Source organism: Tamandua tetradactyla, chromosome 2 (genome assembly GCF_023851605.1).
Source record: "Tamandua tetradactyla isolate mTamTet1 chromosome 2, mTamTet1.pri, whole genome shotgun sequence".
NCBI classification, from domain to species: Eukaryota; Metazoa; Chordata; class Mammalia; order Pilosa; family Myrmecophagidae; genus Tamandua; species Tamandua tetradactyla.
Genome location: NC_135328.1, coordinates 33,498,832 through 34,050,028, shown reverse-complemented (window position 1 = coordinate 34,050,028; position 551,197 = coordinate 33,498,832). Strand labels below are relative to the sequence as shown.

The window sequence follows — 551,197 nt, the reverse complement described above, 5'->3', positions numbered from 1 at the left end:
TGTAGCCACTCTAGAGATTATACAAATAGAATATATTTGACAAGATGATCCCCAAAGTCCTGTCAGGTCAAAACAGTTTCAGAGGGGCTCTATGACTCATCCAGAGTGAGGCTGGAGCTACAGAATGGGGACCACAGGCATGACTCAACTTATTCTCTGCCTCCATTGTCACATGGCCTTCTCTCCCATGTCTAACTGTCTTTCCCCTTCTTATAAGGACACTAGTCATATTAGATTAAGGGGTCCCTCTGCCCCAGAATGACCTCATCTTAATTTAACTAATTCTATCTGTAATGATCCTATTTCTAAATAAGGTCACATTCTGAGGTGTGTGGCTTAAGACTTTGACATATCTTTTTTGGGGAGGGGGCACAAGTCAAGCCATAGAACATTTTTACTTAGGGCTACCCGAAACCCATTTTTCATAAAATATTCACTCTTTTCTCAGTTGCAATGGCAGACTGAGAATGGGTTGAGTGATATATCAGTGAGTGTCGCAAAAGCTGAGAACATATTGTTTTGAGGGCGAGAAGATGGCTATGATTTTAGGGAGTCATATCCTGCAGATATAGGAGAACAAAGAGCCTGACAGTCTCCCATTACAGAGATGAGTGCAAGGGAGGGGGCCATCTGGGCTGTGCTGGAGGCTCACAAAAGGTCATTGTCATGTGTGTCTAAACTTGTCCCCCTGAAAGAAGGACATTTAAGACCATGCGGCAATAAGTGCCAGTCGTCAGTGCACAGGACGAGCTCTTGTGTGTTCCTACCTCCATGTGGCGCCACCTCGCATGGCCCAGCACTTTGCAGTTGACCAAGGGCAAAAACTACGCAGTCATTATCTTGACGCAGCCTCACCCCACCCCTGTGCAGGGGGCAGGGAATGTCGATTACCGTTTCCAAGAGTTAACGTCTCCATTTTCAAGCCAGAAAGTAAGAAAGAATGACTTCCACAAAGCAGCATAGAGGAATCTCAGAAACATTAGGTTTACTAAAGAGGTCAGACACAGAAGAGTACATGCTGTACGAGTCTGTTTATATCATGTTAAAGAATCGTGGTGATAAGAATCAAATGATAGTTGCTTGGAGGCAAGTTGGTTAGTGGGAAAGAGGCACAAGGTAACTTTCTGGTGTGATGGAAAAGCTCTACACCTCATTTGGGGTGATGGTTTTATCTGATATTAGTATAGCCATCCCAGTTGTCTTGTGTTTACTATTTGAATGAAATATCTTTTCCTATCCTTTCACTTTCAACCTACTTGTGTCTTTTGAATTTAATGTGAGTCTCTTGTAAACAGCATAAATTGGGTCATGCTTTTTTTGTGGACATTTGTATACAAATGACATGACATTTGTATACATGACATCTTATGAAATGAGTAAATGAATTATTATTCCTCATTAACTTATACTCCATTTTTAAAGTTTGAATTGTGGGGATGGGAAGCGTTCTTAAATTATATTCCATTTTTAAAATTTGAATTGGGCGAAGGAAAGAGCCCTTTTAGGAAAATGTGCTTTCCCGTAACCCAACGCTACTCTCCCACACATTTTGTTCTGCATCTGGCTCCCTAGACCTTTGGCTTTATATATGTCATGTAGTCACTTTGGGGATAATTTCCAGAAATGATCCTTGGCCTTCAGCTATTCAGTTAATCTGGATTAATATGGATTGAGCACCAAGCATATGCCTGGAAACACCTAGAGGTGGTGGATTGGGAATACGGAGTAAATAAGACACAGATCCACCCACGAGGAGCACACAAGGGCACAGAGGAAATAAGTCAAGGATCACTAAGATAAGAATGAGGAAAAGGCACCAAAAATCATTTAAAAAAATAGTACGATGCTGGCCACAAGACAGGGCAGTGTCCTTGCTGGGGGCCAGAAGAACTGAGCCATGAAATAGGATTTGACAGGCTGAGAAGGGGAGAAAAGGGCATTCAGCTTCAAGGAATAGCTTCTTAGACTCAACTGACATTTATTTTTCATTTAGTGAATACTTTTCTATGCCTCCTAAAGAAGGCAGTTTCTCTTAGCCCTAAGTGGAGCCTCTGGAATCAGGCTCATGAATTCTGGAGGAAGTTTCTTGACCTCTCAGGAACAATCATGGCACCCACTTCACAAGGTTGCTCTGATGATAAGAACAGGTGAAGAGGAGTGGTTAGCATAGAATCAGGTACAGAGTAAACACACAATAATTGTGAGACACCACTATTATTATTGTTGTCATTAATATATGTCAGAAACTTGGGAAGATCTTTGAAATTCAGAAGAAAACTCCACGGTTTGCTACAAAGGATCAAATAAATACAGAAGTAGGTGGTAATGGAAGAAATGAGGGACAAAAAACTTACAAACACCAGATAGTAAAATGGCAGAAGAAAGTCCTGAATTATCAGTTAACACTTTAAATGTAAGTGGATTAAACTCCCCAATCAAAAGGCATTGATTGGCATAATGCATTAAAAAAGCATGACACAATTTATGCTGTTTACAAGAGACTCACCTTAAATTCAAAGACACAAGTAGGTTGAAAGTGAAAGGATGGGAAAAAATATCCCATTCAAATAGTAAACACAAGACAGCTGGGGTGGCTATACTAACATCAGATAAAATAGACCTTAAATCACAAGAAGACTCCACATTCTACTGGGGGAGAGAGCAAGTTGAAAGATCATTATTTGGATGAAGAAGGAAATTTAGAGATTCTGTGCTGTAGATTATCTTTACCCTACAGAGGCCCTGAGCAGAAAATGAGTTTCCAGAGCAAAAGCAGCACAGTCGGGAGTCAGGAACCTGAGTTTCATTCTGGGGGGAGGTTCCCCACTATTTATCCCTCTAAAGGAAAGGCCCTTCAAGTCCTCTAGAGCTGATTATAGTTCTCTGGAGAGAGTTGTCTCGCAGTGATGGAAAGAAAAGCTAGATGACCTCTTTACCTATTCCTTATACTGGTGCATTTATACAGAAACAACTCTTGGAAGCTTTCTGGAAGCTGACAATTTCATCTCTTCCTAAGCAAACCAGGCAGGGACCTACAGATAGAAATGGTCAGTAGAGAGGGTGTCGTTGGACACAGAGATAGAGTAGCAGATTTTTCATGAGCTGATCTGTAAGTAGGAACCCAGACAGACCGGCCCTAGTTCTAAAAAGGCACACAGTAATCAACCCTGGCCCTGGCTGGAAGCAGGGCTGGTGTTGGCTGAGTAAGGAACTAGGAATGCAGGCTTGCCTGTCAACCCTGCAGCATTCTCTCCTCAAATTTGACTCCCCAGGACTTTCTTGTAACCAACAACAATATGTGCAATATCTTGGACCCACACAGCACAAGCTGCTTGTTGAGTGAACAAATAAAGCATCAGCTACTTATCATTTGATTCTTTAGATTTGCCTGTGAGTCACTGTTTCATTGTGACATACATGGCTAACTTCAACACCTTACTGCCAAATTCATACCCTTCAATTATTGGGCTAAGTTAAGTGTTCCTTTGGAGTAAGAAGAGCTTACAAAAAAAAAGAAGAAGAAGAAGAAGAAAGAATAGAAATAGCATTAATTGTCCAGCCCTGCAATCGGTAGCTGCAGAGTAGTTGTTAAGGTCTGGGTATGACTCCCCTTTAGAACGAAGAGAGCTCAAAACAGACATAACACAAATAATTAAGTTCCTCCTGGGCCATAGATGAGCTACCCATCTTCCCTATCCAGACAGAACTGCAGGGATAGGGCTGCATCTGAAAAGCATTACCCTGGTGAGGGGACAGAAGGCTAACTACTGCAGCCCCTGACTCTGGCCAGGGCTCAGGCTCTTGACAGTTCCTCCCCCCACCCCCCCAAAAACAATTTCTATCACAGGAGCAGAACCAGCTGCTCCCTAACTCACCCCCCCCCCCCCCAAGGTGCTAAGCTTGGGCAGGGCGGCTTGCCTCTCTTTGTCTTCTTCCGCAGGGCGGCTTGCCTCTCTTTGTCTTCTTCCCTCCTCAGACCCAGGCAGAGGGAAGGATCTACCTGCAACCGACTCAGCCGCTGCTTGAACTATGCGGAATCGCCATTTTCACTGGTTAAAAATCGTCAAAGAGGAGTCATTTCGTCCAGTGCAGACAAACGCTTAATCATCCTTTAAGAAACAAGTTGTCAGGGCATTTTTCTAGTTGGCTTACCTCCAGTCTCAAGTGCTCCTTTGATTTGTGAAATATTTGGGGCTAAAATATACACAGTAGATAAAGTAGAGGTTAACAAGATGTCCCTGTTTGGCCTATTATATAGGGTTACTAGGGGTGAAAATCAGTTTTCCTTTCTTACCCTGGGAAGAAAAACCAGCTGGACAGGAAAATCCCCAAACACAAGCTGAAACCTGCTTTTCCTTTTTGAATGCCACCTGTTGTAGGATTAGGGACTGACACATACACAGGAGCAGGTTTTCAGGGCATTTTCAGGACTCTGCACCACAGGGACAGAGAGAGAAGAATAATCTAGATTGTCTTTCCATAAGAACTAGAAGAATAAAGATTCTTGAAAAGCACTCACTTAAAAAAAAAAACTTCATAGCTTGTCTTACTTATTTAATAATTTTTAAACATTATGCGAGTAAGAAGGATACATTGGACAAAAGCTGACCAAAGATAACCACAGTTAACACTTCGATGTATGTTCTCACAGACTTTCGTCTATACATTAGCTATGTTTATACATATTTATAAACACAAAAATGTGATTGTTCCATTAACATTGTTATACTCTGCTTTTTTTTCACTCGATATTAGGCTACAAACCTATTTGTACATCAAAAAATCCTTCTATTAGATTTACTACGTAAAATTGCCAATATGCAAGTGGTATTGACCGATGAAAATAACAACTGATATACATCCACTGATAAAAAGCATTTGTGAAGCAACCCAAGTGTCCACCAACAGCTGAATCGGCACATACACACGATGGAATACTATTCAACCATAAAAAGAAATAAAATTCTGATACATATGACAACACGCATGAACCCTGAAGACATTATGCTGAATAAAATAAACCAGGCCCAAAGGACAAATAGTGTCTGAGCCTACTAATATGCCATACCTACAATAACAAATACATAGAGACAGAGAGTGGATTACAAGTTACCAGGGTCTGGGATTTGGGGTGGCGAATGGGGAGTTATTGCCGAATAGGTACAGAGTTTCTATTTTAGGCGATGAAAACACTGGCAATGGATGATGGTGTTGGTTTCACAATATTGTGAACGTAATTAATATCACTGAATTGCACTCATGATAGTGGTTAAAATGAGAAATTCTGAGTTGTCCATGAGTTACCATGGTCAAAAAAAATTTAAGGGAAAAAAAGAAGCATTTGTGAATCTGCGCTCATCAGCTGTGTGGTATATGGGCAATTCTGTTTTTCAAATCTTTTTATCCTGCAAATATGGAACAGTCTGAGGAGCTGGAGATGCAGCTTTAATGAGAGGCCCTTCAAGGCCCATCGGTCTTTCTATAGGGAGTTGGAGTGCAGGGCCTGGGAGTACTTAGAGATTGGAATGGACAACCTGACAGCAGATGCAGAAGGAACCAGAAGCCAGTCTCCGTGGAGTCAGGCAGCCGACCTGGGACTATGAATTCTTAGGGTGCTATCCCCTCAGGCCTGGTTTCAAAGGTGAACAGACTTACCCTTCTCAGTAAGGCCAAATCAAACCATAATTTTCTTTCTCAGCCATATCTGTAGTCTTGTTGTTTGCTCTGATTTGGCCAAAGGCCCTCTGGACAGGCAGGAAAGTTATACATGTAGATGTCTCCCAGGATAGGCTGAATAATGTCCCCAAACATATCACAGGTCCCAATCTCTGGACCCCATGAACTGACTCTTTGCAGATGAGATTTAGTTAAGGATCTTAGATGGGGAGATTGTCCTGGATGACCCAGGTGGGTCCTAAATATAAAATCACCAGTGTCCTTATGAGGAGAAAATGCAAGGAGATTTGACATGGAAGAGAGAAGGCGATGTGGCAATCTCAGTAGAAAAAGATTAATAGAAGCTACACTGCTAGTTTGAAGATGGAAGAAGGGGTGCAAGGCAAGGAATGCAGCTCTAGTAACTGGAAAAGGCAAGGAAATGGAGTGTTCCCTAGAGCCTGTAGAAGAAGTGCAGTTCTGCCTATACTTTGATTTCACCCCAGTGAAACTGATTTTAGACTTCTGACCTCCAGAGCCATAAGAGAATAGATGTTTGTTGTTTGAAGCCACCAAAATGGTGCTACTTTGTTACAGTGGCCAAAGGAGACTAATCCACTCACAAGTGAGGCTGGCCAGCCTGTGCCCTCCTTCATCCCAAAGAAGGATGGGTGGGGAGTCCTGACTCCCAGGAACAGAGGCCAGGAGGGGAGGCCTGGGGGTGCAACATGGGAAGCCCCCCAGCAGGGAGAGAGAGCACCAGCTTCGTCTGCAATCTCTGAGTACCAGGAGACACGCAGCAAGATCCCTGAGAAGCTCCCTCCGCGTGCTCAAGGACATAGCAGGAGTAGCGTCACGTTCTGGAAGGAAGAAAAACAGCCGGATCCCCTGCTGGTGGCCCAGCCAAGGCAGAGAGCCGTCTCTTACAGGGAGGAACTTGGGCTCTGGCCATCATTCTTAGGAAGAACGGGGTCCAGAACCAAAGCTCTGGCCCCTGAAAGTGGCAAAGCCCCACTTCCCCACCCACCTCTGCCCTAGATTAGAAGGCTATGAATGGTGGACCAGATGCATCTTCTCCAAGCACATTTCCTGATGCCACCCTGAGAACCCCAGCTGGACCGCAACCCATTACAGCTTCCAGATGACAAGCAACCACTGTGTGCCCAACGCTAAGGTCACTGTCCCCAGGGCCTCACTGTGTAACTGGGTTCCTTTTCTTCTAGGATCATTATGAATCTTTTCCTCACTTCTTTTTTCTTCTTGTTACACATTATTGACTATTTCTGTGAGTCGCCTCCAAGCTTTTGTATGGAGGCTGGATATATTAATAATTTTTAAAAATAGCCAATTAAAAAAAAAACTTCTAGCTTGACTTTACCTCTACTGAATGAACCCAAAGGATGAAGAAAAATTCAACTGAATTCTAAGTGTTTCAGTTCTCTATTAACTGCTTAACAAACTACTCCTCAAACTTAGTGGTTGAAAACAACCATTTTATTTTGCTACAGATATTGTGAGTCAACAGTTTGGGAAGGACATGGCTGGGCAGTTCTGGCTTAGTCTCTCACGTAGTTTCACCAAGAGGTCAGCAGAGGCTTCTGAGATGGCTTCATTCAAGTGGCTGGCAGCTGAAGCTGACTGGTGGCTTATGTGGCGGTCCCCTGCAGCTCTCACCCATAGCCTCTGCATGCGGCTTGGACTTCGGTTGGGGACTGAATCATGTTCCCCACGAAAGGCATGCTCAGGCCCCAACCCCTGGTCTTGTTGGTGTGGACCCATTGTCAATAGGATCTCTTCAAAACGTTACTTTAGTTAAGGTGTGGCCTAATTGAATCAGGTTGGGCTTTAATCTGGATAACTGGAAAATGAAACTTAGGCACAGAGAGAGGCCACAGAGAGCAGCCAAAAATCATCTGAGCCATAAGAGAAAGGAAAAGACATTGCCATGTGCATTGCCATCTGACAGAAAAGCCAGCGAACCCCAAGGGTTGCCAGACCACCAGAAGATACCAACCCTGGTGGGGGGTAGCCAGCTTCCAGCCTCTGAAGCAGCGAGTCAATTAATTCCCACTGTTAAGCCAACCCACTGTATGGCTTTTGTTTTAGCAGCAAACCCTTTAGGGGGAAGAAAGATAGGCAGCCCTGTTCTTCCTTCTGCTTCTCCATAAATTCTTTTCTCATTTCTCCTGCAAACCACCCCCGAATTGCCACAACTCATAGGAAGCAAAATCATCAGGCTTGGGGAGCTGCTTCTGTTTCTATCTGCTGCATCTCTCCTTTGAAGCAATGAAGCACACAGGGGCTGCCTGTTTGGATTTATTCATTTGTTCAACAAATATTTATTGACAGTCTATTAGGCGGCACCCACTGTCTTGGGGGCTGGGAAGCCTTCCTGAACAAAAGAGCAGAAGTCTTTGCTCTCCTTCAGCTTTCATTTGAGTGGAGACAAAGGAGCAATAAATAAGGCAGTCACATTGTAACATGTACTTCTAGGTACAGTACATGCTTAAATTCCTATGAAATATTTTGCTGCAAAAACTATGGAAAAAAATAAAGCAGAGTAAGAGGGATGAAGGGTGCCAGGAGGGTTGCAGTTTTAAATAGGGTGGTCGGGATAGGCCTCACCAAGAGGGGGACATTTGGGAAAGAAAGTGGGGGGAAAGGCATGGAGAAAAACATAAATTAAAAAGCCTTTGGTGGTTCTTTGTCCCAGAATCAAGTCTTGATTTTAACATGGCTTTCCAGTCATGTGTGGCCTGGCTCCTACTTTCTCTAGTTCCACCAGCACAAAGTGCACACCACACATACACACACACACTACACACACACATATGTGTGCCTGCACACCAATATTCTGCAGGAATAATGTCTGCACATGCGGTCTTTTTGTAAGTGCTCAAGTTCCTCTATCCAGCCTCAGAAGGAGAAATCACCAGTCGGATTTCCCCTCAAGCAACTGATCACAGGATAAGCTGGGCCTCTCGCTGATCTCTGCCATGAAGTCCATCTTTCCAGACTGGGGATTCTGTCCGGGAGACTCTCTGTGTGTGCTAGAATCTCCATAGGCTATGAAAATAGAGAATCTGGAAAGGGCACGGACCAAGCCCTGGCTGGGGTGTGGAGCCAGGATTCTATGGTCTGTGCCCAGTTCTCTGCTGGGGTTCTGTTGGCAGGGTGGAGTCTCTGGTGGCTCAGTAGAAAGGGGCACTTCAGAACTTTAGGGTCAAGTGTGGTAACAATAACACACAGGAGGAAGTTGGAAACTAGTATGAAGGTCATCAGATTGTGACAAAGCCAACAAAAGCAGCTAAAAGAATATGGCTGTGTTGCAGAGCCTTCCACTAAAGGGGGCACAGGAGCCAATTTGTGCCAAGGTCAAAATCATCTTACTCCTGCTTCCCAGGCAAGGCCCAAAGAAGGGAAAAGGGACTCCTAACTCCCCAAGCCCCTGGTCCAGCACCCTCGGCAACCCTCTCTCCCACCTCCTCCCATTGTTTCCTTCCAGCTTCCTTTCCCAGAGACTGCCCCAGTCCTGACTGCCCATCACCCATGCCCCACTAGCTTCCTGACTGAGGTTCTTAGAGGAAGCGTGACCTTGAGCAAGTTGCTTGACCTTTTGCAGTCTGCTTCCTCCCACAGGATAGAAACTGTTGACGCTAATGATAACTCTCCCATTCAGAGCAAGAACCCCACCGCAGGATCAATGCTAAGAATTTGACGGCGTTTTCTCATTTAAGCTTTCAGGTCCCCCATGCCAGAGATTCTATTAGTATTTCCATTCTGCTGACCAGGAAACTGAGGCTCAGAAAGGTGAGGTTCTTTGCGTAAAGTCACATGGTCAACACTTGATGGCTAGGAAGTCTCTTCCAGGCCCAGCATCCTCACTATTCCTGCTGCTGGTAAGATTTCTCCGAGGTGCCTCTTTCTTATAGGATGAAGGGCAAAAGAAGGGTGACTAAATATATTTAAAATATAAAGGGCTCTTAAAAGTCCTTCATCCCCCCAAAAACTCCCCAACAAAATCATGGATCAAGGAAATGGGCAGGCATCATACAAAGACAGAAATTTCAGTAAGACAAAAGGTTTATCACCCTAGTAATAAAAAAACTACAGATTAAAATTACAGCTACGTATTGCTTTTCGCTTATCCAAAAAAAAAATCAAATAAAAAGAATGCAATTATCTTTTAATGGCAACATTAAAAGTCTGGGATATAATTTATTTAATTTAATCCTCATTTGCTGTTATTATACCCACAGGATGGACTTTTCAATTTTCAACTCAATGTGTGTAAAGCTTCGCTTGATCTATCCTAATGAACACGTTTTACTGGGCCATAAACAGGTTTATAGTAATTTCAAAGACGAAGTCAAATGTAAAACAGTAAGAGACCAAACGGAACGACCCTGGACACGCGGCGCGCGCCCCCTCCCCGACGTGGGCTCCGCGCGTGGGTCGGGGCCCGGGGGCGCGCCGGGGGCCGCGGGGGTGGCGCACGGGAACCACAACTCCCAGGCGCCCGCGCGCCGCCTCGCTCCGATCACGTGGTCCCCGCGGCCCGGCTCGCTTTCGCAGCGGCTGCGACTGCGGGACCGACCGAGCCAGGAGACGCGAGCGAGCAGACGCGCGCCGCGGCCGCCCCGGGTGGTCACCATGGAGGTGAGTCCTGGGTGCGACCGAGACAGGCGGGCAGTGCGTGGATGGCCAGGGCGAGCCCCCCTGGAGCAGCCGCCCGGGGTAGCCAGGGAACCTCGCCGCCCCTTCGCCAGGCTGAGAAGGGAGTGGTTGGCACTTGTCAGCGGCGGGGGCAGCTTGGGGACGTGCAGAAGGTACTGGACTGTGGCTTTGGAGTTTCCTTTTTATTTTTTTCTCCTGCTTGGGAGACCAGTTTGACAAGCAGTTAGGGAGCACCTGCGGTGGCACGGCAGGAGGATCCTGACCCAGAGGGTGAAGACGACAAGTCAGGGGTCCCGTGCCTGGGGACTCTAGTCAGGGTCCGAGGAGCGGGACGGCAGTGGCCTGGGGAAGGGAGAGTTCGGAGAAGACCTCCTGCAGGAAGAAAGCCCCATGCCTTTCAGCCTGTGGTCCCTGCGCCCACGCACTGAGCACACCCCACTTACTGAGCACACCCCACCCTACCCCTGGCCCGATTCCATGCAAGCTGGCAAGTTGGTAGTCTCATTCTTTGGGGAAAAAACAGACCCAGCTGCTCTCCATCCTCTAGACCTAAATCAGATTTCTTATAAGCTTTTTCTTGGTAGGGTGGGAGATAATGACAGCTTGCAGGACTCTTTGGTCTTTGAAGAAATCATATTTTCTTCACCTTGTGAAGAATGTCACAGAATTTAAGAAACAGGAAGAGGATACTGGCCATTTAGTCAGATGCCTTGCCAGTCCAATAAAAGGGGAAATGGAAGAGCTCGTAAAAACAAAAATCCCCCAGTCAGTCGATGGAAAGACTGCAACCGTAAGACTCCCTCTAAACTCTTTACTTTATAGATGGTGAACTTCTCAAAGTTCAAGTAACCCCAAATGAGAAAATAAAGAAGAAAGTAAGTCCCAAGATTGGCCCTTCGAACACCACAGCCCCTGCTTGCCCAGAGTACAGCCCTAACTAAAGCACAGATGAATTAGGCTGTTAGAGGCTGAGATTCATCCTCCAAGATTAGGGCCCTGCCCCTTCCATATCTGACCACAAAGTCCCATAATTGAAAAACGCAGCCCTAAATCTCTTTCCTCAAAGCAAGGAATGCTTGTTTGATTTTTTTTTCCTCTAGAGGAGAGGCACCTAAGAGTAGGTTGAACCTTAGGTGAGTCTTTGTCCCTCCCTAAACTTTGGGCTCCACAGTGGGGTGATATCAGCCACTGCCTGCAGGCACACACGAACATATTGTATGGGCCTTCCTCTCCCTTGGTTGACTATCCTCCTGCCTGAAAAGCTGTCCTTGCCACCTGCCTTGTCCACAGGGTGAGGATTTCCCTAGTGGCTTCATCCCAAGTGCCTTCGTAGCTAGCACCCCCCAGCCTCCACTGTGCCTCCCCTTCTCTCACTCCAACGTGTTTTAATTGTCTGTGCACTTCTGTCTCTACTATTAGACTGTTAGCTCCACAAGGGCCAAGGACTTGTCTCATATCTCTGGGGTTTGCACATCCTGGCACCACAAAAGTAATTGTTGCTGAATTAACAGTACTGTTCTGTGAGTGTCCAGGTCTACAGCAAAGGATGTCTTGCTGATTTGGGCCCCTGACATAGCTGCCCAGGCCCAGGGTGGATAGGAGGAAAACAGTTATGGAACTGCCTTGTCTGAGCCACTGGGGCATTCCATTCATGCTAACTGCTTTAGTAAATAGACTTAGAGATGGGGTGAGGGACATCCCCCGTCCCCAGCAGCTGCATGTAAGAGATGCTACCCAAGACTTCTTCTGAAGTTGTGTGAGCCAAAATCCAGTGTAAGTGGCATTTCACAGAAGTATTTGAACCAGTTTGTTTTTGCATAGCAATCTTTTGTGGACACTTTGCCACATCATCAAATACTCTTTTTGAAATCTTAATGAGATATCTTTGGGTATTTCTGGGACTCAAAATGGTTTTTCCTTTGTTTTGGGTTCTGTTTCAGTTTGTTACAATGAGACGTACCACTTTCATATTAGAAAAAACTTTATTTTTATATTCCTCCACATGATTTTTTAATGACTGCATAGGTCTCCATTTTGAGGCTATAACTTAATTTTTTTGCTCAGTCTGTACTTGGAGGCAGGAAAACACGTTGGTTCAGATAATTTCTCAAACTGTGGCCCCACAGATATCTGCACCAGAAATACTCAGGGTGTTTGTTAGGCACACTGAGGTTCTAGAATAGGCTTTCCAGAAAGATCACTCACCCTGGGTACCTACTGCTGAGTAACCAGGGTGGTAAGTGGCTCTCTCTGTGTCTTCTTCATTTATTTAAAGTGGTTAGTAATAGTACCTACCTGGTAGAGGTGTCATGAGGAGTTAGTGAAGTGAAGGATGGAAGGTGAGCACAATGCAGGTACTTGCAGACCTTAAAAACACAGTTGCTGCATTGCTGCTCTATCAGTCTGATGCTTTTACATTTCCTCCTCTGTCCAGCAGAGTCAGAGTCTCCAGTGAGTTTAGTCCCCGTGTAGGGCCAGGCAGTGGTTGGTGACACGAGTCAGACCCCTTTCAGACACCAAAAGGCAAGACTGCGGAGTGCAGGGAACACAATAGGCAGGTCTCCACCAAGCCCAAAACTGCAGTGTCCAAGTCTGAACTCAGGGGTTGAGAGATGCATGGATGATGTCTCTCATCCCATACAGAAACACAGAGGCACGCTCACTTTTGACCAGAGCCTTTTTTTTTCTTTTTCTCTCTTTGGGGGTTTTAGGGTAAAAGTGTGGAGCTTACCCTGGGAACCTGTCTCTACCAAAGTCAGCAGAGGCCTGTGTGAATGAGGCCAAACCAAGGGAAAGAGTTCCTAGAGTCCTGCTCCCATTTTACAACTAAGGAGACAGAGTCAGAGGGGGCCTGCTGTGTGTCAGTAGCTCAGGACCACACAGCTGGTTCCTGGCAGAGCTGGGGGATTACTCAACCACCAGGCTTTGCTGTCTCTGAGAAAGCTATAACAAACAGTAGTGAATGTCACCAGAATGGCTTGAAGGGTGTTTGTTAAAGTGTCTGAAAACTAGATATCTATGTGCAAAGAATGAAGGTGGGCGCCTACCTTATACCATATACAAAAATTACCTTAGAATGGATCCCAAACTAAATATAAGAACCAACGCTGTAAAACCCCTAGAAGAAAACATAGGAGAGCATCTTCAGGACCTCAGTGTTCCCTGAGGTTGATTTGGAAAGAGGCGGGCCACTGCATAGGCCCTTGGAAAGGGTGGGGCTGCCACTTTCTAAAGCCAAAGGATAAATGACTTTCAGACTTTGAAATCCAGTGGTGTTTGCCCTACAGGTTTTCCTTACAGCTTCTACCTATGGATCTTGTGACTGTCCTTCTTTGCATACTGGCACCATATAACTTGTTTTGAAACTCATAGGTCCACAGCTAGAGGAGAATTTTTTGCACTTTAATATTGTTTAGGGTGATGCATATAGTTGCCAGGTTAACAGCAAGTGGACATGTGGGAGTTAGATTCAGGTGTCAACTTGGCCAGGTGAAGGTGCCTAGTTCTGTTGCTGTGGATATAAGCCAATGGCATGTGAACCTCATCTGTTGCTGATTACATCTGCAGTCGGCTAGGTGTGCATGCTGCAATGAATGATGTTTGATTTAATTGGCTGGTGCTTAAATGAGAGAGCTCAACATAGCACAGCCCAATCAGCTCAGCATACCTCATCTCAGCACTCGCAGCTCAGCCTAGACCTTTGGAGATGCAGAAAGTAATCACCCCAGGGAAAGTTGTTGGAACCCAGAGGCCTGGAGAGAAGGCCAGCAGAGATCGCCCTGTGCCTTCCCGTGTAAGAAAGAGCCTCAGTTGAAAGTTAGCTGCCTTTCCTCTGAAGAACTATGCATTAACTAAATAAACCCCCTTTTATTGAAAGCCAATCTGTCTGTGATGTGTTGCATTCCAGCAGCTAGCAAACTAGAACAGATTTGGTACCAGGAGTGGGGTATGTCAAGCTATCCCTTCTAAGGTGAAGGATAAGTTGCTGCATCCAGCCCCTCCTGCAATATAAAAAGAGGCACAATGCCTAGTTGGTCTCTTTGGATTTTGGTGACAACATATTCCTCATTTGGTTATGCTACTCCAACCCATTTATCGAGTGACCAGAAAAGCTGCTAATTTTGAGTGGGCACCTGAACAAGAGGAGGCTCTGCGACAGGTCCAGGCTGCTGTACAAGCTGCTCTGCCACTTGGACCATATGATTCAGGAGATCCAATGGTGCTGGAAGTGTCAGTGGCAAATAGAGATGCTCTTTGGAGCCTTTGGCAGGCTCCTATAGGAGAATCACAACTCAGACCTTTAGGATTTTAGAGCAAAGCCTTACCATCTCCTGCAGATAACTACTCTCCTTTGGAGAAACAGCTTTTGACCCGCTACTGGGCCTTAGTAGAGACCGAATGTTTAACCTTGGGCCACCAAGTTACCATGACACCTGAGTTGCCTATCATGAGCTGGGTGTTGTCTGACCCACCAAGCCATGAAGTTGGGCATGTGCAGCAACACTCCATCATAAAATGAAAATGGTATATATGAGATAGGGCCAGAGCAGGTCCTGAAGGCACAAGTAAGTTACATGAGGAAGTGGCCCAAATGCCCATGGTCTCCACTCCTGCCACATTACCTTCTCTTTCCCTGACCAGAGCTGTGGCCTCTTGGGGAGTTCCTTACAGTGAATTGACTGAGGAAGAGAAAACTCAGGCCTGGTTTTACAGATGGTTCAGCATGATATGCAGGTACCACCCGAAAGTGGACAGCTGCAGCACTACAACCCCTCTCTGGGGTGTCCTTGACAGACAATGGTGAGGGAAAATCCTCCCAGTGGGCAGAACTTCGAGCAGTGCACCTGGTTGTTCGTTTTGCTTGGAAGGAGAAATGGCCAGAGGTGTATTTATGTACTGACTCATGGGCTGTTGCTCATGGTTTGGCTGGATGGTCAGGGACTTGGAAAGACCATAATTGGAAAATTGATGACAAAGAGGTGTGGGGAAGAGATATGTGGATAGACATTTCTGAGTGGGCTAAAAACATGAAGATATTTGTGTCCCATGTGAATGAGCACCATAGGGTAACTTCAGCAGAGGAAGGTTTTAATAAGCAAGTCTATAAGATGGCCCATTCTGTGGATACCAGTAAGCCTCTTTCCCCAGCAACTCCTGTCATTGCTGAAACGGCTTATAAACAAAGTAGTCATCGTGGTAGGGATGGAGGTTATGCATGGGCTCAGCAACATGGATGTCTACTAACCAAGGCTGACCTGGCTACTGCCACTGCTGAGTGCCCAATCTGCCAGCAGCTAAGACCCACACTCAGCTCCCAATATGGCACCATCCCCTGAAGTGACCAGCTGGCTACATGGTGGCAGGTTGGTTACATTGGACCACTCCCTTCACGGAAGGGCAGCAGTTTGTTCTAACTGGAATAGACACATATTCTGGATATGGGTTTGATTTCCCTGCACACAATGTTTCTTCCAAAACTATCATCCATCTGTGTGCTTACAGAATGCCTTATGCATCATCATGGTATTCCACACAGCACTGCTTCTGATCAGGGAACATACTTCACAGCAAATGAAGTGCAGGAATGGGCACATGTTCATGGAATTCTCTGGTCTTACCATGTTTTCCATCATCCAGAAGCAGCTGGATTGATAGAATGGTGGAATAGCCTTTTGAAAACTCAATTACAGTGCCAACTAGGTGGCAGTACCTTGAGGGGCTGGGGTTATGTTCTCCAGAATCTACTGTGTGGTGCTCTTTCTCCCATAGCCAGGATCCATGGGGAACCAAGGGGTGGAAATGGGAGTGGCCCCACTCACTATTACCCCTAGTGATCCACTAGGAAAATTTTTGCTTCTTGTCCCTGCAACCCTGAGCTCTGCTGGTCTGCAGGCTTTAGTTCCAAAAGGGGGAGTGCTTCCACCAGGAGAAACAACAATGATTCCATTGACCTGGAATTAAGACTGCCACCTGGTCACTTTGGGCTACTCATGCCCTTGGGTCAACAAGGCAAGAAGGGGATTACATTACTAACTGGGGTGATTGACCCTATCAGGGGGTAATAGGGCTGCAACTACACAATGGAGGTAAAAAAGAGTTTTCCTGGAATATAGGAAATCCCCTAGGGCGTCTTTTAGTATTGCTATGCCTGTGATTAAAATCAATGGAAAACTAAAAACCCAATCCAGGCAGGGCTACCAATCGCTCTGAAATTCCAGGAATGAAGGTTTGGGTCACCCCACGAGGCAAAGAACCACGGCCAGCTGAAGTGCTTGCTGGGAACATGGAATGGGTAGTGGAAGAAGGTAGTGATAAATATGAACTATGGCCACATGATCAGTTACAGAAATGAGGACTGTAATGCTGTTTTGTTCATGTTATACTATTTAAGTTGTAAGATATCAAGTTTAAGAATGCATATTACTCAAGGACTTGCACCCTATTCTGGAGAGGTTTAATGTGTTTCCAGTTATGTGGAGGACAGTTGAGTATTGTTAGGTGAGAAAAAAATGTGTCTTTTATTGTTTCCTATTTAGAAATTAGGTATGGTTTAAGGTGATGAGTATAGCTGCCAAGTTGACAAGGGGTGGACTGTCATGGTCAGGTTCATGTGTCAACTTGGCCAGATGGCGGTACCTGTTTGTCTGGTTGGGCAACTGCTGGCCATCTTTTGCTATGAGGACATTTCATGGAGTTAAATCATGATCATGTCAGCTACATCAACAGCTGATTCCATTTGTAATCAGCCAAGGGGAGTATCTTCTTTAATAAGTGATGCTTAATCTAATCACGGGAAGCCTTTTGAAGAGGATTTAGAAGAGACAGGCTCTCATCTTGCTTCAGACGACAAGCCTCTCCTTGTGGAGTTTGTCCAAACCCTTCACTGGAGTCATCAGCTTCACAGCCTGCCCTGCAGATTTTGGAGTCTATGTTCCCACGGTTACGTGAGACAGTTTATAAATTTTATATTTATGAATATTTCCTGTTGATTCTGTTTCTCTAAAGAATCCTAACTAATACAGCTACTATCCAAAATCACAAAAAATAACTGTTGGAGAGGATGTAGAGTAATAGGAATCCTCATTCATTGTTCGTGGGAATGTAAAATGATGCAGCCACTGTGAAAACAGTTTGTTGTTTCCTCAGAAAGCTAAGTATAGAATTATCATGTGACCTGCAATCCCATTTCTAGTTGCATCCCATTTCAATTCCCTAAAGAATTGAAAGCAGGGACTCAAATAGATATTTGTACATTGATGTCTGTAGCCAGCATTGTTCACAATTGCCAAAAGATGAAAGCAAGCCAGGTGTCCATATACTGATGATTGGATAAGTAAAATGTGGTATATACATGCAATGAAATATTATTCAACCATAAAAAGGAATAAAGTCCTGGTATATGCATGGATGTATATTTGAGCATGGATGACTCTTGAAGACATCGTGCTCAGTGAAATAAGCCAGAAACAAAAGGACAAATATTGTCTGATCTTACTGATATGAAATAATTAGAATAAGCACATTCATAGCCAAAAACTAGAATGCAGGTTCCCAGGGGTTAGAGTGGGAGTAGGAAATGGGGAGTTAATGCTTAATTGGTACACACAAAAAAACAAAAATATGAAAAAAGTGCTTAATTGCTATAGTATTTCTGTTTGGGCTGATGGAAGAAGTTTGGGTAATGGAGGATGATGATGGTAGCACAACATTGTGAATGTAATCAACACCATTGAATTATATATTTGAATGTGGTTAAAAGGGGAAATTTTACTTTGTATATTTGTTAGTAGAATAAAACTTAAATGAAAATCTTGTATTTATCCTATCTCCTGTGGCTCCACCCCTGAATTCTGATTTAGTGGTCTGAAGAGGCCCAGGAATTTGTATTTTAATAAGGGCCTTGGAGATTCTAAGGAAATGCTGCTGTCCCCTTCACTGTGTCACTTGCCATGCCAATATGGGGCATGCCACTGGCCCATGGCAATGGGCAATACCCAGGATGAGGACCCAGATCTCTGGGGCCAGGGTACTGTCATTATATCCAGTTATTCACCTGGAAATTACTCTGCTTTTGGAGATCCAGGTATAACAGCAGCTGCTTAGCCACTCCTATGTTCCGTTCGGGTGTTCTTCCTTCCCACCCCCCTTTTCTTTTCAGTTTCCTAAATTTTATTCCTCATATTGATTTATACCTAATTGTGCATAATACAATTTGGACAGAAATTTTCCAATACAAATAGCCATCTTTAAACTTTATAAATATTCATTTTGAAATAGTCATTCAAATAAGATGCCATAGTGTTTTCATTGGTACAGTAATAATGAATCACAATATATAACGCAAAATTAAGAAAACTGAAAAAAATGGGAGAAAACTCTTAAAGAGTTTAGGATGTAACTCTTAAATTTAACTGGCAGAACAAATAGATAAAATAAGGATAAAAGAAATAAGCAAAACAATTTACCAAGCCTTATTGAGATTTATAGAACATGATACCCCAAAACTGCATATTATATCTTCTTTGAAAATACACATTAGACTATTACTATACAGACCATATACTGGGCCATAAGGAAAATATTTACAAAATTCAAAAAACTGAAACAATACAGACTATTACCTTTTATCTCGGGAATCAATAAAGAGAGGGTGGGGTGTCAATTTGTCCACCTAAATTGTTCATATGTGTATTTTTCCTGACAGTTTTTTATTGTGTATTCTGTAGCTCTTATTTCATGCATATAGTTTTGTGATTTTTTAAAAATGTCATCTTAATGAATTGACCCCCTATCACTCTAAAATGACCTTTAAGCTGTTAATATCTTGCTCTGGTCTATGTTATCCTGACACAAATTTAATAAATTAACCAGTTTTCTTTCAATTAATGTTAGTACTATATATATTTATATCTTTCTTTTAAAAATATATGTTTAAAATTAAAATGCAATTTTGAAGGCTGTGTAGAGTTGGCTCTTATTTTCAATTCTGTCAGAAAATCTCTTTCAAATGTGGTGTTTAGACTATTCACATTAATTATAATTATCCCTAGGTTTATGTTTAATATTATCATTGCTATTTTTTTGTCTGTTTAGACCAAACTGTGCTTTGTTCATTTTTGCTATTTTTTTAAACTTTTTTATTGCATAATATAACATATATACAAAGCAAAGAAAGAAAAAAGCAGTAATTTTCAAAGCACTCTTCAAGCAAGTAGTTAACAGAACAGATCTCAGAGTTTGTCATGGGCTACCATTCCATCATCTCAGATTTTTCCTTCTGGCTGCTCCAGAACACATGGTTTTTTTTTAAATAATTTTTTATTAATTAAAAAAAATTACAAGAAATGCAAACATCCTTAATATATGTTCATTCCGCTCTACATATATAATCAGTAATTCACAATATCATCACATAGTTGCATATTCATCATCATGATCATTTCTTAGAACATTTGCATCAATTCAGAAAAAGAAATAAAAAGACAACAGAAAAATAAAACAAAAACAGAAAAAGAAAAAAAGAATTTTACATACCATACCCTTTACCCCTCCCTTTCATTGATCTCTAGCATTTCAAAAAATTTATTTTAACATTTGTTCCCCCATTATTTATTTTTATTCTGTATGTTCTACTCGTCTGTTGACAAAATAGATAAAAAGAACATCAGACACAAGGTTTTCACAATCACAGTCACACTGTGAAAGCTATATCATTGTTCAATCATCATCAAGAAACATGGCTACTGGAACAGAGCTCTATATTTTCAGGCAGTTTCCTCCAGCCCCTTCATTACATCTTAGATAACAAGGTGATATCTACTTAATGCATAAGAATAACCTCCAGGATAACCTCTCGACTCTGTTTGGAATCTCACAGCCATTGACACTTTGTCTCATTTCACTCTTCCCCCTTTTGGTCGAGAAGGTTTTCTCAATCCCTAGATGCTGGGTCTCAGCTCCACATGATTTTTTTTGACTCATGACAATTGGCTTTTTTTTTTTTTTCATTTTTGTAAAAAATAACATTCATACAAAAAGCAATAAATTTCAAAGCACATCCCAACAAGTGGTTGTCGAGCAGATTTCAGAGTTTGGTATGGGTTACAATTCCACAATTTTAGGTTTTTACTTTAGCTTTTCTACGATACTGGAGACTGAAAGAAATATCAATATAATGATTCAGCAATCATACTCATTTGTTAAACCCTACCTTCTCTGTATAACTCCACCATCACTTTTGATCTTTTTCACACTCTTTAGGGGTATGTGCACTATGCCCATTCCACCCCTTCTTTTTTCCAGCTATAGTCCCCTGGGCTCTAGCCTTAACTTTCCAATCCCTATGTTGATCCTTAAGTTTATTTCTGTTATTTATTTAATGTTAGCTCTTTGCATTTCTCCAGCCAGTTACTGATTTAGGCTTGTGCTGCCCTGAGGCTGTGCAGTAGGCATGCAGTTAAAACTCAGAATCCTAGCCATGCAACCTAGCAAGTTGCTGAAACTCTTGTTTGTGTTCCTCCTCTATAAAACAGGGCTAAGCAGAGTAATTCCCTGTTATGGTAAAATGAGTTAAGACATGTAACATTGTTAGAATAGTGCCTGGCACAAAATGCTCAAGAAATGTTAGCTAGTATTACTTTCCTCCCAAGTATGAAAATAGGGGTTGCTTTAGATGAGCACTTCTCTAAATATGTTCTTCAATATACACTCCCACAGGATGTTCAGCAAGAAAAAAGGGTTTCTAGGTTCAGACATCTTTGAGAAGAAACAGTATTCACTACTTCAGACAGGTCTTGCGTGGTCTTTGCTCCTACCTTCAGTCCCTCCAGTAAGACTGCAAGCTCACCAGGGTGGGGAGCTCCTTTGACCATAATGCTGGATACAGAATTGGGGATCAGCAGATGTTTAGTGAACATGTGAATGTATGTTGGGTATAGAATGAATGCAGCTGCCCCTGGGCTTCCTCCATGATAAACAGGTGGAGCTGCCTGGATACCCCAAGACAAAGGAGACTCCATGACCCCATCTCATGGCCTCCCCATGGCCTTCACTTGGGGAAGCCTGCCCCAGAGCTAGAGTAAGAATGACTGCAGCCCCAGTGTAAGAAGAGGCAGTCATTCCTCAGTCTAGTGCTTCATCACTGGAAGACACTAAGGGGCATCCCTGCATGGACTGAGGTCACTGCGACATCCTGAGCCCAGATGGTCCAGTGAAGATGGGCACTCCCCTGGCTTCACTTCCACTTACAGCAGGACCAGCTCAGTTAGAGCTCTTCTGTGACCCACACTGGGATCTTGGACAAGTCTCTGCTTAGTCTGCCTTCAGTTGTCTGAAGATGTCTCTGACAGCATCTTATGGTCTTGCTAGGACTTAGATGAGACTGCTGGAGAGCATTAGGGACCACAACTTCCATTACCCTAGGCCCCCTATGATGCAGATTCCCTTCTCTTTCAGATGCATTTCATCTTCTCAGATGAGGTAGTGCTTCTGTTTGATTTCTGGAGTGTCCACAGTCCTGCAGGTAAGACTGGGAAGCCCACACCTGACCTTGTAGCTCCAGACGGTGAAGGTCCAGGGTTCTCTTTGTTGCTCTGTTCTGTGGGCTTTGAAGTGAGCCTGACTCCTCTTGCATAAACATTAAGCAGGAGCTTTATATTCATAATTCCATTTGCAACCATCACCCTTCAGACTGCAAAGGGCTCCATTATCTTAATGATCCTTACAAAGGCCCAGAAAGTAAGGCTAGGAAGGCAGCCTTTCCTTCAATTACAGGGGAAGGAACTGAAGCCCAGAGAAGGGAAGAGACTCATCCACCATCACCCATTAAGAATCAGAGCCAAAAGTAGATCAAGGCTTCCTGGCACCTCCTTTATCCAGGGTTTATTGCTCAGCTCCAGCACAGAAACCCAGAGGGAGGAATGACTTGAAAAGGTGGAATTGGGCACTAATTCACAATGGTGTTATTTTTCAACTAAAAATAGCTGCATCTCAAAATAGACTGGAAAGGGCTCAAATACATGTTATTGCAGGTAAAGAGCAAATAAATTATGGTCATCCCTACAATGGGATACCATTCCACCTGTCTATTAATAACTAACAAATAATCCAAACTAAGTGGTTAAAGCAACGACAGTCATTTTATTATTCTCTCTCAAGGTTTTGTGAGTTGACTGGGCTCAGCTAAGTGGCCCTCCCATGAAGTTTCTCATGCAGATGTAATTAGATAATGGCTGGAACTAGAGTTTTCTAGAAGGCTTCCTAACTCTGTCTGGTGGTTGATGTTGGTTGTTAGCTGGTGATTGATGCTGGGGAACTCTGCTAGAGGAATTGGCGAGGACACCTGTGGCCTCTCCTATAGCCTGAACTTCCTCACAACACAGCAGATGGGTTCTAAGAGAGAGTATCCCAAAAGAAAGAAGGAAGTACATGACATTTTTAAGATTTAGTTTTAGAAGTCGCATAGTATTACTTCCACCTTTGTTGGTTGACACAGTTACAAAGTTCTGCCCAGATTAAAGGAGAGGGACTGTAGACCCCACTACTTGATGGCAAGAGTGTTGCCATAACATTGTTAGAGTATGTGGGGTGGGATATTTTATGGTGGCCATCTTTGGAAAATATAATCTATCACAAATACTATGAAGTCACTGTAGAAAATAAGGTTGCTCCATGTGAACTAAGGGGAACCCATGTTCAAGGTACAAAGTTGGCTGATGAAGTCAGAGCAGGACAGTATGCATATGTAGGGTATTGTCAGTTAGATAATAAATGCTTATGTGTGCACCAAGAATCCTCAGAAGGCTACACAGGAAACTGCTAACACATTGCTCTGGGGAGGGGAAAAAGGGTTCTGGGAAACTGGAGTGGGAAGAAGACTTTTAACTGTATACCCTTTCGTACTACATGAATGTTTTACTATATGCATGCAATTACTCTAATTTTATATTTTAAAAACCTACAAATGATTTCTTTCTGGGATCCCATTAAAATACCATAGCTAGATCGTTTATTACTCCCTCCACTTGTAAAATAGAAGTAGCAATTTGCAGTTAAATTTTACATAGCAGCCCTAGTTAGCACCTAATTATGTCTGTAAAGTAACTTATTGGGTTTTTTTCCCCTATTATAAAAATAGAAAGTATTTGCTGTAGAAACTTTAGAAAATTAGATAAGCAAAAATAAAATAAAAACCCATCTTGCCAAAATAACTATTGGTCTTTTGCTATATATCCTTCTATATTAGTCAGGGTTCAGCTGAGAAACAGAATTGATAGGATAGATTTATATAAGTGGATATTAAGAAATTTATTATAGGAATTGGATCATGTGACCATGGGGACTGGCAAGTCCAAATTCTGTAGAGCAGGCTACAAGCTGGGAACTTCAGTGAAGGTTTAGATGAATTTAAGAGAAGTAGGCTGGCTGAAGTAGAGAGAGACATTCTTCTTTCTGATTGCTGAAATTATCAGTTCTCCCTTTAAGGCCTGCAACTGATTGGATGAGACTTCTCTCATTTCTGAAGGAAGTCTCCTTTGTTGATTGTAGATATAATCAGCCATAGATGAAATCAACTGACTACAGGCCAATGCTTGCTTGACCAAACAATTGGACAACATAACCTAGCCAAGTTGATATGTGAACTTAACCATCACACCTGCTTTCAAAATACTTTTCTTTATATGTATATATACATACATACATATAAACAGAACATCGCTATACCATGATTTGCCTGTTGGAGATGGGTGGGGTGGTGCAGATACGGTTTCTCTTTCATCCTTGGCCCCCTGGCTTTTCCGGGTGGCTTCTTTTCCTGATCTCAAAGCCACACTCCAGTAGCCCAATCTCACTAAGAAAGGTATGGAGGAGAAAGAGACAATGAAGTCTGGAGCTGAGTAAGGGTGGGGAAGAAGAAGCAAGAAAGGCAGATGGAGTGGATTCAGAGGGTGTGGGTGGAGGAGCCCTTCTGCCATGTGCACCAGTTCCCAGGGAGGCTGCTGCAAGGGAAGCAGCTCTTGCCCAGCCAGGCCTCTGCATCTCTGCCTCCTTTGGCAGGCATGGCACTCTCGGTGCTGGTGGTCCTTCTCTTGGCCGTGTTGTATGAAGGCATCAAGGTTGGCAAAGTCAAGTTGCTCCACCAGGCCCTGATGAACCTACCCAGCCACAACAACCAGCAGCTTGTCGAGGAGGCAGACCAGGCATCTGAAGGCTCAGATTCGCCCTTAGTCAGCAGAAACCGCCGCAGGTAACAAGCCCTGGGTGTGGGGACTGGTACTGGGTACTCACATTCACCCTGAGAGGGAAGCTGGGCCCAGAGAGCATTAGCCCCACCTCATAGGAAGAAAACAGAGGCTGACGGAAGGACCAGGACTTGCTAGAGCGTTTACAGTTAGGAATACGGTGAACTGGAACTCAGGGCTCTTGGTGCCCAGTCCAAAGCTCTGTCTTCTGTCTATAAACTCAGGATTGCATTAGGGAACTGTGGTCTTCAGAACTCTGTTGCAGACCTCTGTCTAGCAACAGGGGTGGCTACCCAACCTCCCCCAAATTGCATAGGACTTCCAAAGCCAGGATGGGATCTGAAGCTGTCCCTAAAAAAATGAGAATTGCTGCAGTAACATGTCCACCTTGGAATAGGGGATACCCTTTCCTCTCCTTTCGTCCCTTCCAACTCTGATAAGCCAACCATTTAGGGCCCCTATTCTGCTGTCTCTCCGCCTCACTTGTGCTGACTGCACCTGCCTGCTCCATTACCAGGCACCTTATGTGGTATAAGGATTCTTAAGGGAAACAATCAAGAGGAGATATCTGTAAATATTATGAAATTTTTGTAAGGATTGTCTCACATGGCTGTGGGCATGGGCAAGTCCAAATTCTGTAAGGCAAGCCACAAGCTGGGAACCACGATGAATGTGTTCAATGAATAGCCCAGGAGAATCTGGCTGGGTGCTGTAGAGATGGAAATTCTCTCTTCTGATTACTGAAATCATCTCTTCTTTTAAAGCCTTCAACTGATTGGACAAGACTTCTCTCACTGTTGAAATCCTAGTCTCCTCAGTTGATTGTAGGTGTAATCAGTCACAAATACAGTTAATTTACTGATGAGTTAAATCCATGAAATGTTCCCATAGTAACAGTCAGGCCAGTGCTTGCTTGACCAAACAACTGGACACCAGAGCCTGGCCAAGTTGACACATGAACTTAACCATCATACATGTGTTTCTGTTAACTATTCCATTTTCACACATGGGTAATCTTAAAACTTCACAGCCACCTTGCAAAAGAAGTTTTCTTATTCCTGTCTTTCTTACTGATAGGGGAACAAGGTCAGACAAGTTAAAACATTTATCTTATGCTACAGTTAGTAAGTGTCAGAGCCAGGAATTGTCTCTCTGTCACCAGCCCATGCTTTTTCCATTATGACATGCTGCCTCCCAGAATTTAGGAGACAAAAAAAAATCTGCCTTACTAATGACTTTATATTATCCCTTATGCATTACTTATCCCATCATTTTCCCTTTTTGCCTAGGATGCCAGGAAGCTCAGAGCTAAATTCAGTGCTGAACTGATTATCCTAGGTTACTCATGCAAGTCTCTCTTTGTCTCTGTCAGTGGTTGCTCATATGTCACTTTAAAAAGAAATCTATCCTGGATTAAACATACAAATTATAAATAAGCTGGCCTTGTAACTCAGCTGCTCTTTTCTACTTCCTGACATCAACACCTGCCTCCAGCTTGTCACCAACAGTATTAATTTGTTCTCCTGTACTTTCAGGTGGTTTTTGTGTCACTTTGGCCAGTCTCTAATCCACATCGCTCAGGTGGTCATCGGCTACTTCATGATGCTGGCTGTAATGTCCTACAACACCTGGATTTTCCTTGGCGTGGTCCTGGGCTCGGCTGTGGGCTACTACCTAGCCTACCCACTTCTCAGCATGGTTTAGCAGGTGGGGGTAGAGGCACTGAGGGCAGGAGGGAGCTGGGGCTCCATTTTTCCCAGATGTTATACTTCCAGCCCCATGTCTGCTGTTTCTTCTGATGGTTGTTCCTCACCTCATTCCCCAGCTCCTGGAAGCTTTCAGGCAAAGCCAGTTCTTGCTCCCTGGAGTTCAGTGGCCATTGCAGTTACCTCCTTCTTCAACCAGCCTGCAGAGAGCCCACTCTTAGTCTTCTTGCACCTTAAGAAGGCTTCTATGACCAAAGGAAGAAAGGAGAAAACAAGCTCGGGCAGGGCTGCTGAGCCCGTGACTGAACTGATGCAAAATACGAGAATTTCTAAAGATCTTCAAGATAAGGAGATGGGTCTGGGTAATGAATAGCAGGAAATCTGGATACCCTCTGCTCTCCTAATTTGTGCCTTATCTAAAGGAGCATCTTCCACAGGACTCTTGGCCTCTTCTGTCTGTGGGAGACAGAGACAAAGCTAGCTCCTTTCCCTCACTTGTCTGCCTTTGGAACACATGAAGATTGTCCCTTCTATGGATCATGTTGACAAACTAATATTTTTTGTTTTTCCCATTGAGCTCTTGGCCAGCAATACTGCACATTAATCTAAGAAATGTTTTAATGAAAGATTTCATTTTATCCATGATGGATGCAGCATCTGCTGTTTTTCTTTCTGGCAGGGAGGGTAAGTGATGGCAGATTAAAGGTAAACAAGTCAAGGCTTCTGATGTAGCCTCCGAATAGATTGAGTTCCTCCATCAAACTGTGCTGCCTGCAGAAGGAAAATAGTCTTATGGCCTTAGCTGTCCTGGAAGCTCTTTGTAGCCTTAAGGCCCCTCTTATCCTGATCCTTCTTTTATGCAGGACAACTTCATTTTTAATAATGTTCAATATTTAATAATGCTATTTATTACTTACTGCTCATCCATAATGATCTGGTGGGGAAACATGATTCATTCACTAAAATTCTGATTAAGCCATGGGTGTTAACTGAAAATGCAATAAACGGTCAAACCAAAGCTATTACCAATTTAGAGTTAGATGGACTTTCCTGGTATCTGCACTTCTTCTCTTTAGAGAGAAGGAAACAGAGACCCAGAGAGAGAAAACCACTTGTTTAGGGCTACACTGCTGTATACTGTAATATCTATGCTCAAGTACCTCATGGGCTAGATGAAAAGATGGTCTTAAGCTTTGTGAATTAAAAAAATACATTTCAATAAATATATATATATTTTTAAACATCTGTGACTTTTTCTTATTCTTCTCATTCCAATAGCAAGCACACATTACCCTTACAGCAACTGCAGCTGAATGGGGGACTGGAGCTGATAGTTGATTATTCTTAAAATGTCTTAGGACTGGGTCTGTCCATCTGCTATGAAAGCCAGAGACAGTGACTCTGCTCAAGGAAACCCAGCCCTGAAACACTGAACCCACAGGTAGACACCCCAAAATGCCAGCTAAGTCAACGTGCATTCCTTCATTCATGTAATAAATATTAACTGGGTGCCTATTGAAGGAAATACACACTTATGTTGGCATGACTGTAGGCACCTTCTCTCCCTGAGAGGTAGTGGCAAAAATATACTGAAAAGTGACTTTTTAATTTATGATAAGGTTTAACTGTCACAAGAAAGTGGGGTATATGATGGCTTCAGATCTGATCAGTACATTCTTCCCACGAATACATACTTACAAGAGAACTAGAAAGCTGCCCAGCATCCCAGCTCTAGATGTCAGATGTCCCATGTAGAGTTGCTGATGGAGCCTCAAGCATCCATCTAGAATCCTGAGTACTCTAAGGCTCCCTTCCTTAGTGCACCACTGAGGTGGCATCTCCATGGCTGATCAGCAACCTCTCCACCTCCATTCAATCTCTTTACATGTGATAACACATTTGAGGCTATTATATGAGGGCTTTTTTTTTTAATCTACACTCTAGAGTGATTACATGTTTAGACTCATTAAGCAATCCACTGCTCTCATTTCAACATTCTTCAGAGCTCTCCAAACCACCAAAGATGGCATTTTCTGTAAAATTTTATTTGTATGCTGTATGGTGGGGGTCACATTTCATTCTTTTCATGTGAGTATTCCCCCTATTGCAGCAACATTTGTTGAATTTTTGTTTGTTAGGATTTTTTTGTTTGTTTGCTTTTTTGTTTGGGAAGTGCATGGGCAGGGAATCAGGAATCTCACATGGCAGGTGAGAATTCTACCACTAAACTACCCTTATACCCTCTCCCTAATTTTTTTAAATTTAACAAGCACCTATACAGTGCTTATTGTGTTCCAGGCAGTGTTCTAAGCACTTTACAAATATTAACTATTTAATCTTCACAAAAGGGTAGAAACCATTTCTGTCCTCAGATGAGGAAACTGAGACACAGAGAAGTTAGTTACCCAGCTAATAAGTACAGAGCCAGGCATTCTGGTTCCAACATCAACTCAGATGAGGGGAGCTGAGGCAGAAAGGGTAAGTTACAGCCAAAGCCACACAGTACACAGTGGAGCAGGGATGTGGACACAATTGGTGGAGACTCAAAGGCCTGTGCTCTTTGCATATTACCATAACAAGATGCAAATTCTGTTTCAGGAGTTCCGGGGTGGGGCCCAGGAACCTCTATCGCTAATGAGCATCTTTCCCCCTGCCCCTGATCCAAGTGATTTTTAATACTTAAGCAAAGAAAACTGCTGTGGTGAAGAGCACAGGCTCGCAAAACCAATGTGTGGGTTGAAATTCTTGTTCTGCTGCTTATTAACTAACTTTGGGCAAGTTACTTTACCTCTCTTAAGCCTCAGTTTTCTTATTAAGTGGGGATAACAGTGTCTTCTGTAAGGGATGCTGGAAATAAAACAGTCAGTATGAAGTGCTAGGTAATGCTGCCTAAGAGACAAGTTTAACAAGTGGTGGTTCCTACTGCATCTCAGCCCCATACATGGGATATGACACAAGGCTGGCAGGTATAGTGTTAGGCCAGATGGCATGAAATTCAGGTTCCTCTTCTATAAACATTTTAAATAAATATTTTTATTAAAATTATTCTACTTTTTGGAGATTGGTTGCATAGTCTTTCAAAAGAACGTGGAATAAATAAAATGATCAGAAAGGGGCCTTTAGTCCTAGCCCCTTGAGTTGAAAGGGAATGGTAGCTGCTCTCAAAGTAGTGAAGAATCCTCTGGTGCCAGGATAGACAATGGATTGTAGGGATCCTCCCACCTGCTCTGATTTCCTAGGGTTTAGGACCAATCCTGCAGGAGCAAGGGAACTACAAGATTGGTCCTCAGATAACCATAATGCCTTGATTCTTATGTGGCTGGGATGAAATGGGACAGTAGAATAGTATCATTCTGGGAAAATCTGAGTTTGAGGGTTAGGCGCCAGAGGGAATATGTTGCAATGCTTCTGTACACTTTAATGGACCCAGATCTGTTACAAATTTTACCCATAGATTCGCAGAGTAACACAGACAGCTCTTAACAGCCAAATTTGATTTCTACTCAAGGGTTTGAGTCAGGTTCCACTGCAGACATTTATTTGAAAAGTTTTGTTAACTTCAAATATTTATTGACACATGTCATACTTAAGGCAGAGAAAAAGATACTGCAGGCAAGGCTTGTTAACTGAACCAGGATTCAGATGGTGCTATCTGCCCTTGGTTCTACCAGATAGGCCTCATCCTATATGACCAGTCTTGCTGCAGGGACAGTTGAGCTTTTGGAGTCAGATGGAGGAGGGCTCCCAGATCAGTCTGAGAATCAATAAAGAGAATAAAAAGCTTGGAAGAGGGTGAGATTCCTGTTGGAAACTGGCTGCTAGCAAACCCATCAGTCCTTCTCCAACTGGGACCCTGAGACAGGAACACAACTGACTGCTGAAAGTACCAGTATTCTGAAGACAGGGTCCCACTCCTCTTCACTTGATCAGGCAGAATGGGATTTAGGAGTTGGCTAACTCAGGTGTCTGAACCATTGCCTTCAGAATGCTCACCTTTACCTCACCCTGTGGCTCACCTAGACCCAGGGCTGACTGCAAAACCAAGTTTAGAGAAGGGACAGTAGAGAATCCTTTGCACCTTCATCCCAGCCAGTCAATGTCATCATCATCATCGTCATCTCCAAAAAGGGGTGTCGGAGGTGGGCGTCCCTTCATGCTCTGACAAAACAGGAAAGAGTAGTCAGTCCCCATTTGTCCCTGCACCAGCTGGACTTTCTGCCTCTGTAAGGGGAAGTCATCCAACGTCTGTTCCCAGAACCAGGTTGGAAAGAAGGTTATTAGGGTTTTAGTGAAAGGACTAACATTGAGGGCAGCAAACACAGGCTTCTGGATAAAGCTGAGAAACACTAGAGAAGACAATGTTTCAACATAGAGACAAAAGACCAATTTTGTTTGGCTAATTTTGTCATTTATTTGTGAAGCACATGAATTGATTTGATAGGTTTTCCTCTCATGCAGTAACTTATACATGGGAAAGAAGGATGGAAGAGAAGACATGGGAGTAGGAGAAAGAAATGGAAACAGAGCAGCCCTAAGGGAGGAGTGAAGATACAGGAAGGTAGAGGGAAGTTAAGGAGAATACAATCACATCTGAAAAAACACATTGCTGTGGCCTGAGGTGGTCTGTCTGGCCCCCATCATTTCAGAAAAAGGCAAATTTAGAGGCATGGTGACATTCTCAAGTGGAGAATCCCAAGAGACCAAGAAACTCTAGCCTCCCACACCCCTGGTCTCACAGGCTCTACCCTTGCACCTTCCAACCAGACAGGGGGATAGAGGGGACTAATGGGCCACCCTTTTCCTGAATTGAGTTCCTAGCCTCTTCTCCCTGGACTGTCAGGGAGCTGGGTCCAATGGGGGTAGCAGGGATTGACACTAGAGACAGGCACAAACTGAATATTCTCAACTGAGGTAATTTCCTGCTCTGATAAGCTGCTATGGCTGGCCTAGGATCAGTCTTCACAGGGCCTGGTCAGTGAGAAGGCAGCATATTGTGGTACAGAGGGCCCAGGGCTACCCAGCTCTGCCACCAACTAACTGACATCTTATACTCTCTCTGGGCATTAATTAAGTGATCTCTAAAGTCTGTCAGTATAGGCTTCTGTTCTGATCTGGCTAAAGTTCTGGCTCTGCACTTACTAGTTATGTAACTTTGGACACGTTATTTAATCTTTCTGAGCCTCAGTCCTCTTATCTATAAAAGGGGATAAAAGTATCTACTACATTGGATTATTTGAGGACTAAATGAGAATGTTTGTGAAGTAGTTTTCATAGTACCCAAGAAATGGGAGTTATTAACAACCTGATGTTATTTGTAGTAATAATATATTCCTGGTAAAAAAAAAAAAATTCTACTATATTTAAGGTAGTAACTTGGGATGCTTATTTGTTATTTTTTTTTTTTCGGTACAGAATTCATATCCAAGATTCCCAGATAAAATTTAATTCTTGGGGAAAAAAATCTTGGCAAAACCTATTCTGACTGATACATGAGGGAACAGAATTTGCCCCACTGAACCTAATATTTCTGTCTCTGGGATGGACTGAGATTGAAGCTCACCTGTGTTTTCCACACACATTTCATTTCAGTGAAATTCTTATCACAGCACTCAAAAACTTCTCCTGACAGCCAGAAAGGTTTAATGTAGCACCATGAGGAACAGCAGATGTAAGAATCTGGGTGCTAATCAAACTATCAGTAACTTACCTTCCTGGTCTTCGCTTTCATACTTTGCAGAGTGAGGCAAGACTATCAATACTTAACCTATTTTCTGCCCAGGTATGTGATGACAAAGAAAACCAGCAAGTTGGAAAGCAGGCTGAGTAAACTAAAAATGCTCAGAAATAGGTGGCCTTAGCAAGAACCCAGGGTGGTGGTCCTCGCTCTGCCATTAAGTCACTCTCTGGCTTTAAGTGCAACATCTTTTCAGACCTGTTTCCTTTTCAGGTAAAGATACCAGACAAGAAGATCTTCAAAGTCCTTTCCAGTTCTAAAATATAAATAATATCCTAGCAAATTTGAGGAAACTGAGGCTTTAGCATGCTGATGTAGGACTATGCAGCCCAATATTCCTCACTTAAAGTAGGAATAATTCCTGAGTGTGCAGAGACTGTGATCCCTTTTCAAGAATAAAGTGGTATCTGACCATCCCCACTGTGCTTATGGGGCTGCCCTCTCCCAGCCCCAAGCCTGCTCCCACAAGGCCCTGCACAGAGAGTCCAGGGACTGGGCCACCAGCAGGTTCCCTTTCTCTGCCACGAGAGGTTCTTCTCCAAGCCAGTGAGCAGGGGCCCCCAGGTTGTGGTGTAAGGGCTTGGCAGTGCCTGGGATTCCCTTACCACCTCATCTTCATCCTCCTCCTCAGGCTCTGCTTTGGGCCTCAGGACTTTCAAAGTTGCCCCTTTAAACAAGTCATCTTCTTCATCCCCAGAGAGACTGAAAGAAAATCAAATGATAGAAAACACCATTGTTCCTATCTCAGGGAACAGTGCCCATCAGCAACAAGGGTCACTGAACCCTGGGTGTGAAGCCAATAGCTATGCTAATCATCCAGAAATTCCTTCCACTTCCACTACCACTGTGTCCTCCCACTCTCTACACAGGCAACTTAGACTTCTTGATTCCCTCCATAACCTATAACCAGAAGGATCTTTTAAAAATAATAGGGTGGGCCACGGTGGCTCAGCAGGCAAGAACGCTTGCCTGCCATGCCAGAGGACCCGGGTTTGATTCCCGGTGCCTGCCCATGTAAAAAAAATAAAAAATAAAAATAAAAATAATAAATGGTATGTAAATATATCTCAATAAAATTGCATAAAAAATAATTTCTAAAAAAGTAATATCAGACCACATTATTCTTCTGCATAAATCCCTTTATTAGCTTCTCACTGTGCTTAAAGTCCCAACTTCTATGAGTGAGATTTTCTATAAAGTCTCACATGACCTGTCCTCTGCTCAGTTTTCCAACCTCAACTTAATACAACTCTCGTTTTAATTCCTTGATTATGTCATGTTCATTCTACCTCGGGGCCTTTGCATGTGCTGTTTTCTCCACCTCCAATCTCTCCCTCCCACTCTTGATACAGATAGCCTCTTTTTCATCCTTCAGGTCTCAGTTTACATGCTACCTTCACAGAATCATCGCAACCACCCTACCTAAAATAGAATAACTCCCTCTCTTATATTATGGCTTGTTTGCTTTTTAAGCACTTGTCATAATTTAATAAGATATAAGTATGTATTTGTTTGTGTTCCCTACTAGACTGGCAGCTCCTCAAAATTAAGAACTAAATCTGCCCTCCTTCTACTCTATCACATGCCTAACACAGAGCCCTCCAAGTATTTGTGAAGAGGTACATGAATGGGTAAGTGAATGAGTAAGTCTTTGAGGAATGAGCTGCCGTGCTGGAAAAAAACAGACACAATAACCTCCATGTGCAGCTTACCTGTCCCTGAAATTGCTCAGGTAACATACCTGGAAAGCTGAGGACAGTGGCTGGACGTAAGGGCGACTCCTGGCTCTGTAAAACCTGCTTCTGGGCTTGACAGCTCCTTGGAGGGATCAGTGGAGCTAGTGAGAACCTCTTCTTTATTAATGGGAGGCTGATGCTTTCCTCTTGGGCTTTCAGGTCCTAAGATCAGTGCATTCCCCTTGTTGGAGTCTGAAGTCAGGGATGGTCGTGTGGAGCTTTCTTGCAGTGAGCCATCTGGGGCCGCTTCCTCAACACAGAACTTTCCCAATGGGTTGTCTGACTTAGCTGCCATCAGGCTGACAGCAAGGGTCTCCTCACATTCAGGGTTCATGATTACAGCACCTGGAGGCTCTGGTGGAATTGAAGTAGGGGGCCCCAGTATGCTCTGGGATGGGCTGCAAGCTGGTTCAGATGGGAGAAAATCATCCTCTGTCTCTGGGAGTGCTTCTGCTTCTGAGCTCTCCCCTTTCCTCCTCTGTATATCATCCTGAGCCTGAGAAGGCAATGAGATAGCTTCCCTGACTACCTGTTCCAACAGCACAATGGGGGGCTCCTGCCTCTCTCTATTCAGGTGTTCTTGAGACAGCTCAGAATTGGCTGAGACTGACTGTTCCTGGGAAGGTCTCTGGGGTCTCTCTCCTGCTTTGCCTCCTCCTTCTTCTTCACTGCTGCTCTCTTCCTTATTTTGTTCCTGTTGGTTTAACAGCTGAAGAGTCACTATCTGTGGGAAGAGAAAAGCCAGGGAAGAGGATATGATCACTGAGAAGAAACCAGTAGGCACTCCTAATTCTTCAGTCCTTATTAGCACAACTGATTGTCTAGTTCAAATGACTTGTCTCTCCCTGTTATACGAGGCTGGTCATGTCTGTTCAGATAAATCATTCCAGGTATCATAGTTACTGATCAACAGTCTTGAATAATTTTTACTCAAGATCCCTTAGGAAATACTTAAGCAACAGGATACCCATTTCCATGAAATAATCAACAGATGGCTATACCTTTATGGTATTCATTATGGTCCCTAGAATAGTCATGCCATTGTAAGATTCCTCCAGCTCAAACTCTCCCCGCAAGGACTGGAACACCTGGTTCATTATCTTCTTGATCTGCGTGAAGAAGTGAGGGAAGAAAAACAAGATTGATATTTATGCTGCCAGGGACTCGAGCAGATATTTGCACACCAATGTGCACAGCAACATTATTCCAACTGCCAAAAGGTGGAAGCAGCCCAAGTGTCCATCAATAGAAGAATGGATAAGCAAAATGGGGGGTACACATATAATGGAATATTATTTGGCTGTAAAAAGGAATAATGTTCTAATACATGCAGAAACATGAATGAACTGTGAGGTCATCATATTTGAATGAAATGAGCCAGAAACAAAAGGGCAAGTATTGTATGATCTCATTGATATGAAATAATCAGAATAAGTAATTCATAGTGTCAGAAACTAGAATACAGGTTACCAGGGGCTGAGCCGGGAGTAGGGAATGGGGAGTTAATGCTTAATTAGTACAGAATTTCTGTTTGGAATCTTGGAAAAGTTTTGGTAATGGATGGTGATGATGGTAGCATAACATTGTGAATGTAATTAATACCACTGAATTGGATACTTGAAAGTGGTTAAAAGGGGAAATTTCAGGTTGTATATATGCCACCAGAATAAAAATTTTAAAAACCATAGAACTGTACAAAATAAACAGTAAGCCCTAATGTAAACTATGGGCTACAGGTAATAGTATAATTATAATATTGTTTCATCAACTGTAACAAAAGTACCACACAAATATGAAGGGTTAATAATAGGGAAAACTGTGTGCATGGTGGGAGGATACATGGGAACACTGTAATTTGTGCATGTTTTTTCTGTAAACCTACAACTGCTAAAATAATAATAATAAATGTATGCTACCAAATTAAGTGATTAAGCAATGCATTTAAATTCCAGAGGGGACTTTGGAAAGCTAAAATAAAGTCCTCTTAGAACTCTAAGTGGGACATAGCTGGTCATAAACTGAGGCACTGAGAACTGTGGCTGTGGAGAGGACAATGTTAAATAATGAGTAGTATTTGTGACAGAAAGGCTAACTGTGAGCGCTCCCTCTCAATGGCAGGCAAACTGGGGTGTGTATGCCCAAGACTTCTTCTAGACCATTTACTAATCCCTCTCCCTCCCTGTGACTACCAGAGAGAGCTGCCATGGGCTATGAGGATAATGGCTAGTGGAAGCTGGGCACACTTCCCACCCCCCATTTCCCTCCTATAACTCAGAGGCACATCCTTTATCTGTTGAAACGCCAGAAAAATAGGGCCCTTTTGGGTTTGCCACCAGGCTGGCTAGGTTCTGAGGATTAATTTTGACTTAAGTCAGACAAGTGGAACATCACTACAATTAGAAAAAAAAGCTACCAACACAACAACTTGTCCACATTCTTTTACTACATTGTACATTCAATCCCTTGATATGATACGGTTTGCCTGTTCCTTGTATACCAGCTCACCTTCTCTGAGGGGTCTGTAGCAGCAGCTTCAAACCCAGACTTGTCCTTCTCCAGTTCCTTGATGAGCTGTTCATTCTGTTCTGTTAGGGCTGAAACTTGGGCCTGGAGGGCTAAACACTGTAAAACAAAGACTGTGTTTGTAGCCCGGAACTTTACCTACCAAGTGAAAGCCAGCAAACACAAGGGGAGGAAAGCCGTCCTAAGCATCAAGTCTTACCTCCCCTAGGACTACTGATGACCACCCCCTTTTCTCCCTCTTTTGAGGCTGGCTGACTCACTCACAGCACTCTATTCCCTCTACACTCAATCTCAATTCACAGCTTCACTTCTTCTTTCCCAACAAGGGCACTTGCCTTGTTACTCATTCAGGTAAAAAATACAATGAAAAAAGGGGGGCTCTAGTCACATAGACAAATGAACACTGGGTATTAGCAGCGATCTGTTTATCTATAAGACTGCCTCTACCATCTCTGAGTCAAAGATTTTCAACTGGATACATTAAAGAAAGAAACTGACCTCCAGATCTGGAGGCTTACATACCATAACCCTGAAGTCAGCTCCTCCTTCTCTCTTTTATGTGCTAGATAATCCCCCCACTACACCAAGCTGTATCTCACCACAGTGCATTTGCCCACAATGCTCTGCTCCCTCCACCTTACCAAAGCTAGTTGTCTTTCATGGCTCTGCTCAAACATCAACTCCTTTGGGAAGCCTTCCCCAGCTCCCCAAGGCACTTCCTCTTCTGGTCCCTAGAGCATTTAATGCATATTTTTGATCCTCCCTTTGTCTTTTTTTCCTTGACTGTGAGATTCTTGAGGACGAAGTTCTTTGTATGCCTTTTGCCAAAAACAGTGTCTGGAGCACAACTGATACCCTAGAAATATTTGTTTAATAAATGGAGGATCAAACAATCATGGAAAACTGGTATTATCTTTTTCTTTCTCCAGGTCACTGACATGTTATCCCAAATCAGTATGTTAAAGATTACTGACAAACTGGAGAGTTAAATAAGTTTTTTAGCTTTTAACATCTTTTAGGTTCAAAAATATTAACACGGCTTAAACAACCTGCTGGCTTTAAATTAACTGGGCTGCCTAAATAGTATGGCTCGGAGAAAACCACATCTACCTTTTCCTGAAGTCGCTCTAGCTTTTGTTGGTTGTCGTCCCTCTGTGTGCACACCTCCTGGTATTGCTTCAGGTGTCCATCCTTGGCAGACGCCAGCAGACGTTCACATTTTGCTTCCCACTGAGTCTGGAGCTCAGCCTGCACTAGAGATAGCTGCCAAGAGAAAGTAATGACCATGTGCTCAGGGTTCTGTCACATCTAGACAGGCCCATCTTTCATAAGGCAAAAAGAATAAGCTAACAGACCAGACTTCATAGAGAAACAACTGTTTTAAATGTCTTAATTATTTGTAAATGTACTTTTTAAACGTAGGTAAGAAGATGTCATTCGTTGTCAGGGCTCTAAAAGGTGCTACCACCAGACAAAGATGTGACTGTCTAGACAGGTCCCTGAAGGCTAGGCCATAATATAATCATTACTTTCCAGACCCTGAACTTTACAGGTTCAGAAATGTATTTTGTCAAAATTCCCAAAGGTGATCAAACTGAGGGTACCTAATTCATGTTAATTAAATCCACAGAAACTGATGTGCAAATATGAACTTACAAACTTATAATGAGAGGTCACTTCGAACAGACTAGAGATAGAGCCTATTTTCCTTCTGATAACCTAAATAAATCCCTTCTTTTCAAGGACCGGCATATGCCTGAAGGATGGTATCTATCTGGTGGTTGAGAACTTTGGCCTTATCATGGTTAGAATTTTTTGTAGAGAGAATTTTCTTTATGTTTTACATTAACTAAACTTAAAAAAAGTAAATATTCTCCATTTGATTCCTGGCTCTTCTGTATATATTTGTATTGCCTTTTACTACCTTTCTCCACCTGAAAGCATCAATTATGAGAAATATCACCCTAAAGGATAAGGAAGAAACTGGAAACTTCTCTCTCTCCCTCTCCATCCCTCCTTCTCTCTCTCTTTCTTTGAGTCCTTCACATCTTTTTGTTTCCATACTTTCTCGGTTTCCCCTCACCTGTTCTGCAGCTGCTTGGTCTGTGGAGACCCGAGCCTTCTTCAAGAGCTGTCGAAGTTTGTCCAGTTCTTCTTGGTATGACTTGCGAATTTCATCCATCTCTTCCTCAGCCTGACAGCGCTCTTGTGCTGACTTCTTTTTCCTTTCTGAGAGGTTCTTAGAAACAAGAGAACCACCATGAGTTCCAACTGTTTTATCAGAGGATAAATGAAGTGGTGGGATGGCAGTGGTACTGACCTCACTGGATCCTTATTCAATTCTGGACACAATTTATTTCTTAGTTTCATTTTTTAAATATATTTAGTATTTTTTGCTACTGGATGAGAAAAATTGCGACAAGGAGAAGGAAAATAAGAGCTTTATCTGCCACTCTATTAAGAGATGGGGAACATCTTAACACTGATGAGAGTAGAGGGTAGAGGGGGGTAGACACTCTTATAAACTCTCTGTTTTTAAAGACCTGTGAAAGCCTTTAAAATGTACACACACCCATAAAGTCCACAAATGGAATATAAAGGAATCAATAAATGTATTCATAAAGCTAATGTTATAAGGATGTTTAATGTAATAGCGCCTACAATAATGAAAAACTGAAAACAGTCAAATTACCAATAAGAACTGGTTTTCAAAAAAAGTAATATTGTGGTAGAAACTGAAAATGAAGACCCAAATTTACCCCCTAAAGCGATACTAGGCTTAAATAACATAACTAGTGACATTTGCTGAAACCACAAGGATCAGCGAATTCTATTCATATTTAAACTATTATGGAACATAGAAAAAAATAGAAAGCTTTCCACTTTGTACCATGGGGCTAATATTACTCTGACATTAAAACTTTAATATAACAAGAGATAATATCAATTAAAGGACAGCACACTAGAAAAATTTTTGCAACATATATGACTGACAAAGGGTTGTTACCCTTAGTAAGGTTTACTAGATAAACTAGTATTATGATAGCAAAAGAGTAAAATATATTAAAAAAAAGAGTTCACAGAAGAAATAAAAATAGATATTAAATATCTGAAAGCTTTCTACGAATAAAAACGGTATATAAAAACATGATATATTTTACCTATCAGACTAATAAAGATTAGAAAAATTGATATTTGCAGAGTTGCAAAGGTATAAGAGAAATATGCATGCTCACATAGTGCTAAAAGTGTAAGTTAACATAGTCTTTTGGGGAGATAATTTGGTACCATTTGTAAAAAATTTAGATGTGTAGTATTTCCTCTGATCTGGCAACTGTACTTCAAGGTATTCATCCTATGGGAATATTCAAACAGATGTGCAAAAAATAATTATATTTTATAAGAATGTCCACTAAAATAATGAAAAAATGAAAACTTAACTATCCATCAATAGGTGAATAGTTAATTATGGTACAGCCTCACAGTAGACTACTCTGCAGTAGTTAAGAATAAGATCGATATGTATTTATGTAGTACAGTGTTCATTATATTTTTTTATTAAAAAGAGCATCGAACACAATTCATTATTATTAAAAAATGATATCTGTGTGTATAGATGTGTGTGTTTTATACATATACAATAATCTGGATGTATATATACATCACACCATTTAGTTACCTCTAATGCATGAGGTTAGAGAGGGGGAAAAGATAAACTTTGCTTTTAACTTTACGTATTTCTGTATTATTTATATTTGTTATGAGTATATGCTTTTGTAATTTTTAAAGGGGAAAAAAACTTATTAAACAGCTAATCCTGGCCACCTGAATCCAACAGAGACATATGGGTTGGAAAACTTACCTTTTCCAGAGACTCCTTCTCAGCTCGGAGGTCACTCAGCTCCTCCTCCAGGGATGATACTTTCAGTTCTAGTTGTCTACGGCTCTGCTTTTCATTTTTTAATTTGGACTGTGCTTGCTCAGAGGTTTCTTGGAGCTCTAGGATACAACAGCAGACAGCCTTAGCTGCAGAGCCAGAGCTGCGGTGGACTACATGGTGTTTCAACAGCTCTTTTAAAGCTGCAAACTGCGATTCCCCAATCCTACCACACAAGCATCCTCCACACACTTCTTTCAGCATCACCTCACTGACCAGCAGTAAGATTTATCAAACCATAAACTGACTCTCCCACCTATGCATATCTATCCTGTAGAAGCTCACATCGCTATACATGTGTTACTTTCTACACATTTAAATGGAAAAGAAGAGGTTCTGGGAAGATGGTGGAATAGGATAGGTTGAATTCACCCCTATTCCAAGGAACAGCTAGAGAACAGACAGGAAGGCAACTGAGACAGTGATTCCAGGGTCTAAGTGACCAGGGAGGGTCTTCTACACCACATAGGAAGGCCGTGGTTGCAAAAGCTAAAGAACTGAGATGCAGAGTACCAGAGACCATCCAGCTACTAGTGCAAACTGCCTAACACATCCCTTCCCAAATGGTAGCCCGGAGCCCTTAGGAATGCACAGATGGCGACTGGGGACTAGGAAATACAACAAACCACGTTCCTTGAACATATTACCCTCACGCACGCAGCCCCTGCCCTATGACCCATGACTCCCCCAACACCCCATGCACCTGAATCCTGTCACCAGCCCCCTCACCGTGCTACAACTGCCTGCCCCACATACCCACCGCAAGCACGGACACATCTCCAACAGCCCAACCCACCTTTCCCGTGCAAGCACAGTCTCACCCTGTCCTCCTGAGAGCCGCCGACCCCTATCCACCCCCACCCAGCTCCTAGACCATCACCTTCCCCACCCAGCCCCTGCAGGTGATCACCTGCGCATCAAGGCTGTAGGCACTTACCTTCATACCCAGGCTACACCAGCCCCCAGCCCATACAGTCACACAACCCTACCCCGTACCCACTGAGCTCCGTACATGTGTATATCAGTTTACCACTGTCCCAGGTCCATGCATGTGTGCACCACCATTAGGCCCTCCAGCTACAAGCAGGTGTTGACCTGCACATCTGGGCCACACCCACCCCCAGTCCATGCAGGCACAACTGTGGCCCGTTGGCCCGGAATTCTATGCATGTGCACACCAGGCCCCGCCCCCCAGACCCAGGCACCTGCACAGCCACATCTTCCCTGCTGCCAGATGCCCACACATTGGTGCACTGACTTTTTGACCCTTGAACCCCAATCCCCTGCCCGGCACAAGCACCCTGTTCCCACACCTGGCATAGCCCCTGTCCTGCACCCACATACACACCTGCTCCCACCCTCCCACCCCATCCCCCGCATCTGCACACCAGTGCCAGGGCCCCACCCACTGGACATCATCCACCCAACCCACGTCCCATAACCCCCGTAATCTGTGTCCCACCCCTACATACTCCCACATCCGCATCCCAGGCCCCATGGACCCCTTCCCCTGTGCAAGGACACACCAGCCTCCTGCCCACCCTGTGTCCTGACCTTTGTGCCACCTACTGTACACCCTGATACCCACGACCCACACTCCATATGCCCACCCACAATCTGCCTGCTCACCAGCCCCCTGCGCATCCATACAGCGCCCCCCATCCACCTCCCGCCGCACCCTCCTCTATGTCCCCCATGTCACATCCTGCTTCTGCTATCCAAGGCCTGCCTGAGCTGCACCATCCCAAGGCCCCCACACTGCACCTCCACAACCCTGTGCCCAGTCCCCATGCTTACAGGCACCAGTGCAGTGTCCCCCCGCCTATGCCTACACCTGCGCAGCTATAGCTCATCACTGCACTGTTGTGGCCCCACCCGTGCCCCGCATCCTACTCCACATCCATCCCACAAATACAAAGCTTTGGACTACTGAAGAAAATCAACTTCCAAAGTAACCTTATCAAGATATTTACATGCCTTGAAGACAACAGAAGATCATTAAGATATCAAGATGCAGACAGATAAAGCCCAGTCTAATGACCAAAGTAAAATACCAGAGGAGACATAGACTTTGGAACAACTAATCAAAGATGTTCACATAACTCTACTAAATAAAATCAGAGGGATGGCTAATGACATAAAGGAGATCAAAAAGACACTAGAACAGCTTAAGGAGGAATTTGAAAGAATAAATAGAAAAACAGCAGATATCACAGAGATTAAAGATGCTGTAGACCAAATAAAAAATATTCTGGGGACACATAACAACAGATTTGAAGAGGCAGAAGAAAGAATAAGTGAACTAGAGCACAGGGCAACTGATTTCGAACACTCAAAACAGAAAATGGCAAAAAAGATGGAAAAATTTGAATTGGATCTCAGGGAAATAATTGACAAAACAAAACACACAAATATAAGAATCACTGGTGTCCCAGAAAGAGAACAGAAGAGTTAAGGGTTAGGAAAATTTGTTAAGGATTTAACGGGGGAAAACTTCCCAATCCTTATAAATATGCAAATCAAAGAAGGCCAACAAACTCCAAATAGAATAAATCCAAATAGGACTTTCCCAAGACATGTACTAATCAGTCTGTCAAATTGTTAAAGAGAAGCTGAATATCCTGAAAGCAGCAAGAGAAAAATAATCTACTACTTACAAGGGAAACCATATAAGACTGAGTCCAGACTACTCAACTGGCACCATGGAGGCGAGAAGACAGTGGTATGATATATTTAAGATTCTGAAAGAGAATGACTTCCAGCCAAGAATTCTGTACCCAGCCAAACTGTCCTTCAAAACTGAGGGATAGATTAAAATTTTCACAAACAAATGCTGAAATAATTTACCAATAAAAGACCAACAATATATTGTGTTACCAACAATAGCACACTCTTAAACAACCAGTGGGTCAAAGAAATTGTTAGAGAAATCAGGAGCTAACTGGAGATTAATGAAAATGAGAATACAACATATCAGAACTTATGGGATGTGGCAAAGGCTGTGCTGAGAGGGAAATTTATTGCCCGAAATGCCTATATTAAAAAAGAAGAAAGCAAAAATCAAGATCTTTTTACTGCTCACATGGGGGAACTTGAGAAAGAACAGCAAACTAACCCCAAAGCAAACAGAAGGGAAATAACAAGGATTAAATCAGAGTTAAATGAATGGGAGAAAAAAAGAACAGAAAAAATCAATTAAAACCAAAAGATGGTTCTTTGAGAGAAATCAATAAAATTGATGGACCACAAGCAAGACTGACAAAGAAAAGAAGAGAGAGGATGCAAATAAACAAAATCAGAAAAAGAAGGGCGTCGTTACCACAGACCCTGAAGAAATAAAAGAAATCATAAGAGGATACTATGAACAACTATATGTCAACAAATTTAGATGAAATGGACAAATTTGTGGAAACCCACAAACAAGCTACACTGACTCAAGAAGAAATAGACAATCTCAATAAAACAATCACAAGTAGAGATTCAAACATTCATCAAAAATCTTTCTACAAAGAAAAGCCCAGGGCCAGATGGCTTCCCAGGGGAATTTTATCAAACATTCCAAAAAGAACTAACACCAATCTTGCTAAAACTTTCCCAAAAATTGAGGAAAAAGGAACACTACCTAACTCATTTTATGAAACTAACATCACTTTAATAACAAAACCAAGTAAAGATGCTATAAGAAAGGAAAACTGCAGGCCAATCTTCCTAATGAACATGGATGCAAAAATGCTCAACAAAATACTAGTAAATCGAATCCAATGACACATTAAAAGAATTATACACCATGCCCAAAGGGGTTTATACCAGGAATGCAAGGATGATTTAACTCAAGAAAATCAATTAATGTAATACAACAGATTAAAAAATTGAAAAGGAAAAAAATGATCATCTCGATTAATGCTGAAAAAGCATTCAACAAAATTCAATACCCTTTTTTGATAAAAGCACTTCAAAAGGTAGGAATCAAAGGTAACTTCCCCAATATAATCAAAGGCACATATGACAAACTGATAGCCAGCATCGTACTCAATGGAGAGAGACTGAAAGCTTTCCCCTTAAGATGGGGAATGAGACAAGGAAGGCTCCAGTCATCACTTTTATTCACCACTTTTACTCTAGCTAGAAGTTCTAGTTAGAGTAATCAGGCAGGAAAAAGAAATAAAAGGCATCCAAACTGGAAAGGAAGAAGTAAAACTTTCATTATTCGCAGATGACATGATACTACACTTGGAAAATCCTGAGAAATCTACAACAAGGTTACTTGAGCTAATAAATAATTCAGCAAGGTGGCAGGATATAAAATTAATGTGCAAAAATCAGTAATGTTTCTATACATAAGCAATGATCTAACTGAAGAATCAGTTAAGGAAAAAAATCCATTCAAAATAGCAACTAAAAAAATCAAGTACCTAGGAATGAACTTAACTAGGGACGTACATAAAAAACTACATAACATTGCTAAAACAAATCAAAGAAGATCTAAATAGGTAGAAAGACATACGCTGCTCATGGATAGAAAGGCTAAATATAGTTAAGATACAATTCTACCCAAATTGATCTACAGATTCAAAGTAGTAACAACAAAAATTCCAACAACCTATTTTGAAGACTTGGAAAAGCTAGTTACCAAACTCATCTGGCAGGAAAAGAGACCTCGAATTGATAAAAGCATACCAAAAAAGAAGAACGAAGTGGGAGGATTAACACTTCCTGACTTGAAAGCCTATTATAAAGCCACAGTGGTCAAAACAGCATGGTACTGGCACAAAGACAGAAGTATTGACGAATGGAATTGAATCGAGAGTGCAGAAATAGGCCACCAAATCTATGGTCAAATGATTTTTGACAAGGCCCCCAAATCCAAATCCAGACAAAACAGTCTTTTCAATAAATGGGCATGGGAGAACTGGATATCAACAGTCAAATAATAAAAGAGGACCCTTACCTTATACCCTATACAAAAATTAACTCAAAGTGAATCAAACACCTAAATATAAGAACTAGTACCATAAAGCTCCTAAAAGAAAATGTAGGGAAACATCTTTAAGACCCAGTAATAGGAGGTAGCTTCCTAAACTTTATAGCCGAAGCATAAGCAACAAAAGAAAAAATAGATAAATGAGAACTAATCAAAATCAAATGTGCCTCAAAAGACTTGATCAAAAAGGTGAAGAAGAAGCCAACTCAATGGGAGAAAATATTTGGAAATCGCACATCAGACAAAGGTTTGATATCTTGTAAACATACGTAAAGAAATCATACAACTCAACAGCAAAAGAACAAACAACCCAATTATAAAATGGGCTAAAGATATGGATAGGCATTTTTCTGAAGAGCAAATACAGATGGCTAAAAAGCACATGAAGAGATGCTCATTTTCATTAGCTATAAGGGAAATGCAGATCAAGACTACAAGGAGAAACCACTTCATACCTATAAAAATGGCTGCTATTAAACAAATAGGAAATTACAAATGTTGGAGAGTATGTAGAAAAATTGGGACACTTACGCACTGCTAGTGGGAATGTATAATGGTACAGCTGCAATGGAAGACAGTTTGGCAGTTCCTTAGGAAACTAAATATTGAGTTGCCTTATGACCTGGCAATACTACTACTTGGTATATACCCAGAAGAGTTGAAAGCAGTTACACAAACAGACCTTTGCACGCCGATATTCATAGCAGCATTATTCACAATTGCCAAAAGATGGAAACAATCCAAGTACCCATCAACAGACAAGTGGATAAACAAAACATGGCATATACATTTTGCATAAAATGGAATATTATGCAGCAGTAAGATAAAATGAGGTCCTGAAGCACATGACAAGATGGATGAGCTTTGAGGACATAATGTTGAGTGAAATAAGCCAGACACAAAAGGATAGATACTGTATGATTCCACTTGTATGACCATAGTAAAGTGAAATTATCAAAAAAATAAAAAAAAGGAAAAGAAATGTTTCAAACAGTCAGAGACTACCTTTGAAACAGATTCCACCACCCCCGCCTACCACCACCACCAAAATTCCATTCCAGTCACCACCTCAACACTCTGAATTAATCTTTGTTTGGTATTGGTCCTGGCCCTTGCTTGGTAGCTGGGACATTCTACCAAGAGTTTGTTTTCAAAACATCCCCTCTCAAAGAAAGTGATTGGAAATAGTCTTTAAATTTTTAATGCACCAAAATTTTTATTTTGTTTATCAAATTTTTGACACTCTAAAGCACACTCTTGAAGTAATGATCATAGAGCTTATAATATTTCCATTCAAATCTAAATTTGTCTAACACATTTGCCTCATATGGCCCCAGGTAGAGCTCTAAAAGGGAAGGGATTTATTTTCAAGATCCACATTACCAAATGACATGTGCTTTTTAGCTCTCTATTAAGAAGTGAACTTTGCTTCTTCCCAACTCTACAGTTATTCTAGCTTCACCCTGCCCATAGGACCCATCTTTGCCCTCCACATTGTTTCCATACACCAAGATGGATGAATCATCGTACTGGTCTTCCTAAGTCTTCTATTCAAGTCACCATGTCTTAGGCACTACCTTTGTGTGAGGCATGAGCTAACACTAATTTGGAGGAAAGAACTTTACAAAGATGAGCAAGACCACATGGCTGCCTTCCAGGAGCTTACATTCTAGAAGGGAAAACACAAACCTATAAATAGTGCTCATCAAAGGCTGCTTATGATAATGGTCATAATAATGTGTTAAGAGATAAAGGATTTTGAAGGAAAGATCAAATGTTACAGAAGCAACTTCTAAAAGATGCAGAATTTCAGAGACACCTGAAGGAAAATACTGGTGATGGTGGGCACACCAAGTCCAGAGAATACCATGAATAAAGTGCAAGACAAGAACTATAGAAGGTACTGAAGAACACCTAACAAGCTGGCTGGTACGCTCCAAGTCAGGATGACTGGGAAAAGATAATGGGAGATAAAGCAAGTAACATAGTAATAAATATAGAGATGCCAATCTGGAGGGGCCTTGAATGCCAGGCTGAGGAATTTTAATAATCCATCCTTTAGGAAAGAGGCAACTACTACAGGAAGCACCTCTTTTTAAAATTTCCATTGAGTTATAAGTTAGAGAAGCACATTATCTCTTTTAGACATATAACGCCAATCAAAGCACCAAAGATATTGAAAGTAGCATTCCCCAAACAAAAAAAAAAATTTGACAACTAATAAATTCTAAATGAATAGTCAGTTCTTTCATTGTCCTTTATACAAGGCAGTTATGTAGGTTTAGACTGGTCCATCATAATTTTTAGCTCAGTCCCTAACAAACCACATGAACATTATGCTAAATGGATTAAAAGGAACAAAACTGTAATTTCTTAAATTTAAATGACAAAATCCCAGCCCCCTCCACCAAGGGCATACCTGTGAACTTGGCCTGCAGTTTGTCAAGTTGACCCCTGAGGAGATCTGTCTCCTTCAGGTTTTCCGTGAGCTGCATCTGCAGCTCTGTTTCTTTTTTTGTGTGAACAGTCATTTTCAGCTGCAGATGAGAGACCTGTGCAGTGGCTGCTGCTAGCTCTTCTGTCACCTTGGCCTAAATCATAATAAAGTATGACAGTTTAAACATGGGTGTTACTTGTTTTCTAAATAATGACCCAACCTCACATAATTCTATGCTGACTGAACTGGCAGATCAACTTCTGAGTCTGCTACCTCTCCCTAATAGTACTGTCCTACTGTCTAGTACTATAATGTTGTACAGCTCAGTCACATGACAGTAACTGCTTTAGCAGCTCTCAGAAGAACAGAGCTGATAAAGGAAACATTTCAACTTCCTTGAGAGCTCTACATGTTTTAAATGGTGCTCCAGACTAGAAAAACAAGAACTTAACTTTACTCTAAAGGACTCAACTATTCTCAAGTTACATCTGATGAAACTAAAATGACTACTGTGGCAAACCCTCTAATGATTTTCTGTTTATTATATTAAGGCTGATGCTAATGAGGATGAAAAGGATGGTTGATAAAAGGGAATTATAAACAAATTTTCAATACCATATACATATCACCTGAACTGATATAAGAAAAATCAGATGACAGCAAAGGCAATGGTTGCTCTGCTGGTGACCTGTGTCTCCAACTCCAAACAGCCTATATAATTATACTCTACAAGCATTCTGACAGTTGCTACTTTCTTACTACCATTTGTCCCTTTTCATGGCTTCCATTATCTCCACATGGCTTTAAACCTATTTATTCCTTGCCTTATTCCAAAGCCTTTATCTGTTTTTTAGCTTCCATTAAAATCTGATATTTTGAATCTCCTAAAAGAGGAGAAATTAAACATGTTAAAATTGAATATAAAATAAAAATAAATAGGCTATGACTGAATGCTGAGAATGCATGCAATCTTTAGAGTGAGCTTGGAATACTGGTTTTTGCTGTTTAGCGGCCTTAGGGATTCACCTGTGTTATAGATATACAGAAGACAATGGCAACTAGAACTTCCAGACTTAAGAGGGATTTTCATCTGCCCCAAGTAGAATAAAAGTTTTACTCACTGCCCTGCCTCAAATAGCCTAATGAAAACTGAACACAGTTCCCAGAGAACTTTGCATCTATCCATGGCTCAGAGAATTCACTAGAATAAGAGTCCTACAAGGCCACAGCAGCAGCTAAGTGGAGGGTATGAACTCCAGAGGAGAGGCAAGGGGACAAGCAGAGTGGCAGTGGACAGAAGCTCAATGTACTCTGGAATCATACCACAGGACCGTCAATCACAAGTTCTTTTTACCTCATGTCCTTAGCTATAAAGGCCTATTAGAAGCATAAAAAAGTAATAGCAGGGGTGTGAAGGTAGTTCAGTGGTAGAATTCTCGCCTGCCATGTGGGAGACCTGGGTTCGATTCCTGGCCCATGCATTTCCCAAACAAAGAAACCAACAAAAAGAAATGAAAAACTTCAACAAATGGTGCTGCAATAATGGGATACTCACATAGAAAAAGAATGAATTGTGACCCCGCCATCCAGCATACAAAAAAAAAGTAATATCGTCACCCAAATACACACATGTACACAGAGAAAACACTGGACAGATGAATAATATATTAACAATGGTTATCTCTGAGTAGAAAGATTATTGGTGATTTCTCTTTTATTTTTGCTTATCTGTATTTTCTAAATTTTCTAGAATGAACAGATGCAACTTCTATAATTAGAAAAACTATGTATACATATGTGTGTAAATATATGTGTTTATATATACATATGTGTATTTATATATATATTAATGATTTTTTAAGATAAGGATCAACAATATCAAACAAGAATGGAAAACACCAATAATCTGTGCAGTAGAAGGAATGGCTCCCTGCCTCCCATACTAGATCAAATTCCACTCTTAACATGGAGAGCTGGGAAAAGTAAGCAGTGATAGGAAAAACCAAAAGTTAAAAAAAATGAGTGAAAAAGAATTCCAGTTAAAAGTAGGAAAATGGCATGAAAGAGACTGGACAAATTGACATAGGAAAAAAAGAATACAACTTGGCCATTTGGCTGGCAGTGAGATCTGCAGCAAGTCTTTTATTGTCTCTGGGCCTCAGTTTACCCTTCTGTAAAATAAGAAGGGTAAACTAGATAACATCTAATAGATCTTCTAGTCGTAACCATTGTTTCATGATTTTATATGGAACTAATCCTGTCACAGAGAAAAATAATTTCACTTACCAAATTTTCACTGAACACTTAACATAGAACTATAATCTTCTGAGCTGTGTCTGCAGACAGAGAACTACCTCCAGAGATTATCTCCCTTTAAGAGGAAAGAGCTTAGGGAAGAGACTGTTAAGTAAGTAGGAAGTAGACCAAAATAAAAATAAGAGAAAATCAGGCTGGAAAAGTTTCACTGGAATAACGGTAACCAAGTAAAGCATGTGGTGGTTGGTACCCTATTCATCAAGAATACTGATCCTCAGCTCAGGAGAGTCCCTCAAACAGATTCGTATGAAGTATGGTGCCTGGAAATTTATGGGTGTTTGACAAAGTTAGGTGTTATCATTGTTATTATTATCCCCACTGTTTTTGCTAGTATGGGCAGAGCATCTACTGAGCTCACTGCACTGTGTCAAACACCTTTGGAGCCTATCACTGTTTTGAAACATTTGGGTGGCTTAATGAGCTAACTCTGGGTTGGCAAAATATGACCTAAAGGCCAAATCTACTTGTAACCTGTTTTTCTAAATAGGTTTTATTGGAACATACACCAACAACACTGATATTCAATGTTAGAATCACGTAGCTAACTTATTAAAAACACAGGTGCTTTAACAGAAAAAAAACAAAACAAAACAGGTGTTCAGATGCCACCTCCAAAGGTTCTGACAAAAGAGTCACTGACAAGAGCAATGATTCTTATACTTGGCTATTTATCAGAATCAAGGGACGCTTTTAAAAAGTTCAGATTCAGACTTCAGCTAGATACCCTGAATTAGAATCTCTGGAGGTGGGTTTAAGAATATATATTTTTAATCAAGCTCCCCAAGTGGTTCTAAGGCAGCCAGACCAGTGTTTGGGAACCAATGATCTAAAGCAAATTATAGTAATCATTTTAGCCTCAAATAGTAACACTGGGTTACTATTTGGTAGGCCCTGTTAGGCTTAAGAAACAAGAGGAACAAGTAAAGGAAATAAAGAGAGACTAGCAGAGAAAGAAGAGTTAGTAAAAAGTACACTTAGGGGGAGTGGAGAAGTGACTCAGGTGCCACTTAATGGTAGCAGTATCACAGGCTGCTTCTCTCGATCCAAGCATTAGGAGTCTTTCACAGCAAGAGATGGAGTTAAGTAGCAATGGGAAAGAAACAGGGTCAGCACTGGACAGGGCTGCATAGGACAAGGCACTACTTATCTGAAGATAAGGAGTCAAAGATATGACTTGCCTAGATACTATAGCTAAGAGAACACAAAGAAGATCAGCAGAAGACATATGTAAGGAATCTTCATTGTCACTAGAATATGGGAAATGTGAGTAAAGCTCCACAAGATATAAAGTACATTGCATTCAACTTTTCACATTTCCAGGGAAAATTCAAATACAAAATATAAACTATTACTTCAACCTCTGAGAAGCTAGCAGATGAAAGGATCAAGATCTCCCACTGAGAAGTGGTAGCCCAAGCAAGAAGTAATCCATTCTGGATAAACAGTGCCACTGGAGTAAGAGAGTAGAGAGTGGGCTTCAGAGCAATCAGTACCAACTTGAGACCCATTAGAGTTTTATTTATAGTTACTGCAGTAACGGATCAAATTTCCTGAAATGACTGAAGTTGAACAGCAGTATTTTAAAATGTTCTGGCAGCCAGAGATGAAGGAGCAAAGTAAACAATTCTAAATTTTACTAAAAGCAACCTACACATCATTAAACTGGCACAAAAGATTTTGTCAACAGACTACATTTAGCTTCTAATAAACTGTGTAATGACTAAGATCAGGTATTTGCAAAGCATATCATAAAACAAAAACCTGGAGGATGGCTATAATAAAATCTGCTGGAAGATTTCTAACACTCTTCCCATTGACGGTACCAGTTCTGCTGAAAAACAGATGGCTGGGCAGCAATGGTGGCGCAGTGGCAGAGTTCTTGCCTGCCATGCCGGAGACCTGGGTTTGATTCCCAGTGCCTGCCCATGCGAAGAAGAAAAGCAGATGGCTAAGTACATACACAGGACCACTCCCTAGCTCTACACTTACTGGCCTGTGCTGGTCTCTCCCCAGTGACTTTACCTTCTCCTTCTCAGCATGCAATACTCTTGCCTGTGTGTTTTCTGTGGCTGTTTGAAGTGAGTTGTTTCTCTTCTCCATCATCAGGTTACTTTGTTCAACATACCTGTGAAACAAATAGGGGAAAAGCACCAAATAGGTGCCAGGCACGACCCAAGGCATTCAGTCCTCACGACATTCCCTGTACCATTATCAAAAACCATTTGAAAGCATTTTTTTCTCAGATTAGAAGTAATCATGTTTGCAGGTAAGAACTTGGGCCTAGGTGAACTGCTCTGCATAATAAAGATGAAAGTGGGTGTGTGGTGATGGGAATCAAGGAGGAAGGAGATGGGAGTGGGAAGTTGGCAAGAAGGAGTGGACAGGAAGAGAGAGCCATTCCTTCACCCTGGCCAGGTGGAGACAAGAGACACTGGAAAAGAGAAATAAGCGAGGATTTTAAAAGTGAAATGCTGTACGCTGTGACATCTCCCCATGACCCCCAAATATTAAGAAGGATACAAAAAAATTACAAAATGCATATGTTTTATATAGAAATCAGTGAAGTTCGGTTGAGATCTGGTTGATTAAAAAAACTCAGCCATACAGAAGAGAATAAGAGTTAACATTTGGGTTTTTAAAGCATTAACACCATTAACATAATGAGGAAATTAAGACCAGCAGGGAAAAACAAAATGCCAAAAGATTCACTGCAAATAAGGGGCAGAGCTAGGATTTAAGCACATATCTACTATATACCACAACCTAGTGGGCTATTTCTAAACAAAATGCCTCTCAGAAAACAGGCATTAATTCAATGACAGGAAGAAAACAGAAATAACAGAAATACACACATATAAACAAACATGTGTACTTAACTTGGGTGTTTACAAATTAAACCCTTTTGTCCATCCCAGCCAGTGCCCCGTACCTGTCATTACCTCTGATTTCGTTCAATTAGTTCACTAATCTTGTCATTCTGTTCTTCTATCCGACTGCTCTTTTCAAGGAGCTCTTGCTTCAATCTTTCGTTTTCCTAAATTCAAAGTATACGATGTATAATTTTTTTAAAATGTCAGATACAAGAAAATCAGTTTGAACTGACAATGTGACAATGTAACATTTATATTTTTTGTTACATTTTTTGAGACAAAAAACTAGAACTCATGTCCATACAGATCCAATTTTCAAAACAATACATCAAAGCTGTGTATACAAAGCACTTTGCCAAATGGATTATGTGTGTAAGTGGCTATAAAATAAAGTAAAATTCTGAAATATGGTCAGAAAGAAATGTTTCGTTTTGCCTCTATAGACAGTGATAAGTCATGTGAACCAAATTAAGCAATTTTGGATTTTCCAGAATTTTCTCAAACCAGTGTTGCATTTATCACATGTTCTCTAATTCTGGGGTGGATGTTTGAAAGGGAAGTGTCTCTAGAAAGAGAGGAGGGGCAGGGCATCCTGGATTAGTGCTCTGTCCTCAATCACTCTCACCTGAATAATTCGCTGAATGTTATTCATAATCATGCTTGTCTCCATTGTAACCGACATACTAGGAATGAGCAAGGAATTGCCAGCACTATGCCTCTGCAACTCTTCAACCTATAAAAGGAATGCCAGAAAGATCCTGAGGAATTTTAAAATGGAAAAAGAGAATTTACCCAAGACCTGCTTTTTTGAGGGAGCTAAGTTTCTGGGACAATCTCTAAATGTCAGCTAGAGTTTTCTTTTGCTAACTGGATCCCCAAATAATGATAATTAACCTTCTAGGGAAATAACTGCTCATTACTATGAATTCAGGAAACAAAGGAAGAGTTTACCTATGGCCCTGCTTTCCCTGTTTATTCCCCCTGTTTCTATCCCCACTTTCAACACAGCCCCAACCTTGACTCAGTCACCTTGGTCATGAGATGATCCATTTTATCAGCCACTTTGCTGACTGCCATTCGAATTTCAGTGTTATGTTGCCGGGCTTCAGTCATGAGAAATGAAGCCATGTCACCTGATCCTAAATAGACATAAGCCAAAGAGAAACTTATGAAACTGGAGCAGAGTATAACATGCAAGGAAAAGCCAACAGCTCTTTTGGCAAAGGAGAGAAAGAAATTAACACTTCTATATACTAGGAAATGCTGAAGGCGGTTTCACACTGTCAGAAGAAGATGAAGAGGAGATAGTAGAGGCAAAACGGCTCAGAAGCTAACAGCAACTAAGCTTTGCTCCTATGAAATGTATCAAGGGCTATAGTCTGGTCCAAAGACGTAAGTATGCTGTCTTTGGATTGCCATAGCACTGATGCTCAGGTTGCATCTCAATTCATCCAACTGCATGCTAGGCATTGTCCCAGGCACCAGGGATACAACAATGAATAAAATATGATTCCTGCCTTGGAGAGCTAGTGATCTGATGGGAATACTGACATGTAAACAGACAATTATAACAAAGTGTTTTAAGTGCAAAAAGGGACCTTGTATAAGGTACAAAAGTAGCATAAAGAAAAGCAAAATTAACTCTTTGGCAGTACACATACATGGTTATGTCTCTGGGAGGAGAGGAAAGAGGAATGAATAATAATCAGGGAAGACATCACAGAGGAAATGACAGTTTTGATGGATGAAAATGGGTTTTCCAGATGGAGAAGGGGGAGTGCTTCCACAGAAAAGCTGCATCTAAGAAACCCTGACCCACTCTAGAAACACAAATTATGTTGTAGGATATACTTACTTCTCCCTGCCACTGTCCTAATACTAAAAGCAATTACTCTGAAAAAGGCAAACTACGGAAGAAGAATTCCATCCCAATTGTTTCTATTTTACTTATTTATTTTATACAGACTTACCTATGCATAGAAAATATCTGAAAGTTACTCAAGAAACCATTAACAGTAGTTTCCTAGGGTCAAGGGGCTTTAATGATGGGAAAGGACAGTATACCCTTGTATATTGTTTTATTTTATGTGAGTATTATTATGAGTTATATTAACAATTTTAAAAATTTAACAAAGCAGATATCATCTGAGATATGGGACACCCAAACACAATTGCCAACCTTTCTCCCAATCTCCCCCAATGTTATTTTTTTTTTCTATAAACTCTAGCCACTCTGATAGGGCTGGCAGGAAATAATGCAAGAAACAAAGGGCAGAAAGTGGATGTAAGGGATCTTTTTGAGTTGATGGAAATGCTCTGAAATTGGATTGTGGTGCTGATTGTAGAACTATAAATTTACTTTTAAAAAGTCATTGAATTGCACACTTAAAATGAGTGTGCAATTTTATGAATAGTAAACCATACCTCAACAAGCTGTTAAAAAAAAAAAAGCAAAGAAACAAAGGGTAAAGAGCTACCAGAGTAAAAATGAAAAGAGATGGAAAGAAAAAGTGCTGAGCAAGAATGCAAAAAGAGAACTGAGGGTAATGCTCCCTACCTTGAAAATGTGGCGCTTGAGAGAGTGGTAGTGGGTACAAAGGCCGGACAGGCTGCAGCTGGGACGTGCCAGTGGATGCCGGGGTATAAGTGTAGGCCTGCATACCTGCATAAGGCTGAGAAAAGGCCAGGTTACAGCCGGTGTACAAAACATTCATGTCTCTTTCTTTTGCTTATATTCTTTTCCATGGAATAAGATGAATAAACAAGGAGGAGATTCAAACTTATAGCTGGAGCAGGAAGAAATCAGGATTTGGCACTAGATAAGAAAGACAATAGGAAGTTTATCTATGTACCCCAATGGTACCCAGCCACTGAAATGTTTACATGATTTATTTAAGTAAGAATTTCACTCTCCAATCATTGGGCCTTTTGATTTTCTGAAATATAGTAAAGCTAAGCAAACTATGCTTAGTTTCTATTGCTGTAAAAGCAGAGGTATTCACTGAGATTTCAAACTAAATCAGTAGTTTCCAAAGCTGCAACAGTGCCTCCCCTATTAGAGTCTGACACTTATCTGTGTGACAAGAGCTCTTGTTTTCTCTAAGCTTATTCTCCTCCATAAACTGAAGATAATAATACCCTAATAGGGTTGTTTTGTGGATGAAAGGAACTGATACAGGAAACTTTCTTAACAGCAGGTAAGTGAAATATCTGGCAGATAGTAAATACTCCATAAATAGCAGCTATCATTTTAATGATCCATGGCTATTTCCCTTTGAAATAAGGTAATCATGTTCATTTCCATGGACAAACAGAATTGTCCATCCATTATAAGAAAATCTTAGTTTAAAGGACAGTAATTCTTCACTGAGTGAGGAGAGAGCAAGGACAGGATTTCTTTTTTTTTTTCAATTTTGATACACCCTGCTCACTGCTGCCACCATCTGGCCCCCATTAAGAATCACCAAGGAAGTTTGCTACTGTTATTGTGGGAGAGTCTTATCCACCAAATGTGGTGGGGCAAAAGATTCTACCACCCTGGCAAAGAGTCAGCCAAGGAAAACTGACAAAAGCCCACTTTAAGAGATCACTTTTGAAGGACAACTAGACAACATAGTCCAGGTATAATTTCCAAACAGCCTCCACCCAACCCACACCCACTCTGCTGAGTACAATACTAAATCTTAGCCTATCAACTGTTTGATAGAGAGAAAGGGACACGGAAAGGGACAAAGAAAGGGACTTCAACACATATCCCTCAACTAGATATGTGGCAAGGAAAGGAAACAAACATTGATTGAGCTTTTACTATGTGCCAGGCCTTGTATTAGGTGCTTTGTTGGTTGTTGCATTTTATCTTTACAGCAACTTGTGAGGTAGAAAATCCTTTACCTGGTTTACAGATGAGAAAACAGTGGTTTGGGAAGGAAAAAAAAAAGAAACTATTGACTTTGGGGAAGCACAACAATTTGAATTGGGCAGACAGAAGAAAAAAGACTGATAGAACGATAATAAATTATAGCTTATAACTAACATGTTTTTAAAATACTGTTACCTGAAAGGACTGAGCATTTCCAGATACAGCTGAATGGGAATTGAGAGATGCAACTTGCATTAAGGCAGCAGAAGGTGCTTGGAGCCCAGAAACAGACGGCTGAGGCACTAAGATAAAGCAAGAAGTTTTTGCTGTTATCCACCCCTTGCTTCTTCTTTTTATAAGTCTCGACTAGCACCACACAGGCTGTCATGCTTCAGACTTGACTGCTTTTCTCACTTAGTCTCCCAAAGTCAACTCTGCAGTGGAAGGAAACTGGGTGTTCTCAAGTCCTCTGACTCAGACCTATGACCCCATCAGCTGTATGGCTGACAGGAAGGGCAGAATAACAACCACAGACAGAGACAGACGTCTCATTAGCTGAGTGCAGATTTTCAAAACTGACAATGTAACACAGCTGAAGACGACACAAGAAGAAGAACAAATGCATCTCTAGGCCTGAAAAATGCCCTGCCCAGGGACAAACTGACAAGTTTCACACTTTAGCCCAGTCCTCAGCAGTAATTCAAGAACAGTGATGATAATCTTGGCGCTGATCCAGTTCAAGGCCAAAGAGCCTCAGAGAGCTTCCTTACCTTGTGAGGTCATTTGTGGTAACACTGGATGGGCTGCCTGAAGAGAGGGCTGCATAGACGGTGTCACCATGGGCTGCCCAGTCCCTCGCAGAGCAGTCACATCCTAAAATAGGCACGGGTTTCATTTCTTAATTGAAGGCTGAGGTTTACTGTCCACCCTACACCTACTTATAACACAGGGTTATAAAAAAAAGAGAAGAAAGAAAGGCAAGCAGAAAGCCAGAAGTGTAGAGTATGGGTTAAGGGGAGAAAACACTTATTCTATTGCACTAGACTTAGATCCGTTCTCCTTATAAATCACATCAAATAATTAAATATAATTCATTTCTGCAAGATTTTAAGTTGTTGTTGTTTTACTGCCTGAAGTAGCTAAACTGACAGCTCTCCAGAATGTATTATTTTCTAAATACCAACTACCATAAAAACTGGCCATTCCCACAGAAAAGAGGTTTCTTGCAAGGAAACCCAGGGAATAATTCAACCTCTTCTCTTCTGCCAAATAATCTCCAGAGGTCTCAAAGTACTCAATGAAAATCAGATAAGGAATCGGATTTATTTCTTTTAGTCCCCAGTATCTCAGAGCAGCTAGAAGTAAAAACTTAAAATTGTGGCATTGTAACCCATACCAAACTCTGAAATCTATTCTACAACTAATTGTTGTACTGTGCTTTGAAACTTATCACTTTTTTTTTGTGTATACATTATTTTTCACAAGAAAGGAAAAAAAAGTCGATTGTGATGATAAAAAAAAATTATTCCTTTTTAGCCTCCTATATTCTGGAGCAGCTAGAAGGAAAAATCTGAGATGATGGTATGTTAGCCCATGATAAACTGTGGGATCCGTCCTGTAACTACTTATTGAAGAGTGCTTTGAAAGCTATTGCTTTTTTTTTTTTTTTCACATGGGCAGGCACCAGGAATTGAACCCGGGTCCTCGGGCATGGCAGGCAAGCATTCTTACCTGCTGAGCCACCGTGGCCCGCCTGAAAGCTATTGCTTTTTTATTTCTTCGCTTTGTATATATGTTATATTATAAAATAAAGAAGTTAAAATAAAAGAATAGGATTTAATGCACCTCATCAGTATGCTATTTTTAGATAATATAATTTTAGATGCTTCCCCCATTGTTTCTTTTTATAAAATCAAGGTTATATTGGTCCTTCCTCTAACTCTAACCAAAGTTATCCTACAAACATCTTCCTATTTCATAGACGGAACAGAAATACTTGAGACATAAAATGCAAGATTATGATCTCAAGGGCTCAAATCTTTGCAACATTCTTTTACTTTAGAACATACCCTTGGTCCCCCAATATTCTCTTTTAGAAGAACATTCCAGTTTAGATCAGTACAGGACTAAATTAACCTAAATGTCTAACAAGAGAGTAAAGAGGAATTATGATAAATCAATATGATAGAATATTGAGCTACCTTTAAAGGTAAGGCAGATGTGTTAATAGTATCAAAAATGTTCATGATATAACATTAAATTTTTTTAATTAAAAAAAAATTTTTTTTGCATGGGCAGGCACCAGGAATCGAACCTGGGTCTCTGGCATGGCAGCTGAGAACTCTGCCTATTGAGCCACCGTGGTCTGCCCCATGATATAACATTAAATTTAAAATGAGATTACAAACCAATACATAAAGAAAAATGCTCTTTTTAAAATATTTCTTCTTTCTTTAGCTATAGTTTAAATCATTCTACAATAAGTACCACTTAAAATTTTCAAAAGTTTTTTCTTATTTCTAAGAATACTGTTTTATCCAAATTTCATTTCCAGAGACCAGACAGAAATCAATTCTATAACAAGTTCCCTACTTTATATCATCTCAAATTCTAGACCGATTAAAATTTTAGATCTAAATATGAAATAATAGTAACAAATATTTTTAAACATATATGTAATGTTTACAATATCTTAAAGTGGGAAGGCTTCCTAGGCAAAACACCAAAGGCAAAAAGCAAGCAAAATAAATCGATAGATTTTATTTTAGTAAAGTTCTTGAACTTCTATATTTAAAAAAATAGACCACATATAAAGCCAAAAGACAAATCAATTTGGTCTTTAGTAATGGATGACATCAGTTGGAAGACCAACATTTTCTAAAAGGATCTAAACATTCAATCAACAAATGTGAACTATGTACCTGTTAGGGGTTGTATATTACGCTGTTCAAAGAGTGATCCTACTGCTGTTATAGTTTCCAGTAAATGAAGCCTAAATTAACTGCCCAGTTTTTCTGACAGATAAATAGAATTGCTTTCATTTCTCTGAAGTGCTAAACACAGTAGAAACACATGCACATTTTGCATGTATGTTATCTAAATAATGATTCTGGGTTAGAGGCAGAAAAAAAAATGTAATTATAACCAAAGGAACAGAAGATGGCAACATATGCCCTATTCATTCTAGCACAGCCAAGCGGACATACTTCAATTTCTGAATCATTGGAATCCAGCTGTGGTGGGAGGATGGGTAACATGGGCTGGCCCATTTTAGCCATCCGAGAGATCAACTTGGCCTTGACTGTATCAGGAGTCTAAAAAGAGAGCAAAGTCACAAAAATCACTGCAACTAAGGTCCATTACCTTCAAGCAGCTTTATGCTTTTGGCTCTTGTATCAAATCCTTCAACAAGTCCCCATGCTATATCTATTTGAAACCACTTCTTTTAGACAATGAGAATTAAAGATTTCTTGGCTATAAACATACCTGGATCACAATTAATAACAATATTAATTGTTATTAATTATAAAAATAATTCCTTATGTGTTTGGAATGCATAAGTGGTTTCATATCTGTTACGTCATGTCTCCACCAGGCATGATTATTCTCAATTTTATGGATAAAAAATTAAAATATAGATCTTTGAGATAACAGTACACTCTCAAAATCCTGGGAGCAATTTATATTGATAGAAATTCAGAAGAGACTGGGAAGAGAATAGACAAACTATCTAAAATTGTAGTACACTTTGACTGAAGGGCTTCACCCTCAACCTAAAACCATTCTCCATCTTGCCTAATAATAATCACATAATACAGGTTCCAAGCTAAGTGTTCTATAAACACACACCTCTGGTTCTCATAAGAACTCTATAAGAGATTAGCTACATTATTTGCTCAAGGTCATATAGCTTGTAAAAATAAATATTTGAACTCAGGTCTGTCTATATTGACAATTTAGTAATGTAACCATTAATTTTTAGACTAAATCAACAGTTCTCAACATTTTTTTCTCTAACTTGCCATAGCCTAGGCACACAAAACCTTCTCAGAATACTAGAGGTGAAAGAGACAGATTTATATACTTACTGTACTTGTTGTAAGCTGTTCACTGAGGGAGTTTGATTTGGTACGAAGAGTTGGCTCTCTAAAAGCAAATAAAACATATCCTGAGATAAAACCCATAATCACAAATCCAGATTATATTGTATATCCAAATTGCTTTTGAAAGTATAATCTTTCAATGCTAGTAAACATGAACAGTTTTCCACTCAAATGCTATTACTACATATTTTTTCTGGGAGATACTATATTTATACCCTTTGCATTTTTCTTCCAGAGTTCTGCAGATATTCTTATATATCTGAGTTAAGGCTTTTATAGACAATGAATATTAATCCCTTGTCAGGAAAATCTGATGCAAGTATTTTCCTCACTTCTCACACTCCATTTTTTTCTAGTTATTTACAATTATTTTAGTGTTCAATTATATTCCTATTTCTGAATTCCTCTAAGAACCATTTTTACATAAAGCAAAAAGTTTGGTAGAACCCCAGGATCTTACCCTAATTTGAAAGGCATTGATGTGGGTGATGACACAGCAGAATCAGCAGAAAGATTATCAGCACCAGGTATGGGAGAAGGCGCTGCAGAATCCTGGGAACTAACACTTTGTCCATCAGAGCCAGAATCTCTGGCAAACTTCACCTAGAACGAGATCCAGTACAGATGGATCTGGCTATGAAAAGGCACTTTTCCCATTCCATTTAATTTTGATTTATTGTACAAGTAATAAAGAATATCTGTTCATTGTAGGCAAATCATAATACATAAGAAGAAAGAAAAAAACATATTAATCACCTGCAATCCAACTACCAAACAATAACGCTGTTAGAATTTTGGATGTATTATCTCACATTTTTCTGATACATATAAATATATATTTTATATGTATATACAATAAATGTGTATATATACATATATGCGTGTATTTTTTAATAAAAATGGGACCATATTTGTAACTCCTTTTCTCACTTACTGATACATTAACATATATTGATGTCATGAAATATTAATCTACAACATTATTTTCTACTATTGAAGAAAATGTTTGGTTTTAAGAATCATGCCCTTAACTGCTATAATCTATAAGAAAAAGTCTTCAATGGATTCTAGGAGAAGAAGTGATAAATATTTCTGCTATTACAAAATATATTTGGCCAAACTCAGCTGTTGAACATTTGGTTTATTTCTAATTTTTCCTGACATAAACAATGCTTCTTTACACCTTTATCTTTGCATACAGCCTTATATATTTCTATACTATAAATCCCCAGAAGTTAAAATGCTAGGTGAAAGGTATGGTCATTTTCAAGACTTTTGATAAAGCATCAAATTTCCCACAAAAGATGGTGAACTCCACCAGTAATGTATAAACTTCCTTAACACTGAGTATTATCATTCTGTACCAGCCTTGTCAATTTAATATGCATACCAATCTCTATTTCTTTGTTGGTAATAGAACATTTTTCTTACTTTTAGAAAATGCCAGTCTTGATTAATTCAGATTGATTTTGTTATCTGTAATTAGCCATGATTTTTACTCAAACTCAAAGGAAAATAGAAAATAAAAATTGTGTAAATGACAACTGGGAGCATATGTCATTGAAAGAGGGCTGGAGTGGCCTAACAGAAAATGGATGTTCAGTTCAAAAAGTCACAGAGAAACAAAGTCCTATAGTAGGACTAATAGCCATAATGAAGATGACCACAGTATTTTCTATTTATTATATATTATAGTTCATAGTCACAAACACTATTATATTTGAACCTAACAATTACTGTATAAAGCAAAGAAGATCTTTTATTTGGCAGGAGTTGGGGGATGGGGCATAGTAATAATTTAAATCACAATTTTTTTTTACAAATTTTATAACAGAAATTATACCAATTCATGATAAAAAATTTTAAATGGTACAGAAGTGTGGAAAGCAAAAATGCAAAAGTTCCTGAATCCATTTCCATCCTCTAGAGAAAATCACTTTTAATAATTTATTTTAATGCTTCCAGGAATTTTTCTATGTATATACAGGTATATATATTTCTTTTATATATGTGTACATAAGCATGTAGAGAGACCACACTATCTATATTGTTCTGGAGCTTGCTTCTTTCACTTGACAACAACTGACTAGATGAAAAGACCACAATTTAACCAGTCTTTTAATGCACAACATTTAGTTTATTTCCAGTACCTTACTATTATAAACAACGTGGTAGAGAGGGGAGGGGGCAGAAAAAGACACACGTACACACATCTTTGCATACTTTTGCGAATATATTGATAGGCTAAAATTCTCACCATGGAAATACTAGGTCAAAAAGTATGTCCCTTGGGAAGGAATCACTATTTTAAAGACACAATAAAAATAAATTAGTGTGGATAAGTGATTCACTCAAAGTCACAACCTCTTCTAGACTTTACATAAAAAGCCAGGAAGGACACAAACTTGGTCTTTAGATTCCAAAACTGTTGCTCTTTCCACTATTACATGCCTACTTAAAAAAAAAAAAATCTATGCTTCAGAACATATTTATTTATTCATTTCACTTAACTAGCAAAAAGGTACTCAGAGAACTCATCAAACACAACACAAGACAGTTTTACTCACCCGCCTAATCTCCACCTCGAACACCAAGATGGAGTCCATTGATTGAATCCACCCAATTACCCCTTCTGAGCCAGCAGCACAGGCTGGCGGGATGATAAGCAATCGCTTCCCTCCTTTTTTCATACCTAGCATTCCATCTTCCCAGCCCTTTAGGAGTGAGACAAGAAGAGAAATTTATCAGACATAAACCTCCTCAGACAAAGTAGAAATACAGTCTCATCAGGTCTCACTCATCTACACTTTTAGGTTTAGACGGTACCTCCAGAGGTCAGGTTCAATTATCCCCCACATCAGTTGAAGAATATCTAGAATAACACTTTAAACCCATTTGTAAAACCTGGCATATCTGGGTTGGAAGAAATATACTTATCTGAGATGCTGAGAGAAAATGAGGGGGATAAATGAACAGTAATAAAAGAGAAATAAAAACTATCATTTATTAAGCACATTTTTCCAGGTACTGGGATAAGTGCTTTAAATACATTACCGTATTTAATGCCCCAAATTATCTCATACAGTTGGCAGCATTATCCCCATTTTATAGATGAGAAAAGTGATGTTTGGGGAGGTTAAGTAAATAGCCAAAGATCATATAATTAGTAAATTGCTAAGTCAAGAGTCAACACTAAACCTGTCTAATTTCATGGGTGATGCCCTTAACATCTCGAAGAAAAAGTCTCCAGCGGATTCTGGAGTGGGGGAAAGTCAGAAACAAAGCTATGGAGAAAAACATTTTGCCACACAGATGAATGAGTACTTCACAATGCATCAACATGTCCTGACATAATGATAATCCACATGTGTAAAATACTCTTTATTCTATAATACAGCTGTATAGTTGGTGAAGAACACATTTACAACCTGAGCCCAGGTTCTTGGACTCCAATCCCAGTGTTCCTCCTTCTAGGTCTTAGTTGCTCCCACAGTTTTGGGGCAGTGCCCACTCAAAGCATACCAAACAGATGACAATCAATCCACTATGACCCATTTTGATACTTCTAGAAGAAGCAGTTTTACCTCTTTGCTTATTAAGCTATAGGAAGGATTGAATAATTTCCTGAGAGTCAGAGAATGAAAGAAAAGGGCAGGGTGTAAAGAAAATAAATATATTCATCTTTAATATACTGTCTCATAGGTAAAAAATCTTCCAAATGCAGATAATATACATTTTTCCCTCCTACTTTTCAACCAAGCCTCTCCAGACTATCAGAAGATAAAACCAGATTAGGAATTTCATAAAATTTAACCTATATTAAGCCCACTACAATTGTTAAAACCATGTAAGAAAACAGTAAAGCCTTTACCTTGATGACTTTTCCTGATCCTAATTTCAGGCGAAGCAACTTGTCTTTGTTAGCATTAGAATCGAAAACCTGCAATTTGATCAAGGTAAATGAGATCAGCCAGTTTCAAAAACAGTAATAATCGTTATGATACTCAACTAACTACTTACCAGCACAGTACTTCTAAAATAGGGAATGCCAAATATCCTGGGAAAATAGATCTTAAAGGTCCTGAAAAGATGGGACCACATCATGGCCAAAGGGTGCTATTAACCAAAACAATGATTTTCCAGGTTTAGAAAAATAAATACAAACATTTGCAGTAACATGTCTTTAAAAGTATTTTTTGTCTATAAAGTATTTTCAAATAAATACTCATTTGATGCTGACAATCCTGTCAAGTAAGCAAGGTAAGGACCCAATAACCACCACTCACAGATGGAAAAAGAAAATTAAGACCATAAATGACTTGAGCAAGATCAAGTTTGAATAAAATTGGAACGTGAATTCTTATTTTACTGACTCATAGTGTAAAGTTCTCTCTGTTATACTGTACTGTTTTTGAGGGCTTAATTATATTAAAACAGAAAAGATTCAACATATTTACACCATCCACTGTAAGGCAAACATTAGAGAAATGACTAATGATAAGAGTCTAAAAAAGAAGTTTGAACACCTATTCCATAAGAAAATATTACTGCTTACCACTAGTATACGGAGACTAGACATACATATGAATAACTGATAAAAACAATACTTGAGAAATTGATTTCAACCTTCCATAAGTAGAAGAGACACAGCAGCACTGAACAATATCTAAGTTTTACACATTAGTATTTCATGAGTAGGCCCCAAAGCCAGTTATAGTGACTAAAGCAGTGCTCTAGAAAGATTTCTATTTGACAACAGCAGCAATTCATAGTGATAGTACCTTATGTTTGAACAGCCCTCATGTTACACAAATTACAAAAGAACTTGTGGGCTACATTTTCTTACCTGGCCCAACCCATGATTCTGGAAGAGCCAGCCAGTATACGCCACTTCCAAAGAATCTCCCATTTCTACAGCAGGGCCTTCTGCTGCAAGGAGGTCCTGTGAGAGCACCGTATCCAGTGAAGAGGTGCTGTTGCACTTGGCAATGCACACCTGAACGATGAAATCAAAGAATATTTTAATAAGCAGTCCTATTATTTCTCTTAAATACAATAGGTTCAAATGACAAATGTGGTGATATTTTTATGTTTGCTTCTAATAAAATACAGCAGGTAACAGGTTTTCCATATATTCTCCTAAAATTAAGAGAAATCCAGGAAAGTGTTCTGACTTTTCAAAGGAAAAGTAAGAGTATTACCTGTTTACTGAACTCCACAGCAACCTTTTCTGACTCAAACATGATGGACCAGTTTTGTCTCTGGTCATCATAAAAGGAACTATAGTTGTTAGGCCGAACCTGGGGAAAGGAGAAATGTTAGGATAACTGAATCAAGCAGTCAAGTGGATAAATCTGACTGCCTAACCTCATAGACAAGGGCCTTGAATGGGGTGGAGCCAAAGAGAGATATCAGGACACTCTATTTTTCCCCACTACCTGTCACCAACCACCTCTCAGTCCACAGTCCCAGAAGGCAGCCAGGAGACCTTTTTGAGAAGCTCTCTTAGATACGAACACTGATGCCCAAGGACTGAAGCAGTGGATCTAATTCCTGTCGGGTATGCTAAGTCTAATCTACCCTGCAAACCTATCCCAAAGAATCTGCTGATTCCAAAAGAGAGAATCCTTACCATTAGTTCAAAGTTCAGATGAATCCGGGCAACAGTAACTGGCTGTTGCTTACTGATATAAAGAAGAATCTTATACTGTATTCAAACAAAGATGAAGCAGGGAAACAAAAAAGAGGACAGAAGTTAAAAAGGTAATACAGAATCAGCACTAAGATGTCAGTGGATGTGCTTCATACAAGTACAAAACTCAAACCTCAGTTCATCCCTTAATGCCTAGGTTCTAAATTATATCTTCTCATTATCCATTTTAATATCTATTCTCATTTTGGCCTTACTCCTTAGCTATAAGTGGCAATGTCTACTTTGTTGGTATTTTCATTGATATAAAGGGTGACTAAAAGATAGTGACTAGTTGCTTAAAAGCAATACAAATGTTTTTAAATTGCAGAAAAACATATAAAGTGCACATATTTTAAATGCATAACTAGATGAATTTTTACACATATTTAGACCCACATGACCACCAACCAGGTTAAAAAAAACAGAATATTTCTAATGCCCCAGAAAGCTTCCTCATACCCCTTCTTATTCAAAGATTCCCAACATGAAGTAACCACTACTCTGACTTTTGACACCGATTAGTTTGTTGGGTTTTGTTTGTTTATTTGGATGGTGGGTGGGCAGGGATCAGCTCACATTAAGTATGGTATTTGTAAACTGTACAATTGTTTTGACACCCTATCCACCCTATCCTCCATGTTTAGTCTCTTAAAATGACAAGAAAAAGCCAAACAATCACAGGTTAAATGTGTTTAATAAGTTTATCCCTTCAGTTCCTATACACATCACCCAATATTCCTTTGAAATACCAGACAGCCACAGCAATAGCCAATAGTAAATTTCAGACCTCTCAGTATTTAAAAGTTTAATTTCTCTGACCATTCTGTTTTAATTACAGTGATATTTGTCCAGAACTGGTACCCCCCACACTTGGGGAACTTTAAGTATACTAGTTAAATACTCCTCAAAACCCAGCAGACCTACCTGGGAGGTCCTTCCTCCTGAACATTTCTTCAGGCCCTTTTTCACAGTGGAATAAGAGACCAAAACTTAACCTAATTTACAACAAACAAGCCAGTGATGGCTATAAAGGGAGTGACCAGGAATAACTCCATTACCCTCACATCTGATATATGTGCTTCACAAAAAATCATAAATCCACAAATCACAACAGCTAGATTTACAAGATCTATTCATCCAAGGGTGGTGGAAGGCAGAAAGGGGAGGTAGGAGGGTAAATGGCACACAGAAAACAAAGTATTCAAATTGGCCCAGGCACAGGGGCTGGCAAATGCTAGAAAATAGCTGCAGAAAAACCTGTTAAAAATCCACTTACAACCTCCCTGGCAACATGGGACAAAAATCCTAGAATGAGCTGGGATTGAGAAAACCTTCTTGACTGAAAGGGGGAAGAGAGAAATGAGACAAAATAAAGTATCAGTGGCTGAGAGATTTCAAACAGAGTTAAGAGGTTATCCTGGAGGTTATTCTTACGCATTATATAGATATCCCCTTTTTAGTTAAAGGTATATTAGAGAGGCTAGAGGGAAGTGCATGAAACTATAGAGCTGTGTTCCAGTAGCCATGTTTCTTGAAGATGATTGTATAATGATATAGCTTTCACAATGTGACTATGTGATTGTGAAAACCCTGTGTCTGATGCTCCTTTTATCTATGGTATGGACAGATGAGTAAAAAATATGGATTAAAAATCAATAAATAATAGGGAGAACAAATGTTAAACTGAGTAGATTGAAATACTAGTGATCAATGAAAGGGAGTGGTAAGGGGTATTTTTTTCTATAAAAATAGGGGGAAGAAAGGTTAAAATATATTGGGCCATGTTTCTGGATGATGATTGAACAATGATATAGCTTTCACAATGTGACTCTGTGATTGTGAAAACCTCGTGTCTGATGCTCCTTTTATCTACCATATCAACAGAAGAGTAGAACATATGGAATAAAAATAAATAACAGGGGGAACAAATGTTAAAATAAATTTGGTTTGAAATGTTAGTGATAAATGAAAGCGAGGGGTAAGGGGTACGGTATGTATAATCTTTTTTTTCTCTGTTATCATTTTATTTCTTTTTCTGTTGTCTTTTTATTTCTTTTTCTAAATTGATGCAAATGTTCTAAGAAATGATGAATATGCAACTATGTGATGATATTAAGAATTACTGATTATATATGTAGAATGAATGATATCTTAATGTTTTGTTTGTTGTTAATTTTTTTAATTAATAAAATATATATATATATATAGGGTAGATGGAAATACTAGTGGTCAATGAGAAGGAGAAGTAAGGGGCATGACATGTATGAGTCTTTTCTTTTTTCCTTTTATTTTTTTTCTGGAGTGATGTAAATGTCCTAAGCAATGATCACGGTGATGAATATACAACTATGTGATGATATTGTGAGCCACTGATTGTACACCAAATATGGAATATTCACATGTTAAGAATATTCATGTTCATATGTTATTTTGTCAATAAAAATATAAAATTAAAAAAAAATTCCACTTACTGGGGTGCAAGGGTAGTTCAGTGGTAGAATTCTCGCCTGCCATGCAAGAGACCTGGGTTCAATTTCCAGCCCATATACTTCCTCCCGCAAAAAAAAAAAAAAAAAAAAAAATCAACAAATAGTGCTGCAAAAATGGGAAAAGCACATGGAAAAAGAACGAAATGTGACTCCTACCATACAGCATACAAAAAAAAAAAATCCACTTACTGGTATCAGCAGGTTCTATCTTATGTGCACCAGAGAAAAATATTTCAGTTCCTCAAAAAGAAGGGAATATGCAGAAGGTGCTAGGCAGAGTAGGTCCTGCCTTCCCTGGGTAAGGGGAGGCAAACAGGGAAAAGATCTCCAATAGTCTCCTTCCAATTCCACCCACCCTCTTAAGATGGCAGACTACATGGCCTACAGGAGCCTTCAGCTTGGCAGTGATGGATGTGGTGAAGAGAACTCTGCAGAAAATGAGCCACTCAGGCCAAACTGCAGATAGACAATGTTGTGGAAGAGTGTGTTGCTTAAGAAGATGCCAAGGAAAAGGGGAGCAATTGGAAAAGGTATGCTTTGCCAGGGGTCTCTGCTTCCTTGGTGCTGATAATGAATAAAGGAAAGAAGACAGAGAAGGAGCAGCCACTGATATTGTATGAGGACTTCATCACTGTGAAAAAAGCCAATGGCAAACCAAATCCAAAGTAGTAAGGCCAATTCCTTTTTATATTTAACAACCACTGGTGCATTTCAATTTCTTTACTGAACCAGCTATATTTGAAGCAGTAAAGAGACTAGAGAAGGGATATATGTAAAAGACTAATCAGCTGCAACAATTATAAGAAAGCAGATAAATTTGCAAAAATTATATTTTAAAATTCATTGAAGAACTGTAGAAATGAAGAGGACTAGATGAACTAAATTTTCATCTAGGATGGGAAAGAAACTCACAAACAGTCCCTGGATGAGGAAAAGAGAATGCAGCAAAAAGCTGAATAGCATATCAGCAATTATTTTGTTGACACTAGGGAATGTGGGTTTCCTTCCTGATACCTCAAATGCCAGATCAACTATATCTTGAAACCAAATGGCACTGACAACTTTGCTAAGCACAAACAGGGGGAACACCAAAAGAGCACTGAAAATTGACATAAGTAAGAATTCCAGCCATAACCAAACATCTCCATGTAGCAATGGACGACCCATAATTTGTGCTGTTACTAACTGAAGCATGGGAATAAACACCCAATAAAACAAGAGGAGACTGAATGAGAATACTCCACCATTTCAAGTACAGCACTGAAAAATTCTAGTGGAGAAAGGTTTTGACACTGTCAGGCATCTCTTCACCACCCAAAGTATCAACTACACAGAGGAGAGAGAATCACCTCAAAATCTCTTATCGTGAAGGACATGGCAGCTCCATTACCAAGGCTCCAGCCCTGGCCCGGGTCCTCACCCACAGTGGACCTGCTCCACTGACTCCTGCTGGGGAGTCATACAGTATACATTATCATGCGTTGCTTCTTCCATGCAACATAACGATTGTTGAGATTCATCTATGTTGTTTCATGGACCAGTAGTTTGTTCTTTTTTATTGCTTTGTAGTATATTATAGTATGAATGAATATACCACAATCTATTAAGCCATTCTCCTGTTTATGGGCATTTTGAGTTGTTCCCATTAAAGGCTGACTGCACAGTGCTTCATTTCTTTCAATCTGAAGACCTTTCTTCAATGTTTCTTTAGTGTGGATCTGTTGGCGATAGATTCTTTCAGCTCTTTTTTGTCTAAAAGTTTGTTAGACTTAATTTGTGAAGGATATTTTTCTTGGATACAAACTTCTAGACTGGCAGTTTTTGTGTGTTTACCTTTCAGCACTTTAAAGATCTAATTCTACAGTCTTCAGATTTCTATTACATATATATTAGACTGTTCTTGTGTCCCACATGAAACCTATGCTTGTTCTCTTTGCATTCCTTCTTTTCTCTGTGCTTCAGTTTGGATATTTCCTATAAACTGTTTTCTAGGTCACTAATCCCATCTTCTGCTCTGTCCAGACTGCTGTTAAACCCATCCCATGAGTTCTTAATTTCAGATATTGTATTTTTCTAATCTAGAATGTCATTTGGTTATTTTTATGGATTCTCTGTCTTTTCATCCCTTTAGTTCTTGTCCTCTCTTTTTCTTCAGATAGTATTTTTAGTTATTTTAAATGCCTTATATGTTAATTTCAATATCTCAATTATTTGTGGGTCTGCTATTGTGTTTTTTTTCCTTTCATTATTGGTTACATTTTTCCACCTCTTTACATATGAAGTAATTTTCCATTGTAGGCCTAACATTGTATGAAAAAGAATTGTGGGGACTCACATGCAATCTTCCAACAGAAAGGGCTTCCCTTTTCCTACATTAGATAAATAGAGTGAGGGGCTGATGATCTCAATTCAATAACAGACTGAGCTGATCAATGAATGACTGCAGAATTATTAAGATAACCCATCACTGGGCTGTTCCATTCTCAGGCATGATTGACATATGGCTTTGTTTGAAAGCTTGAAAGGTCTTTGACTCCTTAGTCCTCAGGCTCTGCCCTTCAGAGATTTTGAGCTATGTTTATTAGTCTCCTCCCTATGAAGTTAAAAATCTAGCATACGTATTGAGAGGAAAACTAGTTGTGCGCTTGTGGCAGGGCCCTTTCCTATTGTAGGATGTTATCTCCTACGCACCACCAACCTGAAGAAATTTTCCTTTGCCTTTCAAGCCCACTCTCTAGACTTCAATATTATTCCAGAAAACAGCGAATGTCCCATGAGGTAAAAACCAATCTTGTGTTTGAAGTCCCTCGGTTTTGCTAATTTCTCTGCTCCCCAGTAGTGCTACCTGAACCATGCCTGATCCCTAGTCTATATCCCAAATTGACAAATGCCTCCAAAAGGAAACAGCACAGCTCACTGCTTTTCCCTACCTGAAAATTTAGTTCATCTAGTCCTCTTCATTTCTACAGTTTTTCAATGAATTTTAAAATATAACTTTTACAAATTTATCTGCTTTCTTAAAATTGTTGCAGTAGTAATGTTCCCTGCCACATCTACTACAAACTACCTGATGGTAAAGTCGCAATACAAGATATTTAAAATGCAACGGTGGCGATTAATTAATTAATGCATCTAGATAATAATCATCAATGGCTACTAACTAACAAAATGAGAGACAACCAGACATTATTTGCCTCCTAATAGGAGTAATAAAGAGACTTAAGAGACATGCAAACATTTGAAATGTATGGACTATGATCCTGATTCAAACAAGTTATAAGAAAAAAAAGTTATGGAGTTGATAGAGACTTCCGGAGAAGATGGCGGCTTAGTAAGACGCATGGGTCTTAGTTCCTCCTCCAGAACAGCTACTAGGGGAGTAGAAACGATACAGAACACCTCCCGGAGCCATGACAGAGATCAAGAAGACAGCGTACCCCATTCTGGAACGGCTGACTGGCTGGGAGAACCCGCTCCGGTGAGGTCGCCGAGGGGTGCGGGCTTCCCCAGGCCGGGGCGGCAGGCGGCCGGAGTCCCTCCCTCCATTTTTCCCAGGCCAGCTGGGAGAATTGGACAGGCGGTCCCCTCAAGCCGCAGCGGCTGGCATCCCCCCAAAGCGCGTCCCCCCGGACCAGCTGGGAGAATTGGATCAGAGATCCCCAGGCCGCGGAGAATGGTGACCAGGGTCCCTTCCAAACACGTGGCTTCCCGGTCCGGCTGGGAACGATGCACTACCCCGGGCCGCGGCGGCTGGCGCCCTCCCGCCACACTTGGCGCCCCAGGCCAGCTAGGAGATTCGGACGGGTGCTCTCCCGGGCTGCGGTGGCCGGCGACCCTCCCCGCGTTCGGATCCCCAGGCCGGCTGGGAGATTCGGATTGGCACTCTTCCAAGCCGCTTTGGCTGGCGAACCTCCCCCACAGAGAGAGTTTTCCAAAGTTAAAGGACCCACAGCACCGTTTACTGGTGGGACCCGCAGACAAACGAGTGCCACGAGCGCCACCTACTGGGCAGGATAAGAAAAACAGAACCCATAGATTTCACAGAAAAATCTTTCAACCTATTGGGTCCAACACCCAGGGAAATCTGACTAAATGCCCAGACGCCAGCAGAAGATAATGGATCACGCTCAGAAAATTGAAAATATGGCCCAGTCAAAGGAACAAACCAATAGTTCAAATGAGATACAGGAGCTGAGACAACTAATGCTGAATATACGAACAGAAATGGAAAAACTCTTCAAAAACAAAATTGATAAATTGAGGGAGGACATGAAGAAGACATGGGCTGAACAAAAAGAAGAAATAGAAAAACTGAAAAAACAAATCACAGAACTTGTGGAAGTGAAGGACAAAGTAGAAAAGATGGAAAAAACAATGGATACCTACAATGATAGATTTAAAGAGACAGAAGACAGAATTAGTGATTTGGAGGATGGAACATCTGAATTCCAAAAAGAAACAGAAACTATAGGGAAAAGAATGGAAAAATTTGAACAGGGGATCAGGGAATTGAAGGACAATATGAAGCGCACAATATACGTGTTGTGGGTGTCCCAGAAGGAGAAGAGAAGGGAAAAGGAGGAGAAAAACTAATGGAAGAAATTATCACTGAAAATTTCCCAACTCTTATGAAAGACCTAAAATTACAGATCCAAGAAGTGCACCGCACCCCAAAGAGCATAGACCCTAATAGGCGTTCTCCAAGACACTTACTAGTTAGAATGTCAGAGGTCAAAGAGAAAGAGAGGATCTTGAAAGCAGCAAGAGAAAAACAATCCATTACATGCAAGGGAAACCCAATAAGACTATGTGTAGATTTCTCAGCAGAAACCATGGAAGCTAGAAGACAGTGGGATGATATATTTAAATTACTAAAAGAGAAAAACTGCCAACCAAGACTTCTATATCCAGCAAAACTGTCCTTCAAAAATGAGGGAGAAATTAAAACATTCTCAGACAAAAGTCACTGAGTGAACTTGTGACCAAGACACCAGCTCTGCAAGAAATACTAAAGGGAGCACTAGAGTCAGATACGAAAAGACAGAAGAGAGAGGTATGGAGAAGAGTGTGGAAAGAAGGAAAATCAGATATGACTTACATAATACAAAAGGCAAAATGGTAGAGGAAAATATTATCCAAACAGTAATAGCACTAAATGTTAATGGACTGAATTCCCCAATCAAAAGACATACACTGGCAGAATGGATTAAAAAACAGGATCCTTCTATATGCTGTCTACAGGAAACACATCTTAGACCCAAAGATAAACATAGGGTGAAAGTGAAAGGTTGGGAAAAGATATTTCATGCAAATAACAACCAGAAAAGAGCAGGAGTAGCTATACTAATATCCAACAAATTAGACTTCAAATGTAAAACAGTTAAAAGAGACAAAGAAGGACACTATCCACTAATAAAAGGAACAATTAAACAAGAAGACATAACAATCATAAATATTTATGCACCGAACCGGAATGCCCCTAAATACGTGAGTAATACACTGCAAACACTGAAAAGGGAAATAGACACATATACCATAATAGTTGGAGACTTCAATTCACCACTCTCATCAATGAACAGAACATCTAGACAGAGGATCAATAAAGAAATAGAGAATCTGAATATTACTATTAATGAGCTAGACTTAACAGACATTTATAGGACATTACATCCCGCAACAGCAGGATACACCTTTTTTTCAAGTGCTCATGGATCATTCTCGAAGATAGACCATATGCTGGGTCACAAAGCAAGTCTTAACAAATTTAAAAAGATTGAAATCATACACAACACTTTCTCAGATCATAAAGGAATGAAGTCGGAAATCAATAATAGGCGGAGTGCCAGAAAATTCACAAATACATGGAGGCTCAACAACACTCTCTTAAACAACGAGTGGATCAAAGAAGAAATTGCAAGAGAAATTAGTAAATACCTCGAGGTAAATGAAAATGAAAACACAACATATCAAAACTTATGGGACGCAGCAAAGGCAGTGCTAAGAGGGAAATTTATTGCCCTAAATGCCTATATCAGAAAAGAAGAAAAGGCAAAAATGCAGGAATTAACTGTCCACTTGGAAGAACTGGAGAAAGAACAGCAAACGAATCCCAAAGCAAGCAAAAGGAAAGAAATAACAAAGATTAGAGCAGAAATAAATGAAATTGAAAACATGAAAACAATAGAGAAAATCAATAAGACCAGAAGTTGGTTCTATGAGAAAATCAATAAGATTGATGGGCCCTTAGCAAGATTGACAAAAAGAAGAAGAGAGAGGATGCAAATAAATAAGAACAGAAATGGAAGAGGAGACATAACTACTGACCTCACAGAAATAAAGGAGGTAATAACAGGATACTATGAACAACTTTACGCTAATAAATACAACAATTTAGATGAAATGGACGGGTTCCTGGAAAGACATGAACAACCAACTTTGACTCAAGAAGAAATAGATGACCTCAACAAACCAATCACAAGTAAAGAGATTGAATTAGTCATTCAAAAGCTTCCTAAAAAGAAAAGTCCAGGACCAGACGGCTTCACATGTGAATTCTATCAAACATTCCAGAAAGAATTAGTACCAACTCTCCTCAAACTCTTCAACATAATCGAAGTGGAGGGAAAACTACCTAATTCATTCTATGAAGCCAACATCACCCTCATACCAAAACCAGGCAAAGATATTACAAAAAAAGAAAACTACAGACCAATCTCTCTAATGAATATAATTAAGATGAATAAATATAATTAAGATGTCAATCCTACCTAAACTGATCTACAGATTCAATGCAATACCAATCAAAATCCCAACAACTTATTTTTCAGAATTAGAAAAACCAATAAGCAAATTTATCTGGAAGGACAGGTTGTCCCAAATTGCTAATGAATATAGATGCAAAAATCCTCAATAAAATTCTAGCAAATCGTATCCAACAACACATTAAAAGAATTATACATCATGACCAAGTAGGATTCATCCCAGGTATGCAAGGATGGTTCAACATAAGAAAATCAATTATATGTACTACACCACATCAACAAATCAAAGCAGAAAAATCACATGATCATCTCAATTGATGCAGAGAAGGCATCTGACAAGATTCAACATCCTTTCCTGCTGAAAACACTTCAAAAGATAGGAATACAAGGGAACTTCCTTAAAATGATAGAGGGAATATATGAAAAACCCACAGCTAATATCATCCTCAATGGGGAAAAATTGAAAACTTTCCCCCTAAGAACAGGAACAAGACACAGATGCCCACTATCACCACTATTATTCAACATTGTGTTGGAGGTTCTAGCCAGAGCAATTAGACAAGAAAAAGAAATACAAGGCATCAAAATTGGAAAGGAAGAAGTAAAACTATCACTGTTTGCAGACGATATGATACTATACATCGAAAACCCGGAAAAATCCACAACAAAACTACTAGAGCTAATAAATGAGTACAGCAAAGTAGCAGGCTACAAGATCAACATTCAAAAATCTGTAGCTTTTCTATACACTAGTAATGAACAAGCTGAGGGGGAAATCAAGAAACGAATCCCATTTACAATTGCAACTAAAAGAATAAAATACCTAGGAATAAATTTAACCGAAGAGACAAAAAACCTATATAAAGAAAACTACAAAAAAACTGCTAAAAGAAATCACAGAAGACCTAAATAGATGGAAGGGCATACCATGTTCATGGATTGGAAGACTAAATATAATTAAGATGTCAATCCTACCTAAACTGATCTACAGATTCAATGCAATACCAATCAAAATCCCAACAACTTATTTTTCAGAATTAGAAAAACCAATAAGCAAATTTATCTGGAAGGACAGGTTGTCCCGAATTGCTAAAAACATCTTGAGGGAAAAAAAACGAAGCTGGAGGTCTCGCGATGCCGGACTTTAAGGCATATTATGAAGCCACAGTGGTCAAAACAGCATGGTATTGGCATAAAGATAGATATATCGACCAATGGAATCGAATAGAGTGTTCAGATATAGACCCTCTCATCTATGGACATTTGATCTTTGATAAGGCAGTCAAGCCAATTCACCTGGGACAGAACAGTCTCTTCAATAAATGGTGCCTAGAGAACTGGAGATCCATATGCAAAAGAATGAAAGAAGACCCGTATCTCACACCCTATACAAAAGTTAACTCAAAATGGATCAAAGATCTAAACATTAGGTCTAAGACCATAAAACAGTTAGAGGAAAATGTAGGGAGATATCTTATGAAACTTACAATTGGAGGCGGTTTTATGGACCTTAAACCTAAAGCAAGAGCACTGAAGAAGGAAATAAATAAATGAGAACTCCGCAAAATTAAACACTTTTGTGCATCAAAGAACTTCATCAAGAAAGTAGAAAGACAGCCTACACAATGGGAGATAATATTTGGAAATGACATATCAGATAAAGGTCTAGTATCCAGAATTTATAAAGAGATTGTTCAGCTCAACAACAAAAAGACAGCCACCCCAATTACAAAATGGGAAAAAGACTTGAACAGACACCTCTCAGAAGAGGAAATACAAATGGTCAAAAGGCACATGAAGAGATGCTCAATGTCCCTGGCCATTAGAGAAATGCAAATCAAAACCACAATGAGATATCATCTCACACCCACCAGAATGGCCATTATCAACAAAACAGAAAATGACAAGTGCTGGAGAGGATGCGGAGAAAGAGGCACACTTATCCACTGTTGGTGGGAATGTCAAATGGTGCAACCACTGTGGAAGGCAGTTTGGCAGTTCCTCAAAAAGCTGAATATAGAATTGCCATACGACCCAGCAATACCATTGCTGGGAATCTACTCAAAGGACTTAAGGGCAAAGACACAAATGGACATTTGCACACCAATGTTTATAGCAGCATTATTTACAATTGCAAAGAGATGGAAACAGCCAAAATGTCCATCAACAGACGAGTGGCTAAACAAACTGTGGTATATACATACGATGAAATATTATGCAGCTTTAAGACAGAATAAACTTATGAAGCATGTAATAACATGGATGGACCTAGAAAACATTATGATGAGTGAGTCTAGCCAAAAACTAAAGGACAAATACTGTATGGTCCCACTGATGTGAACCGACATTCAAGAATAAACTTGGAATATGTCATTGGTGACAGAGTCCAGCAGGTGTTAGAGACAGGGTGAGATGGTGGGTAATTGGAGCTGAAGGGATACAGACTGTGCAACAGGACTAGATACAAAAACTCAAAAATGGACAGCACAATAATACCTCATTGTAAAGTAATCATGTTAAAACACTGAATGAAGCTGCATCTGAACTATAGGTTTGTTTTTGTTTTTTGTTTTTGTCTGTTTGTTTGTTTCTTTTTTTTTCCTTTTCTTTTTTTTTACTATTATTATTATTTTTATTTTTTTCTCTATATTAACATTCTATATCTTTTTCTGTTGTTTTGCTAGTTCTTTTCCTAAATCGATGCAAATGTACTAAGAAATGATGATCATGCATCTATGTGCTGATGTTAAGAATTACTGATTGCATATGTAGAATGGAATGATTTCTAAATGTGTTAATTTCTTTTTTCTTTAATTAATAAAAAAGAAGAGTTGATAGAAAAAAAAGAAAAAAGAAAAAAGTTATGAGACAATCAGAGAAATTTGAACACTAACTGAATACTGAATGAAATTAATAAATTACTGTTGTAAAGAAATTAGAACAAGAAAAGCAAACTAAACCCAACATTATACGAAGGGAGGAAACAGTAAAGATAACAGCAGAAATAAATGAAATAGAGAATAGAAAAACAATGGAAAGAATCAGAAAAACCAAAAGTTGTTTTTTCTAAAAGATTAACAAAATTGAAGAACCTTTAGCAAGACTGACAAAGAAAGAGAGAGATGACACAAATAACTAAAATCAGGAATGAAAGTGGGGCCATTACTACAAACCTTACAGAAATAAAAAATATTACAAGAGGGAACCATGAAGAATTATGTATCAACAAATTAGAAAATACAGACGAAATGGGTAAATCCCTAGAAATATACAAATTATCTAATCTAACAGAAGAAAAAGAAAATCTCAACAGACCTATAACCAGCAAAAAGATTGAATCAGTAATTAAACACCTCCCAACAAAGAAAAATCCAGGACCAGATGGTTTTAGTGTTGAATTAGACTAAACATTTAAAGAAGATTTAACATCAATCCTCAAACTCTTCCAAAAAAAACAGAAGAGGGAATATTTCCTAATTCATATTCTATGTGGCCAGCATTACTCTGATACCAAAGCCAGATAAAGACAGCACAAGAAAAGAAAATTACAAACCAATATCCCTTATGAGTACAGATGCAAAAATTCTCAACAAAATACTGGATGTGCTGGTTTGAAAGGATGCATGTCCCCTAAAAAAGCCATGTTTTAATCAAAATCCCATTTCATAAAGGTAGAATAATCCCTATTCAACACTGTTTGTTTGAAATTGTAATCAGATCATCTCCCTGGAGATGTGATTTAATCAAGAGTGGCTGTTACGCTGGATTAGGTGACGACATGTCTCCACCCATTTGGGTGGGTCTTGCTAACTTTCTGGAGTCCTACAAAAGAGGAGATTCAGACAGAGCAGAGAAGAATGACATAGCCATGAGGAGCAGAGAGCCCACAAGCCAGGGACCTTTGGAGATGAAGAAAGAAAGTGCCTCCTGGGGAGCTTCATGAAACAGGAAGCCAGGAGAGAAAGATAGCAGATGACACCATGTTCGCCATGTGCCCTTCCAGATGAGAGAGGAAACCTGACTGTGTTCACCATATGCCTTTCCAGATGAGAGAGAAACTCTGACTATGTTTGCCATGTGCCCTTCCACTTGAGAAAGAAACCGTGAACTTCACTGGCCTTCTTGAACCAAGGTATCTTTCCCTGAATGCCTTTGATTGGACATTTCTATAGAGTTGTTATAATTGGGACATTTTCTCAGCCTTAGAACTGTAAACTAGCAACTTATTAAATTCCCCTTTTTAAAAGCCATTTTGTTTCTGGTATATTGCATTTGGGCAGCTAGCAAACTAGAACACTGGCAAACTGAATCCAACAGTATAGTAAAAAAATTATACATCATAACCAAGTAGGAGTTGTTCCAGGATGCAAGGATGGGTCAACATTAGAAAATCAATCAATACAATACACTACAGTAATAGATTGAGGGGAAAAAACACAAATGATCATCTCAATTAATAAAGAAAAGGTATGTGACAAAATCCAGCATTCTTTCATGATAAAAACACTCAGTAAAATAGGGCTAGAAGAGAACTTTATCAATATGAAAAAATACTTCAAATCAGAGACCTAACTAGTTTTCTAGAAAACTAGAAGAACTAGAATAAAAAAAAAGTACAGCCTAACACCAAGTAAGGAAATAACAAAGATTAGCAGAGATAAATAAAATAAAAAATAAAAACAACAGAGAGAATAAACAAAACCAAAAGCTGGTTCTTTGAAAATATAAATAGAAAACAAACCTTTAGCTAAACTGACAAAGGAAAAAAAGGGAGAAGACACAAATAACAAAAATCAGAAATGAAAAGGACATTACTATCAACCCTGCTGAAATAAAAAGGACTATAAGAGGATACTATGCCAATAAATAAGATAACCTAGATGAAATGGACAAATTCTTAGAAACACACAAACCATCTACATAGATCTAGAAGAAACAGAAGTCTCAACAAATCAGTTACTAACAAAATGGTTAAATCACTAATCAAAAACCTTCCATCCAAGAAAAATCCAGGAGCAGATGGCTTCACAGGGGAATTCTACCAACATTCCAAGAAGACTTCACTACAATTCTGTTCAAACTCTTCAAAAAAAATTGAAAAGAGAATACTCCTTACTCTCTCTTAAGGAGACTCATACTATAAACCTAACATCACCCTCATACCAAAGCTAACACAAGAAAAAAAACCACAAAGATAACACAAGAAAAGAAAACTGCCAACCTATCTCTATGAATATAGATGCAAAAATCCTCAGTAAAATACTAGCAAACTGAATCCAACAGTATATTAAAAGAATTATATACCATGATCAAGTGGGACTTATCCCGGGTATGCATAGTTGGTTCAACATAAAAAAATCAATTAATGTATGCACAACATTAACAGAATGAAGGAAAAAAAAAACACATGATCGTCTCAATTGATGCAAAAAAGGCATTTGACAAAATACAGCACACTTTTTTTATAAAAAGACTTAGAGAAATAGGAACAGAAAGAAATTTCTTCATGTTGCTCAAGTTTTCATACATGACAAAGGGCATGTATAAAAAACCCACAGCTAACATCCTACTTAATGGTGAAAGTCTGAAAGCTTTCCAAGACCAAGAATAGGACAAGGATGCCCACTGTCACCACTGTTAATCAACATTGTACCAGAAGTTCATGCTAGAGCAATTAGGCAAAAGAAACAAACAAGAACAAATGAAAGACACGCAAATTGGAAAAGAAGTAAAACTTTCCTTATTTGCAGATGCTATACACAGAAAACCTGAAAAAATCCACAACAAAGTTCCTAGACCTAATAAATGAATTCAGCAATGTGACGGGGTACAAGATCAACACACAAAAATTCAGTAGTGTTTCTATGCACAAGCAATGAACAAGCAGAAGAAATCAAGAAAAGAATTCCACTCACAACAGGAACTAAAAGAATTAAGTATCTAGGAATAAAATCTAACCAAGAATATAAAGGACTATTACACAGGGTGGATGGCCAGACTGAGGTCCCCTTGAGTAGCTACCCCTGGCAACCAGGGAACCTGACTGTCCCTTGCCCAGAGCTGAGAAGGTGGCTGAGAAGGGACATCCCCTGTCCCCAGCAGCTACCTGGAAGAGATGGTACCTGAGACTTCTTCTGAAGCCATATGAGCCAAAATCCAGTGTAAGTGAAGCTTCACAGAACTATTTGTACCTGGTTTTTTTGGCATATTAATCTCTCGTGAAGAGAACATTCTGTGATGTCAACAAATACTCTTTTTGAAATCTTAATGAGATACCTTTGGAGAGGTATATCTGGGACTCAAAACAATTTTTACTTTCTTTTTGTTTCTGTTTCAATCTGTTAAAATGAGATATATCACTTTTATATTAGGAAATAAACTTTTCATTTTTATACTCTTTCAACATGATTTTTAAGTGATGCATAGGTCTTCATTTTGAGGCTACAATAATTTACTTGTTCAGTTTATACTGGGAGGCAGGAAAACACGTTGGTTCAGATAATTCCTCAAAGTGTGGCCCCACAGATATCTGTACCAGATATACGGTGTATACATACAATGGACTACTGAGAGGCTGCAAGAAGGAATGAAGTTGTGAGGCATGCAACTAGGTATATGAACCTTAAGTACTGTATATTGAAAGAAATATCAGGAACAAAAAGACAAATATTATCATGCCTCAATCATATGGACTAAATATAGTACAAAAACTTGGTGAACTCAAGTCAAGAACATGGTTTATCAGGTTGGGGCCTATTGTAAAGGATCCTAGACTGCAAGCTCTTATAGCAGTCACATATATTCAGGAGTTGTAACTGTTATTTCTAAATTCTGAGACATGGAGCTGTTTGTTTATAACCTGGTCATCAACAGAAACTTCTGGTATTTATGTGATACCTGAGACTCAGAGTTAGAGCTCTAAAGCCATGAAAGTCAGCAGTACCCCATACAAGAACTGTTTAAAAAGTTGAAAAAGGGGTGGGCCACAGTGGCTCAGCAGACAGAGTTCTTGCCTGCCATGCTGGAGACCTGGGTTTGATTTCCGGTGCCTGCCCATGTTAAAAAAGAAGTTGAAAAAGTGTTCAGACTTCAAGTAAAGATATGAATGAAGCTGATCTGGATACAACTAAGGTAAATCAGAATACAGGGTAAAGTATGATATTGTCCATATTTTAAAACTTCAACTTCTGTGTGAAACCAAAGGGAGAGATGTTTATTGGATGCAAAATTTATATTTTGGCTAGCGCATTTCCTAAATTAACTTGTATGGTCAGTTTACTTCAATACCATAAGTACACAGAATCTGGAATAGGGCAGGAGATTTTTGTTGGTTTGTCCAGGTTAATGTGATGCCCAGAATCCCAGAGTAATTTGGGCACTGAACAAAGAAGTATTTGCAAAGTCCCCTTAGGGAACTGGGGAGAAAGGAGGAAATATTCAACTTCCCCATTTGAAGATTTTCTGATAATCTCGCAAGCAGTGGGGACAACCAAATCAATAGGCCAAGCTGTCAATCTTTGGGGTTCACCCCTATGAAACTTATTCTTGCAAAGGATAAGCTACGCTTACTTAAAATTATACCTTAGAGGGTGGTGCAACAGTGGCTCAGTGGCAGAATTCTCTCTCACCTGCCATGCCAGATATCTGGGTTTGATTCCCAGCGTCTGCCCATACAAAAAAAAAAAATTTATGCCTTAGAGTTATTCCCAGAGAACCACTTTTGTTTCTTGGGTGTGGCCTCTTTCTCTAAACCAATTCAGCAGATGAACTCACTGCCCTCCCCACTACATGGGACATGACTCCCAGGGGTGTAAATCTCCTGGCAATGTGGGACAGAAATCCTGGGATGAGCCAGGGCCTAGCATCAAGGGATTGAGAAAGCCTTCCCGACCAAAACGGGGAAGAGAGAATGACACAAATTAAAGTGTCAGTGGCTGAGAGATTTCAGAGTCAAGAGATTATCCTGGAGGTTATTCTTATGCATTATATCGATATTCCTTTTTAGTTTATGGTATATTGGAGTGGCTAGAGGAGAGTACCTGAAACTGTAGTGCTGTGCTCCAGTAGCCTTGTTTCTTGAACATGATTGTATAATGATGTAGCTTTTACAATATGACTATATGATTGTGAAAACCTTGTGTCTGATGTTCCCTCTATCTAGGGTACGGACAGATGAGTAAAAAATATGAATAAAGATATAAATAATAGGGGGAATAAAGGATAAAATAACTTTTAGTTAAAATAACTACTAGTTAAAATAGTTAAATAACCCAGTTAAAATAACTGGGTAGAAAGAAATTGTTAAAAGAAATCACAGAAGACCTAAACAGATGGAAGGGCATACTGTGTTCACAGATTGGAAGACTAAATATAGTTAAGATGTCAATTCTACCTAAATTGATTTACAGAGTCAATGAAATACCAATTAAAATACCAAAAACTTACTTTTCAGAAATAGAAAAACCAATAACCAAATTTATCTGGAAGGGCAGGGTGCCCCAACTAGCTAAAAGTATCCTGAAAAAAAAAAAATGAAGTTGGAAGACTCACGTTACCTGACTTTAAGGCGTATTATGAAGCTATAGTGGTCAAAACAGCATGGTACTGGCATAAAGATGGATATACTGACCAATGGAATAGAATAGAGTATTCAGATATAGACCCTCTCATCTATGGACAATTGATCTTTGATAAGGCAGTCAAGCCAACTCACCTGGGACAGAACAGTGTCTTCAATAAATGGTGCCTACAGAACTGGATATCCATACGCAAAAGAAAGAAAGAGGGCCCATATCTCACACCCTATACAACAATTAACTCAAAGTGGATCAAAGACCTAAACATTAGATCTAAGACCATAAAATTGTTAGAAGAAAATGTAGGGAAATATCTTATAAATCTTATACTAGGAGGCAGTTTCCTAGACCTTACACCCAAAGTAAGAGCATTGAAGAAAGAAAGAAAGAAATGGGAACTCCTCAAAATTAAACACTTTTGCACATCAAAGAACTTCGTCAAGAAAGTAAAAACACAGCCTACACAATGGGAAATAATATTTGGAAATGATATATCAGACAAAGGTCTAATATCCAGAATTTATAAAGAGATTGTTCAACTCAACAACAGAAAGATAGCCAACCCAGTTACAAAATAGGCAAAAGACTTGAACAGACACTTCTCAGAAGAGGAAATACAAATGGCCAAAAGGCACGTGAAGAGATGGTCAACTTCTCTGGCTATTAGAGAAATGCAACTCAAAACCACAATGAGATATCATCTTATACCCACCGGAATGGCCATTATCAATAAAACAGAAAATGACAAGTGGTAGAGAGGATGTGGAGAAACAGCCACACTTATCCACTGTTGGTGGGAATGTCAAATGGTACAACTGCTGTGGAAGGCAGTTTGGCAGTTCCTCAAAAAGCTAAATATAGAATTGCCATATGACCCAGCAATACCATTGCTAGGTATCTACTCAGAAGACATGAGGGCAAGGACAAAAACAGACATTTGCACACCAATGTTTATAGCAGCATTATTTACAATCACGAAGAGATGGAAATAGCCCAAATGTCCATCAACAGACGAGTGGCTAAGCAAACTGTGGTATTTACATATGATGGAATATTACGCAGCTGTAAGACAATAAAGTTACGAAGTATGCAACAACATGGATGGACCTTGAGGACATTATGCTGAGTGAGATTAGCCAGAAACAAAAGGCCAAATACTATATGGTCTCACTGATACGAACTGACATTAGTGAATAAACTTGGAGAATACCATCAGGTTTCTATACCATCAGGAGATAGAAACAGGGTAAGATATTGGGTAATTGGAGCTGAAGGGATACAGATTGTGCAACAGGACTGAATGTAAAAACTCAGAAATGGACAGCACAATACTACCTAACTGTAATACAATTATGTTAAAACACTGAATGAAGCTGAATGTGAGAATGATAGAGGGAGGAGGGCTGGGGGCACAAATGAAATCAGAAAGAAAGATAGACGATAAAGACTGAGATGGTATAATCTAGGAATGCCTAGAGTGTATAATGATAGTGACTAAACGTACAAATTTTTAAAAAGTTTTACATGAGGAAGAACAAAGGAATGTCATTACTGCAGGGTGTTGAAAATAGACGGTAAGTAATATTTTAAAATATTAAAATATTATGGTATGGTATGGTATATATGAGTGTTTTCTTTTTTCTTTTTCTAGAGCGATGCAAATATTCTAAAAAATGATCATGGTGATGAATACACTACTATGTGATGATATTGTGAGCCACTGATTGTACACCATGTTTGAAATATTTGTATGTTAAGAATGTTCATGTTTGTAAGTTGTTTTGTCAATAAAAATATTTTAAAAATAAATAAAGATGAGGAAACCCATCTACTCATGAAAAAAGAAATCAGTTGTCCTGCCCTCCAGTTTGCTTATTCTTTCTTCTGCCTCTTCAAATTTGCTGTTGTGTTTCTCTAGTATATTTTTTATTTGGTCTACAGTATCTTTAATCTCCATGATATCTGCTATTTTTCTATTTATTCTCTCAAATTCCTCTTTATGCTAGTGTCTTCTTTATCTTCTTTATGTCATTAGCCATCCCTTTTGTATTATTTGAATACCTGGTGACTATAACCAGACAGATGTATTCCCTTACCCCCACAAGGAGATATTTGATATAAAGGAACAAGAAATATAGACATCTGTACATAGGTATTTTTGCATATATGCATAAAATTTATACTAATATCTGCATTTCTTTTTACACTTACATCTGGATTTGGTTATAGCATCAGCATTAAAAAGGTGACTTTCTTGTACTTTTATAATCCTGATAGGCTTTAAATACATTCCAAAATGACTTATTAAAACGAAAAAAAAAAGAATGTATGTTTGCATGTTAAGATTTATCAATAAAACATTAAAAAAAATACTTGAATAGACATTTCTCCAAAGAAGATACACAAACAGCCAAAAAGCCCATGAAAAGGTGCTCAAAATCACTTGCAATTAAGGAAATGAAAAATCAAAACCATAGTGAGATGCCATTTTATACCCACTAGAATGACTACTATTCAAAAAAATGGAAAACAAATGTTGGGAAGGGTGTAGAGAAATAGGAAACTTCGCTCACTGTTGATGGGAATGTAATATTCTTTCCTCAGAAAGCTTAGTGTAGAATTACCATATGGCCTGGCAATCCCATTTCTAGGTATATATCCAAAAGAACAGAAAGCAACGACATGAATAGATATTTTCACACTGATGTTCATAGCAGCATTATTCACAACTGGCAAAGATGGAAGCACCTGAAGTGTCCATTAATTACCGGATTTTTAAAATGTGGTATATACACACAATGGAATATTAATCATAAAAAGGAATGAAGTCATCAGGACTTCGTGTGACAACCCTGAAGACATCGTGCTGAGTGAAATAAGCCAGACACAAAAGGACAAATATGTATGATCTCACTGATTTAATTACTGTGATTGTTTCAAATTCTAGATATTGAGTTAGAATCTAGAGTATCTAGCATATAGGTTACCAAGGGACAGGGTGGAGATAGGAAATAGGGAGTTAAGGCTTAAAATACCATTTCTATTTGGGACAATGGAAAAGTTTTGCTAATTCCTGGTGGTGATGGTAGAACAACATTGCGAACATAATGAACACCAGAAATAAGAAGTCATCATCTTTTAAAAATATTTACAGCTTAAATAATCTGAGTAGGGAAAAAGGGAAGAGATAATAAGGTTATAGATCACATAAGATTAATGGTAAATGGGTAGTTGGGGGAATTCATTATTCTTTTTTGATATAAACCTTAATTATGGAAAACATTTTTTTTAAATGAGTCCCATTTAAAAAAAACATATCTTCCATAATTAAGGGGGTTTGTGTGTGTGTGTGTTTGCTTTTAAATCGAATGAATATTGTCCATTATATTAGTTACCCTAGACAGGTCATCTTATTTTTCTGTGACCCTGAGGAGCATGGGCATGATCTTTCTACCTTTTCAAGCTCTGAAATTCTTTATGCTTATTTCAACAATGCTAAACACTTTCTTAAAAAATATTTATAGCTAGACACAAGTCACACAAGGAAAACAGTTTCGAGACTTTTTGCCAAATCTTCCTTTTGACCCATACCAGTATGATGGTGTATGATTAACAGTCCATCTCATTATCAAACTTTCAAAGGGTAAACATTGGTCACTAAATGCAGGCATAAGATATAATGCTTTAAGTAGCACCATAAATATTGTTCTTTACCCAACAAAAGGATCTGCTTGGTAAATGATTCACTCCAAAACTCCCCAAATTCTTAAAACTAGATCCATATCATTAAGGTCAAATTGAAGGATTTTGAGTGGCTGAATATCTTTTAATGCACAAGTAAGCAAAAAAAGTGATCATTTATTATATAGCCTAATATTGCAAATTCACATTAAATACAAACAATCATTTTAATCCTTTAACACTCAAAAGACATTGGGCAAGCCCAGCTGCTAAGAGCCAGCTCATTTGGATAATTTGTGACACCAGATTTATACCTAAGACATGGGGCACTCTCACCTCCTTGGCTGTGTGGTTCCCCAGGACTGCAGCACCAAATTTGCCCTGCTTTACATATTGACCATTTATGCTGTAGAAGCAAAAAAACAACTGGTATTAATATGTCCTTAAACTGTGCAAAACCAGTTTTCTTTTCTGCCTTATAGAAGTGGAGAAACTAGTCATTCAACCTCTAGAAAGAGTAGAGGTGAGCAGTTTATAATACAAAGCTCTTACACAATTTCTTTATCTTTAAATATCTGCTATTCACAATATCTCAGTGGAGTGACTTTCTCTGAGCATTAGAAAAGGCAGCTGTTGAAGGTACAAGCAGTTCCTAAAGAAGCAATAAGATAATAGCTCTTCAAGTTGTAAGTGCAGAAATCTCCAACTGAAACATTAAAAAGCTTTACAGATATTTTGTCTATCCAGGCTGAGTAACCATTTTAAAACAAAAGTGTTCTTTTTTAGCTACTTACTATCGATATGCATGGACTGCTGTTGCAACCAGTACAGAGGAAGTACCTGCTGTGGTTGGTGCTGTTTTCAGTGTTGTCTGATTTCCTAAAGATGGGGAAGAAAAAAAGTTGTCATTCATCTCTTGCTGGAACTGATTTTCATCCATTAAACCAGCTTCAAAATTCTTTCTTTACCCCTTAAAGTTAGGGGTACAGTGCTTTCATCACCATTAACCTCATTTGATCCACAAAATACCCTTATAACCTAGTCTGGAGGTGAGGAAACTGAGGCTCGAGGCACCCTTAACACAACAATACTAGCATGCCCAGGAATAGAACTCATGGCTCTGACTCTAAACCATACACTCCAAACAAAGAATCTCTGGGCTAGACAGGAAGCATTGTCTAGAAAGTGAGGTTATAGTCCATCTACTTTTTTTTTCTCCGTCAATATTCTGACAGCTATAATATATCAAAGTTATTTCTCCTAGGGTTGTTTCCTAGGGTAGGAAATTTATGATCTGATATTCAAATCATACCTCTTGCTTATTTTCATAAAATGCTATAGAATAACATTAATGTTTTAAAATAGCAGAGTAAATTGCATATTTAATTCACTAGGCTAACTTGCTGATGAGAGGAACAGTGAGAACATTGGCATGGATGCGGCAACAAAGAACTTATTTTCAAAAGCCCTCTTGTTTGATTTATTTTTTTCTTGGTATGGACAGCATATCTCATGGTTATAAAGAATATGTACATTGTGGAAAAACTTAGAAAATAGAGAAAAGCATAAAGAAGGAAATAAAAATAACCCCACCACCCCAACATAAAATATATTAATAATTTGAGATATTTATTCCCAGTCCTTTTTTCTATACATGTCAACTCTGCAGTTTTTTTCTTACCTTTTTAAAAAACATGTAAATTCACTATCTATAAATCTAAATTAATATATTTGATATATGATATACATATTGTTTTTTTCACTTAAGACTATTATATGCATTTCCCTGTACACTTCAAAAGTCTCCAAAACAAAGACAAAATAGTCTTAAAATGCTTTTTAGTGGCTATATAAAATATTATCTTATGACTGTACAAGTAGTTATCCAATTTCCTATTGTTTGAGAGTGTTTGAGCTATTTCCCATTTTTCTCTACTACAAATAACAGTACAGTGAACATCCTTAAAATGCACATTTTTGTGGGTACCTCTGATTATTTTCTTAGAATAAATTCCTGAGAATACAATTACAGGGTGAAGGAGTAGAAAAAACTTTAAGGGTTTTGTAATATCCTGTCTAAATGCCCTTCAGAAATGCCATACTAGTCTACCTTCCCACCAGTAGACTGGAGTTTTGACTCTTTGTCGACAGTGGGAGTTCTCTTTTTAAACCTTTCCCAATGTAACAGGGAGGCAGTGGGAGAAGAGGAATGCCATCTCACTATTGTTTCATTTGCATTTATTTGATTAAAGGAAGGCAGAGATAAATTTGACATTCTTATAGGTTTATTGGTCATTCATATATTTTTTAATGTATTGCTTATTCATGCTATTTGCTCAATTTTCCTAGTGAGATGCCATGTTTTCCTTATTTTTTTGTAAAAACCTACAATGTAATTTTCAATCAGTCAGTATTTTTCAGTTGTATGTGATAATACAATAATCCTTTTCTCTGGATAAATAGTCTGAGGATAAGAGAAAAGAAAGGAACTAAGGCCAGGGTGAAATTATCAGGACACGGCTGAAAAACTGAAAACAAAGAAAAAAAGCCGTGGTCTCCACAAGGTCAGCCTAGCATCCTCCTTCAGATTAGTTTAACTACTCCCAATGTACTCAGCTCAATATCTCTATATCTAATCCTTGGAGATAGGAGGGTGATTATAGATTTGCCAGAGGAAAAAGTGGGTCAGTTGTCTATAATCAAGTGATCTTCTTATTGGCTTGGCATTCCTCCCTCTCTGAAATTAGTGTTATATAGATTCTTTTTTTTCTTTTTACATATTTTTATTGAAATGTCTTTACACACCATATAATCCATCCAAAGTATACAATCAATGGTTCACAATATCTTCACATGTTGTATATACATCATCATGATTGTTTTTAGAAGATTTGCATTACTCCAGAAAACAAAATTAAAAGAAAACTCCAAACATCCCATATCCCTTACCCCTCCCTTTTATCGACCACTAGTATTGCAATATATTTAAAAAATTTTAAGACTTACAAAAGAAGTAGATTAACTAAGATGGTGTAGTACTGACAGAGATATATAGCAGTGGAACAAAACAAAACATCCCAAAATAGATTCATACAAACAGAGGCAACTATTTTCATTCTTTTTTGCAATATAGTTATACAGTCATTATCAAAGATCAGGGTTACGTGATTACATTCTAACAACTTCAGGTATTTCCTTTTGGGTATTCTAAAACATTAGATTCTAAAAATAAATATCTATATAATGAATCAGTAGTCGCAGTAATTTATTAAATCCTAACTTATCAGTTATACCTCTTTCCTTTCATTTGGTCTTTCCTAAATCTTCAGGGCCATTTGGGCAAAGGGGTATTGACCTTCTAAGACAGAGGAATGAACCCGGTCAATGTTCTTAGAGAAACTGTTACCTCTGGGTTTCGAGACTATGATCATGGAGAGACTGTTACCTCTGAGTTTCAGGACTATAATCAACCTGGAGACCTTAAGTTCCTGAGAAAATAAACTTACTAAGAAAAAGCTTTACAGAGACTAAGAGCCCAGGGTACTCCCTAGGCTGTTCAGGAACACTGTTGGTTGGAGCATGGCATACTGTGATAATTTGAAATATCTAGCTAAAACTTGCATTAGAGTAACCTCCAGAATGACCTCTTGACTCTATTTGAAATCTCTTAGCCACTGAAACTTAATTTTATTCCATTTTGTTTCCCCCTTTTGGTCATTCTCAATCCCAAAATATCAGCGCCAGGCTCATTCCTGGGAGTCAAGTCCTATGTAGGGGGAAAGTACTGAATTTATGTGCAGACTTGGCTTAAAGAGAGAGGTCACGTGTGAGCAATGAGAGTCTCTTTGGGGGGTGACTCTTAGGCATAATTACATGCAGACCTAGCTTCGCCATTGCAGAAATAAATAAACTTCATAAGGGCAAGCTTCATGATTGAGGTTCTGACTTATGAAATTCTGAGTCCTTAACACCTAAGAGAATATCAGGATTTCCCCAAGTGGGAAAGTTTAATAGATCCACATTTCTCCCCAGTTCCTCAAGGGCATTTTGCAAATATTTTCTATTTTCTGCCAAAATACTCTGGACAGTATCTTATACAGAATAATAAGATCTCATTCCCTATTCTAGGTTTCAAGTATTTAGATTGTTTAAATAAATTTACCAGACAGGTTATATTAGATAGTGTGTTACAGAAAATTTGAATTTTGGACCAAATAAGTATTTCTTTCTTAGGTCTCCCACCACATAAGTTGAAATTCCAAAATACAGACAATATCATCCTTTACCCTTTACACAGATCCTTGAATTTCCCACTCACAAGGACTTCTTTCAATACCTAGCTTCAAGTACTTTCTTCTTTCTAATAAATGTTTTGTTTTAATTATAGTTTTTAGTATTTGGTTTTTTCCCCCTGCTTTGGTTCTCTTCTTAAGGGACTTCCCACATATTTGATCTTTGCATTCTTCAATATTTGTCACTTTCTCTTGAATCTTTATCTCAGGTTTTTGTTTTTTTTTTATCATTATTTAGAAAATTCCCTTCTTATAACTTCCTATTTCTTTTAAGGCATAATCTATTGTGTTTATTCACTCTAGTGTTCCTTCTAATTTAGTGTGCATGGTTCAAGGTAACATTTCTAACTTCACAGAGTTCCCCTTTTTGTTGCCTTTGTATAGTATTCAAAATCATGGTGTCTCCTTGAGATTTCCTGGCTCTGTTTCCATCCTCCACTTCAGCCTTCCTTTATCTTTGCCTCTAATTGTCCCTATACTCCTCAATTTTAATTCCACTTCCCATAGGTTCTTATTTGTTAACGGCTCTGACTAGGAAAGGAGCCCTACGAGTGAGTTTCAAAATTTCATCCATCATCACCCTCTGCTCCCAAATTGGACTGCTACCTTTTCCATGATATCTTTTTGGTTATTTTGGGTTTTTTCCATTTTCAAGTCTAGATACCCAATGCTTCCCTGTTTTTTCCCATATAAATGTTGATGTCATGCAAACCTGTAGCTTTTAGTAGTGGTATGTCCACGTAGACTTGTATTTTGGAGGTCCATGAGGATTTCTTTTCAGTTGGAGTATAGCCTCCTTATTTCTAATATCCTTGACAATGACAGGAACCTTTGATTTCACCAGATTCCAAAAGAGGATCCAAGTTGGTGTCTTGTAAGCCTCCCATACTCCTGGAGAACATCATGCAAACTTCTTCTTGGTGGCTATAAACCTCTCCATGTACTTATCATAGCCTTCCAGTTCTTGAAGATTCTTTATCTCAAAAAGATTGCCTTCTGCAGCAAGCAGGCAGATCTGGGAATCACTGCGGATACTCTGTGGAAGCAAAGCTCAAGACAGTTTTCTTCCAGGCGAAGAACTTTTAGGCGAGGACAGCAAGAAATCTTCACTGAGATCTGAGATACCTGGTTCTGACTGAGGTTGAGTTCAGTGACCTGCAGGTCTCCCACTATGTCAGGTATACTCCAAATCTGGTTCTTGGAGAGATCCACAACATCAAGATGCCGTAGAATACAAAGTTGGGATGGTAGTGCCCGGAGCTGGTTCCCAGAAAGGCTCAGGGTCTTGAGGACGGAGAGTTGCCCAAAGGTGGATGGCAGTTCAAGTAGGTAATTGTTGTTTAGGCTTAGCATCTTTAGTTTTTTCAGATTGCATAACTCATCAGGCAGAGCAGTCAGTTTGATGTTGTTCAGGGAGAGGCTCTTCAGCAGAGTAAACTTCCCTATCAGCATAGGCGGTAGGCTCTCGATTTTGTTGTTGGACAAGTTGATGGTCCTGAGATTGCTTGTCAGCTTCTGCAGCTCTGAAGGGAACTCGATCAGCCCATGGTCCTTGAGCTGAAAGACACCCGTTTTCTGTGCGGTTTCTACATGAGCGCAAAGGGCACTGTTTCCCATCCTAGCACCGTGGCTGCTCAGGTCCTTCCCTTCAGTTCACAGACAGCTCAGCAGAAGATGCACACCTGCGCTGGCCAGGGATGAGCTCCCCGACTCTCTTCCATTCTTTTGGTTCTTGGACAGGACTTGAGTAAGCAACCAGTGACCAAAGGATTCCATTATATTGACGACATCATCTTGGTAGACTAGAGTGAGTAACAAACTGCACAGGGAATGCACATATTGTTACTGGGCTTCAACACTCCAGCTGGGCCAAGACACAAAGCCCAGCCCAGCAGGTCTGACAAGACACAAAGCCCAGCCCAGCAGGTCACCTTCTTAGTTAGAAAATGGAGCCTATAGATGTGGCCTCACTCTATCTAAGCCCAACTTTGCAAGTAAAATCAATGCCCTCCCTCCTACATGGGGCAGGATATCCAGGGGGTGAAAGTCTCCCTGGCAACATGGAAGATGACTCCCAGGGATGAATCTGACCCTGGTACCATAAAAATTCCATCCTGACCAAAAGGGGGAAAAGAAGTGTAACTAATAAAGTATCAGTGGCACAAAGAGTTCATATAGAGTCAGGAGGCTACTCTGGAGGTTGCTCTTATGCAAGCTTTAGCTAGAACTTGCTACCTATCATAACCTGCCAAACCCCAACCAGGAACATTCCAGCCAATTTTAAAGAACATCTAGGGCAATATATGAGTCCACAAGGGTTCCATGCACTAGAGTAACTTTCTAGAAGTCTAAAACTTCCAGATGAGTCTCTGGTTCCAGATAAGTCCTGAAATCTAGAGGACCCAGCCTCTCCAGAACATCAGATAGTTCCATTTCCCTATCCCATATTAATATTGAAAGAGTCTGGGCTTTCAATATTAAAAAGTTAGAATGGCCATAGCCCAAACACTCCTAAAGAGCTGGATGGAAAGATCAACGGTGATGGTGGAGTTTACAGTGAAGACAGGATTTAACAAATGAATATGAATGCTGAATCACTAAACTGATACCTCTTTTAGGCTCCAGTATCGTAGAGCAGCTACAAGTAAAAACCTAAAATTTTGGAACTGTAACACATGTCAAGCTCTGAAATATGTTCTACAACTAATTGTGGTGCTGTGCTTTGAAATTTGCTTTTTGTATATATGCTATTTTTCTAATAAAGAAGGGAAAAAGTCGATTGTGATAATAAAAAAGTATTTAAGCCTTCTAGCCTCCTATATTTTGAAGCAGCTAGAAGGAAAAATCTGAGAGGATGGTATGGTAGTCCATGACAAACTCTGGGATCTGTCCTGTATCTACTTGTTGAAGAGTGCTTTGAAATCTACTGCTTTTTTATTTCTTTGCTTTGTATATATGTCATACTATACAATAAAAAAGTTGAAAAAAAAAAATGAGTTGGAGCCTAATACTGGATCCCTGTCCTAGATAGGGACAATTTATGGTCCCTAAGGTCACCTACCTACAAAAAGGAGGCCTGGCAATTGATTGGGCTACTTGCATATTGGTGCCAGCAAATTGTTCATTTCAGTATCCTCCTGATACCCCTATTATAGGTGACATGAAAAGCAGGTACTTTCTACTGGGTAACAGAGGAGGAGTAGGCTCTGTAAGAGGTCAAAGCAGTCATTTCAGCCTTACTGCTCTGGGACCTATGGTACCTGGATCTCCATTTGAGCTACAGGTTTCTGCCACCCATGCCATCTGATCCCTTTGGCAAAAGGAGAGAATAAGAGAAATTTTCAGACCCCTACATTTTTGGACCAAGAAGTTCACAGATGGAGCCTAGTACTATTTCCCCTTCAAGAAGCAACTTCTGGTGTCCTATTGGGCCTTGGTGGAAACAGAAAAGAAGACAAAGAAATCCCATCAAGTCCTTGGTCCTGGGTAATCAGAAGACTTACCTAGGCAGTGCCCAGCAACAAAGTATCACTAAACGGACAGTACATCCAGCACTGTGCTTACCTTGGCCACCACAGAGTGAAATACTTGCGTGAGCAGATGGTGGAGGCCCACTCAGCAAGGATCCTTTTGTAACACCAGATGAGGGCCCTTCCCTCCTTTCAGGCATCTTGGGGACCTGGACTCAAGGATTCCCCACCAGATGCTCAGCGCTGGTTCACTCATGGATTGGCAAATCTGAAGCCATCCAATATTCATTGAGTAGCAGCCGCTGTTTCTCTAGTCTCAGGCAGACTTATATACCATCTCTGGTACTAGAAAAATGTCCAATGGGCCAAACTATAAGCAGTCCTCTTAGCCCTGGAATACTTAGAACTGAGCACCCCTGTGGACCTGTTTACTGACTCAGGAGCCACTGCCAGTGGTTTAGCAGTTGGGTCAGATTCAGAGAGAACACAACTGGAGAATTAAAGGTTCCCCACTGCAGAGAACGATGGAAAACAATTGGTAGCATGGAAAAGCACTATCTATGTTACCCATGCTGATGTGCATGGCAAGGGCCCATATCATGATAAGCACCACTGAAATGACTTAGCCAATAAACGATGCACCAAACTGCTTTGCACCTCTGAGGTGCCAGAGTTCCTTCAGGAAGCGAGGCAGAGGATAAGACCTGCCCAGAGAATGAGGACAACAAACTTACTCTAAATGACATCCATGAACAGCTGAATTTCCCATAGCTGCTTCTGCTGCTGGGTGGAATCACAACCAAACTGGCTATGGAAGTTTTGACATCATGAAATTTGGGGCCCAGGAATACAGAGTATCTCTCTCATTAAAAGAGGTCCAACCTGCAATTCACCAATGTGAGAGATGTCAACTTCAAGCAAGAGCCCAAAAAGGACATTTAGGAGCCATTTCCCAAAGAAGTTGCATATGGCCACTCGTGGCAAGTAGACTACATTGGCCCTCTCCTGTCATCCTAAGGCATATGCTATACTTGGTCGCAGCAGACAGCAACTGAAGCTATGGCCTTGCCTTTCCAGATCATCATGCGGACATGGTACACACATGCGAAACCTTGAAAAGAGCAGCTCTGTCACCCCCTGGGGAACCCAGACGATATATCCTCTGACAAAGGATCCCATTTTACTGCACAATCCACTCAACATGGTCCCAGACTCATGGAATTAGATGGACCTTCCACATCCTCCACCATCCACAGGTGGCCAGCATTGTAGAGAACTTTAATGGCCACCTAAAAAATGAGCTTTGGTGTCTACACCCTGACAACTCTCTTATTGGAGGGGGTTGTCTACCTTACTTAGGCCCTCTGGAAGCTGAATTTAGCAGTACCCTGCAAGGGAAACAAAGCCTTGTCCCACTTCCTAGCACAGGGAGGGGATGAGGGTGAGAGAGTAACCCAGGTTTTGCTGCATGTCCATCCTTTCACCCATTAAGATAAGGATGGGCTCCAAAAGTTGGACCAAGAACACACCATTTGGGACTCTCCTTTTCAGTCACTGTCTGGGGATCATCCTGCTTTTTACCCCATTACACCCTCCACATGATTCCCAGGATGGTGGTAGATTAGGGGCAGGTGGGATGACAGAAGTTTGCCTAGAAGTGTTTAACACACATGGGGTGACAATCCAGTGGGCTGGATCCATGGGGCCTGACACATGCATACTAGAGATTAGAGAGTGGCACGTACCCAATTGGGCCACCAGTCCCCTTGGGAAAGGTCATGAATGTCGATTATTACTGATGACTCCCATTTGGAAGTGGGCCAGAAGATATGAGACATTCAGATCAATGAGAAAGAGGTGACATTATAGCTCAAGGCAAGGCTGGGTGACCTTAGAGGGAAAAGCTAAGTTATTGCAAATAGGCCAACAAAAGTGTCTCCCAAAGGAGGTAGTTGCACAACCAACCTGTCAGGACTAGTTAGTTTCCCACTTTTGTTTTCTACAGACTTGTCCCAGCTTCAACATGGAAAGAAAACACCTCTGCCCAACTAAACTCAGGCCACCACAGTGGCAGGGAACCTGACTGCTGGTCTGCCATCTGACCCTTCCCTCTCTCTCCCCTCTTTACCAGGTCTGGATTGCTACTCAAAGAGCTAATTTCCTCTGCTTCCCATCTGCACTAACATCAGGAAGTCCTTCATTTACACCCTGTGAAAAAGATAAAAGCACAGAAGCGAGCTGTGCACTCTTCTTTCCTACACTCTGGACAATGTACCAGGATGCAACATCTCCCAGTATTATAAAAGTGGCAAAAGGCTCAGTCATCTTTCTGTTACAACCCGGAAATAATCAGTTATTCTCTAGGGGTGGGCTGTGCCCCTCCATGGTTTATCTTCCTTTGCATAGGAAACAAAACCTTCCACTGGTTGAGTGACTCCCTGCATAGGGCATTGGAGAGTGACAGGACAATTCATCCTTGGATTTCTGACTGTCCCCTTGACTATAATCACATTGCCTTAGACTTCCTCCCAGAGAACAAGGCATATTGTTGTATTATTGCTAACATTTCCTGCTACACATGGGTTAATACTTCAGGGGAGGTGGAAAAGGAAGTGACTGAAATGCAATGGCAGGCTGTTCTAGTTTGCTAGTTGCCAGAATGCAATATACAAGAAACGGAATGGCTTTTAAAGAGGGGAATTTAATAAATTGCTAGTTTACAGTTCTAAGGCCAAGAAAATGTCCCAATTACAAGTCTATAGAAATGTCCAATCAAAGGTATCCAGGGAAAGACACCTTGGTTCAAGAAGGCCAATGAAGTTCAGGGTTTCTCTCTCAAGTAAGAAGGCACATGGCAAAAACAGTCAGAGTTTCTCTCTCATCTGGAAAGGCACATGGTAAACACAGTCAGGGTTCCTCTCTCATCTGGAAGGGCATATGGCAAACACAGCATCATCTGCTAGCTTCTTCTCCTGGCTTCCTGTTTCATGAAGCTCCCCAGGAGGCATTTTCCTTCTTCATGTCCAAAGGTCATTAGCTGGCGGACTCTGCTTCTCGTGGCTATGTGGTTATGCTCTGCTCTCTCTGAATCGCTCTCAATCTCCAAAATGTTTCATCTTTTATAGGACTTCAGAAACTAATCAAGACCTACGCAAATGGGTGGAGACATGCTGTCACCTAATCCAGCTTAACAACCATTCTTGATTAAATCACATCTCCAGGGAGATGATGTAATTACAGTTTCAAACAAACAATACTGAATAGGGATTAGAAGAAACGGCTGCCTTTACAAAATGGGATTAGGATTAAAACATGGCTTTTCTAGGGTATATACATCATTCAAACCAGCACACAGGCCCACTGGCTGCAAATTGTACAAACAGGTTCAATGTGGGACTTCATCTGGCTCCCGGCATGGGTTGGGGAAGCATGGATGCAATCATTTCTCAGGTCTGATCATCCTGCTTGGAGTAATGTATGTGTATGAATCATCAAAGCCCTCCTAATGTGCTCAGCCACTGGTATTCCCAAACTTTACTGTAAACATTAAGAACCATGAGTTGGCAGGCCCTATCTGCCCCCACACTCATGTCCGAGGAGGAAAATGAACTTATGATGTAGAAGCTAATGTGGAAGAAGAGGCTAGGCCTGGTCAAGAGGCCACATGGTAGACTGCTGGGGAAATCCCAGACAGGCTCAGCAGCCATCACCCAGACCTCATCTACTCCTCATACCTTCTTTCCCCTCTTGCTTATTTGCATCCAGGTGTCCAGCATGTTTCCATCTGAGACAAGCAGTCCCGATTGCTTTCAAGGGTGGAAACTCTGCACAAAGCTTCCTTAATGGTAGGGGTCCTCTCCTCCTGGGGTATATAGAAAACTTAACACTCGGGCTGCACAGGTGCCCTTCATTTCTGATATAAAGCAAGGCATGCAGATCCACCATACACCAACACTGACCTGGACAGTTGGCCTCCCCAGAGAATCAGCCACGTTAGGACCTCTTCCCCTATTCTTTTAGACCCTTTATGCTATGTAAGTAATAAAGTAGTCACTTGCGGAAAACCTCTCTTGTGCCTGAGCCTGTGTTCCCACAATGCACCACATAGCAAGTCACTCAATAAAACATTTCCAGAATTAGTCACAAGGAAAAGTGCTGGAAATACAGCGAGTGTCACTGACTAGTTGGGAACAATTCATTGTCAGGATACATTAATCCCATCCAAGAGAGGGAAGTGAAAAGCAGTTTTTCCCTCTCATCAAAACGTTGGACAATGTCTACTTAAGAATGCCTTGGGCAGGGATTTGGAGAGTAGTTTGTATGTAGGGCAAAAGAGTTTATCTACAACCTTCCTCCATCAGCTCCTAACAAAGGGCACACTATTTAGCTGTCAGACATTCAGGATCCCAGGAATTAGAGACACATCCACAACGGTCAAGGATGAACAACCTGGCATGCCAGTTTTGGATGGATTATTACCCTTTCAAATAACCTGTAAGAGGACAATCCTAATGCTTTTTAACTTACCTGTTGTTGCTGTTGCCTGACCTTTCCTAGGCTGCTTTGGGGCTGTATACTGGAAGAATTCATTTCCATGGCCAGCAGCTGCTTGATCCAGTCCAAAGAGAGAAGCCAATCTGGTACTATTAGTAGAAAAAAAGGAGAGTTTATGGAATTATTATAAAAGCTGTTCACCTCTAACCTTAAACAAATGCTTCCCTGACTATAAATCCACCATTCATTCATCACTGGAAGTAGGAGCCAAATGTTTTTGAAATCAAGATTGTATTTTTTATCTGAACATTAGCAGCTAACCCTGCCTATCTGCAGGACTTCAGTCAAGGCTTCTTTCTGAACGTCAGTTTCTCCACCTGTAAATTGAAATGATGGGTCCAGATGTTTTCTATGGTCTCTTCACCAAGTTCTTACCTTTAGCAAATCACAGTTCCCAGTTACCCCTAAGGATTATTTCTCTCCTGCAATTTATTGGTTGATTAAACTAAAATGAAACTGTACTACAAACTTTATTCCATCAAGCATGGTCCCTTCTATTATTTCATCTAACAGGCAGAACTATTCTTGAACATGCCTTGCAATGACTCTCATGTCCCTAATACTCCATTGAAACTGCCCTTGCTAAAGTCACCAACCTCTTCTAACTAAACTCAGTTTATCAGTCCGTATCTTGTTTGACCTCCATTACACTGTCAACTAATTTGCATTTCTTCAAAAACACTCTTCTCTTGGTTTCTTGGCCCATAAGATTGACAAATGCTAATGGAATTTAGACGAGATGAAGATTTCTCCTGTTAGGGCAATCTTGGCAGATTTCTTAAGGAATAAGATTCTGGAAGAGTTGGGCAATGCCTTTAACATGCCAGTGAAAAATTTATAAAACACAGAACGTCATTAAGATATAATAGCTTATGTACATTATAATTGACAAGAAAAGATTTCTTGCAAACTACAGTAAACTATGGGTTTTGAGTTTGTTGTTTTAACTTTGCAGGTATGTTCTTTGTCAAGGAAAAGACACAGAGCCATAGGAAAACCATGCTTCCATAAATGCCCTGAAGGCCAGCCAAATGATTGCAAAGCCAGATCAGTTCAATTACCTTTTAGATTAATTCCATTTTCTATTATTATTTCAAAATTGTCTCTACACAGAGCTTTGATCCTAAGTTTCTTATATATTATTACATCCTCTCGATTTCCAAGATGTTCTTAAATGTACCTGATCTCCCAAACTATGTAAGCAAGAATAGTCTCTAAGTTTATAATTCATGGGAAAAGTCATTGCAGCATTAGTTACATTTTAAAAATAAATGCTAACACATGAGATTTTGTTGGTTTGTCCAGAGTGATCCCCCGATGAATCCCAGAATGATTTGATCAGTGACTGGAAAAGTATTTGCAAGCCCCCTTCGGTGAACGGTGAGAGTGGGGAGAAATTCAACTTTCCCAAGTTGAATTCTTGATATTCTCACAGGCAGTGTGGACAACCAAAGCTATAGGCTGAGCCCCCAGTCTTGGGGTTTGTTCACATGAAACTTAACCCCACAAAAGATAGGTCAAGTCTACTTAAAATTTAGGCCTAAGAGTCACCCCCAAGAGAGCCTCTTTTGTTGCTCAGATGTGGCCTCTCTCTCCAGCCAATATGATGAGCAGTCTCACCACCCTCCCCCCCTCCCCCTCCCTGTGTGGGACATGACTCCCAGGGGTGTGGACCTTCCTGGCAATGTGGGACAAAGATCCTGGAATGAGCTGAGACTCAGCATCAAAGGACTGAGAAAAACCCTAGAATGAGCTGAGAATTAACATCAAGAGACTGAGAGAACCTTCTCGACCAAAAGGGGGAAGAGTAAAATGAGGCAAAGTGTCAATGGCTGAGAGATTCCAAACAGAGTCAAGAGGTTATACTGGAGGTTATTCTTACGCATTAAATAGATATCACCTTGTTGTTCAAGATGTAGTAGAGAGGCTGGAGGGAATTGCCTGAAAATGTAGTGCTGTGTTCCAGTAGCCATGCTTCTTGATGATGATTGAACAATGATATAGCTTTCACAATGAGACTCTCTGAATGTGAAAACCTTATGTCTGATGCTCCTTTTAGCTACTATATCAACAGAAGAGTACAACATATGGAATAAAAATAAATAATAGGGGGAACAAATGTTAAAATAAATTCAGTTTGAAATAGTGGTAAATGAAAGCGAGGGGTAAGGGGTATGGTACGTATAGTTTTTTTTTCTCTATTATTATTTTATTTCTCTTTCCATTGTCTTTTTATTTCTTTTTCTAAATCGATGCAAATGTACTAAGAATTGATGAATATGCAACTATGTGATGACATTAAGAATTACTGATTATATATTTAGAATGGAATGATTTCTAAATGTTTTGTTTGTTAATTTTTTTAATTAATAAAAAATAATAAATAAAAATAAATGCTAACAAAAAGACAGACAACCCAATTACAAAATGGGCAAAAGACTTGAACAGATACTTCTTGGAAGAGGAAATACAAATGGCCAAAAAGCACATGAAAAGATGCTCACTTCCCTGGCTATTAAAGAAATGTAAATCAAAACCACAATGAGAAATCATCTCACACCTACCAGAATGGTCATTATCAATAAAACAGAAAATGACAAGTGCTGGAGAGGATGTGGAGAAAGAGGCACACTTACCCACTGTTGGTAGGAATGTCAAATGGTACAACCACTGTGGAAGGCAGTTTGGCAGGTCCTCAGGAAGCTAAGTATAGAACTCCCACATGACCCGGCAATACCATTGCTAGGTATCTACTCAGAGGACATGAAGGCAAGGACACAAACAGACATTTGCACACCAATGTTTATAGCAGCATTATTTACAACTGCAAAGAGATGGAAACAGCCCAAATGTCCATCAACAGACGAGTGGCTAAACAAGCTGTGGCATATACATACAATGGAACATTATGCAGCTGTAAGACAGAATAAAGTTATGAAGTATGTAACAACATGGATGGACCTTAAGGACATTATGCTGAGTGAGATAAGCCAGAAACAAAAGGCCAAATACTGTATGGTCTCACTGATATGAACTGATATTAGTGAATAAACTTGGAGAATTTCACTGGTAACAGAGACCATCAGGAGATAGAAATAGGATAAGATATTGGGTAATTGGAGCTGAAGGGATACAGATTGCGCAACAGGACTAATTGTAAAAACTCAGAAATGGATAGCACAATACTACCTAACTGTAATACAATTATATTAGAACACTAAATGAAGCTGAATGTGAGAATGATAGAGGGAGGAGGGCTGGGGGCACAAATGAAATCAGAAAGAAAGATAGACGAGAAAGACTGAGATGGTATAATCTAGGAACGCCTAGAGTGTATAATGATAGTGACTAAATGTACAAATTTAAAAATGTTTTTGCATGAGGAAGAACAAAGGAATGTCATTACTGTAGGGTGCTGAAAATAGATGGCAATTAATATTTTAAATTTTTAACTTAAGTGTGAGATTAAAGCAAAAATGTTCATTTGGTACAAAATTTATATTTTGACTAGTGCAATTCTTAATCTAACTTATGTGGACAGCTTAACTGAACACCATAAGTACATGGAACTTTGAGTAGGGCATAAGATTTTGTACTGTTGTCCAGAGTGATGCCCCAATAAATCCCAGAAGGATTGAACAGTGAGTAAAAAAGTATTTGCAAAGTCCCCTTGGGGGAATGGTGAGAAAGGGGGAAAATTCATGAGAAAGGGGGAAAATTCATGATATTCTCACAAGCAGTTGGGGACAACCAAAGCAACGGGCTGAGTCCCCAATCTTGGGGCTTGTTCATATGAAACTTAACCACAAAGGATAGGTCAAGCCTACTTAACATTAGGCCTATGAATCACCCCCACGAGAACCTCTTATGTTGCTCAGATGTGGCCTCTCTCTCCAACCAACACAACAAGCAAACTTATCGCCCTCTCCCTATGTGGGACATGACTCCCAGAGATGTGGACCTTCCTGGCAAAGTGGGACAGAAATCCTAGAATGAGCTGGGATTCAGCATCGAGGGATTGAGAAAACCTTCTTGACCAAAAGGGGGAAGAGCGAAATGAGACAAAATAAAGTGTCAATGGCTAAGAGATTCCAAACAGAGTCTGAGAGGTTATCCTGGAGGTTATTCTTACGCATTAAGTAGATATCACCTTGTTAGTCAAGATGTAATGGACAGGCTGGAGGGAATTGCCTGAAAATGAAGAGCTGTCTTCCAATAGCCATGTTTCTTGAAATTGACTGTATAATGATACAGCTTTCACAATGTGACTGTGTGATTGTGAAAACCTTGTTCCTGATGCTCCTTTTATCTACTTTATCAACAGATGAGTAAAACATATGGAATAAAAATAAATAATAAGGGGGAACAAATACTAAAATAAATTTAGTAGATTGAAATGCTAGTAATCAATGAAAGGGAGGGGTAAGGGGTATGGTATGTATGAATCTTTTTCTGTTGTCTTTTTACTTCTTTTTCTGAATTGATACAAATGTTCTAAGAAATGATCATGATGATGAATATGCAACTATGTGATATATTGTGAATTACTGATTATATGTGTAGAATGGAATGATCAAATGTCAAGAATGTTTCTGTTTGTTTGTTGTTATTTTATTTAAAAATTAATAAAAATATATATAAACAAATAAATATTAACCAGTACATTTAGTTGCAAAGTTTCTTACCCAACCTGTTTTGTACTTTGCTTTTCTTATCAAAAATAAAAACACATGCATTTATGCTATATCAATATATTTTAATTAATTGGGATACATTTGTTATTAAAGTGCTTCTTTTATGAACTATGGCATCAAACACCTACTTCTATAATAATAATGACATATGGGTACGTCTGGTGGGATCAGACTGCCAGTTTCAAGCTCAGACTCTATTACGTCCTAACTGGGTAACCTTGGGCAATTTATTCATCCCTGTAGTAGGGAGGATTAAATATAATAATGCAGGTATAATGCTTAGTACAGTGCCTGGCGCCAAGTAAGCACACACACATAACTAGTCCTTTAAAAATGCTTTCTGATTACTATTTCTGAATCGATCTTTTTCTCCTGGATGTTTCTTGGGGGCAGAAACTGTACTCCTATCTGTATTAGCTGAAGCCTACTACTGTAAACCTACCAGGCATGCACACATTTCTTCAGTTCAAAGGCACATTGGTGGAGAAAGGGCCAAGAAAAAAGTAAGCCATCTTATTTCTACTTCTATGCTAACCAAGGACTTTAAGAGGAAGACAGATTATGAATCATCTAGACAGCCATCCTAGTGAAGCACTGAGATCTGTACTCTGCAGACCATGTGTGCAAAAGGAAAAAATGATCCTAAGCCTGTACTAGATGACCATGCAATTAGTAGTTTAATAACATCATTTAAAAATATAGAGAGTTTAACAAGTTCTGCTTTAGAATACCAAGTTGGCCTGGAAGTCAAGTACCCTAAGCTCCAATATGGGTGTGCTGGTTTGAAAGGATGTATGTGGCCTAGAAAAGCCATGTTTTAATCCTACTCCCACTTTGTAAAGGCAGCCATTTCTTCTAATCCCTATTCAGTAATATATGTTTGAAACTGTAATTAGATCATCTCCCTGGATATGTGATTTAGTCAAGAGTGGTTGTTAAACTGGATTAGCTGGAAGCATGTGTCCACCCATTTGGGTGGGTCTTGATTAGTTTCTGAAGTCTTATAAAAGAGGAAACATTTTGGAGAATGAGAGCGATTCAGAGAGAACAGAGCAGAACGACATAGCAATGAGAAGCAGAGTTCACCAGCCAGCAACCTTTGGAGATAAAGAAGGAAAATGCCTCCCGGGGAGCTTCCTGAAGCCGGAAGCCAGGAGAGGAAGCTAGCAGATGATGCTGTGTTCACGATGTGCCCTTCCAGCCGAGAGAGAAGCCCTGACCATGTTTGCCATGTGTCTCCTCTCTTGAGAGAGAAACCCTGAACTTCATCAGCCTTCTTGAACCAAAGTATCTTTCCCTGGATGCCTTAGATTGGACATTTCTATAGACTTGTTTTAATCGGGACATTATCTCAGGCTTAGAACTGTAAACTAGCAACTTACTAAATTCCCCTTTTTAAAAGCTGTTGTTTCTGGTATACTGCATTTTGGCAGCTAGCAAACTAGAATAATGGCATCTTGTGCACAGTGTCATTTCACAGTTTCAGAACTCAGGTCCTCCTCTGGGCTTCCTTAGACCCTGATGCAAAATTCAGAGTTAAGGATTTTTTAAATCCCTAGTCCTCGATGAGTCTGCCACATAATAGATGCTCAAAATGTGTTTTCTAAAAGATGAATGAATGGCGACAAGTTTTATGCTCAACTCTTTTCCAATTATATTATTCTATGTGTCAATAACCATTCATTAAAAATGTGACCTTAAAATTATGTTTCAAAACCCAAGATATAGATTACTTTTCTTTTTTGTAGGGGATGGTAGTATAATAAGCGTTTACTTAACTTGGGTAAGGGATACAATTCAGCTGGCCAAGCAGAAGCTGTTTCTGATGGTAAAGCAGACTTTGCATCAGTACTACCCCATATACGAACTGTTGAAAAAGTTATCAGACATCGAGTAGAGTTATGAATGAAGTTGATTGGATAGGAGTAAAGTATATCAGAAGACTGGGTAAAGGATGATACCATATATGTTTTAAAACTTCAACTTCCGTTGAAACTAAAAGGAGAGATGTTTATTTGTTGCAAAATTTATATTTTGGATAGTGTATTTCCTAATTTAACCTGTATGGTCAGTTTAGTTAATGCTGTAAGTGAATGGAATCTTGAACAGGACATGAGACTTTGTTGGTTTGTCCAGGTTAGTGTGATGCCCCTATAAATCCCAGAGAGATTCGGACAGTGAATAAAGAAGCATTTGCAAAATCCCCAAAGGGGAGAAAGGGGGCAGTATTCAACTTCCCCATTTGGAGAATTTCTGATATTCCAGCAAGTAGTGGGGACAATCAAATCAATAGGCCGAGCCCTCAATCTTATGGATCGCCCCTATGAAACTTATTCCTGCAAAAGACAGGCTAAGCCTACTTAAAATTAGGCCTAAGAGTCATCCCTAGAGAACCTCCTTTGTTGCTCAGATGTGGCCTCTCTTTCTAAGTCAAAACAGCAAGTGAACTCACTGCCCTACCCCCTAGTCGTGTACCCAAAGTACACGACTCCCAGGGGGTGGGAACCTCCCTGGCAATGTGGGACAGAAATCCCGGGATGAGACGGAACCCAGTATCAAGGGATTGAGAAAATCTTCTTGAGCAAAAGGGGGAAGAGAGAAATGAGACAAAACAGTGTCAGTGGCTGAGAGATTTCAAACAGAATCAAGAGGTTATCCTGGAGGTTATTCTTACACATTATATAGATATCCCCTTTTTATTTTATGGTGTATTGTAGTGGCTGGAGGGAAGAACCTGAACTGTAGAGCTGTGTTCCAATAGACACGTTTCTTGAAGACGATTGTATAATGATACAGCTTTTACAATGTGATTCTGTGATTGTGAAAACCTTGTGTCTGATGCTCCTTCTAACTAGCATATGGTCAGATGAGTAAAAAATATGGATAAAAAATAAACAAATAATAGGGGGAACAAAAGTTAAAATAAATTGGGTAGATGGAAATGCTACTGGTTAATGAGGGAGGGGTAAGGGATATGATATGTATGAGTTTTTTCTTTTTTCTTTTCTGCTTTTTCTGGAGTGATGCAAATATTCAAAAAAATGATCATGGTGATGAATACACTACTATGTGATGATATTGTGAGCCACTGATTGTATACCAGGTATGGAATGTTTGTATGTTAAGAATGTTTGTGTGCTTGTAACTTGTTACATTAATAAAAATATTAAAAAAAAAAAAAAAGTGGACTTTGCTCCTTAGTCCCATCCTTATCCCTGACAAAAGGAAGTCGTAGGTTAGTGGCCTATAAAATCAATGTAAGGTGAGAGTTGCCCCTTCCTCTATTTTTTTTTACTTTTTTTACATGGGCAGGCACCAGGAATCAAACCTGGGTCCTCTGGCATGGCAGGCAAGCATTCTTGCCTGCTGAGCCACCGTGGCTCATCTCCTTCCTCTATTTTTAATCCCTAACAACTGACAAAGCCATTTATTAATATATCCTCAATTGCCACCTTGCATCGCAACACAACCCATCATTTGGGTCTGTGGTACTGAATTTCTAGCTGTGCCACAGAGCCTGGAGCTATACATTTTAACACAGGGGCTTTTCCTCAAGCAGAGAGGCTTTCCAGACTAGGGTTTTTACAAAGACAGGCATAGATCTGGTTTAATTCACAATCAAAACCCAAGATATAGTGATTGAAGAAAAAGGCAAGTTACCCAAGAATATATAGAGAGCAAGGATTTTTTTTGCTTAAAACCAAATTTTGCAAATTTGTATTTAAGCAAACAGGAAAAAAAAAAACCACCTTGAAGAATACACACCAAACTGTTAACAATTGTTAATTCTAGGGGCAGACTGGTGGGGAAGGAGAAAAACTCCAGTTTCTACTAGTATACTGTTTCCATTTCACAAATATATTTGCTTTTAGTATAAAAAAGTTACACTGGATTTCCTAATCCACAAAAAGCCCTATATGTCATAAAGCCTACTTGTGGGTGGAAGGACTAGGCAGAGGAAAAGAAAAAGATAATATAAACCAACCATTTTGGTTGAGAAAATGATTCATTAGTAAAAGACCCTAAAAGTAATGAGAATGAACCATTGTCTGGGTGCTAAAAATACATGTTCTCACAACTTCAGCAGATAGCAGATAAAGGAAGGAACTGAGTACCTAGAGTCTAGCGTTGTAAACAAAGAGGACGAAGGAGCTAAGTGCAGTTTACCAAACACAGAACTAGCAAATCCTGAGAGTCTTTCCATAATATTATTCCTTGAAGGGAACTGGGTAATGAACCAAATTTTAGCCAGAACAGTTTATACAAACACATGTTCTAAATATTGCTACAAAACCATATCTAGGTTGGGTTAAGGATCCAATCAGCACAGGTTTAGAATGTAAAACCTTTTCAAAAGAAATTTTTTTTCCTATGGCATTTTTGCTATCAATAATTTTGGCATGAAAATTAAATTGAAAAGAAAAACTAATTTTCATATTCTGAAATACCATATCAATTCATCACAACAGATCTGAAGTTACAGGATAAAATCTAATTCATGAGTTAGGGTCGTTGAATGCAAAAATATATAAATAACTTGTGCACTTCTCTAATTCAGGAGTGATGGAAAAATCAGGGCAACCAAAGACTCATTTTACTCCCTTTTGGCTGATGTTTGCAGGACCACTCATATCCCAGTTCCTTTAGGAAATATTTCATGGTATTCAAAAAGTGCTAATATTACCACTTCTATTAGGTCAGATAATCCTAAATGGAGTCAATATATTTCATATATTTAAGTCAAAATACTTGAAAACTTAAAAAGTAAGTAAACTTAAAAGTACATTACAGTTATGTAATATACATGAATACATGTTGCATTGACTGATAAAAAGTATCACATTTAAAGGAAGGAAAAGAATTTCAACAATAAAACAGGAAGTGAAAAGCAGCTGTAGTGGTCACTGTCACATGTTCTACTTCCTTAGAGAAAGCCAAAGAAGGAATGGCTGAATCAGACAATGTTAGTGAAACTTTCTATATTTTCAATCTTAAAACTGATTTGGTTTTTCTAGTTACTGTTTGGAAACAAAATAATTTATATGTTTAACTTTCTCTGCTAAGACTTTTATCACCAAGCTAGTTATTGTCTATGTCTAAGAGGATGGTCACATGCACAGAACCAAAATGTTTCAGGTCCTTGATGAGCCTGCTCAGAAAAGCAGCACAGTTGAACCATCCAGAACATCTCAGGCCAGGAATCTGGAAGAGAGCACCTGACTGTCGTTTTCTACCCTGTGATCTTCAGTTAGCAGTGGCCAGCTAGTTTCTGAAAGTCGGGAGCCCTAACATTCCTTTCCAGTCTTCCCCAAATACTTTTATGTAGTGAAGAATGTGAATTTAAAGTATACCCTGCACACTTCCTATGGAACTTTTAGTGAATGCTATGGGTGGAATAGGAACAAAAGGAACCACAGCACAGTTTCACCTGAAATAAGTGTGCAACTAAAAGAACCCAACGTGAAACTAAATGGATATAAGCCATTTAAAGTGGGGGTAAGGATGAAGCAGGGTGGCAACAATGAAAAGAGGACTTAAGGATAGGTAATACAGATGATATAGAGCTAATCACATTGAGAGTCAAAAGATCCTATTTTTTAACTATTGGTTCTCAATAAATAGCCAATCTCTCTCAAAAGAGAGCCAATATCATTTTATGTGTCACTCATGCTTTGGAATCCCAACAGTGTTAGTAGAAACCTGAAGGCAGCCACAGCATCTTAGCCATCTTTGTAACCTTTTACGTTTAGAATGAGGGACAACATATAATGCAGATATCATATGTTGGTAGATTCATTCATTCTTTACTACATTCTTCAGATGTACAAAATTTGTTAAACAAATGTTCAAAAGGCTCTGCAAGGATCTGAGTTTGGCAGCTCACAAGTTGAGGGGAGTCGTGGTGTTCACAGACACAATGCAAGGGCGGAGGCTAAACTGATTACTGGAAGATACCTCACCTTGGAGCTCTTACCTCAGGCTGGTAGAATAAAGTCAAGGTTTTGGAGCAGGGTATAGCAACAGCAAAGGCTTACATTAGTTTGGAGCTCTAAAGTTTACAAAATGCAATTTCACAGCAATTCATTATTCATTCAACAGGCACTTCCTGAGCACACGCTATGTGTCAGGTATCGGACTAAGAATCTACACAGAGTTGAATAACACAAGCATTCCCTTTTCTGTCAGCTCATAATCTAGTGAGGGAGTCAGATAAGTAAAGAGTTGTAGTCCGGTGTGCATGGTGGGAATAAAGAAGAGAAAGCAATTTATTCTGTCTGGGGCTGTGAGAAAAGGGCAAGTATCAAAAAAAGATGACAACCAAGCTGGTCCTTGAAGGATGCTGGAACTAACCCACCAAGGCCTAGTTTTAAAGTGTCACCGCCTTGTCCACGGAGAAAAGAAAGTTTTATAGGAAGCTCAGCTGACTCCTATAAAAATCCAGAGGCAAACATTCTCATTTGCAACCACCCTATTTTACAGAAGGACAAACTGTGACTTAGCAAAAGCGCGAACCCCGGGGTACTACTGTGTGCCAGAGGAGATGCTGGGTCCAGACCGAGGTCGCCAGATTCAGCTCAGTTCCAAGCTCTGCCCCAGTTCTGAGGGGTGTAGAGCACTGGTCTGTGGCAAGGATCTAGAACCCGGAAGCTGGGATGAGGCCTGAGAAGAGAGAGACCCTTCCAACCATCCTCTGGCTCCCTCCGCCGAATTCTCTCGGCCATGTTTGGCAGTCACTCACCCGCCGCTGGGCGAGAGGAAGTCGGTGTCGTCCTCATCGCCGGCACCAAACATCGCGCTGGCTTTCGCCCAGCTTCGGCGAAGAACTCAAAAGTCTCTCCAGGGCCTGTCACCGCCGGCGTCGTAAAATGCCGCGGTGGCGTGCTCTTTTCCGGCAGGAGGAGCAGCCGCAGGGATGCTTTGTAGAGATCTGCCTAGGCTCAGAGAAGGTGGGGCAAAGGCAAATGGGAGGATCTCGCGGGCACACGCGTCGCGTGACGTAAGGTCTCTCCCATCCCGCAGAAGAGAAGGGACTCAGAACTCCGGCGCAGGATTGGTCAACGAGGCAGGGAGGCGGGGCCGGGGCGGGAATCGGCTGTCTCGGTGGCGGTGGTGGACACGTCGCGCCGGCCGGAGGTTGGAGGGGTCTTCTGAGGAGTCCTGAGGGGTTTGTGAGTTAAGGTTCTGTGTGGAGACGCTGGTGGTGGAATTCGACCTGGGAAGGTAAGGCCTCTCCCTTCCCTTCTCACAGCTCAGGCAACCCGTGCCTGAGTTGTCCCTCCGGGACTAGGACCCTCCTTGCCACTTCTCAGCACGGCGAGAAAGGAGCAAGGGCCCCGACTGGATCTCTGGACACCTGAACTTCCGGCCCGGCCTCTGCCGAGACGTGTAAAAGGAATGACCTTGGGGCAGAGTGCTCGGTCCCTCACTTTCCCCGACTATAAAATGGAATGATCCCTCTGCCTCAGTCCCCTGCTGCCGACCTCGCTATTTATTCATCGGGTCATTTGTCCAGTGCTTCCGTTTGCCGAGGGCTCAAGAAGCTTTTAGACCTCAAAGGACATAGAATGCATTCCCCCCTTCTTGTAATCTCAGAGTCTACCGATGGGGAAACGGAGGAGCTAAGCATTTGAGTGACTAGCCGAGGTCACACAGAAAGTAAAGGGCAAACGAGGGTTGGATCCCTGGTCTCTTGATTTAGGGCGTAGTGAACTGATGGATGAGTGAGAACTTGCCAGCCCATTAGCAGTGTGTGCCCCTATGGTGTGATATTACTAGACTGCAGCATACACCTTAAGAGAAGTTGGCCTTCCAGATTCCACCTATATTCCAGGTGAGGTGCAGGACAGCTGGGACATTCTGTCAGTGGGTGATGAAAAGGAGCAAAATTCAAAGGCGGAAAATCCCTAGTCCCAACTTTGACCTGGGTTTTGCTGAGTCTTCCTGCAGTGGTCCTAAGTCAACAGCAATTGTTTCTGTCTAATCTGCCTCCAGTTTCAACCTCCCTGTATTTTACATCAATATTTCTTTGGTTAACCTGATTTAATTCTTGAAACAATCTTGGAGTAGGTCTGGCTAACCCAGACCTACTCCAAGTGTGGATAAACAGGTAATGTCCCAGGGTAGTGTCCATTTCCACAAATCTTGCTGGAGTTCTTTCACTCAGGGCTTCCCCTCTCAATCAGGTTGAAATTACAGATGTCCCTTACCTGAATGTTTTAATCTTTTGGCATGAAATTGAAGCAGAGTGATTGGTACCTCCCTTCCAGAGAACTTTGTACATCTGACACTTCCCATGATCTGCTTTTTTATTGTAATTTGTGTATTTCTTCTAAGTTGTAAGCTTCTTGAGAACAGGAACAAACGTATTCATCTTGTTGTCTCCTGTGTCACAGAGCACATTTATGGCCTTCCTGCCCATAATGGGTTCTCATTAATTCTGTGTTAGATTGAATAATGAAATTCATCCTGGTTCCCTTATTCCTTAATTTATTCTTTTATGATTTTTTTACCCATGTGACCCAGAGAGCCCTGCAATGTCTTTTGCCTTTTATAGGTGGCTTCCAGAAAGATAAAAATGCTGTACTGGCTGTGAACTGCCTAGGTTGCTTGCTCTCTTTTGTAAATTGAAGGTGATTTTTACTCATGTCTAAAGCTCTCAGGGATGGAGAAGGAGGAATAGGATAGCTAGAAATATTCTGTCTCTATAATTTTTGTAAGTAAATTATTACTGTATTATACCGATGAATAGGGCTGTTGTTCTGCATCTTATGTTTATTTTACAAATTAAAATGATGAAAACGGTGAAAGCTGGCAGTGTTAAAACAGTAATGGAACTGGATCTGAGCATTAAAACTGGAACCTGTTGGGGTAGCTCTGTTTAGAATGTGAAGTTGGCTACCTCTCAGGGGGAAAAAAAAAACTGGATAAGTAACAGCCCTTTCTAACCCTTCTCCCCAACACTGCTGTCATTCCAGCACTGAACCATCTGAGTTGTGCCTTTAAAAAAATACCAAAGGAACATCTTTAGCAGGGATGTTTTTATCCAGGATGTTTTCTATAGAGTTTGAATTCAAGGCTCTGCTCTTTTTCTTCTGGCTTTGAAACTTTGTTTCAGTAGTTTTTTTAACTAGGCAGGAACTCTAAAATCTGAATCAACTTTTTTGGTGATTGAGATTCCCTTAACATGAGTACCTAGAACACCATTATGAGAGCACAGCTGCTGGCTCTGACCAGCAGCGTGAGGGGGATAAAGATGGTGGTGAGACTTCTGCCGTCTTTCCTTTCAGGCTTCTAACTGCAAGATTCAGTACACCAAAAAGCTGCTTGTCTTCCTGGATTAGGATTTTTTTTTAGCCTGCTGTAATATTGGACTAGGAATCAAGAGATCTAAATTCCCATCCCAGTTTGAGCCAGTCTTCCTGAGCACCTTGTAGATTCTAAGTACTGCTAGGGATTAAAAGCAAGACACAACACTGATCTCAAGTTTGAATTAAGCATATTTGTTTGTTTACTTAAGTGAACAGCTTTTATATTTATTCATGATATGTATTGACCCCTGAAGACTGCAAGGAACCAGCAAATTTAACAGTTCCTTTCACTATCTCGGACATTTTGCAGTAAAGATGACAGTGTAGGCTAGAATTTTTTTTTTCAATTTTTATATACATATATACCCAAACTAATATGTACTGGTGAATGAAATTTAAAATTAATTGTTTAAATCTATAACCAAATAGATCTCAGGTGTGCTGTTAGGGATATAAATTGGATATAGGTTTGGAGTGGGGGTGGAGGTATAGTATTTTGTTCACTCAGTCACTGAAGGCAAAAGAATGTCTGAAAACCTACACATATAAGAAACTGTGCCTGGTGTTGACTGGGACAGGAAAATGTGTAGGTTATTGTTCCTGTCCTCAAAGTGCCTGTAGTTGAATGTATGATAGAAGTACACAGATAACCGTAATAGTAGACATAGCAAAGTAAATGCCATAAGAAGTAGAAATTAATTATTGTAGGATTTCAAAGGCGGGAGAAATAATTGTATCTAGTTTGGAGGGAGTGTGGGGTTAAATAATAGGTTGTGAAGTTAAGTAGGGTTTCATCAAGTGGAAGTGAGAAATTAGAGGCTTTCCAGGTTGATGGAGCAGCTTTGGCAAAAGCACAAAGGCAGAAAAGATGCACAAATTTTCACAAGACAGGAGTTGCCCTCTTATCTGATATATTTAGGGCCAGTAGTTGGTTAACTGAAAAAGTGAGTTAAAGCAGAGAATCGGTTATTAGTTATACACATTCTTGAACATTTTATTTTAACTTAAAACATAAACATTCCTTTGCTGCTCTTTTAAGGCCTCAGCCTTTTCTAGGTCTCAGAGACCTGCAAACTATCCTTGTGTGCTAAATCTGGTCCCAGCTGGCTGCCTGTTTTTGTAAATGAAGTTTTGGGTTTCTTTTCCTTTTTTTTTAGCACAGTTGTAGGTTTACAGAAATGTAAATAAAGTTTTATTGCAATACACTGCACTCATTTGTTTACATTTTGTCTTTGTCTACCTTCACACTACTAGGCAGATATGAGTAATTGTGCAGACTGTATGGCCTACAGAGCCTAAAATGTGTACTATTTGGCCTTTTACAAAAAAAATTGCCAGCCTCTGGTCTACATAAACTGTGGTAGCTTTAAAAATACCTAATAGTTATTTCAAAGCAGCCTAAGTGTAGAATCTTCGTAGGTTCTTAAGAAGTCTACCCTCCCCACTGTCCAGCTTTTACAGTTGTCTCTCCCACAGCTAACAGAAGGTTTGTGTATATCTATCTGTGTGTCCCACCTTTATCTAGTCTTTCCAAAGCATTCAATTTGTTTTTCATAGAAACAACCACTAGAGAGGCTACATATTATAGTAATTAAATGTTTAAGCTCTGGAGCCAAACTGCTTTGCCAATTATTAGTTGTCTAAGCCTTGAGAAAGTTGCTTAATTTCCTTCCTTCGCAAAGTAGGGTTAATGAGAGAATCCACTTCTAGGATTCTTATGAAGATTATGTGAGTTGAATCATTGTGCCTGGCAAGTAATAAATATTCAATTGTTAGTTGCTATCATTTACCTTTTCTCACTTGTACTTCATTGCTTTACTTGATACTTATGAGATTACATATTTATAATAATAAGCACAACTGGTGTAAATGTGTTTGACTGGCGTAAATGTGTTTGTGAGCAAACACACCCAACACCTTTGACAATCATAATTTCTCAAGCATCCGCTGAAGAGGAGAGCAGAAGTGTTGCTCCCATCACACAGGTCTAGCAACGGTGTTGTCAGGTGTTGTCAGTTAAATCGGTTAAGAGAGTTCTGGTGAATTGTTTGCTAATAAGGCAAAAATATACATAGGGAAGTAGTGAATTAAAATAGAAAAGCAGTTCCGGGCTCTATTTATTGTCAAGTACCTTGAAGATCAAAGTTGAAAGTTTGCACTTAAACCCAGGAGGAAATGGAATATTTTATTTTAAAATAACGTGATTGATAAAAATTTTCAGATGTTTTAGAAATATTTGAAGTAAAAAACAAGGTTCCACTGGCTATACTGCACATGAATAGCCACTTTATTTTTTATAATAGCCTCTAGAATGTGGGGTTGTTGTGAGGATGGAATGAGCTAACGCAGAGTGAACATTGCTTGGGGCACTAGTATTAATCTGATAAAAACCTCAGTCCAGTTTTCCTGTAGATTATAAATTAAATCTTGAGTCAAAGAAAATAAAGCTTCCAGACTGAATGTGAATAAAAGTAAATGGCTGCTCTGAAGCTAATAATTAAACCATATTCCTAAGAGTCTCTGCTCCTTCAGTCTTGTTTCCATATGGCCTCTATTATTGATTACTCTTGGCACCTCCCCTACCAGAACAGAGAGAGTCATCACTGGATAAACAACGGTTTACAGTGACAAGATGACCTCAACCAGTGAAAGATTTCAAGTAAGTCAGTGACTAGACTTACCTCTGCCATCTAAATTTAACAAACCAGGCATGACTGGGGACATGGGGCATAACTGGTGTTGATTCCTGCATGCCCATATGCAGCTCCTAGCACACTGAGACCATTACAAATAAAAAATTCTCAGTAGTTTCTAAGTACACAAGTCATCAAAAGTCTGACACTTAATTAAGTTAAAATAAGAGCTGGTAGCCCTGCACTGTAATTAACACCACAAAAGTGTATGCTTGAAAGTGGCTTAAATGGGCAATGTTATTTTGTGTCTGTTACCACAATACAAAAAAAAAGTTAAAATGAGCAACTTATGCCAAAAGAAACCTTATAATAGGAACTGGGAAGGAAATACTTTTGAAGTTCTATTGCTTTGAATGATATCATTTCATGATTTAGGTAGAGTCCCCAAGCAGAGGAGTGGCCCATCCTTAGGAATGCAAAGCCCTGCGGAGAAGGAAAGGGTTGAGAAGGGCCCACCCGACCTCTTTTCCTTTACACAAAGGCCCTAGGCTTTTGTATACAACCTGCTTTCCTAGACTAAGGACATTAAGGAGATGGAAGCCTGAGAAATAATTTGGAAGGAACACATAAAGATAGCAAAACTAGCAAGGAGTGAAGTGTCAAAGTACTGTTTTTAGCCAGGTTGAGTGTTTCTCTAAGTAGATAGTAGAATTATTATAAAACTATCCTAAGTATTTATATAATTTTGAGGCAGTTGAAAGTGCCTAGAACATAATCATTGAATTTATGAAATGAAAGGCAGAGGAATGCTGCTGACCCTCCACTCATAGGCCCCCACTACCCCTCTCCTACCTCTCTTGGTGGGTTTTTATCAGCTCCTACACAACCCAATTTGTAATCTTAGTACCTTTCATACTGTATTTTGATTATTTGCTTGTTTCCCTCTTCCACTAGACTGGATTCTTGAGGATAAGGGTTCATTATAGTATCTTAACTCATAGGTACATAATAAATATCAAAGAATGAATGACAAGACTGAGTTCCTCATGGTCACACAGGCTTCTGACTACTAGCCCAGTATTTTTTCCATCATACCATCTCCATCTGAGACATTGAACAGCTTTTCTCATTTTTGTTTGCATTCCCTTTGTACATATTCATAAAATTATTCTTTATTAATTAATGTTTTGATGGGGCATAAGTTCCTGTTATCTTCCATAATATATTAAATTGCATTTTCCTAATGTTCCTAGTTCTGCTTCACACCATGTTAATTCCCAATATTATTCCCAGGCAACCCAACAACATTGTCTGCCTTTAATTGTAAGAAGGCAGTTAAAGCAGTACTTTGCCAATGGATATGTATCTGACTAGTTAGAGTTTTTAAATCAAACTGTAAGAGGCTGTGTACTTTAAGTGACATGAAAGTGAGCCCTCTTTTCAGAAATTAATTTTCTCTAAATGTCACATGGCTACTATGTGTGGCAAACTCAGGTCTAAAGCCAAGAGCCTTTGATGCCTAGTCCAGTGCCCTCTCTCAACTCTATCACATTGTCTCTAAAATACTCTAAAGTGTTTCCGTAAATCATGCTCAAGCACTCATGGTTAACAAATTGGCAAGATATAAAGAATCCTATAAGAGGAATGTAAAGGGTGCACCTCGTGATTGCTTTATTCCAGGATGTGGCTAAACCAACAACAAAAGCTGTTGGAGAAATGGAGTATATTAGCTGGGAGATCCACTCCCTGTGGACTTAGACCCTTCTATCATTGCATAACTAAAAGACCTTTTCAGTTTGTTTGTTTGACATATCAAATTTGAGTTGTCCTATTCCGACCAGGCAAATATAAGCTTTTCTAAAGGCTTTGTGAAGAATGAAGTTGTATACTTGATCTTCCTTGTACAGAAGGGTGAGAGTGGGCAAGAGAAATCAGAGCTTCTGTGTTATTTACCACCAAAACCGGATCTGTGAAACTCAAAAAACCGCCTTGCTTAGCTGCTTCCCAGCACACCATCTAGAGAAATGGGAGAGTTGAGGAAGCCTAGCATTATAGAAGCCTTCTATGAAAAGCAGATGTTGTGGGTTCAGTTGACTGAAGAAGTAAGTCAGCTGACATTACTCAATAAAGATGGCCTCAGTCTCCCCATCTGTAAGATGAAGGAGTTGGACTTGATCATAATTTAATTTTTTAAAGGAAATATATTTACCTGGTTCCCAAATCAAAAGGCACATCAAGGATTTTCAGTGAAAATATCTTCCTTCTGTTCCTGCCCACGTCTGACCAGTCCCCCTCCTAGTGGGCACGAATGTTATCACTGTCTGATGTGCCTGCCCTCTCACCACTACAGCCCGGAGGTGGTATAGGTGTTTGCAAGTAATATGTCTCAACTTTCCCATTCTCTACCTTTTGTAAACAAATTATAGCAACAGTGCATCTTGTTCTGCACCTTGCTTTATTTGTTTCAAAATATACCTTGGCAATCATTCTGTATCCATATATAAAGAGGGTCTTCATGCTTATCTATCGCTATAATATATTCATTTTATATGGAAATATGATTATTTATTTAATCAATGCCCTGCCAAAAAAAATTTAGGTTGTATTTTCAGTATTTGCCACTATATGCAATTCTGTGACAAATAACTGTATACATATAACATTTCCTAATGTGCCAGTATATCTGTAGGGATAAATATTTAGGGATGGAATTGTTGGGTCAAAGGGTATGTGCATCAGACTAATTACTAAAGACTCCTGTAGTCTGATATTCTGTGAGATTTTAAAAGAGATGAGAAGGTATCATTTTCATGAAGACATCTTATTTTTAATCTCATTTTTCAGAGACTAAGTCTTATGTAAGGACCAAGTATAGACAACCTTACCAAAATTATGTTAAATTACAGACTTGACAGAAGTCATCTGTAGCATCATTCTATACATTTTTCAAGTGCTTTTCAATATGAAATTATTCAAGAGCTAATTTGCAAGGTGAGTATTTTAAGCTGAGCAAACGGAGACTGTCTCTCAAGTACTTTTACCAATATTTACCTGGTAGAGGATTTGGAAGATTTGCTATCTATTTAGGGAATGAAAATGAAAAGATAAACAAAGAGCCTAACTAATAACTGTCTGCTTATGTGTGTTTTCCAGTGACGACCCAGGATTTTTTGGTGAGTAAAGTGTGTGATAGCTTTGTAAGGTATATATAATACCATAATAATCACTTATCTTTTTGAGGCGCTAAAGACCAACAGGCAGATCAGAATTGTTTCATCCTCTCGTATCTTCTTCACCATACCTACTAACCTTTCTCACCTCCCTCATCCTCTTCTACATACCTCAAACCATTTGTATATGTTGATCTCTGAGATAGCAGATTTAAGCCAGCACCTTCATCCTCTTTATCTCTGAATTCCCTGTAGCCCATGGGACAAAAGTACTTAATAAACATTTGTTGAATTGAGTTGGGGTAGATGTCAAAGTTATCTAGCCTCTACTGTGCTACCCTGTCCAAAACCATATCCTCTTTACCCTGCACAACAAAGGCATACCCTTTCAACCCATCTCTATGTACTTTTTTTTTCTCTTTTTTTTTTTTCTATGTACTTTTAATATGGCTCAGGAAGGGGCAAGGAGCCAAGTTAGTTATCTTAAAGAGGAGTGTGTGTCTGTGTATGTTTAAATAAATGTACACACATATGTATATCCTTCTGATTCCCACTGTCATTCTTTATGGTACAGTTAAACACTTGTAACCTTACTTATTTCACTACACACTAGTGGTGCTTAAGACTTAGACCTACTGAGTAGGAACAACGCAGGAATATGCAAATCAAAAATCAGCAAATGTCTTTTTATTCCCACAAATCTCCTTTTATGTCTGTGAAATCATAAAGACCAAAGTAAATGAATCAAAGTGATGAATATAAGTTCTGGCTTATAAGTGAAGTTGTGCATTTAGAAAAGACCATCTGATTAGTCTTCCTTTTTTCTGTGGGGTAGATTTAATAAACTGTGCTGAAAGATAACCAGGCCCACTGAGCTATAACTCCTTTAAGTTATAGTTGTAGGTAATAGGACTCTAGGCCTAACATGCAGTGCACCTAGGGAGACCTCACCTTTACAAATACAAGCTGTCTTTGATGCCAGATTCCCAGGGAAAATTACTGGTCAGTCATTCAAATTAGATGCCTCACTGGGATTCTTTCTGCCTGTTATTTGGACAAGCTTTCTAGGAACTAGCCATGAAAAGAGTTTCCTTGAGTATGGTTCAGAAATACCATAGGATGCATGGTACAATGTTATAGCTTAGATTAGTTAACTAACCCTTACCTACTCTTAAGAAATTAGACTATAGAAGATATGAAATGGACAAAAACATAATATAATGTATCATGTTTCCACTTCAAATGACATTTTGAGCATATCTCCTTTCCTTCCCAAAGTCCTAGTAAAAAATGACTATAGAATTATAAAGTAGGGGGGAAAAAAACTTATCCTTGGAAAACAGAGAGGAAGGAGCCAGAAACTTTGAGCATTTCAAAGAAAATATGATGCAAATAGGAATCAAATTGAAGAAAATTGCTAAACACCATCTTTCAACATAGGTGAAAGATGGCTCTGGCTATGAAGTCCAGTGGAATGGGCTCACTAGCACACCCCGGAAAACCCTGAGATTCAAAGCAGCGAAGGTTGGAAAGAAGAAGTAATCATGGGCTAATCGATGGAAGACAAATCAAAGGATTTGGGAAATTAGTCCTGTGCCATTTATGTAGTATACTGACTTTAGCATCCTTTCCAAGTGTAAAGAGAACAGTAGACTGGAATATAATAGTGATGAACATTTATCAAAGACTTCCTGTGTTTAAATATTGTGCTAAGTGCTTAAATGCACATTGCCATGAGGTAGGTGCTCTTGTCGCCCCTATTTTAGAGGAAATTAATCTCCTCTTAACTATTACAATATTATTTCAGTGAACTCCTAATAAATAATAACGCCTAAAATGATCCCATGGGGTAGATTACTTTTTTAAAAATTTTTTTTTATTGTCTAATGTAGCATATGCAAAGCAAAGGAAAAAAGCAATAGTTTTTTCAAAGCACTCTTCAACAAGTAGTTACAAGACATTGTAATTCTTAACAGGAAGTTACAGGACAGTCCCAGAGTTTGTCATGGACTACCATACCATCATCTCAGATTTTTCCTTCTGGTAGCTCCAGAACATTGGAGGCTAGAAGGAATAAATATTTTTTTTATCATCACAATTGACTTTTTATGAAAAATAACATATTTTTCTCAAATCACAGCACAGCAATTAGTTGTAGAACAGACCCCAGAGCTCGGCTCGGTCACAACTCCACAACTCCAGCCCTTTACCTCTAGCTGCTCTAAGTAAGATATTGGAGACTGAAAGAAACATCAGTATGATTCAGCAGACATACTTGCCTGTTAAAGCCTACCCTCTCTGCATAGCTCCTCCATCACCCCCTTCCTCCTCCCACTCCCTAGGGGCACTTGGGCTATTCCCATTCCAACCTAGTCACATTGGAAGGGGATGTCAGCAACATGGGTGAGGGGGGTGAAACCAGCCTATGCTCTGGACAGGCTGGCCCCTCTAGGTTTCAGGACTTATCTGGCCCAGTGACCCATCTGGAGGCCATAGGTCTCCAGAAGTTACCCCAGTACATAGTAGGTTACTTTTTTATCCCCATTTTACAGTTGGGGCACAGCAATATTAAGTAATTTGCCCAAGGGCCCACAACCAGTAAGTTCAGTTCTACCAGTTAGAGAATAGGCATAGATCCCCTGAGCACTTGGAGAGCTGCCATAACAAAGAAAGGCAAAATATCTTTTCTACCCACAGCTTCCGTCTACTGTTTTTTATTTTTTGTTTTTTGTTTTTTTGGTGGGCTATTCAGGATCTCATATTAAATTTCCAGTGTCAGAAAGTCAAGGGGTGATGGTTAGGGGCAGATCCTGGCATGGTCAACTGGGAGCAAATCTTAATTTCATGAATCGCACTATTTCTTCACATAGAAAGTCTCAGCAAAACAGTGCACTTCCTGTTTGGAGCTATCTTCCTGGTGGTTCAATCCCTGCATTTCACAACTATTCTAAAAAAATAAACTACAGAAAATACATCATTTCCTTTTCATCTAGGCCTCAGATTTTATTCATTCAGTAAGTAAAAAAAAACAACTTTTCTCAAATCCCAAAGATGAATAATTTGGTATTAAATTCAGTGAAAAACCCAAAAAGGTCTTTGATTATAAGGCAGTATGTGAAAATTTTAAGTGAGACTAAGCTAGGCCTGTACCGTTTTGGGAATTTCAAAATAAACAAATGCTTTATTATAGTTCCTGGTTGAATCTTGGCTTTTTCTTTTCCTTTTTTTTTTTTTCCCCTTTAAACTCTCATTTGTTAAACATCTAGTTCTTAGTTTCTGTGTACTACATATTTGTACTTCTCTGTAATTCATAATAGTGGTTCTCAAATTTTAAAATGCTTAAGAACTACCTGTATTTATGTAGCTTGATAAATATCTAGATTCCAGGGCCCATTCCCCTGAGAGATAATACAGGTGATATGAGTGGGGCTCCATAATCTTCATTTTCTAAACAAACATCTCAGATAATTCAGATTCAGGTAGTCCTTGAACTCTTTGAGAAACACTTGAGTTAGAAGGAAAGTAATTAACATTTATTCTTTACTATGTATGTTATTAATGTGACAGTCATCTTAATATATATTTTTATATTTGATATTCACAGTATTAATATTTTGTTATATCCCAGTTTTATGTGTGCGTATCATCCCCATAAAGTTTAAATAATTTGTTCAGAGCTCCAGAGGTGGCAGAGCTTTATGATAATTAGCAGTCTGACTCCAAGGTCCCTGAGGACTCTTGTCTGGCTGTTTCTGCTTCAGCACAGTACCTCTCAGACGAAATGACTGTTTCAGATGGTAAACTAGAAAGTGCTAAAAAGCAATATGAATAGTATATTCTAAAATGTGTTTCTATTCTAAAATGTGTTTCATAACTAGGGGTTAATGTCATTAAAATGTTGGAATATTTAAAGCATATCAGCTAATATAGAGTGTATTTAGAAAAGGCAAGTGTGCATTTGTTTCTCAATGAAGTGATATTATACACACCTAGACTTTTTTTTAACCGAAATAGGCCTTAAAGATAAGTTAGTCTAGCTCTCATCTAAAGAAATAACCAGAATGGTTAAATTGCCTAATGTAACAATAGAAAAACCAAGGCTAGAACCAAGATTTCCTAATTTTGTAGTCTTATGTTCTTTCAAATTATAATAACTGTAAAGGTTAAGATGGGTATTCACATAGAGTTCATACAAAGGTGCAATAACCCGAGGTGAACTGGCATTTTAAGAAGCAGAATAAGTGGTGACTTGTGTGTGTGTGTGTGTCTGTCTGTCTGTGTGTGTGTGTGTGTGTGTGTGTGTGTATGCTGTATGGCGGGGTCACATTTCATTATTTTTTTATGTGAGTATCCCATTATTGCCATACCATTTGTTGAATTTTTTTTTGTTTGCTTGTTTTTTGCTTGTTTATTTTGCTTGCTTGTTTGTTTTTTGGGAAGTGCATGGACCAGGAATCAAACCTGGGTCTCCCACATTGTAGGCAAAAATTCTACCACCGAACTACCCTTGCACCCCCTAAATAATGAGATTTTTATGAATTAGTCTCAAAAGTTCCACTTCTGAAACTGAAAATAGCCAAATGGCATTTGAAGTTTTTGTGAAATATTAACAGAATGCTAGAATGTGTCCTGGAGCTTGGGAGTGTGTGGAAATCCATTCTCACCTCACTTAGAGCTACATGGAAATAGAACAGCCAAGAGTACTGCTAGTAACAGTTTTAGCAAAAATTATATACCATAAGCATTGCATAAAGCATTGCAAGATAAAGCTACTTTGGAAGTAGGTAACAACTAGCTTTAGCTTCTCTTGAGCAACTTAAAGCTAACATGGGCAAGGATTTCATAGACTTGACAGGGCCCTTAGATAACTTAAAATGGGCTTACCCTGAATTAGGGAATATTCAGCTGTGCCTACTAATAGGAATATGTCTACATTTCTTTCTAGGCCTCTCTCAAAACTACAACCCTGTTCCTTATCTCAGTTTTTCTGGGTTGCCCTAGAAAGCAAAACAAACAAACAAACAAAAAAAACTAACTCTGTGTTAAGAGACTGGGACACAAGCTAGTTGTTTAGAAGTACTTTGATGGAGATAATAGAAAGAACACCTGATTTAGGGTCAGAATCTGGGTTTTAATGGCTGCCACTAGACTGACTGCTCTATTACCTTGGCTAGCCATTGTCCTTCTGTCCCTCTGACTTCTATCTGTAAAATAAGTAGTCATTTCCATTTTATCCAGGCCTGTCCTTCAATTGAACTTATGTTTGGAAACATACTATACTGTCATGGCTCAGCAGTTCTCAGAAAAATTATATCTGAGAACATGCCACAAAAGTAAGACAAATTACTACTGGGCCCAGACTTAGAATCAATCAACAAATATTTATTGAATACCCACCTAAAGGATCTATTAGACTGTACATATCCTTAACCTAAGCCCTACAATGCATTCTGTAAAAAAAAAAAAAATGAGTGTTTTTCTTCAACCACATTTTTGAACATTCACAAAACATCAACTCCTCACAGAGAAATAATAATTTGCATGTATAATATGATCTTTTTTTCTTCAATATATTTTCCCATTCGTTATCTTATTTGAATCATAACAATCCTGAAAGATAGCTATCTCCATGTTTCCAGGAGTTTTGTGTAAGACCCTGGTACTCAGAGAATCTAAGTGGTTCTCATGGGTGGGAGGATGATATTGCCCCCTAAGGGACATTTGGCAATGTCTAGAGACATTTTTGGTTGTCACAACTGGGAAGGAGGTGCTACTGGGAAATAGTGGGTAGAGGACAGGGATATTGCTAAGCATCCTACAACAGAGAGTTATCCAGCCTAAATGTCAGTAATGCCAAGCTTGAAAACCCTGACATAGATGTTTTACCAAAAGAACACAGAGTCGTGGAGTGGGGACCAGAATCCTGATCTTCAGTAGTATGTTTTCCACTGTCTCTAAAGCAGGGCGTTTAAAACTGGGGTCATGTGAATTCTTGATTTATTGTTGTTTTAGTTGGCTAGCTGCTGGAATGCAATATACCAGGAACAGCATGGTTTTTTAAAAGGGGAATTTAGTAAGTTGCTAGTTTACAGTTCTAAGGCTAAGAAAATGTCCCAATTAAAACAAGTCCATAGAAATGTCCAATAAAAGGAGTCCAGAGAAAGATACCTTGGTTCAAGAAGACTGATGACGTTCAGGGTTTCTCACTCAAGTGAGAAGGCACATGACGAACACAGTCAGAGCTTCTCTCTCAGCTGAAAGGGCACATGGCGAACATGGCATCATCTGCTAGCTTTGTCTCCTGGCTTCCTGTTTCATGAAGCTCCCCGGGAGGTGTATTCCTTCTTCATCTCCAAAGTCACTGGCTGGTGGACTCTCTGCTTTTTGGTGCTGCAGCATTCTCTGCTCTCTCTGAATCTCTCGCATTCTCCAAAATGTTTCTTCTTTTGTAGGATTCCAGTGAACTAATCAAGACCCGCCCAAATGGGTAGAGACATGTCTCCACCTAATCCAGCTTAAAAACCACTCTTTATTGAGTCACATCTCCAGGGAGATGATCTAATTACAGTTTCAAATATACAGTACTGAATAGGAATTAGAAGAAACGGCTGCCTTTACAAAATGGGATTAGGACTAAAACATGGCTTTTCCAGGATACATACAGGCTTTCAAACCAGCACAATTGTTAATGTTGTAAGGGGGTATGAGTGGAAAGTAGGGTTTGTTTATATCATTGTTGAAGGTTTTCATGTATAGTATAGATTGTACAGCCCAATAAGAATCTATTAAGCATTTGCCATATGCTTTACAGTCTGGGGCTTATACCCTTAGGGAGCTTAGTCTACCTTATTCACATAAATATTTATTAAGTATCTATAGAATTTAAGTATATTTACTCAAGTGTTATTGAAGTATGGACACAGTCCCTTTAGCGGTCTCTATCCATAGTACCCACTACCAATCTAAAGACCCATGGGTGTTGTATAGAAAATGTCACCAGGAGACTCAGCTAGAAGTTAGCAGAGCCAGGATTTGAATACCATCTAACTCCAAACTCATGCTTTTAACGATACTCTATGAGCTTAACACTCACCTACAAAGAGTGCCATGTGTCTTTGGAAGTTCTTACAATCCAAGAATAAATTTTTGTTACTAGTCCTTGTAGAATATTCTTTGATTTTGCACATTTTATAACCCAGAAATTAGAAGGTAATCCTTCTAAAGTTTTAACATGTCTTTCTGAATTCTGGCATATTAAAGAATTATACCTCATAGCTCTGCAAGGATTTTCTTTTCCTTCTACCTCACAGAACTTGAGCAGGAAATATTATTACGGAAAAATAATGAAGGCTAGTTAGTTATTCTACACAGCAGCCATGTAGTCTGTTAAAATATAAATCTGATCATATCGCTATCCTGCTTATTACCCTTAATTTCCCACTGTCCTTAGAATAACATTTAGATTCCTTAAAAAATGACCTATAAGGCCTTCTCAGCTGATACCCCCTCTGCCTCTCTCTTTAACTTCATCAACCTCTCTTCTGTGTTCCACTGTACTCCATTCATACCAACTTTCTAATGCCCTTGATTCTTTCTTGACTCAGGGAAGTTCTTCACCCTTCACCCCAACTCCAATAATTTTCACTTCCTGAAAGAGGGTTTCTCTCTTTCTTTCCCTACCTGAACCCTTCCATCTAAATTAGTTCTTTCACTGATGGTCTCTAAGACAGTACCATGTTTACTTCTTTCATGCTATTTATCACAATTTTTAATTATATACATACATATACACACAATTACATATATATAATTACAAATTACAATATATCTATAGATAGGTATATGCACATATTTATTTTTTACACGTTTACTTAGGGTTTTCTTCTCTTGACTAAGCTCCTTAAATGTAATACATTGTCATTTTACACCTGGCTCCTCACAGGTATATGTTAAAACCTACTTGGATTTTGTAAGAATTAATAAACTTTTTTTGAATGAATGAATGAATATTTGCTGACTGTTCCTCCCCAGATGCTGTGTGGAAATAGAAATAGCATTTCTTCTGTTCAAGGAACTTGCTGTGTATACAGCTTTGGCCATGTTTTGGCTTTATCCTTAATTCTGCACATTTTAAGTGCATGATAAATGTATGTTGAATAAACAATGGCAGGATTTGTACATATACAGAAAATAGAAATGGAGGAATTCTGGAAGTGACACAAGCCAAAAAAAAAGGCATACAAGTGCCAAAGTGCTATATTTATTCAGGAAAAATGAGTATATCAGCTTCATTAGAACATAAGAATGTGAAGAAGATTAGATGAGATAAAGTTGGAAAGAGAAGTCTGTGACAGATAAACTTAAAGGCCAGATATTGAGTATAAAAAATTACTGTAAAAGTATCACAATCTAGGATGAGGGTTTAGGTTTCTGTTTGCAGTCATAAATTAATTCCTGGGAGTACAGGCTAAACTGCCAATTACAGTTTGAAGGATACATGCAAATTCTAAGTACTGGCAGTACAAATACTAGTTTAGCTTGGAGTACTGGTTCCCTTATCTTCACCACCATCAAATTGCATCAAATTCAGATTCCAATGGTGCATCCTCTGTATTTGGCTTGGCTGGAAACAGAATGTTTGCTTCCTTATATTTCTGGAAGTAAACAGCACACTTGCCTAACAAGATCCTTAAAGTATTTGAACAGTTATTATAGAATGTATATATTACCTGGGCACATAAAAGGACAGTAAAGAAAATGTAACAAACTGCAAGATAAGATCAACTTAAAACTGTTTCTGTTCTGTACATCTCTACCAAACGAATTGCATGGAACATGAGCAAATGACAGTAAGAAACAATAGCATTTTCTTTCTATAAAGAAAATCTTTCTATTACTTCATGTTCTCACTTTTTAAATGTTTTTATTGTGAAATATGTACAAAAAAAGCGATAAATTTCAAAATGCATTTTAGCAAGAAGTTTTAAAACAAATTTTAAAGTATGGTATGGATTACACTTCTACTATTTCAAGTGTTTCCTTCTAGATGCTCTAAGACACTGGAGACTAAAAGAAATATTAATATAATGATTCAGCAGTCATACTCATTTGTTAAATCCTGTCTTCTCTGACACAAATCCTCCTTCCCCTTTGATCTTTCTCCCACTCTTTTGGGATATTTTTCTCCTCAGTTTTTAAGATGGCAGAACTGAGGCACAGAGCAGCTTAAGTAGACTGTTTCAGGTTACACAAGAACATAGGTATCTTTATTCCCAGCCCAGGGCTTATTCTCTATTAAACCTGCTTTACTATTTACCCAGTGTCACAATTTTGGTTATTTTTCCTAATCCCCATTAAAAAGAGTCACCTAGACTGCCTCCAGTTTTCACCATTAGCAGCTCATCAGCAGCTCTATTACAAACATGGTCTTTCTGGTTGGTATACCTGCCTTCCTTCTATCCTATGATACATCAATGAAAAATTAATCTACCTGAGGCATGGCTCCAGTTTGCCATTTGCCTGTTCAAAAAATTCCACTAACTGCTAACCTCTACTGCCTGTTAACCTTCTCACCCGAAATCAGTATCTCCAAAATGAAGACCCCAACTTACCTGTCTGCCTGAAGGTGATTTGTGTTCCAATCAAACAAGTCTAATAACCAGAATTTCAACTGCTCCAAGGACATACCTCATGCTTTTCTGTCTGGTATCTTTGTTCACTTTGTTTCCTCAGTCTGAAATGCCCATTCTTACAATTTCTACTGCAACAACCCCTCCCCATCTCCCAAGGTCCTGTTCTAAGTCTTTTAAATATTCATATTATATTGTGCCTTTCCTAATAACTAAATGGGGCTCAAATATTTTTCTGTTCTTTTCAATCTGGGCTGATTTCTGTTAGCATGCTGATAAAATGGTATTGAGAAAAGGTAAGAGAAACATTAAGTGGAGGTATTTAACTTTTCTCCAAAATTCTGTTTCATCTTCAGCAACTGTAGATATTAATGAGCCCCTCTTGGATGCTAACTCATTTCTTTCCCTTGTCTTTGTTCTTTATCTTTTGCTGAGAGTTCTCCCTGGACATTTTTTTTTTTTTATTAGAGCAATTGTAAGTTTATAGGAACATAATGCAGAAAATACAGAGTTCCTATATATCCCCCTCTCACATACACAGTTTTTCCTTTTTTTTTTTTTTTTACATAGGCAGACACCAGGAACCGAACCCGGGTCCTCTGGCATGGCAGGCAAGCATTCTTGCATTTCTTGCATTCTTGCCTGCTGAGCCACCGTGGCCCAGTTTTTCCTATTATTAACATTTTGTATTAGTGTGGTAACTTTGTTAAAATTCATGAAATAATAATTATAATTATGCTGTTAACTTTAGCCCGCTGTTTACATTAGGGTTTACTCATTGTGTAGTACAGTTCTTATGGGGGGAAGGTTGTGTGTGAGGTAACTTATATACATCCTAAAACTTTCTCTTTTTATTCCTTTTTGAATATACACTTGAATGGTGTTAAGTACATACACACAGTTGTGCCTCCATCCCGACCATGATGTTACTCCTTCTTGACCCAGATAAGGAATGATGTCTGGCTCTAACCTATTAGGCTTTTTGGATGATCCATTTCTTCATCTGTATGTGGACCACCTGAAATTGAAACCTTAGCACCCTGTCTCTCAATTTGTGGGTCACAGAATCTCACTCAGAGTTGGAAGGAACTTAACAGCCATTGCTTGGAGCTTCTAGGTAATAGGCGATTCTATATTAACTGCTCAAAGTTCAGTGCCCTAGAGACTGGATTCATGTAAGGATCTGGGTTTGGCATTTCAGGCTGCTTAAAGGTTGATAGCAGCTACTATGCTCTACAAATTTCTCCCTTATTCCACTTTCAGAAACAGGTGTGAGTTTTGCTTACAGTCTTTCTCCTCACATTTATCCCAGAAGGAATATTTTATTAATAGTATTTTATATTTTATAAAGATAGATTAGACTAGAAGATGTAAATGTTCAAATTCTCTCAAGATCTCTCTTGTTTCATGCTGTAGGTATCTATGAATGAATAAGTAGAACTATTGATAATGATGAATTTGTAATATCCTTTCAACTCTTAAAAAAAGTTCAACATCCTAGGTTACCTCTACGTAAATTGTTTTTAACTACTTCTTAATATAGAGCTATTGAATAATTCCTCAGCACATCTTTCAATTAATCAGATATTCTATAGCATTTCAGACTTATGAAGGTAGTGGAGAAGAAGTTGAACTTTGCCCAGTATGTCACTAACAGATTAGAGATTTACTTTGTCTGACTTTTGTCTAAACTGCCAGGGGAGAAATGCAGAGAAAATCCATCTATCTCAATAAATATCTATTGTAATCTACTACTATGTACAGGGTATTAGAAAATGCAGGAGATTTAAAGATGAATAAGATTGGATCCTCACGGAACATACAATCTAATAATGATGATAGGGATGGAGAAGTATTCAGTTCCATTTGAAACTGAACTGAAAAACTGTGGAATCAAAGCTTTAGCTCTGGGTACAGCTTTATTAATCATGTAATTTAGTGTTATTCTACAGTTAAGGAAAGTGAAGCTCTAAAATATAAAACTACTTGCCCAGTATAATATTTATCACTTATCTCTATGACGTTTAGTTCTTTTTCCATTATATTTTGTTGCTTATGTGGTACTTGTGTAGTCCCTTGATGTTTACCCAGAAGACATAGGTGATCTAGGCATTGGACAATAGGCCCTTAAAAAATTAAGCTTCCCTTTAGTATGCTTCCTCTTGAAAATGATAGCCCTCCATGTCTGTATATTTAATTGTATAATCGGTGCCTCCAGGATCTGTCTTGCCCCAACAGGTTTCATATTCTTTGCTTAACCTAAGCAGTTTAATAAGGTGGAGAGGAGATGTGGAAAGATGAAATTTATGATAGATGGAGGTGACCTTGAACTATGGTCTGGAAACAAGGTGTTTCTTGTTTTATGCTGATTAGAATCAAATCACAGATTTGTTTTCTGTCTTTTCCACTGATAACATTTAGAATAAGACTCTCAGAACTTCTCCTGAGTTATCATCCTTCATGCTAAAATAGATAGTCTTAGCCAAGAACATCTGAGTAAAAGAGCTACTCCCATTAATAGCTGCTGTTTTATTCTTCTAAAAACTTGTCAATCCATGTAGCATTTCTTGTTTGCCTAGATCGTTGGCCACTCATAAATGAAGGCTCTTTAATTTTAAGTGTAATTGTTTGAAGTACATTTGCCCTTTATGTCTTTCACAGTTAGTTACTTTGATGCAGCTCATTAGTCTGATCTATGAGTAACTCGGCCATAGAAACTCTGCTATTACTTGAGTCTACAGACTATGCTTAGTTTGGTTTCTTTTCATGATAAGTGTTTTCCTGGAATCCCGTGTAGGTTATCTGAAGGTGGCTTACTTTGGTATATGGTGAAGAAAGAGGAAAATTATGTAACAAATAATTATTGAAATCTGCACATAATCAACTAAATTGATTCTTGGCCAATTCTATCAACATATTTCTCAGCCCATCCATTGCTATGAGGAAAAACAAATGAATATTTGCTGTAGATGAGCCTTTGGACTTATTTTTACAGTCAGCAAAGGCAAAAAAAAAAAAAAACCAGAAGGAAAAACAGTAACCTTTTTTTTATTGAAGAATTTTTTAAAGGATAAAATCTAAGATTTGTTTGTGTGTGTGTGTGTGTGTGTGTGTTGGTAGTGGTGGTAGTGATATGGTAGGTTTTTGGCAATTTTTTTGAGCTCTGACACTTCTTATGATCACTGCACCTCAAGAAAGATACAGGCCAAGAGAAAGACCTCTACAATATCCAAAGAGTTGTGTGGTTATATGCATACAATTATGACCACATTTCTGCATGTCAGTTTGAAATAGGATTGTGAGGAATCAGTAGAATATAGCCTACTATAGGGAAGGAACTGACCCCTATGTATTCATCAGATTGGATTTACCCCCTCCCACTTGCTAGAGCTGCTTTTCAGGCTACTCCAATATTTTGACCTGTAGCATCAAGTTATAGGCAGACACGTAGGCCTTATTTATTGCTTTATATATCACAATTTCTCCTTTCCCCCCTTTCATCTCCTTCACACACACATATCCCAAAAATAGGGCAGCTTAAGTATGGAATTCATAAAGGCATCAAGAGTATAGTAAAGTTCACCTATGGCACTGAAACAATGCCAGAGTCATTTCTCTGCATATCTATTGATCCCATCCAGGTCATCACTAGCCCAGTTAAACTGGTTCCCTCCTTATGTGAACATAGTCCATAAGCTTGAATCCCTGTTTATGTTAGTGTACTATCTTTGACCTTGAATTTCCCATATCTGATCTTGCCAAAAGCTTATATCACCTGTACACTACCATACAAAAATGGTGTGGTAATGGCTGCAAAAAGCAGAAGAGCAACTAGGTAGATTTCTCTTTGTTTGATGCTTTTATAAATCTAAAAAGGAACATGACCCTAATCATTACAAAAAAAAAGAAACCTTCTTCCTTATCATGGAAGTCAGGAAAGACTAGGCAGTCTCCCAAAGAATTGTTCAAGGCTCCAGATTATATCTTTCTGTCTGATACAGAGTAAAGGGGCCATGTGGCAGGTATGTCACTAATTCTGTGGAGTCTTTCTGTGTAGTCTAATCTCCATAGTCTCTATGGAGTATTATTACTTATCCATCATTGTGCAATACCAGGAAAAATAAAAGAATTTAGAGTTTGGACTAACCCTGTCAGAAATAAGGTCAGTGATAAGACTCAGAATGTTCACTGGAAATTAGCCTTCTATTTAATTTCCGTTGTCTGTAAGTTCATTGCTCATGATACCAGATTTTGCAAAGAGCCTGGGCCTCTAATTAAATTTTATAGTGTGTCTGGGGGTGAGTGTCAGAAATAGGGGAAATTTCTTTTTTAATTCTCCTCAGAGGCAGGTTAAGAATAATTAGACCTTTGAATACAAGGAAGTTTTGAAATCTATTTGTATAATGCTATACTGTACCATGCTTATTAAATGGGGAAAAGGGAAAGCAAAAAGAAATATAAAACTCCCCTAAAGAGTGGGAAAAAGATCAAAGGTGATGGTGAAGTTATACAGAGAAGGTAGGGTTTAACAAATGAGTATGATTTCTGAATCATTATGTTGATACTTCTTTTAGTCTCTAGTATCTTAGAGCAACTAGAAGTGAAAACCTAAAATTGTGGGATTGTAACCCATGCCAAACTCTGAAATCTGTTCTACAACAAATTGTTGTGATGTGCTTTGAAATTTACTGCTTTTTGTATCTGTGTTATTTTTCACAAAAAAGGGAAAAAAGTCAGTTGTAATGATCTGCAAAGTTCACTCGTTTGATTTTCCTTATCCAAAATCTTTTATTCCCTAATATTCCACACAATGATTATAGCTACCATTTGTCAAGTACTTTGCTAGATGCTTTATGTATGTTATCTCATTTAATCCTCTCATCGACCCTCCAAGTTCCATAGGCTGGAAACCAACTCCAAAGAGATTAAATAACTTTCCCAAGTCATACAATTTAGTGAGTGAAAGAATCTGAGTTAGTACTCAGGTCTGATTCTAAAGCCCACATTACCTTCCCCAAATACTGCTTATAGCATGATGAGCAATTTTATTGAAACATAAAATGTAGTCAGAACACCTTCCAAGTTTTTTGGCAGGTATTTTCCAGATGAATTGTTGAGTTTCGAATGCAAAGTTATTTCTCCAATATGAGTCCACTTGAATCCTGATAAAGAAAACTAGTTAACCTGAATTAGCAAAAAAATAAATGAAAGTACAGTGTTTCTAATTTTTCCACCTAGTTGTAAATGCAACTTGGTAAATAGAATATTGTCAGTGGATCCTATCAGATTAAAAGTCAGGAATTCTAAGGTTTTAGGATGTTTGTTTCTCAGTTCTATTTCTGAGTTATACATTCAGATTTTTTCCCCAGTACTCTTCTTTATAAATAATTTGTAAATTTGATTAAATGGAAGGATAAGAGGAAAAATGAAAAGTGGAGGTTTAAAATAACAGGAATGTTAGTCTAAAATTAGCATATGTGGTAGTTAGCTTCAGTTGTCAGCTTGGCCAGGTGAAAGTACCTAGTTCTGTTGCTGTGGACATGAGCCAATGGTGAACCTCATCTGTTGCTGATTACATCTGAAGTGGGCTAGGAGGCATGCCTGCTGCAATGAATGATGTTTGATTTAATTGGCTGGTGCTTAAATGAAAGAGGTCAGCATAGCACAGCCCAAGCAGCTCAGCATACCTCATCTCAGCACTTGCAGCTCAGCCCAGGCCTTTGGAGATGAAGAAAGGAATCACCCCCAGGGAACGTTGTTGGAACCCAGAGGCCTGGAGAGAAGGCCAGCAGAGATCACCCTGTGCCTTTCCACGTAAGAAAGAACCTCAGTTGAAAGTTAGCTGCTTTTCCTCTGAAGAACTATACATTAACTAAATAAATCCCCTTTTATTGAAAGCCAATCCATCTCTGGTGTGGTAGTTAGATTCAGTTGTCAACTTGGCCAGGTGAAGGCACCTAGTTTTGTTGCTGTGGACATGAGCTAATGGTACGTGAACCTCATCTGTTGCTCATTACATCTGCAGTCGGCTAGGAGGCGTGCCTGCTGTAATGAATGATGTTTAATTTAATTGGCTGGTGCTTAATGAGAGAGTGCAACATAGCACAGCCCAAGCAGCTTGGCATACCTCATCTCAGCACTTGCAGCTCAGCCCAGGCCTTTGGAGGTGCAGAAAGAAATCACCCCGGGGAAAGTTGTTGGAACCCGGAGACCTGGAGAGAAGGCCAGCAGAGACCACCCTGTGCCTTCCCACGTAAGAAAGAACCTCAGTGGAAAGTTAGCTGCCTTTCCTCTGAAGAACTAACAAAATAAATCCCCTTTTATTAAAAGGCAATCCGTCTCTGGTGTATTCCGGCAGCTAGCAAACCAGAACAGCATATGTACTGAGATTGTCCTAAAACCAGAAATCCAGTGAATTGATAAATACGCAGATTTTATCAAGTTTTCACTATCACTCGTCATTACTCTTTTACAAAGTTCCATTTAATTCTAATTGCTTCATTAATTAAGAAACTTGATTCTTTCAAAGTAAAGTCCACAACTGCTTTGTGGACCTTGGACCCCAGTACTCAGGGACGGTGAAGGTGGAGCTAAATTAGAGTAAAACAGTTCTTGGAAAGAAAGTAGCAACAGGGTTTAGAGGAAATTGAATAAGTCAGAGACAGAACAACACAGATCCCTATTACCATGAGATTAAACTGTTCTCTTCAGACCTCACGTAGACAGCAAATAGTATTGTTTCCCTGGACTTTAACTTATTCTTACTTCAGTGTGCATTTTTATTTTTATTACAAATCTTAAAGCGTTTGTGGAGCTGTATTCTTGCTTTTTTTTTAGCAGTTCCTTATATGTCATCTTACACCCCAAAGTGAACATCATGATTGTACCCCATCTAGCTTCTAGCCTTGAGGCCCCTTGAGGGCAGACTCTGTGTCTGAACTATCTCTGTATCTCCCCCAGTATTTTGCATCAGAAAGCACTCAGCAAATACTCACTGACATGGTGGCCATGATTCATGATGATAATATTTAATGAAATTATCATTTATGGTTTTCTTATGCTGTAATCATTTTCCAAACTCTTATTGGAGGAGAATAAAATTTGTAACTTCTACTTTAGTCTTTTTATGAAGATATAGTAACCTCTCTTTTCTGATAGGTCTTCCTGACTGTAGACAACTTCATTTGCCTGGTTCAAAAATCATAATTTATTTAAAAATAATGATAATTTATGATCATTCAGATAATTTCTTCTTTATCTGAAAACTGCTGCCTGCTTATCATTTGTCCCATCATTGCTTACTGTGTGTACTCTAGTTAACTTTTTTTATTGAGCAGGAAGTTAGTTTTTATTATATTGTACTAGACAGAGGTTGGTAAAGGTAGGAAAAGTAAAAACAAGAAGGGGTGAAAAGACAAGTTCTGTATAGACATGCTCACAGGAAAATGGGAAGAAAGCTTTGGAAATTGGCACCAGCTGATAAGGCTCCAAGAGGACAGATAGCACCTATGATGAAATTACCTTATTTTCTGTATCCTTCTTGGCAAATGTAGCAGTTTCTTTATTGCCTTTGATACCTTGAAGACCAGGAACATACTTTCACTGAATATCCATTCCTTGGGAAGCTTGATCAACCTTTCAAAATCTTTTCTGTTGACAACATCACTTCTAGAGGTCATTTTTCCATTCGTTTTCTTTCCAGTTACCAATCCATTCTGTCATCCCTTTGATAATAAACTTGCTATCCCTTCCAAAGATGAGTTTATCTATGTTTTGGTTCTTTGCTTGTTCCATTGCTGTATGGACTGCCGTCAAGAAACCCTCTCACATTTAGAGGATTACTGGTCCCCAGTAAACTCCAAATCCTGCTTGTGTATCACCTCTCCCATTGTTTGCAGCTACCAACTACTGTAAACATTTGGAGTGTATTCTTGGCCTCCACCAGAACCCTGTCCATATCAGTGCAGAGAGTTCATGTCAGCCTTTTCCAGTCGGATCACTCAGCGTCATCCTGAGTGTCCAGTTGGGCAGGTGTCTGTGGTCTCTGTGTTGATTTTTTGTGTATTCTATTTTTTGGTGTTTACTATAAAAATTTTGTGGACAAAAATCCTGTCATATAGCCCTTTGTATTTCCAACCTAGTCCTTTTATAGCAATGATATTATTACTAATAACAGACATCAAGCTCATTACAAGGTAATGTAGTATCTGATATGAAAGTTATTTAAATTCAAAGAACTCTATCTCTGGCTGATGTTTTGCCTTGTCCTTAATGGGAACTAAACTTGTTTCTTAAGCCTGCTGCGTAGAATCACATGGTAGGGGTTGAAGAGGGAAGAATAGATGGCTATAATCTGAATATTTGTGCTTTTGAGTTATACCCACATGACTCCCTGGATCTATATAAATTTCCTATCTAAAGTATAACTCCGCTTTTCTGCCGCCATTTTAAATCCAGCTCCATACAAAACCTCCACTGCAGCTCCTGCCTGGACTCAGTCTGTGCACCAGTACCCCCTGCCAGCAATTCCACCGCCATGGAGCACATGAACAAGTACAGCAACACAGAGGAATTTGCAGAGAGATCCAAGATTAACGTGAGCAAGAATCAGCAAGATGATTGTAAAATGTTTATTGGAGGCTTGAGCAGAGATACAAGCTAGAAAAATCTGACTGTCTCAGTTTGGAGATGTTGTAGACTGCACAATTAAAATAAATCCAGTCACGGGAATATCAGGAGGATTTGGATATGTGCCTCTTAAAGATGCTGCTAGTTTGGAACAGAAAGAACACAAACTGGATGGCAAATTGGTAAGACCCCAAAGGGTGAAGGCTTTCAAAAGGAAAGAACCCCCCCAAAAAGTTTTTGTGGGTGGACTGAGCCCAGATAACTTCGAAGAGCTAATAAAATAATATTTTGGAGCATTTGAACTTCTCAGGGATGTAAAACAAATGAAAGAAGAGGATTTTGTTTTATCATATATACAGAAGAAGAGCCAGTAAAGAAATTATTAGAAAGCAGATCTCATCAAATTGGTGCTTGGAAATGTGAAATCAAAAGTTGCAAAACCTAAAGAGGTATATTGGCAGTAACAGCAACAACAGAAAAGAAGAGTAACTGCAGCTGCTAGATGAACTGGTACTAGAGGGGATGGAAAGGCCAGGCCCAAAACTGGAACCAAGGATTTAATAACCATTACGATCAAGAATATGGAAATTACAGTAGTTCCTATGGTGGTGATCAGAACTGTAGTGGCTATGGCGGTTATGATTATACTGGGCATAACTATGGGAACTATGGACAGGGATATGCAAACTACAGTGGCCAACAGAGCACATATGGGAAGGCATCTCCAGGGAGTAGCCATCACCAGAACAATTACCATCCATACTCAAAGAAGACCTTGGAGAAAAGAGGAAGAAATGCTACAGTTACACATCTTGCAGGATGATGTTAACAATTAGTCTTCTGTTGATCTAAGATGATTATTTTGTAAAAAACTTTCTACTATACTAGACAACTGCCCGGCTGAATATAATTGCCAACTCATTTTCTTTGTTTTTACTTTGTCCTTTGCTATCTGTTATACCTCAGTGTGTATTTGTGTTCATACAAATTTTATTCATTTGATTTCATGTTAAACCTCAAATAAATGCTTCCGTAAGTGAAAAAAGTAAAATATACCTTCTCTCCAACTCTTAGTAATGCTCATATTATCTTATTTCCCTCACAGCACTAATCCTATCATGAAATTGCTCTGTTTATTCATTTGTTATTTCTTTTCTCATCAGGAACCTTGGTTGTCGCATTCACTGTTGAGTTGCTAGCGCTTAGGTCAGAATTTGGCATAAAGTAGAAGTGTGATAAATATTTACTGATAGAATGAATAAATGAGGGGCACACTCAGGCTTATAAACATGAATATCCACTTCAGGTTTCTAAAGCTACTGTTTCCTCCACAAATTGGAGTTGAGGGACCCAGAAAGAGAATTCACCATTATCTACCCCTACCCCTCCCTAGAGCTACAGGAGTTCTTCTTCCCTGGTTTATGTCCCAGTTTGACTTTTGCCATAAGGCATTCAGGTTGCAGTTGTCTAGACTTAATTTAATATAGACTATCCAATTTATACTTTGTTTTCAATGTTTTTACCTCTCATGTCCTACTAAGATTGAAATTGAATCTAAAGTCTCAGCGCAGTTCTTGCCTAGGGCAGCAATGGCCCTTTCTTCAAATTCATATTAGCTGAAGCATGGTTATCCTATATGTGAAATTGTATTTTGAATATCCTGATTAAAAACAGGCCATCCAATTAGGTGAATTACCTGAAGTAGTTGCTTTTTTTATCTACTGGCATTTAGGATTAGGACAGCCTTAGAGCAGTTACATTAATGGCATCCATTTGTATATTATTATAAATTGTCTGCTTCCTCCAACCCAAAGTATCTACTTTTCTTCCCCTTATCTCATATTTAAACTTGAGCATATATTGACCATGTCTATAAAAGAAACAGTTCTGCAGAATGAGGAGCATTTAGGTGCAAATCCCTTCTGCTGCAGTCTCCAAAGGTGATCGTAATTGTACAGGCTACTTCTATCTCCATTAGATTATAAAATAATTCTAAGTAAAGACACTAGGAGAGCATTCATTGGATGAAATTCCACAGAGACACAAAGTGTAGTGTCGCAAAACAAGATTTTATATCTTTAAGGTATAAATATAATTCTTTTTCTTAAAAGAATCTTCTGCTGACTCTCAACTTTTCCTGGAAAAATGGATCATTCCCACCATACAGGGATGAGCTATAAGGACTACAACAGTACCACGTCACCCTCTCACCATCACCCATCCACTTCAGCTTCACACTCCCACGGTGGAGGAGATGACATGATGATGATGGTGAGTAGTGCTACAAGAGAGGCAGCTTGGGCCCCTTCCCACCCACTTGGGTAATAATAGAAATTATGGAATTTAGTACTGGAAAGTCTATGTGTAAAGACCAAGTTACTGATGAGGAAAAACTAAAGTAGACCCAGACAAGTTAAACAGTTTACTCAAGATCATGTGACAAGTTAGTTACAGAGTCAAACCAGAACCAAGATTTCTATACTTGTTTCTCTGTAGTTCCTTCTTTCAAATTGGCCCTTTTCTGAATTAAATTCTGGTCTAATGCTTTGTATGGAAAAGGGGGAAAGATAAAAGTTGATGTAGGCAAAGGAGAAAGTACTCTTGCTCATGCCTGTAGTAGTGATGGCAGAGTTAAGGAGAAATGCCTCCCCCTTCAGTGGGTGTCTCTTCTTACTTCATTATCCAGATCTGTTACTTTTGGACAAATTGAAATTCTCAATTATTATCTTCAGTCATCTCTAATTGGCTTGTTTTGGTTTTCTGGCAGCCTATGACCTTCTACTTTGGCATTAAGAATGTGAAACTTTTGTTTTCTGGTTTGGTGATCAATACGGCTGGAGGTGAGTAGCCATCAGGTGGTGTTTGACAGTGAAAGTCACTTGAGAGACAGTGAGCTTCTGAGAAAGCATCACTTCCTGGAAGTCCAGCTCCTCTTTCTGCCCTAACTACTGAATCAGTATGTAATCTGATACAGAACCATCTTGGTTCCTATTTCCTACCTGTAGAGTAAGAATACATAATACTTATTTTGATCCTCCTTTAAATAGCATCTATTTTGAGGCTTCTGAAAAATAATTTAGACCTCAGAAGTCTTTTCCAATCCATTTCCTTTCATCCTTTTTCAGAGTGTTTCTTTGTTTGATACATTATTTAAACATAAGACTACAGTCAAGTTCAAATGACACAGAAGCATGTGAATTTAACTGTAATCTAACACACTAACTGAACTAAATGTTTCCTTTCTTCCCAAACCAAAAGATACTTTATAGGTACTGCTTTATAGGTTCTTCTACACCACAAAACAACCTCAGGTTAAGTACTACTTCTCTACTATCTTCCTTAATCCTTTAATTTAACAGATAAGTTAAGACTGGAATAGTGAAATGACGTGCCCCAGATCACATGGAGTGAGTGTGTCAGAGCTAGGATAAGGACAAAGACCTTCTAGATCTGCCTAGTCCTCTTTCTGGTATGCTAAATTATGGTCCAGTATAATTCTTGACATGGTCCCTTAGGTTTTTCCTAGTTTTGTATAGCTCATCCCCCATCATTTTGTGTCTGTAATGTTGACTTGGTGTGCCTTAAATGCAAATTACACAAGTTTGGCAGTCAGTGGAACTGCTTTAGGTACTAAGAGTATCTTTGGATCCACAAAAAAAGTTTGTTTGGGGAAGAAGGGGAACATTTAGTTCAGTTAGTGTGTTAGATTACAGTTTAATTCATATCATTCATTACATCATTACCGACACTTACAGCATGAAAGATGTAAAATGAAATGCCTAATCAAAAAAATGTAGGCAGAACTTAAAAATAAGTTGTTCTAGTCCCCTTTTCCATATTCTAATTGTCTGTCTCATTGTAACAAGCTAAATTAAGTCAGAATTATGTTGTTCAGATGGTTTTTTTGTTTGTTTGGTTTTTGTTTTTGTTTGGGTTTTCGTTTCGGTTTCTTACCAAAAAGTGAATGTGTTCTTTACCAGAGGCAATGGTTTTCACTAACAACATCTTAGCTGTTCTCTTCCACCTAGGGCAAGTGAAGAGGTAAACAGTACTGTATTAAGAAACTGAGAATAGCTTTTTTTTTAATGTTATCTTTCTCGTTTGGACAGCACTCTGGCTAATGATTTTGCACTTGTCTTTTCCTTCTCTACTTAGAAATGGCTGGAGCTTTTGTGGCAGTGTTTTTACTAGCAATGTTCTATGAAGGACTCAAGATAGCCCGAGAGAGCTTGTTGCGCAAGTCACAAGTCAGCATCCGCTACAATTCCATGCCTGTCCCAGGACCAAATGGAACCATCCTTATGGAAACACACAAAACCGTTGGGTAAGAAGAGTGAACAAATCCAGATGGCAAGCAATTGTTTGATTGGCAGTGGCCTTCTTTTTGAGTTAGTGATTTTATATGACCTTAATTGAAACTGTCTTTGGGGGTTTGGGGCCATGGGTCGTGAATAGGCCAAAGGAGGAATGATAGGAATCCTCCTGCAAATATGAGTGTTTGTTCTGAATGGTAAGTGTTAGTCACTTTGGAAGAAGATGGGGGCCATGGGTCGTGAATAGGCCAAAGGAGGAATGATAGGAATCCTCCTGCAAATATGAGTGTTTGTTCTGAATGGTAAGTGTTAGTCACTTTGGAAGAAGATAAGCAAGGAATCTGTACCTAAGAATATTTGCCAAAATAATAATGAACAAGTTAAGAAAAGAAATTCAGGTCAGGGTATAGAAGAATGTCAGAGTCCAATAGATTCCTTTCTTTAAAATGCTATACCTACCCAGCTCTACCTCATTTTGTTTCCAGATAAGACTGTACTAACATCTCAGCTCTAGAAAACTGTTTGAATGACTACTGGTTTTTCCCACAGATTGGCAAATGTATTTTGAGATTCAGTTTTATTAGAAATGGATGTTTAAAACTAGATGGGGGTGGGCCATGGTGGCTCAGTGGCAGAGATCTCACCTGCCATGCCGGAGACCCAGGTTGGATTCCTGGTGCCTGCCCAAAAAAAAAAAAAAAGTAGATGGGACCTCAAGAAATCCTATGGACAAACATACCCTGCTTTCAGGAAAACACAATATAACTTATTTCCATTGTTCTGATGAGTATATTGAGGCCCTAATACAGAACTAGTAAGTAACAGAGGTGGTAAGAAGCCAAGTCTGCTGATCCCTAATGAAATACTTTCTACTATACCACCTATTCCTCAATTCTATTTACATTTTTGTAGGATATGAACTTGGCAAAGGTGGAAGGCCTGAAGATGTTCAGGCAAATCGTATGGGAGGGTATGGGGCTTGCCTTTCAGGATTCAAGGTAAAATAAGTTAGAGGATGACCCCTCTGCCTCTTCTTTCCATTCCTCAAAGGATTCCACCTGCTGGCATATAACCACATCTGACCAGTACTCACAAACCTGACAGCCCTATTGTGTTTCATTTCCAGGGACCAAGAAACAGTATGCATATATATAAGTTACCCATGAGTTACCAGAGTGGCTGGGAGGGAGTGCATTTCAGGCTGGGCTTGTGACTCTTCCCCCTTTCCCCTGATCTGCAGAGCTGCCTGGATGCTCCTGATAGTTGTCCCTGTTTACTCTCCAGGCAGCAGATGCTGAGCTTTCCTCACCTCCTGCAAACTGTGCTGCATATTATCCAGGTGGTTATCAGCTACTTTCTCATGCTCATCTTCATGACCTACAACGGGTACCTCTGCATTGCTGTGGCAGCAGGAGCTGGTACGGGATACTTTCTCTTCAGCTGGAAGAAGGCAGTGGTAGTGGACATCACTGAGCACTGCCATTAACAGCAGACTCCATGGTGTGTGGCCTTATCGATTGCAGTGGGAAGCAGATCAAGACTGGAAACATGATTCCTACTCCAATCATCCCTTTTTGCTCCTTGTCTCCTCTTACACACACACACACCTGCTCAGCTGAGGGTTAGCCTCTCCCAGGCTGTTTTCTGTTTGTTTTCAATTAGCTGAGATTGCCATTTCTCTTGAGGAGAAGCCACCCATGAGATATTCTGTCCTCCCCCATCATCTTAGAACCAATTTATATGTTCTTGTCTAATCCAGATAGCTTTATATTCAGTACCTTGATCCCTTGCTTCCTTTTTTAAGCTTTCATTTCTTTTGACAGTACATGAATTTGGAGAGTTTTTTCTGGGTCAGTGATGGAAAGGGCTTACTAACTTCATCCAAGATTGATGGTAGCTGAGGGAAATTCTTGCCCTACTATATCCAGAACCCAAATTTAACATTAGAAAATAAGTCCTAGTTTCTGGACTGAATGAGTGAGAAATATATGGTGCCTTTCCTTAGGTGTGACTGTTGCACAAAAATCTTTGGAGTGTGTAGAGGAGTGGTTTGAGACTGAATACAGGCCTGGGGCTTTCAGAAGTGTGCATCCTCAGGTGGCTGATTCATCACCTGGTGTTCCCACTTAATGTTTTGATTGAAGGAACTTGCCAGTAAAAAGGGAAAGAAAAAGACAATCAATTTGAGAAAATAGAAGTAGACATTTTAAAATAAAATCATTAGCATTTTACTTTGACTTGGTACCTTGGTTTGTCACAACTGAATGAAGCAAAAGAGTTTGAATCATTTCTTCCCACTGATTGTTTTCATGTCTGCCTCTAACCCAGCAGTTTTCAAACTGGCATCCATTAGAATCACATGGAGGGGTTGTTAGGCCACTGGTTCCTGGGCCTCAACTCCAGAGTCCAAAAATTTGCATTTCTGACAAGTTCCCAGATGATCTGCTGTGGTCAGGGGACCACACTTTGAGACTCTCTGCTTTAAACCAAGGGAGTATACCTGGTAGGGTGAACCGTCTGATATTAGGCTCAGAAGTTTGAATTTACTGATTGGTAGGTGGTATCTCTGGATTTAACTGAAGTACTATATCCTTCTGATCGATTAATTAATCATTCCACAGCATTTATTCAGTTCCAATTGTGTGTGTGGGTGCCTGAGAGCATGTGTGCTAAGGGCTGTATAGCTAAAGTAGCTTTTATCAGCATGCATGAAATCACTGGTCCTTCTTTTTTAAAGATCTGTGGTTTCTTGGAAGCAGAGAGAGACCTGTGACCTGTGATATAAATCAGCTGTTCATGGGCCAAAGGGCAAAAGCTCAGCCTTTTTCCGTGGAGACACTGACGGTGTGACCTGCTGACAACCAGACTTTCCTCAGCCCCCAACATCCATGCCCACACCAGGCAGATTCTCGTCCTCCACATGACCATCTTTATTACTCTTAGGGGCTTAATTAGATCACAAGTGGCTAAAACCTCTTTTCTCCTTAATAAAGAATTGCATTAGATTTTTATTCTGTTTGGCTGTAAGTGTACACTTCAGTCTTGTTCCCAGTCCAAACTACCTCTGTATAGACTCTTCCTGTGTTGATCTATTAAATCCTGCCCTTCTTGGTGCTAGACTCCAGTTGTGCCTCAGGGCAGAGTAGACAAAACACAGCAGTCCTTTTGGCTTCTGTAGTGGTTTTGAAGTTTGTGCTTTCTCTGTGGGTACCAGTTAAATATTGGAGAGTGATAAGTGTGCACTTCTATGCCTTTGAACCAAGAGAGAATTATAAGCCTACTGCATAGAGGTTCAAATCCAGAAACCAACATTTAGAGCTTTGGTTTTCTCTCATTCTACTCCCTTGCAGTGTTAATACTTAGCTAAGTGTGAGTAAAGTGAATGACAGGCACTGACAGTCCAACATGAAAGTGTAAAAATGGCTGTTACTGTCTGAGAAATCAAGGACTAATAAAATCATGGGGAACAAAATAAGAATCAATGTTTAATAATGACCTGGAGCTCCTAGAAAGCTTTGCCTGAACTGGTATAAAATACCCTTCCAGAAGCAGGACTTATTAGTAAGGTTAGAAAACTCATGACCAGTTAAGACAAAGTGCTATGAATTTGAAACTCACAGAGAAACACTGGTTTGGGATAGGTATTCAGGAAAAAGAAAATCATGAAAAACCTGAATTTCAAAGATTTTTTAAATGAGGTGACCAAAGAATCAAGCCAGTGAAGGAGAAAAATAAAGATTAAATTCCATTCTTCCTGAGCTCTTGGTTCTTTTCCTCTCTCCCTGTTCACATCCATAGGATACTCTGTCCCCATTTATTTGGCCTCTACTTTTGTTCTGCTTTTCCTTTCTGTCTTTCCATCATTTCCTTTCCTTATCTCATACATCTAGTTTATTATTAAATCTGCCTAGCCCTCCTGGTACAGTGGAGATGGCTATGCAGTGGATATAGATACCACCCCAAAAGTCCTAAAACCTGCTTAAGCATTCTTCAAGGAGCAAATGCCCCACTGGAGTTTCTATAAAACAGGGTAAAGGGCTTATTTGGTACCATCCCCAGGTAGAATCTTAGGTGCTGTCTGCAGTCAGTAATAGGGGAACATAGCCCACCCCACCCACCCTCAGTTACTCATAAACAGGGAATCCTTACTGGGTCCACCAGGGGATTCAAGATTAATGTTTCTTCATTACTTCTGTGGCAGGGTTGCCTAGAATTCCTTTTAGGCTGTGGGACACTGGTCTTGGATTCTAGCCACAAGGGGCTTCTTATAAGGAGCTGGGGGACAAGGGGGTACACTTTCATGTCATTTAATTTTGATCCTGCCCTCTCCAGCTACTGCTTTCAGAAGATAGATCTAAAAATACAAAGTTTGCATTTGATACAATGCCTTAATCACTGGGTCTACAATTAATGTTGACTGTTTTAGATTGTAAGCTCCTGGAGAGCAGTATTGCTGTAGTAGGAATATTTTACAGTGTCATGTGCAAAAGAACAAAATAAATATTTTGATTTTGTGATTCTATACATGTCTCTCTCCCAAAATAAGCTCTTCTCTTCATGGTCCACATACAGTCTGACCATGACCATCAGTTTTGTTTTTGTTTTTGTTTTTAACTTTTTTATTAATTAAAAAGAAATTAACAAACAAAACATTAAGAAAGATATCATTCCATTCTACATATACAATCAGTAATTCTTAATATCATCACATAGTTGCATATCATCATTTCTTAGAACATTTGCATCGATTCAGAAGAAGAAAAAAGACAACAGAAAAAGAAATAAAATGATAACAGAAAAAAAAAGATTATACATACCATACCCCTTACCCCTCGCTTTCATTTCCACTAGCATTTCAAACTAAATTTATTTTAACATTTGTTCCCCCATTATTTATTTTTATTCCATATGTTCTACTCTTCTGTTGATATAGTAGCTAAAAGGAGCATCAGACACAAGGTTTTCACATTCACAGAGTCTCATTGTGAAAGGTAATCATTGTTCAGTCATCATCAAAAAACATGGCTACTGGAACACAGCTCTACATTTTCAGGCAGTTCCCTCCAGCCTCTCCACTACATCTTGAAGAACAAGGTGATATCTACTTAACGCATAAGAATAACCCCCAGGACAACCTCTCAACTCTGTTTGGAATCTCTCAGCCATTGACACTTAGTCTCATTTCACTCTTCCCACCTTGGTTGAGAAGGTTCTCTCAATCCCTTGATGTTAATTCTCAGCTCATTCTAGGGTTTTTCTCAGTTCCTTGATGCTGAGTCTCAGCTCACTCCAGGATCTCTGCCCCACGTTGCCAGGAAGGTCCACACCCTTGGGAGTCATGTCCCACGCAGAGGGGGAGGGTGACCATCAGTTTTTAAGAGGTCAAGGTCTTCTCAGCATGGTCCCTTTGTGTTTTCATTTCACTCTCCTCCTGCTCTGCTTAAAATGACAGTCTAATGCATGCCAGAAGATCTATGTGAGCTTTGCACAGGAGATGGGGTCTTCATGAAGCTGCAGACATCTCTGTAAACCATGGATTCGTCACATCGCAATTCCTTCCCTGTGTTTATGCTGTCAGGCAAGAGGCCCTAAGCTGAGCCACTAGTTACTTCACTGCCAAGCCTTTAGATAAGCATTGGTCCTGCCTAGCTCCTCAATAATGCCAGGGTGCTGATTTGCCCTTCCAACTGGTACCCAGTTGGGCATCTTGCCATTCAGCACACTCCTAGTCTGTTCCACAGTATAGAAGGGTACTGGGTTTGGATCCTGACTCTTCCACTTATTAACAGTGTGACCTTAGGCAAGTTATTTTAATAATCATCGAGCCTTAGTTTCCTTTTACAAAGAGGCAATAATAGCACCCATTTGAATTAGGAGCAGTGTGTGTATAGCACCCAGCACGTAATAGGCATCCAAACCATAGTAAGTATATTTTAATTTCCTACTGATTACTATTACTTCAGTTTTCAGGAAAATGAAAAGTACAGTTTTCCGGATAAAGTTAATATCTCTTCACAAGTAACTATCTTCCTGAGTTTGGGTAAGCCAGAAATGAACAGTAGGAGTACAAGAATCAATGCATATGTGATTTCAGTTGTGTCAAAAAAGACACATTTTTTAAAAGCTGCGTTAAGTTGTGCTGAGCTAATAATTCTCAATATTTTTTTTATTAATAAAAAAAAAGAAATTAACACAACATTTAGAAATCATTCCATTCTACAAATGCACTCAGTAATTCTTAGTATCATCACATAGATGTATGATCATCATTTCTTAGTACATTTGCATCGATTTAGGAAAAGAACTAGCAAAACAGCAGAAAAAAATATAGAATGTTAATATAGAGAAGAGAATTAAAATAATAATACTAATATATATATATATATATATAAAAAGGAAAAAGAAAAAAAACAAAAACAAAAGATACAAACACACAAACAAACAGAAAACCATATTTCAGGTGCAGCTTCATTCAGTGTTCCAACATAGTTACATTACACTTAGGTATTATTATGCTGTCCATTTTTGAGTTTTTGTATCTAGTCCTGTTGCACAGTCTGTATCCCTTCAGCTCCAATTACCCATTATCTTACCCTGTTTCTAACTCCTGCTGGTCTCTGTTACCAATGATATATTCCAAGCTGATTCTCGAATGTCGGTTCACATCAGTGGGACCTTACAGTATTTGTCCTTTAGTTTTGGGCTAGACTCACTCAGCATAATGTTCTCTAGGTCCATCCATGTTATCACATGCTTCATAAGTTTAGTCTGTCTTAAAGCTGCATAATATTCCATCGTAGGTATATGCCACAGTTTGTTTAGCCACTCGTCTGTTGATGAACATTTTGGCTGTTTCCATCTCTTTGCAATTGTAGATAATGCTGCTATAAACACTGGTGTGCAAATGTCCGTCTGTGTCTTTGCCCTTAAGTCCCTTGAGTAGATACCTAGCAGTGGTATTGCTGGGTCATAATCCATTCTGCCATTCTATGTCTTTTGATTGGGAAATTCAGTCCATTAACTTTTAGTATTATTACTGTTTGGATAATATTTTCCTCTACCATTTTGGCTTTTGTATTATATATATCATATCTGATTTTCCTTCTTTCTACACTTTACTCCATACCTCTCTCTTCTGTTTTTTCGTATCTGACTCTAGTGTTCCCTTTAGTATTTCTTGCAGAGCTGGTCTCTTGGTCACAAATTCTCTCAGTGACTTTTTATCTATAAATGTTTTAATTTCTCCTTCATTTTTGAAGGACAATTTTGCTGGATATAGGAGTCTTGGTTGGCAGTTTTTCTCTTTTAGTAATTTAAATATATCATCCCACTGTCTTCTAGCTTCCATGGTTTCTGCTGAGAAATCTACACATAGTCTTATTGGGTTTCCCTTGTATGTGACAGATTGTTTTTCTCTTGCTGCTTTCAAGATCCTCTCTTTCTCTTTGACCTCTGACATTCTAACTAGTAAGTGTCTTGGAGAACGCCTATTTGGGTCTATTCTCTTTGGGGTGCGCTGCACTTCTTGGATCTGTAAATTTAGGTCTTTCATAAGAGTTGGGAAATTTTCAGTGATAATTTCTTCCATTAGTTTTTCTCCTCCTTTTCCCTTCTCTTCTCCTTCTGGGACACCCACCACACGTATATTTGTGCGCTTCATATTGTCATTCAGTTCCCTGATCCCCTGCTCAAGTTTTTCCATTCTTTTCCCTATAGTTTCTGTTTCTTTTTGGAATTCAGATGTTCCATCCTCCAGTTCACTAATTGTAGCTTCTGTCTCTTTAGATCTACCATTGTAGGTATCCATTGTTTTTTCCATTTTTTCTTCTTTGTCCTTCACTCCCATAAGTTCTGTGATTTGTTTTTTCAGATTTTCTATTTCTTCTTTTTGTTCAGCCCATGTCTTCTTCATGTCCTCCCTCAATTTATTGATTTGGTTTTTGAAGAATTTTTCCATTTCTGTTCGTATATTCAGCATTAGTTGTCTCAGCTCCTGTATCTCATTTGAACTATTGGTTTGTTCCTTTGACTGGGCCATATCTTCAATTTTCCAAGCGTCATCCATTATTTTCTGCTGGTGTCTGGGCATTTGATCAGATTTCCCTGGGTGTGGGACCCAGCTGGTTGAAAGCTTTTTCTGTGAAATCTCTGGGCTCTGTTTTTCTTTTCCTGCCCAGTAGGTGGCGCTCGTGGCGCTCGTCTGTCTGCACGGCAGTCGGCCCGGGAAACCGCGCGTGGAGGTGGGGGTCGCTGGCCGCCGCGGCTTGGGAGAGTGCCGGTCCTAATTGCCCAGCTGGCCCGAAACGCCAAGCGTGACGGGAGGGCCCCGCTATCCAACGTTCCCAGTCAGACCGGGGAGCCACGTGCGTGGAGGGGACCCCAGTCGCCAGCCGACCCGGCCGGGAAAACGCGCGCCCCTCGGGTAGCTCACCGCAGCAGATTCTCCCTGCCTGTTCAGCTGTTCCAGAATGGGGTACGCTGTCTTTTTGGTCTCTGTCGTGACTCTGGGAGCTGTTTCGTATTGTTTCTGTTTCTTTAGTTGCTTTTCTGGAGGAGGAACTAAGACCCGCGTGTCTTACTAAGCCGCCATCTTCTCCGGAAGTCAATTCTCAATATTTATAAACAGAATCACATGAGAATTTCCTGAGAGCTGAAAAAGCAACTCTATCCCTAATATCCCCACTTTCTTTATTACCAGCAATGGAAGCCTAGGGTAGCAAGGAAGTTTAGAAACATGGGTTCAGAAATCAAGACTGCCACAGTTCAGATCTCAGCTTTACCACTTAATAGCCAAAAATCATTTCTGCCTTTTGTAAAATTAGGGTAAAGTACCCTTCTTATAGTTAAGGATTAAATGAGATAATCTGCGTAAAGCACTCACTAATAAGTTCCTTATGCACTGAACATCTGCGTGTTGGCTACTAGTAGAGAAGGGGGAGAGATAGCAAACACACTGTTCTCATGCTTCTGTGCCTGTTCAACACCTCACCTTGCTGGGAAGTCAGCCACAAGGGCCGAGTCACAGTCATTCTTTGCTTGTTTTCCTGCCCTTCCGTATTGGCCTTTGCAGGCTTCAGGATAATAACTTGATTTCCCTTTTGGAGCCTAACTGTATATGTGTTTGTTAAACTGTAAGGTAACAAAATTGAAGGTCCTAGATAAAACAGGAAGAGTAAAGGTTTTATAATGGCTAGAACAAGAGGGGAAATTATGTATTCCATTCTACCCCTGTTCTCTCACATTCCCAGTTAGATTAAACTACCCCAGAAAGGCTGGATAAAATCATACTAAGGGCTCTCTAGAACCGAAACCTCATCCAGAGGTTCTTGCTACCACAGTCATGGTTTCCTGTAGTTGAATTGAACAGTGAAAATAGTAGGGCAAGGTTCAAAATTATCCCGAGCTGCCCCTCAGATTAGTTCCTGGTGGGAAAAATCCTTAGTCAAGTTAGGACAGAAAGGAAAATTGGAATGATGTCAATCTTGTTAAGAGAATGTCTATTATAGTTTCCCTCCACTGTCTATCCTCCCAAAATTATATACAAACTAGTTACAAAGTTTTTCTGTAAAGATCTGGAAATCCACAACTTGAGGGAGTTTACACAGTATCACTAGAATCTAATCTCTTCAAGGGCACAGATTTTTGTTGATTTTGTTGACTGATGTTTACTAAGTGTCTCAAACAGAGCCTGGCACATAGGCACTCAATAAATATTTAGTGAATAAGTTAAGTGGAATCAACAACAGGGATCATCTGGAAGTGTGCTTAGGTCTTATAGTAAAGACAGGAAGGAACAGCATTACTCCTGTAGCAATTACCGTTTAAAGTCTAGGAATTAACAGTGCTATTATACTTCATTAAGAATGCCTCACATTTTTCAAAAAATATATATTTATTTCAAAAAGCAAAAATCAGACAAGTTTTATAGAGTCAACGAAAATTTTCAGAAACAAACCAGAGCTTGGATTCCGGTTTTTAAAAGGTAAGCATCAGTAATCTGAGAGAAGTATATTTCTCTGCAGGAGGTAAACATTCTGCTTGGCTACGCTCAATTCTCCAAATCTTGCTTGTATATCTGCCATCATTTTACTCCATGCCAGAGCTCTGGTGTGCAAGATGATCCACCTCTAAAATTCAAAACTTCCAAATTGAGATGAACGATTATTGGGCTTGGGTTGGGGTTTATAACCAATTCGATCATTGATCATTTGTTCCCGACTCTTGGGGTCACTGCTGAGCCCAATGGCTCCTTCTACATCACTGCTTCCCACGACTTCCACGTCTTCTTTTTGTTTCTTACGGGTCTGAAAGTATAATAGTTTTAGGATTAAGGCAACATTCTTTCAATTAGCAAATATTTAGCAACTACCAGACACTAAGCATGGGGTAGGATCTGTAGAACAATAAACTGAGCTCCTTGGTTTAGGATAATTAGGGCTACAGCAGGGATACAGTTCGGGACACTGATAAATACCAGAATCCCTGCCCTTTAGGATGTCATAATCTATTCAGACATAATCTATTCTTTTGGGCACCAGAGTGCCCAAAAGACATAAGTAGGAGGTAAAGAGGTGAGGAGTTGGTTGGAGTGTGGTGGTGGAGGTTCAGAGCAAGAAGCTACAATTGGAAAGATAAGTAAGGAAAGGGGGGAGAGAAAGGTATTTCAGCAAATGTATTATTCAGAGACTAGATGGAAAAATGACTTGTAAAATAATAACCAACTGAAATTCATAGCCTGACTGATCCCATGAGATTCAAAGTAACACTGGAATATAAGATGTTGTGCTATCTTATCAAAAGGTCTCAGTTTTTTTTGTTTTAATTTGTTTTCAGTCACGGTGGCTGCAGAATTCACAGTCTATCATGTCTCAGATTGATCATTTTTAAAAAAGAGAGACTAGTTAACATTTATCTCATGCTGCCACTTGCCTGATAGTACAGATGATATTGGGTGATAATAGCTTTTTCTAAGAGAGTGAACTGATGTTTTTAACTGGACTTCCTTACTAGAGGAATGGCTCAACAATTCGTCTTTGGAATTGCAGCTATTCTTAAACATTTACTGTTGAACTGTGCACTTAAATGTCAATTTCAAAATACAGTGACTCACGATTGTGATGATAAATGCACAGTATAGGATGATATTGTGAACCACTGATTGTACACTCTGGATGATTACATGGTATGTATAATATATATCAATAAGAAATAAATTAATTTAAAAAAATACAGTAACTCAAACAAGGTATTACTTTTTATGTGACAAATATAATGACATGCCTGAATTACTCTCTAGTTAATCTATACTACCAGTAACTGAACTTGCAACCCATGTATGTTTGTAAAAACAATTCTAAAAGGTAAAAGGACTATCATTTTATAAGCCATGAGAAACTCTGAGAACATCCAAAAAGAATGAAATCACTTAAAAAGGTTCCCACTTTAAGCAACTGCTAGAGTCATGGTAGTGTATTCAATCTAATTTCAATAACAAACAAAATACCAGTTGTCTACTGGTTTCATTTTAATTCAGGAAAAACTTGTTTTTGTTCTCGAACAGGTCAAACCCACTGGATAATTGTCTTCAGCATAACTGTTGCAATAGTGAGCTAATTTGCAGGTCAAAGTTCAATATGCTAGCATTTTATAAGACTCTTTACAACTGAAGTTGAAACCATACTTAAAGCTTATCCCTAATAAGACACCATATATATGAGTTGGTAAAAAGCAAAAATTCATGATGCTTAAAGAACACTAAAGTCTCCTGGGAAAAAGAAGCTGAGTTATTAGTCTTAGTAAAAAGCATATTCAATACATAGTAAAGACATCACATTCATGGATGCAAACAACATGTAATGTCCTCTATTGCCTATATGAAATATCTACCAAGACAGCAAATGGAAATAGACTTGTGTTGAGCACAAGCCTATAGGCCTTGTATTGTGGGGAACATACTAATCCCTGCCTTAAAGGAGCTTTTGGTCTAATGGGAGAAAACAAGCAGACAGTTATAGAGAGTGATACTACCTACGACAGAGGCCAGCCAGCCACAGGCAAGTAGTCAAGGAAGCTTCTGAAAGGAGGTGAGTTTCAAAGCAAATAAGTAGGAGTTACCCTGGCAAAGAAAAGAAAGGGCAATTCAGGTAAAAAGAACGAAGTGTACATAGGTACTGAGATTAAAGTTAAAGGTACACTGGCAGTGGAAGATAAAAGGTGAGAGATGAGCAGGGCCCAGGTCACAAAGGGCCTCACACGCCATGCTCAATAAGGAGTGTGAACTTTATTCTGGAACCCACCTGAAGAATTTAAGCTTTAATAAAGGACACCTAGTGCTGTGAGACAAGGCCACACTTCAAAATGTATACTGATCAGAGTGTAAGATCAATACCCAAATATCAGGTGTGTCCATTCACCAGCAATAAAAAAATCCAAAAAGGAAATTAAGAATTTATAATTCCATTTATAGTAGCATCAGAAAGAATAAATTCCTTAGGAATAAATTTAACCAAGGAGGAGAAAGACATATACACTGAAAACTACAAAACATTACAGACAGGAATTAGAGAGGACCTAAATAAACAGAAGAGATTGCAGAGATAAACCCATATATGTACGGTCAACTAATTATCAACAAGGATGCTAAATACACTCAGTGGGGAAAGAGCAGTCTCTTCAAAGAATGGTGCTGGGAAAACTGATTTCTACATGCACAAGAATGCAGCTTGACCCCTTGTCACAGCATATACAAATAATTAACTCCAAATGGATCAATGCATCTAAGAACTAAAATACTAACTCTCTTAGAAAAATAAAGTGGTTAATCCTCATGATCTTGGGTTTGGCAACAGATTCTTGGATATGACATCAACAGCATGAGCAACAAAAAAAATTATAAATAAATTGGACCTCAACAAAAGTTTAAACTTTGGAGCATCAAAGGACATTATCAAAAAAGTGAAAAGACAACCCAAAAAAAAGGAAGAAGATACTTGCCTTCAATGGATTGAAGGGAGAAAAGTGAAGTAGGAAGACCATTTGGGAGGCTGCTGAAATTGTGCAGGCAGAGATGACAGTTACTTGGACTAGGGTTGTAACAGTGAGAATAAAAAGGTCTGAGTAGATTCTAAACATATTCCAGAGGTAGAACCAACCCCTGTATCTGATAAGGGTTTAAATCAAGACTATATAAAGAATGCCTACAACTCAAAAACAAAAAGACAACTCAGTTTAAACATGAGCCACATCTAACGGGTGAGCTAATTATTTATGTCTCAATAATATAGACACAATGAGGATTTCTTTTTCTTAATCTGAGATGCAGTCACTAACAAGCTTCAGCTGGTAAAACTTGGTGTAGAAAGAGTGTGAACTATTCCTGGGCTAGAAACTTTGTTCTTTCTGCTCATAAAAGGAAATTAATTTATATCTATAATTAACTTTTAACATGCTCATTATTTTTAAACCTTCATAGGTTGATATAAAAATCAGGAAAAAACACGGGCCAAGGACTTGAATTGACATTTTTCCAAAAAAGATACATAAACAGACAGACAATAAACACATGAAAAGGTGCTCAACATCATTAGTTATTAGGGAAATGCAAATCACAACCATGAGATACCACCTCACACCCACTAGGATGGTTGCTATTAAAAAAAAAGGAAAATAAGTGTTAGCAAGGACGTGGAGAAATAGGAGCCCATGTGGCAGTGTAAAATTGTACAGCTGCTGTGGAAAATAGTTTGGTGTTCCTCAAAAAGTTAAACATAGAATTACCATATGACCCAGCAATTCCATTACAATGTATATACCCAAAAGAACTGGAAACAGGGATTCAAACAGATACTTATATACCACTGTTCCTAGCAGCATTATTCACAATAGCCAAAAAGTGGAAACAACCCAGGTAATCATTACCAGACAAATGGATAAACAAAATGTGGTATACACATGCAATGAATTATTCAGCCATACAAAGGAATAAAGTTCTGATACATGCCACAACATAGATGAACTTTGAAAACATTATGCTAAGAAAAATAAACAGAAACAAAAGGAAAAATATTATATGAATCTATTTATAAGAAAAATCTAGAATAAGCAAATTCATAGAAATAGAAAGTAGATTAGCAGTTGCCCAGGCCTGGGGAAAGGGGGAATGGACAGTTATTGCTTAATGGGTACAGAGTTTCTGTTTGGGGTGATAAAAAGTTTTCGGAAACAGTAGTGATAGTTGCACAACATTGTGAATGCAATTAATGTCACTGAATTGTACACTTAAAAATGGATGAAATGAAAAAATTTTACCTTTTGTATATTTTACCACAATAAAATTTTTTAAAATCATAGTGAGTTCCTACTATGTGCTAGATGTTTGAAATTCAGTGATGGAAAAGACAGACATGAGTCCCACAGTCAAGAATCCTACTGTAAATGATTTTATAATGAACAAATAAATAATTGTAAATTGTAATAAATGCAACGAAACAAAAGAATATGGTACTTTAAGAGAACCTAATGGGATGGAGGTAGTATGGGTAGAAATGACACACACCCCTAACTAGGACAGGATCAAAAGAGGCCCCTCAGACTGAGGAGGGGACATTTAAAGTGAGACACAAAGAAAGGGAAAGCTCTCCAGGTAGAAGTAATAACATGTGCAATGGCCATGGAGTGACAAATAGCTTGGCATGTTCAAGGAGATTAAAGAAAACCCATGTTTCTGTGGTATAAAGGGCAAGGCAAAGAATTGCATGAGGTGAAACTGGAGAGAAGCTAATCTTATAGGACATTGTAAGGAATTCAGCATTTATTCCAAGTACAGGAAGCCATCAGTGAGTTTTGAACAGGAGAATGACAGGATCTGAAATAGTTTAAAGATCACTCTAGCTACCTAATGGAGAAAGGATTGAAGGGAAAGAAGTGGAAGTAGGAAGACCATTTGGGAGGCTGCTGAAAGTGGGAAGGCAGAGATGATGGTTACTTGGACTAGGATCTTTTAATAGTGTAAATGAAAAGGTCTGAGTAGATTCTAAATATATTCTGGAGGTAGAACCAAAGGATTTCTGGATGGACTGAATATAAGGAGTGAGGGAAAGAGGGGACTCAAGAATGCCTCCTAGAGAAATATTTAACTTCCCCATCTGGGAAATTCCTGATATTCTCACAAGAGTGGGGACAACCAATTCAAAAGGCTAAGCCCCCAATCTTGGGGCTTACCCCTATGAAGTTTATTCCTGCAAAAGAGAGGCTAAGCCTACTGATAATTATGCCTAAGAGTCACCCCTGGAGAAACTCTTTTGTTGCTCACATGTGGCCTCTCTCTCTAAGCCAATTTGGCAGGGGAAGTCGCTGCCCTCCCCACTACATGGGACATAATTCCCAGGCATGTAAGTCTCCCTGGCAATGTGGGACCATTTTGGAAAAAGTTTCTGAGCCCACACAGCCAGAGCTTTGGAGATGCAGAAAGAAACTCCCCTGCTCCAGGAAAGTCTTTTGCAATGAGAAGCTGGGAAAGAAAGCTAGCAGACATTGCCACACAGCTTCCCAGATGACAGAGGTATTCCAGACCCTTCGTCCTTTTTTGAGTCAAGGTATCTTTCTCTGGATGCCTTAGTTTGGACATTTTAATGGCCTTAGAACTGTATACTTGTAATTTAATAAATTCCCTTTTTAAAAGCCATTCCATTTCTGGTATATTACATTCTGGCAGCTTTAGCAAACCAAAACAGATTTGGTACCAGAGAAGTGGGGTGTTGCTGTGGTTTGCAAACACCAAACATGGTGGAATGGCTTTTTAAATGGATAAGTGGAAGATTCTGGAAGAGTTATGAGGAGCTTGATAGAGAAGGCCTAGAATGCTTTGAAGAGACTGTTGGTAGAAATGTGGACTCTAAAGATACTTCTGATAAGACCTTAGACAGAAATGATGCATGTGTTACTGCAAACTGGAAGGAAGGCAATCTTTGTTTTAAAGTGGCAAGGAATTTGCAAAATTAACTACTGGTTTTGGATGGAAGGAAGATTTTAAAAGCCACAAGCTAAGCTACTTAGCTGAAGAGATTTACAAATTAAATGTGGAAATGTAGCTTATAGTGAAATGTGACAGGAAAGAGATAATCTGAAAACTGAACTCCTGGGTACAAAGAAACCAGAAATTGGTAGTCTGGAAAATTCTGGGCTTCCAGAAAGGGAGAAACCGCAGAGAATAGTGCCCCATAGAACCAAATATGGAAGCAGTCAGTGATTACAAGACAAGTGAGAATTTGAGATGGAGTTATCCAGAAAGGATTTATGGAAAGTCCTATTGTCTGATGGTTATGATCCCTGCATACTACATAGAAAACCAACAAGAGTGTTGTGGGATCTATATAAAAGGAACCACTGCCAGTGTGGACTAAAAGGGACAAATTGAAGGAAAAATAACTTCAATGGCAGAATCATGGAAGCTAAGATCTGCAGCCAGGAAAGCAGACCCACTTGGAGAGTGTGAGTTTGCCCCAAAGGCAGAGGGTGAGTCTTCCTCAATGTTCAAGAAGAGTTTTGGTGCCTCAGGCCTCAGAAAGGGTGGAGCACATTCTTCGGGGATTAGGAAGAATTTTGCTGCCTCCCTATTGTTCTTAGGGGGTTGCACATGTGCCTTGGAGATGGCAAAGAGCCCAAGGTGCTGCCCCAATGTTTGGAGAGAGTGGAGCTGAGAAAATAGCAGGGCTGCTGTATAGCCCTTGGAAAGGGTGGGACTGCTACTTTCTAAAGCCCCAACAATAAATGATTCTTAGATTTTGAAATCTACTGGAGTTTGCCCTGCAGGTTTATAGAATTGTTTGGGTCCAGTGAGCCCAGTGTTCTTTTCAACTTTTTCCTATAGAAATGGCAATATTTATCCTACAACTGTCCTTCCTTTGTATACTGGCAGCAGATAACTTGTTCTGAGTTTTACAGGTCCAGAGCCAGAGGAGAAATTTGCCTTAGAATAGATCCTGCCTGTAACTGACTTTTATGAGATTTTGTACTACTTCTGACTTTGTATTATATTTGTCTTGTTTCTAAAATGGTTTAAGACTTTGTGATATTATAATTAATGAATGTATTTTGTACATGGAAAGATATGTGTTTTGGGGATCCAGAGAGTAGAATGTGCCAGTTTGAAACTGTGATTTACCCCAAAAAAGCCATGTTCTCTAATCCTGATTCAGCATTGTTTATGGTGGTACCTTTTGATTAGGTGGTTTCTATGGAGATGTGTCTCCACCAATTCAAGGTGGGGTTGTTTACTGGAGTCCTTTAATAGGGAACCATTTGGAAAAAGTATCAGAGCTGACACAGACAACAGACCTTTGGAGATGCAGAAAGAAAACACCCCCAGGGAAGCTGTTTAAGAGGAGAAGCAGGTAAAGAAAGATAGTAGACGTCACCATGTGCCTTCCCAGCTGACAGAAACACCGAATGTTTCGGCCCCTTCTGGAGTCATGTTATTTTTCTCAGGATGCCTTAGTTTGGACGCTGTTATGGCCATAGAACTGTAAACTTGCAACTTAATAAATTCCCTTTTTAAAAGCCATTTCATTCCTGATATATTGCACTCTGGCAGCTTTAGCAAACCAATAAAGGGAGGCGGGGGAGATTTCACACACAGAAGAGGAAGAGGAAATGTGACCATGGAAGCAGAGATTGAAGTGATGTAGCCACTAGTCAAGGAATGCCAGAGCAACAAAAGCTAGAATTAGAACGCAACAGCTTCTTCCCTATATCCTCTGAAGTATGGCCCTGCCAACAGTCTGTTTTTGGCCCAGTGATATTAATCTCAGATTTCTGGCCACCAAACTGTGAGAAAACAAATTTCTGTTGTTTAAACCACCAAGTTTGTGGTAATTGTTATGGCAGTCCTAGGGAACTAATATATCAAGTTTGAAATGCCTAGAAAGCATCCACAGAGAGATTTCAAATAAGCTACTGGTATTAAGTCTGAGGTTCTGAAGTTAGTTATCTTTTTAAATATTCCTAAGGAGTCGAAGGTTGTACTCTTACCTCTAAGTCCTTTCGAATGCTCTCAAATTCTTCAATGTCATCAAGTTTCAGCTCTAGGCGGGTTGGTTTTCGTCGCAGCATACTGAAATCAACACTAAGGGCCAAACCAGTGAATTATTAGCTGTTAAAAATAATAGACAAGAGGAAATCTGGAGAGGATAAGTCTCAGCCACACACATAGGTCAATTTGTAAGCACAAACCCTAAAGTGAATGTGGTGAAAAAGACTCATTTGGATTCACACAGACCTCTCAGTTTTTAAATGTATGGCTTACATTTTTATTACATGATGAAAACCACAACTCTGTAATTTCTAAAAACTCTTCAAGAACTTAAAATAGCAGGCCTATAAGAGAGAATTCTAGGCAATGATTACTTTAATCTCAGACTCCAATCACATTCAAAGAAATATACGAATGAAGTTGAAATGTCACATCTTAATTCAATATAGTTACAGGGAAAGTGGAACAGCCATTAAATTTAATCCACTCTACATGAGAATTATTGGGAGATTTGTGATCAGTCCTGAATGCTAAAATCAGTTTGCTAAATCTCATGAAAAGTTCCTCTAACTCACCAATTGACAGGGTTATCCTCAGGGTCTAAATGGGTAAGTCATTCATTCAGCAAACACATAGTTTGTGAGGAAAACCAATGAGAAATAATCATATCATAATGGGAATCATAATGGGAAATAATCATATCATAAAATAAGGACTCTGATGAGAGTAATGAAATGGCATCACAGAGGCAACTGATCCAGGCTGGGCTGAGCGTAGAGTAGACAGGGATGTTCGGGAAGGCTTACTGGAGGAGACAATGTCTTAACTGATTTCTAAAGTGCAGACAGAGAAAGGGGATTAAGGACAGTCCAGGCAGAGAGAACAAGTATGCAAAGAGTTTCAAGAGAGCATCTATAGTCTGAGAACCCAAGTAATGCTGTGTTAACAAAGTAACAAACATTTTTTGAGAAGGATACCAAACTTCCCCAACTGAGTTTAACTTCTGATGATCTTTCTACTATCCACAGTATCCAGCAGAGAGTATCTAATGGATGCACTCAATAACACAGTCAGTAAAAGTCTGTTGAATAAAATCAGAGATCCAAATAAAGAGAGAAAGGAAATGAACTTCTCTTACACACCATGCTAAGTTTTCCCACGATCATTCTTTACATTCTTATTTTAATCTCCACTGAAACTCCATGAAGCTGGAAAAATTATCCCTATTTTGAATATAAGAAGTCAAAGCAAGCTGTTCAACTTAGCTAACAACGTCAGCCTCCTATAATAACCATATGTACATCACAGCGTGAGGACTAAATGAGAATGATGTAAGCGAAAGGCATTTTAAAGTACAAATATAAATCATTATTACATGTATCTCGGATGTAACTAGGGACTTATGACATACACGAAGGATGAAATGTTCACTCCTCCCACCAAGAGTGGGGCAGATACAGGTAAAAGTTACGGTCAGTACAAAACGCTGGTTCATTACATTTCAAGTTTCTTTCTACTAAATAAGATACTATTTTCTACCAGATTCCAATGTAAGCAAGTGGCAGAAGAAGCCAAACTTCCAAAGACAACATAAAGGCGTGAATACTTAAAATAGAAAAAACTGCTATGTAGTTTGACTTTTCGCCAAACTGAAAAGATCGCCACTAGGGGGCAGTAGAGAGTAATATTGTACGTAGGTAAAAGCGCTGACTGGAGGCGAAAAAGACAGAGGTTCTAAATCCCACTGGTCTCTGCCTCATCTCCTACTAGGCTTTAGTTTCCTCATCTGTATCTGTACTCTGTTGTAAGAATTGAATGACTTAATGCAGATTAAGCTCCTGGCACATAATTTGGCATTTATTAAATGCTCAATAAATAAGCTGTTGTTATTATTGTAATATTTTTCTTAGTGGGGAGGCGAGCGCCTCAGTCCGACTCGAGCAACACCGATATTTTGAGAATGCTCGTCATACCCCAACTGGGAGCAAAAACTTTGTGTTATTCATCTCTGATACTCCAGCTGGGCACAGGGCCGTGCTTAGAGTTTCTTGTGTACAGATTACCTGACGCCTTCATAACCATCATCTCACTCTTAATCTGATACAAAGACCGTTTGAAAATCAACAATATCAGGCCGTGTTTCCACGGCCGGGTCCATATTTTATTGTGGGACTGGAGGGTTCCTCGAGCTCAATCTCCCGCTGCTGCCCAAATCCGCTACAAATTTACCCAGTCCGGAGGGAGCCCCTGAGAGAGCTTCTGGATCGACGAGAACAGCCCTCCTTCCCCAAAGCCAGGGGTCCGGAGCTAAGGTTTCCATGACAACGTGGTCCTCCCCTCCAGGACCAGTAAAGTCTCCCCTACGCCCGGGAGGCACTGCGGGCCCTGGAAGCCCTCGTTTCGCTCCAGAGTTCAGCCCGGAGCTGCGCCACTCGACGCACCTACCTCTTTGCAAGTTGGATCAGCTCGTGACAGTTCCGGGAACCTCTGCGCCCACCGGAATCGACCGCCAAGCCAAGAGGACTACACTTCCCAGAGTCCTCTGAGCCTCTCTCCCGCAGATCCTCGACTCCCGCGTTTTTTTCTCGGAGGTTCTACGGGTCACGCCCCTCAACGTGACCTGAATCTGTCCTACTACGACTCCCATCATGCCGCGCGCCGATCCGGGGCGCAGCGTCGGTCGTGCGCTCAGTTCCTGCCCGGGACGCAGTTCCGCTTTGCTATGCGCGCGGTGGACTGGCTGAAACGCCGATCTTGGTTTTCGCTGGAACTTCGCGGCTTCCGAATCCAGCATGGCTTCCTCTCGAGCCTCCTCCACGGTACAGAACTTGGGATCTCAGCTCCCCGGGAGGAAGCGTGAGAGGGGTGTGGTCTCTGCGGGATGGACCGTTAGGGAACGGGCCACGGTGGTAGAGGGTTGAGGAAGGCAGGCTGCGGGAGCATCGCAGAGTTTGACTGGTCCCTAAGCACGTACTCTTTATGCCTTAGCTCTTTTGCACCTCTCTCTGTACATCCCCGAACGGTAAACACTTCTTCCAACACTGGTCCAAAAACAGAGACCTGAAACAGGAAGATTTACGTCTGTGTAGACCTGTTACTTGAAATGAGGCTTTCTGACTCCAAATCTATTGCCTCATGTCCGAAAACGTTTGAGGTATAAACACCAGGAACATTGTAACTTTGTGTCCCTTATGCCATGGTTGGGATTTCAGTATTCTTGCCATTTCCCCGTGATGAGCAATAATCAAGGACGGATTCTAAAACCTAAGAAGAGATTGCACTTGCAGCCGAAAGAACAGGTTCCACTGCAAACTGCTAATAGAAAAATCTCCAAGAGGAATTCACTAACTTTATCCACCTCTTCCTGTCTGCAAAACTTCAGTGTTTGAGGGACCGAAATATGCCCCCAAATTGGGGAGGAATATCTTAATTGGTGTCCAACTTGTCCCTTTATTTGGAGAGGAAATAAGACTGACGTTCAGAATAAGATCCTGGGAATCCTAATAGGTTGCTAATATTAAGCCTTAAATTAATCCAGTTCTTTGATTTAGCAGGCAACCAAAACATCAAAGGCATCTGATGACTTAGTTGCCCCTGTTGTAAAGAAACCTCACATCTATTATGGAAGTTTGGAAGAGAAGGAGAGAGAGCGTCTGGCCAAAGGAGAGTCTGGAATTTTGGGAAAAGAAGGACTTAAAGCAGGAATAGAAGCAGGAAATATTAACATAACCTCTGGTAAGATGCAAACTGTGAGTTCATCTTTATCTTTGATGCTCACCTTTTCTGAAATAGCTTAGACCTACAAATTTTACCTTCTAGACCTAGATCACTAGTTTTACAGTATCAAAAAATTTCAGCTCTTAAACTTGCATGTCTAGGGCCATACTTTGCCTGCCCCTTTTACCATCATCCAGGGGGCATTTTTCTTACAGCCTTTCATGCCATTTTTCTTCCATGAATTATTAGTAGTTCTATCATGAATTTATTCATTGTGTATTTGGATTCAAATTGATTCCCTTTGCTTTCTGGAGATTTAGCATAGTTCAGGTATCAATTTAGAGCAACTGTGGCTCATATGTTCCCCCTTTTTAAATTTTCATCCAAAATGAAATATCTTCTTTTTTTTAAATATTTTTATTGAGAAATCTTCATACACATACAGTCCATACATGGTATACAATCTCAGTGGCTCGCAATATCATCACAGATTTGTGTATTCATGAAATATCTTAATTATAAAAGTTATTTTTTTCTTTTAAAAAAATTAGTATAGGGTGGGCCACGGTGGCCCAGCAGGCAAGAATGCTTGCCTGCCATGCCAGAGGACCCGGGTTCGATTCCCAGTGCCTGCCCATGTTAAAAAAAAAAAAATTAGTGTAGAAAATTTTATAATCTTTATTAATTGGTTTCTGAGAATTTTAGTAGTTATAAAAACATATTTATTTTTCATAATGAAACCATGATATGCAAAATGTTTTGTAACCTGTGCTTTTCAGTCTACATGTCTATCCATGTAGGTAAGTAGAAATCCACTATATTTTTAATATAAAACTATACATTAGTCATAAGAAATTCAAACAGTACAGAAGGTGTTCTAGTTTGCTAGCTGCGAGAATGCAGTATACCAGAAACAGTATGGCTTTTTAAAAGGAAAATTTAATAAGTTGCTAGTTTATAGTTCTAAGGTCGAGAAAATGTCCCAATTAAAGCAAGTCCCTAGAAATGTCCAGTCAAAGGCATCCAGGGAAAGATACCTTGATTCAAGAAGGCCGATGAAGTTCAGGGTTTCTCTCTCATGTGAAAAGGCGCATGGCGAACACGGTCAGGGTTCCTCTCTCAGCTGGGAGGGCACCTGGCAAACACGGCAGCATCTGCTAGTCGCCTCTCCAACTCCCCAGAGGTGTTTTCCTTCATCTCCAAAAGTCACTGGCTGGAGGGCTCTCTGCTTTGTGGTTCTGTGGCATTCTCTGTTGTGGCTTCCTCGTGACTCGGGCGTTGTTCTGTGCTCGCTCTGAATCTCCCCTTTTCTCCAAAATGTTTCCTCTTTTATAGGATTCTAATAAACTAATCAAGACCCACATGGAATGGTGGTGACACATCTCCACCTAATCTAGTTTAACAACCACTCTTGATCGAGTCACAACTCCATGGGAAAAATCTAATTTAAGTTTCAAACATACAGTACTGAATAGGGATTAGAAGAAACGACTGCCTTTACAGAATGGGATTAGGATTAAACATTGACTGTTCTAGGGTACATGTGAAAGAACTTCGTTGATCCTCCCAGACATGTTTTTTTACACACATGCCCTTTAGTGTAGCAACTTTAACCTTTACTACTGTTTTTAAACTTAACTGCCTCATCATTGTACCTCTCATTTTTGTATCCAAATGCTCATATTTGGTGTGGTTTTTAAAACTAGTTGCTCAGTTATCCAAAAAGCCTTAAAGTCACAAAAATATCGTTTTCACTTGACTAGTAACATTTGTAAGTGTGTTTATACTGGTGCTGTTTTAGATAATAGCTTTGGTGATTGTTAATAGCATTTCTATTTTTGTCTTCTGGATAGAAAGCCTAGTTAATTAACTCACTTGCTAGAAGTGTCTATACTCTCACTTTCTGATCTCATCCAAGGTAAGTGTTTATGTTAGGTATGAGATTGAGGTTGCCAGATGAAATAAGGGGTGGCTTGAACCATTTTCCTGCCTTTTAAAACCGTCTCATTATGTTTATGTGCTGGGCATAATTTAATAAATTGAAAAGGAATAAACTATGTCTATAAAGTACAAAATAGATTCGATTATTACCTTCCCCTAGGGGCATATAGGGACTCCAGTTATTAGAAATCATTTCTTTCCCTCTCTTTGAAAAAAGATCTGGCCATTATGCTGATGTTACGCGTTCTTTTTATAGGAGAAGTATTTGAAATTGAAGAGCACATCAGTGAGCGACAGGCAGAAGTACTGGCTGAGTTTGAGAGAAGGAAGCGAGCCCGGCAAATCAATGTTTCTACAGATGACTCAGAAGTCAAGGCTTGTCTTAGAGCCTTGGGGGAACCCATCACACTTTTTGGAGAAGGCCCTGCTGAAAGAAGAGAAAGGTGCCTTTCCTAAATACTTAATCAATTTTTTTTCTTTAATCACAGGGTTCTAGTTCCAAATTTTGGTTGGTCTTTGTAGCTAATTTTTAATAAAATGTCTCAGATAGCATTAACATCATATTTTATTAAGTTGTATTTATGTAGTTTAGCTGATAATCTGAGTTTTAGGTCAATTCTTACTCCACTACTGATTTTTCTTGATAAACTGTGAAGAGGGTGCTACTTGCTAACAACATAAAACATAATGATGAATGTTTTCCAGATATTATTGAAGAAGACACTCTCTTAAGGTGATGTTAAGGTTATGATGTCTCTTACTGTCAGGCTAGTCTTACACTGTTATGAGGATCCCCTATCTCCAAATCCTTCTCTTTCTACTGTGCCATCTCTCCTCTTCATCATCAAGTTCTTGGAAGAGTTATTTACATTTACTGTCTTTAGTTTCTTACCCCTCATTTACTCTGCAACCTGCTGCAAACTGACTGACCCCTATCTATCCTTGATAAAGAGCAGTCTAAATGTGATAGGGGTCAGTCAGTTTGCAGCAGGTTGCAGAGTAAATGAGGGGTAAGAAACTAAAGACAGTAAATGTAAATGACACGAGCCCACCTTTACTAAGTATAGCCCTAGTACACTGCCAGCCAGTCCTCGCTGAAATACTGTCTTTCTTTGGCTTTCATAAGGTTATATATTCCTGATTTTCCTCCTGTCTCCCTGGATATTTCTTCTCAGTTGCCTTCTAAGCCTGCTTCCCCTGCCTCACCTTTATGGAATGGAATCCTTTATCTTATTCTCACCCTGGATGATCAGCTCCACGCCCAAGACATCACTTACCATAGATATTCTGATGACTCCCAATCTCTATAACCTAGATATCCCACAGACACCTTGAACTCAGTGTGTCTAGATTGAATGTATCTATTCCCCCCTCTTCTCTTAAGTCCTCTAGGAAATGGCTCTGCCATTCACACAGTGCTCAGCTGAAATGCTTCTTCACTTCCTTTCTAATCCATCTAGCCTGCTTTCCTCTGACATACACCTCCAATGTGTCCTCTTCTCTTCACCTCATTGCTGTCACACCAGGACTGTTGTAATAGCCTCAAACTTGTCACGTTACTTGGTTAAAATCCCCCAGTGTTTTCTCATTGCACTTAGTATAGAAACTCCTACCATGGTCTGTGAGGCCTTTGACCTTCACCTTGTGTAACTCCTCCAGTTCAGTGAACTCCCACCCACAGTGGTCTTCCTGGAATACTAGACTTCTTTTCTGTCTTTTCTCTTAATTCTTCCCTTTTCATTTTTCTCTCTTGCCTTTTGGAGCCTCTTCATTCTTTTGTTTTCAGTACAAATGCCACTTCCTCAATGGAAACCTCTCCATTATTTCTGTAATAGCACATTCTGTTCTTGTCTCTTTTTTTTTTTTTTGAGTACATATTGAATATTTATTCATGATGAAGTACTAAATCATAATAAATTACAAATTTTCAAAAGCTGAAAAATACCACAAACAAAATCCTGGAGAAAAATGACAAAACAGTAATGAGTTGTGTAACATACCTTTATAATATTTTCCTAGAGTTTTAACTGCCTTTTTACTTAATTAAAATTTTGTAATCCTTCTATAGAGAGAAAAAATAAATATCATTATTTTTCTTAGCATGCATTCTAGAAAGTTGATTTTTATTGATAATTTAGAAGCTTTTTTTTTCAAATTTCAACTTGTAAAGTTCTAGAGCTTTTTCAAATTTGGAAATAGGTTTATCTATTTTCTTTCATCTGTGAGCTATAAGAATCATGGATTTCAGGAGTTTTGTGCAGTGGCTAATTTTTAATGCCCTCTGAATTGATGACTTTCATTAATTGTTCAACTGTCGATGTCCTGTACAGATTCTGTATTTCTTTGCCGTTACTCTTGTCTTCTTTCTGCTCTTTTTTGTTCTTTGTCTGGAATGTTCCATTTCACATAAACTTCTTTACCTTTTCTGTTGTTTTATCTGTATTTTCTTTGCTATCATGTTTCTTGTCTTTATGATTTTGACCATCATTCATTTCTGTGGAGCTCACTTCGGAGTGCCCTGGGTTCTTTCACTTTGGCCATTGATACATCCTGAGCATCTCTTCCAAATACAAGTCATTTAGCCAGCCAACAGGAGGAAGAAATTATTACTGTCTTAAAAGATTGGTTGATTACTCTGTCACCTTATGCCTGTAGTTCTGGCTCCCTGACAAATCAAATCAGATAAATTTGTACCCCCACAGATAATAACAGGGATTTGGGGGTTAAGCTGTTTAACTTCAGTTCTCAGCTCTGTGGTTTATTAGTTGTGAGACCTGGCAAACTACTGGGCTTCATTTTCCTCGTTATAGTTTTATTAGAGCAAAGGAACACAAATTCACCCTATCCAAAGGAAAAGATACCTAGGCTTGGGGAGAGTTCCAAATGTGAAGTTTCTGTAGTCCTCAAGGATAGGTTACCCTCCCTAAATAGATTTGTAGCAATATGTTTAGAGTATTGCCAACCCGGAAATCTCTCTTGTTTTCTTAATGGTATTTTAAAAGGCTGTGCTTTTTGTTTTTTGTTTGCCTTCTCTACCAGTACAGTCTGTCCTATTCATTGTTGTGTCCTTTGGATGAATTCCTTGATCCTCACCACCACTATCTTAATTAAGGTCCACCATTTTGGCTCAGAGAATTCCTACAGAGGTATTCTGTCTGATTTCCCTGCCTTCATTTTTCCTTCTTCGATCTATTCTCCATACTTCGGCCTTCCTTGAATGCTCCTTAGCATGGCGTAAAAGCCCTTTGTGACTTGGCCCCTAGTTACATTTTGAGCCTTATCCCACCCAGTCCTCTTCCTGAATTCCATGCTCCAGCCATACTAAACTATTTGTGATTCTAAGCTCAGCATGTTTTCTTATCTCCAGCCCTTCACATTTATTTAGTCCTCTGCCTAGACTGTCCTTTCCCATTTGTGAGCACTTGACTAATTAAGGACTCATTTAAATTAACACCTCCTCTATGAAGCCTTTCCTGATCTTCCCTCTCAGGCTAGGTCGGGTGCCCCTTCTGTATTCTCCCTTAACACTCTGCACTTATCACCATTATAGTATTACATACATTATCATGTATTACACCTCCCTGTTTACTTTCTCTCTTCCCCCACAGGACAGTGGGCTACCTGAAATTGAGGACTATTTTTTTACCCTTGTCGTTTACTTAGTACCTAAGTCAGTATCTAGCACATCATGGCATCAAGTGAAGGTTGGTTGTCTTCACGGACCAGGTGGTATTGGGGAAGGGCCTAGTTGACTCTAAATTGAAGAGAGTAATTGCTTATATTGAATTTAGGGAATATTCACCTATGAAGAACTGAGTGAAAGAAACCACACTAGATGTATAGGCATGACAACTTTACTCTTAATGAAGGTTGCTAGAAGATTGAATGGTGAGAGAATAGTAGTGTTTACTCTCTTGTCAAATGTACCTTTTCATAGTTTTATCCAACTTTAAATTCTGATCTTTTTTTTGTTACAGGTTAAGAAATATCCTCTCAGTGGTCGGTACTGATGCCTTAAAAAAGACCAAGAAAGATGATGAAAAATCTAAGAAGTCCAAAGAAGAGGTAAAATTTACCTGTGGCTTCACAGTGGAGACACGAAGGAAATGAGAGGATAATTTGCTCATTTTCTGTCTTCAGTAGTCTGTGTTGCTAGGTTGGAGGGAGTGGCGGGGGGCAGGGGGAATGTCTCCAAAAACTGCTGTTAATAGTTGCTGGCAATAGTTTACAGTTCCTCAATAGGGATGATTGGAGATAAGGGAGTTTTCCACTCAGGAGAGAACCATAACCTTCCTGATGTGACTTTTAACAAGGAACAGAAGCCATCCAGTAAGACTGTATAGAAAGAGATACAATAGAAAGCACAGCTGTCTGCATCACCTAATTCACCTTCTTTCTGTGTAGTTAAAATAGAGCGGTGACAGCTATGGGAGAAATAGGAATACTTCTGACTTATAATTTGTGTTCTTAATTTGCCTTCCAGTATCAGCAAACCTGGTACCATGAAGGACCAAATAGCCTGAAGGTTGCTAGATTATGGATTGCCAATTATTCACTGCCCAGGTAAGGAGAGCCTCTAGAAGAAGGAATGTAGTTTATTTTTCCTTGTTTCCTCTCAGGGACTAAGGATCTACTTCTAATGACTACAGTTGTTAAATGAAATCAAATGGTAGAGATGCGTGTGTGGTGTGTACAACCTGCTTGCTCATGGTCATGATGTTATTTCTGTGTCACAGGGCCATGAAACGTTTGGAGGAGGCTCGTCTTCATAAAGAAATTCCTGAGACAACTAGGACCTCACAGATGCAAGAGCTGCACAAATCTCTCCGAGTAAGATGCTGTCAGCAGTTGTCCAGTGTCATAAAGGTTTTAAAAAATTGTTAGATTTTTTATTTTGGCTCACCTGGAGGAAGATAAAGACAGCTATAATTATCCCCCCCCTCCTTGAGCTGTTGCTGCTTGGGGAAGCCATCAGTTACGGGACAAGACCCTACTACTGACTTTCTGCTCATCAGAGGCTTGTGGTTTTTAACTCGGTCCATCTTAATGTTAAAGTTGTGCTTCCTATCACTCCACAGTTTTAGCTAACACAGGTAGGAAACTAGGATATGAAGACTGAAAAACAGCATGATATAAAGTTCTAGAGGTGCCTTGATGCCATTCATTCATTCATCAGAGTATTAATATAATTGTTCCCTAAAAATATATTTTAAAAAGTGTAAAAGAATCTTGGAATGACTTAAAATCAAAGTGGTGGTTTTTTCAAGACTGAAAAAGCCAAGGAACTCTTACAATTAACCTATTAATGAACACACCATCTGTTGATTTATTTATTTATTTTTTTTTTAGTCTTTGAATAATTTCTGCAGTCAGATTGGGGATGACCGGCCTATCTCTTACTGTCACTTTAGTCCTGATTCCAAAATGCTGGCCACAGCTTGTTGGTAAGTTCCGTTTTACAGTGACATTTTTCCTTAGATCAGAGAAGATGCTGAAAAAAAATTAGCGTTGGTCTTAGATAGGTATTTCTGCTTCATGACATGTAGTGGTCTGTTGTGTTGTTGACACTGGCATTTTGAACAGGTTATTTAATGAGCTTATAGACCAACTACTGGTATCCATATGTTGTTTTTCCTTTTTTAGTTATGTTACTTAGACAAGATACTTAACTTCCCTAACCTTCAGTTTCCTCATCTGTAAAACAGAGTGCGATAATGTTGGTAAAGCCTGTTGCTTTATAGATCCTTATTTGTGGTAAGGACTCAGTAAACGTTAATTATTACTTTGATCTTTGTTTTGTTTTCTGCCACATAGGCAGAACACTCCTGGGTTGTAATTGCTTTGTTGATTTATTTTGTTTTGTTTTTGTGAGAAGTAGCCATCTAGTGAGCCAGGAAAGTTGCAGTTGTATGCGTAGGAACCACTTCAGTCGGCAGAAATTGGGACCGTGTTTCTAGAAAAAGTCAAGGAGCAATACACATCACTCCAGTTCTCCAAGCCTCAGCTACCTTACCCATAAAGTAGAAATTGAAATTCCTGCCTTATCTACCTCACAGGCCTATTATAAAGGTCATACGAGTTCATGGATATCAAAGTAATTTGTTGGAAAATTTCTAACGAAGTTACAAAAAAAAAACTTAGGCACTTTGTAACAACAATGCTTTTCATATTTCTAAGGTAGTGATGTCATTATTAGTACATTTGCTTAGTTTAATTTGGCCTACCTTCCTTTACAAATTGGTCCAAAATTTAAAGGGACTAGCAACGTATGCACTGTTAATTATAGTCTATTAGAGGCCTCTGGTTGCATGAAGCTTGGATATAGCTCTTTCTTTACAACTCTTCGAATCATAGATAGAACTTTTATTTTTATTTTTCTGTTTTCTACTGTGAAGTTTATTAGGAGTAAGAAGAGATTGTCCTTTGGTAATGTTACCAAGGTACCTTTTCCTTCCCAGACCAACCCTGGCTGAGATGCTTTCCTTTGTATTTGATAGGAGTGGGCTTTGCAAGCTCTGGTCTGTTCCTGACTGCAACCTCCTTCACACTCTACGTGGTAAGTTAGAATATTTTTTAAATCTCAATCTTTTTCCAAATGTGAACTCTGTTCACCAGTGAAACTCTGCCTGACACTGTACCCTCTACAGAGTTTTCCACATGCTCTTTCCCTTACACATTCAGACTTGGTATAAGATTAATTATTGATTTAATTTGAGTTGATTTGGTTTTGTCTGACCACAAGGCTGGGAGTTTATGATGTCATACCTATGCCACTTTTCTCCTGTGTCCAGCCAAAGTGTGGCATTTTACAGTCTCTAAACTAAAAACATACTTTTTTTTAAAAGTATAATATAATACTAGTTTACATTTAAACGTTTAGTGAAAAAAAAATTTAATAGTCATATAGTCACTTGATACTCTATGTCCACAGATCCCTACTTTATACTTCCTGATAGCATTCATCAGAGTCATCATGAGTTATAAAGGGGCAAGAACCCTTTAACTTTCATATCTTATACTCCTTTAGGCCATAATACAAATGTAGGAGCAATTGTATTCCATCCCAAATCCACTGTCTCCTTGGACCAAAAAGATGTCAACCTGGCCTCTTGTGCTGCTGATGGTTCTGTGAAACTTTGGAGCCTTGACAGGTAATGATTACTGTTCTGCTGTCCATGCTGCCATCACTAAAGTGCATTATTGCTAGGTTGGCTCCTGGAAACTGAAAATTTGGCATTTAAACTCAGAGATTCTCTAAAATTCCAGTTAACTGGGTGTGAAAGTAGTCTAGAGGATTTCTTTCTTAGCTCGTTTCTCACCAAAGGAGCTGTGCCTTAACTTTGGACCTTAATTTTTGCTTTCAGCACAGTGGTCACTGTGTTCTGACTCCACTTATTCTGGGAAGATGTAGCCTACCTCCTACGCAAGAGATTGACTTTGGAGAAATGCACTAACTGGTAGATTGGCTAAAGGTGATGTTCTTGGCAACATGTTGGTTCTTAGCAAACTGCCACAGGGGAGAGGTTCTGTCTGGCAGTATTGCCAAGGAAGAGATGTCTCCACCCAACAGTATTCTATCCTTCATCTAGAATACATTTTCCAACACAACCAGTAGATTTTTTATGACATTATGATTGATGTTTTCCAGAAAATTTTGGAAACACTTTGTTGGCTAAAAGACATCTGAATTCAGTTGCTTAGTTTTTTTTAACTTGGAACACATCTGAAGGCTTTTATTCTGGGATTCTTTTTTTTTTTTTTTTTTTTTAACATGGGCAGGCACCCGGAATCAAACCCGGGTCTCCAGCATTGCAGGCGAGAACTCTGCCATTGAGCCACTGTTGCCTACCCTCCAGGATTCTTTTAAGAGCTAATTAGTGTTTCTGCTCCTTGTCAGACAGGATTTTACCTATGAGCACAGCAAGTTTAATTGGCTTCGGTAATACTTAGCAATATTTATTCCCCACAGGCATTGATTAGTTCTATGTATACACATTGACAAAGTTCCCTTTTTAATTGCCCTCTTTAGGGTTTGTGTTTATTTCCTGTCATTGAAGCTTCAGATCTTTTTATGGTTGCTGGGAAACAAAATTTCATGGCCACCAAAAGGAAACTAATGCCTCTTTCTATTTAGGAGTTCATTTTTCCATTTGGACCTTTAACAGGCTGAAAGTTAGCAAAGACTTATCTAAATCCACTAATGCTCACACTGATTTCTCTATCCTCACATCTTTGCTAGAGTATGTTTTCTTTTTTGAATCCCAGCTCTGCTTTGCTGCCAAGTGACAGAATATTTCTCTCTCATCCTAAATGGCATGGCATTCAATTTATTAATACAGTGAATTGAAGGAAAAAGACAGTCTCAAATCTTTTAAAACCTTGGAAAGTGACTAAAGTTTTAAGAAATTACAGATTTAGGTATAAACTTAGCCTCTCAAACCATACACAAAGGTGTATCTGTGCTCGACAGCTAATAAACAAAATGAAAACCCATGTGACTTTACAATCATTTACTTACCTAAGTTTGGTTCCTTTTCAGTGATGAGCCAGTGGCAGATATTGAAGGCCATACGGTGCGTGTGGCCCGGGTAATGTGGCATCCATCGGGACGTTTCCTGGGCACCACCTGGTAAGCTATTTGGTATTGTTCTATCCAGCCAGGCCTGTGGTATCTGGTTAACCCTTTAGAGTTATCTGCCAGATACATTTTTAGAGCAGAAGTTTTCAAGTAGGATTTTCTTGGACTGTAGTGAATCAGAATCAGAAGAGGGTATATGACATAGTTAGAAATTGAATGTATTTGCTTTTAAATTGCACTTAATCTGGAATTTCAAAGTTCCTAGTTGTCAGAAAACTCTTATCTATCATTCTTGACAAATATTAGAGGTGTATTTTTTTACTATTATAATCTCTGCCTACAAATCTATCTCCCTTTCTGGTTCTGTAAGTTCAGTGAAGCCAGAATCTGTAAAGCATTTTTATTCAAGAATAACTTACCAGAAAAAGAGAGGGGATGCAAAGAAATAAAATCAGAAGTGGAAGAGGGACATAACCACTGACCCTGAAGAATAACTTAGAAACAGCAGAATGGATATATCTTAAGTATATAGTCTGGTCAGTTTTGACAAATGCATACACCTGTGTGATTTTGCCCCACACCCCTGCAATAGAGAACATTTCCAGAATGCCAGAAAGTTTCTTCATGCCCCTTCCCAGTCAGCTCCCCCTTCCAAAGCAATAATTGATCTGATTTCTGTATACCATAAATTCATTTTGTTTATTCTTACACTGTCAACTCATTAGTGTCTGGCTCCTTTCACTTGGTATAACATTTTTAAAAGTCATTCATGCTACATGTATCAGTAGTTCCTTTTTAATGCTGAGTTGTGTTTCATTGTATAACTGCATTACATTTTATTTATCCATTTTCCTATGATAGACATGTGGGCTGTTTCCAGTTCTAGGCCAGTGGAAACAAAGCTGTTATGAATATTCATGTACAAGGCCTTTTGGAGATGTTCATGTCTTTTTTCTTTTTCTTTTTTTTAATGTCTCCCTGTGTATATGTATTTCTATATCTGTACATACACACACACACACACAGAGGCAAATATATGATATGTATATCATAGGGTATTTTGTTCACAGTGGTTTTTTTTGGGGGGAAGTGCATGCATGGGCCATAGATGTACATCTCTTGAGTAAATACTAGGAGTGCAGTTACTAGGTCATAGGGTAGGTGTATATTTTAACTTTTCTAAAACTTACAAATGGTTTTCCAAGGTGGTTATACATTTTACATTCCAGAATTTTATTGCTGCATATCCTTGGCATCATTTGCACTTGCCAGTCTCCATCATTTTGGCCAGTCTAGTGAGTGTGTAGTTGTATCTCACAGGTTTACTTCTCATTACTCTGATGACTAATGATGTTGAGTGCGTTGTCATATGCCTGTTGGTCATTTGTGTATCTTCTTTTGTTTCAAGTCCAGGTGTTCTCCCTCCTGTTTATTATTTTGCTTTTTGGGGTCTTTTTTTTCCTGTATGGATAGCTAGTTTCACCACCATTTATTGAAGAGACTTTACTTTCTCCACTGAATTGCTTTTGTGCCCTTGCTGACCTTATATGTGTGTTTGTCTGTTTCTGTACTCTGTTCTGTTCCATTGACAGTTTTTCTGCATTTGATTTTTATATTCCCAACATCCAGCTTAGCACCTAATAAATGTGTAACTGCTTAATGAGTGGAGGAATATAATAGAGCAGGGGAAAAGGGAACAGAGTCTTTGCTGGGCCATTCTTGGCAAATTCTGTTCTTAAAACGGCCACTGCATTACGTTTATGGGAAGTCCGTGGTTTCTCAGTTCCAGCCTAAAATAGATGTGCTTAATTCTTGAGTCACTGTGTATGCCAGAAAGGAATTTCTTATTAATATGGTTACATGAATAGTCTCAGAAGCATAATGTTAGCTATAACTATGTCCCTTGTACTTTGTTGGAACTTAATAAATCTCTGCTGGTTCATTGTTTGTTTGTTGTTTAGCTATGACCGCTCATGGCGCTTGTGGGATTTGGAGGCTCAAGAGGAGATCCTGCATCAGGAGGGCCACAGCATGGGTGTGTATGACATTGCCTTCCATCAAGATGGCTCTTTGGCTGGCACTGGGTAAGGCCTCTTCCACACAGCCAGGGGGCAATGCAGTAGTCCCGTCTCTGAAGTACACCTGCTTCCATTGAGAACTGGATTCAAAGTGTTGATTTATAAATTGTCTTCTCAGGGGACTGGATGCATTTGGTCGCGTTTGGGACCTGCGCACAGGACGTTGTATCATGTTCCTAGAAGGCCACCTGAAGGAAATCTATGGAATAAATTTCTCCCCCAATGGGTAGAATATGCTCACAGAATGAGGGGTGGAGAAGGTTCTTGGTGAAAAATAGTCTGTTTCTAACTTGGATACAACATCTGATCCACAGCTACCATATTGCAACCGGCAGTGGTGACAACACATGCAAAGTGTGGGACCTTCGGCAGCGGCGTTGCGTCTATACCATCCCTGCCCATCAGAACTTAGTGACTGGTGTCAAGTTTGAGCGTAAGCGTTCCTCCTGCTTTAGGCCTAGTGACAAAACAGACAGAGATTGATTGCTTTTACATAACATGCAAGACAGGCTTTAGCTTAATTTGGAAGTTGTACAGGACAGACTTTGGAATTTGTTAAAGCAACAAATTATAATGTCCTTCCCTCTACTATGCATTTGGACATAGAAAAGAATGCTTCTTTTTGTTAGGAAGTAAAGAAGACTTCCTTGAATCCTTTGCTGCAGTTTTTTCCCCCCTGGAAGTTCCAAACACTTTCTGAACAGGTTGTCTCTTAAGGAGAGAGAGCCAAAAGACCTTAATGCTTGTTCCCCTGAGTCTGCCTTATGGCTCTCTCCTTTTCCTGGAGACCCAGTAGTGATACAGAATCTAAGTGCTGGGTTTTCCTAATGTGGAAATACCTCCAAATACTATGTTCTGGCAGATTTTTGTGCCTCTGTTATTTTTAAATATTTGACTCCCTCAAGCAACTCTCCCTCTCTTTTTCTCCTGTAGCTATCCATGGGAATTTCTTGCTCACTGGCGCCTATGATAATACAGCCAAGATCTGGACCCACCCAGGCTGGTCCCCACTGAAGACTCTGGCTGGCCACGAGGGCAAAGTGATGGGCCTAGACATTTCTTCTAATGGGCAGCTTATAGCCACTTGCTCATATGACAGGACCTTCAAGCTCTGGATGGCTGAATAGGCAGGACCATGGACAAAGACTGACATTAAGCTCTCCCTTAAGAGCCATTTTCCTCAAAAGAAAGGAATTGATGCATTCTGTTCTATCATGTGTTTTGCTGCTTACCATGTATAGACCCTCAGTAGAATTGAATTTCTCCAGGCAGGCAACCAGACCAGTTCCTGGGTGATGGTTAACCCCTTTCATGGTAGAAAATTTAATTTTCATCTTCAGGCCCTGCCATGAATGGTATAGACATTGTCTCTATTAATCTTTTGTTTGAATGACCTATTACCTCCCTCCCTCGCAGCACTCAGGATTTTGACTGACTCCGTCCATTTTTATTTCTTGAAACTTGGCTTTCAAATGACATGGTACCTGCTTCAGGACTGGATGTGACCCAGAGAGCAAGGTGGATGGACTACAGTCTGGAAGCCTCAAATTAAGAGGCACGTCTCCCCATGCCCTGGCTCCACAATGCCTGGACACAGCTGAGAACCTCTTTTCTATTTTTGGAGAATGGGAAATGAAGCAGTAGACCACAGTTGTGTTGATGGTTATATGGTCAAGAAGATGATTTCTCTTCCTGTTGAGTTCACTTGAAATGCTGTCTTCATCAGGAAGCTCAGAATGAACATTTGTTTTGTCAAAAAATGTCTTCCATTTTGCTTTGAAGTTTGATATCCCTCGTCTTACCCCAGCAAGGCCTTTGTGACAGGATTCAAAGAAATTTGTAGAAAATGAACATGTCACTCTATTGTGTAACCTCCTTCCCGTTAGCTATGAGAAGAATGTACCTGTCCAGTCATGTTTAGGTATCTGGAAAAAATCCCCAGTGGATATTCCTAAACATAATTTTTTTTTCTTTATTATACACTTGGCACAGAGGACAGTTATAAAAACTGTCCTTCAAAGAATCATTTTGTATAAGTAAGCATTTTCTGAATCCCAGCCATTGGTCCATAGAAGTCTTGTTTTTTTATTTGAGTTATAACAAATTATCTAAAAAATTGCTTACTGTAGGTTCTTCCTACTTAATAAGCATGCTTTGTTAATAATTTAAAATAAAATAGAGGGCTATTTGCTTTTTTTATAGGCCAGACTACAAGTGAGTTATATTCAGACCCTATAATTTCATAAGTAATATAGCAGTTATTTTCATCTTTTTTACTACAAATCTGCAACCACTGAACTCTAAAATTAAACAAGTAAATTCACTCCAAGATAACAGGAATTTGAAAGAGATAAGTGTATACAGAGGAGAATTCAAGAAGGGTGTATGCACATAATGGCTTCCCTGTGAGCATTTAAAACACTTGCTATTCCAGAGAGACTGAGAGTGTCTTTGTTCCAACTATGTTCTGCAAACTATGAATGTGATATGTAGCGATACATTGTTTTATATGATTTCAACAATAATCTAACACTTGCACATCTGCTGTAGTCCTTATGCTTTTGAATTCTCAGCTCTACCCTCTGTTGGACGCTTCATTATTGTTTAAGTATTAATGGGTTCTCTTTCTTCCAGAAATTGCCATGAAGAGAAATTATTTTTTCATTACTACCTGTGAAATATGTGTAAAATAATGAGCACTGGTATATTATCATGCAGTTTAGATATAGTGTGCCAGCAAAGGTTTTTAGTTTTTCAAGTATAGTTTTACTATTAGCGTCCTTAGGCTGGTCACTTTGTTAATTTTGCTGTTGTTGTCCCAAGATATTTAGAGGTAGCAATTGGGTGAAAACATTTTATCTAAGCTTTTGGCAGTATAATTGTCTTGTGGAATAATACGTTTCTTCACTGGAAATAAACATCTTTGTAAGAAAGTGGTTAGCTGAGAAGCACAAAGCCAGCTTTGGTGTTTCACAATAATGGTGAGATAAATAACATAGTTACCTCTTAACACTTAATTCTGCATAGACACTGTATCAGGTACACTCAGACATCTTGTTTAATTCTCAGTCTTTAAAGCCAAATGTTACTCTCTTTTTAGAGATAAAACTAAAGCTCAAAGAAGTAATTTGCTCAAGGCTACCCAGCTGCTAAGTGGTGGAGCCTGACCTTGACCCTAGTCTGACGGAGGTTTGCCCTATGAAGAGATTGTTCAGGGCATTACTGAGAACCTTGGCAATGCTGGCCCAAAGTAAGGCTGACCAGCATATCCTGTTTCTAATACAAAGCCTGAGCTTTTTCACCGCTCCATCTTATACTCCCTTTTGATGAGCCACTTCATCTCTAACTTCATGCCAAATGGGATTACAGTAGTTTTCCTGCTTCTACCTCATGAACTTATGAGGAGGACTTTGATGCTACTCAACAGGATAGCTGTTTGCATTTTGTAGATAGATGATACTTTGCTGAGTGGAACAGCCTTAAACATTGCAGCATGTCCTGGCATCCCTGACATTTGGGCATTAAATACCAGATACTTCATTGAAGTCCCAGTGAGCTCCCACATGTTTCCGGATGTCCATAGGAGGATGGAACTGCCCTAATAGAACTACTGAGTGTGAAAATAGATGACACTCTAATGTTAAATATACCCTTCCCTACCCCAAAAAAACTCAAACCTATGTCTTATCTTTTTGGAATGGTGTATCAGCCACTCCAGGAGTATAAGTTCTATTTTGATTGAAAGGACTCTACCATGTACTAGCTGGGTGATCCTTAACAAGGCAGCTAAATGGGCTGAGCCTCTGTTTCACCTACAAAAATAGAAATGAAACATAACAGTAGTTCCTAGTACAGGGTCAAGTGTTGCTTTCTGAGCTTCCTCCAGCTCTTGTGCCTGTCCCCTGCTCTGAGCTGCTCTAGTCTGTCCTTTTTAGCTCAGAGAACATGGTAAGGTCATTGCCTAACTTAACGGCGACAAGGTTAAGTATAAAGAAATGAAGCCAGTGGGGAGAAATTGAGTCCCAGCTTTAGTGCAGTTATTTTTAGTAGCACAAATAGTGAGGTAGGTTCTAGTCCCCTGGCAGGATATGTAGGTGGCTTCCCAGTTTTGTAATGGAGCACTTTTGTCTTCACATTGAGCTTAAACCATTTGGTTTTAGTAAACATGAGATATATGTCTTGGCTATTTCAGAATATCTTGTACATTAAGACCCGTAAGGGGTATTTATAGACATTTGTCCCATTAAGCTCACAAAATGCTATTTAGAGCAAGTAAAAACTGACTCAGTGTCTAGCCTCTGAAAGCTTATTCTGCAAAGCAAGAAGTCTTTTTATATTGTAAATGTTTTAACTACTTTGGGATTGTTTCAGGACCCTGAGCCATCAGACAAATTTAAAATGAGAAGCAGCAGTTCAGGGTTTTAGGCACTGCAGAGTTGGCAACTTGTAGTCCAGCAGCAGCTCTAGCATCCAAATTCTACCTAGTTTTCATCAGACTCCTAGAGTCTGATGAAAACTGAAAACCAGACTCCCCTCACCAGCCCTGGCGTGGGATGGGGCTAAGGTTCTGCCTCTATCCACGGGTTTCTGCTGCACCTCATGAGACTCGGGGAAGGGGAGACAACACTACCTACACCCATTTTTTTTATTAGGGTCTTTGCACTTACCAGCAAAAATAAAAGTTCCTATCCCTTCAATCCCAGATTTCTTTCACCTGTATGCATAGAAACTCCATGAATTACATGCTGGCAAGAGATTGTCTTGGACAATGGGCAGTTGACTGGGCATGTCCTCCCTACTGGTAAGGTCCGCCCACCACACCTACATAGTCCTTCACCCTTTCCTTCTCCTAATTCTGGTACCTAGAGCCAGTCCAATAAATGGTTATTGAATGAATAAGTGAATGATTTAATGAATTTGCAGACCATTTTTACTGGGGCTGGTGGCAAGACATCCAAAGAGAAAGCTGAAGAGGAAAAATACACCTTTGCCCACAGAATTGAAGCTTGCTTTCCAAATTTTTTAGCAACATATAATAAAGGAGAGCAACTCAAAATGTTATCTGAGTTCAAGGCAGCTCCAGTGAGAAATGCAATTGGCTATTTGGGCTGGTCGGGTTCCTAGATACCATTGTTTCCAGCCCTTTGGCACACTTGATGTGTAGCTCCGTAGTCATCGATGCTCTCGGCACTTCCACGACCCCATGGTTCACACCCAGAGGTCCCTCCACATCTTCTCCCAGCCCTTTCGCTTTCAGAAGCTCTCATAATAGGGCCCTCTCTGTCCCCAGAAGCAGACACACAGTTAAACTGATCCCTGGGTTTAAAATGAACGAAACAGGGAAGGCCACGGTGGCTCAGCAGGCAGAGGTCTCGCCTGCCGTGCCAGAGACCCGGCTTCGCTTCCCAGAGCCTGCCCACATTAAAAAAAAAAAAAAAAAAAAAAAAACCCACAAAAGAAGGCAATATCAAAGAGGCTCTGCAGTCCCCACACCAGCAGCAAACTGGAGCCTTCTGAGCAGCACCTGTGAAAGATTTGGTTCCTTGTCTGCAGAGTGCTCACCCCACGCCCCAGAGGAACTGCTTGGTCCAGAAGATGGAGAAGATGAGCAGCAGGGTGACACTGAGGATGACCGCCAGCAGGTAGGCAAAGATCCGGAACTGCGGGTTGCGGAAGCACTCCCTCGGAGAGTAGTGGCTGGGGATGGAGACAGGCACAGGTGCCGAGGCAGCGGCCGTGTCCGGCAAGGGGCCAGCTTGGTTCCCAGGCTCGGGGCCTAGGTCCAGTGTGTAGACCCTGGGCTGGCGCAGGAAGTAGCGGCTCTTGGGCTGGTCCTTGAGGCAGAGCTGACGGCCTTCCAGGATGACGTGGTGGGGCTCCAGGCGGAGCAAGGTTAGCATGGCCGTGTCCGTGGGCAGGTCGGTGACAGGCTGCCCCGAGGCCAGCACGGTGGGCTGCCGACAGAGCGGGCACAGCAGCCGGCGCCGGGCGGGGGCCACCAGGCTGAGGTGGGCCAGGCATTCCACGCAGAAGGAGTGGCAGCAGTCCAGCACTTTGGGGGTGTGGAATGTGTTATTGAAGGGGTTCCAGCAGACAGGGCACTCCGCCTCAGGCTCCCGGCCATGCTGTTCGGCCATCGTCAGACCCAACACCAAGGGACCTCGCTGGCACAAAGCGAAAAGGAGCAAAGAAACACCATTAAGCATTGTCCCATAGGCCAAGCATTCTGTGGGTATTAGAAGGTGTTATCGCCCACAATTTACAGACAAGAAAATTTCCGTTCAAAATTATGAAGTGCTTATTTTCCAGATCGCTCCATTCTTAAACCGCGGAGTTGTCTGGTGTTCCCTGCAGCCGCCTCCCCTTAAGAAGGCCTGCACACACACCCCCACCTAAATCACCTTCACTGGGGAAAATTGCACCCTAGGCTTTGAAGAAGCCCTGTGACCTTGGGCATGTTCTCTGCCCTCGGCTGCTCTGAATCCGCGGAGAGGGTGGGCAAGACACAGCCAGAGCCTTTGCTAAAGGCCATCCGTTTCCTTCCCTGCTATCTCAAGTCCCTGACTCGTGCAGAGGTGGACTTTGTGATTTCCCTGTCTGTCTCTCCTCTGGGAACATACGCCAGGCCCTCTTTCCCTTCTCCTCTTGGACTAGAGGGCCAACCCTGCAGAGCCGACTCTCCCAGTCCAGGTGTGGGGACATGGCCCTGGCCTGGCAAGGGGGCTGATGGTAACGATCTCCCCGTTGACCTGGAAGCCGTGGGGAGGGTGTCCTGCCCAGGTCTCCAGATCAGCCCCTCCACAGCCTCTTTGCAGTGCTCCGCCTCCCCTGCCGCCTCCCTCCCCTTGTCCTGGGAAATCCTCAGGGTACCCACCTGGGCACGAGAGCAAGCAGGCAGACTGCCCTGAAGGGCCAGGGGTTCCAGTTTCTCCCTCTCCAGGATCCGCAAAGCTTTGGGAGACTACCTTCTCGCCGCCAAGCCCCAGGGCCCGTCTCTATGGCAGCACACGCAGCACCTGGAGCTGCCTGCCAGGTGGCCCGGCCTCAGCCTCTTGAGTGCACCTAACTGGAGCAAAGGCCAGAGAGCTGCCTGGGTGGTGAGGTAGGGAGTTCCCCTGGGGGGTGGCAACCAATGAACCTGGAAGCCAAGGATCTACAAGATTGTGGGCGGCCCCTTCCAGACCTGGAATCCCCGGCAGGGAAGGTTAGGGGTAAGCTCCTTTTACTAAACCATAGAGAGGGTAAGTGAGCCTTCTGGACTTCCCCATTCCCCTGTGTCCTGGGTCCCTCATTTCTTTTCTAAAATAGCCGGACACTCCTCCTCCCTCTCCAACTCAAAGAGGCTGCCGGCCCTGCACTTTAATTGCTGTGAAATTCACCTACCTCACAGCCTGGAAGCTCTGAATACCAGATTCAGCCACAACCGGAATGGGCAAGCCTTACTGCCTTCTGTTTTCTTCTTAGGACACAGCCAGCCAGCCTGGCAGGTGCTGACACGCTGAGACCTGAGAGTTCCCATGTTGGCGGCCATCCCACCCAATCTTGAGGGGTGAAAGGGAGTAGTCAGGCAGGGGGAGCACCCCAGCCCAGCTCCCCCATATCAACCACAGACAACTGGCTTTTATCTGTTTCTGATATTGGACATCTGAATAATTTGAAATGTTAAGCTGCTGGGGGTAAAAAGAACAAAAGTTTAAAAACCACTTCTCCAGTACTCACCACTCACTTTGCAGATGGGAGACAAGAAGTGACTCACCCAAGGTCACCCAGCTAGTTAATGGTGACACTGGGACCAATGTCTTCAGAGCCCCAGTCCACCACCACTGGGCGGCTCTCATAAAGGCAGAACTCAGCAACATCCATTCAGTCCGCCTGCTGGACGTGTGTTGTTAGCAAGATAGTGTGCATTTGCTTTTATCTGGAGATTCCTCAGGGCATAAGTCCCTCGGGGTAGGAATCCAGGAGCTGTGCCAGGGAAGATTCTGCATCAGTGAATCTCCCTTGTGCCCCTGATGTGACATCATTGCCCTGCCCAAGTCAACACCTGAAGCAAAATCTGCTTATACTTCCTCATCCATTTCTTCTAGTTCTTTCCAACACCTCTGTCACTGCTCCATATAGGAGAGAAGGAGATGAAGATATTCAAGGGGATTGGAACAGCCCTGCCCACAGCTGTTTGCCAGGGTCCTTACAATGCCTGATCTGTGCACTGTTCACCCACTTGTGAGACAGTTATTGGAGGCTCACTACATCCCAAGCACTGTGCTAAGCTCTGGCCAGCTAAATAATGGAGGACACAAGGTTCATGGCCTTTGACTTCATGGCATTTTGTCTAGTGAGGGAAAGAGACATTCTTTCCTCTGAATGAACAGATAAATAATTGAGTAATTTTGATGAATACTATAAAGGGGAAGAAAAGAGGGCTTGGAAAGTGTCGGCTGCCTTCGATGAGACCACTGGAGAAAGTTTCTTCAAAGAAGTGATATGACGCAGAGACTAAAGGATGAGAGGAATCCAGCCAAGCAGAGTGGAGGGAAAAGCATTCCAGACCAAGGGAACAGCATGTGCCAGTGAATTAAGGTGAGAATGAACTCTGCTAATTTGAGGAAGTGAGAAACAGCCAGTGTAAGGGAGGTGGTACAGTGGGTGAAGATGGGGTGGGAGAGAGGCTCAAGAGTAGCCAAGAAGAACACAGGAACTGTAAGCTCTGAACACATTTGGGTGTGGAGAAAAACTTTTAAGTGGGGGGGGGGGGGGGCCTGATGCTGTTTGCATTTTTAAAACAGCATTCCAGTTGCAGAACAGAGGACAGACTGAAAGGGGCAAGAGTGGGAATGAAAGACCAGTTTGGGGCTTAGCAGTCACCCAGGCATGGGTTGGGGATGCTTGGCCCCGGTCAGGTGGCAGCAGAGAAGATAAAACAGGAGGGGGTAAGAGATATCTTTGGAGGTGAAGTCAAAAATACCTCCCAAGAGGCAGTGGGCAGTGTAGACTCTGGAACTAGACTGTCCAGGTTCATGGCAGCAGGTACACTGCCTATTAGGGCTCCATTTGAATCCTTAACCTCTCTGTGCCTCGATTTCCTCATCTGAAAAGGAAGCTAAATGTAGTGGGGTGGGGGATAAAGCTCTTAGAGCCTAGCACCTATAAAGACCATATATGAAAAAAATTGGTATTACTACTGCAAATGGATTTGAGGGAAAGGCCATGAAAAAGTTTTATGCATCAAGCTTTGAGGAGTCCTTGAATTCCAGAGTATGTCTGAAGCATACCTTCAATATTTAGCAAAATGTTTAACATGTCCATAACCTTTGACCCAGAAACTTCCGCACTGGAAACCTGTCCATCCCACGAAAATAATCAAAGACCCTTCAAAGATGTGGTTAAAGATATCCACTCAGCACTGTTCAAATGGTAAAGTATGGAGAAATACCTAATTATCCAGTGGTTTATTGATTAAGTTCTGTTCCATCCATACAAAGAGATACTCTGCAGCTTTTAAAGCGATGTGATAAAATATCTATCAATATGGAAATATGTTTATGATTTGTCTTTAAATGAAAAAAAGAATAGACAATAAAACCATATTACAGACAGTCGCTAAGAGATGAAATTAAGAGAAGCTGAAAGAGAGAAACACCCAGAGTAGTTTAGAGAAAAAGCTACAGACGGAGAAGCAGAAGCAATAAAATCTGGCAGAGAAGGACCAGCAGACATCACCCTGTGCCTTGTTATCTGACACAGAGCCCAGGCTCTCTGGTCACCAGTCTTCAGAGAAGCTCAGTGTATGCAGGGAGTTTTACAACTCAGAGTGGAGGAAAAAAATGAATTTTAGAAAATTCTTAGAATTTCAGGTTCTCAAATCATTGGATGTGAAAACCAAATTTTACACTGTAGAAATTGATGAAATATTTCTTGAAGCCCAGATTCAGAACATTACAACCTCACCCCTGTTTATGGAGAAGGTTTCATTGTTAATATACAATGAAATATACAAATTATTATTAATAATAATATAATGTACAGCATAGCAGAGCTAAATTCCGTCAACCAGACTGGAAAATGTGCATCTACGTTTGGGTCACAAACCCATTTGCAGCCAATGAATACGTACCAGTACTTGTACTGCCAGAAGGAGTTTGCAGAAAAGGCAAACATCCTTAAGAGAGCAACCGTAATTGGAAAATTGGATATAATGTGGAAAACAAATCTAGAGGAAAATGGAAGGTTATAGATCAGCCAACTTCAAAGAAGGCAGTGAAAGGACTATGGATTTTGTTCTGGAAATGTGCAATACAAATTCCATCCACTGGTGTGGCATTTCAGGAAGACAGCTTGGAAAGCTTCATCCAAGTTCCTCTCTCTGCCTTGCCTTTACTCTACTGTCTTCAATACAAGAATTGCGAAGTGTTTCCGGCCTATGACTGATAACACATTCTTAAAGAGAACAGATGGACTTGATGACATTTCACAAGTCTGTGTGGTATCTTCAGCCATTAAAGTGAAAAGCTGAAGAAAATTTCCAATGTTATGTCTTCCATTTAGTTTCTTCGAGCTGCTTTCTATATTTTTGTCAGCTTTGTAAAATGATCAGTTTAATGGCAAAGATAAGTATGTATTATTTAAATGTCTTTTCTCTAAAACTGACTTCTTTAAAATATTAAATATTTGTTTTACAGAGGATCCTCTGCTGATTTTATCTTATGAGTTATAGTCTAAATGACATTTGTGTATTTCCTGTACATATTTTCTCATTTCATTCCATTTTAGATGACCATTGAACTTTTTTTAATTTTTTAATTTTTTTTAAACATAGCAACATACAAACACGAACATTCTTACCATATGATCAATCCATTCTTGATAAATAATCAATAACTCACAATATCATCACATAGTTGTATATTCGTCACCATGATCATTTCTTAGAACATTCGCATCAATTCAGAAAAAGAAAAAAGAAAAAAACTCATACATACCATACTCCTTACCCCTCCCTCTCACTGACTGCTACTATTTCCATCTACCCAATATATTTTAGCCTTTGTTTACCCTATTTTTTAAATTCCCTTTATCACCGCCTTTCATTGATCACTAGCATTTCAATCTACTAAATTTATTTTAACATTTGCTCCCCCTATTATTTATTCAATTTTAATCCATATGTTTTACTTATCTGTCCATACTGTAGATAAAAGGAGCATCAGACACAAGGTTGATGACGATTGAACTTTGTTCTCCAAAAGCTCTGCACTTAAGGCCATTTTTATCTAGCAAGTGTCTAGAACAGAAGTCAGCAAACTTTTTCCATAAAAGCCTAGATAACAAATAATTTAGGCTTTGTGGCCCATAGCAAATGTCAAAACTATTCAACTCAGCCATTGTAGTATGAAAACAGGCATAGACAATTGTCAATAAAGAAACTGGCTGTGTTTAAAAAAACAGGCCAGCTGGTTTTTGGTTTGCTGAAATCAATCTAGAAGATAGTTGTTTCTTAGAAATTTAGAATTTTCATAATAATTTCACTTTATTTGGAAATATCTCAGTTGTTCCCAGGTTTTCCTTAGCTCCTCAGTCAACAGAAAAAAATTGAGATAGTACTCCTGTAAATTGATTTTTGCTAACACAGTGCCCGATGAGCTTTTCTAATCATTTTCAAAATGACTGTGAAAATCATTGTATTTTGACAGCCATGATATGTAAGTGTGCTTACATACATTAAAGTTAGAAACAAAGAAATGTCTAACTTTAAGTTTCAGAACTGGTTTTGTTTCTTAGGTTGTTTATTACTCAGTTAATTTTTAATTAAATAGACTAATAATTTTCTAATTCTAAGCCAAAAGGTCCTGTTGATTTTTTTTTTTTTTTGGTTTTTGGTTTGCTATTGAAAAATAAGCCACTCCTTTTCATAAGGCACATTTAAAGGATTCTCAGCTTCTGGTATTTGATCTTGAACTCTAAATCATATACTAACATTATAGTAAAACTATCTCTGTGTGTTATCAAATTTGTTTACTTACATCATGAACAAAACAGTGAGGAAGCTAAGGCTGTAAACAGCTTTGGAACATGAATATAATTAGATGTTTGAATATTTGTCAGGAAAATAAAAGCTTATGCTATCAAATAGAAGCTATCCTACTTTGGTAAGCTGAAATTCAAGAATGTATACATAGTTTCTTAAATAAAAAAGTACATTAAATCAAATACCAAACTGGCTTTACTTAAATGGCCAATTATTTATTGCCATGACAAACTGGTCTAAGATGAAAGTTCTGTCCAGAATTGGATTAATAACTAATGAAATGTCTGTGTAAATTGCTAATCGATAATAAATTGATAATAAATATTTTTAAAATAATATTACAATCCAATCTAATTTTCAAGAATATGTGTATAGTGGGAAAAATGCCAATAATGGTTATCTCTGGGGGGTACGACCACAAGATTAAAAAAAAAACTATCTTATCTGAAAATTCTCTTACTCCAGTGAGCTTGTATTACTTAAAGACCCTTCCAGCCTCTCAAAGCAGACATACTTTCTCTGTGCCTCCTGTTCTTCCAGCCCCAAGAGGAGCAAAGGGATGTGAGGAAACTGCAAGGAGTAGGGGGACTCCTGTCTAATTAGGGAGCTCTGGGGAAGTTACTTGGCCTCCCTGAAGCCCAAGTTTTCCTCTTTGCCAGGGATAAAGTGGCTGGTTCTGCCAATGCTTAGCACTGTGGTGAGATTCTGGAGGGGAGAGAAGCGGGTCATCCGCAAAGAGCCGTTCAAGAGAAGGGGTGATCCCAACCGCTCCAGCACCCGGGCCCTCCCGGCCGCGGTCCACTCCAGCACCCCCCGTTGTTTTCGGTTCAGGTGCCAGGCACAGTCCAGGCTCTCCAGGGGAGGCTCCTGACACAAATCTACCCGACCCCGACCCCAAGCCAGGACACCCTCAGCTACAGTAAATCCTGAACCCCACACCAAAGTCACTGCCTCAGTCTGTGGCCAAGTCAGTCAGCCAAGTATTAATTATCTAATTATCCATAGTGTCACCCCAGCATGTTCAACCTCAAGACAAAAGAAAATGAAGGATTTGCATTTATATAGCACTTCACAGTTTACAAAAGGGCCCCAGTGCTGGTTTAGGTTTAAGTAGAGATACACCTAGATAGTATAAGTGCCTTTTACAACTTTCTCCCCACTTGCGTAAGGCCATTTGATTCTTTAAAACCACCCTGTGAGGGCAGCAGGGTGGGAGTAGAAAGTGTGCAATCTTTGGAACCAGACTTAATTGCTGTGGGAGCTTGGACAAAGGGCTTAACCTCTGCGCTTTATTTTTATATATTTATTTATTTATTTATTTTTTATTAATTAAAGGAAAAAAGAAATTAACACAACATTTAGAAATCATTCCATTCTACATATGCAATCAGTAATTCTTAACATCATCACATAGATGCATGATCATCATTTCTTAGTACATTTGCATCGATTTAGGAAAAGAACTAGCAAAACAACAGAAAAAGATATAGAATGTTAATATAGAGAAAAAAATAAAAAAATAATAATAAAAAAAGAAAAGGAAAAAGAAAAAAACAAAAGACACAAACAAACAAACAAACAAACAAAAAAACTATAGCTCAGATGCAGCTTCATTCAGTGTTTTAACATAATTACATTACAATTAGGTATTATTGTGCTGTCCATTTTTGAGTTTTTGTATCTAGTCCTGTTGCGCTTTATATTTCTCAGTAAAATGGGTTAACATTCCCACCTTACAGGGTTCCTGTGAGGAAGGAATAAAGTGTGTTTTATACCCAGCAGAACACAGCAGGCATTCGATGTGTAGCATGATTATTTTTATACCCATTTTGTAGATGGGGAAACCAAGCCTCGGCACTGTGAAGTGACTTGCCCAAGGTTCCCCAGCTAAAGAGTGGCTGAGCTTGAAAGACAAACCCAGGAGCCCTGCCTCTCAGGCCAGGGTTCACCCGCTGGACCACAGCCCCTGCCAGGCCCTTCCCTCCGTGCACCCCCTCGGTCTCCTACCTGCCCCTTCAGAGCTTCCGCCTCCTCTCTTCCCAAGTGTGGCCTGGCAAGCAGGTGCTCTGTGCTTTGGTTTCCAGGCCTTCGTGGGCGGGTCTTATTTGCATAGGCCTCCAGGCAGCCCTTGGCCAGCTTTTGCTGTCTCTGGTCCTCTTCTCCCTTCGGTTGACTTTGCACTGTCTGCACTTCCAGAGGACACCCTGGAAGCTTTGGTCTCTTCGACTCCTTCCTGTGAGTCACTCTTGCTTTTTCTCCAGGGGCGGTGGAATCCACTCATCCTTGCAGGCCGTGGTTCTGGGCTCAGCTGTTCTGCCATCACTTATCTCGGCTTGTGCCCGCCCTCAACTTGCTAACCTGCCTCTCTCTAACCAGGCTCTCAGGGGAAGCCGGTATTTCTAGGGTCACTTTGCAACCAAGAAATTAGGATTTATTTAAATATATAGATATTCCTTTTTGCTTTCTGGTATATTAGAATAGACAGAGGGAAATACCTGAAATCTCTGAATTGTAATACAGCTGCCTTGATCTCTGATAATGATTGTATAGCCTTTACTTGTGCTCCTGTGATTGTAAATATGACTTACCTTCACTTATACCCATTTTATTCAGTTTTTCAACTTTAGAGTCTTGTAATCGCTAAAGACAGACCATAATGTTTATTAATGAAGGGTCTTGGGTCAGCTCAGAACTAACCCACCCCAAGTCTAAAGTTATCTTGATAACTGAAGCCAGATCTAACCAAAGTGGGCTCTCCTGACATGCACAGTACCTTAGACTTTAACCTACAAGTCACCTGTATCTCATTATAATACTAAAAATCACACCCATCATCATATTAAGGCTGCCATTTTCGTATATACATTCTGTGTAATCAATCTGCGCATGCTCAATAATTAGATTGACTCTAATTACATCATCTGGAGTCATTGTGCCCATTATCCTAAACCCTGCCCATCTTTTGATGCTACAAAACTACCAGAATTACTGGAGTTCAGGGAGACTGATTTTGGGTCAGTAGGCCATCTGCTCTCCTGCTACACACCTATTAGTAAACTTTTTCTCTCTTTGAAACCCTGGTGTCTCAGGAATTGGTCATTTGAGTGCATCAGGCAAAAGAATCCCCCTCCCCTCTCTGTGCCCCACCATCAAGACACAAAGAGCTCTTGCAAAATAGTAAGAAAAAGACAAATAGTCCAACAGTGCAACAGGAAGGGGAGAGGCAGTAGAGTTTAAGGATGAAAAGCCTGGGTTCTCAGCCAAGTCAGACTTCTGGGTCAGAGTCCAGACCTCACTGGTAACCCAGACTCTAGGTACTAGCAGTAGAGACTAGGACAAACTGATTAACTTCTCCAAGCCTCAGTTTTCTCATCTGAAAATGGGGAAATAATTTAGCTACAGAATCTGGAAATTAAATGCGATAATACATGTAGCAAGCTTAATACAGTGACCGGCGCACAGTAACATGCAGTAAATGTTGACTAGAACTATTATTATTACTATATGTCAGGCAAATGACAGAAAAAGAAATACGAGTGGACTGTACACATATGCATATCTACATAGTGATGTTCAACCTCATTTACAATCAGAGAAATTCAAATTAAATAAGATAATCAACAGACTGACATATCAAAAGCAATAGTAGCTGGGCGCGCGGGTGGCTCAGAGGTAGAATGCTTGCCTTTCATGCGGGAGACCTGGGCTCGCTTCCCAGACCATGCACCCCCCCAAAAAAGCAATAGTAGCTAAAAGCGGTTACTAGTCTTAAAAGTAATAATAGTAGTTTTCTATGTGCTGTACTAAATTCTTCTGCTAGGTGGCACTGAATCCCCTCAGCAACCCCAGGCAGTAGTGCCTAGGACAGGAGGGAACATATAAACAAATGACTTACTGCTACTGTTCCACAATGCGGAGTTGGGAGCGTGGAGAAAGTAAGGGATTTATTGTCCACGCACTCCTGAGAAGCAGTTAAGAGAATTGGGACTGGAAGTCTGGCTCTGAAATTGGTTCCGACACCTTACCACCCTCCAAATGTTTGTTGACATGGCTCATCTTTTGCTCCTTCTCACGTTTCCTTTGCACTAGGTTCCTCTCCTTTTATTTCTTTCCTGATTTACTTATTTTTTCATTTTTAAATAGTTTTATTCACACATTGTACAATCCAGCCTAAGTGTATAGACATGCCTTTGCCACCATACTCTATCTGAAGACATTTCTTTTTCTTCCAGAAAGAATCCAAATCCCTGTCCCAATACTCCGCCTGTTGACGTTTGGTTTGGGTATAATACCTCTGTTACATTTACTGGAAACATATCACAACGTTACTGTTGACTATAGACCTTAGCTTGCATTGATTGTACTTTTTCCATATACCATCCTGATTTATTTTTAATGGGTTTGGGGAATAAACAGAAATAAATGTATTTAATTGTTGATGTAACCAGATGCCCTGATTCCTTCAGTTTATATTTTTTGAAATTTAGTTTACAATTTCAACATGTGAAAGCTTTGATTTTGCAATGAAAATTTTCTCACCCAGCCACTGAGTTTCCTTCCTTAAAAACTAAAGGTATTACACTATCGGTTACTTATGTATCTTTCCAGAGATGACTTATACATACACAATATTTCTATGGCAGAATATTTCTGAATCCATTTTCCTCCTTTTTTTCACCAACATTTTGCATATACTGTTCTGCCTCTTGCTTTTTTCACTTAATGGATCTGAGATCTTATTCTGTATTAGTTCATAAAGAGCTTTTTCAGTTTGCTAATGGTTGTATCATATTTCATTGAAAGGATGTACCAGAAATCACTTAACCAATCCCCTAGTAATCTAATCACTTCATTTTAAATATTTAAATATTGGATGGAAGAATGCATGCAGAAATGATTACAGGATTTAGGTTAGCCTCAAATTGTGTGGAAGTAAAATTGTGGACCCTGGGGAGCATTAGATCTCTAAGGAAGATCTCTAAGCAACTAACTCTTCTCCTTCCATGCTGAAAACAGAGAGATGCAGTAGCCATCTCGCTGTCTCCCTCGGTTCTGGAATCCCCTGGTTTCCAGGGTCACTGCCGGTTAGGTTAGTGGAAGGTCAAGACACTGATTCGGCCCGAAGGATCTGGTTCATATTTGAGAATTTGAAAGCCACACTTTCCAGTTGGGTAACACTAGTGCAAGCCATGAAAAAGTTCAGAGACCTTGATCTAATGATTCCCTGGAAGCAGCCAAAGGATATGCCTGTATCTTTGGGTTGAGCAAGAATGTTCATCACAATTTTAGTTTGATCACAAATTGTTTTAAACAACCTAAATGCCCAACACACCAATCAAGTGGAAGAAGACATAATCATTTAAAATAATCTTGTGGAATTTTTACTGATCAATAAAACTGGTCTCGATGTATTGTTTAAGGAGAAGGAAAGCACTTTAGACGATATATATGGAGTGTAAGTCAGATTTTGTAAAACAGAATTCATGTAAAGACTGAAAAGCCTTGAGGCAAAATGTTACAACGGTTATATCTTGGTGATGGGCTTACCAGGTATTTTCATTTTCTTCTTACCTATGTGTTCTAAGCTTTTGATAATAAATATGTATTACTTTTATAATGGGAAAGTTCTTTGTGAACATAAGTCAGTCTGAGTTTTCTGAAACCAAGGAATCCAGAACTTAAGAAAAGCAGGTGACAGGAGATGGGGGTCATAGTTAAGAAATCAGTCCGGGCATTGCGAGAATTTAAATAAAAATATCCTGTCCTGGCCCTTTTCTGCTTCAGTGCTTGACTAATGAGCAAATGCATGATCCTGATGTCTGTGGGTGACCAGAGCCAGGGCAGGACTTTGCAAACAGTGGGAAGTTTACTGGGAAGATACCCAGGAGAGGTAATGAGGCATCTCAGGAATTTGAGAGTTAAAGTAATTTAGTTCCTGCTTGGGGAGGACGAGACCAGCCAGCTGGAAAAGCACCTTGCCTAAGCAGTAACTTGCAAGTGGTGAGGAAAGAGTCATGGGACTTGGTGGAGCCGGGCCAAGGTCGGAGGGTGGTATTAACCCCCCTGGGAAAGAAGCAGCAGCAGGGGGCAGGTGGATGGCGGTGGAGGATGGGGAAAAAGGCTGTGGCAAGGCAGGTTTTGATCAGGTGATGGTCAGTGTTAAGCAAGCCTGGCCAAGGCAGGGGGCAACTCTCCCCTATGGGAGACACCACAACCTCATTTCTCAGAACTGTGCAGAGTTCAAGACAGCCCCCAGGCACCTAGAAATCACCTGGAGGTTATTGGAAATGCAAAATCTCGGGCCCACTCCAGATCTACTGAATCAGAAGACCTCCAGGAGACCCAGGGGCTCGCTAAAGTGTGAGGAGTGTGGATGTAAGAAAAGCATCCCCCATAAGAGCTCATCCTGATTCTATTCATTTTCAGATTCATAAAGGCTTCCCAAGGACCTGGCACCAGGAAGAGGATGCCCTAGCCAGGGCTGAGTGCTGTAAGAGTAAGTATAAATTTAAAGAGAGAAAAAAATTGATTTTCCCTGGTGCAAAAAGGAAAAAAAGACACTTCCCATGTTTTTCTAATCCAATCTATCCAGTGTCTGGATATACAGTGCTCAGCCAGCAGCACTGCCAAAGGGACCTTCTCGCAGGGTTTTTATGTCTTCACAGTGTCTGAATCAGGAAACCAGAGGAGACTTTCCTTCTCTCTGGGTCTGGAGGATCTCTCACTTCTGCTCTTCCTCAGGTCTCAAGGCCTCTCAATTCTCTCCATGGCCATACTTTCTCATTCATCTGTGCTCCTCTCTTGGCAGAGAATGTGTAAGTTTTACTGTAATGCATTTTGAATATAGAAAAACTAGGTAAGTATGATAACTACTGTCATTTATAAACAATGCTAGGCACTATTATTATAGGAACTCTACCCGTTTATAATTTATCCTTGATGCCAACTCTGGGAAATGCTATCTTCATCATCATATCCATTTTACAGTTGAGGACACTAAAGCACAGAGCGGTTAAGTTACTTGCCCAAGGTCACAAGGGCTAGGAAATGGCAGACTGGGATTTGAAACAGGCAGCCTGGTGTCAGAGCCCCCACTCTCACCCACCAGGCCACACTACCAGCTATGGAAAAAATAAACTTACCCAAATTACTACAAGCAGAGATAACCACCAACACATTCAGTCTCTTTTCAGTACTTAGAAAAAATATACTGAAAAAAATGTATTTAAAAATATAAAATTCTTTATAAACTGTTATGAAATATGCCAGACTTTTGGTAGCATGCTTTTTTCACTTATTTTTCTGCATCATAAAATATCTACAACTTACAATAAGTAGCTGTATTTTGGGTTTTTTTTTTGTTGTTGTTCTTTTATATTACACGGGCAGGCACCAGGAATCGAACCCAGGTCTTCAGCACGGCAGGAGAGAACTCTGCCACTGAGCCGCCGTTGCCCGCCTTGTATTGTTTTTTTATTGTAAAAGTGATATGGGAACTCGGAGGGTGATGGATAAGTTTTAGAAATGGATGGTGTTGGTGGTAGCACAAGTTGTGAATGTAATTAACACAACTGAATTGTATACTTGAAGGTAGGGTTGAAATGGGAAATTTTATGTTGTATGTTACCAGAGTATAATTTTTTTTTGGCATGGGCCTGCTCTAGGAATCAAACCAGGGTCTCCGGCATGGCAGGTGAAAATTCTGCCACTAAGCCTCTGTTGTACCACTTTTTTTTTTTAGTACAATTTTTTTAAAAAACTATAGAACCATACAACACAAAGACTGAAACTTCATGGAAACCTTGGACTTCAGTTAATAATATAATACTATAGGTTCATCAATTGTAGCAAAGTTACCACACGAATATAAAATGTCAGTAACAGGGAAAACTGTGTGTGTGAATGGGGGTAGATGGAAACTCTGTACTCTGCATAATTTTTCTGCAAGCCTACAATTGCTCTAAAATATAAGCTTTAAAAGAGTGCTACAGGTACTTAACAAATGTATATGAATGCTGAATCATTAAATTGATATCTCTTTTAGTCTCCGGTATTTTAGAGCAGCTAGAAGTAAAAACCTAAAATTGTGGAATTGTAACCCATGTCAAAGTCTAAAATATATTCTATAATTATGGTGCTGTGCTTTGAAATTTATAGCTTTTTTGAATTTGTTATTTTTCACAAAAAAGAAGGAAAAAATTTGATTGTGATGATAAAAAAAATATTTAAACCGTCTAGCCTCCTATATTCTGGAGCAGCTAGAAGGAAAAGTCTGAGAGGATCGTATAGTAGCCCATGACAAACTCTGGGATGTGTCCTATAACCACTTGTTGAAGAGTACTTTGAAAACTATTGCTTTTTTATTTCTTTGCTTTGTATATATGTTATACTATACGATAAAAAAAGTAAAAAAAAAAAAAAAAAACATTATGTATCTTAACTACTGAGTGTTTTGGCAGCCTTTTAAATTTTGTGCCTGAGGCAAGGTCCTCATTTGCCTCACCCTAGTCCGACCCTAAAGATTCTGACGGAATTTTTAAAATTTCACTCCTGTATTGGTTTTTTGACTGTCTCCCCCTCCTAAAACATAAGCTACACAGAAGGCAGGAATTTTTGTTTTATTCACCGCAGTATTCCCAGTGTCTAGAACAGTGCCTGGAGCACGATAGCTACTCAATAATGTATGAATGATTGATTTCGTATCTTTAAGAACTGCCTTGTGCTTTGTAATATAGGAGACTTTTTAAAACTAAAAAAAAAAAAAGTGATACAGGAAAAAACAAATGTATCTATTTGCCTGCATATGCCTAAAATATCTCTGAAAGGCTACACTACATACTGGTGCCACTGGTTGCCTCTGGAGGGAGCCAGCTGGAAGGCAGACAGATGAGACTTTTTACTATATAACCGTTTGTACTCTTGAATTGTGACTATATCTATATATTCTCTGTTTCAAAAGTAATTTTAAAAATGAGACTAATACACCCTCATTGCAAAAAAACAAAAAAAAGCAAACCAAACAATACAGAAAAGCATAAATTAGAAAATGAAATCCATCTTGAACTCAATACCCAGAGATAATACTAGAATATTTTTGCTCTCTTTTTTCCAAACTTTTATTAATAAATAGATATATTGTGGAAGCATTTTTAAATGAGATGATGTCCTGTTGTTACCTGTATTTCACTTAGGGTAAATCAAGTACAATATTCCATGCAGCCTCATTTTTCTTTTTAATTTTTTTTTTTAACATAACATACAAACACGAACATTCTCACCATATAATCATTTCATTCTTGGTATATAATCAATAACTCACAATATCATCACATAATTGTATATTCTTCATCAAGATCACCTCTCAGAACATTTCCATTAATCCAAAAAAAGAAGTAAAAAGAGAAAAGAAAGATTCGTACATACCATACCCCCTACCCCTCCCTACCCCTCACCGATCACCAGCACTTCAATCTACTAGATTTATTTTAACATTTGTTCCCATTATTTATTTATTTTGAATCCATATGTTTTACTCATCTGTCAATAAGGCAGATAAAAGGAGCATCAGACACAAGGTTTTCACAATCACACAGTCATATTGTAAAAGCTCTATCATTATACAATCATCATCAAGAAACACGGCTACTGGAACACAGCTCTACATTTTCAGGCAGTTCCCTCCAGCCTCTCTAACACACCTTAACTAAAAAGGTGATATCTATATAATGCATAAGAATAACCTCCAGGATAACCTCTCGATTCTGTTTGGACTCTCTCAGCCATTGACACTTTATTTTGTCTCATTTCGCTCTTCCACCTTTTGGTTGAGACAGTTTTCTCAATCCCTTGATGCCGAGACCCAGCTTATTCCAGGATTTCTGTCCCATGTTACTAGGAAGGTCCACACCCCTGGAGTTATGTCCCACATAGAGAGGGGGAGGGCAGTGAGTTTGCTTGTCGTGTTGGCTGAGAGAGAGAAGCCACATCTGAGCAACAAAAAAGGTTCTCTGAGGGTGACTCTTAGGCCTAATTTTAAGTAGTGTTAGCCTATTCTTTGCAGGGTTAAGTTTCATATGAACAAATCCCAAGATTGAGGGCTTGGCCTATTGCTTTGGTTGAACCCACTGCTTGTGAGACTATCAGGAATTCTCCACTTGAGGAAGTTGAATTTTTCCCCTTTCTCGCCATTCCCCCTAGAGGACTTTCATGCAGTTTCATTTTAAACATCTGATGGTTATTAGTCATGTGAAGTCAGTTACAAAAGACTATTTCTGGATGAACTGACAGTCCAGTGTTTGGATATACAATGCTAGCTGACACCAACCCCCATGGCCCTGAAATCTGGGCTTTTCAATTTGCTGTGTGCAAGACTTTGAATAGGCAGGATGCTATGTTCCAGACCCTAGGAAGTTAACAGGCGGAACCAGATTGAATGTTTCTTCTGCCTGTGATGTTTAAACTTGTGTCACTTATTCCGTAAGAGCACCACCTCCTACTTGCCCCTACCCTCAGCTATCATGCCCACCACCAGGACAAGGTGACTGCAAGTAGACCACTGAAATGAGAAGAACCAGGCTGCATTGTCCAAAGACCTAGGTTCCTGTGCTAGTTTGAAACTATTATGTAGCCCAGAAAAGCCATGTTCTTTTAATCCAATCTTGTGGACCTATTGTTGGTGATTAGGTTGTTTCCATGGAGATATGACCCCGCCCATTCAAGGAGGTTCTTAATCCACGTACTATAGTCCTTTGAGAGAGAGACATTTTGGAGGAAAGCACAGACACTTGAAGAAAGAAAACACCCCGACAGAAATCAGAAAGACCTACAGGAGCTGAGAAACCCATTTTTGAAACCAACCAAAGAGAGAAGAGCCAGCAGATGATGCTGCCATGTGCCTTCCCATGTAACAGAGGAACTTGGATGCCATCAGTCTTTCTACAGTGAAGGTATCCTTATTAATGTCTTATTTTGGGCATTTTCATGGCCTTAGAACTGTACATTTGTAACCTAATAAATCCCCTTTGTAAAAGCCAATCCATTTCTGGAATATTGTATTGCAGTAGCTTTAGCAAACTGAAACAACTCCCATCTGGCCTGTGCCAGATCTTGGGCAAGTCACTTTCCTTTTCTGTAGATCCGAGGTAATAATCTCTACCCTGCCTATCTCACAGTCAGTTGATTGACATCTCAGATTGGATTATGATTGTGAAAGTAGCATGTAAAATATTGAGCACTATATACATATAAGGCTTTATTGTTAAATCCTGGCCTCTTAAGTGGAGGGAGAGGGGTGGACACCAAAACCAGCTGGTCCAGCTTCCCTTGAATGTTGGTGTATGGAGCTAACAATTCCTGATTCTAGATCATCTCCACACTCATCTTTAAAACTGAAGGTTTGTAAAGTTCAAGAGCACAGTGTTTAGGAGAGTGTGGAAAAATTCAAATTCAAGTAATTCTCAAAAAAGTGGATCACGTGAATACTGTGTGGCTCACCACATCCTCTGCTAAGTTATCCAACAAACCCAGATGCATGCACATGTTCACCAAATGACATATACCAGAATGTTCATAGCAGCACTATTTGTAATAGCCCAAATGCCCATCAGTAGTTAAATGCATAAATTAAAATATTTTCAAACAACTGTTTGAAAATATTCTGTATTCTGCAGAATACTCAGCAATGAGAATGACCTTCCACTACATGCATCAATATGGATCTCAGAAACATGTTGAAAAAAGAGTATATACTTATTTCACTTAAATCTATTGCCTTGTTACCATTCACTCCAAAACTTGCCTTAAAACAATGATTTATTATTTCTCATGATTGTATAGGATGCTGTTCTAGTTTGCTAGCTGCTGGAATGCAATATACCAGAAACGGAATGGCTTTTAAAAAGGGGAATTTAATAAGTTGCTAGTTTACAGTTCTAAGGCCGAGAAAATGTCCCAATTACAACAAGTCTATAGAAATGTCCAATCTAAGGCATCCAGGGAAAGTTACCTTGATTCAAGAAGGCCAAGGAAGTTCAGGGTTTCTCTCTCAAGACAGGAGACACATGGCAAACATGGTCAGGGCTTCTCTCTCAACTGGAAGGGCACATGGCGAACACAGCATCATCTGCTAGCTTTCTCTCCTGGCTTCTGGTTTCATGAAGCTCCCCGGGAGGCGTTTTCCTTCTTCAACTCCAAAGGTCACTGGCTGGTGGACTCTCTGCTTCGTGGTGCTGCAGCATTCGCTGCTCTCTCTGAATCTCCCATTCTGCAAAACGTTTCCTCTTTCATGGGACTCCAATAAACGAATCAAGACCCACCCAAATGGGTGGAGACATGTTGTCACCTAATCCAGTTTAACAACCACTCTTGACTAAATCACATCATCCAGAGAGATGATTTGATTAGTTTCAAACATGCAGTATTGAATAGGGATTATTCTACCTTTATGAAATGGGCTTTTGATTAAAACATGGCTTTTCTAGGAGGCATACATCCTTTTAAACCAGCACAGAGGCGGTACAGTTTCCCTTCTGATTTTACCTGGGCTTGCTGATGAGGCTGCATTCAGCTCCTGATTTGCTGGGTTGGAAGGTCCGAGCTGGTCTCATTCACTCAGCTGGTGCCAGCTGTCAACTGAGGCTCCTCGGTTCTTTTGTGCATGACCTGGGCTTCCTCCTTTACCTGACAGTTGCAGGGGAGTTCCAAGGGGTTGAAAGTGGAAATTGCAAGGCTCTTTAAGGCCTGGCCTCAGAAAGTGAATAATTTTCTGCCCTCTGCACTGTATTGGTCAAACCAAGTCACAAAACCAGGCCATATTCAAGGGACAGGGAAATAGACCCTACCTCTTGATGAGAAATCACATCACAAATAGGCACACATAAAGAAATGGGAGAAATTTGTGGTCATACTTTCCAATCTCCACCACACAGTATGATTCCATTGATTTAAAGCAGAAAAGCATGCTGTTAGAAGCATAACAGAAATGTATGCTGTTAGAAGTCCTGGAGGTTAGGAGCCCGGAGGAGTATGAGGCAGACCATTTGGGCTCCTGAATATATTACACTACTTTGTCTAGGAACTGGTTACAAGGTGTGGTCAGTTTATGAGAACTCAGTGAGCTAAAAAGTTAAGATGTCTGAAATTTTAAAAATATGATTTCCATATTTGAATTCAAGGTTTAAAACATAAAACAGCAGCTTAAAAACAGTGAAGTTCATTTCTCTTTCATGTAACAGTTCAACCAGTCAGGCTGGGGGTGTAGCTTGGCTCCTTGAGATTATCTGGAGCCCCAGGTTCCTTCTGTCTTGCTGTTCCATCATCTTGTCCTCATCTGCAGAGGAGGGGCTATGTTCCTGGCAGTCTTCAGTCCAGCTAGTGAGAAGGCACTCAGAGCAGGTCCTGGACAAGCTCGTTCCTTTCAAGCTAATAAGGTGCAGGTTAAATACCTCACTGCTGCTTAGAATCTGTGGGCAGGAACTTACTGCCTCACAGGGAATGTTATCTTAGCTGGATAGCTTTCGCCAAGGAGAAATATGAATTTCAAATAAATGATTAGCAGTTTGCAGCATCTTTAATGAGGAAGCTGCTCTCTTGAATTATTGTTTTCAAAAAGCTACTCGGAATAGCCAAGTTCTTTTTCAGTAGTGTCAAGATTCCAGGGGTACCCGAGTTTTATACTTTTCTAGTAATTCCTACTTCAAAATGAAGGCTGTTAATCACCATATTCCTTAAATACATAAATATATTTAAGTTATAAATATAGAAATATTAAAATTTATTTAAATTATAAATATATAATTAGCCAGATGCCAAGGGCTTGTATACTTCCCTAGGGAAAAGTCAACTGTCTTTGGAAAATTCTTTTATATGATTTTAGAGGGGACAGTCTCAAAAATAAAGTGTCAATGAATGAACGAATGAATTTTAACAGCCTGCATCTTAGGTGCTGAGAGTATCTGATTAGGGCATAGCAGACTAAAAAGTCCCATACAAACATTAAGGTTTATTAATCTATTTTCTACTTAAAATGCACAGTTAAGCAATTTTATAGCAAGCACATGAATAGAGTTTAGAGAAACAATTTTATTTGGGAAAAGAACCCTGCTAAATCATCAGAGACTTACTATTTTTTACTTATACTTTCCCTCTTTCATCAACATGTCCCTTTTTCCCCTTCCCTGAGACCCACGCCCTTGGATTTTTTGACTTGCTACCTAAAGGTTTAGGATATTCTTGGTCCTTCCCCGGGATACCTGTGTACTGACCTTGGGTACCTGGTCATGGGATTTCCATGTTGCCAAAAAGTTAATAACTGGTCCGGAAAACATACAAATAAGTGTCATGGTCTATGAATTTCTACAATGAATAGTGAAAGCTTTGGACTTCATGCAGAGGCAAAGGGGTGTGAAGGAGTATTCTGACCTGGAGACTGACAGACCCAGGTTGAAATCTCAGCTCTTTTTCTTCCTACCTACGTGTGTAACTTTGAACGAAGGACTGTGTATCCTGGAACTTCAGCTTCCTTAACTGGGAAACGGGAATAATGGTGGAAACTGTCATGAAAAGAAAAGTATTCAGTCCTCTGTAGGTGCTCAATTAAGTAGCATCCTCTCCTACTAGCGCTTTGTTCTTAAAGAGCGTAAAGGATTCATAATGTAAGGAATCAAAGAGAAGCCAAACTATAAGTAAAGGGTTAGAAAATAAGATCTAAGAAGAATGGCTAAAGGAATGGTTAACGTTTAGTCTGGACATAGAGGATAGTAAATAACTATGGATGCCCTTTTGAAGTACCTACTATTGCCAGACTTTGCTTTGCAAGTAATGTCCAATCCTCAGAACAACCCGATGAAGATGGTATGATTATGATACCCATCTTACAAGTAGGGAATCAGAGATTTTATTACATGCCCAATTATACAGCTAAATGGTGAAGCAGAGATTCAAACTCAAGTCTGATTCTTTGCAATAGCTCAACAACAACCTCCCCTTCCAGTTCCTGGTGGTGGAAAGGGGTGAGATGGACCTAAAGAGGAACAGGAGGGAGGTGAGAAGGTAGCTGTCAGCCACTGGCATCCAGGACAGGCAAGGCCAGAGAAGACAACTGTAGTACCTTTTTCCCTGACTGGGATTTGTGAGAAAGAGACACCCCAGGCCCCAGTTGCCTTATATGTGTGTGCTTGCCCAAAGGCAAAAAGGACTCTACTTTCCCTAGAGGAAAATGGGCCTGTGAGCACCAGCCTGGGGACTGAGCTCCTGGGGGCCATGGGGGCAGGGCTTGAGAGCACCCTGCCCCTCCTTTTTGAAGGGGGCTCAACGGATGGGGCATAGCGCAGTCTATCCCTCTATTTTTTCTATTATTTCAGAGACCCCTTTACCTCATTCTGACCATTTCCAAGAAATAATTCATATAAAAATATACAACTGAAATTTTTTTTTAGCCTTGATCTCTGAACCTGTTGGTTTTCCTACCCATAAAACAAGTTTTCTAACTCCTGTGATTCTTGGGACATGCCCTTTCAGCCTCTTCATGCCACCTCAGGTCTTGTTTTCATGTGACCTCAGCTCTGGTCTATGAAGGCATCAAAAGCAAGCAGAGATTAACTACCTCTCAGTCTGCTTCTATCTTGAGGAAACCCAAGGTTTTTGCTTTCTTGCCATAACTTTGATTATTCACATTGCTAGGAAGTAATGTGTGGCAGTTTGAAGCTGTATATACCCAAGAAAAAACATGTTCTTAAATCTAATCCATTCCTCTGGGTGTAAACCATCGTAAGTAGGACCTTTTGATGAGGTCACTTCAGTTAAGGTATGTCCCACCTCAATGAGGAGGGGTTTTAATCCTATCACTGGAGTGATTTATAAGAGAATAAAATTCAGACAGAGAGAAAAAGCCACAGGAAGCAAGAAGCTGAAATGGAACCCAGAAGAGAAGGAAGAGACCAGGAGATGCCACCATGTGCCTTGCCATGTGACAGAGGAACCAAGGATCACTGTCTGCCAGCCCTAGAACATCGCAGCCTTGGGGGAGAAAGCATTGCCTTCATGATGCCTTGATTTGGACATTTTCTTGGCCTCAAAACCATGAGCAAATAAATTCCTATTGTTTAACCCAACCCATTTCACTGTATTTGCTTGAGCAGCCTAGGAAACTAAAACATAGTGGAGCTTAATCTCATGTCATTCCTCTATGGAGCTGCAGTATTCTTCCCCATCTCATCAGTTTTAAGGCAACCAAATAGAGTTTTATCCCTTCCATATTTTTCTCTTATGGAAAGTCAGTTCAATAGAATTATTATTATCTATTACCTATTACCTATTATCTCATAGGCCACTTTTACAACCTAAAGGCCATAATTTTAAGCATTAAAATTTTTTTGAAGAGCTGTCCCAAAAGCTCACTGTAACATGGCGTCTGAATTTAACTCACATTGAGACCCTTATGTGTAGTCCCTATTTCTAAACTCTGCACCCAATTTTGAGGCAACGGACTTAAATTGACTTCTAACTCTGATATACCTTCTAAGTGAACATAAGCAGAAACTATCAGCCTCACATCTTTCTTCCCACAAGATAACATGGAAATCACAAAGCCACACTGAGAAAAGAGGGGCCACAGTTTGATATTGTCCAGAGAATGTCTCTCTGCATCAGAAGGCTGCCACTTCCTGCAGTTCCAGCCCTCGGCTGTGGTCCACTCTTAGTAAGTGAATTCCTTTGTTGAAACTTGCACACAGTAAAGAGATGGTGTCCCCAATAGCCAGGGAAGTCAGGGGCCCTGATCCATCCAGAGATAAGGTAAAAAGGCAGGCTGGGGGAGGAAAGAGGGACAAGCAGGTTAGGCCAAGAATGTAATATCATGAAACACAGTGCCTTGGTGAGAAAGTCAAGGAAATAAACCCTGGGCTATACACATTCAACTCATAAAAGAGAGGTACTGCAAGCTTCAGAGGAAAGCACACCTGTCAGATAGTCAGAACTTCAGCTAATCTATAGAGAATGGCACATGAACCAGACAGGAATTAGGCCAAATAGAAGTAGGTTTAGACAATTGGGATTGCACGTGCTAAAGGCCTGTTAAAAAGCTGCCGCAACAACTTGCCCAGAGAACAAAGCAGGGGCATGGGTCAGAGAAAAACACATACAGATACTGATTCTTCAGCTGTTGGCTTCCTGTCTTGCCTCCAATGGGGAAAATCTGGTGGGCAGTTTTAGGGGCTTCCAGCCAGTCCAGTCTCCCTGCATCTGCATCTCAGAGGCCACTTTTCTAAGAATTACAGGTGCACATCCAGGAGGGGCAGGGCATCTGTGCCACCAGGTTGGCTCAGTACTTTCAGACCATGTTCTTTTTGGCCTCAAGTGGTGATTATCAAATCCCAAACATCTGTTCCTCCCACCCCCATCCTCCATCTCTTACACTAGTTCTGTTCCCTCCTAGAGGCACACCCAGGTGGCTGGAGAAGGTAACTACAGGTGAGGGAAGCAGGACTGTTCTTCCAACAGAGCTCTGGCTTGTGCCAACAGCTGTGTGCAGAGTGCAAACAACTAGATGTGATCATGTCTTTTCTCTGAGGAGGCTACCCTCCCATTGCTAGGAGTAGAGTTTCTAGAGGATCAGTGTGGGAGGGACTCAGTTTGGAATTCTCTAGAACTCAGTATCCACAAGAAAGTGGCATGGGGCAGTGGGTCTGGTAAACCTGCTTTCTGGGGAAGGGGAAAGCCCCATTTCAAAGTATTTGTCAGATTTCCTTGTTGTGTAAATACTCCCACCATGGCCAGATTTCAAGCAACCAACTGTTTAATGAGCAGTTTGCCAAACTCCTGAATATTTCACAACTGGCAGTAGGAGAGGGATCAGTATACCACTGCATTAAGGGCTCAGAACTGTGTTCCACACAAGCTCTTCTTTTCTCCATCTTTTTAAAGTGGCTTGACCTTGTCATGATCTTAAACCTTAGCTGCTGAGTCCTTCTGTTGCCTATCCCTACTTCACCTTACCTCCACTAAGAGCCGAAGCTCTAATTTTAGTCCTTGAAAAATGAATTCAGAAGTGGCAATTTTTGCCCCCTTTCCCAGACATTTTGAGAATCACAAGTTAAAATCTGCTGAAAAACTTCAGATATAAAGAATAAGAGCCAAATATATTTGCGCTCTTAGAAATGAATACATATATCATGGTACCAGGAGGATAATAAGGGTGTTGGCTTCTAGCTAGGGAGTGAACAAAATTCTGGCATTTTGGTGCCATCACTTAACCACGAGAGGACTGGAGAGTGGCAGGACATGGGTGGCTTTGTATATACTAAACAACAGAAAGAACGATTTTTAGGGAAGCCTTTAGGCCTTCATGTATCTTCTGACACATGACAGCAGGCTCCTTACCTCCAGTATCTTGGTTCCAAATCTTCACCTTGCAGTCATGTGATGAGGTAGCAATTACAGGCATCAAAGCCCAGACTCTTGGTAGGAAGACACAGGATGCAACTGTCTGGAAATGCCCCTTATACTCACATATTCTGTTCTGTGTCTGCCTTAGGTCCCACAGCTGCAGAGTAATGACATGGGCCAGCTCATACATATATATCCTCTAGCTTCATACATTCTTCATTTTCATTAATATCCATCTCTCCACCCTCCCATGATCCACTCATTCCCTCCTCAAGTTACCTATTCATCTAGCCACCCCTTATCGTCAACCATCCCATCCATAAGCCCAACCAATCGGGTGATTATTTTAAGCATCAACTCTGTTTCCAACAACTCTGGCTAAGGATGTGCTACAGAGGTTACTGCCTCCCTTATGGTTAGGGAAGTGAAAGCTCCAAGTCCTACAGCATGATGGGATAGTATGGGGTTACCTGCTTTCCTTGACAGCTCAAGAGCTGCTTATACCAGTGTCTTGGTATCTGTGGAGTTCTATAGGAGACCTCATGGTTAGCTGTACCAACTCATATGTGCATACAGGTGCAGACATTCTTTAATGCCTAGATACTGAGGGGTTTTTTTTAATTCATTTTTTTATTGTGAAAAATGACATATATACAAAAAAGCAATAAATTTCAAAGCATACTGCAACAATTAGTTGTAGAACAGATTTCAGGATTTGGTATGGATACAATTCCACAATTTTAAGCTTTTACTTCTAGCTGCTCCAAGACACTGGAGACTATAAGAAATATTAATATGATGATTCAGCAATCGTACTTGCTTGTTAAATCCAATCTTTGTTATAACTCCACCTTCCCTTGATCTTTCTCCCATTCTTTAGGGTTTTTTTTTTTTTTTTTTGGCTATGCCAATTCTAAATTTTTCATATTGGAAAGTGCTGTCAGAAATATGGGATAGGGGGATGGAACTAATTGATGTTCTGGAAAGGCTGCCCCTCTGGGTTTCAGGACTTATCTGGCATAGGAGCCCTAGCTGCTGAGTTTTTATACATGAAGACTAATGTCTGCAACAAGGGAGGCCCTGCAAATCCCACAAGATAATCCTGCAAATCCCATTCTTGTAGATATGGATCAGACGGCACCTGGAAAATAATGTTCAAGGAGAAGAACAAATTGAATTGTGCCAAAAAAATAATGAAGTCACTGGAAACCATGTCATCTGTTGGAGATTGAATCATACCCCCAACAAAAGTCAAATTCAGGTCTTGATTCTTGGTCCTGTGTGTGCAAACCTATTCATAGACAGAAACTTTAAAGGTGTTATTACTTAAGACATGGCCCAACTGATTCAGGCTGAACTTTAATTCGGACTACTGGAGTCCTTTATAAGTAGTAGAAAAGTCAGACAGAAAGAGGTGTCATGTGGAGAAGCAAGAAACTATAAGTTAATGGAACCCAGAAGAGAAAGGAAAAGATGTCCCAGGTGCATTGCCCTGTGATGAAAAAGCAAAGAAACCCCAAAAATTGCTGGCCAGCCAAAAGATATCGATCCCAGGACGAAGTAAGCTTTCTAGCCCCTGAAATTGTGAGCCAATAAACTCCTGTGGTTTAGCCAATCCATTGTATGTATTTATTTTAACAGCTAGGAAATTAAAACCTCATCCATGAAATAGATATAGGAACTGGAAATGCTTAGCTTGGAGAATAGAAAAAATATCAACAGCCTGGGATTCAACTCCCCGATTTACCACTTAATATGGGTATAGTCTGAGGCAAGAAATTTGCCTCAGAACTTGCCATGCTTCTGTTTCCTCATCTGTAAAATGGGAATTATAGTACCAAAGTTGTAAAGTGGTTTTAAAATTTAAATGAGATAATACATGCAATGTGCTTAGCACAAAGTAAGGCACATATTAAATATTCAAAAAATGGGAGTTGTAATTATTCTATTTGGATACCAGATAACTTTTCTAACTGATATTCTACAGTTAGAAATCCAAGGTACTTTGGAGGAGCAAGACAATCTATTCCAAAATTAATTGCAAGGAAAGTATATGGGTAAGGGATGAAGTGGATCCTAGATCAGCGTTGGAACTCCAAACTTCCTAAAAGCCTGAACTTTCTCTACTGTGACCACCTGTATAACAGGAATATATTTGGCCCTTCAAATCACACACTCCACCTTTCCAAGCCTTTTGCTGGGAGTAGAAGTGGCAGCAGGTCAATTCTGTTTAGCTCCTTCCTATCTTGACTCTTATTCTATCCCTCTTTTCTATCACCATTTCAGAAAGGCCAAGGCTAATGAATGTCTGCCTAAAAGAAGCATCTCTTGAGTGCAAAGGATCATTCACAGTAAGTGCTTGGATTGGCCTGAGCCATTAGCAGAGCTTGCCTGTGTAACCAAGGTATGGGCACAGGGCCAGAGTAAGTAATCTTCTCAGAATAACCAGATAACTGACTGTACACGATCTCTTACCGTGGCTTCACAGCCTTCCCCTCCAAAGCCACTGCTGCAGGAGATAAACTTATGTCCATCCTCACTGACCGCACAGTAGGTCTGAATATGCTGCCTTGTGGGAAACATATGAGCTACCTGTAGGCCCCGACTGTCCCATAATCTGAAAGATATTACAGAAGGAAATGAGTTTGTAGTAAATGTGTTTGAAATCCCGTGCTTTCTATTTTGAGATCAGTTCATAGACATTTAGTCCAAGTATCTTAATTGTAAAAGTTGGTTTGTTAATTTGGTCCTTTGGAATGCTGATTTCAACAGACAAGAGGACATTTCTTTGCCTGTGATTTAGAAAGAAAAAAAAATACTTAAGATACAGAGGAACATTCACCATTCCAGAATGTGATACAAAAAATTATAGATCTTGGCCAACCTAGGCCATGGGGCCCACAGGAGAGCGTTTTGTTTTATCACTCAGTTTCAATTTTACCTTGTTGTCTCTTTCCTATCTCTCTCTAAGTAGAGTCTGTTTTAAGATCCAAAGTTCCTACTCATGCTCTTTAATATGAGGACTATTTACTTCATTTGAATGCTCTCCTGCTGATTTCTGACCCTGCTTCCCCAGGGAGGGCTTCAGCTAGGGGTTGGGTGATTGAAAGCATCAGGAGCCAAGCAGTGGTGGCAAGTAGTCATGGTGGGATGAGCAGGTGACTGATCCCGAGGTTAATTTCAACATGTTCACACAGTGGAGGCTGGCAGAATTGGGTGCTTCAGACTATCAAGAACACTGGCTTTTTTCTTGACCCAGACATCTATGAGGCCAGAGCAGAAAGGTCCCTGCACCAGAGAGGGGAGGGGGAAGAGGCACTGGGAAGGGCACTGCAATATGGAGAAGCAGAGTGAGAATGGAGGCAGATAAGCAGAAGAGCCACAAATCTCCACCAGAAACACTTTTCCTGCTGCTTGGTAAGCCCACCTGATGGTTTTATCTTCAGAGGTCTGTAGTACATATGGTTCGCTGGGGACCCAGCACATGTGAGTGACCTGGAAGAAACAAACTTTTCAAAATTTCTCCTTTCCAAGTCATTCCTCTGCTGTAATTCCTGTAAACAGTGCTGAATAGCAGGTCTACACCTCTTTTCAAGGATGCTGAACTAGTAAATTTGACTTAAAGAGATTTTATGCTCTGCAGATACCTAACAGTTAAGTTCTCCCTGTTATCTCTTAGGCTATCAGCAGCCATAGTAACAGCTGAGCCAGTTGTGAGTGCCCAAATGCAGGTAGACACCCTTAGAAGGTCTGAAGTCCAGCCATGTGGTAGAGAACTCATGACCCAGTGGAGCTCAGGAGAGAAGACCCTGCTCTAAGATGGGAACCACTGAAATTAGTCTAAGCCCCCAGGGTTCAGAAAGAGCTTTCTTGGTTCTCTTTATTCCTGCTGCCCCCTGCTGGGCAGGGCATAAAACCATTTTCAAAAACAATCCAAGATAAGGTATTCTCTTTCCTTTCCAGCAACATCATGAATATGGACGGTGTGAGGCAAGCACACCAGGCACTGACAGTTGTCTTCAAAATTAGAAAAGAATTTGACAGCCCTGAAAGGGACACCTACTGCGTGTCAGGCACTATGACAGGTGTTTCATATACATTATCTCACATCATCCACTCAGTACCTTTATCAGATAGACTTCTCCTCATTTTATAAGTGGAGATACTCACGCTGTAAGAGTTTAATGTAACTTTCTTGTGGTAAAGAGCTAATAAGTGATAACCCATAATTTGAACCCAGGTTTGACTGAACCCAAAGGTGGTACAGTTTATGTATCAGTCAGCTACCAAAAAAAACAGACTAAATATGTGTAAAAGCAAAAGGCAACTCTTATTTCTCTGTGTGATGTTACACAATCAGAACACACAATAAGCACAAGCTGTGAGCTCCTGAAGGCCAGAGACTGTGTCTTGGTCACTAACCCTGCTTCCTAACACAATGCCTAGCCCACAGAAGAAATGCAAAGACTATATTTTGAAGGAATATGAAAAGGCCCTTTTAAAATATAATATAAACTAATGGAATTGTTTTCTGGAGCAGAAGACCTTAAGAGATCATCTGATCCAATAACCCTGAAAGGTCAGGGCCCCACAGAGAGTTAAGAGTGAGTAGGAATTAGAACCCCAGCCTCAAATGACTAGCTGTCTCCTGATCTCTCTCCCAGGAACTTTCTCCCGACCCGACACTCCCTACTGCTGTTCTGCTCTGTATCAAGTTTGAGTTCATACCAGGTTCCTGGAGAGAGAAGCTCTCTCCACACACTGTCCGGTCCCCACATCCCACAGGAGCAGGCTGTTGTCCCGAGAGCCAGTGCACAGCTGTGATGAGTCTTTGGAAACAATGGCAAGATGACCCATGAGATGGGGCTGCAACAGGGCTTTTCAGAAAGTACAAAGGTTAGGTAAGAGATGGGCTCTTCTTTACCTGGGCTTACAGCCAAGCCAGTGACTACCATGGCATGGCCAGAGAACTGCTGCCGCGGCTGTGAGGAACCACACAAGTCCCACATCATGACCATCCTGTCACGAGAGGCGCTGAAGAACTGGTTCGATTTGTACATGCAGGCTACCTGCTCAGAGAAAAGCCCAAAATAAACCCTGGTGTGCTAGCTTAACTGCACTTTAAAACAGGAGAAAGATAGCTGCCAGACTCCCTCCCACACGTGCTTTTTCTTCTTTTTTTAATCCATGTTGATATATTTTTTTAGCATTTTTATTGTGAAACATCACATATATACTAAAAAAGCAATAATTTCAAAGTACATGGTAACAAGTAGTCATAGAACAGATTTCAGAGTCTGGTATAGGTTACAGTTTCACAATTTTAGGTTTTTCCTTCTAGCTGCTCCATGACACTGGAGAATGAAAGAAATATCAATATAATGAGTCAGCAGTCATACTCATTTTTTAAAGCCTATCTTTTCTGTTACAACTCCTCCTCTGTTCTTTCTCCCAATCTTTAGGGCTATTTGGGCTGTGCCCATTTCACTGTTTCATGTTGTAAAGGGCTATCAATAGTATGGGATAGGTATGGGATAGGGGGATAGAACTAGTTGGTGTTCTTGGAAAGGCTGGTCCTTCTGGATTTCAGGATTTATTTGGCTTAGGAATCCTATCTGGAGGTCGTATGTTTCTGGAAATTAATCTTAATGCATGAAACTTTTGTAGAATCTAAGATAGAGCCCTAGGTGTTCTTTAGGGTTGACAGGAATGGGTTGGTTTTTTTTTTTTCACTTCATACTTTTATTTTAACTTTATTTTTCCATTTTTATTGTTTTTGACAAATTCCACTTGACAAATGGAATGCTTTTATTCCTTCTTTTTTTTCATCACATAGTTGTGTATTTTTCATCATGATCATTTTAGAACATTTGCATCACTCCAGAAAAAGAAATAAAAAGAAAAGAACTCGTACATTCCATACCCCTGCCCCTTCTTCTCATTGACCCGCAGTATTTCAATCTACCCAATTTTTACTCCTTATCTCCCCCTATTACTAATTTATATTTTATCCTTTTTTCCCTCACCCTTCTGTCCACAGCCTGGATAAAAGAAGCATCACACACAAGGTTCTCACAACCACACAGTCATATGGTAAAAGCTATATAGTTATACAGTCTTCTTCACGAATCAAAGCCACTGGAACACAGCCCACAGTTTCAGGTATTTCCCCCTAGCCACTCCAATAACTAAAAGGGATATCTACATAATACATAAGAATAACCTTCAGGGTAACTCTTGACTGTTTTTCATTAGTATTTTTTAAAAGAGACCATAGCATATTTGTTCTTTTGCATCTGGCTTATTTTGCATTACGTAATGTCCCCTCAACACATGCTTTTTCAAAGAGTAATATCTAAGTTTGAAATCTGCGATTGGAAAGTACAAAAGCTAGCAGGCCAGTTTCAAATTCCCCCTCTCAACATTTTGCCATCCCTTCCTCTTTAAGGAGGAGAATCTCTCACTCTTCCAGGTGGGTTAAAATCTCACCTCTTCCTAAAAGCCTCTTTTAAATCACCCTACCTCCTTACAAATATCTCCCCTCTTTAGTCTCCTACAGAACTTTCTGTTTGTGTGACACCCCCATTTTGAACTTTATCATCACCACAACCAAAATCAGCACAGTGGAAAAAGCTTTCTCATGTACTTAATTAACACTCATTAATCATATAACCGTGTTATATCATCTCTTATGTTGAAGTGTTATTCATTTTATTTTGCTTTTAAAGAGATATTATTCCTTTTATTTTTAATCACAAAAAGATTTAATTATGTCTACTTTACCAAGGACTTCTAACAGGAATGAATGCCGGATCTTTTTTTTTTTTTTTTTTACAGCTCAAAAACTTTAATGCATAGAGAAAGTACACGCTCAAAGGATAATGAGTGTAGGCATTCTCCAAAGGAGGATGCTGGATCTTTTGCTCTACTAAGATGATCAGGTTTTTGTCCCTTTGACCAATTAATATGGAGAATAATGTCTACCAATTTCCTAATATTGAACCATTTCCTCATTCCTAGAATAAAGCTTAGTTAGTAATGCTATGCTATTCTTTTAGCAAAAAGTTAGATTCTATTTGCTAATACTTCATTTGGGACTTTTGTATCAATACTGTAGTAGACTGAAAATAGTGTGCCCTTTATGCATTTTCCCTTCTCAACTTAGTAACAAAATCTCTGTATGGTAATGTGCTCAGCTATAAAATTGGATTTTCTAGCCCGTTGAAGACAGAGGTGGCCAACAAGATAAAAGCAGAAGTGGGACTTCCAGGAAACTCTTTATGAGGAGCTGGTGGGCACAACCTTTTGCTGTTAAACCTTCTTTCTTCCTGCTGTCTTGATGACAAATACGATGACTGGAGCTATAGCAGCCACCTTTTCAAGGAGGTGAACTTGAAGAAGGAAACTGAACACTAATGATGGCAGACGAGAGACAGAAAGGGCTTGGCTCTCTAATGGCCATGAAGCCACCATACCAGCTTTCAACTAACTGTTCAAGCCCCTGTTATTTGGGCTTTCTATTACATGATTACATATCTAATTCCTAACACTTAATATAGGTAGTTTTCATTATATGTTCTGTCAAATTCTCCTAACAATGCTATAATGGTTTTCTAAAAAGAATTGAATTCTCTCCTTTCTCTAAATGCTGGTGCAGTTTAAATTGTATCAGAACTATCACTTTTTGTGAATCTGAAAGATTTTCTTTGAAACCACAGGGCTTAATTCTCATGTCAGGTGATTCTGTTATATTCCTGACCAACTTAAAGTGAATCTCTTTATTTCACTTAGTGCTTCTTGCCTTGAATATAACTTTGTTCCAAATTAATATCACAACTTCTGTTTTCTGTTTGCATTTGCCTGATATATCTTTGCTTGCCTTTTTACTTTCAATCTTTTGCTTTGCATTAGATATGCTTTTAAACAATGTTGAGTTGGATTTTGTTTTCTACCAAGACTAAAAGTACCTTTAATAAGGTAGTTTATACAACTTACATCTATTACTATTATAGATATGTGTGGTCTGGTTTCTTTCATCTTATTTTCCCTTTTTTAGTACTTTATGAAACATTTTGTCTTTTTTTATGTAAGATGTGTATATTAGTTTTTATGTACTTTTTAACTTTGAAAATTAGCCTTATCAGTTAAAAATAAGTTACATCTTGTGGCCTCACTCTCACTAAGCCAAACTCTACAAGTGAAATCACTGCCCTCCCCACTAGGTGGGACATGACATCCAAGGGCAAAAGTCTCCCTGGCAACGTGGGAGATGATTCCCAGGGATAAATCCAGCCCTGGCACCATGGGATCAACAATTCCATTCTGACCAAAAGGGGGGAAAGAAGTGTAACTAAGTGTATCAGTGGCAGAGAGAGTTCAAATAGAGTCGAGATGCTACTCTGGAGGTTGTTCCTATGCAAGCTTCATTGCTACCTACCATAACCTGCCAAACTCCAACCAGGACCGTTCAAGCCAATGGGCAAAATACAAGATTCCACAAGGGTTCCACGTACTATTGTAACTTTCCAGAAACCTACAACTTCGGGGATGAGTTTCTGGACCAGATATGTCCTTAAACCTAGAGGACCAGCCTCTCCAGAACATCAGCTAGTTCCATTTCCCTACCCCATATTAGTGACAGATGCTTCTAGCATGAAAAAATTAGAATGGTCATGGCCCAGACAGCCCTAAAGAGAGGGATAGAAAGATCAAAGGTGATGGTGGAGTTGTACAGAGAAGATAGGGCTTAACAAATGAATATGACTGCTGAATCATTAAATTGATATCTCTTTTGGTCTCCAGTATCTTAGAGCAGCTAGAAGTGAGAACCTCGAATTGTGGAACTGTAACCCATGTCAGACTCTGAAATATGTTCTACAACTAATTGTGGTGCTGTGTTTTGAAATTTGTTGCTTTTTTGTATATATGTTATTTTTCACAGAAAATAAAGAAAAAAAGTCGATTGTGATGATAAAAAAAAACTTAAGCCTTCTAGCCTCCTATATTCTGGAGCAGCTAGAAGGAAAAAATCTGAGAGGATGGTATGGTAGCCCATGACAAACTCTGGGATGTGTCCTGGAACTACTCATTGAAGAGAGCTTTGAAAATTTGCTTTTTTATTTCTTTGCTTTGTATATATGATATACTATACAATGAAAAAAAAGGTTTAAAAAAATGAGTTGCATCTTATTTTGGAACAGCTTTATAACTCTGACAAGAACAATTTGGCAAACTCCACCTAAATCGAAGTTGACATTTATATGGCTAACATTTAGTGAGCACTTAACTATAAGCAAGGCACTATGCTGAGTTTTTTACCACCAATCATTGATTTAATTCTCACAATAGAGTGAGACAGGAATTACACTCCCACTTCATAGATGAGAAACCAAGGCATAGAGAGGTCCATTGTGCTGGTTTAAAATGATGTATGTACCCTAGAAAAGCCATTTTTAATCGTAATCCCATTTTGTACAGGCAGCCATTTCTTCTAATCCCTATTCAGCATTGTATGTTTGTAACTGTAATTACATCATCTCCCTGGAGATGTGATTTAATCAAGAGTGGTTTTAAAGCTGGATTAGGTGGAGGCATGTCTCCACCCATTTGGGTGGGTCTTGATTAGTTTCTGGAGTCCTATAAAAGGGAACATTTTGGAGAATGAGAGAGATTCAGAGACAGCAAAGACTGTTGAGATGAAGAAGGAAAACGCCTCCCGGGGAGCTTCATGAAACAGGAAGCCAGGAGAGAAAGCTAGCAGATGACACCATGTTCACCATGTGCTTTCCAGCTGAGAGAGAAACCCTAACTATGTTCACCATGTGCCTTCTCACTTGAGAGGGACTGAACTTCATCAGCCTTCTTGAACCAAGGTATCTTTCTCTGGATGCCTTTGCCTGGACATTTCTATAGACTTGTTTTAATTGGGACATTTTCTTGGCCTTAGAACTGTAAACTAGCAACACATTAAATTCCCCTTTTTAAAAGCCATTCCATTTCTGGTATATTGCATTCCAGCAGCTAGCAAACTAGAATATCCAGGAACTTGCTAAGGACATACAGGTAGTCAAGTCAGTGCTAGGTCTATAGTTAGAACTTCAACCAGCGTTTTTTTCTCAAGCTGTATAAGCTGCTATGCCTACTTGCCTGCCTCCCTCCTTCTTTCATTCATTTAATAAATACTTCTTGTACACTTACTACCTGCTAAGCATAGGGGAAGTTGAAGACACTCAGTCCCTGTCTTTACGTGGCTTACAGTTCATTGGAATCCCTAAACCTTCTTTCCAGAGAACACCCATCCTCATCCACATTTCTGTAGACACTCGCACACACTCATTCCTTTGTCTCCAACAAAGTGGCTGGGACACTTGTTATGCTGTAGTGAAATGCTCTTCTCTCCTCTAAGCTCCATGAAAGACAGGGACCAGATTTGTAATTCCCAGTCCCCGGCGCAGTCTGCAATCTGGCAGATGCCCAGTAAATCTTTACTAAATGAATAAAAGCGTTTCTGCTCTTATTGTTTCAAGTCATTTCCAAATGATTCATTCAAGTGTTCCTTCCTGAATCCTTTTTCTTAACTGTACCCACCTTTCTTTTATCCCTTCCAGAGGAAAAGACACCTCATTTATAGGGGGAGGACTGGAGCTGCACTCCCTATTTTAGAACAGCCATTGTTTTCTGGATCATACCAGTTCTAGTCTCACTGGCTTTGTTAGCTTCAGAAGAGAGGGTATTTTGGAGAGCTCCTGGGGATCTGCTAGGGGCATGAAAGCAAGAGTCCCAAGGCACAGGACCTACACACCAGTAAGAGGTTCTCTTAGCCCTCCCCCTAAAGCTCCAGCCTCTGCTCCCCATCTTTAGTTCACCTGTCACCAAGGTCCCCATCTTTAATTCACCTGTCACCAGCAGCTTGAGACCCACTGTAAGGAGATAATCCCAGATTTCCTTGAGCTTCAGAAAGAATAATCACAAAAGGAAACAACATGGTCTGGAATCAGGAGACTCGGTTCAAAGACTGACCTTCCCATCATCTCACTGTGTCACCTGGGGAAGTGATTTAATCTTTCTGGGTCCAATTTCCTCATCTATGAAAATACGGTAGGTGGTCAGGAGCAAGGGAACCAGGGGATTTCTAAATCTCTTCCCGTTTTAAAGCACCTATGGGGGAAAAAACAATGAATGATACCTTCTCAATCTTTTTGTCATTCAACCCTTACAAGAATCCCAGGATTCATATGTCAAATGGCATACATTATAGGGAAGGAAATGTGAGCAGAGGCTGATGACTTTCCTGAGGTGACCCAAGCTTTTGGGTCTTTTTGACTGACTGAACGGCCTGGAGAGACCATAGCAGCCTTGTCCTACTACCCCTCAAGCACTGGCCTCCTTTCCCAGAGCCCCATCTTCTTACTCTCTAGCCCCTACCTCCATGTTGGGGCTCAGAGAGAAGAAAGAAGCCAGGACAAAGGGCCTAACTCAAAGGTCATATGCATGACCATTCCCGGGAGGGGCCCAGGCCTTTCCCAAATTCCAGATGATGGACATATCTCCTCCCAGCCATCCCCTCCCTGCCCTCCCCCGGAGCGAAGATTCCTGCCTCTCAATTCCCCATCAGGGCACCTGGGCAGTGTAAGGCCTTGCTAAAGGATCAGTTTTTATACTTTGTTCCCTTTCCTTACTTTAATATAGTTTTTACTTTAAAACATATAAACACTGTAACACACAATCTAAATCAACCTGTCTGGATAGCTCATTTAAAAAACCCAAACACATGAAGCCCAGAATAGGAACAAGCCCTTATAATTCTGTATAGCTTAATGTTATACCTGGATACATCCTAGACTATGGTGGGCTGATAATTAAAAGGCATTGGTAACCTACAAAGTCCAGATGGGTCCCTGGATCAGATAAGTCCTGAAATGCAGAGGGGCCAGTCTCTCCAGAACATCAACTAGTTCTACCCCCATCCCATATTATTGACAGGCCCTTCCAATATGAAAAAATTAGAATGGGCATGCCCCAATACCTCTAAAGAGTAGCAGAAAGATCAAAGGTGATGGTGGAGTTATACAGAGAAGGCAGAGTTTAACAAATGAGTATGATTGCTGAAACATTATATTGATATTTTGTTTAGTGTCCAATATCCTAGAGTCTTAGAGCTACTAAAAGTAAAAACCTAAAATTGTGGAATTGTAACCCATACCAAACTCTGAAATCTGTTCTACAACTAATTGTTACAATGTGCTTTGAAATTTGTTTTTTTGTATATATGTTATTTTTCAGAAAAAAGAAGTCAATTATGATGATAAATGCCCAGCTATATAATACTGTGGAAAATACATATTTAATTCCTTTTACTACGTTAAAAAAAAAAGCGCACAAAGGTTGTACAATGAAAGCCCCTATATCTTTCACCTAGATTCACCAATTGTTGTCATTTTGTCACCTTTGCTTTATCTCTTTCTATAAATACACATTCTAACCCACCAAAAAGAAAAAGAATATGAACATTAAAACATATCCAGGGCATTTACTTTCCAATAAAAGAAACCTTGAAATTAAAAAAAAAGTATTGGTAGACTTTCAATCATTGGGGACTCCCAAGAAAATAGGCCAAGTCCTGGATTTTGAGACTTATGAAACTTGTTTCTGTAGGGGAGAAGTTAAGACAAGTCAGAACAAGGCCTAAGAGTTGCTTTTGGGAAGCCTCTTTGTTGCTCAGATGTAGCCTCTCTCTTCCTAAGCCCAACTCTGCAAGAAAATCATTGCTTTCCCCGCTACATGGGACATGACATTCAGGGGTGGAGGTCTCCCTGACGGCATAGGGCATGGCTCCTGAGGATGGCTCTGGCCCTGGCACAGGAGAATCGATGGCGCCTTCCTGACCAAAAGGGGAAAAAGAAGTACGGTTGAAATGAGCCATCAGTGGCCAAAAGAGATCAAATTGAGTCAAGAAGCTATTCTGGAGGCTACTTTTATGCAAGCTTTGGTTAGATAGGGCTAGTTGCCATGGTTTGCTAAACCCCAATCAACATCATTCCTGTTGACTCTTAAGAATACCTAGTGCTCGAACTGAAACTCTATGAAGTTTCAGGCACTAGGTTTCCATTCCTGGAGGGTTCCTAGGTCAGATAAATTCTGAAACAGAGGAACCAACCTCTCCAAGATTATCAATGAATTTCATCCCCCTATCCTTTAGTGTAGACACCCCTTCTCAACATGATAAAGTCAGAATGGGCATTGCCCAAAGATCCCTATAGATTGGGAGAAGGATTAAAAGAGAAAGAGGAGGTGTAACAGAGAAATTGGGAGTTAACAAACGAGTATGGCTGCTGAATCACTATATTAATATTCCTTCTAGCCTCTAGTGTTTTGGAGCAGCTAGAAGGAAGTCTGAGATGGTGAAATGGTAACCCATGACAAACTCTGGGATCGGTTCTGTAACTATTAGTTGAACTGTGCTTTGAAAATGCTGGCTTTTTTCTTTCTTTGCTTCATATATATGTTATATTTTACAACCAAAAAAAGCATCTAAAATATTTTAAAGTATTGGTAGAGTCCCTTGAGGGGCTGGAGAGAAAGAAAACGGAACTACTAAACTTTCCCACCTGGGAAACCCTTGAGAGGCTGGAGAGAAAAAAAACGGAACTACTAAACTTTCCTACCTGAGAAAGTCCTGGTATTCTCTCAAACATTAGGGACTCCCAAGAAAATAGTTGCCTCTAGGAAATTCTTTCATTGCTGAAATGCAGCCTCTCTCCCTCTAAACTCAACTCAGCAAGGAAAATCATTATTCTCCCCACTACACGGAACATGACATTCAGAGGTGAAAGTCTCCCTGAGAATGTGGGACATGACTCCCAGGGATAAGGCTGGCCCTGGCACCATGGGATTGACTATGCCATCTTGACCAAAACAGGGAAAAGAAATGTAACAAAATGGTACATCAGTGGCTAAGAGAGTGCAAATAGAGTTGGAGAGGCTACTCTGGAGGTCACTCGTACACACAGTTAGACATTGCCTCCTACCATAACTTGCTTCAGTTAGACATTGCCTCCTACCATAACTTGCTAAACTCCAACCAAAACCATTCCAGCCAATCCTAAAGAATACCTAGGGCATTATATAAGATTCTATAAAGGTTCCGTGCACTAGGGTAACATTCCAGAAACCTACAATCTCCGATGGGTCCCTAGACCAGATAAGTCCTGAAATGCGGAGAGGCCAGCCTCTCCAGAACATCAACTAGTTTCATCCTCCTATCCCATATTATCAACAGCCTCTTCCAACATGAAAAAGTTAGAATGGGCATAGCCCAAATACCCCTAAAGAGAGGGAGAAAGATCAAAGGTGATGGTGGAGTTATACAGAAAAGGTGGGGTATAACAAACAAGTATGATTGCTGAGTCATTATATTGATACTTCTTTTAGTCTACAGTACCTTAGAGCAGCTAGAAGTAAAAACCTAAAATGGTAGAATTGTAACCGATACCAAACTCTGAAATTTATTCTCCAACTAATTATTGCAGTATGCTTTGAAATTTATTGCTTTTTAGCATATTTTATTTTCCACAAAAAAGAAAAAACACGTATTTCTTGTAGCCTCCAGTGTTTGGAGCAGCTAGAAGGAAAAATCCGAAATAATGGAATAGTAACCCATAACTCTGAAATCGATTCTGTATCTATTTAAGTGTACTTTGAAAATCATTGCTTTTTTTCCTTTTCTTTGTATATATGTTATATTTAACAATAAAAGACGCTTTTAAAAAAATTAACCCCAACTAGACTAGAAGGTACCTGAGTATAGGGATTTTGTCATTTTTCTAGCTATAGTAAAAACACAGTAACCCTTCAATACATGCTCTTGTGAAATCAGGATAGGTCAGTAAGAGTTGTTCCCAGCTGTTCTCCACTTACCACCTGAGCCATTATGAGCTTAATAATATAAAAGAAATTGGGTACCATATAGCTGTATAAACAGCTAAGTGAACAATTTGCTCTTCCCTTCCTGGAGGAGGGCTTCACAGAATCAAAGAAAGCCTTTGCATTTTTCCTTAAAACTTGCAATGACTCTTGATATGTAGAGCTATCAGATATTCCTTTATTTAGTTTCAAATTCCCTCCATAATAAAAAGTATTTCACAATTACCTTAGTGATTTCACGTTCATGTCCTTTGAATCTTTTCACCACATTCCCAGTTTTCCAATTATAGGCCACAACTGTCTGCAGAGAACCATTAGAACATTTTTTTTTAGTTAACCACTCAATTTTAGTTTAACTGAAACAAATCTTTACTTCACTCCCACCCACCCCTCCACCCCATTCTTAATTTCTCTCATGTAACTACCTCCCATTCTGTCAGGGGACTTGCATACATTAAAGTTCTATTGTCTGCCCCTCCTTACTTTCCTCTATTTTGAGTGTCTCTTCTTTGCTCTTAGTCATTCCTCTCTCCCCAGGATCCTGGGCCATACCTCTCACAAATACTAACTGATGGTCTTGGGAATGGAATTCCAAATGGAATTGATTCAGGTTCAGGTTAAGGAGAATTCCATGTAGAATTAGAAATACCAGCAAGTCCCAATTGCATTGCTTTCTTTTATATTAATATTAAATATTTTTTAATATTAAAAAAAAATCAGCCAAAATCCCATCAGCCAGAGACAATCACTGTTAACCTTTTCAATTTCTTTCCAGTCTTTCTCCAGGTATATACTCATTTTCTTATTTACTTTTTAAAATGTGGTAACATATATACAATATAAAAATATGCCATTTTAACCACTTTCAAGTTCATACTACAGTGGTTATTAATTATACTCACAAGGCTGTTACCATCACCAACATCTTTTACCAAAATCTTTTCATGATCCTAAACAGAGACTCTGTACCTATAAAGAAGAAATTCCCCATTCCTCATGTATCTGCCCTGGTAACCTGTACTTTATTTTCTGTCTCTATCACTTTGCAAATTTTAGTTGTTTCATATAAGTGGGATAATATAATTTCGGCCCTTTTTTGTATAGTTTATCTCACTTAACATATCTTCAAGTTTCATTCACATTGTTGCATATATCAGAACTGCATTTCTTTTTATGGCTGAATAATATTCAGTTGTATGTATATACCACATTTGGTTTATCCATTTATCCTTGGCACTTTGGTTGCTTTCACTTATTAACTATTATGAATAATGCTGCTGTGAACATTGCTGCATTGCTATACAGACATCCGTCCAAGTCCTTGCTTTCAATCCTTTTGGGTATATACCTACAAGTGGGCTTGCCAGGTCATATGGTAAGTCTCTACTTGACCTTCTGAGGAACGCCCAAACTGTCTTCCCCAGTGACTACACCATTTTACATTCCTACCAACAATGCATGAGGGTTCCTGGTTCTCTAGGTTGATTTGAATTTCCCTAATGACTAACAACGTTGAGCATCTCTTCATGTGCTTATTGATCATCTGTTTATCTTTTTTGGAGAAATGTCCGTTACTCATTTTTAAATTGAGTTGTCATTTTTTCTATTGAATTACAGTTCTCTGAATATTAAACACTTATCAGATTTTCAGGTTTTCAAATAATTTATACTATTCTTTAGGGTGTCTTTCAACTTTCTTGGTAATGTCCTTTAATGCGCAAAAATTTTGAATTTTGATGCAGTCCAATTTATTTGTTTTTTTTCTCTTGTTGCTCATGCTTTTGGGATAATCTAAGAATTCACTGCCTAATTCAAAATCCTGAAGATGCTACTTTATGTTTTCTTCTAGGAATTTTATGTTTTTAGTTCCTATATTTTAGGTACTTTATTTCAGTTAATTTTTACATATGGTGTGAAGTAAGGATTCACTTTCATTCTTTTACGTATGGATGTCCAATTTCCCACTACCATTTCTTAAGAGACTTTTTCTCCATTTGACATTCTTGGTGAAAATTAATTACCCATAGATATGTAGGTTAATTTATGAACTCCAATTTCATTCCATTGGTCTATATGTCTGTCCTTATGTCAATATCACATGTTTTGATTACTGTAGTTTTTTATAATAAGTTTTGAAATAAGGAAGTATGAGTCTTCCAAGTTTGTTCTTCCTTTTCAAAGAGATATTGGGTATTCAGGTCCACTTGCCCTTACTTATGAATTTGATGATTGGCTTTTCCATTTCTGTAAAGAAGGCTGTTGGAATTTGTAAATCACTTTGGGTAGTTATTGATATGTTAACGATATTAAGTCTTCCAATCCATCAACATGGGATGTCTTTCTATTTATAAGGCCTTCTTTAATTTCTTTGGCAATGTTGTATAATTTTCCATGTAAGTATTTTATATCCTTGATTAAATTCATTCCTAGAAACTTTTTTCTTTTACTTGCTTCAAGTAATATCTTTTTACTTAAAATTGAGATATCCATGTTCTTCACTTAATATTTAATTATAAGCATTTCTTTCCCCCTAAATGGGATTTTAAAAGCATCACTCTGGCCCATTCTCTGTGGTTCATTGCTAGAGAAAAAGGGACATGCATCATAGTGGAGTTGATCACTATTAGCATTTTACTTAGCTAAATCCCAGTTTCCTATTCTGTAAAGTGGAGAGGATAGTCCTTGTTCTATTTAATTCCCATAGGTGTGAATGGAGATCATATAAAAAATTTCATATTTCTAAGCTAATATAGATTTTAAAACAAAAGCACTGCCAATATGACACCATAGTTTAATACTGACTTTTAGATGGATCCTGATTTAAGAAGTGGTAAAATGTAAAAACATGTGCATATTAGAATCAATGAAATACATTATGCAAATGGATTTGAAGATTCTAAAAGGCTATTGAAAATGAAAGGCATTAGTATATTATCCACTGCAATAATAATCAGCAATTTTGCTACCAGTATCCTAGCTGTAAGTACCATGACAGATCCAAAATGAGAGAGAATAAGCAACCAGATTCAAACTGACAATGGGAGGAAGGACAAAAACATAGAAGGGAGGAGTCTTAGTTTGCCTGGCTGTCATGACAAATACCACATAATGAGTTGGCTTAAATAAGAATTTATTGGCTCACAGTTTTGAGGCTAAACTAAGGCCCAAGTCAAGATATTGGAAAGACTTGCTTTCTTTCCAAAGACTGTAGTGTTCTGGTGCTGGCTGCTGGCAATCCTTGGGGTTCCTTGGTTTCTGTCCCCTAGCATAGAGCAATGTCCTCTCCATTCTAGCTTCTGTAACTTCCAGGTTCTCTTTATAAAGCCTTTAGTAATCCAAATTAAGGCCCACCATGCTTTAATTGGCCACAACTTAACTAAAAATAAAATCTTCAAAAGGTCCTATTTACAATGGATTTATACCCACAAGGAGACAGATTAAGAACAAGTCTATGTTGGGGTACACGATTCAGTCCATCAGAGGAGTCCATGGGTACTACATCCATGTGAGTGTAGAGATTTTAGTAAAAGAGTACTATAAAACACCAGGAGGTTCCTTTAATTGACAAGGAGCTCCTGGGTTTGTATGTAGGTATAAAAATGGGTTGGCCAGAGGAGTAATACTTGCCATTTATAAAAAGCACATGGTGGTCTGTCATGGTGCTAAGGATCTTGCCTATGTTCTCACATTTAATCCTCACAACTTCCTTGTGGGTTGGGAATATCACCTTCAATTAACAGACAAAAATCCTGGAGTCCCCCGAAATCAAAAAACTTGCTCAAAGATATAGAAAGTGGTAGAGCAGGGATTTAAAAAATCTTTCCCCCTCTAAAGCCTATATTCTTCCACATTGTTTCCAGAAATGCAAAACCTGGACTTCTTCTCAAAATATTTTCCCTTCCCTATGATGTTGGTCCTCTGGGAAGCACTGCAAACCCCACCTTATCTTTTCCTCCAGAGACACAAAGGTCTGAGTTCAGAGCAGCAACAGCAGAGACGGTATCCATATGGGCTGGACTATACTCTTGAAAGGCTTTAGTTTGGATCTTCTCCTCTGTAACTCCATCAGGCCTGCTATAGAGAGAATGGAAAATGAGACCCAGTGGTATTACGAGGTCGAGAGGACAGCGGAGCAAGGGGAAGAAAAGTGCTAAGGCAGCAAATTTAGGCCAGGCTGAGGAGAGAGATGGAAAAGGAGACGAGAAAGGAGACCCACAGACATGCCAGGAATATTACCATCTCCTTTGAAAATGCTCAGAACGACTTAATGATTGGAATCTAATACAAGGGAATCCTGAAGCCAAGGAGGCAGCAGGCTTTGCTCATACTAGAGCTTATTGCCAAAGATGTAGGGCCTCTCCCGTGTGAGCTCAGACACTAGCTAATAAGCAGACTGTTTCTTATACAACAGAAAAGAGACAAAACTGACTCTTCAGGGAGGGCCATTAACATTAGTTCTGGGCCTTCCTTTTCTTTAATGGAGAGTTTTAGTGGCGCATGATAAGGCTCGAGATCCCAGGGTAGGATTGCTGTACTTGTATTTGTAAGTGCTGTGTTTGAGTTTGCTTTGCAGCTTTCCCATCACAGCACAGGATCCACAGGAGACCTTCTGAGGAGGAGCTCGTTTCAGTTGACACCTGAGTAGCAGCATCCCCTGTGGTTGCTAGAATTATGTTCCCTGATTGACAAAAAGGAGAAATGAAGAATGTTAATTTTCTTAGGCACATGATGGTACTATTGTTATGTTAAAAATAAATCCTTAAAAAATAGACAAATTAATTGTATATATTTGCTTTTCCTCACTCTTAGCCCTAGGATTGCATATCAATAAAGCATTAGTAGATAACCCAAAACCAGAACTAATTTTAAAATACTAAGAGCACATAATTAAAATAATAGATAATTTCTACTAGGAAAACTTCTTGAAAAAGAGTCTTAGTTATTTTAAAGTTATACTCTCCCTAGCTTGATGGTTGTTTTTAAATAATTTTATTTTGGCAGTTATCGAAATCAGTGTACCAGGATCACGAAGTTTTCTATAATAAGGAGATGCTAGAGATGATAACACTAATGAGACAATATAGGTAATGACCTAGACCAGTAGTTTTCAAGGTATCCTCTGAAGACTTCTGGGGTTTCCTGAGACCTCTTAGGGGTCGTTAAGTTCCTCCCTTTCCCAACTACATATCTAGGTGAAGCCAGCTTTCTTTCTTATACTTCAACCCAAACAACATATTGCCATATATTCAATGCAGAAGCAGATAGAAGAGTTCAACTGTCTTCTGTTTAAGTCAGACATTAATAATATTTAGAAAAATGTAAAACAACTCACTCTTTCCAATCACATTTTTTTTGTTTTCAAATATATAAATATTTTTCATAAAAATGTTATGTTGTCATGCAGTGGGTTTATTATTGATATTTTAAATTGAATCAAAAGCAAGTATTTTTAAAATTTCTCAGTTTTAATACCAGTATAAGTGAGAAAACAGTAATTTAAACCCAATTATAACCTATGTAAACAAACTTTTGGGGGTCCTCAATATTTTTTTTGTTTTGACTTTGAAATAATTTCAAACCTACAGGCAGATGCAAAAATAATTTAAAACTCACACAAAGAACCCCAATATACTTCCCACCCAGACAGCTAGATCCACTAACTTTTAAAATTTTGTCACATTTGCCATATCATTCTATCAATCTATCTACTTAGCTATTTATTTTCTAAACATTAGAGAGTAGATTGTACACATCATGTTCTTTGGTCACTTAATACTTCCATGTATATTTCCTAAGAACAAAGATAATTCACTTATATAACCACCACATGTACAGTTGTCAAGTTCAAGAAATTTAACGTTGATATAAAGTCTAGAGTCTATATTTAATTTTTTTCATATATCCCAAACCCAATAATATGTTTTTGGGACTTTTCTTTTCCATGACTTGATCCAGTCCAGGATCATGTATTGCATTTAATTGTCACTATACCTTTAGTTGCTCTTTTTTTAAACTGTGGAGACATATATACAACATAAGCTTTCCCATCTCAGCCACTCCCAAGCATACCATTCAGTGAGATTAATCACATTCACGATGTCGTGTTACCATCACCACCATCCATCACCGGGACTTTCCCATCACCTCAAACAACGGGTCTCTACAATTTCGGGGAGCGAAAAGGGTCCTGAGGCCAAAAAAAGTTTGGGAACCACTAACCTAGAGATTAAATGTTAATAATGTATGACAAAATATATTAGAACAAATAACATTATTGCATGTTGGGTGGGCCACTGTGGCTCAGTAGGCAGAGTTGTCGCCTGCCAAATCAGAGACCTGGGTTCAATTCCCAGTGCCTGCCCATGTTAAAAAAAAAACCCATCTTAGAAAAATTATTACATGTTTTCTGGGTTTATTTGAATCATTCCAACAACAAGGTTAGAAATTTTAAAAAGAGAGAATGAATGGATTATTCATTACTAGACGCTTATCCATTCACTTATTCAGGAAACACCTTCTAAGCACTAATTTGTGCAAGTCCTGTGCTGGTTGCTGATGACACAGAATGAAAAAGAGAGAAACCAGAAGAAATGGCCAGGGTGGACAAGTGCTGGGACTGAAGGTGTCTGGCGAAGCACTCATCTCAGTTACTCCAAGTCCTGTGTCCTCTGCAATTAGCTGTTCCCTGAGACACCATGGGGCTAAGAAAACCAAATGGAGAGAAGGAGGAGAACCAGTCCCCACTTCTTCTGGGGTTTTGCTTAGAAAAGTTCTAGGAGATGGGTTTCTTATGGGCATGGCCAGCCTAGCTCTAGGAAGAACTGTTTACAAGAACAACTGCAGATACGACTCACCAAATAAGTCATTCTCATTCACACCAAGATTAACACTTAGAGTTCTCCAGAAGAATTTCAGCCTAGATATTGAGAAGTTGCCAGAATTGAACTCCTGACAAGAACAGGTAACCAGTACAGAAGCACAATGCAGTAGAAACAACTCTGTGTGTGACATCAGGAGCCCAGTTCTAGCCCCAGCTCTCCCTCTTCTCACGATGTCCCTGACTGCCTGTTTCTTCAGTTTCCTACCTCTAAAAGTAGGATGTTAGACCAGATAATTTTTTTTTTGAGACCAGATTTTTTATCAGACTGAGTACTCCATAAGAAGGACTCCATCATATTCATACTTACACTTCACTAGCTTACACAGAGCACCAAAAATATTTGTTGTGAAGTAGTAAATTGAAAATCCCTTCCGGTTCAGTATTCTAGGATTCTCTGTAATAAGCCACAAGGGGTGCTAATGGGAAAAAATTCCAGGGTGGTTTCCAAAAAGCTTGGGAAATTGTGTTGTGCTGTTTGTGAACAGACAGAGGATGCAGCGTTTCCTCTTTGCCAAGCTAACCTATTTTCAACCAAGGACAGATGGAATCCATAGATCTAGGTCACTACAAACTGCAGATGCTATAAATGGATTGGCTCTATTTAAAACTGATTAGATTCTTAGCTAGTATCTTCAGGAAGCCACACTTCTCATTTGAAAAGTATTCATGGGACATTACAAGGAAAAGATAGCTCTTAGAATTACTTACCCCCAAACCGAAAGGAACTTAGTGGTGAGCTGCCATATTCAATTATTTGTAATGATTTATCCTCTGGAAAATAATTCAGGCAGCCACTTTCTAATCTCCGTAATTAGTGAAAGGACATTTAAGTTAATCGCTTCTGTCTAAGCATATATTTGCACTGAAAGGAGATTTGTAAGGTAAATAAGGAGCTTGTTCAATTAAAAAGGGTAAGTCCTCCCTTACAAAGAAAGAGGTATATCACAAAATTCCAAGATTATAAAACTCTCACATGTCCAACAATCAGGGAAAGTATACCATAGTGTTATTTATATGTGTACTTTTAAATTTGCAAAATAAACATATTTCATATATTCATAATATGGTATATCTGTTCATCAAATATCCTCTTCTTCAAAGCTGACTGCTCGCAGTTTTGTGAAAAAATTTCTCTTGTTGAAAATAATATTTTAAGAAATATGAATCATATTTTTGAGATAAAAGGCTTTTCAAAATCATCATACAGAAACTCTTTATTAAAAGATCTTGAGAATGGGGACAGAAACATTATTTGCTCAAAATCATAACTAGGTAAGTCTTTGAATTCTAATCTAGAATTTTCATTATGTACATCTACAAAGAAGAAATACATCTTTGTGCATTTTGACAACTCTATTTTAAGGATTCAAACAAATCAATTCTAAGTATTGATTGATAGTGTAGCTTTTTCTAAGAATTAAGAGCAGCAAAGAAGAGTCAGTACAACATTTGATCAAGTGTGTTAGTGTCAGAATTAAACAAAACTAGGTCTGAATTACTGTTCTACTTAGTAGCCACATGGTCTCAGGCACGTTGTTGTACCTCTTTAAGTTTCCTTTGTGTAAAATGGGATATTAACTATGTAACTGGGTTTCTGTGAGGACTAAGATAGCATTTAATACGTGCCAAGAACTGTTCTAAGTGTTTTATGTAAATGTTAACACATTTAATATACTCAACAACATTGGCAATAGTTACTATGCCCATTTTACAGATGAGAAAATTGAGACAGAGAGAGGTTACATAGCTTGCCCAAATTTACACTGCAAATAGGTGGCAGAAGTGAAACTTGAAAACAGGTAATCAAAGTCCAGAGATTCTACTCTTTACCAGCATACTATAGCACATCTCTACAAAAGCTGGTTCCTATAAAGCTCTTGGTTCAGCCTGGCAAACTACTAATAATAAATAATAGCTCCTAATATGATTGCTAGATTCATGGTAACAGCAATACTGCAAATAGCAATTTCACCCTTACTGCTACTACTCATAATACATCTCAAACATAATATTAAAAACACACAGAGAAAATAGATTATATATGAGTCTGAAGGATATTAAACCAAAGCCAATTACTTCCCCTGATCAGAGTGATTTGATCACACTGAGTAAGAATTAGTTACGTAATATAGCAAGGCAATTTTAAATTTCAGGAACGAAGTATATGTACTTGGATAATGTCTCCATTGCTATAACTTGTAAGTAGACTAATTCAATAAATGAAAATGCTAATCAGTTGTCTCCCATTGTATATATTCTTAACATCTAATATCCTTGAGAGGAGGGATAATATGTGGTTCATTTCTGTATCACTGCACTTTGAACACAGCCTGGGAAATTAAGTGTAAGGAAAATATCTGTTATATGAATGAATGAATGAACAGTTTGCTTGGCAGGAAGCTTTCTGAGTCCAACAACATAAGAGTCCTTTAAAAATGCTCAATAACAAATACTTCAGGGAGCAATCACCTTGCTTTGTCCCATATTTCAGGATTAAAAAGACTGGAAAGGTCTTGGGAAAGCTTGTCGACTCAGAGTTTTGGATGCCCCTGTTGGTCTTAACAGAGCTTAAACCTCCAGACCTAACTCCTGAATCCCTTATCTGTCCCAATCTGCTTTCCAAAGGCCTTCAGGTACTCAGGGGTCACTTTAAACATAATTTAAACATAACAGAGAATTCTCTTTTAACCCTCTCATTGCAACATTCCTTGAAATACACGAGCACACACCCAACGTTATCTTCCACGAAGAAACTGGGAACCAGACGGTTTGACTTGCTAAAGGCAATACGGGCAGAGCAGGGTGAATCAGACCTTAGTTCCCTGTACTCCCTGGTGCACTGTTCAAGAGAATGCTGATTCCTATCTCCCTCCCTTTTCCCAAAGTTCCCAGGACAAAAATGCGCACGTCTAACCCACACTCTGGGAGACCAAGCATCTAAACCAAAGCTCAAAGAGAAACAAAAAACCACACACAGCAGCACAGTCGGCCTGACCCATCTCCCGGGAGGATCTGCACCATCTGCAGCATCCTCTAATAGCACAGGGAAACGGATGGCCAGAAAATCAAGCCTTGTCTAGAGTCACACGTGGAGCCAGTATTAGGCCAGGACTCCCAATATTTTCCGAAGTTTGGGGGACAAACTATGTGCAGTTTTTCCTTTCTGGCTCATCTGATTACAAATACCCTCTACTCCGTCCGCCCACTGTGCCTAGTTTATTTTTGATGCGGGAAGAGCGGACGACTCGTTCTCCCAATATGGGAACCTAGAGCCAGCCCAAGGCCCGCCCTCAGAATCCCCTCCCCTGTCTGGACAGGTGGGCGGACTGCGACCGGGAGAGCACCAAGACATCCACCTCCCCGCCCGGCGCGCCCCTTTCTCCCGACTTGGGCTCCATACCCACCCTCGTAGGGCCGGGCCGGGAGCTGAGTCCGGCGGGGGCGGCTAGCTAGGGGCAGTCCGCAGCCACCTCGCTCCACCGCCGCCCGCGCCTTCGCCCCTAGCAACGAGGCGCGTGTTGCTAGGGCAGGAGTCCCCGCGAAAAGCCTCCGGACGCCGTCGCCGGCCCGGGAACCGCAGTTCCGCAATCCTGCCGGCTGCCGGGGTTGATCTCAGAGCGCCCTGCCCGGCTTTCTTGCTGTAATAATGCGGTGATGAGGTTCAGAGGAGAGCAGGGAGCTACGCTGCCAGGGAAGACAGAAAATCCAAGGAAAGCCGGTACCGCGGTGCCAGCCACGGAGGCAACACTTATTAATAAATGCCATGTTTAAATTAATATTCACCCAGAAAGGGGTGTTGCCTCATTTCTTTGGAGTTTACCTGATTTCACTAGGTAAAACTCTCTCCTTTGGCCACCTCCCCAGAACCCCCTCCTCCCCCATTCCTTTCATTTTTTTTACTTTATAGCTGAGCACCATAGCAAAGAGACCCCTTAACACTGTCTTGAGTCCCTGTAGGAAAGTTCCAGAAACTAAGGGTTACAAAATAAAGGAGTTTTTACAGCAGCAGCCCTATTGCTTCCACTCCAGAGACCATTCATCTCTATGATCCTGGGACACAGTACAGGGTTTGGTGCAAGGTCGGGTGATGTTAAATGAATAAATGAGTGAAGGAATGTCAGGGATCCGAACCAACGTTTCTTTGCTTCCTAGTAGCGGTGTCCTGCAGTGCTGCCCTTCCAGAAGAACAACCTTCCATGAAGACGTGGAGTTTCTCAAAGTTGGGCCCCCATGGCTGTGGTGGCTGTAGGGGAAGCAAGGGAGGTTTGCACTCACAGAATATCAGGACTGGCCACTGGGTCTTTCTTCTAACCCAGGATGGGAATCCCCAACAGACTCTCTGAGGGGACTGCTTCCAGTCCCTACTGACTCTCCCTTGGGAGGTTTCCTTCTGGTAGGAGCTGTGGTCTTCCCCAAGCCAATTACAGCTGGTCTTAGTTCAGAACTGAGGACTCTGCTGCAAATGTAACTGCTCTTTGGCATTGCTTTGCTTCAGGTAACGTGTGAACTTAGTGTAGCTATAGAGTTGAGTCACCAGAACCCTACCTTCAGGACGCTCCTGTTCTGGGGACACAGACTTCCTAGGAGATACCACCACACTTTAGGCTTAAGGCACTCTAGGACACCCAAACTGGTCTCTCTAGCCAGACCTTTTCCTGAGCCAGACCCATCTATCTACCCGCTTCCCACCCATCTCCACCTGACTGTCTAAAAGACACCTCATCCTTGACATGACTCACACTGGAAGCATCTTCCCCCAAATCTCCTCCTCCTCCTTTCTCTCTAAGTGCTGAGATCTATCGTTTAGATCTCCTTGAGTCAAGATATCCTTGACTCATGTCAAGGATATAGGAGTCATTTGAAACTTCTTTCTTTCTTCCTTGTTCAAAAACAATCCCCAAGACCTTCAATTCTGCCTCTCAAACACCCTAAAAATAAAAATCTGTCCTCTTCTTTCTACCCACCACCAGGGTTCGGGCCAAACGTCATCCTACGGCATGATAAATTAAAAATGGCCATAAATTATTTGCGGCAATTCCCATCAGGGCTGCCTTGTTAAATTTGTTTTGACAAGTAAAATGTGGTAAAAGTGACATTGTGTGACTTCTAAGTTTAGGCTTCAAAAATCCTTCCAGTTTCTGTGCCCATTCTGTTGGAACACTGCTGCCGTGGGAAGAAGCCCAGGCTAGCTGTTTGAGACACACGTCCATCTGCTAGCTAACACCAAGTGCCAGACACATGAATTTGGCTACATTTGAACATCCACCTCTAGTTGAGCCATCACATGACTGCAACTACATAAGTGACCATCAGAAGAATAGCCCCACTGAGATCACCCCAATTTACCAACCCACGGAATTGTGAGCAAATAAACAGTTGTCATTTTAAGCCACTATGTTTTGGGGTGGTTCGTTTTATGCCATAGATAATTGATATACAAGGTAAAGTCCAAATTCCTTCCTGAGGCCTGTAAGGCCTGGTATACCTCTTTAGCCTCATTTTTCACCTCTGCAACCCATGCCATGTGCTTCGATGGTCTAAAGTACCTCTAGCTTACTGGCTCATTGTGCTAGTTGTCACCTTTGGATTCTTGTACGTGGTGTTCCCTTTGCCCAAAGCATCGCCCCTATATCCCCTCACCCTTCTTTGTCCAGCCATTACCCTCAGCTTAGAGACAATTTCGCTCTCTCCCTCCAAGTCTTCCCCTTCTCTGGACTAGGTCAGGTCCCTTCCTCTGAGCTTCCAAAGTCCCTGTACTTTACCCAGCATAGCGTAATTTTCCTTTATTTGTCTGTCTCACTTGACTGTAAGCGCCATGATGGCAATATCTGAGTCTTATTTACACTGGTATTGCTGGTGTCTAACACAGCCACTGTGCAATAGAACTTCCTACTATGGTAGAATGTTCTACAGCTGCCCTGTCCAGTACTGTAGCTACCAGCCCCGTATAGCTATTGAGCACTTGAAATGTAGTTAGTGTATTTGAAGAAATAGCTTTTAAATTTCATTTAATTTTAATTATTTTAACTTCAAGTAGCCTCATGTTCAAGTGGCTACTGAATTGGACAGCACAGGTCTAGCACATAAGAAGTAGATATTCACTGAGTACGTTAAAGAAGGAAAGGAGAAGACAATCATGGGCAGAAACGAAGACAAACGATAGAAGGCTGTGTGCATAAGCAATGTAATTTCACATACACCCCTCCCTGCCCCTGCCCCCCACCACTATTCCTCCCCTCAGCCAAACACTACCACTGCTGCCAGCTCTTCCTTAGAGAAATACAATTCCACTTCTTGGCTTTTTACTGCCCGAGTTGGTTGTTCTCTCCTGGGCGTGCGCAGTTGTCTGCTGCCCCTGCTGTGCTGTGGGCTCTCCTAAGAGCTCTCTGCAGAGGAGATCTGGTCTCATCTGCTTTGGTCTGGCCTGAGCAGGGAGGGCTCGACCCTTGGGGCCTGACCTCAAGACCTGGGACCAAGTGGGCTGCAGTTCTCTGCATTGGCAGACTGCCAAGCCTCTGTCAAAGGTGACAGATGAAGTGGGCTGTGCTGTGAAAACAACATGGGAGGGAAAGAAGCCGCAGCACTGTCTTCCTGCTGCTCCTGGAAACTATGCACCCCCGGGTCAGATGACTTCCAGCTCTGACACCGAGACAAGCGTGGTCTGTGGAAGAGGGAGGATGGGGACAGTGCTGGCGCCAGGGCAGGGCTGCTGGGCAGGCAGGAAGGCCGGGTCTGCGGGTGAGAAGCAGGAGGGAGAGTAAAGTCCTAGGAGGGATGCTCCTCTAATCCCCCGAAACATTTTGTAAATGTTCATACTTCCCAAAGGGTTTTCTTAAAAATAGCCATTCAAATTTCAAAAACCAAATGCAAACAGGTAAGTGAAAAAGCCAATTATACCCATATTATCGACAGCCCCTTCCAACATGAAAAGGCTAGAATGGGCATAGCCCAAATACCCCTAAAGAGTGGGAGAAAGATCAGTGGTGATCGTGGAGTTAAACGAGAAGGTCGGGTTTAACAAATGAGTATGACTGCTGAATCATTATATTAATATTTCTTTTAATCTCCAGTGTCTTAGAGCAGCTAATAGTAAAAACCTAAAATTGTGGAATTGTAACCCATACCAAACTCTGAAATCTGTTTTACAACTAATCATTGTGATGTGCTTTGACATTTATTATTTTTTTGCATAGATGTTATTTTTCACAAGGAAAAAAAAAGAAGAAAAAGTCTATTGTGATGGTAAATGCATAGCTATATGATGATATTGTGAATCATTAGCTGTACATTTTGGATGATTACATGGTATGTGAATATATAATATATATCAATTTAAAAAAAGAAAATTACACAGCGGGATGTAGAGATAAATCCCAATTAAAAAAATACGGTCCCTCCTATGGCATGCAATAGGGGCTAATAAATGTTTTATTATATGCGTGAGGATTTGCAAATATACTTGTAGCAGGTTCTGAGAATGTGAATTATGTGAGGCTTTTTGGTGAGTGGAATGCATAGTTCAGTTTGTCATGAAAAGAAGCTTTGCACTTGGTAGTCCCTCTGCCTGGAAATCTCCTTCCCCAGATATTCTCCTGACTCCCATCTTGTCTTTATCTCCTTCCAGGGACCCCAGACCACCCTTTTTAGGTCCTAGACCAGAACCTCTTTCCCATAAAGCATGAGTCTTTGTCATAACTCTTATCACTGCTGACATTACATCACATTTCTCTTTGTTTCTTTGGTCCCTGAGAGCAGACTTTGTTCTTCTTGACAGTTGCATCCCCAGTGTCTTGAATGGGGTGTGGCACATAGCAGGTGGTCAATAAATTTGTTGAATGACTAAAATTAACAAAGGTGTCCATTGTCCATTCTTCTCTGTCCTAGTTCAAGGTGTGCTGCATACGCAAACCCTCAAGTTCAAGTATGACCACCACCATCCTCCAAGGGTCCAGAGGTCCCCTTAGAGCAATATCTTTCAAAGTTTTTTGACGATGATCCTCAGTACATTCAACTTCCAGTGCCCACGCATGTATATATATATATATATAGCCAAAACAACAGAAGCTCTTAATATGAGCAATACTTTATCTTCCTCCCTCCTTACTTTCCTTCCTTCCTTCCTTCCTTCCTTTTTTTTTCCTAGATGCTGGTCTTCACCCTTAGAATTGATTTCACCACCTGCTAATGGTGTGAAAACACTACCTCAGGACAGCATTTCTAGCAGCAGAGGGCTGGCTCATTTGCATCCTGTTTTCTAGGTGACTGTTACAAATCCAGATTTCTTGCTTCCCTCCAGGCTTAGTGAATGTTAATCTTATCTGAAAGTCTCTAACTTTACAAGCCCCCACCAGCCCTGGGTGATTCTCAGGCCCAATAAAGCTTGAGAGCCATAGTCTAGGCCTTTAAGTTTTATGCAGGGCCTCGGGCAAGGGCTGGTTCTCCAGTTTCAGGCCAACTCAGTCTCCAGGGAGAGGGACCAAGGATCCTAATATTATAAGAAGTAAGTCCACTCCTCTGCCTGGAAACACTTTTGGTGATTTTGCAGTTCTTTCCAGTCACCCTCCCTCCTTGGGCCCCTGACTGCTTCAAGGCCGTGCACAAGGAAGGAGCCCAGTCTACCTCTACGACCTTAATCCCTTCTCCTCCCTGCTCCCCACAGCCTCCTTTCCCTTGAGTCTTCAAGTTCCGCCTTGAGGTTTGAGTCCCCGACCCCTGGCCCTTGGAACACAAAACAATTTCAAACCAAAATGTGGTTTCTAGTTACGGAAGCTTGTTTCCACCCATCCCCTGGAAGAAGGTAAATGCAGGTAAGAGGTCACCACCCTCCCACTGAGATACACAGCAAGGCTTTTTAGGCCAAGAATGCTGCACACCTGCTTGCCAACAAAATTCCCATTCTCAAAATCTGTACATTTACAGGTCTTCACATATTTACCAAATACCCAAGGAAAGATCTTTAATTCTCATAGCAGACCTATAAAGGAGGTGCTTCTGTTGCCATCTCCATTTTATAGATGGGGAAACAAAGGCTCAGAGGGGCTTACTAGCCTGACAAAGGACACGCAGCTGTAACTGGTGCAACTGGGAATTGAACCAACCACCCTATATTCCACTCTGCCCTCTCTTGTCATAAAGGTAGTATTTGTCTATTAGGGTTGGGCATTAGATTGACATTGTGCCCATACTAGATGAAGACTGGAGCACTCCATAGCTGCCTTTACCCTTGAGAAAGAAACAGTTCTCTCCCCTTGTTCTAATTGTCTCTTATAGGAGCCTCAGAGCCACGTGCCTGGGCCCCAACATGCTGCAGGATGTCAGGATGTCTATCTTCTCACATGTCAATTCTGATTAACTCAAAATCCCCTTTGACAGTCTTTGACAAACCTAGACCCTTCTCCCTTAGGCTGGGTTTTCTCCTCAGATCTCTATCAAAACTTCCTAAAGAGGAGGTTGGGGGCACGGCTGGAATTGAGACTGTATAAAGGTTTCAAGCACTAGGTTTGCCTTCCTGGAACATAGAATTCCCAGAGGGTTCCTAGGTCAGATAAATTCTGAAACTCAGAGGGACCAGCCTCTCCAAGATTATCTACTAACTAAATACATACTTCTGTTCTTCAGTGTGACACCCCTACGCAACATGAAAAAGTCAGATCCCAATAGATTGGGAGAAGGCTCAAAGGAGAAGGAGGAGGTATAACAGAGAAAACAGGATTTAATAAATGAGTATACTGCTGAATCACTATAGTAATATTCCTTCTAGGTTCCAGTGTTTTGGAGAAGCTGAAAGGAAAAATCTGAGATGGTGGAATGATAGCCCATGACAAACTCTGGGATATGTTCTATAACTACTTGTTGAAGTGTGCTTTGAAAATTATTGCTTTATTTTTCTTTGATTTGTATACATGTTATGTTTTACAATAAAAAATAGTTTTATTTTGTTTCAATGTTTTTTTTTTATTGTGAGATATATTACATAAAAGTAATAAATTTCCAAGAGCATTTTAACAAGTAGTTAGAGAACAGATTTTAAAGTTTGGTATGGGTTACAGTTCCACAATTTCTCATTTTTTCTTCTAGTTACTCCAAGACACTGGAGACCAACAGAAATATCAATATAATGGGCGGGCCACGGTGGCTCAGCAGGTAAGAATGCTTGCCTGCCAAGCCTGAGGACCCGGGTTCTATTCCTGGTGCCTACCCATGTAAAAAAAAAAAAAGATCAATATAATGACTCAGCAGTCATACTCATTTGTTAAATCCTATCTTTTCTGTTATACTCCTCTCTGTTTTTTTTTCCTTTTTTGTGAAAAATAACATCTATACAAAAAAGCAATAAATTTCAAAGTGCTTCACAACAAATAGTTGTTAAACAGATTTCAGAATTTGTTTAATTCTATTCCACACCTCTAAGTTTTTATTTGTAGCTGCTGTAAGATACTGGAGGTTAAAAGAAATGTCAGTGTAATAATTCAGCACTCATACTCATTTGTTAAACCCAATCTTCTCTTTATAACTCCACTATCATCTTTGATCCTTCTCCCGCTCTTTATGGGTTTTTGTTCTATACCCATTCTAACATTTTCATGTTGGAATGGGCTGTAGATAATATGGGATGGGGGATGGAACTAGCTGATGTTCTGGAAGGGCTGGTGCCTCTGCATTTCAGGACTTATCTGGTCCAGGGACCCATCTGGAGGTTGTAGGTTTTGGAGAGTTACCCTAGCGCATGAAACCTTTGTAGAATCTTATATAATGCCCTAGGTATTCTTTAGGATTGGCAGGAATGGTCTGGGTTGGAATTTGGCAAGTTATGATAGGTAGCAATGTCTAACTGAAGCATGTATTAAAGAGTGACCTCCAGAGTAGCCTCTCGACTCTATTTGAACTCTCTCAGCCACTGATACCTTATTTGTAACACTTCTTTTCACCCTTTTTGGTCAGGATGGCATTGTTGTTCCCACGGTGCCAGGGCCAGGCTTATCCCTGGGGGTCTGTTTCTGTTTTGTTTTGTTTGAAGAGGAGGTTGGGGGCCAGCACTCTTCACGCATGTCCAGACCAACTGACTGTCTACTACAGTGGTCAATCTAGGCTCAGACTGATTTACTTCAGTATCAGATCCTGGGGTAAGTAGGGGCCACCGTAAGACAGCTCAGATACAAATTCAGAGTAGTTATTTCTAGAGGTGGGTTTTTCTTCCACGTGCTGATTTGCATGTTCTATATTCTTCCATAAACATGCATCACTTTCCTATGCTAGTTAAAAAACAAAATTGGAAATTCAAATAAGGAAAATTGGATGGAAATATTTTAGGAAGATCAGCCTTACACAGATGTTCTTCATTCGGTCTTAATGAACAATTTAAAAATTATTAATCATATTAACCTAGTGCAACTGTCTGAGTTCCAATCTCATTGTTAACCATTGGGCAAGTTGCTTAGCCACCATAAAAACAGGGATCATGATGGCACTTTCCTCAAAGTCTTAGCAGATGCTTAGCATTTGCTGCCGCTGTCCATATACTGGATACTGTTTTATGTCTTTTAAACCATTTAATCCTCAGCAGAAGTCTCTGAGGAAGGCGCTTTCATATCCTCATATTATAGGCGAGGTCCCCGAGGGTACTCAGTCAGTGAACAGCTAAGTGGGATTTGAGCTCAAACAGGCTAGGAACAAAGCCTGGCTTTAAGCTATACATCTACTGCTGCCTCTCGGAAGAGGCTGTTGTGAATCCTGTGCATTGTTGATGGAAATGTAAAATGGTACAGCTGCTGTGGAAACAGTTTCTCTGTTCCTCAAAAAATTAAACATAGAATTACCATACAACCTGGCAATCTCTTGTCTAGGTATATACCCCCAAAGAATTGAAATTAGGGACTCAAACAGTCATTTGCCCTCTGATGTCCACAGTGTCATATATACAATTACTAAAAGGTGGAAGTAACCCAAATGTCCATGAACAGAAGAATGGATAAACACAATGTGTATACATGCGATGGAATATTATTCAGCTGCAAAAAAGGAACATCGTTCTTTTGACACATTTTACAATGTGGATGAACCTTAAAATAAGCCAGACATAAGAGAATAAATATTGTAGATCTCACTTGTATTGTACATACAATTATAATATGCAAATTTATAGAATTAGAAATTAGAATACAGGTTTACAGACCCAGGGGCCCTGGTTGGGGGTATGGGAAGTTAATGCTCAGTTGGTGCAGAGTTTCTGTTCAGGGTGATAGAAAAGTTTTGGTAATGGAGGATGGTGATGGTAGCACAACATTGTGAGTGTGATTAACACCATTCAATTGTATACTTGAAAGTGGTTAAAATGATTAATTTTAGGTTATGTATGTATTACCAGAATAGATCATACAACACAGTGAACCCTAATGTAAACAATGAACTATAGTTAACAACAACGTAATAATATTTCATCAATCATAGCAAAAATAGCACACTAAAGCAAAAGGTTAATAATGGGGAAAATTCTTTGTTTCTAGGAAGTAATATGGGAGCTCTGTACTCTCTGCATGCTTTTTCTGTAAACCTACAACTACACCAATAAAAAAAGACTAATTAAAAAGATGTAATATTAGATCGCAGCAGAATATTATTCAGCCATAAAAAGGAATGAAGTCCTGGGTTCTGATACATGCTACAAGAGGGGCAAATCTTGAAAACATGCTTAATGAGATAAGCCAAACACAAATGGACAAATGCTATATGATTTCACTTAATATGAAATATCTACAATAAGCAAAATTCATAGAGACAAAGTAGCGGTTACCAAGGGTGAGGGAGGAGAGCAATAGGGAGTTACTGCTTAATGGGTACAGAGTTTCTCTGGCCTAGCGGAAAAGTTTTGGTAATGGATGATGGTAATGGTTTTGCAACATTGCAAAACGCAATCAGTGACACAAATTATACATTCAAAACTCGTCTAAAATGGCAATTTTTTTGTTACACTATATGTTACAATAATTTTTTTGTAGGGGTGTTGTGATGAATAAACGATGGACTGCTTGTAAAGAACTTAGCAAAAGCCTCACACTTAGTAAGCGCTCAATTCAGCTTTCTATGGTCATAGGAAGTTTGGTGTTTGGCATTTGTTAGAAAACACCGTACAAAGCGATTAAATTCAGCAAATAATTCAACAGGTCGCGCAGAATCGAAAGGCTGAAAGCGGGCAGGATCTGGGCGGGGGCCGGGTCGGGAATGCGGGGCCCGCGCCCACTGGGCGGAGGAGAGCCGGGCGGAAGCGAGACAGCGCCCCTGCGCGTGGGAGCGCCGGGCGGAGCGCCGGGCCGGTCAAGGAGGCCCCGCCCAGGAGCCACCTGCTACAGGTGGAGCGCGAGGCCGCGGGCGCTCGGCCATGGCCGCGGAGGGCGCCCGCCCGGGACCCGGGCCGGGATCCGGGCCGGGGCCGCTCTGCCCGGATCACGGCCAGGCTCTGCACTGGTTCTGCTGCTCCGAGCGGCGACTCGTGTGCGCCGCGTGCGCGGGGCTGGGCGGCCGCTGCCGGGGCCACCGCATCCGCCGGGCCGAGGAGCGCGCGGAGGAGCTGCGGGTGAGCAAGAGTGGGTGCCGGAAGCCCGGGGGCGGACACCGGGGGAGGGGGCGCGCCTCGCGGACCTGGCTGGGACCAGACGACAGGTCCAGAGGCCCGGGCACCTGCGCGATATTGACTGACAAACGAGACGGGTAAGGGTGTGCAAACCTGAGTTCGAATCCCACTCCCCCCCACCATCCTCCCTGTCACGTAAAACTCTCGACCTCAGTGTCTTCCTCAAGTTTGGGGGTAATAATAGCAATATGTATTAGAGTTGTTGTGAGGTGTAATTAAGATCATGGATAAATGCTGTTTGGCCATCGTGCCTGCCACATGAAAAACTCTTCCCTTGAGCTGCTAGGGGCTCTGGAAGCTGGGGCTGTCTTCCAGCCCAGAACCTCTTGGGGCCTTGGGCAATAGAGGGCTTCGCTGCTCTAGTTCTTCTGGGCAAGGTATGGCCCAGCTCCCGCCGCTGCGGAAGCTGACCTCTAAAACTGGGCCTCTGCACCCTTCGGCCCCTAGGCTCAAAGCCCCTCCTTCTCTTCCTCCTTCCTCCCTCCACCCTCCAGGCTTCCTGGTGAGGTGATTTCTTTTTCTTTTCAGAAGTACTTTCTCTGTACAACCTGGTTTCACCTGGATAAAAGGGGGTGGGGTAGGAGTGGGGGTTGGCAGAGGGGCGCTAGAGGTGATAGGAGGATATCGGGAGGTTTCTGCTGAAGCTGTTCACTTAGGGTTTCTCCCCACCTCTGCTTCCAGCTTGGTTCCAGGCTAGTGACCTTCGCATCATCGCCCCTCCCCTGGACTGCTGAGGATGGAGAGTTGCTCTGGAGAGCCCCTCCTTCTCTCCCTCCCTCCTTCCACCCTAGCCCTGGCCCCTAGGGATTTCCTTGAAATCTGATTAAACAGACTGATTCTCCCAATGCCTGTCTGGAGTTCATCTACCCAAAATGGATTGTAATAAACACATCTTACAAGTTGCCTGGGTGGGGCAGGGGTTCAGTCATTCAGGACACCCAGAAGCTCCTGGTTGGTCCTAGCTGTCACCGCCACTATCAGTAGTGATGATGATAAACTTGCATAATGGATAGACATTTTGTGAACTCCATAGCACTTAAATGCCATCTCATTCCATCCTAAAGTTTTACAGCTGAGGAAACTGAGGCCCAGGACAGAGCAGTGACTCACCAAGGTTCCTAATGTTTAGGGTTTGGATCTGGAGAGTCATTGATGAGGCAAGAGGAAGTGAAGTGGCCTCTTCAAGAACTGAAGGGAGGAAGTGATACTAATAGCAGTGAGAATTTCATGAAATCCTTATTAAAAAGTTGCCACCGGGGTTGGCTCTGAGCATCTGAAGGGGCAGGGAAGCAGACCCCAGTGTTTGTTTAGGAATGTACTCTGTCCCACCAAGTACCTTCCCCCAAACCTTCTGAGGTCCTAACCCTGCCTGGAAGGAAGTATGTCTTGTCCTCTCTCCCTCCATTTTTGGGTAGATATGTCTTATCCTTCCAGCCAACAAAGAAATTTCACCCTAAGGCAAAATTGTGACTGAACTGGGCAAAACAACACCAGTACAATTCCTTTCTAACCTTCTAGATTCCAGTGAATTAGTTTTTCAAAAACTATTCTTGTTCTCTCAGTCCCGTGGTGTGTGGTGATCACAGCTTCTTCCCAGTCAATTCAATTCTACAACTTTTTTTTGTTTGTTTTTGTCTGTATTGTGGCGACATAAATAACAAGAATATCCATTTTAACCATTTTAAGTGTACAATTTAGTAGCATTAGTTATATTCACAGTATTGCACCACCATCACCACTATTCATTACCAAAACTTTTCCACCACCCCGAACTCTATACCCATGAAGCAGTTCAATTCCATATTTTTTTATTTGGACCCATGAAGTGTAAGACCAATTCCTACTTGTGGAAGGAAAAATTTATGAGGGCTTCCTGGAAGAGTTGACTTTTGGCAGATGGAATTGGCTCAAAGGTCTTAGAGGAAATAGGGGAAGGGTTACTGTTTGGAAGGGCTCCAGCTCCTACCTGGAGAAAAGAGTGGAAAAGCAGGGTGTGGGGTAGAAAGAAAAAAATCATTGGAACAGAGTGCATGAAACATATGCATGGGGTCAACATTGGATCAGGACACTATGAATGTTGTTTGTGTTGCAGAACAAGATTGTGGACCAGTGTGAGAGGCTGCAGATACAGAGTACTGGCATCAGCAAGTACATGGCTGAGGTCCTGCCAGGGAAGAACCTGAGAGTGGTGGTAATTCATCCCTTTACCTCTCTACTTTGGGCTCCCCCCAGGAGAAGACCCCAGTCATAGGGGGTTGGACCAGTCTAGGATTGCTTCCCACCTATACAGACTCATTGTACTACTAAGGAAGCTAGATGCCTGGGAAGGATAATTTCCCTTCTCTCTGAGCCTGGGTTTTACCATCTGGGTAGAGTGGACTTGTCTCAGTTTCACATTGGGTGTGAAGACCTTGCTAGAAGATTGCTTTCTTGGGTATCTTGGGGGGAGGGGTCAGGAAGGGTAGCATTCCTCTATCACCCATTTATTTTGTGCTTGGCTCTGGGATTATAAATAACCTACATACTTTTACATTAAGTATTCCTGATGACGATCTTATGAAGTAGGTAGCAGTAATCTCCCTATTTTACTGATAGTGAAATGGGCCCCATAGAGGTTGATTGACTTGTCCAAGCTGACCACCTTTGGAGTTAGTTCTAGGACCTGGGACCTGGGTTTTCTAACTCCTAGGACGGTGCTCCGTTCACTGTTGGTCCTTTATTCAGTTGACTCATTGCCACTGGTATGTTTTTACTCCCAAATATACCTGGGGCAGTGTTCTTTGAAAATGCTGTTTTTCTCTAAAAGAAGTACATGTAAGTCAGTGGAGCCTGTATTATACTCAGTTGTCAAAATTGAGTTACATACCCTTTTTGCAGAGCACTAGGTGAGTGTTCTGTGAAGATGTGGTTTCTGCACATCTCTTTCCCAACTCCCATGGTCAGTGGAATATTCTTGGCACTGTCTTACGCAAGGTTCTTTTGACTGTGTGGAACAGAACCAAGTTGTACTAGCATAAACAAAATAAACCAGAGTACAATGTTGGATAGAAGCCAGTATAGCAGATCCTGGCTTTTCAGGTAATTCTTCCAACATTTCGCCATTCGTTTAATTCAGTAGATCCCTACTGAACACCTTACCATGTACCAGGCACTGTTCTATGTGCTAGGAATTCCGCAGTGAATGCAACATGAACGTTCCTGTACTTGTGAAGACTACGTTCTAGTTGAGGAAGAGGGACCCCAACAAAGAAAATACATACTCTTCCAGAAAGTAGTAAGTTCTATGGAGAAATAGGAAACAAGAAAGGAGATAGGACATGTTGAGGACAGGGGTTGTATTTATATATACTGGTGATCAAGAATGGCCTCATTAAGAAGGTCAGTACTTGCACAAATATCATGAAGAAGTGGCGCACATATATGAGGGAAGAGTGTTCCAGAAAGAGGGAACAGCAAGTGCAAAAGCCCTAAGATGAGAGGTGTTTTAGTTTCTTAAATGCTGCCAGAATGCGATATACCAGAACTGAAAAGGCTTTTAAAAAGGGAAATTTATTAAGTTAAAACTTCACGATTCTAAATGTTAAAATAAGTTTAGAAATGTTAAAATAAATTTAGTTTGAAATGCTAGTGATAAATGAAAGTGAGGGATAAGGGATATGGTATATATAATCTTTTTTTTCTGTTATTTTTTTATTTTTCTGCTGTCTTTTTATTTCTTTTTCTGAATTGATGCAAATGTTCTAAGAAATGATGAATATGCAACTATGTGATGATATTGAGAATTACTGAATATATATGTAGAACAGAATTATATGTTAATGTTTAATGTTTTTATTTGTTCTTAATTTTTTTAATTAATAAATAAATTTTTTAAAAAACTTCACGGTTCTAAGGAAGTGAAAGTGTCCAAATTAAGGTACCAACAAGAGGTTACTTTTACTTAAGAAAGGCCGATGGGTCAGGACCACCTCTGTCAGCTGGGTAGTCATGTGCTGACATCTGCTGGTCCCTTGCTCCTGGGCTCCATTACTTTCAGCCTCTGTTCCTGTGGGGATTCCTGACTTTACTTCTCCAGGGCTGGCTTTCATCCCTTGGCTTCCCTTGGTTCTGGCTTGCTTAACATCTCATGGCAACGTCTGCTGGGCTCCAAGCATCTCCAGACATTCATGTCTCTGTTCTCTACATGTCCACATCTGTGTCAGCTCAGCTGTGAAGTTTCTGTAGGCTCTGAGACTTGTGTTCTTTCTTGCACTTTCTAAAATGTTTTAAAGGATTACAGTAAAACTAATCAAGACCCACCTGGAATGGGTAGAATTACATCTCCCTCTAATCAAAGGTCATATCCACAACTGGGCATGCCACATCTCTGTGGAGATAATCTAACAAAATATTCCAACCTACAGTCTTGAATCACAATTAAAAGAGATGGTCGCTCCCACAAATGGGATTAGGATTAAAACATGGCTTTTCTAGGGTATGTAATACTTTTAAACCAGCACACGAGGGTACCTCGCATGTTTGAGGAACAGCAAGAAGGCCAGTGAGTTTGGAGCAGAGTAAACAGGTAAGGAGAGATTCAGCAGAGATAAGATCAGAGAAGAAAAGGATGGGCAGTTGGATAGTATCCTCTTAGGCCACATAGGGACTTTTTAAAAATATATTTTTTTATTGTAAACAACAAACATACAAACATTCTTGACATGGCTGCAATCAGTGGCTCATAATATCATCACATAGTTGTGTATTCATTACCATGATCATTTTTTGAACATTTGCATCTCTCTAGCAAATTAAATGAAAAAGAAAAGAGAAAAAACTCATACATGCCAAACCCCTTACCCCTCCCTCTCATTGACCACTAATATTTCAATCTACTCAATTTATTTTAACCTTTATTCCCCCTATTATTTGTTTATTTCTTATCCATATTCTTTCCTCATCTGTCCATTCCATAGATAAATGGAGCATCACACACAAGGTTTTCACAGTCACACAGTCATATTGCAAAAGCTATATCATTATATTATCATCTTCAAGAAACATGGCTACTGGAACACAGCTCTACAGTTTCAGGCACTTCCCTCTAGCCTCTCTAATACACCATAAACTAAAAAAGGGTGTAAGAATAAATTCCAGGATAACCTCTCGATTCAGTTTGAAATCTCTCAGCCTCTGACACTTTATTTTGTCTCATTTCTCTCTTCTCCCTTTTGACCAAGAAGGTTTTCTCAATCCTTTGATGCCAAGTCCCAGCAATTCCTAGGATTTCTGTCCCACGTTGCCAAGGAGGTTTACACTCTTGGGAGTCATGCCCCACGTAGCAGGGGTGGGGGGCAGGCAGTGAGTTTGCTTGCCGTGTTGGCTGAGAGAGTGAGAGGCCACATTTGAGCAACAAAAGAGATTCTCTGGGGGGTGACTCTTAAACCTAATTTTGTGTAGGCCTATCCTATCCTTTGCAGGGATAAGTTTCATAGGGGCAAACCCCAGGATCAAGGGCTTGGCCTATTGATTAGGTAGTCCCCACTGCTTGTGAGAATATCAGGAATTCTCCAAATGGGAAGTTGGACTTCTCCCCTTTCTCTCCATTGCCCTAAGGGGACTTTGCAAATACTTTTTATTCACTGTTCAGATCACTCTGGGATTTCACATAGGGACTTTGTCTTTTGTTTTGGGTGAGGTGGGAAGTCACTGGAGAATTTTGAGCAGTGGAGTAGGTGAAATGATGTAAGAGTAAAAAGGAGCATTCCGATTGCTCTGTTCTGAATGGACTATAGGTAGCAAAGGTAGTAACAGCAATTAGCAGTTGCTGCAATAATCTAGGTTGGAGACAAGAGTGGTTTGGACCAGAGTGATGGTGGTAGAAATGGTGAGAGGTGGTTGGATTGTGCATCTATTTTGAAAGAATAAACATAAGTGTACAATTCAGAGGCATTAATTACATTCATAATATTGTGTCGCCATCACCACTATCTATTTCTGAAACTTTATCATCACACCAAACTGAAACTCTGGACTCATTAAGCAAATAACTCCCTATTCCCCCACCTCCTGGCCCCTTGTAATTTCTAATTTACTTTCTGACTCTATGAATTTGCTTACTCTAGAGAGTTCATATAAGTGAAATCATACAATATTTGTCCTTTTATATCTGGCTTATTCCACTTAGCATAATGTTTTCAAGGTTTATCCATGTTGTAGCATGTATCAGAACCTCATTCCTTTGTATGGCCCAGAATGTTCCTTTGAATGTATACGCCATATTTTGTTTATCCATGCATCTGTTTATGGACATAATGGATTATTTCTACCTTTTGGCTAGTGTGAATAATTCTTCTAACTCTCAGATTTTTTATTTGAGCGACTGGAAGGATGGAACTGCCATTTAATGAAGCAGAATGATGGTTGGCTGGGTGGGGGATTAGGAGTTCAGTTGTGGGCTTACTAAGTTTGAGATGCCTATTAAATATCCAAGTAGAAAATGGGTAGCTGGATGTACAATGGGAGAAGGCTGGGATAGAGATATGAATTTGAAATTCACCAGTATATGAATAGTATTGAAAACCATAGGCAAGAGTGAGATTACTAAGTAAATGCTGATAGATAGGAAGGAGTAGGGGTCCAAGGACTGAGCCCTTGGATGCATGGGCACTTCACCGCAGAGCCACTAAGGAGATAGGAGGAACCAGAAAAGGAGACCAAGAAGGAGCAATCAGAAAATTAGGAGGATAACTAAGAGCATGTAGTCTCCTGGAAGCCAAAGGTAGAACAGATCAAAGTTGTGGGAGAGAGCAAGTAAGGTGAGGACAGGGGATGGATCATTGGATTTAGTAGCCTGAACATCACGGGAGATCCCAACAAGAGTTTTGTACGGTGGGAGGGGTGAAAGTCTGATTGGAGTAGGTTTCAGAGAGGATGGAAGGGCAATTGGACATAGTTGGCACAGGCAATGCTAGGGGAGTTTTGCTGTAATAAAGTAGAAAAATGGGATGAAAGCTAGACGTGACATGGGATCAAGAAGGTGGTGGTGGTTGTTGCTTTACTATTTTATTGAGATATCGTCACATACATACAGGCCCTCCAAAGTATATACTCAAAAGCCTACAATATCATCACATAGTTGTGTATTCCTCACCATGACCATTTTTAGAACATTTGCATCACTGCAGAAAAATAGATAAGAAAAAAACCCATACATCCCATACTCCTTACCCCTCCCTCTCATTGACCACCTAGTATTACAATCTACCCAATTATTTTTTTTACCCCTTATCCCCCCCCATTATTTATTTATTGTCCTTCCTTTTTTATTAAAAATTTTTTTTTACATGGTCAGGCACCGGGAGCCAAACCCTGGTCTCTAGTATGGCAGGCGAGAACTCTGCCACTGAGCTGCTGTTGCCCGCCCTGTCCTTATTTTTTGCTAATCTCTTCACACCCAGAATAAAGGGAGCACCAGCCACAAAAATTTCACAATCACATGTTCACATTGTGAAAGCTATATAGTTATACACTCATCTTCAAGAATCAAGGCTAAGCAATACAGTTCAGCAGTTTCAGGTACTTACCTCTAGCTGCTCCAATGCACTACAGACTAAAAAGAGATATCTATAGAAGGCATAAGAATAACTTCCAGGATAACCTCTTGACTCTGAAATCTCTCAGCCACTGAAACTTTATTTTTTCTCATTTCTTTCTTCTCCATTTTGGTCAAGAAGGCTTTCTCAATCCCATGATGCCAGGTCCCAGTTCATCCCAGGGAACCACATCCCACGTTTCCAGGGAGATTTACAGCCATGGTAGTCATGTCCCACTTTTGGGGTTGGGAGAGCAGTGAGTTCACCTGCTGAGTGATTACAGAGAGAGGCCACATCTGAGCAACAAAAGTGGTTCCCTGGGAGTGATGCTTAGGCATAATTATAAGTAGGCTTAATTTTTCCTTTGCAAGAATAGGTTTTATGGGGGTGAGCCCCAAGATTGAGGGCTCAGCCTTTTGAATTTGTTGTCCCTACTGCTTGCAAGAATATCAGGGATGGCCCAGATGGGGAAGTTTAATACTTCCTCTTTTCCCTCAGTCTCCCAAAGGGACGTTGCAAATACTTTTTTATTCTCTACCCAAATTACTCTGGAATATATTGGGATATCACACTAATCTATACAGAGCAACAAAATCTCACACCCTATTCAAGATTCTGTGTAATGATAGTGTTCAAATAAACTGATTATACAAGTTAAATTAGATCACGCACTGCCCATAATACACGTTTTGCATCAAACAAACATCTCTTCATTTGGTCTTGTACAGAAGTTTGAAGTTTTAAAATATAGACCATATCATCCTTTTCGCTGTATTCTGATTTACCTTAGTCCTATACAGAACAGCTTCGTTCATATCTGTAGTAGAAGTTTCACCACTTTTTCAACTTTTTAACAGTTGCTGTGTGGTGTAGTATTGACTTTCATAGTTTCAGAGCTCTACCTCAGAGTCAGAGGTGTCACATAAATACCCAAAGTTTCAAGGAAAAACTGCGTTATACACAAATGGCTCAGTATCTCAGAATTTAGAAATAACAGTTACAGCTCTGAAATAGATGTGAGTGCTGTGAGAGTTTATAATCTAGGAACCTTAACAGTAGGCCCCAACCTGATAACCCATGCTCTCAACTTCAGTCCTCCGAGTCTGTGCATTATAGTATTCCATATGAGTGAGGCATAGACAATAGTTTCCTTTTTGTTTCTGACATTTCATTCAACATATTGTCTTCAAGGTGCATTCACCTAATTGCATACCTTACTTCATTCCTTCTTGCATCCATTCAGTAGTCTGTTGTATCTCTACACCAGTTCCCCCTTCCATTCCTCAGTTGTTTTACCCTTAGGCCACCTCCATCCATTGTGAATCGTGAACACTGCCACTGTGAACACTAGTGTGCAAATGGCCATTCATGTCCCAACTCTCAGTTCCTCCAAGTATATATCTAGCAATGGGATTGCAATATCATATGGCAACTCCACCCCAGCCTCCTGTGGAATTAGCACACTGCCCTCCAGAGGGGCTGCACCTCTTAGCTTCTCTACCAACAGTGAATCGATATATTTCTCTTTCTCCACGTTTTTGGCAACTCTTGTATCTCTCTGTTCATTTTTAAACAGTTTTACTTGCACATCATATAGTCCAACCTAAGTAAGAAAACCCAGTGGTTCCTGGTATAATCACATAGCCATGCCTTCGCCACCACAATCTATATGAGGACATTTCCTTTTCTTCTGCAAAGAATCTCCCCCCTCCCCCACCTCTCACTTATTAACATTTAGTTTTGTCACATTGCCTTTGTTACATTCAGTGGAAGTATATTACAGTGTTATTGTTGACTATAGACCAGAGCTTGTATTGAATATATTTTTTCCTATGTGCCATCCCATTTTCAGTACCTTGCAATGTTGACATTCATTTGTTCTCCCTCATGCAAAAGCATTCTGTTTGTACATTTAATCACCATCATTGTCCACTCTAGGAATTCCTAAGTTATACCATCTCAGTCTTTATCCTCTATCTTTCCTTCTGGTGTCATATAGGCCTCCAGTCCTTCTCCCTCAACCATACTCACACTCAGCTGCATTCGGTGTGTTTGTATTATTGTGCTGTCATCACATAGTATTGTGCTGTTTCTGAATTTTTACAATCAGTCCTAATACACATTCTGTACTCCTTCAGCACCAAATGCCCAATCTCTACCCTCTTTCTATCTCCCGATAACCTGTGTTCTTAACTTTAACTCTGAAAGTTCACTCATTAATGTTAGTTATATTAGTGAAACCATACAGTATATGTCCTTTGGTTTCTGGCTAATTTCACTCAGCATAATGTCTTCAAGTTTCATTCACATAGTTACATGCTTCATGAGTTTATTCTGTTCTACAGCTGCATAATATTCCACCCTATGTGCACACCACAGCTTGTATATACCATCATTGTCTGTTGATGGACATTTGGACTGTTTCCGACTCTTGACGTTCATAAATAATGCCACTAAACATCGGTATGTAAATGTTTGTTTATGTCCTTGCCTTCAGTTCCTCTGAATGTATACGTAGTAATGGGATTGCTGGATCTTAAGCAATTCTATACTTAACTTCTTGAGGAACCACCAGACTGCCTTCCAGAGCTATTGCACCATTTTACATTCCCACCAGCAATAGATAAGTGTGCCTCTTTCTCCACATCTTCTCTAGCACTTGTTGTTTTCTGTTTTTTTTTTATAATGGCCATTCTAGTGTATGTAAGATGATATCTCATTGTGGTTTTGATTTGCATTTCCCTAATAACCAGTAAATTTGAGTATCTTTTCATATGCTTTTTAGTCGTTTGTGTTTCTTTTTCTGAAACATATCTGTTCATGTCTTTTGCCCATTTTTAAATTGGGTTGTTTTTCTTGTTGCGTTGTAGAGTTTCCTTATATAGCCTGGATATTAAATGCTTATCTGATATGTGGTTTCTTAATATTGCCTCCCATTGTGTAGGCTGCCTTTTTACTTTCCTGACAAAGTTCTTTGATGCATAAAAGTGTTCAATTTTGGGGAGATCCCATTTATCGATGTCTTTTTTCATTGCTTGTGCTTTGGGTGTAATTTCTAGGAAATCTCCTCCTTTCACAACATTTATAAGATATTTCCCTATATTTTCTTCTAAAAGTATATGTCTTAGCTCTAATGTTTAGGTCTTTGTTCCATTTTGAGTTAATTTTTATGTAGGGTGTGAGATATGAATCCTTTTTCATTCTTTTGCATATGATATCCAGTTCTCCAAGCACCATTTGTTGAAGAGGCTGCTCTGTCCCAGTTGGGTTGGCTTGACCACCTCATCAAAAGTCCATTGTCCATAGATGAGAAGGCCTATTTCTAACACTCAGTTCTATTCCATTGGTCAGTGTATATATCTTTATGCCGGTTCCATGCTGTTTTGACAACTGTGGCTTTGTAATATGTTTTAAAGTCAGGTAGTGTGAGACTACCCACTTCATTTTTCTTTCTCAAGATAATTTTATCTATTCGGAGTACCCTGCTCTTCCAAATAAATTTGATTATTGGCTTTTCTATTTCTGCAGAGTAAGTTGTTGGGATTTTAATTGGTATTGCATTGAATCTATTAATTAATTGGGGTAGAATTGACATCTTAACTATATTTAGTCTTCCAATCCATGAACAAAGTATGCCCTTCCAGTTATTTAGGTCTGCCATGACTTCTTTTAGCAGTTTCTTGTAGTTTTTTTGTGTATAGGTCTTTTGTGTCCTTAATTAAATTTATTCCTAAATATTTGATTCTTTAGTTGCTATTGTAAATGGAATTTTTTTCTTGATTTCCTCCACATATCACTCATTAATAGTATATAGAAACAGTACTGATTTTGGATATTGATCTTGTACCCTGCCAATTTGCTGTACTCATCTATTAGCTCTAGTAGCTTTGCTATAGATTTTTCAGGGTTTTTGACATATAGTATCCTATCATCTGCAAACAGTAAGAGTTTTACTTCTTCTTTTCCAATTTGGATGCCTTTTATTTCTTTTTCTTGTCTAACTGCTCTGGCTAGAACTTCCAGAACAATATTGAATAACAGTGGTGACAGTGGGCATCCTTGTCTTATTCCTGAGATCTTAAATGGAAGGTGGACAACTTCCTAGAAAAGAATGAAAACCAATATTGACTTGAGAAGAAACAGATGACCTCAACAAACCAATCACAAGTAAAGTGATTCAATCAGTCATTCCCATTGAGGGTGATATTAGCTATGAGTTTTTCATATATTCCCTTTATTATGTTGAAGAAGTTCCCTTCTATTTTGATCCTTTGAAGTATTTTCATCAAGAAAGGATGTTGAATTTTCTCAGATGCCTTTTCTGCATCAGTCGAGATGAGCATGTCAATTTTTTTTTGACTTATTGATATGGTGTATTACATTCTTGTGTTGAACCAGCCTTGCATACCTGGAATAAATTCCACTTGGTCATGGTGTATAATTCTTTTACTGTGCTGTTGTATTCAATTTGCAAGTATTTTTTTGAGGATTTTTGTATCTATATTCATTAAAGAGATTGGTGTGTAATTTTCTTTTCTTGTAATATCTTTGTCTGGCTTTGCTATTAGGGTGATATTGGCTTCATAGAATGAGTTAGGTAGCTTTCCCTCTTTCTCAATTTTTTTGAAATGTTTGAGCAGGATTGTTACTAATTCTTTCTTGAGTCCTTGGTAGAATTCACATGTGAAGCCAAGTGGTCCTGGACTTTTCTTTTTTTTTTTTTTTAGAGCTTCTAGATGACTGATTGAATCACTTTACTTGTGATTGGTTTGTTGAGGTCATCTGTTTCTTTTCAAGTCAATATTGATTTTCATTCTTTTCTAGGAAGTTGTCCATTTCATCTATGTTATCTAGTTTATTTGGATATAGTTGCTCATAGTATCCTCTCATTACCTCCTTTATTTCTGTTGGGTCAGTAGTAAAATCCGTTTCTGATTTTAGTTATTTGTGTCCTCTCTCTCTCTCTCTCTCTTTTTGTCAGCCTAGCTAAGGGTCCATCGATTTTATTGATTTTCTCAAAGATCCAACTTCTGGTTTTGTTGATGTTCTCTGTTGTGCTCGTAATTTCAATTTCATTTATTTCTGCTCTAATCTTCGTTATTTCTTTGAGGTTAGTTTGCTGTTTTTTCTCTAGTTCTTCCAGGGAACAGTTAATTCCTTAATTTTTTGCTCTTCCTTTTTAATATACGCATTTAGGGCAATGAATTTCCCTCTCAGCACCAACTTGGTTGCATCCCATAGGTTTTGATATACTGTGTTTTCATTTTCTTTTGCCTCGAGTTATTTACTGATTTCTCTTGTAATTTCTTCCTTGACTCACTGGTTGTTTAAGAGTGTGTTGTTTAGCTTCCATATATTTGTGAATTTTCCAGCCTCAAGAGGGTTCTTTGTTTTATTTTTAATATGGAAGAAATTGCTGTATGTTTATATGCTAATAGGAATGGTTCAGTAGAGCAGAGGAAATTAATGATGCTGGCTAGAATGGAGGATTGGGCACAGCAAAGGGGGATGGGCTCTAGTAGACAAATTGAAGTGTTGGCCTTAGGCAGGGACATGGATAATTCATGCATGGAAACAGGGCAAGCTGAGCATATGGGCTTAGGTGCAAGTAAGTGGGTAGATGATGGCCAGAGCTTCTGAAAATTCTTTTCTCATTGCTTCTATTTTCCATTTATTATCATCTTTGCTGTAGGTTCTTAATGATGCAATTTCCAGTTTCTAGATAAATTTTTTTCTCAATCAGTTAATGTGGCAATACATTAATAGATTTTCAAAGTAGAACCTTCCTTGAATTCCTGGGAAAAACAAACCCAACTCAATCATGTTTTATATATATAACTTTATATATATATATAATATATATAATATATATTTTATTATATCTATAGATAGATATTGTATATATATATAACTTTTTATTTTGAAATAATTGCAAATTCATGTGCAGTTGTAAGAAAAATAAAACAAGATCCCATGTATTTTTCACTCACTTTTCCCCAAAGGTGACAACTTGCATATCTATAGTGCCATACAGCCAGGGAATTGACATTATTACAATTTACCTCATTCAGATTTTACCTGTTTTATATGCAATCATTTGTGTATTTGTTTGCATCTTTAATTCTGTGCAATTTTATCATGTGTAAATTTGTGTGACTAACACCACAATCAAGATACAGAACATTTGCCTCACAGGAATCCTTGTGCTACCCTTTTCTAGCCACACCTACCTTCTCTTTCCCCTGGTATTACTGTAATAGAAACTTTCTGGATTTGGATTACTAATCTTAGTTGAGGGATTTTTCTTTGGTTGGTTGGTTTTAGCATTTTTAAATCTTTTCTTAGTAGTGAGATGAGCCTATGAATTTCATTTCTTGTAACAGTCCTTATCAGATTTATTAAATGAGTTGGAAAATAGGACTCTGTTTACACTGGAACTGACTGTATACATTTGGAATTTTCTGGCCTTGAGTGTTTGCTGACACTTCCCATAAAACTATCTGGGTGGTGTTTTTCTTAGTAGGTTTTTAATCACTGATTATTTTTTATCACCATGGTTATAAGATTATTCCTGTTTTTCCATTTCTCTTGAGTTGATTTCAGTAAGTTTTTCCAGGAAAATTACCTATTTCATCTGTTTTAAAACACAGTGACATAAAGTTGTTCTGTGTCTTATTTTAAAATCTTTGTTGCGTGTAGATGTTCCTCTTTCACTGCTAATATTGTCTATTTTGCCTTTTTTCTCTTTCCTTGATCAAAGTTGCCACAGGTTTGTCCATTATTATTTCCTTTAATGATTATCATTTTTTTTCCTGTTAATTTCTTGGTATATGTTGTTTACTAAACTCCTGAGTTGAACGTAACACATTAATTTATAGTCTTTCTTCTATTTCAAGGTAAACATTTAGAACTTTAAATTTTCTTCTAGATACTGATTGACCTACATCCCACAGATTTGATATGTAATATTTTTACTATTATTTCAGTTATAAGTTGTTATAGTTTGCTAGCTGCTGGAATGCAATATACCAGAAAAGGAATGGCTTTTACAAAGGGGAATTTAATAAATTGCTAGTTTACAGTTCTAAGGCCAAGAAAATGTCCCAGTTAAAACAAGTCTATAGAAATGTCCAATCAAAGGTATCCATCCAGGGAAAGATACCTTGGTTCAGGAAGACCAATAAAGTTTAGGGTTTCTCTCCTAAGTGAGAAGGCACTTGGCGAATACAGTCAGGGTTTCTCTCTCAGCTGGAAGGGCATATGGTGAACACGGCATCATCTGCTAACTTTCTGTCCTGGCTTCTGGTTTCATGAAGCTCCCCAGGAGGCATTTTCCTTCTTCATCTCCAAAGGTTGCTGGCTCATGGACTCTCTGCTTCGTGGTGCTGCAGCATTCTCTGCTCTCTCCGAATCTCCCATTCTCCAAAACGTTTCCTCTTTTATAGGACTCCAATAAACCAATCAAGACCCACCCAAATGGGTGGAGACATGTCATCACCTAATCCAGTTTAATAACCACTCTTGACTAAATCACATCATTCAGGGAGATGATCTGATTACAGTTTCAAACATACAGTATTGAATAGGGATTATTCTACCTTTATGAAATGGGATTTTGATTAAAACATGGCTTTTCTAGGGGGTATACATCCTTTTAAACCAGCACATAGGTATTTTTAAATTTTCTGTTATGATTTCTTCTTTAATTGAGTTATTAGATGTATGCTTTTAAATCTTCACATTTTTATTTTTTAAATATTGTTGTTTTGTGTTATTATTTTACTGATTTCTACCTTTGCATTTGTAGTCTGCATGATATCAATTGTACGAAATTTTATGAACTGGCCTCCCCTAAAATATGGTCAATTTAGGGGACTATTTCACATGTGCTTGAAAAAATGTGCCGGGTTCTATGTATGTCTATTAATTCCCTTCATAATTATGTCAATTATTGTTTCTAGATGTTGACACTGTTAAATGTATGTAACTTAGATTTGTTATAAATTATTGGTAAATCATTCCTTTCATCATTTTATAGTGACTCTTTATACCTTAGAATTCTTTTTGCCTTAAAATCTGTCTTGTCTTTTATTCATTAATATATTAGCAAATATTTTCCTGGTACATCCTTTTATTTTCAACGTCTATGTTTTGATGTTTTAGGTGTATCTTACAACTGGGTTTTGTTTTTTAAATTTCCTTTTTGTAATCCAATTTGGCAATCCTTTTTTTTTTTTTTTTTTTTTTTTTTATTTCATTTTTTTTTATTAATTAAAAAAAGAATTAACAAAACAATTAGAAATCATTCCAATCTACATGTACAATCAGTAATTCTTAATAACATCACATAGTTGCATATTCATCATTTCTTAGTACATTTGCATCGATTTAGAAAAAGAAATAAAAAGACAACAGAATAAGAATTAAAACAATAATAGAAAGAAAAAAAACAAAAAAAACAAAAACAAAAAACCTATACCTCACATGCAGCTTCATTCAGTGTTTTAACATAATTGCATTACAATTGGGTAGTATTGTGCTGTCCATTTCTGAGTTTTTATATCCAGTCCCGTTGTACAATCTGTATCCCTTCATCTCCAATTATCCCTTCTCTTTTTTTTTTTTTTTTTAATTAACGGAAAAAAAGAAATTAACCCAACATTTAGAGATCATACCATTCTACACATGCAATCATTAATTCTTAACATCATCACATAGATGCATGATCATCATTTCTTAGTACATTTGCATTGGTTTAGAAGAACTAGCAACATAACCGAAAAAGATATAGAATGTTAATATAGAGAAAAAAATAAAAGTAATAATAGTAAAATCAAAACAAAACAACACAAAACAAAACAAAAACCTATAGCTCAGATGCAGCTTCATTCAGTGTTTTAACATGATTACTTTACAATTAGGTATTATTGTGCTGTCCATTTTTTGAGTTTTTGTATCTAGTCCTGTTGCACAGTCTGTATCCCTTCAGCTTCAATTACCCATTGTCTTACCCTGTTTCTAACTCCTGCTGAACTCTGTTACCAATGACATATTTCAAGTTTATTCTCGAATGTCCGTTCACATCAGTGGGACCATACAGTATTTGTCCTTTAGTTTTTGGCTGGATTCACTCAGCATAATATTCTCTAGGTCCATCCATGTTATTACATGGTTCATAAGTTTATCTTGTCTTAAAGCTGCATAATATTCCATCGTATGTATATACCACAGTTTGTTTAGCCACTCTTCTGTTGATGGAGATTTTGGCTGTTTCCATCTCTTTGCAATTGTAAATAATGCTGCTATAAACATTGGTGTGCAAATGTTCGTTTGTGTCTTTGCCCTTAAGTCCTTTGAGTAGATACCTAGCAATGGTATTGCTGGGTCGTATGGCAGTTCTATATTCAGCTTTTTGAGGAACCGCCAAACTGCCTTCCACAGTGGTTGCACCCTTTGACATTCCCACCAACAGTGGATAAGTGTGCCTCTTTCTCCGCATCCTCTCCAGCACTTGTCATTTTCTGTTTTGTTGATAATGGCCATTCTGGTGGGTGTGAGATGATATCTCATTGTGGTTTTGATTTGCATTTCTCTAATGGCCAGGGACATTGAGCATCTCTTCATGTGCCTCTTGGCCATCCATATTTCCTCTTCTGAGAGGTGTCTGTTCAAGTCTTTTTCCCATTTTGTAATTGGGTTGGCTGTCTTTTTGTTGTTGAGATGAACAATCTCTTTATAAATTCTGGATACTAGACCTTTATCTGATATATCATTTCCAAATATTGTCTCCCATTGTGAAGGCTGTCTTTCTACTTTCTTGATGAAGTTCTTTGATGCACAAAAGTGTTTAATTTTGAGGAGCTCCCATTTATTTATTTCCTTCTTCAGTGCTCTTGCTTTAGGTTTAAGGTCCATAAAACCGCCTCCAGTTGTAAGATCCATAAGATATCTCCCAACATTTTCCTCTAACTGTTTTATGGTCTTAGACCTAATGTTTAGATCTTTGATCCATTTTGAGTTAACTTTTGTATAGGGTGTGAGAGATGGGTCTTCTTTCATTCTTTTGCATATGGATATCCAGTTCTCTAGGCACCATTTATTGAAGAGACTGCTCTGTCCCAGGTGAGTTGGCTTGACTGCCTTATCAAAGATCAAATGTCCATAGATGAGAGGGTCTATATCTGAGCACTCTATTCGATTCCATTGGTCGATATATCTATCTTTATGCCAATACCATGCTGTTTTGACCACTGTGGCTTCATAATATGCCTTAAAGTCAGGCAGCGCGAGACCTCCAGCTTCGTTTTTTTTCCTCAAGATGTTTTTAGCAATTCGGGGCACCCTGCCCTTCCAGATAAATTTGCTTATTGGTTTTTCTATTTCTGAAAAATAAGTTGTTGGGATTTTGATTGGTATTGCATTGAATCTGTAAATCAATTTAGGTAGGATTGACATCTTAACTATATTTAGTCTTCCAATCCATGAACACGGTATGCCCTTCCATCTATTTAGGTCTTCTGTGATTTCTTTTAGCAGTTTTTTGTAGTTTTCTTTATATAGGTTTTTTGTCTCTTTAGTTAAATTTATTCCTAGGTATTTTATTCTTTTAGTTGCAATTGTAAATGGGATTCGTTTCTTGATTTCCCCCTCAGCTTGTTCATTACTAGTGTATAGAAATGCTACAGATTTTTGAATGTTGATCTTGAAACCTGCTACTTTGCTGTACTCATTTATTAGCTCTAGTAGTTTTGTTGTGGATTTTTCCGGGTTTTCGACGTATAGTATCATATCGTCTGCAAACAGTGATAGTTTTACTTCTTCCTTTCCAATTTTGATGCCTTGTATTTCTTTTTCTTGTCTAATTGCTCTGGCTAGAACCTCCAACACAATGTTGAATAATAGTGGTGATAGTGGACATCCTTGTCTTGTTCCTGATCTTAGGGGGAAAGTTTTCAATTTTTCCCCATTGAGGATGATATTAGCTGTGGGTTTTTCATATATTCCCTCTATCATTTTAAGGAAGTTCCCTTGTATTCCTATCTTTTGAAGTGTTTTCAACAGGAAAGGATGTTGAATCTTGTCGAATGCCTTCTCTGCATCAATTGAGATGATCATGTGATTTTTCTGCTTTGATTTGTTGATATGGTGTATTACATTAATTGATTTTCTTATGTTGAACCATCCTTGCATACCTGGGATGAATCCTACTTGGTCATGATGTATAATTCTTTTAATGTGCTGTTGGATACGATTTGCTAGAATTTTATTGAGGATTTTTGCATCTGTATTCATTAGAGAGATTGGTCTGTAGTTTTCTTTTTTTGTAATATCTTTGCCTGGTTTTGGTATGAGGGTGATGTTGGCTTCATAGAATGAATTAGGTAGTTTTCCCTCCACTTCGATTTTTTTGAAGAGTTTGAAGAGAATTGGTACTAATTCTTTCTGGAACGTTTGGTAGAATTCACATGTGAAGCCATCTGGTCCTGGACTTTTCTTTTTAGGAAGCTTTTGAATGACTAATTCAATTTCTTTACTTGTGATTGGTTTGTTGAGGTCATCTATGTCTTCTTGAGTCAAAGTTGGTTGTTCATGTCTTTCCAGGAACCCGTCCATTTCCTCTAAATTGTTGTATTTATTAGCGTAAAGTTGTTCATAGTATCCTGTTATTACCTCCTTTATTTCTGTGAGGTCAGTAGTTATGTCTCCTCTTCCATTTCTGATCTTATTTATTTGCATCCTCTCTCTTCTTCTTTTTGTCAATCTTGCTAAGGGCCCATCAATCTTATTGATTTTCTCATAGAACCAACTTCTGGCCTTATTGATATTCTCTATTGTTTTCATGTTTTCAATTTCATTTATTTGTGCTCTAATCTTTGTTATTTCTTTCCTTTTGCTTGCTTTGGGGTTAGCTTGCTGTTCTTTCTCCAGTTCTTCCAAATGGATAGTTAATTCCTGAATTTTTGCCTTTTCTTCTTTTCTGATATAGGCATTTAGAGCAATAAATTTCCCTCTTAGCACTGCCTTTGCTGCGTCCCATAAGTTTTGATATGTTGTGTTTTCATTTTCATTCGCCTCGAGGTATTTGCTAATTTCCCTTGCAATTTCTTCTTTGACCCAGTCGTTGTTTAGGAGTGTGTTGTTGAGCCTCCACGTACTTGTGAATTTTCTGGCACTCTGCCTATTATTGATTTCCAACATCATTCCTTTATGGTCCGAGAAAGTGTTGTGTAAGATTTCAATCTTTTTAAATTTGTTAAGACTTGCTTTGTGACCCAGCATATGGTCTATCTTTGAGAATGATCCATGAGCACTTGAGAAAAAGGTGTATCCTGCTGTTGTGGGATGTAATGTCCTATAAATGTCTATTAAGTCTAGTTCATTTATAGTAATATTCAGATTCTCTATTTCTTTGTTGATCCTCTGTCTAGATGTTCTGTCCCTTGATGAGAGTGGTGAGTTGAAGTCTCCAACTATTATGGTATATGAGTCTATTTCCCTTTTCAATGTTTGCAGTATATTCCTCACGTATTTTGGGGCATTCTGATTCGGTGCGTAAATATTTATGATTGTTATGTCTTCTTGTTTAATTGTTCCTTTTATTAGTATATAGTGTCCTTCTTTGTCTCTTTTAACTGTTTTACATTTGAAGTCTAATTTGTTGGATATTAGTATAGCCACTCCTGCTCTTTTCTGGTTGTTATTTGCATGAAATATCTTTTCCCAACCTTTCACTTTCAACCTATGTTTATCTTTGGGTCTAAGATGTGTTTCCTGTAGACAGCATATAGAAGGATCCTGTTTTTTAATCCATTCTGCCAATCTATGTCTTTTGATTGGGGAATTCAGTCCATTGACATTTAGTGTTATTACTGTTTGGATAATATTTTCCTCTAACATTTTGCCCTTTGTATTATATATATCATATCTGATTTTCCTTCTTTCTACACTCTTTTCCATATCTCTCTCTTCTGTCTTTTTGTATCTGACTCTAGTGCTCCCTTTAGTATTTCTTGCAGAGCTGGTCTCTTGGTCACAAATTCTTTCAGTGACTTTTTGTCTGAGAATGTTTTAATTTCTCCCTCATTTTTGAAGGATAATTTTGCTGGATATAGGAGTCTTGGTTGGCAGTTTTTCTCTTTTAGTATTTTAAATATATCATCCCACTGTCTTCTAGCTTCCATGGTTTCTGCTGAGAAATCTACACAAAATCTTATTGGGTTTCCCTTGTATGTAATGGATTGTTTTTCTCTTGCTGCTTTCAAGATCTTCTCTTTCTCTTTGACCTCTGACATTCTAACTAGTAAGTGTCTTGGAGAACGCCTATTTGGGTCTAATCTCTTTGGGGTGCGCTGCACTTCTTGGATCTGTAATTTTAGGTCTTTCATAAGAGTTGGGAAATTTTCAGTGATAATTTCTTCCATTAGTTTTTCTCCTCCTTTTCCCTTCTCTTCTCCTTCTGGGACACCCACAACACGTATATTTGTGCGGTTCATATTGTCCTTGAGTTCCCTGATACCCTGTTCAAATTTTTCCATTCTTTTCCCTATAGTTTCTGTTTCTTTTTGGAATTCAGATGTTCCATCCTCCAAATCACTAATTCTATCTTCTGTCTCTTTAAATCTATCATTGTAGCTATCCATTATTTTTTCTATGTTTGCTACTTTATCCTTCACTTCCATAAGTTCTGCGATTTGTTTTTTCAGTTTTTCTATTTCTTCTTTATGTTCAGCCCATGTCCTCTTCATGTCCTCCCTCAATTTATCGATTTCATTTTTGAAGAGGTTTTCCATTTCTGTTCGTATATTCAGCATTAGTTGTCTCAGCTCTTGTGTCTCATTTGAGCTATTGGTTTGTTCCTTTGACTGAGCCATATTCTCAATCTTTTGAGCGTGGACAGTTATCTTCTGCTGCTGGCGTCTGGGCATTTATTCAGATTTCTCTTGGTGTTGGACCCAGCAAGGTTGTAATATTTTTCTGTGAAATCTCTGGGTTCTGTTTTTCTTATCCTGCCCAGTAGGTGGCGCTCGTGGCACCCGTTTGTCTGCGGGTCCCACCAGTAAAAGGTGCTGTGGGACCTTAAACTTTGGAAAACTCTCGCCGTCCTGGGGGTTCGCTAGCCGAAACGGCTTGAGCCGGCCCAGGGTCCGAACGCAGGGAGGGTTGCTGGTCGCCGCAGCCAGGGAAAGAGCCCGTCCGAATTTCCTAGTCGTCCCTGGGCAACACGCGTGGCGGGAGGGCGCCAGCGGCAGCAGCCCGCCCGAGAGAGTGCACGTTCCCCGGGAGTCACGGGTTTGGAAGGGGCCTCCCCACCCGTCACCGTTCTCCGCGGCCTGGGGGTTTCCGATCCAATTCTCTCAGTTGGTCCGGGGCTGCGCGTGGTGTGGGCGCCAGCCGTCTTTGTTTCAGGGGACCGCCTCTCCAATTCTCCCAGCCGGCCCGGGGTCCGAACGCAGGGAGGGTTGCTGGTCGCCGCAGCCAGGGAAAGAGCCCGTCCGAATTTCCTAGTCGGCCCTGGGCAACAGGCGTGGCGGGAGGGCGCCAGCGGCAGCGGCCCGCCCGAGAGAGTGCACGTTCCCTGGGAGTCACGGGGTCACCGTTCTCCGCGGCCTGGGGGTTTCCGATCCAATTCTCTCAGTTGGTCCGGGGGCTGCGCGTGGTGTGGGCGCCAGTCGCCTTGGTTTCAGGGGACCACCTCTCCAATTCTCCCAGCCGGCCCGGGAAGGGGGAAGGGAGTAACTCCGGCCGCTTGCCACCCCGCCCGGTAAGGCCCGCGCGCCTCGGCGATCTCACCCGAGCTGCTTCTCTCAGCCAGCCAGCCGTTCCAGGATGGGGTACGCTGTCTTTTTTATCTCTGTTGTGGCTTTGGGCGCTTTCTGTATCGTTTCTACTCCCCTAGTAGGTGTCCTGGAGAAGAAACTAAGATCCGCGCGTCTTACTAAGCCGCCATCTTCCAGGAAGTCTGCCTTTTTTTTTTTTTTTTTTAATCAATATGGTGCACAGGAGCACAATTTTATTTCCCTTCTGTATGATTTATCCCCCTGGAATGTCATATTTATGTGTCTCTCTACATACATGAGTTTCTATATCTATACACACACAAACACAGAGGCAGATATATGATATGCGTATCATAGGGAATTTTGTTCACAACTTTTTTTTTGGAGTGGGAGGTGTTGATGGGCCAGGAATTAAACCAAGATCTCCTGCATGACAGGTACAAGTCTTACCTTTTAACTTAAAGTTTAACTCATTTATTACTATTGGGATTGCTGCTATATTTGGATTTATAGCTGTCACTTAATTTTTATGTTGTATATTTAGTCCACTTTTTCTATACTTTTTTCCTTCCTTTCCTGCCTTCTTAATCCCTCCCTGATTAAGAAGGCTGATTAATCCTTCCCCCCTTTCTTTCCCTGTACTGGTTTGATAGTTATATATTCTACTTAAGGTCTATTGTTGGTTCACTTACATTTTTAACATGAATGCTTTATAATGTTTAAATGAATCAACATCTCTAGTATTTCTGAATAATGCAAGGACCATAGAATGCTTTACTTCTCTGGTCTTACATGTTAATTGTTCAGTATTTTAGTTAAACTAGGAAATCTTTTTCCCATTCATAGGAAATATTCCTTTTTTTGTTTTACTTGGGATGTCTTTATTGTGCTCTCCTTTCTTTTTTATGTGCTCTCATTTTTGTATAACAGTTTAGATGAGTATACAATTCTAAGGTAAACCACAGCCCTCAAAGGGTGGTTGAAACCTTAGCTTTTGCTTGAACTGGTGTTCAGTTTCTTTTCTATTTTCGGACCCCAGGGTTTTCCTCTACTTAGTTGCCAGGGCCATTACACTTTTGAAAGGATGCTTGAACTATTTTCCCAGCATCTCTGTGTTTTATTCTAGGTGTGTTTTTAATTCATCTGCTCGGTCATATCTGTGGAAAGGGAAGTTTTCTTCTTTTCTCTGCTGTCCTCTTCTGGGAATGGCCCAAGACACTTGTTGAAATTGATAGAGTATTCTAGGTAGGAGAGTCTGGTCTGTCTTGGGTGGCCCATCTTCCTGATTCAGGATCATGCAGTACAAACTTGGCTGCAGAGGCCCAGCCCTGTCAGTAAGGTATCGAGGTGAGATAGCAAGAAGAATGCTAGCTAATGTTGTCAAAACACTTCTCATGTGCCAAGCTTAGTTCTGTTTACTTTATATGTATTAAATCATTTGTCCTCACAATAGCTTATGATGTAGGCACTGTTATCATCTTCATTTGACAGATTAGGAAACTTAGGCATTGGGAAGATAGGTAACATGTTCAAAGTTCCACAGCTATTAAGTGGAATAGTTATGATTTAAACCTAGGAACACTGTTTTCAAAGCCTCATTCTTTTTTTGGGTGTTGGTGGTGGTGTGCACAGGCTGGGAATCGAACCCGGGTCTCTGGCATGGCAGGTGAGCATTCTACCACTGAACCGCCTGTGCACCCCAAAGCTTAATTTCTTAACCGCTCTGTTATGTTGCTTTGAGAATTTTGAGTCTAAACTCCTGGGTTTACTTGTCACTCACCTAGTCCCTCTCTCTTCCCCACTGGCCAAATTGTGGGGTCTCAGATTCTTCTTTAAAACAGGCATGATTGTCCTCTGCATGTACAGAGCAGGTTTTCAGTGGAGGGGACAGTTAAAGCGGCTGGCTGTCCCTGACTTTCTGGCAAGAAGGAGGCAGTTAGTAAAACTCATTTCTTTGGCAAAAGTGCAGATGCTTAAGGCACCAGCCATTTTGGAAAGGATTGGTTACCAGGTGGCACCTGGTGTAGAGGAAGAGTTCTGGACTGGAGTCAAGAGGACTAGGTTCTAATCCCATTTGTGCTGGCTGGCCATGTGAGTGCTACCAAGGGATTTTTTACTAGGTCAGGGAAAAATTTCCCATTCCATCATTCAGTGAATATTTCAGTACCTGCTATGTGCCAGGTAAGTAGTAGGGTCTAGAAGAAGGCATTTGTTAGCTTCCTTGGTTGAGAACTGACTTCAACATTCCTATGTGGCAGATAAGGAATTCTTCCATAGAACTTGTTGGAATGGACAGCTTTAGGGATTAATGAGCTTTCTGTTCTCAGACATGGTCCAAGTGTCAATTGGACCACCATGTGATACAGATACTTTTGACCTGGATGGTTTTTTAGGACCTTTGGCCCTGCAATTTTTATGATTCTGTGACCTTGCTGCTTTGGCCTTGGTATTCCCAACTGTGAAATAAACAGGTGATTCTCGTTGATCTCTAAACCTTGACAGGCTCTTCCATTCTGTGATTCTGGCTCCATGCAATATGGCCTGGGTGTCTGGATCTTAAATTTCCTTGCCTTCCATCATATTTGGAAAGTCTTAGGGCTGCAACAGCAAAGTAAATGGGCTATGCACTGTCAATCCCCACACTGTGACCATGGCAGACAGTCTTGATCAATCTCAGCACTCTGTAGCTGACCCCAAATCCTCTGCTTTGGTTTGCTAATGCTGCTGGAAATGCAATATACCAGAAATGGATTGGCTTTTTAATTTATTAAGTTAGAAGGTTATAGTTCTCAGGCCATAAAAATGTCCAACAAAGGTATCCTGAGAAAGATACCTTGACCTATGAAAGGGCCAGTGACGTTCAGGGTTTCTTTGTCAGCTGTGAATGCACATGGTGACGTCTGCTAGCTTTCTCTGCCAGTACTCCTTTCAAAAGTCTACCCCGGGGGTGTCTTCTTTCTTTATCTCCTAACGCCTCTGTAGTGTCAGCTCTGAAGCTTTTTCCAAAATGGTTCCCTCTTAAAGGACTCCAGTAAAGGATCCACCTTGAATGATTAGGAAACCACCTAATCAAAAAGATCCCAGCCATATTCTTATGTGTTTTATCGATATCGCTTTTTAGTTTATGGTGTATTGGAGTGGCTGGAGGGAAGTAACTGAAACTGTTGAGCTCTGTTCCAGTAGCCTTGATTCTTTTTTTTCTTCTTCTTATTTTAATATTTTTATTGTGAAAATTTAACATACAAACATTCTTGACATACAAGCATTCCATATATGGTATACAATCAGTGGCTCACAGTATCATCACATAGTTTTGTATTCATCACCATGATCTCTTCTTTGAACATCTGCATCACTACAGCAAAAGAAATAAAAAGAAAAAAGAAAAAACTTGTATATACCATACTCCTGACCCCTCCCTTTCATTGACCACAAGTATTTCAATCTACTCAATTTACTAGTAGCATTGATTCTTGAAGACGATTGTATAGCTTTTACAGTGCGACTGTGTGATTGTGAAAACCTTGTGTCTGATGCTTCTGTTATCCAGTGTATGGACAGATAAGTTAAAAAATCTGGATAAAAAATAAATAAATAATAAAGGGATAAGAGGTAAAATAAATTGGGTAGATTGAAATACTAGTGGTCAGTAAGAGGAAGGGGTAAGAGATATGGGATGAATGAGTTTTTTCTTTTTATTTTTTTTTGTGGAATGATGCAAATGTTCTAAAAATGATCATGGTGATGTATGCACAGCTATATGATGATATTGTGAGCCATTGATTGCACACCACGTATGGACTGTATGTGTGTGAAGACTTGTCAAAAAAAAAATATATATATATATAAAGAACCCACCCAACAATATTAAATGGGGATTAAAGAAAATGGCTTTTCTGGGGTACACAGCCCAGAAAAACTGGTACACCCTCCTAATCCAGATTGGAGCTTTGCCAGCCCCCGATTCCTCGTTCTGTGCCTTGGCAGAGCATGGCCAGCGCAGCCCGGGAGCTGGTCATTCAGCGGCTGGGTCTGGTGAGGAGTCTGTGTGAGAGCGAGGAGCAGCGGCTGCTGGAACAAGTGCACGGGGAAGAGGAGCGGGCCCACCAGAGCATCCTGACACAGCGGGTGCATTGGGCTGGGGCGCTGCAGAAGCTTGACAGCATCCGCACCAGCCTGGTGGACATGCTCACCCAGCTGGACGACCTCCAGCTCCTTGTAAGTCTGGCAGGATTGGGGACTCAACTAGTGGGCCAGACTCCCCAGAGTCTGAGAAAGAGGAGAACATTATCGGTAGGAGGTGGGTGGAGATGGGAATTTGGAACAGGGAAGAGGTAATGGAATGAAATTATATGGATCATATTTTTGTGCCTGATAATATTCTTCCAATAGCGAGTAAATACTTAGTGAGCACCTCCTGTTTGTTAGGCACCGTGCTATGGCGTGGAGTTATAGGATGCAGCTGTCAGCTGCTCACAGCCTTAGGGAGGAGATGGATACACAAATTCCAGGATATGGAGGGTATGGAGGGACATGTGCTATGCTAGAGGAAATCACTGGGAGCTAGGGGACCCCTCCAGCCAGGTGGGGTTGGGGGTCAGGGAAGGCTTCCTGGAGAAAGTGACTTAGAAGCTAATGCTTGAAAGACAAAAAAGAGTAAGTGTGCTAAAGGAGGTGAGGAGGTGGAGAGAGTTCAGAAGCCCACAAAGAGAACACTGCAGTTGGGGGTGCTGCAAGAGGTTGAATATGAGAATGAGCTCATCTTTCATCCTACGACCCAGAAATTACCATGATGAGCATATTGGTATATATTCTGATTATTCGATTTAAGTATTTAGATACCTGCAGTTTTGAGGTGACAGGGTAACAGCTGAATAAAAATGACAAGCCGAGGAATGAGAATGTGGAACAACTGAACTGCCCTACTGCAGTTTCAAGTAGGGCAGTTTCCATTACCCATCCTAGATTGTACCTTCATTTAGTCCCATGGCTTCCATGGACAGAGCACATTCCATCCAGAACACGGAGGCAGGCACCACCAAAGGTTCAGGAAGAGGCCCTGCCATCTCAGAGCTGATGCTGTTCTTGGGCGATGCTGTTGGGTTAAGAGGTGATTGTCCTGGGGTGTAGTTGAGGGGCAGCTAGTATGCCGTGGGACATGGGGGGCTCCTTCTGAGTGGGTTATAGAGGAGGAAGTGAGTGAAGAACAACCCATAAAGCTTTGCTCTGGGCCTTAAAGAAGGAGGATTGTTTTATTCTAGAGCCTGTGTCCACATGGGAGCCTTCCATGCTAATAATACAAGTGTTCGAGTCTTGACTCCCTGCTGGGTTTTTGGTGCCAAACCTAACTTTGTTTTCTTTTCTCACAGCAGAAGGAGCAAGAGATTTCTGAGAGGTGAGTATGGCCCCTGTGATTTGCTTGGGCAGTCATGGGGACCTGGGCCCTGATGCTTCTGCCCACACCATTGCATTGAGGCCCGCTGGTTCTTGGGAGGAGAGCACATGTGCGCACTTGGTGACTACGCTGGAGCCAGGCTTGATGGACAGGGCGGGGCCTGCTCCCAGATTGAGAACTGTTTTAGGCCCCCATGGCAGGGCAGCCAGATAATGCTTGGAGCCAGATGATAGTTGGAGGCTTGCCATGGGCTTTGTTAAGCATTATTCTATTTAAAATTTTACAGGAAGGCTTTATCGGAAGGCTTTATCACCCCTATTTACAGATGAGGATCCTGAGCTCAAAGAGGGGAAGGGATATGCTTAAGCATCAGAGACAGAACTTGGACTCAAATTCTCTGATGCTTGTCCCAGTACTGTATCCTCTACCTCACTGCCCCTTTCTCTGATGAATAAATCTTTGAAACTTAAATATGCATTACTACTCAAAATTTGCATTTTCAATTATGCAATAATAAAAGATTTTCACTAGGCCCTACCTGGGTCCTGAAAAGCTGAGACAAAGGATGGAAGTAGTGGTCAAGAGGATGCAATTTGCCAGGCAACATAGTTAAGCTTCTCGAGCCTACTATATGAGATTTCAGAGCTGTTCTTGGGGAGCACAGCCAATTCTTATTATTACTGTACTTTTTAAAAAAATTTATTATGGTAACATATACATAACATTTCCCATTTTGCCCACTTTCAAGTATACAATTTAATGAGCGTACTCATTTTCATAATTAAGTTGCAATAGCAATATATTTTTGTCTCTGCAAGAGAGAAAAAATTCTACCCGTACAAAATCATTTAAAATAAAAAGTGAGTCTGCAACACCCCTTCCCAATCCTGTTCCACAGAGGTGATCAGTTTAACAGATCACCAGCATGTTACATTTAATAGTACATGTATTTAGTGTGCATATATATGTAAAGCTTGTTTTTTTCTGAACTAGTGGGGATACGTTGCAGAAATCATGACCTTCTATCACTAAATATTTCTGCATGTATCTCCTGAGAACAAAAGATGTTCTCTTACATAACCACCGTAAAATTATTCAATTCGGTACATTTAACATTAATCTAATATACATTCCATATGTTACCAGTTGTGCCCAAAATGCTATGAACAGTATTTTGTTCCCCAATCCATCTTTTAATCTGGAATCGTTTAATCTGGAATTGTTTCTTGACCTTTCTTTTTAGAAGCTCAGCCAGCTATTTTATAGGATGTTCCTCAACTTGGGTTTATTTGCTATTACCTTGTGGATTGCATTCAGGTGGTACAGTTTGGGCAGAAATACCTCATAAGGCATATCCCATACCACTGCCAACCAACCCACTAGGTCAAGGTCAAGACTGTTTAGCAGTTTTTTGTGTTTCTAGACTGAAGGTATATAGTCTTAAAGTGGTCTGTCCAAAGAGCTCCTTCTTTCACCTTTTTTTTTAATAGCAGTTCCAGGTTTACAGAAAAATTTTATGCAGAAAATAGAGTTCCTATGTACACCCCCACTCCCACCAGTTTCCCCTATTATTAACATTTTGTATTAGTGTGTTACCTTTTTACAATCAGTGAACCAATGTTACTATAATTAGTCTGTAGTTTGCATTAGAGCTCACTCTTGTTGTTGTATTTTTCTAAGGATTTAAAAAAATTTTATTGTGGTAAAAATATTGTTTTATATATATACAACACAAAATCTCCCCTTTTTAACCACTTTCTTTACCAAGCTCCTTCTTGGGGACTTGCTCATCCAGCTGAGAAATGCCTTTATTGGCTCTGGTGGTATTTCCGCGCCCATGGCTGGCTCCGCTCTGGTCTGACAGGATGACAGGGCCTGATGCACAGATGGGGCATTCTGGTCCCAGCCAGGGCCCGGTGGTGTCCGAGTCCCATTTCACTCCCACCCCTTCGGGGCCGTGAGCTTTCTCCTCTGTACTATGGGGTGGCTGGACCAGCCAGTTCTCTGGAGACACTAGTGCCTGCGTTGCATCTCAGATTTACCCTGGGAGGATGGCCGAGCCCTGCTGACACTGGCTCCTCTTTCCTCCCCACCTGATAGGGCTCCTCTGGAGCCAAGCTTCAGTGCTTTGAGAAGGGTCAACAGACACTTTCTTGTCTCAACCACAAAGGGCCTTTGTTACCAGAGCCTGCTCTCAGCATTCCCAGAGCCCCATTCACCTTGTTCCTTGAGCCAGGATCATCGGTGTCAGTCTTACAAAGAGCTCCCCTCCAACAGAGAACGTGTCCCACCCTCTTAGCACCACCACCCCACCCCCATTTATGGGCAGAACCAGATTTGGGGAGAGAAGGTATGTGCTCTCAGTACTGCTGCCTCATCTCAAAGTCGTCCTTCTAGATCAGAGATGGTAGGAAAAGTCTTCCTCAGAACCCACTTTACAGGTCTCCAAAGCTCTGTGGCAGTTCCCCAATTTGCCTTACACCCCTTTGAGATTTCACTTTGGGTCAAGGTCAGAATTATGTGGAACAGTGCCTGGGCACCAGCCTGGATTTGTTCTCTTTTTTGCATGGAGACAGGACTTGAATCTCAGCTCCTCTTTCTAACTGAGTGTCTTCTCTAACTCTCTCTTTTCTCTCTTCGATCACATCTAGTAACAGCTATTTCCCAAGTTGTTGTAAAGATTAGGTGGGACTCTGAATGGCAAAACAGCAGGCCAAGAGCCTGGGTGCGTGGTAAATGGCATCGCTCTCCTCCCAGGCCCCTTGTTCCAGTTTGCTAGCTGCCAGAATGCAATATACCAGAAACGGAATGGCTTTTAAAAGGGGAATTTAATAAGTTGCTAGTTTATAGTTCTAAGGCCGAGAAAATGTCCCAATTAAAGCAAGTCTATAGAAATGTCCAATCTAAGGCATCCAGGAAAAGATACCTTGGTTCAAGAAGGCCAATGAAATTCAAGGTTTCTTTCTCAAGTGAGAAGGCACATGACAAACAGGGTCAGGGTTTCTCTCTCATCTGGAAAGACATGTGGCTAACAAGGCATCATCTGCTAGCTTTCTCTCCTGATTTCCTTCATGAAATTCCCTGGGAGGCGTTTTCTTTCTTCATCTCCAAAGGCTGCTGCCTGATGGACTCTGCTTCTCGTGGCTATGTCATTCTTCTCGCTCAGAATCTCCCTCATTCTCCAAAATGTTTCCTCTTTTATAGGATTCCAGAAACTAATCAAGACCCACCCGAATGGGTGGAGACACGCCTCCAGCTAACCCAGCTTAACTACCACTCTTGATTAAATCACATCTCCAGGGAGATGATCTAATTACAGTTTCAAACATGCAATGCTGAATAGGGATTAGAAGAAAGAGGCTGCCTTTACAAAATGCGATTAGGATTAACACATGGCTTTTTCTAGGGTACATACAGAATTTCAAACCAGCACACCCTCATGTTGCCAGATTACCTCCCCAACAATGCCCAGGGCCCACTGTGAATTGAGGAGAGGCCATTATGGGGAGCAAAGTGCTATGACTAATTTATAGTTGGGGTGGTGACTGGTTGTCCCCTGATATATGACCTCCCTCAAGAAGAGAAGAGGAGTGGCTGCACCTTCTGGCCAACCCAAGGGAACATTGCTGCAGTAGGTTTGGAAGGGAGGGGAAAGGTTTTCCAGGCAGGATGGTAGAATGGAAAGACTACCACATGGGGTTCAGGAGGCCTAGATTCGAACCCCAGCTCTGGAGCCAACTAAATGAGACACTGGCAAATTGCTTCTCCCACAGAACAGACTGATGCCAAGCTCTGATACCTGCTTCAAGTACTCCCTTCCCTCTAAATCGTTCTAGTCTGCCTTGCTGGAATGAAGGCTCCTGAGGGTGAGGAGCACAAGGGGAATGCTTGCTTCTCCTTTTTTGGCTCCAGCTTCTTTTAGGGGCCCCTGATGCGGGGCCTGGGTGCCAACTTTGGGGTCACCCTAGAGGGAGGAGGATTTTACTTCTGTCACCTTCCCCTCACCCTGTGTTGATCCAGGTACATTTCCAGAACCTTCCTCAATTGCCATCTCTGTTTTTCCCCTACGGAAGGACCGAGGAAGCAGAAGGCATTTTGGATCCCCAGGAGTCGGAGAAGTTAAACTTCAGTGAGAGGTGTACTTGGAGCCCGCTCCTGACCCAGCTCTGGGCGACGGCTGTTCTCGGCTCCCTCTCAGGTGAGGAGCCCAGCACCACCGGAGCCACTGGGCTTTTCTCTGTCTGTCTGGGCTTTGCTGCCAGGTCTCAGTGGGGGCCTGTGCTCGTGGCATGATAGTTTAAGCAACCAGTGATGCTGGACACTGGCTGGCTGGACACTGGCTCGCCCAGCGGCTGGGCGAGGTCTTTCCCATTCCCAGACCTGCCCGTTCTGTTGTTGGGTCTAGGAGAAATTTGATTCTTTCCTGCAAATCAGATCCTCCTTCTATGTGTGGGGCAGCTCTGAGAATGGGAATACTCCAATGGCTCTTCATGAAAATATAATTGACAGCCAACTGGAGAGCATCTGCACTGTGAATTAAGCTGCCTGGATTTGCCTTGCCTATTCACTTAACGCTGACTCAGGCCCATTGTGGCCATGTGCTGCATGCTAGGGCCACAGCAGTGAACATGACAATGTCTTCTGCCTGCAGAAATTCCTAGTCAGTGCAGGGGTTCTCAAAGCAGGCATCCCCCAAGCTAGATGGAAGCTTTCACGTTCCCAGTGGCTTTTGCTCAGTTCACAGAAAGGTTAAGTTAATGGATTGATTTTTTCTTATCCCCCTCCATATGATCCTTAAAAATTTGGTTTACCTGCTTACTCTAAAATTTGATATTAGACGGTGCCTGATTTACCAGCAGTCCATCTAGTTGTTCAAAATTGCATTATCAGTGCTACCCAGTCTGTCCCTAAGATAAGCCTGATCTATTCTGGGAGCCGCAGAGATGTTGGAACAAAATGCTGCATCTTCGCTTTGATCCTGCCACGAACTCGGTGTGTGATCTTGTTTCTTCTCTCTGGTTCTTCTTTCTAAAATAAGTCCAAACATCAATTTGATAGGAAGTCTGGAATTATAATAATGTTCCCAATCATTATCATCCTGAATATCATCCCCTCCTCCCCCTAAAAGAAAGGCAAATCATAACAAAATGGAAAAAAGTATTTAAGCTGTTAAAATACGGTAGCAACCTAAAAAAATTTTTCTCTCCACTATCTTTCTTACATGAGACAACCCTGGAGTGGAAATCAGAACTTTTTTGTACATATTTAACATTTGCCACTTATCTGTTTTTCTATTTATCCAAGTAGAAATGATCACTTTGTTTTGGGCATGATTTTTGAGTTTGCAGATGGGGACTTGGACTAATAATGACTACTGTATCAATGCCACACTTCACTGAGCACTTATTACATGCTAGGGCACTTTACATGCATCATCTCATTTAGCCTCACTGCAACCCTGCAGTAAGTCCTATTTGACCCCCATCTTGCAGATGAGGAAACTGAGGCTCAGAGAAAACAGATGGCTTGTCTGAGGTCACACAGCTAGTGAGTGGTGAGGGAGCCCATGCTACCTGGCAGGACCAGGTTAGGGCTGGAAGTAGGCCCTGAACAACTCAAATTCCCTCTGGCAGGCATGGAGGACGTGCACATCGACGAAAGGACTGTCAGCCCCTTCTTGCAAGTGTCAGATGATCGAAGGACCCTGACCTTCAGTGGCAAGAAGTCCAAGGCCTGTGCAGATGGCCCAGAGCGCTTTGACCATTGGCCTAATGCCCTGGCTACCACCTCCTTCCAAGCCGGGCTGCACGCCTGGATAGTGAACGTCCAGAACAGCTGTGCCTATAAGGTGGGCGTGGCTTCAAGCCAGCTGCCGCGCAAGGGCTCTGGCAGTGATTCCCGACTGGGCCATAACGCCTTCTCCTGGGTCTTCTCCCGCTACGACCAGGACTTCCGGTTCTCGCACGCTGGGCAGCACGAGCCCCTGGGGCTGCTGCGTTGCCCGGCGCGGCTGGGTGTGCTGCTGGACTTGCAGGCGCGAGAGCTGCTGTTCTATGACCCGGCCTTGGGCACGGTGCTCCACACCCACCGCGCCCCGTTCCGGGGGCCCCTCTTCCCAGTCTTTGCTGTGGCCGACCAGACTATTTCCATCATCCACTGACCCTCACGCACAAGGGAGCCTAGCCCACCTCCCCACCACCTTCTCAGATCCAGTTCTCCCAAATGTGTGCAATCATTTTTTTTAACATATAGTTTATTTTAATATTTAAACAATCTAATTTGAATCCCAAACGCTATTTCCAACCTTGTTTATTTCAGTCGTGGTAAGAGGAAGGGCTGAATTCAAGTTCAGATTAGAGCTCCGATTAATTTTTAATTCGGAACAATTTTTATTAAAAAGCAATTGTTTGTATTTTCCTTTTAAGGGAACAAAAGAGCCATAAACATTAGCAAAGAATTAATTAGCTTTGAAATTTCTTGTGTTTGAACCAGAATTTGGCTCATACTAATGATGGTCCTTTGTGATATATTTGTTCCTTCTGCCTAATCTTCAGTTCAATCTAAAATAATTACTGAAAAATCAGATTAATGTATTCAATTGTTTTCATAATAATACAACAAAGTGAGTATTCATGGACTATATAGAGTATCACTTGTACTCATGCATCATGTAAATGAACATTTAGAAATAGATTCAACACTGAAAGACAATAGATTTCAAAGGCTAGCTCCACATATTACATAAATGAGGAAGTGTATTAATTAATATTAATTTGACCAAATTTATTTTCATCATAAATAATTCCAAACATTTTAGTCATAAATAGGTCCAAACATCAATTTGATAGGAAGTCTGGAATTATAATAATGTTCCCAATTATTATCCTCCTGAATATCATCCCCTCCTCCCCTCAAAAGAAAGGCAAATCATAACAAAATGGGAAAAAGTATTTAAGCTGTTAAAATAAGGTAGCAGCCTAAAAAAGTTTTTCTCTCCACTATCTTTCTTATATAAGACAACCCTAGAGTGGAAATCAGAACTTCTTTGTACATATTTAACATTTGCCACTTATCTGTTTTTCTATTTATCGAAGTAGAAATGATTACTTTGTTTTGGGCATGATTTTTTAGTACTCCGTACTGTTCAACAATGCATCTCTCCCCCTGTTCTTTCAAATGAGAACTACTAATAAATGGACTTTAGCACATATCCAACTCTTAGTAACAATTGTATAAATATACACTCATTTCATAGTTTTCTGAGCAATAAATTCTGAGAGTTAAATTCATTTGGGAGTAACCACCAGAAGAAAGTAACCACACGAATTGGAATAAGGATTCTTTCACAATGCCTGTTAAATTCTACAAACATTTGATTTGGAGGTAAATGTAGAATTCTATTCTGAGTTATACATTTAAGCTGTTTAAATAATTACACAAACTCTCACTTATACCAAGTAACTGGTTTATATGTCATTATATCTTCATCTCAAGAAGAGATACAACATTTTAGGGATTCATAGAAAAATAAATAACATGGTTGAACAGATCTAAGAAAATGTTGAGTTTTGAAATTTCACTTATTTTTCTTGTTGCTATCTAGCCTCCCCATCTATGATAATTCATGTACAGAAAAATTTAAACTGGGGTTAAATTCCAAAATGTCTTCTATTCAAACCTTTTTTCTAAGAGAACTCATTTTCCCCACTTCTCTTTTTCTTAAATCCAGCAAAAACATTTTAGCAATTAAATTGCAGAGCTTCAAGTTTTCACCCAGGTTGCTTTTATATACCTGTTTCACAGAGAACCACAATTCTGTTTCTACTACATTTCCTAGTGAAAGTACTTATTACCAAAGGGCTAGGTCACGTGTCCTGTGATAAGGAACATAGAGCTTAAAATCTGGCATTTAATTAGTAAATAGGCACAATATTTGGGTATAATTGGTGTTAAAAAATTTTTTAAATGCCCATTACAAATAACTTATCTGGACAGGCTCAGTAATAAAAATAATTGGTTAACTTAAAATAAGAAGAACCACATGTTTAATAATATATAAATATCTTGATAACAATGAACTGAAGTGATCGAGGAGAGTCTAGAAATTCTTGGTTTAATTATAACGACATGGTGATAGGCTTTTCAAGGTACTTTCTAAACTCAGCAAGCCACTGTGCTCCGACTGCTCTATCCACAACCCTATGATCACAACTGAGCATACCAGGTATCATGGTAGCCACAGCAAATCTTTTTCATTACTGTCGGAACCAGTATATCCTCTGAAGCACCAATTGCCAAAATACCTGCTTGAGGTGGGTTAATAATAGCTGAGAAATTCTTAATTCCAAACATTCCTAAATTGGAGATTGTAAAAGTGCCACCCTGGAACTCACGTGGCTGTAGTTTGCCCTCTCAAGCTTCAGTTGCTAAAGAAACATCTTTTGCAGTGGTTTCCAGTCCTTTTATATGTACATTAAGTACAATAGGAGTGATAAGTCCTGCAGAAGTACTGATAGCAACACTGATATCAACAACATCATTCTGTCTCATAACTGTCCAGCCAAGAAGAACTTGCTTTGGGAACTCTGAAACAAGACAAAGCTGAAGGTTTTATGAAGTCATTGACAGAAATTTTGCTGCTCCCTTCTAACATCTTATTAAGTTCTTTCTGTACCAACAAAACTTCTGCCATATTTATATCAATCGAAAGGTAATGATGAGGTATGGTTTGCTTAGACTGCATTAACCACTGGGCAATACCTCAGTGAATGTCGCTGGTTGGGATATCTGTGAAGACACCTGTAGGAACTGGTGTCCTTCCTGGGCCTGAAGGAAGTGCAGCCGCTGCTGGGGCAGGAGCAGCTTTGGTAGGCACAAAAGAGTCAACATCCTTCTTGGTGATTCTGCTACCTGGTCCTGTCCCTTTCACTTGTGCAAGGTCAATCCCTTTCTCTGCTGCCAATTTCTTTGTAAGAAGGCTAATAAACACCTTGCCCTTTGGTCCACAGAAGCAGCTTGGCGGGTGGCTACAGGTATAGAAGTTATAGGTTAGGGAGCTGGAGGAACAGTGGCCATGGGGTTGGGAATAGGTGGTGGTACTTGGGGTTTTAAATCAGTTATTTCAGTAGTTGATTTGCTATAGTCAGCAAATGCTGGTATATCTGCCTCTTTTTCTATGAAAATATAGAGTGGGGCTCCTAGATGGGACATCTCTTGGGCCTTCAGGGACCAAGATTTTTGCCAGGTAACCTTCTTCCTGAACTTCAGAAACTATACTGGCCTTGTCAGTCTCTATCTCTGCCAGCAAGTTCCCTTCATTTAGCTTTTCACCCGCTTCCCCCCCACCCCCCCAGCCCCATCTCTGAACTGTGCCCATGGTCACGGTGGTAGAAAGGGCGGGAAGAAGCGCCTGCATGTGAGTGGGATATAAGCTACCAGGAGCCTGAGCAGAAGACGTAGGAGGCGAAGCAACAGGCAGCAGGGTTGATGCTGGGCCTGCTTGTCAGGGAGGTGCTGCAGACGAATCCAACATATCATTTCTTGAAAGGACTCAATATCCTCAGGCTTTTCAACTGTAATGCCGATAATTGCTCCAACTGGAACATCTCTGGCGCCCTCAGCAACGAGAATCTTTGCCAAGTAACATTCTTCCAGGCTCTCAGACCCAACAGAGGCTTTATCTGTTTCAACCTCTGCAGTTAGATCACCCTCACTGATTTTTTCCCCCTTTATCCCAACGGGCCCTGAAGCCTGTCTGCATTGTGGGGGGGAAGAGAAGGCAACACAACCTTCTGATGCAGAGCAAGACCCTAACAGCGGTGGCCGAACAATGCCAAACGTCGCATCAGGAAGCGGTTCCGGGGTGTGGCGGAAGAGCTGGGGCTCCAGCCACAAAGTGCCCAGACCCCGCCATGCCTTGTGAACCTAGTGTTGCAACCGGCCGGGGCCAGGTCAAACCGTGAGGTCATTGTGTGCAGCCTCTCTAAGGGAAATAGGTCCATTCCCAGTGAGCTGGTCTAGGGTTGGGGGGTGGAGGTGGGGGCTCCATCTCAGACCTGGCTGCAACCCTGAACGGCCAGATATCTGTGGGCACGCTGCTACTCGCTGGGCCTCATTCAAATCCACCCCGCATCTGCCTCTGTAAGGATGTCTTGTTCAACACTGATGTCTGGCACCCAGCTTGGTGCCTGGTACATAGTGAGTGTGCCATCGGTATTTAGTGACGGAGTAGATGGATATGTGGGTAGACAGTTGACTTCTGGAGAAGCACATAGAGGAAATACTTTTCCAGCATATAAAGACAAACTAGTAGGAATTTAAACCAGAGGACTCTGGCCTAGGGGCTGTGTGACCACCCACTCCCCAGCCCCAGGTCCTACCCAGCCCTTCCAAAGAGGGGGTTGGCAGGTTTAAAGAGATTATTTACCCCAGAAAAGCCATGTCCTTTAATTCTCATTCATTATTGCTGGGTGGGATCTTTCTGATTGTTTCCATGGAGATGTGACCCACCCAATTGTGGGTGGTAACTTTTGATTAGATGGTTTCAGTGGAGATGTGTCTTCATGCATTTGAAATGGGTTGCTTACTGGAGTCCTTTAAGAGGGAACCATTTTGGAAAAAGCTTTTAGAGCCACCAGGGCCAAAAGCGCACACACAGCCAGAGACCACTGGAGATGAAGAAAGAACATCCTTGGGGAAACCATTGAAGAAGCCTGGAGAGAAAACTGGCAGATGTTGCCTTTCCAGCTGAGAGAAACTCCAAATGTCATTAAACTTTCTGAGCCAAGGTATCTTTTCCTGGATGCCTTAGATTGGGCATTTTTATAGGCTTGCCTTAATTTGGACATTTCATGGCCTTAGAACTTGTAAACTTGCAACTTAATAAATTCCCCCTTTTAAAAGCCATTCTGTTTCAGGTATATTGCATTTTGATAGCTTACAAACTAAAACCGGAGTCATATCTCCAAGTAACACAACCATCTGCCACTTCTCCGACCTGGCACCTGAGCTCCAGATGGTAACAGGGCTGAACTTTTTCCCACACCTATTCCCACCTGATGGTCCCTTCTACCCTAAAGTGGACACCCGGGTAGCCAGAAAGAACTGAGGAAGGATGTGGTCCAGCCCTCAGGGACACGTGCATTATTAAAAGTTTTTAAGCCTTTAAAAATTTCTCCCATATTCTTTGTTAGTATTTGGACATAGAAAGTATGCTGGCTCCAGCCTTCACCCCCACGTCCCAGCTCAGAATGTGGAGGTGTGTTTGCTGGGAAAGGGAAATCCTCACCCTCATTCTCATTCACAGAAACAAGCAGGGCAGCTCAGGGGAGCAGAGAACCTGGATCAGTGTTCCATGGCCTTCATCGCTGAGAACAAGGGCAAGCCCCTCCCTCTTTCCCCACCCTATGAAGAGGTCACATTAGAACAGTGGTTTTCAAAACTTAGTTTTGTCTGGGAACAGTCTTCAAAGGTAATCTTATCTACCACTTCAGGCTGCAGGCCCAAAGGGAATGGGGCCAGAGCCCTCCGCACTAGCTTTGGGAGCCACAGAACAGTTTGAAAGCTATTGTTTACTTCAGGGTCACAAACTCTAAGGCCTGCTGGGACCAGTGGGCAATGAGTGCAGGTGTCTAAAATCTGGGAACAGCTACTTCTTGGCTTCAGTGATTTCTTCAGAGATTTTTCAGGAGAAGTTGGAAGATCCAGATTTTTACATGAAAGCTCTTGACTTTTAAAAGTTGGCTCAGTAATTCACCTGAAACATTTGGTGGGTCCAATGTGGCCCACAGACCTCCTTCGCGCCTTTTCTTGTTGAGGCCTCATAGCTCACAACCTGGGTACTCGTTGCCTTGTTCACATCAGCGGTGAGTCATCTGGACTGGATACCAGGCCCAAGGAAGGCAAATCCAGAGGCCAAGTTGTAAGACAGCTCACCTGCCTTTGCCTGGGCACACCCCTGATCAGGAAGCTGGGTCACCAGGAACCTAAAGACCCTAGGCCGTGTTCCTCCACACCCACTAACCTTATTCCCCACAGCAGCCTACACGCCAGTTATGTTCCTGTTGCCAGAATGCACATACCCCTTGCCCTCATCCCTCTGCCCATATAAACTCCATACCCACCCCCAAGTTTAGAGCACCATTCTAGCTGCTCTCAAGGCCCCTGAACATACCAGAGTATGTGCCGCTCTGATGGTGCTTTTATCCCCATTGCCTGACACCGGGCAAGGTACAAGGTGCCCAGTAAATACCAAGTAGAAAAGTGCATGAAGAGGGGAGAGGCAGGAAGAGAAATGGAGTTTGATAAACCTAACTGACTCTCCAGTCTCTCCAGTTACTCCCTCATATCCCTTACACTCCTGCCACCCTGTGCGCCAGTCCCTGCTCTCAGGCTCACCCACCCTGTGCCCCTGCTCACACTAGTCGCTGGGCTTGCTTCAAGATGCCTTCCCTACTCTCCCAGAACTGCCCCCATGCTGTCTCATGACTGGACACCTTGCTCCTTGGTGACTTAGGTCCAGGCAATGGGCTTTGGAGTTTGAGTCCTGGCTCCATCACCTACTAGCTGTGACCTCAGAGAGGTTACTTGACCTCTGAATCTCAGTGTTCTAGTTTGCTAGCAGCTGGAATGCAACACACCAGAGATGGACTGGCTTTTAATAAAAGGGGTTTTATTTTGTTAGTTCTTCAGAAGAAAGGCAGCTAACTTTCCACTGAGGTTCTTTCTTACGTGGAAGGCATAGGATGGTCTCTGCTGGTCTTCTCTCCAGGCCCCTGGGTTCCAACAATTTTCCCCGGGGTGACTTCTTTCTGCATCTCCAAAGGCCTGGGCTGAGCTGCAAGTGCTGAGATGAGGAATGCCGAGCTGCTTAGGCTGTGCTACATTGTGTTCTCTCATTTAAGCACCAGCCAATTAAGTGAAACGTCACTCATTGCAGCAGACACGCCTCCTAGCCAACTGCAGATGTAATTAGCAACAGATGAGGTTCAAGTACCATTGGCTTATGTCTGCAGCAACAAGACTAGGTATGCTCACCTGGCCAAGTTGACAACTGAATCTAACTAACACACTCAGTTTCCTCCTTGGTAAAATAGGACTTACAACATGTACGCCCACTAGGAAGCTTTGAGGGTTAAACAAAATAATGCACTTGTGGTGAATAAATCCTACACGGCCCCCCAACAAAGACAACATGTTCAGGTTCTAACCCCTGTCCTGTGGGCGTGTGGACAGAGACAACTGAGCAGGAGACAGAATGAGACAGGGTAGCCATGTGACAGAGATGGAGACTGGGCCACCACCAGTCTTCAGATGAAGCATGGCCTGCTGACACCTTGGTCTAGGGCTTCTTACCTCCAAAATGGTGAAGCAATAAATTCCAGGTTTTTAAGCCACCTGGTTAGTGGTATTTGTCATAACCAAATCAAACTAAGACAGGATATTACAAAGGACTTGGCAGTGTGTCTGACCAGGCACGTCAACAGTAGCCCTTAGCTCTGTAATTCAGTGTTCCTTGTCTAACCTCCCACTCACTCTGTGGTCCCAGTGGACAGCGGCCCTTAAGGCACAGCTTTAGCACTTCCATTTTCAAACTAAGCTCCTCTGTGCTGGTTTGAAAGGATGCATGGACCCTAGAAAAGCCATGTTTTAATCAAAATCCCAATTCGTAAAGGCAGAATAATCCCTATTCAATATTGTATGTTTGAAACTGTAATTAGATCATCTCCCTGGAAATGTGATTTAATCAAGAATCGTTGTTAAACTGGATTAGGTGACGACATGTCTCCACCCATTTGGGTGCGTCTTGATAAATCTCTAAAGTCCTATAAAAGTGGAAACATTTTGGAGAAGGAGGAGATTCAGAAAGAGCAGAGAATGCTGCAGCACCACAAAGCAGAATCCACAAGCCAGCCACCTTTGGAGATGAAGAAGGAAAATGCCTTCCGGGAAGCTTCATGAAACTGGAAGCCAGGAGAGAAAGCTAGCAGATGACACTGTGTTCGCCATGTGTCCTTCCAGCTGAGAGAGAAGCCCTGACTATGTTTGCCATGTGCCTTTTCACTTGAGAGAGAAACCTTGAACTTCATTGGCCTTCTTGAACCAAGGTATCTTTCCCTGGATGCCTTTCATTGGACATTTCTATAGACTTGTTTTCATTGGGACATTTTCTCGGCCTTAGAACTGTAAACTAGCGACTTATTAAAATCCCCTTTTTAAAAGCCATTCTGTTTCTGGTATATTGCATTCCAGTAGCTAGCACACTAGAACATCCTCTTATACCATGTTTCTCAGGAGGAAGTGCTGAAGGGTGTGGGGGCCTGAACCAGAGGTGTGGGACCTGTGCTTCAACTCTAGCAATGACTTTTTTTTTTTTTGCATATTGGGGTTCCATGTAAGATCTCTGTGAATGTTAAGTTATGGTGTCAACTTGGCCAGGTGATGGTGCCTAGTTGTCTGGTCAGGCAAGCTCTGGCATAACAGGTACTGCTGGGATATTTTATGACTAGTTGATAAACCAGAGGGTTGTTTTATTAAATCATCAGTCAGTCAATTGCAGCTGTGGCTGATTACATCTAAGATCAACTAAGGGCACATATCCTGCAAATGAGGTAATCCAATCAGTTGGATTTGGTACAGTCAGTTGAAGACTTTTAAGGGAAAAGAGAAAATTTTCACTGTTTTCTTCAGCCAGCCAGCCTCTCCCATGGAGTCTGTCAAAACCCTTCATAGGCATTGCCAACCTCACACCGCCCTGCAGATTTGGGACTCTTGCATTCCCATGGTTGCATGGGACACTTTTATAAACCTTGTAATTACAGATATCTCCTGTTGGTTCTGTTTCTTTAAAGAACCCTAATACAATCCATGACAAAGGACCTTGCTGCTAAAACAAAGAATGAAAGTGTCTGGTTTTAAAGCTCCTTGGGCCCTCAGTGAAAACTGCTGGAGGGGAGGGGTGGGGGGTGCTGATTTGAAAGCATTATTTACCCCAGAAAAGCCCTGTTTTACTCCTGATTCAATCTTGTAGAGGCAGCTGTTTCTTTGAATCCTAATTCAATACCGTAGGTTGGAATCTTTTGAGCAGCTTCTCTCCATGGAGATGTGACACACCCAGTTGTGGGTGTGATCTTTGATTAGATGGAGATCCCAGGTTTGTCCTGATTAGTTTACTGGAATCCTTTAAAAGAGGAAACATTTTGGAGAGTCAGAAACGACAGAAGCCTCAGTGCTGACAAATGACAGGACCGACAAACTCCAGAACAGACCTCACACAGATGCCGACACTTGGAGAACAGACATGGATGTCTGGAGATGCTTGGAGCTCAGCAGGGGTCGCCATGAGATGTTCAACAAGCCAGAACCTGGAGAGAACCTGGGGAAGCCAAGAGATGAAAACCAGCCCCAGAGAAGCAAGGTGAGGAACCCCCACAGGAACAGAGGCTGAAAGCAAGAGTCTAGGAGCAAGGGACCAGCAGATGCCAGCCACGTGACTACCCAGCTGACAGAGGTGTTCCTGACGCATTGGCCTTTCTTGAATTAAGGATTCTTTCCCCAGAGGCCTCAGTTTGGACATTTTCATAGGCTTAAAATTATAAACTTGTAACTTATTAAATTCCCCTTTTTAAAAGCCATTCTAGTACATCACATTCAGGCAGTTTGCAAACGACGGCAGGGGCACTCCTGGTGAAAAAGGGACACGGGTGGGAATGGGAAGGAATGATGCAGAGACCAGGAGCTGGTTAGGGGGGCTGGGCGGAAAGCCCAGCACTCACTGCTTTATAGTCAGAAGGGGTTGTGGAGGCTGCAGGGAGAGGGGCAAAGGCCAGATCTGTAGGGAAGGGAGAGACTCCCCATCTCCAATTTTGACTTGGAGTTTCTCCAGGGCCTCAGGGCCCAGCCACTTCCCACACCAGACTCAAAGCCCCAGGGATGAGCCCTCCAGGTGGTCAAGGGCCAGCAAGAGATGGGACAGTGAGGGAAGGATGTGGTCTTTGGGCACAAACTTCTTGACTTCAGGGTCCAGAGGCCCCAGGCCAGTCACCAGGAAGCCGTGCATGCCTACAGCCCGTGCCCCCTGGTAATCACAGCGGTAACTGTCTCCAATATGGGCCGCCACTGCAGGTTCCAGGTGCGCAAGCCGCAAGGCCTCAAGGAAAATGCGGGGGTCTGGCTTGGGCCAGCCAGCAGCCTCAGAAGTCAGCACAAAGTCAAAATGTTTCCGTAGACCAAGACCCACCAGGATGTCCTCTAGCCGCCTGTCAAAGTTAGAGACCACTGCCAGTTTCAGACCCCGTTTGCGGCATCCCCTTAGGGTGGCCTCAGCTCCCTCCAACACCTGCCAGGTACAGGGCCTGCTGAAGTCCTTGTATAACTGTTCAGCAATGGGTACTACTGCCTGGGCGTCCCGAACACCAGCCAGGCGGAAGGTCTGCAGAACTACATCCAGCCACCATTGGTGGGAGGTGAGGCCGTGGCTCAGGCCATAGTTGGGGAAGTTGTAGCTCTGGGTGCTGTAGGCCTGCCCAAAGGCTTGCCCCAGGGCTGCAGCCTCTACCTCCAGCCCATGGGCCCGGGCCTTGGTGGCATACTCCTCTCCAACAGGGCGGGAGAGCCTGAGCAGCGTGTCTTTCACGTCCCATGTCAGCAGTCTTATCTGCAGCCGGGAAGCCATGAGTATGCAGGAGGAAGCCGGGTCCACCCCAATTCCACCTCAGGATGCAGGAGCTAAGGAAAACCAAACTTGGCAGGACTACGCCTCTATGACTGAACAGATTTCTTCCCCACCTTGTGAGTCAGACTGTTGGCTGATGTGGAGGGCTTGGAGAATGTCTTCACAGCAAAGGATTCTGAAATGAGAGATGGCAAGTAAGGCAGAAGTGCTGGCCTTGGAGTCAGAAACACTGGGTTCAAATTCTGGCTCTGCCAACTCACTGTGTGATCCTAGACAAGTCACTACATCTCTCTGAATCCCTGTCTCCTTGTGTGTCAGATGAGCACAATAACAACACCTCACTAGATTCCTGAATTAAATTAGATCATTCCGCAAAAAATTTCTGAGCACCTATTATGTGCTAGATGCTCAGGGAACAGGACAGATTTCCAGCCCTTTTAGCATTTACAGGCAACAAAAAAAATAGGGGATAAAGATATTACAGTATAAAGTATAAATACTACAGCAACAATTACACGTAATGAAGGCAGCATATAAAATGAAATAAGAAGTCTGGGTGAGACCCAATCTGTTTTTGTCAGAGGTTTTCCTAAGCAAGTGACGTTTCAGTGGAGATCGGAAGAATGAATATGTGGGAAGGAGAGGTGGTTCATTGTTCCTGGCAGTAGAAACAGTAAGTGCAAAGGTCCTAAGGCAGGGCAAGGAGCCTTGATATTCTAGTATCTAGTAGATAGAGGACAGCTCAGGCAGGGCCTTGTAGATGAAGGTAAGAGAACACCTATCAGGAATGCTCTTCCTATTATTAGCAATGCCAAAGATAAAAAGGTGCTGCAGACCATCTGACCAGCAGGGAAGACTGAAACAGAGAGGCAAACCCTTGCCTAATGTCACACAGCAAGTAAGCAGCAGCCCAGGACTAAAATTCCAATGGTAGGGAGCCAGTGCTCCCTACCATTGACCATGCTTCGCCACCTTTGGATCTAATTAAAAAAAAAAAATTCAGCTTTTAGTGAACCTGTACAGCAAGGGACAAAAGGGAACCCAGAGTGGCCTGGTCCTACCTGCCTCGAAGCCCGTCTGGGCCCAGCATCTTCTTCAACTTTACTGGAGGTACTAACACCTGCCTGGGAGGAAAGCCAACGAAGGGATCTCACTGCACAGGAAACAAATTACTCTGCCAGAGGCTGGAAGATTTTTCCTCCAGACATAGCTGATTCCAAACAACCTGAGGACCAGAGTTCAGGGTCCTTTGGGGTTGCCAAGTTGCTGCTGTGGGAAGGACATGGCTGGTGGGTCTGGGAACGAGTGGTAGAAATCTGTCAAGGAAATCAACTGAAAAGTCCAGACCCTCTCTCTCACTATGCAGGTGGGTAGATGGAGGCCCAATGAGGGCAAGAACTTGCTCAAGTAGCGCAAGAGACTAGAACAAAAGGCTCTGACTACCCACCCACAGTTTTCTGTTTCTGGAAGCCAGGGCTGGAGTCTCTAAGCAGCAGCCCTGAAATGCTCCCCTAGTTCGTTCCGCCCCGAAGGGTTGGTGAGGACAATGAGCAGTTAGCCCGCGATTCACGCAAAACCCCCCTCATGCGCAGCATGACCAGGGCTGGGAGGGTCCTGACCTTGGCTGCGGCTGGGGCTGGACTTCTGGGTCCCCTTCACAACGCTAGCACGTTTCAAACGCTGGGAGCCGGTTCCGGGGCCAAGGACCCACCTGCCTGCGGGGAAGCGGGTGAAGAAGGAAGCCACACCCCTAAACCGGCCCGGGCAGATGTGCGCAGGCGCAGGGGCGCCGGGGCGGGACCGGTCCGCGGAGCCAAAGGGCCCGACCGGGGCTCGTCTGGGCCCTCCCACCGGGGCCAGCCTTTCCCGCCCCAAGACCCGGTTCCCCTCCCCCACCGCGCCGCTCCCTCACTTCCTTCACTCCAGTTACCGGTTCTCACGGCGCTCTTTCCTCACCCCACGCCCTCCCCAGCTCCTCGTTGTCTCTGTAAGATTTCGCTCCCGCTTGGTTTCCCAACTCGCGCTCTTCTATTCCCTCCCGTCTTTCCATCACCACCAATCCTTTTCCGCGCGCCCCTGCGCCCCTCTGCCTTCGGCTCACCCCAGCCCCCCTCCTTCCCCACCTCCCGCGCTCACTCCGCTCCCCACCCGCCCCTCCTCCCTGGGGTCAGGACGCTCCCTTGGAGGGGCCCAGGCTGACTTGGAAGGGGATTAAGGGGACTTGAATCCCAGTCTGGCTTGCTCAGTGCCGTGTGATCTTGGCACTCAGAGACTCTGGGCCTCAGAGACTCCAATCAATACTTTCAGTTGGAGTCTTTTCTGACTTCAGACACTTTGCTGAAGAAAGAGTCCTCTGCATTATACTAGTTAGCACGTTTTTAAAAAAATTCTTTTCCAGAGGAAAAAAGGCGTTTTTTAAAAAAGTAGTGCTTGCTCATCTCAAAACTTTAAAATAAAAGTGTGTGCAAAGTAAAAAGTGAAAGCCTTCCCCCACCCCCTTGGTTTGGCCCCAAATTGCCAGGCACGGAAACAGACACAGATTTATTGGATTTATGAACAGGAGCGTCTCTAGTGGCCGCAGTCAGAGGGTCCACACATGGCAGAGGGGCAGGAGTGCCAGGGCCAGTATGTATATGATCTTAGAACAAAGACATTCCATATGGTATGAGGACATCCAGTCTCTAGCATAATCATTAAGGGGTCTTAGGACCTGATGTTTTACTAAGATCACTGTTTAAGACTAAAATACACTCAGTGCTATCCCATTCCTGTCCCTTTACATCTGTGATTACATTCTTTTCCCTCCAGGGAGATTGTTTGTTTTCTTTCTTAATGTTTGTCCTGGTGAAAGAGGCTGTTACTTGCTTGGGGTTTCATTCCCGCTTAGGAGGGGCCCTGGAGGCCCAGGCCTTGGGCGGTCAAAGCCTCATTCATGTACTAAATACTTATGGAGCATCTTTCAGCTCTGTGCCTGGTCCTGTACAGAGTGTGCAGTGGGAAACAAGACAGCAGGGCTCCTGCCTTCATTGAATGTGGGACTGGCAACAAAAAGTAAGTAAATAAACAAGATGATTTCAGATAGTGATAAATGCTATGAAGGCAATAAAACAGAATGGTTTCAAAAACAGTGACAAGGGGCATCTGTGGAAAAGGGATTAGGGGAGGAGCAAAGATGTGAATGGTGAGAAGCTGGGTGAAGTTCAAGGGACAAGTACTCGAGGGTGCCTGAACAGGCAAGAGCAAAGGTGCAAGAGCTGGAACCTGTTTACTGAGAAAGTACGATGGGGGAGGAGAGAGCAAAGCAGGGCCTCCCTGCCCCCATCTCACTCCCCAGGAGTAGCTGCAGTGAGTTGTGATTACTGTCTTATCAGACGTTTTTTCTTGGAGCGCACAAGTATGTACATAATTTTCTTTCCTCCCATTCCCCTCTCCATGATACCTTTTTTTTTTTTTTTTTTTAAGAAAAAGGCTTTTTTCTTTTGCCTTCTGTGTTCCACAGCTGGTTTGATTGCTTCCTTCAGGACTCTGCCACCCTCATTGGGTTCAGGCCTGGGATGAAATACAAAGTGCAAAGTCACAGACCTTGGGCCTGCAAGGGGGAGTCCCTGAGTCCAGGGACTCAACCTGTCAAACTGGTTTTGTGTCACAATCATAATTCCCATACTGGAAGTGGAAAGGGTGATTTAGAAGCCCAGAGGTTCATCTGCATTTTTTTAAAGATCCAAGAAATGCCTGATGTCCACATTTCAGGGTCACCTAAACCCCAGCCCCATCAGAGGGTTTTGGTTCTGGTCTGAGCTCTGCCTCCTGGCCTTGTGTGAGCCCCCAGCCAAATCCTTCTCCTCTTTGGGCCTCAGTCTCCCAACATGCAAGATGGAAGGATTGGACAAAATAACTTCTAACTAAGGTCCAGGCCAGCTTTTAAGTTGATATTCATTGAACCTCAGCTACCCCATATGTAAATAGGGTATTACAATGGAAGGAAGTCACATGGAAAAGCTCTTTCAGAAATAAAAGATGATTCTTTTTAGATGAGAAGATGGAGAGGTTAAGCGTTTTGTTTGGACAAACTGTTTCAACCCACTGCATTGCACAACTCCTGGAGGGGGACAGTTACATAATAATCTATGTAAATGCACCCCCTACAGTTGTGGCCCTGATTTAACTCTAGATTTGTCTTCTAGGTTCTGCTTTTCACTTTCTCTGACTAACTTTTTTAGCAGTGAATAAGGAGAGCCTTGTATGTCACGGAAAGGTCAGTGACAGGTCCCTGCTACCCTGGAACAAGTTTTTGCCTGTTAAAAAATTGATACACTTATAAAGGATTTATTTTCCTCCCCAAGTCTGATGGCAGAAATCTCATAGTTTCATAGGTTGGGCTAACCTTGTGTGAGCTCTGGCCTGGTGATTCGTCCCGGAGAGAACTGCATGTTACTAGACTGGATGCTTCCTTAGTTATTTCTTTTGGAAAAACCAGGCTGCTTTCCTGAGGGTATTTTCCCTTGAGATACTCATGTTGAGAGCTAAGTAAACCCAGGTTGGGCCCACTTATCACACATATCTCTAAGTTTTCATTTACTCTTTTGTTTTTTGTTAAACTTTTTATTGAAATGTATCATATATGGAGAAAATGTACATAAGTACACGTCCTTGAATTATTATTATTAAGAAATATACCCATGCAATCAGCACCCAGACCAAGAAAAAGTACATTTCCAGAACCCTAAAAGGCTGGTCTCCTTCCAGTCGCTTACCCTACCCCCCAAGTGTAACCACTCTCCTGACTTAAATGCTTAATTTTATTCAGTTTTGAACCATATATAAAGGAAATAGTACAGCATGCACACTTTGTGTCTTGCTTCTTTTGCTCAAGATTTTGTTAGTAAGAATCATCTACGCTGTTCTGTGTAGTTGTAGTTCACTCATTTCTGTAGCCATATTATTACATTATATGAATGTACCTCATTTTACTGTTGGATATTTGGATTGCTTCTGGTTTGGGGCTATTACAAATTGTGTTGTTCTGAACATTCTTGAACATGTCTTTTGCTGGACATGTGTACACATTTCTGTTGGGTAAGTACCTAGGAGTGGAACCACTAGGTCAAAAGGTTTCCGTATGTTGAGCTTTAGGAGATAGGGCCAAACAGTTTTATGAAGTGGTTGGACTAATAATGTCTGAGAGTTCAGATGCTTTGCATTCTCACCACTCTTGGCATTGTTTGTATTTTTTTTTTTTTTTAATTTTAGGCATCCTGATAGGAATATGGTGGTATCTCATCATGGCTTTCATTTGCATTTCTGTTGACTAATAAAATTGAACACTTTTCATTAATGTATTGGTCAAGTTTTCATTTATTTTTATTTACACATAATCATGAGTATGTCCTTGTAAAAAAAAAATGCAGCTAAATTAATATAAAGCTAAAGTCCCTTGGAGGTCAGTCCCTCCCTCTTACTTACCCCTTCACAGGTTTACACTTTTGAGCACAGGAGTTAGGAGTTAGGAGACCCAAGTCCAGTTCTGCACTGGCTTGCTATGGGATTTTAGACAAATCCCCTTTCTGAGTTTCTCTCCCTATCTATAAAATGGGAGTGTTTAACTAGAAGGTCTCTAATGAACTCTTTGCTTTGATGTTCTGACCACTGTATCTGTGATTACAAGAAACTCCATGAGGTGGAGATGGCCATTTGCTCAATGTCCATTCCCTCCCACTTCCTTTGTAACAACCCCTCAGCTTTATCTCAGCACATGGCTTCCCCACTAGACTCTACTTTCCAAACTTCCTTAAACAACTTCATGAGGCCATGTGGGCTAAGTTCAGGGAAGGGCATATGAGCAGAAGTGAGATGTACAAGTTTTAGGCCATGCCTTTATAAGGAAGATTATGCTCTCCACTTACCCTTCTCCTCTTCTTGCTGGCTGAAAAAAGTACCTGGCGATGGGAACTGGACCATCCATCATTGAACAAATGATGGAAGTCGTGTGTTGAGGATGGCAGTATAAGGCAGAAGCCAAGACCCCCTACACCACATAGCCGTCATATCAGCCCTGGACTTCTTAAAGAGAAGCAAATTTCCATCTGAAGCTATTATTATTTTGGCTTTTGTTATCTCCACTGCATCTGAAACCTAACTAATACAGAATGACTAGGGAATGACTCTCAATTTGGTGTCAGGGCAGGTTTCTTTGAGGAAGTGACTCTTAAGCCAAGATCTTAACAAAAAGGAGACAGCCAGGTTTTGGGGAAAAACATTCCAGGCAAAGGGGAGCACTGGCACAAAAGCTCTGAGGCCTCCTTGGTCTTCTGGGGTAAACGAAGCAGACCCGGTCAATAAGTGCTCATCCCCATCCCAGTGTTTGCGGTGACTGGGCCAGGACGTGGGTCATGTGACTAGAGCAGGACCAATCAGAGCCCCCCAGAGATTTGCTGTGTGGATGGTGGGACAGAAAGGATCTCTCTCTTTCACTGGGATTGAGGCCTTCATGATCACCTAGGCCTGGAGTTACTGGAGACCGCAGTGTTGACAGTTAGCAAAAACCCGCCTGAAAATAAGAACAACCTGAAGCAAACATAGGTGAGCACTAGGAAGGAAAAGTCCTATATCAGAGCCTCTGAACCTTGTATCCAGCCACACCTGATGTTATCCCAGTCTAGTTAAGAAAACCAATTACTTCCTTTTTTTGCTGTTAAGCTGGGGTTCTGTCACTTGCAACCCCAAACACCCAGAACAATTCCGAGAAAGGGGTGCTGCAGGTCATAGGCTCTAATATGTGCAATGAGCAGAGGTTCTTGTGGGGCCTGGAGCAGGTCAGGTTGCTCCCTTCCTAGTTGGAAAAGTCATGATCCTTGCTTCTAGGTAGTAAAGTGGCTGGTTAAAATACCTGTTTTTTTTTGGTGGGGGCAGGGAGGGGGCCTTCAAGAGCACATGCCCTGAGGTTGAAGTTTTAGGGATCTTAGTAACAAAAAAATCAGGATGCTGGAATGTGTTAGCTACTTACTTTAGTAAGTCCCTGCAAGAAAGAGACAAGCTACAGTCTAGGCTGAAACATCTGAGAGCGAAACAAGGAAATCAAGTCTTACTGGAGCCCTTAATGCTCACAAAAAGCCATGCCTGAGAGTTGGATAATATACTTAGGAGGATAGAGAAAGCAGAGTTCTTTGCCCCAGAATCAAGTTACTACCACCAAGGTTGGAGCATGTAGCAGGTAACTGCTACATGCTCCCTCTGTGAGGGAGCCAAACCGTTGACCCAAAACCCTTCCAGCTGAGTCAGGCCTGTCTGGCACTTACTACCTTTGTAGACAGAACATGGAGGTTTGAAGAGGACACCAGACCCCCACCCCCAGTGAGGTAGCAGGTTCTGACTCCTGAGGGTGCTACTCATATAGCCCATTCTTTCCCTTGGCCTTCCCCATGAATGGAGCCAATTATAACATTGTGTTATGTTTATTGGGAGGTGGTATAGCCCAGAGGTCAAGGGCAGAGGTCATAGAGTTGGACTGTATGGATTTAAATCCTGGCTGTACTGTTTTTCTGTAACTGGGTGCACCAGGTTGAAACTGCCGTGTGCCCAAGAAAAGCCTTGTTCTTTAATCCTGATTCAGTATTGTTAGGTGGGATCTTTGTAAGTTATTTCCATAGAAATGTGACCCACCCAATTATGGGTGGGAACTTTTGATTAGGTGGTTTCCATGAAGATGTGTCTCCACCCATTTAAGGTGGGTCGCTTACTAGAATCCTTTAAGAGGTAACCATTTTGGAAGAAGTTTCAGAGCCAACAGAGACAGAGACCTTTGGAGATGCAGAAAGAAAATGCCCCTGGGGAAACTGAAACCAGAAGCCAAAGGATCAGAAGACGCCAGCCATGTGCCTTCCCAATGGGCAGAGGTGTTCCAGATCCATTGGCCTTTCTTGAGTCAAGGTGTCTTTACCTGGATGCCTTAGTTTGGACATTTTTATGGCCCTGGAACTGTAAACTTGTAATCTAATAAATTCCCTGTATAAATGCCAACCCATTTGTTTTTTCGGTATGTTGCATTTCCAGCAGCATTAACAAACCTAAACATTGGGGTTCTAGACTTGTTAGTTGCCTGGGTGGGTCACATAACTTCTTTTAGGTAGAGCTTCCTCATTGAGAATACTCCAAGCTAAACTTAACATGCCTCCTTTGCCCTGAGCCAGCTCCTGTTCCTCTTTAAGCCTTCTCCATTTCAGTAAATGGCTCATTAGTCACCCAGGAGCTTAAGCCAACTTCATCCCTCACATCTACTCTACCTCTGAAACACCTCCTAAATCCACTATCCCTTTTTCTACCCCCAACGTCGCTACTCCAGTCTAGGCCCCCAAATTAGCAATTTGCCACAGTGATATTAAATATCAAATTTAATAAATTTGATATTAAAATATCAAATATTTTAATAAAATGCAAGTCAGAGCGAGTCATTTCCCTGCTTGCAATCCTTCAAATGAATTCTTGCTTCTCTTGGAATAAATTCTGAAAGGCCACAGCATGGTTTGGTCCTAGTCTCTTTCTCCACTCAGCTCAGGTCACCTCTTTCTTTCCCATGCTCCAACCACTCCAGACTCTTCCTGGTCCCTCAAGCTCCTTGTAACCTCAGGGCCTTTGCACCACTGTTCCCTCTGCCTGGAACACTTTCCCCCATCCTGCTTTAGCTTGGTCACTTGTCCTTCAAGTCTTGGCTTAAGTGTGAGTCCCTCAATGCAGCATTTTCTGATCCTTTCAAACCAGGTCAGGCCCTCATTTCACCTCCTCTGACAGCTTGTATGTCTCCTTCATAGCACCTGTCATCACTGTTTTTGGTGCCCATCTCTGTCTTCCATTCTCAGGGAGATTCATCCGCATGCTGCTCAACTTTACCTGGGGATGTCTGCACAGAGTTCCTGAGACTGGGTTTAAAAGAACGGTGTCTGTCTTCAGGCTCTAGAACAGAAGCAGGCCCCCAGAGCTACTCAGTATTTGCTGGGTGAAGACAAACGTGGGATGGCCTTGAAGAACCTCCCTTCCACATTTGTCTTTTTTGTGTGTGTATGCCCTTCCTGAGGCACAAACTCACATTTGTCATTTTAACCAATAGCAGACTCAGGAGCTTGGAGACAGGAGGCCAAAAAGCTAAGATGGTCAAGGGTTCTGGTCTAAGCCCTGGGGCTCGTCCATGGGTCACATCTGATTAGGGCTTTGGGCCCCAAGGTGGTAGATCCAGGCTCAGGCTCCCTGGAAAATCTTGTGACTCTTCAAGCCCTGATTTTGACAGGCCACTACCCAAAGGCCAGAGGACAGGATGAGATCAGGGCTTGAGATGAGTTGGTCACAGCTCTGGGGAAGACTGCTCAGGGATAATCTGATTGCAGGAGCTGCCAGCGAATTAAAATTCACAATTCTAGATTTTAAAATGATTTGTATTGCCATAAGGTCTGAATTGAACTTGCTTTGGCCTTCGAGTTAGGGTTCCCTGTTACTTTGCAGATGGTCAGATGGGCTTGCAAACTGGTCCCCTCCTCAGCTGGGCCTACCTTTTGTTAAGGGGAAACATGTCATGCCAGTCTCAGAAGAGTGAATTAAAAAAACTTATTCAGTTGTTTGAGCCAGAAACCCTTGAAGGCACCCTTGCTTCCTCCTGTTCCCTCATTCCCTGGACTTAAAACATCAGCAACATCTGTCAGTTCTGTCTCACAAATGTATCCTGAATTTATTCTTGCCTTCATCATTGTTACCACCCTGGACCAGGCCACTGTCACTGCTCACCAGGGCCTATCTTAGCCTCTTAACCAGTCTCTCTGCCTCTCTATTTCCCCCAGAGAAGCCAAATGTAGGAAACTTGGACCACACATAAGTTTTGGTTAAAATATTTCCCGTCAGATGCAAAATTAATCCCAGGCTCTTTACCTGGCATGAGATCTGGCTTCAGCCTCTCTTTCCAACCTCTAGCTCTATCACACTCCCTCCTTCTCACCTTGCCCCTGACAGCTCTGCCAAGCTCCACTCACTGCAGGGCGTTTGCACACAGTGTGTGTTCTCATGGCCTCAGTGTGCCTCCCGCCACTCCTTGTTGCTCAGAGGTCTCAACCTCAGGGAGGCCCATCCCCTGTCCTTCTGTCTCAGACCCTTCTTTGTTTCCTTCAAAGCATTTATCACAATTTGTAAATGCTTTATTTGTGTTTTCTAGTTGTCTGTTTCCCTTATTCTCTGTATATAAATTCTATGAAGAGACAAACTGAAGTCTGTCCTGCTGCATCCTTAATACCCAGCACCGTACCTGGGCACTGAGCAGAAGTTCTCAAAACAGAGCTCGTGATAAAGAGCCTTTTTGGTGGTAGCGTCACCAAAAGTCAGGAAGTCTCTCTTTGCTCCTAAATTTTTATCAGCAGGCAATGTTTCTGTTCTGTTAATAAGTAATTCTCTGGGTTTATGGCTCAGAGTAGAACAGGAGAATTCAGGCAGACTGGGAACTACTGGTCTGTGTGGGAGACATGTTGCAGTGGAATTGTAGTTAAATCTCAACTCTCAACTTGGTTATCAATCCAGGTTTCAGTCCCAGTGCCCAGTACTGCTATCAGAGGCCTGGGCTTTGCAGGGCTTCTTAGGATCCAATTGTTTTTCTCTTCCCCCAAATGCTCCAAGCCCTTCTCCCAGACCCCACCAAGCCTGCACCCGTAACTCTTCGTTGTGTTCAGGATGAAGCCACACCAAAGGAAGGAGATGAGGGGCAGAGGTGAACCTCAGAACTGACCCAGAGAAGAGGTGGGAAAGCCTGCGGTGAAGATGTGGCTGCAAGGGGTAAGTGTTAGCATGCTGGCAAAAACCACCCAGGGTTATGGACACCTGCAAGCATGTAAGCAGGAAGAGGGCACAAGGGCACAGTGCTACAGGTTGCATTTACTTTGGTTTTCACTTTTCCAGGAATTTAAGTTCTAGTTCTTGGGTCTCGTACACTTTCTCCATCACTTCTCCTTTAGCCACTGCAATAGTTGAGGTGTATAGTAGGTGATGATGATGTCGGCACCTGTGATGGGAGAGAAACAGGAGAGAGAGGGAAGCAGGACATCAGTTCTGGGTGCACATTCTGGGAGATGATGCCCAGGCAGGGAGGAAGGGCCTCTGGCTCTCAAAAGGAGGCACAGCCCATGGGTGTGGCAGCTTAAGCTCGAGCCTAGTTCTGGGCAGTTCTGTGTAGCTTTGAACAAGTCATTTTCTCCTTCTGGTTCTCAGTTTTCCCATGTATAAAATGTAGGTAGAAGTGGTTAAAATGGCAAGTTTTATGTTGTATCTATATTACCACAATAAAAATGAAAGCAAAACAAAGTCCCCATAGAATCGTACAACACAGACTGAACCCTAATATAAACTTTGGACTTAATTAACGATATAATTCTAATAGTATTGATTCATCAATTACAACAAATGGACCACAGTAAGGCAAAATGTTAACAGTAGGGAAAACTGCGTGCGTGTTTGGGGTATATGGGAACTCTACACTTTTTACATAATTTTTCTGTAAACATACCATTGCTCTAAAACATAGTCTAAGAGAAAAAAAATACAGTGGAGAAAATAGATGTTATAAGTTTCCCACGCTTGTGTGCAATACTAACAAAACCAGCACCCATTCCAGGAGTGACAAGCACATGCCAATTATAGACACCATCTTATTTAATCCTCCTGAAAACCCTGCACCAGGAATATTTTCCCAAGTTTACAGATGAGGACACTGAGGTTAGGAGATGTGTGTGGCTTGCCCAAGTTCTCACAACCAAAAAGAGGTAGAGGGCTCTGCTTTCTTCACTGCTCCAGGTTCTGTTCTGCAGTTCCATGCCCCTTGCCCAATCAGTGTCTGTTCAGACCACTGGCGTTCTGGGCATAAGACTTCAGGCTGCCTCGTGACTTACCCGGGAAAAGTGCCTATCAGTCCCAGGGCACAGGTCAAAACCCACCCCGCCTGCCTACCTGCTCTGCGGAAGGCGGTCATGGCCTCCAGGACGGCAGCCTTGAGATCAAACGCCCCGGCCTGGGCTCCGTGCCACAGCATGGCAAACTCTCCAGACACGTGGTACACAGCGAGCGGGCGGTCAGGGTACTGCGGAGGGGCGGCGAAGGGCAGAAAGGGTTGGCGTGGGGGGCGGGTGAGCCTCTGGGAGGGTCCCTCCTCCCTGTCCAATCTGTGGCCACGTGAGCCCCATGCTTGAAGCCACTGCTTCTGGTAGCTTGGCCTTTTTGTGATTCAAAGTCCCCTGCGAGCCTTGGTGTCGGAGAAGCCCATGGTGGTTTAGGGACAGAGCCCTTCCAACTCTGAGGGCCCTACATCTAAGGCCCCTCTCTTCTCCCTGAGAACCCTCCTGCCCCAGCTCTCTGCTCACCTTGTCCTTCACCTCCCGCACAATGTCCAGGTAGGGCATCCCCGGCTTCACCATGAGCATGTCAGCTCCTTCTCGTACATCCCGGTCCTAAGGGATGGGGGTATAGTGTGGGCGGTATCAGGGAGGTGAAAGAGGGAGAGGGGAACAGGCTGGGGGAGGGCCTAAGCCCCGGCCACTCACTACTGCTCGGAGGGCCAGGCCTCGTGCTCCCGGGGGCAGCTGGTAGCAGCGGCGGTCTCCAAAAGCTGGGCTTGACTGAGCTGCATCCCTGGAAAGTGGAGTGATCAGGGTGGCTTCAGCTTTGGGCTAATACTCCAGGGATTTAACAGCAGATCCCTGCCTACCCCAACTCACCGGAAAGGACCATAGAAGCAGGAGGCAAACTTGGCACTATAGCTCATCACTGATACCTGGGGGAGACAATGGGGAGGGAATATGGTTCAGCTACCTCTTTCCAAAAGTCCAAAGGTGACGTGATGGGGACAGAAGGACTCAGGCTAGGCAGGAGGTTGAGAGGGATCCCAAAGGCCTCGACTAGTGCTGTCTTCGGTTCTGCGATTCTTGGCAGATATGGGGGCAGGGCTGGTCCAGGCTCTCTCCTCATTCCCCATGCCCTTCCCTTACACTCCCCGCCTGGTACCCTGTTGCCAAGTCCATGAGCCATCAGGGCCTCCTTGATGGCTTCCACGCGTCCATCCATCATGTCCGATGGGGCTACCACCTGACATCCTGAGGGGCAGAGGGTGGCCTTTAGAACTTTGGAACCCTTCAGACCACTCCACCATCTCCCTAATCAGAGCTATCCATCCCCGCTGGTGGCTCACTCACCTGCCTTAGCATAGGCCAGTGCCACCTCTGCCAGCCGCTGGCGGCTCTCCTCGGCCTGGAATGCCCCATTCTCGCTCAGGAGCCCTGCAGGACAGATATCTGAGTTTGGGAGACCCTTGGACCCTGACCTAGCCCCGTGCTGAGAAGTGGCCATGTGCCCTGTGGGGTGGCAGCAGGGCTGGAGGGAGGGGCTCACCACAGTGACCATGTGAGGTGTAGGGACACAGGCAAACGTCACAGGCCACCAGGAGGCTGGGAAAGGTCTTCCGTACCAGACGGATGGCCTCGATAGCTGGGGAGTCCTCAGAGTCGGCTGCAGAGCCCTGCTCATCCTAGGGGCAGGGGAGGACAGAGCGGTGGATCTCACAGGAAGCCTTCAGGAAGGCACGATGGGACAGGCAGGGTACAGTCCCACCCTCTCCTTCTATCACCATCACAGCCCCGGGGCAAGCAGGCACAGCAAGACTGGCCCGGTTTTGCAGAGGGAGCAACGGCGGCCCAGAGAGGGGCTTGACTTGTCCCCTTCTTAGCTTCCCAACCCTTCAGGGTGCTATCTGAAGGGCAGGGCACAGGGCCTTTCACCTGTGGTCCCAGAGCCTGCACTGGGCCTGAATGAGGATGTGGTCAGGAAAGAATCTCAGCCCACCCTCGCTCAACCTTTCCTCCTCCTCCCCTCAAGACCTTCCCTACAATGCTTCACCTTGGGAACTCTGCTGGGGACCCCAAAGATGAGGACGCAGCACAGGCCCTCTTCCACCAGAGGTCTCAGCATCTCTTCTAGCCGGTTCACACCATACCTAGATGGGGTGGTGTATGGGGGCTGAAGTGAGGCAAGTCCCAGGCTTGTTAAGAACCAATTTACACTTGACAGCTTGAAGGCTTAAGTCCCACAGTCCAGGGCAAGGAAGAACACCCACCAAACAGATGGGGAAACTGAGGCCCCTGGTAGCAGAGCTATGGTACTCAGCTGTGGCAGTTCCCTCTAAGATTCTTTTGTTCAACTCCCGTCTGAAGTTCAGATGCCCTCTGCAACAGGCCTATCCAGCAACTAGCCTCTGCTACAATGCTTCTGGTGACAGGGAGCTCATTACTTTAAAGGCTGCTTATTCTATTGTGGAACAGCTTTGACTTTGAGAAAACCCTTCTTTCCACTGAACTGAAGGCTGCCCCTCTGAATTTTCCACCTCCTGGCACCTCCACCTGTGAAATCTCTCCCTCTTCCCATCCCCTTGCCCTCCCCACCGTGTCTCCTACCTGGCCACTCCTGGGAGGCTGGCGATAGGCTGTATGTCATCAGGAACATCCCTGCAAGAGTGGGTGATGGGCTATAAATTGGTAGTTATGGGAAGGTAGTTATGGGAAGGTAAGGGGTGACCAGACTTGAGGTGAGGGAGGTGAGAAGGAATAGGGAAGTGGAGATGGTAAGAGGAAGGTGGGATCTAGAGTCTAGCTCTCCTGCCTGGCCAAGCCCAGTCTCTGAAATAATAATAGGGACACCAAGGAAAACAGTGACAACAAGAGCAGTTGTACTAGAACAGTAACCACAGCAGGGAATCAGGTGGCTGAGAACTTGGATTCTGCAGTCAGATGGCCCTTGTGTCCTAGCCCTTAACTGGGTGACCTTGGTTAAATGGTATCATCTCTCTGCTCAGTCCCTCATGTGTTTCTTGGGTGGTTCATTCATTCAACAAACATTAATTAGCACTTATCTGCCAAGCACTCTTCTAGGCTCTGTTGATGCAGCACTAAATGAAGCAGGCAAAAATTCCTGCCCTTGCAGAGCCGTTATTCTAGGAGATAATACTTGTGCCTTCTTGACATAAATGCTGTCAGGATGGAATGAGATAATGCATGTAGGTGCTTGGCGTAGTACTTGGTACACGGTGAATATGCAATAAATGTCAGCCCTGGCTATTATTATAATCACGATCACACCTTCTTACATGTGCATGGCACTTTACAGCCAACAAGAACCTTCTCAGCTTCTGTCTTATTGTAAAAGCTCGGGATGGCTAATTGTAATAATTGCTGTTCCCATTTTCCAGATGGGAAGAATGAGCTCTTCTCCAGGTTTGTGTTGTTCCTAAGGCTGCTGACACCAGAGGTCCAAACTGACAGCCCCCTGCAACACTGACAGACCCAAGGCAGACCCAAGGCCTGGCCCATTCTTGGGGACTCACGTGACAAAGATGGGGTAGATGAGGTTGGAGGCCCGGAGGGTGGTGGTGGCTGCCTGCCAGTTCCGGAGCAGCGGGTGGAAGTAGCCACTGTGCAGGACAGACTGCGGCTTCATGGTGTGGGCCTGGGGGGAGAACCAGGCGGTCAGCCAGGAGAGATCGAGAACTCCTGGGGTGTCTGCTGCGTGCTCAGCCCTGTGCTGACCATGGGAGGCATGTGGGACATGATTCCTGTCCCCAGAAGATGACTCCACCCAGTGTGGTGCACCAACCCCTGAGGTCTACCATGAGATGAGCAGAGAAATGAGCATAAGTCTTTAGAAGCTTCTGTAGTCACTTGACAAAGTAATTTTGACTCTAATCATATAAAAAGCTATTTTGTATGACTGCTTTTGTTTGTTTGTTTGCTGTACGGCAGTGTCACATTTCATTTTTTTTCCATGTGAGCATCTTGTTATTGCAGCACCATTTCTGAATTGTTTGTTTTTGTTTTGCTTGCTTTTCTTCCTTGGGGGGTGGGGGTGGGGGGTGCATGGACCAGGAATTGAATCTGGGTCTCCTGCATGGCAGGCAAGAATTCTACCACTGAACTACACTTGTATCGCCTACTTTTTTTTTAATAAAATTTTCTTAGTAATTATTTATTTTATTTTTATCAAAGTTTCAATCTGTGGTGAGTAGGAAGTTAAAAAAAAAAAAAAAACCTGGTCCTTCCCCACACATAGTTTAAGTAGCATTGACCAAGTCAAAATTTAAATATTGTTGAATCCATCAAAAATGTCCATATTATGGCAGAAATTTTAGAGAATTACAGGTAAGCAAAGAGAGTGAAATTGTTCTTGCTTAATGGGTACAGAGTTTCTGTTTGGGGTTATGAAATGTGTTGGATCATAAATAAAGGTGGTGGCGATACAATATAATCAATGCCACCAAACCGTACACTTTAAAATGGTTAGGACAAATTTTATGTTATATATATTTTACCATGATAAAAAATAAAGAGAAAGAGAAAATCCCCTGTAATTCTACTTCTAGAGAGGAACACCTTGGTACCTGGATTTCTTTTTAGATGTGACACACACTAAGGATCAAACAGTGTCATGCATGAGAGACAGAAAGACACCTCGCCCCCATACCCCCAGCAGAGTGGCCACCATTGCCTTCATCACTGTTACCAACCTGGAGGCCACTGTCACTGCTCACCAGGGCCTATCATAAATAGCCTTTTAGCCAGTCTCTCTGCCTCTCTATTTCCCCCAGAGAAGCCAAATGTAGGAAACTTAGACCACACATAAGTCTTGGTTAAAATATTTCCCATCAGATGCAAAATTAAACCCAGGCTCTTTACCTGGCATGGGATCTGGCTTCTGGCCAATCCACAAACTCAAGCAACATTGGCCACCTGCTGGCTTTGCCCACCCAGTCTCTCTTTACCCAGAAGGCCTGTGCTTCCCCCACAACCTCCTCACGTCAAACCCCACCAGCTTCTCCCTCCCTGACTGAAGTTTTCTGCAGCCTGGATCACAGCCTTGCTTACATAACACATCGGGGTTGACCTCTCTAATTTCAGGAGGCTGAGCTTCTACAGGCAGAGTCTGGGGCTATTCGTTTTTGCATCCCCAGTACCACTCTGCTCTGGTTCTGGCAAATGGTAAATGTTTAATGACATGAAGTACAAGACAACAGTGCCCTGAAGGCCGAATAAGCCATTTATGACAAAGGAAGCAGAGATACTGACGTCTGTTCGAGCGTCTACTATGAGTTGATCCCTCCGGGCACTTTCCCGCTTGATTTCCCATTGGGTTCACACAGACAGTCCTGGGAGGGGCTGTGCACACATCAGGCAGGAGGACCCTGATTATAAAGGAAATCTGAGTTCCCTGGGAGCTAGGCAGTCCGAAGAGGGCTGTGGGAGAAGACAGGGGCCGGATTTGGCAGGATGAGCAGATTCAGTGTGGCAGAGGGAATGGGGAGAACATTACTTCAGGAAGGGAAGAAAGCAGCCAAGGCAGGAGGGAGGAAAGGCTATGGCTATGGACTGTTCTGAGGACATGAACAGGCAACTGAGGCATGGGGGCGGGGGTCGCGTAAAGGAGGAAGGAGGGAGAAGGCCAGGGCTGGTGAGGACGGCGGACTTCAGAGGCCTGAATGCCACTCAAGATCATGAAAGATCTCCTGAGCAGGGGATGGGGAGTGGCCTGATGAAAGTCTGGCTTTAAGATGATATACTTAAACAGACCGGAGGCTTGAGCAGAACAGACCCAAAGCAGAGGAGCATGGAAGCTGTGGGGGTCAGAGGGGCGGAGAAGGAAAGGCCAGGAAAAGTGGCCAAAGAGCAGCTATAGGGCGGATGCTCTGAGCTTGCCTGACCCAGTGGGCAGCGGAGACAGGGACAGGACAGGAAGAGGATGGTGGGGACCTAGGCTTAGAGAGGAGGTGGAGAACTCCATTTTAGACACTTCCTTTCGGAGATGACTAGGGGAAAACCCAGTAGCCAAGTAGGGAAAAAGAGAGCTACTGAATGTGGGAGCAGGCAGGCCTAAGTCTAATCTCTCCTTCTGCAAATGGGGACCCTGAGGCCCAGAGAGGGGCAGGGACTTACCCAAAATCACACAGCAAATTCAAGACTAAAATGGCAAGACTAAAACCTGGTGTGTCAACTCTCAGATGGGAAAGGGGCTCTTTGGTACACTGATGGCTGTCTCCCCCTCTTCTCCCAGGCCCCTTTTGTTCCCTTCTAACCAGTTTGGGGACCCATTTTATCAGGTCCTCCTCCTTGGCCGGGTTGGGGTTATCAAGAGCCACACGGGGACCCACCCTGCCACCACACCCCTGGGCCAGCCTCACCACCTGACACAGGGCAGGCCAGTCTTCCCAAGGATGTAGTCACTTTTAGAGCCATCATTCAGCAGAGTCGAGGGGCTGAGTGCCCACTTTGTGAAGAATCTCCTCTCAGGCCTGTCAGAGGTTAGCCCAGCTCTGGAGTTAAGCCACTGGCCCAAAGCCACACAGCTAGTTAGTAACTGAGCCAGAACTTCAACTGGCTCTAGACTTCAAGTGCATGCTTTTACCTACTCTCCCTTTCTCTCCTTATACTGTCCGCCTTGGCAGCTGGAGAGATGGAGGGAACAACTGAGAAATATATTGAGTGCGTATTACATTATGTCCTGGGCACTGGACTAGGTACTTTGTATACATTACCCTTAAAAGTTGCAGAGAATTGTCCTGACTTTTAACGATGAAGAAACTGAAATTCAAAGAGGTTAAATGACTAGTTCCGTGTCACTGGACAATCAAGTCAGATTTTGGTCTGTGTGTCCCCAGTTCACTTCCGGGCCCCTGGCTTCCAGAATCCAAAACTGCATTCCACTGGCTTTGACTTTCTACCTGCATTAAGAGGCTGAGGGGGCAACAGCTTTTGGCTTATTAGAAGCAGCAAGGCAGGCTGCCTAGGAGCAGGGTAGCCCAAACTATACTCTAATGAGACAAGGAGGGGGGGGGGGAGGGAGTGAAGGGGACACAGGAGGAAGGTACGAGTGGTAACAGGGAGACCTGATTATGGCAGTTCCACTTTTATTTGTTTGTTTGTTTGTTTGTTTTTTTAATTTTAGAGTTCAGAGGGAGACAGGCGTTGGTATTGAAAAAGTAAAAAGTTGAAAATCACCAACCCTGCTTACTTTTTTAATATGGGAAATGGGGTGTAGAGAAGGGCGGGACTTATTCAAGATCATAAAGCAAGTAAGGTGCAGAGCTAGGACTTGGCCGCGGGTCTCTTGGCCCCGTCCCTACACTACACACAGTTATAGCAAGTGCTTCATAATCTGTGGAATAGAAAAATGCCCCCTGAACCACAGTTGATATCTATCTGGAAAGCCAAATCCAGGCTGGTGTTTTGCTTTGTAAAAATTCCCTCCAAGTTTGGGAGAATTTCACACACTGGGAGGGCACGTCTCCCAAATCACAGGAGCTTGCAAACTTCAGGTTAAATCCTGTGACACCACACTGCAGACAGGAGCAAGCCACCCTGGTATCCAGCACCAATCCTCATGCAACCACAGTAGAACAGCTTAGCTCAGGTGGAAAGCAGTGCGGGGCAGTACAGAAAGAACCCAAGTTTCAGAGGCATATAGACCCTGATCCTGTCTGTGCTCTGCTGTGTGACTTTGGGCAAGGTCATTGACCTTTCAGAGCCTTCATTTCATGTCCTTATAAAATAGGCATGATACTATGAAACTTGCAAATTTGCAGAGAAGATTAGAGGTAACGATGAGATACGTGCCTGGCACAGAGCAGGCACACAGTAGACTGTAGCTATTTTTACTATTTTTAGGAGTGGCTATGGACTGCAATGTGCTACACACCTCTGTACCACACCCAGAAGGGAATCCATTTACTCAAACCCGTGCAAGCTGCAGGGTCTTCCGAGATCTCTGAGGTGGGGCTTGGCCTCTAGCAGCTTTGTGGTTGTACTGATGCTTTCCAGGGGCTGTGGGGGCCAGCGGCTGTGGGTATTAGAGACAGCTTCATGGAAAAATGGCTTCATGGAAGGGCAGACACTGAGACTAGGCAGTTTTTCAGATTGATTGTGAAGGTTATCTCCTTCCTTAGAAGGCAGTACTGCCAATCTGGGTAAACTAAGTAGCTCCTTGTGAACTACTGTCAGGGCTGGGAAAGAGCTGCAGGGCCTGAATGTCCCCTGCCCCCTCTCCCCTCCTTGTTATCTGGAATCAGCAGAGGATTCCAGAGGCTGTGGTCTTGGCACCGCGAGTTGGGAGCTGCTACCAGCTCTGGCAAGCTTGCCACTGGCAGAGAGAAGGCAGTCAGGAGGGCTAGGTAGGTAGAGGGAGGCCAGGGCTGAGAAATCCAAAGTCCCCAAAGGGCCCAGGGCAGCAGCTGCCAGGCAGTTCTGAAAAGGAACCAAATAGTTGCCTGTTCGTTGGACCTGCATTTCCTAAATACCTACTATGGGCCTGTCCCAGTCCGAGATATGGGGATTAAAGAGAAAAATGAGATTCAAGCCTTGTCCAGGGCTTTGAAGAACCCAACCCCTCTGAGTTTAGCCATTTGGAGTCACAAAACTCCTAGAGTTGACTGTGGTTCTACAGACTCCTAGAACATCTTTGCTCTGAGGCCCATTATAAGTCTGTCATTGAAATGACGGTGTAATTGGGATCAGAGAAGGGCAGACACTGGCCCAAGATCACAAAGTCAGTCAGTGGCAGATCTGGGGCTAGAATCCAGGTCTCTAGCCACCAAAATGTCTGGCACCATTCCCTTGATGTTTTAAGGACATCCTAAAGCTGCATACCGACATAGCTTTGGCCTTGTGGAAACTCTAGGCAAATGGGAGCAGAGGGGGAAGATGAACTGTGACTCCAAACCTGGCTGCAGCAGGCAGCTTAATGGCTACATGTGCTGGGCTTTGGAGTCTGATGACATGGGCTCTGTCACTTTTCAGCTGTGACCTTAGTTTCTTCATCTGGCAAATGGAGACTTGAACCGACCTCAATGGGCTGTTGTAAGGAGTGAATAGACCAATACATGAAGCACACTCTTATGCCTAGCACAAAAAGGTTGTTTATATTTCCACGTTCCTCCCCCATCTTTGGAGGTTGGCACTGGTGGAGACTGAACCCGCGGTCTCCGAGGGGGTGGATCCCAGAGAGTAGATGCGGGGCCCGGATACCCTGCTTCCGGCTGGAGCACAACCACCTGAGAGTTCAAACTGGGGTCCCTCCTGGACTCCGATTCCGGCTTCAGGCGCACAGCACAATCCGGGGGCACCGGACTCTTGATGCCGCTGCCCCCGTATCACTTTACAGCCGTCCTCCAAGCCCACCATCTGCCTGAGTCGGTTCCCCGCTTACCTGCCTCTCTCAAGAGTGCGAGCTGCTACTCCCGCCGCCACCGGTATCCGATCTAGGTTCCCGGGGCCCACGTCGGGGCGGCGCTCACCCGGAAGCAGCTCCCCCTCCCACTGCCTGCCCCTCCCGCGTGCAAGCCCCATCCCGGAGGGCACCTTCCTGGCCCGGTTAGGTCCGACCGCGGCCCCGCCCATATACGTCGGTCTCAAGCCTGGCCAATCGAATGTGCCCAGGGATGCAGGGCCAGCCCCTCCCCATGCTTTGCCCTGCGCGTGGGCCGCCGACAAGCGTGAGGGAGGGCGCGTGGGCGGTGCAGGAGCAGCACCGAAGGGGTCCCGAGTGTGAGCCAGCCTCCGAGATTATTACAGCCCGGAAGCTTCAGTCCTCTTCTTCCCCGCCTAGTGCATTCCTCGTGCTTGTTGTTTGTTGAAAGAATAATTGGATGTCAAGGACATTAAAACAACACCATAATACCTAACACAATAGCTAAGTCCGTTTTTGCGGACTGAGCATTTTGAAGTTGTTTAGTTCAGCACCAGGCTGCCTTCTAAATTGTCATGGGAAATATATTCCAGAGTAATTACTCGGGGGCTTACTCTGCGTCTCGGGTTAGGAGATGTAATGTGAAAGACACTTTAGACACTAGGCACTCTAGAAAAGCTCCAAGTCTGAAACGGGCATCCAGAGTGCTGTGGGGAGTTAGGGAGAGTGTGTGCAGGGACTGAAGGATCCGGTGGGGTTTATGGGGCCTGGGGGTTCTGTAGGATTGGATGGGTCGAGTAGGTGTCAAGGATCATCACCCCAGCAAAGGAATGCCTTCACATCAGGGATTATCAAAAAGTTGACTGAATTGGAGAGGATGCCAGCAGTTTGCATTACACTTCTCCGATTTTATTTCTCAAAATTTGTACCCCAATTCTGTTTTATGCTTCTCTATACATTTTAAATTAAAGGAGCACAGGGTTGTTTCTCAGCTACTGGAGTTCTGATCAGTGTCCAACAAGGGGTGGAAAGGAAATAATATATATTATGCATTAGAGTCACGGACATTACCACACATTTTACATTAATTCATTTAATTTTGGCAATGATTAAATTACCATCCTCACTGTACAGATTTGGAAACAAACTCCAGGGAGATTGAGTAATTTGTCAATTATCACAGTAGGCTCTCTGCAGTATCTGCCAATAGCTGTACTTTCTTCACCTCATAGGGGTAATTCTTGTTCCCCCACCACTCCCATCCCATCTAGATCCTCTGCTCAATTAGTTTTCTAGCGTCAAAACAAAACAAAACATGCAACCAGTTGGCTTAAACAATGGAAATTTATTGTCTCAGGGTTTTGAGGCTACGAGAAATCCAGAATCAAGGTGTCATCAAGTTGATGCTTTCTCCCAAGCTGGCTGCTGCTGATCCTTTGGTCCTTGGGTTTTCTATCACATGGCAGTACATGGAGGCCTTTTCTGGCCTCTCCTTTCTCTTTCCAGTTCCGTTGACTTTCACCTTCTGGCTGCTCCCTCTGACTTTCTCTGACCTATGAGGTGACCTATGAGGTCTTCAACAATAGGATTAAGACCCATCCTGATATAGTTTGGCCACACCTTAATTGAAGTAATCTCATCAAATGGTCCTCCTTTTCAATGGGTTCACACCATTGGATTAAGTTTAAAAACATGTTTTTCTGGGGTACACAGCTCCAAACCACCACACCACCCAACAATTCCTTTCATGCCTGTTCCATTTTTTAGTTTACTGATAAATAAAAATAATTAAGACAGAAGAGTGGAAAACTTTAAAATCTTGTCTGGTATAATCTATTATTCCCATGTCTTTTTCTTGTTCTTGACTGAAAGACCAATTTTTTTTTCTTTTATGATTTTACTTTAACCTTTCATTCTTGTTCATAAAAAAATATTGTGAATGTAACAATATGGATAAATCATTTTTTTTTTGGTAAACAGAATTTTTATTTTTCTATCTTATCTCTGACAAAAGCATCACATCTTGAAAATAGTACCTACAGTGCGTAAGGAAAGGCCAAATTGTGCGTTTCTCCGACAGAATATTAGATGCAAAATATGGGCTGTTTCTACATCCTCTTGTTTTGCATTAGTTTTGAGAAAATACCATGTACAGCTCATGAATATTTGATTTCTGGAACATACCAGTATATGACTTTTGTAAATGGTCACAGGTGGAGATTTTTGCATGAGCAATCACATTGCTGTGATTGGAATCAGTATTGCACATAATAGAGGAAAAGAGGTGATCTAGTTTGGTGAATGTGGAGAGAATTAATCTTATTCACAATTTACCTGTAAACTGTATTAACACTGTGGACATGGTGTATAAAATAAAATAAAGAAAAACAATGAAATGCCACAAACTTGTATACAAATTTTGGAAGAATGCTCACATGCAGACAATATATATATTCCAATAGTTGCATTTGGCAAATGATAGATTTATTGCAAGCAAGGAATTTGCTATCTTGAATATTAGATTTTTTGCTGTAACTTGCATCTGTCAGTATTCTGGCTGAGACTTTTGAAGAAAAGGCAATGAGAAACATATGGCAGCATTTGTTTGTGGTTGGAGACCCCATCAAGAATGTGCTTAGCAGGTAGGAGATGCTTAGCAATTGAACAAGGATTCCAATAATTTGATGGATAAATCTTAAGCATAACGTTGGGCAAAGGGAGTCAAATCCAAGCGTATTTATCATACAATTTCCTTTAGATGAAGTACAAAAACGGGCTAAATTAAAGTGTGCTGTTAGTCAGGAGAGACACAACTGTTAGGGAGGTTGAAGGGACCACAAAGGAGCTTCTGAGAATAGTGGTGATGTTTATCAACCTGGGTATGGGAGGTGTTTAGTTTGTGAATACCATCAAGCTCTACGTTTTGCACCTTTTAGTATATATATTATTCCAGTAAAAGTAGTAATAAAAAAGTATTGTGACTCCTAGGTCCATGCTATCGTGATAAATGCTGTATAAAAAGTGGGGAGACCTTGAGCAAGTCACTTCTCTCTGATGAGCCTCAACTTTCCCATAGGTAATAATAAGGGATTGGGTTGCAAAAGTAATTCTCCATGGGGAAGGGGGATAAACCCCTCAATCCTCGAAGCCAGATTAGAATTTCTGGGCATAAAGGGCTGTGGTTAAATATGAAACATTGCCTTAGCCCACTAAGAAATCTTCAAAATCCAGAACCACTACAGGAATGATAGAGGTGTGGTTGGGAAAAACTGGCATATGATCTCAAAGATTCTCCCCAGATCTTAAATTCTGTAGTTGTAATTCAGAGTCTTACTCTCAGGAAACATGGGTTTTCTTAGGTAAAGTTTAAACACATGAAACAATGGATGAACAACATAGTGTCAAACTGCAATTGTCCAAGAAGGCAAAGATTAGCATGGATGAAGGGTCATTAAGATTGCGCAAAGAAAAATAAAACAGGACTTAAAATGGGACTAAAAAAGGGAAAGACTTGAGAGTGAGACGAGGTGGAGGAGGTTGGAAAGGGAATTGGAAAGCTTGCTGAAGAATGCAGGAGAATGCACTAAAGCCATAAGGAAGGAGAGTTCTTTTAGGGATTTGTTGTTGACCAGAACACACAACCTTATGTTGGGGAGAAGCAGATTAGAATAGATGGTAAAGTGAGCTCTTCTTATGCAGGCTTTCAATAACAGATTTAAGTATGGGTTTGATTCAACAGGAAGCAAGGAGGGACTATAACAGCAATGTTTCAGGAAGATACTTGGCAAGTAGCACTCATGGGCTAGATTAAGCCAAAGAGACAGAAAATTGAGCTCCAGAGAAGCTGTGGGAGTCCAGATGGGACTTGAGGGCTTAGCCCAGAGTGGAGCTCATGTAAATTAGGAAAGGATATTTCTGCTATGAGGGGAAACAAACTACTGCCCTAAAAACTGTTGGGGTTGTATCCCTGTGAAATGTTATCTATAAATTTGTTTTAGGATTTGAAAAATAGATGTACATGTGCTGGTTTGAAAGAATTATGTACAATAGAAAAGCCATGTTTTAATCCTGATCCATTTGGATTCTTTCTATAAAAAGAAAGCCAGCCCTTTCTTTTAATTCCTATTCAGCACTGTAGGTTGGAAATTTGATTAAATTATCTCCATGAAATGTGACACACCCAATTGTGGGTATCAACTTTTAATTAGAGGGAGATGTTGACTCCACCCATTCCAGGTGAGTCTTGATTAGTTTACTGGAATCCTTTCACAGAGAAACCTTTGGAAAAAGCTTCAGAGCCACAGATCCATGAGAGTTCACGCAGTCAGAGACCTTTGGAGATGAAGAAGGAAAATGCCCCTGGAGGAGCTTCATGAAACAAGAAGCCTGGAGAGAAAGCTAGCAGACATCACCATGTTTGCCATGTGCCTTTCCAGTTGAGAGAGAAACCCTGAACATCACTGGCCTTCTTGAACCAGGGTATCTTTTGGTGGATGCCTTACATTGGACATTTCTATAGCCTTGCTTTATTTGGACATTTTCACAGTCTTAGAACTACAAATTAGTAACTTAATAAATTCCCCCTTTTAAAAGCCATTCTATTTCTGGTATATTGCATCGCAGCAGCTTGCAAAATAGAACAGTACATTAGAGAGCACTGTGGTTAAGAGCAAAGACTCTGGAGTCACGCTGAGGGTTTAATCCTGGCTTTGCCTTTCATATCATGTAACTTTGGGCGAGTTCCTTTATTTCTCTAAGCATATCCATAATCGGTAAAATGGAGATGACAGCAGTGCAACCTCCTAGAGTTTAAGGGTTAATACCTGAAAGCACTTATAACAATCCCAGGCACACAGTAGGAGCTCAATAAATGTCTGGAGTTGTTCACAATCTAGTATGGTATAGGGTGTCCAGCAGAGGAGCCAGTGAAAGCTCTTGCCTTGACTAAAGAGCAGCTCCCTTGCCTACGAAAGAGCAGCATCTGCTGGTCATTGAAGGTGATGCAGGATCCCATGTTTACAAAGGTCTGACCCAGCCCACATGCCAGAACTGTATGTGGCATGTTCAGTGGGTTGCCAAAAGCACACTTTGAAAAACAAGCAGGATGAAACAGAAGTCATTACTTTTAATAAGAACCTTATTTTATTTATACAATGCATTATAATTTTTTCAAGACTCTTCACTCATTTATCAAGAAACCTTTTACTATATTCATTTAACAATGCCAACCTACACTTCACTACCCATCAAACTCTAAGCATTCAAGTCAGAGACAAACAAAAAAGTGCTTGGGGCACTGAAGGGAAAGAGAAAAAAGCTAAGAAAGACCAACAGAGATACTTTAAAAGTAGTTAAAAGGAAAAAAAAAGTAGTTAAAAGGAGACGCTTTGAGGGGGGGGAATTAGATTCCTGAGCACCATCAGATTTTCTTTAAGGTTCAGAGAGGTTTTACAAAATCATTTTTAAAAGACATGAAATTAGAACTAAGGAATCAGAGGAACCTGCACTTCTGGATATTAAGCAGGTTATCAAAGTTCCAAAATTGGAGAAAATGCGAGAAAAGGAGGGAGAGAGAACATGGAAATGGTAAATGGAGGAGAGATAGAGAAAGAGAGACAGAGAAAGAAAAAAGAAACAGAGGAAGAAAGTTGTACCTAGAGGAGATGAAGTTTGGAACTTGTCATGAATTAAAGAATGAAAGGCATAGTCACAAGTCTGGGAATAGACTGTAAGAGAAAGGCTGGAATTTTACACCTTCCAGGTGGTGAAGAGAAATCCTCAAGTTGTATAGTGGCAGGCAGTGAGGTGTAACCTAAACTAAGCCATCTATTGTGCTAAGAATAAGACACTGGCACCCTAGCTTGGTTAATTATCCTCTATACTGCTAATTTGAAAGCATATATGTCCAGAGTACAGCCAACCCAGTAAGTCGAATGCCTATAGGCAATGCAAAAAGGCTCCAAGCCAAGTGAGTCTGTAGAAACTAAGAATCAACTAATGCTACTGTCAAATGAAGAAACAACAGAACCAGTTTCATTTTTCTCCCATTTTTTTTAGTCTCCTAAAGTCACACCATTCTGATCCCTCTTAATAAGTTGGTATTGCCAAATACTGTATCTCAAACATAGGCTTATCATACTCAAAGCCCAAAGATTTCCTGAGCTTCAACTACCTCTGTGATTTGGAACACAGCAAGCAGCAAGGAAGTTATCATTACTTTGTTTCTGGAGGAGGAAATGAGGATCAAAAATGGCCTAACCATGTATATAACTAAACATGAGAGATCAAATTGGCTAATTCAATTAGCTGGTCAGAATTCCCCTTGTCAAAAAAGTCATAACCTTCAGACTGATTAAACAAAACAGGATTCTGATACTAAGATGCTCTGAGTCTAGGAAGCCCTGGTTTTAATGATAATTCTAGTCAGTTTTATTTCAATTTTCTTAGGCACTTCAGCCTAAGAGTACTCTGCCCAGCAGGGAGAAGCTTCACATAAACATGTACCACAGTTTCAGCATGGTACCTTCCAAGGTGCCTCCATCTCCCCACCCCTTTCAGTTGTCCACCTCCTCCTCTTCATTCTGCTCTTCTTCTTCCAGTCTTTCCTCATCTTCATCGTTGTCCTCATCCCTGCTCTTGTCTTGCTCTTCTGAATCTGTCTTTTTGTCTCTGTCCTTCTTCTTTTGCTCTGAAGCTTCCTTCTTGCCTTTCTGTTCCCGCCTATAGGCTGCAAGGAGGAAGGAGGCGGTTAAGAGGTAGGTTTGGAAGAGTAAACCAGACTTCGGCTGCTAACTCCATTCCACAGCTGGAAAAGCTGAGGCACTGAAGGAAAAATAACCCGCCCAACATCACAAAACAGATCTGAGATGGTGCCAACTGAACTGGTTCCAAGTCACATCCAGTATTCCCTTGCTGGACTTAAAAGGTACCCTTGCTGAGAAAGCCTCAGGGCCATGGATGATCATCTTCTAAGAGGCTGAAAAAAGGAAGGGTCATTACCTTCCAGAGCTTCTTTTAGGGGAGTAATGAACCGCTGGAACTCCATCTCTTCCATGGCCGAGAGCACGTCACTGGCGTTCAGTGTCTTGCGCTTCCCTTTCATAGCAAAATTGTTTGCACTAACGGAGGACAGGAAGAAAATGAGCTGTCAGACCCCCTCTTGCCACGCATGAAGTGGGTGGAAAACGAGCACCCTGAAGTGAGTGAGGAAACCTACGTTAAAGATGCATGACTTTTTGTTTCTCCCTTCCCTGTACCAAACGGCTAATGCGAAGTTATTTAAGAGATTGTGAGAACTGGGTAAGGGTCGTGAACCTCTGTCCAGGTTCACAGGTAGCACCCAAGCATTGGGGTTTATGGGCGCCGGGACGCTAAATCTGAGCCAGGGGGGTCTCTCTGCATCTCCCTAAATGCCTCAGCACTAGCTGTACTCTGGCTAGCTCTTTCTGCTCACCACGACGTGGCGTATAGTACGAAGACGCTGGCAGCGCGGGAGATGGCGCTCCGGGCCTCCTTGGAGATGTTGACACCTTCCGGGAGCTGTGAGAAGGGAGAAGTGAGCAAAGATGCTAGCCCAGACCTGTTTCCCTCCTTCCCGCTCGTCCGCCCCGGCCCGCCCGCTCACCGCCTCCTTGATGATTCTGGTGATGACAGCGTTGGGCAGGTTTAGGTCCTCAGGCCTCTCCGCCATGGCCGCCGCAGGGGCCCGCGCCTCCACCTCAGTTTTCCTCAGGGTGCTACTGCGTCCAGGCTTCCCGCGTCCCTGCTGTCTGACCCACCCAGGCTTCCGTTCCGCCCCACACGGTCCACATTGTATCCCATAGTGCTCTGCGCGTCATACCCACCCACTTACCCCAGCCACGCCTCCATGTCAGGTCGCCGTAGCTTCCGAAAGTTTCTCTCTGCAGTCATTTGGGCTCGCCGGACCTACCGGCAGGCCCCATAGTGCCCTGCGCCCTCCTCCCCTGTTCTGTTTCTCTGTTTCACACCATCACCGAGTCTGGAGGTTTCACACCAAATTGAGGATGGGTCATTGAGGCTTCCGTCCGTTCCCCATAGTTCTCCGCGCCGCTGCCTGGCGACGGCCCGACCGGGGGGCTGGCGCGGGAGGAAAAGTTGTGAACCCAGCCTCCTGGGCGGGGCCTACCCACGCCCGGCGCCGTACTGCGTTATTCCACCGAGTTTCGGGCTCTTAGCGGCTAGGCATCGGCTTTGGGCCAGCGGAGCCAGGCCTCCGAAGGCCGCTTCCTTTTCCCGAAACGAAGCGGAGGGTATTTTCCCAACTTTACCGTAGCTGACGTTTATCTTTAATTTTTTCACTTCGCGCAATTTTGTAATAATCATATTAATGATCATTGTTATCTAGGCTTTCCTGAGCGCCAACCACTTTGTCGGCACAGCGCTAGTGTTGATGGCAGAGAGATGGGTATGGTTAGACCTCGGGGGCTCAGTTCAGGGTGGGCAGGTAACCAAAGGGTGTGAAGCAACTGGGTGTGATGAAGATGCAACATGGCATTTAGCATTCGAAAATAAAACCTGTTAAAATTGTATTGGTTCTTTAGTACATTAAATTGTTCATCGTACATTTTCCCAGTCAAGAACATTACCATGGTTTTATAGTGGCGGTTTAAATTTTATCTTTAATTTTCTTAAACATGAAATTTAAGGTTTCCTGTTAAAAAACGTAGAAATAGATCTCACTCTCAGTGAGAACTAATGCTTGCTTATTATTATTTGGTGAAGCATGCTATCCTCTCAAGTCGGGTTTTTTGTTATTATGCTTTTGACAGAGACGAGGGTACAGAGGAGAGTTTTCCTATTATGAGAAAACCGGCAGAGCAAACACAATGATAAATGACAACTGAAATTGCTTCAGTTAGAGACTATAGGACCTGGCGAGGAACTGTCCACATGGTTATAGCACTCCTGGCTTAAAGAGGTTGGACTAATTAGCCCTAGCTAATTACCGTGGTATTGGAATTGGGCTTAGTGTGGTCAAATATTTTGATTTAATTTTAAGAGGAGCCAGAAATCTGTATATTATGGACTACTTCAGTATTTAAATATTGTCTCATTTAAAGAGCAAGCCAAACAAAACAACTCAGGCGAAATTACAGGCTAAGAGTTTGCTATCACTGGCCTAAATTATAAACTCTTTAAAACAGGGACTTTATCTTCTTCATTATTTTTCTCCCTGTCCAGAACAGGTCCCTCAAATATTCAATAGTCAAATGTGTTGAATAAAAGAAAGAAAAAATGAGCACTGCCCTTATAGTTGTTGGGGTTTTAAAGTGGTAGTGATTGTGTAGAATTTCTCTAGAGAGAGAAGATGATATTTGTTGAACTGTTATATGTCATACATAAAGGTACATGATCTCATTTAAAGCTTCTACTATCCTACTCAGGGATTATTTCCCTCTATTTTATATGAGGAAACAGACTTAAAGAACTGGAATCACTTGCCTAATACCATAAAGCCATTATAAAATACATGGCCTCTGATGCAGTTGCATCAAATCCACTAATTTGCTGTTTGAGCAGATCCATCCGTTGATGGTTGGTATTTGGGCTACCTGCATGGGAACTGGAGCATATTGAAGAATAAAGCATGTCACCCAAAGGAAATGTTGTTGTTCTTTGTGTTTTTGAGCCACCGAGGGCATTTCTATGACTATATTAGTTGTAAATTGAAAAGCCTTTTTTGTAGATGGTTGCGTCTTCTTCCTAATGACTAATGAAGGGAAAAAAGAATGGATGTTACTATTTATTTTGAGTCATATGCCAGACCTTTTAACATCTGCTAGCTAATTTTTATAATAACCCTATGAAATAGGCTTATTCTCATTTTACAGATGAGGAAACTGAAAGCTCAGATTTTTAAAGTCCCAAGTCACTCAACTGTTAAATGGGCAATGGGGAGATTTTCTGAAGTCAATCTGCTTCCAATTTCTTCAACTCTAATTCATACCAAGATGTTTTTATACTTGCTTTTTTCTCAATTCTTAATTATCCTCTGACCACCATTTACCTTTATAGGTTGACTAGAAATACTTTATTCTTTGAGTTCAAATTAAGGTGAAAACTGTCTGGTTAATGTATAATGCTCCCTAATTATGTGGTTGTTGTTTTCTCCAGAGAGTTAGAAAGCTGCAATGTTGCCTTTTATTCCATACCATTCATAGCTATGAATTTGCCAGATGAGAGCCAATGGGATGAAACCACCTGTAACGTGCCTGTTTGTCAGCATCCACAATGCTGGGAAGCTATCCGCAGGATCGAGAGGGGTCATCCTCGAATCCTGGGTTCCTGCAAACCTCTCCTGAACACTGAAGGTGAATCAGTCAGCCTGTCTCTTTCCTCACAAGGTCCTTCACCTGTTCCTGTTTGGCCTCTTTTATCCAGGTGACATATCATTTGTTTTCTTCTGGTCTGCTTTCTCAGAAAAACTCCCAGTTCTCACCATTGTAAATGTCTCAAATTCCTGCTTGCGGGCTAAGAAACGTGCTCACCGTCATCTGTCAGGACTTACCTTCGTTAAGACTCACACTTTATTGTCTCGGTGTTTGAAGTTTGACTACAAATTTCAAGGCAGGTGGATTTTCATGGAATCTTCCTTTAGAAACCTACTATGTCAAAATTCTAGTTTGTGACTTCCGTTACTGATACAGAAGAATTTGAGAAAACTAGATTAAAAAGAAAACCCTAGTTCAGTCACAGAAGTGGTGAATAGGGAGTTAGAAATAAAAATAAAGCATTTCTACTTGTGTTCTAGGAGTTGGTTAATTTGTAGCTATCCCATCAACTGCTATAGGTCACCAGAATACTGTGTCCGTACATACTCTCTTTTGTATCTTTTTTTTTAAGCATAAAACTTTTTGTAAGCTCCTCAAAGCAGAAGGAATGGCTTTTCTTGGAACCTCCTACCAAGTCTAGGTACCCAGTTAGTGCTTATTGAGTTGGGTGCTTCATATAGGCACACGATTGGAGCTTATTTGAAGCTAAGGGACAGGTGTCTATGGAAACTTTAGACTTTAAAAATCTGAAGACCCTGTTGCCAGCCAGGAATCACCAGTGGTGACTCTCATAGTGGTTTCTTTTATCCTGTTCTGTGTATTTTATTTTTATTTTTATTTTCTCTCCTGTTCTGTTTAAACAGCCCGAGATTTCTCTCTGGCTAGAGAAATAGGAAAGGGTAGGGCTACTTTCAGGTTCTCTAGGATTCAAGTCCCGGGAAAATAGCTGCATCTCCCAGCCAGAACCTGTAATGTGCTTTACATCCATACACAGGTACATACTTCCACCCGACTCCATGCTAATGGTGTGTAGAATAAAGCTGTGTCAGAGTTGCCTCATCCAGTCAGCTCCTAGATTATGTGCATTCTTCTTTTAGTATCTCTCACTTGCTAGTCTTATTCCTTCTATCCTAAACCAGGTCCTTGTAACCTCACGTGTGGGTTTTTATAGTCACTTCTGAACTGGCCGCCCTGGTTCTTCCCCTCGAAACCACCTTACATACTTCCAACAGATTAATCTTACCAAAATATTGCTGTCCTCATATCATCTTGTTGCTCAAAAACCCTGTTCATCAGCATTTCATTTATTATAGAAGAGATCCAAACCTTCCTATTCTGAAGTTGAAGACTCTTTACCATCTGACTCTCCTCTAATCACAGAGTCTGTCTTCTTTGGCACCTCAGAGCAAAACTGATATTCTGATTCTGCTTTTCTCACTCTGATGCTGTTTATGCCGTTCCTGGAAATTTAAAGACTCTTGCCCCTTTCTGCTTCACTAACACCCTGCTATGACCTATAAGACCCTATAAGGTCCTGTCTTTCTTGTGGCCCTCAGCTTGTATTCTTCTTCTACTTATTCATTAGACTCCAGTCACAGTGTTGTTTCTAGTCCTCAGACATTGCACACTTCCTACCCCAGGGCTTTTGTACACTCCACACTTCCCACCCCAGGGCTTGTGTACCTGCAGTTTCTTCTGAGAGGAACACTTTTTCCCTAGATTAGCATTTCTCAATGACTCACTATTGACATTTTGGGCTGAGTAATTCTTTGTTGTGTGGTGGTGTGCTGTACATTACAGGATGTTAGCAGCTTCCCTGCCCTCTACCCACTGGCTGCTTATAGTACTCCACCCCTGTTTGTGATAACCAGCAATATCCCCAGACATTGTCCTCTGGGGACAAAATTGCCCCTGGTTGAGAAACACTGCCCTAGATCCTTGCTTGGCTAACTCCTTCCTGTCATTCAGGCTTAAGCTTAAAAGTTGCTTTCTTACAGAGGCCTTCCTTGATCACCTATTTAAAGTTTCCCTTATCCTCACTATCATTAAACCTTGTTTTTTTTTTCTTTTTTAACTCTTCAGTTCTTATGAATTGAAATTTTTTTGTTGATTTGTTTGCATGTTCATTGTTTGTCTCCCCTCATTGGAATGAAAGGTCCGCAAGAGGAAAGACCATGTTCTACTTCTGTGTCTTTAATAGCACATAACATATAGTGGGAGCTCAATAAGTGTTTGCTGAATAAATGGATAAGTCCTCTGTCAAGACTGAATTTCATCATTTGCCATTAGTCCTGGGTATTCTCTCTTCCAAACTACTCCAGCATTTGTCCCTTGACATGCTTCGTTATGCTTTTATGCCTATGCCCTATTTGTCCAGCTGGATTTTAAGCCCTTTGAAGTCAGAAGCCATGACTTCATTCTTTAGTCACTCATTCAATTAATAAATGGGTCTTAGTTGAGGTCTCTGTGCTGGGCACTGGGGATACTGCATTAAACAATTTACAGTCTTTACCATGCAGGGACTTTCAGCCTGGTTAGGGATGCAGACAAGTAAATAGGCAAGGACCATTTTACATGATGAGTGTGCCCTGGTTGGGTGAAAGCACACAGGTAGGATTCCTAACTCAGGGTACTCTCCTGAAGAAGTAACATCTGTGCCTAGACCTAACATTTGAGCAGCCTAGTGGGTTGTAGGTGGGAGGTAGGGCAGGAAGAGAATTCCAAACTATAGGATTAGTATGTGCAAAGGCCTGGAGGCAGGAGGGAGCACTTCAGGTATGGCACGTAGTTCAGTATAGAACATAGAATAGGAATGGTAGAGTGGTTAGATGAGGCTGGGGAGCTGGAGTAGAAAGTATCTACATCATGAATGGTGTTATAAACCAGGCTAAGGAGTCAGGTCTTTATTTTATACCTCTTTGTTATCTACTCTTTCATTCATCCATTTAACATATTTTTTGAACATCTACATCAAAGGTACTTAATAACTTTTATTGGTGGTAATGCAACAACCTTTAGCTAAAGAGAGACGTAGGCTATGAATTCAATTTGATGCTACAAATAGTTGGATATCTGTCTAGGAAAAACAAAATGTAAAGGGGTGGTGAGACCTTACACTCATTTAGTAAGCATCAAGCCCAAGGCCTTCTGTAGACAAGTAGAAGGGTTTTTTTCATAACATTTACCTTATGCTCTCAAGAAGTCTTTTGTGTCTTTTTCATTTTGGGAAACTCTCATTTTTTTAGGACTCAGGTGTATGAAGGATTTACCTGACAAAAGTTTGATTGACAGTACTGATGGACCTCCAAAAGTAAGTCATAGAATTGAAAAAGCATTTCCTCAACATTTTCTTACTAATGGAAATAAAATATTTTCCCTTTATTTAACATTTTCCTCTGGATGACCATAATCTGAATAATGATGCTGATCTGATGCTGAGAAAAGTAACCTTTTATTGGACCCTTATGATATGCAAGAAATCCCAGCCACAAATGGGATTGATTTGTGGAGGTTTGGCAAGGGTGAGAATTCCTCGCTTCTTTCCTGCAAAGTAAACAGTGTCATCTGATAATAGTTAGAAAGTGGGAATATCAGACCTAAAATGGGCCTTAAGAAAGCCATCATGGCTTTCAAAGTTTTTTAGCTGTGACCCACATTTTACGATAAGAATATCATGAAACAATCCTTACCCTTACTCAGATAATTTCTGTCCTACTTTATCTTATTTCACTTTTAAACAGTTGGGCTGTGATTCACCAAATTTGATTTTATGACTCGTGTATAAGTAGCAGTTGCAGTTTGAAGCACAATGGTATGGTATGGTCCACCTCATGAGGAAGCTGAGGCCCATATGGGAGGTGCTTTACCAAAGCGCACAGCCTGTTAGGGGGTGGAGCTGAATTAGGGTTTTAGGAAGAACAACCCTCCCACTTATCTACAGTAAAGAGATTTTCAGTCTTACTGGAGTCCTTTTTTTCTTTTCCTGAGATGCTTCACTTTTAAGTATCATTTGATACAAAGCGTAAGGAACTAAAAGATAGTAGGTAGGTTAAATGGTTGAATGAAAAAGTTTCTTTACTTCTTTGGTCTCTTTCAAATAAGAGGGTTGGATAAAATTATTTTAAATTAAATTATTCTGAATAAATAATGCTTGCATGTGATTCTAACTCCAGAAGGCCAGAAAGGATATATAATGAAAAGTCTCTCCAGTGTCCCTGTACCCCCCAAGCCAATCAGTTCCTTTTCTCAGGGACAACCTTATTTTTATTCTTAATTTTTTTGGGTGTGCTATAAGCCCGGGGTCACATTTCATTCTTTTTCCGATGTGAGTATCCCATTATTACAGCACCATTTGTTGAATTTTTGTTTGTTTTTGCTATCTTTGTTTTGCTTGTGTGTTTTTGGAAAGCACATGGACTGGGAATCGAACCTCAGTCTCCCTCATGCAGGTGAGAATTCTACCACTGAAACCCTTGCACTCCCGCAAACTTATTTTTTTATTATTATGATTTTTTGTATGGGCAGACATTGGGAATCAAACCCAGGTCTCTGGCATGGCAGGCAAGAACTCTGCCTGCTGAGCCACCATGGCCCACCCTTGCAAACTTATTTTTAACAGTGTTTTTATGCATATACCCACTGAAGATACGGAATAGAAGATACACAAGGTCTCTCTGAGTACCTATGTTTTGGATTGTAAATAGCTAAATGTGAGGGGAGTTAATATCTGAACTTTTAAATAGATGCTTTTATTTGTAGAAAGGCTGCACACATGGAAAACATGCTTCTATCTCTACCAATTCTCTCCCTGCTCCCCAACTGCCAATTGTATTATCTGCAGGGGATATAAGTCTTCAGAATGGACTGGGCAGAATGGATAGCATCTTCATAGTGAGCCCTGAGGCTCCCTCATATGGGATGGAGTTGGGGTTGCTAAATGTCATCCTAATGTCACAGAGATGTTGGGGAGATTATTCACTGATCAGTGCTAGCTTTTGCGAAGATCATTTTCTTTGCAAAAAGTAGTCTTACTGTCAAAGTAGTTCTTGGTCTGGTACTGAATCAGGAGCTGGAATCTTTAGGACATCCCCATGCTTTATATCTTTCTCTTAGCTTTCAGTGCTGAATTTGAATGAGACACAACTCCCCTGCTCGCAGGATATTAGAAATATGGTTGTAATGTGGATCCCAGAAAAACCAGAGGAGCGTTTGAGAAGGTGAGTATCATGTCTAGAACTCAGGAACCTTCAACTCTTATATTCTACAAATCCCTAAGCGTTTCCTCTACAGACCTTTCTTGTGATCTCTCTTTAGCCACCTCATTGCAGTTAACAAGCAGAGATAACTGTCATGGTCTCTTGCAATCTGTCTCTGGCAACACTGGATTCTATTTTCATGCACATATACATCTCTGCTGTGGGACTTCTCTATATCCGATTTTATATGGCAGTAAATAGCACACAAGTTAGGGTCCTATGTATTCATGAGATTTGGTTAAGAAACAAAAACTATTAGTTTTTCTTATTAGCCACCAGCAACACGAGAAAAGGTTCTCAATGAAGCACAAGAATCTTGGCTCTCAACCCCAAGGCCTGGTAGAGTGGAACAAAATGACTAACATATAGAACTTGGGTACAAAACAGAACATGTTGGCAGAGATTATTTAGTGAAGACCCAAAGACTTGCTAATATTCACAGCCTTGGAAAAACATGGTAATTCTTTTGTGACTACTGAGGTTTTCAGATACTTGTTCAATGTCTGTTTAGAGATGCTGAGACTAAGGAATTCTTTTCATTTTATTTTATTCTATTTTTTTTATGATCCTATGAATACTTCTTTATATGCACATTTCTTTGTATGTGTGTGGTATATAAACAAAAGACAAACAAGCAAACAAAACCTCCCCAAAAAACAACCCTAAACAACCATAAGGGTTTATATCCTTTCATATAAAAGAAGTCCAGAGGTAGACGGCCAGGGCTGATATGTTAGTTCCCTGAGATAATCAGAGACCTGAGCTCCTTCTAGAATTTTTGGGCCATCATCCTTAGCCCATGGCTTCCATCTTTAAGGCGCTTCATGGGTGTTTTTAAAGTCAGAGTTGGCTATTAAAACTCCAGTCATCATATCCATGTTCCAGGCAGGAAGGAAGAGTTAGAAGAGAGAGCAGAAATTACTTCTTGAGTACCTCCTCTGTGCTAAGCAATGTGGATTCAGTAGAGAACAAAACAGTATTGGATCTGCCCTCCTGGAGTTTATAGTCATATAGGGGAGTTGGATATGTTAAAAACAAACAAAGAAACAGCTTTTCATTACAATTTAGGAGCTCACAGCTTTATTGTGTGATTCAATAATCAGGCAGCATCCCATTCAGAAAGTTGAAGGGAGCTCTGACAAAGGGACAAAAAGGGGGAGCTGATGTGGGCAAATGTGGAAGCAAGCAAGGAAATGTTCTGATTGGCTGATGTTGTTTCCATAGTTTCCATTTTACATAGGGTGATCTTATAAGTGGGAAACAGATTTATATTGGTCAGTATGGTATCGTATCCATTCTGATAAGCTATCTTTCCTGGACTTTAACTGGTTTATCATCAGGTGGTTTATCTGCAACCCTGTAGGGTGCATGCCATTTTCTCAGAAAGCCCCTGAACATCAATTGTTTTTTTCTTCTCAGAAAAAGGGTCCCTCCAGGCAATGCCCAATGCACGTGGACGTTTTATTTTTTTAAAACTTTTAAAATTGTATAATATAATATAATATATGTTGTACAATTATATATATACACACACACACAAGGCAAAACAAGAAGAAAGCAATAGTTTTCAAAGCTCTCTTTAACAAGTAGATACAGGACAGATCCCAGAGTTTGTTATGGGCTACCATTCCATCATCTCAGATTTTTCCTGCTAGCTGCTATAGAACATTGGAGACTAGAAGGAATATTTTTCTTTTATCATCACAATAAACTTTTTTTTCTTTTGTGAAAAATGATACATATACATATATAAGCAATAAATTTCACAGCACAGCACACCAATTAGTTGTAGAATAGAGTGGGCATGGGGCAGGAGGTGGCACAGGGGTGGGGTACAGAGTGGGGTGTGGGGGTGACAGGTGGTGCGACGTGCGTGGCACTGGGGTGTAGGGTGCAGCGTGGCTTGCTTCCTCTTCCCTGCTTCCCTGTGCATGCACCTCTAGGGTTCCAAGCCTCAATGTGGGAAGGGGAGTGGTAAGCTCTGCACTAACTGGGTGGTCTCTGTGACTAGGGAAGGCAAGTTTATTGGCTTCTGGTTCTGTGGAGCTGAGGGGGTTGATATCCCAAGCTGGCTGTGGGGGCAGGCACTTTCCTGTGTGTGGCCTCTTGTCCCTGGTTGAGTCCCAATGGAGCCCACTCACCCTGTTTTCTACATTCCAATTCCTTAGTTTTTTCATCCAAGACTTCTCTGTATAGTGTGGAAAACTTTCTCAGGTCATCTGTAGTCTAGAACTGTTGCCCCAGTCATTTTTCTGTCATTTTTCTAGTTCCTTGAAGCAGGGGTGAACTCAGCCTATCCTATTCTGCCATCTTTCTGGAAGTCCATTTTATTTTATATAACTGTTACTACAAACATAACCCACTTAAGTGTAGAGTTACTAATTTGGATTAATGGTATGAAGGTAAATAACTGGATTTTGTAAACAAATAGGAGTAACCTAATTTGGATGTAGGGGTTAGGAGTCTTATTTTTAGCAGCCTTTGGGCAACAAGTACTTCTGGATTCCCATTCAGCCATGTTTGAGTTCTGACTAGAGAAATCTTCATGATAATCATTCACAAATCTCCTTGGTGCTTCTCTTCAAAATGTTTGGAAATAAGTTGTGGTTATTCCTATTTCAAGTCCAGCTGAGATGACACCTATTGTCACCAGCCAAGATGGGGAGGAGAAAAGAAAGAAATCTGCCATGGTGAGTTCTGTTTTGGTCAAACCTTTGTGATACTATCTTCTAGTATTTGTTTTGTTTTTCCTTTTAGGACTTCCCCATTCCCCCTACCTCTGCTCCATCCTTTCTCTAATAAGCAAAATTTGCAAAAGAAAACTGCTCTTTAGGAATGAGTACCAAACCATTTTCTATTCAGAGACTCTTTTTTTCCCTGTTAGGAGGTGAAGAATGCCTTTGAAGAGACAGCTGGTCTTGAAGAGATTATGGGCATTTAGGGGAATTCTTCGACAGTTAAAAATTAATCCCCATGTGCATAATTTGGGTTTTGGGTTTTCAGGTTCTTGGCCATGCTGTGAGAAAGAATTCAAGGGCACAGCACAGCATAAAGTATGCAGATAGAAAGTTTATGAATATACATGTGAGAGAACACATGGTGAAAGGCGAGAGGCAAGAGGCAATATGGGGCCATTTGCTTTTCTAGATTAGCTTTACTGACTCCCGCATCCCCTTTCTTGTTTGGGGCTTTCTCTTTCCCTTCTTTCTCTCCAGCGCTGTGCCTGGTGGTAGATAGTGCATTTGGGTGGGTTTTTTGACTCCACTTTCCCTGTACATAACTCACCTAGGAGGGGGTCACTTGACTCCAGATGGATCAGCTGCTGCCAGTTGTTTCCCGTAAGTGGGTAGAGGCCAGACAGGTTGTCCAGGACAGGGGCCCTCCTAACCTTGATTAACTGTCCTTGCCCAAGGGTTCCTCATTATCTCTCCTCACTCTCTCTCTGCCTCATTACCACACACATAAAACCCATAGAACTATATAACACAATGTAGATAGTATGCTAAAGTTAATAGCGTAATTATAATAATATTGTTTCATGAATTGTAACAAAGGTACCACACTAATGTAAAATGTTAATAACGAAAACTGCCATGTGAGAGTGAGTTGTATGGGAATGATACATTTCCTGCATGATGTTTCTGTAAACCTACAATTGCTCTAATAAAAAAACGTAACAGTAAAAAAAAAGAACCTAGGGTGGGCCACAGTGGTTCAGCAGGCAAGAATGCTTGCCTGCCATGCCAGAGGACCCGGGTTCGATTCCCAGTGCCTGCCCATGTTAAAAAAAAAAAAAAAAGGGAGAACCTAATCCCTAGTGATGCGAATAAAATTTCAATGGACCTGGAGTTATCAGACCTAGGACTCTAATTCTAATCCTACTATTTATTGGGTATGTGTAACCTTGAATAAGTCACAGAACTCTAACATTGCTAAGTCCATGAGAATAGCATTTTTGTCCATTTCATTGATTGCTGAATCTACAGCCCTAACCTGTGCGTGGCACATAGTTGGCACAATAAAGATTTGTTTAATTTGTTGAGTGAAAAAATGAATGAACTTTCTGCAAAAAAGGCAAAACATCTAGTTGCCATATGACCCAAACACAACAGTAGGGTTGGAGAACCTGAGAGGGGAAACTGTGGTGGTCCTCATAGTGTAGAGGGTGCAGAGACTGCTGGAGTGGGCCTGGAAACAAGGAGATTAACATGGCAGGGTGGTGTTGGGAGGCTGGAATATCGATGGGAAGAAATGGGCTAGGAGAGCTTTGTTTCCATTATTTCTTTTCCAGAAAAACAAGTCAACTTTGGATCCCTCTGGAAAGCAGCACACAGGAAGACATTTGAAAACTCAAGAGGTGGCTGTACCTCCCCCCTCCCCCGTGTACTTGTTTGAGCAGTTAAATTCAGAAAACGTACCTTCCTTGGCCCAATTTGAGATGTTGCCTCCGGATCTACTGAAAGAGTAAGTATCATGTAGGTGCTCTAGGAGAGCCAGAGCACCTGCTATTTTTTGAAGCTGAGAAGGGTCTGAATAGGGAAGGGAAGAAACCATAACTTACTTACAGGCAGTGAAAATGATTATAACCACCAACATTTATAAAGCACCCACTGTCCCCCAGTCCCCCTCCTAAGCACATTCCATGCACTCTCTCATGTAAACCTCCACAATTACTCTCTTCTTTAATAGTTGAAGTATGGGGTGGGATGGGGTAGACAGCGTAGTATAGATTGGAATAAAATGATTTTTGCACTTTATATTGAAATTTACTGGCTTTGTGAATTTTGGTATATTCATTTAGCCTCTTTAAGCCTAGTTTTCCTTCTTTGCAAAAGAGGAGGAATAATACCTGTTCCTCAGGGAATTGTAAAGATGCCATGATATAAAGGACCTTGAACCTGACATAAAGTAAGCAGTCAGTAAATGTAGTTGTGATTCTTAGAGGTGCTTCTGAAAGATGTTACTGCATGAGCACCTGTTGGTATAGGCCTTTCCATGCCCTAATTTATTTCTTCAGGTTTGGAGCCCTTTTCATGTCTTTCTCTTCAGCCACACTCTCCTACAGGAGCTATTGCTGACTGACTGGCTGTGTCTGCCCCCTTTAGCCTTTTGCCAGATGGACAGAAAACCATGTGTTGTCCAGAGATGAAGACACAATTGCCCATGATGAAAAAGTATCTTCCCCTGGAAAAGAGCCAACCTGGCAGTGTCATTTCTACTAAGACATTTCTTTCCATACACCGCCTCACCCTGCAGGTATGTGCTGCGGAGCCTCAGAAGAAGATGCCTCTGTGATAATCCAAGCTCATCTCTCCTCAAGGCTGGCAGAGTTGACTTTCCATTCCTTCTTTCTCTTCTATCCTTCCACTCTGGACCCAAGCCCTACAAAAGGGCTGGGCTCTATATAGGTGAAAGCAAATCTATGGGAAAGGATTCGAGGTGAGCAGGTTTTCTATTTCTTCTATTTCTTTCCCCACACCTTTTCCTTCTCTCCATAGCTCCTGGTAGAACGCTACACTAGGTTCTCAAAATATGTAGGTTGAATAGATGAATACATGTATTGGGGGAGGGTACGTTTGGGAAAAAGACACTAGAGCGTTTCTTCTTTTTTCCTTTTTCTTTCTCTAGAGACCAGGACTGAGATATCCTGAGCATCTGAGGAAATTACATTATAATCTGAAGACAAAAGGTAGATTTCCTGCTGCTGCCAGATCTCTAGGCACCAGCCTCCCTTAAACTGCATTTCCCTCACTTTTTTTGGCCCCAGTTCAGTTATGTTTGTAGTCACAGCCATGCAGGATCTCAGGAAGCAGCTCTCCTGGCTGGGTCCTGACTAGAGGGAAGGAGTCTGTGTTATGGAGCAGGGCACAGCAAGCAGCCCTGGGGGAGGGTGGGAGCAGTCCCTGAGAAGAGGACTGAGCTGGTTCTCTGGTTGGCAGGACTCAGGAAGCAGCAGCAGCAGCAAAAGAGGGTGAAAACACCCATCAAGAAACAGGTAAAGTGGCAGCAAGGGGAGCCCTGGGACTTGCTGGGACTGGGTGAAGTGGGTGCAGCCTGGAACAGGAGGGGTGTACGAGAGATGGGATTCTCCCTTTTTTCTGGAGGGGTCTCCGTTGTCCAGTTGTATATGTTAAGCTCCTTCTCTGAGACTGTTTTTGAAAAGTCATGTTTAATTTCCAAACTCGTAATTCAGTTCCTTCCTATGTGGGTTTCAGGAGGTTAAAAAGAAAGCCAAGAGTGATCTGGGAGGTCAGAATCCTGTGCATAAAAGTTCAGTTGCCGTCATCTGTGACACTCTTTCTGGTAAGGAGAATATGTGTTTGGGAGTGACAGATCCCACGATGGGGAAGGAAGGGAAATTTGAACACGTTTTTGCCATTTTGGGCCCTACTTTTGTTAGGCCCTCAGAATTCTCCTTGGAATGCTTCGGCTTGGCCAATCTGCCATGCATTGTTCTTCCATAAAATATTTACCAAATAATGAGCAGTGCCAGATGTCTGCTTTGCATGGGGATTTGAGAGATGACCAGGAACATGAGTCATACTTATTTTTTCACAGGTCCTACGTTAGAAAAGGCAGAGTGGTTTTAGGATCAGAAGGAGGGGCAAGCCCAGTGTTCTAGTTTGCTAGCTGCTGGAATGCAACATACCAGAGATGGATTGGCTTTCAATAAAAGGGGATTTTTTTAGTTAACATATAGTTCTTCAGAGCAAAGGCAGCTAACTTTTGACTGAGGTTCTTTCTTACATGGGAAGGCACAGGGCAATCTCTGCTGGCCTTCTCATCAGACCTCTGGGCTCCAACAGCTTTCCCCGGGGCGAGTCCTTTCTGCATCTCCAAAGGCCTGGGCTGAGCTGCAAGTGCTGAGATGAGGTATGCTGAGCTGCTTGGGCTGTGCTATGTTGAACTCTCTCATTTAAGCACCAGCCAATTAAATCAAACATCATTCATTACAGCAGGCATGCCTCTTAGCCGACTGCAGATATAATGAGCAACAGATGAGGTTCACGTACCATTGGCTCATGTCCACAGCAACATAATTAGGCACCTTCACCTGGCCATTTGACAACTGAATCTAAGTACCACACCCAGGTTACTAAAGAGAAGATTCCTAAGGGCCCATTGGCAGGGAAGAGGTGGGATCCATCACCAGGGTCTCAAAAGAGTTCTGAGAAAGCAGAGCTTTAGGGCTTTCCACTTTCCCAGCCACGAATTAGAGGGTTCCTGGAGCTTCAATTGAAATCAGCATACCATCCAGCCCCATTCAGGGGGCAGGTTGCCACTTTTTCACATGCAGTCTTCCTTCTCTGGTGTTCATACTGGAGATGATAATGGATCTCTCCTTTCTGGAGTTCTTACTTGCTTTTGAGCTTAGGGATAGGACTTACCCTGGTCCCTCTGATCAGTTACTCATCTTAGGTGGGGAATGTGAGGGAGGAGAAAGAGTGACCATAACTCTGAAAGATTATTCTGCCCTACTTAGTCTGGATATGCTGACTTCAATGTGAAAATAATTGTTTACTCTTCAGAAGTCACTCTGCGGTCCTGGGGTACTAGGAGGGCTCAGGTAAGATGTTTCCTGAGAAGGATGCTGCCCTCTTGGTTTACCTCCCAGCTCAGTTGAGCCCTGTGATACCAGCGATGCCCTTTAACTTGATAATCAAAGAAGGTTCCTGACCTTCACATGGGAGGTAGACAGAACCAGAACTGTGGTCTAGTGTGGGAAGAGACTTACCCAAGGTTAGCACCCCATCTGGGGTGAGCACTTCCATGCTTTTCAGTTCCACTGCAGGACCTTTTGAACCTTTTCACGATGCCTCCAGTAGGAGCAGTTTTGCTTGGGTGACATGGTGCCCCTTTGAGTCATGTGCTTAGAACAGTGGCCTCTTCTCATTAAGTTGAAAAGATCTTATGGAAGAGATGATTTTTGCACTGGATCTTTTTTTTAAATTTAAATTTAATTTTTTAATTGGCAAACCAAAGCAACATACAAACATGAACATTCTTAACATACAAACATTCCATGCATGGTGTACAATCAATGGCTCACAAAATCGCATAGTAGTGTATGCATCACCATGATCACTTTTTTAGAACATTTGCATCACTCCTGAAAAAGAAAGAAAAAGAAAAAAGAAAAAACTCATACATACCATACCTCATACCCCTCTCTCTCATTGACCACTAATATTTCCATCTACCCATTTATTTTAACCTTTGTTCCCCCTATTTTTTTCAATACCCTTTACTGCCCCCTTTCGTTGGTCACTAGTATTTTAATCTACTCAATTTGTTTTAACATTTGTTCCCCCTATTATTTGTTTATTTTTATCCATATTTTTTTACTTATCTGTCCATACTGTAGATAAAAGGAGCATCAGGCACAAGGTTTTCACAAGTACAGAGTCACATTGCAAAAGCTATATCATTATGCATTTATCTTCAAGAAACATGGCTACTGGAACACAGCTCTACAGTTTCAGGCACTTCCCTCTAGCTTCTCCAATACACCTTAAACAAAAAAGGGGATATCTATATAATTCATAAGAATAACTACCAGGATACCTCTCGACTCTGTTTGAAATCTCTCAGCCACTGACACTTTATTTTGTCTCATTTCTCTCTTCCCCCATTTGGTTGAGAAGGTTTTCTCAATCCTTTGATGCTGAGTCCCAGCTCATTCTAGGATTTCTGTCCCACATTACACCCCTGCAAGTCATGTCCCACGTAGAAAAGGGGAAGGCAGTGAGTTTGCTTGCCATGTTGACTGAGAGAGATAGTTCATATCTGAGCAACAAAAAAGGTTCTCTCGGGGTGACTGTTAGTCCTGATTTTAAGTAGGCTTACCCTATCCTTTGCTGGGATAGGTTTCATATGAACAAACCCCAAGATTGAGGGCTCAACCTATTGATCTGGTTGTCCCCATTGCTTGCAAGAATATCAGGAATTCTCCAAATAGGGAAGTTGAATTTTCCCCCTTTCTTACCATTCCCCCAACGGAACTTTGCAAATACTTTTTTATTCACTGCCCAAATCGCTGTTATTTATTGGGGCATCACACTGGACAAACTTACAAAATCTCATGCTCTATTCAAGGTTCCATGTACTTATGGTGTTCAATTAACCTGTTCATATAAGTTATATTAGGAAATGTACTAGTCAAAATATAAATTTCATACCAAATAAACATTTTTTACTTTAGTCTCACACAGAAGTCGAAGTTTTGAAATATGAACGACCATCTGTTTTCAACACCCTACAATGTTGACATTCCTTAGTTCTTCCTCATTTGCACAGGACCTTGAATATATGTGGGAGTTTGCCAGATATGGAATAGACTTCCTGGAAATAGGAACAGCCTATGCAAAGGCATAGCATCTTCTCAGGGCATGGCCTTTTCAGAGTATAAGAGCAGTTCAGTGTGGCTGTGGTTTTGGGTATTTAAGGAAAAGTGGTAGATCAGGCCAAAGAGGTTGATTAGCGGCTTGTATAGAATGCTAAAACATTTGACGTTTATCCTCCAGGTCAGTGGCTCTCCAATTAGACTGTAATCGAAATCAACTGGGGAGCTTTTAAAACACTAATCCCCAGGCTGTACCCTAGACTAACTAAGTCATAATTTCTGGTGTTGGGAATAAGGCACTAGTGTGTTTTCAAAAGTTCCCCAGTGATTCCAATGTGCAGCTAAGGTGAGAACCACTGTTCAGTAGAGATGTTGGATAAGGGTGTTCCTTGATTGGCTTTGTCTTTTAGCACAATATTTCTGGTGCCAACTTGGAAGAAGTTTGCTTAGAGAAAGGGAGACTAAGAAGGGAAAGAAGGAAAGCATTTAAAGAGTCCTGTATTTTGCACAGGATTTTTCTGTAAATCTTCAATGTCTCTGATTGAAAAAAAAAAAGCATCTATGATTAGTTGGGGGAACAGTTGATGCAAAAGAAACAAAAATAAAACTTTTTTTGCTTTATTTTTCAAAAAGAAGACAATGTGGATTCATTAGAGGTGGCACAAGAAGGTGAATCACATTCTGGTAAGAGAAATATTCCTAAACAAAAAAGGTAGAATTAGAGTTTGTTTTATTGCCGCAATGTACAGGTATATACCCTTAGGTTAGTTAGAGGAATACTGTGTCTTTTAAAAATTTTTTTAATTTAATTTAATTTTATGTTTTGCATGGGCAGGCACCAGGAATTGAACCCGGGGCTCTGGCATGGCAGACAAGAAATCTGCCACTTCTGCCACACTTTTCAGTGTGACAAGAAATCACACTGCCCAATTCTGTGTCTTTTAACACTACATTATTTTCATCTTAATTCTGAAATAGATGTGGTCCAGTCTCAGGTGGACAGAATCACAAATGGAATTCCAAGACCTAACTCCCTTTTACCTGCTGCCAAGGTCCTCTCTTGTCTTGAATGGGGACAAAGGGTCAGCTACTAGATTAGGGGTCAACTAGAAGTCCAACAATGGTATATGAAATGACAGTAAGATGAAGACTGAATTGACCTTGCAATCACTAGGTAACAGAACTCTACCAAATCAGGAAAATGATGCAAAGCAGAAGCAGCAGATGGAGATGAAAGGACCCACCCCAAAACAGGTGAGAGTATATCAGGGCCATACTGTTAGGATCCTGTTCGAGTTCTCTATTACAGGATAACAAACCACTCCAAGGCTTAAGCCTCAGCGATTTATTATTTCTCATAATTCTATAGGTTGACTGGACAGCTCTTCTGGTCTTGCTTGAGATCACTCATGTAGCTGCATTCAGTTGGAAGCTGGACTGGGCCTTTGGCCATAATGCCTTCTTTTTCTGTCACATGATCTCTCCATGTAGCTCGCTTGGGCTTCTTGACAGCATAGTGGTCTCAGAGTTCCAGAAAATGAAAGCAGCTTCTTAGGGGATAGGCATGGAATTGGCATAGTATGTTTCTGCCATGTTTTATTGTTCTAAGAAGACAAAGTTCAAGAGCAAGGGAAATAGACTGTTGATGAGAGGAATAGCATGTTTGTACAGGAAGGGAAGGAATTGTTGGCATCCATCTTTGGAGGGAACCTGCCACAATCTTTAGTTGACTGTTGGGAATGGGAAGAAGTGAGTATTGTCTTCATCTGAACAGCATGGAAGGGAAAGAAGATGTGACGCAAGCTTGTTTTCAGTCACAGGAGCTAGCTCTTGGTCCTGTCTTAGATGTTAATTTCTCCAAGAAAAGCATCTTTTAGAAAAATCCTTTGTTTCCTAAAGTCTTGATTCAAGTTTCTTTACCCCAATGAATTTCAGAATGCTGTGGAGGGGCCAAAGATGGACTACCCTGAAAACTACCTGGACTCCTCTGGTAAGGAGAGTAGTTTATTATGGTGGAGGAGCCTTAGTGAGTGACCAAGGACAGGGAGGGCTGAACCTGGATTGACCAGGATGGTCAATGGAGGCACAGTCCTCATCCTTCACAAGGGTCCTAGAGACATTCTAGCCCTTGTTTTTTTATCCCCCATTTATTGCAGTTATATTGGAGAAGACTAGAGGTGTAATTAATGGTGAAGTCTTCTTTTAGGTTCTGAATTAGCCAGAACAGAGCCCACAAAGGAGGACATCAGTGCTCAGGTGGAGGATGTGCTGGCTGCGAGCCAAGAGAAGACCACGAAGGACCTTCCAGCCAGTAAAGCTAGAACACACCAGAACCTTGAGCTCAAGCTTCTAAGTGTTCTTCAGGCCACTGAGGATGAGGTCATGGAGAAACAACTCTTCTTGGTCCAGGGCGAGAACTTTTAAAAAGCACAGGCCAAACGCATCACCTGGGGCAGCCTCAATCCAAAGGAGGACATTTAATCCTGAGGACAGCAACTTTTGACATAAAGGACAGGAAGGAGAGGGGACTTCTGCTCTCTGGAGGCTCTACCATAGCCTGAGCTTAGGAATTCTGTTTGGTTTTGTTGTTTTTTTTCCCTTATTCACTTCTGTTTGCCTCTGAAATAAATGAGAGAGAAAAAAGTCTGGCCCTTTGAATTTAGATTATTTCTTTTCCATGAGGTCCAGAATATTCCAGTGATTAAACACAGCTGCTTCTCAGTCAAAAGACTCATTCTCTGTATCTGGGAGGAAGGAAGAGATATTTCTTGGTATCTGTTTCTGGGTCACTTTTATTGCCTTGTGTCTGAAAGGTTTCCAGTTGTAAGAAGCTGAATTTGGCCTCTGGGAACACCTACTATATTTCTAGCTTTTTCTCTCATTCCCTGGAAATGGTTTCCTCTAAGGTTAGGATCCACATCATTAATAAAATAATATTTGTTGTTTCCCTGTGTATGTGGTACTGGACTCATATTAACCTGAAATTGTCTAAAGTTTCTAAGGAATTGAATCTACAGGAAAATTTTAATGATGCTCATAAATACTTAGCACTTTAGAATCTCAGGGGACTTTGAACTCAGTTTTTGGAAGGTTTTTTTTTCTTTTGTGCTTTAGTACTTAAAATAACTTCTTTCCTATAGAAAATTTAAAAATTACAAAAAAGTAGAATAATATGTTGAAACGCTGATGTACCCAATACCACTCTTTGATTTGGGCAAGAAAGGCACTTTCCCTGGACCCCAAGCTTTAGAAGGTCCTACTCTGGCCCTCTTAAGCCTGCAGGGCTAAGGGGAGGTGTACTTACTTAGACCCTGTGTCTCCTCTTCTAGACCTTGCTCCTGGAAACTGGAACCCTAGAATTCCCTGTCCTTATAGCCTCAAGCCTGCTTCCAAGACCTGTTCAGGCCTCTTCCTCGGGTCTACACTTTCAAGGCTGAACTGTGTCCACAGTGTGTTTCATTGGTACCGAGATGGCCTTTTAGAAGGTGTGGTAGTTAGATTCAGTTGTCAACTTGGCCAGGTGAAGGCACCTAGTTCTGTTGCTGTGGACATGAGCCAATGGTAGGTGAATCTCATCTGTTGCTAATTACATCTACAGTCGGCTAGGAGGCGTGTCTGCTGCAATGAGTGACGTTTGACTTAATTGGCTTGTGCTTAAATGAGAGAATGCAATGTAGCACAGTTTAAGCAGCTCGTCATTCCTCATCTCAGCACTTGCAGCTCAGCCCAGGCCTTTGGAGATGCAGAAAGAAGTCACCCCGGGGAAAGTTGTCGGAACCCAGGGGCCTGGAGAGAAGACCAGCAGAGACCATCCTGTGCCTTCCACGTAAGAAAGAACCTCAGTGGAAAGTTAGCTGCCTTTCCTCTGAAGAACCAACAAAATAAATCCCCTTTTTTTAAAAGCCAGTCCATCTCTGGTGTGTTGCATTCCGGCAGCTAGCAAACTAGAACAGAAGGGGATGTACTAAGACATGTGAATTGGAGCATCTGTATGTGTGGTTTTTCCCAGTGAAGATTGAAACTGTGGGTAAGGAGAGAATGGTGGTCCGTAGGTTGGGGCTAGTTCTTCCCATCTGTATGTCAGGTGTGGACCTACAAGGAATCTGTGAATGCTAAATTTGAACTTGGCCTTCTGGGTCCTTTTGAATGTATATTTGTCAAGGTAGGAGGTTAGGATATGTTCTATTAAATAATCTGTTAACTTGATTTATAATTTTTGAGTATTTAGACCTATGGTTAATGGACCTGATTTTATACTCTTGTTCTGGGTCCTGAAAAAGTTAGAGTTGGGTCTGCACATACCCATCATTTGGGAGGAAGTTGAAGGAGAAAGAATTTAACCTCACAGCTTAGAGATCATCTAGTTTGGACCTGTTTTGAAGATGAGGCTAGTGAGGCTCAGAGAGGGATGTATCTTACCTCAGGTCATTAATTGGGGGCAATTAATGGTGAAATTGAGTGGGAAGATGGGTCTCCAGGCTTCAGGTCAGAGCTTTTTTTTTTAATCATGCCACTTTGCTCCTCTCTTACTTCATTCTACAGAAACCATGTTAGTTTATTCATAATAATATTTAACTTCAGACTGAATTTGTTTCTTTCCTGGGGTGCTGCCATCTTCTTCTATAACTGATTAGTATATGTATTAGAGTTTTCCAGAGAAACAATCAACACACACACACACACATATAAATATTTGTTATAAGAATTGGCTCACATGACCATGGGGATGGACAAGTCCAAATTCCATATGACAGGTCATAAGTTAGAAGCTCTGATGAAGGTTTATATTAATTCTCCAGGTGTTTTAGTTTCTTGGGTTGCTCATGCAAATACCATACAATTGGTTGGGTTAAACAATGGGAATTTATTCACAGTTTTGAGGTTAGGAAAAAAGTCCAAATCAAGGCATCATCAGGATGATGCTTTCACCCCAAAGACTGTAGTGTTCTGGGACTGGCTGCTGGCAATTCTTGTCACATAGCAAGGCATATGGCAGCATCTCCTAGTCTTTCCCTTCTGAATTCCTTCTGGCTGCTCCCTATAGCTTTCTCTCTCTGTCTGAATTTCATTCTACTTATAAAGGACTCCAGTTATAGGATAAAGACACATACTGATTAAGGTGGGCCACACCTTAACTGAAGTAACCTCATCAAAATGTTCTACTTGGAATGGGTTCATACCCACATGAATGGATTAGGTTTAAGAACATGTTTTTCTGGGGTGCTTATAGCTACAAACCATCATACCAGGAGAAGTTGGCTGGCTGAAGTAGAGGTAGAAATATTTCTTTCTGACTGCTGAAATCATCATTTTACCCTTTAAGTTCTTCAACTGATTGAATATGACTTTTCTCACTTCTAGAGGCAATCTCCTTTGCTGATTGTTGATATAGTCAGCCATAGATGAAATCAACTGATTAATGATTAAATCCATGAACCATCTTCAAAGTAATAATCAGGCTGGTGCTTGCTTGACCAAACAGCTGGATACCATAACCTAGACAAGTTGACACAGGAAGTTAACCATCAGTGTCTGGGTCCCAGGGATGCCAGCTTCCCCTTTTGTAAACTAGGAAAATGTTAAACATGTACAAAAGTTAATGAACTCCTATGTATCCATTACCTAATGTTAGCAATAATCAATTTATGGCCAATTTTGTTTTATTTGTACCCCCAACTGCTTTTCCCTATTTCCAACTAGATTATTTTGAAGTAAAGGTCATCTCATTTACAATATTTCATTATGTCTGAATTTAAAGAAACAATCACAAAATCATTTAATGTCAAAAATTAATATATAAATATAAATTTATATAATTTATAAAATATATAAAATCATCATATTTTATATAATGATATAAAAATAACATTATGTCCACATAATGTTCAGATTTCCTTAATTGTCTTATTAATTTTTAAAAAACTTTTTATTTTTGAAATACTTTAAAACATACAGGAAAGTTACAAAAATAATACAAATTCCATTTAGAGAACTCCAACATGCCCCTGTCCCCCTAGATACCCAGATCCAACAATTTCCACATTTACCATGTCATTCTAGCTAACTTTCCATCATTCTTTTTTTTTATTATTATTATTTTTTATTAATTAAAAAAAGAATTAACAAAACAATTAGAAATCATTCCAATCTACATGTACAATCAGTAATTCTTAATAACATCACATAGTTGCATATTCATCATTTCTTAGTACATTTGCATCGATTTAGAAAAAGAAATAAAAAGACAACAGAATAAGAATTAAAACAATGATAGAAAGAGAAAAAAAAAAAAAAACCTATACCTCACATGCAGCTTCATTCAGTGTTTTAACATAATTGCATTACAATTGGGTAGTATTGCGCTGTCCATTTCTGAGTTTTTATATCCAGTCCCGTTGTACAGTCTGTATCCCTTCAGCTCCAATTATCCCTTCTCTCTCTTTTTTTTTTTTTTAATTAACGGAAAAAAAGAAATTAACCCAAATTTAGAGATCATACCATTCTACATATGCAATCATTAATTCTTAACATCATCACATAGATGCATGATCATCATTTCTTAGTACATATGCATTGGTTTAGAAGAACTAGCAACATAACCGAAAAAGATATAGAATGTTAATATAGAGAAGAAAATAAAAGTAATAATAGTAAAATCAAAACAAAACAAAACAAAAACCTATAGCTCAGATGCAGCTTCATTCAGTGTTTTAACATGATTACTTTACATTTAGGTATTATTGTGCTGTCCATTTTTGAGTTTTTGTATCTAATACTGTTACACCGTCTGTATACCTTCAACTCCAATTGGCCATTATCTTACCCTGTTTCTACCTCCTGCTGGACTCTGTTATCAAGGACATATTCCAAATTTATTCTAGAATGTCTGTTCACATCAGTGGGACCATACAGTATTTGTCCTTTAGTTTTTGGCTAGACTCACTCAGCATAATGTTCTCTAGGTCCATCCATGTTATTACATGCTTCATAAGTTTATCCTGTCTTAAAGCTGCATAGTATTCCATCGTATGTATATACCACAGTTTGTTTAGCCACTCTTCTGTTGATGGAGATTTCAGCTGTTTCCATCTCTTTGCAATTGTAAATAACGCTGCTATAAACATTGGTGTGCAAATGTCCATTTGTGTCTTTGCCCTTAAGTCCTTTGAGTATATTCCCAGCAATGGTATTGCTGGGTCATATGGCAATTCTATATTCAGCTTTTTGAGGAACCGCCAAACTGCCTTCCACAGTGGTTGCACCATTTGACATTCCCACCAACAGTGGATAAGTGTGCCTCTTTCTCCGCATCCTCTCCAGCACTTGTCATTTTCTGTTTTGTTGATAATGGCCATTCTGGTGGGTGTGAGATGATATCTCATTGTGGTTTTGATTTGCATTTCTCTAATGGCCAGGGACATTGAGCATCTCTTCATGTGCCTTTTGGCCATTTGTATTTCCTCTTCTGATAGGTGTCTGTTCAAGTCTTTTTCCCATTTTGTAATTGGGTTGGCTGTCTTTTTGTTGTTGAGTTGAACAATCTCTTTATAAATTCTGGATACTAGACCTTTATCTGATATGTCATTTCCAAATATTGTCTCCCATTGTGTAGGCTTTCTACTTTCTTGATGAAGTTCTTTGATGCACAAAAGTGTTTAATTTTGAGGAGTTCCCATTTATTTATTTCCTTCTTCAGTGCTCTTGCTTTAGGTTTAAGGTCCATAAAACTGCCTCCAGTTGTAAGATCCATAAGATATCTCCCAACATTTTCCTCTAACTGTTTTATGGTCTTAGACCTAATGTTTAGATCTTTGATCCATTTTGAGTTAACTTTTGTATAGGGTGTGAGAGATGGGTCTTCTTTCATTCTTTTGCATATGGATATCCAGTTCTCTAGGCACCATTTATTGAAGAGACTGCTCTGTCCCAGGTGAGTTGGCTTGACTGCCTTATCAAAGATCAAATGTCCATAGATGAGAGGGTCTATATCTGAGCACTCTATTCGATTCCATTGGTCGATATATCTATCTTTATGCCAATACCATGCTGTTTTGACCACTGTGGCTTCATAATATGCCTTAAAGTCAGGCAGCGCGAGACCTCCAGCTTCGTTTTTTTTCCTCAAGATGCTTTTAGCAATTCGGGGCACCCTGCCCTTCCAGATAAATTTGCTTATTGGTTTTTCTATTTCTGAAAAATAAGTTGTTGGGATTTTGATTGGTATTGCATTGAATCTGTAAATCAATTTAGGTAGGATTGACATCTTAACTATATTTAGTCTTCCAATCCATGAACACGGTATGCCCTTCCATCTATTTAGGTCTTCTGTGGTTTATTTTAGCAGTTTTTTGTAGTTTTCTTTATATAGGTTTTTTGTCTCTTTAGTTAAATTTATTCCTAGGTTTTTATTCTTTTAGTTGCAATTGTAAATGGGATTCGTTTCTTGATTTCCCCCTCAGCTTGTTCATTACTAGTGTATAGAAATGCTACAGATTTTTGAATGTTGATCTTGTAACCTGCTACTTTGCTGTACTCATTTATTAGATCTAGTAGTTTTGTTGTGGATTTTTCCGGGTTTTCGACGTATAGTATCATATCGTCTGCAAACAGTGATAGTTTTACTTCTTCCTTTCCAATTTTGATGCCTTGTATTTCTTTTTCTTGTCTAATTGCTCTGGCTAGAACCTCCAACACAATGTTGAATAATAGTGGTGATAGTGGACATCCTTGTCTTGTTCCTGATCTTAGGGGGAAAGTTTTCAATTTTTCCCCATTGAGGATGATATTAGCTGTGGGTTTTTCATATATTCCCTCTATCATTTTAAGGAAGTTCCCTTGTATTACTATCTTTTGAAGTGTTTTCAACAGGAAAGGATGTTGAATCTTGTCGAATGCCTTCTCTGCATCAATTGAGATGATCATGTGATTTTTCTGCTTTGATTTGTTGATATGGTGTATTACATTAATTGATTTTCTATGTTGAACCATCCTTGCATACCTGGGATGAATCCTACTTGGTCATGATGTATAATTCTTTTAATGTGTTGTTGGATACGATTTGCTAGAATTTTATTGAGGATTTTTGCATCTGTATTCATTAGAGAGATTGGTCTGTAGTTTTCTTTTTTTGTAATATCTTTGCCTGGTTTTGGTATGAGGGTGATGTTGGCTTCATAGAATGAATTAGGCCGTTTTCCCTCCGCTTCAATTTTTTTGAAGAGTTTGAGGAGAGTTGGTACTAATTCTTTCTGGAACGTTTGGTAGAATTCACATGTGAAGCCATCTGGTCCTGGACTTTTCTTTTTAGGAAGCTTCTGAATGACTAATTCAATTTCTTTACTTGTGATTGGTTTGTTGAGGTCATCTATGTCTTCTTGAGTCAAAGTTGGTTGTTCATGTCTTTCCAGGAACCCGTCCATTTCATCTAAATTGTTGTATTTATTAGCGTAAAGTTGTTCATAGTATCCTGTTATTACCTCCTTTATTTCTGTGAGGTCAGTAGTTATGTCTCCTCTTCCATTTCTGATCTTATTTATTTGCATCCTCTCTCTTCTTCTTTTTGTCAATCTTGATAGGGGCCCATCAATCTTATTGATTTTCTCATAGAACCAACTTCTGGTCTTATTGATTTTCTCTACTGTTTTCATATTTTCAATTTCATTTATTTCTGCTCTGATCTTTGTTATTTCTTTCCTTTTGCTTGCTTTGGGATTCGTTTGCTGTTCTTTCTCCAGTTCTTCCAATTGAACAGTTAATTCCTGCATTTTTGCCTTTTCTTCTTTTCTGATATAGGCATTTAGGGCAATAAATTTCCCTCTTAGCACTGCCTTTGCTGCATCCCATAAGTTTTGATATGTTGTGTTTTCATTTTCATTTGCCTCGAGGTATTTACTAATTTCTCTTGCAATTTCTTCTTTGACCCACTCGTTGTTTAAGAGTGTGTTGTTGAGCCTCCAGGTATTTGTGAATTTTCTGGCATTCCGCCTATTATTGATTTCCAACTTCATTCCTTTATGGTCCGAGAAAGTGTTGTGTATGATTTCAATCTTTTTAAATTTGTTAAGACTTGCTTTGTGACCCAGCATATGGTCTATCTTTGAGAATGATCCATGAGCACTTGAGAAAAAGGTGTATCCTGCTGTTGTGGGATGTAATGTCCTATAAATGTCTGTTAAGTCTAGCTCCTTTATAGTAATATTCAGATTCGCTATTTCTTTATTGATCCTCTGTCTAGATGTTCTGTCCATTGATGAGAGTGGGGAATTGAAGTCTCCAACTATTATGGTATGTGTGTCTATTTCCCTTTTCAGTGTTTGCAGTGTATTCCTCACGTATTTTGGGGCATTCTGGTTCGGTGCATAAATATTTATGATTGTTATGTCTTCTTGTTTAATTGTTCCTTTTATTAGTATATAGTGTCCTTCTTTGTCTCTTTTAACTGTTTTACATTTGAAGTCTAACTTGTTGGATATTAGTATAGCCACTCCTGCTCTTTTCTGGTTGTTATTTGCATGAAATATCTTTTCCCAACCTTTCACTTTCAACCTATGTTTATCTTTGGGTCTAAGATGTGTTTCCTGTAGACAGCATATAGAAGGATCCTGTTTTTTAATCCATTCTGCCATTCTATGTGTTTTGATTGGGGAATTCAGTCCATTAACATTTAGTGTTATTACTATTTGGATAATATTTTCCTCTGCCATTTTGCCTTTTGTATTATATATATCGTATCCGACTTTCCTTCTTTCTACACTCTTCTCCATACCTCTCTCTTCTGTCTTTTCAGTTCTGACTCTAGTGCTCCCTTTAGTATTTCTTGCAGAGCTGGTCTCTTGGTCACAAATTCTCTCAGTGACTTTTTGTCTGAGAATGCTTTAATTTCTCCCTCATTTTTGAAGGACAATTTTGCTGGATATAGGAGTCTTGGTCGGCAGTTTTTCTCTTTTAGTAATTTAAATATATCATCCCACTGTCTTCTAGCCTCCATGGTTTCTGCTGAGAAATCTACACATAGTCTTATTGGGTTTCCCTTGTATGTGATGGATTGTTTTTCTCTTGCTGCTTTCAAGATCCTCTCTTTCTCATTGACCTCTGACATTCTAACTAGTAAGTGTCTTGGAGAACGCCTATTTGGGTCTAATCTCTTTGGGGTACGCTGCACTTCTTGGATCTGTAAATTTAGGTCTTTCATAAGAGTTGGGAAATTTTCAGTGAAAATTTCTTCCATTAGTTTTTCTCCTCCTTTTCCCTTCTCTTCTCCTTCTGGGACACCCACAACATGTATATTTGTGCGGTTCATATTGTCCTTGAGTTCCCTGATACCCTGTTCAAATTTTTCCATTCTTTTCCCGATAGTTTCTGTTTGTTTTTAGAATTCAGATGTTCCATCCTCCAAATCACTAATTCTATCTTCTGTCTCTTTGAATCTATCATTGTAGGTATCCATTGTTTTTTCTATCTTTTCTACTTTGTCCTTCACATAAGTTCTGTGATTTGTTTTTTCAGTTTTTCTATTTCTTCTTTATGTTCAGCCCAGGTCTTCTTCATGTCCTCCCTCAATTTATCGATTTCGTTTTTGAAGAGGTTTTCCATTTCTGTTCGTATATTTAGCATTAGTTGTCTCAGCTCCTGTATCTCATTTGAACTATTGGTTTGTTCCTTTGACTGGGCCATATTTTCAATTATTTGAGCGTGATCCGTTATCTTCTGTTGGCGTCTGCGCATTTAGACAGATTTCCCTGGGTATTGGATCCAAAAGTTTGGAAGATTTTTCTGTGAAATCTCTGGGTTCTGTTTTTCTTATCCTGCCCAGTAGGTGGCGCTCGTGGCACACGTTTGTCTGCGGGTCCCACCAGTAAAAGGTGCTGTGGGACCTTAAACTTTGGAAAACTCTCGCCGTCCAGGGGGTTCGCTAGCCGAAGCGGCTTGAGCCGGCCCGGGGTCCGAACGCAGGGAGGGTTGCTGGTTGCCGCAGCCCGGGAAAGAGCCCGTCCGAATTTCCTAGTCGGCCCTGGGCGACAAGCGTGGCGGGAGGGCGCCAGCGGCAGCAGCCCGCCCGAGAGAGTGCACGTTCCCCGGGAGTCACGGGTTTGGAAGCGGCCTCCCCCACCCGTCACCGTTCTCCGTGGCCTGGGGATTTCCGATCCAATTCTCTCAGTTGGTCCGGGGGGTTGCGCGTGGTGTGGGCGCCAGCCGCCTTGGTTTCAGGGGACCGCCTCTCCAATTCTCCCAGCCGGCCCGGGAAGGGGGAAGGGAGTAACTCCGGCCGCTTGCCACCCCGCCCGGTGAGGCCCGCGCGCCTCGGCGATCTCACCCGAGCTGCTTCTCTCAGCCAGCCAGCCGTTCCAGGATGGGGTACGCTGTCTTTTTTATCTCTGTTGTGGCTTTGGGCGCTTTCTGTATCATTTCTACTCCCCTAGTAGCTGTCCTGGAGAAGAAACTAAGATCCGCGCATCTTACTAAGCCGCCATCTTCCAGGAAGTCTCTCTGGGTCTCCATCATTCTTTTGATCCATTTATCCACATGGCTGTGTATCTATCTGTATTTCTGTTTGTCAATCCATTTTCTGAATACTTATAATATGGGTAGTATACATCATGCTCCTTGAGTGCTTAGTGTTCTCACGTACATTTCCTAAGAACAAGGGTATCCACTTAAGTAACCACCTTTCTGCTCATAGTCTTGTCTTAGGCAGGTGTGTGTGGCCCCAGGAATTCCTCCATTTACACAGTTCTTATTGTCCTGTCCTCCCTAGGAATGTTTCCTCACAGTCCCAGGCACCACGTTGTATGTTCTACAGCTAGCAATCCCTGGCCCGAGGCAGTGTGACTGGACTGCTCTCCCACAGCTTCTGTAGGAGAGTTCCATGGACCCCTTCAACAGGCAGGGCAAGTTTGGGACAGTGAGTCCCTCAGGCCACCACCAGACAGATTAGGCCAGACATACATGCTCCTAGTATGTATACAAGGATAACTTGGGTCTCTCCAGAACTGAGACCAGGGATGCACACTGGGAGCCTGAGGTGGCCAGACCAAGTCAGTGAGAGGTGGGGGAGGGGTCAGCCAGGGCACCAGGAGATCCTACTGCTTTTTAGTAGCCTTTTTCTTGATTCAGCACTTGACCTGTCACTGCATCTTTTCTAGAGCATTGATAAATATGTTTTACCAGTTTTTGCTGGTTGTTCACAGCTTCTATGGGGAGACAGAGCCTTGAAGTGTCTTACCATCTTTATTGGGGAGGGCTTATTAAATTTTTTTTAACATTTGGTACATTTTAATTGAGATACAAACAAGGTCCATAAATTGCACTTGGTGATATGCTCTAAAATCTCTCTTAATGTATAGCTCCCCCTTCCTCTTTTTTCCTTTTTCTTTTCTTACAATTTATTTGTTGAAGAAATGATTTGTTTGGCCTTAGTTTCCCACATTCTAGATTTTGCTGATTGCACCCCCATGGTGGTGTTCTCTATTTCCTGGAAACTGTTAGTTAAATCTGGAGGCTTGAGATGATTCAGGTTTGTTTTGGCAAGAAGACCTCATAGATGACACTATGTACTTCCCTCAGGAGGCCCATAATGTCTGAGCATCTCTTTGATTTTGATGGCCACTGATGATCAGGTCTGCATCCAATATTTCATTAGGGGGTGGCAAAAATGATAATATTTTGTCATTCTTTCATCATTTATTAGCTGGGATCCTTTTTAAAACAAAAAACACTATAGCGTTTTCGAGATATAAGTCACACACCACACAATTCACCCACTTAAAATGTACAATCTTGGTTTTTAATATATTCATAGAGTTGTGTGATGACTTCTACAGTCAATTTGAGAATATTTCCATCACCTAAAGTAGAAAGCCTATATCCTTTATCTGTCACTCCCCATCATTTCATCTGCCCTAACCCTAAGAAATCAATAATCCTTTTGTCTCTGTAGATTTGCCTATTCTGGACATTTCATATGGATAGAATCATATATGAAGTTTTATTTTGTGACTGTTTTTTTCTCACATAACATGATGTTTTCATGATTCATCCATTTGTAGCTTTTATCAGTATGTCATTCCTTTTTTAATGGCCAAATAATTTTCCAATGGCCAAATAATGGATATATTACGTTTTGTTTATCCATTTATCAACTGATGGACTTTTAGGTTGTTTCCATTTTTGGGTAATTGTGGATAATGCTTTGAATATCTGTTTACAAGTTTTTGTGTGGACATATGTTTTCATTTCTCTTAGGTGTAAACCTAGGAGTGGAATTGCTGGGTCGTATGGTAACTCTCTGTTTAACTTTTTGAGGAACTGCTGGACTGTTTTCCAGAGTGGCCACACCACTTTGCATTCCCAGGAGTAGAGTATGAAAGTTCCAATTTCTCCACATCCTTGTCAGTACTTGTCCCTATCTGATTTTTAAAAAAATATTTTTATTGAGAAATCTTCACACACATACAGTCCATACATGTTGTACAAATAGTGGCTCACAATATCATCACATAGCTGTGTATCATCACCACGATCATTTTTAGAACATTTGCATCACTCCAGAAAAAGAAATAAAAAAGAAAAAACTCATACATCCCATATCTTTTAGTGTTTTAAAGCTGTATTTTCTCGACTCAGCATTTGCTCAGTTACTACAACCCTTTAAGTGTTTTCTAGAGTTTTGAGGAAGATGGCTTTTCTAGTTTTTGCTAGTTGGCCAAAGATTCTGTGAGGGGAATGGAACCCTGGAGGATCTTACAGTGCCATCTTGGTTGATGTATATAAATATTCTTTTTTTAAAAAAATTTTTATTTATAAGCACATACATTCTTAGCATACAAACATTGCATAGGTGGTGTACAATCAATGGCTCACAACATCATCACATAGTTGTATATACATCACCATAATAATTTTTTAGAACATTTGCATCACTCCAGAAAAAGAAATAAAAAGAAAAAAGAAGAAACTCATACATACCATATCCCTTACTGCTTCCTTTCATTGACTATTAGTATTTCCATCTATCCAATGTACATATATATTTTTAATTTTAACATTTGTTCCCTCATTATTTATTTATTTTTAATCCACATGTTTTACTCATTTGTCCATACCGTAGATAAAAGGAGCATCGGACACAAGGTTTTCACAATCACAGAGTTACATTGTAAAAGCTATATCATCATATGTTTATCTTAAGAAACATGGCTACTGGAACACAGTTCTACAGTTTCAGGCATTTCCCTCTAGCCACTCTAATACACCTTAAACAAAAAAGGGGCTATCTACCATATGCTGGGTCACAAAGCAAGTCTTAACAAATTTAAAAAGATTGAAATCATACACAACACTTTCTCGGATCATATAGGAATGAAGTTGGAAATCAATAATAGGCGGAGTGCCAGAAAATTCACAAATACGTGGAGGCTCAACAACACACTCTTAAACAACGAGTGGGTCAAAGAAGAAATTGCAAGAGAAATTAGTAAATACCTCGAGGTGAATGAAAATGAAAACACAACATATCAAAACTTATGGGACACAGCAAAGGCAGTGCTAAGAGGGAAATTTATTGCCCTAAATGCCTATATGAGAAAAGAAGAAAAGGCAAAAATTCAGGAATTAACTGTCCACTTGGAAGAACTGGAGAAAGAACAGCAAACTAATCCCAAAGCAAGCAAAAAGAAAGAAATAACAAAGATTAGAGCAGAAATAAATGAAATTGAAAACATGAAAACAATAGAGAAAATCAATAAGACCAGAAGTTGGTTCTATGAGAAAATCAATAAGATTGATGGGCCCCTATCAAGATTGACAAAAAGAAGAAGAGAGAGGATGCAAATAAATAAGATCAGAAATGGAAGAGGAGACATAACTACTGACCTCACAGAAATAAAGGAGGTAATAACAGGATACTATGAACAACTTTACGCTAATAGATACAACAATTTAGAGGAAATAGACGGGTTCCTGGAAAGACATGAACAACCAACTTTGACTCAAGAAGACATAGATGACCTCAACAAACCAATCACAAGTAAAGAAATTGAATTAGTCATTCAGAAGCTTCCTAAAAAGAAAAGTCCAGGACCAGACGGCTTCACATGTGAATTCTATCAAACATTCCAGAAAGAATTAGTACCAACTCTCCTCAAACTCTTCAAAAAAATCAAAGTGGAGGGAAAGCTACCTAATTCATTCTATGAAGCCAACATCACCCTCATACCAAAACCAGGCAAAGATATTACAAAAAAAGAAAACTACAGGCCAATCTCTCTAATGAATATAGATGCAAAAATCCTCAATAAAATTCTAGCAAATCGTATCCAACAACACATTAAAAGAATTATACATCATGACCAAGTAGGATTCATCCCAGGTATGCAAGGATGGTTCAACATAAGAAAATCAATTAATGTAATACACCACATCAACAAATCAAAGCAGAAAAATCACATGATCATCTCAATTGATGCAGAGAAGGCATTTGACAAGATTCAACATCCTTTCCTGTTGAAAACACTTCAAAAGATAGGAATACAAGAGAACTTCCTTAAAATGATAGAGGGAATATATGAAAAACCCACAGCTAATATCATCCTCAATGGGGAAAGATTGAAAACTTTCCCCCTAAGATCAGGAACAAGACAAGGATGTCCACTATCACCACTATTATTCAACATTGTGTTGGAGGTTCTAGCCAGAGCAATTAGACAAGAAAAAGAAATACAAGGCATCAAAATTGGAAAGGAAGAAGTAAAACTATCACTGTTTGCAGACGATATGATACTATACGTCGAAAACCCGGAAAAATCCACAACAAAACTACTAGATCTAATAAATGAGTACAGCAAAGTAGCAGGTTACAAGATCAACATTCAAAAATCTGTAGCATTTCTATACACTAGTAATGAACAAGCTGAGGGGGAAATCAAGAAACGAATCCCATTTACAATCGCAACTAAAAGAATGAAATACCTAGGAATAAATTTAACTAAAGAGACAAAAAAACATATATAAAGAAAACTACAAAAAAACTGTTAAAATAAATCACAGAAGACCTAAATAGATGGAAGGGCATACCGTGTTCATGGATTGGAAGACTAAATATAGTTTATTGAATTGCAGATTCAATGCAATACCAATCAAAATCCCAACAACTTATTTTTCAGAAATAGAAAAACCAATAAGCAAATTTATCTGGAAGGGCAGGGTGCCCCGAATTGCTAAAAACATCTTGAGGGAAAAAAACGAAGCTGGAGGTCTTGCACTTCCTGACTTTAAGGCATATTATGAAGCCACAGTGGTCAAAACAGCATGGTATTGGCATAAAGATAGATATGTCGACCAATGGAATCGAATAGAGTGCTCAGATATAGACCCTCTCATCTATGGACATTTGATCTTTGATAAGGCAGTCAAGCCAAGTCACCTGGGACAGAACAGTCTCTTCAATAAATGGTGCCTAGAGAACTGGATATCCATATGCAAAAGAATGAAAGAAGACCCATATCTCACACCCTATACAAAAGTTAACTCAAAATGGATCAAAGATCTAAACATTAGGTCTAAGACCATAAAACAGTTAGAGGAAAATGTAGGGAGATATCTTATGAATCTTACAATTGGAGGCGGTTTTATGGACCTTACTCCTAAAGCAAGAGCACTGAAGAAGGAAATAAATAAATGGGAACTCCTCAAAATTAAACACTTTTGTGCATCAAAGAACTTCATCAAGAAAGTAGAAAGCCTACACAATGGGAGACAATATTTGGAAATGACATATCAGATAAAGGTCTAGTATCCAGAATTTATAAAGAGATTGTTCAACTCAACAACAAAAAGACAGCCAACCCAATTACAAAATGGGAAAAAGACTTGAACAGACACCTCTCAGAAGAGGAAATACAAATGGCCAAAAGGCACATGAAGAGATGCTCAATGTCCCTGGCCATTAGAGAAATGCAAATCAAAACCACAATGAGATATCATCTCACACCCACCAGAATGGCCATTATCAACAAAACAGAAAATGACAAGTGCTGGAGAGGATGCGGAGAAAGAGGCACACTTATCCACTGTTGGTGGGAATGTCAAATGGTGCAACCACTGTGGAAGGCAGTTTGGCGGTTCCTCAAAAAGCTGAATATAGAATTGCCATACGACCCAGCAATGGTATTGCTGATTCAAAGTCCTTTGAATCTACTCAAAGGACTTAAGGGCAAAAACTCAAACGGACATTTGCACACCAATGTTTATAGCAGCGTTATTTACAATTGCAAAGAGATGGAAACAGCCAAAATGTCCATCAACAGATGAGTGGCTAAACAAACTGTGGTATATACATACGATGGAATATTATGCAGCTTTAAGACAGGATAAACTTATGAAGCATGTAATAACATGGATGGACCTAGAGAACATTACGCTGAGTGAGTCTAGCCAAAAACTAAAGGACAAATACTGTATGGTCCCAATGATGTGAGTCGACATTCGAGAATAAACTTGGAATATGTCATTGGTAACAGAGTCCAGCGGGAGTTAGAAATAGGGTAAGAAAATGGGTAATTGAAGCTGAAGGGATACAGACTGTGCAACAGGACTAGATACAAAAACTCAAAAATGGACAGCACAATACTACCTAATTGTAAAGTAATCATGTTAAAACACTGAATGAAGCTGCATCCGAGCTATAGGTTTTTGTTTTGTTTTGTTTTGTTTTTTACTATTATTACTTTTATTTTTTCTCTATATTAACATTCTATATCTTTTTCGTGTTGCTAGTTCTTCTAAACCGATGCAAATGTACTAAGAAACAATGATCATGCATCTATGTGATGATGTTAAGAATTACTGATTGCATATGTAGAATGGTATGATTTCTAAATGTTGGGTTAATTTCTTTTTTTCCGTTAATTAATAAAAAAATAAAAAAGAAAAGGGGGCTATCTGTATAATGCGGAACCTCCAGGATAACCTCTCAACTCTGAAATCTCTCAGCCACTGACACTTTATTTTTTCTCATTTCTCTCTTCCTTCTTTCGGTTGAGAAGACTTTCTCAATCCCTTGATGCTGAGTCTCAGCTCATTCTAGTATTGGCTGAAAGAGAGGCCACATCTGAGCAGCAAAAGAGGTTCTCTGGGAGTGACTCTTAGGCTTAATTTTAAGTAGGGTTAGTCTATCCTTTGTGGGGATAAGTTTCATAGGACCAAACCCCAGGATTGAGGGCTCAGCCTATTGATATGGTTGTCCCCATTGCTTGCAAGAATATCAGGATTTCTCCAAAATGGAAAAGTTGAATTCTCCTCCTTTCTCACCATTCCCTCCAGGGCTTATCTGACTTTTTGATTCTAGCCGTACTTGTGGATGTGAAATGGCATCTCATTGTTTTGATCTGCATTTCCCTGATAGCTAATGACATTTGAGTAACTTTTCATGTGCTTGGTGGACATTTGTATCTCTTCTTTGGAAAAATGTCTATTCTGATCCTTTGCCCATTTCAAAATTGGGTTGTTTGTCTTTTTGTTGAGTTGTAGGAGTTTTTTCAATAATCTGGATACTAGACTCTTGCAAAATATATGGTTTGCAATTTTTTTTTCCCTTTCTGTGGTTTGATTTCACACTTTCTTGAGTGTTCTTTGAATCACAGAAATTGAAAATTTTGATGAAGTCCAATTTATCTTTTTTTCTTTTGTTGCTTATTCTAGTGTTGTATCTAAGAATTCATTGCTAAAACCAAAGTCATGCAGATTTACCCTTTTGTTTTCTTCTAAGAGTTTTATGATGTTAGCCCCTACATTTAGGTCTTTGATTTGAGTTAGTGTTTGTAAGTGGTATGAGGGGTAAGAGTCTGATTTCATTCTTTTGCATGTGACCATCCAGGTGTCCTGGTACTATTTGTTGAAGAGACTTCTTTCCCCCATTGAATGGTTCTTTTAATTTGTTAGGCTGCTGAAAGTTGATACCATAAAATGAGTTGGCTTTTAACAGTTGGGAATTTATTAGCTTACAAACTTGCAGTTTCAAGACTGAGAAAAATGTCCACATCAAGTCATCTTCAGGCTTTCTTCATGAAGACAGGCTGCCAGCATTCCTGGACTCCTTTGTCACATGACAAGGCACATGGTAGCATCTGTGGTCTTCTGGTTTCGTTGCTTTCAGCTTTTTGCTTCAGTGGCTTTCTCTCTTTTATTTTCTCTGTATCCATCCTGTTTATAAAGGACTTTAGGAAAGAAGATTAAGACCCATCCTGGGCCACGCCTTAACTGAAGTAACTTTAGTCTAAAGATACAATAGGGTTACACCCACAGAAATGGTGTAAGTTCAAGAATATTATTTTCTGGGGTACATAACCACTGCAGTGGTCTTGGCACTCTTGCTGAAAATCAATTGGGTTTTCAGACATAAGGGTTTATTTCTGTACTCTCAATTCTATTCCATTGATTTCTAGGTCAGCCCTTATGCCAGTACCACACTGTTTTGATTACTGTTGCTTTTTAACAAGTTTTGAAATTGAGATGTGTGAGTCCTCCAACACTATTCTTTTCCAAGATTGTTTTGGCTATACTGGGTCCCTTGCAATTCCATATGAATTTTAGCATCAGTTTGTCAATTTCTATAAAGAAACGAGCTGGAATTCTGATAGGGATTGTGTTGAATTTTTAATCAGTTTGGGGAGTAATGCCATCTTAACAACATTAAGCCTTTGATCCATGAATATTGGATTTTTTGTTGTTGTTGTTTAAGTTTTTATTTCATAACCATGAACTTAACCTTGAAGTGTAGGTAGACTTGGAAGGGGAGGATAATGTGGAACCCAAAGAACTGTACTTAGAGCATAAAGATTATAGGATACTGTGGTGGGGGTGCTCTGCTGAGCTACAGAAGGAATGGTCTGGTGGTAAGACAAAACACAGATCAAATTTATTAGACTTGTCCTCAGCAGCAAGGGTGATTTTTTGCTGGTCTTGCCCTCCCTGGACCCAAAGTGCTCCATGGCTTCCAAAATATTCATGACCTTTTTCACCTTGCCAAAGCTTGCCATCCAACTACTTAGTGTTAGCAGTGCAGATGAAAACCTGGGAACCATTTGTGTTGGGTTCTGCTTTGGCCATGGACAAGATGACAGGACTTGTATGCTTCAGGATGAAGTTCTCATCATCAAACTTCTCCCCGTAGATGGACCTGCCACCAGTGCCATTATGGCGTGTGAAATCACTACTCAGGCACATACACCCTGGAATAATAAAGCAGGAACCCTTGAACATGAAAATGTCCTGCTGTCTTTGGAACTTTGTCTGCAAATAGCTGGGAGGAGGTTGTGGCCCAAGGGCTTGCCGTGGCTGTGTGCAGGGAGCTGTGGTAGCCAGTGGTGGCGTCTGCCGAATATGGGATGTTTTACCATTTATTTAGATATTCTTTAATTTCTTTCAACAATGTTTTGTAGTTTTCAGAATATATTTTGCTCTTCTTTTAAGTTTGTTCTTTAGTATTTTATTCCTTCTGATGCTTTTGTAAATGGAATTATTTTCTTAATTTCATTTTCAGATTGTTCATTGCAAGTGTTTAAAAGTATGATTGATCTTTTTATGTATTGATCTTATATCCTGCAACCTTGGCTGAACTCATTTGTTTGCTCTAATGGTGCATAAATTGCTTCACAGACTAATTTGATAAAATTTGGTCTCCTTTGAGGGAATAGTTCCTGAGGTCAGGGTTGGAGATTTGTTCTGATCTGAGAAGGGTTCTTAGCTGCCTCTTTCCCCATTTCTCTCTGGCGGACTAGCTGGCCTACAGTTTAATGTGTATGTCTCTGAGCTAGGAGGGGGCAGGGAGGGCATGCATCTTGGTTCAAGTACCACAGATTCTTGAAATCTTACCTAGTTTAGTAGTTTTTCATGAATAAATGTTTCTTTATTTCCCTTATGCCCTGACGACCATTTCCAGAATCTTTAAATGATATTCACCAGTTTCACTGGGGAGCAGGTCCATGCCCTCATGCTGTCTTGCAAGAAGTGGAACTCCAGACTAAGTCTCAAATCCTTTCATAAAAAGAAAATTTCCCTCATCAATTATTTGATTATCTCAAGTATTTTTCTTACTTACAGTACCAGTTTGTACAGGAAAGGCAAACTGTTCATTTTTTAACATTGTCTCAAAATAGACCAAATTAGAAAGCTAAATCTATTGCCTACCCATTCCTCTTCTTTTTCAAGCCAAATAAAAATTACATACATCATTTGTGTTACTAGACTGAACTATATTTAGTTGAATTTTCATGGTGAGAGGAAACAAGAGGTGTTATGTGGGCTGTTTTCCTAACAATAATTATTTTCAAATGTACATTGTGTTGCAGAATGACTTCTGTGAGCTAACTTAAAAAAATCTATGATCTTTTTCTTATTTCCCAAGTGTATCCTCAAACCTATCCATCAGAGCAAACCCAATTTCTAAAGGTCAGTAGTGGAGGTCTGGATGGGACAGGGCTTATCTAACATTTGTCCATTTCATCTGAAGATTCAGGCAGAGACAAGGTCTTTCTATTTTATAACTAAGACTACTCCCTTATTTATATAGTGAAGCAACTCTCAGAAATTGGAAGATTTTGTTTTAAGTCCTTGTTTTATATATCTGGAAACTGAGACTTGGAATGCAGATCTGATAATAGCCATTTGAGGCCTTTGGGTAAGGTTAGGAAAAAGTACCTCTTAAGACACTTTACTACTGCTGCAAAATTGTCCCAATGAATACCCAAATCTATGATGATTGCAATGTAAGAGCATCACTACAGTTGGATGGTCCACAACTTTACAACAGTACTTGGTGGCCCTGTAGAGAGGGTCTTTGCCAGAAGTCAAGGGCCAGCAAGTGGAGGGGGCTAGGCTTAGAACCTGTGTCTGATCACCCCCCCCAATGTATCCTGATGCCTAACTCCCTATTATTCATGGACACACTTAATCAGAAAGGAAGGCTGAGACCAGGTAGAAAAGGACTGACAAAAGATGAGGTGTTGTCTTGAACCCCTTGCTTCAGCCTCTCAATGTTCTGAGAGAAGAGGAGCCAGGTAACTGTTGCTAACTGCCATTTTCCCACCATATGAGCCTTGGGAATCAGGAGTATTAAGGCTTAATACCCAGGAGGCTATAGCCTCTTGGAGATCTGCTCTATGTATTTAAGCAGATTTCCAGGAGGACTTAAGGCATAACCTGTTGGAATATTGTCCTAGGATCCTTATATTCCCAAGAAGCTAGTCTCTGACTTCTGTTGTTGTTCTTCTTTCTTTGTGATCCCTACCAGGGACAGGCCTCTTAGTTTGGGTCACTGATTTTCTGAGCACACTTCCCAGTGATACCTGGCCTTTGTGTAGAACCAGTCGATGAGAATGTTTTCACACATTCATACTATGCCCACACTGCCCTGTTCTCAGAGCTGGCCATCCTTTTTTTTGGTACTGATGTCCATGTCTGGGGTGACAGAGCCTTTTCATAATTGTCATTGGGTGATAGAAATCTCCCTGAGTTTCATGGGAGGTAATTAGAGGTTTCATCCCTGATAGCAAAGATCCTTAAAAAAATTTCACCCCTAGATGGATATACAATATTTGCAAGTTTTTGACATTTTTAAATAAAATTAATTAAAATTTTTTTTCCCTGAAGAATGGAAGAAAGATCAAAGGTGATGGTGGAGTTATATAGAGAAGGTAGGGTTTAAAAAATGTGTATGATTGCTAAATCATTATATTGATATTTCTTTTAGGCTTCAGTACCTTAGAGTACCTAGAAGTAAAAACCTAAAAGTGTGGAATTGTAACCCATACCAAACTCTGAAATCTGTTCTACAACTAATTGTTGCAAAGTACTTTGAAATTTATTGCTTTTTTGTGTAGATGTTATTTTTCACAAAAAAGAAAGAAAAAAGAGAAGGAGGAGTATAACAAGGAAGATAGGATTTAACAAATGAGTATGACTGCTGAATCATTATATTAATATTTCTGTTGGACTCCAGTGACTTGGAGCAGCTAGAAGAAAAAATGAAAAGTCGTGGAGCTATAAACCATACCAAACTTTAAAATCTGTTCTATAACTACTTGTTAAAGCATACTTGAAAATTTATTGCTTTTTTTACATATATGTTATATTTCACAATGAAATGAAGTAAAATAAATAAAAAAATAAAAAATATTTCAGTTTATTCGAATGAGCCAAAAAGGCTTGTTTGGTAAATTAAGGACAGAAATACCTCTGGCTTTTAGATAGAAATGATTAGAGGCTCTTTGGAATCCAGGAGAATCTGAGAAAGAATTTCTAAATTTTCTCTTTCTGTTGCCAGAGTAAGTACAAGGTATGGAATTAATTTGCCCTTCTGTTTATACATTTATTGAACAAATATTTATTGAGTACTTTTTGTATGCTGGGTAGAGAATCAACCTCTAGATTATCTTGATACTGAAAGGAAAAGTTCTGGAAGATGATGGAAATTTATTCCCAGAAATATTATTAGCCTGCAGGGAATTTTCCTGGACCAATCAGTAATGTAGTTTGGGACCACTAGGTGGTGACATTACATTATGACGTTGAAACTTCTCTTCTCTGATACCCTGTCGAAGACTGGAGTTCTCTGATTTTATCTGAGGCCAGTGTCCTCACAAAGAGACTTCTTTGTGAGTAAATGGAGAAAAAGAAATACATTTTACCATTAACATATATGATCCAATTTAAATGCTCAAGAGTCATGCTAGTTCCTTGAAGGATGGGGCTATGTCTATAAGTTTCATTATTAGAGCCCTAGTAGCATATAGTAGGCACTCAATAAATCTTGACGAATGAACCAATCGGTTTCTGAGCAATTTAGGTTGTCATTGGCAGAGTCATTTCAAGAGTGTGGCAAATTCTGGAATGTATCCAGAGGCTTAGGATTTGGTGAAGTTGGGAGCTGTGATGATCCTGATAGTTGGGCAGAGACTCAGTGAGACAGCATATAGGAAGACAAGTACAAACAGTGATCTGAGGCTTTTATATTCCTTTGTATCCCCTAAATTTATCTTGACCAGATTTTTCCTGTTTAAAAAAATATAGGGAGGGTACAGATCATTAAATTCTTATATTTTTTCCTGAGTCTTTATTACCTCTAAGGATGTCTCTGCCCTGAAGGAATCTTCAAAGTAATTTAACCTACTTTTCTATGTCTCAGATTCATTGGTACATTTGCTCATTCATTCATTTATTTGTTATTCATCCATTCCACAAATATTTATTGAGCACCAATTATATCCATAGCAGTCCGTGTAATTATTTCTGACCTTTTCCTCTTACTGACCCCTTTGAGTTCAATTAATCACTAAATCATATTAGTTATAGCCTCCAAATCCATCCACCTGGTCCAGAACTCAGCCTTCCTTCATTAAGTTAATGCATCAACCCCTGATCTTTACCCCGTCATCCATTCTCCCATCTTTCCAACATGCAAATATGATTATGATACTACTCCTTTGCTTAAAATTCTCCCTTGTCCTCAGGATCAAACACAACCTCCTTTGCTTACTTTACAAGATTTATAAGGTGGGCTGTGATCTGGCTGGGTCCTGCTTATCTGTCCTGCTCCAGTTCCCTCCCACTCCTATTTTGTTCTGTGTGCTTCAGCCATGCTTTTCTTCCTTAGTGCATCTGTCTTACCTTGAGACTTTCATTCGTGCTTTCCCTTCAACTGAAAAATTCTGTTCTTCTCCTTTCTTCTTGGCTACTTTTTACTCATTCTTTAGGTATCAACTTACAGGTCACTTACTTAGGGAAGCTTTCTGAGTACTGTCTAGTTCTTTTCTTCCACTTTGCCTCTCATAATCTCTTTTGGGGTTGAGGGCTTATTCTCTTGCCTCTTAGAGACATTAAGGTCTGTGATTGGCAGCACCCTGTCTGTCTTCATTGTATGTCCCTAGCACCTAGCTGAGCACCTGGCACATTGTAAATGCTCAATACATTTACATTATTTCATGATGAATGAGTGCATGCATGAGTGAAAAATACAGATGACATATCTCCTTTAGGGTACTTTAAATTGAACAAGTTAAATGGCCAAAGACAGCAAAAGTGATAAAAAGGAGAGGTCACTTTGGATGCTACCATTTGGGGCTGGGTTAGGTTTTGGCAGGTGGAGATGGCTGTGGATGTAGCCTTTGAGGTGGAGGGACGTGACATAGTGGGAAAAGTTTGGGGAATAGGCAAGGAGCATAGAATTCCTGTTTGGTGAGGGTGGGAGATAGGACTGGAGAGAGCTTGAGACTTGATTTTGCAGGACCTTGAATGCCAGACTAGAGAGTGTGGACTCCATTTAATGGTCACTGGTGAGCCAGTGATGGCTTTTGGATAGGGGAGTAATAGGACTAAATCAGTCCTTTAAAAAATGTTGATCTAATGGCAGTGTGAAACAGAAGTGGAAAGAAACTAGCAATGCCAGTTAGGAGAGGCTATCATAGACATCAAGATGAGAGGTAATCAGGGCTTGTGTTATGTAGATGGCAATAAGAATGGAGACAACAGGACATCGTGCAAAGGAAGAATTAAGAAGAACTAGAAGCCAGAAAGGAAGGGTGAGGGAGAGGGAACAATCAAAGGGTTTTCAGCCTGATTCTGTGAGATGCTAGCATCAGAAATTGTGAAGTCAAGAGGAAGAACCAGTGTAAGGGAAGATAAATGAATTCATTCACTCAACATTTACAATGGAGTTATGGGTTTATATGCACGTAATTTTTGGAAATTCAATCAACATGCAGGGCAAAAAAGGAAACACAAGCGGGAGGGAGTGGCAGGATATAATGCAACTAGTGAGGGTTGTTCTAGCTTTTCCACTCAATGAAAGTACATCCCAGAGGGAGCACGAGATGGGGAAAGTAAATTTGCAGTTTCCTTTTGTATTTATAAAACCATGCCTACTTTATGGGTGAAATAAGGGATTTTTGTATGAGTAATTTTGGCTATTCTTAATCGATGCTTTAAATGCTGATTTTAGAACTGAATTCCCTGGCAAGATTTGGCTTTCTGAAATGTGTGACAGTTTTGGTAACGGATGGTGTTAATAGTAGCACAACATTGTGAATGTAATTAACACCACTGAATTGCATACTTGAAAGTTGTCAAAACGGAAAATGTTACATTGTATATATGTTACCACAATTAAAAAAAACCATAGAACTGTACAACACAAAGAGTGAATCCTAATGTAAACTATGGACTTTAATATAATCATATTAATATTGGTTCATCAGTTATAACAAATGTACAAACACTGATGAAAAACGTTAATAATAGGGAAAACTGTAAGAGTGGGAAGTGTATATGAGAACTCTGTATTTTCTGCAAGACATTTCTGTAAACCTACAACTACTCTAAAAAAGTGCGTGCTGGACACTGGGCACATACTAAGAAAGTACATCGGGGTAACTGCTTTGGTCTAGTTAAATGAAAAGATATGATAGCAGACTATTAAAGCTGCAGTATAGGGGAGCAAGAAGGTAGAAGGGTGGGTGCAGAGAAGACGGAGATTTATGTTCGGTGGGGCATGGCAGAGGTGACCCTGGGCCCTGGGGTTGGAGAAAGAGCTGGGAGTCATCATCAGAACAGGTGAGAGTTTCAGTTACGGGTGAGATCATGGAGGGAGAGAATATTGAGAAAGTAAGGGGACTAAAAAGCACAGCTTGGGAGGGAACACATTCTCATTAGAAGGCAGGAAGTCATGAAATAAAGGAATTGTCAGAGAAGTTGTAGGAAAACAAGACAAGGTGGATGAGGATGGAGACTGGCAAAGTGATATTCACATTTAGGAAACCATTGGTGATTGTTAAATGAACTGCTTCAGTAGGATGGTATAGGCAGGAAAAGGGATCCAAAAATGAGTGGTAGGTAACTGGAAGCAAAGAAATATGTGACTCTTCACTCAATTACAGCTCCAGTAAAACCAACCTAAATATGTCCCTTCGTTCCCAGTGAAATTTCCCTGGAGAATGTTTAGGATCTCTGGATGCCATGACCTCTGCCCCTGGATTTCTTCCCAGTATGATCTTCTGCTTCTGTCCTGTGAAAGGGCACTTTACCGTCACAGCCCATTTATCTGTAAATACACTTTGCTCTACATAAGCTTTGTATTTAAGCTTCAGTGCAATCCAGCTGAGCTAAAGATCTCAGCTGCAGCTGTTGCATTTTATACTAGGCATATCTATATTATTTTTTTTCCATAAGTAGAATCCACATTCCCACATGAACTACAAATGCTAACTTGCTAATAGCTTCCCTGGAGGTTGCTTTTTGCAATTATCTCATCAGAATTTAGATATGGTGACATGTAACTATTTATTCCAGTACACAGGGAGCTGTGTGAAACTATTTTTCAGTCAATAGTTTCTTATCCTAGCTATGTTTTTCTTTTAAAGAGATTTAAATAATAAGAAAAGAGCCTTTTTCATATACCCACATAGTTACCATTTCTAGTGTTCTTCATTCCTTTGTGTAGACCCAGACTTCCATCTGGAATCATTTTCCTTCTGCCAGAATGAATTTCTTTAACATTTCTTGTAGTGCAGGTTTTGGAGATGAATTCATTTGGCTTTTGTAAGTCTGAGAAAAATCTTTATTTCATTTTTGGTTTTGAAAGATATTTTTGCTTAGTAAGGAATTCTAGGTTGGCAGTTTTTTCTTACAGTACTTTAAAGAGGTTGCTTCACCATCTTCTGGTTTACGTTGTATCTGACGAGAAGTCTGATTTCATTCTTATCTGTATGATTTGTGTCTGTTTTTCTTTTCTGGCTGCTTAAAAAGTTTCTGTCTTTTTTATATAAATTTTTATATACAAATAAATTTTTATTAGAGAAGTTGTAGGTTCACATAAAAATCATGCAGAAAATACGGAGTTCCTATATATTCCCCCTATTATTAACATTTTGCATTAGTATGGTAACTTTGTTACAATTGATGAAAGAATATTAATAGTCTTTTTTTTTTTGCATTGGGAGTCATTGTATGTGTGTTGAGTCCTATAGTTTCTTAATGTAATTCTTTTCTAGTAACATATATACAACCTAAAATTTCCCCTTTTAGCTATGTTCAACTATGTAATTCAGTGGTTAATTGCATTCACAATGTTGTGCTATCATCTTCATCATTCATTACCAAAGCTTTTCCATTACCCAAAACAAAAATTCTGTACCAATTAAGCATTAATTCCCTGTTCCATATCCCCATCCCCGCCTCTAGTAACCTGTATTCTAGTTTCTGATACTACAAGTTTGCTTACTCTATTTCATATCAGTAAGATTATACAATATTTGTCCTTTTGTGTTCATCCATGTTATCATATATATCAGGACTTCATTCCTTTTAAAGGCTGAATAATATTCCGTGGTATGTATAGATCACAATTTGTTAATCCATTTGACTGTGAATGGACACTGGGGTTGTTTCCATTTTTTGGCAATTGTGAATAATGCCACTATGAACATTAGTTTACAAATATCTGTGTGAATCCCTGCTTTCCATTTTTTTGGGGTATGTATTCAGAAGTGGTGTTGTTGGGTAATATAGTAATTCTCAGCCAAAATGTCTTGCACAGTGGCTGCACTATTTTGCATTCTTGCTAACAATGAGCTATTGTCCCCATTTTGCCACATCCTCTCTAACACTTGTAATTTTCCATTTTAAAATAGTAGCCATTCTAGTGGGTTTGAAATGGTGTCTCATTGTGGTTTTGATTTGCATTTCCCTAATGGCTAATGATGTGGAACATCTTTATGTTAATTTTTGGCCATTTATATATCTTTTCTGGATAAATGTCTGTTCAAGTCTTTTGCTTATTTTTAAATTGTTTGTTTTTTAGTGGTTGAGTTGTAGGATTTCTTTATATATTCTGATAGTAAACCTTGTCACATATGTGGCTTCTCAGTATTTTACCCTACTGTGTAGGTTGTCGTTTTATTTTCATGATGAAGTCCTTTGATGCCCAGAAGTTTTGAATTTTGATAAGGTATTATTTATATATTTTTTATTTTGTTGCTTGTCCTTTTGGTTTAAAGTCTAAGAAACCATTGCCTAGCACAAGATCCTGAAGATATTTCTGAATGTTTTTTTTTTTCTGAGAGTTTCATAATTTTAGCTGTTATATTTTGGTCATTTATCCACTTTGAGTTAATTTTTGTAAATGGTGTGAGATAGGGATAAACTTTCATTCTTTTGCAAATGGCTATCCAGTTTTCCTGGCACCATTTGTTGAGGGATTATTCTTTCTTCACTGAGTACATTTGGCACCCGTGTTAAAAATCAGTTGGTCATAGATGTGAGAATTTATTTCTACACATTGGTCTTTCCTCATGCCAATCCACATTGTTTCAATTGCTTTGTAGCTTTGTAATAAGTTTTGAAATCTGAAACTTCGAATCTCCAACTTTGTTCTTTTTCAAAATGGTTTGGCTGCTCAGGGTCTTGGACCCTTCCATATGAATTTTGTGATTAGCTTTTCCTTTTTTTTATGAAGAAGGATGTTGGAATTTTGATTGGAATTGCATTAAATCACTTTGGGTAATATTGACATATTAGCAATAGTAAGTCTTCCAACCCGTAAACACAGAATACAAAAACTTTTTAATAACCGTGTCTACTAATTCTGTTATTGTGTCATTTCTGGATGGCTTCTATGATTGATTTTTTAAAAATTGTTTTCTTGAGAAAAATCTTCACACACATACTTTCTATACATGGTGTATAATTAATGGCTCACGATATCATCACATAGTTGTGTATTCATCACCATGATCATTTTTTGAACATTTGCATCACTCCAGAAAAAGAAATAAAAGGAAAAAAGAAAAAACTCATATATACCATACACCTTAGCCCTCCCTGTCATTGACCACTACTGTTTTCATCTACCCAATTATTTTACTCCCCCATTATTTATTTATTTATTTATTGAATTATTTATTTTTACCCATATTTTTTACTCATCTGTCCCTACCCTGGATATAAGGAGCATCAGACACAAGGTTCTCATAATCACACAGTCACAATTTAAATGTTCTATCTTTATACAATCATCTTTAAGAACCTAAGCTATTAGAACACAGCTCTGCAGTTTCAGGTACTTCCCTCTAGCCGCTCCATTACACCATAAACTAAAAAGGGATATCTGTATAATACATAAGAATAACCTCCAGGATAACCTCTTAACTCTGAAATCTCTTAGCTACTGAAACTTTATTTTGTCTCATTTCTCTCTTCCCCATTTTAGTCAAGAAGGCTTTCTCAATCTCTTGATGCCAGGTCCCAGTTTATCTGAGGCTTTCTGTGCCATGTTGCCAGGGAGATTTACACCCCTCAGAGTCACATCTCATGTAGGAGGTAATGCAGTGAGTTCACATGCTGAGTTGGCTTAGAGGAAAGGCCACATCTGAGCAACAAAAGAGGTTCTCTGGCAGTGACTCGTAAGCATAACTTTAAGTAGGCTTAGCCTGTCCTTTGCAGGGATAAGTTTCATAGGGGTGAACTCCATGATCGAGGGCTCAGCCTATTGATTTGGTTGTCCCCACTGCTTGCGAGAATATCAGAAATTCTCCAAATGGGAAGTTGCTCACCTCCCTCTGTCTCCCTATTCCCCCAAGGGTACCCTGCAAATATTTCTTTATTCACTGCCCAAATCACTCTGTAATTTATCAGGGCATCTATGATTGATTTTTCTCCTTATTATTTTCCTACTTTTTTGCATGCCTGGCAGTTGTTGTTTTTTTTTTAATTGGATTCCAGGCATTGTGAATTTTATCTTGTTGGGTGCTGGATATTTTTGTATTCCTATAAATATTCTTGAGTTTTGTTCTGGGATGTAGTTAAGTTACTTGTGTATAGTTTGATCCTTTCTGTTGGGGCGCTTAAGCTTTGTAAAACAGGACCAGAACAATGTTTAGTTTAGGGCTGATCATTTTCCACTGCTGAGGTAAAGTCCTGAGTACTCTACCCAATGCTCCATGAATTGAGAGATCTTTCCACTCTGGTGTGAATAGGAACGATTCCTGGCTCAATTTGAGCCTCCAGGTTTGTTCCCTGTAATCTTTTTGGGTGGTTTTCCCCTAGTCCTGGTATGATTTCCTCCCTCACATGACCGCATTAGTATTTAGCTGAAGATTTTAGGGGCACCCTCTGCAGATCTCTGGGGCTCTCTTTGTAGAAATTTCTCCCCTCTGGTACTCTGTCTTGTGAGCTGATCATCATTTAAACTGTGAACAATGGAGCTAGAACATATGAAAAATATGGCTTTAAGGAACACAATGGTGCAGATACGAAGAAATACTAAGTGAGAGTGATTAATTCCATTAGTGACAATTATTATGCCAAGCTGGCTTGAGGTTGAGAAAGCTGCAATTTTTAAAAAAATTCTTTTGAAACTTTTATTTGTGTATGTGATATATTTTTTAATTATTACAATTTTTTTTTTTTGCATGGGCAGGCACCAGGAATCAAACCTGGGTCTCTGGTGTGGCAGGCAAGAACTCTGCCACTGAGCCGCAGTGACCCGTACAATTTTTTTTTTAATGTCATGTTTTGTAAGCGTGTGTAAGAGCACAGATTGCAGTACTGTAGGTGCCCTGGCCTCCTTGAACTCTTGAACCCAGAGGTATGGAGTTGGTCTTTGCAGTCTCCCTCTCTCTTTTTAAAAGTCTGTCTAGGCAATAAGCTTGGGTAAAAAACCTTGTATGTTTTTCATTTGTCACTGATCACTACTTCATTGCTTGATGTCCAATATGGTGAAAGCTATTGTTTCATATATTTGTCTGGTCTTTTAGTTGTTTCAAGTAAGAGGGAAAATCTAGTCCCTGATATGACATTTTGCCTGGAAGCATAAGTCTATATTGTTCTTTAAGTTTGAAAAACTTTTCAAGGTTCTCCTGAATGCAAGACTATGCCAAACCACACTGTACTTTATCAGACCAGGAAAAGGGATGCTTCTTGGAGAGGCTGTAAAGGCTTCCAACATAACTGCTAGATCATTGAGCCAATCTAGGACAGATGAGATGCACTTTTCTTTTATGATTCCTACCTGCTGTTTGACTTTTATCTTTGGATCCAACTTATTTCACATTTCTTTGATGGTGATAGTTTTGGTTTCTTTTCCACTTTGGAACAACATATCTAAGCTCACACTTGAAATTTTGAATAATTTCATTGGTTCCCATTTAGACTCTGAATATTTAGGTCACCAAAGGCTTCTACATATGCGGCATCTTAAAATTTCTCCATGGTATTTACAGTCACCAGCATCTATTCCTATGGAGATTGACTGACATAAAGATACTATGTTCCACCTTGAAGATAAATTGCAGACGTACTTATAAAAGGCAAAGCCTTCATTTCAAAGGCAACTAAAATACCACTTCACAAAGTATTCAGTCAGTTAAATTTAGTACTAGAAAAAAACCTGACCCAAGGATATTCTCTGGCATTGAGCCCAGGGTATTTTTCCTTTTAGAGTGAATCGGGCACATTTTCATTAATGTGGAGCTGTTGCCTCCCAGCATTTTATTCTGGAATGCAAAGTCAACAATGACTGCCTTGTTCCTAAACCCAATGGCCACTTCTCAGTTAATAATCCACTTGACCACTCAATAGTATTTGACAGTATTCACTGTTAGAGCTTTAATGTATTCCCTGGGTTTATGTCTCCCTCTCGGATTTTTCTTCCTCTGGCTGTCTTTTTGGTTGGCACTCTTCTTGGTTCTGTCCTGAGCCTCCTTCTCATATTCAGCATTCTCCTTGGGTTCTCCTGTGCACACCTGTGGTTTCATTGGGAATTCCAAAATCTATGTTTCTAGCCTATTTTTTCTAAGCCTCTTTCCAGTATATTTCAACTGTCCATTTAATATCTTCACTTGGATGGCGCATACGTGACTCCACCTTCACAGAATCTTAGTTGAATTCATCAACTCTCACCTCAGTTCAGCTCTTCCTCCTGTGTTCTCCATCTTCAAACTTCTAAATGCCTTAATTTCTCAAGCTAGGAATCTTGAGAATCAATCCACCTTCCAATCAATCACCAAGTTCTGCTGAGTCTGCCTCTCTCCATCCTGACTGCCACTGTACTAGTTGGGCCACCATTATATTTTACCTGGTCTACTGGAAAAGGCATACCCTAACACCATCTCCTGCTCCCAACCCTCCAGCCCTCCTCACCCTGCAAATCCACCTTCACACTCTAACCAGGGAGATCTTTCCAAAACACTAATCAAAGCCTGTTGGGATCTGACTTAAAATCTTTTGATGGTTGCCCTATCCTCTTAGGATAAAGCCTAAGCTCTTTATAATAATATATGAGGCTCTGCATGATTTTGCCCATTTACTTTCTTGCATATTATTCCTTCCCTCACACTCTACATTCCCTTTTAGTTCCTCAAATGTGCAGTGCTTTCTCTCTCACTTTTCGGCTTTTGCATATCAAAACATGCAAAAAAAAAAAAAACTTTCTGCCTGGAATCCCTTCCTTCACCTCTTTTGCATGGCTTAATCTTCCTTCCGGTCACTTTCTTTGGGAAGTATTCTCAGACCTCCTTTATCATCTTGGTCTGCCCAGATTCCTAGACTGAGTGAGATGTTATTTTGAGCCTTCACAGGTCATCGTGTTTCCTTTATTGTAACACTCATCCAGTCTCCTACTAGACTGTGAGCTCTGTTTTATTCACTTCTACATCCCCAGTGCCCAGGGTAAGGTTCTACAGAGAAGAGGTACTTAGCAAGCACCTGCTGAATTAAATTGAAATATTTTAGCAACCACAGAGGTCTCAGTCTTCTTATTCACTAGGAAGACATTCTGAGCAGGAGGATAGGTACAAAGATGGCATTCTATAGTGATTTTTTTGCCGGGAGCTGGATTCTTGTTTCCCCACTGTTTATTTACTAGCTTAGCAACTCGATTCAGAACCTAGTTGCCTAATTTACAAAAACAAATATTTAAACTCTCTGAAGGCAAATGGCCAGACCAGATGATTTTTCTTTTTCATGTCTTTAATTACTAGTGTTTTATGCATTAGTCAATCACATTTCCTCCTTTGTGCCATTATTATTTTTGTCCTTTGCCTGTTTTTTCTTTGGTAAATTTATCTCCTGATTTGTAAAACTTCTTTGTATATTCATATTCGTATTATATTCACAAATCTTTTAAACTTTAACATTTTTCTATTTTTTTTGGCCAGAGAGAAGGTTTTCATTTTAGTGTTGTCATAGCTTTTCCTTTAAGAAAGAATTTTCTTTTGTTTTTGTTTTCATGCCTTTTCCCTCCTGGGAACAGATAAGTTATCACTAGTATTTTTCTAGTTTAAAGTTTAGTATTTAATTCCATGCAGAATTTATTTATTTATATGCTTATTTTTAATTGCAAAAAATAGCCCATACTCAGATATATTCAAACAATATGGAAGTGCATAAAGTAAAAAGTGGAACATATATTACAAAATTTCTAGTTTATCATTTTTCTTCTGTATTTGTTTATTGAATCTTTTACCATTCAGCTTTTAAATTTTTATATAGCTTAATTTTTAGTCTTTTCATTAATGGTTTCTGAGATTCATGCTATGTTTAGAAAGGCTTTTCTTAGTCTAAGTTATGGAAATATTTTGATATTTTCCTCTAGCACTTATTTTGCTTACAAAAGCCCAGGACTTTAATTCATGTGGAATTCATTTTGAGAATGGTGTTGATCTGGAGGCTGTACCTTAATTTTTTCCCCAAATACATGAAGACTGTTTATGATATCATTTATTCTATGGTTTCTCTACTGATTTAAAATGCCATCTTTACCTCTATTAATTTCATGCCCATATTCACAGGACCATTTTTCAGTCTTTTATTTCGTTAAAAGAATCTACTGTCTATTTCTGTGCCAGTACCATATCATTTAAATTACTGTTGATCTATACCTGGTAGATTAATGCTACCTTTTTTTTCTTTTCCTGAAATGACTTGACCATTACTTTTATAAGTGACATTTAGAATAAAATTCTTGGGGATTTTGATTGGAATTGCATTGAATTGACAGGTAAATTAAAAAAAAAAACCCTACCTCTTTGTTGTGATGAGTATTTACACTCAAGAACTTGGTGTATCCATTTATTCAGATCTACTTTCACATCCTTCAGAAAAGTTTTGTATTTTCTTCACATGGGTATTATATATTTTTTATTAAGTTTATTCTAGGTGTCATAGTTTCTTTTGCTATTGTGTATGGAATCTTCTTTTTATTGCTTTTTCTAAATGATTATTGTTGGTGTATAAAATATGTGCTAAGTTGCATAGTTATTTTGTACCTGTATTCTCTCATTAGTTTTAATACATTTTTGATTGTTTTTCTTGGATTTTCCTTCTAGACAACCGTGTTATCTGCAAATAATGAGGGTTTTTTTACTCTTTTATTTTATTACTTATGTTTTATATTTATTTTTCTTGTCTTACTGAATGATTAGAACTATGAGAACAATGCTGATTAGTGATTATTATAACAGGCATTTTTTTGTCTAGTTCCTGAGTTAATTAGAAATCTTCTAGTGTTTCCAGTATTACCTATAATATTTTCTATTTGTTTCTGGTAGGTAACATTTATAAAGGCAATTTCCTTATATTTAAAGATTTTCCTTTTGCTTGTACTTTATAAGAATGGAGTTTCATTTAATCAAGTTTTTTTTTTTCAATCTATCATGATGATCACATAACCGTTTTGGTTTGTTAAAACTACCAGAATGCAATATACCAGAAACGGAAAGGCTTTTAAAAAGGGTATTTATTAAGTTGCAAATTTACAGTTCTAAGGCTCTAAGAATATCCAATCTAAGGCATCCAGAGAAAGATACCTTGACTCAGAAAAGGCTGATGGGGCCAAAGCATATCTGTCAGCTGGAAAGGCACATGGCTGATGTCTGCTGGTCCTTTGGCTTACAGTTTCAGAACAGAGCTCCAGGGGCATTTTCCTTTCTTTTTTAATTGATATATATTATATATTCAGATACCATATAATCATCCAAACTGTACGATCAGTGGTTCACAATATCATCATATAGCTGTGCAGTTATCATCACAATTGACCTTTTTTTCTTTTTTGTGAAAAATAACATATACAAAAAAGCAATAAATTTCAAAGCACATCACAACAATTAGTTATAGAACAGATTTCAGAGTTTGGTATGGGCTACAGTTCCACAATTTTTTATTTTTACTTCTAGCTGCTGTAAGATATTGGAGATGAAAAGAAATATTAATATAATGATTCAGCAGTCATACTCATTTGTAAAACCCGACCCTCTCTGTATAACACCATCATTACCTTTGATCTTTGATCTCCCACTCTTTAGGGGTATTTAGGCTACGCCCTTTCTAACTTTTTCATGTAGGAAAGGGCAGTTCCAATAAAACTTTATTGGTGGTTTTCCTCACATAGGTATTCCACATTTCTTATTAAGTTTATACCCAAGTATCATAGTTTCTTTTGGTATTGTAAATGGGATCTTCTTTTTACTACTTTTTCTAAATAATTATGGTTGGTGTATAAGATATGCACTATGTTGCATAGTTACATTGTATCTGTATTTCTGTTTTTGGATATTTGTATATCTGTAATTGGATTTCTTATAATTTTCATGTGTCATAAAACATTCTTATTTTGTTTTTTGAGCCAGCTGAAAATGTTAAAAAACATTCTTAGCTCACATACTCTACAAAAACAGGTGGTGGGCCAGATTTGGCCCATAGAACATAGTTTGCTAAATCCTGCACTAATATATTTATTAATTCTGAGCCATCTTTGTATTCTTGGAGTAAACACCACTTAACCATGAATGCACTGCTGAATTTGACTTGTTAATACTTTATTTAGGATTTTTTCCATCAATATTCACAAGTCAGATTGGTTTATGCAAGATTTCAAAATAGTTATTAGGCACAGATATGCAAAATGGGAGATATTACATAAAATTGTGATTTCTGGTTTTTCTTAAGAAAAAAAGGAATAAAAACTGGGAGAGTATGGGCCCAGGTTTGCCACATTTGTAATATGTCTTCTCTATTGTATGTTTGTTTTGTAGTTAGTTGATTTCTACTTTTATTTTTATACTTTAATCTTTGGTCTACAGGCTTTTGTTGCTAACTTGGCTTTTGTCTTTGCCTAACTTTGTTTCTAGCACTGACAAATCTTCCCACTTTTTCTAGGTTCTGGAATAATTTAAATTACATAGGTCCCATCTCTTTCCTGAAGGTTTTATAGAATTAACCTCTAAAAAATTTTGGTTTTATATGTTTTGTCAAAGTTTAGGGTTCTTTTTCTAGTTTATGTATGGTTAATGATCTATTAGAAATTTCAACCTCTGGTATCAATTTTAGTAATTAATACTTTCTAGAAAGTCACCCACTTTCTTTAGCCTTCCAAATTTATATAATAAAGTTGCAACAGTTTTCTCTTATAATTTAATAAATCACGTTTAAAATTTGGCTATCCTTTTTCTTTCCTAAATTTATTTGTTTTTGTAAATTTTGCCAGAGTTCTATTTTACTGGTCTTTTCAAAGAACCAGACTTTGGTTTTATTATTAAAGTCAATATTATTTTTTAAAGAAATTTAAACCTTATTTTTATTATTTCATTTAAAATATTTTCTGAATTATCTTGTTTCTTTTCTAAATTTTTGAAATGAATCTTTAGTTCATTTATTTTCTAAATCTTTTTTTGTTTTCTAAATAAAATAATTTTTTGTCTTGAACTTTTATTCTGTTCCATTGCTCTGTTTGTCTTTTTATTTTATTTTTTTGGTACCACAAAAAATAGTAGTATTTTATTTTTTGGTACTACACTATTTTGGGGGGGTACTACACTATTTTATTTATTTTTTTGGTACCACACTATTTGTTGGTACTACACTATTTTATTTTATTGGTACTACACTATTATAACACTGTTTAACATCTGTTAGTCCAAGTCTTCTTTATTATTATTTTTCAAAATATTCTTAGATACTGGACCAGATGAAGATTCTTTGATAGCTAATGTGAAAATGCACCCAAATAAATCCCCTTAGTCCCTTCCAACCGCAAGTAGTCCTTATTCTCCTAGATAGTCAGTGTTTAAAAAGCGACTGTGTGTATATGTAAATGTAGTGTGTATAAGTGGTGTATTTAAGTGCATGTTGTGTGTCTGTGTGTGTGCATATGTTTTGTGCATGTGTATATAGTGTTTCTGGCATGTTTGTATATATGTGTGAGGTGTGGATGTGATGTATTTATATGTATGGTATGTGTATGTATACAGTGTGTTTGTGTATGTATATGGGCTGAGTTATGGCAGGTGTGTTTGTGTATGTATGTGGCATGTGTATATGGTGTGTGTTTGGTGTTGTGTATATTGGTATGTTTATGTATGTGTGCAGGGGGGGCGGGGCATGTGTAAGGTGTATGACTCCCGAGGCCAGAGGGTGTTAGTCTTCTCAGGGCAAGCACAAAGCTGGCTTCAGTCCTCAAACTCCTGCTTTCTTGGGGAAAGCAGGACTATAACTTATCCCCTCCTGGATATCTCCTATGGACAGCAGTGTGTGTAGGTTAATAGAGCCAATCTCTTCTGCAGTGCCATTGCCCAGCCTCCCACTCGTCTTTGCCCCTATTCCTCTGAGGAAAGGGAAACGTGTTCCTTTAAGAGAAGGATGCCTCCAGGTGCTCCATTAAGGTTAGGACCCTTGCTGCTGCTAGTGGAGGCGGTATCACCAGAGGTCAGCTCAAACTCAGGCTGGCCTTGGAGTCTCCCAACTGAACAGGTTAGCTGCTGCGTGGGGCAGCAGGAGTCAGGAGGACAGCTGCAAGGCAGTAGGACCTTTGTCCTGAGCAGAGGGTGAAATGTCCAGTATGGGGCTTGGTCTTTTCTCCCCCAGGCCATGGTCAAACAGTGCAGTGTTGCCCAGCTGCCTTGCCAGGTCCCACCCTCTTACCCTCTTGCATAGGACACCTGCAGGACACTGGCAGCCTCCTGAGTACAAGGTGGCCTTCTCCAGTGCAAGGCTCAACAGTGGTTCCTGGCAGAGCTATGAAGGGATGACTCTCCCTGTGGATACCTCGTCTCCTCCCCCTGGGGGCTCCTTTTGCCCTGATTCCAGAGCACCATACTTTCCATTTCCTCCTGGGAGAAAACACCTCTGGCAGAGGCATCTTCAATCTACTCCCAACTCATGCCCTGAACTTGCTCCTGCAGGTCTGCACCACCTCAATCCTCAGTGTCCTCTCAGCTTCTGAGTCCTAGCTGGATGGAGTGGCCAAGCCAGTATACCTCCCTGCCCAAAAAAGATGCCTGCACTCAGACTTCCCCAGTCAGGTGGAGGATCAGGAGCACTCAAGTCCAGGATGCAGGTAAGTCCATCTGCCACTGGGTTGGGGCCAGGAGAGCCTGTCCAGGCTCTCATGGTGGGGAGGTAGTGGGGAGAGCAAGGCAGCCTTCATGAAGTACCAGGATACAAACTAGCTTCAGGCCTTTATCTAATTTGTACTTGATGACTAGTTCGCTGATTTCTAGTGGCATTGGTATATGGTGTGTGTTTGTGTATATTGTGTGGCTCCTTTTCCAGACTTCGGTCCCTGCTGGTGGCCAGCTGTCCCTGTGGCATTCAGTTTCCTTACCTGCCTAGGGGTGGCAGATCTGCATTTGCATCTTCTGTTGGCCACACGGTAAGTATGGGGAGGTCAAGGAAAATCAGAAGGAGGATGATGTCTGGAGCAGGTTCAAATTTCAGCGCTTCCTCTTTCTAGCTCGGCAAACCTTGGACAAGTCACCCGTTCTCTTTGCCTGAGGGTTTGATTTATCCCTTGTACATTGGGCTCATCCTTCCTAGGGTTGCTGGGGAATTAAATGAGATGATATGTGTAAACTGCACAGCCCACAACCTGGCACCTGCTACTCAAGAGATTTAACTTTTTCTCCACTTCTCTTCTGTGTCCCCTAACCTTGTCTTGAGTGGATCTCACTGATCCACAAATGTCCACTTGGCAGTGAAGCTAGGGAGAACAGGGACAGATACCAACACTTCACATTTTTAGATTGGCACAAGATTAGCACTGTTCCCTCCCACAGCAGCACAACAGTCAGATCCGCAGAGCAGATGTCTTGGTGTGAAACTGCTCCCTGGAGGTGTCCTGTGAATGTTTGCCCACAAAGCAGCAATAAAGCAGCCCAGGGGCTGACCTTCCTTCCAGCTCTGCCTTCCCCACACCAGGCACTGAAGATTGAAAATGCCTCCCTGGCTCCGTGTCCTGTGCATCTCTGTCCCCTCAGGTTCTGGAGGCCTGTTCTTTTGTCCCATAGCACGAGGCTGCAGTGTAAGGCTATGGGGCTAGCTACAGCAAGCTGCCCCTGTCTGGACCTGTGCCAGGTTGCTTTCATCCAACAGCAGGCTCAAGAAGGCAATGGAGCAGGATTTGGGGAGGGCCTCCAGTCTAGTGTGAGTGGCTCCTCTGAGTGCAGAGGACAATTTTCCAAACCCCACTGCTCTGGGTGAGGGTGCTCCTTTGCCCTTGCTTGGGCCCTTGATTACAGATCTGAGCTTCAAAGCATGTTACAACCCCAGCTAATTGCCGGCCTGGAAGAGCTGGGCGAGCAGGCCAAGCCCACCTGAGGGTCATGCCAGGGGCCTCTCGGTGAAGTTGGAGCTAACATCCTGAAGCAGGGTCCTGAGCCAGGAGCCCCGCATAGCTGCCCTGTCCTGCTGGCCCCTGGGAAGACGACGACACGGTGGCTGCCCTTTCTGGTCCGGGCGCGGGCGCCTCCTCCCCTTCAGCCCCGCGGCCGCTGGGTCAGGTGGCAATCGCCCCATTCAAACCAGCGCGGGCCAATCAGGGCCTGGCGCGCCCGGGGCCGGGTTCAAAGCGACACAGCGCGGCTGGGCGGGCGAAACTGCTCCCTCGGTTACTGGGGAGCAACACAGACGCCTCGGGTTTCACACTCTCCTGCCGGTGCTCCTGTCGGCGCTCTGAGCAGGGACAGCCATGGAGGCGCGCTCCCTGCACCGCGTCGCCCTCGGGAGGCAGCGTGCCCACCGGGACTTGTCCTTCTACCTCACCACCTTCGGTAAGTGCCCTCTAGGGCTGGTTGCCAGGGGCTGTGCCACCTAACACTGAATGCCCAGAAGGGGTCACCCCTCATGGTGCTAGGTGAAAGGCAAGGCTGGGGCCAGGCACTCTTTCTGTTTTGGGGCAACTTCTCTGGTCCTCTTCCTCCTGTGGTGCCCAGATGGGCTTGGGGCCCAGGCCCAGCAAGCCTCTGGGCACCACCTGCCGCCAAGCCACTGGTACCAAGTGCAGTTGGTTCTGCCTCACTTGGCTGTAATGACTGCGCCCAGTTAATCTCTCAGAGGCCTGGGTTGTCACCACTGAGTTTCCCATTAGCAAGCAGCTCAGGGTTAAATCAAGGTCTTGGACCATATCTGAAGAGCTTGTCTACTTTCTTTTGACTTGGGGATGGGACTGGTCCTGATTCAGCCCAGGTGGCCTTGGCTCCTTGGAGGCTCTCCTTGGATGCTGCCGTCTGACTGCTCCAGCCATCCTGACCGTTGGTGGAGATGGGGGAATTCTCTGCCTGGGAGAGGCTGGGCTCTCAGGAAGCCAGGGCCTGTCCTGGAGCCTGAGACTGGAAGAAGTGGGCAGCCTCTACTATGCCCTTGATGGCAGGAGTGGCTTCCCCAGAAATAACAAAAGGCTTGGACAAATCCAGCCTTCCCAGTAGCTATGGTAAAGATAACCACCTGTTCTTAGAATACAGCTCTTCATGGCTCTTCATTCGCTCACTGACCCTCCAACTCCTGCAGGGAGTGGGTTATTTTTCTTAGGTGAAGGCTTGAGATCCCAGAGAGAGGAAGACCTTGCAGTCAGTCATTGGCAGAGTTGGTGCCTGAGTTCAAGCCTCTGACAATCTGTTTAGCACATTTTCTTTTTCTGAACTGAACCTTTATGAAGGTTGGAGCCGTGACTGCTGTGTAAATGGATTTTGCCTGCATTTCACAGGCAGAGCACCTAAGAGGTTCCGTCCTCACTGGGGTTCCTGGCTCCCATACTGTCCAGCTTGGCTCTTTAAAACCTAGGGGGAGAGGGCATGATGGAAAAGCAGTGGCTTGGCCCACGGAAATGGTCTGTAGCTGGGCATCCTATACTTCCTTGCTCCAGCTGGAATTATGAGATTAATGAACCAGCCACCATTCCTTGAGTGCTTAGCTTGTGCCATGCAACCCACATCCTCCATGGCCCTAGGAGGCAATTTGTGTTAACCTCAATGGGATGTGGGGCCCTACTGGGTAAAGATGATCTGGGTTTGTTGATGGGGTTAGAAGAATATCCAAGAGCTATGAAGCCCTGTTAATTTAACTTGTCCTGATTAAAAAGTAAAAGTATGTTTCATTGTCTTTTCCTTCCTTATTATCATGGTAAGATGTGCTCATTGTTGAAATCCTAGTGAAAAGAAAAAAGTGTGCATCACTTGTCATCTGACCCCCCAGAGAAGACTGTATTGAAAGTTTTGGTTTATATCCTTTCAGACCTATCTGTGTGTGTGTGTGTGTGTGTGTGTGTGCACATGAGCTAATTTTAACAAAATTGAGATAATATTGCCTTTCCAGTTTTGCAACCTATTTCTTTTCCTTACTGGTGTGATGTATTTCCTTGCATCTGTCTGTATTCTACTATCATATGCATCTCCCTGCTTGACCTGAGAAATTAGGGAGGGTCCAGGCTCAGCAGGGAGGGGCTATCCTGCCCAGTTGTGACCTCAGGGTGGGTCTGGTGGGTATCAGTGAAGGTTGCTGCTTGGACAGGTGTCTAAGGCCTGAGAGTGCAGGTGGCAGGCAGGAGTCTGGATCAACTGGTGAGCCTCTTGCTTTTACTTCAGCAATCTTCTCTTATCTTTCACCCAGTACACTAACTAGGATGTTTGACAAGTTTGTTCCCATCTTGCACTCACTTTGTTTTTTGGGGCACTTTTTTGCTCTGGTGCTCCTCTTTCAGGCAGCTGATTTTGTTCTACACTGTGTGATCATTGTTCATCTGCTCTTGAAGGAAGATCCATATCAGTGAATCTGATAGGAACCTGGCCAATTTTCATAAGCACCTGGGGAGCCTATAAAAAGACACAGATTCCTAGAATCTGCAACCAGAAATTCTGGTTTAATAACAGTCTGGGGTGGAGCCTGAAAATCTGTAATTTTAGAATTCCCTGGAAATATTTGATCAGCCAGGTTTGAAGTTATGGATCCAGAGACAGGTTTGGTATCCAAGTTGCTTTTCCCCAGCATCGCCAGTGGCCCTTGGTTTTCAGCAGTGGGCATTGCCCAGGTAGAACCAGCTGCAGGTATGGCCCAGTTGGTAATCTCCTGAGCACAATTATAAAGAGACAGAAAGCTGCATAATGCTGCTGTGAACAATTATGTACAAGTTTTTGCATGGACACATGTTTTCATTTATCTTGGGTATAGAAGGAGTAAAAATGCCAGGTCAAATGGTAATTCTATGTTTAACTTTTTGAGGAACTGCTGGACTGCTTTCCAAAGTGTCTGCACCATTTTACATTCCCACTAGCAGTGGGTGAGGGTTCTGGTTTCTCCAAAACCTTGCCAGTGCTTGTTATTATCTGACTTTTTGTTTATCATCATCCTAAAGGGTACCCAGTAGTATTTCATGGTGTTTTTTAAAAAAAAATTTTGTTAATAAAACCAATCAACATGCAATATGAACATTCTTTTTTTTTCTCATCACATAGTTGTATATTCATCATCATGATCATTTCTTAGAACATTTGCATCAACTCAGAAAAAGAAATAAAAAAAAACAGAAAAAAAATTCATACATACCATACCCCTTACCCCTCCCTTTCATTGATCACTAGCATTTCAATCTACTAAATTTATTTTAACGTTTTTCCCCCTATTGTTTATTTATTTTTAATCCCATATGTTTTACTCATCCATTCATAAGATAGATAAAAGAAGCATCAGACACAAGGTTTTCACAATCACACAGTCACATTGCGAAAGCTGTATCATTATACAGTCATCTTCAAGAAACATGGCTACTGGAACACAGCTCTACATTTTCAGGCAGTTCCCTCCAGCCTCTCTGTTGTGCCTTAACTAAAAAGGTGATATCTATTTAATGCGTAAGAATAACCTCCAGGATAACCTCTTGACTCTGTTTGGAATCTCTCAGCCATTGACACTTTATTTTGTCTCATTCCTCTCTTCCCCCTTTCGGTCGAGAAGATTTTCTCAATCCCCTAGTGCTGAGTCCCAGCTCATTCTGGGATTTTTGTCCCATGTTGCCAGGAAGGTCCACACCCCTAGGAGTCATGTCCTACATAGAGAGGGGGAGGGCAGTGAGTTTGCTTGTCATGTTGACTGAGAGAGAGAGAGGCCACATCTGAGCAACAAAAGAGGTTCTCTTGAGGGTGACTGTTAGGCCTAATTTTAAGTAGGCTTAGCCTATCCTTTGTGGGGTTAAGTTTCATATGAACAAATCCCAAGATTGGGGGCCCAGCCTATTGCTTTGGTTGTCCACACTGCTTGTGAGAATATCAGGAATTCTCCACTTGGGGAAGTTGAGTTTTCCCCCTTTCTCACCATTCCCCCAAGGGGACTTTGTCGCTAATACTTTTTTATTCACTGTTCAAATACTTTCGGGATTTATTGATGCCTCTGGACAAACCTACAAAATCTTGTGCCCTACTCAAGGTTCCATGTACTTATGGTGTTCAATTAAGCTGTTCACATAAGTTATATTATGAAGTACACTAGTCAAAATATAAATTTTGTACCAAATAAACATTTTTTGCTTTAGTCTCACATATAAGTTAAAGTCTTAAAATATTAATTACCATCTATTTTCTACACCCTGCATTATTGACATTCCTTATCCTTCCTCATGCAAAACATTTTTAAATTTGTACATTTAGTCACTATCATTATACACTGTAGGCATTCCTAGATCATACCATCTCAGTCATTATCATATATCTTTCCTTCTGATTTCTTTTGTGCCCCCAGCCCTCCTCCCTCTATCATTCTCATTTGCTTCATTCGGTGTTTGACATTATTGTATTACAGTTAGGTAGTACTGTGCTATCCATTTCTGAATTTTTACAATTAGTCCCATTGCACAATCTGTATCTCTTCAGCTCCAGTTACCCAATATCTACCATATTTCTTTCTGTTCTTAACTGAAATTATCCAAGTTCATTCATTAATGTTAGTTCATATCAGTGAGACCATACAGTATTTGTCCTTTTGTTTCTGGCTAATCTCACTCAGCATAATGTCCTTAAGGTACATCCATGTTGTTACATACTTCATAACTTTATTCCATCTTACAGTCCATAATATTCAGTCGTATGTGTATACTACAGCTTGATTAGCCACTTGCGTGTTGATGGACATTTGGGCTATTCCCATCTCTTGGCAATTGTAAATAATGCTGCTATAAACATTGGTGTGCAAATGTTTGTTTGTGTCTTTGCCCTCATGTCCTCTGAGTAGATACCTAGCAATGATATTGCTGGGTCATATGGCAATTCTATACTTTAGCTTCCTGAGGAACCGCCAAACTGCCTTCTACAGCAGTTGTACCATTTGACATTCCCACCAACAGTGAATAAGTGTGCCTCTTTCTTCACATCCTCTCCAGCATTTGCTGTTTTCTGTTTTATTGATAATGGCCATTCTGGTGGGTGTGAGATGATACCTTATTGTGGTTTTGATTTGCATTTGCCTAATAGCCAGGGAAGTTGAGCATCTTTTGATGTGCCTTTTGGCCATTTGTATTTCCTCTTCTAAGAAGTGTCTGTTCAAGCCTTTTGCGCATTTTGTAATTGAGTTATCTGTCTTTTTTGTTGTTGAGTTGAACAATCTCTTTATATATTCTGGATACTAGACCTTTATCTAGTATATTGTTTCCAAATATTGTCTCCCATTGCGTAGGCTATCTTTTTACTTTCTTGATGAAGTTCTTTGATGCACAAAAGTGTTTAATTTTGAGGAGTTCCCATTTCTTTCTTTCTTTCTTCAATGTTTGTGCTTTGGGTGTAAGGTCTAGGAAACCGCCCCCTACTATAAGATTTATTAGATATTTCCCTACATTTTCTTCTAACAGTTTTATGGTCTTAGATCTAATGTTTATATCTTTGATCCATTTTGACTTAATTTATGTATAGGTTGTGAGATATGGATCCTCTTTCATTCTTTTGCATGTGGATATCCAGTTCTCTAGGCACCATTTATTGAAGAGACTGTTCTGTCCCAGGTGAGTTGGCTTGACTGCCTTATCAAAGATCAGTTGTCTATAAATGAGAGGGTCTATATCTGAACACTCTATTCAATTCCATTGGTCAGTGTATCTATCTTTATGCCAGTACCATGCAGTTTTGACCACTGTAGCTTTGTAATATGCCTTAAAGTCAAGTAGTGTGAGACCTCCAACTTCATTTTTCTTTTTTAGAATACTTTTAGCTATTTGGGGCACCCTGCCCTTCCAGATAAATTTGGTTATTGGTTTTTCTATTTCTGAAAAGTAAGTTTTTGGGATTTTAATTGATGTTGCATTGAATCTGTAAATCAATTTAGGTAGAATTGACATCTTAACTATATTTAGTCTTCCAGTCCATGAACATGGTATGCCCTTCCATTTATTTAGGTCTTCTGTGATTTCTTTTAACAATTTCTTATAATTTTCTCTGTATAGGTCTTTTGTCTCTTTAGTTAAATTTATTCCTAAAGATTTTATTCTTTTGATTGCAATTGTAATGTTTTTTTTTTCATTATTTCCCCCTCAGATTGTTCATTACTAGTGTATAGAAACACTGCAGATTTTTGAGTGTTGATCTTGTAACCTGCCACTTTGCTGTACTCATTTATTAGCTCAAGTAGTTCTGCTGTGGATTTTTCGGGGGGGGGGGGGTTCAACATATAGTATCATATCATCTGCAAACAGTGGGGGTTTTACTTCTTCCTTTCCAATTTTGATGCCTTGTATTTCTTTTTCTCCTCTAATTGATCTGGCTAGAACTTCCAACACAATATTGAATAACTGGTGATAGTGGACATCCTTGTCTTGTTCCTGATCTTAGGGGGAAAGTTTTCAGTTTTTCCCTATTGAGGATGTTGTTAACTGTTTTTTTTTTATCTATTCCCTTTATCATGCTGAGGAAGTTCCCTTCTATTCCTATCCTTTGAAGTGTTTTCAACAGGAAAGGATGTTGAATTTTGTCAAATGCCTTTTCTGCATTAATCAAGATGATCATCTGGTTTTTCTGCTTTGATTTGTTGATATGGTGTATTACATTAATTGATTTTCTTATGTTGAACCATCCTTGCATACCTGGGATGAATCGTTCTTGATCATGGTATATAGTTCTTTTTATATGCTGCTGGATTCGATTTGCAAGAATTTTGTTGAGGATTTTTGCATCTGTATTCATAAGAGAGATTGGTCTGTAGTTTTCTTTTTTTGTAATATCTCTGTCTGACTTTGGTATGAGGGCGATGTTGGCTTCGTAGAATGAGTTATGTAGCTTTCCCTTCTCTTCAGCTTTTTTGAAGAATTTGAGCAGGATTGCTACTAATTTTTTCTGGAATGTTTGGTAGAATTCACATGTGAAGCCATCTGGTCCTGGACTTTTCTTTTTGGGGCGCTTCTTAACGACTGATTTAATTTCTTTACTTGTGATTGGTTTGTTGAGGTCATCTATTTCTTCTCAAGTCAATGTTGGTTGTTCATGCCTTTCTAGAAAGTTGTCCATTTCATCCTAATTGTTGAGTTTATTAGCATAAAGTTGTTCAGAGTATCCTTTCATTATTTCCTTTATTTCTGTGGGGTCAGTGGTTATGTCTCCTCTTCCATTTCTGATTTTATTTATTTGCATACTCTCTCTTCTTCTTTTTGTCAACCATGCTAAGGGTCCATTAATCTTATTGATTTTCTTATAGAACCAACATCTGGTTTTGTTGATTTTCTCAGTTGTTTTCATGTTCTCAGTTTCTGCTCTAATCTTCATTATTTCTTTCCTTTTGCTTGCTTTGGAGTTAGTTTGCTGTTTCTTCTCTAGTTCTTCCAAGTGGACAGTTAATTCCTAGATTTTTGCTTTTCTTCTTTTTTGATATAGGCATTTAGGGCGATAAATTTCCCTCTTAGCACTGCCTTTGCTACATTCCATAAATTTTGATATGTCATGTTTTCATTTTCATTTGCCTCGAGATATTTACTGATTTTTCCTTTAAGTTCTTCCTTGACCCACTGGTTGTTTAAGAGTGTGTTGTTGAGCCTCCATACATTTGTGAATTTTATGGCACTCTGCCTATTATTGTTCCTTTATGATCTGAAAAAGTGTTTCGTATTGTTTCAATCTTTTTAAATTTGTTGAGACTTGCTTTGTGACTCATCATATGGTCTATCCTTGAATATGATCCTTGAGCACTTGAGAAAAAGGTATATCCTGCTTTTATGGGGTGTAATGTTCTATAAATGTCTGTTAAGTCTAGCTCATTTATTGTATTATTCAAATTCACTGTTTCTTTATTGATCCCTGTCTAGAAGTTCTGTCTTGATGAGAGTGGGGAATTGAAGTCTCCAGCTGTCATGGTAGATGTGTCTATTTCTCTTTTCAGTATTTTCAGTGTTTGCCTCATGTATTTTGGAGCATTCTGGCTCAGTGCATAAATATTTATGATTGTTATATCTTCTTGTTGAATTGTTCCTTTTATTAATACATAGTGTCCTTCTTTGTCTCTTTTAAGTGTTTTACATTTGAAGTCTAATTTGTTGGATATTAGTATAGCTACTCTGCTCTTTTCTGATTGTTATTTGCATAAAATATCTTTTCCCAACCTTTCACTTTCAACCTATATTTATCCTTGGGTCTAAGATGTATTTTCTGTAGACAGCATATAGACAGGTCCTATTTTTTAATTCATTCTGCCAGTCTATGTCTTTTGATTGGGTAGTTTAATCCATTAACATTTAGTGTTATTACTGTACAGGCAGTACTTTCTTCTGCCATTTTGCCTTTTGGATTTTATGTGTCATATCTAATTTTTCTTCTTTTTACCTTTGCTGATAGTCTTCCTTTCTACACTCTTCTCCACACCTCTCTCTTCTGTCCTTTCTTATCTGCCTCTAGTGCTCCCTTTAGTATTTCTTGCAGAGCCAGTCTCTTGGTCACAAATTCTCACAGTGATTTTTTGTCTGAAAATGTTTTAATTTCTCCCTCATTTTTGAAGGACAGTTTTGGTGGATATAGAATTCTTGGTTGGCAGTTTTTCTCTTTTAGTAATTTAAATATATCATCCCACTGTCTTCTTGCCTCTATGGTTTCTGCTGAGAAATCTATGCATAGTCTTATTGGCCTTCCCTTGTATGTGATGGATTGCTTTTCTCTTACTGCTTTCAAGATTCTCTCTTTCCCTTTGACAGCTGACATTCTGATTAGTGAGTGTCTTGGAGTACGTCTATTTGAATCTATTCTGTTTGGGATACGCTGCACTTCTTCTATCTATAATTTTAAGTCTTTCATAAGAGTTGGGAAATTTTCAGTGATAATTTCCTCCATTAGTTTTTCTCCTGCTTTTCCCTTCTCTTCTCCTTCTGGGACACCCACAACATGTATATTTGTGCACTTTGGTGACTGCCAGGTATGGGCCTGATGCTCCAGCACCATCCATTTTCAGGGCTAGTTGATTCGGCAGGTGAGTTGTTACACACTCCTCAGCATATGCAACTTCTGTGGCCACCATCCTGCTTTATGGTGGTTTTGATATTCATTTCCCTGATGGCTAATGATGTTGAACATCTTTTTATATGCTTGTTGCTTTCTGTATCTTCTTTGGAGATATGCTGATCCTTTGCCCATTCTTTTTCTTCTTTTTTATTATTTTTATTGAGAAATCTTCACACACATACAGTCCATACATGGTGTACAATCAATGGCTCACATTATCATCACATAGTTGTATATTCATCACCATGATTATTTTTAGAACAGTTACATCACTCCAGAAAAAGAAAAAATACCTCATGCATCCTATACACTTACCCTTCCCTGTCATTGACCACTAGTATTTCAATCTCCCCAATATTTTACCCTTTATTCCCCCTAGTATTTATTTATTTATTTGTCCTTATTTTTTTACTCATCTTTTCATACTCTGGATATAAGGAGCTTCAGACACAAGGTGTTCACAATCACATGATGTTCTAGTTGGCTAGCTCCCAGAATGCAATCTACCAGAAACAGAATGGCTTTAAAAAAGAGGAATTTAATAAGTTTAATAAGTTTACAGTTCTAAGTCTGAGAAAATGTCCCAATTAAAACAAGTCTATAGAAATGTCCAATCTAAGGCATCCAGGGAAAGATACCTTGGTTCAAGAAGGCCGATGAAGTGCAGGGTTTCTCTCTCAAGTGGAAGGGCACATGGCAAACACAGTCAGAGCTTCTCTCTCATCTGGAAAGGCACATGGTGAACACAGTCAGGGTTCCTCTCTCATCTGGAAGGGCACATGGCAAACATGGCATCATCTGCTAGCTTATTCTCTTGGCTTCTATTTCATGAAGCTCCCCAAGAGGCATTTTCCTTCTTCATCTCCAAAGATTGCTGGCTGGTAGACTCTGCTTCTTGTGGCTATGTCATTCTGCTCTGCTCTTTCTGAATCTCTTTCATTCTCCAAAATGTTTCCTCTTTTATAGGACTCCAGAAACTTATCAAGACCCACCCAAATGAGTGGAGACATATCGTCACCTAATCCAGTTTAACAACCACCCTTGATTAAATCACACCTCCAGGGAGATGATCTGATTACAGTTTCAAACATACAGTATTGAATAGGAATTATTCTGCCTTTATGAAATGGGATTTAGATTAAAACATGGCTTTTCTAGGCTCCATACATCCTTTCAAACTAGCACACATGTCACATTGTAAAAGATGAATAGTTATACAGTTGTTTTCAAGAATCAAGGCTATTGGAACACAGCTTAATTGTTTCAGGTACTTCCCTCCAGCCACCCTAATGCATCATAAACTAAAAAGGGACATATATATATATATATATATATATATAATATATATAATGCATTAGAATAATCTCCAGGATAACCTCTCGACTCTGAAATATCTTAGCCACTGAAACTTTGTCTCATTTCTCTCTTTCTCCTTTTGGTCAGTTGCCCAATCTTAAATCGGATTGTATGTCTTTTTATTATTTAAGAGTTTATTATCTAAGAGTTTATACAGTTTATTCTTATATTTAGGTATTGATCCATTTTAAGTTAACTTTTATAGATGGTGTGAGATAAGAATCCAAATCCATCCTTTTGCATGTGGCTATTCAGTTGTCCCAGCACCATTTGTTGACAGTACTATTATTTCTCCATTGTGTGGTCCTGGCACCTTTGTCAAAAACCAATGGACCCTAGATATGTGGGCTTTATTTTTGGACTCTCAATTTAATTCTGTTGATTTAAATATCTATCCTTAAGCCAGTTGCTTGGTAGTAAAATTTGAAATTAGGAATTTTGCTCTTCATTTCCAAAATTGTTTTGGCTATTCTGGGTCCCTTGAGCTTTCATATGAATAGTAGGCGTACTATTTTATATAGAAAATAAAACACAACTTCCCCCAAGGGAAATGATGCCCAGGACAGCAAGGGATGAAAGGAACCAGATTATTAATATGCCTGGAGTCTCTGATCTGGGCCTGGGTGTCATAAGTGACCAGGGGAGAGAACAGGTTGCCTTTCCTCCTGAATACATGGGTAGGTAATATGACAGGCAGGCTGGACATATTCTGTGGGCTGCAGGTAGCTGTGCACATTGGCAACCCAACCCAACACTCTTTAGAACTGTGGGCTCCACGGGAACCCAAAGGTGAAAGCTGCAGTTGGCAGCTTTGTGTGCAGGCTCTAGAGGGTGCCTCAGACCTTTGGTTTGCCAGTGGGAAGTTGGAAAGACTCAGTTCTAAAGGCAGAAGGGATGGAGAAAGGTCTTTCATTTGCTGAGCATTTTCTTTCTTTTTTTTTGCGTGTGGCAGCGCAGTGTTAGCTAAGGCCCCATTTCACTCCTTTTTCTGTCCCAACTTCACTCATTAGAAGCTGCAGAGATAAATAACCTTATTCTGTAGTGAGAATGAAGCCTGAAAACAAATGCCAGCCAGCTGCTCAGTGTGCTGGCAGTGTCAGGCCTGAAGTGGCCTTCACCAAGTCCCTGCCAGCTGCCCCTGCTCACCCTTGTTACCAGCCCTGCTGCTCGGAGCCTGGGCATTCCCTTTCCTTGGTTGGGGAAACCCATCCAGCAATTTCTGTGGAGCTCATCATTTGTTGGTTTGAGTCCTCAGGGCTTATTGGTTTTCCTGGCCTTTGGAGTCCATCTGCTTGGGAGCCTCCAGAAATTTCTCAAAATTTCTGGCCCGTTGATAACCCTTTGTCCACTTTCCTATTCTGTTGTGTACTTTTTAACCTTTTTTTGTTATGAAATAAAGCATACATATGGAATGTTCCCTAAGTAACGTGCAGTTCAATGATTTATCACAAATCAAATACCTGTATAACCTTCACCCAGGTTAAAATGGAACTTTGCTGATATCCAGGAGCCTCACATTTGATATGCAGTTTTTTCCTTTATCATTTTAATCAAAATATATTCTAATTTTCATTGTCATTTCTTCCTCTATCCACTGGTTATTTGGAAGTATAGTTCTTAATCTCCAAACTTTAGGGGTTTTCCAGTAATATTTTTATTAGTTTACATTTTTGTCAGAGAACGTTGCATCCTTTCAGTCTTTTGAAATTCTTGAAATTTGCTTTATGGCTCATCTAGTCAGTTTCTGCAGATGTTGCATACATACTTTAAAAAATCCTGTAATAGTTGGGTGCAATGTTCTTTGTGTACATCAAGTTTAGGTAAAGTGTGCTAAGTATATTGTTCAAGTCTTCTGTATCTTTGTTGATTTTCTTCCTGCTTGTTCTATCAGTTTCTGAAAGAGATGTGTTAAAATACCTACTATGATTATAGATTTGTGTATTTCTCATTGTTGTTCTGTCAATTTCTCCTTTATATATTTTGAAACTATGTTAAGAAAATACAAATTTAGAATTATTTTATCTTTCTGGTGAATTGGGACTTTTATTATTATGAAGTCTTTTTATCTCTAGTAATGTTTTTTGCTTTCCATTCTGCTTTTCCTGACATTAACATAGCTGTTCAGCCTTCTTTTGATCAGTATTTACCTGGCGTAACTTTTTTTTTCTTTATTAGAGAGATTGTGGGCTTACAGAACAATCATGCATAAAATACAGGCTTCCCATATATCACACCACCACCACCATTACGCATTGGTGTGGAACATTTGTTACAACTGATGACAGAACATTTGTTGTCATGTATTTATGTTTTAAATGCAATTGTTTCGGTTATCTATTACTGCATAAGAAACTTAGTGGCTTGAAACAAAAATGCTTCTGTGGGTTATTTGGGCTCAGCTGAATGGTTCTTATACTCCATGGGTATTGACGGGTGTCACTGATGTGGCTGCGTGCAGCTGGTTGCTTGGCTGTGGTTTGAGTGTCCAAAATGGCTTCACTCACATGTATGGTAGCTTTGCTGGGGCGGCTGGAATGGCTGGGGGCTGGCTAGACCTCTTTCTTCAGCAGCGTAGTCATACTTCTTTCATGGTGGCCCAGGACTCCAAGAGATCATAGGTGGAAGCTACCAGGTGTTTAAATATTTAGGCCTGGAATTGGCTCAGCATTACTTTTGCTGTATTCTGTTGTTAAATCTAGTTATGTAGCCAACTCAGACTCAAGGGGAGGGGAAATAGACTCCCCTTCTTGATGGAAGGAGCTGCATTCACATATAGGGATGACAGAAAGGATTGGCAGCCATTTTGGAAAATAATCTACCACACCCAATAACACATTTTTATTCTTCCGCTAATCAGAATTCATTTAGATCTATCTACACGTTTACCATTGTCATTGCTCTTCATTCCTTCCTCAATCCCTGGCCTTCTATCTGGGATATTTTCTTCTACCTGGAGAGCATACTTTAAATTTTGTTTGCCTGAAAATGTCTTTTATTTTATCTTTATTTTTGTAAGACACTGTCATTGGGTATAAATTCTAGGTTGGCAGCCCCTGCCTCCCCTAGCCCCTAGCACTTTGAGGATGTCCTTCTTTAAAATATTGTAAGAAAATAAATAAACCTTATGATTTAGTTGTTTCTTTTGAGTAGTTTGTTGTTAGTCTAATTTTTGCTTCTTTGAAAGTAATCCATGTATTTTTCCTCTGGCTGATTTGACTCTTTGTCTTAGAGATTCAGCAATTTTCCTGTAATATTCTTTGGTATAACTTTCTTTTCATTTATCTTTCTTGGGGATTCGTAAGGTTTTTGAATCTATGGCTGGATGTCCATTAGTTTTGTAAAGGTCTTAGCTACTGTCTCCTTAAATACTGCTTTAGTTATTCTTATTCTCCTCTCCTTCTAAAACTCAATTTATACATGTTACTTTTTTCACTGTATTATTTATGTTTCTGGCCCTTTCTTCTGTATTTTCTATCCTTTGTCTCTCTGTGCTTCATTCTGGGTATTTTCTTCTGGCTCACTAATTGACTCTTTAGCTAGGTTTAATCTGCTGCTAAACCCATCCGTCTGAATTTTTAATTTTTATGGTATTTTTCTAGCATTTCTACTTGTTCTTTATTATATTTTTAAACTATCTAACAAAACTCTCAATCTTATCTTTAACCTTCTTGAGTGTATGTGCTTGGATATTTTAAAGTCTATGCCTAATTGTTCCAATGCCTGCCTGTTTCTATTACCAGGTACTTCTCCTGGTTTCTGTTTATCTTGTGGTCTCCTCATGTGCCAGATTATTTTTTATTTAGGGCTAGAAATTGATTTTAAATGTTATTGATACAAATAATTTGAGGTCTATGTAGATCTCTTCCTTCAAAAAGATCTTCATTTGCTTCTGTCAGTATTTAGGGTAAAATCTGGGATGATCTTAATTTAGTGTTAGGAACTGAGATTATTTGAAGTTATGCCACAGCCCTATTGAGGAATTGTCTCTGATTATGATTTATCCATTCCTAGGGAGCAGCCCTTTAGGGCCCCATCCCAAAAGGTGGGGGCTCAGAAGGACCCAACTCCTTGGCAGGCCATGGCCTCTAATTCATGTTCCTTATTCCTGAGAGACTGGCAGAAATTCTTCTTAGCCTCTCAGTTTTTCAGTTACATTGGGCTGAAAACACACCAAGGGAAAATTAGCTCTCCAAACACTGGGTTTAATGCCATGGACCTCCACCCCACCCCCCACCCCACTTCATCCTGGCCTAGAGATTCCTCTCTATTTTGTTCCATCTCCAAGAAGATCCTTTTAAATATTTTTCCTAGGTGTTCTAGTTTTCTTCAGTGAGAGGTTTGGTTCAAATTACCTGACCTGACATTCCAGAAATGAAAGTCCTCTACATATTTTTTCCTAATTTTTCTCCAGTTAGTTATTTCAAAAGGAGAGGTTCACATGTGGGCTCAATTCATATTGAGACTCTTGTTTGGATGGCAAGCTTGTAGGGTGATAAGTACTATATTCTTTTTAATCTAGGATAGGTGGTGCTTGATCTAGATGCTTTGTAGGTCTGGATTATTATTTTCCCCAATGGGTAATATAAAACTTTTTTTCCCCAAAGTACTATTTCTCTGCTAAAAATAAAAATGATTTCCCCCTATTACATTATCTCTTTTTCTTTTTGCATGGGCAGGCACTGGGAATCGAACCTGGGTCTCCGGCATGGTGGGCGAGAATTCTGCCACTGAGCCGTTGTTGCACTGCCCTACATTATCTTTTATATATGGATTTAAAAAATGCTACTCTTTATTGAGTGCCTTCTATATGCTAGTCACTTCCCATACATTAGTTTTCATTTTTACAGCTCTGTTAGAGCTGTAATATTATTATTCCAATGGTACAGATGCGGAAATTAAGTGGGAGTGATTTAAGAGCAGCAGGGGTGGAAGCAAGATTCAAACCAGGTCTTACTGACACCGGAACCCATACTTTGTTCATAGTTCTAAGATGCCTTTCTTGTGCTTTTCATATGAAACTTATTCTTCTGAAAATTTTTATTTGATAGTGGAAAAAGAATACAAATGTAAAATATAATGAAAATAAATTATTGATTCCATTGTGTGGTTTAAAGCCATCAGCAAGCATATAACAATCTCAACATTATAAAATAACAAATATTTGCTATGGAGAAAATTGAATTGAAAATGACAAATAATTTATAAAATGAGGCAAAATTAATATTTTTGGAATGAAAATTGTCAGACTGTATATGTGATTTTAAAAAATCATTATAATAAAATCTAAAGGAAAATTGTGAAAGGCAGAATGATGTGAATTTTGTACACATAACAGTATTTGTATATACAAATATGTGTATACAGGGATATATAAAAGAACACTCTGCAGGTGAAGCATTTGCTGGTGAGTTCAGTTCATCCACCATGATTTTTATCCCAACAGTGTAGCCCCCACTTACTTTTGGTCTGAAGGTCTCCTTCTGCCAGCAGGCACCATCACAAGCCAGGACACTGCTTCTCTGAATGGAGCTCCAGATAGCAATGGTAGATTCTCCTCTTCAGCACAGCAGACACTAGACATTCTCCAGAATCACGTCCCAAGAGCTCTGCAGGTCCTCGTTTCCCAATGCCGCTGCAGTTTGCCATTTCTCCCTTAGCAGGCAGAACGTGAAGTTGATAAACCTACCTAACCCTATCAGAGCCTTAAGGAGGGCTGCTGTGGGGATGAGGTAGCTGAGGATCACAGGAAATGGGGGTGGGGGGTATCTGGCACCTACTGGGGCTTTCTCCCTCCTGCGCACAAGCCTGGGGGTACAGATTGTCCTCACAAGGGAAGGGAACTTTAGGCACAGGCTAGGCTCCATGTAGACCCATCCTCCTTTGCTTATCTGATATCATCCTTCTGATAGCTTTTGACATATGATGATTCTTAAATGGAGAATTGCTTTTAGGGGTAAATTGGGTTTTAGGGTGACTGTTGCTTCATATCTCCCAGCAAGCCCCTCGTTGATATAGTCTCTGCACAGCTGCTGGTGGCATGGGTCCCTCTGGGACACTTTCCTGCCAACCCCCTGAGCCCAGTGATGGCGTGGAGCCCCCGTCTTCTTGCTTCATTTTCTGGATATGTCTCTTCCTGATTGCAACCTGAGATTCAGATTTCATCTTTCTGTGGGTCTCTGCTGACTGATGTCTGCCAGATTGAATTTCTTTAGCCGGCTTCCATACACTTTTTCCACAATGCCCAGTGAGTCTTAATCACAAAACCCAGTGAGTCTCAATCACAATACCCACTGAGTCTCAATACCCCAGCCCTATGCCCAGCAGAATTTGGGTTCATTGCCTTCTCCATACTTACGCTGAACCTCACTCTTATCTGGTATTTTTCTTGCCATTTGGGGCCCTGTCTGTTCTCCCTTTGGTTCTGGACTCCAACTCTCTGGCACCACTGTAGCCAATCTGGGTACCTGTCACCACCACCTTTTGTAGACAGAATTGGTATCCCACTGGAGCCCCCCAGGAACTGGGGACATACCCTCTCCAGAGCCCCTGATGAGGGTAACTTTAATCCCTTTAGCCTGAACATCCCTGGGTACTCTCATGACCCACACTCTGGGCCTGGGGAGAAGGTGGAGAACAAAAAGACCAGAGATTTGTGGGACCATGAGGGGTTTGATTACTGGTACCTAGGACAACTGAAGACTCCAGGATTAAGATGATGTCCTTTTCAATGGGTGGTTTATTTTTCCAGACTTGGGGACATTTCTGGGGGCTTGCTTTCTTTTTGGCTTCCTCTTGGCTTCTTGAGAAAATCTGTGGCACCTCGTATGTTCCTGATGTCTCTCTCTGCTCCTGAGCCCAAGGGCTATACAAACAGGGCTGACTCCACATGATGGTGCTGTTAGAAGGCCGGGGGTGGTCTAGAAGACTGGCGTGGTATGTGGCAAAGAGTGCTGGAGTGGAGTTCTGGTTGCCATTCCTGGCTCTGAGGTGCCCTGATCTTTCTGAGCCCAGAGCAAGCCACCTTCCATCTTTGGGCCCAACGGTTCCAGCTATCAAATGGAATGGTTTGGCCAGATGACCTCAGGAGCTTGGAGTCTTGCATTTGATAGAATGGGCTGATGGGAAAGATGGAAGGGCAAAGGCAAGGCCAAGGAGAGGATCTCATGCCTTACTTCATAGCCCCATCCATGAGCCCAAGGGTGGGGCTGGGGTTGGATGTACCCTGTACTGGGGAGCTTGGATCTTGGTCTGCTGGGGTAGGTTTCTCTGCTGGAATAGGGTATAGGTGCCCTGGACCTCCCTGAGAAGACCCTGCTTATCTGGTCTGGGAAGTGGGACTGCACAGACTCACTGGGTTTCCAAGGCAGTCTATGCCAAAGGCCCATTCTCTGCTGCCTTGCTGACACCCTATCCTAGCCAGTGGGGTGTGATGCTTGTCAAGTAGAGTTAGTGAACATTTGTGTTGGGAGCTTCTCCGTCCTAATTTCTGTGTTTTAGCTGTTGTTAAGTGATGTGTCCTAACAAGTGTCCTGCACACTGGTTCCCACAGCTTTAGAAATCCAAACTTGTTTGGGGCAGAGCTGGGCTGGCACAGGTAATGGTTTCAGAAAAAGCCTTGTTTCTTATTAAACAGACACCCTTTGGGTCAGTGCGATCCAACCCATGATTGCTGGCCCTCCTCGTCTATTTCCAGACCTCCCTCTCCCACCCACACTGGATGGAGCACATGTTTGTGAGGTTTCTCAGCTCTGGGGAGCCTAAACGTGGTAATTGCTTAGAACTTGAGCTAATAATACTGTGAAGTTTCTTGGCGCCTGTTGTCGAAGGGCCTCCTTGCCCTCCTGCTTTATCTGATCCCCACATAGCTTAGAGAGGGTGATGACCCCTATTATTAGTGCTATCAACCACTTTACAGCCATGGGCTCTGTGGCAGAATGGCAGGGAGAGAAGGGAGGTAGCTGGAAGTAGAGCAGGCCTCCTGGCCTTCTGAGACCTGTGTCCTGGGCAGGAGGGTAGGGATCTCTGCAGGGTTGGAGAGCTGAACCAGGGCTTGCTGGGTCTGAATTGCTTTGGGCTGTAGCTTGAACACCCCAAATTGCCAAGATCAAGTGGTTGTCAGGTCACAGTGGTGGGTGGGCTCATGCAGCATGAGGACATGGAGGTTCTGCTTTCCAAACCCTGCCTGCCCTTTCTGTGGCAGCAATGCGACATGAGCCTTTGCTCCTGGCCCCGTTCCATGAAGCATGTCCAGAGTTGAATGGCTGAGATGATGAGCAGATGTCTCACAGGGACGTGGGGAAAGGTAGAAGGACTTTAGGCTTTAGGTCTAGAGGAGAGTCCATAGTCTGCAGAACTAGGTTCAGTCAATGAAACTTACTGAGAGGTCTCTTTTAGTTCAAAATAAAATGGAACACTGAGCAATTAGAGCTGTCTCCAAAGGAAACAGGCCCCCATTGTAGGAAATGAGCTCCCTGTCACTGGAGGTAATCAAGCAGAACTGAATGACTGCTAGACAGCTGTTACAGAGCAGATGCGAGGACTTTCTGGTTGGTGTGCTGGGTCACTACAGGTTGTCGAGGGCCGGGGGAGGCCCTCTCCTGCTCTCCTCACCTCTCCACTGCTTGTCCTTTAGGTGGCTTGAGTTCGGCAGCTGTTTTGAGGTTCTAGGGAAGAATTGCCTAGTTGAGAGAAAAATGCTCCACATGTCAAGGAGGAAGAGGAGTGTTGTTCTCCCCTTGTCTCTTGTCCTCCAGTGCTGGAGAGACATTGGGAGGCTGTGAGGATGACCTGAAGTTTTGTTTTGTTTTGTCTTGTTTATTTCTTTCAGGGAAAAAAATCTCTCCCAGACCCTCACTATTCATCTGCTTTCTAGCCCGGTCCTTCTACTGTCTTCATGTTTCTCTCTCCCCTCTCCCTCACTCTCTCCTCATTTCTTCCATCCTTTTCTCCTTTCTCCTTCCTTCCCTCTCCCTTTCTCCTCTCCCTCCCTCTCTCCTTTCCCTTTCTCCCACTTTCTCTCCCACTTTCTCTCCTCTTTCCCTCCCTCTCTTTTCTCTCCCTTCCTCTTTCCTCTCTTCCTTCTTCCCTCTCTCCCTCTCCTCTCCTCCTCCTCTTTCCTTCCTCCTTGATTCCTCTTTATTTTAATTATGGAAATGCTATTATAGTACGTGGGTATATTCATGTATAACAACAGTGGTAAATAGAAATTCCTCTTGATCACCCTCCTTCCACTTCCCAGGCCCTCCATAGACGAATCACGTTTTTACTCAGCCTCCTTTCAGAGCTTTTTCCTTTAATGTGCACATGTGTGTATGTATACAGTTACTGCATGGTGTATCTAACCGTTTCCATAGGGTGGGCATTTCAGATGTTTCCAATTTTTCATTTCAAATACTGCCTGTAGTAGTCAGGGTTCTCTAGGGAAACAGAACCAACAGGAGGTGTCTGTAAATATGAGATTTTATGAAAGTGTCTTTTGCAACTGTAGACATGCACGAGTCCAAATTCCATGAGGCAGACTGTGGGCTGGCAGCAATGATGGAGATTTTCAGTGACACCTCAGGAGAACTGTAACCCATATCAAACTTTAAAATCTGTTCCATAACTGCTTGTTAAAATATTCTTGAAAATTTATTGCTTTTTTGTATGTATGCTATAATTCACAACAACAACAAAAAAACCTTAAAAATAATGTAAGAGTCAAACCGATCTTTTCCTTGCACCCTCTGCATTTCGTGTCTGTGTGAGAAGGCCTTCTCCAAGCTTGTACGCATCTTCTGAGGTTCTTGAGCCTGCTCTGTTCAGGGCTTCCCAAGTTCTAATATGTCTGTGAGTCACGGGGGATCTTGCTGCATTGTAGATTCTGCTTCAGTAGGCTTCACATAGATAAAACAGTATCCCATTCATCCATTTTTTCACCCAACAAGAAGACAGAGTTGCTTCCATTGTTGTTTCCTTAGGTCAACTGAAGCTGTCGATTGACACCCAGGCCCGAGTTCTGCTGCTGCACAGTGAGTAGGCTAGGGTGCCAGGCTCAGGGGAGGGCGGGCTCAGCTCCTGCTTGGAGCCGAGCTCTGGTGGTGGAGTTACCACGACCAGGGCTTCTGTTCTTCTATAGATCCATTAAAAAGTGTGGGTATTCCCTTGGGGCTCTTTCCGGAGACCCCTACCTGTCCCAGTCCTGCCCTGGGTGTGCTTGGCCTTTCTCCTCTGCAGACTAGAGCTGTCTTTGGACAAACCTTGCCATTGCCCTTGGCCCTTATGAAGCAGGCCCATGGGAAAGTTTCCCTTCCTTCCATCCTCCCTTCCTTCCTTCTCACTTCTCTCTCTCCTTGTCTTTCTCATTCCTTCATGCATTCACTGATGGACAGCTCCGGGTTGAGGTAAGATCAATCTTTGAAGCCACTGGAGTGTGAACCCCAGCTCTGATCCTTCACTTGCGAGGGGCCTAAAGCAAGCTCAGTTTTCTCCTAGGTAAATGGCAGTAATTCCAATCCCTGTCTTATGGGTTCTTATGAAGATTAAATGAGTTCATGTTAGTAAAGTGCTTAGGGTAGTATCTAGCATGTTGTAAACCTGATGTAAGTTTTATGTTAAATAACATAGAATACCACAAATTCTGAAAGTAGTGATTGAGCACTGATTCTGTACTAGAGGCTGGAGATCCCAAGGAGAGGCACCTCCTCCTGTCTAGGTGGTATTGGCGGGATGCAGAGAAGATTTGGCAGAGGGGGTGATATCCACACTCCATCCTGAAGGAGGAACAGGCCTTAACCAGGCAGAAGGGAGCAGGAGGCCAGGCAGTCCCAGCAGGACAGTGGCAAGTGCAAAGGCCAGGAAGTCTGAGAGGGCCTGATGTCTTTGAAGAACTGTTTAGAGTGATTTGGGCCCAGAACAGGATAGGGTGAAAGGGTGAGCCAGGGCCACGTGGTGCAGGTCCTATGTGCTTTCAGAGGATTTTGGAATTTACCTATCCATCCGTCTGTTTGTCCTTCCATTAAGCATGTAGATAGTTACTGAGCTTCTCTCATGGACCCCACTGCCTGGATGCTTCTGTTTAGCCTAGAAGGCCCGGCATCTCTCCTCAGTCCCCCTGGCTTTTGCTGCTCAATGTGCCACTCACTGCCTGTCTGTCCAGTTCCTTGCAGCCCCCATGAATGCATTATACCTACTCATGCCTCTATGCCTTTGCACCTGCTATTCCTTGGGTCTGGGATATCCTTCCTTCCTTTTTGATTTAAAAAAAATTACTTTCCCCTTTCCGGTCTTGCAAGAAATACTCCTGCCTTCATCTTCATGAAGATTCAACTTAGGAAGGTGGGCTCATCTTTACCTCCCAGCCTGGGCTGAGAGTGTTGCTTCCTCCTCTGTGTTCTCATCACAGCCCTTACCATGCTGCTGCTTTGTTGGCTCAGGGGACTTGCTTCCCCACCAGGCTGGGAGCACAGTGAGGGTTGTGTGTCCTCACCTTTGTGTCCTCAGGACTTGGTCAAGGGTGGAGGAGTTTACCGTGAAGTCTGCCATGCCAGGATCCTGCCCTTGGAACTGTGGCCTCAGGGAGGGCAGACCAGCAGGTACCCAGGCTTCCCCAGGCCTGGCTTTTGAGGGGCCCACAGGACGAGAAGAGGGGTATTCTTGGCCCTCCAGCGCCTGATTCCAGCTGTGCAAACAATCTTTGAAAAATGCCTCTTGGCCTCCGCTGCTGCATTTGTCTTGCACAGTTTGCTTTGGCTTCACCCCAGTCTCAGGCCCTTCATCTCACCCAGCCATTCTCACCCTCTCCATTGGCTTCCCAGACCTCACACCTTAGATAACTGGGGGTTCCATCCCAGCTGAACCCTAGGGCCCAATCAAAACCACACAGTAAAGAATGTAGACAGAGGCTCTCAGGTCTACTGTCTGATTTCTTTAGATCTCAGACAAATAGACCATGCTTGCTTTCACTATCAGCCCTGCACTGCTCCCCATGCCTGCTTTGCCCGTCCTTTACCTTTTTTCTTTATCAAACATTTGTTGAGCAGTTACTTCTTTGTCAGGCATTATACTAGGCATTTTAGGTTCATTATCTCATTTAATCCTCACAACCACCATGGGAATGGATATCATTATCACTTACCCATGAAAAACTGGCAAGCCTAGTCTTGGAGAAAAGTGACTTATCCTAGCTCATACTGCCTCTGAGTTTCAGAGCTGGTGCCCACCCTCAGGACTGGCTACTTTTGGAGCCCCAGCTTTTGACCACTGTATTCTACTGCCCATCCCCCCCACCCCCAAGCCATGCATGGCTTACTCTACAGGGTGAGTTCTCCCATTTAGCCTTTCCATTCCCAGAGGGCAGCTTGGTGTGGTGGAAGGAGCACTGGATTGGGAGTCAGAGATATGAGTTTGAACCCCATTAAAGGAGGGACTGGGCTCAATGCCTTTTCTGTTCCCTTCCAGCTATAAGAGTCATGGAATTGTCTGGATTCCTGATGCCTGGGTGAGGGTGTCACCGGAGTATGGGAGATGGTGGGACTTGGCCAGACCAGGGAGGGGTTAATACTCAGTGGTGATTGTGCAGATTGAGGGCCTGGTAATAACCCCTCCCCCCCATTCACTCCAACATTTAAATTCTCTATTTTAGTCATAGAGGGCAAAGGGCTGATGAGCAGAGAGCCTGGACTCTGTGATGCCTACGTGAAGGTATGTGATGGGGCTGGAGGTAGAGGTGGGCCTGGGAGGGGCCGGGTCACTAGGCTGAGTCCCAAAGCCCCAGCACACCTGTGGGCCAGAGGCCATTTAAGGTGGTAGACACCTCTCATCCATTTGGTTGGTGGTTGTATTGTGGACACCGTGGGGAGGACTTGTGCCAGCACAGACTCCTTCTTAGTTCAGCCAGTCCACTGGGGCTTCTTGGAAGAGCTGGAATCTTAAGATCAATTTTGGTCATTCACACAGGTGGGCACAGTGAGTGGGTGGGTGACTGAAATCACAGACAGCCCAACATGCACCACTCTCCCCCAAAGCTGTGCATGAGAAAGCAGACAGGGCACGTTTTTATGGTAAAGGAGGAAGGAGAGCATCTGAGGGCTGGGAGAGCTGTCTTGACTGGGCCCCTGGCAGGTAGGTGAGGGGCCAGAAGCCTCCCAGAGGTGGCAGCCAGGATGCACCACTCTGTATTCCTCCTGAATCCCCCAGGCTGGCCAAGAGCCCTTGTGGGCCAGGACTTGGCCAGGACCAGTGCCAGCAACCTGAGGCAGGGGAAGAACTGGCACCTGGGAGAGGCCATAGATTTGGGGTCTTTGCCGAAGGCTGACTTTAGCCTCTCATGAAGGGAACACTGAGCAGCTGGCTGGGAACCTAGAAGAGAGGAGGCCTTGTACTTCTTGGGGAAACCTCTCTGCCTGAAGGAGGAGCAGAGTTGATAAAGCTGTACCCTATCTCTGGCTGGACCTGTGTCTACCTTCTTGGGAACATCCCCCTGACACCCCGTGCTGACTTCTGACTCCGTGCCTCTGTTTCTGGGCTCCTTGTCCTTTTCCAGCATCTGCCTGAGGGCTCCAGTCTGCTGTCTGCAGAGGTGGTCTGAGGACACCTGGGAATCTGATTTTCACTTAGAGAGGTGTAGTGTTGGCTGGTGGACTTAGGTGGCTATCTGGCCGTGGGATCAGCTGATGCTTACTTTTCTGCATTTCCAGATTTCTCTGATCCCTGAAGATGATCGACTACGCCGCCGGAAGACACGCACCATTCCGGACTGCAGAGACCCAGCTTTCCACGAGCACTTCTTCTTGTAAGAGTTGGGCTTGGCAAGCCCTCCATAGCAGAGGGAAAGAGTGCTTTTCTGCAGACAGCTTTCTTTGCCAAACCCAGAGCTAGACCCGAGCAGAAAAACCATGCCTTTGTTTTCCCTCTCGCCAGTGTCCGGGCATCTGTGGCTCTCAGGTGCCATTGGCCCAAGGCCGGCAGCCCCTGGAGAGAGTGGGCAGCTGCCCCCCGCCACACACTCCCTCCCCTGGTAGAAGGAGTTTTCCAAACTGAGGGATGTTTCCTTCCTGCCTGTTCCCCTTTTCAAAACTCACAGACCTCTCTGCATCTCAGCTTCCTTATTTGTTAAATGGGGCTAATAATGGATGAGAAGTATAAATGAGTCGGAATAACCTGGAGCAGGCCAAGGGGCCAGGAGGGCTGTTGTGACTCTTTTCCCCTCCCTTCCAGACTCTGGGGCCAGAGGGAGGGCAATGGACATTCTCTCTTTTCCTCTTAGTGAAAGTTAATAATAAAATTTTGGGATTTTTCCTTACTGTACAAGGTAATTGCATTTATTGTAGAAAAATAGAAAATATAAACAAATAAAAAAAGGAAATAGAAAATACCCATAGCCTATTACAAGTGTGCTTGGCTGTATTTGATTTCAGGTCTTTTCATTAATGTGGATGTGTATAACTGTATGTCTATGTGTGTGACAAAAATGGAATTGTTCTATGCTTTTGTGTCGTGACCCCCTTTGTGTCCTTAACAATACCATATGTATAATCTTTTATATATGCACATACTCATCTTCCAGGCTATTTGTACCATACTTTGTTTAACCAGCTCCCTGCGGTTGGACATTTGGGGTTGACTCCACAGGGCTGGCCTGGAGCCCGCTAACACTGCAATGGTCTGATTTGCTTCCCAGCCCTGTCCAAGAGGAAGATGATGAGAAGCGGCTTCTGGTTACCGTGTGGAACAGGGCAGGCAGCTCCAGGTGAGAACTGCAGAGGTAAAGGGAGATCCTGCCTGGGGCCAGCAGGAGGCAGCCAGGCACCCGGCACAGCACAGGGGCACAGGCCATGCTTTTGTGATGAACGTGTGATAGTCTTAACGCTAAATTGCAGGATCTGCCCGCTCCCAAGCCCCATCACTCCAGGTGATTCCAAGGATCGGGTTGTCAGGGAGCATTTGTGGACTCTTAGTATCAGCTGGGCTCTGTGGTGCGCACTGGGGGTGCCCAGCAGCCTACGCATGTACCAAAGGCGCCCTCTGTTAGGCACTGCTTGGAGAGGAAGCTCAGTAACTACATGCAGGGAGCAGCATACTTAGTTCCATGGAGCAACACCCTCCATGAAAACAGGCCAATTTCTCTCTTACCCCTACATCCAGCGACTAGCAGATGTTTAATAAATATTGCTTGAATGAATAAAGCAGTGAGTGTGGGAAGAGGGAGAGTTTGCTATGGGCTGAGCTGATCAAGGAAGACTTCACAGAAGAAATGGGATTTTAAGCTTGGGGCAGAGATGAAGGGTAAGGCAAGGAGAGGAGGTTGGAAAGGGCTTTCCAGGCAGAGGCACAGTACAAGCAAAGGCAAGGAGGCAAAAGCATGCGTGGTGGGCTCAGGTGCCACAAGGAGGGCTGTTTTCAGGGTGCAGGAGTTTTGCAAAGGAGAATCCAAACAGGCTGATCTGGACAGTCCCAGACACAGGAGGGAGCTGCGGCTGTCAGTGGTGGTGGTTAGTGCAGAGGCAGGGAGGAGGACAGGGGAGGTGAGGGTGGGAATCGCCTCCTGAGGAAAGGGGGCGAGAGCAATTGACCAACTGCTTGGGACACAGAAATGAAGCCTGGTGGGGCCTGTCTCATCCTGTGGCCTGCTGTCAGCAGCTGGTGCAGCTCAGGAAATCTGAGACACCTGTGGTCAGTAACCTTTGCAGAGCAATTGCAGAACCAAGTGTGACTGAAAATGGGTTCAGATGAATGAAAAATCATTTCAATTCACTAGCTCAGGTTCAGAAAATTTTGGGGGTTGAATGTTTTTTAGTGCATTAAATTTATAACCTAGTGTGCCTTTTAAAGTTGGGTCCTATTCAGCCTTGAAAATGAAGGATTTGTTTTTTAATAGAATATGTGCTTTTCATCACAAAACGGTGCTTATGGTACTATCGACTTCATTTACTGAGCTGCTGTTTCTGGCACCAGTGTGGCAGCATCACGCTAGGTGCTGGGACATTTCGGATACATTATAGACTATCCTGTCCTCGAGGGGTTCACTGAAAAGAGAATTGGGTATGGAGGGCTACACACCAATCAATAACAAGGGCTATCATTTACTGGTGCTTACCATGAGCCATCTTGCATTTAATTTTTTAAAAAATATTTTTAGTGAGAAATAGCTATAACATATACAGTCCATCCAAAGTATACAATCAGTGGCTAACAATATCATCACATAGTTGTGTATTCATCACCATGATCATTTTTAGAACATTTGTATTACTCCAGAAAAAGAAATAAAAGAAAACAAAAAAACCCCATACATCCCATACCCTTAGCCCTCTCTCTCACTGACCACTGTATTTCAATCTACCCAATTTTTAATCTTTTTTTTTTTCCCCGGAGGGGGTGCACCGTTCCTGAAAGTACTGCAATACCAGGTCGATGCGTGGAGTGGATGGAGCAAGCTCCTATTCCATCTCCCTGCTCCAAATATCCATTTAATATATTGTCTTCGGATAGAGGACATATCAGATATTAAACTGATAAGAACAGATACTACACTTGATCTTAGCCAAAAGGCCTAGAAGCGATTACCCAATTTTTTAACCCCTTATTCTCCCCTATTATTTATTTATTTGTTGTTATTTTTTTTTTACTCGTCTGTCCAAACATTTGATAAAAGGGAGTGTCAGCCACAAAGTTTTCACAATCACATAGTCGTATTGTAAAAGCTATATAGTTATACAATCATCTTCAAGAATCAAGGCTACTGGAATACAGTTCACCAATTTCAGGTATTTCTTTCTAACTATTCTAATACATTAAAAACAAAAAAAGGGATATCCATGTAATGTATGAGAATATCTCCAAAATAACCCATTGACTCTATATGAAATCTCTCAGCCACTGAAATTTTATTTTGTCTCATTTCTTTCTATCCTTTTTTGTCAAGAAGGCTTTCTCAATCCCATGATGTTGGGTCCTGGCTCATACCCCAGAGTCATGTCCCACGTTGCCCAGGAGTTTTGCATTCTTGGGAGTCATTTCCCATGTTATAGGAAGGGTTTACTTGCTGAGTTGCTTTAGAAAGAGAGGCCACATTTGAGCAACATAAAAGGTTCTCTGGAGGTAATTCTTAGGCATAATGATAAGTAGGCTTAGCTTCTCCTTTACAGGAATAAGTTTCATAAGAGCAAGGCCCAAGATCTGGGGCTCAGCGTATTGAATTGTTGTCCCCAATGCTTACAAGAATATCAGGAACTCTCCAGATAGGGAAGTTGAATATTTCTCCTTTCTCCCCAGTCCCTCAAGGTGACATTGCAAACACTTTTTTTATTCTCTGCCTGAATTACTCTGGAATGTATCAGGGCATCAAATTAACATGGACAAGCCAACAAGATCTCACTCCCTAGTCAAGATTCCATGTAATTATGATGTTCTAGTGAACTGACCATACAGGTTAAATTAGACAGTATGCTACCAAAAATATAAATTTTTATTTATTTTTTTTAACTTTTTTTTATTGTATAGTATAACATATATACAAAGCAAAGAAATAAAAAGGCAGTAGTTTTCAAAGCACTCGTCAACAAGTACTTACAGGACAGGTCCCAGAGTTTGTCATGGGCTACCATATGATCCTTTCAAATTTTTCCTTCTAGCTGCTCCAGAATATAGGAGGCTGGAAGGCTTAAATATTTTTTTATCATCACAATCAACTTTTTTTCCTTCTTCTTCTTTTTTTTTTTTTTTGTAAAATAGCATATACAAAAAAGCTATACATTTTAAAGCACAGCACCACAATTAGTTGTAGAACATATTTCAGAGTTTGACATGGGTTACAGTTCCACAATTTTAGATTTTTACTTCTAGCTGCTCTAAAACACTGGAGACCAAAAGAGATATCAATCTAATGATTTGGCAGTCATATTCATTTGTTAAATCCTATCTTCTCTGTATAACTCCATCATCACCTTTGATCTTCCCATCCCTCTCTTTAGGGTGTTTGGGCTACAGCAATTCTAAATTTTTCGTATTGGAAGGGTCTGTCACTAATATGGGGTAGGGAGGTGGAACTAGCTGATGTTTTGGAGAGGCTGGGCTAGGTTTCAGGACTTATCTGGACCAGGGACACATCTCGAGGTTGTAGGTTTCTGGAAAGTTACTCTAGTGCATGGAACCCTTGTGGCATCTTATATATTGCCCTAGTTATTCTTTAGGATTGGCTGAAATGGTCCTGGTTGGGGGTTGGCATGTTAGGATAGATAATAAGGTTTAACTGAGGCCTGCATAAGAGCAACCTCCAGAGCAGCCTCTCAACTCTATTTGAACTCTCTCTTCCACTGTTACTTTATTAATTACACTTCTTTTCCCCCTTTTGGTCAGGATGGAATTGTTGATCCCATGGTGCCAGGGCTGGATTCATCCCTGGGAGACATCTCCCACATCAGGGAGACTTTCACCCCTGGATGTCATGTCCCACGTAGGGGTGGGGTGGGGGCAATGATTTTACTTGCAGAGTTAGGCTTAGAGACAATGAGGCCACATCTGTACAACAAAAGAGGTCCTCTAGAAGTAACTCTTAGGCATGCCTATATGTAGTCTAAGCTTCTCCGCTACATATATAAGTTTTGCAAGAGTAAGCCTCATGATCGAGGGCTTGACCTATTGATTTGGGTATCCCTGAAGTTTGACACAGTATCAAGGGATTCCCTGATGGTAAAGTTTAATAGTTTCATATTCTTTCTCCCATCCCTCAGGGCAATTTGCCAGTACTTTTTGATTATCTGCTCAGTATACTCTAGGATGTATCCAGACATTAAATATTCTCTGCAGGATTAAAGGACCTCTTTCTTGTTCTGGGCTCCTCGAGTTTCAGTTGTTCAAATGAGCTATATAGATAGGTTGAGTTAGATTATGCCCTACAGAAAATTTCATTTCCAGACCCAATAAACCTTTCTTTCTTTGGTCCCAAAGAGTATGTATGGTTCTAAAATATAGACACTGTCTTCCTTACTCCTGTGTTCTAAATAACTTTAACCCCAACCTGTTCAGCTTCATTCTTATCTCTAAATAACAGGTTATATGTATAGAACAGCCTCTCAAAATCCAGAAATAATAATCACCACTCCGGACTTAATGTGTCTGCTCTAAAAGCTTACAATCTAGGCTCCTGATTTTTTTATAAGCACATTCTAAAGGTGACCATACCATTCTTGTTCTTTTGTCAAAATATAAATTTTGGCCTAAATGAGCATCTCTTCCTTTGGTCTCACACAGAATTTGAAGTTCTGAAATTTATACCATATCATCCTTTGCCCTGTATTCTGATTTACCTTCTTCCTATCCAGATCAGCTTCATTCATATCTCTAGTTGAAGTCTGGTCACTTTTTCAACATTTTTAACAACAATTTTCAGAGGAGTACATTTTTGTCCTTAGAGAATTTAGTAACTAGTCCAAGGTCATATAGCCAGTGAACAGCAGAGCCAGAATGGAAACCCAGAGTTCTCACTCTCAGTACTGTTCTGCTTTTGGATACAAGCTGAAGGACATGAGAAAGACCCAGTAGAATGTACAGGCCAAGATGGGGCAGATTTGGTGTGAGAAGGGGTCTGCAAACTCATTGGTTTCTCTGGGGGATCAAGTACGAAGTAAGGGCTGGCTAGAGGTAAGACGAAGGGGTGGACCAGCTAGAGGTAAAAAGAGGTTGGCATAATATCGTAGGACCATGTAGGTTCTGTAGGAGTGGTGGGTTTTCTCCTTGGGACCAGTGGTTCTCAATACTGACTATGCATTGGAATCACCTGGGATCCTTGTGGGAAACACAGATTCCTAGGAGCCACCCAAGATTGATTAAATCTGAATCTCATGAGCAGGGTCTAGGAACCTGTCTGTAAGCACATTCTTGGGGTGATCCTCTTGCAGCCAGTTTGGTATTTAGGAATCTATCTGGCAGTGGGGAGATATCAAAGGGTTTTGAGGAGAGGTGTGGCAAGCATAGAATTGTACTCTAGATCTATTATTTTGAAAGGTCTTTGAAGAAGGAGCCGAGTTAAGGAAGAATTAGGAGATTCCCGTGGTGATTTGGCTGAAATGTGGTTTAAGGATAGCAAGGAGGGAAACCAATCCAGGACATATTTAGGAGATTAAATCAAGAGTGCTTGATAAGTGAGTTGGCTGTCAGAGCAGTGAAGTCAGTTTAACTCCTTGGTGGTTGGTGTTGTCCCAGATTCAGGGTACACTGGAGGGAAGGAGAATCAGCTCTGGACATAAGGGGATGGAGGTGCCTGGGAACAACCAGGTTAGAGCTGGGTAGTGGGTGGTGACCTTTACTGTCTTGGAGCTCAGGGGAGAAAGTGGCCTGTGCCAGCAATGGAGATCTGGGTGAAACTCAGGGAGTAGGTGAGGTGGTCAGGAAGGGCATCGAGGATCACGGAAGGGACAGATAAAGGAAGAGGAAATCCTAAAGGTGGCAGAAGAGGAGTATCAGGGGCAGAAGGATATCTCAGCAGATCCACTGGGTGGAGGCAAGGATTGGAGCAGGTGCTGGAGGCAGTTGCCAAATTGCCGGCGGATCTGCTCTCTTCACTGTGACCTTCCCTCCTGCAAGACCAGAGCGCACCAGGCAGGGAGCTGCTGGGGAAGAAGCCAATAATGCAATTCACGTTTTCTGGAAAAGAAAATGTGGCTGGGGAAAGTGAGTCAGCACCCAGGGAGGCAGCATGACCGAGGCAGTGTCTCCACTTGTTGCCTATTTTGGGAAAGTGAGATTCCTTCTTTAACAAAACACAGTTAAACTTGGGGTCACGGTCCCACCCAAAGCTCAAGAGGGACAGAGCAGGCTCAGACAGGCTCGCTTTCGGAACAGATGGCCCTGCCGTAGCTGTCAGCACCACAGAGGCTGGCCCAGCCGGTGGGAGGCGGAGCCTTGTTCCATGTGAGAACTGGAAGGCCTCTGAGTTAGAGAGGGGCACGCAGAGGGATTGCCGGAAACTTCTGCTCTGCTGAGTGCTCTCAAATCAAATCTGCTTCTCCAAAGGATGAACATTCAACTTATTGACATGAAAGACAATTACAGAAGGAAGGAAACCAACATTTATTGAACTCTCTGTGCCAAGGCCTTTATGCATTATCTCATTTAATCTTCATAACAACCCTGAGAGGTAGCCATTATTACTGTCCCTCTCTTCAGAGAAGAGAAAACAGGCTTACAGAGGCAAAGGAGCTTGCTTAAAGTTATATAATCACAGCTCATATTTATTGAGTACTTACTATGTGTGGATGTTAATTTAAGCACATACCATGCATTATCTCATTTGATCCTAATACCATATGGGGTAGGTATTACTATTGTCTCCTTTTTTTTACAGCAAAGGAAAGAGGCACAGAGAGGTTAAGTAACTTGCCCAAGGTAATACAGGTTGGGTGCAGTTAAAAACAAGGTGCAAATCCAGGTGATCTGGTGCCAAGCTTATGTGCTTTTTTTTTACTGTGAAACCTAATATATATATAAGGAAAAGAAAGAAGAAGCAATAATTTTCAGAGTACATTTCAACAAGTAGTTACAGATCAGATTTCAGAGTTTGTTATGGGTTATCATTCCATATCTCAGATTTTTCCTTCTAGCTGCTCCAAAGCACTGGAGGCTAGAAGAAATATCAATATAATGATTCAGCAGTCATGCTTATTTGTTAAATATTATTTTCTTTGTCATAACTTCTTCTCCTTTGATCCTTCTTCCGCTCTATAGGGAAACTTAGGCAATGTCCATTCTGACTTTTTCACGTTGAGAAGGGTGTCAAAGTAAAGGATAAAGGGATGGAATTAGTTGATAACCTTGGAGAGGTGGGTCCCTCTGGGCTTCAGGATTTATCTGGCCTAGGAAACTTCTGGAAACTATAGGTTCCAGGAAAGTCAGAGTTAACAGGAGTGATATTGGTTGAGGTTTTGCAAACTGTGGCAGTTGGCACTAACTAAAGCTTACATAAGAATAACCTCCAGAATAGCATTTTGACTCTGTTTGATCTCTCTTAGCCACTAATATCTTATTTCGTTACATTTCTTCCCCCCTTTTTGGTCAGGAAAGCATTGCCAATCCCAGGATGCCAGGACCAGACTCATCCCCGGGAGTCATGCCCCACATTATCAGGGAGGTTTTCACCCCTGAATGTCATACAGGAAGGAGAGTAATGATCTTCCTTGCAGAGTTGGGCTTAGAGAGAGTGAGAAAGGTCACATCTGAGCAACAAAAGAGGTTTCCTGGAAGCAGCTCTTAGGCCTCATTATAGGTAGTCTTATCTTCTCCACTACAGATATAAGTTTCATAAGGGCAAGCCTTAAAATCAAGGACTTGTATTTTCTTGGGAGTTCCCGATGTTTGAGAGGGTACCTGGGGTTTCCCAGATGGGAACATTTAATAGTTCCATGTGTTTTCCTTTGGTCCCTCAAGGGACTCTACCAATGCTTTTTATTATCAACTCATCATAGTCTGGGATCTCTCCAGGTATTATATTAAGCTGTACAGAATTACAAGTCTTCTTTCCTGTTCTGGGCTCCATGTGTTTGAGTTGTTTAAATGAGCTGTCCATATAGGTTGATTTAGATTGTATGTTACAGAAAATTTAGATTAAGATACAATAAAACTTTCTGCCTTTGGTCTCATACAGTAGGTGAAGCTTTAGAGTACATGCAAGTATTTTCTGAAAACGACCTAAGCATATTTCTTCTTTTGTTTCTGGCTTGTTTTGTGCATCACATTGTCCCCAAGTTTTATTCAGTTCTTTGTGTGTCTCACAACATCATTCCTTTTTTCTGTAGCCACACAATATTCCATCATATATATATATATATATACGTATATGTATATATGTGTGTGTGTATGTACATATATATGTATCACAGTTTGCCATTCTGCTTCTCATTCATTGTTCTTCTCATGCTTCCATTGGGTATCATGGTAAATGTCCAAAATAAATAGACCATGTCTTACAGTGTCGTCACGTGGTTGTACCATCAGCAGCACTCTCAATTTTAGACAATTTTCATTGGTCCATAGAGACAAAGAACTGATAAACACAGCATTGCCAAATATCAAATCAGAGCTGCCTCTTATCTCTTGTCCCTACCCCCAATTATTTACCCCTGGTAGTGCTGTGGTACTGTTGATGTTTTCCTGTTAACTATTAAACCTGTGCATTTTTAACCAGGTTACAGCACATGTGATTGTCTCACATGGGTGATAAATGTCTCTAAAGCCACACTCTTTTTGTGTCAGTACACTTCTTCAGGCCTTAGGCTACTTCTCGTGGGAGTTATAGTGTAGTTGTATGTAAATTATGCAGCTGGATGTGTGGTGGTCACACTTCAGAATCAAGAGCAAGAAAACTGCTTCATGAATTACCATGATCTTTTCAAAGATGGCTGTTAACACTGAGATTAGAGTCAGTCCCTTTCCCTCTCTGAGCCTCTTTTTTCCTTACTTTAGCTATCTCCAAGGTTTCCTTCTGCATTGAGGTTCTGTGAGCTACAGAAGTGAGCTACTTTTTTTTTTAACTTTAAAATGATATTTTATTTATTAATTTTTTGTTTCTAAGAACTACTTAGTTTTGAGCAGATAGGGCTGAGAGAGACTCTAATAGTTCAGTGACAACTTTAATTAATAGGAGAATAGAAAAATTCATTCATACATAGTTTTTTTATTAATTTAAAAATTTTTTTTAAAAACACTGAATAAACGCAAACTTTCTAACTTTTGATCATTCCATTTTACATATATAATCAGTAATTCACAATATCATCACATAGTTGCATATTCATCATCATGATAATTTCTTGGAACATTTGCGTCTATTCAGAAAAAGAAATAAAGAGAAAACAGAAAAAAATTAATACATGCCATACCCCCCACCCCTCCCCCTCACTGATCACCAGCATTTCAATCTAAATATATTTTAACATTTGTTCCCCCTATTGTTCATCTTTATTCCATATGCTTTACTCATCTATTGATAAGGTAGATAAAAGGAGCATCAGACACAAGGTTTTCACAGTCACACAGTCACATTGTGAAAGCTGTATCATTATACAACATCTTCAAGAAACATGGCTACTGGAAGACAGCTCCACATTTTCAGGCAGTTCCCTCCAGCCTCACCACTACATCTTGACTAACAAGGTGATATCTATTTAATGCGTAAGAGTAACCTCCAGGATAACCTCTCAACTCTGTTTGGAGTCTCTCAGCCATTGACATTTTATTTTGTCTCATTTCACTCTTCCCCCTTTCGGTCAAGAAGGTTTTCTCAATCCCCTGACGCTGAGTCTCAGCTCATTCCAGGATTTCTGTCTCACCTTGCCAGGAATGTCCACACCCCTGGGAGTCATGTCCTGCGTAGACAGGGGGAAGGTGGTGAGTTTGCTTGTTGTGTTGGCTGGAGAGAGAGGCCACATCTGAGCCACAAAAGAGGTTCTCTAGGGGGTGATTTTTAGGCCTACTTTTAAGTAAGCTTGACCTATCCTTTGTGGGGTTAAGTTTCATATGAACAAACCCCAAGATTGGGGACTCAGTCTATAGCTTTGGTTGTCCGCACTGCTTGTGAAAATATCAAGAATTCAACTTGGGGAAGCTGAATTTTTCCCCTTTCAGAGAACTACTTTTTATGTTCTTAAAAAAATTGTAGCCATTTTCAAACATGCAGGGATAAAAGTATTGTATAATAAGTCCCCATATACCCAACAGCCCAGCTTCATCATGTATCAGTAAATGGCCAAACTTATTTCATCTATGCCTTTACCCACTTTCTCCTCATATCCCCTTCAGTGGATTATTTTAAAACAAACGTCAGACATCATCTCCTTTCATCTGTGTGTCTCTAAAAGATGACTTTAAAAGTAAAACCACAATGCCATTATCATGCTTAAAACATTAGCAGCAGTTCTTTAATATCATTGAATATGGATCTGAGCTACTCAAAAGTTCTGTTTGATGATATGTTGAAAGCTAAATGGAAGCTTCTAGTATCAATCATTGTGTATTCAGAACTTATGCTTGGAGAATGATCGTGGAGAGAACTGTGATGTTATGTACTGAGTTCGTATAATTGAAGAATATAATCTTTCCTGCTTCAAGTAGCTGCATTTATGGAGATTCTGTTTACTGTGAACCTGGCACTGTTCTGGGTGCTGTGAGTGTACTCTCTTGTTTAATCTGTTTCATAAACAAGCCCTCAGTGCCAAGGAAAGTTGCTGAAGCTAGCAAGCTTTTGACCAGAGATGGATATTGAACTTAAAGAAAGGAATGGGAAAAATACACGTTCAATCTAACCCATCAAATTGAGATGACATGGTGTAACCACTGCAGCAGGAATAATTTAAGGCCCCCTGGAGAGAGTATTAAAGTGTATTTCCTTGAAATCATTCATTTTCATTTTGCAGGGTTTTCCCACCCTAGGCTTAAAAGTAAACTAAGAATGTGTGGGTGGTTCAGTGTTAGAATGCTCACCTTCCATGCAGGAGACCTGGGTTCAATTCCCAGACTATGCACCGTTCCCCCCCCCCCCCCAAAAAAGAAAATTAAACTGAACCCTGTGCTATTCCCTTTATGTGTTCCAGAAATCCTAACCTCTGAGACTTTGTACTGGCTGTTCCCTCTGCCTGAAATGCTCTTCCGCTCATTTTCTCTGGCTCATCTTGTTGATCTTCTCTGAGCATCTCAGCCCTAAATTACTTCTTGCTTCTCCCAGCTTTCGGTATTCCCACTGTTCATCTGACCCTCTTATCCTGTCTTTTGACATCTCCTGTCCTGCTTTCTTGAACGTCTCTTGAAATTCTTGCTTGTCTTGTTTCCTTAATGCCTGGTACCTGCGAACTATAGGCATGATGGGGTCATCCATTTGTCAAGTCTTCCCTGAGAGCACTCTGCCTTTGTCAGGGTGTGGCATTAAGAAGTAACTAAGGCTTGCGCCTAGGATTGTCTCAAAGCGGTGTTTAGGGTGAGCATTGTTTCCCAAGTGTAAAAATTGACTGGGATATTGCTGAGTACTCAGGTTGCATGTTATAGAAGTTTTTCTTCCTCCCGAGATGTTTGAAAAGCAGGCTTCAGAAGTGGCTAATTGAAGAACACTTAGAGAGGTTGCCTCTTATGGACAATAATTGTGACAATTTACCCTGCCTGAGTTATCATGAAGTCATTGGAGATACCTTAGCAGGAAGCAAAGCTCAGGGGAGGGCTTTTAACCATTTAGCATTCTCTAAGCACCAGGGAATGAAAATTCCACTTAGTGAAGAGCAGGGAGAGGCAACATTTATTACAGCTAAAGCTTTGTGCCCAGATAGTTAGAAAAGTTACAGCCATGCCCAATATGAAAGAAAAGTTTACAGCAAGGAAGTGTGGGCTCCCAGGTACTGGCTGGACCTTGAACATGTGGACAAACAAAATGAAATCAGTGACAAGGACTTTGGCAGCATCTTGACAAGGCTTTTCTGAAACGGCTGCTCAGATCAGTGTCTGCCGCTTGTGCTGTCACTGCGACTGCACCATGTTCGTGACTTGGCCCCTCCCAGAGGAGGGAGGGGATTTGGTTTGGGCAGTGGGATGGGGAAGTGGATATGGATGGGTCACTTTACCTCATTGACCTCTTGAATAGATTATAAGAGGGAGCCTTGTCTGATGGGAGGGTCAAGGAAGAGAGGAGAGAAGATGGAGCTGAGGCTGGAGGAGATGGGGACTGGGGAGAGTGGAGGTGAGGGGTGGAGGGAGAGATAGCCAGTGTCCCAAGCGTGGTTTGCAGGGCAGCTGGCTCTGTCCTATTCACAGCATTCTGCATCCCCACCCCTCACTTGGTGTGGCTGCCTGTGAGAAGCCAGTTTTGTTTTACTTAGGACTGTCAGGTGATGAGCTGCCACCCTTTCCGGAGAATCCAAACAATATGTATTTATAGAGATCTTCTAGATCACTGGCCCTTAATTGGGATGGACATCTGAGGTTGGCATGCCCAGCAGGAGTGCCTGGAGAGTTTTCCAGATTCCCATGCCTGGACCCCATTGTGATCCTTACTGCATCTGAGCCCCCAGGAGCAAGCTATGGGCCCCACCCCTCGGATTGCAGGTGGTTCTGTTGTGCATCCCTGGCTGGAACCACTCTCCTACCTTGGGCTCCTGAAGACCAGGTTCCCGGGAGGCAGTTCTCCAAAGAGTTCACTGCCCATTCAGGCAGCCACCTGTCTTTAGACTCCCCTTTGATATTGTGCCTTCCCCAGGACAAAGCAAATCCCTCTTTTTTGTGGGTCCTTCAGATCCTGAAGTCAACCATTAGGGTTAAGCTGTCTAAATAGCCATCTAGTTTCTTGATCATTAGCCATTTTTTAAAAATATATTTTTATTGAGAAATCTTCACACACATACAGTCCATCTATAGTATACAATCAATGGCTGACAGTATCACCATTAGTTGTATATTCATCACCAGGATCGTTTTTAGAACGATCACTGGCTGTTAAAGCAAACTATGAAGAGTTGGGGATGCCGTGAAGGGGAGGAGAACAGAAAAAAAAAAACCCTCTAATGGTAGCATAGCAGGATGTATTAGAACAGAATTGCTTAAAAATGCATCTATACTTTTTTTATAACAAAAGTAGTGTTATCTGTCGAAAAATTAGAAAACACTGGAACCCAAAGAAGAAAACAAAAATCCCTTGAAATCTCACCTAGTAGATACAAATGTTGTTTATATTTTCATGGGTGTCTTGCTTATTAAACTGCAGCTATGGAAACTACCTTATGGTAGTTAGGTTCAGGTGTCAGCTTAGCCAGGTGATGGTGCCTAGTTCTCTTGCTGTGGACTTGAATCATTAGCATGTGAAACTCATCTATGGCTGATTACATCTGCATTCGGCTAAGGGGGTGCCTTCCTCAATGAGTGGGGTTTAATTTAATTAGCTGGAGGCTTAAAAGAGAGAGGTCAGAAGAGCACTCAATGCAGTGCAGCCCAAACAGCTCAGCATGCCTCATCTCACGCTCGCAGCTCAGCCCAGCCGTTTGGAGATGCAGAAAGGAATCACTTCTGGGAAAGCCACTGCAACCCCGGAGCCAGGAGAGAAGGCCAGCGGATGTTGCCATGTGCCTTCCCGTGTTACAGAGAACCTCATGAAAACTAGCTGCCTTTCCTCTGAAGAACTATAAATTTTTAACTAAATAAATCCTCTTTTATTAAAAGCCGATCCATCTCTGGTGTGTTGCATTCTGGCAGCTTTGGCAGACTAAAACATACCTTTTCTCTAATAATAGCCACGTTAGTTTTTGCATGTCATTAAAATTAATCTATGCCATTTTATTAAAGGCTGCCCAGTATTAATTGTGGCTGGACAGTGGGGAGTCTTCAGTAACATTGAATTAATCCTAACCAAGGAGAAGTTGGTCACTTGCCCACCACAGCCTGGGGTTTCCCATGAGGCCTGGCCCTGCTCATTACTACCTGCCCAGCCAGGCCAATTGGGTCTGGGGTGACTTTTGTGTCAGGTTGGTCTGGAGCTACCTAAGAACTACCCAGATCCCGCCTAGACCTAAGACAAAGCTTCTTGAGCTCAAGGTCTCATACCTTTCCTCCTGGATTGAGCATAACCACTGACGCAGGAGCAGAAATTCTCTAAGGCAATCAACTCTTCAGATATAGCCAGCATGAGAAGACTTAAAATTCGCAATGTATTCTAAGCTTCTCTGCTTGGTGGAGAGAGGGCAGCAGGCATGCAGTTCCTTAATGCCTGGACTTCCCCCAGGACCTTAGTACTAACTAGTCTTGTGACCTTGGGAAGGGAAGCACCTCTGAGCTTTAGTTTTCACCTCTGTAAAATGGAGATAACTCTTCTCCAGCTTCTCAGGAAGTTGAAAGGGTCAAGTAAAATGACACAGGTAAAAGGGCTTTCTTTGTGAACCACAGTGCATCAGACAAACCTATGTTATACTGATTTGGCCCATGAAAAGTGCTGACTCAAGTCTTGGTTGTCCCTCCAGGCAGAGCAGACTCATCGGCTGCATGAGCTTTGGGGTGAAGTCCCTCCTGACTCCAGACAAGGTGGGTCCTGGGGAAGCTTCTGATAGGATTATCCTGCCTGGATCAGGGCTGATCCAGGCAGGAGCCTCCCTCTGGAGCCCTTGGGTGGGGCTTCTGTCTGTGAGATGGTGCCCCACCCGTGAGAAAGGTACCCAGTGGCCTGGCAACAGCACTGTGCTTGTTACCTGCCTGACCGAGGTCTTGGTCCATTTTTGTCAGAGAGTAGCTGGCAGGAGGTCCCAGGTCCTCCCAGAGGCTCTGGGTCTGGTGTTTGTCATTCAGTCACTGGCAGGACCCTTGGGGCTCAGAGCACTCCTGGGCCACACCCAGGAACTTGGGGATGAACTTGGGGATGGCGTGTGTATTGTCCTCTACTACGAAGCTTTCCTTTGGGCTGAGCGAGGGCTATTTGGGATCCAGAGGCCACTCCCTCAGGGCCCATGATCCATCTCCAGTCCCACTATACCCCACTAATGGAGGCTTTTGATAAGGAAAGGCATGTGTTCCTTTTGCACATCCCTGGAAATGTCTTGGTGGCCTTGCCATCCAGCTTTGTGTCCTGGTGGTATGTTCTGGGGTGGGTGGCAGAGGACCTGTTACTTGCATGCAAATCACAGTTGCATGCGATCTGGCTGCAACCTCAGCTTTATTTCCCTTGAGGAGAAAATATTCACCCATGAGGACTGCACAGCAGACTCAGGATGCTTACTTTCTGGCCTCCGCATCCTTTCCTTCCTCCCTTCCTCCTTTCCTTTCTCTCAACGAACATCTGCTGGGCTCCCAGCATATACCAGGCACATCCACAAGGCTGTGCACAGCCTAGTGGGGAAGGTGTGCAAATAGGCAGTCCTCCAGGGGCAGAGCACTGGGGTAAATGGGCAGAGGAGAGACCGGTTCTGCATGGGAACATCAGGCAAGGCTTCCTGGGGGTGCAGGCATTGGAGCCTTCAGTGCAGGGATGCTGGAGTGCCTGTCTCTGTGGAGATGCCACTCCTGCCCTGGCTTGTGCCCTTTGCCTCTCTCTGTATGTCATGCTCTCTCTTATGACAGGAGATCAGTGGCTGGTACTACCTTCTGGGTGAGGACCTGGGCCAGACCAAGCACCTGAAGGTGGCAAGGCGGCGGTTGCGGCTCTTGAGAGGTGCGTCACCTGCTGTGGCTCCTGCCTGGCCATGTTGCCCTTTAGCCCCTGTGTTTTGTGGCACCTGTTACCCCAGACTGTGATCAGACCACTGGGTCCAGGGACTACCTCTCATAAGCAGCCTGGGAGAATGCAGGCTGCAGGAAATCTCTTGCCCATGATGCCTTTATTAATCTGGTTGGAGTTTCCTTGGAGGGGGTGATGGGCTTGACCCCCCTACCTCTTCCTCACAGAGGGCTGGGCTTTGGAAGCATCTGAATGGCCCCTTCGCAGGTTCTGTGGTGTCAGGGATCTCCTCTGGGCTGCTTTCAGGGTTCCCACCTCTGTGAACAGGGCATTTGGTCCCTGTCATGAGTGTGAGACTTGGGGCCTGCATCTGCATCCCCTTCAGTTCTGTCCTTCCTCCCAATGGCCCTGGCTTCTGAGTCCCTTCCAGGGCTGAGCCTCAGGCATCCCCATGCTCTGATGCCAAAAGCGGCCTCGGGGGCCACTGACCTCTCACCCAAACCCTGCCTGCTGGGTGGTTCATGGAATGGTCCCTGAAATGCCAGCAGAAACTTTCTGATTCTGCTCTGTTGCCTTCCAGACCCGCTGCTGAGAATGGCAGGAGGTGGGGACACTGAGAATGGGGAGCATTTCCAGGTACGTGGGCATTGCCTGCTGGAGTCACCTGAGCCCTGCTCAGGGGGCTCTCACTATTCCTTCTCAGGCCTTTGGCCTTGCAGCCCCCTAAACAGGGCAGCTTTTCATGTCTGAGGCTCTGGTTCCCTTAGTGCTTGGAAACTCAGCAAGTTTTGGATTCTGAAAGGATTATTTCTTGACTTTCCTGAGGTACCTTTGAGTAAATAAATGTTTATCACAGGTTATTCATGGTTGGGCAGGGCTGGGACAAGATCCAGGCCCATCTGAGGTTGGAGAGGCCTGGATCTCACTAGCCTTCAGCCTCTAGAAACTGAATTCTTCCCTTCCCATAGGTGCCTGGGCCCCCTGCTTCCCCTGGCACTGTGCTAACTCCCCTTGGCTCAGGATCATCTGGTGTCAGGGAGCAGCTGCGACCCTGAACCTGAGGCCCGTTGGTTTCACTCGTAGGATTTAGGAAGCTTTACTTCGGGATTTGAGAGAAGTTTTTGAAATTCACTGCGTCTCTTTGCAGGGTGTAGTAGGGTGACCCCAGGCTTTCTCTAACAATGAAGAGGAACAGCTTGATGCCAGGGGCTGTTATTATCTAATTGAATCCTCATCACTACCGCGAGGCAGTTATTTGCCCATTTTACAGATGAGGGGGTCACGTGAGGGATATAAGATTCCTCTCCAAGGCCACACAGCCAACCAGTGGGGGAGGTGGACCCAAGCTGGCTTGTCTGACTCCTAAGTGCACTGCCCCACACAGCCTCCTGTGCACAACCTTGTTGGGATATGACATTATATTTTCAATAATAATATCTTGCATGTATTATATTATAAAGTTTTCCCTTTCATTTACACAATTCATTCATTCATGCACTCACTCGCTCATTGATTAAATACTTGTCAGTGACCTGCATGGGCCAGGCCCTATGCTGGGTACTGGGATGCAGCCGTGAACCAGCGGCCCTGGTCCTCAAGCTCCGCTGTCCGTCTGCCTGCCACTAGCTGCCAGGGGTTACTGAGTAGCTGAATTTTAACTTGTTTCATTTGAATTCATTTTATTTTACTTTGCCCTGTGTGACTGGCTACTATTTTGGATAGCATAATATTAGAGAATAACTTGCTAGGTTTCTGTTTCCTGTGGCTCCATTATCCCAGTGGGAGGTTCAAAGCTTCTCTCTGGCTTCAGAACAGTGGGATTGCTGCAAAGACCTTTCTTTCTCTGTTCTTGTAGAACAGAGAGGATGGAGCCCAGGGAGCCTCCCTGGTAATGTATGGGAATCACTTGGAAATCAGCATGACAGGTTTCTAGCTGCCTTGGGACTCCTGCTGCCTGCTGGATTCTGTACACAGACCCCCTTGGTTTTCCTGGGTTTGCAAACTCAGAGATGTCAGCAAGGCTCAGCAGATTGGGGGTGATTGCCAGAGGCTTGGCTGGGACCTGGGGAGATCCCGCAGAGGCCACCCATTCCACTCCCTCATCATGCAGATGGGGTGATAGAGGCCCAGAAACCTGGGGGAGCAGCCCATGGTTCCATGGCAACCAAAGCTCTCCAGAACAAGCCCTGGGACTGCAAGTCAGGAAACAAGACCTGGTCCTGGCCCCGGCTCCACCATTGCCCTGCTGTAGCCTTCACCCCTCCAGGCTTCCGGCTCTTCCTCTGTAACATAAGGAGGCTGGGCCATTCAATGATTTGGAAATCCTTCCAGATTTGATTTTATGGTCTACGGATCATTAGATCCTTGAAGCAGCTCACTTTTATAAGCGAGGAAACTGACTTTGAAGTAGGTTCTGAGCAGCAGGCAGGGCCTGTGACAAAATGCTTTTTGTTCCCTGTCTTGAGGTGACTCCCCAGTGCCCCCTCCCCAAGGTATCCTTGGATCCTTTGGGCTAGGTTAGTCTCTGGATTTGCCTTGGGGACCCTGGGATTTGTGGGGGCGAGGGAGGGTGGCGTTGTTAGGGAGCCGGCCAGCTTCTGCCTGGGTTCCCGTCCAGCGAGGGGCGTTGCTGAGAACGCTGGGATCACAGAGTGACCCGCGGTGGAGAATGCAGCCAGAACAAAGCCGCCCTCTCCCTGCCGGGGCCTGGGGAATACTAACTAGTTGACAGGAATTTTAATATAAAACTCTCCCTCTTCCTTGTCATTTTGAGGTTTCAGGAAGCCTTCGGGCTTATCGTGCAGAGGCACACGGTGCAGACAGGGCTTGGGGAGGTGAGAGGTGATTTCCTGCCATTCTTCTGCGGGGCGGCTTCCCAGGGCGCTCATGCCAGGCTGACGGGGCGCAGTGCGGGCTCCCGCTGCTGGGGGGAGAGCTGGGTTTTCATGGGGCGGCAGCCGAGGCAGGACCTGCAGCCATGAACCGCTTCAATGGGCTCTGCAAGGTGTGTTCGGAGCGCCGCTACCGCCAGGTGGGTGCTCACCCCTTTGGGGGTCATGGGGTATCCTTGGGGGACTGGAGTGGGGGCTCATAGAGCAGGAGCCCTCCTCCCACAAGGACCTCTTCTGCTCCGGAAGGTTCATTTTGATCTAGGTGGAGGGGAGAGGCAGGGGCTGGACCCAAGGGCTAGCCTGTTACCTACAGCCCCTCTCCAGGGCTGGAGGAGGCCAGCCCCGGGAGTCACCCTCACCATTGACTGGGGGCTCCTGAGTGAGACTTATCTCACCAATTTTCTCTTCATCTTTATTTGGGGGTGGAGGGTGGGTTCAAAAAGGCATTCCAAGCCTGAGATTGGAAAGGGCATGGTGGCTGAGCTGCTGAGTGTTTTGGGGGGAGGATGATAATTTGCTGACTTGGTTCCCTACTTCTGACGGGATGGCAGTGCCTGTTCTGTGTTCTGCGGGTTTGTGAATGTGCAAGTGTTTTTGTATGTGTTGGTGTGTCTGCATCTGTGTGGGTACACACAAGTATCCTCCCCTGTCGCCCTGATGCCTCGAGGTAGCTCAGGAGCCCTTTGGCTTTAGAGCCCCACTTCACTGAGAGGGGCTGGCCTCTCGGCCCCCAGACTTGGGATGTGGGGTAGAGTGGGAGCGATGACCCAGGTAGCCCCCTGAGTCCTTCTGGAACTATGAGAGGCATTTTTCTTATAAAGGCAAGAGAGGTCCACACCAGAATGGGTCTCAGGAATTGTTCTAATCTTAAAAATACGGGAAAATCCCTCTGCTTGTGGTAGTGACCAAGCCAGAATCTAGGTCCCCAACTGCTTCTGACGTACAGCTCTCAGGTCCTGGGTGATGCCCAGAGGCGCTCTTGCCGCCCCAGTGCCCACCTGCTACAGGATGTGACTGTTCTCCCTCCGGGCGTCCCGGCCCACAGGTCCTGCCCCATGTGGCCCCACTCTGCACTCCCTGCCCTCCTCAGCCGGGCAGAGCAGCCCCTGCCCATCAGCAGTCATGTAGTGGAGAGATGAGCAGACTGCAGATGAGCAGTCTAGGGGTCCTGAGACTCTATGGCCAGATTTCTAAGGACACACCTGGCAGCTGGAGTGGCCAGGCCTGAGTGTGGGCTGGACTGGAGGTCTGGGACCTGGAGCTCAAAGACAATCCTGGGTGAAAAACCAGCGCAGGGTTGAGTATTTCAGCTTTTTTTCAGATCTGGGGCTCTGCCGCTCTTTAGTGGTAACTCTTGGGCAAGCCGCTGTACCTCTCTGAGCTCCAATTTCCTTGTAGTAAAAGAGGGAGAATAATATCCAGCAAATGGGATAGTAATGGGTAAGTTAAGTGCCTGTATGTACAGACAGGACGTGTTTAATCAATGGTGGCAGTTGGAAATCGGTAGATGCTTTAGTCTAGGCATGATGGAGGGTCAGGAACCAGACAGGAGAACAGAAAGCCGTGCTGGCATAATGAGACTGGAGGCAGTGGCAGTTCCTGCCCTGGACAGGAAAGAGCAGGAGCCGCCCCCAGGAAGGTGAGCCTCTGTCAGGAACCACCGAGGCCCAGAGTCAGGGCAGGGCTGCTCCCCTTGCCTCCCAACTCAGCCCTCACTCACTTCAGCCCTCAGTCTCTTTCTCTGTAAAATGGACACACTAAAACAAGCTTGCCTTCCTCTGAGGGCTGCAGAGATGATTGGGTCCTTTGGACAGTAGTATCTTCCCAATGTGTTCATTGATCACTACGGACAGAGCCTGATTTTGCTTCCCTCCTGCTGAGCCAGGACTCAAGCTTGCCTCCTGACACCTCCCTCCCCCTCCCCTGCCCCCTGCTGGGTTGCACTTGTTCTCCTGAGGCTGGTGCCTAGGAGGGCAGAGAGGTTTTCAGTCCACTATCCCATCTGGATGAGGGAACCAGGCTGTGGGAAGGGGAAGCTATTTTGCTGAGCATATTCCTTCTCTTCAGATAGACTCCGGGGCCAGTACCCTGATATAGCTCTGAGCCCAGGGGTGCTGGGACCTATTTTCCAGAGCTGGCACCCAGGTGGAGGAGCAGTGGCCCCTTAGTGGCTAGAATTAGGAAAATGCTAGAAAAGCTTTAAAATCCTAGCATCTGCTTGGGTTGAGGGGTGGGTTGCGAAGCCCCATAAAAATCCTTGCTGTGCCCCTGGGACACCTTCCCCTCAGACTCAGGCTGGGCCCGGCCACCAGAGTTGCTTCTTTCCTCTAGCTTCCGTGCTCACTTTAGAGTTTGTTTTTCTTTCTTTCTTTCCATTTTTCTCTCTTCCTGTCTTAGCTGTGTGTTTTCCCAGAATTCTTATGGGAACAGGGTATTTTCCTGCCCCCTCCCCCTTCCCCTTGTCTGTCAGGTTTCCTGTTTTACAAACTTGCTTTGAATCCAGGCCCAGGACTGGTGGGAAGCAGAGGCTCAGAGGCCCCAGCAACTTCCAAAGCCTGGGTCATCCTGAGTCCTCTGTCCCTCTCATTCCTCTCACCTGGCCTTTGGGGCAGCCCACAGGTGAATGCCAGGCACCCAGCCTTGAAGGGATTGCCCTTAAGGAAAGGAGACAGGAGTCTCCTGACAAGGCCTTGACCTTCTCTAGGCCTCCTGAGCTGACTTCTTCCACCTGCCAGGGCCCATTCCAAGTCCCCCTTCTTCTTGGGCTCTCTTAGGACCCCACTGAACCCCTTTTCTGAGGTTTTCTCTCTCAAGTCTACAACTCTCACATACCTGCTCCGAGTGACCTTGAATTGCAGTTTGGGGGGGCAGGTGCTGGACCTTCTCCCCCACCCAAAACTAATTACAGACAGATGCAGAGGGGGAGTGTATTGAGGCTGAATTGGAGCAAGTCAGAGGTCACCCTGCACAAACTGGCAGGACCCTGACAGGCCAGCCTCACTAACATAGCCTGCTGTGCACCCAGCAGGAAGTCCAAAGTCTTGACACATTTGTCTATTTTCCCAAGGCAGCCCTTGTGTTTTGTTCCAATGTTTGTTGTATCCTCTTTGCTTTGGAGAGGTCTGTATATCCTCTGTCCACCTCTGGGACCCAGAGACTAAGGTCTCATACCTCTGTAACTCAGCAGAGCCTGGCTTGCAGTAGGAACTCAATAAATGTGAATAACTGAAAATAGCATGTGGATGACAAAACCCTTTCATGGGACTTCTAAAGGTTCTGAAAGGTTGTAGACCTGCTATGCCCACGGCCTAATTAAGCACAGCGAGGCCAGGGGCTATTTCAGGCTCATCTTGGCCCTCTGTATCTGGGAGCCCTAAAAGCCCTCACTCAAAGCCTTCAGGCCTGAGAACCCCGGCACTCTTCCCCCAACATGAGCTAGTGACTCTGTGCCCTGTCTTTGCTCCTCTGTGCCTGGGGTGGGGGGCTGGGGGTGGCATCCAGGTCGACTTTTTGTCTGGGGCTCCAGCCCTCAGCATTGGGCCAGCACTGAGCCGATGCTCTATGAACCTCTGGGGAAAAGGAGGAAGGTACCAAAACCGGCAGTGGGTCACAGGTGAGGTGGAAAAGTACAGGTCAAGTGGTCTCTTTGGAACAGGGCTGGGCTGCATATTTGCTGGCACTGCAGAAGGCAAAGTATCCCTTTCCAAGGTGTGTCCCACCCCTCCCCCATTGGCCTGCGCTTGCTCCCTGCTTGGCTCACAACCCTTGGCTGAGATAGGGACAGCGAGGGGCTGGCCGGCCTCCTCCTTGGCTCCAGTTCCCTCAGAGAGAGGGTGGCTGTGGGGCTTCCCAACCTTGCAGCAGAGGCAGCTTGGTCTTGCAGCCTCTGGAAGTAACTGGGCAGGGCTGTGTCCTAGATCACCATCCCAAGGGGGAAGGACGGCTTTGGCTTCACCATCTGCTGCGACTCACCGGTCCGAGTCCAGGCCGTGGATTCTGGTAAGTGAGAGGCCTTGGTTGGTGCCCAGTCCCACCTACCTTCCATGCTCCTGGGCTCTGCAGGCAGAGCTCAGAACTGGACAGCACACCCCAAGCTGGAGCAAAGTGTTCAGGTTTTTCTAAAAGAGAAGAATAATATTTGTGAATGACCACAGATGGAACTGAAGTTTATGAAAATATACCCATTCTTTTTTCATTTTTATCAAAACGAAAATAAGTTTTTATAGTCTAGCTCCCTATCATTTTCAACAGGAATGAAACCTATATTTTCAGTAATGGCTGCATTGGAAAATGAGAGTAGTGTGTAAACTCTATTTGAAATCAGTATTTGAATCTATTTCAAGCCTGATGAGCTCTTAGAATAGTCATTCCTTCCCTACTTTTCACAAATAAAAGATGTGACCTGGGGATGGGGCTCAGTTAATGGTGTGGAAGGAATGTATGAAGCCCAGCAAGAAGAAAGGGCTCCCCTGGGGCTGGAGACTCTGGGGAGAAAATGAGAGGCCCAGGTGAAGGTGGGCAGGAGAGAGGGAGGGGGAGATGAGAGCAAAGTGGGGGCCTCCAAGGCCAGCCCCTCACTTCACAGATGAGGAAACAGCCGAGCCCTTGCCCGAGGCACCATGGAGGCAAAGACTCCAAATCCTTGGAAGGGGGTTTTGGGCTTCCGAAGCTCCTGAGTGGCTTCTCTTTGTCCTGGCAGGTGGTCCAGCAGAGCGGGCGGGGCTGCAGCAGCTGGACACAGTACTGCAGCTGAATGAGAGGCCTGTGGAGCACTGGAAATGCGTGGAGCTGGCCCACGAGATCCGGTGACAGGGGCAGTGGGTGGCCGCGGCCTCAGGCTGACAGCATGTACTCCCCACTCCAGCCCTGCTCTTGCCTCTCCTCGCTTTGCCCAGCTGTGAGCAGTGTACTTGGCTTCTCAGGGAATCAGTCTTTCGGCCTGGAAATGGAAGTTTTGGATCCCAGAGCAAACAGCCTGGCAGAAGCTCTCCATCAGCCCCACTGGTTCATGACAAAACTCCAGGAGGGCGCTTTCTATTTTGGTGCATTATTTTTGCTACCTAAGATATAAGCTCACTGTTTTTTTTTAACTAAAGGATGTGCAGATATTGCAAATGTTTAAATTGCACAATTAAATTGGGTCCCCTAAGTTTTGATACCCTGCAATAGAACTGTAGTGGCCCAGGTTTTGGTTGGCCTCTAGAATTGACTAGATGAAGGCTTGCGGCCCCTGCTTGCTTCTGCTCTGCCTGTGGCAACACCACTACTTGAGCACGACACCCTTTCCCATCTAACCTGACCTTGGCCTTGGGATCCTTCTCGGTCACTGCCACTTGACTAGGATACTCCGAAGATACCCTTTTGCCACCTCTCCCTTAGATGGCCTCTTATAGTCCCTTCTGCCTGTCTCCTTTGCAGGGCTTCTTCTTTGCATCTGCTTTTTCCTCCTCCCTGCCTACTTCCTTCCCCCCTACTCTCCTCCTCTGTCCCTGCAGACCGCCCACCCTGGCTGACCCTGCTCTCCCCCAGGCTGAACTTGCTGTGTGCCCCCCAACTTTTAGGAGTTGCCCCAGTGAGATCATCCTGCTCGTGTGGCGCATGGTCCCCCAGGTCAAGCCTGGGCCGGATGGCGGAGTCCTGCGGCGGGCCTCCTGCAAGTCGACGCACGACCTCCAGTCACCCCCCAACAAGCGGGAGAAGAACTGCACACATGGGGCCCAGGCCCGGCCCGAGCAGCGCCACAGCTGCCACCTGGTGTGTGACAGCTCGGATGGGCTGCTGCTCGGCGGCTGGGAGCGCTACACCGAGGTGACCAAGCGTGGGAGCCAACACACCCTGCCTGCGCTGTCCCGGGCCACTGCCCCCACCGACCCCAACTATATCATCCTGGCCCCGCTGAATCCTGGGAGCCAGGTACGGGCAGCTGGTTCAGGTGAAGGGTCCCCGTGCCAGCCCAGGAAGACCCAAAGGCTCAAAATTGTATTGTGGGGAGCTTAAAGGGGATGAGGGTGTTGAGCCAGGAGGCAAGGAAACCCAGGCAGGGTATATGTGAGCCTGGGCCTTGGCAGGCAGAGAAAGCAGGTGGGTGTAGGTAGCCTTGGGGCACAGGTCCAGAACCAACGTGTGCATGTGGGGGGATGTCCCAAGGCAGAAAATCTCAACTCGGCAGAAGAGAAGAGCTTTCTAACTGTATGTGCTTTTCCACAGTGGAATGGGCTGCCTTGGGAGGCAGTGAGCTCCCTGTCACAGGAAGTGTGAAGGCAGATACTAGATGATTACATGCTGGGATGATGTAGTACATTTCCCAAAACATTAGTCCCACAAGGTATTCTGGGAAATAACCCATACTCCCTTCCTCTACTGGGAGATTCCAAATGCCCATTAGCCTATTCCACACTCCAAGGGCCATCCTGCAGTAAAGAAGGCAGATAACTTTGTTTGACTCAGCATTTCCTCAACTTGCTTGACAATGGCATAGTTTATAGCCTGGTTCTTGGTGTCCCATGTGACCAGTGTTCTGTGGAATGCACTTTGGAGTGAGCTGCTGAAAAGGATGTTGAAGAATTAGCCAAGGGGTTAGACCTGGTGACAGCAAAAGCCTCTCTCATTTCTAATTTTCTGGGCTTCTGCATTCCCTCCAAGCCCCTTTTGCACCTTTTTTTCCCCCTCTTACCCTCAGGTGCTCCACTTCCTAACCACCCCCTGCTCCCACCCCAGGACTTTCTTTGCTTGGTGTCCATCAGCCTCTTTGGCCTGCCCTGCCCTCCTCCTGGGGCTGAGATGGTTCTCTCTTTCCATTGCAGCTGCTGCGGCCTGTGTACCAGGAGGATACCATCCCTGAAGGTGAGTGTGCTTTGCTGCTGTGCTCTCTGAGCCCCAGAGAGATTGTCAACTGGGCGTCCCAGCCAGTTACCTCCTCTTATTGCAGAGGCCTTCCCACCAGTCAAGGAAAGTCCCCTAGCATATAGACAGAGGCTTTCTTTCTACATGGTGCCTGCTCTCCCTCATTGAGCCAGTGTCTTTCTTCCCTGGAGCTTGAACTAAGAAGGAAGAGAGGGGTCTTAGTAGAGCAGCCTAGGAGACAGGGTGTCAGGACTCAAGCATTCAGTGTCATTCATTCCATTTTAATGAGCAACCCGTATATGTTACATACTCTAGGCAATGTGGTCAGGCTTACATGGAAGGGAGGCATGGGATCCAGAGCAGGAAGGTCTCAAGTTTGAGTTTCAGTGTCTCCGGTGGCCATTTCCTCCCTGAGCCTCAGTTTCTTCTCTGTAAAATGGGGCTGGTAATTCCTACATCAGGGGGTTGTTAGGAGGATTAAATTAGATGGTTTTGAGTAGGAGCCTGTGCACTGTTAGCTGCTATGCTGCAGGCAGTTGCCTTTGAAGTACAGAGATGTCTTTGCTGGTTGAATAGATTCTTCCCCAGGGGCCTTCAGGAGAAGGCTATTCCTGGCAGGGATAGAATCTGGTCTCAAAACAGTTTGTCCTCCCAGGAAGCCTGAGATAGCAGTCTGGATGCTGAAGCTGCCTGGGCACTCCTACAGGTTCTCTATGTGGCTGCTGGAAGCAACTTGGGAGTCTAGCTGCTATGTGCAAGGTTGAAATCAGCCTTGACAGGTGACCCATGGTGCCCACTCTGGATGTGCTCGAGCCCCTTCTTTAGTGCCTTCAGAATGCCCTTTGACTTCCTGCCTTGAGTGGCTCTTCCCAGCCACCTGCAGACTTGCTTCCTTGCCATTTCCCCTCTCTCAGTGGTGTGGAGATGATGCTTGCTTATAGCAGTTACTGGCAAGAGTACCTGTGCTATTTAGGGTGGAAAGGGCTCCCATTGAGTTCAGGGTCACTGATAGGAGCCATCTTCCTTCTTTCCAATGTGGGGCATTTAGGCAGCTGGGCCTGATCTGTTGGAAATGAATCTGTGTTCCTTTTAGGAAGGAGTCTGATAGTGGTTCAGGTTTTAAAAAAAGTACTTTTTAATTGATACTTCAGTTAGAGCCACTGCTAACTGGTGACTTCATGAAGAGCAGGGCCAGGACCTGACTCATTTCTGTGTGTCCAGGATCTGACCTAGGGCCTGGTGGACAGACAGTAGCTCTCCCTAGTTCAAAAACAAATTTTTTTTTAATTAGAGAAGTTGTGGGTTTACAGAACAATCATGCATAAAATACAGTGTTCCCGTATGCCACCCTATTATTAAGACCTTGCATTGGTGTGGTACATTTGTTACAAGTGATGAAAGCACATTTTCATAATTGTGATATTAACTATAGTGCATGGTTTAATTTAGGATTCACTGTCTGTACTGTGTAGTATCATGGATTTTTTCTTTTAATTTTTTATTCTGGTACCATGAAGACAAACTAACATTTTCCCTTTGAAATATATATTCAAATATATATTTCCGTGCTGCTAATTATGTTCACAGTGTGCTACCATCATCACCATCCATTACTAAAACAGTTCCATTGTTCTAAAAAGACACTCTGTATATTTCAAGCCTGAACTGCTTATTCCCAGTCCTTATCCTGTCCTCTGGTAACTTACATTTTAGATTCTGATTCATGAATTACATTCTAGTTATTGCATTTCATTGAGATCATACAGCATTTGTCCTTTTGTGTTTGGCTCATTTCACTCAACATAATTCTTCAAGGTTTATCCATGTTGCCACATGTATCAGGACTTCATACCTTTATACAACTGAATAATATTCCATCGTATTTTTCCACATTTTGCTTATCCATTCATTGGGTGATGGACACTTGGGTTGCTTACATCTTTTAGCAATTGTGAATAATGCTGCTATGAACAGATTAGTGTGTTAATATCTGTTTGAGTTCCTGCTTTCAATTCTTTTGGGTATATTCCTAGTAGTTGGATTGCCAGGTTCTACGGTAATTCTATCCTTAGCTTCCTGAGGATAGCCAAACTTTCTTCCGTAGCGCTGTACCATTTTACATTGCTACCAGAAATGAGTGCGTGTTCCAGTTTCTCTATATTGTCTCCAATACTTGTTATTTCCCATTTTAAAAATAGTAGCCATTCTAGTAGGTGTAAAATGGCATCTCATTGTGGTTTTGATTTGTATTTTCTTAATGACAAATCATGTGAAGCATCTTTTCACGTGCTTTTTGACTCCATAGATTTTTGAAGTGACTGACTTTAGTTGCCTCTAAGGGTTTGAAGGTGGCCATGGAATTAGGGTACACACTGTCTCCTTCTAGGTGGAAAGCTGTGATACCTGTGGAGGGCAAATGCATACGGGCTGGGGGGTCTGGGGGGTCTGGGGTCTATTTTCTCTTGACCCAAGAAATGCTTCTGTGTCTCCCTGGTGTCTCCCAACCTGAATTCATGCCTTGAATCCTGTCTAAGAATATGATACTTTGTAAACCAAGAAGGGCACCGTCTAAACCGTGGTGAAAGGGGCAAGCAAGGAAATGATCATGGAATTAATAACAGTGGCAACTTTTTGAATGCATTGTTTTAAGATCTTGACTTGACTTTACGTATATTTTGTAATAATGCAGATACCTGAGGACATCGTTGTCCTTTAGCAGGAATCAAGTATTCTTAGCTCCCAGTCCTGAGGTGCAGAGGAAGGGGTGAAATTCAGGACACAAAGCTTCCCTTAATCCTGCTTAGGGTCATTGAGAAGTTAAGGCTCCAGCAGGACTGCCAGCTTCTTTGTCCCTCTCCTCTGACTGGGCCTCCTGGTCCAGAAGGGAGGTTTGGGTGGCCCGGAGTTGAATAGAATCTGGTGCCCTTCTAGGGCTTGGGGCTGTCTGCCTGCCGGTGGTTGGCATGTTCCCTGGGGCCTCTGGTGCTCTCAGTATTGTCTCCTGCCCCATCAGGGTGGCCTGGCCTCAGATTCTGTACTGCCAGGGAGGGATGGCTTCCAGGTCTCACCTCAGAAGCCATGAGCAGAACCCTGAAATTACTTTGTTTGTCAGGGAGGCAGGTGTTAGAGAAAAAGTGGTGATATGGAGGTTTGGATTGAGATAGTAAGAAGTAGCAGGTGGAAAATAAAGGAATTTGGTTTCACAGAGCTCAGGAGTTGAGTTGTAACCTGGACTGTTTTTGAAAAAGATCCCTCCAAAATTAGTTTTCGAGAGCCACACCCACCTGCCACACTTTAGCTGGGAATGTGTGAACATGGGCCCTGGGACATGGCTGTCACATGGGTTTGGTCAGTCCCACCCTGTACCATTTCCTGGCCAAGTCACCCAACCTTCCAGGCCTCAGTCACCTTATCTGCAGAATGGAAGTGGACAGACCCCTTCTACCTGAAGGCAGAGGTATGGGTCAAGGTCAAGTATGTGACTCTTTAGGCCCAAAGCTAAAATCCTTTGATGGCCCTGTGCATGTGGGCTAGGGAAGTATATTTTCTAGGGTTCTCTAGAGAAACAGAATCAGCAGGATATATCTGTAAATATAAAATTTATAGAAGTGTCTCACAACCATGGGGATATGAGAGACCAAGATCTGTAGGGTAGGCCGCGAGCTGGCAGCTCCAGTGAAGTTCCTCAATGAATTCTCTGGAGAGAATGGCTGGCTGAAGCAGAAAGAGTGATTGTCTCTTCTGAATCCTCCTTGAAAGCTTCTGGTGATTAGATTAGCCGTCACTCATTGCTGAAGACACTCCCCATGCAGCCAACATGGTCATGATTTAAGTCCATGAAATGTCCTCACAGCAACAGACAGGGCAATGCTTGCCAGACCAGATAATTGGGAATCACCACTTGGCCAAGTTGACACATGAACCTGACCATCACAAGAAAGGAAGACAGGGATTCCTTTAAGAGTCTGAGCTCGGGGCACAGGGTCCAGATTTTGGCATCAGCAAATGGTACCCTTCTGTAATTTTGTGGCCTGTTTTGCCTCAGTCCCTTCCATAGATTTGTTTTTCCTGTGCTGAACTTGGCCCTATTCAATTAAACTGTCTAATTTCCAGGATGGTTTGAGGCCCAGCAGCCCTGCCTGTCCCACAGGCATACTGTCGGGAGGATCATCCAGCAGTTTGGGGTTGGTAACCACACCTTGCACACTCAGTCTTGTACAATCCACCTTTCCCATCTGGTCTCTTCATGAGCTTCCCACTGGCCTTGGAGCAGGCAGGGTAGCATTCTGTAGTATCTCCATTTCACAGTGGAGAAAACTCTGGAGTAGGGGTCGGGGAGCAGAGGTGGGGGAAAGAGCCTGTTCAAGGTTGCATGGCCTATCTCTAGGAAAGTCAGTTCTCAAGTTCAGGTGTCTTGTCTAGCTCAAAATGCAGTGTAGATCTTGAGACCTGGGATGGCTTCTTTCAGCCAAGGGGCAGGGCCCTGGGGGGCACAGCCTTCTGGGGCTGCTGTCCAGGACCAGAGCCTATGAGGAGCTGCAGAGCTATTTCCTTGCTTCTGCCCCTCCTCCCCCTGTCCTGGGCTCATACTCCTTCCCCTCCACTCTAGGTGACTTGCTGAACAGGCAGGAAGTGGTTTAAGTTATTGTGGTTTGACTGTGGCCCCAAGACACCATTGGGGTCGGTGGTCACTTACACGGGGAGTGTAGCCAACTTGTTTGTCTCACCCTGCTAGAAGAGGCCCAGGGTATGCAGAGGAAACAAGTGTGTAACTTTCTGAGCTGTTTTCACTCCAAACCTGTGGGCCTCGCGTTGGTGGGGAGCTCCCCAAGATGGGAGTGGGGTCCGGCCACCTGCTCAGCTCCTTGGCTGGCAGAGCTGGCATTGGCAGGAGGAGGCACAGGCCCCAGGCTGGGTATCCAGTTTGGGGAGGATGTGGTCAGTTACCCAGCTTGCAGCAGGAGCCTTTTGGTTGGGGGTCCAGGTGTGTGTGTGTGTTGGGGGTGGGGCATGCAACTACTCTGGAGTTTGCCTCTTATCTACTCTTGTCCAAGAGTCCTGACTTTTTAGCTACTCTGTGTTTTGCTCCTCTACCAATTTGATGGAACATGGTATAGACTTTTATACCAAGAATGAAGGGCAGTGATGTCCAGGAGTATCTCTTTAAAGAAGGATCCCCTGTTGTGCAGCCTTCTGCTCTTCCCTGGGGATAGTCTTTGTTTCTCTCTCTCTCTTCTCTGCCTCTTTCTAAGCCAAGAATACTTCTTAGAAGAGATGAAACCCAGGTTTCCCAGAGTGCCTTAGAGGTACCAGGCTAACCCTCTTTTCCAAGGGGAGGAATCAAACAACAAAAGCAACAATAGATTATTAGCTAACTCTTTTACTGCACACTTGCCAGGTCCCAGGGACTGTTCTGTGGGTTTTACTGAGAATACCTCATCTGGCAATGACTGCAACCGGAGGAGCTTGGTACTCTTGTAATAATGAAGGAAATCAAGACTCTGAGGGTGAAATAAGTTACCCAAGGTCATGGAGCGCATATCTGGGGGAGTGGGATCTGAGCACAGCTGTCTGGCTGCAGAGCCTGTACTCTCTACCAAGAACTGGAACAGCAAGTACCCACTCCTTCTAGACCGATACTAGTGCACCAGGCTGTTTGGCACCCTGGCTAGTCTGGGGAGGACCCCAGTGCATCCTGGGGCAGCCTGTGACTCTGAAGCTGCTACAAGAAATTGAATTCCAGTCCCTCTGGCCATAGGACCTGGGGTATGGGAGAACGGACAAGCTGGGCTGGGAGTGTGTGGGGCATGGTGGGATGGTGGGAAGGAAGAGAGTGGGTGCTCTGCTGCCCATTTCTATGTGGAAATCTGGGCCCAAGGAGGTCAGAGCTTCAAATTTTCAATTTTTTTAAACCTTGAGGCCAAACAAAACACAAGGTGTCCTGGACCACCAGCTCAGGACTGTTGTCTCTGGTCCAGATGGTGGTTCCCAGCTCCATTTGGTTTCTGGACTTGTTTGTTTTCTTTAGAGTGCGAGTGAATTCCTTGGGGCAGGAGACCCCATCTGAAGCCTCCCTGTATGCTAGCGCCTCATCCAGGGCCTGGCACATGGTGGGTCCTCAGCAAATGGCTGTGACGGAATGGGTCTGTGTTCCCTGTTTCCATAGAGGGGACACCTTTCCTGGACTGATGGAAGTGCCTGACAGCCCCCCCCCCCCCATCTCTGTTCCACAGAATCAGGGAGTCCCAGTAAAGGGAAGTCCCACACAGGTCTGGGGAAGAAGTCCCGGCTAATGAAGACCGTGCAGACCATGAAAGGCCATGGAAACTACCAGAACTGCCCCGTCATGAGGCCACATGCCCCACACTCCAGCTACGGCACCTATGTCACCCTGGCTCCCAAGGTGCTGGTGTTCCCTGTCTTCGTTCAGGTGAGCTAGTGGTTGATCCCAAGGGTTCCCTCCAGTACAGAAAGGGCCCCTTTTGGGAAAGATAAGTAGCTTTGATGCTCAGTGTTCTGGGGCTCACATTGAGGGACCAGAAGTTTCCAGAAGTGGGGGCACTCTCCTGCATCCATTCCTCTGGGACAGGGCAGGCATCCTGCAACTCCGTTGTTAAGTAGCTGTCCACTGCTTGTCGTGATGCAACTTGGCCTGTTTTCTAGGCTCCTCCTCCCTCGCTCATCCTGTGACTTACTGTTTAGAGATGGCAGAGGCAGAGCCTGGAGACCTGGGTAACTTGTCTGATCTCCTTGGTATTAGCAAACATGATCTGCCCAGCATTAGACTAACGCCTGAGATTCTTTTAGATTTCACTTGTCCTACTTCTTCCTCCTCCTTTTCTACCCATTTCTCCCTGCCTTCATATATTACACCACCCGCAGGAACATTTAGATGTCTTCCCTTCCATTCTTTTTTTCCTAGGTGTGCACTTACTTATTAGAGACAAACACATTTGACATCTTACTTTACGTTTTGTAACCGATTGCCGCTTTTTTAAAAAACATTTTTTATTGTGAAATATTACATACAAAAAAGCAATAAATTTCAAAATCCATTTTAACAAGTAGTTTTAGACCAAATTTCAAAGTATGATATGGGCTACAGTTCCACAATTTTAAGTATTTCATCCTAGCTGTTCTAACACACTAGAGACTAATAAGAAATATCAATATGATGATTCAGCAGTCACAATATTTTAAATCCATCTTCTCTGGTATAATTCCTCCCTCTCATTTGCTCCTCCTCCCAATCTTCAGAGATATTTGGGCAATGATCCTTCTAACTTCTTCATGTTGGAAAGGGGTATTGTACCGATATTATGGGGTAGGGGGATACAACTGCTTAATGTTCTGGGAGAGATTGGTAACTCTGGGCCTCAGGGCCCATCTGGCCTATGAACAATCTGGATGCTTTAAGTTTCTGAAAAATAAGCTTAATGAGTGAAACTTTTATAGTGCCTTAGATAGAGCCCTGGGTATTCTTTAGGGTTTTCAGGAATGCAGTCGGTTGGGGCTTAGCACACTGTGGCAATTAGCAATATCTAGCAGAAGGTTGCATAAGAGTAGCCTCCAGAATTGCCTCTTGACTCTATTTGAAATCTCTTAGTTACTGAGACCTAATTTTGTTACATTTCTTTTCCCCATTTTGGTTGAGAAGGCATTGTGAATCCTGTTATGCCAGGGCCAGGCTCATCCCTGGAAGTCATATCCCTTGTGTCCAGGAAGATTTTCACTCCTGGATGTCATGTCCCAAGTAGCGGGGAGGGTAATGATCTTGCAGAATTGGGCTTAGAGAGAGAGAGAGTCCACATCTGAGCAACAAAAGAGGTCCTCTGGAAGTAACTCTTAGCCATAATTATAGGTAGACTTAGCTTCCCAGTTACAGAAATAAGTTTCATGAGAGCAAGCCTTAGGATTGAGGGCTTGACTGCTGCCTCTTTTTAAACAAAATGTGTCACATGAACATTTCCCAGATCGTGAACATTCTTTGAACCTGTGTTTTGTAGTCTTGTACACTATCCTATGCTGTACTGTATTCATTTAACCGTCTTCTCTATTCAGATATTTATGTGATATCTACTTCTTTTTCTGCTGTAAATAACTCTGGGATGAAAATATTTCTTAATGAATTGCCTCTGGGATGATTTTCCTTGGGAGAGATTCCTTGAATTGAAATGACTGGGTCATGGGTCCTGAACATTTTAAAGGTTCTTTATACATATCGACAAATTGATTTCCAGAAAGACTCTATAAGTTTAGCCTCTCATCAGCAGCATAGAGGGGACACGGCCCCCCAGGTCTTTACTTCTGGATGGGCCTTCCTTCTCTGATCCCCTGGCACTGCATCCTGGACCTGTCACGATCCAGCAGACCTTAGAACTCACGCTTTGTTAGCATGTGGGGCGTCTCTGGCGAGTACCACGTCTCTCCCTGGGCAGGCCTTTTGCTTTTCTGACAGCTTCTTTTTCTAAGGGCGTAACACAAGGGTCTTAGCACCAACAGAGATTATCTTTTGTTTTCATTTTTCTTAATGTGTGTAAAAGATGAAAATTAATTTTTAAAAGATTCATAAAAACTTTTAAATTGTGAAATATATAAACCCAAATGGTATATAACATTTAAAAATACAGTTCAACAAATAACTCTGTAGCACATCTCCACTGAAATGAAGGAATGGCCTGTTGCTCCCTTCCAGAAACCCCTGTAGGTCTGTCTCTTCCTGACCATAACGCCCTCCCTCCCCACCAAAGGCACCACGATTTGACCTCATACTAATCATTTCCTTGCCTTGCTCTAGTTTTACCTTCTGTGCATGCTTCCCTAAATAACATGCTTTGTTTGGCCTCTTTTTTTTTTTTTTTAAATATTTGTTTGTTTCTGTAGGTTTATGGAAAAATAATGCAGAAAATACAGAGTTCCCATATAGCACCCTCCCCAGTTTTCCCTATTATAAACACTGCACTAGTATGGTATCTTTGTTATAATTGATGAAACGATAGGATTATAATTATATCATAAATGCTAGTCCACAGTTTATGCTGTTTGGCCTCTTTTTGGATGTTATTTAATGAAACCATGCTGTGTACGTTTTTCTGGGTCTTGCTTCTTTAGCTTCACACTATTTGTAAAATTCATCCAGATTGTTGTGTTGGGTTGCCCTTTGCTTCCATATGTTTCTTCAAGTACCTTGCTTGGTGTCAGTTACTTATAAGGTGTGCTGGGAAGATACCTTCATGGGCATAAGTCCTGCTGGTGATCCAGGACAATGGGCAGGGCCAGGCAGGGGCTTCTCCAGGGGTGTGGGGCAGGATGCTGGAGTATGGTGAAAGGTTTTGGTGAGAACTGGTCCCTAGGGAACTCGTGGCTGAGAAGGCTCAGCTCGAGCGTGCTATGGATGCAGAGCAGAGCTGGGCCTAGCTTTGAAGAGGCTACAGTGACCCAATATCCTGGCATAATGTGTCTGGGTAGGAGGCAACCCTAAGAGCTGGGGTCCGACTGGAGGAACCTTACCGTGAGGCATGAACAGGACAGGGGTGGGGGTGGGGGCGGTGCTGGGAGGCTCAGACGTGTGGTTGAACTTCCTGCCAGCTGGCACAGCCGTGGGGTTGGTGGGGAAGGTGGCAGCAGTAGTCCCACACAGGACAGAAGTGTCTGTCTTTCTGTTTCCACCTTGGGTTGTGAGGGGGCATGTGGGTTTTTGCAGAGGTGGGGGGAGGGACTGGTTTTGCAGGGGTTGGGGGAGGGACTGGTGGCCTTCTCTCTGTAGAGAGTGTTCTCTGTGGCTGGCTTTGACAAGCTCTCCTCCTGCCTCTGTGGTCTCTACTAGGCCTCGGAATTTCCCACTCATCTAGAGTCTTGCTTTGTTCTCAGCCTTTAGATCTCTGTAACCCTGCCCGGACCCTTCTGTTGTCAGAGGAGCTGCTGCTGTATGAGGGGAGGAACAAGGCTGCTGAGGTAAGTCTCATGCTCTTGTTTCCCAGGTGGCATTTCCCCAGGTATTTGCTGGTGGGTTCATTTACTGGTGGGTTCGTTTACTGGTGGGTTCATCAGTCATCCTTAGGGCCCCTAACTTTTCTCTCTTCCTGATGGTCTTCAAACTGTATAATCTCAGGGTAGAAGAAACCTGAAAGGTTTTGTACTACCCTCCTTACCAAATGGCTACCCAGATTTTTCTTGTACACTTCTGATAATGGGGGGCTCACCACCTTTCAAAGCTGTTTAGTCTATTTTTGATGGTTAGAAAGTTTTCCCGACTCCTAGAGACATCACATTGCTTATCTGGATTTCCTCTAAGGAGCAGAAGAGATGGTAATTCACCCCAGCTGCTACCCAGGTTTTCTGAGTCCATATTAACCCAAATCCCAAATCCTCTTCTAAGGGATTAGTTGTGATTTCCCCTGGGCTCTATCTTTGCTAACAGGGGTATGGGTGGTGTGTGTGTGGGGGGGGGGATTGTTATGCTATTTTTCCTGGGAGCTGGCTTCTGCTTAACTCTAACGGGGGGAACTTGACTCACCCACATGATCCTCAGAGCTGGACATGTTCCAGCTCAGTTCCATGAATTTAAGTCTACTTGGGAATAGAAGTTGTAGTCCTGGTATCTGTGTGGGCTACCTGGGAGCCTTGAGGATGAAGTTAGGGGGATTGCTGCAGATCAAGTCCTGACTCAGTGCTGACAGTTTTGGCTCTGCAGAGTTAAGTGATAGCTTGGGGTAGTGGAAAGACCAGAAAACCTGGAGACAGGAAGCCTATGGCCAGCCCAGATCTGCTGCCTCAGTCTTTCTCATCTGCACAGTGGGAATGCATGTACTTGAAGCAGCAAGGGCAGAGTTTGAGGTTCCTGGTCTCTAAGGGCCTTTTCAATCTTGGCTTTCTGAGATACTGTGTACGATGGTGGCTAAAGCAGGAGGCTGGTTTGGTTTTGTTTTCTAAAGAAGCACACAATAACATATATTTCAAATTAGCTTTGTCTCTTCTGAGGGAGCTTCTGGGAGAGGCTGCATTCTTATTTCTACCACTCTGGAATTGCTCACTACATTTCTAGACCTCCTTTCTGGGAACTTTCTTAAAGAACCTAGGCATATCTTCTGAATTCCCTCAGTGGGAATAAAACTTAACATGTTGAGGGGGATTTGAGGTTTAGGAACAAGAAGTCATTTAGAGCTATGTTTGGTGAATAGGCTGTGTGATGGAGCTAAGTCAGGTGGACAAGGTCAGAAAGGGAAGTGTGGCTGTAAATTCACTGGATTTATAAAAAGGTAGTTAGAAATGACAACCATGCTGAAATATATACATATATCAAAGGGTGTTCTTTTGTCTGTTCATTCACCATTAAGTGTGCAGACATTGAGCCCCTATTGTGAATCTTCACTGAGCATGAGTTTCCATCCTCAGTACCTATTAACCTTGCAGCACCAGGTAAGATAGGCACAATGGTTCCAATTCTGTAGGTGGAAGCAGGTACCAGGGAGATTAACTGGGACCCCAGGGTCTCAAGGCCTTGTGAGAAATGGAGCCAGGGTGGACACTCTGATCTCACTGTTTATTTAAAAATGAACACACAAGCTGAAGCCATAACCTGATTACACTCCAGTTACAATCTGTCTTAGCAAACCTTTGCCTAGTGGATCTTTGGAGCCTTAGAACTAAGAGATCCCCCACCCCCACCCCCCCGCCGAAGCTTGAAGGAAATGGTTAGAAGACGAGTCAAATAAATATTTATTTTTCTTGAAGGAGGACATGAAGCAAATATGTGGCTCATGGTACCCTATCACATTATGCAGGCCGTAAATATAAACCAGTTCAAGAAAGGTTTGAATGATTTAGAGAAACTCAGTGTTGACTGGGCCCTCAGGAACCAGCCTTTCTAATTGCTTCCTTGTAACTTTCCCAACTGATGACTTTCCAAACAGGCAGGGGTTTTTGTTGACTCTGCAGGGGCAACCACCCCAGGCAGTGAGTGGCTTTTGTTCCTGGAGAGGGTTAAATCATAGAAGGTTCTTCCTTACTCTAAGCAGAACTCCTTGTTCCTGCAGTGCACCCCCATTGGTTGTTTGCCCAATCTCTTCCCTGGGCATGCTCCAGTTTGCTAATGACTGTGACCTGATCTAGTCCACTTGGGTAATAGCCTGCCAGGTGTCCCTCTCCCAGAAGTCACAGATGCAATTACTGTGCCGCCCTAAGATCACATCAGCATTTTGGAGCAGCTTCACTTATACATTCAAACAATGAATTTCCAGCATCTCCAATGCTGGCCAGGTTCCTATGCCAGGTTCCAGGAATACTGTGAGGGCTGAGGCAGACATCCCCTCACTTTACACACTGACTCACTGAGTTTACCATTAACCAAGGCACCTAGGTCTTTTCTGCCAACCCTGCCCTGAGGCTGTATTCCCAAGAGGAAGCTTGGTTAGGGGCCATTTGGGAGAGGTAAACTTCCAGATTGCAGGGATTCCCTAATGAAGGGATCCCTCAACCCTTAACGCTTTGGGAAGATAGATGTTTCCTTGGAGCAAGAGTGGGGAAGACCCCATGGCCTGTTGCGCAGGGCTGCAGGTAACTGGGCCTCCGAGGTGGGCATCACTCTACTGTGGCTCCTACTGAAGCAGGGCCAGAAGCATGCTGGGGAGATGGGGGAAGATGGGTCTGCCTTCTCTCCTGTGGCACTCTTGCCCCCTCTGCCCTGCCTCCAGCTGTGTGCCAGCTCTGTTCTTTCCCTTACCCACCCCTTGGGAAATACTTCATTCATGCCTTAATCACTTCCTGTCTAGACAGCTTTCTCAGCCCTGGGAATCTGGGTTGGAGAAGTGGCCTGGGAATTTTCTCACCTTGCTCATGGCCCCTCCCTGCTTGGAGCATCCAGCCCTCTCTGGACCTGGGCCGTCTTTTGGATTCTCTAAAAATCTCCTGGAAGACCACTTCCTCCAACCCGTCTCCTGCCAGCTTCCCTGTGGGTCCAGAGGTGACTACCCAATTTCCCTTGAGTGGGGAAGATGGGCCCGGGGACCCAAGGGTTTGCCTTATGTTTCTGGTTAGTTTGGAGTCTCCTCCTTTCTATTACCTGCACTTTAAAGTCCTCTCTGACAACTGAAATCCTTCTTGAGCTCTTGGATCATTTTCTTTTCCCCCTTAACTTTATATTTTTTTCTGCATCTTTTCTTGCTCTTTTGGACTCCTTTGCTTCTGTTTCTTGACTTATGTTTGGATTCCTTAACATTCAGAGATGAAACATCTCTAGGCATTTTGCTACCCTCTGTAGAGTGAGAACTTTAGGGTCAACCAGACCTGGGTAATGGTCCCCAGCTGTGTAGCCTTGGAGGGACCACTTAACCTCTCTGAGAGCCCTTGACTGTAAAGGAGAGCAACGATGTTATTGCAAGTGAGGAGCTGCTGAGCAAAAGTAAGGGCTCAACTAACGGAGGCTCCTTTTGGGCTGTGTTAAGACAGGCTGTGGTGATAACGTACCAGTATTCCTTCCAGCCCAGTGTTCTGAAGCTTTTGGGCCCCACTGGAGAAGCCAGAGCCACCAAGAACCACTCAAGGATGTCTCCCACTTGTCTCTGGGACCCAGATTCCTCAAATCACTGTTTGTGTTACCCTCAAGCAACCAAGTGGTCCTTTCGAAAATGTTTATATATCTGTAAATGTCCAAAGTAACGTATTTTCATTGCGAAATAATGCAAATTAAACAGAAATGTATAAAGTAAATCCCACCCTCCAGAGAAAACCACTCTGAGGAGTATAGTGAGTATCATAAACATTTTTTTAAAAAATGCATAAAATAGATGGATTTATAGTATTGTTTCACAAAATTGGATTGTAAGATATTTTTCTGCATTTCACTATTTTGACTATCTATGATAGACAGATCTCCATTTCTGCCCATAAAGCTCTACTTTATTCTTTTAATAGTTGGATTAAATTCTACCATATGAAGCCAGCATAACTGATTTTATCCAACCTCTCTTGATGAATGTTTCTTTTCCTTTTGTTTATTACAGAAATGCTGCTGTGAATATCCTTATATGTTCATGTTTATATGTCCTTGTTAGTATTTTGGTAGGATCAAGTCTTAGAAGTGACATAGTTGGGTCATCTTTAATATTTTGGTAGCTGAATGTCAATGTGTTGACTTTTTAAACTTTGGCAATAATCCAACACATACTCAGTGTGGCTTTAGGACATGCAAAGTCCTCCTGGCTGACTCTTCCTTCAAAGGAGGTGAAGTGTGTCAAGTTTTGACACCTCAAAGGGAGGTTCACATAATTAATAATATTTTGTCTTCTTTGAGAATCTGAAATTGGATTTTATTGCTTTTGAATAAAGTCCACTGCAGGATTTACAAAACAAAGTAAAATTAAAGTGTAATCTTTAGAAGCCTTAGAGGATCAAGTGGATTTTTTAGGATGAAAATATGCTGAGCATGCCCGTTGGATTACCTATAATGTTTAAAAATAGCTTTTGCCTTTATTTTTGGAGGAGTTAGTGCAGAAGAGAGATAGAAGTTGTGTACATGTCTGTATCAGGGCACAAGTAGCGCTTTTTTTTTGAACTGGTTTTATGTTAATGCATTAAAATTATCCACAAGGAATTGTGTAATAATGCCTCACCTTGCATGATGCTTCAGTTCACAGTCTGCAAACAGCTTGTAAAAGGAGACTGTGAGGTCACCAGGCAGGGCCTCGCCTGGAAAACTAAGGCTGTGGGGGTTAAGGAAACGAAAGCAGTGTTTTTGCGGCTAGTGAGTGGCAGAGCTGGGATAGGAGCCTTAAAACTTCTGACTCCAAGTCCAGTGCTCTTTTAGCCAGACACAGTAGAATGAAAGCAAATGTGGAGCGTCCTCCTACTCAAGGGTGGCTCCAAGCCATGGACACTGAGCTAGAGACCCCAGGGGCATTTGGCCAGAGAGAGAGGTGGCCCAGGAGGTGGGGGGACATCAGGCTGCAGAGAGGCTGGCAGAGGCCATCTGCTATGGAGTGGGAGGGTCACTTTTTGTTCTGTTTATTTTTTCCTGCTTCAAGAAGGGCAGGTAGAGGAAACTGGAGGGTGTACCACCATTGGGGTGGTGCTGATGGGGGTCAGGTCTCTGCCCTTGGCCGAGCCCTGCTGAGTCTGCTCCAGGTTCTGAGATGATGAGGGGTGTTATCCAGACTTCCAGGGGAACCTGTGGCCCCCAGCCCCCAGAGGACAGCCAAGCAGCTGGTTCTTTTTGTTTTCCTGGTACAGGTGACGCTGTTTGCCTACTCAGACCTGTTGCTCTTCACCAAGGAAGATGAGCCAGGCCGCTGCAATGTCCTGAGGAACCCCCTCTACCTCCAGAGTGTGAAGCTACAGGAAGGTCAGTGCACACCTGAGATGCCCTTGGCCCCTTCCCCACTGCTCCAGGCAGCTCGAATACCCAGTTTCAGTGCCCTACCGGCTGTCAGTGGGGTGTTTGAGCATTGCGTGGGGTCAGGGTTCTGTGCTTGGGTGGTAGGGTCTCAGATGCTGACATTCCATTCCAGGCTGGCAAGCCTCCTAGACACCCTGAACGTGGCTGGGAGGTTTCTGTTCAGAGATGTTCCAGGAACAGTATAGAGTGGAGAGGGAAGCGCTTTGGACTCCGACAAACCTGTGTTCAGATCTTGCCCCTGACTCTCACGGCCTGTTTGACCTTGGACAAATTACTTGACCTTGCTGGGCCCATATGCAAATGAGGGGAAGAATAGCATCTCAAAAGGTTGTTGTGAAGAATAAATTAGGTCACAAATGCAAAGTGCTTGACACACAACTGTAGACAATAAATGCTAGTTGCCACCCACATCCCTGGCCAGAGACCCCTACTCCTTCTCTACCCAGCTGCATCATGCTGACCAGAGCCCGGGGAAGCCTGATGTGAGGCTGTAGAGAATTTCTGTAGATGTAGAGAAATGTAGAGAATTTCTAACCCAGAGTTTTCCACCATGCTCTCCACACGGGGAGCGGGAAACCAGCTGGGAGTATCTGCTGAGTGGTTTGGTTTGGCGCCTGAGGTCTCTGCTGAAAGGGGCTCGATTTCCTCTCCCAGATTATGAAAACAACAACAGACCTGTTTGAGCATGACGGGGCAGGAGGAAAATATTACCCAGCAAAAGAATTCTGTTTTGACGGTTTCTGCTCCAGGAGAACTTCCTGACTGTTTGCAAGCCCATCCTGTGTGCTCCGTGCCCAGGTTGTTCTTACTCCTTGGAAACCCAGTCTGTGTGGGAAACTCCGCTCCTGCCTACCCACAGGAAGTCACCTACAGCTTCTCCTTCTCCGGCTCTGACTTTCTCCTGTTCACCGACCAAGGCAGCCACTGGGGGGCGAGGAAAGTCACCTTACCCTGGGCAGCCCCTCCCCTGGGCTGGCTCAGCCCGACCCCGGGGCTGTGGTGAGGGGGGCAGTTCTCTGGGCTCCAGTAGTGTTCCCACCAGGGAGCCCCCAGTGCCTGCTGGGTGGGCAAATGGGGGAGGGCAGGTTAGAGCCCTGGGCTGCTGTGTTCCACCCTCCCATCTGCCCCCTGTCCGTGCCTCTGTCCTACCCTCCCTCTCTCCCTCACACCCAGCTTCCCTGGTCCCTGCCCCTCCTGTACCCATACTCACACGCTTCACACTCTATCCTCTCCCCACCTCTCTGTTCCCCTTTTTCTCTAGCTCAGACAATTCAAGCCCCATTGATTTCTTATGCACTAGGACTCATTCAAATGTTTGGAGTACAGGGTAGGGGAGGAGGCAGTACTCAATAATATGTTGACTGATCTCGAGAGCCCTTGCTCCGTTATGCTGAGAAACTCAAGACCAGGGTGGCAAGCTCAAGACCCTTGTTTGCTCAGCTTCCTGCTGAAAGAAGGAGGGAAAGGATGGGAGGCACACACTGGTTGTGTTTCGGGTGGGGGTGGTAGGGGAGAATTTGGGCATCTGGCCTTAGCTTTGCTACTGTGTGACTGCACTACGTGACTTCACCTGGCTCTCTCCCTTTCCTGGGCTTCAGTTTCTCTGGCTGTGAAATGAAGGTTGGGCCAGCCCTTTGCAGTCCTCCTAGCTCTGTTGTCCCCAGACAGACCCTACTGCCAGGGTGGCTGTGAGAAGCTGGGCAGTGCCCATACCCTCCTGCCTCCACCCCTTGAGTTACGGGGCCTGGACTGGGAATTGACGGGGTCTTCCCCTGCTGGAGTCCCCAGACACAAGGCTTGACATTAGAGGCAGGGTGAGCTCCATCCACCACTGGGAGGCAGATGGTCAGGGTGGGCGGTGTGGGGCCTTGAGGTGTTGCAGAGAAACTTTCCAGGTGCTAAGCTGCGTGGGAGTACCAGCCTCCTGCAGGCTTCTTGGGCTGGAGGCCACTTCCTCTCCCTGCAGGTGGTGGGTAAGCTAGACCAGGGCTGAGGGTGGCCAAGCCTGGCCTCCACAGGAGAGAAGATTGTCTTCATTGGAGCTGTGGGGTTGGCATGAGAGGAGTGTGTATGTGTGCATGTGTGTGTGCACACACTCCTGCCCTGGATTTGTAGGGCAGAGGGTTTGGTGCAGACAAATCGTCTTGCCCTTCTTCAGCAGTGTCAGTCGGAAAACACAGGGCACAGGGCTCCCCAGGCAGCCCAGGAGCTGCTGAGAGGAAAAGAAATGACTCGATGGCAGGGAGCACCTTTCAAGGCTTCAGTTCCCTTGCAGACATGGTCGGGCCCCTTGCCTCTCTGCTCCCCAGTCCCCCGAGACAGGCCTGTGACCCCTTCCCCTGCAGGCTGAGTTGGAGCTGCAGGACCCAATGTTCTGAGTCCTGGCGCCTGATTTCCTGCCAGCCTCTTCTGTGCCCCCAGAGACCCACTGCTGCACCTCCGGCCTGAGACAGGCTTTTAAGGGATGTGTCTGGGACCTCAGCTGGAGCTTTTGTTGGCAGAATGGTCTCTGATTATTAACACTGCTCACAGCTCCTTGGGCTCTTGTTTGTCTCTTTCAAATCAACGTGTAGAGAGAGTTCAGTTTGAGGCAAAGAACATGGTAAACAAGGAAGATATCTAGCTTTTCCTACTGGCTGGAGGTATGACTTGTCTGATGGGCCCTTAGCTCCACTGGCCAAGCACTGGATGCCCACTGGATGTTTGTTGGGTGAATAAATGAACGACCAAAGGGAGACCAGAAGCGCTGCCTCAGCTCTGGGAGCTGGAGGTATCCCCCCACCACCCAAGGTTCCTGGCTGGGTTTCCACTTAAAACGCTGCCTGCCCAGAGTCTCCCAAGCCTCAAGGAGCTGAATGGCAGTGTGATGGGAACAGGCGGAGAGCTGGCGCTAACAATTGGAACATCTCCGGTCAGCCGGGCCCCATTGTGGTCTCTTCCTGCTTCTGCTGCCTGCTGGCTTTGCTGCTCTTTGTGTTTTGCTCTGCAGGCAGCCAGCAGCCCGCCCACAACATGCCTTCTTGGCCTGCTCTGGACTCTCAGGAGTGGCCTGGAAATGTCCGGTTGATTCTTGGGCTCTCCACCCACCCTGGGGAGCCAGGTGTCTAGACTTAGAAACTCAGCTTCTGCAACCCTTGCAGTGAAACCTTGATTAGTCAGTACTTTCTCAAGACTACCTCAGAGCCTACCTCAGGGCTGGCCACCAGAGCTATAGCAGTAGAAGAGACACATTTCCAGCTCTCTGGAGCCCATAGCCTGGTGGAGGGACAGATGAATAAACGAGGGAGGGGAAAGAAAGTGGGACCTTGTGGTTAGGAACACAGGCTTAGGAGGCAGGCAGCCCTGAGTTCAAATCTCAGCTCTGCCATGTACCAGACAATTTCCCTCCCTGAGCCTCAGTTTCTCTTTCTGGAGAATGGAGACAATAATGGGTGGAGCAGCCTTGGTGAATGGTTGAGTGGGGGTCCTGGGAGAAACACACAGAGGGGTCAGACCCAGTTCGGAAGCCATCTCTTGGCTCCATCCCAGTGCATGATTGGTGATCCACCACACGTTCATTGGTGGGAAGCAAGATCCATCCAGGAACTAAATGGCTCCTTATAGAATTTCAAAATAACAAATTTGGGTTGTTGGAAGGAAAACCCAAATGCCTCCAATGTCCTTTTTCCTCTGACCCAGTTTCCACAATTTGGTAAGTCCAGCGGCACCTGATGTTCCAGAGACATTTCTGGAGGGTCTGAGATCCTCTCCTGGGTCAGCCCACCTTGCAGCTGCAACAATTGCCAACCCTTCTTGGCTCTCGAGACTCTTGTCCTTTGTGAGCATCTGAGCTAAATGGAGAATTGCCCCATCCCACCTTCTTTGCATGATGTGGGCAGATTTCAGTGATGGTCTGGGATAATGGAGCAGGATCACAGAGTAGAAAAGTTGTCAAAAGCAACTCATCAACCATCCCCTGCTACAGGGAATATGTATAGGGTATGTTTTTCCCAACCCCAGCCACCTGTCTGCAGAGGCTCCCTTATCCTTGGCTTTCCCTTTCTTGCTAGAACCTTTTTCTCCCCCTCTAACCCTTAGGTTCCTAAACCCAAGTTTCTGTCATCTTCTTATAGATCTTTTTAGCTCTGCCTTGGCTGGGCACTCAGATCTGCTTCTGGAAAGTCTTAATTTTTTGTTTTGTTTTTAAAATACAAATGAACCACCTTCCTTTTGTCTCCATCCTAAGTAACACAAGAAGCTGGCAGAAACTGTGAAATTGCAGTTTTCTTAAACACGTTGGGCTTCTTAGGCAGGGCTCCCTCCCTCCCCAACCAGTCTGTAGGTGGGGTGAAGTAGAAAGATTTATTTTTCCAAAGTCCAAAGTGAACCCCCCATTTACCTATGGGCTATTTTTATCTGGCTCTGGCTGCCCCCCACCCTCCACCCCCAGCCCTAGGGATAGTTTTGCCCAGGAAACTGGCCCCACTCTTGCTCCCAAGGGGCCTGGTCTCCACACATTCTAAGGCCCTGGCTCTCCACTTCTCTTAGGAGCTGACTTGATCTACAATCTCTATTTTTAACTTGCTGCCTTCTCTTTGTAAGAGCTTTTTGGCGTCTTTGGCAATTTCTTTGATTCAAGTATATGTTGAGGGGGCTCCTTTGAGCCCAGCACTGGGTCTGGTTCCTTGAGAGGACAGAGGGGACTGTGGAGGGGTGGGTGTGTCATAATTGGGAGCATTGACTCTATGCACAGGCTGCCTGGATTTGAATCTTTCCTTTTTCCCTTACTCCCCAGGGCTAGTTCTATATCCTGTGTGTGCCTCGGTTTCCCTCCCATGAACCATGGATAATAACCTGTACCTCATTGCTGTTAAGGTTGAGCTTTTTACATGTAAATCTCATGGAGCTGTGGCTGGCATGTAGTACTATTGTCCTCTAAAGTTCTGCAGCACTTTAGATGTCTACTATTATATATGCAGTGTGGTTGCTCTCCCCTCTCCCCCCCAGCAAAACCACAGCCTGGCTGGAGAGGTCAGATTACTCAAAATATAGAGGTTACTAGCCACACTTAGGCCTGTGCCCAGATGAATGCCTGTGCTGCGGGCTGCCTGGTGTAGAGGAGCAGCCTGCAGGGGCCAGGGAAGGTCCTGGATGAGGTGGGGTTTCTCTGCACTTGCTCTCCCTTCCACTCAACTTGGTCTTCTTCATCTTCATACCTCTGCCTGTGCTGTTCCCACTTCCTGGAATGCCCTTTCTTCCTATCTGGAGTTCAAACTCAGTAGTGCCCTCCCCCTGGCAGCTTCCCCCACTACTTTTGAAGCCCTCTGCCCAAGTCTTCTGCCTAAGGAGAGGTGTTGTACCTTATCTTCTCTGCCTGAGGAGAGTGAAGCAGCCCTCCCAGCTGCCTCCCAGATGGAGAGCGCTCTGGTGAATGGTTGAGTTTGGGACTTTAGACCAGGGTGACAAAGGTCTATGAGAATACATAGAAGGGTTGGGGTCAGGATCCACTCAGCCCCTAATGGAGGATCCCTCCTGTACTGGCCAATCCTGGAACTAAGTGCCTCCTTGTCAAATTTTAAAATGGCAGAGGCAATTGGATTCTTTAAAGGAAAACCCAGATGTCCCTTGTGCTGGCCTCTTTATTCCTCTTTTTCCAAGAACTAGCACATACAGTCATCTTCTGGGTGAGACAGCTGGCTGAGGTTCTAGTATTTCTAATGCAAGTCTTACTTTTTGTTCCCTCAAAGGTTCTTCTGAAGACCTGAAATTCTGCATACTCTATCTAGCAGAGGTGAGTCCTTCCCTCTACTTTTGAGGAGGGCAATCTGTGACCTGGTGCTTGAGGGAAGAAGACGGGCCGGGTTCTAGTACAGGGTTCCAATGTCAGCCTCCACACCATCGCCTGCAGTTGTCCTGGGCAAGGCTGGATGTCAACTTCTTGCTCTGTAGAATGGAAATAACAGTCACTATCCCACCTCTCCAGCCTCTGGGTAAAAGAGCAGGACATAAGAAAGTGCTTGGGATGAACAGAAGGACACTTGTGGTCTGCTTAGGACCTGCTGACCTCCAGTGCCTGCAGAGCTCAGACGAGGGTGCAGCATGACAATTCCATTACCCCATTTATTTATTTAGGTCCCTTTCTCCAGAGAAGCCCTTGATTCTTGTGTGTGCCTCTTTCTTCCTCTTTTTCTAGGAAGTATCCCCAGGACCCCGCCTACAGGGTTTGTCAGGGTTTCAGAAGGCCTGTTGGTAATTGTAGCTTTACCTGGGCCAGATGATACAGGCTAAAGAAAACCTTGTGTCTATGTTTTGGGCTGGAATGACACCTACTCGGTGTGATTGATATTACTGGTCATCTCAGTTGGATTAGAAGCTCAGATGGGCAGTGCCCTGCCTTTGCTGAACAAAAAAGACAGACAACTTATTTCTTGATATAGTTTGGAAGATAAAATATCATTAAATCAGGGGATTAATCAGAGATCTTTGGAGATAAGAAAGTGGAAAGCCTCTTCCACTTTCCACTTTTCCACTGAGCCATATAAAGTCTTTGTACTTTTTAGTGACATTTCTATTCCCAGCCTTGTGTCTCTGCTGCTATGGGCAGGGTGGTGTCTGTCCCAAGTAAGGATCCTTAGAACTCTTCTTCCCTTCTGCCTCCACTTAAGTCTGGCTCATCCAACAATCCTGGGAATCTGTCTACACAGGCCCACACCCTGGGCATGGGGCATGTTCTACTCTGGCTGGCCAAGAGGAATATATCCTTGAGAGAAGTAAATTTTGTGCTGCTTCATGAATGAAAATAATTCCTTCAGGTCCTGGCTGTGAGGTGCAAGGTCTTGAGTGAGTCTTTGAATGGACCTGTGTGTTAGTTTTGGGAGAGAGTAGAGAGTTACAAAGAGGCAATGAAATTGTCAGAGCTGAGTGTGTAATCCGGATGCCTGGAGAGCAGAGCTGAGGACCAAGAGGGCATGGGGTGTCTTCCCCAGTGTCAGCTACATGCTGCACCCCCTGCCCGCTGGGCACAGGAAGTGGCTTTGAAGTGAAGGTACTTCAGAGCTGGGGGTTCTTCAGTTACAAGAAGCTGAATGAGCAGAGTGCAGCCCAGGGAAAGCTGTGAGCCACACCCGGAAGAGCCTGAGCTTTTGCCCCTCCAGCCTCACCACTCTGCATTCTGATGCTCTTGGGGTAGTGGCTGAAATGAGGCCCCAGGTTCTTTAATGCCAAGAGAGCTTCCTGCCAGGCTGGGGTTGTTTTTCCCAGAGAAAAGCACTTCTGTTCCATTGGTTTCCAGGGAGTTGCGACCTCTTGGCCCTCCAAAGATTGATGAAGAGATATTGATTCCTTTTATTTCAGCAAAGTGCCAGGTAATCCAACCCTGAGGGGCTGGGGGGTTGAAGCTCACTACCAGAAGCTCCTCTTTTCTCTTAATGGATTGCTATTTATGAGGGGCATTTCTGTAATGTAGGGAAGATGCCTGCTTGCTTTGCAGCCTGGGAAATTCTTGACAATGGTGGGTTTGTATCCCAAAGAGAACCCTAAGCTCACACCTTAGTTGGAACTTCCAAGTGATTTCTCTTCATTTTCTAATTAGCAGGGTGGCACCCAGAGAAAACCCTCAATTGCCTGGGTGGCAGCAGCTTTGATCATTCTTAGCTGCAAGATCCTGGGTGGGGTTGTCCTAAGCAGTCCTTGACTCCAGGGTCTTTATACCCATGGACAAATCTATGGGACAGATACAGCCTATGACTGGCTTCAGAGTCATGTGAACAGTCTCCCTCAGTCCAGGAATCTGTCAGAGCACCGGGGCCTTGGGACGATGGGCATATTGGTCAGAGCCATTTTATAGCCTAGAAACTGCTGGCTCCAGCAATTTGAGAGTCTGTGCTTTAGAGCTAGAAAGACTGAGATTTGAACCTTGGTTCTGCCATTTTCTGATTGATCTGGGCTCGAGTTACGTACTTATCTCTGAAACAAAGCTGATAGGTGCCTACCTTGCAGGGATGTTGTAATGATTAAATGAGATTCAATAAAGTACTGTGTCGAAAGCACTTAGCATAGAGCCTGGCACACAGTGAGTGCTCAGTAAAAGGGGGCTATTATTATTGTCAGCCTCATAGCAAAGGCAAGAGCTTTTCATATTCATTTACTCCCCATTAAAGACATCACAAATGATTTATCAATCTTAAAAAGAAAGCTAAGAGAAATAGCTCACATTCTTTGTAATACTGTGACACAGTTTTGGCACAATTACAGGCTCTGGAGGAGGCAGGATGCGAACTTCAAATCTTCTCTCCTGAGGCCTCCTGGGCCCAGTGACTTGACCTCTCTGATCCTTAGTTTCCACATCTGAAAAATGGGCACAGTGGCACCTTTCCTTCCCTCCTATGTCGTAGGATCAATAGGAGAGTCAAGTAAGAGAATATTTGTCAAAGCAAGTGAACAGACTTACTCATAGCAGAAGAGGTATTGATTTTTACAAAGATGAAATTAATCCAGGAACAGTGAGGTGGGGCAAAATGGGGGTTTACAGGAGGCGAAAGGAGCTGGATGTCTGGTTGGATGTGGGGATGCTTATGTTTAAATTCAGAGGGCTAGGCACCTGGAGAAGTCTGTGCTTTTGGCCCCTCTGTCCGCAGTTGGCAGAGACTGCCTCTGAGTTAAATGAGGGGGGCCTTGAGAGTGGTTTGTGACCTTGACCCTGGAGCCTGGGACTGAGGGCTTGGAAACCAATCAGTTGGGATTCCTGGACTGAGGGAGACTGTTCACATGCAGAGGCAGGCAGGCAATGGTGCTCCCGGATTTAGACACACAGAGAAGGTAGAAGGTGGCTGATGCTCCGGCAGATGGAAATTCAGCCTCCCTGAGGATAGCTGGCTCAGCACTCTCTCTCTTGGCTGGGCCAGTCTTCAGATCTCTGGGCAGCGCTGGGAGAGGAGTCTTGGGAGCAAGGACTTCCGAAAAACTGTTTGCCCACCTGAGGCAGCCAGCCCTGTGCCCAGGCCTGGCCTGGGTTTAGTCCTTGGTGCCTTAGAAGCCTGCCAAGACCTCTGGCATTACAGAGGCCTTCAGCCTGGAGGTCTTGGAGCCAGAGGCTCAGTGCCGCACTGTGCTAGGAGGCAGGCAACCTGGTCTCCATCCCAGATGGAGAAATTTGGCTTTCCAATGGAGATTATTCTCGGGATGGGGAGAAAGTGGTTCTTGAGGGTGTCGATGAAGTGGGGATAATTACAGCTGCTACCTTGCAAAGATTGTTGAAAGAAAAATGAAGACCTTGCTGGTAAAGCACTTAGCCCTGGGAGGGCATGGAGCGTGAGGCTGCTGCCTCAGATGGCCCGCTGCCTGTGAGAGGTCCACTGGGCCTGGGGAGGCTTTCTTGCACTTTTGTGGGGCAGGGGCCACCAACCTAGAGCTCTGAGCAGTGGTCAGCTGTACAAAAAGCTGCTGGTGAACTTGCGACTGCCCTGAGACCATTGGCCTTCAGATTTTCTTCTGAAGGATTTGCACTCTGGTGGCCTCCAGGCCCTAATCTGTAAGGGTCAGAGCATTCCTACTGGCCAGTGGGACGGGGCCTTCCTGGAAGTCTTCCCCAGGGGCTTCAGTCTTCCCTCTGATGCCTTCTGGCAATATCACCTCAGCCAGGCCCTGACCTATTCTGAGCCTTGGCTTTTCCCATCCATAAAATGGGAATAACAATCCAGGCTCTCCCCATCTGGGCTCGGAAATGGATGGGGAAGTACTTTTTAAAATTGATAATTAGATAAAAGGAACTATTACTATGGCAGAATTCTAGCCTCAGAACAGAAAGAGATAAGAACATGGAGGTTCCAGGAGTTTGAGGGGTTAGCTACAGGCCACATAGCTAGGTAGAGTTAGGGCTGGGAGACATAGGCCAGCACCTGCTTTGTAGAGCAAAGGCCTTTTCAAGCTGGAAGAACCAGAGTTGTTACCTCATCCCTTCCTTCTTCACAGGGAAGAATACGGGAGAATGCCCTCTGTCAGCTCCAGCCCCAAGCCCCAACAGACTTCTCCCCAGGACTTCTTGCTGGCCATGCCCTTCCCCTGCTGTGGGCTGGGGGTTCGGGGAAGTGGTGGGTCTCAGCTCTCAGTACAACCACCCAGTTCCCTAAAGCCAAGAGGCAGGGTTTCTTTCCTCTCTCCTATGATTCTTTTAGGAAGATCAGCTCCTGAATACTTTGGGGCGGGGAAGGCAAGCCTGGCCCCCTCTGAACACTTAACACAGGGAGACAACCTTGCTTTGAGGGATGGGTTTGGATGATGGGGTAGAAAATATCCCCAGGAGCTGTCAGATGATTCTGAGAACCATCCCCAGCCAAGGGCCAGGCATTGGCTATTCCCTCTGCCTGGAACAGTTTTCCCAGGACTTTCCATGCTGGCTTCTTATCAGCCAAGTTTCAGCTCACATGTCACCTCTTCAGAGAGGCCTCGGACCACCTAGCTCAAGCAGGATCTCTCCCTTTATGACCATGTGACATTTATACAATTTATAATTGTGTTGTTTATCCAATTGTTGTTTATTGTCTCCCCGTCCCCCCTAACCTGAGGTTGAGAGCTAAGTCTGACTCACTTACCTCCTTATCCTAGTTCAATCCCTGACACCCAGCAGGGGCTGAATAGATATTTATTTATTAAACGAAGAAATTACTGAGTAATAATAATAGCTATCATTTTTTCAAGGCATGCAACTGTCCTTATGGCTTGTCCTCCCCATGTTCTGTGATGTGATGGATGTCATGGTCATTCCCATTTTATAGAGAGCTTAGGCTTCCCTGGGGCCAACAGCTAGCAAGTGGCCAAGCTGGGATTCAAACCAGGCTTGTCTGATTGCAAACTGACAGAGGACTGGATAGAAACCCTGCTTTTCCCTTTGTTAGAAGCCATTTGGCATATGCTTCTACCTCCCTGGCTGTGTTCATCTAATCACCTCCCTGTGGGGTTATAATCAAATTCTGGTGGAGTCAGGAGTTGCTTGTGAGCCTCTGATCTGAGTGCCCGGTAGTGGGCGATAGCATTGGGCATGCCTGCCCCCACCCCCCCAGCAATTTTGGTGGCGCCATGGGCTGAGTCCTTGGGTCCCAGCAGCTTCCTGGTGCTTGTGCCAAAGCTGGCCGGGATTTGACCTCATACCGGAAGTTCTTTCCAACAACCAGAGGTTACCGAGGCCACTGTATGCCAAACACGGCTCTGGGCACAGATGAAAAAGGCCTTTGTAGGAGGAGTTTACAATCTAGTTAGGAAGATAAGAGAGCAGCACTTAACAAGGTTAAATAGTAAAGCGAGATTTAAATGGCTGCAGTGCTGGAGATGTGGCTGCACTCAACTGAGCTGAAGAGCTATTGATCAAACATAGATAATGTGCCAGGCACTGGTGGCACTGAGGGGGTCACATGACTCTGCCCACCAAAGACTTTCTAAAGAGACTAGGGTTGTCACTTGGGTTCTGTTCACCATGTCCATCCAACCACAGTCTAGTCTTGTGATGAGCATGCTGGGGTGGAAGGGGCTTTTCTGTGAGGTGGAAGAGCATCAGCAGGAGACCTTGGCCCTCTGGGATCTCCATGTGGTCCCCCAGCTGCTGCCTTTTGTGGCCTGCCGTGGGGCTGACATCACCGTCTCTGTCTCTCTGCTCTCCACAGGTCTCCACTATGTTGGAACTACCCGCCCCCTTCCCCTCCCCCAGCCTGCAGGCATGCCACTTGTTAGCAGGCCTCTGGACCAGCATCTCTGCTCCTCTGGCTGCCTCAATGTCACCAGGGATTAATGTGCATTTGTGGCTTTTATCTGGCACTTCCCTCCCTGCTGCAGCCTCACCCTTTGGAGCCCAGGGAGAGCTTGGCCTGGGAGCCCCCTGAACCAGGAAGTAGCCCTGACCATCCCTTTCTCTGTTTTCCCTGACGTCAGAAGGCAGAGTGCTTATTCACTTTGGAAGCACACTCGCAGGAGCAGAAGAAGAGGGTGTGCTGGTGCCTGTCAGAGAACATCGCCAAGCAGCAACAGCTGGCAGCCTCACCCCCCGAGAACAAGGTAAGGGCCTTGCCAGCGGCCACAGTCCCGGCTGCCTCACCTCCCCTCCACCAGCCTGTACCCTTGAGCCTCAGAATGGAGCTTGGGTCCAGCCCCAGCCCAGAACTTGAATCCAACAACAAGCTATTGGCAAGGGGGCCTGAGCTCCAAGGTCTCTCCCCCTTGGTATTTCCCAGGTCTATTGAGTGGGTTTAACATTGCTTGGGGAGAGTGAGCCACAGTGAGCATGACCCATCAATTGTTGTCTCTGTACTTTGGTTTGCCTGTGGCAAGCTTTAATTTGGGCTGGCCTCCCTGCAGTGGCCTGATGTGTATTCCCCCTCTGCCATTGGGCAGGCTGGACCCAGGACCAGCACGCTGGTGTTAAACACTGGCCCCAGGCAGACATAATTGGAGTGGGGGGAGGCTTGCTGCAGAAGCTGTTATAGTTCGATACAGGCCAGAGCCAAGTGGAGCCTAGTTTAGACTGCTGGAAGCTGGGGACCGGCCAGGCTGATTGAAAGCCAGCTGGAGCCGTCAGGTAAGATTAGAGACTCTGGATGGAGACTGACCTGGGTTGGGTGCTGCTCAGCCAGTGTGCCTGCCTGCCCTGCACCTGTGGAATGGGAGCTGGACCACAGCCCTTCCTTTGACACCTCGATGCCAATCATGAGCTATTGTCCCCCATTTGTAAGTCATTTGGGTCCCATCTCCTACTAAAAGTGCTAACTGTTTTGAGAGTTGGTTTGGCTGCTGCAGAAGGGACAGAGGTGGTTGCTCTGCAGGATCTGGGGGGAGAGGTAAATGAAGCAAGCAAATGACAACCTGTAAGCTCCCTGGCCTCCACACTTCTCCTGATGTCCCTCAGTCCACTGTGCCACTCAGGTGAATGGAGCGACAGTATAGGAAAGGCCTGCTGGGGACAGGAGTGGGGAAGGGGCTGCTGGGACAGTAGCTCCCCAGTTATTCCCTAAAGGAGTAGGAAGAATCTAAGAATGACATAATCTTAGACTTGAAAGTTGTTACCTTGTTTAACCCTAGCCAGGGGGCAAAAATGACTGATGAGGGAAGAAGAGGGTGGGAAGAGCATGGACTTTGAGTCACGTCCACTACTGCCTGGCAGTGTGACCTTGGGCAAGTCACTAAACTGCTCTGTGCATCACTGTCCCATCTGTAATGAGGGACCATTGTTCCTACCCCAAATAGTTGTGAGGATTACATGAGGTGGTGCAAATGAGTTCCTGGCACAGTGCCTTGTATCCAGTAGGCACTCAATCAACTGTAGCTGTGAGGAGTGCACTGCCCCCACCCCACCCCACCCCACCCCAGTTGGTTCTTTGTGACACTGGCTGGTTCCCACTGTGAGGCCCTTGGTCTGCACACAACCATGCAGCCATTGCTGCAGGTGGCTTTGCTCCCACTGGTCCTGGGCTGGTCATAGTCAAGAACCACTCCCTTGGGCAGCACCCCAGAATACATGGCTCTAGGTGCGTCCCCCAGCTTTCTTTTCTTTGGTCTTAGTGCCTCCTGGTTATGGGGAAGAGTTCTCTGTGCTCTTTGTAACCATTCTGGGATTTGGCCTGGGAGTGCTGCAGGAAGAGCTGAGGTAGTGGCTTTGCTGGATCCAGGGGAAGAAGCTAAATGAGTTTGGTGGCTCTGGAATGTGTTGGCAACAGCCATCTCAAAACCTTGGAAGATCTCTCTGTTTTTGGGTTTGGGAGGGCCACTTAAATGGCCAAAGGTGAGCTGGGATTTTGAGGCAGACTCTGGTCCCTGCAGAGCTGCAGGCTTGGCTGGCTGACCATGGAAGCGTCACCCAGATGTGTGGGCATCCTGGGTAGGTAACAGTTGGGCATCTCTTCAGCCCAGAGCTCTTAATGGTGAAGCCATATGCTAGGCAGGAGAAGGGTGAAGTAGGAGGGCCTGGCTGCGGTGACAGTCTCAGGGTTGACTCCTGCGCCTGAAACCTGGGCCCTGCCCCAGACTTGCACCCTCCACATGGCCTGCTCGCTTAGAAGGCAGTTACATTTGTTAGGCAGGCCCCTTGGAGGTCTCACTGACCAACCTCACTCCCATCTTCAACACTTGGAGTCTTAACACCTTGTTTCTTCCTGTTGCTTATGGAATGCTCCCTGGGAGCAGGTCTGGTCCCTTGTGATCCAGGAATGTGTTAGCATACTTTGTGACTGGGCCCATGGGCTGGGCTGGTGGCCCACTGGTCATTCAGCTGAGCTCAGCTCCATCAGGTCTGGGCAGCCTTAGGGTGACTGTGGACTTCCTTTCCAGAGGTTGGGCCATGGCCTTTCTGCTCAGGTTGCTGTTCTCCAGAAAAGAGGAAAGACTGAGCAGAGTTCACAGACGGGCCTCTCGCTTTTCAGGCAAAAAGTGTCCTGCTTGACCAATTTGAGTCCTTTTGAAAGGCCAACCTGTTTATGTTTATGCCCTTTCTTTGTTCTTTCTGTGAAAGCTCCAGCTTCTGCTGAACACTAGCAAACACGGCATACGTCACCCTGTAGCTCAAATGCCTATGGGGAAAGTGGGGCTTGCAAGGCAACTTCCCAAACCCCCATGCTACCCCTTCCTGCCTCCTGCTTCTTGAAATAGTGTGGTTGTTGTCAACTTGGAATGGGGGTGGGTGTTCTTCAAACAACTCAAGGAATGCAAAATTCCCCCCAAATTTGTACAATGTATTAAATATGATTTACCCTGAAAATGAAATAGTTGCTTACTGGGAAGGACGAGGGAGTTGGAGGAGGCTGGACTCAAAGAACAACAAAGAAGCAGGTGTGCTACTACCTGCGGTGTGACTTTGGCAGTGGTCCCATCTGGGCCTTGGTCAGATGGTGTATCCCAGCAACCTCAGCCTTGTTGATTTTAGTGAAAGCTAAGAGCTTGGGGTCACCCAGTCCCCATTAGGGAACCATACCCTAAAGATTTCTGTGCAACTTGATTTTCTGCAAAATCCACTGCCTTTAGGAGTCAGGTGCGTACACCTCTGGGGCCAGGGGTGCAGGCATAGCTTCTTTGTCCTGTCTCCAAGGTGCCTGTGGTCTATGGCAGTGTGAGGGTCCCAGTTGTGGCTGGAAGGGCAGCAACTGGACTGCATCCCTGCCCTGGGGGCATCATTCCCTTTGTCCTATCTACTATTAACTGATTATAGTAAGCAGGAGGCTGCTCCTGATGGGCCTTTGTGCTGTCTCTTTCAGTAGACCATAACCCATTTCCTTTTCTTTCCCAGCTTTCTTCACCTGCTTACCACCCTCTTTCTCATCCTCGGAACTTGACCTCTCCCTTGCTTCATTGCCTATCACGGGATGGACCCTACCTTTCTTTTTCTGCCTGGCATAACTTTGACTAAATCCCTGCCAGAAGGAGTGCTGAGATGCTTCTAATCTACAGTAAAGCAGACCTGTCCTATCTCTGGCCATTGAGGTTTTAAGCTAGTAAGGATAGGCAGATATCTATTATTGGGTTATTCAACCAAATCTCTATATGAAATGCCTGCATTGGGCCAGGCATGGGTTTTGGTCCTTTGGAGTCACGGAGATGAATGAGACCTTTTCTCTGTCCTTCCATAATTCTTTTAATTGGAGTGTGGCGACAAGGGCACTGGAGTAGTAATCCAAGCATTGAAGCTGTGCCAGGCAAGTCCTTCACGTGTCATCTTCAATTAAACAGTGAGCTAATTCTCACTCATTGAACCGGTGCTGAGCACCTGCTGTTTGCCCGGTGCCAGACTGGGCCTTGGGAAGCCTTCTGAGCAGCATAGGCTTTTACATGGGATCTTGGGGGTGGGAGGAGGGCTTGTGCAGGCAGCAGGAACTGGCCCCACACCTGGGACAGGCCAAGGCTCTGTGTGGGAATAGAGAGATGAATGTGTCACCCTCTTTCCTCGGGAGATTGCAGACCAGCGGCAGAGACAGACATGCCAACAGATAGTTCAAAATAAACATAGGAAGTGATACGGGAGGTGTAAACTCTTGTCATGCTGGGACCTCGGTGGGGCACCTGGCCTCTTTGAGACTCAGTGTTTTCATCAGTATTGAGGATGGAATAACAGGGAGCTTGTGAGGATTCCGCGTATCATGTGCTTAGTGAAACATCCTGTGCACAAGAAGCACGGGTGAGCTAACTATTGTTGTCATTGTCGTCACCATTACTATTATTTTAAAGTGATGCCTGTATGGGAAGATCCACCTGGCAGCCTTGCTTACGGAAGCCAAATGCTGATGACTGCTCCCTGTCAATTCCTGGTGACCATCGTCTGAATTCCGGGGCACAGGCAGGGAACAGAGGCCTCTCGGGTCTGCTTTGGCTGTCACACTTTGAGTTGTGATGCTGAGGTGGGTGTCCCCTTGTCATCTCCGCTCAGGCAGCCAGAGGCAGCCCCAGAGAGGCCTGGGTCCATCAGATCGCCTTAGAAAGGAGCAGAGGCAGGTCCTGGAGCCAGGCCCCCCTGGCCTGAGTAGACAGCGAGCTAATTCCAGTTCTGTCTGGTTCCACAGAAACTCCACCCTTACGGCTCTCTCCAGCAGGAGATGGGGCCGGTCAACTCAACCAATGCCACCCAGGATAGAAGCTTTACCTCAGCAGGACAGACTCTGATTGGCTGAGCAAACCCAAGGGCGGGACTCTGCTTCTGGCAACTTAACCCTTTCTTGGGCATCCCCTACCACACAGTAACCTCACCTCAACTGGACCCAAAACAGAGGACCAAGATGGTGTGTCCAGGTCTATCTGAAAGGATGGCCTCAAGGGTGTGTGTGCCCTGGCATCAGAAGGACTCAGTGGTATGAGAGGTCCCATGGGCATGTGCACACTGGCACCAGAAAATCCCCAATGGAGAAGACTCAGGAGCTTGTCCCTTCAAGGAAGGAGGCAGAGTGACACTTGGGCTTCCCGTGGATCCAGTACTGCACTGGGGACAGCAGAAGAGGCTGGGAGAGGTCACCCCAGATGGAGAAGAATGCCATGATCCACTGCTGCCGAAGACATCTCTACCCATTCATTCATTCTTCATCTGTATCACTCATTCATTCATTCATACACTGGACATCTAGGGGGCATCTACCTTACTCCCAGTTCCGCACTAGGAGCTGGGGATACTGGAGAACAAGGTGGACATGGCTCTGCCTTATGATTTTGGGCCTATAAGGGGAGCAAGCCTTTGAATCAGTCAAAATACACACACACACACACACACACACACACACACACATGTGATTATAGACTGTGATAGCCAGTGAAGGAAAACAGATTCTTTTAAGAGGATATTATTTAGAATTGTTGTGTGTGTGTGTGTGTGTGTGTGTGTGTGTGTGAGTGTGTGAGTGTACGCTGACAGGGAGAACATGACTTTAAAGCTGAGACCTGCAGGCCAGTTAAAGACTTTGGGAAGAGGGTTCCAGGTAGATGGAAAGGCGCATGGGGTGGGGAGGGCCTTGGGAAACAAGGCTGGCGTGGCTGTGAGGAGAAAGAGATGGGGAGGGCCAGATCATGCTGGGCTTCGGCGGTTACTGTGTTATTGATTTCATTCTAAGTACAGTGTGAAGCCATCGTTGAGGGCTCTTGAGGAAGAGAGTCAGAGTCTCAGGTTCTTTACTAGATCAGAGAGCAGATGGGAGGGACTGAAGGAGGTATGAGAAGACCAGTTTGGGCGTCCCTGCAGGCTGGGGAGAGGCTACACAAATGCCAGGCCCCGGGATACAGCGGAGGCCCCCCCATTTTCCCTCATTCTCAGTGTCTGACACCCTTAGTGGTCAGAGTAAGGACTCGGGCCTTCCTCACTGAGCCTCCATCTGGCCAGACCTGAACCAGGGGCCCGGGTGAGTTCTGGGAGATCCAGTCCCTGGGAGGTGGTAGCAGTAGGACCTCAGCCCGGCCAAGGTGGGAAAGTGCATGGCCCCCTAGAGCTTCAGGAAGGGTTGCCTGTGGAGTCCCTTATCCTATGCTAAGCAGGTTGGTAGGAAGCTGGTGAGACCCAGTGCTCTGGAAACTGACTCGGTTTGCTTTCTGCAAGACTCCTAAGGGTCAGTGAACGGGGCTGGGTGTGGAGACCGTCCTGCCGTAAGGCAGAAGGCCCACCTGCCGTGGGGACAGTGATGGGTACTTTTATCCCTTTTCCCAACTGCCAAGACCAAGAGGGAGGGGGTTCCGAGGCCACATGCACAAAAGGGTGTCTGTAGGAACAGGGTCGCTTGCATGGGAAGAGTGGGTCCGAGGCTGGAGAGAGGATTCAGGCCAGAGAAGGCCTGGTTCTTGGACACTCTGTGTTGTGTCCTGTGAGACTTTCCCAGCGTCTCCCAAATAGGGGGCTCTTGAACCTTTGTGCGTTTGCTCAGCTGCGGGTTTAATTCGAGAGGCTGAGCAGCAAGCTGCACTTCGAGTCCCATACACAGTGACATTAAAGGGCATGTGAGGCCCAGGAGCACCACCTCTCTGGGAAGGAAACAGCTCATCTGTCCCCAACCCCCTGGGGACCCACCTCTATCCACCAGCCTGGTGCAGAGGAAGGAGCTCTGGCCTCAAGGAAGTGGAGCCTCTGAATGAACAAGGCACCCATTCCAGGGCCCGGGGGCTTTCCTCCCAGCTTGTCCCGACAGGCGGCTACTCAAGCAGATGCTCATGTCCAGGCCCAGGGCCCGGCCGGCCATGGGGGAAGCAGACATCAGCGCCTGGTGGGCACCGGGTGGGTCTGCCCACTGACTGTGGCGAGCCACAGCACCATCGCCGCTTGCTTCGCAAATCAATGAGCCAATTAATTTGGCTCCATGGGCTGGAGAAGATGAAATATGACCTGGTGGCCCCTGCTCTTCAGCCTCCCAGGCCCTCCCAGCCATCCAGGATGATGAACAAGCTATCGAAATTGCATTTGAGAGGCATAATCACGGGAAGCACTGCCCAGCCCCTCCCCACCCATCCATCACATCAGGCTAAGAGGCACACAATGGCCTCTTTCCTGATGGGCCAATTGTCTTGGGTTGGTGTCTGGGGCCCAGGAGCTGGGAGGAGGGGAGCACAACCATTTATTGTTGAAAAGGCCATCTGTGCAATTTGAATACAAAGTGATCCTTTTAGTCCTCCTACCCCACCCCAGTGATCCCATTTGCGGGTTTTCTTGTCTCAGACTCTGGGTGTTTGAAATTCTCTCCTCTGAAATGTCTCTCCTGGGAGCCATCAAGCCTGGGTCCCTGCTGTCCTGGGTCCCTTGTCCCTTTGTCATTGGAGACAACATGGACCTATTGGAAATAATGATGACATTTGTTATGTACATCTTGGTTTTTATTCTTTATTTAAAAACTTTTGTCTTTTTTTTTTCATAAATTCTGCCACCAACAGTCTTGTTTCTCACACTTGGTACCAGGAGTATCCTGCAAGGTGATGGTTCAGGCTTTAATAGCATGGGAGGGTTCCTCACAGTGGGAGCCCCAGAGGGCTGCCCAGGCTTTGCAGATGGCAACCGAGAAGTTAAATGATTTGCCCAAGGTCACACAGCTGGTAAGAGGCTGAACTAGTTCCCAAGTTGAGACCTTTCCACCTAATCCATTGCCCTTTTCAGATGCAAAGGTTTGCCTTTTAGGGATCGAAATAAGGAAAATTAGACATCTTCAGGAGGAAGAGATCTGGCATGTCAGAAGTAGTGGCCATTCAGTGTCTAGAGGGGGTACTTTTAGGACTAACAAAATGAGATGCCTTCTTTACCCAATGGAGAAGAAACCTCCAGAATCCACTTTCCTGAGAGGTAGCTCAGGCTGCAAAAGATCACCATCTTCATACAGTATTTAAAGGAAGTGTCATGGGAAAGACAAGGTTGAGCTTCTTTAACAGGCTTGCAGAGGCAACACTCTGGTTACGTCCCTTCCCCTTTTGAGTTTGGCATTTAAGAGGAGGAGAAACTCTGCTGGGGTACTGGGAAATGACTGGGATGTTGGCCAAAGGCAGAAACTGATAGGTTCAAGTTTAGGCGTGGGTACCGAAAGGAGCCTGGTTCAGGGTGGGGAGAAAACCTACCCCCTCTGACCCCACTGGGTTTTGTGCCCAGATTTTGTGATGATTTTTGCTATTAGACTGGTTTTGAAATTCCAGGCCAAGTGGACGAGTAACTGGGAATCAGATGGGTTGGATTTCAGACATCTCCCGAAGAAGCAGCCTCTTTTCTCTAAAAAGCTCAGCTGTCTTTCAGTCTGCCTGCAGCCTTTCTCCCCCACTCCCTTCCTTTGGCTGCTGGAAGCTCTCTGTTGGTCTGCCTAGGGATAGACTGCCTTCTTCAATGTCTGGCACTTGGTGGTAGCCATCTTGCTATTCTTTTTAAGCTCTCAAGGAAGGTAGCATAGTCCCTCCCTCTATTCCATCTTGACACTGTCTTCCTGAGCCTTACTCTGAACAAGGGCATCATCCTCTAATTTGTTCCCAGGTCCTTGGTTCAAAGGTAAAAGGATAATACTTAGGTACTTATAACGAGCACTTTTCCCGTGAGCCAGGCACAATGTCAATCTTCTACCTACAATATCTCATTTAATCCTCACTACAAACTTATAAGGAGTGTTATCCCCATTATGCATTTACTTTCATTGTCCCCTATTTATAGATGAAGACACCAAGCCTTATTGAAGTTAAGAAACTGTCCCTAGGTCACAGAGCTAGTGGGTGGTCAGGACTGAAAACTGAACAGTCTGGCTCAAGAGCTCTTGACTCCCCAGCTATACTGCTTTCTAGCAATTATGGAAAGCCCGTCCCCCCAAGCTGGGAGGGGCCAGGGAGACAGAGCAGCCACACTTCAGTTTAAAACCCATTCTGGGAGACTATTACCTTCAGAATAAAGCTCAGGTGTTGGCTCACTCGCCAAGCTCTCCCCAGGCCCCCTGCACTCTTGCTTTGCCTCCACAGACTAGCTTCACTGGATTATTGACCCTTGTCTAAACTCACCAAACACATTTGTGATTGGGCTGTTTCTGCTGTCTGAAGTTGCCTGCCCTTCTTTGCTGTCCCTGCTAGGTGCAAACCTCCTTAACCTTCAAGGCTTAACTTCACAGGCACTGTCTCTGGGACATCTTTCTGAGGCATGCATCAGGAGCTGATGCGTACCCCTCTTATGTTTCTATAGCATTTGTTCATCCTTGGCACGTTGTGTCAGGCAGTCTCAGGATCATCTTGCTCATAGGAGCAAGACTATGAGCTCCTTGGGAGAAAGTGGAGATCATGTTTTATTTAGGTTTTATTTTCTTATCACCTGTTCCTTCATAGAATTGAATTGGGTCATCCAGTTTAACTCTCTCCTGCTCCAGAATTTAGATGATGGAACTAAGACTCAGAAAGAGAATGTGACCTGTTGAGCATTATAAGGCAAGCTAGTGTCAGAGTGGGACTGGAACTCAGGTCTCTTGGCCCAGAGGTTTTCCTGTTTCACCTCAGCTTTGTGGTGACCAGAGCATGAGCCACACTTGGTTTATTAAGCACTCCTGGCTCCCTCAGGTCATGGGCATCACCAAACTCTCCAGGTGACTCCTGGGCATCCTCAGATGGGGAGGAGGCCTGATAAGGATGCTGCTATGGTTCTCTTCCTGGGTTTGGGGGAGGGAAGTGCTCCCCTCTCATTGAGACCCTCTCAATTAGAGAAAGCCAAAATAGGATTCTGAAGATCTTGTCAAATTCTAATTTTGCTGGTAACTCACTGTGACCTTGGACAAATTACTTCACCTTTTGCATCATTAGTTTCTTTATCAAGAAAAATAAAAGAGTTGAACTAAATGATCTCTAGGAATTATTTGATTCCAAAATGCTGGGATATAAAGATAAGCATGAAGTAACTTCCCTCCCACTCCCATCCCAGAAGGGGTGAAGAATTGGTTCAGGTTCTTCATCATAGCCACTGTCTCAAGACATCATGCAGTGGTCCATTGAATCAGTTCTGTGAGGGGATTTCAGAGAGGACAGTAGGCAGAGTTCAGACCCTCAGGCCCCTGCCAGGCTCAAGGAAGAAAGAAAATGGATATCTGAGTCTTTACACTAAAACAAGGGTATATGTATGTGGATATATACAAATGTGCCTATGGGCTAATAGTGATCATATATACACAGCACATAACAGGAAGGGGTTGTCATCACAGACACCCAGATTATAAGCACACTCCTGTCCCCTCCCCACCCAAAGGTGCCTCTTCCCTGGCTCCCCCTTGGAAGGCCAGTACGTGACGTTCACCAACCCAGTATCTTCTGTCACCCCTCCTTCCTTTCCTCTCGATTGGAGAGGTATGCACTGAATTCGTTTGCTTGAATGTCACATACATGTAGATGCAGAAATGTGCTTTAACCATCCCAATTGCCAGTCTTTACCATGAAGCTCAGTTTCGGGTGGCATTTGTGGTAATCGAGAAGAAGTCCCTTTCATTTCTAGTGTGGTCAGAAGGCTCCTTTAGACTCTTCCCCAGAAGTTGCCATTGGCTTTCTCATCACCTTTAATGTACATCTTCTTTTGCATGAACAACACTATTTAAGATAAATTTTCTTAAAAGGGATCTTTTGATGTTAGTAGTTTTCTGTTTTGCTTAAATTCTACTCTTGCAATAAATCGAGTTGGCTGTTGTTTCTCCTTGGAGGAAGAACATTAAGGGTTGAGAGGGCTAGCTCAGGAGGGTGGCCACCATTTATAATACAGTTTTCAATGGGAAAATGCATTCCAAGGCGCAACTCATACTCAGAGGAAGGTGATATAGTGTTTATTTTATGAGTGACTAGAATTTAGGTAGAACCATGAATCTTTGAGCTGAAGGGGCCCTGCACCACCTCCCCACCCCATCCCATCCCTGCCCCCAAACAGATGAACTAACAAGCTGATTTGTAGAAACTAAGGCTAAGAGAGGGACACAACCTTGGTCAAGGGCACACAGGCAGTGTCTGAGCTGGAACTAGGACCCAACAACCTGCCTTCTAGCCCAGTGCACCTCTTTTAGTGACTTTTAAAGATTCTGCCAGGTTGGAGGCTGGGGGTGCAGGGGTACAGATGGCCTTAGAGAAGCTCTTCCTAACTCACTCAGCAGCCCGCTGTACTGTTGTTAGGAAACATATGCCACCACTCAGGGCTGTAATGGAAACAGTGAGAAATCAGCCCAGCTAATGGCCTAAGGAGGGGTTGACTAGTTGCCTAGCTTGTCTATAAATTCCTGGTGTTTCCTTACTGGAACAGAATGAATGAGGCTAGTGTGTCTTACCTGGAACTGCAAGCAAGCAGGACTGGCAGAGAAGTTCCTTGTATCTGTCCCCAAAATAGCAGTGGGAATGGAGCTGAGGGGAAGAGGAGGGGGCTACTTTCGGAGCTGGGTGGAGCTGCCTCACCCCCTTCCTCTTCCTGCCAGACCCTACGTGAGGAAGTCCCACAGATTTATAGAATTTGAGCTCTGGGAGAGTCCTGGAGCCATCAGCCCTCACACCCCTTCCTCCTAGATGAGGAGGCCCTGGAGGCTCAGGGAAGGGAAGGGACTGGCCGGTGGTCGCCAAGCCCACAGAGAAGGTCCCGGACAGCATGCTGCTTTCCGCTTGCTGTTTCAGCAGGGGTGACTGCAGGCCTTGTGAGGTTTTCTTTCACCGTCTCTGGGGTTCACAGGGCCTGGGAACTCCTGGGGCCGGATATGGTTGGGCTTCCTGAGAGTTGTCCAGCAGGCAAGGCGTCTCCTAGCCAGTCGACCCTGAGCCCTGACCTCAGCCAGCTGGCCTTCCAGCACCACGCCTTCGCCACACTTGTGTCCACACCCTTGCCGACTTGGCCTTCTGTAGCCCTCTGGACTGTCTGCAAGGAGGGAGACTGGTGCAAAGTGTACACGTAATAGGTGTCCATCTATGGAAGTTATCAACACGAGATCAAGTGGTGAAGATGTGCTTGAGTCTTTGCAACTCCATTCCTTGGAGCCTCCACCCATGGGGGCACAGAAGTTGATTTTTTGTGTGTGTGCATGTGTGCGTGCTATTGTTGCAAAAGAAATTCATGCTTATTATGAAGAAAGTATTTAATACAGATGAACCAGGAGGAAGCAATCAAGTTCACCCTTAATCCCAGCACCCAGAGATAACTAGTTAACATTTTAAGGAATAGCTTGTAAGGCATTTGTACACACATATATCTTTGCAAACTGGAGTTTACTGGTCTACATACTTTCCTAACCTGCTTTTTTTTTTTTCCCATTTAACAATGAAGTGCGTTATGTTTCCATGTCAATAAATATTCTTTTACAACATCACTTTTAGTGCCTATAGAGTATTTCATTGTGTAGATGAAATGTGTTTTATTTAAATAATCTCCAAGAGTTAAACATTTAGATTATTTCCAGTTTTTCATTGTTACAAAAAACTGAGATAAAAATACTTGTCGGTGCATCTTGATATCCCATCATCCAATTAAATGCCTTGTATATGTTTGACCCTCAACAAATAGTGGTTGAATGAATGAAAATTTTGCTAGACTAAATTCCTGGTAGTAACATTTCTGGCTATATATATTTATTTTAAAAGTTTCTTGATCCCTATTGCCAAATTGCACACCAGGAAATTTGTACCAATTTACAATCCCACCTTTGAATGACCAACTTGTCCCAGTTTGCCTGGGACTTTTCTGATTTTAGCAATGAAATATTTTGAAATCAATAAGTTCTTTTTTTTTTCTTTTCTTGTTATACTTTTCAAGACCTTTCCCACCCCCAAGATTATGAGGAATATTTTCTTTTTTTCAGGTACTTTTATCCTTTTTTTTACGTTTAGTTTTTTTTTAACCCATCTGCAATTAATTTAGTGCCTGGTGTCAGAACTCTCATTAATTTTTATCCCTAACTGATTGACCAGGTTTTCCAACTGATGTTTTGAATTACCCTTCCTTTCCTCACTGATTCGAAGTGCTATCTTATCATGGGCCAAATTTCCATATATATGGGGGCTAGCTTCTGAATCCGTCACCTCCCTCATTTGTCTGTTTCTACATCATGTTGAGACTTAATGATTGTTGCTTTAGAGTCTGTTTTAGTTCTATTCACCAACCCATTATTCTGCAAAATTTCCTTTGACATTATATACCTTAATTCTTGTCTGCTAGTGGTCTTACCCTTACCTATTTTTAAAATTAAAAAAAAAATGTTTAACTTTTTTCATTGTACAGTATAACATATATACAAAGCAAAGAAATAAAAAAGCAATAGTTTTCAAAGCACTCTTCAACAAGTAGTTGCAGGACAGATCCCAGAGTTTGTCATGGGCTACCACACAATCCTCTCAGATTTTTCCTTCTAGCTGCTCCAGAATAGAGGCTAGAGGGCTTAAATATTTTTTTAATCATCACAATCGACTTTTTTCCTTCTTTTTTTTTTTTGTGAAAAATAACATATATACAAAAAACTATAAATTTCAAAGCACAGCACCACAATTAGTTGTAGAACATATTTCAGAGTTTGACATGGGTTACAATTCCACAATTTTAGGTTTTTACTTCTAGCTGCTCTAAAATACTAGAGATTAAAAGAGATATCAATTTAATAATTCAGCATTCATATTCATTTGTTAAATTCCAGCGTCTCTGTATAATTCCACCATCGCCTTTGATCTTTCCCTCCCTCTCTTTAGGGGTGGTTGGGCTATGCTCATTCTAAGTTTTTCATGTTGTAAGGGTCTGTCACTAATATGGGGTTGGGAGATGGAACTATCTGATGTTTTGGAGAGGCTGGGCTAGGTTATAGGACTTATCTGCACCAGTGACCCATCTGGAGGTTGTATGTTTCTGGAAAGTTACTCTAGTGCATGGAACCCTTGTGGAATCTTATATATTGCCCTAAGTGTTCTTTAAGATTGGCTGGGATGGTCCTGGTTGGGGGTTGGCAGGTTAAGATAGGAAGCAAGGTCTACCTGAGGCCTGCTTAAGAGCAACCTCCAGAGTAGCCTCTCGACTCTATTTGAACTTTCTCTGCCACTGATACTTTATTAGTTACATTCTTTTCCCCCTTTGGTCAGGATGGAATTATTGATCCCATGGTGCCAGGTCTGGATTCATCCCTGGGAGTCCTCTCCCACGTCACCAGGGAGACTTTCACCCCTGGATGTCATGTCCTACGTAGCGGGGAGGGCAGTGATTTCACTTGTGGAGTTGGTATGACCTTACATTTTAACTCCCTCAACCATTTCAACAATAGTCCTGGGCAGGAGTCTCATTGCCTATCCCTAAACCAGTCACTGAGAACAACAGAATGGGATGAGCTGGCCTGCTGCGGCCTGGGTCACCTGCCCATTCCTGGAGTGGGAGAGGGGTCAGCCCCCTATGAATCACCTGGTTTGAAAGTGAGATAAGGAAGAGTGGCTCTTTAAGGAAAGTCAGATGATGAGGAAGGATGAGTGGAGGTTGGACAGGTGAAAACTCAGATGTCTTCTCCTCAGGCAGTGCGCAAACCAACACAATCCCCATCCCCACAGACCTGTATGCTTAGTGAGTGGGTGTATGTGTTGGGGTGGGGGTGGGTGGGTATTGGGATGAGGGGGAGTGATTGGTGGAGAGACAGATGGCAGTCAAATATAAACAATATAAGACAAATTTGGGAGGTCATGACAGGGGGGCCCAGTGAAAGCACCTGTCAGGAGTACCTGGTCAGTAATTTCAGGAAAGTTCATGAGGCTGGGGCTGGGTAACCGCGAGCTGTCTAGCAAACACGTTAAAGCAGGCCAACGCGGGAGTGGGGGGGTGGAGTGAGGAAGGGGGCGGGGGCGTGAGAGGAGGCTGGAAGAGTGAGCAGGGGCAGGGGCAGGGTCTGTGGTCAGGCTTTAGAACTGAGGACACACGGAGCTACCTGGGGGGACTTGTGTCTTCAAAGCTCCCACTGACCTCATCCAGGGGAATGCCTTGGAGGCGGGTAAGGCCAAAGGCAGGAAGAGTGAGGGGGCCATGGCCCTCACCCAGGGGAGAGGTATTGGTGCTCTCCACCTGGCTGGAGGCAGGAGTGTGGAGAGAGACAGCAGACCTGAGTGATATATGGGAAGTGGAATCGCTGGGAATGTTGGTGGCACCCATTGCATGGGAGCCCTGGAGAAAGAGCAGGCCTACACCCTGTTCAATGACTGTGGCCTACAGATCTCGTATTCAAAAGTCATGGCAATGTCAAATTACTGTGAACCCCTCTAAGCACTCTCAATTTCATAATCTCATTGCAGACCAGAAGGAAGTGGTTTGTGGACCTGTTCAAAGTTTGTGGGCCACACTGTGAGTCACACTGATCTAATTTATGCCCAGCACCCATTTTGGAAACAGGGAAACTGAGCCTCAGAGAGGGGATGGTCTTGCCCGAGGTCTCAAAGAAGGCAGCAGCAGAGTCTACACTTCAGTCCAGTCTTCCCCTTGCTGACCCTCTGTCTTGGTGGCCCTAGTAGGCGTAAGCCCATCAGTCCGAGCAGTGGATAGATTTACGGGCAGTGTGTGATTTCCCTGGGGGAGTGTGTGATAGAGTTGGGGATGTATGTGGATGGACTGTGTCTGGTGTCTGAGCTGCGGGCTAGCCTCTCTGTGTGTCTGAGTCAGAGGCTTTACTGAATGCTTCCCAGGAACGCGGGTTGTCAGGACATGGCCTGGCCCTGGAGCTGACCCTGGTGCAGCAGGACAAGGGTTGCTCCCCAAAGCCTGAAATCTCAGGCCTGCATGTGGCCTGCTGGGTTGGAGCCAGGAAAGGAGGCAGTTGTGTCTCTGGCCACTTGGAGCTGCCTCAGCCGCCCAAGGTCAGGCTGATGCTGCTTGGGTGACTGCAGTGTGTGCCCCAGGCTGGGGGTAGGAGGCTTCCCGCAGCAGTCGTCAGGGCCAGCTCTGCAGGGGACATTTGACCTGAGATTTTTGCTGCATGTGGGCTTCTCCTTGCCATGGCTGGGAGATATAGTTCTCATTAGCAGGCTGGGTGGCCCTGAGGATTGTCTTGTCTTCTGATAAGGAAGAGGCAGAAGGCCAGCAGAGGGGCATTTCGGGGATGTGAGATTGGAGGTTTAGGGCATAGGCCTTGGAGCCAGACTGCCTGCTTCACCATTTTGCAGGCCCAAGTAACCTTTATATACCTTAGTTTCCTTGACTGTGAAGGAGGGATGATGATAATAGTTTGTTGGTCAATAAACATTAAGGATTATCAGTTCTCAGCTTGTACCAGGCCCCATGTTGGAACTTCAACAGATATTATCATGCTGAACTTGACTCTTTATTTCACTCTCTCAAGGTAAATTCTGTCCATTTACAGATGATAGCAGCAGCAGTACCACAGCACCACAACAGTGATGGCTCCTATTTGTTGAGCGCTTACTGCATGCCAGGCACCCACAGGCACCCCTCACATAGTCCCCTCCACAGGCCCAGTGAGGCAGAAGGTAATAACCCCATTTCACAGATGAGGAAGCTGAGACTCACAGATATTAAAGTGACAATTCCTGGGACCACCTTCTCCCTGGCTTCTATATCCAGATTCTGCCATAGCAGCAGCATCCACCTCCCCACCCCTGAACAAAATCCCGGTGAACTTTGGACCAAAAGCCAGGGTGGGGAAGCTCATTAAATAGCTTTTAGCACTCAGAGAAGGGAATTGTCCAAGGTGTGGCTGCCCCCCAGGTGAAGTCAGTCTGCTGCTGCATCTCCCTGGGAAACTTTTCAGAACCGTGGGCTCTACCTGATGGTTCTGCCCTCTATAAATGGAAGCGGCATTACACTCTGACTTCCTACTGACTCTCCTCGGTCCTGGGAACCACAGCCAACTTGCCGGAACGGTGGGGACGTTTGCCTGTGTGGTTGAGCTGTATAGCCAACCAGTGTCTCAGTAGAACCCATGGGCTTGTCAGTTCCATGGGCTGCCTTGTGATCGCCAAGGGCCCAGTGGGAAGTGGACTGGGCTTAGACTAATTTAGCTCTGCACTGAACTAGGGTGTGACCTTGGGCAGGTTGCATAATCTCTCTGGGCCTCGGTTTACCCATCTGTAAAACAGGAGATTAGAAATCATATCTGATAGGGTTGTTATGAAGATCTAATGAGTCAGTTGGAAAGTGCATAGAATCAGTGACACTTAGGATAATAAGTGTCAAATAAATGTTTGTTAAATAAAATATGTGATCAATGAATGGAGCCCTATCCCTGAGTGCCCAGATGCTGACCCCTGTAACCTTGATGTCGCTGTTAGGTAGACCCCAATTCCTCCTGTACTGAACAGTGCCATCATTTGCATAGGTCTGAGAAGCATTTGGAAGTAGAAGGAGCACTGGACTGGGTATTAGAAATCCCTAATCCCAGCCTTGTCACTCAATGACTCTCTCCATGGGATAGTCACTTTTCCTCTCTGGGCCTCAGTTTCTATGACTGCAAATGGGAAATAGGAGTGAAAGATTTCCAGGGTTCTGCTTAGATAGCCTGGCCCTTTTGTTTGTGACTCCCCCATCCTGCCCTGGCCCCACACTGGAAGAGTCTACCTGCCCTTATGATTCCTGTCTGGGCTCTAGGGAACAGGGAGACAGAGGAAACTGGCTGCCTCAGGGCTCCCTCAGGCACTGGATACTCTCCTGACCTAATCTGGCAGGCTCCTGGGCCTCGGGGCACTGAGCTGTTATCCTTTTTCCTCATTTTGCAGGCGGCCCAGAGCACTGATGAATGTATTCTAGACCTGCTCTGGATTGGCAAGGCTACTGTGCCTGTCATGGCACAGTGTCTCATTATGGGCTTGATGGTCGATGATGTGCTTGATCTTTTCCGCACTCCCCAGCTGACAAGCCTCATGAGTGCAGGGCCTCCACCACGTCCCCAGGGCTTAGCATGGGCCTGGCATATAATTGGTGTTCCAAAATGATTTGCTGAATGGAAGAAGGTAAAGACCCAAATGATGCTTGATGGTTCCTCTGATGTCTAGGAACCCCCTATACACAGGCTCTCCACCCTTAGAAGTCTGTCCCAAGCACAAAAAATCCACCCTGGAAACAAGCCAATGCCTCTGGAAATTTGTCAGTCCCATTGGCGTTGACCAAATCCTGACCTTTGCCTCCTTAGTTTCTCAAGCCAAGAGCAAGTCCTGCTTCCTAGCAGCCTGCAGGATGACAGCCTTCCAACCTGGGAGGTTCCTGGGCCTTGCAAGAACTGCCTTGATTCTGCCCCCAGAGATAAGGCCAAGTATTGGTTGGAGTATGTAAGTTACCAACTTAGCTGTGGGTTGCTCTGGGCTGACCCTGATGAAGGATTTTTTAAAATATGTATATATATATATATATATATATATATATATATATATATATATATATATATATATATATATATATAACTGTACCAGGGTGCATGTATGTGCTTATATGTGAGAGAGATGGGAATAGGGAGTCAGAGATAGACAAGGGCAGGGGATAGGCAGAGATGGACATTCAGAGACAGAGAGACAAGGAGACACATTGAGAGTGATGGAGAGTATGGAGGCACAGGGGTAGTGTTCCAGCCCAGGATGGTCCAGGTGGCAGCAGGGGTAGGGGGTGGGGAGGTCAAGGCTCCTTCTGCCCATTTTAATGTACTGACAGTCCAAGGGCCTGCTGCTCAGGTGTTGGAGATAGAGCTGGCCGTGGGATGGGTACCCCCGAATGGGTCCTAGGCATAACCTGAGTGCATTTGTTGACATCAGACAACAAAACTGCAGCAGCCACAGCTGTGGCATTATAGAACCGCTTTTGCTGGAAAAGCAGCTCCCTACAGTGGTGGGGCTGGGCAGAGGTTAAGAGCAGTGCCCTGGGGTTGGACCAGCTGCCTTCAGTCCTGGCTTGCAGCCAACTAGCTGTGTGACTGTGGGCGACTTCCTTTGTCATTCTGTCACTCCGATTTGTCAACTACAACAAGGGTGAGAATAGCCCCTGTTTCACAAGGTGGTGATGAGGGCTGAATGAATTAGCACAGACAATGCTCTCGGAACTAGCCTGGCATTGGTTAGTGCTCCAGAAAGTGTGGCCAAGGACCAGCTCATTGAGTCTCTGCTAATGCCACAAGGGGTATCAGCTCCGTTTTACACATGAGGGGACCAAAGCTCAGAGAGGGGCAGGGACTTGCTTGGTGATTCTCAACCTAAAAGTGCTAAAGCTGGAACTAGAATTGGGTACTTTGGCCTCCGAGTCCAGTGCTCTGTTTACTGCCCCAGTGATGTTTGTCATGGGCTCTTCTCAACCATCATGCTTGGTGAAGGAAGTCCCAAGTTCTGTGCATCTCAGATTCCTCGGAGTTTGGCACACAAAGGTGCTATGTAAATAAATGTGTGTCCCACTGCTCTGGATGGTACTGCTGGGCGATGACTGAAGCAGGCTCCTCTACCCCGGGGGCAATGGCATTCTCAGAGTCAGCAGGTGTTGGCTGCAGGACCCTGGGTTAAATTACAGCCGCCCACTGGGATGAGAGCAGCGCGGAGGGGTGGGGGTGTGACAGGGAAGCCTCGGTGATTGGTTCTTTCTGGGGAGCACGGCTGGTCCGGCCGCTTATTGCTGCTCCAGCCAGGGGAGCCCCCAGGATGTGTGTGGGGTGGAGCAGGCTCTGGAGCCCAGTGCCAGGGGTGCCACCAGGAGGGATGGACGCCTCTTTCTCTGGAGCAGCGCTCAGGGGCCAATTGCGCCCTGGGGACGGGCCCCAGGAGAGCCAGGGCCGGCAGCCGGCATCTGTGAGCGCGTGACCGACTAGCGGCCGACCCCTCAGGGGCTGGGGGTCTGACTGGCCAAGGACTCTCTTCCCCCAGACAGCCCAGTTTCCTTCTCAGATGAAAGTGATTTGGGAAATCACGGAGTTTTGTATTCGATGGAAGAAAGAAACCCAGCCTCTCCCCAGAGTGGCGGCGGCCGGCTGGAAAGGGTGTGTGTTTGGGAAGGGCGCTGGAGGAGGAGAAGGAGGAAGAGGAGGAGGAGGAGGAGGGGGAGGACAGGGAGGAGGAGGAGGAGGAAGAGGGGGAGGGACGGGTGATGCAAGGGTTTTGAAAATGCTACCTAGATGTGGGAGGTGGAACCTGGTCATTTGGTTCTGCTTTTCCCAGCAGGTATCGCTCCCCTGGGGAACTTGGGTAAGTCCATAAATAGCTCTGCTGACACAAAGGAGCTCTGTCTGGGGAAGGCAGCCGCTTGACACGGCCGCCAGGCGCTGCCACAGCACGGCCGCCCGCCCGGCCGCCAGCGGGAGGAGCGGGGTGGAGACCCGGGCGGGCGGGCCGGCAGGAGCGGCAGCCAGGAGTCGCCTGGGTCCCCGCTGGAGCGTGCTGGGTAGGTGCCTTGGTGACAGGGGCGTGAGCAGGGCGGGTGGGGGTTCTTGTCCAAGCCACGCCACTCTGTGCCCCTTTTTATTGTTTCTTCCCCCAGGGCAGCCATTGATGGACATGTTGCAACCAAAGCGCTTGTGTTCTGAGATAGCTGTGTGTGTGTGTGTGTGTGTGTGTGTGTTTGTGTGTGTGTGTGTGTGAGGGGTGGAGGCCCTACAGAGCTGGGACATGCCTCTGCTGTGTGCTGCCCCCCACTTTTAGGCAGGCTAGTCGGGTTTTCCTTTCTGGAGAGACAGGGAATGTCCGATGACCAGGAAGTCAGGACATGGACCAAGTGCATGGGGTGGTGGTTCTGGCAGGGGAGGTGATCTTGGGGGCTCGACTCAGGGGTTGCCTTTGATCCCTGAGACTTGACTTCTGCAGAAATGTCCGCTGGAAGCACAAGGGGGGCTGCTCTGCCTCCCGAGCTCACAGCCCCTTGGGAAAGATCCTGCAATGACTCCCTTGGCTCCAGCTGAGACCCGCAAGGAAAGTGGTGGTTCAGGACCTGCTGACCCCACAGAGCTGGGGGCTGCTTCTTTCTTGCCTTGGAAGCTCCACCTTTCTTCTTTTGCCCTGAGGTCCCCAGGAAGAACCCTTGAGCTGGAACTTTAAGGCTTGAGGAAGACCCTCAGCCTAGATTGGGAAGGAGTCCTGTCCAAGTTCACATAGCCAGTCTGTGGCGAGGCCAGGACCGGGATGGAAGATGTCTGCCTCCTAGACCAGGGAGGACAGGGTGCCTGGGGAGCCATCACCCCAGCCTGAGCCGGTAATTCAGCTCTGAATCTTGCTGTCGGGTCTGACTTGAGATGCCTGGCTCAGCACAGGGCCACCAGGCCCCTCACGGACACTCACAGACTTTGCACATCCTGCTGCCCTCAGACCTTAGGGTTAGGGGACTACTGACTCCCACCTCACCTTGGCTGGAGTGGGTATATCTCCTTCTGGAAGGAAGGAGCTGCAGAGCCTGCCCCACTGATGCCCAGGGATTCCAGGCAGGGCACTGTGGTCACAGTCAGAATTTCCATTGGGGCCCCTTGAGGCCTCCATGCCCAGCCAAGGGGCACCTCCCTTCTTCCCCAGTCCCAGCACGTGGCATGACTTAGCCCAGGGCAGACCCTCTAGGGAGCCAAGTTCCACAGCATGGCTTGCTGCAGCCAGCCTGGCATCTAAAGAAGAGAGGGGATGGTGAGGATGGAGGCAGCTGAGGCTAAGGACTCCTTATTGGGATGTCTCCAGGGCTTTGAACCAGAAACTGTGGGGCTTCTGATTCAAGGCCCTTGGTATCAATGAAACCACTGAACTACCTTGCTTTCTTGCCTTCCCACATGCTATACCCCCTGCCTGGAAAGCCCATCTCTTCTTTCCTCTTGTAGTCTTAATCCTAACTCCAACTTCCATAAATAGAGCAAACGAATCAGTTAAAATCTGTCTATTGGTGGTGATACCCTTGGTGGTTTCCACATGTCCTATTTATGTGGGATCTGGCCCGTATTCTTCCCTCTAAACCAAGTGCCTGGCAGGAGAGGTGTATTGCAGGGCTTGAGGACAAGCACTGATGTCCAAGTCAACTCTGCCCCATCTCCTAGCTCTCTGCCTGGTACAGAGTGGACACTACCAACTAGAGGACCTGTTGAGGAGCCCTTTGGGAGAGGCCCTTGTCTCTGCATGTCAGGGTTGCTTCACAGGGCTGGGGGTGGGATTTGACAGGAGGCGAGGCAGGGAGAATCTTGGCTTTAGCCTGACTGAGGCCACGGGGAGAGTCCTCTCGGGGTCATGCTGGGCAGGGTGCACACTGTGGCCTGGGCCCCAGAGGGAAGAGATGGGCAATGCTTGTGGTCCTGCACGTAGATTCAGGGCTTGGAGCCCAGCTCCGTGGGCCCCCTTGGGATGGTGCTGACAAGGAAGTTGAGTCTTAGGGAGGGGCGGTCTATGTTTCAACCATGGTCTGTCCCTACCCCTGGAAAAGGCTCAGCTGAGGAGGGAGTGCCCAGGCCTAGATGGGTCCCTGGGGCTGTGAGTGCTGCTTCCCATTTGGTCTTCCAAGGCCCTGGAGCTAGCTGAGCCCACTTACCTCTGGGCAGATAGGGAACTAAGACAGGAGACCAGGGACTTGCCCAAGGTCACATGCAACCCAGTGGCAAAGCAGGAATGAGGACCCAGGCCTCTCATCTTGGTGCCCCCTCTTTTTCACACTCCCCCGTGACACATTTCTTTCTGGGACTGTTGGGCATCGGAGAGCTTCCTGGCTACAGCACTGCTGTCCATTGTGCAGTAGTGGAAGTCCTTGGTCCACAGGCTGGAGACTAAGGGACCATCTAGTCCAGCTCACTGGATGGTAAATATGCCTCTTCTCTGGCTCAGTTTCCCCTTCAGAGCAACCAAGGACTGGAGTGGGTGTTGCCAGACCCCTTCCAGCTGTCTGAAGGGTGGTAACGCCTGCGGACCCTCTCTTCTGGCTGGGTTCCAAGAGTCATTGGCCAAGGCCAGGGTCTGGCTCAGCAGGGGCCAACCCCTAACCTGTTCCTCAGGCACCTCTGCTTGGAAGCCTTGTCATGCAAGCAGGCGCCCAGGCCCGGGCCAAGAGGTTTGTTGTTGTTTGTGGAGCCAGCGGTTTCCAAGATGTCATTGCCCAGGGAAAGCCATCATTCCTCCCAGGGATAAACAAGGCTGCTTGTGGCTCAGCCCACTAAGCCCGGAGAGGCTGGAGCTGCTCACAGCGGCCCCGCTAGGCTCAGCCCCAGGAGCTGCCGCCTTCCGTGAACATCCAGCTGCACCCAGGTATCTGCAGTACGGGGTGGGGCTAGGGTAAGCCAGGGGCAGCAGGAAGGAATTAGGGGTACTAAGGCCACCAGCCACCTTGGAGATCAGAACTTCCAGGCACAGAGGGGAGGGCAGAAGTTCCCAGGATTCCCCTTCCTGCTGGCAGGGGGCTTGGGTTGTCACTCCAGATGTACAGACTGCTGCCAGGTGTGCCCTCTGCTCCAGATGGACTGGAGCCCACTCCCTCCCCCTGCCTACCACATGCAGTCTGCTTGCCCCTGGCACTGTGGCTCCCAGGCTGTCAGCAGCTCCCAACTTAGAAAAGGGGGAGGGTGCACTAAGTTATTTGAAATGGGACACGCGTTTCACCACCTAGCCAGGGCTCTCTGCAGTGTCCTCGGTTACCTCTTGGTGGGGTTAGCCTTGGGCCAGTAGCAGAAACCTGGGCCCTCAGAGTGGGGTGACAGAGGGAGGGGGAATGCAGAAAAAGAGCTGAACAGAACCTTTGGGAGCCAAATGCTGGCAACAACCTTCAGAGAAGGCTGGAGGCAGCCTGGAGAAGGACGGCAAATAGAGGTAGCCATGCCACCTCCTAAGTCAAGTGTTGTAATGGATGTCCACCCAGGACACCGAAACCTCCACTGTTCAGACCTCGGTTAATGGAGTTTCCGCTTCCTACAAATAGTGGCTCTGTACTTGCCCTTTCTGCCTCCCTGCCTTCCTTCCACATCGGTTAAGTACCTATTATGTGCCAGTTACTTTGCCAAGTACTGGAGGTTTAGAGATGAAAGACCCAATCTTTATAATCTAGTGCCAGGGATGGCATGTAACAGATGATGACTAACTGGCTTTGGCAGGGAGACGCAGGGGGCTGTGGAGCCCAGAGGAAGCATCCAACACAGCCAGGGGCCTTGGAAGACTTCCTGTAGTGGGCAAGCTGAACCTGGTTGCATGGACTGAGATTTGTCGAGGGAGCTGGTCTCTCTCCCAGGCTGTCCACCCTGCTCAGGTGCAGGTGTGATTCCTGCCTAGCCTTAGAGATCACCTTGGTGTATCCTGCCTCGTGCTCCTTTTCCTCGGGGAGCCTGTGTTATGTGATGCTGAGGAGTGCAAGTAGTCTCCCACTTTGGGTGAGATGCACACAGAAAGCCCTCAGAGATGCTTCATTTGCATCGACCCCGAGTCAAGCCAGCACGAGGAGAACCTTTAGCACTTTGTTGCACATGCTAGAGGTGCGTGTGGCTGTCATTAAATGAGGTGAGGTAGTTGAGGTGCTTGGACTTGGGTAGGCGTCAATAAGTGGGAGGGGGAGAATCAGCCTTTTGTTGGGGGCAGAGATTGGAATGTACTATATGAGAAATTCATTCAAGGGGCAGGGGCTCATAGAGGCAGGAACCACTGCCCAGCCAAGGGAGTGGAGACGCTGGGGTGAGGGCTTTTGTTCATTTTTTAAATAAACTTAAAAAAATTGATGTATAGCATACTGTTTTGGTTTGCTGAAATGCAATGTACCAGAAATGGACTAACTTTTAACAATGGGGATTTATTAGCTTACAAGTTAATTCTAAGCCCGTGAAAATGTCCAAATTAAGACATCACCAGGAGGGTACCTTCTCTGAAGAAAGGCCGCCAGCAGCTGGGATACCCCTGTCACATGGAAAGGGAAATGGGTGGCGTCCACTGGCTCTTCACCTCCAGGTTTTGTTGCTTTCAGCTTCTTGCTTCAGTGGCTTCATCTCTCAGCTCCTCCAGGGGCTTTTTCTTTCCAAACATCTCTGGGTGTTTCTCTCTGAGCTCTATAGGTTTTTTAAAGGTCTCTAGTAAAAGGATTAAGACCCATCTTGAATGGCATGGGTCACATCTCAGTTGAAACAACGTAATCAAAAGGTCCCAACCACAATAGGTCTGCACCCACAGAAGCGGATTAAAAGAACACGAACTTTACTGGGGTACATAACAGCTTCCAACCGGTGCACATGCTTTTTTACAGAAAGGTTATAAATATGCATATGATGGGAATTTTCATAAAGTGATCGCACCTAGTTAACCACTTCCCAGGTCAAGAAGTAGAACATTCTAGTACCCCAGAAGCTCCTCCCGTGTCCCCTTTCAGTCGCCACTGCCTCCAAGATAGTCCTGATCTGTCCTTGATCACTGTTGCATGTTTCTGAACTTTGTTTAAGTGGAATCACTGGGTGTGTATTTTATGCTGGCTTCTTTCAATCAGCATTCTGATGGTGAGATTCATCAGTGTTATTGTGCGAATTTGTATTTTGTTCACTCTCATGCTCTGTAGTATTTCGTTGTGTGTATAGGTTGCAATTTATTCATTCTCCTGTTAATGGACATTTGAGTTGTTTCCAGTTCAAGGCTGTACTGAACATTCTTGTGCATGTTTTGATGTGTATATGTATGCTTTAGTATCAGATAAGTCCCCAAAGCTTCAAACTGATGGCTCACATGGTTGTACATAATTAGCTTTAGTGGATAGCATCATATGATTTTCCAAAGTGTTGCACCAATATCCCCTCCTTCTAGCAGTGGTTGTGCCTTGTCCTCACTGACATTGTGGTATTAGATATCACAATATCTAGTTGTGGTTCAATTTTGCATTTTCTTGATGACTAATGCAGTTGAGCCTTTTTCGTATGTTTATTGGCCATTAGAATATCCAGTACCGCTTCAGTTCTTTTCCCTGTTTTTCTACTGGATTATCTGTCTTTTCCTTACTGATCTCTGAAAGCTGAAAAACTATTCTGAATCTAGGTTCCCTGCTGCAGTGTAACTATAGCATTCCCATTGTGATGTACACAATGCAAATATTTCCTCCCACAGTGTGGCTAGCCTATTCATTGTTTTAAGGGTATCTTTTGAAGTCTAGAAGCCCTTAGTTTTAATGCAGCCCAATTTGTCAATCTTTTTCTTTACGGAGAGTGTTTTTTGAGTCCTATTTCTTTGCCTGTTATGAGGTTATGGATATATTCTCCTAAGTTATCTTTTAGAAGCTTTATTGTTTTATGTTTCATGTTTAGCTCTAAAATCCACTTGACATTGATTTTTATGCATGGTGTGATGTCGAAGTCACGACCCGTTTTCTCCAAGTGGCTAGCCAATTGATGTAGCACCATTTATTAAAAGGCCACCCTTTTGTAGTGTGGTGTCACCTTTTGTCAGAAATCAAGAGGCAATAGATAAATGGGTGAGCTGAATTTTGAAGGAGATGAGGGATTCGCCAGGTGGACAGGGAAGATGAATGTGTTATAGGCAGGAAATGCAGTGAGCACACAGGTTTAGAGGTGCCTGGGGTAGAGTGTACCTGGGGAACTACAAAAATAGTTCAGCCTGGCGGGGGGGGTGGGAGTGGGGAGAAGAGAGAACAGTGTGGTGTAGACACTGGCTGGGGCAGACTGTACCAGGTAAAGAGCTGGGTTTTTATCCCAGCAGGCTGGAGGTGCTCTGAGCAGAAGAATGTGGTCAGAATTGTGCAGCGGTGAGGGTGACAGGAAGATGGGTTTGGAGCAGACGCTATACCCAGTGACACTCAGCCTTGATGTCACTCCTTAGTGAGTGGCAGTGATAGAGGCAGAGGCATACCTAGGGCCTTGGAGGATGCACTTTGGCCGCAGGGCTCTGGCTAAGTCCAGTGACCAGCTGTCTGCTCCAGTGTCCTCAAGCAGAAGAGTCACACACCCCCATCCCCTCCAGTAGCCGTTGCACTGTGGCCCAAAAGGTGGAGATATTTTAGAAACTGCGGTGACAGACAAGGCCCAGATATCTTGTCTTGCAAGAAGACCTGGCTGTGCCTGTGACTCTGGGATCCAACCCCTCCAGGCTGGCTGAGATTCAGAACTGGGCAGTTCCCTGACCTCCTACCCAGAGAGGGGGAGTGATTCAGGCAGGTCACACAGTAAGCAAGACTGACCCAGCCCTGAGAAGGTGGATACAGACTCACTTGCTTCTCCAGCCTCCAGGGTCTTAGTTATGGACCTCAGTTTCCTCTCCCTAAATATGCCCATAGTAGCACCCCCAACCTAGGACTGTTGTCAGGTTGGAGTGTGTTATCTGCTCTGTTCCAGGGTCAGAGGCAGGGAAGGGGCTGATGACGTGGAAAACTATGACCGATAATAATGATAATTACAGAAATGTCAAATGTTTATTGAGTACCTGCTTCTGTGCTAGGCCCTGTGTTATCACATGTTCTTCATGTGGATTAGCTCCCAACAGTGCTGTGACATAGATACTTGGGATTTGCACCATTTTACAGATGAGGAAACTGAGGCTTGAAGAGGTTAAGCAACCCATCCAAGGGCATTGAGCTAGGAGATGGCAGAGCCAGGATTTGAACCCAGATTTGATTGTCTCCAGACTCTAGTTCTTCACCAGCAATAGGCTTCCCTCCCAACATCCCGGTTCTCAAAGTTCTCCTTGCTCGGAGTCCCATCTTAGTTTCTGGTTGGTCCCTGGTGCCTGCAGGGAAGAGAGTACCCCCCACCCCCAGCCGTAGAGAGGAAGAGCACAGTTGTGTGTGTGTCTGGCCCCCTGTGCACTCCAGAGCAGCCCTGCGATGGGGGAGGCTCAGAGACGTCAAATGCTTGGTTCAAAGTCACACAGCTCAGAAGTGAGATTCAATCCCCTGCCTTCCCAATACCAGATCCTGGTCTTATGACCACAGCACTGCCGGTGTTCTTTTCCTGGGATCTTCCTGGCATTTTCCTGGCATTGCAGAACTTTTTTTGTTTGATCACATTAGCATAGAACAGCCCAGAGAAGCACCTGCTTCTGGCTCCCTTCACCTGTGAAGTGGTCCCTGGGAGGGAGGGAGTTTGAGAGGCTCACTAGATATATGGAATTCTGGACCACCCCTCCCCCTGCCAGGTAAGTCAGAATCCCTGCCCCTCAATTTCCACCTCTTCTGGTCTAAGAGCAGGGACTCTGCATCTGGGTTTGTTCACCGCTGCCTGTCCAATGCCTAGTACTGTACCTGGCCCAGGTAGGTGCTCAGTAAGGGTCTTTTGAAGGAAGAGAGAAAGGGTGGGAGTGAGGAGGACAGGAGAAGAAATCACAGGGTTGTAGAAGGAGCAGGACTTTGGAATTGGGCAGAACACAGTTTCAATTCCAGCTCCTCTACTTCCTTGCTTTGTGATCTTGCACAAATTACTTAACATCTCTGAGTCTCATTTCCTTATTTACAAAGCAGGGCAAACTGTACTGATCTCACAGGATTGTCTATATGTAAAGTTCAGTGCCTGGTGTATCCTAGCTGTTCAACTATTGGTCTCTCCTACCCCCACCCCCCCCCCGCCCCCGTCTGTTTTTCCTTACTATCTCTGTTTCCAACATCTCTAGCTCCACCTTCCCTATCTCTACAGCATGAGGGTAAACATTGCAGTCAGGGAAAAGTCCAAATTCCTTAGCATAGCTAGTCTTACTCTATGGAACCACGTGGGTGTCCGTGAATATTCCCTGCTATCTGTGGCCTCAGTCTGGAGTATTTGTCTCCCATCCCTCCCCATCATTAACACTTGAGGTCTCAGCTTTGCCATTCCCCAGTGTTTCCTGCTGTTGCTGTGCTTCTGCAGCCCCTGTACCTCCTTGGGGCAGTGGCAGTGGTGGTGGTGGGAGACTGATGGGGTCCCTGTAGCCCAGCACCCCCCACCCCACCCAGGCTGAGCGCCTTCAGAAGACAGAATGTGTCTTGCCTTGGTTTGGCTCCAGAACATTTGGTGGCTGAGGCTCGGGAGGTATTTGCTGAGTAACTCTGGAGGGGTGAGTAAGCCAAGGACACAAATCCTGGTGAGCCAAAGCCGGGCTAGCCCGGGCCACAAGAGCAGGGCCAACCCAGCTGTGGCAGGGGAGCAGGGAGCCCCTAACTGGGGCTTGGAAGAATGGGCAGGAAGTAGACTTGAGGAGGTAGAGATAATAGGGAAATGAGACAGTATGTTCAGACGTGTTCTCACACACACGCGTGCACACTAGAACCAGGCAGAGAAAGTGGGTGCCAGGTGGGGTGGGGGTGGTGATGGAGCCCACATGTGGACTGTTTCCTGAGCAGGGCACTCAGGGTGGGCCCACAGTGTCCCAAAGGACCTGGTGCTCTCCTTCTGACGGAGGCATCAGCCACCGCTGGGACAGGAAGAGGATGGGCTTTCAGATGAGAAGGGCTGAGGTGTAGAAGGGGTCTTGGGGCTGTGCATGGGGGTCAGAGACTGTGAGACCCCCCCACCCCCACAATGAAGCTGTGGTGTCTGAGGTCCCCAGAGGAGAAGGGCTTTGGCCAGAACTGCATAACAGGGTGGTACCAGGGGAACCAGGCCTGGGAAAGCCAGGACTGGGACCCAGACTTTGGGAGCTCCACCTCCTGCCCAATGAGAAGCTGCTTTGGTCCTCCGGCATCTGGGTGGGTGGGTCTCCAGTAGGCTCCACTGGCCAGGCCTGAAGGTATGTCCTCTGGCTTAGCCAGGTAACTCCCAAGAATAGCTAAAGCTTCTAAGAGGGTCACCTCTCTTTCCTCAGGGATTCCTCTTCCTTCCGGGTTGACCCTGTCTGGGGAGTTTCTGAAGTGGGGTGAATGGCTGCCCGCCCTGCACTTCAGCACTGCTGTCAGCAGAATGGGTGTGCTCTCTGCTGCCAGGGGTTACCCTCTGGAGCCTTGAGAGACCCTGAGAGTCGTGGGCACCTGTAGGGACAGAGAAGTTTCAGTGTGCAGTCAAACTCGTCCTCCATGCCCTCTGTCCTTTTGCAGTTGGGCCTCTTGCTTCTAAGGAGCATAAAGAAATAGCTGCCCCAGTGGCCCTGCTAGCGCCCCTTCCTGGTCCCGGAGCTCTTGAGGTCACACCTCTACTGCTTGGCTTCCATGAGGGAGGGGTGGGATGTGTTGGACTTGGTCCTGGGCCAGATTCTGATCTGGACTGCAGTTCTGATTCTACTGTGTCACCTTGGGCTTGTCACCTTCCTTCTCCAGGCTTCCGTCACTTGTCTGTAGACTGAGGCTGCTCCCCAGAATTATCTGGGGAGACCCCCAAAATTGAGATGCCTGGGCTCCACAGTTAAGGCATATGAATGAGTAGGTCTGAGATTAGGCCAGTCCAGATCTAGATATTTACCAAAAGCTCCACAGATGATTTTGAAGTGCAATTATCAGTGGAGAACAGCTAGTCTAGAGCAATGCATTTCAAACTTTAATGTGCAAATGAATCACCTAGGGATCTTGTGAAAATGTAGATTCTGATCCAGCAGGTGTGGACTGGGGCTTAGGATTCTGTACATTTTGTAAGCTCCCAGGACATGCTGCTGCTGCTGGCTCACGGATCATACTTTGAGTAATAAGAGTCCAGGCAGTCCCAGTGGTCCCTTGAAGTTCGTTGGATCACTCATTCATTCTTTTTTAATTTTTAAACCTTTTTATTATGAAATACTTTCAAACTTACAGAACAGTTACAAAAGTAATACAAATCCCATTCAAGACCTCCAAACCTACCCTACCCCAGATACTCAGATCTACCAATTTTAACCTTGTGCTACATTTGCTGTAGCACATGTACTCTGTCTATTCATCTATCATCTATTTATCTACCTATTTATCTTATCCATTAGTCCATTTTCTGAACACTTGAGTGTCGGTTGTGTACATCATGGTCCTCGAACACTTAATACTGCCCATGTACATATCCTAAGAACAAGGATATTCACTTATGTAAACACCTTAAATGCAGTTATCAAGTTCAAGAAACTTAACATTTATGTAAAGCTTACAGTATATATTCCAATTTTTTCCCATGTCCCTATAATGCCCCTTTGAGCCTTTTCTCCTCCTTTGCTGCATCCCATCCAGGATCATGTATTGCATTTAATTGTCATTGTCTCTTCACTTGCTTTTTTTTTTTTTTTTCGATTGTGGGAACATATATACAACATTAACTTTCCCATTTCAGTCACTTCCGAGCATACCATTCAATGGGATTAATCACATTTGCAATACTGTGTTACCATCACCACCTTCCATTACTAAACCTTTCTCATCTCCCCAAAGAGAAACCCTACCCACTATGCATTAACTCCCCATTCTCTCTGCTCTCTTCCCCTCCCAACCTGTACGAGAATTTCTGTCTCCATGAGCTTGCATATTTTCTGATTTTTTTTCTTTGTAGTTACCTTGGAGCTTAAATTTAATGTTAGAACTCAATGAAAATCTTGTCTTCTTCCATACCAACTTAACTTCAATAGTATCTACAAACTACATTCCTATGCCCTTTCTGTGCCTCCACGTTTAAGTAGTCCTTGTCCCAAGTTTGTGAGTCCCAAATACTGATTTTTCGTTCCATTTTATGTATTTGCCTTTTAGATCCTGTAGGAAGTAGAAAGCGGAGTCTGAACAATAGTACAGGTACTGACATTTACCCATGTTGTTAGCCTTAATGGAGATCTTTATTTCTTTAGGCAGCTTCAACCTATTGCCTATTGTTTTTTCCTTTCAATCTGCCAGACTCTCTTTAGCATCTCCTTTAGGACTGGTCTAGTGATGACAAACTCCCTCAGCATTTGTTTATTTGGGAATGTCTTAATCTCTCTCTCATTTTTGAAAGACAGTTTTGCCAGATAGAGAATCTGGCTGATAGAGAAACTGGTTGGCAGTTTTCTGTTTTTTTTATTTTAATTTGTTTATTGTAAAATATAACATATATACAAAATAAAGAAAGATAAAAACAGTCATTTTCAAAGCACACTTCAACGAGTAGTTACAGAACAGATCCCAGAGTTTGTCATGGGCTACCATAACAGATTTTTCCTTCTAGCTGCTCAAAAACATTGAGGCTAGAAGAAATATTAATATAGTGACCCAGCAGTCACACTCATTTGTTAAATCCTATTTTCTCTGTTATACCTCTTCCTTCTCCTTTGATCCTTCTCCCAATCTGTAAGGTTCTTTGGACGATGTCCTTTGTGACTTTTTCATGTTGAGAAGGGGCGTCAACACTAAAGGATAGGAGGATGTAATTAATCGATAATTTCTGGAGAGGCTGGTCCCTCTGGGTTTCAGGATTCATCTAACCTAGGAACCCTCCAGGAATTATAGATTCCAGGAGAGCAGACTTAGTGTAGGAAACCTTTATAGAGTCTCAGTTTAAGCTCTAGGTGTTCTTAAGAGTCAACAGGAGTGATGTTGATTGAAATTTATCAGTTCATGGCAATTAGCACTGTCTAACCAAAGCTTGCATAAGAGTAGCCTCCAGAATCGCCTCTTGACTCTGATTTCTCTTGGCCACTAATACATTATTTTATTACACTTTTTTTTCTCCTTTTTGCCCTGAAGGTGTTGTTGATCCCATGGTGCCAGGGCCAGACTCATCCCAGGATCCATGCCCCACCCCATGTTGTCAGGCAGATTTTCACTCAGGAATGTCAAGTCCCATGTAAGGGGGGAGGGAAAGGATTTTCCTTGCAGAGTTGGGCTTAGAGAGAGAGAGGCCATATCTGAGCAACAATGAGACTTCCTGGAAGCAACTGTTAGGCCTCTTTCTGGGTACTCTTAGCTTCTCTACTACAGAAATAAGTTTTGTATGGACAAGCCTCAAAATCTAGGGCTTGGCCTATTTTCTTGGACATTCCCAATGTTTGAGATGGTACCCGGGGTTTCCCAGATGGGAAAATTTAATAGTTAAGTAACAATAAGTTAAAAAAAAAGTATGTTATATTTATATATATATATACTGGTATGATATATATGGTAGAGTCCCTTAAGGGTCCAAAGAGGGACCCTCAAGGGACACTACCAATATTTTTTAAATTATCAGCCCACCATAGTCTGAGATGTATCCTGATATTATATTAAACTATACAGAAACACAAGGCCTCTTTCCTGTCGTGGACTGTAGGAGTCTGGATTGTTTAAATTAGCTAATGTAGATAAATTGATTTAGATTATGTGTTATTAGACATAGTAAACCTCTCTGCCTTTGGTCTTGTATGGAGTACATACACTGTCATCTTTTACCCTCTATTTTAATTTACCTTTAGACCCAGCCAGATTGGCTTCGTTTTAAACTCTGACTTCTGAACTCTTTTTCAGTTACTTTGATTGCTGTTACAGACAGCTGTGCTAATTTTCAGGGCTGGCGCACTCCATTTCTGGGTCTTAGGTGTCACAGAATCACTGAGAGTTCTGGGAAATACCATATAGCTCAGTGTCTTACAATCTAGAAATACATTTACACCTTCAGACTAAGTGTGAATGCTATAAGGGCTTATAATCTAGGCTCGGCTGGTAGTTTTTTGCTTTCAGCACTTTAAATGTGTCATTCCACTGCCTTCTGAGCTCCATGGTTTCTGATGAGAAATCAGAAAATCTTATTGAGGCTCCCTTGTAGACTTGTGGCTTGTCTCTTACAGTTTTCAGAATTCTTTCCTCTATCTTTGGCATTCAACAGTTTGATTATAACATTACATGCCGTGGGTCTATTTGGGTTTATCCAGTTTGGGGTTTATTGAGAGTCTTGGATGTATATATTCATGTCTTTCATTAAATTTGGGATGCTTTCACCCATTATTTCTTTAAATATTCTCTTTTGCTCCTTTCTTCCCCTTCTGGAATGCTTGAAGGTATCCCATAGGTTTCCAGGCTCTGTTCACTGTGATTTAGTCTTTCTTCTTTCTGCTCCTCGGACTGGATGATTTTAACTGTTGTATCTTTGAGTTCTCTGTTTCTTTGTTCTACCAGCTCCAGTCTTCTGTTGAACCCCTCTAGGGAATTTTTAATTTTTGTCACTGCGGTCTGTGGCTCTGTTTGGATCTTTTTTCTTAATTTCTCTCTATTGATATTCTCTTTGTGTTCATCTATCATTTTCCCAATTTCCCTTAGTTCTTTGTTCATGTTTTCTTTTAGCTGTTTGAGAACTTTTTTAAAAAGTTTTTTTCTAGTATTCCCCATGTCTGTTCCTCCTCATTGATGGTTTCTAATGCTTTAATCTTCTTTGCTTGGGCCATTACTTCCTGTTTTTTTGTTTGTTTTGTAGCTTTTTGTGGAAACCTGGATGTTGTGTTATTGTTGGAATTTAGACTTTTTGAGAATATGCTCCTTAAGCATATCCAGCAAGTCCAACAGAACTTGCCTTGACTGCCAGGTACTAACAAAAAGAAAAAAAAGAAGAAAGGAAAAAAGAAAACATCTTTCCTAGTTTTTGTAGATTGACTTGTCCTTCAGGGCTTATCTGTATAATGAGTTTAGAGAACAGCTTTGGGCCAAAGCATAGGGCTGCCCTGATCCTTTCTGTGCATTTGTTTGTCTAGGTCTAGGAATTCCCCCATTTACAAGGTTCTGAATGTCCACTCTTTCCTAGGAAACAGTTTACTCACAGTCCCAGGCACTGCACTGTATGTTCTACAGCCACAATCCTTTGCCAAAGGCAGTACAACCTGACTACACTCCCACAGTGTTCTGTAGAGAGTTCTGTGAGCTACTTTCCACATTCAGGGTGGGTTCTGGGAGGGTGAATCCTTTATACTTCCAGACAGACTGGGCTAGACATACATGCTCCTAGTATATGCACAAGGTTTAGTCCGCTCTTTCCAGAACCAGGACCAGTGACCCACAGGAGGAGTATGGGCGGGCTCTGTACTCAGCAGGTGAGCAATGAGGGAAGACGAGCAAGGGTGCCACGAGATCCTACCACTTTTAAATGGCGTTTATCCTTTTTTTTTCACATGGGCAGGCACCGGGAAACGAACCCGGGTCCTCTGGCATCGCAGGCAAGCATTCCTGCCTGCTGAGCCACCGTGGCCCCGTTTATCTTGATTTGGTTCTCACAATATTACTATAGTCCTTTAACTCTTTTCTGGAGCCTCAAGAAAGACTTCTTTTCCAGTTCTTGCTGGTTGTTCAAAGCTGGGGGTGGGGAACATGGAGCCCTCAAGTGTCTCACTCTGCCATCATGTTGGGGGGAGGGTCTCATTCAGTCTTTCATTCTTTCATCATCAATGATAGTGATGAGGCGAGGCTGAAGGGAAAGGTGGAGCCAGGGTCTTCAGGGTCAAAGAATTTGGACTTAATTCAGAGGTACGGGGGAGCCATGTCAAGGTTTTAAGCAGAGGAATGACAAAGTCAGATTTGTCTTTAGAAGTCTTCTCCTGGCCACAGTGCAGAGACTGGACAGAGGGTCTGGATCGCCCCTGGGAGGTCAGCATCATCCCATTGAGGAATAGCGGTCTGAAGAAAGGGGGGGTAGTGGGGACAGTTACAGTGGAAAAATTTTTTAGTTTTTTGAGGGACAATCAGGAATTGAGGATTGACAAAATGAGTGATAGTAAAGGGAAAGAAGAGAGGATGATGCCTAGGTCTTTGGTTTGCTCATTGTTGACAAAGGGAAAAGCAGGAGGTGGAATGGACTTGTGGGAAGATAACATGTTCAGTTTAGGGCCCATTGAGTTGGGGGCACCTGTGGGCTGTCTAAAGGAGGTCAGTAGCCCCCTTCATCTCTCTCCCTCTGGCTCCAGCCACAGAGGCATCCCTTTGTCCTGCCGTTGTGCTAAACCCCTTCCTGGCTCAGAGCCTTTCCACATGCTGTTTCCTCACCTAGTGAGCCCTCCCTTCCTACTGATAAGATATGTGGCTTAGCATCTTTCCGCAGGTGGTCTTTCCTGACACACTTCTTTGTTCTCTCTCATAGCATCTTATTGTTTTCCTTCATATAATGGATCACAGTTTGTATTTGTATGTCTATGTGGGTGGTGGCTTGGTTAATGGTGGTCCTTCCCCACTAGCCTGTGAACTCCATGAGGACAGGGACTTTGGCTTTCTTCTTCCTGGTGGTGTCCATGGAGCCTAGAACAAAGCTGGGGTGCAGCACTGTTCCCCATTCCAATAGTATTTGGTGAATACTTGCCTCTGTGATCTAGATTCAGATACAGGCTGGGGCTGGCTGTGTGAACTTGGGAGCAGCAGTGGCTAGATAGTGATTGGAACCTTGGGAGTGGATGAGACAAAGCATGTGGACCCTAGGGGTAAGGGCCAAGAGGGACCTGGAGGAGGTTCTAATGAACACAGAGGACAGACCCATGATGGTCTTTAGAAGGGTCTGGGGAGTGGTCAGAAAAAAATGCAAGGAGATGACATCAAAGCCCAGCAGTGCGCCAGGGCCTTGGCCACTATTTACTGAGTTCTTGAGTGCCAGCACGGTGTCGCACTCTGGAAGTACATCAGCTCATTCACTCCCCCAGGATCACTGCAAGGAGGTGTTATTCATTCCATTTTATGGCTAACGAAACTGAGGTACAGAAAAGCTGAGCTTAGATCACCTAGCCAGTCAGTGTGAAGTGGAAATCCATATTCAGGGCTCTCATCACCGTAAAGTGTTGCCTTCATCCTCCTGTACTTTGCCAAACCTGTGGCATTGGAGGCAGGAGTAGAGAGAAGGTCCCTGGAGGGCCTCCAAACTGGTGGCAGAGGCAAAAGTGGTGGCTCCACTCTTGGGTGCCCAGAAACCAGCCTGGAAGCACTGGACTAAGTCTGGGCTGGAGGGGCTAAGTATCAACCAGGCAGCTGAAGTTCCCAAAAGTCAGCTTCAAGTCAGGGACCCAGAGCTTTGGAGTTGGACTGGAGCCCAGAGCATGCCAGACCTAAAGGAGCAAGCCCACCTCCAAAGCCAAACCAGGAGGTCAGACATTGGGCGGGAATTCTAACAGGTTCTTCCTTTTTCTAATGACCTTCCAGTTCACAGGGCACTTTTCCGTCCTTTCTCAGGCTTGGCCCCTCAGCTTTCTGGAACAGGGGGATGAGACATCATCACCCCTTTTCATGGTAGAGAACCAGGCTTGAGGAGTGGTTTCCTAGGATCCCACAACTGACAAATGGCATAGTGAGATTTCTAGCCCAGTTCTTCTGGCTGTAGATCCAGTGTCCTTTCTGTAAAATCCCAGCTGTACCAGGACCATCCCGGGGAGAGGGACACAAACCCCAGTGTACCCCCCCCCTCCATGTACAGGAGGTGGTTTCTGCGGGTAGGTGCTGCACGTGGCATCTGTGATGGATGGGACGAATCACTTCAGAGTGTGAGCTGAAGGTTGATCCTGGGGTCAGCAGACCTGGCTTCATATCCTGACTCTACCATTTAGGAGTCGTGTGGCATTGGGCAAGTCCCTACCAGGAACCCACTCCTGCCCCTACCCAGGATGAGCAGGCTCTCTTGGTGTCATGCCTGCTACCCTTCCCCAATCTTCCGAGCCCTGGATTGGATTTGGGAGAGGATTTGATTAAATCCTAAGCAGTGGCTCCATTTAGAAGGTCTGGTTCATTTCCTGTGTGCTTCTAGCAGGCAAGACATGGGCAGAATTAACCCTCATCCAGCCAAGCCAAAGAAGTGGCTGTTGGGGGAGATACAGACTCCTCCCAGCTGAGGAGAAAGGGGTAGTAGCCTCCAACGCTCTGGACCCAAGGCCCCAGATGTACAGGCAGGTTTCTCTGGGGCACCCTGGCTGGAGTTACTGTTACCCCAGCCTGTTGCGACAGCTGCCTACCTGGGTGTCCCCAACTGCCTGCACTTCCTCCCTCAGAGCACTTGCCACACTCATTAAGATTAGTAGTCTCTTCTGTTTTTTCTGCTCAACTGAGCAGGGATCGTGTCCGACTTGTTCTCTGCTGTACCCCACTGTCTATTGCAGTCCCTGCAGAATAAATGAATGCATGAATGAATGCATATATGCATGCATGCTCCAGTCCCCTCCCTCATCCCCACTGCATGACACTCACACTGCCCAGAACAGTTTTATGGAGCCCAGTCCTGAGTGTGTCATTCTGTAGCTCATAGGTCAACCCCATACCCTGCATTAACTTTCAGACATGACATCCCCATTCATCTCCTCTCTTGCCCGTTTCTCTCCTACGCTTGTCACCCCCTAACCCTGGATTCCTTAGGGTTCCTGTATTCAGGAGCCCGCACCCAGACCTCCATAGAAACACTGGCCCGACCCAGCCTGCCCTCAGTCACTGCTCATGTGAGCTGTGCCTGGGAGCACAGGAAAGAGCTGTTGACTTCTGATCTTTGTTTCTGGAGCCCCAGTGAGGGGTCGCAGGTGTGCTCATGGCCTGCTCTCCTCTCCTCTAGATCCCCTAAAGCACTCACAGGTAAAGGGCCACGGGGGCAGGGAGACCCTTGAACAGGAGACAGGAGTTCCAATCCTAGCCTTTGATGTCTTGAGTGTCCTGTAGTCCTCTTGCTCTTTGCTTCCTCAGTTTCCCCATCTCTAAAAGAAGGCTAGATGACTGGGAGCTACCATTTTATCAAATGCTTGTCCTGAGCCAGGCATGGTGAGGAGCGCCATGGCTAGTTCTGTGAGGAAGGCGTTGCTGAACTCCACTGGAGAAGGAAATAGGCTCTGAGGGGTTGAGAGTCTTGGCCAGAGTCACCCAGCTCAGAAGTGCCACGTGGGGGTCAAGATCAAGGTCTGACTCAGGCCTCTGTGCCTGAGAGCCCTGCAAGGAGCCCCAGGGCAGGGGCCCTCTGGGGACAGGCACCCCAGCCAAAGCAGCACTTCCCCTCCTGGCTTTGTTTGGTTTGGCCTCCGTTTAGGGCAGGGTTGGCAGAAGCTGGCTGACTTGCATTTCTGGTTTTGGGTCTGTTGCTGCACTTTCCCCAAGGGGTGGGCAGATTGGGCCAGCAGTCACCGCTGGGAGAGGCCCGGCCCCACCCCCCGCACCCAGGAAAGGGGAAATGCGGGCCTGCTCCCCCCTCTTGCCACTCTGTGCCAGGCTCCAAGGGCATTGGTCGCTGCTTCCCTCGTCCCCTTCCCTGTGGATGGTCAGAGGCAGGTGGAGGTGGGAATGGGTTCTGGCTGTGGTGTAGGGTAAGGCAAATGTGGGGTATCATCCGGAAGCTGGCTGTGGGGCAGTTTGCTCTCCTTGATTGAGAATGCTCCCTGGCAGGCAGGGTGATGGGCTGGGGACTGCAGTGCCCATGGGGCCTGAGATCCGAGCCAGGAGCCAGATGACTTGGGATCCGAGCCCTGCAGGGTGGCTCTGGGCCGCTGACCTGGCTGGACCTCAGTCCTCCTGGCTGTTCCCCAGGGAGTCTCTCTGACCACTGGGATCTGCCTGATGGGGCTGAAGCCCAGCCCTGCGTTTCTACATGAGGCTTCTGGATTGGGGCCCTGCATCACCATCACCAACTTTGAGTCTGGGTGTTTGGCAGAGTTTATTCCTAGGGGCGCATGGGAGAGGGAAGCCACTCTTGGAGGTCCCTGATCTCAGAATTCCCCTCTAGCCCCGTGTTTGTTTTTTTTCCCCCCAAGCACCACCATCACCACCACCACCACAACCCCTTTAAAGGCTGCACATATTCTCTAGTACATTCTCCTGGTTTGTCACTGAGGCACTGTGCTTATCCCGTTAGTATGAGGGTCTGGACTGGCTCTGCCTCGTCTCCTGTGATTCTGGGTAGGCCCCTGCCCCTCTCCAGGCCTCTACCCCTCTCTGGCCTCTACTCTTCTCTGGCCCTCTGCCTTCCCTTCTGTGCAATGGGGATTTGGATCACTAATGCCTCTGGGCCTTAGGCTATGAGGTCCCACGTGTCCCTGAGCAGAGCCATCTCCCAGCTCCAGGCAGGATTTCCTGGGTCACCCAGCAGTCTACTATACCTGGGAGTGGGAGTGCCGGGTATGCCCTATCTGACCCAGGTCAGGTCCTTTTAGAGTCCTGCCAGACTTCTGCCTCCCTGCTCAGCCACACCTCTGCTCCACAGGGCCCCGCCTTTCACTTTTATGCTCCCAGGAGGCTGCTCTCACCCATACTGCTTTCACATCCGCTCTGGGGCTCCCAGATGCCACTGTGGCCCCTGCAGCTGCTTGGGCCACTTACTCCCAGGTGTGGGGCCTGGCTGGGGCTTCCCCATCACAGATCACCTGGGACTAAAGAGGCTTCTGGGAAGGAACAGTTTCTAACATAGCCTTTCAGTCTTCGGGCAGCTGTGCAATAGTGGATAAATCTCTGCTCTTCGGGCTCAATTTTCTTATCTGTCAAATGGGCATGAAGAACAAGAACTTTTTTTTTTTATTAATTAAAAAAATTAACTAACAACATTTAGAAATCATTCCATTCTACATATGCAATCAGTAATTCTTAATATCATCACATAGATGTATGATCATCATTTCTTAGTATATTTGCATCGATTTAGGAAAAGAACTAGCAAAACAACAGAAAAAGATATAGAATGATAATATAGAGAAAAAAATAAAAATAATAATAAAAATAAAAAATAGAAAAAAATATATAAAAAAGAAAAAAAATCAAAAAACCCAAACAAACAAACAAACAAACAAAAACTATAGCTCAGATGCAGCTTCATTCAGTGTTTTAACATAATTACATTACAATTAGGTAGTATTGTGCTGTCCATTTTTGAGTTTTTGTATCTAGTCCTGTTGCACAGTCTGTATCCCTTCAGCTCCAATTACCCATTATCTTACCCTGTTTCTAACTCCTGATGGTCTCTGTTACCAATGACATATTCCAAGTTTATTCTCGAATGTCGGAAGAACAAGAACTTTTAACGTATGTCTGGAAGGTACTTTCCTCCTGCAGTTCTCCACCATGAGTGTGAGTATATGTGTGTTCTGGTGCTGCCAAGCATATGTACAGCTCCCCAGGGTTGTGTGGGGTTTTCTCTCCTATCAGTTCTAGGTGTCTATGGCTTCTTGAAGGACAAAACCTGGGGCAATTAAATGGCTCTTGTTCTGGCATTCCAAAGTCCTCGAGTGTGATGAGAGGCCCGGCTCAGACCTGGGATTATTTCTCCCTTCTGACTAAGGCACCCTGGTCATACCTGCCTTCTCTGAGTCCCACTTTTCATGTGAGATATATGGTTTTCAGTGTTTCATTGAGGGAACCCTTTTTCCCTTTCTAAATGAAATCGAGCGTAGGAACCCAGCAAAACCCTGGGGGTTCCTTAGGTAGCGTGGGGTGGGGGGTAGGCACTGCTTTGTGTTTTGTGGACTCGCTAAGGTTCCATCAAACCCAGTTTAAAGATTCCTGGGTGGGCCATCCCTCTGGGAGGTTCCATGCGTCGCGGTGTCTGTTTCGTCCAGGTGTGGGCAATGTTTCCAATTCACGAGTTTCTAAAAATATTTAAACATTCAGAGTGATTTTTTCTTTTTATAAACACTGGTTCAGGTAGAAGATACCCTCTCTTTGTCTGGGTTCAGGATTTTGCCACATAGTGCCTGCTCTGGTCTGAGGGCTTGGTTTAGTTCTGGTCCCTGGGGGCAGAGATGGCCTGGCTTCTCCTTTACTCACAGAGGCGACTTCATCTCTGTTTCCCTCTCTGTGAAGTGGGACGTTTGGGAAGATTATGTAAGAGAGAGATTTTAAACTGGCACAGTGCCTGGCACACAATTGGAGCCAATAAATGGCAGTTACCTTGCCCCCTTCTCCTCTAAACGAACAGCCGTGTTTTTGATGGAGTGGAAGTTTCCAGCAGGGAGTCAAGGACGAGATCCTTTAAATGGCTGAGCCAGGGGCTTTCAGGTTCCCATCAGGCACTTCTGCCTCTTGCACTACTGCCTCGGTCTGCTTTGGCTCTTGTGACATTGGCCTGTGCGTGGTAGCTGACGTCTCAGAGCCCCTTCTGAACCTGTCCTGTTTTGTTTTCCAGATGTTGGAGACAGAGGTGGTTGAGAAGAGGGAGATGCCCTTGGAAGAAGGGAAGGGGCCAGGTGCCGAGGCTCCCCCTCCCAGCAAGGACCTCTTGCCCAGCCAGGAGTCTCCTCCAGGCCAAGAGCTCCCACCCAGCAAGGACTCCCCTTCTGCCCAGGAACCCTCTCCCGGGCAAGAATCAGCACCCCACAAAGACCCAGCTTCCGCTGAGGAACCCCATCCAGGCCAGGAACCTCCACCAAGTGAAGACTCCCCACCCTGCAAGGAACCCCCTCCAGGCCAAGGCCTCCCACACTGCCAGGACCTTCCTGTTACCCAAAAGACCCCTCCCAGCCAGGACCCTCTACCCAGCCAAGTCCTCCCTGCCATCCAGGACCCCCCTGCCCAGGACACTCCTTCCTGTCAAGACCTGCCTCCCAGCCAGGTGCCCCTGCCAGCTGAGGCCCGTAACGAGGAGACCACGGGCTCTGGGGACCCACCAGCAGCGACTGGGGACCTGCCTGTGGCCTCCAGGCCGACCTTCGTGATCCCCGAGGTCCGCCTGGATAATGCCTACAGCCAGAAGGCGGGGGCAGAGGGGGGTAGTTCAGGAGATGAGGAGGATGCAGAGGAGGCCGAGGAGGGGGAGGACGAAGATGAGGACACGAGCGACGACAACTATGGGGAGCAGGAGCGCCACGAGCCCAAGCGCAGCAGCCTGATTGAGACCGGCCCAGGCGCTGAGGGCAGCCTCTCGCTGCGTGTGCAGAACTCGCTGCGGCGCAGGACGCACAGCGAGGGCAGCCTGCTGCAGGAGACCCGCGGGCCCTGCTTCGCCTCCGACACCACCTTGCACTGCTCCGATGGGGAGGGCGCCTCCCCCACCTGGGCCATCCCTTCACCCCACACCCTCAAGAAGGAACTGGGCCGCAATGGTGGCTCCATGCACCACCTCTCCCTCTTTTTCACGGGACACAGGAAGGTAAGAAGGATGAGGGTGGAGGGTGAGTTTGGGGGTGAGATGCAGGCCTAGGGGCTGCAGGGAACCAGCAGTCACCCCTATCCCTTTTCTCCCCTAAGCCTCCCAGTGAAAATTCCTGGGTGGGAACCTTCTTCCCATTTGACAGGGGAAACTGAGGCCCGGAGAGAGCCAGAAGCCTGGACTTAATCCCATGACTTTGCCACCAGCTCCTCAGTTCTTTCACCTCCAATGTACTACTAGACCATGCAGAAAGTAGAGTGCGTATGATCTAGCCCAGGACATTGGGTATTTGGCTGGAAATGGTTGGAGACAATAGCTGGAGAAATAAAGGGTTACATATTTAGACCTGGTCCAGGCCTAGTCAGACTAGAAATCCATCAACGACACTGATATGACGACAAAGCACATTAACTCTGTTCTGACACTAGTCTAAGCAATTTACATGGACTCATCCATTCTCCCAACAGCCCTGTGAAGTCAATACTATTGTTAGTACCATTTTACAGATGAGGACTCGGAGGCATGACCAGGTCATCCAACTTGCTTCTGGTCACACGGTTTACAGATGGCTGGACCAGAATTAGAATCAGGCTCCAAGGTTGGAGCTCTTAACTACCATGCTATTTGCCTATTGCAAATATTTCTAAACAGATGAGTAAGTGTGCATTGATTTCCTGCTGAGAGCCAGGCCCTGTGCTCTGTGCCACAGCAGGGACAGAAATGGGGGTGGGGGAGCTGCTCTTGACCTGCAAGGGATGCATTATCTGGGTGGGCTGGGAGGCAGCCTAGCAGCGACAAGTTTACACTTGGCCTGAAACCCAACAGCCCAGCTTGAGTCTGTTTCTCACCTATTATGTGGCCTTGGGTAAGCCAGCTCCTCTGAGCCTTGGTTTCCTTCTCCTAAAGGTAGGAGTTAGTGGTGCTAACATCCCATGGTGGGTTGAGGCTGACCCAGACCAGCCTGGTGCCTGATGAAATTCTCTTGGGGCACTAGCATCAGTGCAAGACGTTGTGATAGGAACTGAGGTGCGGCTAGGTGGATGGGGGAGTCCAGGTTCCTGGTGGGCAGCTGACCCTCTGAGATCTGGGGGCTTAGGGAGGAGAGACCATCAGAAAAGGCTTCTGGAGAAAGATGATTCTAAGCTCAGCCCTAAAGATTGAGCGATTTTAGAATTGGCAGAGAGGTTGAGGCAGGCATTCTGTGAGAAAGGAAACGACCTGGACGAAACTGTCTTGTAGACACCAGTCTGGTTAGAGCAGGGAATACCTAAAGGGCAGGGATGGCAGACACACATGGCACTCACACTGCCAATCCTTCCTCCAAACCCCTGGCAGGCATCACTAATGGAACCCAACACTCTCCCACTGAGTTGGAGCATGGCCTCAGAAGCCTTCTTAGCTGCTCAGCCTCTAGCTATGATGCAGATTTGGCACTTGAGAAGATACCTTTCTGGGGTTCTGTTGCTTGCTGTTCTAGTTTGCTAGCTGCCGGAGTGCAATATACCAGGAATAGAATGGCTTTTTAAAAGTGGAATTTAATAAGTTGCTAGTTCATAGTTCTAAGGCCGAGATAATGTTCCAATTAAAGCAAGTCTATAGAGATGTCCAATCAAAGGCATCCAGGGAAAGATACCTTGGTTCAAGAAGGCCGCTGAAGTTCAGGGTTTCTCTCTCAAGTGGGAGGGCACATAGTGAACATGGTCAGGGTTTCTCTCTGATCTGGAAAGGCATGTGGTGAACATGGCATCATCTGCTAGCTTTCTCTCCTGGCTTCCTGTTTCATGAAGCTCCCTGGGAGGCGTTTTCCTTCTTTATCTCCAAAGGTTGCTGGCTTGTGGACTCTCTACTTCTTGTGGCTATGTTGTTCTGCTCTCTCAGAATCTCTCTCATTCTCCAAAATGTTTCCCCTTTTATAGGAGTCCAGTAAACTAACCAAGACCCATCCGAATGGGTGGAGACACATCTCCACCTAATCCAGTTTAACAGCCACTCTTGATTGAGTCACATCTCCAGGGAGATGATCTGATTACAGTTTCAAACATATAGTACTGAATAGGGATTAGAAGAAATGGCTACCTTTACAAAATGGGATTAGGATTAAAACATGGCTTTTCTAGGGTACATACATCCTTTCAAACCAGCACATTTGCCAGAGTGAGTGTCAGTGCCTTAGGCCATTTCTTGCTGCGATGGCTGTAGAAGGGAGCCTGGAACTCAGTCCTGCAGAGGTGGGGCCTCAGGCTCATTCAGGCCAGACCTGGCTACTCCTCCCTGGAGGTGGCCCTCCACCTGCCTGGCATCTCTATCTTGATCCCCACCCTGGACCCTTCCAAGTTCTGTCCTCTGCTCATCCCAGTAAGTCTACACCTTCGTGCATGCCCTTGTAGTTCTTCAGCTCAGTTGATCTCAGCTCCTATTTTGGGACAGATGTTTCTGATGAGGGGTCTGGCAGCTCTGGAACAGCTCTCTCCTACCTCAGGTTCCTCTTTGGATCCCCAGGATCCTCACTGGAACCTTCCCCTCCCCCACCCTCTTCTGGGCCTGCTTCTTTCTTTCTTGGGCTGGAGTGATTGAGCTGGCAAGGATCTCCAAGACCCTCCAGCCATGAGGAGGCCCCTCTTCCATGTGGTTTCCACTTAACAGGCCTTGAGTCCTTCAACCCTCCAGCCAGCCAGCTTCAGTGGAAACCAACCCTTGTCAAGGGAAAGGGAGGCCTACACTGGACAAGCACCCCAGGCTGGCTCCACCCTTCACTGGTGCAGGGCCCTGGTCAAGTCCCCACCCCTCTCTGAACCTCAGTTTCCTTACTGGTGAAATGGATATGGTAATAATACCTCCTTTGTAGGGTTGCTGGGAAGATTAAAGAGTATGACTCAGATGTGGTGGTAGACCAGTGTCCCGTACTCAGACCGAGCACGTGCCCCCTAAATGGTGAGCATGTTGATGAAGGTGAAAAGGAAGACTGTGGAGGCTAGAGTGGTGGCAGTTACCCTAACATTCACAAAGGATCTCCAGGCCCCTTTTCTCACCTACTGTACATTGCTGCAAGGTGAGACTTGGACTCTTTCTTCCAAGTCTTCCAAGTCCAAGACATTCAGGAAATGTCCCTTGTCCCAGGCCACACAGCAAGGAATGATGGAGCTGAACGATGGCCCTAAGCTTGTCTGGAGTCAAGTGACTCCAGACACTGCACATCTCATGCTGGAGAGGGGTGGCAGGGGTGTGGGTGCTGGCAGAGGGGAGAGGCCTTCAGTTCTGCTGTGACTTCCCCCTTCCTTCCTTCCTTGGGCCTGGCTTGCCTGGGGTGGGCAACTGATGCCGACAGGCCATTGTTCCCAGGCATTTCCAGTCAAAAGGCAAAGAGGAGAGTCTCATCTCTGCATCTTCCTTCTAGGTCCTGAGATCTTGCCCATGTCACTTCCTTTCTGTGAGTCTCAGTTTTCTCTTATAAAATGGTGATGTTGGGTCTTTGTGGAGTTGTTTTAAGGATTCAATAAGGAAGTAGCATGTAGAGAGTTTTGTACCGGGTATAGGAGAAGCTCTGTGACGTGGCATTGATGTTGTGATGATGTGAGGCTGCAGGAAGGCTAGGTGGGGCAGACATGGCCCTGGGCTGGTCATTTGTGCTACTGAGTGGCTAAGCTGGAGCTGCCCACCACAAGGGTGGCATTCAGCCTTGGTACTTGTTCCTATACTGTCCCCTCTGCTCCCCACTGTCATCTTGCCCTCTGGTGTATAGAGTGATTTCTATTGCACGTGCCAGAACTGGGCAGGTCTTAGAGGTGGTTTGGTTGGGCCTGATCATCTCACAGAGAGGGAGAGCCCCCCCCCCCCCCCCCCCAGTTTATTTGAGTCATTGGCTCCTCCTGACTCCTTGTGTGAGCTGAGTTGTCCCACAGTGCCCCCTGCTGCCAGATCCCCACCTTACCAGTGCCCCCCTGAAGGTTGAGGCGGGCAGATCAGCAGGCCTGCATCTGCCCTTTTCCAGGGGAGCCAGTGAAGCTCTGGAGGGAAAATCCTGCATCGGGCCAGCATGCCACCATTAGCTCCCACCCCAGCCTGGCTGGGCCCCTCCCTGGCCTTGCTGCTCCCTCCCTCTACCCACAGAGTCTGGCTTGGGCAGAGGCTGTCCACCTCCATGTCAGCCCCACTGCACTGACTTTTCTACCTGGGCCAGAGGCCAGACAAAGTGACCCCCAAGATGCTGTCCGCCTTAAGATGTGATAGCATGTTTGAGCCTCCTATTTTAAAAAAGCCTACAGAAGAATTGTTTTCTATGTCTAAAAAAATTAGCATGGAGTTTAGATCCAATATTTCCACTTGCTTCTGGGGGATGGGAGGGCTGCCAAGCTGGGCCAGGTCAGAGAGGGCAGTCAAGCCTGGCCAGCATGTCCTCAGAGGTCAGACCAGGACCCCAGTAAGGCCCTCCTTTCTGGGTGGGCTGCAGGGTGCAGGATGAAATTCTCTGCTACTTGCCAGTTCCGAGAGCCCAGGAGAGTTGAGGAATGACTCCAGGCCTCAGTTTCCTCAGCTGAAAACTGGGATCAGTAACAGCAAACAGCTCTTAGAAGCAGCAGATTAAATTAGGTAATGCATGTGAGAGCACTCAGCACAGTGCCTGGCAGATAGCGAGCGCTCAAGAAATGAGGGCCATAACCTGGCTAGCCAACAGTGATTGCACACTGCTCATGTGTTAACTTAATCCTCCCACCAACCCTCCAAGGTAGGTCCAAATATTTTCTTTATTATTTGAAATAAAAACGAAACTGAGGCCTAGAGAGGGGGAAGGAAGTTAGCTAAGGTCAGTTAGCTAATTGACTGAGCTAGGATTCAGATCCAGGCTGTTTAGAGTCCATGTTCCTAACCACCTCTATTACCACAGCTATAATTATACTCAGAATTATAATTATTATTCTGAGAAGCGGCAAGTTCCCAGTCCCTGGAGGTGGCTAGGCGGAGCTGGGCAGGCACCAGGGATCCCTGCTTGTGGTGAAGGGAGGACTGGGTGGTGCCCGGCTCACTCCATCTGCCCTCCAGCAGGGCAGACAGACCGGCGGGTGGGCCCTGGGTGAGGTGGGACCTCAGAGGGGCCTCGCTGCCGCTGCAGAGGGGAGGAGACTTGGGGGTTCCCCAGCTGCCCAGGGGCCCGCTCCCAGGGCCGGAGCTGCCCAGGCCCCTCTATCAGACTGAAGATGACCTCCTCCCGGCTGTGGAAGGAAGATCCCATTTCCCAGCACGGCAGAGCTGGCCTGGTGGGCGGGGCGGGAGGGGTCCCTAGGCCCATTGTGTGGGGCCGATAAAGTACGGAAGCTGAGGTTAGAATGGGAGGAAGCCCAGAGCCCGCGGGCCCTTTCCCACGGGTGGGGGCTCCGGGCGCTGCCCAGCCAGGCCAGTGTGGCTGCAGCCTGTGCCTGTGAGGAGGTGACAGTGCCCTGGGTGCCAGGGCCAGGCCCTGGGGCCCAGACCTCATCCTGGGGAATTTTCTACCAGCCCTGAGAGGTACCTGTGCCCTGGCTGAAGAGACTGAGGCTGAGAGACTGCGACACAGAGCCCACGACAGTAGGAGCAGGACAGTAGGATCTGTGCCCAGGCCTCTGAGCTCTAGAATCACAGACCATATAAGGGTGTGTGCCTGTGTGCACGTACGCACACGTGTGTTTACAGCCCTGGTGGGGCGGCATTCTCAGGAAGGAGGTGGTATTTCCCCTGAGTCTTTCACTAAACACATTTAAAATGTGCCCTGTCCTTACATCCTCTGCTGAGGAAACCCAGGACTTGATTCTGATGAACCTAGATCGGGGCTTTGCCTATTAGATGCTGGATATCCTTGGGCAAGTGACCTAACATCTCTGAACTTCCATTTACTTTATGGGTTTACTGTGAGGATCAAAGAGAATGTATCTGGATAATGCCCCTCCCTATTGCCTGGCCTATGATATAAACTCCATAAATGAAGCTGTAATTTATCCATCTGTGCTCCGCCAGGGGTTGGAGGTTGGGGTGGTGCTCCATTGAGGCTAGTAGCCACTCCTGCTGACTGCATCTGGAATAAAGCCACTTTTTCCCCCCAAATTAAGAGCACAGCATTTTCAGGCTTAACCCATTTTCTTTAGTTTACAGATGAAGAAACTAAGGCCCAGGGTAGATCCCATGAAAAGCCAGCACTGATATCCTCAGCTGGTGGCCTCCTGCCCTGTCTTGAGACCCAGTGATCACCCCCAGTCTATTCCAGACTCTGGCTCCAGCTCTGCTGACTCGACTCAGAGCATTTCCTGGGCTCCTGTTCCAGTTTCTTTTGGGGTGCTGGGTCTCCCCTGGCCTGTGAGGATGTACAGACCCTGAGGGAGATAGGGACAGCACTCTCGGAGATGGTGGGAGTTTGGAGTGGCCTGGAGGAGAGGAGAGGACAGGCCAGGAGGAGCCAGAAATGGAGGGGAAGAGGAGAGAGGATGTTCCAGGAGAGGGGTACAGCACTGGCAAAAGCGGAATATGGGGGTGAGGTGGGGGCTGTGAGGGGGCAGTGGGGGATAAGGTCACAGTCCCTGGATCAAGCTGCAGGGGCTGCAGGCTGGTCTCCCCCCAGTCTGCTTCTCTTCTCTCTTGATCCATTCATTCATCTGCCAAACACTTACTGAGCTCCAGATGTGTGCCAGACTCTGTGGAAGTGACCCAGGCAGGCGGAGGCCTTGCTCTCAGGAGCTTACAGTTGGACAGAGAAGGCAGGTTTGGAGAGAGCCATTCTGGTGTGGTGGGGTCCTCAAAGCAGGGGTGGAAGGGGCACAAGCCTGGTCTAGGGGTGAGGAAAGCTTCCCAGGTAAGGACGCATTTAAGCTGCTTAACCCAGGTTTAGGTGTTACCCAAGACTAGATCTTAGGACAGAAGGGAAGTGAGGGGGGCATAAAAGCAGCCCCACAGATAGAATAGCATGTGCAGAGGCCTGAGGTGAGGGGGCAGGGCTAACGAGGACAGACAGAGTCAAGGAGGGAGCTGGAGCAGGGTCAGACTGGAGAAGTAACTAAAGGAGTTGTAGCCAGGTGTTCAAATAGAGCTTTCTGTCCAGGTCCTAAGGTAGTAGACCCTGGATATCACATTGTGAACTTTAGACATTATCCTGAGGGCACTAGGGAGCCATGGAAGGTTTAAAGTGAGAGAAGTCTTCTTAGGCCTGTGAGATGATTCACCTTCCACAGTGCCAACCAATCCCAGGTCTCCTCTGAAGCCCCAAATCCTATGAGTTAGTCACTATGAGCCCCACTTTAGAAATGAAGGAGTGGAGTCTCAGAGAGGGGAAGTGATTTGGCACAGTCACACAGCGTGTCCTGACTAATGTTCTGCTCTGCGGCCCACCCCAATGCCTGGGATATCGCCTTGCTGCCCTAATGGGGCTTTACCAGCTTCTTCCCAGCCAGCTGGGTTCCTGCATGCACCAGGAGAGTGCTGGGCTGGAGGCTTTGCCAAGCCAATCACCCCACGTGCAGACTGTCCCCATGGTGGGCTCTCCCTCCCTCACCTGCTCTGCGGGGTGTGGGAGCTTTGGGAGGCCAGGAGGGCTGGCTGCAGGAGCTCTTGCTCCCTGGGCCTCTCTTTGCTTGGGCAGTGGCTCCTGGATGCCCAGGCTGCAATGCTCTGTCTTCTCTCCTCAGATGAGCGGGTCCGACGCTGTCGGGGATGATGATGAAGCCTCCCGGAAGAGAAAGAGCAAAAACCTGTACGTTGTAAAGATCCATGGCCCTCGCCCTTGCCATCAGGGAAGCTCCCCTGTACCCTTCTTCCTCCTCTGCTCTCAGGCTTGTCTCTCCTCCAGGGTACAGGTGGGGAGAAGAGGCTGTGCGCAGACCTGCCCACAGCCCCAAGAATGAACAGTAGATTCTTGGGGCTCAGCATGGCTCCAGGGTGGGTCTCCAGGGTCCCCAGGGAGTCTCTGGCACTACCCTTAGCATTCACTCAGGGGTTTGGGGCTGCCCCCCCCCCCTTTTTTTTGGCTTTTAAAAGGGGAACTTATTAAGTTGCAAGTTTATAGTTCTAAGGCTGTGAAAATGTCCAAACTAAGACACCCAGGGAAAGACACCTTGATTCAAGAAAGGCCGATGGGTCCAGAGCACCTCTGTCACTGGAAGGCACATGGCAGCATCTGCTAGCTTTGTCTCCTGGCTTCTAGCTTCATAAGGATGCCTCAGGGCTGTTCTCCTTCTGTACCTCCAAAGGTCTCTGGCTGTGTGGGCTCTTTCTGCTCTAAAGCTTTTACCAAAATGGTTCCCTGTTTTATTTTTTATATATATCTTCATTGACAAATCTTCACAGACATACAGTCCCTACATAGTGTACAGTCATTGGCTCACAATATCATCACATAGCTGTATATTTATCATCATGATCATTTTTAGAACATTTGCATCACTCCAGAAAAACGGATAAAAAGAAAAAACTCATACATCCCATACTCCTTACCCCCCCTCTCATTAACCACTAGTATTTCAGTCTACCCAATTATTTTACTCCTTAGCCCCCTATTATTTATTTTTTTATCTATATTTTTATTCATCTTTCCATACCCTGGATAAAAAGAGCATCAGACACAAGTTTTTCACATTCAGACCGTCACTTTGTAAAAGCTATATCGTTATACAATCGTCTTCAAGAATTAAGGCAACTAGAACACAGTTCAGCAGTTTCAGGGACTTCCTTCCAGCCACTCCAATACACCATAAACTAAAAAGGGATATCTATATAATATAATACATAGGAATAACCTCCAGGATAACCTCTCAACTCTGTTTGAAATCTCTTGGTCATGGAGACTTTATTTTGTCTCATTTCTGTCTTCCCCTCTTTGGTCAAGCAAGTTTTCTCAATCCCATAATGCTGGGTCCTGGCTAATCCCGGGAGTTCTGTCCCACGTTGCCAGGGAGATTTACACCCCTGGGAGTCATGTCCCACATAGGGGGCAGGGCAGTGAGTTCACCTGCCCAGTTGGCTTAGAGAGAGAGGCCACATCTGGGCAACAAAAGAGGTTCTCTGGGAGTGACTGTTAGGCATAATTATAGGCAGGCTTAGCCTATCCTTTGCAGGAATAAGTTTCTTAGGGGCGAACCCCAAGATCGAGGACTCAGTCTATTGATTTTATTGTCTCCACTGCTTACAAAAATACTAGGAATTCTCTGAACAGGGAAGTTGAATATTTTCTCCTTTCTCCCCAGTCCCCCAAGGGGACTTTGCAAATACTTTTTTATTCACTGCCCCAATTACTCTGGGATATATCGAGGGCATCACACTAACCTGGACAAATTAGGCCACCCTTTTGACCCTGGAGCAAGGCAAGGTGCCTGGAAGCCATATCACAACAGGCAAAGCCTCCACCAGTTTGCCCTGGCCCTGAGCCAGCCTCTGATGCAAGTAGTGGCCGAGTGACCTTGGGCAAGTCCTCTACTTCCTCTGGGCTCCCTCTCCATGCGTGACCTGAAGAAGGGTTGAGCTGAGTTCACAGGGTTCGCCTTTCTCCTCCAGCCTTGAGCTCTTAGATGCTCACAATCTCGGACATTGCCAGGAGGGGGCGCTGTTGGCCCAGATAGTGGATTCATGCTCTGGTTCCCTTTTACTTTTGTTTTGGAGGTTTGGCAGAGGTGCCAATTGATGGTGTATGCGTGCCGTGGTTCTCTTTAGGTTTCCTAAGGAACCCAAAGTCCCAGAGACAGGGGAAAGTATAGAAAGAGCATGTCAAGCCAGTGGCCCTCAGAGGAAGCCCCCTTCCCCTGCAGGTCCTGCAGTGCCCTGCATTGTGCCTGGAAGGGGTGGGGGTGGGGGGACTGGTCTCCTTTCCAAACACGTGGTCCTCCCCTGGTGTTGGCCTCGGCCTGGATCCACTACCTAGAAACTCTCACCCCAGCTCCCTCCCTGCCTCTCTCCAGCTATCTGCAGGAACCGGAAGCATCTTCCGCTCTCCAACCAGTTTCTAGGGAAGCCAAAAAGCATAAATAAAATAGCCCTTTGTCCCAGCTGTCCTCACTTAACCACTTATAGGATGGAGGAGACTGCACACAAGCACAGAGCTGCTGTGGGAGGAAGAGGTCTCCGGGTGTGGGGCCGTGGAGGGTGGGCTTCCAGGGTACTCAGGGCCAGCTGCACGACTGGCCCTCCAACTCCATCCTCCTTCCAGAATGGGCACTGCGTTTTAAACGCCTGAAGCTTACACGCTTTATGCTCAGCCGAGGACTCCTGAGATAATAAAAATAATAACATGCTGTTCTTGTGCCAGGCACTGTTCTTTGTGCATTACATAGAATATTTCATTAATCTTCACCACAAACCCACAGATTAGGCATTATTATTATCCTTATTTTACAAATGAGTAAACTGAGGCACAAAGAGATGAACTTACTTGTCCAAGGTCACATAACAAGTAAGTGGTAAAGCCGGGATCCTAAACGTGGTATGCTGGCTGGTTCCTGAGATCTGTGCAGAGCCCTGCTGAAGGGGGCGCCTTTCCATCGCCTCCCTGCCAAGTAGCCTTTGAACGCCTAGTGATGGGAGCCCACTCCCCCAGAGACCACTCATCCCATCTCTTCATGGCCCTGATTGGTGGGAATCAGGACCTCCTTTAACTTCCTCTTGTGGGTCCTTGTTCTGCCCTCTGGGCCCACATGGTGACCCAAGGGATCCCCATGGCCCCTGCCATCCTTCTTCAGTTTGCCCAGGACCATTAGGTGGTAGGAGGAGGTCATGGACTTACAAGGGCCTCCCCAGCTGAGCTCTGCCGCTGCCAGCCTGCCCAGTTTGCGTGGCCTAGGGGAAAGGCATGGCTGGGTTAGAGCCTCAGCTCACGCCTGCGAAAGAAACACAGCGGGCTCTGAGCAGGCATGGAGTTGAGGCAGATGGAGCCCTGCAGGGCAGGCCCTAGACCTCAGGCAAGCCCCCTACCCCTCACCCTCCCCAATCCTAGTCCCCTACCCAATCCTCCAACCCTCCAACTCCCCTCTCCCCCCCTCCCCCGGCCCCATCCCGGGCTTCTGTGTCTTCTCTTGGATGGTGGGCTTAGCAAGGCACTGCATTTTCTCACTGAGTTTTTGCTTGGAAACTTGGCATGCAGAGAGGTTAGGTAACTTGACAAAAGGCACAGTTACTGCGGGAACTAGGATTTAAACTCAGGTCTGCCTGGCTTCAGAATCTCAGCTCTTAGCCTCCACCCTATCCCACGTCTCCTAAATAATGTGTCTACAAAGTCCTAGTGTTGTTTTAAACTTTAATAACTTCAGAAGTATGACTGCCCCAAACTAGTAGAACACATTTGCAAGTCTTAAGTTTTCCTTTTTTTTTTTGCAGTTATTTAGTTTTGTGATTTTGATAATAACGTTTTAATTTTAAGTTTGGGCTTCAGTCAGCATTTTCTACTTTTGATCAGCGAACTCTTGATCCATTTTAATGGATATCAAAAATTATTCTTTGAAATCACAACACTAAATATGCATAAGAAATAAAGACTAAAATGTTCAAATGATGTTTTAGCAAGATTGTAGCATTTGTACTTCTAAAGTTATTAAGACTTAAAACCACACTAAGACTCTGGGGACTCCGTAAATCATGGGTCTGATACCAGATGCGCCTGAGCCGCTGGGCTGGAAGGAGCTGTTCTGGGACCTGCCCATTGTTGGGGGTCGGGGGAGGGGACAAGGGGGAGGGGGCAAGAGGGAGGGGGTGTGAGCCTGAGGCATTTAACCCTTTCCTTGCCAGCAGTTTGTCCTGCTAAGACAGAAATACAGTGCCTCCTGGGGGTGTGTCTAGGCTAAAAATGGTTCTTGGCTAAAAATAGCCTGGCCTGCCACCCCGTTGGGCAGGGCCTCCCCTCCCTCCCTTCTTCCCTCTTTCCCTCTCAGCAATTTGCTGACTTGTTTCCTCCTCCTTCCCTCCCAGCCGCTGCCATGGTAACCGGGAGGCCGGTCACAAATAACTGGGTCTGGTTTCCTGCCTGGGCGGGCCCCAGAGGCTGCCCCTTGCAGACACATGCCCCTTTCACGGGCTTCCTCTCGGGGTTGGCCAGAAGGGATATTTTCCCCCCAGGCCCCCTCCTGGGCACGCCCACTTCCTGACTCCTCCTGTCTGAGTCCCATCCCCAGCCCGTGCCTGTGAGTCCAGTCGTCTGGCCAGGATCCCGGCGAGCACCCGGGCTGCAGGCTGCACCCTTGCCACCCACCCGCCAGCCTGCTTGGGACGCAGGGTGGGGGCCAGGAGCCCAGCAGCGTTCCCTGCAGACTGTCCCGGGGCCCCAAGTTGGGGAGGGGTGGCCCTGCAGCGATGCTCCGGGGCATGTATCTCACGCGCAACGGGAACCTACAGAGGCGGCACACGATGAAGGAGTAGGTGCCTCTCGCCCCAGCCTGTGCCCCTCATTGGCAGGGGCCGAGTGTGCCAGGCTGACCACCCCCTTCTCTGCTTCTGCCGCCAGAGCCAAGGACATGAAGAACAAGCTGGGCATCTTCAGGAGGCGGAACGAGTCCCCCGGGGCCCAGCCATCTGGCAAAGCAGACAAAGTGATGAAGTCCTTCAAGTAGGTCCTCCCAGGCGCCCCGCAGACCACCCAGGCATTCATTCACTGGCCCTGGGGAGCAGGGCTGAGAGGTGGGGTTGTGGGCAGAGGGGCTGTGTTGGCTTTACCCAGCTCTGGGGAGATGGGGACTCTCATAGAGGGTGCCTAGTACCTGATGAGCAGCCCCCCTGGGAAGGGAGGCCAGGCAGGGCAGAGGGTTGGGGGCTAGCAGTGGTGCTGGCCCCGAGAGAGGAGGGTGGGCCAAGATGCTGGTGGCTGGAGCTGCCTCCCTCCTGGGCTCCCCGCTGGGCCCAGCTGCTGCCTGGCCAAGGGTAGCCAACAAAGGCTCCCTGCCCCAGCCTCCTCCAGGCCTCACTGTGCCCCTTTCTTTGACCTCCAGGCCCACCTCAGAGGAAGCCCTCAAGTGGGGTGAATCCTTGGAGAAGCTGCTGCTTCACAAATGTAAGTGAGGGCTGCTGGCCAGTTTTCCCTGCCCTGTACTCTCTCCCTTCCCTCTCCCCTTCTTCCTTCCTTCCTCGCCCAGACCCAGAGAGTACATCTCATCCTGGAGAAGTCTTCTGTCCTTCTCCAGGTGTCCCAGTTGTTGGGGAGAGGCCAGGCCTGGGCAGAGGCCATTGGTTTGACCCTGGGGTTGGCTTTGGCCAGTCCCTCCCTGTCCGCAGGAGCTGGCAGTGCTTGCTAGAGGCCGTAGGGACCTGTGTGCGCAGACCCATATTCCCAGAATAGCAGTAAACATTTCCATGTACTGAAGACTTACATTGGGCCAAAGGTGCTAGCCTTCTCATGGACAGGGTCTGTCTGATCTTCACAGGGCTCCAGGAGAAGGGGCTGATGACCCTCATTTACAGATGAGGAAACTGAGGCATAGATAGGGGAGAGGCCTGCCCAAGGTCTGCTCTGTGGCAATAACAGGGCTGGGACCACATCCTCAGGCCCTTGGCTTTTGGGGATAGGCAGTTTTACTAAGCACCTGGTGTTTTCTCCCTCAAGTTACTGGAAGGGGAAGCTGGGGGACCTGAGGGCAGGAGAGCTGGTCTCCTCTCACCGCAGGGTCTGGGCTTCTCGTCACAGATGGGTTAGCAGTGTTCCAGGCCTTCCTGCGCACGGAGTTCAGTGAGGAGAACCTGGAGTTCTGGTTGGCATGTGAGGACTTCAAGAAGGTCAAGTCACAGTCCAAGATGGCGGCCAAGGCCAAGAAGATCTTTGCTGAATACATTGCCATCCAGGCATGCAAGGAGGTAAGACCTTCAGCTGTGCCCAAAGTCCTGCAGCCCCATTGCTAGGGGCCCTTCAGGGATGGGGTGCTAGCAGCCTCATGGAGGCAGTACTGTTAGGGGTCATGTGCCCTGGGCAGATGGTTATTAATAAAAATTGCCGCCATGTAGGGGTTATTGTGTGCCCAGCACATGCTAAGCCATTTGTGTATGTGCTGCCACATTTAAAACCTGTAAAATAGGTGTAATATTATCTTCATTTTGAAAATGAGGAAATGGTCTCAGAGAGCCTAATCACAGCAGTTACTGTCTATTGAGTGCTTACTATATGCCAGGCGCTCTGTGCAAAGTGCTTTCTGTGGGTGATCTTGTTTAATTTTCAGAATGGTTTAAGCTATTATTCCTAGAATAAGATAAGACAGCTGAGGCCCAGACACTTAAGTGATTTGCTTAAGATACATGCCTGTGTGTGGTACCAGCAGGGTTTGCATCCAGGCAGCCTGACCCTAGAGGTGGCCCTATAAACTCTGCTACCCCTACAGTAAGTATTTAGCCAGGACTTGAATCTGCTGATCTGAGGGCTGCACCTGTAAGATGTGTGTCGCAGAGGGGCTTGGGTGGGTCCGATTCCTAGCATCTGACTCTTTGGGTCAGCCCCTTGCAGGTGGCCCTGACCACCTGTCCCTCTGCCCCTGCAGGTAAACCTGGACTCATACACTCGGGAACACACCAAGGACAACCTACAGAGCGTCACGCGGGGCTGCTTCGACTTGGCCCAGAAACGTATCTTTGGGCTCATGGAAAAAGACTCATACCCACGCTTTCTGCGCTCTGACCTCTACCTGGACCTCATTAACCAGAAGAAGATGAGTCCCCCGCTTTAGGTGCAGCCAGGGCAGAGCTCAGTGTTAACACCGGGCGTGCTGGGCCCCCACCCCAGCTGCCTCCCTCCACCCTGCAACGGAGGGGGCAAACAAGCCCCCAGAGGCTGCGTCACCAGACAGACAGATGGACATTTGGACATTAGGCTGGGACTAAGAGGGCCCCAGGCCACTGGAGGAGTGGAAGGGCTGGCCCTTTGGGTCCCCATTGCCCTGGTACGACGGGTCCCAAGGGCCCTGGCAGGTCAGGGGCCCTGCTGAGCCAGATTGGGAGCCGCTGCTCGGTGTGGCGGAGACTTCACGTTGACCAGGTTCCTTAAAGAACTGGCTGATGGGGCAGGGGGCCTGGCCTGGGCTCTGGCGCCCTCCTGGGGTGAGGGTGGAGGCAGCCACTGGACCCCCTCCTTGAGTTTTATTTATTTAAACTGTAGTTGGATGCTTGGCACGTTGTCCTGTAATAGGAAACCCTTGCCTCATCAATCTTCCTAGTTTACAAGTGCAATATTTTAACCAACGCCTTGTGAAAAGCCACCTCACAGAGGAGGTGGACACCATTTTCCAGTTTTCAGGGGATTTGCTGGTCGAGGGCCCCAGTGGTGGGCAGCCAGGCCTTCTGGACTGATGAGGGTGGTAGGGGCTCTGCAGGCTGACCTCACACAGAAGTCTGGCACTCCAGGGTGGGGTGGCTCTGGGGGGCTCCAGGAGAGCATGGCACCCTCAGACCATACAGTAGTCAAGTTCTAGAGCAAATAAAAGGCCTATGTTATTTCTTGCTCTTGACCCTTTCTTTGTATTCCTGGTTTTTAGCCTTGCCAGGGTGACTGGGCGCTGGGAGGCTTGTTGGTGGGGCTTTTGGCCCCACTCTTTCTCCCTCTTGCCATCACCTGCCTCCCATTCTGGAGTCATATATGGTAGTGAGAGCTGCTTCCTGACCCCCGCTTCCTCTGTGCCAGGCACTGTGCTATGCATGTGACATCTGTCATCATCTCCACCCCAAGCCTAGGAAGGGGTGTTATCCCCAATTGATGAGGAGAGTGAGCACAGACAGGTGAGGCAACTTGCCCAAGCTTCCATACCGAGACGGATCAGCCTAGCACTGGCTGCAAAGCCTGTGCTCTGAATCCTGTCCTCTACCGGCTGCAAGAGGAGGTCCGACCTTGACCACTGACTGGCTGTGTGACCTTCAGTAAGTTCCTTCACTTCTCCTACTCGCCCTGAGATGCTAATGGCTGGTGAAAGTATATGGAACCAGGACCTCAGCCTGGCTGCCTGCAGACACCGCCTGCTTCTCATGGAGACCTTCAGGACGGAGGAAGAGTGGGGTGGTGACAAAGGGTGGAAGCTTCAGATAGTCCCTCTGCGGCCTGGGGAAGGCTTCCTTTTCTGTGCCTTTGTTTCCCTTTCTGCCCGACAGGGCCTGGCTTGGCTGGGCTGACTCAGATAAAGTTGCAAGGAGCTGATGCAGGAGGAGTGGACCTCATCTCCTTACATCTTATTCCCTGACTTGGGTCCTGGGTTCAGGTATGCCCAACCAGGAACTTGTTGCTGCAGAGGACGTGGGGGCGATGCAGCCACACACTCCATCTTGCCCCCATGTTGATCTCCCTGGGCAGGGCCTCCGGGTCTGCCTCCCTGCATCCCCCTCACTGCACAGTGGGAGGTTAGGAATGGGTAGTCTCTGGAGATCCTCAGGGAGGTTTTGAGACTGAGTTGCCCAGGGGATGGTAGGAGGCTAGAGTCTGGGGCCTCACTCAGAAGGGAGAGGCAAGCTCTCTGACCATCCTCCCCTACCACTCTCCCCCCACCCACCAGCGGCACCAGACTTTTCCTGCCCCATCACAGGTGTGATTCCCTACTCCTGCTCACCCATGCTGGTTATTTTGGAAGAACCTCCTGTATGCCAACAATAGCCTGGGCCATTACATGGCCCCCTTCTCTGCTTCCCATGGGTGTCACATCCTTCCTTGATTAGCTCTAACCAAGCAGCCTCAGAATGAGATGTGAGCTTATCTATCACCAAAGGCTGCTTGGGTTTTGGAATCAGGCAGACCTGGCTTTCAGTTCTGCCTTTGCAATGACTTGTTCTGCAACCTTGGGCAAGTTACTGTCCCTCTCTGAACCTACAAAAACGGGAAGATAATTCTGCCTTCCTAGTGCTAGTATGAAGATCCAGTAAGCCAGTATGTAGAAAGAGCGTAACCTGAGGCCTGTCATGCAGTTGGTGCTCAGCACATGTTGAAAACCTTTTCCTCTAGCCCCAGAATATGGGCTCCTCCAGGGGTGCGGCTGGGCCTTACTCCCCCAGGGGCCCAGAGTCTTGCAGTGGGCCTGGGTGCAAGCTGGCCTTGCTTTTGTAAACCGTGAAGGGCTTTCCCACCTGGGAGCCTCCAGGCCCTTGACTAGGTTGGAAGGATAGGAGAGCAGAATTGTGCTCCTAATTCCAAACAAGGGCACCTCTCAGATCGCTTGCAGGCCTGAGAAAAACTGAGGCCCAGAGACTTTAATACCACTCCCTACCACCTCCAAATTGCTTAGAGGCAGAGCCAGCACCAGAGCCCAGGACTTCTGAGTCCCAGCCTGGCCTCTCGGTGACGTCTGCCCCTCGGAGGAGCCACAAGGAGACTCACCTTCCCTTTTCTTTAGGTTCCAGGGATTAAACCTTGGGTGAGGCCTTATACCTTCCCACCCCCAAGTTTCCATGGAAACCAAAACCCAGGAGAACGAAGTCAGGCCAATGGAATTCCCGTTTCGGAAGGCCCTACCGCCTGCTTTCCATTACTCACCACTGGTTCCTTGGCCTCAAAGGGCTTTGGCTGTGCAGAGCAGCTGAACAGCAGCCAGGAACAACGCCTGAGTTCCCTGAGCCCCCTGGGGCACCTCGAGCATGTCTGTCAGTCCCCTCCCCGCCACCCACGCCAACCCCGCCATGTGGTAATCCCTGAGGGTCCCCCTTTTTATTTTACATGTAGGGAAGGAGAAGGCTTCTCCTGTCTCCATCTGGCAATCCCAGGCTGGTCAAAGTTGGATTTCAAAGCTGTGACGTCACTGTGTCTAGCTCCTCCACCCCCAGCCCCATCCCACAGATGGGAAGACTGAGGCCTCTGGTGGAGGGAAGAGAAGTGGCACTGTATAGAGGTAAAAGGCCCAGGCCCTGGAGCCTGGCTCTAGGTTTCAGTCTCAGTCTCTGGCTCCATCACTTACTAGTTGCATTTCTTCAAAAAATCACGTAACCTCTCTTTGCCTCATTTTCTCCTTTATAAATTGCGCATATTGGAACCTCTCCCAAAGTTGCAATGACTGGGCGAGGTTATGCATGTGGCAAGTTCAGCCCAGTTTCTGGCACAGGTTATGTGCTCCTTAAACACAAGTTGCTGCTGGTGACATCATTACCCAGGGTCACAGGGTGAGTGGCAAATTGGACCAGTGCGGGCAGGGAGCCTTTAGTCTCAGACCCCAGATCCTTGTCCTTCCAGGAACCGTTTTGCTAGAGAACAAAGCCAGCCTGTTCTGGGTAGAAAGTCAGAAACAGCTTGTCCCCAGGCCACTGCCCGGGCTTGGTCCAGCTGGGAGCAGATGGGGTCAGCTGGCACATTGGGCATGGAAGTGTGGACAGGGAAGTGGACACAGCAGTGAGACTCAGTGGGAGGCAGTGGGAGGGGTTTTAGCGTTGGCCTGAGCCAACCTCAGCAGGACACCTTGCTTGTGGGTCAAGTCCCTCAGGCTCCCGGGCTCTGCCGTCTCAGCCACGTGTTCTCTTGGCCTGGCTTGGGGACAGATATGGCCTTCTAGACTCTCCAGCCTGAAAGAGATCATCTAGCCCAAACTGCTGCCCGGTGCTCGGATCCCTTCCTGAGTATCTGCTTGGATCCCTCTGGTGACAGTTTGCTTATTATCTCTCAAGGCTGCTCAGGAGAGCCTGGGAACCCCTTGAGGGTTTTCAAGTTCTTTCCATCTGACATCGGCTTCCTGGGGTGGAGGTGGAGAGCAGGTCAGCAGTGGCCCCTGTGGGTCCCTTGCCCAGGCAACTATTTACAGCCTGATTCTCGGGCCTCACTCCTCCCTGCACCCCTCCCCTTCCCCAAATTCCTCTGAGTTCCCCACTCATATCTACCTCCCCGACTTTGCTCCCCTGGTCCCTCTGCCTTCTGTGCCCTCTCTGAGTCCCTCTCACTGACTTCCAACCCTAGAAACCTTCTCTGATTCCTCTCCCTTCCCCCAAAACCTCAGGCCCTTGATTTCCAGGCCCTGGGCCCCAGAGAAACTTTGTGTGTTCTGTTGTTTTGCTCGCAATTGGCACCATCTGTGGAACATCTGGCATTGGCTGTCCTCTCCCTGGCCAGGCCAGGCATGTGGGAAGGGGTACCCTGGGCCCCCCGCCACTGTGATGCCCCCTCCTTGGGAGGGAGGAGGCAACTGGGGGAGGCGGCACAGCCGTGGGGCTGACGGGTCTGCTCGGCACCGGGAGTGGGGGAGCCAAGGCCTGGCCAAGGCTGGTAAGGGCAGTGCCAGGTGGTGGATAAAAACAAAGGCCCACGCTGAGGGCACTACGGGCCGTGTCCCCACAGCCCTCACAGCAGCCCCGGGAGAAGGTCTCATGATTATTTTCATGGTACGCATGAGAACATTACTGAGAAAGTGGGCCAGTGTGTCACGGCAGAGCGGGGCCTTGGGCTCCAGTTCCTAACTTCCAGGCAGCCTGAGCTGTACCTTCCTTGAAACAATTTATCCCTCCAGCTGAGGGCTATTGAGAGAGATTGAGGCTGGTTCCGAGGAGCGGATCTATAGGCTTTTAACTCAAGTTTTCCTGTGGGAGGGCAGATCTCTTCCAAGGGAGGCCGCGGGGTGAGTGTGTGTGTCCGCATGTGGACACAGCAGGGCCTGAGCGGATCTCAGCTCTCTGCAGCCCTGTGTGACAAGATGCCTTACCTCTCTGAGCCTCAGTCACCCCATCCATCAACCGGGCTTAAGAAGCCCATCCCAAGGGGCTGTCGCGGGGACCCACTAAGAAAACGAATATGTGAAAAGCCCCCGCCAGGGCCCAGGCACAGATGGTGAGCTTGGATTTCAGGGGCCACGGGGAGGGAGGCCTGCAGCTGCCCCCTGTCCAGCTGGTCGTGGCTCCTGAGCAGAGCCAGGCCTAGGACTGGGACCGTGGGCCCAGAGGTGCGGGGAGGTCAAGCCCCAGCCAGCTGCACTGGAGGAAGCGGCCCCCGCATCTGGTCCCTGGCCAGTTTCTAACCACCGGCCAGCTGGTGACTCAGTGGCAAGAATAGGGCCCAAAATGGGTGGGGTTGGGCGCCAGGCCCCACATAGGCTGGCAGGGTCTGCCCGTTTCAGGGGCAGTGGGCCTGGCGGTCAGCAGTTCTAAGTTCTGCTCCCAGATCTGTCCCAATACTTCTGTGGGGCCTTGGGCAAAGCCCCTCCCCTCTCTGGTCTTTGATTTCTTCTCTTGGAAAACGAGAAAAAAGACTTTTCCTCCTAAGGGGCTGATGGTGCTTTGTGTAGTGTGAAAGGCTGGGATCCGGGCCACGTGTGCATGTGTGTGCGTGTGCAGTGCTGTCAGGACCCTGGAGACAGAGCTTGACTGCTTGCCCAGAGGCCTGGAGGGACCAGCTTGGATGCAGCAGTCTGTTTACCACTTACCCCAGACTCTCTATGGGTTTATGCCCCTTGGGACACTGCCCTCCCAAGCCCTCTAGCCAGGTTGGTGCCCTGAGATCGGATCTGCTGGTTATTTGCAAGCTCCTTCCCCTTGGGTAAAGCCCATGGCCATACACATGGACACATCCACACGGAGCCCAGGGGACATAGCGGCTCCTCTCAAGGGAGGTGACTCAGTGTGCCACCCCCCAGGGCAGACATAAATGAGAGGGTGACAATGAGCAGGCTCTAGAGAGACAATACGCAAAGCTGACGGTCCCTGGGCTGGGGGAAAGGAACCCAGCGTCTAGGTCTGGCCAGTCTCACTGGGCCTCAGTTTCCCCATCTGAGAAGGGAGTGGGAGTGTTCAGAGTGCTCTCCAGGGGCCATCTGACTCTGACACCTTTGGGCTGTTTACTTTTCCCTCTGAGGCAGGGACCAGCTGGGTCCTTGGAATTGTGGCCCATTCCCCAGAGTGGAGGGTGGTGGTTGGGAGTGTGGGCTTCCAATTCGAGTCCAGGCGCAGCTGCTTCTTTACTGTATGACCTCGGGCAAATCACTTACCCTCTCTGAGCCATTTTTTCTTCATTTATTAAGATGAGGATAATAATAGCTCTCGCCTTTTAGGGACCAGGGAGCAATCTGCTCTGCAGCCCAGCTGGGTGGCCTTCAGGTGATCAAATACACCACATTCCTCTGCCTTCTATCTCAAGACCTTTGCACATGAAATTCCCTCTGTCTGGAACATTCTTCCCACTCCTTCCTTAGTTTATAATAATAATGATGACAGTAACAATAGCTAACATTTGCTGAGCACTTACTCGTTGCCGGGCAGTATGCTAAGTACTCTACAGATGTTTTCTTAGTTCATTTTTACAACAACCCCGTGGATTTCAATCAATTATTAACCACAGTGAATGCTATATAAATGCTTTGTTAACTAAATCCCCATCTTTCAGACAAGAAAACTGAGGCACAGAGAGATTATTTATCTTGCCCAAGGTTACACACGAAAGAGAGACCCTGGGATATGAACCCAGGCCAGTTGGCTTCAGAGCCCATGCTTTTAAGTACCAGGCTATACTTCCTTCCCTCCCCCTTCAAAGCTTGGTTCAGATACCACCTCCTCAGGAAGGCCTTTCCTGATAGCCTTAACTAGGAGAGGGCTCCTGCTGTCTGCTTGCGAAGCACCGTGTGATTTTTTTTTTTTTTTTTTAAAGGAAGGAAAGACAGAGAAGGAAGGAAGGGAGGAAGAAAGGGAAACATTTTTAAACATTTTCTTGTTTTATTATATTTCGTTTGTTTGTTTATTTTTTACATGGGCTGGGGCCGGGAATCGAACCGGGGTCCTCCGGCACGGCAGGCAAGCACTCTTGCCCGCTGAGCCACCGCGGCCCGCCCCCGTGTGATTTTTTGTCATGGCAGTTGCATAGATTGTAATTACATACGCATGTGCATTCATTTCATAGCTGCCTGTCTCCTCTCATAGCTATAAAGCCCAGTCTTGTTTCTAACAGTAGTCCCTGCACTTAGCACAGCACCTGTCACACAGTAGGTGCTTAAAACTTACTTAATGGCTGCAAGGTCATATAGTGCTTAGCATGGTTGGTTGCACAGGATAAGCTCAAGAAAAAGGGTAGTCATTGAGAAGCCACTGTATAAGTAAAGATTGAGTTTTGCTGTGAGTTACAGGAACCCAACTAAGAAGTCTGTATCTTTTTAGCATGAAGAAATTCCAGCTATAACCAGACCAGGGCGGATATCTCAGGCTTCATGATTGTGAAGGATCTCAAGTCCTTTTGTTTTGTTGCTTTCCCATCTGCAAAATTCAGCTTCTACCTCATGTCTAGAATAGCTGCTTGAGCGCCAGCCATCACTTCTGCATCCCAGTCAGCAGGAAGGGTGAAGGGGCTAAGTAAAAGGGGCAAAAGGTGAATATGAGTTTTATTTCTTAGAGAGGGTGCCCAGAAACTGTTACATGATATTTTAATTTACATCTTGCTGGCTAGAACTTAGTCACATGGCCACACTTAACTAAATGTGCCTTAAATAAGAATTTTAAGTGTCAAGGCATTAGGGACCACTTAACTTAAGAGCCTTAAGTTAAGTGTGTCGTAGCCTTCCAAGGGAGTCAGGGAAATGTGACCTTAATCTAGGCAACCATATGGCCAGATAAAAATCAGAGGTCCTATTATTTGGAGGTAATTAGAAGGGTAGAACAGATGTTGGGGGACAACTAACTGTTTTTGCCACAGTCCCCAGTGACTGTTCTCCATCCTCTTGAACTATGGAGAAGAGGTGGGACCAGCAGGCATGCATCAGTCAGCTATTCACACAATAGTTCTGAAAACAATGATCCAAGCTAAAGGGTCAGCATCTACTTGGGGAAAATTTTTACTGTGATGAAAGCACATATTTATTATCTTTTAATTTTTAAGTAATTATATATTCATAGGAAATTGAAGATACTACTGAGATGTCCTAGTTTTCCTGAATGATGACATCTTACATAAGTACAGAACAGTATCAAAACTAGGAAACTGACATTGGTACACTATATGTGTCATTTTATCTCATGTACAGATTTGTCATGTGCCATTTTATCACATATCACAGTCCATCAAATCTTATGACACCATTGCAATCAAGATACAGAACTTTCTCTTCACTACAATGACCTTCATGTACACCCTTTTGTAGTCACCCCCTCACCAACTTCAAAGTAGAGAACTTTATCTTAAGATGAAAGCTGTTTTAGTCTGCCAAAGCTGCCAGAATGCAACACACCAGAGGTGGATTGGCTTTTAATAAAAAGGGATTTATTTAGTTAAAAATGTATAGTTCTTCAGAGGAAAGGCAGTTAACTTTCCTCTGAGAGGAAAGGCAGCTAACTTTCCTCTCAGATTCTTTCTTATGTGGAAAGGCACAGGGTGATCTCTGCTGGCCTTCTCTTCAGGCCTCTGGGTTCTAGCAGCTTTCCATGGGGTAATTCCTTTCTGCATCTCCAAAGGCCTGGGCTGAGCTGCGAGTGCTGAGATGAGGAATGCTGAGCTTCTTGGGCTTGCTACATTGAGCTCTCTCATTTTAAGCACCAGCCAATTAAATCAAACACCATTCATTGCAGCAGGCACGCCTTTTAGCTGACTGCAGATGTAATCAACAACAGATGAGGTTCACATGCCATTGGCTCATGTCCACAGCAACAGAACTAGGCACCTTCACCTGGCCAAGTTGACACCTGAACCTAACTACCATAAAAGGTAACACAAATACTTAACCTCTTAAAAAAATAATTAAACCTTTCAGTTACAATCAGTCAAGACTTTCATTCTAAAATGTTTCTTAAATATTAAATTTTGATTCACAGATGAAATGTCCATTTTTCTCATAATCTTCTCATTACCGCCACAGCTTCAAAATCATCATTCTTTGCAGTAAATTTTCCGCCTTCCCAGGAAAAAATAATAAGGTTTTCAGGCAGCATGACAAAAACATCATAATCTGCTGGAGTGAGACATTGAGCATCTGAGTAAATCTGCTCTCTAAATTCTGGGAAAAGGGAATTTCCTCCCATCGAAACAATGTTCTTAAAAAAAATGCAGCTGCATTTCTTCAGGTTAAGTTCTGAATTGAATAGACAAAAGCTTCTGGAATTCCCATTTCTTGAATGCCTATATCAGAAGGATTAAATAGTATTTCTGGAACAGCAAATCTCTCATTGGCCAGGCACAGAATTTGTTCCCCAGATTTATGTTTTTCTGCTTAACATCATCTCTTCTCTTGGCTTATAAAAGCCCTTTCTATTTGCACTGAAATCAGGCAAAACATGGACGATCATTACTGTGTGTTCTTCTCCTTTCACTTTTGCAATATCTCTGTGAGACACATAGCAGTATAGGCTTTTTGAGATTGTCTTTTTTCATATGCATAATACCTCTGAGATCCAGCCGAGTTGTTGTATGTTTTAAAATTTCAGTCCTTTGTGTTGCTGCATAGTGTCCCATGGCATGGAGCTATGACAATTTTTTAAGCACTCCTCTATTATGGTGGGTTGAATTATGTACGCCAGAAAAACACGTTCTTCATCTTGATCCATTCCTGTGGGTATGAAACCATAGTAAATAGAACATCTTTTTAAAGATGTTCTTTTTAGTTGAGGTGCAGCCAGCAGAATCAGGACAGGCCTTAATCCTATTACCGGGGCCTGATAGAGAAGGCCACCGAGGAAGAAGCCACAGGAGCAGCTGGGAGCTGGAAGTTGAAAGGAGAAGACGCTGTTATGGGCAGTGCCATGTGATGGGAAAGCCCGGGAACCCCAAAGATTGCCAGTCTGCCAGAAAGCTACCGATGGACCCGGGAGGAGGAAAGCCTTCTTACCTCTGACTCCGCAAGCCAATAAATTTCCGTTAAGCCAACCCATTGTTGGTGTTTGTTGTAGCAGCTGAGAAACTGAGACACGTCCTAAAAAAACTTCAGAGCCATTAGCAGTCATTCCCTTCTCGAAATCCACCCTCTACGCACCCCCACCCCACCCAGCCCTAGACAACCACTAATTACTTTCTGTCTCTATGGATTTGCCTATTCCGGACATTTCACATAAATGAAGTTATATAGTATATGGTCTTTTGTGACTGACTTCTTTTGCTTAGCAGAACGTTTTCAAGGTTCATCATGTGATAGCATGATTTAGTATTTCATTTCTTTTTATTGTCAAATACTATTCCATTGTATATACCACATTTTATTTATCCATCATTAGTTGATGGACATTTGGGTTGTTTCTGCTTTTGGGCTGCTATAAATAATGCTACTATGAAAGCATATGCAAACTTGTGGACATATGTTTTTAATTCTTGAGGTTATATACCTCCGTGCACAAGTGCTAGGTCATATGGTAACCCTATGTTTAAACTCGCGAGGAAACTGTCAAACTGTTTTCCACAGTGGCTACTCCATCTTACATGCCCACCAGCCGTGTGGGAGGGGTCCGATTTCCCCACATCGTCACTGACAATTGTTATTATGCCTTTTTATCATAGCCATCCTAGTGGGGGTAAAGTGGGCTCACTGAATTGCTTTTGCACCTTTTTCCAAAATCAGCTGGCCCTACTTCTGTATGTCTATTTCTGAGTTCTCAATTCTGGTTCTCTATCCTATCCTATTATCTATGGATCCAGCAACACCCCACAGACTTGCTAGCTTTAGCCACATAAGTCTTGAAATCAGGGGGACTGAGTCCTTCTATTTGATTCTTCTTTTTCTGAATTGTTTTAGCTGTTCTAGTTTCTTTGTCTTCCCATATACCTTTTAGGATAATCTTGCCTAATCTACAAAAAATCTTGCCAAGATTTTGATGGGAATTGTGTTAAACCTGTACATCAATTTGGGAAGAACTGGCACCTTTACTATGTTGACTCTTTTCATCTACGAGCACAGTATGTCTCTCTATCTATTAGGACCGTCTGTGATTTTTTTCATTAGCGTTTTGTAGTTTCCAGCAAACAAATCCTATAATGTTTTGTGAGTTTTATACCCATTTCCTTTTTTTCTTGAGTGACTGCAAATGGTATTATATGTTTTCTTTGTTTCTGTTTCAATGTGTTCATTGCTAGATATATAATTGGTGGTTGTATGTTGATCCCGTATCTTGTACTGTGCCTTTATTGAGCTCACTTATTTGTTCTAGAAAATTTTTTGTGGATTCCTTGGATTTTTCTTACATAGATACTAGTCATCTGTAAAGAAGCACAATTTTATTTCTTCCTTTCCAATCTATATGCCTTTGATTTCCTTTTCTTGCTTTATTGCTTTCACCATAAGTATGATATTAGCTGTGGGCTTTTAGTAGATGTTCTTTATCAAGATGAGTAAATTCTTCCTCTGTTTCTAGGTTTCTGAGAGTTTTTATCAGTAATGGGTGTTGAGTTTGTCAAATGCTATGTATTTTTTACATTAATAGTTATATGCTCACGTGATTTTTCTTCTATAATCTGTTAATATGGTGGATTATGTGGTTTGATTTTCAAATAATGAGACAGCCTTGCATCACTGAAATAAACCCCATATGATCATGGTGTATAATTTTTTTTTCGATGGGCAGGCACTGGGAATCGAACCGGGTCTTCGGCATGGCAGGAATGGTGTATAATTTTTACAGTATTTTTATTGAGATATCTTCACACAATATAGTCCATCTGAAGTACATAATCAATGGCTCACAATATCATCACATAGTTGTGCCTCATCACCATGGTCATTTTTAGAATATTTGCAGCACTCCATAAAAAGAAAAAACTCATACATTCCGTACCCCTTACCCTCCCCTCTCATTAACCACTGATATTTCAATCTACCCAATTATTTTACCCCTTGGCCCCCTATTATTTACTTATTGATTATACTTAATTTTTTTACTCATCTGTCCATACCATGGATAAAAGGAGCATCAGATACAAGGTTTTCATACTTACATGGTCACATGGTACAAGCTATAGTTATATAATCATCTTCAAGGATCAAGGCTACTGGAATACAGCTCAACAGTATCAGGTACTTCCCTCCAGTCTCTCCAATACACCATAAACTAAAAGGGGATATCTATATAATGCGTAAGAATAACTTCCAGGATAATCTCTCAACTCTGTTTGAAATCTCTCAGCCACTGAAACTTTGTCTCATTTCTCTCTTCCCGTTTTTGGTCAAGAAGACTTTCTCAGTCCCATGATGTCAGGTCCTGGTTAATCCCAGGGAGTCTTGTCTCGTGTTACCAGGGATACGGACACCCCTGGGAGTCACACCCCACGTAGGGGCGGGGGAGGGCAGTGGGTTCAGCTGCTGAGTTGGCTTAGAGAGAGAGAGACCACATCTGAGCAACAAGAGGTTCTCTGGGGGTGACTCTTAGGCACAATAATAAGCAGGCCTTGTATTTCCTTTGCAGGAATAAGTTTCATAGGGGCGAACCCCAAGATTGAGGGCTCAGTCTATTGAATGTGTTGTTCCCATGGTTTGCAAGAATACCAGGAATTCCCCAGATGGGGAAGTTTGACATTTCCTCCTTTCTCTGCAAATACCCTTTTATTCTCTGCCCAAATCACTCTGAGATGCACTGGGGCATCATACCAACCTGTGTAAACCAACAAAATCTCACCCCTACTCAAAATTCCATGTAATTATGGTGTTCGAATAAACTGTACCAGTTAAATTAGATAATGTGCTACTCAAAATATAAATTTTGCACCAAAGAAACATCTCTTTCTTTGGTCTCACACAGATGTTGAAGTTTTAACATATGGACCATATCATCCTTTACCCTACATTCTGATTTACCTTAGTCCTATCCAGATCTGTTTCATTCATATCTCTAGTCGAAGGTTGATCACTTTTTCAACTTTTTAAATAATTCCTGTATGGCGTACTGCTGTTTTACATAGCTTCAGGGCTCTAACTCTGAGTCTCAGGTGTCACTTAAATACTCAAAGTTTTAAGAAATGACCAGATTATAGACAAATAGCTCAGTATTTCAGAATTTAGAAATAACAATTACAATTCCTGAATATATGGGACTGCCATATGATCTTATCATCTAGGACCCTTTACAATAGGCCCCAACCTGATACCCCATGCTCTTGACTTCAGTTTACCAAGTTTTTATATTATAGTTACTCCATGTGAGTGAGGCCTGATAATATTTGTCTGTTTGTTTCTGACATTTCATTCAACATACTGCCCTCAAGTTCCAGTCCCCTAGTTGCATACCTCACAACTTCATTCCTTCTTGAAGCCACTCAGTAGTCTGTTGTACATAGGTATATAACTATTTAAAACATATTGCTGAATTCTGTATGCTAATATTTTGTTAAGGATTTCTGCTTTATATGCTGGAGGGATATTGGTCTGTAATTTTCTTTTCTTTGTACTGTCTTTGGTTTTGCCATCAGGTTAATAGGGAATTCAAAAATGAATTGGGAAGTGTTCCCTCCTCTTCTATTTTCTGGAAACTATTGTGTGGAATTGGGTTAATTCTTTCTTAAGACACCTCTGTCTGAGGCTTTTCTGCCAACATCACATGGGCTGACACAAGTCACAGGGCTGGGCCTCAAGTCACAGGGCGGGGGTGGGTGCTCCATGTCTGAGGGGAGGACTTGCAGACTCATCTGGTGAAGGTGGTGGGTTCTGGGAGGGCTAAAGAATTGAGCCAGTGAGTCTGTCATGGCGCCCTTGGGAGCTGCCCTCTGGAGAGCCTTCCCCTCCCGGCCTGCTAAGCACCTGCAGGCAGGGCACGCTGGGACCCTTCTGGAACCCATGCCTTGCCTGGGCGGAGCCTCCCAGGAGGGTCTTCTGATGCCTTCTGTGAAATACAGGTGGGCTCAATTTAAGTTCATTTGCACAGTTTATCAACGAAACCCCCAACGTATGAATGGCACAGGGTGTTCCTTTCAGAATCATCAGTGATCAAGTTGCCAGACTTAAAGTTTGAGAACAGCATTTAATCTTCTGAATCTAATCGAGATCCCCCTGTTCAACAAACTCACTCCACAGCCTTTCTTTTGGTAACTACTGTGTTTGCATCGTGGGGGAATTCCAAAAAGGAGAGACTGGCTCGGAAAACCCTCTCCACGGCCCCAGCCCCGCCCGGCCCTGCCCAGACCCCACCCAGACCCCCGCACTGGCCAGACTCACTTCCTGCCCCGCCCTCTGGGCCAACTTGTCTTACACAGACCACCTAGGCACCTGCCAATAAACCCAGTTTTAGTTCTCCCTTTCCAAACTGTATGCCTTCGAGTTCCCTTTCTTGCCTCTTTGCTGTCATTATATGAAATCATATAATAAGTATATCAGCTGTGGGTTTTTGGTAGATGTCCTTTATCAAAGAGGAAGTTGTCCGTCTGTCTGTCATTTTCTGAGAGTTTTTATCAGTGGTACGTACTGGCTCAGCTCGGGGGCAGCGTGCTCCAGGACCTCTGCAAGGATAGTCCCAAGTCCAGAGGAGGGGCCCATTGCTGGGTGGTCCCAGCACCCTGCTTAGGCGACTCACCCAAGGATTCATCTCTCTACTCATCTGTTCTTCTCTTGGTTGATGAAACCTTCGTGGGTCTCCAGCACCCAGCCCAGAGCAGATACTTGAGAAACCAGCAGCTGGAGCCCTAAATGGGCTCCACGTGCTGATAGAGTCACCTGAGAGGCTCTGGTCACCAACCTCTTTCCTGGGGCCTCTGTTGGATGCGGCAAGGGGGTGTCCCGGAGGCACCTGTCTGTCCTCGCCACCAGCGTGTAGGAGAACTGGGAACAGGCCCTCGAAGTGAAGGCGGCCAGGGGACCTGCCCCCGGGTGCGGTGTGCTTTTGAAGGTCAGGAAATCCGGGCTGCCATTCCAGACCCTTCTCACCTAAATCTGAGCTTCCCTTGAAGACTTAGCCCCTGCTCCGCCGGAGGGACGTGCGGTAGCCCCTCATGTCTGTCCAGCCTCACCCTTCATGTCTTTGCATATTCTGGCACCTGGAAAGCATGTTTGCCATCCTGGCACCTGGGAAGCCTTTCCCTGGTTCTTTCTGCCTAGCCAATTCCGGCCTGCTCTTCCAGGCCCTTCCTGCAGACCTACTGCAAGCTGAGCTCACCTTGCCTTTGAACTCATACAGCTCCAAAAGTCTGTACCCTGGGGGTCTGTCCCTCAGGGAACTAAAGCTGGCCTTGAATTTTCCACTAATATTTGGCGGGTGTGAGTTTGGGTGATCTGGGAGCTGGCCGAGTTGGACTTGACCCAGAATAGTGGTCAGGAAGAGTGCAAGCAGCTTCTGACCCCTGGAGGGAGATAAGCAGTTGGACCCAAGCACTCCGGGTGGGGCTTATTTTTAGCAGCTGGTTCCTGGCAGCCTTGGCCTGCTTGGGGGCTGGAGGAGAACAATGAGCCATTGAGTCCAGGAGGTCGGGCAAGTGACCGTGGAGGGGAGGGGACGGGCAGGGCTGGCGGAGAGGTTGCTGGCCCCTGTGCAACCAGCATGGTAAAGCTCCTATCCTGAGCTCTCCGTCAGACTTCCTGTGGACCCAGGTGCTGGGCCGGCACAGAGAATCGGGGGGACCTTCCTCACCAGCAGCCACTGCAACACTGATATTTCTTGAGCCCTTTCCTTGGGCTTCAATTGGCCTCCCTGAAATCCATAGGCACTCCGGGTTGGGGGTAGGGGCAGGACATGCCAGGGCCAGTGGGTGGGGAGTGGAGCCATCACATCCAGAAGGGACAGCAGGCCTTGGATTTGGGAACTGGGCAGCTTCACCTGGGTGGGAGGTACCTGCCCTGGCCTAGAGAGGGTGGGCATCCAGGCAGGCTTCCTGGAGGAGGTAAAGTATAATGAGAGTCTTAAAGAGTGAGTTAGAGATCACCAGAGGAGGGGCAATATGCTGGGTGTCTCTGAACACTCCAGATAGCACCTTGTTGAGTGGTCTCCTATGTGTCAGGTCTGAACTAAGCTCTGCCTTGGGGGCACTAGCCAGACTGAGAGAGGTCTTGGCTACCCAGCCAGAGAACCACAGTTTATACCTCCAAGGGTGAGCCAGGAAAGGCTTTGATGAGGGGAGGGTCACGTGAGGTGACCTTGGGAGGGAAAGGCCCGATCATAGCTGACAAGGAGTCCCCAGGCCTGGTGCAGGGGCTGGCATGGAAGAGGCAAACAGGACCCCAGAGTACGGAGCGAGAGATTGGGGGGCTGCTCCAGGCCCTGCGGCGTCACCTTAACAAGCAGCCCCCCTGTTCCTGGGAGGGCCTGGGGTGGCTTTCCAAGAACCACCATTTCTTTCCTCCCTGTAGCTTCTACTCGGGCCAGGGGAAGAGGGGCCTTTGGGTCAACCAAGTCCAGCTTATGACCCGCGGCTGTCCTGGGCAGCCGGGGCCGGGAACAGGACGCACATCCATTGAGCTGGTGTTGTCCCCATTTTACAGAGGAAGGACCCAGGCACAGGGACGGAAGAGGCTCGCCCAAGCCACTCAGGGCGGGAAAGGCCTTGGATATGGGAATTCCTACCTGAAAAGCGCATCTCCCCAGAGGCTCCGCTTGGCTCCAGCTGGTCTGCCTCAGTTTCCAAGAAGTAGGGCGTGAGCTTCTGACAGCTCTTCCTCTCTGGGAACAGAGAGGGTAGGAGGGTGCCTGGCCTGGCTGCGCTGCCTGAGAAGGGTGGAGGGCTGGGCAGGGGAAATGTCCTTGTCCCTCCTGTGCCCAGCTCTGTCCACCCACCTCTCATCCTGTCCCTTTCCCCTGCCTGGCCACCCCCTCTCTAACGCTGATCCTGGGCAGGGGCTAGGTCTCTGCAGACAAGAAAGCGCAGACAACACCCCTGATGGAGCTAAACTCCACAACCTGCAAACCACCCCTGACTTCCTCACCTCATCCCCAAAGCCAGAGGCTGCCTCTCTGGTGGCTGCCAGGATCCTGCCTTTATCTCTGTCTCCCCTCTGAGTCCAATTCCATCTCTGATAAAACAGGCCAGTGATGCCCCCTTGGGGGGTGGGCATGAGAAGGAAATAAGGCCATGTTTGTAGAGAGAGTCCAGGCCCCTGGGTGTCAGCTCTAGATGCTGCGGCTGGGCTCTTCTCATGGCTGCCAGGATTGCTGGGGACTGGGATGGGGTCCCAGAACTACCACTTCTCTTGGCCCTTTGGCACGAAGGGCCCCAAAGGCTGGCCCCACTGTGGGGAGGACGGGAAGGGTAGCCCTGGGCTACGTGCCTCTCTGCACTTCAGCTTTGCCATCTGTGGCTATCTGGAGGGATTTGGGGCTTCTCGGCACTGGATGTCCGCAGAGGCAGCATCAGGCCTGTGGGGTTCTGACACCACGGGCACGTGTTGTGACCATGGGCCCAAGTTTGTGCAATGGGCCCTTTCCCTCAACTGCCTTCTCTCCCTATCCTGACTTTCTCAACAAATCAGCTGTGGAAAGTTCCTGAAGAGACCCCACTTTGGAAAGTGTGCTCAGCAGAGGCAGGGACCCCTCCCCAACAGGCCCCTGTTTCAGATGTGCCTCTGCTGCTACCAAGCGCAGCCCTGATTACAGCAGCCCCAGAGAGCACACATCAAATCCACAACACAACACAATGCACACACATAACAAGCCGCAGCAACACAACACACACATGCACCCCACACCATCCCACAAACACACACTACACACAAACACAGACGGCATACAAATACATACATGCCGCACACGTAAACCACAAACCACATGGTATATACACACACGTACACACATGCCACACCCACCACACACACGCACCTCCCACACCAGCATAGCTCTGGTGCATTTAGCAACTTCTGATTGAGAAAATGCGTCTCCACAGCAGGCGTGATGAATTCAGCAGTGTCTGGTATTCTGCTCATCTCCATGGCATCTTCAGATGATTGAAAACCAGCCCCTTGAAGATGCATCAAGCATATTCTGTAGCCTGAGTCTGGACAGTGCCTGGGTCTTATGATCCAGCCACCCTCATAGGAATACTGCACACCCCAGGGCTCTGGGGTGCAGATGGGGGATGCAGCGCCCTGATTTGGGCCCCATTCAGTCAGTCCCCTGTAGCAGATTCGGGGCTGTACTGCCGCTAGCTCCAGGACCCTCTTGCTCCTCCACAGACCTTAATGCAATGGGAGGCTCTCCTCTCTCAATATCACACACTTGCGGGGTGTGAGTGTGTGTGTATGTGTCGTGATGTAGATGTATGTGTGATGCAGTGTGTGTGCAAGTGTGCATGTGCACGTGTGATTGTGTGTGAGTGTGTCTATGTTGGGGGAGCGAGGCGGGCGCGGTGCACGGAGCCTCTCCCTCTGCCATGTCCATGAGCTCATAAACCTCTGTCCTCCTGCAGAGAAACTTCCCCTCCAGCTCCACCCAGATGGGAGAGCAGATGGAAAATTGGAGCAAGCCCTCATGTTGGGTCAGGGAAGAAAATATTCTTTTTCCCCCTTCTCTCTAAAAATATGCTCAGACCTTTTTTGAGCCTTGAAGCAATAAAAACCAGCTGTGGCTCAGCATGGTGGGGGGCGGGGGGTGGTCGGGGGAGCACAGCCTTCGCCCAGGGAGAAGGAAAACAAGAACAGCCGTTGGAGACAGGATCAATGCCCATGTTCAGGCACTGGGCCCGGCTCCCCGCCACCTCCAACCCAGAACTACGTACCAAATGGCCCAAACAGTCCCTGTCTGTTTGTCCTGGTGTCGGCTCAGGGCACCGGGGCCACTGAATCCTTCCTTTTTAAGTTTTTGGTGCTGAGAATGAGAAGAGATGCCAAGGTGTATCCTGGACTCTGCCCAGGTATGGCCTTATCAGGTGCCCAGAGACAGCTTAAGAAAGTCCTCAGGCAGCTGGAGGAGAGGCAATGTCTGACTGGGGAAGCAGGGAGGCTTCCTGGAGTAGGTGGCATTTGGTGGGCCTCCAAGGTCAAGGCATTGTAGGAGTGGGGACCTGAGATGGGAAGAAGAGTGATAGGTACGTAGTGACCAGAATGGAAGGCCAATGCGGGGGGACAGGGGCAGATCAGACCGGGGAGGGGGAAGGGGACACTGGGACACTGGGTGAGATGTTCCTTAGGTGATGGGGAGCCACGGAAGCTGCAGCAGCAGAGTGACTTGTTTAGGATGCGTGGAGGATGTTTGGAGGGAGAGGCCAGTTGTCTCACTGGAGCCAAGGGCTTTGGTGGGGCGCCCCTTAATGAAGGAAGCCTTCCAGCTGGGCTTCCGGGCCCCTGGCCTGCATGGCACAAGCCTCTCCGGAGGATTCTGAGGAGAGGGCTACAGATTTGCAGTCAAGAGATCTGGCTGCTTGTTCTGTCTCCACTGTGGGATGTGTGAGTTCTTGAATACGACACAGTCCTTTTTCGGCCTTTCCTCTCCTACCTGCCAAAGGGGACCATAAGTTCTCTCATTCTCCCTGGGACATCAGCGCCGGGAAGGCCCAGATGATGCGCTGCAGGAAGCATGGGGTAGCTGGCCCCCAGAGAGGGGAAGGGATTTATGGGTCCCAGCATGTCTGCAGCCCACAGGGTGGGGGTCTGGGCACCCAAGCTCGAGGCTGTGGAAGTTTCCTGGTGGGGCCCACGGAGCCTTGTTCTTGGCCACACCTCAGTCCCTAGGGAGCTGCTCTCCACTCTGCTTTACCGCAGGCACTCTCAGGGAGCAGGCCTCCGCCCCGAGGGAGGGAGCTGCGAATACTGCCAGAAGGGGACCTTCCTGCCACCCTGTCCCCTTTCCTCCATCAGCAGCCCTGTGAGGGTGAGTTATTACATTTTTCCTTGCAGAAGACAGAACTGAGGCTCAGACAGATGGATCAGCCTTCCCTAAGACCTGAAGATAATGCAGCCCAGAGCTAGAAGCTCACCCCCTCTGGCTGCCTCTGGCTGCTCTGCCATGTGGAAGCTCCTCTTCCCTGCCACTCCCCTGCTCCCTCCAGCCAGATGTGCGCTGTGTGGGCTGGGACCTTGTCTGGTTCACCCCCAGATCCCCGGGCCCCGGCTGGGCACACAGCAGATGCTCAGAAATGTTTGTGGAATGGACGGATGACCTGGGGAGAGAAAATTCAAGGCTGGGCCAGCACCTCCTCATCCAGGCATCCTTCCCCGGTCAGGGAGCTTCCCCATTTTGATATCAAGCCAGCCCCCCTAGGTAAGTGAGGGAGGAACTGTCATCTCGCTGTTGGGTCTGTGGCTCCCTGAAGGCCCCCCACCTCAGTGCCCAGACCAGCCCAACAAGGTGAGTGGGTGCCAGGGCAGACACTTGGAGGCAAATGCATGCGACAGTCATTGCCTCCAGCCAAACAACCCAAGGAGAGGCTGGGCACCTGCTGAGTCTGCCAAGGCTGGTTTGGGTCCCATGAAAACTCAGAGGGTGGCCCTGTAATAGCAGACCAGCCACAGGTCCCTAAATGATGTGGGTGTTTGTCTCTGTAGAAGGCCATGCTGCTTTCTGGACCAACTCTCCCACTTGTCCTGGGTGCCCCTCTGTGCTTTCCAGGCCGTCTGAGTGGTTCAGGTGTCTGGAAGTCAAAGCCCCCTGAGGTTGGTGCCTCCTGCATGGAGAGGGGTCTGCTGTCCTCTCCAGCCTGGGCTCCCCCCTGCCCCTCCAGCCAGCACCCCTTTCTGTCTCGGCCTGGGCTTCTCCTTCCTGCCGAGCGCTGCCTTACTGCCTCCCCCTGGATTTGGCCCTGACACTCCCTCTTACCTCCCTCTGCAGCGTCCCTGAGACCGGCAGCAACCCAGAGGCCTGGAGAAACTAACCCTCACAACAGCGCCAGTGGCATTTTCCATGCATTTTACTGGGCACTAAGGAAGTACCAAGATCTGGGCTAAATACTTTGCAATCATTATTTCTTTTAAACCTCACATTAAGCCTATGAAGTTGCTTATTCTGTAGACTCCTGATAAGACACACAGGGCCAGTGGAGAGCTGTCCCGCAGTGGCTCTGCGGATGGATCTGCTCACTGCACCCCTTGGAGGAGCGTCACTAAGTCCCGGAGGAGCTTCACTAAGTCCCGGCGCCGCGTCATTAAGTCCCGGCGCCTGCATCCTCCATGCAGAGCTTGTCATCTACCTGGGCAAGGAAATGTCCGGCTTTGGAAATTTTAAAAATCCCCACCTGATTCTAATGTGCAGACAAGTTTGGAAACCAGCCCCTCTCCCAAGAGAGCCTAATGAAGGCCCAATTTTCTGAGGGGTGGCTGCAGTGTTAAAGGGCCCAGTGGGGGGTGGGGGGAATGGCCCAGGACCTGGCAACAGCAGGACGGTATTGGCCACCCCGGGACTGACGGGGCAGGAGGAGGGCACAGTGTTGCCAGCCAGAGCGGGAAGCCAGGGCCCTGCCAAGAGGGATCTGGGAAGAGTCTCTGACCTCTCTTTCTCCTCCTGCCACTCCTCCTGGGGTGACCTCAGCTTCCTAGGACATGGAATAGGGCAGGGGGCGGGGCAGGAACGTCTCTGGGGGCAGGGATAGGGGCTAACAGAATAAGCAGCAAAAAGGCGTACGTTGCTAACTCCGTTCTGTAGTGGAGGAAACTGAGACCCAAATTTGGCACAGCTGGGAAGTGGCTGAATCAAGATTTAAACCCTGGTCGAGGTGAGAGCAGCATGTGCATCGTAACCACTGGGCCCCACTGCCTCCCGCGGCGGGCGGTGCTGAGTGCGGTGAGGGGCCATGGTGACAGCCACTCCGTTGGGCCTGGCCAAGGCTGACTTGCCCCCTCTCCCCTCCTTCCTCAGCCCTGTGGAGAGCGAAGGGACTGAAAGAGGATTCTGTTCTGGGGTGGGGGGGTAAACTCAATCTCAGCAGCCCTGGAGCCACCAACTGCTAGAGCCGAAGGAGACCTCACAGATTCTCTGGACCAAGCTTTCCATTGTCCAGAAGGAGAAACTGAGGCTGGCTCTCCCCTCTGAGACTAAAGCCCACTCTCCAGAAAGCCATCTCAGGGCTTCCTCCAGCATAGCTTGAACCCACTGTGCTCATCAGAGCTGCTCTTCCGGGTCCCTCGCCTCCTGGGCGGAAAGAGGCTGCGGCAGGACTCATGAGCCCATCTCATCCATCCATTAAAGCAGGTCCCCTTGGGCTGCTGTTTGCCAGCCCTCTAATGGTTCAGGACACTCTGCCATACTCTTGACAGGGGAAGGAGACTTATTGTTTGGACCAAGAAAGAAAATGGGTTGGTGGGTGGGATGTGTGACTGGCCCTTAGGAAGAGAACCTGTTTTCAAGTCCTCTGGCAGCATCAAGGACATTTATGTGGCTCCATCGGGCCAGGCAGCCTTTTCCTCTCCGTCCAGTCCCCAGGTCTGTGCACCTGCAGCCCAGAGTCCCTCCGAGGCTCGGCCTGGAGCAACCATGGGATCCTAGTCTATCCCGACTAGAAGGGCTCCTGGCAGCACCCGGTCCAGCCCCTCAACGTAGAACTGGGACAAGCAAAGTCCGGAGCAGGTGAGTAGTTTGTCCAGGGCTGCCCTGCGATCCGTGAGGGTGCTGGCTGTTGGCACAACCGGTGGTTGGCATACCTGAGCCCTTTTTTCCACCCCTCCCCTGGAGCTTTGCTTGGCAACTGTCCACCTGCATTTTTGCAAAGTGGTGTCATTCTGCAGATAATGGTTTTTCCATTCCTGGTGGAGCAGGAGTTCCAGGTATTGCACTTTGAGGGAGGGGTTCAGGAGAACTGATTGTTCACCCTTCAGGCAAGGGAGGCTAGATAGAGTCCCCTGCATAACCACAGCTGAGGTTCAGAAAGCTGGGCTATTGTCTCAGGCTTCCTGAACTTCCTGAGCCAGGAATGACCAAAACTGTGAGGGTCCCAGAGAGACAGGCCTTTCCAGTCTCTTCCGTGTGGAGAATAGGAATCTGAAGTTCAGAGAGGGCAATGCGTAACCCAACCTCACACAGCATGGAGAGGCAAAATCTGGACTCCCACCCAAACTCCTCACGTTCTGGGCTCCTTCCCCGGAGTTCAGGGTTTTTTACTTTTGGCATTATGGACATTTGGGGCAGGGCAGTCCTTTGTTTCAAGAGGCTGTCCTGTGCCCTCTAGGATGTTTAGCAAACATTCCTGGACTCTACCCATTATATGCCAGTAAGAACCTCCCAATCATGACAACCAGAATGTTTCCAGTTGTCCCCTGGGTAGGGGTGGGATGGGACAAAATCATTTCCTTTTGAGACCCACTGCCATAGTTGTAAAAAACCAGACAGCAATCACATTCTATCATCCTCTGATTTTAGAAATTATGGGGGTGGGGTGCAATAGGAGCTGCTGAGGAAAGCCCCTTTTGTCTCTAGAGGGTACCCCTCCATCCGTCACCCCTTTAGCTACCGCTGAAGGCAGGAGAGGGCTCTTGAGCCAGAAGCCCAATGGGTGCATCATCCAAGGGTCCAGCTCCATGCGGATAACTCTAGGATACCATAGCAGCGTGGAGGGGCTGTGAGGGCCTGGGAATGAGCCAGGACCGCCTCCCAGCAAGGAACATTGCTTCCTCTGACCACTTTTCCTGGAGCAAAACTGCCCATTTATTTTCTCAGGGAAATAAAATATAAATGCTGGCTTTTGTAATCCTGTTGCCAAGCCCATCTGGAAAAACCAGGCTCACAGAGTTTGGCTGCCTGAGCTCTGAGGGCTGTGTCTGGCAGAGCCTGGAGTCACAACTGGTGCTCGAGCATCAGAATAGGCACAGCTGACACTTCCTTTCCTGTGACACGGTTCCTTGGAATGTTCATCCCAGGATGTAGACCGTGGGCAGGTGGAATTTGGTGGAAAGGAGCCCTGGACAGGCCAGAGGCCAGCTCAGCTTCTGACTCACTGTATGACATTGAGCACTTGTCCCTTTTCTCTCTGGGCCTCAGTTTCCCCACCTGTGAAATGGGGGGATGGGCTGGAGCAGTGTTTCTCATTGTGTGGCTTATGGACCACCTGCATCTGAATCATGTAGGGAATGTGTTTGAAATACATTTTCCTGATTCCTCTCCTAGACTTCCTAGAGCAGGATCCCTGAGAATCTGAAGTTTTCATAAACTCACAAGTGATTTTGATGCACATAACTTTTGTGGTGCTCTGCCCCCAAAGGACCTGAATTTCCCCTCCAGGCCTCAAATTTAAATATACAACAGATCTGTGGGGTCTTAGTCCAACCCTATCCCCATTATCAAGTATAAGGATCTCACCAGAAATGAGGGGGAAAATTGTGTCATGAGCTGGGACTGAGTATTGCTCCTGAAAACGATCTGCCTTCAAGCTCCTGGCAGGGTCCCCAAGGCCTTCGATCCAGCTGAAGTCACTGGTAAAGCACTTGATTCTTGCAATGATGAAACTCTAGCCACTAGTTACAGAGGTTGGTTTCAAAATTGTGCCATTTATTGTTTTTGTTGGATTGGCTTGCAAACCCTTGCATAGTCATACACCATTTATATTGCATTATTCTACAATAATGCATTTTCCAGACAAAGCCTATCCTTTCTGCTAAAAATGGAAAACGTTTTTTAAAAGGAAGCCTTTCACAATGTTACCTAATTATACCATCTTAAAAGGGATCCGGGAACCTAATTTTACCCATTTCTTGATTTCCCAGGCTCGTCATTATGAGCTTTGACTATGTGGACACAGTGCCTGGGCATGGAATGCCTCCCAAACTACTAAGCCTTTGAATCTGCTTATAAAAGTTGTGCTTTGTTCTTATTTTTATATTTTTAAATATCTCTCCCTCACAGTCTGGATATCAATGGTTAATTCTCACCACCATCTTCACAACTCCTTGTAGTGGGAAACCAATGATGCATGCATTTTAGAATTGTATGTATTATAAGAGTTAATAAACCACAAATGAGATTTTCTGTTGAGTCAAGGACACGGACTTTTGATATTTATTTGGGCAACTGGAAGGGGTGGGGGGTTGTTTTTTCTTTAGAATTTTCAGCCCAGTTCCAGATGTCTTCAGATGCTTTCTGGAGGAATTAGTGTAGATATGCTTTTCCATGTAACTCATTTACACCCCTGGTAATAGGTTTTGTCTTTAGATTAGAGAAACCTTCATCTTCTCCTCATCCTCACCCTGATATGGGAGAAGCTGCTCCATCCGTAGACCTTGATGTGATCCAACCAACTTGATACCAGATCCCAGTAGGGCCAATCAGATTCTCTGACCAGGGAATATGCAACTGGGATTCAGAACTGGAGCCTTGGGGAAGGGGCTTACAAGCCATGGCATTCAGGGACTGAGATGGCTATTGGGACTCACTGCCACAGGCCATGGGCAAGTCCAGAGTGAGCCTAGAGTCAGGCTGCAGAGCCTTCCTGATCAGAAATGCACGGTGGTGGTGGTGGTGGTGTGTGTGTGTGTGTGTTTGTGAGAGAGAGCACGTGTATGTATTGGGTAGGAGTAAAAAAAGAGGCTTGCCCTGATCAAGTCACACAAAATGGGGGTGGGAAGAGCTTTAGAAGGAGGGTTGGACTGGATGTTCCTGACAACTCAGAGAACTTGGTGACCTGAGAATGGGGGTTCTGGGGTCCAAGGCAAGGGGACCTACTGTCAGTAGATCGTTGTCCACCCATGCCAGGCAGGGAGAGCATGCACTGTGTTGCTCAGCTGCCTGCCTTCTAATCTCCCTGCTCAGCCGGCTACTACCAGCAGGCTCAAGGAAGTCAAGTTGAATTCTCTGAGCCTCGGTTTTCTCCTCTGTAAAATGGGATAGTAATAGTATCTAGTTGATACTGAGGATTAAATGAGTTAATACATGTAAAATCAGAATGGTGCCTGGCACGCTGTAAGTGCTCAGCCCATGCTAACTGTTACTGTTACTTCCCACGCCTGGGGAGCAGCTTGGAGGGGACACGATGTAAACCGCCCGAACTGCTGACCATCGCGCTATTCCGGATGCGGCCGCAGCAGGCTGGGAGGCAGCAGCTGGCCCCCGTGGCCTGTTTCCCCCGCAGGGTGAGTCCGCGATCACTCAGACATGACACATGGCCTGGCCACCCCCACGGGGACCGCAGGCGGCCGGTTCAGGGCTAAAAATACCATTTCATGAATGGAACCAGGGAAGGGCCGTTTGGGACCTGCAATTAGTGTTTGCGTTGAAAGCCAGTCTCTGGCTCCCCACCCCCACGCCTCAGTGCTGCCCCCTCTGTGCAGGGTGGGGTGGGTGGGTGGGGGGTGTTTTGGGGGGAAGGGGCAGGGAGGGGTGGAGTGCACTAGATCGGAACTTTACTAGTCCAGAGCCAAGACCCCAACCCCCAGTCTCCCTCCAGCTTGTTAGGGAGGAATTTAAGTCCCCCCCGCCCCGGACAGGGAAGGAAATGGAAGTTCCCAGAGTTCACGGGCAGGTGGTATGTAGTCAGGTCTGGGCTCTGAATCTGTGTCCCTCTACCCAAAATCTGCCCCCCTACCTCATCTACCTCTGCCGTGGTATAGCCCCCTGGGGAGGGATCCTGACTTGGGGTAGGGGCTCGCTGGCCTCAGCAGCTTTCTTCTCTCCCCCAGACCCTGAGGTGTGGTCCTTTCATGAGGATTGGAGAGGGAGCAGCAGAACCAGAGCTGAAGCCGAGCTGGAGGGGTTCCAATAGACCCCAAAGGGGGTCAATCTGACCACACCAGCGCCCTGTTTAAACCTTCCCAGGGCTCCTTGCTGTTTGCCAGTCCATCCTCCCCACTAGCATGTAAACACTCTGAGAGCAGACCCCACGGAGTAGATGAGGCGGTGGGTCATGGAGCCCATGTCAGCTGTCCTTTCCTAGAGAAGGATTAGGGGCCCAGAGGAGAACAGAGAAGGTGGGGGGCAGAGGCACATGGAGGAGAGTGGGGGCCCTAGAGGCATATGGCCTGGGGGGACCCCGGAGAGGCATGGAGTAGGCTGGGGAGTCCAGAAGGGCATGGTGTAGGGCGGAGACCCCAGAGGGGCATGGAGGAGGACCGAGGGCCAAGTCATACCCCTCCAGGACCTCTGTGGCTCCTTCTCAGGGACGCCACTCGGAACGCAGGAAGCACTGCCCTCTGCCCTGCCCTCAGGGATAGCCAGCCCACGGGGGGCGGCCTTGACCCCCACCTGAGAAAAGGCAAGAGGCACAGGCGATGGCCCTGCTCCCGCCTAGCCTCTCAAGTATGTCCAAAGGAGGTGCTTGGGACTTTCAGAATTTGGACCTTTGGAAGTTTGAGAATCTTGGAAACTTTAGAGTGCTCTGGATTTTGGGTCTGTCCATGTTTGGAATCTTAGATTCTCTATAAATTTTAGGATCTTGCATATTCTGAGAGTCCACATTTGGAATGTGGAAGGATTTAATTTGGGGGTTCTTTCGATCTTAGAGCAGAAAGAACCCTGTTGGTGTAGAGATGGACGCTCCGTCAGCAGACCTGAGCCCTCTCCTCAGAATCCTCAGGGCCCAGAATTTCAAATATCCAATTGTGCAGTCTTTCATTTAAAATTAAAAAAAAATTATATTAATTATCTTAAATTTCTTCTGTTGTCTTTCTCAAACAAATGACAACAATATTTGTTATTAGTCCATTGGATTTTTAAATTCCTAGCTTTTTTTTTATTTTTAAAAAATGTCTTAAATTTAAATGTCTTGGATTCACCAAACATTCATGCCGAGATGGGGTACAGACATCACCTGCTTTACAGATGGGGAAACTGAGACCCAGAGAGGACACGGGGTTTGCTCAGGGTTAGAGCTGGGCTGAGGGCCCCCAGGCTCTGGGAACCTACACCTACCATCTCCCCCGACGCCCGCGCCGGCATCCCTGCTGCTGGGGGCTCCTCATGCACCCAGGCTGAGGGTCTGCAGTGCTTTTCCAAAGAGCTTTCTCCCACTTCCAGGTTTTCCCTCTGCTGGGGTTTCTCGAACCAGGCCCAGACCAACAGGCCTGGAGCACGGGACCTCTCTGAGCCAGTGGGATACTGGAGGAAATGAGGAAAACAGAAGCGGGGCTGCAGCTCAGGCGGGCGTCCTAGAGTCGGGAAAGCTCCTCCGGGAACTGGATTAACTCGTTTTCTCCAGCACTCTTATCTAGTGCTTGCCCATTAGGGCTTCTCCGCTCTTCCGCTGTGGCATTGCCTGCTGCATCCTCCCCTCTCCTGTCTGTCTCCTGGTTTCTCCTTCTCTGTGTCTTCTGCTACTTCATGGATCCTCCTGCCTGCGGTTTCCCGTCAGCTCGTGGCTTTCGCAGTCCCAGAGTTTCTCTTGGCTTCCCTCTGTGCCTCTTTCAGTTTCTCAACTTGCATTCAATGTCCCCCAAAGTGAGGATTTGATTGGTTTGAACAGTCCCCACCGGGACAGGCCATGGGTTAAATGAGCTCTCAAACAGGGCCACTTCTCAGGCCAGTGGCCCCCTTCAAGATTGGCGGCTCGTGGGTCAAATGTAGCCAGGGTGGAAGGACCGCGTGGTGTAAGTGTAAGCGGCTCCAACTGGGCAGGGGCCTGGCAGTGAGGGGGGGCTCGTGTGGGGACCCTCGAGGGCAAGAAAACAGTCGTTTAAGGGTTCTATCTCAGAAATCCTCTCTTCTTCTGTCCATCTCTCCTTTTCTGTTTTAAAATGACACGTTGGCAAGAAAATAGTTGTCCAAGTTTTTGCCACCCTGCAGTTGGGTGAAACTCACCATGATCCGTTCTCCATCCCCCACCCACTCATGGCTCCTGTTTCTGTGCATCCTGTACTTTCGCTCAGTAGCACCCATCACGTCTCTAACGGCAGACTCTCGTGTGATAGTTTAATGAATCGTTAGCTGGGATGCCCCAGCCAGGTTAGAACTTCCGCGTCCCTCCCCTGCTACTGTCCCAACTGACCCTGCTGGGCTAAAACTGTAGCCAGGAGTGTTGGATCTGGAGTGAGAGAGAAAACAAATTGATCCTGCCTTTATTTATGGACGGGAAAATTCTGCCTGGATCTGGGCCTTCTTGTGTCTGTCAGACCATGTTTGCAACTAAAGGGACTGTCATTGCCAAAAACTGAGCAGACAAATCTTTCCCTGGAGTTGGGGGAGGGGAGGGTCTACCACCCCCAAATTATATTTTAAGGAGAAGGTGGGAACAAAAATAAAGTTGGCTTTTGCTAACATCACCAGCCAGCCTTGTTCAGCCTCATTTTCTGCTGTAGCTGTGAACCAAACATGGGGCTAAGGCAACACCGGTACGCCTCAGCCATCGGAGAGGCAGGCCTGCCCTGCCCCAGGATTCAGGAGAAATTTCTGGATCGGTTAGCAGGGTCACATGGCTAAGAAGTGGCAGTGTCCCCCTGAGCAGGCCTGCGTCTCTGAGCCTCCAGTGCCTCACCTGTGAAGTGGGGATGCTGCAGTTTCCCTTGCAGGGTTCCGTAAGGATTCTTGCAGAGACGGTGGGGGGCGGGGAGGGGGCTCTGCTCACAGCAGGGGGCACTCGGTTACGATTCCTGCTCCCTTCCTCCCACAATAACCCCATCCCCAGCACCATGTCTCTGAGTGGAGCTGTGCCTTTGGCCTGGGTTTGCCAGCACATTTGACTTTGGGATTCTCCATTCCCTGACCCCTCCGTCTCTCGACAGGGGAGAGCAGGAGTCCCCACGGCCAGGCGGGGGAGAAGAGCAGGACCTCTCTGGAGAGGTGACCGGGTGCGGTCTGGCCGGCCGCCCCAGCCTTCCTCGGGAGCGTGCCACATTAACCTCACTCGGTGTGGATGTTTCTGGTTTCTGGGAACCAGGCAGAATCCGCCGAGTCCTCAAAATGTGAGACGCTGAGGTTTCCTCTGCTCATGCGTCTGGCACTCTGCTGGCCTCAGGAGACCCCGGGGCAGGGTCTGTTGCAATCCGGAGCTGGGAACTAAAGAGGGCCCTTGTGCCCAGGCTCCCTGCCTGGTGGGGGACACCTCAGCCTCCATTTTGGAGGGAAAGTTCTCCAGCAGAAGTCCTGGGCTCCTACCTCATTTGCTGTGTGACATCAGGCAGATCCCTTTGCCCTTCTGGGCTTCACGAGCCTAGGTGTAAAATGAGGGGATTGGTTCTGCGTCTTGTGCATGGATGTGTGTGCAAGTGTGCTCATGTTCACGTGCTTGTGTGTGAGTGACAGAGAGATGGGACCCGGCTTTTTCGAGGGCATTTGTGGTTGTCACAGTCATGCCGGGAGTGGTTGCTATGGGCATTTAATGCCAGGAAGCCCAAGATTCTACATGTTCTCCAGTCCCACACATTGAGGTCAATGGGACCGCATAGCTGGGCAAGATGATTTCTGAAATCTGGGAATTTTGATATTTTAGGATCGCTGTTGGTAAAAAGCTCACCGCCACTTAACCTGAGGAAGAGTTTTCTTATGCCCATCCAGCTACTGTTACTCGAGCCGACCAAATACCAGACACGGCATCAAAGAGTAAGGAAGCCCCTCGGAGACCCCAGGGCCCGATAAGCAGATGGGTCTAGTTAACTGGGAGGGCCCTGGGTGGGTGCGCGGGGGCAGGGCTTGGGCTGTGGGCTGGAGGGAGAGGAATTCCTGCCCTGAGCAGACTGCGGAGGCCCTGCGGGAGGAGGGTGGCCTGGGGGACGGGGGAGGGGCCTGGGGTGTGGGGAATGCCGGGCCCTTGGGAGGCCAGGGGGCTGCGGGGCACAGCAAGTGGACACAAATTCTTGCATGCATGAGGTTGGGGGAGAAAAGGGTGCTTCTGGACAGGGGTGCCCGGTGTTCAATGGGCAGTGGGGCTCTGCAGAGTAGGTATTCCTCCTGGTTCCATCTTTAGCCATGCGCAGTGCCTCGGAGGACGGTGTTCTCGGGGGTCTTGGAGGAAGGGGCTGAGGGATGCATCTCAGGAGATGCGCCCAGGACCCGAGACAGCAATCACTGGGCGGCTGAGATGACCCCCCAACCTCACTCGGTGGAGGTGGAATTGAGAGGCCGAGAGATGGTGGGGGGGTGAGAACCCCATGCTTTAGACTGCCCTGGCAGGGAGTCAGGGGGTCATGGCAACTTGTCAGTAAAAGTGACCATATTGCGGCTGGTATTTAGGGAGTGCTCACCCCAGAGCAGGATTTGGAGGGCAGGGCATTGCAGTGGTTCAAGATGCACGCTTCCTCCCAGCTGAGCTTGCCTGGGTCCCTTCTACCTGTGTGGCCTGTCTCCAGGGCTGCTTGAAGACAGCCCTGCCTCGGGAGATGGGGCAGTGAGAGCCACGGACGGGCCCAGTGGCCTGGGAGCAGGAGATGGTGAGTCAGGGGCCAGCTGTGCCAGGTCTGGAAACCTCTTTTCCCACCTACAGAAAAGGCCTGGGTGTAGATTCCTGTGTGGTGGGGAGGGTCCTGGAACTGACTTAAATTCCTAGGAATTCCCCACACTGGAAAGGCTCAAGACCATTCATTCCCCTAAAAGGCCTTGTGGGTAAATGCCCGGCCCAGGGAAGCATTACTACATGAAAAAAAAAAAAAAAAGAAGAAGGAAAAGAAAAAAGGGAAGTAATTTGGTGCAGGAATATCCGGTAGGGAGATTCCTGCACTGGGGGTGGTGCTTTTATCCTGTTTAAGGCACGTGACCTCTCAGAGAAGCAAGAACAGCTGCTCCCCAAGGCCTCAAGACAGAGCACAAGAAAAGGCCTGGCATTACAGCAAGAGGGATTAAGGTTAGACACCTCGCTCCAACCAGGTAGAGCAATCACTTGGATCCCTGGGATTTGGCCTAAAATCATAAACAGGTTTAACAAGGCTTTTGAGAAATCCACAGAAACTGAACAAAAATGGGAAAGAAAGGGAAAGGTAAGCTTTTTAGCCAATGGCGGATTTCTAAGCATCAGTTGTATTCCTGGTACTGCCCTGGGCATCTCGGCAGAGGGCACGTGATCCCATTTCCCCAGAAATTTGCAGCACATGGTTGCAAGAAAGGCAAAGCCAAAAAAGAAGAAAACATTGAAGTTCAAATCCAGGATGTCGTGTTTATCAAGCACTCCCCATGCATGAGGTCATGGAATACTCACACCCACCTCTGAACAAAAAGGTGTTGATGTCCCTATTTTATGGGGTTCAGTGAGGTTGTACCTCTTGCCCAAAGCCACACAGCAGGCAGCGGCAGAGCTGGTCCTCCCCCTGTCATCTGTGGAAACTGAGGCCAGAGAGCAAATGGAGAAGGGACTTGCCAGATCACAAAATGTATAATAGCAGCCCCTCTTCGTGGAGTGCTAGGATGTGCCAGGCACTGAGCTAAGTGCTTTACATGTAATCACCCTGCAAGAAAAATATTCCCATTTAACTGTTGGGGAAACTGAGGCTCAGAGACGGCAAGTAACTTGTCCAAAGTCACACACTCATGCTCACCGAGAGCCCTTCTCACTCTTTCTCCCTGGCTCTGTGGTACCTGAGGGAGTTCTACAGAGAACAGGCCCCACCCTCTCCTCCTGTTTACTTCTCTGTGGGTCAGAGGAAGAGTTTCTGCTGTTGGGAATGTGATGTCCGCAGACCCATTCCAGGGCCATGTAAGGCAGGGGGAACGCCAGGCAGGCCTGAGGGGGCTCAAGGGTAGTGGGCTCAGGGGGGGTGCTGGGGAGCCAGACTCAGTGATGGCAGATGCCCCCAGCTCAAGGATCAGTCACAGAGGGGAGGTTCTTGGGGGAAGGAGATCTTTGTGGAGTCCCTGGGCCTCCAGAGTCCCAGCCTAAATGAACAGCGCCCTCAGAGCAGATGGCAGGATGTTAGGAGCACTGCCTTTGGAGTCAAGGAGATGTGGACGTCAGCTGAGCCCCGGCTCTGTGTGACTTTGGGCAAGTTACTTGCCCTCCCTGAGCCTCAGTTTCCCCCAATACTAAATGGGAATAATACTTTCCTTGCAGGGTAGTTACACCGTAAACCACTTAGTTCAGTGCCTGGCACTTCATGAAAGGGGGCTGCCATTATATATTTTATGATTGGGCAATTTCCTTCTCCATTTGCATTAACAGGATGGCCTCTGAGTAGCACCAAGGGGCCAGGGCTCCATCAGAAACTCCAGGCAGGGGCTGGTCAGGCCTTGTCCCCATGGAGATCAAATTTCCAGCCCCTCAATGGAGCCAAGTAAACACAGGGGAGACAGCGCGGCTCCCTTGGCCACCCGCTAACAACCAGATTCCAAAGCCACCGCAGCCGCGGCTGCCCTCTCTGATTGCCTCTGGCTCCAACGTCCCCCGGCCCTGCTGCTACCACCCTCATGGGATCCTGGGACTTGGGGCAGGGGAGGAGGGCAGCAAGGCAAGCCAGTTTTGGGGTGGGGGTGGAGTTGTGGCGGGAGTGTTGGCGGCTGCGGCAGGCAGGCGCAACTGTCAGCTGCTTCCAGGAGCAGATGGCTCATCTCTTGGAGTTGCCCTTTCCAGTCCTTCCTCCCTCAGTCGGTGGCTTCACTGAACAACTAAAATTGCTGACAGTGGGGATAGGGTCCAGGATGCGAAGACAGCTCCCTCCCTGAGCCCCATACCCAGCTCAGGTCTTAGATCATGCTGTATGCCCATTGCTCAGAGGCCAAAGCCAGATGCCCCAGTTTTATCACCTCTAAATTATTCTTCTGTTCTTTGGCCTTTCACCTTCTGAGAGAAACTAGCTTGTATTTACCAGCACCAGCTATGTACTAGGCATAGGTGAGCAGGACACAGAACCCCAGCCCTCAAGGATTATATAGTTTCTGCCCAGTGAACTCCTATTTACCCCTTAAAACCCAGTTCAAATACCCTTTATCACCTGTCCATGCTACTCATCTCATGCCACTTCCTCACTGGATTGCAAGGTAAATGGCCTTGGCACTTGGCACATGGCCATGCGAACTTTCTGCACCCCAAGGGACCAAACTCATTCCCTCTTGAAGACCTTCGCTGGTGCTGCCCCCTCCACCCCCTCCCACTCCTCAGCCTCAGTTCAGATGGCGCCTCCCCAGAGAAGTCTTCTATGCCACCCCCCACCTCCACTCCAGAGCCTGCCTAATACCCTCAAGGCCATTATTGCAGTCTGTAATTTCAGCACATAACCGCATATTTATTTGATTTCTGCCTATCTCCCTCCTTGGAATGAAAATTCCATGGGGGCAGAGAGTGGGAGTTTTAGATCACTTGTTGTCTCAGGGTCTCAGTACTTGTTGGGTTCTCAGTATGCACCTGTCGAATGAACCTCCTCTTCCAGGAAGTTCTCCCTGGTTACTTTCTGTCTTCTGCACAAATCCTAGCACTATCATGGTTTATTTTTGCTCATGATATTTTCATTCTGAAATATTTTATACATATAGAAAAGTACATAAAATATATGTTCAGTTTAACAAGTAATTTCAAAGCAAATGCTCACTTAACTACCACCCAGGTCAAGATAGAGAACATTGCCAGCCCCTGGAACACTCCGTGTGCCTTCCCCTCCCCATTAGAGTTAGCCAGGAGCTTGATTTTTGTTTTCTCACTTTTCTGTACCAGTTTTACTGTTTACACAGGCGTTTCCTAAACCACAGAGTTTAAGTTTGCCCATTTTTGAACTTTTTTGTGCATGGTATCATGTTGCATATATTCTTTTGTGTTTGGCTCACTTGACTTAATGCTATATTTGTGAAGCTCATCCATATTGTGGGTGTGATTGCAATCCAGTGATCTATTAGACACATCATTTATCCATTTTCCTGTCCATGGACACGTGGACATGTGACACTATGAATTGGCACCTCATTGTCATTTTTATTAGCATTTGTCTAATGACAAATGATGTTGAACATCTCATGATGTGCTTACTGGTTATTTGTACTTCTTTTCCTGTGAAATGTCTTTTCAAATATTTTGCCCATCAAAAAAATTCCAGTTTGTTTTCTTATTATTTCGTCTTCTTATTATTGAGTTGTAAGAGTGCCTTCTATGTTCTGGATACAAGCCCTTTGTCAGGCACATGTATCATGAATGTTTTCTCCCAGACTATGCCTTACTTTTTCATTTTCTTAACACTATCTTTTATGGAACAGAAATGACAATTTGATGAAATTTAATTAATCAACTGTTTTTATTCTGATGGCTGGTGCATTTTGTATTCTATCTAGGATATTTTGCCTAATACAAGGCCACAAAAAATTCTCTTATATTTTCTTCTACAGTTTTTATAATTTTAGTTTTTGTGTCTAGGTCTGTTTCATGTCAGTGTTGGGTATGGGAAGAGGTAAGAGTAAGTCTCTTTTTTTTCCCGTATTGATATCTAGTTGTTCTTGCACCATTCGTTGAAAAGTCTGTCCTTTCTCTTTTGAATTAACTCCAATTCTTTTTTTTTCCAACATGATTTTGGTTATTCTAGGCCTTATGCTTTTCCATATACACTTTATAGGTGCCTTCTCAATTTCTACAAAAAAGCTTGCTAGGATCTTTATTGGGTTTGCATTGAATACATAGATCAAGTTGGGGAGAATTGATATCCTAGCAATATTAGGATTTATAATCAAAGAATATGACATTTTTCTCCTTTTCTTTAAGACTTCCTTAATAGCTCTCAGCAATGTTTTATGGTTCTTCTCATGTAGTTGCTACACGTTTTGTTAAAGATCTGTGTTAACATTTCATATTTTTCAGTGCTATTATAAATGGTATTTTATAAATCAAACTTTCAAATGTTCATTGTCTTTATAGAAAAAATATATATTTGAATATTCATCTTGTATCCTGAAATCTTTCTGAACTCGCTTATTAGTTCCAGTAGTTTTTTATTAGATTCCTTAAGTTTACGTACACCATTATTATTGCAAATAAAGACTGTTTTATTCCTTCTCTTCCAATCTGTATGAATTTTGTTTCTTTTTCTTCCCTATTGCACTGGTTACAATCTCCTGTACAATGTTAAATCAAAGTAGTGAGACTAGGAAACTTGACTTGTTCCCAGGTTTAGTGAGAAAGAATTTTAGCCTGTTTTAGTTTGCTAATGCTGTTGGAATGCAATACACCAGAAATAGGGTGGCTTTCATAAAAGGGATTTATTAAGTTACAAGTTTCCAGTTCTATGGCCGTAAAAATGTCCAAACAAAGGCGTCCAGAGAAAGATATCTTGACTCATGAAAGGCCAATGGCATCTGGAACACCTGTCAGCTGGGTTGGCATCTGCTGGTCCTTTGGCTTCTGGTTTCAAACAGCTTCCCTGGGGGTGTTTTCTTCCTGCATCTCCAAACTATTCTGTCTGTCTTGGCTCTGAAGCTTTTTCCAAAATGATTCCTCTTTTTTTTTTTTTTTTGCATGAGCAGGCACTGGGAATTGAACCCGGGTCTGGTATGGTAGACAAAAATTCTGCCACTGAGCCACCATCGCACCACCCTTTTTTTTCTTTTTAAGGGTTTTTAAAATATGTATTTTTATTGACAAATCTTCACACACATACAATCTATACATGGTGTAAATCAATGGCTCACAATATCATCACATAGTGTGTATTCATCATCATTGTCATTTTTTAGAACATATGCATCACTGGTTCCCTCTTAAAGGACTCCAGTAGGGACCCGCCTTGAATGGATGGAGACACATTCATCCATGCGAACGACTAATCAAAAGGTCCCACCACAGTTGGGTACGTCACATCCCTATGGACACAACTTAATTTAAAAGATCCTATCCAACAATATTAGATCAGGATTAAAGAACATGGCTTTTTTTGGGGTACATAACAACTTCAAACCAGCACATAGCACAAGGTTTTTCATAGATATCTTTTATTAAACTGAAGAATTTCTTTCTGTTCCTAATTTGTTGAGAGTTGTTGAGAGTTTTTAATCATGCGTGAGTGTTGAATTTTGTCAATTTTTATCTGCATCCATTGAAACAAATATGTGGTTTTTCTTCTTTTATCTGTCACTATTGCAAATAATATTCATCAATTTTCAAATGTTAAACCAATTTCACATTCCTGGGATAAATGAACATGGTCATTTTATATATCGCTGGGCTTGATTTGCTAAAATTTTAAGACTGATTATGTTTCTGTTTATGAGGAATATTGTTCCGTAGTTTTTTCCTCCCTTTCTTTTATACTGTACTGCCTCGTATTGTATTGTACATTTTCTTGTATTGTATTTTCTTGTATTGGTATCTTAGTAATGCCGGCCTCACAAATTAGTTGGGAAGTTTTCTTCCTCCTGCATTCTTTGAAGTGTTAGTGTTAGATTGGTGTCATTTTTCCCTTAAATGTTTGATAGAATTCACCATTGAAACCATGTGGGCATGGAACAGTCTATATGTGAAAGCTTTAACCACAAATTCAATTTCTTTAATAGATATAGGGCTAATCAGGCTTTCTAATTTTTCTTGAGTCAGTCTTGGTAATTTGTGTCTTTTGAGGGATTTTTTTTCATTTCATCTAAGTTGTCAGATTCATTGGCACAATACTCTTTGGAAAATCTCCTTATGATCCTTTAGGATCTATTAGTGATATTTCCTTTTTTATTTCTAGTATTGCCAATTGTGCCTTATCTCTTTATTTTGCTATATTTTTCAAATAACTCTTTTTTTTTTATTTCCTCTAAAGTTTTTGCTGTTTAGTTCATTATTTCCATTCCTTATTAACTTCTTCCTTCTCTTTCTTTTGGATGTATTTGCTCTTCTTTTACAAGCTTCTTCAGGTGGAAGTTTAGATAACTGATTTAACTTCCTCTTTTTTAATATAAATGTTTGAAGATATAGCTGCAAATTTCCCTCTAAGCACGTTTTAGCTGTCTCCTAGTATTTTTGGTATATTGTGTATTCATTTTCATTCAGTTCAAAATATTTCCTAATTTTCCATGTGATTTCTTCTTTGACCCATGTGTTATTTATAATTATACTGTTTGATTTCCACATATTGGAGATTTTCAAGTTATTCTGTTGCTGATTTCAGATTTACTTCTGTTGTGGTCTGAGAACATACTCTGAATGACTTCAATCTTTTAAAATTTGTTGAAACTTTTTTATGGTCCGGCATATGGTCTGTCTTAGTGAATTCTCCATGTGCACTTGAAAAAAACATGTATTCTGCCCTTGTTTCATGGAGAGTTCTATAAATATCAGTTAGATCCAGCTGTTTGATAGTATTACCCAAGTCTTATATATCTTTACCGATGATTATATTATTTTTAAAATTCTTATTACATGAGAAATAACATGCCCATTGTAAGAAAAATCAGAAGGTTCAGATGTAACAGGGTGTCTGATATGACATAGATAAGTTTAGTTCAGGGTTTTTTTTTGTATTTTTTAATCTTAGAGACACCAAATCATCTTGAGACAGGTCTTTCAGTGAATTGAGGAATCCTTGAATGGACCTCTCAATCAGGTGACAGTAGGTTAGTTAGAGGTGCCAACCTTCGGGGTTACCGTGTAGACACATGTAGGCAGCCACTCCCTGAGATCTTTTGTAAACCCAATAAGCCTGGAGCAGAGGTAGAATGATCAGTATGAAAAGTCACTAGCAGAAGATACTGTGGTGCTTTACCTAATTAAGATCATTCAAAGGATTCCTTCACTAACTAAGGGATCTGCTTCAGTTGTGGGGGTGCACAGGGTGGTTCCATTCCAGGCTCCCGGCAGGGAGGGGCCTCGGAGCCAGGCAATCCAATGATCTAGGGGAGAAGCATGGCACAGCCAGGTGAGCTACAGGGCTTTGGGGGCAGACCTGGTGGTTCGGAGACCTGCTAATTTGGCCAGTGAATAGATCGCATCCTCATCAGACATAGGTCTGTTTTGCAAGCAGGGCACCATGTGTATGCACAGACAGAATATTCTTAAACTCCCCATGGACCATGGACGATGACTTGGAAATCTGGGAAATCTAATGCTCCTGTCTTCTAGGGAACAGGATCCCTTATGTTCAGGACGGTGTTCATGTCTACAGTACAAGACAAGACAAGATACTCAAAGTGTCAGCCATCCCTTTATGAGTGACAAGGGCCCTGACGATGACCTAAGGCCCAGGAATGGCAACGCAATGCTAGTGTTGCGTGGCGGGAGTTCACGGCACTCACCCCATCAAGGAGGCCAGCAGTCATAGGGTTGCCATTCACTGAGCTCCTGTTTTGTGGCAGGCACTCTATAGGCAGGAGAGTCATCTCTCTCCACAGCTCCATGAGGTGCATGCTATCATTGTACCCCACTCAGCTATAAAGTAGGGGAGGCTCGGAGAGGTGTAGAGAAGTTGCCCCTGTCACACAAAGTAGAGTTGGAATTTGAATCTCTGATGGATCAACTACAAAGTCCACACTCTCCTAGTTGGAGAGGTAGCCTCAGCCAAATCATGGGAGCTCTTGAATGCCAGACTCGTGAGTTTGGATTTTATTTCAAGGATAATGGGAACCATGGAAGGTTTCCAAGTAGGGCAAGGGGCTGGTGTGCTCAGAAAGACCCCCACAGGCTGTGGGAGGATGGTTGGGAAGCTGTTCAAGGTGGAAAGAATCACAGCTAAGCCCAACGTGGTCCTAGTGCTGGTGATGAAAGCTGAGGAAACTGGGTGCACAAGGCTGGGGAAGAAGAATTTTCATTAAAATTTGGAAATGGGCAAAGAGGAGACTGAATGGAGGGACAACAGGCAGGATCAGATGCACAACATGTTTGGGTGGGAAGGAGGGGCTTCTTTCCTCTTGCTCCTTGGGAAAGCCCAAGGGGAACAGGAGAGAAACTTCTGGCCTAGAAATCAGGAGCCCAGACTCCAAATCCCACCTCTGCCATGGGAGATGCCAGGTCTGTGTTTCTCCTCTTCTTAGAGGAACACCAGTCGGATTTAGGACCCACACTAATCCAATAGGGCCTCATCTGAACCTGATTAATTATATATGCAATGGCCCTGTTTCCGAAACATTTCATATTCTGGGTTTCCGGGTAGACCTGAGTTTTGGGGGACACTCTTCCACCCAATATACGAAGTCCCAGAGTCACTGTGAGAATTAAATGAGCTGAGGGATGCAAAATGCCTCACTTATCGTACGTGCCGGGTAAATAGCAGATGCGGTGATTAGCACCATAACTATTATTTTGGCACTAGTGTTGGGACGAATGCTGGAGGTCCCAGTCTGCCATCTCACTTCCTACGGCCTAGACACGGGGGGATGGAGCCAGAAGCCCCACAGAGACTTGGGTGTTGTGGGGTTGAATTGGGCCTGAGAGGCAGGCGGGCCCTTGCCCAGCCGAGAACCTAATCACATGGTGGGTCTTCCTGGTGGGGCCAACCCCCACCCTGAGGCTGTGAATCCACAGGGGTAGAGAGCCAGCAGGCGCTGACCTCCCAACTCTCAGGCTCCAGGTTCTCTCAGCAGGGTGGTTTTAAAATCTATTTTGGGAGTGAAGGACAGTGGCCGTACTCTCTGTGTCCCCTGGGGCAGAACAGCCAGCTCCTGCCTTCCCAGGGCAGGGTGACTTCCCAGCAAGGTCAGCAAGCGTTCAGCCTGCCTAGAGGTCCTCTCCTTCAGGAACAGGGTGGGCTGCAGGAGGTTGCCTCGGGGGGTCAGGCACAGGCTGAGGGCGGGAGCTGCTTCCAATGGGGCCCTAGGCTGAGACTTAGGGAGCGGGGACCATCCGCAGAGGCGCCGCATCATCCCCCTTTTTCCAAGAACGGGGTCACGATTGTTCATTATTGGAGCCACAAATAGCCTGGAGCACTTCCTATGAGCCAGGCCTCGAGTCAGGCCTGGGGACCCAAAGCACACACAGAGAGGGACCCTGCCCTCCTCTGTGGAACATACAGGCTGGGAGAGGAGACTCGATCACACAGAAGTGAAAAAATCATGGGTTATGCTGAGGGCTGTGCAGGAAGCAAACCAGGGCTGGGACTGCGAAAAACAGGGGTACAGACTGCTTCTCCACGGATGCTGAGACCTGAGCAACAGATGGCACTGGGAGGAAATTAAGGTGGCAGGGATGAGAATGCCCCAATTTTTCTCTCCCTATATCCATCCCTTTCGTCTTTGTGTCCTTGCAGTCCCACTCCCAAAGAGATGGGTTCCACTTTTCCGTCTGTGAATATGGGCTTGGCTACTTGACTTGCTTTGGTCAATAGGATGTTAGCAGACTTGACTCAAGAAGACTGAAAATGTGTGGCCTTCCCCTTTGAATTCCAGCCTTCGCCAGGAGAACATGCCCCAGCAAGCCTGCCAGAGAGGTCGGAGAGA

At 43.1% G+C, this 551,197-nt stretch overlaps 12 protein-coding genes, 1 long non-coding RNA gene, 1 other non-coding gene and 3 pseudogenes across 32 annotated transcripts; 7 read left to right on the top strand and 10 right to left on the bottom strand.

Annotated features, from left to right (window-relative positions):
• The first annotated feature begins 10,215 nt into the window (after positions 1–10,215).
• SLC31A2 (solute carrier family 31 member 2) lies at positions 10,216–27,521 on the top strand. 2 transcript variants are annotated; one of them, XM_077142825.1, is made up of 5 exons: positions 10,216–10,314; positions 21,787–21,853; positions 24,388–24,577; positions 26,108–26,279; positions 26,398–27,521. In XM_077142825.1, the coding sequence occupies exons 1-4, from the start codon at positions 10,309–10,311 to the stop codon at positions 26,274–26,276; spliced, it is 432 nt and encodes a 143-aa protein (XP_076998940.1). In that variant the 5' UTR covers positions 10,216–10,308; the 3' UTR covers positions 26,277–26,279; positions 26,398–27,521. The 2 variants fall into 2 exon arrangements, with proteins under 2 accessions (XP_076998940.1, XP_076998929.1); XM_077142814.1 differs by having other exon boundaries at positions 26,108–27,521.
• Positions 19,474–111,925, bottom strand: FKBP15 (FKBP prolyl isomerase family member 15). Of its 4 annotated transcripts, none has more exons than XM_077142804.1 (28): positions 100,263–100,337; positions 88,814–88,852; positions 88,310–88,379; positions 68,938–69,014; positions 66,407–66,481; positions 65,976–66,074; positions 65,621–65,770; positions 64,646–64,714; positions 63,342–63,488; positions 61,235–61,377; positions 60,760–60,817; positions 59,878–59,985; positions 57,442–57,544; positions 56,867–56,973; positions 55,370–55,484; positions 53,842–53,951; positions 53,438–53,545; positions 52,882–52,976; positions 51,965–52,067; positions 47,609–47,780; positions 40,134–40,270; positions 38,355–38,510; positions 37,382–37,534; positions 36,254–36,370; positions 34,750–34,857; positions 33,754–34,472; positions 32,618–32,714; positions 19,474–30,436 (listed from the first exon to the last, which is right to left on the bottom strand). In XM_077142804.1, exons 5-28 carry the CDS (start codon positions 66,407–66,409, stop codon positions 30,359–30,361), a joined length of 3,255 nt encoding a protein of 1,084 aa, XP_076998919.1. In that variant the 5' UTR covers positions 66,410–66,481; positions 68,938–69,014; positions 88,310–88,379; positions 88,814–88,852; positions 100,263–100,337; the 3' UTR covers positions 19,474–30,358. The 4 variants fall into 4 exon arrangements, with proteins under 4 accessions (XP_076998919.1, XP_076998918.1, XP_076998914.1 ...); XM_077142798.1 differs by lacking the exon at positions 68,938–69,014 and adding an exon at positions 111,723–111,925 and having other exon boundaries at positions 19,478–30,436; positions 88,768–88,852; positions 100,263–100,378; XM_077142803.1 differs by lacking the exon at positions 68,938–69,014 and having other exon boundaries at positions 19,475–30,436.
• On the bottom strand, positions 88,868–100,369 carry LOC143668194 (leucine-rich repeat-containing protein 57 pseudogene; annotated as a pseudogene). Its single transcript, XR_013168353.1, has 2 exons — positions 100,263–100,369; positions 88,868–98,882 (listed from the first exon to the last, which is right to left on the bottom strand). The product of XR_013168353.1 is annotated as a leucine-rich repeat-containing protein 57 pseudogene (transcript).
• A 116-nt stretch (positions 111,926–112,041) lies between the features above and the next one.
• On the top strand, positions 112,042–147,186 carry SLC31A1 (solute carrier family 31 member 1). 3 transcript variants are annotated; one of them, XM_077142805.1, is made up of 6 exons: positions 112,042–112,204; positions 140,463–140,622; positions 141,119–141,191; positions 142,507–142,675; positions 143,949–144,082; positions 145,402–147,186. In XM_077142805.1, the coding sequence occupies exons 2-6, from the start codon at positions 140,497–140,499 to the stop codon at positions 145,512–145,514; spliced, it is 615 nt and encodes a 204-aa protein (XP_076998920.1). In that variant the 5' UTR covers positions 112,042–112,204; positions 140,463–140,496; the 3' UTR covers positions 145,515–147,186. The 3 variants fall into 3 exon arrangements, with proteins under 3 accessions (XP_076998920.1, XP_076998924.1, XP_076998921.1); XM_077142809.1 differs by having other exon boundaries at positions 143,949–144,164; positions 145,402–145,509; XM_077142806.1 differs by having other exon boundaries at positions 143,949–147,186.
• A 5,351-nt stretch (positions 147,187–152,537) lies between these two features.
• CDC26 (cell division cycle 26) lies at positions 152,538–163,286 on the bottom strand. 2 transcript variants are annotated; one of them, XM_077142791.1, is made up of 3 exons: positions 163,138–163,286; positions 160,692–160,785; positions 152,538–152,968 (listed from the first exon to the last, which is right to left on the bottom strand). In XM_077142791.1, exons 2-3 carry the CDS (start codon positions 160,770–160,772, stop codon positions 152,792–152,794), a joined length of 258 nt encoding a protein of 85 aa, XP_076998906.1. In that variant the 5' UTR covers positions 160,773–160,785; positions 163,138–163,286; the 3' UTR covers positions 152,538–152,791. The 2 variants fall into 2 exon arrangements, with proteins under 2 accessions (XP_076998906.1, XP_076998911.1); XM_077142796.1 differs by lacking the exon at positions 163,138–163,286 and adding an exon at positions 162,922–163,123.
• Positions 163,287–163,345: 59 nt separating this feature from the next.
• On the top strand, positions 163,346–181,873 carry PRPF4 (pre-mRNA splicing tri-snRNP complex factor PRPF4). 3 transcript variants are annotated; one of them, XM_077142768.1, is made up of 14 exons: positions 163,346–163,511; positions 164,244–164,427; positions 166,607–166,793; positions 170,328–170,415; positions 170,834–170,913; positions 171,087–171,180; positions 171,700–171,794; positions 172,848–172,906; positions 173,378–173,501; positions 174,890–174,979; positions 176,890–177,012; positions 177,125–177,232; positions 177,321–177,439; positions 177,940–181,873. In XM_077142768.1, the coding sequence occupies exons 1-14, from the start codon at positions 163,485–163,487 to the stop codon at positions 178,131–178,133; spliced, it is 1,572 nt and encodes a 523-aa protein (XP_076998883.1). In that variant the 5' UTR covers positions 163,346–163,484; the 3' UTR covers positions 178,134–181,873. The 3 variants fall into 3 exon arrangements, with proteins under 3 accessions (XP_076998883.1, XP_076998890.1, XP_076998896.1); XM_077142775.1 differs by having other exon boundaries at positions 163,347–163,511; positions 164,247–164,427; XM_077142781.1 differs by lacking the exons at positions 163,346–163,511; positions 164,244–164,427; positions 166,607–166,793; ... (1 more) ...; positions 170,834–170,913; positions 171,087–171,180 and having other exon boundaries at positions 172,809–172,906.
• Positions 181,874–182,462: 589 nt separating this feature from the next.
• On the bottom strand, positions 182,463–185,709 carry RNF183 (ring finger protein 183). Its single transcript, XM_077132687.1, has 2 exons — positions 183,881–185,709; positions 182,463–183,170 (listed from the first exon to the last, which is right to left on the bottom strand). The coding sequence occupies exon 2, from the start codon at positions 183,141–183,143 to the stop codon at positions 182,565–182,567; it is 579 nt and encodes a 192-aa protein (XP_076988802.1). The 5' UTR covers positions 183,144–183,170; positions 183,881–185,709; the 3' UTR covers positions 182,463–182,564.
• Positions 185,710–186,830: 1,121 nt separating this feature from the next.
• LOC143659584 (trafficking protein particle complex subunit 13-like) lies at positions 186,831–187,519 on the top strand (annotated as a pseudogene).
• Positions 187,520–192,746: 5,227 nt separating this feature from the next.
• WDR31 (WD repeat domain 31) lies at positions 192,747–232,799 on the bottom strand. Of its 7 annotated transcripts, none has more exons than XR_013168312.1 (11): positions 232,619–232,798; positions 226,870–227,012; positions 226,276–226,408; positions 222,561–222,635; positions 212,337–212,481; positions 212,141–212,241; positions 210,840–210,907; positions 209,888–210,029; positions 207,407–207,569; positions 201,569–205,835; positions 192,747–195,856 (listed from the first exon to the last, which is right to left on the bottom strand). XR_013168312.1 is itself a non-coding variant. In XM_077142751.1 (10 exons), the coding sequence occupies exons 2-10, from the start codon at positions 226,983–226,985 to the stop codon at positions 195,816–195,818; spliced, it is 984 nt and encodes a 327-aa protein (XP_076998866.1). In that variant the 5' UTR covers positions 226,986–227,012; positions 232,619–232,798; the 3' UTR covers positions 192,751–195,815. The 7 variants fall into 7 exon arrangements, 5 of the variants coding, with proteins under 5 accessions (XP_076998866.1, XP_076998859.1, XP_076998852.1 ...); XR_013168315.1 differs by lacking the exon at positions 192,747–195,856 and having other exon boundaries at positions 200,695–202,450; positions 203,293–205,835; XM_077142751.1 differs by lacking the exon at positions 201,569–205,835 and having other exon boundaries at positions 192,751–195,856.
• Positions 232,800–242,589: 9,790 nt separating this feature from the next.
• BSPRY (B-box and SPRY domain containing) lies at positions 242,590–282,845 on the top strand. The gene is made up of 6 exons (XM_077142691.1): positions 242,590–242,784; positions 244,934–245,032; positions 269,180–269,410; positions 270,562–270,587; positions 274,661–274,785; positions 276,221–282,845. Exons 1-6 carry the CDS (start codon positions 242,590–242,592, stop codon positions 276,745–276,747), a joined length of 1,203 nt encoding a protein of 400 aa, XP_076998806.1. The 3' UTR covers positions 276,748–282,845.
• LOC143668095 (dihydrolipoyllysine-residue acetyltransferase component of pyruvate dehydrogenase complex, mitochondrial pseudogene) lies at positions 275,648–288,980 on the bottom strand (annotated as a pseudogene). Its single transcript, XR_013168296.1, has 2 exons — positions 288,879–288,980; positions 275,648–285,960 (listed from the first exon to the last, which is right to left on the bottom strand). The product of XR_013168296.1 is annotated as a dihydrolipoyllysine-residue acetyltransferase component of pyruvate dehydrogenase complex, mitochondrial pseudogene (transcript).
• HDHD3 (haloacid dehalogenase like hydrolase domain containing 3) lies at positions 285,968–288,989 on the bottom strand. Of its 2 annotated transcripts, none has more exons than XM_077142700.1 (2): positions 288,879–288,989; positions 285,968–287,434 (listed from the first exon to the last, which is right to left on the bottom strand). In XM_077142700.1, the coding sequence occupies exon 2, from the start codon at positions 287,257–287,259 to the stop codon at positions 286,504–286,506; it is 756 nt and encodes a 251-aa protein (XP_076998815.1). In that variant the 5' UTR covers positions 287,260–287,434; positions 288,879–288,989; the 3' UTR covers positions 285,968–286,503. The 2 variants fall into 2 exon arrangements, with proteins under 2 accessions (XP_076998815.1, XP_076998824.1); XM_077142709.1 differs by having other exon boundaries at positions 285,968–288,383; positions 288,879–288,980.
• Positions 288,990–289,189: 200 nt separating this feature from the next.
• On the top strand, positions 289,190–303,102 carry LOC143668090 (uncharacterized). The gene is made up of 4 exons (XR_013168292.1): positions 289,190–289,246; positions 290,223–290,310; positions 297,957–298,059; positions 302,510–303,102. It is a non-coding gene; the product is annotated as an uncharacterized LOC143668090 (long non-coding RNA).
• ALAD (aminolevulinate dehydratase) lies at positions 298,139–308,676 on the bottom strand. Its single transcript, XM_077142666.1, has 12 exons — positions 308,509–308,676; positions 302,645–302,766; positions 301,719–301,769; positions 301,165–301,261; positions 300,661–300,796; positions 300,465–300,548; positions 300,277–300,365; positions 299,991–300,046; positions 299,817–299,904; positions 299,637–299,723; positions 299,227–299,356; positions 298,139–298,285 (listed from the first exon to the last, which is right to left on the bottom strand). The coding sequence occupies exons 2-12, from the start codon at positions 302,755–302,757 to the stop codon at positions 298,224–298,226; spliced, it is 993 nt and encodes a 330-aa protein (XP_076998781.1). The 5' UTR covers positions 302,758–302,766; positions 308,509–308,676; the 3' UTR covers positions 298,139–298,223.
• A 4,934-nt stretch (positions 308,677–313,610) lies between these two features.
• Positions 313,611–316,309, bottom strand: POLE3 (DNA polymerase epsilon 3, accessory subunit). Its single transcript, XM_077142653.1, has 4 exons — positions 316,112–316,309; positions 315,941–316,026; positions 315,487–315,605; positions 313,611–315,214 (listed from the first exon to the last, which is right to left on the bottom strand). Exons 1-4 carry the CDS (start codon positions 316,175–316,177, stop codon positions 315,042–315,044), a joined length of 444 nt encoding a protein of 147 aa, XP_076998768.1. The 5' UTR covers positions 316,178–316,309; the 3' UTR covers positions 313,611–315,041.
• Positions 316,310–316,332: 23 nt separating this feature from the next.
• On the top strand, positions 316,333–510,810 carry LOC143668067 (regulator of G-protein signaling 3-like). The gene is given in 35 exon segments (XM_077142643.1): positions 316,333–316,757; positions 316,853–316,912; positions 318,669–318,818; positions 318,928–319,074; positions 322,025–322,089; positions 323,892–323,995; positions 326,658–326,724; positions 328,326–328,498; positions 329,140–329,290; positions 329,663–329,723; positions 329,974–330,029; positions 373,598–373,632; positions 373,634–373,752; positions 395,455–395,505; positions 398,118–398,176; positions 399,172–399,266; positions 400,155–400,223; positions 414,454–414,514; positions 415,544–415,634; positions 416,221–416,276; positions 422,449–422,530; positions 423,231–423,336; positions 424,093–424,444; positions 425,335–425,374; positions 431,608–431,804; positions 435,245–435,328; positions 440,600–440,711; positions 446,492–446,535; positions 452,664–452,786; positions 494,435–495,397; positions 503,041–503,105; positions 507,834–507,935; positions 508,315–508,376; positions 509,007–509,173; positions 509,848–510,810. Coding segments are annotated over 34 exon segments (4,299 nt in total). The 5' UTR covers positions 316,333–316,757; positions 316,853–316,908; the 3' UTR covers positions 510,034–510,810.
• LOC143675368 (U2 spliceosomal RNA) lies at positions 401,847–402,037 on the bottom strand. The gene has a single exon (XR_013171594.1). It is a non-coding gene; the product is annotated as a U2 spliceosomal RNA (small nuclear RNA).
• Positions 510,811–551,197: the final 40,387 nt, after the last annotated feature.

What these genes read in the sequence shown, in the direction of transcription:
- ALAD (XM_077142666.1), bottom strand. Translation starts at nt 302,757, where the DNA reads ATGAAGCCGCAGTCTGTCCTGCACAGTGGCTACTTCCACCCGCTGCTC. An exon ending in TCCCCAGCAGAGTTCCCAAG is followed by an intron (nt 300,797 to 301,164) that starts GTGAAGCATTGT and finishes CCCTGCCCCTAG; the next exon opens with GATGAGCAGGGCTCTGCAGC. An exon ending in GCCTGGCCCTCCGAGCAGTA is followed by an intron (nt 299,724 to 299,816) that starts GTGAGTGGCCGG and finishes CCCATCCCTTAG; the next exon opens with GACCGGGATGTACGAGAAGG.
- POLE3 (XM_077142653.1), bottom strand. Translation starts at nt 316,177, where the DNA reads ATGGCGGAGAGGCCTGAGGACCTAAACCTGCCCAACGCTGTCATCACC. An exon ending in CCAGAATCATCAAGGAGGCG is followed by an intron (nt 316,027 to 316,111) that starts GTGAGCGGGCGG and finishes CCCTTCTCACAG; the next exon opens with CTCCCGGAAGGTGTCAACAT. An exon ending in CCTAAAAGAAGCTCTGGAAG is followed by an intron (nt 315,215 to 315,486) that starts GTAATGACCCTT and finishes TCCTCCTTGCAG; the next exon opens with CCTATAGGCGGGAACAGAAA.
- BSPRY (XM_077142691.1), top strand. Translation starts at nt 242,590, where the DNA reads ATGGCCGCGGAGGGCGCCCGCCCGGGACCCGGGCCGGGATCCGGGCCG. An exon ending in GGAAGAACCTGAGAGTGGTG is followed by an intron (nt 245,033 to 269,179) that starts GTAATTCATCCC and finishes GTGCCTTGGCAG; the next exon opens with AGCATGGCCAGCGCAGCCCG. An exon ending in TGGACGACCTCCAGCTCCTT is followed by an intron (nt 269,411 to 270,561) that starts GTAAGTCTGGCA and finishes CTTTTCTCACAG; the next exon opens with CAGAAGGAGCAAGAGATTTC.
- SLC31A1 (XM_077142805.1), top strand. Translation starts at nt 140,497, where the DNA reads ATGGATCATTCCCACCATACAGGGATGAGCTATAAGGACTACAACAGT. An exon ending in GGTGATCAATACGGCTGGAG is followed by an intron (nt 141,192 to 142,506) that starts GTGAGTAGCCAT and finishes TTCTCTACTTAG; the next exon opens with AAATGGCTGGAGCTTTTGTG. An exon ending in TGCTGTGGCAGCAGGAGCTG is followed by an intron (nt 144,083 to 145,401) that starts GTACGGGATACT and finishes TCTTTTTTAAAG; the next exon opens with ATCTGTGGTTTCTTGGAAGC.
- CDC26 (XM_077142791.1), bottom strand. Translation starts at nt 160,772, where the DNA reads ATGCTGCGACGAAAACCAACCCGCCTAGAGCTGAAACTTGATGACATT. An exon ending in GCATTCGAAAGGACTTAGAG is followed by an intron (nt 152,969 to 160,691) that starts GTAAGAGTACAA and finishes TTATACTTTCAG; the next exon opens with ACCCGTAAGAAACAAAAAGA.
- FKBP15 (XM_077142798.1), bottom strand. Translation starts at nt 111,775, where the DNA reads ATGTTTGGTGCCGGCGATGAGGACGACACCGACTTCCTCTCGCCCAGC. An exon ending in GCAGTCCATGCATATCGATA is followed by an intron (nt 88,380 to 88,767) that starts GTAAGTAGCTAA and finishes TTGCTTCTACAG; the next exon opens with CATAAATGGTCAATATGTAA. An exon ending in GATCAGGAAAAGTCATCAAG is followed by an intron (nt 63,489 to 64,645) that starts GTAAAGGCTTTA and finishes TCACTCCTAAAG; the next exon opens with GGCTGGGAAGATGGAATGCT.
- PRPF4 (XM_077142768.1), top strand. Translation starts at nt 163,485, where the DNA reads ATGGCTTCCTCTCGAGCCTCCTCCACG. An exon ending in ATGCTGGCCACAGCTTGTTG is followed by an intron (nt 171,795 to 172,847) that starts GTAAGTTCCGTT and finishes TGTATTTGATAG; the next exon opens with GAGTGGGCTTTGCAAGCTCT. An exon ending in CCTCCTTCACACTCTACGTG is followed by an intron (nt 172,907 to 173,377) that starts GTAAGTTAGAAT and finishes ATACTCCTTTAG; the next exon opens with GCCATAATACAAATGTAGGA.
- SLC31A2 (XM_077142825.1), top strand. An exon ending in GAGTGTCCACAGTCCTGCAG is followed by an intron (nt 21,854 to 24,387) that starts GTAAGACTGGGA and finishes CTCCTTTGGCAG; the next exon opens with GCATGGCACTCTCGGTGCTG. An exon ending in GTCAGCAGAAACCGCCGCAG is followed by an intron (nt 24,578 to 26,107) that starts GTAACAAGCCCT and finishes CTGTACTTTCAG; the next exon opens with GTGGTTTTTGTGTCACTTTG.
- WDR31 (XM_077142722.1), bottom strand. Translation starts at nt 226,985, where the DNA reads ATGCTGCTACTCAGGTGTCAACTGAAACGAGCTCCTCCTCAGAAGGTC. An exon ending in CACAGCACTTACAAATACAA is followed by an intron (nt 226,409 to 226,869) that starts GTACAGCAATCC and finishes TTCTCTCTATAG; the next exon opens with CAGGCCTGATGGAGTTACAG. An exon ending in TCTCTGGAGGAAAAGATAAG is followed by an intron (nt 222,636 to 226,275) that starts GTGGGGTTTGCA and finishes GGTTCTCTGCAG; the next exon opens with ACAGTTGTGGCCTATAATTG.
- HDHD3 (XM_077142700.1), bottom strand. Translation starts at nt 287,259, where the DNA reads ATGGCTTCCCGGCTGCAGATAAGACTGCTGACATGGGACGTGAAAGAC.
- RNF183 (XM_077132687.1), bottom strand. Translation starts at nt 183,143, where the DNA reads ATGGCCGAACAGCATGGCCGGGAGCCTGAGGCGGAGTGCCCTGTCTGC.